Below are 462337 nucleotides of genomic sequence, written 5' to 3' on the forward strand. Positions count from 1 at the left end.
ATTGGTCATCTCTGTTTGTTTGTTCTTTAATTCTTCTAGGTCTTTGTTAAACATTTCTTGCATCTTCTTGATCTTTGCCTCCATTCTTTTTTGAGGTCCTGGATCATCTTCACTATCATTATTCTGAATTCTTTTTCTGGAAGGTTGCCTATCTCCACTTCATTTAGTTGTTTTTCTGGGGTTTTATCTTGTTCCTTCATCTGGTACATAGCCCTCTGCCTTTTCATCTTGTCTATCTTTCTGTGAATGTGGTTTTTGCTCCACAGGCTGCAGGATTGTAGTTCTTCTTGCTTCTGCTGTCTGCCCTCTCGCTCCTGGTTTTTAGAAGGAGGCTTAAACCTGGGAGTGCCCAGTCCCTGAGCCTGGAGGGCAGTGGATGAGGCAGCGGAGACCGAGGATGGCCCTTGGAGGTCTCAGGGCGGCAGGCTCTCCAGCGGGGTGGCTCCTGGCTGTTGGGCAGCTTTGTTGCGGCCTAGCAGCCTGAGCAGAGTCTCGGGAACCCTGCTGGGCTGGAGCGGACTGACTGGTAATGGTGTGAGCAGAGGCCCAGCCTCCCCACCTCACCTCCCAGCCAGGGGCCAGCCTGGGTGGGTTTGTCAGCACTGTGGCCCGAACTTAACAGCCTGAAGGACCGCCCTTGAAAAAACAAACAGCCCCCAAAATGTAAAATTGAATTTCATCTTAGCAAGGTGAGTGGAGGCTTGTTTTCAGTTTTATCGTGATTTAGAAAAAGGAAGAAACAAGACATTTGCACATAGTGAGTGCCCAGGAAATGGCATTCGTTATTAGCTCTGATGGCCTGATTTCGCCTACACTTATCCAGCCAGCCTGCTCTCGTGTGGTTGTGTGGTTTGGGTGAGAGGCACGCCTGCTCCTGGCCGTGGCTGTGGAAGGCTGACCCGAGGAAATCGGAGGAACACAGACAGGGAGGTACTGGGGAAAACGCAGAACGGCACCCATCGTAGCTTATTCTCGTCAGCTGTCCGTGTGGGAAATGATGTCGTGTTCCTCTAACATGAGGTGGAAAGGAGACAAATAAAAAAGGCAGGCGAGTCAGGGAGAGGTCTTCCTGTTGGTCTTCTGTGGACGGCAGCCCCACTGCTGTGTTTGAAGTGCTGCGAGGTGGCGAACCCAGGTTATGAGGACATGCTGTGTGCTGGGGTCCGAACCCCGTATCTGCAAACAACTTGCAGGAGCTTTGACAGATACACAGTTGCATCCAGGAAACCGTGGCCCCGGTCGGTCAGGACTCAGAGCATTTCATGATCCCAAAGTTTCCTCACGCCCCTTTGCAGGTCAGCCTCTCCTCTTTCCTCAACCCAGGCACCACAGATTTGGGGGAGGAGGAATCTAAATGGTGGGAAAAGAAAATAAACAAAAACAAAGCAAGTGATTTAGGAGGGAAAATTGCGAAACAGCAGGGTACCGTCCAAATTTCTGTTTGCAAAATTGTGCTGTGTCTGTATACATTTTGGAGAGAAGCTGGGTTTTTAGAACAGATTTGCATTTTCTTTGTGATTTTTCTATCGAGTTAGAAGGAACAGAACCTCAGCGGACAGAATCTTAGATGGCTGCCAGCCCCATGGTTCTCAAACCGTGGTCCTCAGGGTGTTAGAATTCCACAGGCGGCCTGACTTTGGGGGATTCCATACACGTATGATTCTAATTGTTAAAACATTTTGAAACTGTGTCGAAATGGCAGTAAATTTTATGTTTCTCATGCCCTTGTCTTTCTTTATAGATTTGTAATTTTACTATATATATAGAAAATATTTTATCTCTATATAGTATTCTATATAGTATTTATTATATAAATAAGAAAATTATCATATAAATAATATATTTTGTATGTCTATTATAGTATTTGTAGTATTCAAGGTATGGTTATAAAATATATATAGATAAAATACTATATATAGTAAATATATAGTATATATAGATAAATATATAGTTAAATATATAGTAAAATATACAGAAAATATAGATAAAACACTATATATAGTGAGTACATATTTTGTTATACAAAATTTATATATATAAATTATAATATACATATTATATATGGAATGAAATACTATATATAGTAAAATTATAAATCTATAAAGAAAAACAAAGTCATGGTAAACATATGTATTTAGTATACATATATAATATAAAAATACACATTTAGTATATATATATAGTAATATATATGTTGCCAGACAACATAATGCATGTTTGTCAATCTTATTTGTATGTATGATTCTGGAATTTGCACTTTTTTCCCATTATGTTTATAAGATTAATTCATTTTCATGTACAAAGCTACAGGTGATTTATTTTCTCTGCTGAACAGCATTCCATTGTAGACTCCATTCTAGTTTCTTTATCCTTTAATGGTCAGTGGAAATGTGAGTTGTTTCATGTTTTTGCTATTGCAAACAACGCTGCTAAGAACATTCTTACACATGTGCAAGAGTTTATCTGAAGCCTGAGTAACACACCTAGGGCTGGAATGGATGGTTCCAGGGTAGGGCCCTCTTCAACTTTACAAGATGATGTGAAATTTTTTCCAATGATAGGTGTGTAGCCAGGTCAGCTTTTTTCTTTGGAGACCCCAGAAGAAAGTTTCCACCATCGCTGTGTGTAAATTTGAAATTCTTATAGTGATATCGTTGTTAAGAGGCTGTAGCTCAGTACTGGACATTTAAAAGAGTTTAGAGCCCTGTGGCTGACCAGGACGAGTTACAGCAGCTAGGCTACTAACCCGGTGAATGACTGGGATGGATGGATCTTTATGCTTCTGTGGCCACAGTTTACTCACCTGTAAAATGGGAAAGAAATACCTACTTCAAAGGGACTTGGGGATTAGAGAGACATGACAGCTAATTCCAGTGCCTGATCTTGGCTGGGTCCTGTACTGGAGGGGAACATGCTTTGAAGGACATTATTGAGTCAATTGGTGAAACTGACAACATTGGAATATGAACAGTAGATTAGATCAGATATATTATCAGGGTTAAATTTGCTGAAGCTGATAGCTGTACTGGGTGATATAAAAGAACATCCCTGGGACTTCCCTGGTGGTCCAGTGGTTAAGACTCTGAGCTTCCAATGCAGGGGGCCCGCGTTTGATCCCTAGTTCTAGTCAGGGAACTAGATCCCGCATTCCTCAGCTAAGATCCCGCATGCCATAACTAAAGATCGTGCATGCTGCAACTAAGATCTGGAGCAGCTAAATAAATAAATAAATCATCCTACATCCAGAAGTATTTCGAGGTAAAAGGCTGGGATGCTTGCAACTTACTCTCAAATGTATAAATAAGGATTGCAAGTGGTGAAGCCTGTCAGGTAAAATGTGAACACCAGTGAACAAAAGAGATGGGAAAACCTCCTAAACTCGGGGAAGACTGGGAACAAGCACAGCAATTTTTTTCTAGGAGCTCTAGGGCTTGACACAGCATTTGGAGATGTCTGCTGAAAGAACAAATGATTGAATAAATGAATGAATGAATAAGTTAATAAATAAAGGCGGTGATATCTTGGCTGGGCATAGATGTAGAGAACTCCTTGTGTTAACATTGACCTTTTCGTGGAGTTTGATTTTGAGTGATGGCCTGTCTCACTCCCAGAACAGAGTAGATCCCAGCACACTGTCCAATAAAAATACAATGTGAACCATATATGTATTATAATTTTAAAACTGTCTAGTGACCACCTTAGAAGCATAAAAAGAATAGGTAAAGTCAATTTTAATACTGTATTTCATTTAGCCCAACGTGTTCAGATAGTATTACTTTAACGTATAACTAATATTAAAATCATTGAGGTATTTTTACATTCATTTTTTTCATTTGAAGTCCTGGCAGTCCAACACGTACCTTACTTACTGCACTTCTCAATTCAATCACTAAATTTTCATCGAAATAGTTGATCTGTATTTTGATTTCATAAAATTTACAGTTGAAAAGGTAGATTTATATACCCAAATTGTTCCAAACATACTTGAAAGTTTTCCAATAGCTGAATGAGTATGGCTTTTAAATTTAAATTAATTTAAAGGAAATAAAATGAAAACTTCAGTTCCCCAGTTATACTAGCTACCTATCAGGTGCCCAACGGGCCCCTGTGGCTGGTGTGTGCTGTGCTGGTTGGCGAGGGGGTACATGCTCCCTAAATAGGATGGATGGATGGATGGATGCATGCATGCATGCATGCATGAGTGGAGCTAGGCTGGTTAGCAGACCGCCCTCTCATATGGGTTTCAGATTCAGTCAAAGGCATGTTTGTTAAAGGAAAACATCAAGTAGCAAAATCATATGTGCAATATGTCCCATTTTTGTTTTTTCAAATATCAAATAAGTAAGCATTAGTATAGGCACTGGAAAAATATATACCACATTGTATGCGGTGAATTCAGTAAGTATTCATCGAGAGACAGGCCTGCCCGAGTTGCTGAGTTAAGGTCCCTCCCTGCCCGCACGGAGCTGCCACTCTGGCTGGGGAGACGGACAGTGGACAACAGATGGGTAGTGGTCGCGTGGCAGTGGGGGATAAAGGGCATTTATTGTTACCGAAGCTGGCGGGGCAGAATGAAGGCAGCCCCAGACGGAGGGCCCTCTGAAGAGGACACGTCTGAGCTGAGACCTGGGAAGCCAGAAGTGGGCGCTGCGTGGGGAGGGGTGGGGAGATTGCTGCTCCGGCTGGAGGGGGTGATTCGTCGGGATCGCGGGAAGAACTCGAGTCGGCGGAGAGACGAGTCGCCTGCAGGTGGCGCTCTCGGCCCACCCTTTTCGGTCCAGGTAATGGGGTTTCCTTTTTCAATTGCTAACCTCGTGGGAAGCCCAGAAAGCACTTTTCTCTCAGGTGAGTTTCGCAGTCATTTCTCCAGGATATTGTGCCTGAACGGGGCTGAAAGATGGAGTCGAAGGGTCACATATGGCCCAGATCCCCCAAACCTCTTCCCCTTCCTCCTTGACAGAGCCCACCTCCACCTTCACCAAGGGTAACCTTCCAGCGGGGGCGCAGTCAGGAGTCAGAGTCCGTGTTCAGCTCCACGAGACCTTGGGCGAGTTACCCATCTTCTCTGAGCTGCTTCCTAGCTGTGAACTAGGTCAGGACCCCTGACTTTGAAACAAGATCGTGGGGTCCATGGAGCGGGCAGCGTGTCTGCCTTGGTCCTGGCCGGTCCTGCGGTAACTGAGCCCAGCTGCCAGGCACTGTAGTAAGTGCTCACTTAGTCCCCAGGACAACCCCCGAGGCAGGGATGCTGGTATCCCCACCCGGGTGGAGGCAGTCCAGCCAGCCTCCTGGCCTCAGAGGCCGTGCTCCACTAAGCTGTGTTGGGCCATCTCCCTTTATCTGAGGTGGATTCTTTCACTGGGGTCCTTTGAGAAGAGGGTGATAAGAGTTGGAAAGTGGAGTTTGTGGTGCTGTAACCCTGAGCAGGAGGGAAGAACTGGGGGATGAGCTGAAGGAAACGGTACTTCTCTGGAGCTATGACAGACCTTCCCCTCCTTGACTCGCGGTATCAGTAATTATCAAGAGTGCCTACTACAAGCCAGGCACTACCTTGAATACTTTATAAACATTGTCTCATTTAATCTTTTCAGCATTTTTGAACTCAAAAGAAAAGTACAGAGTAGTATATAAACACCCATTCACCTACATCCAGATTTTTAAATGTTAACATTTTGCCATATTTGCCTCAAGAGTTTTCTTTCTGGGACTTCCCTGGCGGTCCAGTGGTTAAGACCACCAACGCAGGGGGCGCAAGTTCGATCCCTGGTCGGGGAACTAAAATCCCACATGCCGCCTGGCGCGGTCAAAAAACAAATAATAAAATAAAAAATAAATTGATTTATCTTAAAAAAAAGATTTTTCTTTCTAAGGAAAAAAAAAAAGATTTGAAGTCCCCTTTCTGTCTCTCCTAAATGTCATCTTCTCCCCCCTCCCCACCCCAGAAGAAGCCATCACATATCTATCTATAAGTAATACATACATTGTTTGGTATAATGAAATTGTTATTGATTTAATTGTAGATTCACATGCAGTTGTAAGAAATAAAACACTTTGCCCAGTTTCTCCTAATGATGCAAAACTGTAGTATAATATCACAGCCAGGATGTAGACATTGGTACAGTTCACCTATTTTATTCAGATTTCCTGTTTTACCCATCCTCTTTTCTGTTTAAGTGTTATGTCTTTAAATGTACACCAGTGGTGTACTATGCATTTCCTTCTGCAACGTCCTTTTTCACCCAAAATGATGTTTTCAAGATCTATGCATCTTGGTACATACTGCTCGAGTTCATACGTTATATGAATACACTGCAATTTATTATTCATTCCACGTGGATATCAAAGTAGGGTTTTGTGTGTGTGTGTGTGTGTTATATAGCGCTGCAATGAAGAGACTTGCATTTGTCACCCCCAGTGATAGTTTAGAGGATATGACCAGAAGAGGAATCTCGGGGTCATAAGGTGTCTGCATTCCAATTTATTAGACATTAACGAATTGTCCTCCAAAGCACCTACATCAATTTGCACTCCCTCCAGCAGTGTAGGAGTATTTCTGTTTCTTTTCATCTCCTGTGCATGAAGGAGTATCTATCTCACTGTTGTTTGAATTTGCATTTCCCTGATGTAAGTAGATTTCTGATTTAAGCAGAAAAGGAAATTATTAAAAGCAGCTAAAATCTCCAGGAGGGCTGGGAAACCAGGCTCAAAGCTGAGCAGACAGAAATGTGCAGATCGGGCCAAGAGCTGGCAGTGACGACAGAATGAAGACAACGCAGGGTCCCAGATGTCGGAGCTGGCACCCCAGCACCATTGACAGCAGCCCCTGGATGCTGGTGGAAGCCCCTAGCCTCCACCCCCCTTCGCTGTGAGGCAGGTGCTGCAGCTGCCGTGGGCTATCACCATCGTGGAGGCTGCTCGGCCTCAGGGCCCCACTTCATGTCAGCGCGGCTGGGTCCAGCTGGGGCTGAGTGTCTGACAGTTTACCCGCACGTGGTAGGAGGACAGTCTCAAAGGAGGAGATTCCCCAAACATGGGGAGGAAGGCGCAGGTGCGGTATGGTCAAAAAATGACAAATGTCTAGCACACCCAATCAGCAGTAAGGTTGGACATCTTTTATGTGTTTATTGGCCACTCAGATTTCCTTTTTAGTGAGTCTCCTTTGCCTGTTTGGGGTGGTTTGTCTTTTCCATGTTGAAGTGGATGAATTCTTTATAAATTCTGAATTATAATCTTTAAACCTATTACCTATGTTAAAGTGTGTATATTCTTCTGGGCTGTGCTGTATCTTTTCACCTTGTTTTTGGTGTCTTTTTTTTTTTTGGTCCACGCCATGTGGCTTGCAGGATCTTAGCTCCCTGACCAGAGATTGAACCCGCGCCCTCGGCAGTGAAAGCGCTGAGTCCTAATCACTGGACCACCAGGGAATTCCCTCAAGGTATCTTTTATCATGCAGGTTTGTCATGCTGGCACTTAAAATTATCTATATTTTTCTTGGTACTTGTGCTTTTCTGAGTGCCTCCCTGGTTTGAGAATGTGGCCAAATGCGTGATTGGGATCAGGTCTTCCACTGAAAACAACTAAAATGCTGGATAAAATGAAAGCGCTGTCTGGGGCTTCCGTGGGAGTGCAGTGGTTGAGAATCTGCCTGCCAAAGCAGGAGACACGGGTTCGAGCCCTGGTCCGGGAAGATCCCACATGCCTCGGAGCAACTAAGCCCGTGCGCCACAACTACTGAGTCCGCATGCCACAACTACTGAAGCCCGCGCGCCTGGAGCCCGTGCTCCGCAACAAGAGAAGCCACCGCAGTGAGAAGCCCGCGCACCGCAACGAAGAGGAGCCCCCGCTCGCCACAACTAGAGAAAGCCCACACACAGCAACGAAGACCCAATGCAGCCAAAAATAAATAAATAAATAAATAATAATTAAAAAAAAGAAAATTGACCGTATACGAGTGGGTTAAGTTCTGGGCTCTCTGTGCTCTTCCATTGATCTATTTGCATTTCCTTATGGCAATATCACATTACTTTGATTACTGTAGCTTTATAGAAACCTTGAAATCAGTCAGTGAGAGTCCTCCAACTTTGTTCTTCTTTTTAAAAATTGTGTTGATTATCTCAGATACTTTGCTTTTCCATATACATTTTATAATTAGCATATACATTTCTATGAACAAAGCATACTAGGATTATGATTGGAACTCCATTGAGGCTATAGATCAATTTGGGAAGAATTGACATCCTAACAATATGTCAATGTAAATATTTAGGTCTTCTTTAGTTACCCTCAGCAATGTTTTATAATTTTCATCTTAGAGGTTTTGCCCATATCTTTAAAAATTTATCCCTACATATTTCCATTTTGTATATTAGTGGTATTTTTTAAAAGTTTATTTTCCAGTTGTACATTGCTAGCGTATAGAAATACAATAGATATTTATATTTGATGTTGTATCGTGCAACCTTGCTAATTTAGTTACTAGCTCTAGTAACCTTTCTGGGGGCTTCCCCGGTGGCACAGTGGTTGAGAATCTGCCTGCTAATGCAGGGGACACAGGTTCGAGCCCTGGTCTGGGAAGATCCCACATGCCGCGGAGCGACTGGGCCCGTGAGCCACAACTACTGAGCCTGCGCGTCTGGAGCCTGTGCTCCGCAACAAGAGAGGCCGCAATAGTGAGAGGCCCGCGCACCGCGATGAGGAGTGGCCCCCGCTCGCCGCAACTAGAGAAGGCCCTCCCACAGAAACGAAGACCCAGCACAGCCATAAATAAATAAATAAATAATTTTTTTAAAAAAACAAAAAAAACCCCTTTCTGGATTCTAGAGAATTTACTATGTACATTACCATATTTTTAATGAACAGATTCTTTCCTATCTGTATGCATTTTTTCCTGTTTCTTGCTTCACTGTGCACTGGCTAGACCTCCAGCACAGTGTTGAATATGAACAGTGGGAGTGTGCATGTTGGTCTTCTTTCCAAGCATTTAATACTTCAATCCAAATATTGAAAACATTCAGTATTTTATCATCCTGCCCCAGACAGCTAGCTCTTGGTTTTTTGAAGATACCTTTATGAGGCTGAGGAAGTTCCCTTCAATTGCTAGTTTGCCAAGAGTTTTATAATGAATGGATGCTGAAGTTTTTCAGATGCTTTTTGTGCATATTATTGAAATGGTCATGTGGATTTTTTCCTTTGCTCTATGAGTATGGTGTTACGGGTTGAACTGTGTTCCCAAAAAAGACATGTTGAAGTCCTAACTCTCAGTACCTAGGAATGTGACCTTATTTGGAAATAGGGTCTTTGCAGAAGTAATCAAGTTAAGATGAGATCATGAGGGTGGACCCTACTCCAACATGACTGATGTCACTATAAGAAAAAGAAAATGCCTTGTGAAGACAGACACCCAGGGAGAAGACAGCCATGTGATGTGTCTACAAGCTGAGGAACACCGAGGACTGTCGGCAAAAACCAGAAGCTGGAAAAGGCAAGGAAGTCTTCTCCTTTAACAAGTTTCAGAGGGACCCTGGCCACCAACAGCGTGATTTCAGACTTCAAGCCTCCAGAACTGTGAGGCAAAATATTTCTGTTGTTGAAAGCCACACGGATTGTGGTGCTTTGTTAGGGCAGCCCCAGGAAACAAATACATGTGGTGAATTACCTGGACTGATTTAAAATGTTAAATCAAACTTGCATTTCACTTGGTCGCAATACTTTTTATGTATTACTGGATTGGATTTGCTTGTATTTTGTTAAGGGTTTCTGTGTCTGTGTTCGTGAAGAATATTATCTGTAGTTTTCTTGGGATGTACTTGTCTGATTTTGGTATTAAGGTATTTTTCTTTTAATGTCTTTGTCTTATTTTGATATCAGACTTTTACAGAAAGAGTTTGGAGAAATAGTTTTTTTTTTAAGACTGTTTTTTAAGGGAAGTTTAAGGTTCACAACAAAATTGAGAGGGAGGTACAGAGAATTCCCCATATACCCCCTCCCCCTACATATGCATTGCTTCCCCCATTTTATCATCACTCACCAGAGTGGTGCATGTATTACCAAGAATGAACCTACATTGACACATCATAATCACTCAAAGTCAATGGTTTGCCTTAGGGTTCACTCTTCTTTTTCTCTATTCAATGAGTTTAGATGAACTGGGGAAATGGTTTTGTTTTTTAATTTTCCGTTTGTTTGTTGCTACTGTATAGAAATACAATTGATATATGTGTATTGGTGTTGTATCCTGCAACTATGGTAAATTCACTTATTCTAGTTCTAGTTGGGTTTTCTTAGCATTTTTTATATATTTCCATATGCACCTTCCTTTCCAATCTTTATGCCTTTTTTTCCCTGCCTGCTTCACAGGCTGGGACTTCCAGTCAATGTTGAGTAGAAGAGAGAGTGGACATCTTGTTTTATTGCTAATCCTAGGGGGAGAATGTTCAGTCTTTCACTGTATGTATGAAGTCAGCATTAGGCTTTCAGAGATGCTGTTCATCAGGCTGAAGAAGTTTCCTTATCGTCCTAGTTTGCAGAGTTACAATCATGAATGGGTATTAAATTTTGTCAAAAATTTTCTGCATTATTTATCTTTTTCTGCAATTTATATTTTCTGCATATGAGATGATCATATGGTTCTTTCAATATGGTGAGTTACATTGATTTTTCAAATAATTAAACCAACATTACATTCCTGGCATATGCTCTGCTTGCATTCGATTGCTATTATTTTTCCTTTAGAAGTTCAATAGAATTCACTAGAGAAGCCATCTGGACCAGGAGTTTTCTTTGTGAGGAAGGTTTTTTTTTTTTTTTTAATTGTGGTAAAATATACATAACAGTAACCTTGTTTTTTTTTAAGATTTAATTTTATTTATTTTTGGCTGTGTTGGGTCTTCACTGCCGTGCGCGGGCTTTCTCCAGTTGCTGCGAGCGGGGGCTACTCTTTGTTGCGGTGCGCAGGCTTCTCATTGCGGTGGCTTCTCTTGTTGCGGAGCATGGGCTCTAGGCCCGCGGGCTTCAGTAGTTGTGTCTCGCGGGCTCTAGAGTGCAGGCTCAGTAGTTGTAGCGCACGGGCTTAGTTGCTCTGCGGCATGTGGGATCTTCCCGGACCAGGGCTTGAACCCATGTCCCCTGCATTGGCAGGCGGATTCTTACCCACTGCGCCACATGGGAAGTCCCAGTAACCATTTTTTAGGTGTACAGGTCAATGGCATTAAGTGCCACGAATTTAATGGCTTGAAACAACAAAAATGTACTGCCTGCAGATCTGAAGGTAACAAGCCTGAAATGAGACTTAACAAGGTTAAAATCTAGGTGTTGGTGGGACGGGTTCCTTTTGGAGGCTCCAGTGGAGAATCCATTCCTTGCCTCTTCCAGCTTGTAGAGGCTACTGGCATTCCTTGGCTGATGAATGCATTACTTCACTCTCTGCTTTCAACATCACATGGCCTTCTCCCTAACTTTGACAGTCTTTGACAATTCCTTTTGTGCAGCACCCTTGTAATTACATTGAACCCACCCAGATCATTCAGGGCAGTCTTCCCATCTCAAGATCCTTAACTGTACACATCTGCAAAGTCCCTTTTTCCATGTGAGGCAACATATCCACAGGTTCTGGGATTAAAACCTCTTTGAGGGAGCATTATTCCATTTATCACAGTCTGTCCTCTGCCCCCCAGAGATTCACATCCATCCAATATGCAAAATACATTCATCCCATCCCAACATCCCCCAAAATCTCAACCCTTTATAGCATCAACTCAAAGTCCAAAATCTCATCTAAATCTCATCATCCGAATAATGTAAATCAGGTATGGGTTTGACTCTATGCATGATTCATCCTGAGGCAAAATTCCTCTTCATCTGTACACTTAGAAAATAAATGATCTAATCCCAAAATACAATAGTGAGATAGGTATGGGGTAACAGTTATAGACATTCCCATTCAAAAAGGGAGAAAATGGAAGGAAAAAGAAATCGTAGTCTCAAGCAATTTTGAAATCCAATGGAGCAAACTCCATTAGGTTTCTTTTATTCTTTTTTAATTTAAAAAAAATTTTTTTTTTTTTTGGCTGCACAACTTGTGGGATGTTAGTTCCCAGACCAGGGATCGAACCCGGCCCTCGGCAGTGAAAGCAGAGTCCTGACCACTGGACCGCCAGGGAATTCCCTCAGTTAGGTTTCAAGGCCTAGGAATTATCCTCTGTGGCTTAACGTTCTGCCATCTGGGCCCACATCTCCACCCTGAATCTTCTTCCTTTTTCATCCCGGGTAGCACATGTTTGCAGCTGAGTAGTATTATGAGGTTGTTTCCTGCCTATAGAATTTTGAGGGTCAGACAGCCTTCTTTCATTTCATCTTTCTCTGTCCCTGTCAGTCCAAGCTGGCAGTGTTTCTGCTGATATAACATGCTCAAAAACCTATGGATCTCCCACGTATGTCATTCACAGGTCTCATCCACAGGTCTTTCCTGAATAATTCCATCCCTGTTTTTTGCTTCTACAGAGATGGCACACACCTAATCTCTTCAAAGAGCCCTCTGTGTCACCAAATGTTGTGACCTTTTGTTCCTCTCTAGGCACCAGAAAAATGTTGTTCAGCCACACCTTTGGCTTTCTCTCCAAAGCACGCTTTCCTGACAGTGAGTCTCCTAATTTTACCATCTTTTGCAATCTAAATAGGTTCTTTTTCATATAACTGTAGGATACAATCTAGCTAAGCTTTCTGTCACTATATAACAAGATCCCTTTTTGATACAGTTTCCAACAACATGTTCCTCATTTCCTTCTGAGCCCTCCACAGAGGTGACTTTAATGTCTATATTGCTACCAACAGTCTGTTTATGATAATTTAGGTACCACCATCTAAGATGATGTAGGTTTTCTATACTGCAGTTAATATCCATATGCCTACTAACAAACTATTCAAGGCAATCAAGGCATCTTCTATGACCCTTCTCAAAATTCTTCCAGTCTTTACCTGATTCCAAAGCCAATTCCACATTTTTGGGTATTTGTTATGGCAATACCCCGCTTCCCAGCACCCGTATCAGTATTTTGTACTTTTTCATTGCAGTGTGGCAATCTACTATTTGACTATAGCAATATGTTCATCCAGTCTGTTGTTAATAGACATTTGGGTTATTTCCAGTTTTCAGCTATTTGCATGTGGCTTCTAGGAATGAGCCTTTTTTGGTGGACATATGCTTTTATTTCTCTTGGGTAGATGTCTTGGAGTGGGATTGCCTCAAGGGTTATTCTTTTTCCACTCTTGGTCCACTGTGGACAGCCAGATTCCATGCTGCTTCTAAAGGCTGGCAGGTTATCCCTTCGTTAGTCCTGCTTTTATCTAGGAAGTTCAGGTCCATTCCCAGCCTTGCTGGGACCTAAGCCTTCCTCTCCTATTGCTTTAACCCAAGTTCCTAAGACCTTTATTATTTCTGAAAGCCCTGTGAGTTGTTTGCTTCAGCTTTTGTTCATCCCTGTAACTTAAAGTTCCCCCTATATCTGGCACCTTTTCTCGCTTTTGACTCCAACTATGTATTAAAAACAGTTTTGGGGGTAAAATGTTACCTAGCATTTCTATATATTTGGGGAAGAGGGTGAATATACTTCTGCATCAGTTCAGACCATCATAAGAAGTCTCTGATTTAAAACTTTACCTTTGAGGGACAACTTTTTGGAGCAAGTAATATTGATATATCCATTTTACATGTGAGCAAACTGAAGCTGAAGGAAGTTAAGTAGCTTGTGCGAAGTCTAATTCGGACAGCCAACATGTTTGAGATACTTAAAGCTTCCTGGGGCTCATGGAGGATGTGAGCAAATCCCTTCACTGCAGGTAGGAGTTTTAGAATGGATATTTGAGAGGTACTGCCTGAGAAGGTAACTCAGAGTGTCACAGGAGGATTTGATTTCATGATCTTCACAGTATTCAATGAGATGATACTGGTTCAGCAATTAGCACACTGCCTGTAACATTGTAAGTGGTAAAAAAATGTTTGGGGGACTTCCCTGGTGGTCCAGTGGTTGGGACTCCGTGTTTCCACTGTGGGGGGCACGGGTTCGATCCCTGGTCAGGGAACTAAGATCCCTCATGCCGTGTGGCGCGACCAAAAACCAAAATAAAGTTTGGGACTATTGATATTATTAATTAACTAATTTATTTATTTATTGGCCATGGCGTGTGGGATCTCAGTTCTCCCACCAGGGATTGAACCCGTGCCCCCAGTAATGGAAGTGTGGAGTCTTAACCACTGGACCACCAGGGAAGTCCCTTGATATTATTAATGAAATTATTATATTTTTTTCCTGCTTTTAGAGTCCTTCCCCTTCCCCACAATATGATTTACAGAGCCATAGGCAGCTTCCCTACCAAGCCTCCTAAAACAAGAGGTTATGGGTGGGGACTTCCCTGGTGGCACAGTGGTTAAGAATCCACCTGCCAATGCAGGGGACACGGGTTTGAGCCCTGGTCCAGGAAAATCCCACATGCCGCGGAGCAACTAAGCCCGTGCGCCACAACTACTGAGCCTGCGCTCTAGAGCCCGCGAGCCACAACTACCGAAGCCCACGTGCCTAGAGCCTGTGCTCCGCAACAAGAGAAGCCACCGCAATGAGAAGCCCGCGCACCGCAATGAAGGGTAGCCCCCGCTCGCTGCAACTAGAGAAAGCCCACGCGCAGCAACGAAGACCCAACGCAGCCATAAATAAGTAAATGAATAAATAAATTTATTTTAAAAATCAGAAATTCCATTTTCTATTTACCATTTCCTGAATGAAACAGAAATAGTATAAGGATTAGGCTTCTTTGGCGAGATCTAAAGAAGTTACAGGCAGGCATATTTCAGTGCACGCTTCCCAAGCACTCTCTCACAGTTAGAGATATCTGGCAGTGGAGCCCACAGCTCGTAAGGACTGAACTCCCTCTTCTGGAGGCATTCACAACCAGTCACGTCGGAACCAGCGGTTCATTTTTCCTTCCACGGCACCCACGTTTCCAGCCCCAACACCCACTGCACTGTGTGTGGTGTGAGAATCCTGCTGTGTTCTGCTCCTCCATTCAATTCCAGCAGGAACTTTGGAGGGTGGGGATGTTATCCCTGGTTATCCCTGTGTGGCGTCCCTCACTCTCCTCTCTCATGCCGTAAAAAATTCCATACTTAGCAAATGCTCAGGAAATGTTTGTGAGAATAAAACAAACTGTCAACTTAGAGCAGTGGTCTCTCACCTGGGCTGCAACTGACCATCGTCCAGGGAACTTAAAAAAAAAAAATCCCGAGTCCGGGCCATACCCGAGACCAATTAAATCAGAATTCCTGGGGTTGGGCTTCAGGCAGAGTATATTTGAATGCTCCCCAGGTGATGAGTGCCGCCAAGATGCAGGACCACTGAAATGGAGGCTGTGTGACCATATATCAGGGGTGTTAAAGTAAAATAATAAATTTCATGTGCTGTTATTCTTGAGTAATATCTGACTTCATACTTGTTTAATGCTTCACAGTTTTCAAGGTGCAGTGAATGTTTAAACATTTAATAAAGATCTTACAGTCCAACAGGGGACAGAGATATGTATCAAATAATGCCAGGAAGTTAGAGGGAGGCGGGGGTGGGGGTGGGGGGGTGGGGGAATGTGTGTGCCCCGGTCTTGGGAGGGGAGAAAGTGCCGAGCACAGCATTCGATGCAAAAACAGCCTACAGGAAGCCCATGGTGGCAGAAGGAAACAGCATCCCACTGTGGCTTGGGAAAGCTGCTGTATGCCCACCTGTGGCAGAGGTACACCGCTTCCTCAGTTGTGCTGGGGTAGAGCATTGTTGTTGGTGCCAGCCCACAAAGAGGTCCGGTAGCTAAAGCAAGGAGAACTAACTACCTGGGGAGGCTGGGGCCCTTCCTAGGACCCTGAAAGGGACCCTGAGCTCTTGATCGCTGTTACCAACTCCCTGGGTGTTTATGGGTGTCCCGTTTTAGGGGGTCCAAGGTCCCTACTTTTGAAACCAGGCCCTCCCTAGTGGAGCCCTGCCAATCGCTCCAGCTTCCTCGTCTGCTCCCACTTTTAGCCTCAGGAGGACCACAGCGTTTGCAGCTGTGTGATGCCTCAGGGCCTGCGTGCCTGCGGGGACCCACTCCCTCCTGCTCCTGCTGAATTCCTCATTCCTCCAGCCGCAGCTCAGGCTCTACTCATCCTGGGATCCCTTCACCCCGGCAGCGCCGGGGGAACCCTCTTGTGCGGCGCTCCCACAGCCTTGTTTTGGAAGTCAGCACACTGGATCCATTCGGGTCGCCCGTCTGTCCTCCAGACGGGGGAAGGTACCAAATGCATCTTTGTATCCTCAGCACCCAGCACAGGGCCCGCCTGGCCTCCAGGCGACAGTCAGGAGACCTGAGTGAGTGAGCCAGTGAGTGAGTGAGTAAGAGGGTGGTAAGTGAACGAACGACTGAATGACAAGGTGGGTAAGTGAGCGAATGAGCTAGTGGGTGAATGAGCGGGTGAACGACTGGGCGGACGAGAGGGTGAGCGTGTGAATAAATGAATGAATGACTGAGTGGGTGCCTGAGTGAGGGCAGGTGGGGGCTGAACGAGTGGGCGAGGGTGCCGGCAGCGAACCGGCGGGCTGGAGCGGCGGACGCTGGAGGGCTGAGCGCGCGCCCGGACCGCGCCACCTGCCCTACCCGGGGCCGCGTGGCCGGGGCGGGACGGGGCGGGGCGAGGCGAGGATGGGAGTAGGCGTGGCGAGGTCGGGCGCGGGCGTGGCAGGCCCGGGTGGGCGGGGATAAGCTGGGAGTGGGCGTGGTAGGCCCGGGTGTGGGCGGGGCGAGGCCAGGCAGAGCCCAGGCGGGCGCGGAGGAAGTCACGTGGCGCGCGCTCACATGACTGGCGGCGCGATGGACTCGCTACCCGCGGCGCCAGCAGCTGCTGCGGCTGAGCCGGAGGCGGACGAGGAGGCGGACCCGCCGGCGGCAGGTATGGCAGGCACCCACCAGGCCCCGCGCCGCTCCGGCCCGCGCCCCCCGAGACCCTGCGGCCTTCGGCACTCTGCCTGTCGGCGGGCGCCCAGCGCCCCGCCGGGTCCCCCCTCCCACTCCCGCCTCCACGCCCAGGAGGGCGCGTGGCCGCGCGGCCCAGAACCGGAGCACCTGTCCGGGTTTGCGCCTCGCCGCGCGCTTCTGCCCGCGTCTCCCTGGGACTGTCCGGGTCCCTGGGGGCCGCAGGGCCCGCCCGCCCCGCGCTTCCTGCTTGCCTGCCTGCCCGCCGCGTGGGGCGCAGTCCCTGGACCTGCCGGGCCTTGGCAAGAACTCTGGCCGCTCAGGACTTGCGTGTTCTCGAACGCCAGCCCTTCGTGTTTCTCCCTAAGTGCTTTGCTTAGCGGATGAGCGTGAGGCTTGCGTTTTCTAGGATGTCCCTGTTTAAAATGGTACCCCCTCTAGTCCTCTAACTGGAGGATAGATGAAGGTGGGGGTTGGTGTGAGTTACTGCTGCTTCTTGCGGGGTGGCGGGGGCCCAAGGTTGGAAGCTCCGGCTGGGCCGTCTGGCGAGGTGTCCCTGAGGAGGCCATGCTTAAAGTGAGTTCTGGAGGGCTGCTAGACAGTGGATTCATTAGGGAGGAAAAGAGGCAGGAGTGGCGTGAAGCTGCTGGGCGCAGGGCTGGCGTTGCGCCGGGTTGGCCTCATTGGCATGAAGTCCCTTGGTGAGTCTGCGTCTAGGGAGCAGTCCCCACCCCGCCACCCCCACTGGTCTTTAGTTACTTTTCCTTTCCATGTAGCCGTGTAAGGAGAAGCATGTGATGGCTCTTGCTCGTGGTTAGAACACTGTGTTCATGAGGTCACACGTTCGATCCCAGGTGGGCCAGTCGGCCCACCTGTACCAGGGCCGCACGCTGGGCCCCCAGTGTTTGGGTTGGAATGGTTCTTCCCCCGAGGATTGTAAAGCAGCTCAGCGTTCCTGGATGTGATGGTTACTCAGGGGTCTCTTTGCAGGTACAGGGACAGCACCGTTTCCTGCAGGGCTCACCCACTAGCTGCTGTTGTGGTGTCATCTACCACAGTTCTCCGAGACTGGCAGCGGGCCTTCCCTGGGGCCCTGGTGATTTTATTAGCCATCCTGGATGGCAGGTGAAATGGTAGAGGAAAACAAAAACCAAAAAACCCACAACCCAGAGGCAAGTGACTTGTCCACAGTGGGCAATGTTAAGGGGGCACGTCGTGGTGTGGGTGATGTTTGGAAGGGCTGGGGTCAGAAAATACAAGTTTTTGAGAATGAATTTTGTCCAGAGATGATATGTGTATCTCTCATGCTTTAGCAAGGGTTTATTTTTGACTGTTGAAGAAGTAGTGGCTTATGGGTATACAGCAAATTTCCTCTTCTCTGGTGTTCTGTCTACACAGCCAGAGCCCACCGTTAGTGTTAATTGTGGGGATCGCGGGGGTCTAGGTCTTTGTAGTAGCTTTGGGATTGTCAGAAAAAATGGTGTTCACTGTGGTTTTCAGCCTTAAGGGTCTTATTATATTCTAATCCCTGGAAGCTTAAGGTGTAAATGATAACTTCCTCCTGACAAATTTAACTTTCAATTATGCAATACATGGACAAACACACAGAACATTATAGATTAAAGTCTCACCCCATTTGCAATCACCTCCTCTTACCAGTTTGGGACGCATCCTCTTATCTCTATTTTTGTGTCTTATACATACATGTACTCACACAATGTTCACCTCCTTGTGTGCTTGTGCCCGTGTTTCCCTAGCGCAGTGTATTAGTTTTCTGTTGCTGCTGTAACAAATTACCACAAACACAGTGGCTTAAACGGCAAAAATTTATCATCTTACAGTTCTGGAGGTCAGTTGCCCCAGACAGGTTTCCCTGGGCTAAAATCCAACTGTGGGCAGGGCTGCGTTCCCTCTGGAGGCCCTCGGGGAGAAGCCATTTCTTGGCCTTTTCCAGCTCCCAGATGCCTTCCGCATTCCTTGCCGGAGGATCCCCTTGCTCCAGCTACCGTGGGCCACACCTTTCTTGTCCTGTCATCTCTCTGATTCTCTTTCTTTTGTTCACTTCTTCCGCTTTTAAGGACCCCCTAGCATTACATTGGGCCCACCTGCTAATCCACATCCTTGCCCTCCTTTCACGGTCAGCTCATTAGCAACCTAAACTTCACCTACACCTTTAATTCCCCTTTACTGTGTAATCTAACAGATTCACAGGTTCCAGGGATTAGGATGAGAGTACCGTTAGGGGCCATTATTCTGCCTTAGATACCCCCAAGGAGTGGAATTGCCGGGTCATAGGGTTGCATATTTTTTGTTTTAACAAATCCTTACAAATTATCCTCTCTGGTGGCTATTACCAATTTATACCTGTAACAGCAGTGCATCTTTTCCCCATAACCTCATCACCATTTCATACCATTTTTTAAAAAACTCCCTTCAGCATTAGAGAAATTAAGAACGTGTTTTATTTTTGTTTTAATTTCTATTTCTTCGATTATCAGTGAGGTTTAGTTTCTTGTAATACTTTGACCTTGTATGGCCTTCTGAACCGATTGTTCTTATTTTTTGCCCATTTTCTTAAGGGATTGTCTTTTTTTCTTTGATTTTTAGCAGTTCTTTTTGTATTTTGGACATAAACCTGTGGTGGGTTTTATATTAAAATCATTAACTATCAAAATATCTGACTGGAACACTCTGTTTTCTGACTATGCAGCATGAGAGTTTATTTCAAGGCTTGTTTAGAGGTTACAAAGCTCAATGATTGTGCCTTAGAGTGACAAAGAATGAGTATGATATGTGCTTGATTGTCTAATCTGATTTTTGCGATTGCATCATACACTGATAAACAAAAAATATAGACAGATTACCACTGTGTATCCCAGCCCTGCTTTCTTACAACCCTGCAGACCTAAACTTGGTTTTTATTTATTGATTTATTTATTTATTGGCCACTCTCTGCGGCTTGGGGGATCTTTGTTCCCTGACCAGGGATTGAACCCGAGCCCTTGGCAGTGAAAGTGCCTCGTCCTAACCACTGGACCGCCGGGGAAGTCCCCTAAACTTGGTTTTTAGAACAAGGGAGAATCAGCTTCACTTCCGTTGGAGCGCCTCATTGGCCGGTACTCCATACATCCCATTTGGTTAGGAAACTCTGAGCCGTTTGTCTTCCCAAACCTCTGGCTGCCTCCTGGTTGTCTATGGGGTCAGGCCTGACCTCTGCTCATCCTCCGAGCGCCTCCATGACCGGCCGCCGCCCTCTCTGCACGCCTGCGCGGTTTCCACGCCCCCCTGTGCTCCCGCCACCACCCTCGCTGCTCCTGCTCTGCCTGTACACATCTGTTATGCAAGTCATGAGCTGTCACTTGAGATGTATGCATTTGACGGATTAAATTATACCCTAAAGTACCATCTGCATTGGGGCAAAAAACCTTCCTGCCCGTTCCTCTCCCTCCGTTACACACATTTCCATTGTCAGCTCCTGATCGGCAGAAACCATTATTTTTCTTTACATCCCAGTGTCTAGAATAGTATCTGCTTTTCGGAAAGGGCTCTGATGTTGGAGAAAGTTTTTTTTTTCCCCCCCCCCCGTGGCATGCGGGATCTTAGTTCCCCGACCCGGGATCGAACTTGGGCCTCCTGCAGTGGAAGCTCGGAGTCCTAACCACTGGACCACCAGGGAAGTCCCTAGAATTACATTTTTATCATAAGTGTTTTTTAGGATAGTATCACATTTTAGTTTGGTAACAGTGGTAGCTATGCGGATATTATTTAAATCGGTGTTAATGGTCTTTGAACTCCGTCTCTTTCTCCCTTTCACACACACACACACACACGCACACACACACACACACATATACACAATTTGCAAGGTAAAAGGTGTCCATTTGAAGAAAGAGGAACTGAATCACTATTACGTAGAACACATTTTGCCAGAACTTGTGGTTAGCAAGAAAGTGATATGTTCTGGGTTGGGGAATTCTGTTTTGGTTTATTTTTTCCTTCCTAAGAAAAAAGCACCAGAAAAAGAGATGTTTGGCCTGCAGTGTGCTGGGGTGACGGGGAGGGGGTGGAGTGGTGAGATGCTGGAGAGATGTGAGCCGCCTTCTGTGGCCCGCGGTGCGTGTTAAGAGGAGCTCTGCCCTGGTGGTTAGAACCTGGGGCAAGTGAGCAGACAGGCGGCCCGGACCCTCGGGAATTCGAAGAGCTCGACTCTTGACCACGCACGTTACCCTCTGAAGAACTGTAGTGCTTTCATCCTTTGAACGTTTTTGTTGCAGAATCATTAAGAAGTCATAGCCAGACTTGGGGTAGACGTTCTTGGTGAAAGTACCAGTATTAAAACCTCACGTGGGGCAGACGGGCGCAGGAGGGCCCCAAACATGATCTGTGAGTTGAGCTCTAGGGGAAGCTGAGGCCCCACTTGGCTCTATTTCCTGCTGGCCAGGTTGTAGGAGGACACACGTGTCCTTGGGGTGTGTGGATAGGCATGCTGGCGGGGGCGGGGGGGGGGTCCTTCAGCGCTCTTACCCAATTTGGAGTATGTGTGCTAAGCAAAAGGAAAGTGAAATCGCACGATTGATGAATTCCAGGGACGCTTGGTAGGGACTGGAGACATCTCTGAGAAGTACATTTACATGTACTGCACACTGAGCGTCCTTCTTAGGATGGACGGTGAAGTAGGGAGTCTTGTGGGAGTTTCTGCAAGAGGTTATAGTTTGCCTCTGCCCCGTGGAAGGGGCCTGTTTCCCCTGAGAGGGTCTCTGCTGGGCGTACGGAGTCTCCCATCCTCTACCCCCTTGCTGGGAGGGAGTTGATTCGGGCATTCTTTGCAGAGCGGTAGCGCTGTGTGGTAGCTGTGATGACTGAGCCTTCAGAGCACGTGCTGTGTGCCAGATGCCCTTCCTCGTGCCTGATGTGTGAAGCAGCTTAATCCTCTCTGATGCTATGAGGCGAGGCGTCTCACCACCCCTGCTTTTCCGAGAGTCTTTAACCTGATTTGTGCTAGTGAATTCTCTCCTACAAGTCTTATGAGTGAAGTGCAAGCAGACCAGTAAAGTCTCATGTGGTATGTGGTTCGGCACCGCGAGGGGAATGTTGCTGTACACGTAAGATAAGCGCAAATACAAACGTCTTGTCAAAGGGAGCGCGCCCGTGAGCTCACAGCTGCTGCGTTGCAGCCTGTTTCCTTTTTCCTGTGCATATGCGTGTGACATAGTTAACCTCAGGGTGCATTTACGTTCGGTTTGGTAGTCTGTGCGTTTCTCTTAGCGTCATTCTACACTACTAAGAAGTTTTCCTAATTCACTATTTGATGTCTGTGTAATAATGAATCAAGGAATGTACGTTTGTGCTTTTAAAGTGCTAATGTTGTAAAATTTGATCCTTTACGTTGAATCAGTATTAAAAAAATGTCCTGATGCTTGCACTTGGTAAACAAAGTTTCTCTCCTGCTAAACTAGTTCCCCAACCTAGAGGTGACCGCTGCTGTCAGCAGTGCATGTTGAATCACAGTTTTAGTAAGCTCTAGGGGGATGTCCTTAGATGATCTCTGCCATGTCCTGTTTAGTGACCTTTTGCAAATGCAAGTACTGAGTCCCAGCACCCTCCACTGAGGATGCTGAGAGAAGCCAGAGAAAATACAGACCGTAAGACTCCTCTTTATATTAAGTTCAAAGCCATGCAGAATTAGACTCTGCTGTGTGGGTTAGAATTAGACTCTGCTTACGCAGGTGATGAAAGTATAAATGAAGAGCAGGTGAAATGGCGTGAAAATGGGGCTGTGGTCGCCTCTGATAGGAGAAAGGAGGGTCTGCGAGGTACAGGTCATGGGGGCTTCCAAGATCCCAGCCATCTTTTAATTTTTGACCTGGATAGTGGTTCCACATGTGTTTGATACATAGTTTTGTTAAACTTTCCATAGACATTTTATACCCCTGTGTGTGTGTGTGTCTATTTCACAGTAGAAAGTGTTGGGGGAAAACCCAGTGTGTCCCAGATCCTGAGACATTAGGTGGACTTGCTAACAACACAGTTTGACAAGCAAAGGTGGGTGCTGGGGATCTCATTTTAAAACAGTTTTGTGGGAGTTTTGGTCTCCCTTAGTTTTCACTCTCGAGTTAATATTGGAGGTGTATTTATAATGAAACGCATGTTTTGCTGTATTGACATCCACTCCTCACCTCGCTGTTCATCAGCAGGAGATCCCTGGCTCCGCTGTTTCCGATGTCTGTGTCTGGGTATTATTGGCGCTGGCCCGGCCCGCTGGCGAGTCCAGGTGTTCCAGTGGCCCCTGGGACCAGCAGGAAGGAGGACCGAGACCCCAGGGCCGCTGGCATCTGTGTGGCAGTGGGAGGGATGTCTGGGAAAGTCACCTGCTGTTCAGAGTACGCAACTCTTTGGCAGAGGCCATCTGCTGAGGCAGAGAGTCAGGTGATACTCCTGACTTGGCACAGTTAATTATCTTTAGAAGAGTAATTTCACCTCCCAGCTCCAGAGATGTTCCAGTCCAGACCGGGGGTGGAGGGCTTTTCCAGGAACTGGCCACTCACTGCTGGGGTTTCGCACGAAAGGGAGATTTGAAATTGTGTTGTCAGCTCTTCAGGACCCGAGGACGGTCTGTACGTGTGCGGGCCTTTATCTCGTGATGGCTTCTGCACACTGAGCGTCCTTCTTAGGATGGACGGTGAAGTAGGGAGTCTTGTGGGAGTTTCTGCAAGAGGTTATAGTTTGCCTCTGCCCCGTGGAAGGGGCCTGTTTCCCCTGAGAGGGTCTCTGCTGGGCGTACGGAGTCTCCCATCCTCTACCCCCTTGCTGGGAGGGAGTTGATTCGGGCGTTCTTTGCAGAGCGGTAGCGCTGTGTGGTAGCTGTGATGACTGAGCCTTCAGAGCACGTGCTGTGTGCCAGATGCCCTTCCTCGTGCCTGATGTGTGAAGCAGCTTAATCCTCTCTGATGCTATGAGGGGAGGCGTCTCACCACCCCTGCTTTACAGATGGGGGAAACCGAGGCACGCAGAGGCCGTAACTTGCCCGGCACCTACAGCTAGCGGGTGGCGGAGCTGGAGTGCCGTCTGGCGCGCGGCTCCGGCCCCCGGTGGGAGTGTTGCCTTCCCGCTCCAGCGGCGTAGCTCGGCTGCCCCGCGGACCCCTTTCAGGACCCCGTCTGGAGGATTCGCTCCCGACTGCTTTAGCCAGTGCCTCCCCGACGGAGACCCTTCTGTTCTCAGAGGGCTTTTCTGAGCGGGAGAGGTGGCTCCGTGAGCCTGTGCTCGTAAGGAGCGCCCGAGACCCTCGTGAGATGTCGCGTTCTCTCTGCAGAAATGAGCGCCAGCGCCGGGCAGCGGTGAGGGTGCGGGCTTGGGCCTCAGCCCTGCACCCCGTCTGCTGAGCGTCCCGAGTTCAATCCGGGGAGCGGGGCGTCGACCGGGAGCTTGTTTCCAGCTGGCTTGGGCGTGAGAGCTCTCAACAGATCACGTCACGTGTGTTGCGACCCACGGGCCGAGTTCCCCCAGCTGTTTGAGATGCTTAGATCACCCTGGTTCACCGGTTTCGGAGTTCTGGGCAGACAGGCACTGTGTGAGAGTCCCGTCTTCGTGGCCTGGAAAACTGGGTCTCCACCATTTAGTGCAGAGGTTTGATTGGGGCGGGGAAGCTGACTAAATATTTTTCTTTCTGTGACATTTTTCACGGTTCCTAATTTGTTCATGCCAGTTTCCGAGGCGTTCCGTGTTCTGGTTGATTAATTGCATTCCTGGTCGTTTACCCCGCAGGCAGCTGGAAGGCAGGGGCCTTTTTTTAAAAAAAATTTTATTTATTTTTTATACAGCAGGTTCTTATTAGTTATCTATTTTATACCTATTAGTATATATATGTCAATCTCAATCTCCCAGTTCATCCCACCCCCCGCCCCCTCCCCAGGCAGGGGCCTTGTCTCACTCCTTGTGCCCCCTTCTGTGGATCAGTAAATATCTGTTTAAATGGATTGAATTGTATGTCACTTGGCTTGTGCTGTCGGGTGATCGCTCGGACTTTTATTAAAGGGACCGAATGAGGCTGGGAACACAGGTCCTCCATTTAGCCGCCACTGGGATCGAGACACACCGAGTCTGCCAGATATTTTGGAACGTGTTCACTTTCGTGTCCAGAGACCCTAGAAAACCGGAGTCACTTTCAGACGGAACCATCCAGGCCTGGGAGGAGGGTTTAAAAAAAGAGAACAAAACCAAAACCAGATGGAATTTAGTTACACAGAGGTGAGTGTTCTTTTTGGAACTTTGAACTTCTACTTTGTGAGTTATTCCAAAATTTCCCGAGTTAGCTAAAGTAGTATTCTTTTTAAACTCTGGAAAAAGTCCCTGGGCCTCCCCACATAAAAACATTCCAGAAATGAGAGACCTAAGAGGCTTCTGGAGGGAGAGACTCAATGAACCCTTTCAGAAGCAGGTTTGGTGAGATTCACGGAGAAGCAGGGGTCCCGTGGCTGCCCTGCGGGTTCCTCTTGCTCCAAGTTGAGTCAGAGGAAGTCGTCTGATAGGTGACTCCTTTCGGGACTGGACTTCAGTCTTGTGACGTCTTAAGGAAACAAACCAGCGATCTTCCCCTCTCTTTGTGCTTTGGCCCCTCGACTCTCCCTCGGGAAGGAATAGCCACTTTCGGCCGGAGAAGCCCCGAGTGTGTGAACGTGAGTGGTTCACGTCCCCGGGGGTCCCAGGGGCAGTCGGCGCTCTGGGGATTGCCGGCAGAATTTAGGGAGTCACGTGTCAGGGGACCCAGTGCTTGAGGGAGCCACGTCCCCTGGCCAGCAGTTCATTCGCTCTGTGGTTTCATCTGGGCACAGGTCCTGTAAAAACCAGCCGCGTGCTAGTTGCCTTCACATATAAACATATATTTAACATTCTTGTAGCCAACCAGTAATGTAGATGGTATTGTCCCCATTTTGGAGAGGAGAAAACTGAGTGCAGAGAGGTGAGCGGCTCGTTCACAGCAGGGTTTGCGCTGAGACCCTCTGACCCCTGGCCCAGGCGTGGGGTGTGCCCGCCCCTGCTCCTCTCCACGTTGTGGGCCTCGAATGAGGCCCTGTGAGTTAAGGAGGCAACAAGGATCTGGTGTCATCGGGTAACCTGGTGCAAGTTCAGGCCCCACGCATCACCTGGCTGACTCTGACCAGGCGGGCCATGCTGCCGGCTGGGCCTCCAGCTTTCACATCTGTGAAATGGGGTCACAGTACCTACTTAGGCTGTTTGTAGGATTCAGGAGATGTTAGATCAGCATCCAGAAGGTTCAGACACTGGTCGTGGCTCTTGCTCGAGTGGTGGTCGATACCGCATACAGCTATCCAGGTGACCGTCTTCCTCCCTGCCTTTGAATTCATGCGAAGAGGAAGAAGAGGGGGAAAAAAGCACTTTATTAAGGGGAACTTGACTGGTTTCTTGGCCCTCAGTGGCTGCTTCCACTTCGACTGACTTGCAGCTTCAGGCCACGTGGACCCCGGGGAGGTCCACAGGGTCCTGAGTGTGGCCACTTGGAGTTTCTGTGGCAACATCACCAGCTCACATTTTCTTACTTGTGCCTGAAACCCAACCAAAGGGTTTCACAGGTAGATGGTATTGTCCCTTCTTAGCAGACACCTTCTTTAAGATTGCGAGCTGTGTTCCAGGCACAGTGCTGGGGTGGGAGGATACTTAGTTTGTATTCACAAAAACTAGAGAGGAGAGAAGGAATTCGTAAAGCATTTTTAAAAGCTTTATTGAGATATAAGTCACATACCACATAATTCACCCATTTCAAGGGTACAGTTCCGTGATTTTTAGCGTATTCCGAGAGTTATGCAGCCTTCGCCACAATTGATTTTAGAGCATTCTCATCAGCCCGTACCCGTTAGTAGTCGCTCCCCATGCCCCCAACCCCCTCTTCCCCCAGCCTAGACAACCACTGCTCTTTCTGTCTCTGTAGATTTGCCTGTTCTGGAAGTTTCATATAAATAGAACCATATAATTTGTGGTCCTTTGTGACTGACTGCTTTCACTCAGCACAGTGTTTTCAAGGTTCATCGATGTTGTAGCATGGGTCAGTACTTCACTTCTTTTTATGGCTGAATAATATTTCGTTGTATGGATAATTCACATTTTACTTATCCATTCATCAGTCCACGGACATTTGGGCTGTTTCCATGTTTTGGCTGTTACGACTAATGCTGACGTGAACATTCATATACAAGTCTTTGTGTGGGCATAGGGTTTCATTTCTCATGGGTGTACACCTAGGAATGGAATCATTGGGTCACATGGTAACCCATGTTTAACCTTTTGAGGAACTGCTGGACTGTTTTGCAGCAAACTATGAGGGTTCCAACTTCTCCACATCCTCACCAACACTTGTTACTGCTTTTTCCATTATATCCATCCCAGTGGGTGGACTCTCATGTGGTTGGTCATCTTTTCATGTGCTTGTTGGCCTTTTGTACATCTCCTTTGGAGAAATGTCTATTCAAATCCTTTGTCCATCTTTAAAATTAGGTAATCTGTCGTTTTAAAAAACTTGAGTTATGAGAATTCTTTATGTATTTTAGACCCAAGACCCTTATCAGATACATGGTTTACAGATGTTTTCTCCATTTCTGTGGGTTGGCTTTTTACTTTCTTCATGGTATCTTTTACAGCACAACAGTGTTTAATTTTGATGAAGTTCAATTCATCTATTTTGTTCTTTCGTTGACGCTTTTGGTGTCATACCTAAGAAGGCTTTGCCTAACCCAAGGTCGTAAAGATTTACTCCTGTATTTTCTGCTGAGAGTTTTGTAGTTTCAGCTCTTACGTTTAGGGCTGTGAGCCACTTGGAATGAGTTGTTGTGTATGGTGTGAGGAAGGGGTCTGGTGTCATTCTGTGGCATTTGGAAACCCGGTTGTCCATCATAAAGAACTTTTGGGGTGCACGTGCTGTGTGCCACTCCTGTGCTAGGCAGTATTAGGGAATCAAAGCGCCCTGAAGGCGTTTATGTGGTGTGTGGGAGAAACCCGTGAACAAGATGGATTAGGAAAGCTCAGCAAGGACATTCAAGCCAATCACGAGAGTAGGAAGGGTCAGTGATTCCAACTGGGGCTCGGGAAACACTTCACTGGTGAAGGGGTGTCTGAATTGAGCTTTGGAGGCTGGACAGGATTCAGTTTGGGAATTCTCAGCTAGTAAGTACCAGAGGGCTTGGAGGGACCTTAAGAGAGAGTTTATATTTTGCTTCAAGGTACAAACACTTAAACCTTCGCAGGAAGGTGAAAAACATTCTTCTCTTGCTGGGTAGGTTGGTTACCCGCAAGGCACGTTACAGCTTTCTGTGATCAGGGGTTTTGCCTTCTGTTCTTTTGGGGGGGGTAAAAGGATTTCACTGCAACTTGGCAGAGAGACCATGGGGGGGCATGGGAGGACACCGCCAGCTTGAGGGTGTCGCTGCTCCGGGGCTCCGCGTGGCCGTGCGTGTTGACAGCCGTCCTGCGTGAGCAGCTCTGTCTTCTCGCGCGGCTCCCCGAGGTGCGGTGCCTGTCGCTGCTGAGGCCTGAGTGCGCCTTGTGCGGGTGGCGGGGGCATGGGGCTGTCGCCTGCCTGGGAGAACACAGTAGGCCTTGAGTTCCCCGCACGGCCTTCTTGCTCCTGCGAATTGGGGTCCTCCTTTCCGTCCACAAATGCTCACCGAGTGCTCACTACGTGCCGGGCAGTGTTCTCGATCGCTGGGATACTAACGGTGAACAAAATACACAGAGAGGCCCGCTCTCGTGGGGCCGATGTTCCTGTAGCGGGAGGCGGACGGTACTCGGCAGACGCGGCGAATCGCTGGCGCACGTGAGAGCCGCGGGGGCAGCCAGGGCGCAGGGCCGTCGTCCCTGAGGGAACGCCACTGAGAGTGAGTTCTGCTCCCGATTGGAAGGAGGTGGCCTGGTGCGTTTCTGGGAGGAGAACGCTGGCAGAAGAGGCGGCAGGTGAAGGCGCCAGGCCGGCAGCGGCGCGCCGCGTTCACGGGGCGGCCGGGCAGCTGGCGTGGCTGGAGAGCGGGGGGCAGGCGGGCGGGGGCTTTGCTGGCCGAGGAAGGTGAAGGGGCGTTTTGGGGGGGTGGTGGTGGAGCTGGGGAAACCCCGCGTTCAGAGCTATTCTCCTTAGCGGTTGCCGTTCTGATCCTCAGTTAGGAAACTTCAGTGTTTTTTTTTTTAAATGCTGCCAGGAAACATGCACAGATCACTCAGGTGACTGCGGTAACTCTCCGAGGTGGGTTTCTGAAGGGAGTGCTGGTGACGTAGTGCGGTCCACGTGGGAAGATAAAAGCCTTTCGGGAAGCGTCTGTGAGCGGGAGAAAAATGTGGAATTCTTTAGGAGTGGAGTCTAAGGATAGAATAAAAAATAGGGCAGACTATTTTGTGAACGGTGATATTCTTCATGCTGTCTTTAAGAGTAGAAAGCAGTTAGTAGGAGAACGGCTAAATGATTTTTAGTTCCATATCTAAGTTATTATTCAGTCTTTACAGGTAACAGTCTTAATAACTTCGAAAATATGGAACAGTGTTGTAAAAGGAAAGAAATCAAGGTAAAATGGCAGATGAATTGCGACTGTATTCAAGAGTCAAGGGCCTACCAGAAGGGCGAGGAAAACCGGACGGAAAATAATGAGTGTCGGCCAGCATGGGAGGCAGCTGGAACCCCTGCTGCTGGGAGTGTAAACTGGCTCAGTTACTTGGAAAACTGGAATTATTTACTGAGCTGCACATACGAAATCCCGGCATCCAGTAATTTCACTCTCAGGAATGTACCGAACAGAAATGCGTACATGCGTCCACCAACGTGCCGGTCGATGCTGGCGTGTTTGTAGCAGCAGCGTGTGAAGCTGCCCAGATGCCGTGCGGCCGCAGAGTGAGTAATAGGCCGCGGCTGATCACACGGCGGGATCCACAGCAAGAAGATGGACCGTCTGTGCCCCATGAGCCGCGCAGAGGGGCTGTACACACCACGTTGAGTGGAAGAAGTCAGAAACAGAGGAACTCAGGATTTGAGTCCACGTGTATGGTATCAACAAAGAATCAGGCAGAGGTAACCTGTGGCTTTAGAAGTCTCTCTCTTGGGGAGAAGGGAGCGTGACGGGTACCTTCCTTTATCCAGGTGCTGTTACCCTGACGTGTAAATTCATTGAGCTGAACAGTTTTGAGATGTTCGCTTCTCTGTTAACATGCTCTGTTTCAATATAAAAGTGTTTTAAAAGCCAGTGGGAAAAAAAAGGAATTGTATGTTTATTGTATGTAATGAAACACAATGTTTGCCTGGACTTTCTGGACACTTATGTAGAGAAAGTGCACAGACCTGCCTGGAAATCGTACCCATCAACTCTAGGATAGTGGTTACTTTGGAATAGGAAAAAGGGGGTGGGGAGGATGGTATGCATCTGTAACATTTTGTTTATTAAAAATTCTCTTCAGCAAAAAATAGGGCACAATGTCCTCTTTAGTGAAATCTTGGTGGATACATGGGTTCTGATATTTCCTGTATTTTCATGTATGTTTGAAGTATTTCACAACAAAAATACATGTATTTAAAAGGATAGGATGGAAGTGAAACAGTGTTCATAGTGATTATCTGAGTGGCTAGGAATTTAGGAGGTTTTTGTTTCTACAGAAAAGCTGAAAGAAACGTGGTCATGGAAGCTTGGAAACATGCTTGGTATTTGAAAATTGTTTGTGTCATATCACAACCCTATACACGAGGATAATGCACACAGTGAACACTGATGTATATGGATTGTTGGGTTGGAGAGATTTTATTTCAAGTTTTTTTTTTTTTAATGGATTTTTAAAAATAAATTTATTTATTTATTTATTTATGGCTGCGTTGGGTCTTCGTTGCTGCACGCAGGCTTCAATAGTTGTGGCTCGTGGGCTCAGTAGTCGTGGCTCACGGGCTCTAGAGTGCAGGCTCAGTAGTTGTGGCACGTGGGCTCAGTAGTCGTGGCTCACGGGCTCTAGAGTGCAGGCTCAGTAGTTGTGGCGCACGGGCTTATTAGTTGCTCCGCGGCATGTGGGATCTTCCCGGACCAGGGCTCGAACCCATGTCCCCTGCATTGGCAGGCGGATTCTTAAACACTGCACCACCATGGAAGTCCCTTTATTTCAAGATATTGTAACGTTACATAAAATAGGTTATTAAAAGAAAAGTAAACCTTAAAGTTGATGAAATTGAGGCCATGCACAGTTTGTTCAGTTGAGCTCCTGAGTTAGGGACAATCAAAAGCTGGCTGGTGACAGATCACTTTTTAGGGCAAGCTGACCACAGATGGGGCAGCTCTGTTTCCTGGCATTTGGGGGGCGTTCCTGTCATTCCCTGGCCATGGAGCTGCTGAATGCTCATTTCTGAGGCCATGGCCATGATAAGGATGAGGAAACTTCTGCTTCCATTTCCTGAGAACAGTTTGTTAACTGCAGAATAACAGTGTAGCCTAGAGAAGTTTTCAGAGGTTGAAACAGTTTCATGAGCCTGAGAAGGAATATTCAGGTTGAAAAGGGTGTCTGCTGACCCCATCTTACGTTATTTCGGTGAAAAGGTTGTCTGTCGTCTGGAATGTCGTTCGTTCCGCATTTGACGACTGCAGAAAGCACGGTGGCAGCATTTGTGCACATCTGCTTTTTGTTAGATGAGGGGCACGGGTCTGGGTGAGGCCCTGAATTCCTTCCCTCTGGTTGCCCTGTGACAGTGGTTCTCACGCTGTGGCCCCCGGATCAACAGCAGCATCTGGGAACTTGTTACAAATTCAGATTCTTAGGCCCCGCCCTAGACTCTGGGACTGGGGCCCAGCAATCTGTGTTTTTTTAAGTGTAAAATATACATAACGTAAAATTCTAACCGTTTTTAGGTGTACAGTTCTGTGGCATTAAGTGCATTCATATTGTGCCTCCATTGATACCATCCATCTCTAGAACGTATTCATCTTGCAAGATGGAAACTCTGCCCCATTGAACACTCCCCCTCCATCCCCCCGGCCCGCAGCCCCTGGTCCCCACCATCTGCTTTCTTTTTCTATGAATTTGCTCTAGGGACCTCACGTGAGTGGAATCATATATTGTCTTTTTGTGTCTGGCTTATTTCGCTGGACATGATGTCCTCAAGGTTCACGCACGATGTCGCATGTGTCAGTACTTCCTTCTTTTTTAAGGCTGAATAGTGTTCCGTCGTGTGGATGGACCGCATTTTGTGGATGCATTCATCTGTCAGTGGACACTTGGGTATTTCCACCTTTTGGCTACTGTGAATAATACTGCATTGAACATGGCTGTGCAAATATGTCTTCTAGTTCCTGCTTTCAGTTCTTTTGGGTACAGACGCAGAAGTGGAATTGCTGGCTCCTATGGGGATTCTATATTTAATTTTCTGAGGAACTGCTGCACTGTTTTCCACAGCGGCTGCACCAACTTTTACGGACCCAGCAGCCACACGCAAGGATTCCAATCCCTCCACGCCCTTGCCAACACTTCTCTTTTTTTGGTAAGAGCTACCTTAACCACCAGTGGGCGGGCGAGCCCGCAGGTGCTCCTGATGCGTGCTCAGCTTGGAGACCTCAGCCCTGGGACGGTGCTGTCTCTCGCTGGTCCCTGTCCTCCCCACATTCTGGTGAACGAGCAGCCGCGGACGGCAGTGGTGGTGGAACCCTGAGCGTGGAGTCCATTAGAAGACATGTTCGTACGCACCTGCCACTAAACGAAGAAAATAGGGACCTTCCGCGCTGGCTGCCTTTGGGGGCCACGTGACCTCTCATGGCTCGAAAGGCACTTCACACTGAGGGGAGCTCTGCCAGCAGGGAGGACCCCGGGGCTGCGTGGGCTGAGCGGGGTTAGGAGGCTCTCCTAGGGCTTAGAGCAGCCCCCCACTGGAGCCGGCGTGGATCGTGTGGGCAGCCAGGCTGGCCTCGGCCCCCGTGGGTGGCACCCTGTGCTCACTGTGGGGGGGGGGGGCGGTCTCCCAGTCTGGACTTCCGTGTTGGTCAGCATTTGCTGAGGTTTGCTTAGATAAAGCAAGGGTGTGTGCGAGACAGCGTGGTTTATTCAGCAAATCCTGTTCGTTTCCCAGAGCTTTGGGAGTAAGGGCCCCAGATGTTAGCTGCGAACAGAACACGTGGGGTTAGACCTCTTGGGATGCATCCCAGTGGCAGGGTTACTGCCTAAAGGTTCTGATGGGAGTGTGTTGGGAAGGATAGTTGGTCTGTGTGTGTGTTTGAAGTTTCATTGCTTTGATTTGTGGATAACCGACTTGGAGAATCCCAGAATCTCAGAGTTGAATGGGTGTTAGATACTCCTAGCTGGCTGCTTCCCTCTTCATGCTGTGTGACCTTGGGGGCACACAGTGCGCTGGTGGCTGGCCTGGGAGCACTGCAGCCCCTTGTCACTGTCACCCCGGAGCCAGCGGAGCGAGATATCCAGAGAGGGGGGAGTGTGAGGCCCGGCCTCGCTGACCGTGAGGCCCTGATTCGTGGGCCAGCCTGGAGCCAAGGGCCCGACACGTGTTGTCTTGGGGAGCACGTGCTAAGTTTTACTCAGCAGATTTAGAGACTCTCTTGGGATTGGAACAAATGAGATCTGGGCTGGAGGCAAGGGTTCCCGAATGCGTCTGGGAGCTGGTTATCATCTTAGCTCTGCTGTCTCGTTCTGTTCCCACAAGGGCCATCCGTGTGGGCCGGTGTTAGCCCGATTCTCGGCCTGCGGGTCTGAGAGCTGCTTCCTGGCCCAGTGTCAGGACAGTGGGTGGCTTTTCAAGGCCAGGGCTTCCGGCTCCAGGGGACCCCACGGTAGAGCAGTTTTGTGCTGGAAAGTTTGGAGGGAACACCCTTGGAGAGGCCTGTTGGAAAGCTCAGAGGCCGTCACTCGCCAGCCACACTGCTGGGGACGTCGGAGACTGGATTTCCGCCCATGTCTGTCTAAGGTCAGAGCCAGCCTTTGTCCACCACCGTTCATCAGGGGCCTGGCTGGCCTCTCTTGTCCGAGCTGTTTCATCTCTGAGGGGGCTGGCTTGGTGGACGGTGCCTCTTCCAGGCCCTGGTCTTATGGGGCTGCTAAAACCTGTGTAGGAGGCTCCATTTGATAAGAGTCTTAAAGTCCTGCCGGTGACCTTGACATTGACTCCCTTGGTAAACCAGAATCTCCTCCCTGCGTTTCTGCCCTTTCGTCAGCGTCAGCGTGTGGGCCATCACATGACAGTGCAGCCTGTCTGAAATGGTCTTTTTCCCTTCTTTTTTTGCTCTTCAGTTTTTTTTTTTTCTTTGAAAATACGGGTGTCTTAGTTTAGTAAATTGATGTTTGGGATGGTGGCTTTCTTGTGATTGAAACTTTTGCAAAGGGCTTGTTCTCAAGGTGGTTGAGAGTAATGTCTTTGGTTTAAAATGTGTCTTTTGAGTTGTCTTTTAAATCCTCCAGCGATCAAAGTTCAGATTTCTCAGCAGCATGTGATCATTTGGTAATCATTATTGAGCTTACATTCTGTCTTGGGACATTATCTTATTTTAATCATCAGGAAAATCATAAAGTTTTCTCTATTGAGTGTGTATTAATTTTTATCTTACATAAAAATTTTAGTAGAGACCTCTGGTGCTCTTTCAATGATCTTTCCCCCATTAATTTAATTTTTCCTCTGTTCTTTTGTTACAGCTTTCTTTTACATTAAGTAAGTATTTTCTAGTGTTCCATTTATATTCCCACATAGTTTTGGTTATTATACTTTTTTGGGGTTATTTTCTTGGTGATTGCCGTGGGAGTTACAGCTCCCATATTTTATAACAGTCTAGCTTGGATTAATACTATTTGATTTCAGTAATATATAAACCTTTTGCTTCTGTATAGCTCCATTCCTTCTCCCGTTTCTGTGCTGTCATCATCATACAAATTACAATTCTATAAATCGTTTGCCCATCAAAACAGATTTATAGTTGTTGCTTTATACAGTTGTCTTTGAAATCAGCTAGGAGAAAGAATTACAAATAAAATAAATACACGAGTACTGTCTTTTGTGGTTACTGGTGTGCTTCATTTCTTCATGTGGATTCAGTTCTCTTAGGGAAGGTTTGCTGGTGAGGAATCCTGTCAGTTTTGGGAATCTGGGAATGTTTTAATTTCTCCTTTGTTTTTTGAGGGATAGTTTTGCTGGATGTAGAATTCTTGGCCCTTTGACTACGTCGTCCCATTGCCTTTTGGCCTCCATGTTTTCTGACGAGAAGTCAGCATTAATCTTAAAGGGGCCCTTTGTACTTGGCGAGTCATTTCTCTCCTGGTGCTTTCAGGGTTTTCTCATTGTACAGTTTGAACAGTTTAATTATGATGCGTCTAAGTGAGAATCTCTTCAAGTTTATCCTAGTTGGAATCTTTTGAGTTCTTGGATTATTTAAATCAGATTTAGCTATTATTTATTCACGTGTTCTCTCTAACCCTTTCTCCCTTTGGGATTCTTGTTAGGATTCTGTTGGCATGCTTGGCGTGTCCCACGTGTCTCTGAGGAGTTGTTTGTTTCTCTGCACCCTTTTCGCTTCTGTCCATCAGGCTGGAAAAAACATCTCAACTGACCCAACCTCAAGTCTGCTGGTTCTTCTTTCTGCTCACTCAGATCTGCTGTTGAGACTCCGGTGAATTTTTCAGTTATTGAACTTTTCAGCTCCAGAATTTTTATCTGTTTCTTTTTTATGATTTCTGTCCGTTTAGTGATATTCCCTGTGAGCGAGGTGTTGTTCTCATACTTTCCGTTAGTTTTTTTTTTTTTTTTTAAATAACAGATTGTGGCTAAAACAATCATTCTTTAGTTTTATTTATTTATTTATTTATTTTTGGCTGTGTTGGGTCTTCGTTTCTGTGCGAGGGCTTTCTCCAGTTGCGGCAAGCGGAGGCCGCTCTTCATCGTGGTGCGCGGGCCTCTCACTATCGCGGCCTCTCTTGTTGCGGAGCACAGGCTCCAGACGCGCAGGCTCAGTAGTTGTGGCTCACGGGCCCAGTTGCTCCGTGGCGTGTGGGATCCTCCCAGACCAGGGCTCGACCCCGTGTCCCCTGCATTGGCAGGCAGATTCTCAACCACTGCGCCACCAGGGAAGCCCCTTTCCCTTCGTTCTTTAGAGATGGTTCCCTTTAGTCCTTTGAACGTATTTCAAATAGCTGATTTAAGGTCTTTAATAGGTTCAGTACCTAGGCTTTTTTAAGGACAGTTTCTGTTGTGTGTGTCCCCCGCCCCCCCCTTTGGCACTACCTTGTTGTTTCTTTGCATGTCTTAGAGAATTTTGTTGAAGACTGGACAATTTAAATAACGTAGCTGGGACTTCCCTGGTGGTGCAGCGGTTGAGAACCCACCTGCCAATGCAGGGGACACGGGTTCGAGCCCTGGTCCGGGAAGATTCCACATGCTGCGGAGCAGCTAAGCCCGTGCGCCACAGCTACTGAAGCCCACGCGCCTAGAGCCCGTGCTCCGTGCAACAAGAGAAGCCACCACAATGAGAAGCCCGCCCACGGCAGCGAAGAGTAGCCCTTGCTTGCTGCAACTAGAGAAGGCCACGTGCAGCAACGAAGACCCAATGCAGCCCCAAAATAAATAAGTTAAAAAAAGAAAATAATGTAGCATCTCTGGAAATCAGTTTTCCCTCCAAGGTGTTGTTGCTCTTTGTTGTAGCTCGTTTATTTAACAACCTTTCTGAACTAATTCTGTAAAGTTTGTAGTGTGAGTTTCCTGGGGCTGCTGTAAGAAAGCGCCACAGACTGGGTGGCTTAAAACAACAGAAATACCTTGTCGCACAGTTGCGGAGGCTGGAAGGTCATGCTCCCTCTGAAGCGTGTCAGGGTGGATCCTTGCCGCCTCTTGTAGCTCCCGGTGGTGGCCAGCCATCCTGGGCGTTCCTGGGTCTGCAGGTGCAGCTCCTCAGCCTCTGCCTGTGCTGTCACGTGGCCTCCTGTCTGTGTGTCCATGTGTCTGTGCCTTCATGTGGTCTCTTCCTCTTATGAAAACTCCAGTTGTATTGGATGAAGGCCCACCCTACTCCACTCTGACCTCATTTTGACATAACTAATTATTGCATCAGTAAATGTACCCTGGATTGCCACAAACCTTTAGTCACTTCCCAGTGTTCTGAAAAAGCTGATTCTGACGATTTTGCTAGTGTCCTCGTTGCTTTTGTGGAGGAGAGGATTTTTGGAGGTCCTTACTCTGCCTTTCTTATTGATGTCACCTACCTTTGATACTTAAAGAGTTTATAGAGATATCATTTACGTGCCAGGCAGTTTACTCATTTGAAGCGTATAATACGGTGGTCTTTAGTATATTTACAGTTGCGCAACCATCGCCATAGTCAATTTTAGGACATTTTATTGCGCCCCAGGAGAAACCCATTATTCTTCACCAGTCACTCGCCCACCTCCCCCCCGTTCCCTCAGGCCCCTGCATTCCGCCACCCTCGCCCCAGCCGCATGCAAGCACTAAACTACTGTCTGTTTCTGTAGGCTTCCCTCTTCTGGATATTTCATGTAGATGGAATCATCCCATATGTGGTCTTTTATGACTGGCTGCTTTTCACTTACTATCATGTTTTCAAGGTTCATCCGTGGTGTAGCATGAATCTGTACATGCTGAATAATATTCCACTTTTATGGCTGAATAATATTCCATTGTGTGCATAGGCCACTTTTATTTATCCATTCATCAATTGATGGACATTTGGGTTTTTCCTCTCTTTGGCTCTTATGAATCATGCTGCTGTGGACATTTGTATACAGGTCTTTGTGTGGACACACATGTTCATTCCTCCTGAGTGTATACCTAGGAGTGGAGTTGCTGGGTCATAGAGTAACTCTATTTCTAACATTCTGAGGAACTGCTAGACCGTGTTTGAAGGCAGCTGCACTATTTACACACCTACCAGCATATGTGAGGGTTTTCCACATCCTCACCAGCACTCAATGTAATCTTTTTTTTTTTTTTTTTTTTTAATTGTAGTCAACATAGGGCATCATCTTAGTGTGGCTGTGATTTGCATTTCCATGACGGTTAGCGATGTTGAGCATTTTTTTCTGTACTTCCTGGCCATTTGTACATCTTTGGAGAAATGTCTGTGTAAACCCTTTGCCCATTTTTAAATTGGATTGTTTGTCCGTGTTTTTACTGAGTTGTAAGTTCTTTGTATATTCCAGATATGTCCTTTATCAGATGTATGATTTGCACATATTTTCTCTGATAAAAATATTCTTCCCCATTACCTTTTTAGCTTTATTGTTTCCTGTTTTTCCACATATTCTGCGACCTAGTTAAGATTTTGCTTTTCCCCAGAGGTGCTCTGTATTTCCCTCCTGGAAATACAATAACAGTAAATAGTCACTCAGCAAACATTCCTTGAGCCCCCGTTGTGTGCCAGGCTCCCCTCACCGGGACATACCTGAGAACAGAGCTGAGCGAATCCCTGCCCTTCCGGAGTTTGCGTCTTGGAGCTGTGTCCTGATTCTCAGGGCGCTGTTAAGAGTTATCGTGGGCTGATTCCCATTCTCCCCGGAGTTTGGATATTTATAGATTGTGCCTGGCAATGGTGGACACAGCTGTTTTCTGTGTGGATGAATTAATGAGCTCAGGGACCCTGTCTTATTCATCACGGTGTTCCCTGGAGCTGGTACTTAAGAAACGCTTGTTGGCTCCTTGAGGATTTCTGTGGTCCCCAAGGAGGCTGGGTAAACACAGTTTTAAGGCCCCTTTCCACGTAAAAATATTTTTACATGCAAAGGGGCTGGGGTCTTGGGATGACTTCGGAGAACAGGTACCTTCTAGAGATGTGGTCTCCACACATTTTTAGTCATTAAGGTATTGGGGACTGCTAGTTGGGGACACCTGCCCATATACACACTTCATATACAGACACTTATGTACACACACTCATACATGTGTGTGCACACATGTACACATACACACTTATACACACTCACACCTCATATTCAAACAAACTCATACACACGTGCACACTCATGTATGTATGCATTCGTACACACACACCCAAATGCAACACCTGTACGCACTCATACACATGTACACAATTTATACATATGCATATTTTAATAATTTGTATGCATGTACTACACGCTACTACTCTTATGTACATTGTAATATAAATTAAAAAGGAAGAGATAGAAAATACAAGTACAATGAAAAAATTAAAAAAAATAAAGAAAATACAAGTACAGTTGTTAATGTCTTCTTCCTGCACTTGGTGGATTGTTGCGACCCTGGGATATATGCCCTCACTTGAGAGCAGCCTGCTTTAGAGCACATGACATTTAGTGGGGTTTTTTTTGTTTTTTTTTTTTAAATTTATTTTTGGCTGCGTTGGGTCTTCATTGCTGTGCGTGGGCTTTCTCTAGTTGCGGTGAGCTGGGGCTACTCTTCGTTGTGGAGCACGGGCTGTAGGCACGTGGGCTTCAGTAGTTGTGGCTCACGGGCTCTAGAGCTCAGGCTAAGTAGTTGTGGCGCACGGGCTTAGTTGCTCCGTGGCATGTGGGATCTTCCTGGACCTGGGCTCGAACCCGTGTCCCCTGCACTGGCAGGCGGATTCTTAACCACTGAGCCACCAGGGAAGCCCGACATTTAGTTTTTGTATGGCGTTTTGAGGCCCTTGGGGGTTCCCAGATACAAGTTAAGCCCTTGTTTATTTTCTTAATCTTTAAGGTCAGTTCAAGGCAGCTATATTTTAAATCCTAAAATGCTGAGTGATTTCACAGATGAAAATAATCTGGTCATTAATTCTGTATTAGAATGTAAACCAGAATCTTGCACTGAAGAATTACTTTAAGAAGTAAATCATAAAAAGTGATACACTGACGTTGTAGAAAATTAAGAAGGTGGAGAAATGTGATCTACCGTTTGTTGTATTTATTTATAACAGTGTTACTTGGAATGAGACCTTTTTCCCCCAAGGGATACCTTAACTTCTTCTTTTTTTAACTGAAAAGAACCTTTTTTTCTTTAAAGTTCTAAACTCTTCTCTGTACTAAAAACCAAACTGACCTTTTAACAGGATTTCTTTGTTTGTTTGTTGGCAGGTTGTTAGATATAAAATCTCTGATTTGTCTTTCCCTGTCCTGTGAATGATACGTGAGTGACTTCTTGTGTCTAAGGAAACTGAAGCTTTAGGGCTTAATGCTTTGGTTTGTGTGAGCAGGAACTCTAACTCAAGCAAGCATGTAGGTTTTTACACATTAGAATGATTGTGGTGGCAGGAACGCAGTGTGCTCTGATTCTGGAAACGCCGGCACATGTAGAAGATCGTATGGCCCGTTTCCCTGTTTTAACCCTTTTCTTGACTCTGGAGAAAAGGAGGACTGTATTTTTGCGCGTAACTTGTAAGTATTTCACTTATTTTTCTCTGCCCAAGTTGAAAACTAGATTTGCCCGGTCCTGGACATGTGGGCGTGTTTGCTGATTCATGGCGTGGTGGTTTATGAGAGGAGGACGTGGCCCTGAGTGGACCCCCCCAGCCTGAATGAATGAGCGTCACCGGGGCCAGGACAGGGTTTGGCCGGGTGACGTGGCCGGAGTCCACGTGCTGAACCAGCAGGCGGCGTCGGAGGGGCGGCTTCCCTGTCTGAGCAGCTGCACTCACCTTGTCTCCAGCAGACTCACCACCAGCGCCCCAGGTCAGCGAGCCGAGGGCCCCGGACTCCAGTCGGATGCAGATGCCGCCGGGGAACCCACTGCTGTTGTCGCTCACGCTGCAGGAGCTGCTGGCCAGGGACGCCGTGCAGGTGGAGCTCATCCCCGAGAAGAAGGGCCTCTTCCTCAAGCACGTGGAGTATGAGGTTTCCAGCCAGGTACCTGCGGCATGCAGTGGGGGGCGGAGGTGGCGGGAGGGGGAGGGCCGCCGGGAAGACCCACAGTGGCGGGCAGGCCCCCCAGCATGCTTGCCTCTGCGGCCGCCCCCCAGCGGCCCTGCCCGCCCTCGCTGTCGGAGCTCTGGGATCCTGCCTCTCAGAACGCTCGGTGGGCTCTGGAGGGCAAGCCCCGGACGGGCCGGCCTGGGGCGGTCCTGCAGTGCTGGGACGTCCCCGAGGGTGAGAGTGTGGACCCCAGAGAATGTGGGCTCCACACCCCGAGTCAAGTGTGCGGGGCTCACCCCCAAAATGGCGCTGCCGTCCCTGTTAGGGGCACCCCTGAAACAGAGTTCATTGATGCCAGACGCCTGGCCCCGGGGTTGGCCACGCGCGTAGAACCCTGTGGCATCTGCGGCGTTTATCTTTTGTCCGTTCGCCTGTTATCTTGGTTCAGTTAGGATACGTTTTGATGGGAGCTTTTATTCTTTATCCTGGGGATTAAGTCATCGGTGAACTCAGAGCACCCCTGTGTGTGTGGCGGGGGGCAGATTCGCAGGGTCAGAGCTGCCCCCGCGCTGAGAGCTGCCCGGGTCACAGGCTCAGGCAGCAGCGCTGCAGGGCTTGGGCTGGGAGAGCATCACGACCGTCATCGCAGGGAGAAAGGCGCGTGTCCAGAACCCGGGAGCAGTTCCCCGTCGCGGACGCTGTTTGCCGTGTTCCATGAGAATCAGGAATCAGAGGACTTTTGTTTTGTTGTGTTTTAAAGGCAGGATGACAGAAGTCTGGGAGTAAACTTCGCTCTGACGCTGGTCAGTGTCGCTGCCAAGGGGGAGGGCAGAGGTCAGAGAGGGAAGGAGGCCCTCGCGTGTTTCGGGGACAGCGCTGCCATCTGGCATTGCCGCGGTCTGGCCTCCTCGGCCGCGGTGAGAATGGAGACTCCGGCGCCTCCTCTGGGGCCTCGTTGCCCACGGGCCGGGCGCCCCGCACGTGTGACAAGCTGCTCTTCTGTGGGAGTGGCCTTACCTTCAGTCTCATTAACCTGCCCGCTCCTGAAGTAAATCGATGAACTCGTAACGAACAGTTTTAGAAGGAGGCCGTTTTGCCCAGGTCACCTCCTGAAACGTGCGTGGAGGGGTCAGCCCGCTAACGTTAGGACCGCGGGGGCGGCTTCTGGGCCACGCGGCTCCTCAGGCTGTGCCCCCTGCTCGCATGCTTGCTGGAGCTGGAGTGAGTGCAGACGTGGCACGGTGCCCGCCAGAGGTGGACACATGTGGCTTCATACTTGTCCTTTGTATAGTGTATTTAGCTTTTTATAGACTTTGTTTTTTGGGGGGTGTTTTTAGGTTCACAGCAATATTGAGCAGAAGGAACAGATTTCCCATCTTCCCCTCCTCCTACTGTCAACCCCCCCGGCCAGATGGTGCATTTGTTATAGGTGGTGAACCTGCCTAGACACGTCATTGTCACCCAGGGTCCACAGTCGACATGAGGGGTCACTCTTGTTGTTGTACATCCTCTGGGTTTGGTCCACCGCTGTAGAATCACACAGTGTAGCTTCACTGCCCGAAGCGTCCCCTGTGCTCCGCCCCCCTTCACCCCTCCCCCACCTCCACCCAGACACCACTGATCTTTCACCGTCTCCGTAGCTTTGCCTTTTCCTGAGTGTCGTGTCATCGGAACCACACAGTATGTCACCATCTCAGACTGGCTTTTTCCAGTCAGTGATGTTAATTAGTAACTGGTGTAACGTAGTTAATTGTAGCGATCACTGCTCATGCTGGTTCTTGTGAGAGCTCTTACATTCGACCCCAGTGAGGTTGCTCTCTGGACAGGATGTTAATCCTGTGGAACCTGCAGGTTTATCAAGGGCGGGCTCGTGGTGGACTCTGTCGGCAGGTTCATCTGAGTTGCGTGTCTGCCGTGTTCCAGTCTTCGTGTTCAGCGTTTGGTCTGCCTTTAGGCCGTTGGGTCTGTTTCAGGAGGCGCAGTGCTGCTTGTGTTAGCACGGTTTGAAAGTGTATGTTGAGGACATGCCCTCAAAGGTAATCCCACGTGATACCTGAGGGGAGGAGGGATGCCGCCATATGGGTGGAAACTCCTGTAAGGAGACTTGTCTTGTTCAGAAGATGCAGAATAATAGACGGTTAATTAAATACACGGTTAGAGCTGTGCAGTGTTTAAAGGTTGTATTTCCATCCATCAAGGACATAGAGGGTTTCTCCTTCTGGTAAAGGCCTGGTGAGAGAAGGTGAGGAATTTAGTCCTGTTATTTCCGCAGGTTCTGTTTAGTGGTGGAAGGGGAAGGTAAGGGGAAACTGTGAAGTGTGAGGGTGTCTGCTGAGCTCCGAACCTCTTTCCTTGCAGCGCTTCAAGTCCTGCGTGTATCGGCGGTACAATGACTTCGTGGTCTTCCACGAGATGCTGCTGCAGAAGTTCCCGTACCGCATGGTGCCGGCCCTCCCGCCCAAGAGGATGCTGGGAGGTAAAGCTGGGTTTGCTGTTGGCCGGGGGGCGTAGGCGGGTGGGGTCCTCCCGCCCAAGAGGATGCTGGGAGGTAAAGCTGGGTTTGCTGTTGGCCGGGGGGCGTAGGCGGGTGGGGTCCTCCCGCCCAAGAGGATGCTGGGAGGTAAAGCTGGGTTTGCTGTTGGCCGGGGGGGCGTAGGCGGGTGGGGTCCTCCCGCCCAAGAGGATGCTGGGAGGTAAAGCTGGGTTTGCTGTTGGCCGGGGGGCGTAGGCGGGTGGGGTCCTCCCGCCCAAGAGGATGCTGGGAGGTAAAGCTGGGTTTGCTGTTGGCCGGGGGGGCGTAGGCGGGTGGGGTCCTCCCGCCCAAGAGGATGCTGGGAGGTAAAGCTGGGTTTGCTGTTGGCCGGGGGGGCGTAGGCGGGTGGGGTCCTCCCGCCCAAGAGGATGCTGGGAGGTAAAGCTGGGTTTGCTGTTGGCCGGGGGGGCGTAGGCGGGTGGGGTCCTCCCGCCCAAGAGGATGCTGGGAGGTAAAGCTGGGTTTGCTGTTGGCCGGGGGGGCGTAGGCGGGTGGGGTCCTCCCGCCCAAGAGGATGCTGGGAGGTAAAGCTGGGTTTGCTGTTGGCCGGGGGGGCGTAGGCGGGTGGGGTCCTCCCGCCCAAGAGGATGCTGGGAGGTAAAGCTGGGTTTGCTGTTGGCCGGGGGGGCGTAGGCGGGTGGGGTCCTCCCGCCCAAGAGGATGCTGGGAGGTAAAGCTGGGTTTGCTGTTGGCCGGGGGGGCGTAGGCGGGTGGGGTCCTCCCGCCCAAGAGGATGCTGGGAGGTAAAGCTGGGTTTGCTGTTGGCCGGGGGGGCGTAGGCGGGTGGGGTCCTCCCGCCCAAGAGGATGCTGGGAGGTAAAGCTGGGTTTGCTGTTGGCCGGGGGGGCGTAGGCGGGTGGGGTCCTCCCGCCCAAGAGGATGCTGGGAGGTAAAGCTGGGTTTGCTGTTGGCCGGGGGGGCGTAGGCGGGTGGGGTCCTCCCGCCCAAGAGGATGCTGGGAGGTAAAGCTGGGTTTGCTGTTGGCCGGGGGGGCGTAGGCGGGTGGGGTCCTCCCGCCCAAGAGGATGCTGGGAGGTAAAGCTGGGTTTGCTGTTGGCCGGGGGGGCGTAGGCGGGTGGGGTCCTCCCGCCCAAGAGGATGCTGGGAGGTAAAGCTGGGTTTGCTGTTGGCCGGGGGGGCGTAGGCGGGTGGGGTCCTCCCGCCCAAGAGGATGCTGGGAGGTAAAGCTGGGTTTGCTGTTGGCCGGGGGGGCGTAGGCGGGTGGGGTCCTCCCGCCCAAGAGGATGCTGGGAGGTAAAGCTGGGTTTGCTGTTGGCCGGGGGGGCGTAGGCGGGTGGGGTCCTCCCGCCCAAGAGGATGCTGGGAGGTAAAGCTGGGTTTGCTGTTGGCCGGGGGGGCGTAGGCGGGTGGGGTCCTCCCGCCCAAGAGGATGCTGGGAGGTAAAGCTGGGTTTGCTGTTGGCCGGGGGGGCGTAGGCGGGTGGGGTCCTCCCGCCCAAGAGGATGCTGGGAGGTAAAGCTGGGTTTGCTGTTGGCCGGGGGGGCGTAGGCGGGTGGGGTCCTCCCGCCCAAGAGGATGCTGGGAGGTAAAGCTGGGTTTGCTGTTGGCCGGGGGGGCGTAGGCGGGTGGGGTCCTCCCGCCCAAGAGGATGCTGGGAGGTAAAGCTGGGTTTGCTGTTGGCCGGGGGGGCGTAGGCGGGTGGGGTCCTCCCGCCCAAGAGGATGCTGGGAGGTAAAGCTGGGTTTGCTGTTGGCCGGGGGGGCGTAGGCGGGTGGGGTCCTCCCGCCCAAGAGGATGCTGGGAGGTAAAGCTGGGTTTGCTGTTGGCCGGGGGGGCGTAGGCGGGTGGGGTCCTCCCGCCCAAGAGGATGCTGGGAGGTAAAGCTGGGTTTGCTGTTGGCCGGGGGGGCGTAGGCGGGTGGGGTCCTCCCGCCCAAGAGGATGCTGGGAGGTAAAGCTGGGTTTGCTGTTGGCCGGGGGGCGTAGGCGGGTGGGGTCCTCCCGCCCAAGAGGATGCTGGGAGGTAAAGCTGGGTTTGCTGTTGGCCGGGGGGGCGTAGGCGGGTGGGGTCCTCCCGCCCAAGAGGATGCTGGGAGGTAAAGCTGGGTTTGCTGTTGGCCGGGGGGGCGTAGGCGGGTGGGGTCCTCCCGCCCAAGAGGATGCTGGGAGGTAAAGCTGGGTTTGCTGTTGGCCGGGGGGGCGTAGGCGGGTGGGGTCCTCCCGCCCAAGAGGATGCTGGGAGGTAAAGCTGGGTTTGCTGTTGGCCGGGGGGGCGTAGGCGGGTGGGGTCCTCCCGCCCAAGAGGATGCTGGGAGGTAAAGCTGGGTTTGCTGTTGGCCGGGGGGGCGTAGGCGGGTGGGGTCCTCCCGCCCAAGAGGATGCTGGGAGGTAAAGCTGGGTTTGCTGTTGGCCGGGGGGGCGTAGGCGGGTGGGGTCCTCCCGCCCAAGAGGATGCTGGGAGGTAAAGCTGGGTTTGCTGTTGGCCGGGGGGGCGTAGGCGGGTGGGGTCCTCCCGCCCAAGAGGATGCTGGGAGGTAAAGCTGGGTTTGCTGTTGGCCGGGGGGGCGTAGGCGGGTGGGGTCCTCCCGCCCAAGAGGATGCTGGGAGGTAAAGCTGGGTTTGCTGTTGGCCGGGGGGGCGTAGGCGGGTGGGGTCCTCCCGCCCAAGAGGATGCTGGGAGGTAAAGCTGGGTTTGCTGTTGGCCGGGGGGGCGTAGGCGGGTGGGGTCCTCCCGCCCAAGAGGATGCTGGGAGGTAAAGCTGGGTTTGCTGTTGGCCGGGGGGGCGTAGGCGGGTGGGGTCCTCCCGCCCAAGAGGATGCTGGGAGGTAAAGCTGGGTTTGCTGTTGGCCGGGGGGGCGTAGGCGGGTGGGGTCCTCCCGCCCAAGAGGATGCTGGGAGGTAAAGCTGGGTTTGCTGTTGGCCGGGGGGGCGTAGGCGGGTGGGGTCCTCCCGCCCAAGAGGATGCTGGGAGGTAAAGCTGGGTTTGCTGTTGGCCGGGGGGGCGTAGGCGGGTGGGGTCCTCCCGCCCAAGAGGATGCTGGGAGGTAAAGCTGGGTTTGCTGTTGGCCGGGGGGGCGTAGGCGGGTGGGGTCCTCCCGCCCAAGAGGATGCTGGGAGGTAAAGCTGGGTTTGCTGTTGGCCGGGGGGGCGTAGGCGGGTGGGGTCCTCCCGCCCAAGAGGATGCTGGGAGGTAAAGCTGGGTTTGCTGTTGGCCGGGGGGGCGTAGGCGGGTGGGGTCCTCCCGCCCAAGAGGATGCTGGGAGGTAAAGCTGGGTTTGCTGTTGGCCGGGGGGGCGTAGGCGGGTGGGGTCCTCCCGCCCAAGAGGATGCTGGGAGGTAAAGCTGGGTTTGCTGTTGGCCGGGGGGGCGTAGGCGGGTGGGGTCCTCCCGCCCAAGAGGATGCTGGGAGGTAAAGCTGGGTTTGCTGTTGGCCGGGGGGGCGTAGGCGGGTGGGGTCCTCCCGCCCAAGAGGATGCTGGGAGGTAAAGCTGGGTTTGCTGTTGGCCGGGGGGGCGTAGGCGGGTGGGGTCCTCCCGCCCAAGAGGATGCTGGGAGGTAAAGCTGGGTTTGCTGTTGGCCGGGGGGGCGTAGGCGGGTGGGGTCCTCCCGCCCAAGAGGATGCTGGGAGGTAAAGCTGGGTTTGCTGTTGGCCGGGGGGGCGTAGGCGGGTGGGGTCCTCCCGCCCAAGAGGATGCTGGGAGGTAAAGCTGGGTTTGCTGTTGGCCGGGGGGGCGTAGGCGGGTGGGGTCCTCCCGCCCAAGAGGATGCTGGGAGGTAAAGCTGGGTTTGCTGTTGGCCGGGGGGGCGTAGGCGGGTGGGGTCCTCCCGCCCAAGAGGATGCTGGGAGGTAAAGCTGGGTTTGCTGTTGGCCGGGGGGGCGTAGGCGGGTGGGGTCCTCCCGCCCAAGAGGATGCTGGGAGGTAAAGCTGGGTTTGCTGTTGGCCGGGGGGGCGTAGGCGGGTGGGGTCCTCCCGCCCAAGAGGATGCTGGGAGGTAAAGCTGGGTTTGCTGTTGGCCGGGGGGGCGTAGGCGGGTGGGGTCCTCCCGCCCAAGAGGATGCTGGGAGGTAAAGCTGGGTTTGCTGTTGGCCGGGGGGGCGTAGGCGGGTGGGGTCCTCCCGCCCAAGAGGATGCTGGGAGGTAAAGCTGGGTTTGCTGTTGGCCGGGGGGGCGTAGGCGGGTGGGGTCCTCCCGCCCAAGAGGATGCTGGGAGGTAAAGCTGGGTTTGCTGTTGGCCGGGGGGGCGTAGGCGGGTGGGGTCCTCCCGCCCAAGAGGATGCTGGGAGGTAAAGCTGGGTTTGCTGTTGGCCGGGGGGGCGTAGGCGGGTGGGGTCCTCCCGCCCAAGAGGATGCTGGGAGGTAAAGCTGGGTTTGCTGTTGGCCGGGGGGGCGTAGGCGGGTGGGGTCCTCCCGCCCAAGAGGATGCTGGGAGGTAAAGCTGGGTTTGCTGTTGGCCGGGGGGGCGTAGGCGGGTGGGGTCCTCCCGCCCAAGAGGATGCTGGGAGGTAAAGCTGGGTTTGCTGTTGGCCGGGGGGGCGTAGGCGGGTGGGGTCCTCCCGCCCAAGAGGATGCTGGGAGGTAAAGCTGGGTTTGCTGTTGGCCGGGGGGGCGTAGGCGGGTGGGGTCCTCCCGCCCAAGAGGATGCTGGGAGGTAAAGCTGGGTTTGCTGTTGGCCGGGGGGGCGTAGGCGGGTGGGGTCCTCCCGCCCAAGAGGATGCTGGGAGGTAAAGCTGGGTTTGCTGTTGGCCGGGGGGGCGTAGGCGGGTGGGGTCCTCCCGCCCAAGAGGATGCTGGGAGGTAAAGCTGGGTTTGCTGTTGGCCGGGGGGGCGTAGGCGGGTGGGGTCCTCCCGCCCAAGAGGATGCTGGGAGGTAAAGCTGGGTTTGCTGTTGGCCGGGGGGGCGTAGGCGGGTGGGGTCCTCCCGCCCAAGAGGATGCTGGGAGGTAAAGCTGGGTTTGCTGTTGGCCGGGGGGGCGTAGGCGGGTGGGGTCCTCCCGCCCAAGAGGATGCTGGGAGGTAAAGCTGGGTTTGCTGTTGGCCGGGGGGGCGTAGGCGGGTGGGGTCCTCCCGCCCAAGAGGATGCTGGGAGGTAAAGCTGGGTTTGCTGTTGGCCGGGGGGGCGTAGGCGGGTGGGGTCCTCCCGCCCAAGAGGATGCTGGGAGGTAAAGCTGGGTTTGCTGTTGGCCGGGGGGGCGTAGGCGGGTGGGGTCCTCCCGCCCAAGAGGATGCTGGGAGGTAAAGCTGGGTTTGCTGTTGGCCGGGGGGGCGTAGGCGGGTGGGGTCCTCCCGCCCAAGAGGATGCTGGGAGGTAAAGCTGGGTTTGCTGTTGGCCGGGGGGGCGTAGGCGGGTGGGGTCCTCCCGCCCAAGAGGATGCTGGGAGGTAAAGCTGGGTTTGCTGTTGGCCGGGGGGGCGTAGGCGGGTGGGGTCCTCCCGCCCAAGAGGATGCTGGGAGGTAAAGCTGGGTTTGCTGTTGGCCGGGGGGGCGTAGGCGGGTGGGGTCCTCCCGCCCAAGAGGATGCTGGGAGGTAAAGCTGGGTTTGCTGTTGGCCGGGGGGGCGTAGGCGGGTGGGGTCCTCCCGCCCAAGAGGATGCTGGGAGGTAAAGCTGGGTTTGCTGTTGGCCGGGGGGGCGTAGGCGGGTGGGGTCCTCCCGCCCAAGAGGATGCTGGGAGGTAAAGCTGGGTTTGCTGTTGGCCGGGGGGGCGTAGGCGGGTGGGGTCCTCCCGCCCAAGAGGATGCTGGGAGGTAAAGCTGGGTTTGCTGTTGGCCGGGGGGCGTAGGCGGGTGGGGTCCTCCCGCCCAAGAGGATGCTGGGAGGTAAAGCTGGGTTTGCTGTTGGCCGGGGGGGCGTAGGCGGGTGGGGTCCTCCCGCCCAAGAGGATGCTGGGAGGTAAAGCTGGGTTTGCTGTTGGCCGGGGGGCGTAGGCGGGTGGGGTCCTCCCGCCCAAGAGTGCTGAGGTCCTGGCTCCGTGATGGATGCCACTCTCCCCTCGTGGCCCATCTTCCTCTGGCCCTCTGCCCAGCAGGGATGGGACGGTGGCAGGGCTGTGGTGCAGCACCAGCCCCTGGGGAATCTGGGCGCAGCTGTGGCTTAGAGCCCAGGTCTGGTACGGGACGGTGACATCACCCGGTGCCCTTCGCTGCACGAGCCTCCTGCTTGATAACTGACACGTAGGGAAGTGCCCCGTTCTGCAAGGGAGAAGGAGTGTACCCCAGTTCTCCTTCCCAGAGGGCAGAGGCCAGGCGTCCTGGGGCTCCCGAGTGGGGGACCAGGAGCGCTGTTTGTTTTGCCGGCCCTTGGAGAGCAGTGGGTACCACCACAGTGTAAGGAGTTCTGCGAGAGAACAGAAGTGAATGCCAGCCCAGTGATCTAACCTGCATCTCAAAGGAGGTGAAAACAATAGCAGGTGGCTGTCTCATCTTCATGCTTCACCGGCGATTACCTGGGGCTAGGTGAGGGATCACAGGTGTCTCCGGGCCCCCTGCACTGGCCTGTCTCTCCCAGGGTTCCAGAGCGCGGGAGACAGCTGAGGCCTCCTCTCAGGTCTCATTGACCTTCACCCACAGCTCTTTTCTCAGATTCTAGATGAAACCCGATCCAAAGGCAAGTACCCAAAGCTGACCATTGATTTTCTGCCGTTTTCCACCGTCCTAAAGTACTTCTGCTCTCACTGGTCGCTGACTAGCTCAGAACCTGATAGTGTCGTTTTCCTCTTGCCGTGCCTGAGCACGTGGAACAGAGCCTATCACGTGGAAGGGGAAGGATGCTGAGGGCAGGAGCTGGAAATACTTCGGGAGTGAGGGGGATGCTCAGTGAGATCCCAGCGTCGAGGTCGATTGGGTGTGGGTGGGGCTGAGAACCTGGAAACTGTCATGCGATGCTTGGTCGTGTGACTCGGCCTTGATGAAAACGTGGCCTTCAATGGACGGGGTCCTGGTGGCCTTGAGGGGGGGAGATCCTCTTCCAGCTTTTTCTCAGTAATTTAAAAATAATACTTTAAATACCATTTTTATTTGCGGTCAGATTTAAATACCCTCAGTGCATCATCGTACACTTTTACTTTTTTTGCCCTTGGAGTGAGAATACGTAACCCGAACGAAAGCAGTTCGCAGTTGGAGAGTGAGTAATAAGTGACGTGAACTGGAAAACCGGGTCAAATTAATACATGAGTTTAGCAAAGCCCGTTTGTTCATAGAGAGCGGCATCAGAAAGGGGTCACAGTGCGGGGTCCAGTGCCACTGAGCGAAGCCAGCGGGCTGTGTGGTTTTCCTCGGCAGATCCCGGACCCTGTGCGTCCGCAGGCGGCAGGGCGCCGAGCTGGGGGTCTCGTGCGCCTTCTGCAGCCTCTGGCTGGGTCCCGTGCCCCCCCGCTGGCCCTGTGGCTTGGAGAGCTCTCCGTGCGGGAGGCGTTGGGCCCTGAGAGCGAGGTCGCGGGGGCTCGTGGCCCAGGCTCTGTGTGGTCACCCCGTGTTCTGCGTCCAGCTGACAGGGAATTCATCGAGGCCCGGAGGAGAGCACTGAAGCGCTTCATCAACCTGGTGGCCCGGCACCCGCCCTTCTCCGAGGACGTTGTTCTCAAGCTGTTCCTGTCCTTCAGTGGCCCCGTGAGTACCTGCCGCACAGCGGTCTGCGTGCTGGGGCCTGAGGCTCCCCGGGTCTTATTGTCATTCTTTTTTTTTTTTTCGGCCGTGCCGCACGGCTTGTGGGATCCTAGTTCCCTGACCAGGGATCAAACCCAGGCCCACAGCAGTCCCAATTATTTTCATTCTTAAATTTGCTTTTGTTTCGTGCTCTCCCCTTAATCTCCTTGTTTGGGTGCCGTGACAGAATCTATTTACATGGGACAAACACAAATAAGGTTTATATTCTCCCAAGGTAACAGGTTGAGTACGATTCTAAGAGGCGTCCCGGTTCCGACTTCGCGGGGTTTTGTGTGGAAGGGGTGGCTTTTCAGCGCAGTCTCTGAGGGCTTGAAGCTGATACACAGGAGCCTCTGTGGTTTGGAGGGTTGGCAGACAGGCTAGCGACTCCACATGTGAATGTGCATTTACTTAAAAAAGAAGGCTGGGGACTTCCCTGGCGGTCCAGTGGGTAAGACTCCGCCCTTCCACTGCAAGGAGCGCAGGTCCCACCCCTGGTCGGGGAACCAGGATCCTGTGTGCTGTGCGGCGTGGCCAGAATGAAAAACTAAAACAAATGGAAGGCTGGGTTGGACTCCGTACTACCGGGAGCGCCCGCTGAGTCTCCCCGGCCGAGCTGCAGGGCGGACGTGTGTCCTGGGAAGGGGGCTCCGTGTGGCCTTGATTCCGGTGAGACGCTGGAGTGGCAGCATCTTCGTCCAGGCTGCCGTCAGGCCGTCCTGGTCCGTCAGGCCGTCCTGGTCCGTCAGGACGCCGAGGCACAGCCCGACGAGGCACCGCCTGGACGGCCCCGTGCGCCCAGGGCTGAGCTCTTCGGAGGCGGAGAGGCTTCCCCGAGGGACCCTCTCCTCGTTGGGGTGGGCGGAGGGCCTCCAGCGAGGATGCCCCACACGGCCTGCGGTGGGACAGACGTGCCCTCGCCGGCCGCGGGAAGGTGCGGGCGCAGAGCCGCAGAGGTGGATCCCACACAAGCCTGGCCGCCTCCTTTACCGCTCTCTCCCTGGAGGCCAGAGGGGCCTCTGACCCCTAGAGACGCTGTGGCCTTTCCCTCTGCGATGCCCGGGGCGCCTGTCGGTCTGCCCCTTTTATGGGACCCGTTCCAGACATCCAGGGAATGCACGCTGTGGGCTTCTGCCCTTGCGCTGGGAGGGTGGGTCTTTCGAACCCTGGGGCTGGACAGGCTCCTGTAGAGCTGGGATCTTGACCGCAGCAGAGGGACATGGTGGGACGAGGGAGCTACGCTCGGCTCGAGGCAGAGGAAGGCTGGTGGGAGGGCGAGCTGCTGCGGAAGCCGGGTGGCGTCAGGCTCCAGCGGCCCCAGCTGCCCTTACACAGATGCCTGTCCCTGGGCCTCCCAGCACCATTTGCTTCTTGGTAAAATGAGGGAATTGGGACAGATGCTCTTCAAGGCATCTCTGAAATGTTACGATTCCTTCACCCACACACAGCCGCGCGTTAGGGTCGCTGCCTGTATCTTCCGTGGCTCTTTGTGGGGCTCGTCTTAAGGCTCGGCTTTGCCAGGGAGCCTCCCTTCAGAGGGCAGAGCTCAGAGCCAGGGCTCGAGACCCCCAGGTGCTGCCCTTTCTCTGCCGTCAGCTCCCCCAGGGCTCTGGGGGCCCTGACCCCATGGGTCTGATCATAGGAAGGGAGGAGACTTCAGTCCCTGTTTCTGTGCCCCACGTGGGACCTTCCAGGATCTAGTGACTCCGACGTCTGTCCAAGTACTCATGTCCCTGGTCTGGAGGTGGAGTTTCCGTTTTTCTGGAGAGAGAGCTCCACTCCAGAGCTGGAGTTTGCAGTCCTGTCATGAGGTCGGGCTTTCTGCCTCTGGAAGACCGACCACCCCAAAGGTTAAGGCCAATGTGAAAAAAATGGAACAGGAGACAGGAAGAGATTACAGAATACTTACGTTAAAGCAAACACATGGAGGGCTTCCCTGGTGGCACAGTGGTTACGAATCCGCCTGCCAACGCAGGGGACACGGGTTCAAGCCCTGGCCCGGGAAGATCTCACATGCCGCGGAGCAGCTAAGCCCAAGCGCTACAACTGCTGAGCCTGCGCTCTAGAGCCCGTGAGCCACAACTACTGAGACCACGAGCCACAACTACTGAAGCCCGTGCACCTAGAGCCCGTGCTCCACAACAAGAGAAGCCACCGCAATGAGAAGCCCGTGCACCGCAGCGAAGAGTAACCCCCGCTTGCTGCAACTAGAGAAAGCCCGCGCGCAGCAACGAAGACTCAATGCAGCCCAAAAAAAAAAAAAAAGCCAACACTTGGAGACACTCCTCTCTTGAGGAGGGACTGGGCCGTGCTTTCTGGTGGCTCAGTTGGTCTCATGCCTCCGATTCTGTGGCTGGTTGAGGGTCAAGTGTTTCTCTCTCGCTTTTGCAGGATGTGCAGAACAAGTTAAAGGAATCCGCTCAGTGTGTGGGAGACGAGTTCATGAATTGTAAGCTGGCTGCTCGGGCCAAGGTACTTTTCTGATTTTGATGATCCCTTCCCCCCGAGCAGTAATCATGTGAACAGTTAGTGATGTTTGTTTTGCCTCTACCGTATGCCAGACATCGTGCTAAGATGGGTCGCATGGTTTTCTCCCTTGACCCTTGTTGCAGTTGATCTGAAACCCAGCGGGTGTCATGCCCATTTTACAGACGAGGAAACAGAGAGAGAGGCTGCCATTTGCAAGGTCCCAAACGCCTAGGCAGAAGGGCCGAGGTGTGACTGAGCGCTCTCCGACCACAGGGCCCACCGGCCCCTCGTGCCATGTCCTCAGGCATTTTGTGATTCAGATGGATGGATGCTTGGTCATCAGCTTTTTGGATTTCAGGGGATTGATTGTTGCATTGGTTTATTTTTAAATTTAGTTAATCTGGTCTCTTTCTCAAAAGGATGAAAGTAGCTATTTGGTAGCTTTTTTTTTTTTTATTTCTTCTTAAACTACTTCTCCATACAAAAATACAGATTCTTTTACCTTCATTTTATTTCCTAAGCCTTTTGTTTTCTAAGCATTGTGTAGTTAACATTAGTTAATATAATAGGTAGTTAATATTAAAGCTGGTGAAAAGTTACCCTTCGGGAATAAATGAGGAAATACAGAGGCCTGGCCCTCGTGCAGAGTCAGGACCGCACGTTCATCGTGTCGAGTTTGCAGATCGTATTTTTTGTGGTGTGCGTGTAGTGCTGGTTTCTGTGTCTCTTTTGGACAAGAAGAGGGGTCCAGGGCGGGCGGTGGAGAAAGAAGTGGGCTCCTGGGCTGCGCGCTGCGTGACCTGGCCTGGGGGTCCGGGCTCGTTTACCTGCTCGGTCGATGGAGTTGCTTCCTCTCCTGCTGGTCGTCTTTTCTGGAAGGTTTTCACGTCTGGTGATGCACAGTCTCCTCCCTCCTCCCCCGTCAGGACTTCCTCCCAGCCGACATCCAGACTCAGTTCGCCATCAGCCGGGAGCTGATTCGCAACATCTACAACAGCTTCCACAAGCTTCGCGATAGGGCCGAGCGGATGGTGTCGCGGGCCATCGACAATGCTGCTGACCTTCTCATATTCGGGAAGGAACTGAGGCAGGTGACCCTGGTGGGCTCCATGGGGTCAGTTTTGTGGGGCGGGGTCTTTAGCCTTTGGCGGCGGGCTTGGAGCAGAAAGTGCGTTTACCATAACGACTCTTGTTCTGACTCGTTCTACCCCAAAGGGGAAGGAAAGGGCTGGGGAGACGAGATCGCATTTAGAAGCAAGAAGAGAGATGGAGAGTGTAGGCAGGGCATCGGGGTTCCCAAACGTAGGGGTCCCCCCCGCCCCCCATTGTCAGGATCAGACCTGAGAAAAGTTCATCTGATCCGGGAAGGGCCGTGCTGGGCTGGTCACGCTTCCTCTCCTCTGGAGGAGGGGCCGGGCCTCGAGCCAGGACGCTGCCCTCTGCACTGTTCCCAGAGCCGCGTGCCTCCACCCCGCTGTGCACACGTTCCCTTGGGGTCTCGCTGACAGTTGGCTCCAGGTCTCGGTGGATCGAGACCCTACCGTTCCGACAGACTCCCGGGGCTCCTGCTCTGCGAGTAGCAGGGGTCTTGGTTGGGAGATGTGCGGGGCGGCCACCCTGGGGTGCTGTGCTGTGGGGCAGAGGGGGGCGTCGGGTGGGCTGCCCGCCCAGCTTCCAGGCCTGAGTGTCTCTTCCCCTGTGTGTCCCCTTCTTCCTCAGTGCTTTAGGGTCTGACACGACCCCGCTCCCCTCCTGGGCCACTCTGAACAGTAGCACGTGGGGGTCCCTCAAACAGGCGCTGAAAGGCCTGTCCGTTGAATTCGCGCTGCTCGCTGACAAGGCTGCACAGCAGGTGAGTGGGTCTGCTTTCTGAGGCGCTCGTTCCGGAGAACATTCCGGGCCGTGGTGTGCGGGAACGGCTCCTTCTTAGATGGACATCACAGCTCCGAGTCTTGGGTGAGTGGGCAGCGGTTCTCAGGTCGGAAGCGCACGTCCCCATCTGTTCCAGGTGGCTCCCTGGGAGTCCTTTACGCTCTTGAGAGGGTTGCTGATGACGTGGACAAATTGGGCTCTGGTCTCTGAGATCTGACCTTGCTGAGGTTAGAAGGTGTGCTGTGTCCCTGGAGATGTAGTCTCGCACTGCCCGGGGCGCTCCCGTGGTGCCGTCGTAGCCAAGCAGCATTTGGCCACTTGAAAGCTCAGCAGGACAGCCAAGCTCCCAGCTCCCCCAGAGAATCCCTCCATGTCTCGCCCTAGACACCCAGTTTACCTCAGGAAATGCTTCTGCTCTGTGGGCAGGTGCTGTTTGTGGAAATCTGCAAAGAGTCTTGTAGTCGTTGGGGGTTAATGTGCAGATACAGTGTTTACCATCATAGGGAAATGTTCATCTGGTGCTTTTATGCTATAAAACTGTTGCATAATTTTGAGGGTGAGAGTTTGCTTCCTAGTGCTTGGGGAAATGGGCTTTAGGCTGCTGGTAGCTGGTTTTAAATGCATTAAAATGGAGGCTTTGCTGGCCGGCTGAGGCTCAAAGCTCCTTAGTAGCGAGTCACAGAACCACAGCGACGGGTGGGTCTGGGGGGTTTTCAGGCTCCAGGTGGGGTGCTCAGGTGCCAGGACAGCTCTAAGTGATGAAAAGGGAATCTGACCACGTTCCTGGTGTGGAAAGTGCTGGGTGTTCTTCCCCTGTGGTCCCCGTGCCTGAGTGTGTCTTTCAGACACTGAGTGTGGCCGGTGTCCGCGTCGTGTGGAATTAGCCCGGGGCCCAGCCCATCTCCAGGTGAGAGGAGCCCGCATTTCCATGGCAGGCGGGGTGGGGTTGGGGACCAAGAACGTGGTGTCGGAGGACTGGCTGGGTAGAGAGGCGGGCGAGCTCGGGCAGCGTGCTTTGTGCTGGCCTGTGTCTCGTGCTGGGACCTCGCTCGGGCCGCTTTGGTCCCTGGGTATTTTTCTCTGTGATTAGAAACAGGGGAGCTGGCCTAGATCGTTAACAGCTTTTTGTTTAACCCTTGGCCCTGTACTCAGAGCTCAGTCTGTAAAACATACAAACGAAGCTGTTCTGTTGCCGAGACCCAGGCCCTGGGCCCACAGCTCCCTCTTGGACAGGTAACCTGGAGGGGGTACACAGAGCAGGGTGGGAACCCCAACTCGATCATTTCCAGCGTCTTTTCTGATTCAGATTTGGATGCTGCTTCTGCCCTGAAGAGGGGAGAGGGGCGTCAGGGTTCTCATGTGGTGCAGTTTGAAGTTCCTCCTGCCTCCGAGGTTCCTCACAAATGCTGCTTTGCAATGTCACGTCTGCGCGGTGCTGTTTCCTGAATATCCCTCGTTGTTCTTGGTGGTTTCTATGTTGAAGTGAAATCAATACGGTTTTAACATGAAACTGGATCAAATGGCCTCTCAGGACTTTCATCCGTCAGAGCTAGGGTTCCACTTCACTGTTGCTGTGCAAGTGAAGATGTCCGAGGGTTAGTTCTAAATTCCGTTTTTACGTATCACGGTTTTATTCTCCCCAGACCCGTCAGGAGACCTGATAACTGTCCCAGCCAGACAAGTGAGGCTCCCAGTGGGGCTGTTTCTTTCTTGGTGCCAGGGTGTGTGCTTTCTGCAAAGGCACACGCGCTGGTGGTTTAGGGTCTTGCACAGCATCAGAGCAGAAATGGGACTTGGGAGCAAATGACACACGCAGGGGTCCCCCCTGCTGCACACCCGGGGAGGAACCTCTGTTCTCCTGTGTCCCCTGCCCAGTCAGGAGGGACGGGGCACCTGTGGCCATCTGGTATTTCCCTTTCTGAGCTGAAAAAACCTGCAACATGCCTAGTATTTTCCTGTCACCTTGCTGGCTAGAACCTTGACTGTGGGTGTGGGATTGAATGGTTGGGAACCTCTGGGCTCAGCGGGTCCGAGGGCCTAGGTCCCCCTGAGTTGGTGCCGGAGCCTGGGTGGAAGCCCCCAGCTCCCATTCCAGCGCTTGTGTCCCCATCAGTCGTGGACTTCTCTTCATTTCTTCTGCCTGCACCCTCCCCATACCAAGTCTGATGTGCGGTTTATGGGGTGAGCTTTTCATTCTCTGCCATGGCTGGAGCTCTGCAGGTTGTAGAAGGGGCTTGGTTTCCCGGAGGAGCCGGTGCTGCACTTGGGAGAGGGGCTCAGCAAACCCCTGGCAGAGGTGCTCAGCGCACCTGGAAGAGGGACTTGACGCGTGTTGGTGGCTGAGGGATGTGAGGGTGCGAGAGCCCCCCAGCACACGTGGCCGGGACCACAGAGCTAGCATGGGGGGTTTCCTGGAAACCACCGTAGCCTGACCGTTGCTGTGGCGACCGAGCGAGGGTGCCTGGTGGCCTGCAGGCCCGGGTTTGCCGTTCCTGGAGCAGGAGGTGGAGAGACCGCGCTTCTCCCTCATGCTGCCCTCCCTCGTCTGCAGGCACCGACTCTGGGCCCAGAGCAGCCCAGCCCAGAGCTTTGGCACCGACTCCTCCTGCCCGGGAGCGGCTCCGAGCATCGGTGCCCATTGGCCGTGTGGACGTGGCTCGTCCGTGCGAGCGACCCTGGGCTACACGCCTCGCGGGTGCGGTGGGTGACTCCGGGAGCGAGCGGGGCTTCACCCCGTCGTTACCGGGACACCCGGTCGGCGACCAGCCCCCTCCCACGACGCCGCGGGGCTCCCCGCGTCGACCTGGGTGCAGAGGCGTGTGCGGGGTCCGGGCCCCCCGCCGCCCCCCACGGCCTGCCCCTCCCCCGCCTGCATCTCCGCGTCAGCAGAGCACCAGCAGGACCCGGTTCATGCAGCTCGGCTGAGTCTTCAGATTCAGTCCCTCCCCTCGGCCCCTCGCAGGCCGCGCTTCTCTCCCTTTCACTGAAACCGCGACGACTCCCCTTGTCCCCGGTGCATCCCTCCCACTTGCTCCCTCGTTTAAACCCAGCTCCGCTGTCTGCGGTGGCCAGGCTGCTGGGCGGGTAGGGAGGCGAGCGGGAGGCGAGCGGGAGGCGAGGTGGGCGCAGGGCACCCGGCCCTCGTTCTTGTCCACCTGCGGGTCCCGAGGCTTCGGCCTCACGTCGGCGGGCTGTCGTGTGGACGGGGCCCCCTGCGCAGCTGGCCCGCGGTTCTGGGGGCCGAGCCAGCCCAGGCCTGCGGTGGGTGTGCGCCCCTGGCTCTGGGCCCTGTGTGCTCGGTCGCTGTTGGCCCACCTGCCCCGTGTTTTCCAGGGCAAACAGGAGGAGAACGACGTGGTGGAGAAACTGAACCTCTTCCTGGATTTGCTCCAGTCCTATAAAGTGAGTCTCGGCTGCTGCTTGGTCGGGGACAGAGCTGTTGAGAAGGCTGCTGTGACCTTTCAAGGGTGTGACTCCGGGGGAAATGGAAAAAGAGCCTGAAGCCAGGGCTGCGGGGTGTGGATGGGCCTCCTGCAGGCTCCCCGGGGGAGGGGGGGTGTGCGTCCCGCAGGGTGCTGTGGGCAGGCCTCTGGCTTCCCCGATGTGAGAGCGAGGGGCGCGTGCGCGTGAGTGTGTGTGTGTGTGTGAGTGTGACTGCCATCGCTCTCTATAAACACACGAGGGGCTGGCCCAGCGGGAGCTGCCTCTTCTAGGGGGTGGAGGTTCTGGGAAGTCAGGCCTCAGCTGGGGACAGGGGTGGCTTTCCAACAGTCGGTGGCAGGATGGATCGCCTGTGAGCCCTGAGGATCCTTTGTGCTGAGCTCAGGGGGAGCTGGCCCAGCTCTGGTGGGGAAGGTTCTAGAAGGGGTTCCTCTATTGGGTGGGATAGCAGCCAGTGGCCTCTGAAGTTGCAGCCCTGTGATTCCTTGACTAGTATTCCCAAAGGCATTGTGATCGGGGTTACTTTAGGGCCCCAGGGAAATGCCAGTGCGTTGTCCTTTAGGAGACTGATCTTGCTGCTGGAGGGACAGTGGCTTTCTGGACGTTGGGCAGCGTGACGTGTGAGGTCCAGGGCTGTCCCCGCTCTGCGCTGCTCCTTTCCCCGTGGGTTTCTGGCTGTGCGGATTTGCACCGTGACCCCCCACAGTTCGCCCCGGGTGGCTCAGCGGGACGCTCCCTTCCACGAACACCGAGAGTGGAGTGAGCGGGGTGCGCGTGAGCTGCTTCTAGGCAGGAAGAGCCGTCCTCGCCCCCCGGCGTGGAGGCCGCGTGCAGCGGATGCCGTCTGTGCCTCCCGCCTCCTGGGCTGACGTGCCACCTCCTCCCGGCAGGACCTCTGCGAGCGGCACGAGAAGGGTGTGCTGCACAAGCACCAGCGGGCGCTGCACAAGTACAGCCTGATGAAGAGGCAGATGACGAGCGCCGCCGCGCAGAACCGCGAGCCCGAGTGTGTGGAGCAGCTGGAGTCCCGCATCGTGGAGGTGGGCCCGGCGGCCCGGGCCTGCCTGCGGGGTGGGGGGCGGGCGCGAGGGCACCTTCCCGCACCTGCCACTGGGCCCCGGGCCGTCCTCCCCGGCTTCCTGTGGTTGGCTCCCTGAGCTGCCGGGACGCTGACGCCCAGGCACCGGGTGACAGAGCCGGCGTGACCGATGTGTTGCACGGAGGAGGGGCTTGGCCCTGGGCTCAGGAGGGCTGGTGTGTGGGCCCTGGTGCTCCTCCTTCCCACCGTGTGCTGGGCCAGTCGCGAGGGGCTCTTTGCTCTGCAGCAGGAGAACATGATCCAGACGATGGAGCTACGCAACTACTTCTCCCTGTACTGCCTGCACCAGGAGACGCAGCTGGTCCACGTCTACCTGCCCCTTACCTCCCACATCCTCGGGGCCTTCGTCAGCTCCCAGATCCAAGGGCACAAGGAGGTGGGTCCCCCACACACACCTACCCGTCCGGGCCAGCGCCCTTCTTCCTGCAGCAGCCCTTCCTGCAGCAGCCCTTCCTGCAGGTCTGGCAGCCCTGCGGCTGACCTTGAAGAGTTACTTAGGAAATGAGCGCAGCGGGTGAGCTAGGACTTGGAACCATTCTCGTCCAAATCTGCTCGTCTCATTGTAGCCGACGATAATCCTGACGTTGTCCTTGTGGCTCCCGGGGGGCGGGGTGGTGGAAGAGCAGAGCAGGACTGTAAAGGGAGAATTTCTTCGCTTCTGGAGGAGTTCCAGACAGAGGTCAGAGGCAAAGCACGTGGAATCCCCGGGAATGAGAGCAGACAGCGGGTGTCAGTGTGAGGAGGTGCAGGGGGACCACAGATGGGGTATTTCTCTGAAGCCCCTGCTGAGCCCTTGAGAAGCGCTGTGACGGTCTGGGGACCCTGCAGACTGCAATGACAGCCTGTGTCAGCCACATAAGTCTAGCTTGGTGTTTGGCTCTTTGCCCACTGCCCCCAGGTGCAGCCTGGGATGTGTGTGTCCGGCCAGGGCTGAGAGACGCTTAGACGACGTCTGCCCGCTTCTGCGTTTGCCGGCCTCGTGGTGGCCCACACCCTCCTGCTCCCCGACGTCCTCCATCCCGGGCTCCTTCTTGGCTCTGGGGGCTCCAGCACCTCCCGTGAGGGACACGCCTGCCGGGGGCCACGTCTAGCTCTTTGATACGCAGGTGGGGGGCGGGGAGGTAGTGTAGGCTCAGACTCTCTCAACCTCACATCCTAGCTGTCTCAGCTTCCAGCTTTGCACCAGTTCTGAGCTCTTAACGGCCTTGGTTGGGTTGTTTAACCTCTGCGCCAGTGTCCCTACCTGACAAGTGGCATAGAATATGACCCTTGCAGCCTTCCGAGACCGGCTCGGGGATTTGGTGGAAATGGGCTGCTTAGTCGTCGTTCCGTGCCGGGTTCTGTGGCCGTGCTGGGCACACACCTGCCCCGCAGCCGTCCCTGACATCAGAGGAGTGGGAGATCCCGACAGGTCGGCCAGCTGGAGGGGACGGGTCCCACGCGGGGCCCTGGGGGTGGGCCGGGGTGCAGTCTGGGAAGCTGGCGACCCTGCCCGGAGGGCCAGGGAGGCCTCTGTGAGCAGCGTGTGGAGGGAGCTCAGACCTGTAGTTCGGAAGGGTGCCGGGCGGTGGCCGGGCGTGCGGATTCAGGGGTAGAAGACACGAGATGGTGCATCCAGGCGGGAGGTGGCCGGGCCAGAGCGGTCTGGAGCCAGTAGTGCTGGAGCCGCCTGGAGGGTCTGGTCAGCGTGTGGGTTAGTGTACAGATCCCTCTCAGACTTGCTTTCAGAACCGCTGGGCCCGGGACTCAAGGGTCTGTGCTTTCAGTGGGACGGGACGCCAGGGGAGTCGGGCATGAGTGAGAAATGTTGCCCGCCTGAGACGGAAGTTCCTTGACTTTCTCTTAGTGCCTCAGTGACTTTTCACAGCAGCGCGAGGCCAAAGTACCTTTTTAATGGTTCTGTCTCTTAGGTTCTTAGCTCCAGACAGCGTCACAGCAGTGGTCCCTGTAGCCTGTGACAAATGCCGAGTTTCCCTTGAGTGTTTCTCGTAGTTCGTGGTGCCCCTGGAGTTCACTGGGGTGCCCAGGGTGCCCTCGGGCACAGTGTGGGAACTGCAGGTGTGGCCAAGGCAGCAGCAGCGCTGGGGGAGGTAGGGCTGTACGCCGGTGAGACCTCACGGGCAGGTCCGGGTGGCCGGTGGGGACATTTCCTGACGCGATCCTGGATTTCTCCGCTGTGGGTGACTCGTGAGTGCCCCGGTCTCGAAACTCGGGGACTAGACTCTGCTCCAGCCGCACGTTCCCAGGGCCACGCTGCTTCCTGTTGCGACGCGAGCCCCTCTGCCCCAGTGCTGGTCTCGGACACGGGCCTCGCCGCTCAGCCTCCTTCCTCGCAGACGCCTGGGGCCGGGAGCTGTGGTGGCGGTCGCCCTGCTTTCGCTGTGCCCGTCTCTGTGTTCCTCTGGTGGACGTTGTCTTGGCCTCTGAGCCGCCCAGAAGGCCAGCACCTGCAGACCTGGCAGAGGGAGCAACCCAGCGATAACACGTCTTAATGTCGAGCAGACCTGTGCTTTTCTGTCCCCGTGCGGGGCGGTGGCACCGGCCACCGTGACCTCTGGTGACCTCTGGTTGCGGTCCGCCCTTACCTGGGCTGGTCTGTGGAGGGGTCTTCGGAGCGCTGGGCCACGATGCGGGTGGGAAGGCCGGCCCGCCGCCACTCCGGGAGCTCTGGGGGAGGTGACACGCGGGCTGGCGTGGCTACACGGGCGTGTCCTCTCTCCGTGGGCATTTTAGGAGGAGAGAGCTGGTGCGTCAGGCCGCAGCTGCGGCCGCCATCTCCTCACCCCGCCCTGCCCCCTCCTCCTCCAGATGAGCAAGGTGTGGAATGACCTGCAGCCCAAGCTACAGTGCCTCTTCGCTGGACCGCACGGCGCCCCAAGCCCACCGAGGTCCCCGCAGGACGGCCTGTCTCCTCACTAGTGCCGGGAGGACGTGGGCGGCAGCTGCGGCGCCCTCACTAAAACTTCTTTCCAAATGGTGTGTTCCTGTTTGATTCCCTTCACGTGTGGCTGCCCGGACCCCGAGGGGGCCCGGTGTTGGGCTGCAGCCCCTCGTGGAGGAGCTGACGCCCGGGCGGGCTGGGGCCGGGTCCCGGTGGCCGTGGCTCCCCTCCCCTCGTGGGGAGCAAGGCCGAGGACGCGCACTAGGCCGCCGGGCGTCCACGGAAGCCGCGGCCACACGGGGTCTGTCCCGGTTGCCCTCGACCCTGCCCGGCCCTCCCGACGCGCACCGTGGCCTGTTAGTCTGGTGGCGAGAGCGTTGAGTCCCTGGAATGGTTTTCTCCCAGGACCCACAGAGGGCGAGGCGGCAGGGATGGTTTTCACACAGCAGATTGTGCAGGGGGGCGTGTGCAGGGGACCCCATGTGCTAGAACAGTCGGGAGGGTTCTGGAATAGCTGAGCGGGGAGAGGGGGGCAGGACCGTCCCCGCAGCCGGCGTGCTGCTGTCGGATGGCGGTGGCCGTGTCCCACACGGAACTGGTCAGCGAGACCTTCCGCTGCGGCCCGCAGACAGCCGTGGCCGTGCGAGCGGGAGCCCGAGGGTCCCTGGGCCCAAACTGTGAGTGAGTCCTGGCGGCCCTGGCGTCTGTGTCCCTCCCTGCACGGCACGCACACGTGTGCACGCTCACACTGTGACCCTGTTGTGTGCCCGGCGGTCTGAGGTGTGGAGCACAAAGCGGGGACCGAGGCGTCTGGAGGTTCGTGAGCCGGTGCTTCCGCTGTCTGTCCAGGTGCAGGCGGCTGCCGGTCTGTTCTTGGGAGGCCACACCGTGAGCGTCGAGGCTGGCAGGGCAGTGGGCTCTGCACGGGGGATCTGTGTCGCTCTGGTGACCCCCTGTTACACCGACTTTGCTTCTTCAGGGCAGCAGGAACCCTCCTTCCAGCCTCCCTGCCACGCTTGCCGGCCCAGGGCCTGCTCCGAGGGGGCGGCCGTCTGGAGCCGTGTGGGCTTATGTCCGCCTGGGGCCTGGGTGTGTCCTGCCCTGGACCCCTGTTGTGTAAGTGCCCCCTGTCCTTCACCGTTCTCACTGGCTTGGGAGGGCGTTGGAGGAGGTCGACTGCACCGCAGGGTCTGAGATCCCTGCCTTCCTGCAACACGTGCCTGGTTCTGGGGGTTTGCCCTCGGTGTGAGGCACGCACGTGGGACCCAGAGGCTCCGGGTGGCACCAGGCTTCCCTGGTGAGCTGACACACGTCACAGACCAGGGCAAAGTGAGCGTGCCCACCGGGGCCTGGGCTCACCCGCATGTGGATCCTGCCTGTGCCAGCAGAGCCACAGGCGTGCGGGGAGGCCAGCTGCGCCCCACCCCGCTGGAGCCCCACGGCAGCCAACGTGTGCCTTCCTGTGCCGGGCTCCCAGTCTCCTGGAGAACGAGGAGAGGGGCGGTGTGCCCCCGGAGCCTGGCCAGCAGGGGCCGTCTGTGCCATTTATCCCTTTGTGGGCTGTTTCTGCGTTTTGCTCTCTCTGTGTAGAAACGGGTTCCCAAGCACTTTGCGTGGCTCCGTGCTGCCCTGCAGGTTGGTCCCCGGGTGCTGTGTACGCTTGAGCCGTAGCGCGTGACCACCGGCCTCCGCTGTCCTGGCCCCGCGGCGGTGGCTGCGCATCGCCGAGGTCTGCCCGTGGGTGGTGACGGACACGAGGCCACGGGACGGCGGAGAGCGGGGGAGACGCCCCGGCCGCGTGCTGGGCGGTGGCGCAGCGGCACGGAGGGCGGGGAGCGGAGCGTCTCCCGGTCGGGTTGAGGCTTGCTCTCCCCACACGGGTCACCGGGCAGAGCTCTGACACCAGAGACTTCAGACGCACTTTCCAGGAGAGAACCCTCCTGGCGGGACCGGCCCCCGCGTGGAAACCAGGAGCACGGTCTCGGCTGGAGGCCTGGCCTCGCTCTCCTCAGGGGCTCACCTGCAGGGCGCTTTCTGGTCCACGCGCCCCCTCCCCCCCCCCCGGCCCCAGGTGCTGGAAAGGGGTCAGCGGGAAGGTGCTGGAGTGACCGTGTCCCCCTCGCGTGGCAGCCGGGGGCGCAGAGGCACCTTTTCCACAAAGCTCCCCGTCCGCCCTCCACCCGGGCTGCCGCTGGGCTGCCGCTGGGTTCCCGGGCTCGGCGGGCAGGGTTTTCTGCTCAGTGTTTGCTCGGGGAAGGGGGGAGAGGCAGCTCCAGCTCCAAGGTGGGCCCGCAGACCTCTGCGCCCGAGCTTTCCTCGCACCGGGGGGAGCCTGGGCACAGCCCCGTGAAAGGACGTCCGCTTCCGTTTTCCCGATGGCAGCCCTTCGGCCGCTCCCGTCCCGCTAGGGCTGAGTGCGGCTCACCACTGCCTTAGCCCGGCCCAAGGCGTGTGCCTCCAGGCCACGTCCCTCCAGCCTGTGTCCGGCTGACTCGGTGGCGACCCACAGCGATGTTCCAGTCAGCGGGCGAAGACGCAGAGTGGGCAGGGAGGACGTGGCCAAGGCAGGCTGCCGTGGGGACACGGGGCTCGGGCTGCCGGAGGTCAGGACGGTTCTGTGTCTGAGGCCCTTCCTCTTGCTTTGCGTTGAGTCTGGTTATGTACGAAGCACTTTATACGGCTGCAGGGATCAGTGACCATCGCACCCAGTTAACTGGAATTGTTTACAAATGAGCTACATTCCGAGATTTTTATCACTGAACTTACATGAACAACTATCATTAAACGTGTTTATAAAAGTTGCGTCAAGTTGTGAAGTCTTTGTGTCAGTGGTTGGTAGCCCCCAGCCCCCTCCCCGGGGTCAGAAACCAGGACGAGATCAGCCTGTCTTGGGGGAGGGAGGGTGACCAGGTGATGATCAGACGGGGGTTGGAGCCCTGGGCCCTGACCGCGCCTCGGTTTCCCCTTAAGGGGGGTGGTGAGAGGAGGACACGGCCTCTAGCCCACCCCCGGATCCCGCGGCCCTGTGCACACCTACGCCCGGCCTCCCACACCAGCTCTGCCCCGTGGGACGTCCGAAAAGCCGTCCCCTCCCCTTTTGCACCCGTGTCTCTTCCCCCCATCTCTGTCCGGTGGTGCAGGTCACAGCCAGGCACATCTGGCGGCTCCCCGAGGATGGGACTCCGTGAGGCCCGGTGAGGAATGTTGAAAAGGTAAAAGGTTTATTTTCCTCTCCACCCAATCACGCGCCAGACAGACTGGAGGCCCGCCGGCCTGCGGAGCCTGGAGCCACAGCGTGGCTGGGCAGAGTTCCCATGGCCCGAGGGGCCGGCTCGGCTGTCCTAGACAGTGTCCACCTCGCGGAGCTTGTGGTCCAGGATGGTGTCGTGATTCTGGAACTTGAAGTAGCCGTGGAACTTCTTCTTCTGAAGCAGGAGGGGAAACCAGTAGCTGTCATCGGGCCACATGTCAGCGAAGGGGATCTGGTCCAGTTGGAACCACTGGGGGCGCATTTCTGAAGTCAGTGAAGAGGAACAGTCATCGATGTTCAATCCAGATTTTAAACTGACTTTTTGTGAGGAATTACTGAGTTGTTCTGTGTGAGGAACTTGACATACTTTCATATTTAACCCTTGTGACTGCATCCCTTATCTTACAGAAGAGTAGGGAGGCTCCGGTGCTGGTGCGTTTCAGCACCTGCCCCTGGGGGAGGGGAGGGCTGCCGTGCCGCTCGTCACCTGCCTCCCTCTCACCCGCCGTGAAGGGACAAGCCCTGGGACTCACCGTCGCTCTCCACTGGTGTCCCGTGGACACTGTCTGTGCAGAAGATGTGCACGTGCATCAGCTCGGGGTCGCCCACGAACTCAAACACGATCTGGCCCACCTTCTGCAGCGCGTCCACGGTCAGACCGCTCTCTTCCTGCAGCTCCCTGTGGGCAGAGGCAGGTGGGTGCACCGACGGACGTAAGGTGACAGTTAAAGCACGGCGCCCACGCAGAAGCCAGGAATGGGGCTGGGAGGATGGAGGGGCGGAGTGTGTACATGTAGCCAAGGGCTCGGGTTCGGGGACCGCTGTTTAGGGGCAGCCAGACCTCCGTAGTTGAGCACCCTGGGCGCACCACGTGGCAGGTCAGGCCTGGCCCTGCTCAGCTGCTCGGAGGTCCCACGGAAGGCCAGTGCTAGAGCCGGGAGACCCCGCCTGTCCTGCTAGGCTGTCCCGGAGGCCGTCACGTGTGCATGGTGCTCTGCGGGCTGCAGCCCCCAGAACCCAGCCCTGAGCCAAAGTCCTCCCGAGAACAAAGTTCTCCCAGAGAATTCTCCCGTCCTGTCCCTGCTCAGAGCTCAGGATCAGACTGCAGGTTTCTACTGTCTCTTCCCCAGAGAAGGGGCTGTTTTAACTCCTGTTTCACCAAGGAGACAGGCCCCACCCCCAGCCAGCTCACCTCAGCCGTGCTTGATGGTAGGGGATGAGCTTTGGGCCTGTCTCGCTGTGTCCCCCGTTCTCAGGACCCCTTCCCCCAGCTCAGCCACCTGTGCTTGGAGGAAGGGGTCAGGGGGCTGATCTCCCCACCTGAGTGCACAAGTGCCGGGCGACTCACGAGGAGAACCGGGACTCCCCCCCTGAATTGAACAGTGCTTCCCCAAGCTGCATATTCCTTGTAGACAGTCTAGCAAACACACGGACCCCTCACCAGCAAGGACCCTTGCCACCACTGCAGTTTCCCCTTTGGGTCTTTCTCCTTTGTGCCTCCCTTTTAAAAACTGCAAATGTGCTGCCCGTGCCTTGTACCTGTGCTTTTCACACAACACTGCAGAGCCACGTGCTACACGTCAGGGAATTCAACCAGCTTCTCGGCGGTTGTGTGTCATAGAATAAAAGTCCCACCCTGCTCATCACGGAACCCGCCGAGACGAGCATCCTCGTACACACCGTCGGCCACCAGCCTTTCACCCAACGGCTGCCTGCCGCAGTCATCCTGCGTCTCGTTCCATCCTTGGCAAGCGCTTTCTGGATGTTCTGCTGTGCTCGGGACTCTGGGGACCCCACGAGCCCTGCACCCGTGAAGCTCAGCACCTGTGTCTCCTGCTAGAGTCTCACTTCCCCACTGCCCTGTATTTATTTTTGTTGCTGTAAAAACATTCTAATTATACCTGACTATTTAGAGTGGTAGGTTAAAAAAAGGTCTTTTTAAGCTTTGATCTCTGAGTTATGTTAGGAACACAATGCATAATTACTTCCTGTGCCTGTAATGAGAAGCCAGGGAAACCAGTGTTTGTTAAAGGTGCGCGTTGGGTTAAACGGTCTTATTTAAATGGACGCCTTATTGAGCTTGGAATCTGCCCTAACCTTCCTGTGAGGCCCGGAGAGGAACTGCATCCATTTGCTGCCATTCAGACGCAGCCCAAGTGATGCGCTGGAAGCTGGAATTTATTCATTGAGATGGTTAATTAAAATTAGACACGAGCTAAAAAAATGAACGTGTGTTTTCACTTGCAGGGGTGGAAATGACTCCCCAATTAAATGTAACAGAAGCCTTCCGCAGGGCCCGCCCCTACCTCCGGCAGCAGGCTGGCGAGCTCGTTTTTAAAAACGTCACCTACTGATTTAATGTTTTGACTAATTTTGGCTCATCGTCCCCGAGTCCACGGCAGCGTATGAAATATCAATGTGTCCGCGCAGGCAGAGCTGAGTTTGTTTCGGGCCGGGATAACCAGGCAGCCGGGGGTGACACTGATCCCGTTTTGCTGGCGTGTCTGATTGCATCTCTGGGGTGTTCCCCACACGGCGGGGGCATGGGGCGGTGGCCCTGCGGTCCGGAGCCCGCGGTGCAGCTCGGGGGCCCGCCGGCCGCACGGCCTTCCAGAGTTCTCTGACACGGTGCTCTGTGTCCTCACCGCTGCTCTGCGGGCGCTGGCCAGAAAGGTGGGCGTGCGCCACACCCAAAGCTGAAACCTGGCTGTGAGGCACCCTGGGTCCCCAGGTGCCTGCAGCTCCCTGCAACCCCCCAGGAGGAAGGATGCATCTTCCTTGGTGCTCAGATGGCTTCCCCCCAAGGACGTCCAGCACAGAGGAAGGGACAACCAGTCTCACACGGCCACCTGAGTCTGCTGGTGAGTGGGGAGCACACGTTAACCCAGCTGTTGAAGTGGGGCCCGCCCTGGGACCCCAAAGAGCAGTGCACCAGACACCCCCAGGGCTGCCGTGACCTCGCTCGTCAGGGCAGGACAGCCAGGGCCTGGGGCCTAAGGAGCAGCCCCACACCCGTGCACGGGAAGAGGCCAGAGCTGCCCTGGGGGCCTGGGGCCGACGGCTGAGTCATCCCCAAGGTGGGCGAAGCCCTGCTGCTGCTGGAGTCCCAGGGCCCTGGGGTGGGTCTCGGTCTGCGCCCCGTGCGTTAGAACCTGCCACCTGTCCCGACCCCCCCCCTGCAGGGTCTCAACAGTCCTTTGTCGGGGTGGTCCTGACGCTTGGCTCCATCCTACACCCAGGCTGGAACCCTGGGGAGAGGACACGGGGCTCCTGGAGGGAGCTGCCCGGAGCTGCCCCACAGGCCCTGGGCACCAGCGTGGTGCCATGCAGTCACAGGCAGACTGGTCTACACCAGGCGGGCGGTGTGGGCCCTGGATGCTGCACTTCTGGCCTCAGTCTCAGGGTAAGGCCAACCCTGCCTTAAGGAAGGGCCCCCGGGCAGAGCATGGAGACCATTAGTGCCCCGTGGCTGTGGAGAGGACGTCCCCCAGCGGGGCACGCTGCCTGCAGGGGCTGAGTATGCCCTCAAGGATGCCTGGGTATCAAAACGGACCTCAGGGTGGCCTGGGAGGAAGCGCCCTCCACAGCCCCACCTGCTGGACGAGGCCTCCAAAGGGCAAAGAATCACGAGGCTCTAAGAGGGTAACTGAGACCTTGATAATAAAGCAGTAAGTAAGCCTGAACGACAACAAAGTCATCGATTTCAGGACGGTTCTGCGATCTGTGGTGAGGTCGGCACAGAGGAGTGAGGTTGGGGGTCACGGCTCCAGTGCCTTCTGGTCGTCCAGCGAGCGTCTGGGGGGCAGACTGCAGGGCCCAGCACGGCGTCTGCTCGGCTGAACCGAGTTTATGCCAGTGGCCCACAGACGCTGAGCAGGTGGCCCAATTTCATTAGTCATTGGGGCAAACAAATTAAAACCTCCACAAGGTATCACCACACCTGCCGGGATGGCTAAGAGGAAAAGGACAGAAGATGCCAGGTGTCGCTGAAGGTTTGGAGGAAGCGGATCTCATACGCTGCTGGCGGGAGTTTAAGCGAGCACAGCCGGTTGGCAGTATGTGCTAAGGCGGAACACCTCGAATTCTCCAGGGGAGCGTCCGCCGGAAAGACCGTATAGGACCGTCCACAGCTACACCACTTGCAACTCCAACCCGGAAGCCGCCCAAAAGCCCCCGGCCGGGATGAGCAGGCTGCAGCATGTTCCTAAACCGGACTGGACCACTGCCACGTGCAGACATAATACCAGGAAGAAGCCACAGCTGCAAGGCTCGCTCTACAGGGTATTTCCGAATGGGCCGAACGATCAACTGTGACCGAAGTCAGGGTGCAGGCTGCCCCCCTGGGGGCAGGGTCCACCCTCCAGTCCCATTTCTTGATCTACGTGCTGGTTAAATGACGGACCCATTTCTTAAAAATTCCCTGATGAAGACTGGCATTTTCCTACATGCACTTTATACTTCAATACAAACTTGACTTATAAAAGGTCTTCAGTCCTGGCCTCATGACGGACAGAGGGCGTAATTCAGTGTGATCAGAAAGGTGGCGGTTCTGTGAAGGAAATCCAGAGGTCTATGGAGAAGAGCTGGGGGAGGCGCACCTTCTCCGATGTGAAGGCCGAGGAGGGGTCAGCCAGAGGAGGAGCCAGGAAGAGTGGGAGGGTGACGACAGCTTGGGGTGTCCGGGGGGCAGGGACGGGAGCGAGGGGGCGAGGCCAGACCGCGTGGGGCTCAGTGGATGACACAGGAGGTTGGATTTATCTACACAGGCCTGCGAGGGGCAGGAAGGCAAAGGGGCTGCGGTCTGGAGGCCTGTGTGATCTCGGGCACACTGCTCAACCTCTCTGGGCTTCAGTTCTTCCCATGTGAAAGTGGGTGTGTCAAGGAAGAACTGAGACTGTGTGCGGAAGCTCCCAGACACGCTCGTCACCAGCTCCCCTGAACAAAGGAAGGAGCCCAGTGACTGGCCGGTCCCTTGGCTAGAAAGAGGAAGCCAGGATTCTCCTGCCCAAGCCACCGCACAGCAGCTTCCCAAATATGTCCTAAAAACCACGACTGCAGAGCAGCAGCTAATGTGTACTGAGCACGGACCACGTGCCAGGCCTCGCTCAGTCCCTTATGTTTATTTTCTCAATCTTCACAACAGTCCTAAGAGGTAGGTACTGTTATTATCCCCACTTTGCAGATGAAGAAACCGAGGCTCAAGGATTCAGTCTGGGCTCCAGGTCATGTGGCTCTTAAGCGGTCAAATCAGGGGCCTGGCTCTACAGCCCGAATCCTTGTCGCCTGCGGAAGCTGGTTCTGCGGTCAGGCCTGCCCCTCCCCTCACCTCTTGGCTCCATCCTCGACGGTCTCTCCTTCTTGAACTTTGCCTCCGAAGCCGTTCCACCGGCCGGCCCCGAAGCCTCGTTTCTTCATGCCCAGGAGGACTCGCTGAGGCTGCAGCACGAGTACCAAGGTGTAGAGCCTCGAGGCACGCATGGTGCCCTTGGGTTCTGCGGGGAAGGCAAGGGGTTGGGTCAGCTTGACCTGGGTGTGGACGGAAGCGGTGTATTGCGGTGGCCAGGGGCCGGGGGTACAGGAAATGTGCTCTGCAAGGCAGGGGGAGGCAACGTCCCAGCTCTGCCACATGTAGCAGGTTTTCTGGGGTAGACAGAGGCCTGGCCCCCAGAACCCAGGGGCATCAGTGCCCAGGCCCTTCGCTTACTGGGCTGATGCAGCAGGTCAGATGATGGCCCATCCCTTCCCCTCCCCACTCCTTGGCACAGGGCTGTTCCTGCTCCTGTGTCCAGGCCTCGAGCCCACCGGCCACCAAGAGAACCATGCAATTTACCCAGCGGTTATTGGGTCTGGCTTTTGGCCTTGGTCTTTTCATTATGGGGCCTTCTTCTGGCCTGCTGTGTTCTGGTTTCTGCCTCTCTGCACGAGCAGCCCCCCAGATTCCCAAGACATGCATGGCTTCTGACAGTGGAGAGTCCACCCAGCGAGGAGGCCTGGCTAGTCCCCGCTCCTGGAACAGGTTTTCACACTCTGCTCACAACTGTTGCTGCTCTGGGACCTGGTGCTGGAACCCAAGGGCCTCTCCTGCTCGAATGGGTTTGTGTGGTCCAGAGAAAAGACTCGGAGGGTGACGTCTGGCCACTGCTGGAGAAATGCTGGAAGAGCAGGACCAAGTTAGCTGTCGATCCATCCCCACCCCAGTCTGGGGCCCACACTGGACGAGATGCAGGATTCAGGACCAGCGATCCTCCTGGGAAGTTGCGGTGTCTGAGAAAAGGGCCCTAGGCCTGGGTCCGGGTGCTGGCGGTAGGTCAGGCAGGAGAGGTGGGTCTCTGCGGTCCAGCCTCCCTTTAGTCTGCGGACTTTGTCACGTCCCCGACCTGCTCGCGTCCAAAGCCCTGGCCTCCTAAGGTAATTGGGATACTGCTGCTGCTGCTAGAAACGTCAGCTGTCAGTGATCAGGCACTGATTATATACTTCCCCCAAATTATCCCCTTTAACAGACCCAACAACTCTGTGAGCTGACACTTACCTTTTCCATTTTCAGCCAAGGAAACTGAAGCTCAGAGAGGCTACGTTTGACCCCAAATCAAACACCGGAGCCGGTACCCAAACCTGCGTCTACCGCATGGTGAAGTCTAGTTGGCTACAGCTCTTGGTTCTGCCATCAGACGGGTCCCCAGAGAGCCCGCCTAAAGTCAGGGGTCGGGCAGCGCCCCGTGTCAGCCGGGTGGCCTCTCAGCGGGGTCGCCTGTACACCAAGGCCCGCGACTAGGGTTTAAAGACAACGCACAGTCGAGCGCCAGGCTCGGACTCCCGTGCCGGGGCCTCGTCCGTGCAGGGTCTCCAGCCGCCCCCGCCCACCGGGCGCTCCCCGGCAGGTCCCAGGCCCGTCTCCCGTGGCGACGCTCCCGGACTCACCCGCTCCCGGGCTCTGCACGCACCTTTCCCACCCGCGCGCCGCTTCCGGGGGCGTGGCCTCGGGCCGGAAGCGAGGCCGGCGCTTCCGGTGGCGGCAGCTGGAGCAGGTCGGCGCTCATGGCCAGGTGAGCGGGGCGGTCGGTGGGCGCGGCGGCTGGCGTTCAGCCGGCTTTTGTGGAGCATCTACTGCATGCCTGCGGGAGGCGGAGTGGCCAGGGGCCTGCCCCAGGTTTCCGGTCCGAAAGGGGGCGCAGAGCCCACCTCGTCCAGGCCCGGAGAGGGTCAGCCCCGGCGAGGTGACTAGGGGAGACCTGCCAGCACGAAGCGGACGCTCGGCGAAGGCTCGCGGGGAGGGGCGGGCGGGCGGAGAGCTGGAGGGGGCTTTAGGAAGGGAGGGGCGGGTGGGGGGGCGCCGCGGGTGGAGGGGAAGCTGTGTAGAGCTCCGCACGCCTGAAGCCTGCGTGCCAGAGGTGAGAGGCCCACGTGGCTGAATCCAGGCCGTGGGATGGGGCTGGAGGCCCGCTTCCCACATCAGGTGGGCTCGGGGCGTGTAACTCCGCTCTCCACGCCTCCGCTGACCGGTGGGATTAGTTCTGGCGCCCAGGACCACCCTGTGCCCTCTTTCCTTGAGGCTCCTTACGCCTTTTGAAGGCAGCAGTTCCCACGTTATTGTCTCCAAATCTTGTCACCATGTTTTCATGCTGAAGGGACTTTTGGCTGCTAGCCATGGGGCTAACGGCAGCCTTTTTCATCAGAACAAAGGACGCAGAGCTTGCTCTGTCGGGTTGTTCTGAGACTTAACGTGAAGGGAGGTGCGGCTAGCTCGCAGTGGGTAAGCTGTTAACGACCCCACTTCCCCTAAGAGGCTTGGAAATTGCGCCTCGTTCACACACAGGGTGAGTTCAGTTTTTTTAAGAAGCGTGACAGGCCGGTCAGACCCTGTACTAGCCGCCAAAGCCATGGAACTAAGCAAGGGAAGGACCTGTCCTCACGGGGTTTTCTCAGAGTTTCTCAAAGCCCAGTGGAAATTTCTATCCGCTGGGAAAGAATGTTACTTTCATTAATTTTATCAGCATTTTTAACCAGTCTTGGGAAAACTTTGGTTGACACAAACAAGGTGACTACCATTAACGTTTGAGCTTTCCTGAAGAAAGCTTCAGGAGGGAAAAAGACACCTTTGGACTGAAGGGGAGAGGCCTGCTGGAGGAGCTTGCTCGGGCTGCCATGAACAAGCACCCCAGGACGGGCGACTTACAGAGCAGAGATTTTCTGGCTCAGTGTCTGGAGGCTGGAAATCTGAAATCAAGGTGTCAGCAGGGTTGGTTCCTGGGACATCTCTCCTCGACTTGTAGGCGGCCATCTTCTCCCTGTGTCTTCATGTGGGTTTTGCTGTGTGTGTGTGTGCCTGTGTCCTAACTTCTTCTTACAAGGACACCAGTCATATGGGATTAGAGCACACCCATGTGACCTCATTTTACCTTAATTACCTCATTTAAAGACCAGCCACCTCTTGAGGTGCTGGGGGTTCGGACTTGACCATAGAGACTTCGGGGGGATACGGTTCAGCCCATAACACCTTCTTTCCGGCTGTGGGGCCTCGTCAAGTCACCTCTCCTTCTTGGGCCGCACTGTCCCATCTCTGAAAACGTGCGGATTGAGCCTGGGGCCCCAGCGAGCTCCTGACCTGCTGGTCTTTGCGATGCCAACCTGCTTCCTCCCTTTTCCTCACCAGGTCCTTGAAGCTGGTGTGGGCTTCCTTTCCGCGTCAAAGGTTCCGCACCGGTGGGAGTTGCCTCAAGGGCCGGACCGGCGCTGAGCACCTGTGGCTGATGCGGCATTTGAGGGACCCGTTTGTGAAGGCTGCGAAGGTGGAGAGTTACAGGTGTCGAAGTGCCTTCAAGCTCCTGGAGGTGAACGAGAGGCACCGGATTCTGCGGCCTGGCCTCCGGGTGTTAGACTGTGGCGCCGCTCCTGGCGCGTGGAGCCAGGTGGCTGTGCAGAGCGTCAACGCTGCAGGCACAGGTGGGGCCTCCTGACCACCGAGGTTTAGAGGCAGGCGCCGCCCTCTGCCAGGGGATGCAGAGCAGCTGAGCCGCCTTGCGAAGGCACATGCTTCTGCGCGGTTGTTTAGGAGGAATGATACAACACTGACATTTTCAAAATGAGAGACAGGGTAGAAAGGGATAATGAAAATGAAAATCACCTCAGATCACACGGCAGTAGTGTGTAGACTAATATACTGGTGTACATCCCGTACCTTTGTTGCTGATTTGGAGCCTCAACAGAGCTATTTTTTTTTTTTTTGGCTGACTGATATATTGACGTCTTTCCATTGACAGTACAACCGAGTCAACCTCAGGGGTTTCCAGGTCCTGGTCCTTGAAGCCCTGGGTTTCCTGGAGGTGCTCCTGGGGCTGCCCGGGGGGCCCTCGTGGCTCTGGCTTCCCCACTTTGGCTCAACTTGAGGGACTTAGCTTTTATCTGTTTTACATTTAGGGGTTTTGGCTCAGATCATCTATATAAAAAAGTTTCCTCTCACTAATAGATCAACTCACTACCTATGAAAGGCAGAAAACTGTGCCATCCTTTGAAACAGCTGTGTAGTATTCCAGATAACGGTTGTACTGTTGGTGTTTAGCCAGTCTCCTCATCTTGGGCACCAAGGTTGCTTTTGGGTTTTTTGCTAGCGTGTGCAGTGCTGTGGTAACGATCCTTACCACTTGCATTTCCTGCTGTGAAGCCTGAGGGTACCACATGCACTGGCATTATGACACATGTGAAGTTCACAAAGATCTCTTCCAGACACCTTAAAAACAGTTAAAAAAATTTCTTTTGAGCTTAGTATTTATCAGCTAAGTGAATGAATGAGTCAGAAGCTTCTGTTCCTTTTCCCACCACTGAGTCTATCCACAGACTTCCCAACAACTGATTTGAGTGGTTCCTGCCCCCTAATTTCTCTTCAGTAGAAGCAGGAAAATGCCCAAGTTTAACTTGTAGGAAGAGGTGGCAGAAGCAAAGAGTGTGTGGATCAAATGGTTTGGGTTCTTTTACTCCTAGAAGTTGCAAAAATGGAACCAAAGCCATTTGCCTTTAGAGGACACTTCCTGGGGCTGTAGTACGTGGGACGTTAAGGGAGATACCAGAAGTGTATAAAATGGGACGGGAGATGTCCCACTTGCCAGGGCTGAAAATGGAGAGCTTTTGCCTTTGAAAAATGAGGTATCCTGCAGAATACCCGGGCTTCCAATCTTTAGGTAGAGATAAAACACCCTGCCCCTCACCCGTGGAGCAGCTTTTTTACCAAGCCGACTGAGCTACGAGAGTCTGTTCCCTTCATGTATCTAACCTGTATCTACCCTGGCGTGTAGGGGTGGTGCAGGGAGGGGCCACCAGGGCTTGTGAAGAGGGGAGCTTGGAACGGGAAGGGAAGGGAAGGGAAGGGAAGGGAAGGGAAGGGAAGGGAAGGGAAGGGAAGGGAAGGGAAGGGAGGTGGAGCCTGGGGGCAGCGGCCGTGCGGGCAGGAAATCTTGTTTCAGGTGAGGTGAAACAATGACATCTTTTTATTTCACAGCTGGCATCACTCAAATATGGGCAGGGTATCAATTTTTTTTACCTTATTTTGCATTTGTCCATTTCCCCCCTCTCTTGGCTTGTTTCTAATAGTTTCTACATTGAAAGAAATTGGATTAAACTGCAGAATGGATTTGTTGATTTAATCCAGAGGCACTTTGTATACTGGTGTGTCATTTTCTGTTTCAGTTTGTCATGAAGACCACTCAGAGATAAAAAGCCCTTTCATGGAGAGCAAGGCTCAGGGAGTGAAATGAAATCAGAGATGGTGTCAAGGCCCAGGGTGTGGCCTCAGGTGTGCCTGTCCCCTGGGACAGTCACTTCTCTCTGGGCCTCAGTTTCCTTGGAGGTAGAAGGACCACCACTCCCCGCCACATGTTTTTGTAGGATGTATAGAAAGTGGGGAGAGGCTTGTGTCCACATCTTTGCACGTTAGCTCTTTTCCTCGGTCCTGACGTTTTATTTCTATTTTATTATTTTGTTGCATTTATTTTTTGTGGGAAGACTCAGGGTGTAAATAAGTAAGCACATCCACCGTTTCTTCCTTAGATCCCCGTGCTCCTGTTGGCTTTGTGCTTGGGGTAGATCTCCTTCACATACTCCCCCTGGAAGGAGCAACTTTTCTGTGCCCTGCTGATGTGACTGACCCAAGAACCTTCCAGAGAATCCGAGAACTGCTTCCTGCTGGGAGAGCGGATGTGATTCTGAGTGACATGGCACCCAACGCCACGGGGATCCGGGGCCTCGACCACGACAGGCTCATTAGCTTGTGCTTGTCCCTTCTGGACATGGCTCCAGAAGTCCTGCACCGTGGGGGAACATTCCTGTGTAAAACCTGGGCTGGAAGTCAGAGCCATCGGTTACAGAAGAGACTGACAGAGGAATTCCAGAAAACAAGGACTGTAAAACCTGAAGCCAGCAGGAAAGAATCATCAGAGGTGTACCTCTTGGCCACACAGTACCGAAGAGGGAAGGGGGAAGGTCTGTGAAGGAATGAGAGTTTCATCTGCTGTTTCTGGTTCTTTTTCACTGCAAATGTAGCTTGAGCCCTTTCCTGAAGTGTGGCTGGGGAGATCCGAGCTTGATCTGGGATGCAGCGGGCAGGACAAATGGGGGACCTTTTTTTAAGCCTAAAAGATATGACAAAACTATATTCAGTGTCCAAGACATATGATAAAAAAAGTCTCTATAACATGATTCGTGAAGAGGAAGAGATAGGCAGAGATTAAAGGATGAAAAGGCAGACTGAGGGAAGGATAAAAACACTCGGAGGCAGAGAAACATACACACGGACACCTTTATGTAACTTTCTCTTCATACCCACGTTAGTATGTTACAGAGAAACAGGCTTCCACCCTTGCTCCGAAACAACCCACAGGTTTCCAGGTGTTATTTTGGGTTTACCGTGTAATGTAGAAAAAATCTGAAGTTTCAGTCTGGGGATTTGTGTCCATCTCTCTGGCAAATGATCTGGAAATACATCCATTCTTCAAGCAGTGAGAGTTCTCAGAACAATTAGGGAAGACATTTGGTATGAATTATGCATGGGGTGGGTGTGCTTTGTTTTCTCACTGGAACTGTTGCTGTAATACTCCAGCCTCCAAAGACTTAAAGGTAAGTGCCAAAGCAAGCAGAGAAGTGGTGTGTTCGTTTATTTCCTTTTACTCTTCCAGGAACTCGATGCAACTTTACAGAACAATATAGGTCGTATTATTTTATGGAATTTCCATGTTTTTAAGTTTGTCTTTTGAAAAATTAATTTCTTCAAAACCATTTCCTGGAGGTGTGCTCATCCCTTAAGAAGAGTTTATTGATTGTAATGATGATTAAATGTGTAGACTGAAAAAAAAATGCACCACCTAAAAGTTAAGAGTTATGTTTTATTTGGTGGACAAAACTGAGGACTTAAGCCCGGACACAGCATCTCAGATAACTCTGAGAGATTGCTCCAAAGAGGCAAGGGGGAGCCAGGATCTATAGGAGTTTTAGCAGCAAAGACCAGGTAGTTGGAACATCAAATGATCACTGTTAAAAGAAAGCAAGACATCTCAAGTTAAGGAATTTAGTGCTTTTCTACGTTTGGGAAGATGTCAGAGTCGGGGCTCACTGAAATCATTCCTTTGATGTGCACCTCAGCTCTCTGGGGCCAGCGTCCTGAGTTTCCTCGGTGTGCCGTTGGGGTGGCAGGGGCGGTGAGGTGGTGGCTGCAGTGTCTGACGGCGGGCTTGCTGTTTCCATCCCGAGTTCCCTGGGCTCACCCTCAGGGGTGGCTGTAGTGGCTGGTGACCGGAACGTCTTTTATTTACTGATACGGCAGGCAGCAGTTTTAGTTTACAAATGCGAAGGATCGCTGGGGGAAGGAATAGATACCCAGGAACCTCCATAGGGTCCTAGGGTAGTCCAGATCACTGAAGTAGGCTGCAGGCCCGACTTTTTAAATTTTGTTTTATTTGCGCTCGCAGTCCGCTAATGTAGCCCAGAGAGCCTCCTGTCCTGCTTGCACCTCCCCATCCCGTTTCTCTCCGGCCACACAAACTTGTGTTTTATTCTCTGGAAGAAGGGAATTCGGTGCAGACCCTCGGGCGCTTAGCAGGGGGCGGGGAGGAGGAGGGGCCGGTAAGACCCGTTAGTGGACGCAGGTTGCTGTGCTTCCAGGAGGGACCTGCTGGCTGTGGGCTGACCTCGCCCCTCTCTGCCGTTGCGCCCTGGAGAACTGGGACCCAGACGACGGCATCGCGCCCCGACAGCTCACAGGGCGCTGGGAGGGTAGCTTAGTAGCCTGGTTTTTCGCGTTGTTTTAGAGGGCCAGGGGAAAGTAAAAAAGGCATTCATTCAGGCAAATACTGTAGTGGCAAAATCTGCGGACTAGTCCGGCGGGCAGGAAAGTTTGGCCCTGCGAGGCCACCGTTGGCCGGTGCTGTTCCCCACAATACAGTGCGAGGCAGCCGCCCTGTGGAAGCCTGACCCGCGGAGGCCGGGGCCACCAAGATAGTCCCACGGGCTGGCCTTTGGTTCCCAGTCCTCTCCGAGCGGGGTCTCCTGCGGGTGGGTGGCTACGGGGACGAACACGAAGGCCCCAGGACCCGTTGGTGCGCGGACCCGGAGCTTTACGGCTTGCCCCGCCCAGGTCTCGCGAGAGCGCAGGCGTACGTCTCGCGATACGCGGGCGTAAAAGAGGGAGATCTGAGCAGCGGCGACGGCGGCACGGAGGGTGAGGCGGCTAGGTGAGCGGCTAGGGTCCCGGGAGGGGGGCCGGGCCGGGCCGGGCTGGGCTGGGGGGCGGATGCTGAGCCGAACCGGCGGGGTTCGGGCGAAGAAGAGGCTGGGGCAGCCCGCCGGGTCTGGGTGCGGGCGCCGCCCCCTCGGCGTCCCCGCTTCCCTCTTAGACCCCGGCCCTGGGTCTCTTACCGGCGCGCCCACTGTCTGTCCGCGTGCTCACCGGGGCCGGGGTCCCTGCCGGCGCGCCCCTTCGCTCCGTGCTCTGTCCTCCGAGCCTGGGCGCGCACCGTGCAGCCGCCCAAGGCTTCCTCTCCGAGAGGAGCAGCTGGAAATGGTCAGGGTTCGAGGGGCGAGCGAGGGCCGGGGCGGAGGCGGCCACGGAGGAGAGGTGCTTCACCGCCCGGCCTCCGGGAAGAAGGCCCCCCCCCCCGCGCCAGCCGCCCCCAGACGGCCCTGTGCAGAGAGAGGAGCTCTTCCCCCGGTCCCGCCCTTTCGAGTTGACAGCACTGTCGCCCCCACGTCTTCACTTGAGCAGTGTGGGAGTTGCCACTACTTCATTTTACAGCTAAGGAAACCGGTGGGAAGATGGGAAGCGCCTTGCTCGTAGTCGCACTCCTGGCAGCTAGTAGGGTGGGAACTTGCATCTGATCTCTAGTATAAATTAGGAGAAAGCAGACAGACAGTTGGTGAACTTAGGCCAGCGTAAGTGCCCACGGCGGTGTGAAGTGGTGTTGCCGGGTGGGGAGCATCCTTGTAATTTCTGTAGGTGCCCTCAGGTGTCCTTTTGCCAAGGAGGGCAGTCGAGAGGCGGTGTGCTCTGGACTCCCAGCTCAGGGGTTCCTTTGAGAGCAGTTCACGTCAGTGACTAGACTTCTGGAAGATTTGAGTGTCTTTGATAGAGAGGATGGAGTTTGAGCTTTCACCTTATCGCTTGCCTTATGGGGTGGTTTCGTTCCAGGCAGGTGAAAACGCACGTGTGCTTCTCATTCTGGTGTATTAAGTGCATCAGCTCTTGAGAAGGGGGTGTATTGGCTAAATTTCCCATCACGGGATGGAAAGGATGGCCCTGGTCAAACGGGAGGATTTGCCTCCCAGAGCAGAGCGTTGCTGCCTGGCTGCACGCGGGCCTGAGTCTCTCAGGGAGGCTCCCAGCACTGTGGGTGCCCCTCTCCGGTCTCTCTTCGAGCCCATTTTCCACTTGTAATATGAAGGAGAGGTAGAGAGAACAGCTGTGTCGTGCAGGGGTGGAAACGATGGCCTACAGAAGACAAGGGCTCTTCGTGCCCAAGGCCAGGTTTCTTGTTAAGTGTGAAATTCAGAATCAAACCAAGATTCTTCACCTTGTTTGGGGGCGGGTGGGTTGGGGGCAGGTGTCTTCAGTCTAACACTTAGGGGAAATCAGCGAGAGCTGGCTGCTTTCCTCGGGGAACACGGTATGCACCTGTAGGAATTCACACCTTTTGGTTGTTAACTGTGCCTGGGACACCTCCACACCTTCTGCCTGGTAGACGGCCTGGTGTGAGGCTGTAATCAGCGCAGGGTTGGGGGTGCGTGTTCTTTGCTGCTTTTGTCCTCGGCCCTTCACACGTTGGCCTGTGGAGCACCCTTGACCTTTAGAGCCAGACAGACCCAGGTTCCAGTCTAAGTTCTGTAACTTTTGGAGCCTCATTTTCTGTCATCTCTGAAAGAACGTGTAAGGAGATCTCATTCATCTGCCCATTGTGATGATTGCTGTGTCATGTGTTAAATTACAAGCAGAGTGATAGTCAAACTCAAGGGCAATAGCTGTACCATCTGCCATTTGGAGACTTCTTTTGGGCCTTATAATCCTCACAACTTTGAAAAGTGGGATCCTCAGTTTACAGATGAGGAGACAGGCTCAGGAAGTGCTGGTGCTCAGTGAATGTCAGGTACCTGGCTGAAAATAGTAGTGACACTCATTAATGTCTTTGTTAAGCTATAATAAGCACTGCTATGGTTGTCATCCTTACGGCCACTGTTGTGTGCTTTGTTTCTGATTCCTGGAAGCTAGGCTTTTTGTGAGTGCTTATGTGGGAGATGTGCCACCTGACTGCCCAACACCTCATCTTGGGAGCCGTCTGTCTGTCCTGCTGGTGCGCAGGTCAGCACTCTGATGGTCAGCAGCTTGGTGGCATGTTGTCTTTTTATGCCTCCGTTTCTTCTCTGAGAAGTTGGCAGTGTGGGCTCCCAGTTAACTCCAAAGAATGTGGTTACAGACACTGGAATATTATAAGGGCTCTGAGAGAGCATCAGGGGAGTGGGACTGCCCAAAGGTACCCCCTGACCGGGCAGCTGGCAGAGCTGATGGCGCATCAGAAGGCTCCCTGTGACCCTTCCCTTGTTTTCCTCCAGAAGGGAAGTGGCCATGGAAGACCTGGGGGAAAACACCACCGTCCTATCCACCCTGAGGTCTTTGAACAATTTCATTTCTCAGCGAGTGGAGGGAGGATCTGGACTGGATGTTTCCACCTCTGCCCCAGGTTCTCTGCAGATGCAGTACCAACAGAGCATGCAGGTGAGTGGTACGCGCTGGGATAGGGGCCTCCAGGTAAAGGCACCTGCCCTTAGGTGGGGCTGGTTCAAGTTCCACATGGTGCAGGTGAGCGGTTTGTGTCCGGATAAGGGCCTCTACGTACACAGACTTTCCCTTAGGTGGGGCTGATTCAACTCCCATATAGTTGAGGCAGGTGAGCGCTGTCTCAGCCTAGGGGCCAGCTGGCCATCTCCCACATCTCCAGCATGGGTAGTCATAGTTTGGGAGGACAGCCAGAGGTCATGGTCTGGCCCTGAGCTGTCCTGGCTCAAAAGCCTGAGATAACAGCACCCCCAGAGTGGATCTGGTGTTCAGCATTGTGCTGACACTAACGAGCTTGCAGACGCTAGAGGTAGGATTGGAAAGCCAGTTTATTCATTTAATCGAGGGAAATAATCCGAAACGGCCTGGGCACATGACCACTGGAATTGTGCAGCCAGCTGCTGGCTCCCTTGATGGTGTAGCACACGGCAGGGCTGTGTTGTAAGCACAGGTTCTTGGTCAGCCTGGCAGGTAAGGCAGGGCAGTGAGTGAAGGATTGGGCATATGACAGTCTCAGACTATGGGGGCCATTTGCACATCTTCGCTTCAGTCTGCCATGGGGTGATTTTTACAGTTTCACTTTGCTCATAGTCTTATTTCACTTTATTCCAAGTTTTCGGCAATGCTCATTGTGGACACAGTTGTAAAGGCTCAGGTTTCCTGAAGGACTTCAGGTTCTGAAGAGTCTTGGGGTCAGTGCTAGTTGGGGCAGGGATCACTGGGTCCACATAGGGAGGGAATGTGGTGTCTGAGCCATGTCCAGGCCCCTGCCACTCTCAGGGCTGCATCAGGTGATCTCTGGCTTCTCTGCTTGCATTCCTTCTCTCTTGTCAGCCTTGCCTGTGTTGCTGCAGCCTTTCTGCTATGTGTCATCTGCCTGTGTCAGATGAGCCAGTGGTTTCCTGTTGCTCTGGGAGCCCTGATGAGTCCATGCCACATTTGCTAAAACAGAGGCTGGTGTGTTTGTATGCATTCGTTTGCTGAATAGTTGAATTACTTACTATGTGTTTGTTAGTGGGCTAAGTTGCTCACTGCCCTTTTTTTTTTTTTTTTGGCAAGCACTGTTCTTTATCCTGAAATTAGGTCATTTGTATTTGTTTTTGTTGTTAAAACACCTTTTTTTGAAATGGTGGTGGTGATAGATTATAGGGTTTTTTTTTGTTTTTTGTTTTTTGTTTTAATCCTTGCTCACTGGCAGAATATGAAGTTGGCAACTTTGGTCTAAGAAAGTTATAATTTTATTGATGCAGATGTCTGGGAACTTTTGGCCTGTCAGAACTATAGAGTCTAGAATTTCCAGGGTCCCTAGTTCTCACTCATCTATGACCTGAAAGGCTTCCCCAGTTGGGATATCAGTAAATGAAAGCTGTAGCCAGAGTGAGCTGGTTAGAGAGCCACGTGGCACAGGACCTGCCTAGGAGCCCTGACCTTGGACCTGTCCTGTCTCAGGACTTCAGTCAGTGTTCTGTCTCTTTGCTACCATGCCTGGCAGGTGAGGGAACAGAGCAGCTGCGGGTCTGGGGAGTCTGGAGGCAGAGAGCAGTGTCTTGCCTGCTAGTCCCGTCCCCTGGTTTATTTTAAGGTTCCTGTTTCTGTGTGCAGGCGTTTATAGTCCGCTGTGCTACGTGTCAGCGTTGGCTTAAATATAAGAATATGTTCAGTGACTTTCCTTCAGGTATGGTCAACCTTCCAGGAAGATGCCGCCAATGGATGTGTGTCTCTGGGACTCCCGTGTGGTACCCACACCCTCGGAGCTGGGGTCCTGCCATCCTCTGAAGAAGCTGGGCCCTAGCTGCCGACTCAGAGTGAGACTAGGAAGGCTGAGTTTGATGGAGGGTAGAGTTAGGAGCTCCCAAATGTCAACAGGTGGGAACTGAAATGAGAGAAAGTATCAGAGGGGTAAAGAAAGTGTGGACTTTGGCCTCCAGAGCAGTGGGGGAAGGGTGGAGAAAATGTCTTTTCTCTGGCCTGGGATTTCTCACACTTGGCACTGTTGACGTTTTGGGCTGGATAATTTTTTGTTTTGCAGGACATTCCTGTGCATTGTGGGATGTTTAGCGACATCCCTGGCCTCTACCCGCTACGTGCCAGGAGCAAACACAGAGTGTCGCCCCTTCTTGTGACGCTCAGTTGTGTCTGCAGACAGTGCCACATGTCCCTGATTGAAATGAGCACCACTTTCTGTAGCCCAGAGCATCTTGAACTTTCATGTGCATGTGAATCACCTGAAGATATGTTTAAAAGGAAGATTCCAATTTGGTATCTGTGTGGTGTGACCCGAGACTCTGCATTTCTCTTAAGTGCCCAGGAGATGCTGTGTTGGTGGACTGCAGGCCATTCTTGGAGGGGTTGGGCTCTAGCCCCCTGAAGACAAGGCCCTTGCAGTCGGTGATTCAGTGGTACTGTTGGCTGTGTCTTCTGAGGCCCTTCAGAGCTTCAGTTCCCCTTTATTTACCTACCTTCTGGGGGACGCAGACTTCTGAGATAGGCCCCAAACTGCTGGCCCCTGGTGGACTGCGGTTTCTCCCACTTAATCAAACACTAACTAGTTGTTGTGGCCCCGCGGTTTTGCAGATAGAATTAATAGCTCCAATCAGTTGACCTTAAGGTAGGGAGAGTACCTGGGTGGGCCTGACCCAATCAGGTGAGTCTTTAAAATCTGGGTCCAGAAATCAGACAAAGAAGTCAGAGATGCAGAGCAGGAAAGGGATTCCACACATGCGAGATTCTCCCTTGTTGGCTTTGGAGGTGGAGAGGGCCCCGTGGCAGGGAATGTGGGCAGCCTCTGGGAGCTGACAGCAGCCCGGGCCTGCCAGCCAGCAAGGAAATAGGAACGTGGAAGAGGCTCCTGAGCTACAGGGGAGAGCACAGCTTGCCGACTGCATGGATTTTAGATGTTGAGACCCTGATCGGAGAAGCTGGCTGTGTGTGCCTGGCCTTCTGACCCATAGAACCGACAGCCAGCATATGGGCGTTTAAGCTGCTGCGTTGGTGGTAGTTTGTTACATGGCATAGGAAACATGCCCTCACACTGTCATCTGAAAACGCACCTTCCTCTTTTGTCCTTTGTCACCTTCTCTTGCCTTGCTGCCTCCCTGCACCCCTTTCCCACCTGGGGGCCCGGTGTTCCTTCCTCCCCAGGGCTGAGCGAGGGCCTTGCTGGGAGCAGGTGCTCGGTGAGGGAGTGCTGAGTGAGCCCCTCACCTGTCGGACGCAGCTGCTGAGGCCCTGTCTTTCCTTTGCACGTGACCGGTCAGCTGGAGGAGCGAGCGGAGCAGATCCGCTCCAGGTCCCACCTCATCCAGGTGGAGCGGGAGAAGACGCAGATGGAGCTGAGTCACAAGAGGGCCCGCGTGGAGCTGGAGCGGGCAGCCAGCGCCAGCGCCAGGAGCTACGAGGTGGGCTCCGGCGGGCCCGCCCCAGAGCAGGGGGTGGGGGGGGGGGTGCGTGTGCCTGCCGGACCACGGGGAGCGAGAGCCCAGCCAGCGGCCCAGGGGCTGTCCTCCAGGTGTCCAGGGCCTGCCTTCTTAGGCCGCCTGAGGAAGGGGGTCGGGCCTCAGGTGTGCCCTGTGTCCCCGAGGAGGGCAGCACGAAGGGATGGCTGCCCTGCCGCGTCTGCCCGGTGAGGTGCTGGTGGGCACTCGTCTCCGCTGGCTGCGTGGTTGCCCTCTCTTCTCTGAGAATTGGGATGGAGGTCTGGCACAAATGCCAGGTGGCCTGGGGGTGACAGGCCTGGAAAGTCACTGGCTTGCATAAGAGTCTCAGGTCCAGGCTGGGTCTTGCGCAAATGGTTATAGGGCCTCAGCGCCAAGAACCCCAATGTCGGGGGCTGCTTCATGTTGCCCTTGCCTTACCCAGGGCAGGCTAGGAAAGCATAACCCCCTGTTACCCAGAGGAGATGCTAGGTTTTTACTTAGTGCATAAATTCCATGCTTCCTTTGCTTTGATTAACAGCACTTTGCCAGGGTTTTTCAATAAGTGCTGATGAGTTGTGGCAATGCTGCCAAGATCCAGGCAGCGCGTTGGATCAGAAGGTCTCTGGCCTCTGTGCTTCCCTGAGGGTGGATATCTGGCCCCATTCTCACGTTACGCGGCATATTCCCCCTCTTTCTGAGGCCCCGTAGAAGTAGCTGATGGCCTCGAGGGTGCGATGCTAGCTGGATGTACTTGAACCCGACGTGCAGGCCCGTGGCTGTGCCCGTGGCCGTGGCGTGCCGCGTGGACTCAGCAGCCCAGTGCGCCGCAGGTGGGGCGCTGCCGCCTTGGCATTGGCCCTGGTGCTGCACAGTGTGGTGCTTCCGCGTGCAGTGGGGCTTTCGCCGACGTTCTGGGTTGTCCTAGGAAATATGTCCTGGGGGAGCCGGTGGGAAGAAGAAGAGGGAGAGGCCATGGGAATCTTGCAAGTATTGAAGTGAGTCACTGACAGTCTTTCGTGGGGAAATCCAAGGGTACAGGGCTGACTGAGCTTAATCCTGGGGCCCCCTCGCTGAACTTGCGCCTTCCTCTTGGAGAGGCCTTTCCCCCCTGCCCGTAGACTTGGCTGAATACGGCCCTGGAACCGTCTGAGCCAGTGGTTTTCAGATTGTCCCTTTGAGTCTTGGGTATCTGCGAAGGTTTCTCAGGGACTGCCAGTTTGGTAGTGGGTGGAGAGGGCAGGTGGGTGGGACTCTCAGCCCTCCCACCTGGAAATACCGATGAGATGGTGAGACTTCGGTGTCCAAGGTCTGGGGACCTGCCTGCACTGCCCCATGTGCACTTGGGACTGGCCGCCTGAGGAGAGGTGCCACGTCTTGCCCCGTGACGTGCTGGCCGGGTCCCTGCACAGCCACAGCACCTCACTCCTGCGTCTTGGCAGGTCCCCAGGCTTCAAGGCCTCCTGGTGGTTTGGAGGCTGTAGTCGCGGTTCGTCGCTCCCCTGAACCCTGGATCAGCAGGAGGCCGTGGCCCTGGCTGTGCTTTTATTAAGCTCCTTGTTGCCATTGGGCTCGGAGAGTCCTGGTCTCAGCACTGCCTCTGAGTACGGCAGGCCCTGCGAGCGCCCGGCAGGCAGCCCTTGGCGGGAGCTTCCGCAGCTCGGCTTCCTGATGAGAGGTCAGAGGTCAGCAGAGTGTCAGGCTCCATGTAACTAGGACTTGGTGCCTTTGCCCCTGGGACTCTGGCTGCCACTTGTGATCCCTTTGCTTCTTGGGCTGAGGGTAACCTCAGCGGCCGACACCTGACCCTTTGGACCCTGAGGGATCGTCAGAGTGAGAAGTCTGAGTTCTGTGCGTTCCTTGCCAGCGCAAGCCACGCGGCCCCTCGAGGGTACCCGTGCAGCGTGGCTCTGAAGCTCTGTGGGAGGTGAGGGCCCAGGGTCAGGTGCTCCCGCCTGCGGGCTCCCGTCCACTCTCCGGGGGCGTGCCGGCTCATGGGGAGGGGAGCCTCTCCCCAAGGTCGAGTCTGAGGGAGATGCTGTGCTCCGTCTCCTCCCTGCAGGCGGCCACCCTGAGCAGTGGTCGGTGGCGTGCCGCGTGCGAGCGCCCTCCCAGGGGGCGCCGTGAGATGCGGCCAGGCGCTCACCTTGGGGGGCGTCCCGCTGCGGCCTCGGGTCGCCTGTGGGCTTGGCTCTTGCCTTGTTGGTGGCTCTTCTCTGGGCCTCAGTCCTGTCCTGAGGGCCGAGCGGGGTGGGCTCAGCCGGCCCCCACGCCCTCTCACCGGCCCGTTCTCCTTGGCAGCGTGAGGTGGACCGCAACCAGGAGCTCCTGACGCGCGTGCGGCAGCTTCAGGAGCGGGAGGCCGAGGCGGAGGAGAAGGTGAAGGCGCAGCTGGAGCGCTACAGGTCGTGCCAGCAGAGCCTGGACGCCGCCAGCAAGGAGCTGCGGGAGAAGGAGGGCGGCCTGGCCGAGGCTGGCGAGGTGAGGGGCCGCGGCCCCGGGCTGGGGTGCTGCCCTCGCCCCACGAGCAGTCTCTCTGCGCGGAGAGAAGACGCACTCCCGCCTCCGGCACGGTAGCTCCGTGGTAGCGTCGCTGTTTAATTCTGCGTCCCACGTGTGCGCCTACGTCTTTTGCGTAGTTGTGATCGTAGCAAAAACACTAATTTCCCATTCTGTGGTTTTCAGTTAGTAAGTGGAATACTTTTGTTGTCTTTGTGATTAGGATTTTTAGTGGTTGACTTATCTGTTTTTGGTCATTTTCACGTGTTTTGTTTTTTTTATACACACACACACCCTGATGCAGATACACATGTGGTAGATAGCTTCATGCGTGTAGCCTTTTTGTTTCTGGTGAATGATTTTGTTTGGACAAATCCCTGGGAATGGGATTATAAGATCAGCAGTTACACGTCTCTCTGTGGCTTTTGCTACACGTTGCTGTGTTCTGCTAGTAACTATTGTTGAGGATTCTGCTCTCACTGGAACCTCTACCTGTCACGGATAGTGAGTGATGTTTTCTGGAAATACTTGTGATTCCGCCCCCTCGCCCCGCCCCTGGAGGTGTAAGTAGGTGCCTCTGGATTTGCATTTCTTTGATTATTAATAAGGTTTGTTAGCCTCTGAGAATATCTCTGGAACCAGAGCATAGGTCATTCGTAGTCATTATTGTCTCTACCAACCAGGGGTTGTATAAATGTTAGAAGCAGAACCCAAACATTGAGGCTTGTGGAAACTGGACTCCTCTGACCTTTCCTGTCCCTTTGCTGTGCTGCTCAAGATCACAGGTGCTGCGAGGACAAAGATGAAACGCTGCCGGGGGAGGGAGTCGGGGGCCGCGGGATCATTGGTATTCTGTCTCTGCGTGGTTTTCTCTCCTTGATAGATCTTCGGAGCAGGCGCCAGGTGATTTTTGCCTGGGCAACGCTGGTGAGCATGTTAAGATTGTTCCTACATCTGTCTTCTGACGTGGATGTTGGCAGGAGAGGAGCCGTGAGTGGCCTTAAGACAAGTCCTCCTCCCGCCTTGGGTGTGTGCCTGCCTGTGCTCCATTGCAGGCTTTTCTGGAGGACGGGGGTGGGCATGTCCTGCACATGGCTCAGTGAGGAGCAATTTGGGGGGCACCCTTGGCACAGAGCAGACGCCTGTGGGGCCTGGCGTGGCAAGGGTTGTGGCGATTTGGGACGGAGACCCCGACGTTGCTCGGCTCCCTTTTCACCCCGTGGAGAAGGCGTCCTTGGTTCCGAGTCTAGGTCTGTAAACCTCCCTCCCGCACAACTGTGTTCTCTCGTCACGGTGCCCTGGTTTAGATGCTCGTGCTCTCTGAGGTCGTCCTGTTGATGGCTTGGCTTCCGCACAGCTTTGTCCTCCAGGCGGTGGGCCGTCTGACTCCTGTATTCAGCACAGCGTCTGTACGTTTATTTAATTCAGGAAGAATTCTCAAAGGATATGTTCGTGGTTAAGTAAACCTTAAGTGTCTTCATTCTTCTTTGGGTCACAGATTGAGAGTCACGGTTATCATAAAGGAAACCATGCAGGTCGATGAGAGGGTAGGACACAGCCCCACCCCCCCATCAGCCTCCCTGGGGGGCCTGCTGTGGCCCCCGTGTTCGCAGACGGCGCCCCGTGCGAGGGTTGCTCACTGTGGTGAGTTTGCCAGTCCGTCCTCTTGCCCTCAGCTTGTAGGTTGCTCGTAGGTTGCTGTCTCAGAGGCTGATGGGGTGATGTTTCCAGTTGTTCACTTAGAGTGACGCCCTTGAGTGGGCTGGCTTTTCCTGTTGGAGGCGTGCTCTCTTGCCCCAGGAAAGCCACAAGTGGGGTCCCCTCACCAGAAGGTTGTCTGGGGAGGGTGTGGTCGGAGCTGAGGACTGCGGTTCCGCCCCAGTGTCGGTCTGGCGGACTCGCTGTCCTGGAGGCTGTGCGCTGGGCCGCCTCCCTGTGCCTTCCCCGACGACCCCTTCTGGCCTGGGAGCGCTTCAGCCTCTGCGGCACTCGTGCGGCTCCCGTTCGTTGTGTGTGGCTCTCGTGGTGTCGTGCTGAGGACAGCCTCAGCGCCCACTTCTGACTTCTTGGCGGGTGCCCGGCTTGTCCCCGTGTAGCGTCTCGTGCACAGCTGGGCCGGGGGCGCGGTGGTGGGGTGGGCCGGTTAGAGAAGGGATCCTGGGCTGGGGACAGAGCGGGTGTGGGCCGCCACGGGCTGGGGGCCTGTGCACACGCCGGCTGGGAAGGGGTGACGCGGGGCGTGGGTGTGGAGGCCGCCAGGCGTGAGGCCCGGGCCCGCCTTGGCCGGCAGCGTTCTCACTCCCGAGGCTGCGGGTCACCGAGGCGGGGCTCGGGTTGGGTTGAGGGGCGGTCGCGTGTTCCGAAGGAGAAGATGGCTCTGTCCTCGCCCTCCGGAGCGGGACGGGAGGGGACCGGCTCTTGTCTGCCTCGCTTTCAGACCATCAGCGTGCTGAAGGGGAGGCTGTCGGACCTGCAGTGGAGCGTGATGAACCAGGAGATGCAGGTGAAGCGCCTGGAGTCTGAGAAGCAGGAGCTGAAGGAGCAGCTGGAGCTGCAGCACAGGTGAGTGTGGAGGCGGCGGGCAGGCGTCTCTGCGCCTCTGCCAGGTGAGCCTGGGGGCGGCGGGCAGGCGTCTCTGCCCCTCGGCCAGGTGAGCCTGGAGGCGGCGGGCAGGCGTCTCTGCCCCTCGGCCAGGTGAGCCTGGCCGGCTGTCCGCCTGCGTGCTGTCGGCCTGACGCCCGCCGGGCTGCGTGCCGCGCTGGATGTCCACTTGTTAACCGTGTGCAAGCCCAGGCTGGCTCTCCTGCGTATGCCCTCTGTGGCCTGAGCACCCAGCGGTCACGAACGTCGCGTGCGCTGAAGCTCTGAGGGTCCGCGAGTGCCCTTCGTGCGCTGGCCTCCCATCCGCAGGCTGTTGGGACACACTGAGGCCTTTGAAGCCAGGACCTTTAGTGCCGGAACAGAGCGGTGTTTCAAATGTTCCAAGAATAAGAAGCGGGAACAGTCATTTCTTCCCTCCTCTGGGGGTGGGATGCCTGCTTGGAGGGAGCTTTCAGAGAAGGTGTTAGGTTTGAGCGAGATTTTGAAGGCTGTGTAGGACATGCCCTGGGGCAGGGGGGACGTGGGTGGGAAAGGACGTTCCTGGGGAGGGAGCCCCCTGAGCAAAGGCATGGCAGGATGGAAGAGCTCGCCTGGAGATGCAGGTAGAAGACAGCGCTCTCCCGAAGCTCGTGGCCTCTACCTTAGCAGGTGTTGCCTTAGGGGAGTTCTGGCTCCCCTAACTCGGTGGAATGGGGCAGGGTTGGGGAGTGGGTCAGTACTGAGCGGGTCCTTGGCTTTGGCTGTTCCAGGGCCAGCAGAAGCTCCTATTGTGAGAGGTGTGGGGAGGGGAGAGGACTTGCAGGTGGTCTGGACTTAACCACCTGCCCTGAGACTCAGGCCACAGAGCCATCAGCAGGAGCTGGGCCCTGGACCCTGAGGCGTCCTTGCAGGGAGCGTGCGGGAGTGTGCGTGCATGCGTGTATGAGTGTGTGTGTCTGTGCTGGAGAGCTTTTAGAGTGAGGGCAATTGCTGGCTTTACCACATGCCTGTTTCTGCACATGACGTGCCGTTTCCTCAACAGGAAATGGCAGGACGCTAACCAGCAGGTTCAGGAGCTCCAGGCCAGCCAGGACGCGCGGGTGGACCACGCGCAGAGGGTTAAGGTGAGCTGCTCCGGCCCCGTCCCGGGCCTGCGTCCGGGAGACGTCCCAGAGCCGGGCTCGGCCCCCCATGGCCCGTGGGTGTGTCTGAGCTGCGGGCGTACTCGGGGGCACCTAGGGGCAGTTAGCTGCCTGTGTCTGGGAGACGTCCCAGAGCCGGGCTCGGCCCCCCATGGCCCGTGGGTGTGTCTGAGCTGCGGGCGTACTCGGGGGCACCTAGGGGCAGTTAGCTGCCTGTGTCTGGGAGACGTCCCAGAGCCGGGCTCGGCCCCCCATGGCCCGTGGGTGTGTCTGAGCTGCGGGCGTACTCGGGGGCACCTAGGGGCAGTTAGCTGCCTGTGTCCGCTGTAGCTGTTTGCATGTCGGTTGTTTCCTTATGTGCCAGGCCCTGTGCCGGGTGCTGGGGTGCGTATTTCTGCTCCCCGGAAGCTCGTATGCTTTTGGATGAAGATCAGAATCGAACACACAGAGTAAAAAGTAAACGTATGATAACTTCAAGTACCATGGACTGCTGTGCAGATGATAAAACAGGACTGGAGAGGGTGAATAGCCTGCCCGATGTCGCACAGCTAGTGCATGACTAAGCTGGGTCTCAGAGCCAGGTCGGCGTGACTCTAGTTCAGGCCGTGCTGCCTCTCTGTGGGAGGACACGGCTGGGGAGCCGTGATGGCCGCCTGCTGCCCTTAGAGCCACGTCCGTGCACCGGGCCCCGCTCCCGTGCTCTGGCTCCGTGTACCCCCAGCTCCGGCTTGTCAGCTTCCAGACCTCTCGGCTCGCTTTCGCCTCTGGTCTTCACGTGCTGTCCTCTGCGGCTGGTCCGTCTCTCCTCCCCGGTCCTCACTGCTTCACACGACCCGTTACGTCTTCCCTGCCCCGTCCGCCCATCTGAGTCCTTGGCCTGCTTCTCAGTATTGACTTGCCTGCAGGGCCTGATGTCTGTCTTTTCTACGCTCTTCCCGGCAGAGACCTCATCTGTCCTCTGTGTCATGGTGTCCCCGCTGCTTGACCCGGTACCTGGCCCAGAGCTGGGCCCCTTAGTGTTTGTTGAATGATTGCCTGATTTTCGGATCCTGGCCCCGTGCTCTTAGCCTGTTCTGTGACTCGTCACTGACGAGTCTCCCCGGTGGCTCCATGTGTCCCTGGGGACTACATGTAGTAACGGACAGGCTTTCCTCACCGTACAAGGACTCAGTCAGGACCCTGTGCCACGGGAGTGGCAAGCAGAACAAGCGCGGGAGGGTGGGTGTCGATTCACGGAGCCTTCGCTGCGTGTCCTTGTGCCGGCCGTGTGCCAGGCTCCGGCCCTGCAGGCGGCACAGCACGTGGCGTGTGGGGCTACCCTGGGAGTGTCCGCTGAGGACACCGCGCAGAGGCACAGCCGGCGCAGGCTGCCCAGAGGCGGGGGCCAGGGCCGTGGAAGTTGCCGTGGATCTGGGACAGTTAGGTGGCCGTGACTGTCTCCCCTCTGTCTCTGGCCTCGATCAGGATTTGGAGCAGAAGCTGGCCCTGCAGGAGCAGGACGCCGCAGTTGTGAAGAACATGAGGTCTGAGCTGGTGCGGCTGCCCACGATGGAGAGGGAGCTGCGGCAGCTGCGGGAGGAGAACGCCTGCCTGCGGTGAGGGGCCCCGGGGGGGGATGGTGGTGGTGTGTGCGCGCGTGTGCAAAACGTGTGCAGCCTCCTTGGGTGCAGCCCCTGCTCCAGGGGCTCCTGCACCGTCCCCGGCGGTGCGGCTGTTTGAGTGACTGTGCTTCTGGCCCTGCCAGGGAGATGCGGGACACCAACGGGCTGCTCCGGGAGGAGCTGGAGGGGCTGCAGCGGAGGCTGGGGCGGCAGGAGAAGATGCAGGAAACCCTGGTCGACCTGGAGCTGGAGAAGGAGGTGAGCTGGTCCCCGCGGGTGTCCTGTGGCTGGCTAGGGGAGACCCTGCGTGTTTTAGTCCTACGTTCTAGCTGTTCAGCTAAAATGTGGCAGCCGCTGGGCTAGTATGGTGGGCAGAGTAGTGAGCCCTAATGACAGCCCCATCCTGCTCCCCAGAACTGTGGACAAAGGGGATCGAAGGGTGCTGACCCCTGGCCTGTGGTAGGGAGGCTCCCCTGGGGCTCCTGCCGGCCCCCAGCTGGGCCAGTGTGCTCACAGGTCCTGACAGGGGCCGGAGGGGGTTGGAGGAGGTCGGAGCCACGTGAGCTGAGGAGGACTTGCCTGCTGCTCTTGGTGGCGTTGAATGGAGGAAGGGGCCGTGAGCCAGGGAACGAGGGCACCTCTAGAGGCTGGAACGGGCGAGGAAACAGGTTTTTCCCCAGGGCATCCAGGAGGAGTGTGGCCCTGCGACCCCTTGATCTGGCACAGCGAGGCCCTTGCTGGACTTCCGACCTACGGAGCTGTGTATTGTTCTCAGCCACCGAGTTCGTAGTAGTTTGTTTCTGATGCTGAGTCAGAGAGAGGAGATGGCTCGTGGTGCCTGGAGCAGATGTTGTTCCCCCCCATGGATGTGAACAGACACCTGTGCTGAGTTTCCTTTCCCTGTGTTTGCTGCTGGGACTCATCGGGACATTTTGTGGGTTGTTGTAGAGATGGCCTTGGACATCGGTGCCGAAAGCATCCTTGTTTGCGTGCTGAGCAGACCAGCACGGAGGCCTCCCGGCTCCAGGCCCCGGGTCCTTCTGTCCTTCCACACTGCTTCCCCGTGGTCACCCTCAGTTACCTTCCTTTCTGGTTTGCCCGGCGTGAACCATGTCACCACCTCCCGTAGCTTGCAGTCTGTTCGGAGTGCTTGTCAGCTGCCCCCACAGTGGGTTCACTGCCAGCTGAGGCATCGTGGGGCCGGAGCACAAATCCCTCTCAGGCGTTGGCTTATGTGGGCACTTGGCCTGAAAAGACCGTTGCGGAGTCCAGCAGTTTTTCTCTGGATACAGTTTGTTTTGAAATTGGTGAAGATTCTGCACGTGGCATCACACTGCCTGGTTTCCAGCCCTGCTGTTGCGTGCCCGCTGGCTGTGTGACCCCGGCAGATTACTCAGCCTCTCTGTCCACCTGTGTAACGAGGAATGAGCGTCTCCCCGTAGGGGTGTGAGGATTAAATGAGTTAACGTAAAGTGCTTAAAGAGTGGTAAACGCTGACTCAGCGTCAGCTGTGGTCATCGATTTATTAACCAGTCTTGTGCCCGGCACACGATAGGGGTCAGGAAGTACTTGGGTGGCTGAATGAGCGCAATGAACAGGGCTGTGCTTGGCCCCGGGAAGGAGTGGGAGGCCAGACAAAGGCACGTGGTCTAGAAAGGGAGCGAGTCTCCGATGTGGAATGTGGGTCAGTGTGGAGCAGCTGTGAGAATACAAGGGCGGGAGACCCGGCATGCGGGCCGGGTCGGGGCACCGCTGCTGCCCCCTGTTCTTCCCAGCGGCCACGGGGGCCCAGCCCGACGCGTGCACGTGTGTGTGCGTGTGTGCGTGTGTGTTGGGGGCTGGGGTTTGGCTCTCGGCCCAAGTCTGTCTGCCCTGGGGCTTGGCATCCTGAGGCGCACCTGGAGGATGGGCGACAAGGCCGTGGGCAGCGTCTGCCCCCTGGGGCACAGGTGGTTATTGCAGGACCGTCCAGGAGGCTGTCTGCCCCCCACCCCTTTCCCCAGCCCGCAGTCCTTCTGGCCTGCTGGGAACCTTGAAGTTACGGAGCCAGGAATGAATGAGATGTTAAGCACGCAGTGTAGCTTCAGCGGTTGGGAAGCAACCTGTCTGCTTTGGAGCGGATGGGCGCGTTTCTGTGTTTTAGCTCAGCGATCAGGGCAGGCCGTTCTGGAGGATCAGGGATGTGACGTCGTCGGTTTTGTGTGGTGCTGCTGTGCTGGGGGTCGAGGTGCGTGTGTGGAGGAAGTGGGAGGGCCTGGCTCTTGCACGGAGATGACGGGCACAGCGCTCTAAGGGCTCTGCTTCCATGTCTTTTCAGAGGCTGCTAACGAAGCTGCAGAGCTGGGAGAGGCTGGACCAGACCACGGGCTTGAGCATCAGGTAGGCGGAGGGCGCCGGGGCCACAGGGTCCCCACCTTTTCTCCACACGGCTGGCACCTTTGGCAGAATGGGCCCTGCTAGCCCGGTTCCTTCCAGCAGAGGCCCTGCCTGTGGCTGCTGAGGTTTAAGGAGGTGGAAGTAGGGACTCTCCCCGCCAAGGACGGGACATTCTCGACAGAGCGCTGGCAGGTGTGGGCCCTGCATTGTTGGGTTTTCTTGAAGGGCTCTGTTTTGTTTATGCTGAGGAAGTAGTTGCTTTTGAGGGAAGTCATTTCTTTTAGGTGGTTGTAATGAGTAGAGGTAAACTGAGTCTTCAGGGGCAAAAAGGGAAAACAGGGTAATGGAGGATTGTTTCCCATCAGGCCCTTGCAGCAGCCTCGGCTTGTCTGTCGAGCTAATGCCAGCAAGTGAATGGCAGGCGGGGCTGCTAGACGGCCACGCGGGCCTGGTTCTCAGACGGGCATCTTCCCACCGCTCCCTGCTCCCGATTCCATCTGTCCTGCTGCCTCTCCTTCTGGGGCCGCTGCCCCTTCCTCCAGCGTCGCTCCACCGCTGGCCCTTAGCCCCCAGGTCCCGCCCCCGCCCCCGCCCGGCCCCCCCGCAGACGGACTCTGCCCAGCTGCTCCCGTCTTGGGGTGGGGGTGGGAGATCGGTCCTTTAGGATTAGTCCTGGCGCCTGGGGCCTGTGGCATTTAAAGAGCCTTCTGTTTATCTGCTTGTGCGACTTGAAGACTGTGTCTTCTCGGGGGTCTCTCCTGCTGCTCTCGGAAGCTGGGCCAAGACAGAGAGCCCTCCTCAAAGGGCTGTCCAGGAATTACAGTCTCTGACTGCCCTCCTGGGACCTGCACCAGTTCGATCGCACCATGGACTCCAGGTGTTTGTCACTTGGAGAGGCCCCTTCGTTTTCTTTCTGCCTCGCTAAGTCTCAGAGAACAGAGTAGGCTGTTCCCTCCTGAACTCCCCCTGCAGAACCCAGGCTCACGTAGGGCTGGCCCCAGCGGGGCCTAGATGTTCTGCGTTTCCTCCTTTTCTCTGGGCTGATGAACTCGTGGGGAGGGCTGACGTCGGAAGAGAAAGCTCCGTGACTTTTTCCTTGTGCGGGAGATCAGAGGCCCTCACGCGCCTGGTGGCACCGGCTGCTGGAGTGTTTGAACGCCTCAGTCGGGGTAGCAGGGCCGGCGCGTCGCCAGCTGCCGTCTCTGGCCAGAATGGCGCAAGGGTCAGTGCGCTGGACACGAAGGAAGGTGCAGCTGCTCCTTAAGACCTTTTGGTCCCGCTTCCAAACCTGACCACTGTCGCCCACCTCGCAGTGGCTGGCACATGGTTGGGGCCTGCGCCCGCGGGCTTCTGGGCTGGTCCCATGCTTGCTCACCCCGCCTTCCCTTAGTGACCAGGCCCTGGAGGCGGGAGGAAGGGGTGGTTCGGAGCACTGGTGGAGGTGGGGGCTGCCCACGCCTGCTGGCAGCCCGGGGTCAGCAGGAAAGTGGGGCACGCGTTTGTGGAGGGAAAACAGGCGGTTCGCGGAGGCTGGAGTCCTGTCCCGCTCTCCCGCCCGTCAGGGCGCCCCTCTTCGAGTCGGCGCACTGCTCCGGGCCAGTCCCTTGCCCTTGGGCAGGGCCGCAGGGCTTGCCTCGCTGTGCTGGGGGAGGTTAGACGCGCCTGTGCGCCGGGTGCCATGCACGCTGCAGAGCAGTGAGGTGTGGCTGGCTGTCCTTGTCTCCTGGGGTTCCTGGTGGGAGCCCCGGTAATGAGAAGCCTTCTTTCCACGTGCTTTGTGGCGGTTGTGCCTGGGCCGCTTCTGGGGGCCCCTCGGAAACCTTAGCTCCTCCGCCCTGCCTCTCCTGTCCCCACTAGGGCGTTTGGGGTGGGCCCTCACCTCCGGCAACTCCTGCCCCGCTTATGCGGGTGCGTGTGTCGAGTGGCGGTCGGTGGGCCACAGGCTTGCGGTGTAAGTGTGGCCCGTCAGCAGGATCACCTGGGGAGTTTGGTGCACATGCGGACGCCTGGGCTGAGCCCAGGCCCGTTGGGTCCGCCTCTCCAACGCTGGACTTGAGTCTTGGTGTGACCACAAATAACCATGAGGGGCTTGGCTCACTGTTGCCAGGTTTGGGGCAGTTATTAGCGGTTTCTGACCAGGGAGGGTAACTTGGTGGAGCCCACGGCTCTTGAAATTGAGTGTGGGGGTGGGAAACGGGCATAGGGTTCTCGGACACAGGGAGAGGCTGGGGGCCCGTTGCTGCCGTGTGGGGTCCCTGCAGAGGGGTGGGCGTGGGAGGGAGAGAGAGACGCGCACTGTTCCAAGGTGACGTTGTCTGGGGGCCCCTGCCTGGTGGGCGGAGGTGGGGTCCGCTGGGAGCTGAGGGACACCCTTTGTCACTTTCGCAGTGTTCAGTGCAGCGGGAGTGACTGGGGCCATCTCAGACCCTGTTAAACTGTGGCTGGACGTGTGTCTGACCCCAGCTTAGCCCCCGTGTGTTGTGGGGTCTTTTTTACACCCGTTTCCACATCTGTAAATGGAAGAGTCTTCTGGAATGTTGGTTTCTCACCATGGGGTCACGAATCTCTGAAAATCTGATGAAAGTCATGCTTTCTCCCCACGAAAACACAGGTTTGCGAGTGGGTGCGTGTAGATGTGAAACTTTGCGTGCTAGTCCAGGGACCCCTTCCCCAAAGTGTGATCAGCCAGCTCCAGCGACAGCAGAAGTTGGAGTCTAGCAGTTGCCCTGGCATTAGAGATTCGAGGGGCTGGGAGGGTGTTTTGGCCTGGCCTGGCAGGCATGAGTCTGTTGCGTCTTTTTTAATACTTTTTTTGTTTAATTTATTTTTATTTATTTATTTAGGCTGTGTTGGGTCTTCGTTGCTGTGCGCGGGCTTTCTCTAGTTGTGGCGAGCGGGGGCTACCCTTCGTTGCGGTGTGCGGGCTTCTCATTGCGGTGGCTTCTCTTGTTGCGGAGTACAGGCTCTAGGCGCACGGGCTCAGTAGTTGTGGCTCACGGGCTCCGCGGCCCGTGGGATCTTCCCGGACCAGGGCTCGAACCTGTGTCCCCTGCATTGGCAGGCGGGTTCTTAACCACTGCGCCACCAGGGAAGCCCTGTTGGGTTTTTCGGTCAGGGCATTGCCATAATTTTGCTCATTTGGGGCCTGTCATGACCCCAGGCTCTGGCCGCTGTCCAGCGTCTCTGTGGGTTTCTGAGAGCTGTCGCCACCAGGTGGCACCCCCCCACCCCTGGTGATCGTGGCTCCCTGCGACCTTGGGACCTGCAGAGGGCTCTGTGGTCTTGCAGAGGTTAGGAACAGAGAAGGGTCCACATGGCACGACAGTGGTCACCCTCTTCCTAGTTTGGGATTTCTTAAATCGTGAGGACCCTGGGATAACAGGGGGGTGGGGGGTGTCTTGGCTGGTGGGTCAGCCAGTGCAAACCTATAGGGAAGCCTGTTGGGCCGAGTGTCCTTATCTGCCAGACGAGCTTGTCCACCCCTGACGTCGTCTGATCCCTTGTCTCCAGCACGTGGGTCATGTGAGTCGGGGGCAGGTTGACATCAGGACTTGGAGGGTGCGAGGGAATGCCCTGCATGGGTGAGGTGGGGCCTGTGCACTTGCAGGCGCTGGTGTGGGGAGGAGGGTGGCTGCGTCTGGTGTCTGGACGTTCTAGTCCCAGGGCCTCGAGGGTTGGACTGAGGGAATGGGCAGTGGTGCGGAGGGCTGTGACTCGCTGAGCCTCATTCCTTGGTAGCGCGGCGTGTCGGGATGATTTGAAGGTACTGAAGAGGGACACCCTGTGATGTGTCTGCGAAATACTTGGGGATAAATTTAACAAAATATGTGTATGGGACCCATACACTGGAAACCGTAAGGTGTTGCTGAGAGAAATTAAGGATAACCTGATAACAACGTAAGTAACTGGAGAGAGATACCGTGTTCATGGATTGGAGTACTCAGTATTGCTGAGACAATTCATAGGTTCAACACAATCCCAATCAGAGTCCCAGGAGGATTTTTGGGGAGAAATCGACAAACTGATTCTAAAATCTCTGTAGAAATGGAAGGGACATACAACGGCTGTCAGAGTTTGGAAGAAGAATGAGTTAGAGGGCTTCCAGCAGCTGGTTGCAAGCACACTGTGAACGGCCTTAATCAAGACAGGGTGGTCATGGTTTAAGGATAGACGTGTAAATCAATGGGGCAGAAGAGAAAGTTCAGGAATAATCTAAGAATATAGAGGCAATTGATTTTTGTCAAAGGTGACAAGATAATTCAATGGGAGAGAGTCTTTCAACAAATGGTGCTGAAACAGCAGGGAATCTGTACAAATAGAGACCTCATACTGTCCACAAAATCAGTTCAGTGGGGCATGGACTTAAAAGTAAAAACAAACTTCTGGAAGCTTGGGTTTGGCAAAGAGTTCTTAGGACACAAAAAGCATGAACCATAGATGAAAAAAATTGGTAAGTTAGACTTCAAAATTAGAAACTTTTGCTTTCAAAAGACACAGTTAAGAAAAAAATAAGGCAAAACATAGACTAGGAGAAAATATTTGCAACATGTGTATCTGACTGAGGACTTTTATCCACAGTACAGAAAATATTCCTCCAAATTGATAAGATGACCAAATTTAAAAAATGGGTGAAAGACTTCAAACAGATAATTTTGAGAAGATATGAGTGATGAAAAAGGACATGAAGAATGCTCGGTGTCATTAGTCACAAGAGGAGTATAGGGACTTCCCTGGCGGTCCAGTGGTTAAGACTCTGTGCTCCCAGTGCAGGGGGCCCAGGTTCCATCCCTGGTCAGGGATCCCGCATGCAGCAGCTAAAGATACCACGTGCTGCAACTAAGACCCGGCGCAGCCAAATTAATTAATGAATTAATTAATTAAAAACAAAATGAGGAGTACAAATGAAGGTCACAGTGAAATACTGCTCTCGACCTGGTGAAGCTGTAGAGCAGCTGGAGCTCTCATGCGCTGGTGGTACCGTGGGACACAGCACAGCTGCTTGGGCAACAGCTGGGCAGCTTTCTGTACGTGGGCGATACCACCCAGCAGTTCCACTCCTGGTTACTGACCCGAGAGAAATGAAGACGTGTGGCCTCACAAAGACTCGTGTGTGGGTGTTCACAGCAGCTTTATTCATAGTAGCCCAAACACGGAACCAAGTGAGGTGTCCATCAGGAGAACGGAACATCACTGAGCAAGAAACAGGAGGAGACAGGTGCTGTGTGCAGGAACGCGAATCTCTCACTGAGCAAAAGAAGGCAACTCATTGAGTTCACACTGCATGATGCCATTTACTTGAAATTTTAAAAAAGGCAAAACTGACCTGTGACAGAAGGAGGGTGAGTGGCTCCTTAAGTCTTGGGTTGGGATATGATTGGGGACCTGGGGAGCCCTCACCTGTGACTGTCACGGCAGCAGCTACACAGTTGTATGTATGTCACGCTTCAGTCAAGCTGGTCCGAGGGTGATGAGGAATCGGTGCTCCCGACAGCTGTGAGGGGAAGGAAAAGGCCTAGGAGGTGGCCTGGCCTGAAGTCAGGAGTGGATGGGGATGCTTTTTAAAGCCTTCATTTTGGGAAGGAACCCATTTCTTGAGCTTGTCAAAGGCCCGTGGGCAGCTGGGACCAGCCCAGGCTTTTTCAGTGTTCCTGGATCTTGGGGACTTGGGGCAAGTGCTGTGGGAGTGTCACCATGGGAGTGTCACCAGGGGAGGCCAGGTGTGGGCTGCAGAAGGGCAGGTGGTTTCTTGGTAAACCCAAGCTCTGCAGAGGAGGAAGGTGAAAAGTGAAAGTGGTCTTCATTCCTCCCCATCTCGCCTCCTCCGGGCTTGCCCTGTGTCGCTGCTGTCTGGCACCATCACGCGGTGCTCTAGTTATGCCCGGGGTGCCATTCTCAGAGCAGGATTGAGGGTTGCCCCCAGGGGTGGACAGCGGGGTGTTACCGCTCTTACCCCCAGTCCGTCTTTCTAGGCAATGCCTGATAAATTCCTGGGCATCTTTCTAGAAATGTTGTGTGTACATACAAGCTCTTTTTTTCTTCCAGTTTTATTGTGATATAATCAACAAACAGCACTGTATAAGTTTAAGGTCTGTAGCGTAATGATTGGACTTCCACATTATCGTGAAATGATTACCACGGTATGTTTAGTTTACAAAATTTAAAAAATTTTTTTCCTTGTCATACAAGCTCTTTATGTACCCATTCCCCTAAGAAGTGCTCATTTTATACTATTACCCTGCAGCCTTGCTTTTTTCCACTTAATTTCTGACAGTATTTCTGCACCTAACGCAGATAGGCCTGCTGAGTTATTTTCAGGATCTGTACAGTGTTCCATGGTGTGGATGGATTCTGATTTACTTCATTCCCTTGTTGATGGATATTTCCAGGGTTTCCCCCCCCCCCCCCCCCACCAATAAGCAGCATTGTTTTGGTTGGATAAATTCTTAGAAGTTGAATTTTTTTTACCTAAAAGATACATGTGTTTGACCGAATTGCCCTCCAAAAACGTGTAATTGACCTTTCTGTCACAGCATGAGGGCGTCATCAGTTGCTCCGGGCAGCATGCTTTCAAAGGTTCTAGCAGAGATTCCAAGTCAGGTCACAGGGGAGTGAGGGGGCAGGAAATCTGCAGTGGTTGGGTTTTGAGAAAGAGCAACACCTCTTGGCGGGATCCTTATTCGGTAGGCATGGGATGCCTGTTGAGTCCCTCTGTCTCCAGGCCTCTAATTTCATAGAGGAAGTAGTTTGCTCGTGGCAAGGGTGCCGCTGTGGCTTGGCGCCTTCCCCATCCCTCTGTGCCTGCAGCTGGCCTGGTTTCAGTCAGGCTGGGAGGGCACAGTACCTGCCAGTGTGAGTGCAGGTGTGACAGAGCTGCGGGGTTGCAGAGGACGCTGGTACCGCGGAGACGGAAAGGCAGGCGGGTTTTGCTGGCTCTGAGGCCTGGCAGCTGCGCCCCCCAAAACTGCTGACCCATCATCTGGAGTGAAAGCTGGGAACTGACAAGTGCTGATGCTGGACGTTTCCCAAAAACATTTGTAGTCTGGCCAGATGACAAGTCCTGGGGACTAGTTTCCCCTGATGTGTGAGGCCAATTAGGAGGCCGGCGAGGGGGAGTGCATAATTTCCTCCTAAGAGCGGATCTTATTGACCACCCTGGACACACTTATTACCCTGGTGACTGTGTTGGCAATTTCTCATTACCTAGGTGTTGGGTTGATCAATACAGGCAGCGCTGTGGCTGCTTGGGAAGGTAGCTGGGCTGTCACGCGTCTGGGTCGTTTTCATTGGTCTTGGTGTGTTTTCTTTGCAGGCACGAGAGGAGGGGGAAGGAGAAGGCTTTGGCCTTCCGGGGGCTTGTGAGCGGGGCCCCTTCTGGTCTCGCCTGCTGATGCCTTGGTCTCAGCTGTGTTCCTTTTTATTGTTGGTTCATTCACTACCTCGTGCATTCCCCACAAGCTGTTCTCAGGGAGCCTGGAGTCTGCAGGGGGCCTTGAAACACATTTGATTTCTCCCTCAGGCCTGTGCCTCTGTGAGGTGTCAGCCCCCAGCCAGGCTCCCTGAGAGCAGCCCCGGAGCCATGAGCTTCCTCCCCCAGAGGGTGCAAGCAGAGGCCGGGGACTTCTGAACCCATCTCAGCCCTTTACGTCCCCATGGAGGCCTGTAACAGTTGTTTCCGTGCGTTTACTCGTTGTGGGTGGCTGAGTCCCCAGCTTCTTTTTGCCTTGGAAGTTGTGTTTTCTGCCCTGGTCAGCCTCAGGCTTCAGTCTTGTGAACTAGGAGCAGGGGCCCGTCTTTAGAGCCTCTGTGCCTAAATCCAGTGGGCGTTTCAGAAACGTTTGGTGAGTGAGTGATGGCATCGTGACGGCTTTGTTTGGTGCGTTTGTGGTTTGATGTGACTTGGGTAGGGCATCCTTTGGCTCGCTTGGCTGCTGTGACAGAGCCCCGGCGTTATGCACAGCATGTCCCAGTGAGAACCAGAAAACAGGTGTAGCAGAGAGCTTCCTGACAAGGGTCATTCTTTCAGCTGCAGTCCAGTCCGGGCCTCGGGGGAGCAGCCCCTGTCCGTCTCCCGCTCCCTGGTGAGGTTTCAGAGTTGGCAGCAATGTGGACCGGTCTCTGCCTGCTGGATTTGTGCAGCAAGGTGTGGACGGACCAGCGTCCCTGACAGGCTTGCTTGGCCCCAGTGGGAGAAGAAACTGCTTTGTTCTAGTTGGGCTTGGGCAGGTTGGGAAGCTCTAACGGAGACCCAGCGGGCACAGCCCCGTCCCCCTGACTCTGTGTGCTCAGAGCAGGCCACGGGCTGTGGGCCTTGCGGCATTGTAGGGAACGTGAGAGAGAAATGCTTTCCAGAAGAAACTCTTCCCGACTCTTCCAGGGCCGCATCCCCTGCGTGTGCTCTCCCCAGGCCGCGCAGCAGCTGGGCGCCCAGCGAAGCAGATCCCGGACTCAGGCGGGTCTGTACTTCTGTGCTTCTCACTTGGCTCTTTTGGGGGGCTTGTCTCCCAGTTTTGTAGATACGGCTCTTCTACTTCTGTGCCTCTTTTTAAATTCATGTAAAAAGAAAACCTAAAGCCAGATAATAAAAGGATTTAGACAAATTAGGCTCTGCTGGATTCCCAGGGGCTTCTTTGGGAGAACGAGGAGGCAGCTCCGGGGTCCCAGTTGGTTCAGACTTGGCAGGTGCTTGCTGAGGTCCCGTTACGCACCAGGCCCCTCCCTTGTGGAGGCCCAGGTCCCCAGTCCCCAGGCGGAGTGGGGGGTGTCCTGAGAGGACAGGAAGGGACGAGGGGGCTGGGTGGCTGCACGGCTTCCTCTGGAGCAGTCCCCCGAGGGCCTGCCCTGCTGTTGCCAGCAGTCACCGTGGCCTTTGGAGGGCCAGTGTCTTGGGCGGCTGCAAGGAACAGTTGAGGGGTATTTCAGTGGGCATTTACGCCTGGGCTTCCCCGCCTGACACCCTTGAATGTCAGCTTTGAGGCTGCGAGGAGAGGCCCCTGAGCAGTGTTGTCCAGGGTCAGCTGGGGGTTAGCTGCACGCGGTCACAAGCTCTGTCATCCTTTCCCACGGCCACTGTCATTTTGTCGGAAGCTGGAGCTGCTCCTCCTCCCGTCGAGCTCCGCCTCAGGTCTCTTGAGGGCAGAGCAGGTGCCCCGAGTCCAGGGTCAGTCTGTGCCCATACCCCACTCGTCCCAAGGCCCAGTGCCCCCTTCCCGCGGGTGGCCGACCACCTGGGGACGTGGTTCGGATTCTCTTAAGACCAGCCGGAGGCCAGGGATGGGCTCGGGGAGTGGGCTGGCCTTTGTTAGTGGCGAGGGGCTCAAGCTGGGGGCTCCTGTGCCCGTGAAGCAGGCAGTCTTTGAAGCAGGGCCCTTTTTGCTGAGTTGCACCGGAGAACAGGAGAGGAGCTCAGCACAGGGCTGTTGGGGCGGCGGCCTGGCGTTACTCCAGCTTCTCTTCCTCACGTCTGCTCTCGTCCTGATGCAGAGGCCAGGCCGCCCTGCAGTCGGAAGTTCTGTTTTCACTTGAGCGTCTCAGGAGCTGAATGCCGAGGCTGCTGTGCTGCACACACGGCAGCTCTGACACGCTGCCCAGGCTCCCGTCAGGCCCCACCCAGTGGTTGCGGGGTGGTGTCTGGGCCAGTTCAGCAAGCGCTCCCAGGCCTACTGTGTGCCAGACCCACTGTGTGCCGGCCTCGGCACCGCACAGGCTCTGGCTGTTGCCTTGGATGAGCTGTCTCATGGGAAGTGTCCCTTGGCAGGTGGGAGTGGGGTCCTGAGGATGAGAGGAGGGAGGTGAAGCGGGAGGAAAGTGTCCCGGGTGCAGGGAGAGGTGGCACCAGCGAGGGTGGTGCCGGGGAGTCGGTGGTGGTGGAGGTGGGGGCGGCCCCCCACTGGGGTTGGTGTCGCCGTGTCACAGTCTGTGTGTGGCGGAGGCGGGACCATGGGGCGCTGCCCTGGATGTCTCGTTCTTTCTTCCCTGGCCGGTCTCGGGTGCACCCAGGGTGGGGGGTGGTGGCTGGCGTGAGTGGGTGGCTCTCCTTCGAGACCCTCAGCCTCAGGCAGGGCTCCGGTCAGTGGCCCCTTCTGCCGTTGTGTCTTCGTGAGGGTTTGGTGCTATGCAGGATTTGTCACCGTGGCCTTGGAGAGCTCTCTGTCCCCTTCAGTGTGTCGTCCTGTGCCCTCAGCTGGGGGACCTGGACCTCTGGTTTTCAGTAGTTAGTATTCCTGCGTGTGTCCGCCCCTCTCATGGCCCGGGCTGGTCGTCGTGCTGACCGCCCATCCTCAGCTTTCTGTCACAGGGAGCTGGGGCTGTGGCTGGGGACGGGAGAGCAGGGGGCAGCCCCCTGGGATTGCCGCTGGGCCTGTGTCTGTAGAGGGGACACAGAGGCTACTCTTCAAGGCACCGTGACTGAGGCGTCCAAGAAGGAACGGACGCGTCCTTCCTTCGCTCTTTGGCCACTGAGACAGTCACAAGCGAAACACCGCGGGCCGGAAGGGTGGGCAGCCCACACCGCTTGGGGGATCGTGAGGGGAGACCTGGCTCTCCTCCTCGGCTCATGGGGCTGTCGCAACCTGTCTGTCTGTAGACTGTGGCACGGTTTCCTCCGGGCGGGTGGAGTTTCCTCCGGGCGGGTTTCCTCCCTTGCTCCCCCTGTTGCCCTACGCCGACGACTGTGCCCTGGCTCGTGCTCTAGAGCCCGGCAGGCAGGCGGCCGCTGAGAGCGCGTGGCAGGGGCGTTTGTCTTGGGGACCGTCGCCGGCGTGTGGCCAGGAGATGTGGCCCCCAGTCCGCGACCGGCATGCCGGACCCTCAGTGAGCATTTCCTCTGTTGAAGGCCACGTGCCCCAGACCTTCGCCGCTTTGGTGGCCCAGATGGAAGGTGTTTACGTGTTGTGTCCTCGGGGATACCGGGGTGTCTGGGATGCGGGGCGGCCCGCTCTCCGTGGTCTCGGCCTTGGGCCTTGAGCGCAGGCTGTTGCTCAGGCAGCGAGGTGGCCCGGGTGGGGGGCGGTCTTGGCCGTCAGACGGTGGAGAGCTGAGCCGACTGGCGGGAGTGGAGGGGGCTCTGAGGAGAGAGCGGGGCGCCCGCTGCGGGCCTCCTGCTGCTGCTTTGGCACAAACCACGGCGCACGCTGGGGCTGGGAAGGGGGGGCTCGGGGAGAAAAGGGCGCAGATGTCCCTGGCAGACTTCCTTCCTGTTCTTTTCCCACCCCGACTCGGGGAGCAGAAGATGCTGGAGAGACGTGGTAAGTGTCACCCCTCCTCGCTTGTCCTTGTGGAGAAAACCACGTGGAGAGCATTTTGTTCCTCTTTGGTGTCTTTACCCTTTCTCACTCGAGAAAGAACTCAGGTTGGTTTAATGAAAGCACAGAGGTGTTCCCGTGTGCACACGGGCCGCGTGCAAACCCGCGTGCGCGGAGGGTGAGTGCAGACGGGAGGTGCGGTTGGGAAGCGCGCCCGGTGAAGCCCTGGCTGCCTGCCTTGGTCCTGTCACCCTGCCCCAGGTGGCTGCTTAGTTGGCCCGGAGCCTCCTGGCAGTGCCTGGAAGGTTCTTCACAATCCGGCACCCGTGGGGTAGGAGCCACCCCCGTGGCTTGGTGTGTTGCTGTTATTGGCGCTGAGACTGGAGGGAATGCCCTCACGTGTGTCCCGCGCTGTGGTGGCTCCTGGCCTCATGACAGCTGTGACAGCGTGGGGTGTCTGGGCCTCTGCTCGTCCTGAACGCAGTGTAGGCCGGGGCGCTGCGGGGAAGGACATCCGGGCAAGAGGGGCTCTCAGGGTCCAGGGCGATGGTCTGACCTAATCAGTGGCAGGGCTCGCTTTCAGACCGCCCTCCATCAAGAGGGCTTCATCTGAGATGCACACATCGGGGAACTCAGTGGAAGAAAGAAGGCTGCTGAAATTTTAAAAATTGTTTTAGAACAGGTGAAACTAATCTTAAGGCCGGAAGGAACCCCACAAAAGACCAAAACAACCCAGCCTGGCGGTTGCCTGGAGTTAGTTGAGGGCTGGTGGGGAAGGGACTGGCGGGGCCTCCTGGGGGAGGTGGGGACCCGGGTTACACGTGTGCCACTTGTCAGCGTCCTGTCAGGGAGTTCAGGTAAAGTTGTGAGGCAAAACGTCCGTCACAAAACAGGCTAGAAAACATGAGGTTGGGCTGGGGGGTGGAGTGTTGGATGAAACCAGATGGCAGAACCTCGGTGACTGGCCCCTGGGAGGCACAGGAGGGTCATTACACTGCAGTGTGGCCTCTGTGCCAGTTTGGAGCTTTCTTCCATAAAAGTTGTTAGAAGTTGCCACCAGCTTCTTCCTTTCCCGCTCCCCTGACTTCCCAGCCCCTAAGGGTGCCGGGGATCCAGTGCAGCTGCTTGTCAGCCCTCCCCACGGGCCCTGGCAGAGGCTGGTCCGGCCCCGCGTCTCCGGGCCCACCTGGAGGGCGCCCCGCGTGGCCCATCCTGCCGGCGGCCAGCTGCCCTCCAGGAGCTGGCCACACACTCAAAGCTGCCGGGGGATCGGACCGCGGCCCCTGGAGTCCAGCCCGCGGTGAGGTGCAGCAGGGGTGCTTTCAGGTGCTCTTGGGCTGGAAAGCCAGCTGTCTGGATTTCCCGGGGAATGTCAGAGGAAGCCCAGCTCCTGGGACCTGCTGGGAGCCGCTGCCCGAGAGGGCGTCTCTGCCTTTAGCTCGTTCAGAGATGGCCGCTGCTGCCGAGACTCCCAGCTCCTGGGGCCGATGGTGGGGGACAGGGCCTTGGCTCGGGGGCTTGTCCCTGCGCTTTCTGGCCTCTGTCTCGGGAGTCCAGCGCTGGAGCAAGATGATCTCTGGGGACCATGTTGGGCTCCCTCCCTGGGTTGCCCAGTTTCAGACGGAGTGAAGGGGAAAGGGTTTTTGTTTGTTTTTTTAAAAAATAAATAAATTTATGGCTGCATTGGGTCTTCGTTGCTGTGCGCGGGCTTTCTCTAGTTGTGGCGAGCCGGGGCTAATCTTCCTTGAGATGCGTGGGCTTGTCATTGTGGTGACTTCTCTTGTTGCAGAGCACGGGCTCTAGGCACGCGGGCTTCAGTAGTTGTGGCTCGTGGGCTCAGTAGTTGTGGCTCACGGGCTCTAGAGCGCAGGCTCAATAGTTGTGACTCACGGGCTTAGTTGCTCCACGACATGTGGGATCTTCCCGGACCAGGGATCGCACCCGTGTCCCCTGCCTTGGCAGGCGAATTGTTAACCACTGCGCCACCAGGGAAGTCCCAGGGGAAAGGGTTTTATACCTTTCAGATAGTGTTGACATGTCAGACATTTGTGACAATTTTCAGAACTCACTGGGCAGAAGACATCCGGTCCGTCTCCTGCCCTTCCCTGGGGTGCTGACCAGGGTGTGGGCCCGCCTTCCCCCCAGTCTCCGGGCCAGTGGACTAAGGCACAGGCTCCTTGTTGCCCTCACGAAGGGTGGGATGTAGGTGTCCAAGGAAAGGGGTGTGTCTTCGTTTGAATTGGCTCAAGAACACTTGGCATGTTTTTAACGTCCCAGCCTTGTGGTGTTGCAGAGTTTTAAGCTTAAACTCAAATGGGAGGGTCGGGGAGGCTTTTTCAGTTCAATGGATATTTTAAAAAGATGATAGATCGATAGGGCTTATAGATTGGGGATGTTAAAATATCTTTTTTTATTAACTGAAGAGTTTTTGTAACAATATGTTAAAAAATAGCTTTTGGAAATATCTGAGTACTTTCTTTTTTTTAAATAAAGGGTCTTACACACTCAGCACTGAAGTAGCTGGACCAGCAATAGTATGGGTGGATCTCACTTCCTGATTTATCCATTTCGGTGCTACCACTTGTCTGTGCGTGCGAGTTTGTGACAACTTGGATGAAGGGGAGTTCACTGAGAATTCCAAAGCAGTCTTGGACTGCGTCCCTGCTTTGGGTGAGGTTCTGAGCCAGTCATGGCTGCGCCCTGGAATTTTCCGTCTTGTAAGTGAAGTGAGCAGAGGTCCTGGCCGCCAGGAGCAGAGCTAACCTCTGGGAGGGTTGGGCTCTGGTGTGGCCAGACCCCATGCGAGGGGAGCCGAGGAGGACAGGGCCTTGCATGGATTTGGCGAAGCAGGTGGCGAGAAGCCCATATGAACTTGTGGGAGGAGAATTGGCCTTTTCCTCTGGAGCTCTCTGGTCTGGTTTTTGTAACAGGTGTCAGACTTGGCGGGGAGGTGGTATCAGGTTAATCCCACTTCAGACAGGTGAATTTTCACTGTATTTGCACACTGCACTTTTACTTTATCTCTGAAGGTTGTGTCTTGAGCTTCCCCTGTTGCCACGTCTGTTCGTGGAGACTCGTACTCCATGGCGAGGATGCCTCGGGATAGGGAAGCTGAGTGGGTGTCTTCTCTGGCCTTTGGGAAGCAGTACTGGAGACAGACGCCTATCATTTTGGATCTGGGGGCTCTGGAGGAGCTTCTTTGAACCGGCCCCCCTGTCACATGGCTCAGCCCTCAAGACGCGCTCTCAGCACCGTCGCCCTCCCTGAAGGCAGCCAGTGTTAACAGGTTTGGTGCATTTTTCCGCGAACGCTTTGCGCGTGTGTTTGCTAACACATACGCCGGCGCGTTGCCCCTTCCTCCGCTTGTGGCGCCTTCAGTGCCCAGTTCCTCAGCCCGCCCTTCCTGCTCAGCACAGCTCCCAGGGCCTTCCGCACACATGTGGAGAGTGCGCTTCAGTAAGTCATTTCGTGCTTCATTGTATGGCTGTTGCAGAGTTAGGGGCCGGTGCAGGCGACTGCCCTCCCTTCTGTGTTTATGGGTCCCCAAGACCACCCTGAGGTTCCGTGATCACTGCGAGGGCTCACGGGGATCCCGGGAAGCTTTCCACTCACGGCTGTGGTTTAGTACAGGGGAGGAAATAACTGCGCTGAGCTGTGGCAGAGCAAGCTCAGGTGGGGTGATTCCTCATCCTTAATTAATTAATTATTTATTTTTGGCCATGCCGCACAGCTTGTGGGATCTTGGTTCCTCGACCAGGGATTGAACCTGGGCCCATGGCAGTGAAAGTGCGGAGTCCTAACCACTGGACTGCCAGGGAATTCCCATCCCCATCCTTAATTTAGTACAATCAGCTCCACCTCTGAGCAAATAAACTCCGTTCCAACCAGCTTGGTCTAAGGAGTGGTTCATTGATGCCACTGCAACAAGCAAGGCCATTTCTCAGGAAGTCTGTTTTTCATTGGTCAGTAATTCCACCTGCGTTACTGGCAGCGTTCTTTCTTTTCTTTACTAATTTTTATTGGAGTATGGTCACTTTCCAGTGTTGTGCAGCTTGTTTTCTTAATCTCTTGCCTGAGGAAGGGCCCAAGAAGCCTTTGCTGGAAGTTGGGACTCCTGTATGGTGTCAGTCTGTGTTAATTGTGGTGGGACTCCTTGGCCACAGGTTATCCCTGCCCTTGCTGTGGGTCCTTGGTGTCTGTCCCATTACTTGCCTCGGGTACCCGTGGGCAGAATGCGTTCCGGACCTGGGGAGGCCTGGCGGAGCCTGGCCTTACAGGGTGGTGGGTGTGTGCTGGGCACAGCCAGCCCTGCACATGGTCCTTGCCCTCCCGGGAGGTACCTGCTCTTGAGAGCACCAGACTCACAGTAGGCAGGGGCAGCTGGGCCAGGAGATAGGTGTCTGATGCTTTGGGAGCTTTCAGGTGGCCTGATCCAGGGCAGGGGTGCTGTGGGCTGTGGCAGGGCAGGCTTCCCTGAGGACAGCACCCGGGGCTGAGCTGAAGGGTGGTGGAGGGCTTCTGTCCAAGGCCTGTGGGGTGGGAGGGGAGGGTGAGTTCACAGGACAGGACAGGGACCACCTGGGCAGCCTGAGAGACAGAGGACAGGCGAGTGTCCCGCTGGCCCAGGTGGGCCCCGAGGGCCGTGCTAAGAGGCTTGCCTTCGTTGACAGCCGTTGACGGGCTTTGCCGGCTGTGACACGGGTAGCTTTGCACGTTGAGATGACCACTTGGCTCCTGTTTGGTGCAGGAGTAGCGCAGGGACAGAGAGGAACCCGGGAGGTGTCCTCACACAGATGCGAGAAGACGTGACCTGGGCTAGGTGGGGGACAGGGGAGGGTGGGGACGCCCTGAGGGTGCAGGGAGATGGGACAGTGGCGGGGACAGGGTTCGGCTGTTAGGGCAGGAGGGCTTGTGGGCTGTGTGGGGCGTGTGCATTTGAAGTGTCATTGAAATGGCCAGAAGAAACGTCGGCTGTGCACAGGTCTGGAGCTGAGGTCTCCCCTGAGTCACTTTCGTGCGGTCGCCGACAGGCCTGGCCAAGCTGGCCTGGGGGCAGACGTGGAGCGGGACGCGCAGACAGCTGGGGCTGGGCCTCAGCCCGTCCCCGGTCAGAAAGCTCTGCGAGGCGTGCCTGAGCCTAAACTTCCGCCACCGCCTCTGCGGAAGGAGATGGTTGGCGGAGCGACTGCGTGTGGTGGCCGCAGCGTGTGTCATCCCTGTCCCCTGGTAGGGGGACAGTGTGCTTGGAGCAAGGAGACCTTGGGACCTGTACCAGGCCCCGTATGTCCCGGGAGATGGGATGTCGGCTTCCTTCGGGTCTCCCTGCGTTCAGTCTGGAGAGAAACCCTCTAGCCTGTTCTGCCGCGTACCCGCGTATTTCTGAAGGATAGTTTGCCAGAGGTCAGGGTGGGCCGTGCAGCCCTGCCTCGGCTGTGACAGTGACATTTGTGAAGACTTAGGCCTGGAAACTTGAGAGGGAAGGTGCTGAGCCCCTCGTGGATTTCTGTGCTCCTGGCAAAGCCCTGGAATCCGTGAGTTTCCTCTGGTGACTGTGGAAGCCCTGCCCTCAGCTCTTAGTGTGCAGCTCTCGGGCTCTCTTCTAAAGGAGGAGGGTTTCTGAGGGGCAGTGCGTGCGTGTTTGTATGTGTGTCTGTGGGCCTGGGACAGCCTGGCCGGCACGGCCACCTGAGAGGGGGACGCTTGGTATCCCCCAGGGCTGAGCCGGAGGGTGCGGCATGGGTCCCCTCTTTGCCTCATTCCTCTTCCTCCGTCGGTGAGCGGGCTCCCACACACGTGGGAGAGCCTCTGAGCCCACGCGGGCCCCGCGGGAAGCCTTTGGGACCCAGGCTGGGCCGCGGGGAGCCGTAGGCAGCTCCGGGGCCCCGAGTGAGCAGCACTGCGAACTCCCCTTTTCTGCGCGGCTCCGGGGAAGTCGATCTAAATGAACGAAACCCGGGAAACAGCACCCGCTGCTCCTCCGGCTTGGTCCTCAGTGATCCGGGAGCTGTGCTAAGCGGAGCGTCTGCCGGGGTTGGCGTCCAGTTTGATCAGAGGGCAGTGGAGATTATTGTTCACTGTCAGTCTCTAGAGGGGTCGGGGAGAGCTGAGCCTTCCTGCTGGGAAGAGAGGAGAGGGGAGGGGGACGAGCTGCGGTCTCCCCCGAGAGGCAGTGGGGTGGACTCAGGTCCGACAGCAAGGCCTGCCTGCTTTCCATTGCCTGCTGTTGCCTCTTACAGCCTTCCTCCCTTGCTCCCTTCCTTCCTTCCTCCCTTTCTCCCTTCCTTCCTTCTTTCCTTCCCTCCCCCCTCCTTCCCTGTGGACGTTTCCTGAGGGCTTGTGACGTGCCAGGCCCTGTGCTGGACGCCAGGCTGCAGCTGTGGGCGTGGGGGTCGTGAGTGGGCTCCGGTCTGGTGGAGTCGACTCACAGGCGTCCAGTGTGGCTCCTGGAAGACGTGGTGCTCGACACGAGGCCGAGAGGTGCCAGGCCAGGGAAGTGGCTTGTGCACGCGCACACCAGCCAGAGACTGGTAGTGCTAGCAGAAGTCGCCTGGTTCCAGATGGTTCTAGCCAGGGTGCCTGGGGGTTGGCAGGGGTCAGATCCTGAAGGCGTTTGGGTCGCGCTGTGGAGTTTGGATTTAATCCTACAGCTGACAGGTGGGGAAGGCGCTTCCGTTCCATGGGCCCCTCTCCTCCTCTGCTGTCACCTAGAGGGGCTTCGGTCCTTGGCTGGACCCCGCCTGACGGAAGTCTGGGCGGCGGCTGTCTGGCGCACTGCAGGCTCCCAGGCCCTGTAGCACGGGAGGGCAGTGGTACCGCCTGCTGCGTGAGGGTGCCCCGTCGGGTTCGGTGGGACGGTCTGCCCAAGAGCAGAGGGTTGTGTTAGTCAAGTCGTGGTGGACAGTTGAGGGGGTGGGTCTCCTGCCGGGAGCCCTTCGGACTTGTGAAGGTATCTTGTGGTCAAGGCCAGTTTCTTTCTTCCATCTGTCCTTCTAGCTCCTCTTTGGGTTAATGCCTGTTGAGAGAGCGGTGATTTTGGGGAGAGTCACTCGTGTGTTCATTCCTTGCACACTGAGTCAAGGCCCCGCTGTCTGCTAGGCATCGCGGGTCCGAGTTAACGCACCACAGCTTTGCGCTCACAGCACACAGACAAACGGTTCTAAACAGTGAGACTAAGGGGAGCCTCTTTAGGCCTGGTGAGTTGAAGGGTCTGTGTGGAGGACATATAGACAGCAGCATTCTGGGGGAGTGTCCAGCTTAGCTGGAGACAAACCTTGGTTGTAGCTTTGCTGGACTTGAATAATGTTGGTGGGCAGAAGGCCAGACGTTTCCTCTGGTCTGGAAGTTGGAGGCTGACAGGAGGCCCCAGAGCTGGTCTGTTTAAAGATAGTCCCCGCCCTGAAGAGGGTCTTCGCGCCGACAGGGCGGCTTCACCCGAGGAGAGCTGCTGGGGGCTCGCCAGGCCCGTGCATGCCGTGTCCCGGTCACCGTCCCTCCCAGCCCCGAGATGAGGCGGGCCGCTGGTACCTCTGCATGGCAGAGGAGGGGCCAGCCTCCAAGGCGGGCTTGCTGGCCAGGGTCATCCCGTGCCTCTGCGGCGCCCTGTTGGATTGCTTGGCTGGCCCTGCCCCTGTGCATGGGCTCGCCCTCCATCACCTCCATCCATCTGGCCGGCCACACGGCGCTGGCAGCTGGAGCCGGTGTCTTTGTGAGCCGGTCCGCCTGCTGCTGGCACTGACAGGCTTCTGTGGGGGGGCTGCCCTCCCGTTTAGCCCACGCGGCACGCGGCACAGAGCCGGCAGGATGGCCATCAGCTGGTAGCAGCGCTTCCAAGCAGCCGCACTTGGGCACGGAGGGCCTGCCAGCCTGCGGGGGCGGGGAGGCTCTGCGAGGTGGAGGAGGGAGGAGGGCGGAGGGCGGCGAGCGGTGAGCGGCGGCACAGTTAGCAGATTAGCAGTTAGTTTCTCATCGCGTGCAAACCCCTCTTCAGTTTCGTGGAGCCAGACAGCCTCCCACAGCAAGGCAAGGAGGTTTCCACCTCCTTTCATTTTTCAGAGCACTGTTGTTTGTCTGCTTCTCAGCTGTTTACGGGTCTGTGTGGAGGAGGACATTTAGGCACGATTCTGTTTTCCCATTTGCCCTTCCTGGCTCGGCCTTTTCTGTGCTGCTAGAGTTGACTGCGGTTAGGTCTTGGGAGTGTTTTGCCTTTTGTTAGGTTTGCGGTTACGGAAGTCAGGCATCACTCTTCTTTCAGGCTAGGGAAGTTGTAGCAGGTCGGTTTTAGAGTAGGCTCCTTGATCAGAGCTCATTTTTTATTGACTCTTATACAGGCACACTTTATCATGCTTTGCTTTACTGTGCTTTGCAGACATTGCATTTTTACAAATTGAAGGTTTGTGGCAACCCTGTGTCAAGCAATCTTTTGGTGCCATTTATCCAACAGCATTATTTTTTCATTAAGGTAGGTACATTGTTGTTTTAGACATAATGCTGTTGCACACTTAATAGGCTACAGTGAAGTGTAAACATAACTTTCATATTCACTGGGAAACCAAAAAGTTCACGTGACTTGCTTTATTGCAGTATTTGCTTTATTGTGGGTCGTCTGGAACTAAACCCACAGTCTCTCCGAGGTCTGCCTGTACGAACATCAGGTTTTTTCCACTAGACTTCGTTGAGAAGAGAGTCACGGGTGGCTACTACTGCTGTTTCTGTTAGTTGGGGCACTTTTACTGTTCACTAGAGCTCAGCTGCAGTGCTGGAGGTGTCCCAGTAGGGGTCACTACCAAGTTACCGAAACATGAGTCTTCGGATACAAAGACTTTTGATAACAGAAAATGTGCCTCCTCTTGTCTTATCCATTTAGTAGGTTAGAGTTTTCATAATTAAACAATTAGTACCTGTGATGGAATTGATTTACAGCAGAGGCTGGCCGGTTTTGTTTTTGGTTTTTTGGAAAAGGGTCAGGCAATAAACATTTAGGGCTTTGTGGCCCAGTAAGTCTCTGTTGTAAGCATTCAGCCCTGTCTTTGCAACACAGAATAGGGTGAGCAACCCTCCCTTTTGGCTTGGGATGTGGGACTCTTCATGCTGAAACTAGGGTGATCCAGGACAGAACAGACCCATAGGTTATCCAGTGGGAAAGCTGCCACAGATGGTATGTAAATGAATGGGTGTGGCCGTGTTCTAGTAAAACTTTATTTTTTAAAACAGGTGGTAGGCTGGATTTGACCCGAAGGCCATAATGTGCTGAGCCCTGCTTTAGGGTACAGGGCTGGCCGTTTGGTTTAAAGAAGCAGCTTCGAGCCCTGCTCTCTTCTTTCCCTACAACTTGTTTTCCACATGGCTTTCTGCTCATGCGGGATCATGGGGATTACTTTCTTTCCTTTTTTCTGGTTTGGGAGAGCCTGGTCACGGGATGTGACCTTGTTTGGGGGCAGTTATTGGAGGTGAACCTGGTGCAGGATCGGGTGCCTGAGTCACGGGTTCAGCACCTGCCCTGCTGGCATCTGACGCTGAGGGTGGGAGGTGCCTGCAGGGCTGGGCACCCTCCAGTTAAGAGTTCTGGGGGGAAAGCCCTTGTCAGTTCACTCCCAGGGCTGGGAGTGCTTGTTTCTGTCTTGCCCTCTTCCTGGTAGTTGAGTTCCCAGGAATGGGTGTTGTGATCATATCTGTTCCGTTCGGCGGGTCCTTGTTGAGCAATTACGGCGAGACAGGCGCTGAGTTGGAGATGCCACGGAGAACGAGATAAGCGTGGTCCTTGCACCGACACTGAGCAACACGTTGCTGTGTTTTGGGGGCTGAGGGCGGCGGGCCTCGCCTGGCCTGGGGCTGGGGAAGCCCTCTGGGAGGGAAGGTAGGCTACCAGATCTGGGCTGGGGGCACTTTGTCTCATCCCCTTGGTGGCTGGACAGGTGAGTAAGCTGGGTGGGAGAGCAGAGACACAGGCCCCATGGTGCTCTGTCCCGTGCCCTGGAGGTGTCCAGGCCTCTCCCATCACTTCCTGTCCCAGGTCACCTGGGCCCCTGACTCTGCGGTGCCTAGGAGGTCCTGTCTTCTCACCACGTGAGCAGGCTACCGCTCCCTCGTGTCTGTCTGTACAGTAAGGAGTTGCTTTTGTTTCCATCGAGAACATGAACACGGCTTGGAGTACTTCCATTTACTGACAACCCTTGCCAAATTAATTTCATTTAATTATCTCCCAGGGCTAAGCTTGAATACATTTTGTGTTAAATTCACAGTTTTCCCTTTCTAAACGAAATGGACTTAATATCCTTGTTAAAATCTGATTAAAACTAAAATTGAGTTTTTTGAAGTCTGATTATCCCATGAAATGGAATTTTTAAACCTAATTACGGATGGATTTGCATATACTTCTCGGCGCCATTGAAAAGAAAGTTGAAATAAATTTATTAATGACATCCTTTCTGTTGTTTCCTCGGGGCATGACATTAGTGTCGGAGCGAGGCAGGTGGGGAGAAAAGCTACCTTTCTCCCCACCCTTCCTCAGAAAGGATTTGTTTTAAACTTTAATCCTTGGAGAATCGGTTCCCAAGGAGTCTGCACTTAGTCTCATTTCGTTCCGTCCTTTGCTATAGTCTACCAGTTTTCGTAGTTGACAGCCTTTCTGCGGCTCCTGGACTCAGAGCTCTTATTTTTGAGGAGGAGGGTGGGAGGGGGGATAATGATTGTAGTCTCTGGCGGGGGGGGGGGGGGTTGTCTCTCTTTCAGCCCAAATTACGGATTTATAATTAATAAGCTACCTTCATCCTCATTCTGTATTACATTGGTGTTATTAAAAAAAAATAAGGACAAACTTACTCTTTATAACCACCTGAAAAAAATAGGCAAGGGATTTTCAGAGGGCACCTCCTTATTCTCTGAGAGACATTGCCTTCCAGTAAGGATTGTTTCCTGTGCGTATCTGGAGCCACACCGCCCCTTCTGGCTTTCTAACGACAGCTTGGATGACAGATTCGCTAGCCTTCCTTCTCTCCAGATGGCCTGTCCGTAAGGGAGACCATCACTCGTACCTCTGCACAGTCTAGACCTTCCCCTCTGTGTTCTGTTTGTATGAGCAGTCCGTGCATCGTGGGTCCTGTCCCAGCAGATGACTCTGTGAGCCGTCCTGGTGACGGGGTAGAGGGCGTGGGCCAGAGTGCCTGTGCTGCTACCGGGGTCAGTCCTGCTGAGCCCCAGCTGATGGCCGCTCTGCAAGGATGTGTGTCCAGATCTTGAAGAGGAGTTAAGAACATGGATTTTCATATGAAATTTCCTGATTTTAAAAACACTGCCTGGGCCAGTAAGCCGCATTTTGAAGATGACACGTTTGCAGCTTGGTTAGGTAGCATGGGTGCAGCCTGCGTTTCAGCCATGTCATCTGCCAGCCTCCCACAAGCCCCCGTCCCCGCCGCACTCCCCTCTCTGGGCCCCGTATGTGTCCTAGGCTTCCCCTGCCCCCAGGCTGTGCCATGTGCCTGTTCCTCTTGGGAACACTCTTCAGTGTTGTCTCTGTGTCTGAATTTACAGTCAAGCACCAGGGGCACGGGTGGCGCTTCTCTCACCGTTTCAGAGTTGAGCAGGAGGCCCAGGCTGGACCTGACTGGGGCGGGGGGGTGGGGGTTTGGTTCCAAGCTTTTTAAAAACATTTATTTTTTATTTCATTTTTTGCTCGAGCTGCTAGTGGGAGAACTTGTCTTGTGGGTGCTTTTATGAATGACTTCTTGCGGAGCAGAGGCCTGGGGCTTTGCACTCTGTCTCGGTGAGGGGCTGGGGGTTAGAGGGCTTGTGTACGGGGCTGCAGTGGAGCCTGATATACACAGCAAGGATCACATTTGCTGGTCTGTTTTGAACTTGACCTCTTCGAAACCACCTCCGGTCATCCTGGAGAGGGAGGCCGTGTGTGAGGAAGAGCCAGGGCATGGCTTGCAGGCCGTCTCTGGTGACGGTGCTTCCTTCGCTGACCTGAGGTCCTCGTCTGTAGGATGGAGCTCACATCCCCACCTCCCTGGGTTCTTGGAGGAGATTGAAGGTGATCTGTACGTATTAGTTACCTGTTGCTGTGCACCGGACTCTACCCCAAGACTTAGCCGCTTGTTATCTCAAGTTTCTGCAGGTCATGAATCCGGGCAGGGCTTAGTTGGGTCCTTCGGCCCTGGGTCTCTCACGAGGCTCCACGGACAAGGCCCCGCTTCCTAGCTCACTCTCACGGTGCAGGACTCAGTTCCTGGTGGCTGTTGGACTGAGGCCTCCTTCTGTCCCCTGCCACATGGGCCCCTCCATAGAGCATCGTTCAGCGTGGCCACATGGCAGCTGTCCTTTTCCGGTTTGTGAGCAGAGGGCAGGGGTTGAGAGTGCTGGTGGACGGCAGCCAGTCCTTACGCCCTGATCGCAGAGGGACCATCCCACTTCTGCCACATTCTCTTCGCCAGAAGCAAGTCCTGTCCACGCTGGAGGGGAGAGGCTTGCAGAGGGTGAATTCCGGGAGGCAGGGTCATTGGGATCCGTGTCAGAAGCTGCCTTCCCCAGCATATTTATTTGAAGGACAGAATTAGAAATAGAAAGGAATTATTCTAATGGTTGAAAAGAACAATTTTAGTTGTGATGGCACAGAAAAATTCATGTTTATAGAAACTAATTTTATAAACGTTTTAACCTAAAATTCTGAATTACAGTGTTTAATGTGTTAACCCTGAAGCTTGGGAAATGAGTCTTACTGTGGCCCATGATGTAGTTTTGGGGCTGTATTCCCCACAGAAGGTTATCGGACTGTGATAGCGAATGAGAACCCAGCCTGCAGAGACCACTGCGGAGGCACGAACCCCTGCCCTCCCTGCTCCCTGTGATCTCGCTTCTTGAGGGAATCGCCGCTAGCAGCATGGTTCTTTTTCTTTCTGTATGGTTTATTGCATTCACTCACGCGTTCGTTCATCTTGCATTTCTTCGTTCTTGCCCTGCTGCACTAAGACCCCCAGTGCAGTTTTAAATAGAAGTGATGAGACGTTAGCCTTGCCTTGTGGCCGATCTTAGGGGGAAAGCCCTTGGTTTTTCATCATTAAGTGTGATGTTGGTTTTAGGTTCTTGGGAGGTGCTGTTTCTCAGGTTGAGGATGTTTCCTTTTATTCTTTGTTTGCTGAGAGTTTTTGTTTTTAAATCATGAATGAGTTTTGAATATTATCAGATGCTTTTTATATATCTGTTGGGATGATGATAAGGTTTTTACTCTGTATTCTGTTAATGTAGTTAGTATATTAATTGATTTTTCCAGTGCTTAACCAACCTTGATTCCCCCGGTAAACCCCACTTGATTGTGGTATATTATTCTTTTGATATGCTAATATTTTGATAAGTTTTTTTGCTTCTCTGTTCATGAGGAGTATTGCTTTGTAGTTTTCTTGTAATATCTTTATCTGGGCTCGGTATCAGGGTAATTTCTGGGTATATAGAACATTAATATGTCTTAGACTTTCAAAACTATACAAAAAAGCATATCCAAACAAGTGTATCTCTCTACTCTAGTCCTCCCTTCCCTTGGAGGTAACCAATTTTATTTTACTTTTCTGGTTTATCCTTCTTGTGTTTCTTTTTGTAAAGATAAACAGAAATATGTTTAATTTTGTTTTTTCCCTCTTTTCTCACATAAAAAGTAGCATGCTATAATGTACTCTTGACACTTTGCATTTTTCACTTAATCTCTACTCTTGACACTTTGCATTTTTCACTTAATCTCTTGAAAATCAGTGCATGATCAGTTTATATAGATATTCCTCTTCTTTATTTTATAGTAGCATAGTATTCCATTGTGTCTGTGTATCATAATTTATTCATCCAGTCACCTGTGCTTAGATATTTAGGTAGTTTCTGATATTTTGCAATCACACATAAAGCTGTAATGAATAACTTTGTGCATGTGCATTTATATATTGTTGGTGCTCTATCTTCAGGCTAAATTCCCAGATTTGCTGGGTGAAAAGGTGTGTGTGTACATAAATATATATACTTTCTGTCTGCTACTGGAAAACTCTCACTAGGGCCGTGCCGTTCTGTACCCCTGCCAGCAATGTAGGACAGCGTCTCTTTCCCCACAGCCAAGGGAGACACACTTAAATACGCTTTGCAGATCATTGTGGGTATTCTTCTTTGGTGCTACTCCAAAATCAAGTCATAGTCTCTTTCTTCTTTCTCAAAATTGTGTTAAAATATGCATAACATAATATTTACCGTTTTAACCATTTTAGGCATTAAGTATGTTTGCATTGTTGTGCAACCGTCACCATCATCCATCTACAGAAGATCCATTCACCTTCCCAGACTGAGACTCTGAGCCCTTTAAACACTGACTCCCCCCTCCCGCAGCCCCAGGCCCCCACCCTCTACTTCCTGTCTCTATGAACTTGACTCCTCCAGGGTCCTCACATAAGTGGAATCACGCAGTATTTGTTCTTTTGTGTTTGGCTTATCTCACTCAGCATTATGTCCTCAAGGTTCATCCGTGTTGCAGCGTGTATCAGAATTTCCTTTTCTTTTTTTTCTTTTAAAGGCCAGAGACTAATCCATTGTAAGTGTATACCACAGTTTGTTCATTCATCCGCCAATGGGCATTTGGGTCGCTTCCACCTTTTGGCTATTGTGAGTAACGCTGCTCTGCCCAGGGGCGTACAAATATCTCTTCCAGACTCTGCTTTCAGCTCTTTTGGGTAAAGACCCAGACGTGGAATTTCTGTATCATACGGTAATTCTATGTTTAATTTTTTGATGACTCACCCTGCTGTGTCCCTCAGTGGCTGTACCATTTTACACTCCCCAGCGGAGCGCAGGGGCTCCACTTTCTCCACATCCTTGCCAACAGTTATTTTCTGTTTTTTTGTTTGCTTGTTTTGTTTAGATAACAGACGTTTCCACGGGTGTGAAGTGGTACCTCGCTGTGGTTTTGGTCCCCATTTCACTCATGATTCGTCAGCGTTGAGCATCTTTTCCTGTGCGTATTGGCCATTTGTATATCTTCTTTGGAGAAATGTCTGTTCAAGTCCTAAGCCATTTTTTAATTGCGTTGTTTTCTTGATGAGTCCTCCATTGTGAGGACTCTTCATATATTCTGGATACTTACTTAGATCCTTATCAGATATGTGATTTGTAGACATTTTCTCCTCATCTGTGGATTGCCTTTTCACTCTCTCAAGAGTGTTCTTTGTACAGAAGTTTTTGATATTGACTGAAGTCCAACTTACCTGTTTTTCTTGTGTTGTCTACGCTCTTGGTGCCATAACCAAGAAATCATTGCCAGATCCACTGTCAGGAGGCTTTTCTCCTGTTTTCTTCTAAGAGCTTTATAGTCTTAGCTCTTAGATATAGGTCTTTGATGGATTTTGAGCTTATTTTTGTACATGGTCTTAGGTAAGGTCCAGATTTCTTCTCAGTTTTCCCAGCACCATTTGTTAAAAAGACTGTCCTTTTCCCCATTGAATGGTCTTGGCTCTCTTTTCGAAAATCATTTGACCATATGTGCTAGGGTTTATTTCTGGGCTTTATGTTCTATTCCACTGGTCTACATTCTGTCTTTAAGCCAGGACCACTTTGTTTTGATTATGGTGGCTTTGTAATAAGTTTTGAAATCAGAAAGTGTGAGCCCTCCAACTTGATCTTTTTTTTTTTTTTTTCAAGATTTTTTTGACTATTCTGGGTCCCTTGAGATTCTATATGAATTTTAGGGTGGATTTTTCTATTTCTGCAAAAAACGTGATTGGGATCTTGAAAGGGATTGCATTGAATCTAGTTGTTTTCTTTGAAGTGAGAAGCTTATTCAACTCATTTTTGAGAAAATGTCTACCAAATACCCAAGTTTGAGTAACTGTTGTTTGTCAGTCAGTTTGTCAAGTAAAGTGGTTTTTTCCCCCCCATAAAGAGAGGCTCTTAAATCATGGTGCTTTTCAGTACAGACTGTTGTAGATGGCAGTGCTTCCTTCTTCAAGTCTTTCTCGCTGCCCTGGTTTCAGGCTCTCAGTCACCCCTTCCGTCTGGGACCTGGGGCTCCCACGTGCTGGCCGCCTGGCCCCGGGCTCGCTGAGGGTGTGTGGCGGCCCAGGTGCTAACGGAAGTTCCTGCCAGTGGCGGTGGAGGATGCATTCTTGCCTTTATCGAGGTCAGGGCCTGCGTCCCCAGTCCCACTAGCTTCCTGGGATAAAGGGTGGTCTCTGCTTTTTAGAAATCTAAACGGAGGCCCGATGACTTCAGAGAATACCTGTGTATTGCTAGGTCTCATTCACTTGCTTTGACAATGGCATTCAGTGTGGCCTTTAAAAAAAAAAAAAAAAGAAAGAAAAGAAAACTTTCTCAGTTCCTTTTAAAATGTTTGAGAATAATTACATACAGTGAAAGGACCGACCTTAAGTTTTTTTCTTTTTTTAAAAAATTTATTTATTTTATTTTATTTATTTTATTTTTGACTGCGTTGGGTCTTCGTTGCTGCACGCAAGCTTTTCTCTGCTTGTGGCGAGCGGGGGCTACTCTTCGTTGTGCTGCGCAGCCTTCTCATTGTGGTGGCTTCTCTTGTTGGGAGCACAGGCTCTAGGCACGCGGGCTTCAGTAGTTGTGGCGCGCGGGCTCAGTAGTTGTGGCTCGCGGGCTCAGTAGTTGTGGCTCGCGGGCTCTAGAGCACAGGCTCAGTAGCTGTGGCGCACGGGCTTAGTTGCTCCGCGGCATGTGGGATCTTCCCGGACCAGGGCTCGAACCCGTGTCTCCTGCATTGGCGGGCGGATTCTTAACCACTGCACCACCAGGGAAGCCCCGACCTTAAGTTTTGAGGATGTGTCACCTGTTAGCTCCTCAGTGAAGCTTACAAAGCTTCCATAGCCTCAGAAATTTCCCTCTCTATCTTCGAATCAGTTCCTACCCCTGGGGACAACCACTGTTCCCATTTCTGTAACCGCAGATTAGTTTTGTCTGTTCTTCAGTTGTAGATAAATGGAATGGTACTGTGTGTTTATTGCTTAATTGCTGTCTTCTTCCGCCCGGGGCTGAGATGAGGTTGAGGCAGGAGAGGCTGGGACCTGCCTGGTGCAGCAAGAGTGAGGCTGTGAGTGAGCCCCTCCCTGGAGTTGGTGCCAGCGCCTGTCTCGCTTCACCCTATTCCCCACCCTGCCTCTGCCCAACATCTTACTTTTGAGATCCAGACATGTTTTGGGGGTTTACCAGTAGTTCCTTCTTTTTTAGTGTTGGCAGTGGTCCATTGTGTGAACATAGCTTAGTTTGTGCATCCATTCCCCTGTTTGTGGACACTTGGGTTGTTTCCAGTTGCTGGCTGTTACGAGTACAGCTGCTGTGGACGTTCATGGCCAAATCTGTGTGTACCTGTGCTGTTATTTCTCTTAGGTCAGTACCCAGGAGTACATGTAGTTTGCCAAAGTGTTTTCCAATGTGGTTGTATGATTTTACACTCCTACCCACATCATATGGGAGTTCCTGTGGCACTATAACTTCACCAAAATTTGATGGGCTGTTTAAAAAGAAGTTATGTGGTTATTCCAGTGGGTGTGAGTGAAGTGGTCTCTCCTGGTGACCATTTCCCGGTGACTCTGTTGTGCTCCTTTCCCTGTGCTCACTGGCTTGTGTGTTCTTTAGCCAAGTGTCTGTTCTAAGTCTTTTGCAACGTTTTGTTGGGTTGTTTTTTGTTGTTGTTGATTTCTATGAGTTCTTTGTATATTCTGGATACAAGTCCTTTATCAAATGTATGTCTTGCCAATATTTTAACCTAGTCTATAGCTTGGCTTTTCATTTTCTTAACTATTAAAAAATTGTTTAAATATAATTCACATTGCATAACATTAACTGTCGTGAAGTGTATAATGGAATGCTTCTAAGTATACCCCTAAGATTGTGCAACTTTCTGATTCCAGAACATTTTCTTGACCCCCCCCCCCCCCCAAGAAACCCTGTACCTGTTAGCAGACACTCCTCACTCATTCTCCTTCCCCCCCATTCTCTGCAGCCACTGGTCTGCTTTCTCTCAGCGTGATTTGCCTGCTCTGGATATTTAGTATGAGTGGAGTCACGCCGCATGTAGCCCTTGTGTTAGGCTTCTCTCACGTAGCATGATGCTGTCATGGTTCATCCATGTGGTGGTGTGTCTCTGTGCTTTGTCCCTTTTTACAGGTGAGTAATATTCCATTAGGTGGATATACTGCATTTTGTTTATCCGTTCAGCTGTTGATAGACATTTGGGTTGTTTCCAGTGTTGGCGATTAAAAATAATGCTGCCGTGAACGTTTGTGTACAGGTTTTTGTGTGGGCATATGTTTTCGGTTCTCTTGGGAGTGGAATTCCTAGTGTGGAATTACTAGGTCATATGGTACTTTTTGAGGGATTGCCAAACAGTTGTCCACAGTGGCTGTGGCATTTTACGTTCCCACCAGCAGTGTGTGAGGGTTCCAGTTTCTTCACATCCTCACCAACACTTGTTTTTATCTGTCTTTTTGATTCCAGCTGACTTAGTGGGTGTGAAGTGGTACCCCACTGTGATGTAAATCTGTATTTCCTGTGGCTAAACTGAGTAGACCCCATACCCACACAAAGATACGAACAGGACAGAATCACTCAGAAAAGTCACTAAACAAGTAGACAACCACAACTACAACTAGCAGCAACAGCAGTAAATCCTGGGGAGGGTAGAGATTCTGGTTTCCAGAGGTGCCACATCGTATTATTTGAAGTGTCCGGTTTTCAAGAAAAATTACAGGGTGTGCAAAGAAACGTAGCGAAACTCACATACGGGGAAAAAAGGTAATCAATAGAAATAGAGAATATCAATAAAAAGCAATGATAAAAAGGAAGCCCTTTTCAGCTGAAGAGCGCAGTAACTGAAGTAAAATGAGGAGCTCAGCAGCGGAGGGAGCCGTCAGAGGGTGAATTGGCAACTCGAGGACGGCTCACCTGGGGTCATCCAGCACGAGGCACAGAGAGGAGAGAGTGAGGAGGGACCACGAGGATGGGTGCTCGTGCCACGTGTAGTCAGCATGGTGCCGCAGGGTGTGCCCAGAGCGGTAACGCCGGGAAAGGAAGTTAAAAGACCTCCAGACCCGGCGGGAAGCAGCAGCGCTCTCCCTGTGTGCAGGTGACGTGGTTTCGTGTGTAGGGAAGCCTGATGGACACGCACACAGTTACTGGAGACGTCACCAGAATCGCAGGGTTCAAGATCGACGTGCGAGCATCTCTGCACGGGCTCCGAACGGTCTAATAAAAGTGAGGATCCACAGAGAGATTTTGGTCCAATTTTTGGATTGCCGTTATGTCCTTGTTTTGGGTGCTGCAGAAACCGCCCAGTTTCCTCTTCAGCTCCATTATTCTTACTACAAAACCATACCAGACCTCTCATACTGGGAAATTATCGGTAATAAGTTAACCACAGCCATTGAGTCTCAGGGATGTTTCTTGATTTTGATGAAATCCAGTTATCACGTTTTTTCTTTCATGGTTAGTGGTTTTTGTGCTTTAAGGAGTCTTCTCCCGTTTCATGGTTGCAAATGAATTTTCCTATGTTTTCTTCTAGAAACTTTCTATTTTAATTTTTTGTGTACAGGTTTGTGATCCATGTCATGTGAAGACTCAGGTTGGAGTCAAGGTTCATTTTTTCCCCCTGCTTTTATCAAGTTTTAGTAGTATATTTGGTGAAGTTACTCCTTGCCCTTTGAACAGCTTTGCTACTATAGTCAGATAAATTTGATGTATATGTGGTGGTCTCTTGCTGGATTGTTTTCTTTTGTCGATACATGTCTATCCTTATGCCAATACTATGCTTTCTTGATTGCCGTAGCTTTATAGTAAGTCTTAAATCGGGTACTGCAAGCCTTCTAACTTTTTCCTTTCTTAATATTGTAAGCTGTTAAAGGTTCTCTTGCTTTTCTATATACATTTTATAAATAGATCATCAATATCTGCAAAAAACCCTGTTGTGATTTGTATTGATTTTTGTATTGAATTTGTAGATCAGTTTGGAGAAAATTGATGCCTTAATGACCTTTTCAATTCATGGTATACCTCTCTGTTCCATTTTTGCAACAGTAGTTTGTAGTTTTAAATATAGTAGTCTTGTAGGTTGTATTTATTTATCTAGTCATCTAGAGGTGTTAGGTGTTTTATTTAACTCAGTAATTAATGAAGGACTAGTAAGGTCTTACAGCTGGTCCAAAGGAGAAGTCAAAGTACCATGTGTTTATCATCCAAGAGGGACCACTGGAATCAATCGTAGATGCCAAAGTGGGGAAAGTGTCAGTCTCCATAGGGCAGTAAGCAGCGGTGTTCCACAGGCTAGAACTTGTATTTCTGTGTACACGAATCATTTGCATTACTGTCAGTTTTCTTCTACTTACCAACATGTAAAATAGCTTAAAGATGATGAGACAAATAAGCTTAACGGGAAGCTAGATAGGACACCAAATCATCTTTTTCTGCCCATTTGAGGTTTTCACTTTGCCTTCTTCTTTTTGATTATGACAATCTCAAAGGTTATTCTCCATCGCAAAATAAGGCTGGTCGCAATAGGTCTGACCTGATTATGTATGTATGTACCCTAGGAGTGTTAGTATATCACATACACAGTCTCTTCCGCTTTGCAGGATCCTAGAGCCAGATGGTTGGGATCAGTTACAAAAAATAACTTCTCTCTGGAAATTTACGTAAGGAATCTCAGATTGGACTTCCAGAGGCTTCTATTATTTGCTATCTCAAGGCCAGGAAACCAAGCCCAGTCAAGTCTCTCCACCAGACTTTGTCTGCCATACCTATACATTTGGGTGAATTCCTCTCTTGACACCCTCCAAACATCCTAAGTTTCCTAGCTTTCCTGGAAGTGGCATTACCACCTGTGAGGCAGGAGCCCTGTAAGCCAGACACCAGGCTGCTTTCCTGGGGGTTTGCTGGCATTGGCTGCATAAGCACAGCCATTCTTTGACCATTAACCGTGGTTTGCTCTGCTCTATTGACTGAGTATTGTTCTCAAATAGGACACTCCAGCTAAGGCACTGGCTGTACAACTTGTCCACTTCTATCCTCTTAAAAAGGTGGAGAGATTTTTGTTGACCCTATGCAAATAACCATATTGCCATGAAAGGTAAGGAGACTCAGTCAGAGGTTGTGGATTCTGGGATGTCAGTGAGCGTCAGCGTCATTTGAAAATGCTTCATTTCGTTTTTATCAGAACAGAGTTCACTAAATTGTTGTAGATTAGATAGCTTACAAAGAAAAAGTAGTAACTTCCTAAAGTATCCAGAAAATAGAACTTAGAACCAACATTCACATATAGCCATCCAGTAAAATGCCTCCTTTACTTCATTAGTTCTGTGTTATTCCTAACCCGTGGGATCTTGGGTTAACAAAAGTCTGAAAGCACCTGCTTCTCGACTAAAAAGACCGAGGAAGCTGGGACTCCGTCTCCCCGTGCACCTGAGCAGCGTCTGTCGGAGGCCTGTGCCCCGATCCGTGCACGGAGGGGCCGGTGGTTTGCGGCGCCTGGTGCTGTTCTCTTCTCTGAGCCTCTGCGACTGTCCTCCTCTGGGGAGATGCAGACTCTGGTCTGTGGTTTATGCATAGCTTCCAGGCAGGCCTCGGAGTAAAGCAAGGCTATCCATACGTGACAGACTTAACGGCTTTGGTTAATGTATTACTGATAATTTTCAAATGTGAGATGTCTTATGAGGTTATTATAAGTAAGAATAACGAAAGTGATGCTGAAATTGGGTTGTTTCTGTGGCATCCAAAACAAAGATAAAAAGGCAATTAAAAAATTAGACAAAGTATCTGTAAGGATAATGACTCAGCCTATTTTCAAATAAGTCAATGGATGTTAACATCTGATCCATCAAAACGGATGAATGTTTTTACAGAGAAAACAATCTTGGGATGTGACACGTAATAATCGTGAGCCACAGTGCTCCAGGGCTGTCCCTCAGCTCTCAACTGGAGAGGCTTGGTGAGTCTGGGAGGGAGCCTCTCCATCTCTGTTTTTCTAAAACTCCGTGGGTGAGTCTGACACGCACCTGCAGCTGAGAACCCCTGGCCAAGGAGGCACTGGATTCAAACTGAAGAGGCAGCGCTGCGATGCGTCAGCGGTTTACGTAGTAGCTGAACTCGTGGCCGTGAGCACCGTGTCGTACTAGTGGGTGTCACTGGGCCCAGCTCCCTCGTCACCTGAGGCGGAAGCTGAGGGCGGGATGTGGCGGCGTCCCTGGCCGCTTCTGAGGCAGGGCCTTCTGGAAGGTAGCCGTCGGCGAACGTCGGGGCCGGGCGCCCAGCCTCAGCCCTCTGGGCCGCGCGTCCTGGCAGCCCGACCCTCGTCACGAAGCTGGACGTTAGGGGAGGCACCGAGAGCCCTGCCACTCCTCCCGCGGCAGCTCGCTGTGGGCGCGCCGAGCACACCAGTGCCTGAGGGGCCCTTGACGTGGAGAGCGGAGACCAGACGCCCCGGTGGATGGAGGCACCGGAGAGCGATGCAGCCCGCGGGGATGAATCCGGGAGGAAGCCTCTCACAGACATCCTCAGCTGAGAGCAGGCACTTTAATCCACCACGAGAAAAGGCTGCTGGAAGAAGAGCTTGCAGTGAACAAGAAGAGCTCTGGAAGAGGAAAATTAGGTGCGTGGATATGGAAAGCAAGTCAACGCTGGGGCCGGAAAGGTTGAGGAAATTTCCTAGGAAGAAGACAAAGAGAACAAACAAGAAAAACTTAATGAAATCAGAGGATCGGTCCGTGTGGACCACACTCGAATAAGGGGATTTGCCAAGAGAACAAAAAAAATGGAGGGAAGGAGATCCTAATGAAATAATTAAAAAGTTTTTTCCTAGAACTGAAGATACTATGCTCTGGACTGAAAGTGCCCAGTCCGGTGGGTGGAAGCGTACCATCACTAAGGCATGTCACTGTGAAATTTCAGAATGTTAGCACGGAGACAGGTCCTGGAAGCTCTCAGGAGGATGAAAATAGGAGACATGCAAATCGAGAACCCGAATTGCTTCCTCTGAACAGCAGCATTGGAATCTTACGGAGAGCGGTGCTTTCCAGAGTTTGCAGGAAAATTTTCAACCTAAAATTTTGTACCAGTCAAAACTTAACAGTACCGTGGGAGGGCAGACTAATGGTATTTTGGTATTTTCACAGTTTCAAGGGAATGTGTCTTCCTCATATCTTTCTCCAGAAAGCTACTGGAGGATGCATCCTCCTAAAAAAAGTGAAAGAGGAAGGATCTGGATATGGGGAAGAGGGCTGTTGGTGGCAGGAGGGAGTGACAGTTGTGCACCAGGGAGGCCCCGGGGGAGAAGGTGGGCTCTGGGAGGGTTCCACCTGAAGATACGCTGACAGGCACCCGGGGACGTCTGGGCGCCTCGAGAGGCTTGGATGAAGAGCTCCGGGTGGAATTGGCTTTAAGCACGCTGCAGACTAGGCAGGGGAACAAAACTTGCCTTTGGACGAGCACAAGGGAGCGTGGGCAGTGGCGGGGGCGTGGCCTCCCACGTGGCCTCCGTGTGGGCGGTGTTCACCATCATGGGAGGGAGCTGCGGGCCTGCTCTAGCCGGACTTTGGGGCCGGTTGTCTTGGTGGCTGGAGCCGTGGTGAGAGTGCTTGGCGGAGGTTGGGAGGGGTGGTGAGAAGGAAGGCACTGAATCCCCACCGTCCACCCTGGGAAGTCACGATCGTGCCCCCGACGGAACAGATCAAGGCAAGTAGCAATGTAAACATGTTATCCAGAGAAATGGAGGTAGATTTCAAAGCAGTCGGGTCCAATGAGTGGGAGTGTTTGCTTCTGGGCCGAAGAGGGTGGTGCAGGAGAGTGTTTAGGGCAGAGGGCTGCTGATTCCCATGACGGGCCTTGTAGTGTGACTGTTTACACTTGGTGTAACTTGGATGAAAGTGCTTTACAAAAACAGGAGGGAAGAGGTTCTCCTGAGAACGTCGTGCCTGTCGGCAGGTGCTGCAGCTTCAGCCAGAGGCGTGTGTCCAAGCCCAGCTCCCGGGGGCGTCCGTGCCCGCACACCACGGTGCTAACGGGGTGGCCGTGTGCAGGGCTGATTCCTCACCTCCCCCGAGTCCACAGCCGCCTGGGCAGCGCTCATGGGCCTCCAGACTGATCCATGCAGCGGGCAAGGCTGGGGTGGGATCGCGGCTGACCAAGTGGGCGCTCACGCCTTTAGGCTTCAGTCCTGCTCATTTCTAACCTCCCGCCCAAAGCCCTAGTCAGTGGCCGGCTGCAGGCCGCTCGCTGCCGCGCTGGGCATTGCCCGGAGATGGAGCTGACCGAGGTGGAGCAGTGCCTCAGCTGCCTGCCTGTCCGGGGTGGCCAAGTCCTCTCATTTTCCCCTGTAGCGCTTGTGGCTCTTCTCCAAGGTGCTCTGGGGACACTTGGCCTCCAGCACCGAGACAGGGACTTCCCACTGATAGGCCCTGGGCTCTTTGCAGAGTCAGAGGGTCGTGCGGGGATGAGAGAGACTGAGCATCCACGTCTAGAGTCGGGTGGGGTTCTGCGGCGTCCCGGTGGTGCGGCCTTGGGCAGGTCGAGTCACCCCCCCCGCCAGCCTCCTTTTGCTCATTGTCACGGGGTGGGGAGGTGGTGGTGGGTACCGTTGTCACCCCCATGTTACGAATGAGGACTGAGACGGGCAGAGGGGAGCAGCTGTCGTGAGGAGGACACACAGCTGCCGGGGGCTGCGGCGGGATTTGAACACAGGCGGCTTGGCTGCACGGCCCACGTGGCGCGGTGCCTGCCCGAGTCTCACTGAGCTCTGATTTGTAGCTACGAGTTTTCGTCTCGCAGTGCCGTTGCCACGCTCTTAGTAACTTAGAGTCCCTGCCCAGGCTGTGTGAGTTAAAGAAGGTAAGGCTGACAAGGGACCTAGACCCCGCACCGGTGCTGCTCAGTCAGCCAAGTGAAAAGGCCCCGTGGCCTCGCGGTACTTCCGTGTCTTGAGGAGGCAGGCGGATCCTGGGAACTGGTGGCGCCTGGGTTTGGCCATGCTGCACAAAGACGATAGTGCCGGGTCAGCGGGCTTGGGAGGGTCACCACGATCTGCCCCGGAGCCTTCTGAAGGCCTGGTGCGTCTGCTTCTGGATGGTCCGGTGTAGGGGAGACGAGCACGAAGCCAGGCCTGGCCTGGGTGTCCTTGGATGCGGGGTGCGGGGACGCGACCATGTCCCCACTCGCCCAGCGCACTCAGGGCAGATGAAGCAGCAGGTCCTTTCTGTGCCAGCCCTGCTTCCGGCCCTGAGCTCTGTGTGCCTGTGACCCACATCCTGTCACTCTCACAAGGAAAAGAACGAGGTTGCCCACGGGGACTCCCGGCCTCTGGAGAGAAGTAGATGAGTCTCTTCCGTCCCTCCCTCATCCTCCCTCGGGCTGGCAGAGCTGACTGGTGGCTGGGATGGCCTTGGAGGAACTTGGTGAGCAGTGGCCTCTCCGTGTCTGTTCTCTGCTCAGGGGGCAGCAGGGCCGCGAGGTGGGAGAGAGAAGCCTGCACAGCTGGGAAGTAGGACGACCCTCCTTAGCAGCCCCTAGAGACCTGGCTGTCCAGAGACGCGGTTTTCTTATCTGTGACGTGGCTGTAACATTACCCATCTGTCCACGCGGTTAGTGCTGCTTCGTTACCCCGAGACCTAAGTTCTAGTGATGTACTTAGGGATGTAGTGTTGCGATTTTGGCCCCTAAAGGTTCCTTGGACCCTGTACCTCAAGTACGTGTAGTGGGAGAGGGGAGGGAGGGGACCTTCCATGCCCTCTTGAAAAAAATCACTTGTGCCTTTACCTACTTTTATATAGGAGTCCCGCTGGCGTTTGAAGGAAGAGGTCCCTTGCAGGAAGAATTCTGTTTTTGTTTTGAAAAAGACTGGTTTGGTTCTCGGGGACACTGTTGCCAGAGGGTTTCACTGTTGTGTGTGCTCTTTGCAACAGGCGCCGTCTCCACGCGGTAATTAGCTGTGAGTGGTGTCCTGAGCTCTTGTTCACGTTGAGCTCGCGTGTTACGTCTTTTATGGGTCTGTGCGGGTGATCTCGCTTTCCCTTCCAGAGCCTGGAGAGGCAGGTGGGACTCTCTTACGAGGGGCTTAGAGAAGTGACCGCAGCTGGGCCCGGGTTTGGGCGACCCTGCCTGCAGTGCTCTGCAGTTGCCGACGGGACTCAGAGCTCCTCTGTAGGTCACCGGGCGCTCGGGGTAAAGCTCCAGTGTCTTTGCGGGGTGCCTGCGCCATGCGCCCCCGTGCTCTTGGGCGCGTGCTGTGGTCCTGACTCCATGGAACGTGGCATGTCTTTCATGGTTCTCAGTTAGGAACCTGGCTGGAGCCCTGTGTGGCCTCAGGCACATTGTGAAGTAGGGTGATGGCCGTCCTGGCCTCGGAGCCCCTGCCGGCTCGCTGCGCGGTGAGCGTCCCCGCTGCCGCTGCTGGATGTTGGGATTCTCAGCATTTTCTCCCCCTTCTCTTTTCTACCCGTTCTTTTACTGGAGCCACTGAGTGTAGCACCAGGGAAAATGGGGCCCCTTTGAGGCAGCGTTAAATCCTGCCTGTGTTGGCAAGTCGCGTGGATTCCAGCTGAGACCTCAGAATTGTTGAGAGAAGGAAGCTGTTCGGCCTGTCACAGCCGTGAGCAGCTGCCTCCGCTCCCCAGCTCAGGGGACGGCACCCCGTCTCCCCGGTCCCCAGCCGGTCACGCGGTTCTCATCCCCAGCCCCGTCTCTGGGCGTCTCTCGGGTCCCTCGTTCTGGCCGGTCCTCCCCGCTGTCACGCTGTGTCGGAACCGGGCTTGTCTGCGGCTGCCTTCCCGCTCCTGCCTCCGCGGCTGCCTCTTCCAGCCCTTCTTCACGCCAGCGTTCGGAAGGCTTGCTCTGAATGTGGACCTGCCCGTTGCCCCGCGTTTCCTCGCGTGGCTGACAAGGTGCCCCTTGGCCTCACCCGGCCCCTCTCGGAGCTCTCGCCCGGTGCGCTGCTCGTGGCTTCTGTGCCTCCTCTCCCTTCCGTAGCACTTCGTGTGCTGTCCCCTTGGTGTCCGTGACCTGGCTCTGCACGCAAGCCACGCCACCACTTCGTGGCCGCAGACAGCGCTGGATAACTGTGCACGTTCTGTAGGAGGCCTGGGGCTATCGGGCGGCTGCAGCCAGATGCGGCCGGGATGGGGCGTCCAGGTTGGCTTTATTCCCTGGGGGACACCTTCAGGGACGCGCGGGAGGCTGGCTGCCCTGTCCTTGCTGTGGCCTCTCCACGTGGCTGGAGTTCGCTGCTTCACGTGGCTGCTGGATCCCATAAGGAGAACCCTTAGGTGTGCAGTGCTCTTCGAGCCTGTGCCTGTGTCCCCCGTTGCCGGAGCCATGGCCCGAGTGTGGCCCAGGGCTGGTGTGGCTGGCGAGGGAGGCCTCGCCTCTCTTCTTAGAGACCCCGTGCATCACCGGGTCTCGACTGAGCACGCCTCCCCTCCCCACTGGGTCACCTCCCTCTGCTCTAAGCACCAGCCCGTCACCACGCTCGGACCAGTGCTGCTGGTGTGGGACCTTGCAGCCTGGTGTGGGTGCGGTCCCGTCTCCTGGCCTGCCGGGGGCTGCGGCGCCAGCCTTGCCCAGCCTGTGGTGAGCGCGGGGCGAGCCGGGAGCAGGAGGCGCCCTTGGCTGGGTGCCCGTCTCCTGTCGCCCTGTGCTCTTGGCCTTGCTGGATCTCGTTAACAACAATTTATGCTCCTAAATGTTTTTCTTGACAACAAAGGTGGAGCAAGGTGGCTACAGAACTTTGTTCTTAACTTTATTTCACGAGGAATGTTCTTTACAAACTAGTAAAATACAGATAAAAAAGGAGAGAATCAGTTCCTCCCAATCCCCCCTCTGAGAGGTGGTCGCTGTTGGGAGACCCCTGTCTTGATGTTCATTGTCTGCACATGGGCTTTAAAAAAATGCTTCTGTGCACGTGGGTGTGTAGCCTTCCCTCTGGCGGACACTCTTCTAAAAAGCCTTGTGTGGCACCCTTTGTAAAGGCCCCCTGGTGGGCCATCCCGTGGGTGTGCTGTCCTCATCGCCCTAGTGTGGACATGTTTAGGTGGTTTCTAGCTCTTACGGTTGTTGACGTTGCATGAACATTTGGGGCGCATCTCTTTTCAAAGCAGATCGACAAACAGGACCACGTCCTTCTCCACCTAAGGCCCCCAGCTGCACATTACACTTGGGAGGAAACCCTGAGTCCTTCCTATGCCTCGGGGGGCCGCACGCCCTGGCGTCTGCTCCCCCCTCCCCTCGCCCCCTGGCTTACGGTCTGCCTTGACTTTTCAAGAGCTCCCCTCGTGTGTTTGGGCCTCAGGGACCCCCTGCTTGGAAGCTGCGCCTCACTGGGCTGTTCTCCCACCTTGTCCACATTGCAGGAAACAGGTTCTTAGGGGACTTTGCTTTGGAAACAGAATCCAGGAATCAGGATGAGTGCTTCTCTTCCTTTAGTCCATTCCTCTCACTTAAGGGTGGAGAAGCCAAAGTTCAGGAAGGCGTAGTAGCCTGCCCAGCCAGCTGGGGGCCCTCCTTGGGGACCTGTTGCTTTTCCAAGGTTCTGAGACCTTTCTCTGGCAGGTTTGGAGAGCGTCTCACTGGTGAGGACTCCCGTCTCTGGGTGTCTGGCTCCCCACAGCCCTTTGTTCCTACATTGTGTCCCTAGAAGCCAGCTGACTTGGTTCTCAATTCCCTGTTCTTTGCTCTGCGGTCTGCTGCCTCTGCTGAATAGAAAGCCTTATAGGTCAGCTGCTGGGTCAACCTTGAAGGTCACGGCTGAGAGTGGGTGTGTCAGGAGCAGGGACCCAGCATCTCCGAAGGCGCAGGACGGGACTTGATTTCCCCTTCGGTTCATGCGCCCACGTCCACAGTCTATGGCCCAGGGTGGGACACACCTGCCTTTGCCTCCTTGTTTACCTCCCACCTTGTGGCCCTGGGGTGCCACCTGCCCACCTCGGGGTTGTTTCACGTTCTGAGCTCACGTGGGCCTTTCCTGTGTCACCTTGGCTGTGTGAGCTGCACTTGCTTCCTCTTTGGCCAATTCCGGCTCATCCCCCGCAGCCCTTTGGCAGCGGTTCTCGTGGGCAGCAGCTCTGCCCGAGGGTGCTCTGCGAGGGGCCCCTTTCTGTTGGAGGCCCTCGTCGCAGGGCTTGATGATGGACGTGGACTCCGGCGGAAGGCCCCTCCGCTCCCGCCAGGCCTGGTTCTGCTCGGTCCTCTCTCCCAGCTCAGCGGCTTTGCTCTTGCTTGTGGTGTGGACGTGCCACGTCGTGCTTCAGGCCGGCAGTGCCCTCTCTCCTGGAGGCCGGCCTGCTTGTGGCATCCTAAGCCCTCCGCTTGCCACCCCTTTTCTGAGCTCCTGGCTGAAGTTGTGTTTGGGGCTATTATCCAGCCTTCTTTTTCAGTGTTTAAAGCATTCAAAAGATCAACTTTTCCAAAGAGTGAGGGAACAGGGAGAGAAAATTATGGCATTTGTTTGAAAGGCTCTGAGAGCTTTTTTTTTAGCTCAGACGGTTCAAAGAGCGCCTCTTGTTAATCAGGGGAATATTCTAGCATCCCTGGGGTGGTCACACCGGCTTAATTGGAACCCAGGCTGCTTTGAAGTCCTTTTAATCCTGCCTGAGCTGGGAGGAAGAGTTGGAAGGCAGCCACTGTAAATGTGAAATTTCTTCATTCTATTTACGTGTGTCTGGGGACCCATGTAATTCGTTTCCCTGAAGCAGTTCATCTGAGTTGCTGCTCGTGGACGGCCAGGTCAGACCTGGACTTGACTGTGCTGGGGCGGGAGGCCAGTGCCGGTTCTCCAGGTGGCCGCTGCCGCCTGAGCCAGGGGACAGCTGGGTGGCTGGCGCTGCCGACCGCGGCCCGGACCTTGCTTGTGGCTGTGGCTGTCCTTATGGAGATGCCGCGGGCGAGGGAGCTGGTGGTTGTGTCGAAGTCCCTGAAGGGTGACTCGCGACCCCGTTCTGACTGAGGCCAGCACGGTGTGGCCTCCTCTACCCCCTCTTCCACAGAGAGATGCACAGCCCTCCAGCCACAGACCAGAGACTGAACCGTCACGGGCTTGTCTTTATCATGTGTGTCAGCCCCACGAGCCACGGCCCTGTGTCTGCAGGTCCTAGCCCGGCCGCACAGGGCCTGCAGCGGCCGGGCCCGTACTGTCCTTCCCTCCTCAGGCTGGGGCGCCCAGCCAGGCTCTCGGTTCCTCCCTTTCCTCCCCTTCTCCCTCCCCGCGAGCGGTTTTACGGACTCGGACTGTCATTAAACAGGTGTGCTGCCTTCATTTTGTGTTACCTAGAAATTGATAGGCACCAGCTGTGAGTGACAGATGATTGGTGAAGTTCTGGGTGGGGTCAGGGTGTTGGGCCTTGTCCTGGAGGGCTCCACCGCCAGCAGAGACGAGAGCCACCACAGGGGTCCCGTGGGCTTCCCAGGTGACTGCCGATGCCCTCCCGCTGCGGCTCTGCGGGTGTCCCTGTTTCGTGGTCCAGGGAGGAGGCGGAGCTGGGCTTGGCCTTGACCTGGGACCCCAGTGCAGTGGCTGTTCTCTTTGCGCTCTGATCCCTTCCTGTTAACCGGCACTCTTGGAGCCGTGCCTGGAGATGTTCAGAATCTCCTCATGTCTGCCCTGGAGTGAGGCTGGGGTAGATGAATGTTCTCATGATATGCCATATATTTATACAGAAATCTGTGGTAGCAGTAAGTGACTCAGAGGTGGGAATGTTAATTTATGGAAGTCTTATTCTTAGTGAATTCATGCTGGTAACTGGTAACTGCCACGTAGCTTTCTAATTGGACACAGATATTATTTTGGTTCTGTGTTCTGTAATATTGTCTGTAATTCATAATAGTATAATACTCTTCCAAAATAAGTCCTTTATATGCAGTGTTTTCTTGACAGCCCCATGTGGTGGATACTATTATGTTCATTTTCCTGATGAGGGAGCTGAAGTTTGGAGAGGTTAATGATTGTCAGGGGCCGCATAACCAGCGACGAATGGAGTTAGGATCTGCGATGGTGACTGCTTGCTGCCGCCTCTTTGTGCCCCTGCTAGTTCGTGGAGTCTGCTTTCTGCGCCCGTCACCCATCTACGCGTCGTGTCTAATTCTTCCGGAAAGTGGAGTAGCAGCTCTTTGAAGAGCTGTGCGCCTAATTGCCTCTCTGGATTGGCCAGAACCCCTCATTCTTTCTCTGAAATGTCCTGATGGATTTCCACAGCACAGCAGATGCTTGGGACGTAGGCTAAAAATCTTTTTTAAGCATTTTGAAATGCATTATCCATTTCCATCACCATAAAGAGAATGTCTTTAAAGAGTAGATACAGCCCCCTCTGTCCCCAGCCTCAGGTTAAGAACAATTCCTTTGAAAACTCGCAGACCTCCGTCCCATCCCTCATCCCGCCTCCAAAACCAAGCCCCTGCGTTTTGTGTTAATCGTGGCAGAATGCGCCACCAGTTGTAGCCCCTCCTCGCTCGGGCGCTCCCAGGAGGTGGTGCTGTTCCCTCCGAGATGAGGAGGGAACCGTTTCTCTGCCGGTTGCACACGTTACTGTGATCACGTGATTGAATTAAATACTCCAGCGTATGGTGGAAAATGTGGGAAGAAAGCAGCGTTTCTGTGAAAACGAAGTTGAATGCTTTGGAAAATCTCAAAGGAAAGTTGCTAAAAAGAAGCTGATGAATAAAGTGAATTGATTATAAAAGATTAGGAGAAAAGCTGTAAAATTTAGGAAGATAGCAGGTGTCCATTTTAAAGAAACAAAGCTAAAATCATGGATATGATTTGTGGTTTCTGCAAAAAATATAAGATGAAACTCAGTTTAGTGGACCCTTATTTGGAGAAGAAGTTTGCAGCTTGTGCAATGATTGTATATTTGTAATAGTTTAAGTTAAAATGTTTGAGATACATATATTGATTACCTACTTTGGCCAACTTTTGGGATCAATGACCAGTCTTGATTATTTCAGATAGGAAGCTTTTTATTAATATATTTCTGCCCCACTTCTAATGCAAACTATTCTTACTGTTATTCTTAGCTAAACAACATTTAGAAATTATATATGATTGTTTCATTATAAGTGATTATAATTAGTTTCTAATGCCTTAATTCATCATGGAATAATTGTTTTCTTTTTAGAAAAATTTTGTGTAATATCTGGTTCTGCAGTATAAGTTTATAACACTAAGTTTTAAAAAACTATTCTCCCGATAGGTATTTTATTTCCTTGGTATAAATATTAAAACCTTTTAAAAAGGTATGTCGTGATAAATCTCCTGTTCCACTTTTGTTCTCTCCAACAGGAAGCAGCTGGCATAGTGGGCTCATGTTCTGCTTCTTGTATTTTTATTTAGCAGTCCCATATTAATATAGAAAGATTCTTTGTCCTTTTCTCTTTATATTAAACAGAGTCCACTGTAGGGATGGACTGTAGTTTATTTAACCAGTAATACTAACCTTCTGATCCAGTGGTCTGAGTTCAAACTCTGATAGAATTTAGTTGGATAGTTATTGTTCTGGAAAGGTATCATGATTTTTCATTCATTCAGCTAATATTTATTGAAGGCCAGGCATTATTCTAGGTTCACAGCCGGTGAAAAAAGAGAATAAAATAAAAAACAGTACCTTGCTTTTATGGAGCTTGCATTCTAGTTGAAGCAGAAAGATGACAAATGGGTAAATAGGTAAAATACGTAGCATCTAAGATGGTGATATTTTCTATGAAGGAAAACAGTGCAGGGAAGAGTGAGAGAGGGTTTGGGCTGAGGGTGGGAGAGGAAGTTTACGGTTTACAGGTTTAAATAGGGTGGTTGGGGCCGACCCAAAGTGAGCTCGGTAACATTTGGGCAAAGACCTGAAGGAGTTGATGAGGGAGCGTGCCACGTAGATCCCTAGGGGAGGAGTCTTCCAGAAGTGGGACATGCAAAGGCCCTGGGGTGGGAGTGTGGCTCCAGTCCAGTGGGTCTGAGAGGCAGCTGTGGTTGGTCCACCTTAGGCCTCACAGGCTCCGGTGGGGACTTGGGCTTTTACTTGGCATTGGGGTGGGGATGCACTGGAGAGTTTTGACAAAAGAGGCATGTGATCTAGCCTACATTTTTTTTTTAAAAAAAAATTAATTAATTAATTTATTGATTTTTGGCTGTGTTGGGTCTTAGTTTCTGTGCGAGGGCTCTCTCTAGTTGCGGCAAGCGGGGGCCACTCTTCATCGCGGTGCGTGGGCCTCTCACTATCGCGGCCTCTCCCGTTGCGGAGCACAGGCTCCAGACGCACAGGCTCAGTGGTTGTGGCTCACGGGCCTAGTTGCTCCGCGGCATGTGGGATCTTCCCAGACCAGGGCTCGAACCCGTGTCCACTGCATTGGCAGGCGGATTCTCAACCACTGCACCACCAGGGAAGCCCTAGCCTACATTTTAAAGTAATCATTGTGGTGGTTGTGTTGCAAGCAGCAGTTAAAGGGTGAGTATGAAACCAAGGGTGATTACGATGCCGTGGGGCTGACTTGGGGGGAGGTGGGGCCCTGGGTCACGCGGTGGTGGCAGAGCTGGTACGAGTGGTTGGATTTGGGTGTGTTCTGAAGGTAGGTCTGACAGGCTCTGCCGACCGATTAGAAGCGGGGTGTGGAGGAAGTGGCGGGGATTACGGGTTCGGCCTGGGTAATGGGCAGGATGGCGCTTCCACCTCCCGAGGAGCAGGGTTGGTGGGGGAAGGTCAGGAGTGTGGTTGGGCTGGGCTGAGCCTGGAGGCTTCTCGGGCCGCAGGCGGTGTGGAGTGGGCAGGTGGGCGCCCTTCGCCGTGCTCGAAGCCGGGGCGTCTCCCGACTGTGTGCCAGTGCTGCCGGCGCGGGGGCTGGGGAGCGAGGAGAAGAGCTGGGGCAGACTGGGCCCCAGGGGTTTTGGTCCGCAGGGCCCGAGCAGGAGCGGCAGCGAGGTCAGAGGAAAAAGGATGAGTTGGGGCGGTCTCCGGGGAGAACCGGAGGGCCTGTGAGGGAGCAGGGAGCCCTCCCTGTGGCACTGTGGAGGGGCGGGCTGAGCCTGGCGGGGGCGGGCAGACGGCTGTCGGCCGAGCGGAGGAGACCCGAGGCCCCAGGCAGTAGCCTGGGCGTGGGGTCCGGAGGGTGCAGAGTACGGGCATGGGGTTAATCTCAGAGGCTGTCCCCACGGCCGTGGGGAGGCAGAGGGGACCGGGGTCGCCCTTGGAATCGGGAAGGCCTGTGGATGTGCAGTGACCTGGAGAAGCACACGCCCTTCGGTACCTCTCTTCCTGTCAGGCAGGCGGTGGGGCTGGTGGGCAGAGGGACCTTGTCTCACGTGGAAACCGCCATTGGTCACAGGGGAGGGCTGTGACCTGACGAGGGTCCCCAGCGCTGGGTGCACCGTGTGGGCCTTCGGACGTGTGCTCGGGCCAGAGAGAGGTGTGCCCGAGACGGCGTCTGTTACTGGCCACCTCTCTGTGGGGAAAGAGTGACTTGTTCTCTGTCCATCTGGGAGATGGGCAGCTTTAGAAGATGTACGATGGCTGCTGTCCACCATGTGGCCAGGGTGTCATGGACTGGCCCCAGGCTCGGGTGCTGAGAGGGACTGATGCCCTTTTTGTCCCCTGAAGGTTGGGTGCTTGTGGCCTCAGGACCAGTTAGTGGTCACAGCCTGCCTTTCTCCGGAGGGTCTGATGCCAGCTCGTGGCCTCAGGATTGGGTGCTGCTTCTCCCGACCCTGGGATGCGGACCAGTCGTTGGTGACGTGAATCCTTCCCGACCTCCCCACTTGACTGTGTCACGTTTTCAAAAAACCCTGGCTTAACAGGACATTCTGTGCCTCTGTGACTTTGCAGTCGTGAACACTTACTCTCCGTTTGGGCTTTAGCACCAAGTTTTGCTGTGTAATGTTTCCTGCTTGCGGTTCTGCATAGTTTCTGCAGAAACTAACCTGCGAGGGAGTCCACCTCACTTGGGAGTATCCCCCCGACCCCCGACCCAACGTAGGGCCCTCTGACGGAAGCCCACCCTCTGGGCTGTGGCCCTTTGCCCTGTGGGCTTCTCTTGTGGAAAATAGCGCCCTCAAAGAGAGCTTGAGTTTTCTTGCTTGTTAATTAGTTCCGTGGTTGCTGCTGTTTGATTCATTTTAGAAATTGGAATCCTCTGGATCTCGTGTCTTTCGGACCCATTGAAATGGCACTTTGAGCTTCAACAAGAGTTCTGGCATCTGCTGTTAGGAGCCTCAAAATAGCTGCTGCTGGGGCTGGAATGCCTCTGCCTCGAAAATAAACCACTGGGCTCAACTCCCTAGGCCTCCTGTTTTGCTCGCAGCTGAGCTTGAGTCAAAATTCAGCTGCAGGTTGAACAAAGCCTTTTCCTCCTCTGAAGCCCACCAGTTAGGGTTAAAAGGCTTCGCAGCTGAAGCCAGAGTTTTAAACAGCAGATGTCACAGCTTGGGCTGCAGTTGGGACTGTCGCTCTCCTGTCATCTCTGAGTTGGAGGATCCTGAGGCCCTCTGAAGGCCTGCCGCTTCTTAGTTTGTGAGGCGGAAGCGGTGGGGTGGATGGATCTTCCTGGCGGAGCGCGCCTGTGCCTGTTTGGGCTGTGGCGATACCTGGCCCGACTCCTGCTGGATACAAGCGTGTAGCTAATCCCCAGAGCACACGCGGGAAACATCTCTGAGTAGGTCTAGCCGCACAGCAGGTCAGGAGGTTCTGAAAAATGAACACTCTTCCTGCCGGTTGGAGGTGCTGTGGCCTCTGGCCTTTGATCTGATGTGTGGTGAAGGCTGCAATTGTTTTAATAATCCTTCATGATTCAACAGCCCTTCAAGAACTTCCCTCCGTCCTCACTTGGAGCTCGTGACGGGTGGTTGGCAGTGGAGCCGTGGCGCTCTGTTTCCACGGAATGAGGTCCCGATTCCTGAATTCCGGGGCTTCTCGGGTTTGCCCTTCTGCCTGTGTCCCCAGCGTCCTGGGCTCGTGCTGTGCTGAGCGTTCACTGGAGGAACCCTGTCTTCTGTCAGCTCCCCTGCTTCTCCAGTGGCCTTTCTGCATAGGGAGCATGCTGTGTGTGTGGTTTTTCCCCTAGTTTTTATTTGTACTTAGGCGTGTAATATATAAATTCTCATCAAAAGAAATTCAGATAATGCACATGAAGTTAAAGATCCCTTTGATTGCCACCACCAGTCTCAGCCCTGACCTGGAGGTATCAATTTGGGGTGAATCTTTCTAGGTTATGTTCTGTAAATATGCATACATATGGGTGACTTTCTCTAGAAATAAGTGTAGGTGTGGTTTTGTACCTGAGCTCTTTCCCTGAGTGCCTCTGGGGCTGCCAGAGTCGCGGCCTCCTCCGGGACGGGGAGAGTTTGCTTCTGGAGAAGGGGGTCTGGGCGCTCGCCCTGCGTGCAGTGCTGGCCGAGGCCCTGCCTGTGAGCCAGGCGGTCACTAGGGTCTGAACAAACGAATGACCCTCCCCACGGCCCAGAAATCAGTGTTGCCCCTCCTGCCCATCCCCCCTCCTGCCCTCCCCCCCATCCCCTGCTCCTGTCTTGCCCCCTCCTGCCCGGTGTGTGGTCCTTACAGAGCATGCTGTTCCTCTTCCTTCCCGGGCTCAGCTCTCAGCCTTGCAGAGCTTGGAGAGCGAGGGTGGAGGGATGCGCAAGCAATTACAATACACCGCACACATCTGCCTCACTCTCCGCCTGGGCCAGGGCACAAGGGCAAGAGGCCTGGGCCTCGGGAATGGCGTGCAGCCCCTCAGTCCCCATGCGCCGTGTGGAACCAGCCTTCCGCACCTGGCCTGCGTGAACAGTGACGGAGCCAGAGCAGGTGCGCTGGTCCTGGGCGTCCTGACGGGCTGTCCCTGCGGCCGCTGGGCCATGGTGGTTGGGGGCTCTTTGGAACAGCCCACGAAGATGCCTTGTGAGCGTGATGTGCGGGCTCAGCTGACAGCTGGCCACCAGTTCCCTGGCTCCTGGCTTCCACAGCTGGAGAAGTTCTCCCAACAAAATTATGGAGTCTTTCTGAAAAAAAGAAAAAAATACCAGGAATTCCACAGCTGGAATGTGACTCTGCCTGTTCCTAAACATCTTCTTCCAGTTCTTACCTCCCCAGAGATGTTTTTAATCGAATTGCCCTTAACCTCGTTTCTGGTTTTGCTTTTTTCGGTGCACGTATACGCTTGTTATCGTTAAACTATTTCCTCACGTCACTTACACTTACTGTCTTGATCGCATCGTGCATATGGCATAGTTTATACACCTAGTCTGAAGTTGCTGGACACGACAGCACAGAGTCAGGGACACGACCTCAGCCTGGCCGTCTGGGTGTGGGTTACTCTTGACTCTGCTGTGCCCCAGCGTCCCCCGCCGTAGAATCGGGGCGGTGATAGTGCCGACCTCATAAAGTTGTTGAAAGGGTGAGACAGGGTAGCATCCGTAGGTGCTGACAATTCCTGTCTGAGTGTGCAGTGATTCTCCCGCATTACGGTTCCGCCTCAGAAACAAACTTCCGTGACCACAGGACTTGCAGTTCCCCCTGCAGCTGTGTGATGGAGCAGCCCTGTTCAGAGCAGCCTGGATGCTGTGTTTTCATTAGTTATTTCTGGTTTTTTGTATCGTATTTTGTGTTGTATTATTATAATTATTTTGAAGGAGATGGTTGATTATATATCAAATCGGCAAAACGTCTGGTACCCTTTTCTTACATAGTAACCACAGCAGTCACTTGATTTCAACTGTTAGTTTCCAGTGTTCTTGCAATGACATTTGTAGGTAAATCACTCTGCTTTGTCTTCTGGGATTCCTCTTTTAGATTTGGACCAAGTTCTGGAACAGTATTTGTCTATCAAATTGACAGAGAACCTCAGAGGATGTTTTCTTTGTCAAGTGTGTAGCAGATGATTTTCTGGGTGGCACAGAATTTTTTGGTGTCTTGCCTTGCAGTGTTATATGATTATTTTACTGCATAGATTTCTCCATTTCTACAAATGCTCAGTGGTTTTAAGTTGTGCACAATAATCACTTGTTGGGGGGCGCCTTCAAGATGGCAGAGGAGTAAGACGTGGAGATGACCTTCCTCCCCACAAATACATCAGAACTACATCTACATGTGGAACAACTCCTACAGAACAGCTACTGAACGCTGGCAGAAGACCTCAGACTTCCCAAAAGGCAAGAAACTCCTCACGTACCTGGGTAGGGCAAAAGAAAAAAGGATAGAGGCAAAAGAATAGGGACTGGACCTACACCTCTGGGAGGGAGCTGTGAAGGAGGAAAGGTTTCCACACACTAGGAGCCCCTTCACTGGTGGAGATGGGGGTGAGCTGGGGGAAGCTTCTGAGCCACGGAGGAGAGCGCAGCCACAGGGGTGCGGAGGGCAAAGCGGAGAGATCCCCGCACAGAGGATGGGTGCCGACCAGCACTCACCAGCCCGAGAGGCTTGTCTGCTCCCCCGCCGGGGCGGGCGGGGCTGGGAGCTGAGGCTCGGGCTGCGGAGGTCAGACCCCAGGGAGAGGACTGGGGTTGGCGGCGTGAACACAGCCTGAGGGGGGCTAGTGCGCCACGGCTAGCCGGGAGGGAGTCTGGGGAAAAGTCTGGACCTGCCTAAGAGGCAAGAGACCATTGTTTCGGGGTGCGCGAGGAGGGGGGATTCAGAGCGCCGCTTAAAGGAGCTCCAGAGACGGGCGCGAGCCACGGCCGTCAGCGCGGACCCTAGAGACGGGCATGGGACGCTAAGGCTGCTGCCGCCGCCACCAAGAAGCCTGTGTGCGAGCCCAGGTCACTCTCCACACCGCCCCTGCCGGGAGCCTGTGCAGCCCGCCACTGCCAGGGTCCCGTGATCCGGGGACAACTTCCCCGGGAGAACGCACGGCGCGCCTCGGGCTGGTGCAGCGTCACGCCGGCCTCTGCCGCCGCAGGCTCGCCCCGCCTCCTCCGTACCGCTCCCTCCCCGCGGCCTGGGTGAGCCAGAGCCCCCGAAGCAGCTGCTCCTTTAACCCCGTTCTGTGTGAGCGAAGAACAGACGCCCTCAGGCGACCTACACGCAGAGGCGGGGCCAGATCCAAAGCTGAACCCCAGGAGCTGTGTGAACAAAGAAGAGAAAGGGAAATCTCTCCCTGCAGCCTCAGGAGCAGCGAGTTAAATCTCCACGATCAACTTGATATACCCTGCAGCTGTGGAATGCCTGAATAGACAACGAATCATCCCAAATTGAGGCGGTGGACTTTGGGAGCAACGATATATATATTTTCCCCTTTTTCTCTTTTTGTGAGTGTGTATGTGTATGCTTCTTTGTGTGATTTTGTCTGTATAGCTCTGCTTTTACCATTTGTCCTAGGGTTCTGTCTGTCCGTTTTTTTTTTTTTTTTTTTTTTTGGCTGTGTTGGGTCTTCGTTTCTGTGCGAGGGCTCTCTCTAGTTGCGGCAAGCGGGGGCCACTCTTCATCGCGGTGCACGGGCCTCTCACTGTCGCGGCCTCTCTTCTTGCGGAGCACAGGCTCCAGATGCGCAGGCTCAGTAATTGTGGCTCACGGGCCTAATTGCTTTGCGGCATGTGGGATCTTCCCAGACCAGGGCTCGAACCCGTGTCCCCTGCATTGGCAGGCAGACTCTCAACCACTGCGCCGCCAGGGAAGCCCCTTTTTTCTTTTTTAGTATACTTTTTAGCGCTTGTTATCATTGGTGGATTTGTTTTTTGGTTTGGTTGCTCTCTTTCTTTTGTAATTTTTTTATTTTTAATACTATTTTTAAATTTTCATAACTTTATTTTATTATTTTTTCTTTCTTTCTTTCTTTCTTTCTTTTTTTTCTCTCTCTTTTCTTCTGAGCCGTGTGGCTGACGGGGTCTTGGTGCTCCAGCCGGTTGTCAGGCCTGAGCCTTGGAGGTGGGAGAGCCGAGTTCAGGACATGGGTCGACCAGAGACCTCCCGGCCCCACATAATACCAAACAGCGAAAGCTCTCCCAGAGATCTCCATCTCAACGCTAAGACCCAGCTCCACTCAACAACAAGCAATCCACAGTGCTGGACACCCTATGCCAAACAACTAGCAAGACAGGAACACAACCCCACCCATTAGCAGAGAGGCAGCCTAAAATCATAAGTTCACAGACACCCCAAAACACACCACTGGACGTGGTCCTGCCCACCAGAAAGACAAGATCCAGCCTCATCCACCAGAACACAGGCACTAGTCACCTCCACGAGGAAGCCTACACAACCCACTGAACCAACCTTACCCAGTGGGAGAAGACACCAAAAACAACAGGAACTACGAACCTGCAGCCTGCGAAAAGGAGAGCCCAAACACAGTAAGTTAGGCAAAATGAGAAGACAGAGAAATACACAGCAGATGAAGGAGCAAGGGAAAAACCCACTGGACCAAACAAATGAAGAGGAAATAGGCAGTCTACCTGAAAAAGAATTCAGAGTAATGATAGTAAAGATGATCCAAAATCTTGGAAATAGAATGGAGAAAATACAAGAAATGTTTAACAAAGGACCTAGAAGAACTAAAGAGCAAACACACAATGATGAAGAACACAATAAATGAAGTTTAAAATTCTCTAGAAGGAATCAGTAGCAGAATAACTGCGGCAGAAGAACGGATAAGTGACATGGAAGATGAAATAGTGGAAATAACTACTGCAGAGCAGAATAAAGAAAAAAGAATGAGAAGAATTGAGGACAGTCTCAGAGACCTCTGGGACAATGTTAAATGCACCAATGTTTGAACTGTCGGGGTCCCAGAAGAACAAGAGAAAAAGAAAGGGACTGAGAAGATATTTGAAGAGATTATAGTTGAAAACTTCCCTAATATGGGAAAGGAAATAGTCAATCAAGTCCAGGAAGCACAGAGAGTCCCATACAGGATAAATCCAAGGAGAAACAGGCCAAGACACATATTAATCAAACTATCAAAAATTAAATACAAAGAAAAAATATTAAAAGCAGCAAGGGAAAAGCAACAAATAACAGACAAGGGAATCCCCATAAGGTTAACAGCTAATCTTTCAGCAGAAACTCTGCAAGCCAGAAGGGAGTGGCAGGACATATTTAAAGTGATGAAAGGGAAAAACCTACAACCAAGATTACCCTACCCAGCAAGGATCTCATTCAGATTCGACGGAGAAATTAAAACCTTAACAGACAAGCAAAAGCTAAGAGAATTCAGCACCACCAAACCAGCTTTACAACAAATGCTAAAGGAACTTCTCTAGACAGGAGACACAAGAGAAGGAAAAGATCGACAATGACAAACCCAAAACAATTAAGAAAGTGGTAATAGGAACATACATGTCGATAACTACCTTAAATGTAAATGGATTAAATGCTCCAACCAGAAGACGTAGACTAGCTGAATGGATACAAAAACAAGACCCATATATATGCTGTCTACTTCAGACCTAGGGACACATACAGACTGAAAGTGAGGGGATGGAAAAAGATATTCCATGCAAATGGAAATCAAAAGGATACGGGAGTAGCAATTCTCATATCAGACAAAATAGACTTTAAAGACTATTACAAGAGACAAAGAAGGACACCGCATAACGATCAAGGGATCAATCCGAGAAGAAGATATAACAATTGTAGATATTTATGCACCCAACATAGGAGCACCTCAATACATAAGGCAAATGCTAACAGCCATAAAAGGGGAAATCGACAGTAACACAATCATAGTAGGGGACTTTAACACCCCACTTTCACCAATGGACAGATCATCCAAAGTGTAAATAAATAAGGAAACACAAGCTTTAAATGATGCATTAAACAAGATGGACTTAATTGATATTTATAGGACATTCCATCCAAAAACAACAGATTACACTTTCTTCTCAAGTGCTCATGGAACATTCTCCAGGATAGATCATATCTTGGGTCACAAATCAAGCCTTGGTAAATTTAAGAAAATTGAAATCGTATCGAGTATCTTTTCCGACCACGACGCTGTGAGACTAGATATCAATTGCAGGAAAAAAATCTGTAAAAAATACAAACACATGGAGGCTAAACAATACACTACTAAATAACCAAGAGATCACTGAAGAAATCAAAGAGGAAATCAAAAAAAACCTGGAAACAAATGACAATGAAAACACGATGACCCAAAACCTATGGGATGTAGCAAAAGCAGTTCTAAGAGGGAAGTTTATAGCTATACAATCCTACCTCAAGAAACAAGAAACATCTCAAACAAACAACCTAACCTTACATCTAAAGCAATTAGAGAAAGAAGAACAAAACAACCCCAAAGTTAGCAGAAGGAAAGAAATCATAAAGATCAGATCAGAAATAAATGAAAAAGAAATGAAGGAAACGATAGCAAAGATCAATAAAACAAAAAGCTGGTTCTTTGAGAAGGTAAACAAAATTGATAAACCATTAGCCAGACTCATCAAGAAGAAAAGGGAGAAGACTCAATAGAATTAGAAATGCAAAAGGAGAAGTAACAAATGACACTGCAGAAATACAAAGGATCATGAGAGATTACTGCAAGCAACCCTATGCCAATAAAATGGACAACCTGGAAGAAATGGACAAATTCTTAGAAAAGCACAACCTTCTGAGACTGAACCACGAAGAAATAGAAAATATAAACAGACCAATCACAAGCACTGAAATTGAAACTGTGATTAAAAATCTTCCAACAAACAAAAGTCCAGGACCAGATGGCTTCACAGGTGAATTCTATCGAACATTTAGAGACGAGCTAACACCCATCCTTCTCAAACTCTTCCAAAATACAGCAGAGGGAGGAACACTCCCAAACTCATTCTACGAGGCCACCATCACCCTGATACCAAAACCAGACAAAGATGTCACAGAAAAGGAAAACTACAGGCCAATATCACTGATGAACATAGATGCAAAAATCCTCAACAAACTACTAGGAAACAGAATCCAACAGCACATTAAAAGGGTCATACACCATGATCAAGTGGGGTTTATCCCAGGAATGCAAGGATTCTTCAGGATATGCAAATCAATCAATGTGATACACCATATTAACAAATTGAAGGAGAAAAAACCATATGATCATCTCAGTAGATGCAGGAAAAGCTTTTGACAAAATTCAACACCCATTTATGATAAAAACCCTCCAGAAAGTAGGCATAGAGGGAACTTACCTCAACATAATAAAGGCCATATATGACAATCCCACAGCCAACATTGTTCTCAATGGTGAAAAACTGAAACCATTTCCACTAAGATCATGAACAAGACAAGGTTGCCCACTCTCACCACTATTATTCAACATAGTTTTGGAAGTTTTAGCCACAGCAATCAGAGAAGAAAAAGAAATAAAAGGAATCCAAATCGGAAAAGAAGAAGTAAGGCCGTCACTGTTTGCAGATAATATACATAGAGAATCCTAAAGATGCTACCAAAAAACTACTAGCGCTAATCAATGAATTTGGTAGAATAGCAGGATACAAAATTAATGCACAGAAATCTCTTGCATTTCTATACACTAATGATGAAAAATCTGAAAGAGAAATTAAGGAAACACTCCCATTTACCATTGCAACATAAAGAATAAAAATACCTAGGAATAAACCTACCTAAGGAGACAAAAGACCTGTATGCAGAAAACTACAAGACACTGATGAAAGAAATTAGAGATGATACCAACAGATGGAGAGATACACCATGTTCTTGGATTGGAAGAATCAACATTGTGAAAATGACTATATTACCCAAAGCAATCTACAGATTCAGTGCCATCCCATCCGTAATCAAACTACCACTGGCATTTTTCACAGAACTAGAACAAAACATTTCACAATTTGTATGGAGACACAAAAGGCCCCGAATAGCCAATGCAATCTTGAGAAAGAAAAACGGAGCTGGAGGAATCAGAATCCCTGCCTTCACACTATACTACAGAGCTACAGTAATCAAGACAGTATGGTACTGGCACAAAAACAGAAATATAGGTCAATGGAACAGGATAGAAAGCCCAGAGATAAACCCACGCACACATGGTCACCTTATCTTTGATGATAAAGGAGGCAAGAATATACAATGGAGAAAAGACAGCCTCTTCAATAAATGGTGCTGGGAAAACTGGACAGCTACATGTAAAAGAATGAAATGACAACACTCCCTAACACCGTACACAAAAGTAAACTCAAAATGGATTAAAGACCTAAACGTAAGGCCAGACACTATCAAACTCTTAGAGGAAAACATAGGCAGAACACTATGACGTAAATCACAGCAAGATCCTTTTTGACCCACCTCCTAAAGAAATGGAAATAAAGACAAAAATAAACAAATGGGACCTAATGAAACTCAAAAGCTTTTGCACAGCAAAGGAAACCATAAACAAGACGAAAAGACAGCCCTCAGAATGGGAGAAAATAGTTGCAAATGAAGCAACTGACAAAGGATTAATCTCCAAAATTTACAAGCAGCTCATGCAGCTCAATATCAAAAAAACATACACCCCAATCCAAAAATGGGCAGAAGACCTAAATAGACATTTCTCCAAAGAAGATATACAGATTGCCAACAGACACATGAAAGAATGCTCAACATCATTAATCATTAGAGAAATGCAAATCAAAACTGCAATGAGGTATCGTCTCACACCGGTCAGAATGGCCATCACCAAAAAATCTACAAACAATAAATGCTGGAGAGGGTGTGGAGAAAAGGGAACCCTGTTGCACTGTTGGTGGGAATGTAAATTGATACAGCCACTATGGAGGATAGTATGGAGGTTCCTTAAAAGACTAAAAATAGAACTACCATATGACCCAGCAGTCCCACTACTGGGCATCTACCCTGAGAAAACCATAATTTAAAAAGAGACATGTACCACAATGTTCCTTGCAGCACTATTTACAATAGCCAGGACATGGAAGCAACCCAAGTGTCCATCGACAGACGAATGGATAAAGAAGATGTGGCACATATATACAGTGGAATATTACTCTGCCATAAAAACAAATGAAATTATTTGTAGTGAGGTGGATGGACCTAGAGACTGTCATACAGAGTGAAGTAAGTCAGAAAGAGAAAAATACCGTATGCTAACACATATATGTGGAATCTAAGAAAGAAAAAAAGGTTTTGAAGAACCTAGGGGCAGGACAGGAATAAAGATGCAGACATAGAGAATGGACTTGAGGACACGGGGAGGGGGAAGGGTAAGCTGGGACGAAGCGAGAGAGTGGCATGGACATATATACACTACCAAATGTAAAATAGCTAGTGGGAAGCAGCCGCATAGCACAGGGAGATCAGCTCGGTGCTTTCTGTCCACCCAGAGGGGTGGGATAGGGAGGGTGGGAGGAAGACGCAAGATGGAGGGGATATGGGGATATATGTATACGTACAGCTGATTCACTTTGTTATACAGCAGAAAGTAACACACCATTGTAAAGCAGTTATACTCTAATAAAGGTGTTAAAAAAAAAAAATTACTTGTTGGCAGGTCCCAAGCCCCACCTCCAGGGGTTTCGATTCAGTGGGTCCAGAGTTGGAGGTAGGTGGGCTGGAGTTAATCCAGATGATTCTGGTGCAAATGGCCCATGGGTTGCTCTGACTATTCCAGACCCCACCCCCCCATCCCCCGCTTTACAATGCCACATCCCATGAAGCTATACGTATCCCACTGCCCTGACCAGGAGGGAGTATGCCCTCCTATGTTCTCTTGTGCTTTTTGTGATCTGTAGCGACCACCTGGCCAGCTCTTTTTGCCTAGCATCAGATTTAACAAATACAGTATCCCATGTTATGGCTTTGAGAACTTATTCACTTATTTTCTCTTGTCGAGCTTTCTTTCTTTCTTTTTTTTTTTTTTTTTTAAGTAAAAACAAATACACAGGGAATGTAAAATCATACAGCTGGTATAGAAAATGGTATGGCGGTTCCTCAAAAAATTGAAAATGGAATGATCCAGCAATTCTCCTTCTGGGTATATATCCAAAAGAGTTGAAAGTAAAGAGTTGAACACATATTTGAAAACCAGTGTTCATAGCAGCATTATTCACAGTAGCTAAAGGGTAGAAACAACCCAAGTACCCACTGAAGGATGAATGGTTAAGTAAAATAAGTATATCCATGCAGTGGAATATTACTCAGCCTTAAAGAGGAAGGGAAGTCTGACACATAAGACATTTGGCACACTGAGGACCTTAGGCTAAGTGAATTAAGACAGACACAGAAGGACAAATAGTGCATGATTTTACTTATATGAGGTCCCTGGAGGCGTTGCATTCATAGAGACAGAGTAGAGGGTGGGCGCCAAGGGCTGGCTTGGGAGTGGGGGGAATTGCGGTTGTCGTTTAATGGCTACAGGGTCTCAGTTTGGGAAGGTGAGAAAGTTCTGGAGACGTATGGTGGTGATGGCTGCACGACTCACTGACGCTGAGTGTGCACTCAGAAGTGGTTAAGATGGGAAGGTCTGTGTTACGTGTGTTTTACCACCATTAAGAAACAAGCAGTGCCACGATGTGTACTTAACCACACGTAGGGCACAGCCCTGGTTGCTTCCTTGAGACGTGTTCCTGGAAGTGCAGTTGCTGGTCGATGGGTGTCATCTCCCCTTTCAGCTGCTCTTCTTACCTGGTCCAGGAGGACGGCTCGGCCCTCCTTGGGGCGGTGGGGCAGGACGGTAGCCTTGCTAGCGACCTGTCTTGCTAGGTCACTGGAGGCACCGTGCTGGATGAGTGAGCTCTCCTGCCTGGGTTTCTTCCCCAAGGAGCCCATGGTGGGACCTCGGGGATGCACGAGTCTGCCCGGGATCATGTCCTCTGTTACCCAGATGCCTCCTGCCCGTCCACCCAGGGGACTGGGTTACCTTGGGAGTCCTTTAGGCCCTAATTTCTTCCTACTTCCTTCTCTTCAGGTGTGTTCATAGTACTGCTGTCAGTTATAGACAGAGGTGTCCTGAAGCCAGGCCTCCCGCCCCCTTGATCAAACTTCACCCGCACCCTCGGTTCACCCTGTCGCGGCCTCAAGAATGTACACGTGTTTCCAAACCTGCCTCGCTATCTTTTCTTTTTCTCACGTGGAACATTCTCAAACCAGTGCCTCACAAGTACTCTGTTTTAACTAAAGCTCATACACTGCACTCCTCCGACAACACATTTTCTTTTTGATCAACACTGCAAACTAAAGGTGCATGGAATTCCATACTGTTTACTGATTAATGATCATTTTAAATGGAAACTTGTGCTCCTCGATGAACTATCACACACCGCTTTCACTATTACCTATGTTTTGTCCTTGTTTCCCAATCCTGGCGTTACAGTGGGGTTGAATTGTGTACCTTAAGAAGTGGTTTTCAAGGTTCCCGCTCCCATGATGTGAACGGATGTGTGAGGGGTTATCAGGTGGTAGTGCCGCCACGTGCTTGGGTCTTGGGGTTTTGGAAATAAGCCTAAAGAAGCCCTGTTGAGCCGGGCTCAGCCTGGAGTTGTCTGAGCTGTGACCTGAGCCCCGGGTCTCCCGCAGTCCATCCATCTCTTGAAAGACTTCCCGCCTTTTCTGTGTTTCTGAGGGTAGAACAGTTCTTGAGTGTTGTCGCCTGGCTTCCTGGTCTCTGGGTTTTTAGGAGAAGTTGAAACCTAGTGGCCAGCAGGGATGACTGGACAGGACTCCTGAGTCTCTGTTTACAGAGTGGGAGCTGCAGGTGTTCAGCCCAGAGGCCGCACGGAGAAGGTGGTCCCGTTGCCGTGTGCCGTCCAGCAGCGGCCGGGGCAGGGCTGAGGCAGGAACGGGGTGCGGGGTCCATGCCTGTGCAGTTTGGTCTCTGGAATCGGGCACCACCTGGGAAAGGCAGGCCCTGCAGCTTGAAGCGCCCCCTCTGCGGGGAGCGGGGTTGGGGGGGTCGGCGCATCTGAACGGTGGCACCGCACCTGGGACTTGGGGCTGGGGCGTGGCCGGGAAGCCACTGCTGGAGAGCCTGCCTTGGCCGTGGGCAGTGCGAGAGCCATACCCCCGTGGCTGTGCAGAGGCCTCCCGCCCCCGGCGTCCCGCCCCCGCCGGCCTCGGCGGGAGGAGCAGCACAAACTCAGGCCACGCTGCGGGGGCTCTTGTTTGCGTGGCTGGTCGAGGGGGTGGAGTGGCATGGAGGGGGGTAGAGGAAAGCCAGTTTCCTGCTTAGTTTATTCGAATATGGAGCCAGGCCCCTTGATGCTTCGTTGAAATAGCTGCTCAAAAGTTCCAAAGCATTGGGTGTCTGATGGCCTCTGTGAAGTTCAGCTGAAGGGTGAGAGCCTCGGGCCGCCCCGGGGTCGGGGGGGGGGGGCTGCATGCGTGGGCAGCCTCAGCCTGCAGGTGTCACGGGAAGATGCAGAGGCCCGAGCCATCAGCGGGAGCAGGGCATTTCTGAAGGAGTTCATTTTTCTCTTCATTTGACCGTTCCCAATTTCCCCTCATTATTAAATTGTTACATTTCAAATTATCTTTACTTCAAAGGAAAATGGAGAACCTCGGTTAAGAGTCTGGCTCCTCTGTGTTACTCTGGCTCCTGGCTTTGTGGGGCTAATTTGTACCTCAGGGCAAGACTCTTGTTTCTAAATTGCTGTCACGTGCTCCCGACTCTGCCAATTGCTCGCCCGCCCGTGTCCAGGAAGGCTTCTGCCTGGAGGGTATTGCTGCCCCTCAGCTAGTGAGAGGCCCCGCGGAGCGTGTGGCCGACTGTCTGACAGATGCTTCTCCACGGCCTCCTACTGCTCTTTCAGGTCTGAGCAGACGTGGCCCAGCCTGGAAGGGGCGTGAGGAGGAGGGCGGTCGCCGTCATGCTCCCCCAGCCACCCTCTGGGCACCCGTCTGCCTGTCCCACACGGCGTTGGCTGGTCCTGGGCCCATAGGGACTGGGGGCCTTGCAAAAGTAGACGTGCAAGTTCTTCATTGGTTTTAAATAAACTTCCCATTGATGTAATAATAGTTCGCATACTCCTTTGACTAACATAGAAAAATAGAAAACAACTTAAATCTCTTAACAGTGTTTCAGAAAAAATATCTCTTGGCTTAAAAGGGTTTACTTGTTTTGCTTACTAATTTTCCTATTAGTATCTTTAAGTCCCTGAGGTTGGAAAACATTAGGAGGCTCTGAAAAGAATGGGGAATTGGCATTCAAGGCTGGTTTCAGCCTCTCCCCCTCCTAGGTTTTAGTTTCTCAAGGTCTTCTGCTGGTAAACATCTTTTCAGCGTGAGTATTTTCTAATCCACAAAGTTGGCTTGTGTTCAGGGCAGAGTAAGGGTAGAAATCTCGGCACTGTGCCTAGTGGTTCTCACACCTTGAGGCCACGTCCTCACAAAACGTCCAATAAAGGGCTTTTCTTCTGGTGGCCAGGGAAGGGCCTCCCTGAGGTGGTCTGAAAGGGAGATATCATGGAATTACCTTGGGAGGAGTGTTGATGACAGAACCCCTGTGTGTGAGGAGTGGGGCCGTGGGCCCCCTCTGTGCAGGGGCTGCGCTGGGCTTTCAGGACGTACCACTGACAAGCGCAAGTCTTCGGGCTAACGTTCTAGCGATGGCAGACACTGAGAGACCCCAAACTGATGACAAGGGTGGTGGTGCTGTGCAGCGAGGGTCGTGATGGGGTGGGGAGAGGCTTGGGGGCCTCTTGGAGGAAGTGACATCTTTCCTGAGACCTCTCTTTTGAGAACGAGCTAGGCTTGGGGAGACTGAGGGAAGAGCTCTGCAGGCCCAGGGTTAACTATCACAGAGTTTCGGGGAGCAAACAGGTTGCCGTGTTCAGGCAGCAGAGGGAAGTCCAGTGGGAGGTGAGGAGGCCCCAGGGGCCTGGTGGTGCGGGGTCTGTGGGCCCTGGGCATGAGGCTCAGTTTCAGCGGGTTTCCGTGAGCAGTCCTTGGGTACCATGTGACTGCAGGTGCCCACTTCAGCAGGAGGGGTGGGGAGGCCAGAGAGCGCTCTTGGAAACTGGGCACTGCGCTGGCTCTGGGGGCCGGGAGGAGGGCCTGTGGGTACCGAGCCGTGGCCCCTGCGTAGCCCTGGGCTCCGGCTCCGGCCCCGACCCCGGCCCTTGCGCTCACCTCCTCTCGGCCGCTGCACACCAGCGAGCCGTCTAGTTTGTGTGCCCCATGCAGGTGTCGGGAATGTTCGTACTCCGCTGGGTGTTCCATTCTGTCTCTCAAAGACATTTTTAAAATAAAATCAGCCATTTTTAAAAATTGAAATATAGTTAACTTACAATGTTGTTAGTTTCAGGTGTACAGCACAGTGATTCAGTTAAACCTGTCTATTCTTTTTCAGATTCTTTTCCAGTATAGCTTATTGCAAGATATTGAATATAGTTGCCTGTGCTGTACAGTAGGTTCTTGTTGTTTATTTTATATACAGTAGTGTGTATATGTTGATCCCAAATTTCAAATTTATCCCCCCTCCCCGCTTTGGTAACCATAAGTTTGTTTTCTATGTCTGTGGGTCTATTTCTATTTTGTAAATAAGTTCATTTGTATCATTTTTTTAGATTCCACGTGTAAGTGATATCACATGATATTTGTCTTTCTCTGTCTGGCTTACTTCACTCAGTATGACAGTCTCTAGGTCCATCCATGTTGCCGCAAATGGCATTATTTCACTCTTTTTTATGGCTGAGTAGTATTCCATTGTGTGCGTGTGCGTGTGCGTGCGTGTGCGTGTGCGTGTGCGTGTGTGTGTGTGTATACATCTTCTTTATCCACACATCTGTTGATGGACCCTTAGGTTGCTTACGTGTTTTGGCTGTTGTAAATAGTGCTGCAGTGACCATTGAGATGCATGTATCTTTTTGAATTAGAGTTTCCTCCAATCCCTCTCCCAGGGGTGGGATTGCAGGATCATATGGTAGTTCCATTTTCAGTTTTCTGAGGAACCTCCATACTGTTCTCCGTAGTGGCTGTACCAATTTATATTCCCACCAACAGTGTAGGGGGGTTCCCTTTTCTCCACACCCTCTCCAGCATGTCTTATTTGTAGACTTTTTGATGATGGCCATTCTGACCTGGTGAGGTGGTACCTCATTGTAGTTTTGATTTGTATTTCTCTAATGATTGGCGATGTTGAGCATCTTTTCATGTCCCTGTTGGCCACCTGTGTGTCAAAGACATTCTTGGTGTATGTTCTCCTGAGCCACGGTGCTGAGCTAGAGGAGGGGGTTCAGATGGAGGCTCAGTGCTGCTGAGAGTGGGTGGCCTTTGAACCAGCCATCAGTGCCTTTGAGTCTCAGTTTCCTCATTTGCAAAATGGAAAGAGTAAACAGCAGGGCTGCTCTGAGCATTAACTGAGCTCATTAACCTGGAATAGTTTTGAAAATTACGAGGCATTGGGCATGTGGGTATCTGCTGTGGTTGTTACACTGCTGCTGTCCTCATACCGGGACTTTGAAGCGGAAGGGAGGAAAGGCAACTGGAACGGAGGAAAGGCAACTGGAGTGCACTGGGCACCTCCCCTGCTAGCTGCCTGGCAGGTGCCTTTAAACCTCACTTCAAGCCTCTGCATGGTGACATTGTTACGTATCGACCCTGTTTTTACAGGTGAAATAAAATCAAGGCTTATAAAAGTCATGTCCCCAGTGTTGCATGGCTAGCGGCTGGCTGTGGCGTGAGCCCAGGTGGCGGAGAGCGCACGGCTCCACAGCCCGCCGCTCCGGGGACGGCGCGCAGGCCCCGACTTGCCCCAGGGCTGTGAACCGCCAGTGGCTGGCGTGGCTTTGGGCCGCCTTCTCGTGTCAGCCGGTCCCCCTCCAGGGCACGGCCAGCACTGACGTGTGCTCTTGACCCCCCAGGACCCCAGAGGACCTGTCCAGGTTCATCGTGGAGCTGCAGCAGCGCGAGCTCGCCCTCCAGGACAGGAGCAGCTCCATCACCAGCAGGTAGGCCTGGCGGCCCGCGGTCTTGTGTCGACGCGTCCGCTCCGGAAAGTGGGCTGTGGTGGGGGTGCCCCTGGCTGAGGAGTGGCTGTGCTTCACCATCCCTGCCTCGGCCTGAGCGAGCGGGAGCTGGGGCAGCGGGGTGCCCCGTGGCAGTGAGACTCAGCTGAGGCGGCGGGCGTACTGTCATCTGGGCGCTGTGGCAGATCAGCCCTGGGGCCCTGGGAGGAAGGCGTGCGCCCCACCAGGAGCATTTGCGTCTTTGTGGAGGCGTGGGCTCCGCGTGGCCCCATGAACGTGTGGAAACCTGGAGCCTGGGTTGAAGTGTCTGAGTGTTTGTACGTGTGTGGACTTGTGCCCTCGGGGAGGGTCCCACGTAGCAGCACAGCCGGGCCGTTCGTGTCCACCCCCGGGCAGGCAGCTCTGACTTCCTCCAGGGCCTGAGGAACTGGTTCCACACCAGTTCTGCCTCTGACACCTGCTGGGCGCCCCAGGAGTCAGTTCAGCTCTGCCACTAACTCCCAGGTCAGCCAGACCCCACAGGTGAGGGCTTGGGTCCCACGAGGCGCGCCTGCCTCGGGGTTCCCAGGCTACCCGCACTTCATCTGACTGCAAATTCAGGGTTCCCCCAACCCCTCTCTGATAGTTTGCTAGAATGATTGACAGAACTCAGGAAAGCACTTTATTTAGGATTACTGGTTTATTACAAAGGGTGCAGCTTGGATCAGCCAGCTGGGCAGAGATGCATGAGGCGTGTGTGTGGGGTGGGGGCAGAGCTGCTGTGTCCTCTCCAGGTGTGCTGCCCCCCAGCTCCTCCTTGTGTCCACTGACTTGGAAGCCGCCTTGTTCAGCAGTTTCTATGGAGTTTCCTGCTTGATTAAGTCATGGCCATTGGTGATTCACTTGGTCTCTATCTCCGCTCCCCTCCCTGGAGGCGGGGTGGGGGTGGAGCTGAAAGTTCCAACTTCTCTTCGCCTGGTTGGTTCCTCTGGCTTCTCCCCCGCCCTTCCTGCCCAGGGGTCTGGCTGAAGGGGCTTGTTAACAAAAGGCACTCATCTCGTTCAGGAAATTCCAAGGGTTTGTGGAGCTCTGTGCCGGGAAGGGCACCAAACCAAATGCTTGTTCCTCACTGAGCCGCACTTGGGCTCTTGCAGGGCTGTCCGCCTCTGTCCCCTGGGGCCCAGGCTGGTTTCTCTCGTGCTTGCAGGGTGGCTGACCAGGTTCTGGGTGTCGCATCAGAGGCAGAAAGAGAGGCCTCCTTCCTTGGGTCTCCGTTTTGGAACAAGGAAACCTGTCCTAGGACCCCCACTGGCGGCAGACTCCCCCGACCCCAGTCACTCTCACTGGCCCAAATGGGGTTGAATGTCTGCCCCAGACCAGGTGCCTGTGGAGGATGGTGTTAAACTAGTCAATTCCCACGTGATTCACCTGAGGGTGGACAGGTGAGTGAGGTGAGCCTCTCCAGTGAGCGAAGGGCCTGGGGGCAGGCTGAGAGGACGGTGACCACAGAGGGGCCTCGGGTGCCCGGCACTGGCTGACCGGCTGGTTGGGGGTGGAAGTCAGCCTGCCCGCCGTGATTGTCCTCCATGGCCTCAGCCCCGGTGCAGATGGCGTTTCAATAATTTATTAATAACCGAAGGAAGGCTTTCTTATTTGGGGGGCTGATGTCTCTTTGAAAATCGGCTTTTAGAAGCATCTGGTTATGTTGGACATAATCACGTCAATTTAGTTTAAAAACCTCAAATGAGGACTTCCCTGGTGGTGCAGTGGTTAAGAATCCGCCTGCCAATTCAGGAGACATGGGTTCGAGCCCCGGTCCAGGAAGATCCCACATGCCGTGGAGCAACTAAGCCCGTATGCCGCAGCTACTGAGCCTGCGCTCTAGAGCCCGTGAGCCACAACTACTGAGCCCACGTGCCACAACTACTGAAGCCTACGCGCCAGAACTACTGAAGCCCACGCGCCTAGAGACTGTGCTCCTCAGCAAGAGAAGCCACTGCAATGAGAAGCCCGCGCACCGCAACGAAGAGTAACCCCCACTCGCCGCAACTAGAGAAAGCCTGCATGCAGCAACGAAGACCCAACACAGCCCAAAAAAAAGAAAAAAAAAGAAAATTAATTAATTAATTTTTTAAAAACTTAAAAAAAAATACCTCAAATGATAAAGACTGCCTTTTGCTTTCAAAGCTACTGTCAGATGAAACGGGCATTAAAAGTGGTTTGAAATTAAAGCGTTTGACGTTTTTCCAGGCGATCCTCTTTATTTTACTTTGAATTTGAAACAGAATGAACTATTAGAGGAAAGGAAACTTGTCTGCATTTTCCTCCCTCCAAACTGCGAGGTACTTTCTAAAATGACCTGCTTTGAGCAGCGGCAGGAAAGCCAGCCTCTCAGCTTCGTGAACGTAGCTCTCGTCCGCAGCTCCGGCAGTGCTTTCGACTGTGGTCACACATGTAGATTCCGCCGTCCCGTCTCTTCGTTGGGACTGGTTCAGGAGTGGGCTCTCCGCCCCTGGGAGCGGCCCTTCATGGCGGCTGCTGGGTCTGCGTGACCCCTGCCGACTTGCCCACCTCTCAGGACCCCTGGGCTCCCTCTGAGAGCCGGTGCAGCCACCCAGGAGCAGCTGAGTCTCGGGCATCCCGAGAAAGAGCTGTGCGCTTCACCTCTCCTGCAGGATGGGCACCTGCCTGATGGGCCCCGGGAGGTGAGGTGAGGTGAGGTGTGACAGCACGGCGCACAGGGCCTAGGAACGGCTGCTTGCCCGCTGGCTGGAGGTGCTCGTGGTCCCGTCCTCATTCAGCAGACCGGCCCTGACCGCGCGGCCATCCGAGGAGCACTTCCGTGTGCCAGCGTCGTGCCCAGTGCGCGCGTGCGTCGCCCCCTTCGTCTCAGGGAGGCCCCGCCGGAGAGCTCCCTCCTCCCGGTGATGGAACGGATCGGAGAAGCCCGGGAATGTTCTTAAGGCCGCAGCCGATAAGGGGCCGTCGGGCTCCTGCCCCATCTGTTCATGGTAGAGTCACGTGCAGGCCCTGTGAGGAGGTGGCAGGGAGCTGGGGTCCTGTGCCCTCGAGGCCCTCGCCGAGCAGAACGGGGAGGGGACGTGTGCGCAGCGCCATTCACGCTCGCAGGGGTCTGGGCAGCTGCTGCTCTCACAGGCAGCAGGCCGATGTGGCCGTGATGGGGGCGGTCCGTGTGGAGGCCAGGAAACCTCGTGAGGCGGGAACAGCTGATTTCACTTCCGCACGTCTTTGAAGGCAGTTGGGCAGAAATTCAGGTTAGGCGGGAAGAGGCACCTTAGCAAGAGGGTGAAAGCCTGGGGTCTGGCCAGCACGCAGGCAGGCGGGGGTCCGGTCGGAGGGTTCGGAGGGCTGTTTGGGGGGGGGGGGGCGAGATGGCAGGAGGTGCCTGGCGTTCAGCAGCGCTCAGGAGACCCCAGGTGACGTGCAGGCGGTGGTGGGGCCAGAGGTCTCGCGGGGTTCTGGTTGGCATCTTGTAGCGTGTCCTTTGGGAAGAGCTAATAGTGGTGTGCCTCTCTGTTAGCGGGCTGTCCTGGACCGCCAGGCCAGCCTCTCTGTGCTTTCTGTTTCGTGGCCGACCTCGGACAGCTCCAGGGGCACCACTGGTCACTGACATGAATGGGTGTGTCGGTGCCTTTGGACAGGAGTTTAATTACAGCCCAGGGAACCTTGCCTTTCTTTTGTGGCCGCCCCAGCATTGGTTTTGGCGCTTGAAGGCTGATCCTGTTCCGTTGGAGGTGTGCTGAGGACACGTTGAGTATTCAGGGTTTGTGAGCGGCTCTAGGTGTGTCCCCGTCAGTGTTCTCCATGCAGAGCTCCCCTGACACTGCCATGCAGCCGCCTGTGCCCTAGCGGGCGCCAAGAGCATCCTGGCGTCTTCGGGACCCAGCACCTCACTCCATAGCCCTGGTGTTTGCAGAGCCAGGGGCGCTGTGGGCCGGGGTGGGCGGGAGGCTGCGTCTCTTCGTGGCTCAGAACCTTGTGGGCAGCCTCGAAGCACAGGGGAGCAGGGAAGCTTGTGCGGGGACACGTGGGGCTGTGATACCTGCGTTTCTCTGCCTTGGTGGAGAGTGGGGGATGGAGTGGAGCGGGGGCTCCTGGGGTCCAGTTCTCACCTGTGCACACAGCGTGGTGGAGATGGTGAGAGTGGTGAAGCTGGCTGAGCCTTTGCCGGTACCCGGTTCCGTCTCATCTGAATGCTGCGAGATGGTGCTGCTGTCTTCTGTTTCACAGCAGAGAGTCGAGCCCTGTGTCGAACAGCTAGGAAGCCATGGAAACAGGATTTGAATCCTGGTCTGTGCGTCCTAGGAGCTCCACACGATTTGGGGCTGGAGCCCCAGTCCCTGAGAGGTCCCTGAGAGGTACTACATGTGGCTGCAGAGAACCCTTGGTCACACGTTTCTCTGCTCCATTGGAGACGTGTGTCATGGGCCGGCTGGTGTGAGCCTCAGGCCGCATCCTTGATTCGGATTTAAGGTAGAACCTGCTGTAGGAGTTGAGTGAGGAGAAGCCGTGCAGACTTCGTGGTTCTGCCTGCCGTGCTCTGTGCACTCCTGCCGAGCCCGGCTCTTTGCGGCTGATGATCCCGCTATACAGTCAGCTTCAAAGGCTGCCTGCTCACCCCCGAAGCACACCAGCTCTGGGCTGCTCTAATGACTGCAGTTTTTTGTTTGTTTGTTTTATAAATTTATTTGTTTATTTTTGGCTGCGTTGGGTCTTTGTTGCTGTGCGCGGGCTTTCTCTAGTTGCGGTGCGCGGGCTTCTCATTGTGGTGGCTTCTTTTGTTGTGGAGCACGGGCTCTAGGCACGCAGGCTTCAGTAGTTGTGGCTCGTGGGATCAGGAGTTGTGGCTCGCGGGCTCTAGAGCGCAGGCTCAGCAGTTGTGGCGCTCGGGCTTAGTTGCTCCGCGGCACGTGGGATCTTCCTGGACCAGGGCTCGAACCCGTGTCCCCTGCACTGGCAGGCAGATTCTTAACCGCTGTGCCACCAGGGAAGCCCTGCAGTTTGTTTTGAAGCTCAGGTCTTTCCTCCTCTGGGCTCTTCATGTCTCAGAAGAGCCCTTGGCCTCAAGCTGTCAGTGTATGAGGAGCCCTGCAGCGCCTGGAGCCCTGGTCTTGCCTTAGAACTCTGGCCAGTCCTGGACGCCCCTGGGAGCTTCCTGGTGCCTTGGCCTGGGCCACTGACCGGGGAGCCGACCGGCCCCCTCCACATGGCGCTGCCCTCCTCATGCCGGGGGCTCTGGGCAGCGTTGGGAGGAGATGATTGTCGTGTAGTGAGGGGGGCTTGAGAATGAACGGATGGAGTACCACCTGCCTCGGGAGGTGGTGCCCTTGGCTGCTGTGTTTTCCTGGCATCTGCCAGGTTGATGGGTTTCTCTGCGCCTCCCAGGGGTGACTTCAGATCAGCATGACAGTCATGCTGTCCCCAAGTCATGCAGTCACATTAAGATGTGGCTCTTTTCTCACTTTGTGCAAACCATTTAGTCTGTCATTTCGAACCTCGGAGTATAATTAGGCCTTGTTACCTTTGTCACCTGTGTCTATGTGAGTTATGGTAGACTCAAGCTGTCCAGAGGCCAGCCAGGCCAGCGATGGGAACAGAAGATTCATGATGACCAGGGGGTGGGAGGGAGAACCTGTTCCCTGTGCGTCTGGCTGGATTCATGCTGTGTCTGACGCGGGCAGGGGAGGGTCTGGAAGCTCTTGCTGGTCTAAATGCAGGCTGCTGGTGGTCCAGTCTTGCCCCGCCACGGAGTAGCTCTGTGTCGCCGTGTCCCCACTTTCTCTGCCTCACCTGTGAAGGTGGTGGTGATACGTCGTAGGATGGTCGTGGGAGCTGTCACAGAACCTCGGTAGAGCGTGTGGAGTGTGCCTGGTGCAGTGAGCGAATGTCGGCTAGCGGTTCCGATCATCGTGTCACTGTCCTCTTGCTTGAGGTGCCTGGGAGAGTGTGACTTCTGGGGTAGCTCAGGGCAGGGCAGTGGTGAGTTTTCCGGCAGGCTCATTAGGAGCGAGAAGGTGTGTCTTTTGGGGGGGGGGCGGGCGGCAGAGAAGATGGGAAGGGGTTGAACGTGTGGGCACACCTGAAAGATGGGGATGCGGGGTTTGCTGCGGATCATATGTGGCAGGTAAGACGAAAAGACAAGAGTGAGGTCTTTGGTGAGAGCGTGTGAATGGTGGATTTGCCTCTTATGTTGCTGGAGAACTTAGCAGAGGAGCAGGTGAAGGCAGAGGGAACCGGGAATTCAGTTCTGGACATGGTGACGACAGTAAGAGGCCTGGTAGACAAGCACCTGAAGGGTGGAGAGGGTGGCTGGCTGTGGAGGCTGCGGTTGGCTTAGCCATCTAGACTAGGGGCGTGAGTGTGGATGCGACTCCGCCCGTGGCCTACAGCCGACCAGGCAGGTGGGAGCGCCTAGAGCAGCGCTGACGTCCTCCTCCACCTGGACCGGGTGATAGTGGGGGGGCAGGTGGGTGAGAGCTGGCTCCGGCCCACTGGCGTCCTCGCCTGGGGCGCTCCTCACTCAGGCATCCGCGTGTAACCTGGCCCTGCCTCCTGGGGTTGTGCTTGGGCAGTTCCTGGTGGCTGCCTGAAGCGGCGCTCTGCACGCCTGCCCTCACCACGCTCCGTGCATGCTCTGTCCCCCACTGCCGTGCAAGCTCCCTGGACCCAGAGGAGGGCCTGGCCCAGTGTGCGCTTGTTGAGTGAGTGAACGAATGAACGGCTCGGTTGACTGTGCACAGTAACGAGACAGACAGACGGAGTGAGGCCTGCGGCCTGGCTGCCTGTGCTGTGCCCGTCCTGGGGCACCAGCCTGGAAGTCAGGTGGGCGGAAGCCCAGGTTGGGCTGTGCACGGGCTGGCCAGCCTCTGACCCTGCCCTTTGCTGGGTGGGCTGGGCGCCATCGTGGGGGCTGGGCTTTGCCTCGTTCCTCTGTGCTCCCTCCATCTTGCGTGGTGCCCCAGCTCCGTGGGCTTCCACGGGTTCAGTGATCACCCAGTGGCCTTGACTGGGAGGCAGGGACCCTAGGGAAGTCTGCACCGCCAGGGTGACTCGTGTGTGCCCTATGGGGACCCTCCCAGGCCCTCTTGACCCTTTATCCCCCTGGAGGGTGCTGAGCCTGGCGGGGAGAGCACGGGAGCCGCAGAGAAGCCGTTGTGGAGGGTGGTCTGCTCCCGTCCCAGGCAGGAGCGGTTTGAGCGAGCGCCGCCCGTCCCCCGCCTGGCCTCACGCTCGCCTTGGCCTGGCCGCTGTCCCCTGCAGCGGGGGCCCCAGGGGTTTTCAGTGAGGAAGATCAAGGCCTCGCCTGTCCGGTCAGCTCTTGGTGCCACTCGACGTAAATGGGCTTTGGCAGGAGGTGTGGAACCAGCCTGTGACTCACGCTTGTCTCCACATGTTCCTCTGTGGTGGTTGTGTGGCGCGTAGGTTCCAGGGACGCCGTGGGGCACGCCGGCCATGAGCTCGATGGTTCTAGACCAGGAAGCCTCTTCTTCAGGCCAGGCTGAGCTCCCACAGCTGGTGCTGGTCACACGGCTCACGTGGCACGTGGCCACCGGGAGGAGCACCGAGACGTGTGTGTGTGTGTGTCTCCGGGGCGGGGGATGGAGTGGCCCCCGGCAGACATGCACAGCCCCGGACTGTGGGGCTCTGACTTGTAGCTTCATCCCGGCACCTTCCTTCCGATTACTGGCTGTGAGATCTTGAGGAAGCTCCAACTTTATGGAGCCCCCGTTTTCTCTCCTGTGAATCGGTCATGATGACGTTTATTCACGTGCTGACCGTCTCCCAGGGCCCTTTTAGGGTCTCTGAGAGTTGCCGCTGGGCTGCCTTCCTTGGCTGGCTGCTTGAGTGCAGAGGCCAGAGCACAGCCGTCCAGGGTGGCCTAGCCGTCTGTCCGGGGTGGGCAGCGCCGTCCAGCAGGACTCTCTGCGATGTTGGCAGTGGTCCACGTGCTGATGGGGGCAGTGGCCGCTGGCCACACGCAGCTGTTGAGCACTTGACATGTGGCTGGTGTGAGTGAAGCACTGCGTCTGTGACCAAAGCATGCATTTCAGTTATCACGTGTGGAGAGGCTGTCCTGTCCGTCCCCGTGCTGTCAGCTGTCCTTTCCTCCTGGTCTTGCCTCACTCTTCACAGCACTAACCTGACACATTCATGTGTTGATCGGTGGGTTAACGTTTACTGTGTGCTTCTCCCTCTTGGAATGTAAACTCCAGGAGAGTACAGTGACTTTGGGGGTGTGTGCTTGGTGCAGAATTGAGGCCTAGCAGTTGTTTGTTGAGTGAATAGTAAATGTCTTCTCCTCTCTCCCCAAGACATGCTGTTAAGTCCTGGTGGGGGTGGGAGGGGGACATGTGCTGGCTCTGTGGGCGCCTGTGTCCCTGGCGCCTGGCCTGACCAAGATCGGGGCAGGCGGGACTTACTCGGTGCTGACCCTGGAACGTGGCTGGTGCTTCCGTTTGTCTCTATCCAGTTGTCCATCAGTCCCTCCCTCCCTTGCTCTGGTTAATCAGGTGTGGCAGCAGCTGGAGTGGATGAGCTGGCACGTTCAGCTACCTGCTGGCTGGCCTGGCACTGGTCCCCTGGGTCCCAACCCCTGCCCCGGCCGCAGTGCCCGTCAGCTCTCCCGTAGTCCGCTCGGCCTTGCTTTGTGGCAGATTAATGGCTTAAAACCCACTAGCGAGTGAACTTGGCTGTTCTGCTTTATACCTAAGTGATGTTATCTGATTTCCCTTCAGATGGCACCTGGGAAGGTACTTTGTGCTCCAGGTTTGCGCCTGGTGCCCGAGTGGGGTTGGCCAGTTTCCCTAGTGGCCGCGGCGCTCGGTGTCCCTCTGAGCAGGTGGCAGTGTCATTGAGATCATCTCTCTAAAAAGCGCTGGCCGCTTCACAGTGTGATGTGAACCTCAGTGGAGTGCGTGCCTGCCATGCGGTGCGTGCGTGCGTGTGTGTACACACATACACACACACGTGTACGTGCTCACATGTACTCACACACGAGTACTGAAGCACTGAGAAAATAGAAGGCTGTTTGTTCCCCGGGAGAGATCTTTTCTTACTTCCTGGCTACCAAGTAGACCAGGGAACGTTTCTTAGAGGAAGTATCTCTTGTATTAGATCTGGCCGGAATTGTGGAAAACAACATAACCCCAGAAGATGGCATCCGGGATGACCCAGAGCTGGGGCACCTGCAAGAGGGCAGCTGCTGGCGTCTCCTGGTGCTTGCCTCAGGCCTCGGCCGCTGTCCCCTCCAGCTGCTGACCCTCAGTCTGCAGATGGGCCGGTCAGCCCTGTGGTGTATGCGGATGAAGGGCTCCCAGCCAGGCTCCCAGGGCCCGTCCCGGGGGCACCAGCTTGGAGAAGCTGTTCCTGTCCCCGGCCGCCCCTCCTAGTCCCACCCGGGCCGAGCGGCGCCGGCTCCCAGCAGCCGGCTCCCAGCAGCCCGTCTGGACCGTGGCGGGCGTGTCTGCTGGGTGCCCGGGGCAGGCTGATGACCGAGGAGGCAGGACACGCGTCTGCCCGCGACTCTGGCCTCCACGGGGGCCGGGCGCCTGTGAAGGCTTCATTTCCCTTCTCTCCAAAGTGGGGTCGGCACGGTGTCTGCTTCCCGGTGCGGCGGCTGCCGTGCACACGCGGCTCGCGGCAGGAAGCCGCCGCCTCTGTCGCTGCTGAGCTGGTTCCCCCTTCTGTGGGACAGGCCACCGCAGGAGGGCTCGCCAGCGCACGTCTGGTGTCTGGCGCACGCACGCCGACATGGACCTCTCGGGAAGTCAGGGTGGCGTGGGAGGGGCTGCGGCCGACGCCCCAGAGCTGTGTCTCTTGAGAGACGTTAGGGGCCAGCCTTGCCGTGTTGGGGGGCCTGCCTGGGGTGTTGGGGCCAAGCACCCTCACCTATGCCCTCCCGCCGTCTGGGGCGCCGCAGTGTGGGCACAGCCTCTGGGCCCTGCCCCAGTCTGCCAGTCACGTTGGTTCTCGGACCTCCCTTCTTGCTTGGGACTCTTGGCAGGAAAAGGAGAAGCCAGCAATCGCCGTGAGCATGCGGCTGAGTGCAGGGGGCCCCGGGCCTCCTCGGTCGGGCGGAGGGCTCCAGCACCTGCTTGCGGTGCCCGTGTTTGGACGTGAGGTGGTGCCTGCAGCCCTCGGAGCCACTTCCTGCGGCTCTCTCCTCAGACCCTGCCCCGTGGCCTCCCCAGAGGGAGTGCTGTTACCAGGCTTCTAAATTTCGTGGCCGATTAGAAAGGGTGGGGGGGGGGCTTCCCTGGTGGCGCAGTGGTTGAGAATCTGCCTGCCAATGCAGGGGACACGGGTTCGAGCCCTGGTCTGGGAAGATCCCACATGCCGCAGACCAACTGGGCCCGTGAGCCACAACTACTGAGCCTGCGCGTCTGGAGCCTGTGCTCCGCAACAAGAGAGGCCACGATAGTGAGAGCCCCGCGCACCGCGATGAGGAGTGGCCCCCGCTTGCCATAACTAGAGAAAGCCCTCGCACGGAAACGAAGACCCAACACAGCCTAAATAAATAAATAAATAAATAAATAAATAAATAAATAAATGTGTTAATAATTTAAAAAAAAAAGAAAAAGGGGGGTGGGGAGAGCAGTGACCGAAAGCACGTGGGGTGAAGGGACCTCTTCCGCAGACGCCTCCCCGGGAATTGGCTTCTGCGTTCCTCTCCTTGAGTGGTGGTTCCTGGGTCTTCCGGTCGCTTCCCCGTCAGTGTGGGTGAGACCCTCGGGGCGGGGACGCGGAGGCCGGGCAGCCGCGCTGCACCTCTGGGGGGGGGGGGGGTGCAGACCTGCAGGGCTGACGGCCGCTCCAGCTTGGCCCTGAGCCTGTTGGAGTTGCTCTCCCTTTCCAGACTGTGGCTGCCTGGCTTCTGTACCTGAGACCAAGCCCCCTCACGCTCAGGGAGGACCTGGTCCATGCTGGGGTCCGGAGGGAAGGCGGGTCTCGCTGGCGAACACTGTGGGGTTCCCGGCTGTGCCGGCCCGGCGTGGGGTCACCGCCTCGCAGTGCTGTTGGCCTCGCCCAGGCTTGTGCGAGGATGAGCCAGGAGCTGTATGTGGAAGCCCATGGCTGCGGTTGGCACTTGGGGGGCTTAATTGCCCAGAGGGCTTCCGTGGTGGGCTGGACACGGCGGCTGCTCTCCGCTGTGTGACTTGTGTGGGGTCACCGCTCGGCAGTCTGTCCGCGCAGCTCTTCTCCAGCTCAGTGAGTGTGAAGAGCGCCTGTCGGGCTTTGACCGCAGGCTCGGGCTCGGCAGGTCTGGAATGGGGACCGCGCTCTGTATCTCCTGTATTTCCTGCCGGTGCCCCAGCGCTGCTGGAGCTGCTGGAGCTGCTGGTCCGGGGACCACACTCCGAGCAGCAACAGCTCGTCTTCCTCGGTCTCCTGTTCTGTCGTGTGGCGAGAGGCCTGGTCACCCCCCTTCGCCGTCAGTACCTTGCAAGGAGGTCCTTAAAGCGCCATGAGCTCCCTGGAGCGGGGTGGGGGTGGGGGGGGGGTGGGTGGAATTTTCTATAGGAAGGTGGCGTTTGTTCTGTTAGGGGTCATCAGTCTCTTGCTTTTGTCACCCTCACTTCCGGTGGACACACACGGCTGCTGCCCCCGGAGGGGCGTGTGTGTGTGGCCCACACAGGCCCTGCCATCGCCAGCTGAGGACTTTGGCCGACCTCTGGGCCCTGCGTTCCACACGCAGACCTGAAGGTTCCGAGCCTCCTGATGGGCCTGCCGGTGAGTTTGTGCCCAGCTTGACCTGCAGCCGAGTCCCCAGCCTCTGACCCTGGCGGTTACCCTGCGCGCGTGTCCCAGAGACGACTGTGTCCTCGCGGGGCTCTCCAGCCCTGCTGGGGTGAGGGAGGACTCGGCTCTCACTCTGGTGCCCCTTCACGCCCATCTGTACAGCAGGCAGTGTAGACGCCGCACTGGTGGAACTTGTGCAGTCTGGGGCTGCACTGGCAAAGACACCGGATTTGGTCCTGGTGGCTCCGGAGGGGAGAGCAGCGGAGCAAGGTGGCTGGGAGGTGGGGGGGGGGGGCAGAGTGTGGGTCGGCAGCGGCTCTCCTGGGCCAAGGCCGCCCCCCGCCCCGCTTCACCCGGGAGAGCCCCGGGCGCTGCCCAGGCTGCTGAGCAGGGGCCGGGGCTCCTCGTCTGCCGCTGCAGCCAGCTTGTGTTGTCTCCTCTCAGCAAGATGAGATGCCATTAATATTTCACACCCAGACTGTTTTCCTGCATGTTTTGCATTTCCATATTTAAAACGCCATTTACATATTCATGGGTCTTTTAAATAAGTTTTTATTGTTAAGGCATGTGGAAGTGGATAAAATGTGAAACTCCCCCTGTTATTCAAGCACTGGAAAAAATGTTCATCCCCAGAATGACATCAATTTCTGAGTGGTTAGCTCGGTAGCAGTGGCTGCAGGAAAATTACCGTGGGAGGCTGCGTGTCCAGCTCCATCTAGCCCTCCCCGCGGCGTGCAGATACTGGGCTGGGCAGGCCCGCGGCCCTTTGGCGCTTGTGGGTTTCTCCTGCTTTGGACCATGCCTTCCACCTGAGCTCCGACGATGTCACCTGTTTCCATTTGGAGGCGGAGCGCTTGGTTAGGACGTGGCCGACCCTCTCCCCGAGGCGCGCCAGGCAGCCTCTGGTGGGCGAATCCAGGCATTTCCCAGAGTGCACTGCACTCCGCCACTTCCCTCCTCCTCACTTCTAGCGTCAGCAGTGCCCTGCCCCTGACTCCGGCTTTGGCCTTGCATTTGAGGCAGCTTGGTACAGGGAAAGAGCCCAGCCCCCAGGGAGATGGCGGCTGTTCCTGGCTCTGCTGCCACCAGGCGTGGGGCTTGGACAGAGCCGGCCAGCCTCTCCCTCCAAGGTTATCACCACAGTCACTGAGGATGTGCGAGGTGCTGGCCTGGGGCTGGCCAGAGAGCTCCTGGTATTCCTATTTCTTTGTGTTTGGGCACCAGTGAGTTTGGCCAAGCCTTTGCTTCCGGAGTGTGTGGGTGGCAGGGAGCCGGTTGGAGAACCTGAGGACTGACCGGAACGGGAGGCCCTGGAGGGGCATCTGCAGGCTGCCTGGGGTCTGGGGTGGGTCTGATCTTAAGCCAAGCATAGCTCCTGGAAGTGACCAGGTGCTGCAGGGCCGTGGAGGGCTTTTGACCCCTCAGAGGTGTAGCCGTGATGGCCTGCTGTGTGGTTTGGTGTGTTGCAGAGGAGCTGATGGAGGGCTTTTCGGGGTCCAAATAATAGAGCACCAGCCTGGACGGTCCTCGGAGACCCAGGGAGACTGAGGCTTGTTCAGACCCAGACTACAGGACTCTTGACCTTAACATGAAATTTTATCATCTCAGAGAGGCCTTTCTAAGTGGTAAAGTCAAAATCAAATGTCATTGTCTGGTTTTTAAAAGGTCTTTAAATATGTCTGTGAACTTCTGACCATGAGATCTAAGCCGCCAGGCCACACCCCACGCTCACAAATCCCGGGCATTGCCCGCACCGCTTTGCTTTCTTGGAGACGGGCTGAGTGAAGGTGTGCCGGTGAGGACTCCGATGGCAGCCCTCGGGGGTGAGTCGCTTCTCCTGTTGTCTCAAGAGGGTGGCAGGTACCGTCGGCTTTTGTCAGCGTGGCCAAGTGGAGGGTTGGCCTCCGGGTACCAGGACGTCACGGACACCAGTGTCGGGTGTGGCTCCCCAGCTGCAGGTGTTGCATCTCTCCACGCGGAGACCCTCACGCGGGCGTATACTGGAACACCCTGGGTGGATTTCTTGTGGCTGGTGGGGGCTCTCAGGATGTGTCCTTTGCCCCTGCCCAGCCTCTCGTGGTGTTTGAATGACAGCTTCTCCCAGCGTGTTTGTTTTTTCCCCACACACTCAGGGCTCTGGGCCATCGCCAGTGGCTGGTTCCAGAGACCAGAGGCAGGCCCAGAGCTGGGGGACCAGGTTACACTCCCAGAACCATGGACCCTATGGGCCAGGGGGCATTGGCCCCATTGGCTGAAGGCAGAGGGGACCTCTGGGCACACCTTCCTTGGCGAGCCTCGGACCGCAGACCTGGGAACGCGGAGGAGGAAGGGCTGCCCTGTGTGCAGCGCTGTGGGGGGCTTTGGGGCTGTGATCGCAGCGGAGTGAGGCGACGGGCCTCAGCTCAGACCTGGCCGTCCTCCTCACTCAGGCTCGCCCAGCGGGCAGGCGGCTCTGGACGGCGCGTGACGGCCGCTGCGCGGGCTGCTGTCCTATCAGCTCGGTCTCCATCACCTCCCCCCGCCCCTGCCCCGTGCTGGCCCATCCGCCTGTGGGAGGAGGGCCTATCTGTCTGTCTGTCCGGGCCTGGGCTCTGCAGCCTGTTGCTGAACGTGGGCCCCAGGTGTTCAGCAACGGGCTGTGGACCCGGGCGCGTCCACATCTTCAGCTTCTCGGCACCTCGGCTGCTGTCCCATCTGGAAAGCCGGGCGATGGTGCCTGCTGCACAGGGTCCTTGGGGGCGCTGGAGCTGGTGGAGCTCCCGGCATCTCCAGGTGCCCGGGGGTAGCAGCCATTGTCGTCTGAGGAGCAGTGTCTGTGGTCTCCGGGTCCCCACGCTGCCTCTCAGCCTGCTTCCTTGTCTGCAGCGAAGGGTGGACTCATCTTTCCTCGGGCGTCTTAGGAGGTCGGGCGGGCGCAGCCCCGCGTGGAGTTGGTGCCGCCCGGGCCGCGGGGCGGGAGGAGGCCGTTGGCCGGTCCTCTGGGCGGCCTCCCCCCGCCTGACCCTTCCTCAGCGCGGCCGAGCCGTGGCTGGAGCACCACCTCGCAGGGGCGGTTTCCTTCCGTTGTGTCGGTGGGATCTCTCTCTGGCTGGGGGCCCTGCATCAGGCTGAGTGGGTGCCGAGTGTGTGCCCATGAGGCCCAGCAGGAGCCGGGCCGACAGGACGGAGGGCAGGACGGCCTAGTGACGAGAGTGTGGAGGGAGAGCTTCCCTTGGCAGTGGGTGACCTGCGCCCGGTCCCTCTTCTCTTCTCGGAGCCTGTGTGGAGGCAGCCCACATTCTCCCACTCCCGCAAACGCTTGTGGGACGCCAGTCACAGGGAGCTGCTCCTGGAGGTGGCTTGGGGCGTCCCGCTCCCCCGTGTCGTTGGCGCGACGGCCGCCCTGCGCTCTGTGGGGGACGGACGCACCGCGCAGGGGTCTTGGTGGTGGCAGCTGCCGTCAGGACCGGTACCGCGCCGAAACCGCGTGGGGTGCAGCTCAGCCCCTGCGGGGCTGTCCCTCTGTGGGACCTCGGCGGTCCCTGGAATGTAGCTGGGAAACTGCCAACCCAAGGAAGTTCCTGTTTCAGGTTTCGGGGCCAGGGGTTCGCCCTGTGGGTCAGATCCCAGAGCCTTCGGGAAAAGCCCGCCTTTTCCTGCTGAGGGTTTAGATGTCGCCAGGTCACAAGTCTTCCTTCCCCGGGAGGAGATGGAGTTGATGAGGTATCTTTGCGGTGTCTGGACCCAGGCAGGGCAAAAGATGATTTGTACAAGTTGCAAAAAGGAGAGGAAAAGGAACGTGTGGAGCCAAGTCAGGTCCTTAATCCACTTTGTGACGATTCTGTCGGAGAACAGAGAACAGACCTGGTCTCAGCGCCCCCAAGTAAGAAAATACCATCTGGCAAGCCGTTTCGGTTGGAGAGGGTGCCTGGGTTACCTCCATCCTTGGGAAGCAGACAAAATCTTCTTTACTGGCTCCTGCAAAAAGGGCGTTAGAACCTAGGTTTCCACAGACATTTGGACAAAAGCAGAAGTGAGTAATCTCTGAATGTTGTTTACTGTTAGACGAAGGAGATGCTGAAAGGACCCTTTGTTTGGTCCCTGACTTTCGGTGCCTTGGAACTTTTGCTCCCTGGTGTAATTGGAAGGGATTAGGGAGGCCCTGGGCTGGGCCTTTGCTCCCTTGTAGCAAGAGCCAGCGCAGACGGTCAGGCCCCTGCATCCGCTGTCTGCTGAGAGTGAAGGTGGGGTCCCAGTGCCTGAGGCTCAGCTTCCCTGCGCCCCAGCCTCATGCTCAGGGCTTCCATCCAGGAAGGGTCACAGCCTCTTACTGACCTTTCTCTCAAGTTTCCTGATACTTTGTGTGAACTTGAGAAGCCCTGAGCCAGAGAACTTCCTACTCGGCCGTGAAGCCCAGCTGCTGCTGGCTCGTGTCAAAGAACAAGCCGAGGAAAGCACACACATTGATTCCCACGTACAAGTGTGGGACAGCAGTTCTCCGAGGTCGTCAGGCAGTCCCAGTGCACTTTCCTGCCTTGGTCGGCAAACGTCAGCAGTCTGGTCCTCTCTCCCTCAGTGGCCGCGGGACCTCCACCCTCCACTCTCCGGGGAGGCGGAAGGGGGCGGGGCAGGGATGAGATGGAGAGCGGGGAGGGCCCTGCTCTCTGAGGACCCTCTCTGCGGCCCGGGGGCCTGGCGCAGTGCCTGTGAGCTCGTTCTCGGGCAGCCTGGTGGAGGGCGGGGGCCTCCAGGAGGCATCGCTGGGCGTCAGGTTGCGGTTGTGCCTCTGAGGGGCTCCACATCCTGTTGTAAAACTGGGAGGACGGAGTCGGGACAGCGGCCGCGTCGTGTGTGCCTCTTCCTTGGTCCTTGCCCTCGCCCTGCGCGGTAGGTGCAGTGCCCCTCATTTCACACCATTGCCCCACGCCGTGGATTAGGTCACAGTGGAGTCTGGCTGTGAGCTCAGTGTGCCTGTCTCCAGAGCCCGCGCTCTCCTGTCCATTGCCCCTCGTCGGGAGGTGCTTTTTCACGCTTGGTCGCCTGGATTGCTCCTGAGGGTCATGAGACCCCACTTCCTGACCTTTTCTAACACTGAGGCAGAGAAAGGCAGCTCTGCGCGCTCCGCGGCGAGCGGTGTAGCTGAGACCGGGCGGTGCCGGTCAGTCCGTTGGCGGGCACCGGCCTGTGCCTCCGCGTCCTGCTGCGGAGTGCGGTCCTGCCCCTCCTGCCTGGGGATCGGTTCGAGAACTGGGAAGGGTTGGTTTGTGTGTGGTACGATCTGGCTGTGCTTCGCAAATGCCAGAATCTCACAGGTTCCCAGTCTGCTGCTTAAGAATTATGTGGAGGAAAATATCCTGAAAATGTAGATTCTTGGGACTCACCTCCAGAGGTTTGGATTTAGGACTGTTTGCTAAGTATATTCGCCCTTTATTAGCACATTTGTTACTCGTGTCCATGGTAAGCGCACACGTGTGGTCGCCAGGAGCTGATGGATGAGAGCTGAGCGCCTTGCCTCCCGGAGGCCGGGCGCCTGACCTCCTCGGGTTGACCGCCCTCACTCTCCTGCGGCAGACCCGTGCTCACCTGTAGTCTCACGACTCCTTTCCTCCAGACAGCTGCTTTTGTTTGTAGGGGTCATAACTGCTGATGCTCAACCATTTTTGGAAATTAAAACAAATATTTAAAAAATTATTTACAATTATATTTATACTATGATCTCGTTAGACAACTCATTACCTCTTAATATGAAGTGTACTTATGAGAAGTGTATTTTCTGAAACAAGATTTAGTGAGAAGAATGACATTGTTTGACATTTTTACAAATCTCTACTGTCTGTGGAATAGGAGCCTTCTCGTGTCTGCTCTGCATCTAGCCTGGTTGAAGTACACGAGGCAAACCTGGTCCCGCACAGATCTGTGGTTGGGGGAGGGAGGCCCCGGCAGATGCCAGAGGCCCTGGGTGGCCTACAGCACCCAGGGTGCTGGTGTTCGTGGATGGAGGATTGGAGGAATGCGGGCTCACTGTCCTCTGACGCTCGCGGAGGCTGGTCTTGTCTTTCCACACGGTGTCCCTTTGAAATCCTGATTGGAGTTGGGAGGGTGTTTTGTAATGTTCCTCCATCTGAAATTCAAGGATACCAGTCATTAAACGTTTGGGAAGATTTCCCCAGTTGTGGTGTTTCTGGGAAGGAGTTCATGTCTCAGAGCAAATGCCAGTTTTGCCGTGTGTCGGGGTGGCTGGAGGGGGTGTCCCCGGTCCTCAGCAGCAGAGCTGGCTGTCCCTCCAGCTGTCCTTGTTCCAGGTGGTCACGGTTGGGTGGCTGCCTGCCTCCGGGTTGCTTCCCACCTGATTTCTGGTGACGTTAAGAACCGGGGCAGCCTTACGAGGCTCTCTGCAGTGCAGTGGGGCCTCCGTGTGCTCAGAGAGCGTCCAAGAATAGCCCTTAATGAGAGAGGACGGGGCCTCCCCAGAGACTTTTACAGCTGCTGGATTCACTCAGGCTCACTCAGTGTTTAAGTGGGCAGATTTTTCTTTATACTGTGGTAGATAGAGGGGCCGTTTTCTTGTCGAATATTTCCATCTTTCATCCAAGTAAGAAACTAGAGGCTTTCCCGCCAAGATTAGGAACAAGTCAGGGATGTCCAATTTAACTTCATACTGGAAGTCCGTGAATGCAGTAAGGCAAGGAATAGGAAGTAAAAGGTGCACAGTGGGAGGAAGGAAGAAATAAAACTGTCTTTGTTTGCAGATGACATGATTGTCTAGGTATAAAAATCCCAAAGAATCAAGCAAAAAGCTCTTAGAACTAATAAGCGATTATAACAGGGTTGCAGGACACAAGGTCAATATAAACAAGTCAATAAACATTTAATTTGAAATTTAAAACTTTATATCATTTACATTAGCACCAAAAACAAACAAACAAACAGAAATACTTAAGTATAAACCAAACAAAATACATAACAAGATCTAATGAGGAAAATTATAAAACTCTGGTGAAAGACATCAAAGATCTGAATGAATGCAGAGCTGTCCCACGTTCATGGATAGGAAGACTCCATATTGTCATCATGTCAGTTCTTTTTAAAATGATCTATAGGTTGAAAACAGTCCCAATCAAAATGTGGACAAACTGATTCTAAAGTTTGTATGAAGAGCAGGAGACCCAGAAGAGCCAGTACAATGTTGAAGGAGAAGAGCAAAGTTGAAGGACTGACACTCCCCGACTCCAAGACTTCCTGTAAAGCAACAGTAACCAGGACAGTGCAGTGCTGGGGAAGGAACAGACAGCCAGTTTCATGGGACAGAATAGGGAGCCAGAAACAGATCCCATGAACAGAGTCAGCTGCTCTTTGATGAAAGAGCAAAGGCAACACAGTGGAGCCAAGAAAGTCTCTTCAACAAAGGGTGCTGGAACAACTGGACGTCCACATGCTAAACAAACAAATGAGTCTAGACACAGACCTTATACTTTCATACAAATTAACTCAAAATGGACTGTAGACCTAAACGTAACATGCAGAACTATGGCTGTCCTAGAAGATGAAGGATCAAGTGTGGCTGACTTTCAGTTTGGCAGTGACTTTCTAGATACGACATCAGAAGCACAGTGTGTGAAAGAAAAAGTTGGTAAACTGGACCTCATTAAAACTATAAACTTTAGCTCCATGAAAGGTGCTGTTCAGAGAATGAGAAGACAGACCACAGACCGGGAGAAAACACAGTTGACCCTTCAACAATGCAGGGGTTAATTCACATATAATTTATAGTCCACATCCTCGGATTCAACCAACCACAGACTCTGTAGTATTATGGTATTTACTGTTGAGAAATATCCATGTGTAAGTGGGCCTGTGCAGTTCAAACCTGTGTTGTTCAAGGGTTACCTGTATTTGCAAAACATGTGTGTGATAAAGGACTGGCATCCAAAGTATACAAAGAATTCTTAAAATCCGAAAGTAAGAAAACAACCCAATTAAAAAATGAGCAAAAAATTGAACAGACACCACACCAAAGAGGATAAACAGATGGCGAATAAGCATATGAGAAGGTGTTCCTACATCATATGTCATCAAGGAAATGCAAATTAAAACAACCATGAGATACCACCATACTTCTGTTAGAATGGACAAAGTTGGGAACGCTGGCGACACCAAATGCTCCTGAGCGTGTGGAGCAACAGGGGCCCTCATCATTGCTGGAGGGAAGGCAGCATGGTGCAGCTATTTTGGAAGACAGTGTGGTGGTTTCTCACAAAAGCAAGCATACTCTTACCATGCAATCCAGTACTCAGCGTTCCTTGGTATTTACTCAAGGGATGTGAAAACTTAAGTCCACATAGAAACCTGTACACAGGTGTTTCTATCGGTTTTATTGATAAATGCCAAAACTTGGAAGCAACCAAGATGTCCTTCAATAAGTGAACGGATAAACTGTGATGCATCTAGACAGTGAAAAGAAGTGAGCTATCAGATCATGAAAAGGCATGGAGGAACTGTAAATGCATGTTATTAAGTGAAAGAAGCCAACGTGAAGGCACAACATAGTGTGTGATTCCAACTATATGACAGTCTGGAGAGGCAAGACTATCGAGACAGTCGGAAGATAGGTGATTACCAGGGGTTGCGGGGAGGGAGGGGTGAGTAGGTGGGGGGCAGAGGAGTTTTTTGGGCAGTGAAACTCTTGTGACGTAGGAATGGTGGCTACGTAACGTGTATTTGTCAAAACCTGTTGAATGTACAACCCCAAAGGTGAACCCTCATGGGAACTGTGGACTTTAGTTAATAATAATGTAACAGTGTCAGTTCATCAGCTGTAACAAACGTCCTGCGCTGCTGCGCGGGAGGCATGTGAGAACCCTGACACTCTGCTCAGTTTTCTGTAAACCTAAAACTGCTCTAAAAATACTGTCTGTTACTTTAAAACAAACAGAAACCAAGTGAGATGGACCTAGAGAAAGAGCTATCCTGGCAGTCAGGGTCTTGAGACAAGCGCGGATGGATTTGTCCTTTGTTCCGAGTCTGTCCAGTTTTCCTGGCGCCCTGGGGATGTGAGGGGAGGACCACGCTGAGTCAGGAGGCGTGAGTTCCGGCTCACCCCTGGTGCCGTGGGCACCCGTTCCAAGTGGGGCTTCGGGTGTGGGTGGTCAGGCCCTTCAGGCCTGTGCGGGCGGGGATCGTAGGTCTTTGGCGACTGCCGGTTACCGTCTCCATGGAAGTGGATCCACTTGACCAGAGAGGCGGGAATGAGAACAGCTGTCAGTCTTGTACTACCTGGCCCACTGTGACGTCACTGCCAAGATCCAGGGTGGAAGTGGAGGGGTTGCAATCACACAGTACAGGAAGCCCCTGGGGAGTGAGGTGTGGGGTAGGGGACATACCTGAGCTGCTCTGCCATCACCCAGGCCAAAGCCTGGGTCCCACTGGTGCCGGCAGGAATGTTCCAGGCCCCCCGTGTGGGCGTGAGCTGGGGGACTCCAGCGGTGCTGCCCTCGAGCTGTGCAGGGCCCCCTGGGACGGGGCTCAGCAGGGAAGGAGGAATGGAACTTCGCATTTTAAATCGGTTTAAATGCCTTTCAATTTGAAACCTCGATTGTTCCTTCTCTGTTCCTGTTGGAGAGCCAGGGATGTTTAGTATCCTCTCATGTCTATGCTCTGCTAATTTTATTGTCTTTCCATATTTTCTTGCCATAAATATAATAGATTTTATTATGTATAAACCATTTTTAGTATAGCCTCTCCTAAAAGCCAGAGGAATGAAGGGGATCATGCCTTGGCAGCCCTCAAAACGAACGCTTGCCCTTCCATTTTTAAGCCTTTGGGCCAGGCCGCCTTGGAGCCTTCCTGAAACAGCCCTCAGCCTGGGCCCTCGGGGGCGCTCCTGCTGTGTGCACCTGCCGGTGGCCATGGGAGACCCGGCAGCGGGAGCCATCACCTGCTTTCCCCTTCAGAAGCTCACGGTGCAGCAGGAGATGGGGCCCAACTGTATGAGCTTATGTTTGGAAAAGCGTGGAGTCCTGGGAGGGGTGGTTCTCTCCGGGTCACCCTGTGGACCAAGGTCCTCCTTTCCCGGACGTCCCGCCCACGCGCAGAGACTCACTTCTCCGTTGCAGGTGCCCCGTGGCTGGGCTCGAGCGTCTCTCAGCTCTGTCCACTCAGTCGCCCACCCATTGATGGGCTGACCTAGGGGAGGCGCCTCCCAGGTGAGGCTGGAAGAGAGAAAGGAGCTCTCGCTCAGAGCCACCTGGGTCTCTGTACATCTCGGCCCAGGACATGGGGCGCCCAGGAGGAGGCCCTGGAGGCCGCCGGCACAGTGCAGCGGGGAGTCCCGGGTCTCCTCCACCGGAGGCGGGGAGGCAGGCTCTGAGGGCAGCGCGTGGTCTCGGGGGTGCCGTCCTCCAGGAGAGCTGCCCCGGAGGGGCCGTGTTGGAGCAGTTTCGTGATCTATTTAAATATCCCTGATTTTTTGGGTAATTACTCCATAAAGTATCTTATGATTAATTATAAAATAGGTTCAAAAAAAAGTTTCCAGCGAGTTAATCTGGTCCTCCGAGATTGTGCTGCGTTTCACGCGCAAGTACCCCTCGTGGCACCTGCAGCCACCATGACGCTCGCAGGCGCTTTGGTTTCCTCCCGTCCCCGCGGCTCGGTCTCCTCGCACACACACACAGCTCATGCCCTCTCTGTGACGGCCCTGGACTTGGCAGGCGGAGGTGGGAGCCCGCGTCCTCGGGTACCAGGAGGGAGAACGGGAGGCATCCAGGGCCCGGCCCCCGACGCGTGTGGGGTGTGTGGGTGCCTGCCGCCCCCCGGTGGGGGGTCCGGAGAGGGCCAGGCAGTGCCCGGGCAAGCCTGGCAGGATGAGACGCTGTGCCCGCACCCTGGTAGAGAGCCTGCGTGCCCCGGGGCTCTCGCGCTAACTCGGGGGGCTGTCTTGGTACGGGGTGGGGGGGTCGCTGTGGGGTGGCGCCGTCCTGTGCCCTGAAGCCCCGGGCTCGGCCTCCCGCGGTGAAGAGGTTTCTTCATTCCTTTGCGGTGCCCGGATGCTCTGGAGGTCGGGCCCGAGACGCGGGTGTGCTGTGAGTCCCCTGTGCCCGCCCGTCTGCCCCTCTGACGGCGGTGGCTGCAGACAGGACCCTGGGGGAGGCTGTCGGCCCGGCCCCCGCAGGCTTTCCGGGGACCACAGAACTCCATTTGTTTCTCCGATCGTGAGCCGCTCGTCCTGCCGTGTCTGCTGTGCTTGTCTCCTCTTGTCAGGGCGTCGGGGGTGTCTGCCCGGCCGTCCCTGTGCAGATGGGACCTCTGGAGGTGCCGGGTGACCCTGCATGCTTTCCTCCCCGGGTGAGAGGGAACACCTAGGGTTTCATGTTCTAGAGTTTTGTTTCCTTGACTTGAGCAAAGTTTTCCTCGGCATCCTCGTCATGGGCGGGTAGCAGCGGGGGTGCTGCCAGACGGGAGTGAGTGTCGACCGGCACCTCACGGAGTGCTCTGGAAGGTCCTGCGGATGGAGCCCTGTACCTTTCCACCCCTGTGGAAGCACGGTCCAGATTCCGAGGTCAGATCCGGCCCTGCTCCTGTCGGGCCTTGTGTGTGCGTCTCCTCCGCCCTTTCCGCCTGGCAGGGCAGGGCCCCCGCCAGCTTGCCGCTTCTGAAGGGGTCCTGCCAGGCCTGCCATGGAGATGCTGCCGTTGTGTCGCTGCTCTTTTGGCTTTCGAGCTGAGTTCCTTCTGGCGCTGGGCCTAGGAAGACCGTCAAAGCACCGCCTGCCCCAGATCTGTTTGGACCCCTGCGGGGCCTCTCCTGTCTGTCTTCCTGGAGCAGGCAGGGGCGGGGTGAATGTGTTGCCTCCGCTCTGGCCGGTGGGTCGGGTCGGCGCCAGGCAGCACTTCCCCTCCCCCGTGATCCTAGACGCCCTGGAGAAGAGGCCACAAGAAGGTGTTGTGCTGCCCCTCCGCTGGCATCCGCTGGCTGCCCCCTGGCTTCCTGTGGACGCAGGTCCCTGGGGAAGGGGATCGATGGGGAGGGAGAGTGGGGTTTAGCCGCACCGGGGCAGAGCAGTCGCCTCCTTCTGGGGCGACGGTGGACGGCCCTCCTGCTCCCTGGCCAGGAGAGCCAGGTGGCCAGCGGGAACTGGAGGGTGGAGGGGGTGGTCCTGGAGGAGCCGGCCGAGGGCCCACCCCAGCAGCTGCCCACGCTGCTCCTGGAGTTCAGGGGACACGGGGCCTTCAGTGCCAGGCAGGCAGCCCAGCGAGTAGCCCAGGGAGTTAATTGCAGTGACCGTGCTGGGACTTCTGTTGGCCACCGACCCGTGGTGGCCGAGGCTCCAGGCCAAACCCTCAGCCCTCTCTCTGATGGAGGTTAATTGTGTTCTGTTGTTTCCAGCAAGTCCCGTATCAAACACGACCTGAGAGGCCTCCACGCCTGCTCTGAGGACTCCTGATTAAACAGCTGCCGTCAGAGAGGCCATCCAGAGCTGCTCCTGGCTGTCATTCTCTCGGCACGGCTTCTTGGGTTTCGGTGTTGAGAGTCGTCTCCTGATGAGCGGTCTGTTCTCTGCGAGCTGGGCTGCCTAGGTCCTGGCCTCTGCCTCCCCGCCCCGGCCCTGGGAGGGGCCCGTGTCGCATCCTAGACAGTAGCCTGGCACCCGGGGCTCAACAGCTGAGGACGCTGCCAGTTTTCAAGCAGAGCCATTTGGTGAGATGAGCCGGGCTCCCGGCTGCAGGAAGTGGTGGAGCCAGCTGAGGACAAATGCAGTTCAGTTACAGAAACGTGAAATGATTAGTCTGGGATCAGAGAACTATGAAGAATACATGCAGAATGGAATAAGCATCTGGCTTCCCGAAAAGCAAATTGATTGGGAAACAGTTTGGGGATGCTTCAGCAACACCCGAGCACTCGGGGGGGAGGCGCCAGTTCTCGGGTCCAAACCCGGTCTTGAATTTACTGTGAATTTATTGAAGTAGGCTCAGCGCACTCTTGTATCTGACGAGTATGATTTAAAATGCATTTTATTTATTGAGTGCCTGTCGTGTGTCAGGCACTCAACAGGCACTGGTTGTAATTATCACGAACAGTGCCGAGGGTGGGCCCGTCCTTAGTCTTCAGGTGGGAGTTAGAGAGCAGAAGCCGCACGGCCAGTGCGGGGACGGCTCAGGGCAGTTCCGAGGCCGTCCGTTCCCCTCTGTCCTGCTGTCTTGGCCGGTGCTCCCAGGGCCGGCCAGCGTGTCCTCGAGGGCAGTGGGGCCTTTTGGGGGCGCAGCACCCTTCAGACTTCGCTGTCCCCGCTGGGCCGTTTTCTCGGCCCCGCTCCTTGGGAACTTGGCCCCGAGAGCCACAGCGACTGGCCTGTCGCCCAGGCCTCTGCCCAGAGTGCAGCGGGCGTGGCGGCAGGGCTCCGCTCCCCCGCTGTCCCCGTCCTCCCGCCCGGGCTCCTCCCCGGGGGGCAGTGCTGCCCCCCCCCCCCCGCCCTCAGCAGACCCCCTCCCCCACCGCTCCGGCGGGGCTGCTTCCCGGACACCTGTCCTCGCCCGCCGTCCCCGGCCTGTGCGGCCCACCGGCGCTGCCGCCTTCTGCCTCCTCCTGGAGCTGTTTGCCTCTTCGTCCACCGAAGGGGAGGGGTCCGTGAAAGGCGTCTGGTGTCGCCTTCCGTTCTGGGCGCTGCGCTCGGGGTTCATTCCAGAGTCCTGACTGACGACCCAGGCCTGCCCCTGCCGGCCTCTCCGTGCAGGTTTCTGGGCCCCTGGTAGCTGAACTAGGTGCCCCCGCCATGCTCCCAGGGCTCCCCCTGTGTGACCTGCGACACCTTCAGGAACCATCTGTTGCCCGTGCCGCTGTCCCACCACGTCCACGTCGTGGGCACGGAGGGAGCAGGGCACGCCTTCTCCTCGGTGTCCCCCTTCCCCCCCCCACAGCCGCGCAGAGCACGCGTCAGCTCGAGCAGCGGAGCTGTGGCCCCCGCTGGACAGGTGGTTACCGGCGGCACAGGTAACGCCCTCCCCGAGGGAGGGAACGTCGGGGGAGCCCCTGAAGCAGGGGTTCAGGAGTCCTGGCCCCCCTCGTGTGCTCTTCCCTGGAAACACAGCCCTCAGGCCGGCCTTTGTGAGGCCCACGTCATTACTCACGTGGACCACTTTACTACAGAGCCTGCGTTTGAATTCAGCGTTCCTTTGAAATGCCCTGTTAGGCACACAGTAACACAGCTCGTCAGCCTGTTTGCCCGGCAGTGTGGAGCTGGGGCTGTTTATCTCGAGGTCTGTGGCTTCTAGCGAAGCGCCCCCCGAAGGCGGGCAGTGCGGTTGCCGTCCCGCCTGGCAGCGCACGCCGACGGCTGCGTGGGGCCGAGGAGGCGCTGGGCACTGCCGCTCGCGGCGCCACCACTTCCCCGCAGAAGTAACTTGCTAACCCTGCGTGTTTAAGAGCTGTGAGTGGCGTAGCAGGTGGGCCTCAGGAGCTGTCCTGGGCCTTCTCACGCCTGGGTTTTCAGAGTGGAGCTGCGCCTGGCGTGGCCTCGCGCTCGGCGTCTTGAAGGGTCCACACGCACCGAGGTGGTCAGGACCGTTTCACGTCGCCCCCTCACCCATCCCTCGCCCTGTTCCTGACCTAGCCTTGGGCAGGAGCGGGCACTCCCGCTGTCCCAGGACCCTCCAGGGTCCCCGAGCGTGTGCTCTGAGGGGTGGGGCTTCGTGCCCCATCCTGCGGGTCTGTGACTGCCTGAGTTGTCATTTATTCAGAAGTGAAATTCGAAACTGCCCATTTCATGATCCTCTTTTGGGTCCAGTCTTTTAAATTTTGGATCAGTGAACTGGGAGCCTCTGTGAGTTGCTTTTCGTAGGAGCTTAGGGTCAGCGGACCACCCTTTAAGCCCTTTCTCACGTCCACTCTTACTTTAATCACCTTGCTACATCTCTACAGCTCCAGGGGCCCGTGTAGAGGGTGCTGACCCCACCTCACGGCGGAGGAGCCGAGTGAGTGGCTTGGCAGCGGGCCACGCGGAAGTGGCAGCGGGATGCGTGGTCTCCTGGGCCCCGTCACCGCCCCCTCCACCCCGGGCAGGAGACGCACTTTGTAGGAAGTAGCTCCGGAGCGCCGTTCCCTTCTTAGGGGACTGACTGACAGCCACTGACTCCTCTCATCTGCGGAACCACAGATGTCAGCAGGTAGAGGGACAGCGGGCTGGGTGCTAATTGGCCTCTTCTCAGAAGCTGAGTGCTGGGTTGCTTTTAAATAGATGCTCTGAGCTGACTTTTCAGGTAGTCTGTTTTACTGAGATGTTGAGGCTGGCTAAATGTCAGGACTCGCTCTTGATATTATCTCCTTAGTCTATTTTAAGAGCCGCCAGTAAGAGACCCCGGGAAACCATCGGGTAGAAACCAAGGCAGGAACTCAAACCGGTGTCAGGACAGCGTCTGGGGTCTCGTGTCGCTCACTGTCTTGGCTTCTGAGGAAGCCTCTCTTCCCTCTGGGTAAGAGGGCCGGCAGTTCATCGTCATCTCCTGTGTGGGGACACTCAGGACCCTCCAGCCATCTCGTCACCAGTTAGGAGCCGCTTACCTTGGAGGAGATTTGTCAGCTGTTGACTTAGCCAGACCCGTCCCCGGCTCACTCGGACGGGCGAGAACTCATAAACGTGCAGAGGATGCTTTAAAACTCTGTGTCACAAATCTTGTCCTGAAAATACAGGGAATCTCAGCTGCCTTGGGGAAGGCACCGTCACTGGCTGGACCCCTGGTGCCGGGGGACGGGTGGCCCCAGGCATGGCCCTGGCTAACAGGGCCCAGCCAGGACCGTGGTTGGGTGTCACCCTCTCCCCCAGGCCTCTGCCCTGCCGGGCCCCTGCCTGTGTTCAGGCCTCCTGCGGCGTCTGTGTCCGGGGCAGCATGACACCTTGCTGCCGGCGCCCGGTGGTGAGTGTCTGTGCTTCCAGCTCGGAGGGGGCGGCCAGGCTGGCTGCAGGCTGCACCCTGAGGCCTCCTGGCTCTCAAAGCCAGAGCCGGCTGCTGCTGCCCCCGAGTCACAAGCGCAGCTCTTGGCTGTCTGGTCCATCTGAACCTTAATGGAGGGCCAGCCGGGGGCACTGGCTTTCTTGAGGTAACTTAAGAGCTTTTGCCAGAGACACAGAGGGTGCTGACTGTTGGTGGCTTTACTTACTCATCTCTGGGCGTGAGTGGTAAACAGCTTTGCTTCTTGGCTCAGCGGGAACAGATTGGGAGCCTTTGCCTGATTGACTCCTTACCTGCAGGGATGCACGCTAGAGGAAACCTGTCGATTTGGCACCTCCCGCCAAACCCACTCTGAAATGGGCTTAAGTGCCTCCAGACCAGCTTCCTAGCGCCAAGTGTTCCCATAAGTCGTCGCTTGGAGATGTCGCTCCGCTCAGGCTGCTCCTCCCCTGGGACTGAAGTCTCTCCCCAGTGTGTGTCCTTGAAGGAGCCCGGCTCCTGCCGGCCAGGCTTCATCTCTGGCCCACAAAACTCCCAGGACCGCCAGGTGTGTTAGGTGGCCCTTTCCTGGTTGCAGGAAAAGGAAGCCCGACTGTAACCGACGCGGTAAATAAACACAGAGGACGGCGCCTCTGCCAGTGGCTGGGAAACTGGTATTGGCCTCAGTCACAGAACCACGGGCGCCTCTGCAAGGTGGTTCCCCCCCCGCCCCAGCCCCCCATTTCACTTGCCACCAGGCTTCTCCTGTGCTGGCCAGTTGGCTGCAGGTGTCCCGGAGCCTCTGTGCGGGCTGTCACTGCACTTCATGTCGCCCCCAAGCTGGCGCGGTCTCGTGCTTCCCCGGGGCCAGTTTCCACGCACAGGATTGAGGTGTCCTGGCCATCCGGCCGCTTTCTGTGCTTGCCCTGTGGCCAGGGCGTGATGGGACGATGAAGGGCCAGTTCCCCATCAGAGAGGAGAGCTGGAGACAGGTGCTGTACGGTGACCGTCTGCTGGGTCAGCCTTTTGCTTGACGGGTGCAGGTTTGGAGCCTGCGTAGCTGAGTGTAAGTCCTGTCCTGCCCCGTCCTTTACCAGCTGTGGCTGCCAGTGACTTAACGGTATCCTCATCTGGGCAAGTGGGACTTAACGACGCCCGTCCTGACCAGCCAGGCCGCCCCCGGAGGCTCCAGGACGGGTCCTGCTTTCCGTCCGCCGGGGCCGCGCCTTCTCTGTCGGGAGCTGGCCGCCCGCAGCTGCCTGTTGGCTCTCAGCTGGCTGAGTGGCATGAGGCACTGCCTGGTTTGCCGTTTCAGGACGCGGGGAGGAGACAGTAAGTGGCAATTCTCAAATAGCTGGAAATATCGCTTAGACTATTTTGAGTATAAGATACAGGGAGGTTGTATGTGGAGACTGCGTTATTGCCCACGTGTCCGCCTCTGTAACCTGCACCCCATCAGGATTTAGCACTTTCCCAGCCCCTGAAAGGTTCCTTGTGCCCCAGGCATCGGCCACGTGCAGAGGGAACCCCGGCTCTGCCTTCTCTTGGTGGTTACTCTTCTGCGGGTGAGGCAGACCGAGACCGCCGCTGTGTTTGGGCTCAGCTGGGACGTCATCCTGCCAGCCCGGAGGCGGGAGGGACGCGAGTGTCTCCCGAAGTCACGCGAGGCCCGGTCCCTCTGAAGCCCCCAGCTTCTGTGGCCCTAGGTCCCTGTGGCACTAGCCAGTGCCCAGCAGTTAGCTTGATGCTGGGGATACAGCAGGCGGGTCCCTGACTTCCTGGAGCTCGTGGGCCGACGAGGGAGGCAAGACGGAAGCAGCGGTCACGCTGCCCCCTCTGCTCCTGGAGGCTCAACGCGGGTCCCCGGGGCTCTGGCACCGACACCTCCTACAGGCCACGCTCCAGGACTGCCCCGGCCTGGCAGCAGCGTCAACCAAGTTGCCCTCGGAGCTGCGCTCTCTGAGAGGCAGGAAGACACCTGGATCCGCCGAGGAGCTTCCTGCACAGCTGGGCCACGGCGCCGGCTCCACGTGCAGGGTGAGGGCCCCTCGGCGCTGCCGGGCTGAGCAGCCTGGGGGCCGTTGACTGCCTCCGTGTGACCCCGCCACCCTCCCTTAGGGCCGCCGGGGACGCTGAGGAGCAGTGACCTGCCTGCGGCTCCTTCACCCACCGGGGGCCGATCTTCCTCGCCGGTCCCGGCGCCTGCACTCCGTGGGAAAACGGAGGCTGCTGTTTCGTCTGTGGGGCGCAAACTGGCCACGAGATCTCAGAGCTGGAAAGACCTTCAGAGCTGTGTGGTTCTGGTCCTGTGGATGCTGTGACGTGGGCCTGCCGTCTGGAGTGGCCCACTCGGCCTGCAGAGGACGCTCCTCACAGGAGCCCCGTGGTCACCACCGGTCTGGTCTCCTCGTGAGGCCCCCTGGTGCCGCAGTGCGCGCCCGTCCCAGTCCCTGGTTGCGTAGCTGCACGTTTCTGTGAGCGCGTCCCGATGGGGCTCCACTTCGCGGCCATCCCCGCTGGACCATCTGCCCCACAAGGAGGCCGTCGGTTCTCTGGGCTGAGCCCCCATCCCTGGTCTCTGCGTTCGGCGCCTAGGAGGTGTGCCACGCCCACCAGGGGATCTCTGTCCGCTGTCTGGCCCTGGGGGCATCGGAAGGCAGCTTCTCTGGGCCCTGAGACTCTTCTCTCAGGTGAAATGCCGGCGCCCCGTGTGGTGTGGCTTTGAGGCCTTGTTCTCCTGCTTTGTTCCTCCCCCATCCTCGCCTTTCCTAGCATGTGCTCCTGTTTACAAACCTCTCTTGGAATGAGGCACCAAAATAATTATAATGTTGTATGTTTAAAAAAAAGCCTTCGCTTTGTGTGTTGGGGAAACAAAGCAACGGAAGACACAGCTCCCGGCGTTGAAGCGGCTTCTCAGAACTATTCTTGTCAGCGGCTCGGAAAGCTGAGCTGGGGAGGGGCAGGCTCCCGCTCGGAGGAGGACTTCGGCTTGGCGTCCGAGAGCCCTGCCTGCGCTGCCCACGTCTCCTGGGCCTGCTGACAGGCATCGGCTGGGACTGGGGTGGGGGCTGCCCCGGGAGTCTGACTTTATTTCACCCAGGAGGAAGCTGTGGAGGGTTTTAAAGCCGGGGTCGGGGTGTATCGTGATCAGAACTCTTCTTTATTACGAGGCGTTGTTTGGTGTGACCTACAGGGCGGGTCGTCGGCGTGGCAGCAGTGGGGACCAGACGGGCCGGAAGGAAGTAGTTTAGGGCGTCCAGTGACGGGCCCGTGGTGCTGGGGATGGGCTGGCGGTGGCAGCCACTGGGGGCAGGCAGCAGGGGGCTCTTGCATGTCTGGCTTTTGAACCTGCGTGGTTGGAGGTGCCTTTAATCCAGAGAATGTGGGAGGAGGGACAGGATTGCCCAACAGCTTGGGCTTAATTTGGGTGCGTGGAAAGTTGAGGAGCCTCTGGGACCTCCTGGAGAGAGCCCACTGGGGACGGGACGATCAGGGCTGGCATCAGACTGTGGGGTAAAGAGCAGTTTGAGGCTCCTCTGCCTGGGAGGTTGACGGTGATGCCGGGGGTGGTCCCGGGAGGAGACGCGGAGAGCAGAGGGGCGCTGAGGGCAGCGCCGGGGGACGTTCTGTTTTTGGGAGATGAGGGTCCCGGGGCAGCCCCGACAGGGCCCAGGGTCGTGAGGCAGAGCCCCTTCAGGTGGCACCTTCCAGCTCGGTCCCAGTTAAAGTGGGTGTGTGCTGTGACAGCCCCGCCCAGAGCGCCCAGGGGGGCGTTTGTCAGGAGCGGTGGCAGATGGGCCCGGGATCGTCTCATCTCAAGGAACCGGGGAGGGAGGGAGGGCCCTTGTTTGGGGTCCTTGTTTTTTTTTTAATTAATTAATTAATTAATTAATTTTATTTATGGCTGTGTTGGGTCTTCGTTTCTGTGCGAGGGCTTCCTCCAGTTGCGGCAAGCGGGGGCCACTCCCCATTGCGGGGCGCGTGGGCCTCTCACCACCGCGGCCCCTCCCGCTGCGGAGCACAGGCTCCAGACGTGCAGGCCCAGCAATTGTGGCTCACGGGCCCAGTCGCTCCGCGGCACGCGGGACCCTCCCAGACCAGGATTCGAACCCGTGTCCCCTGCATTGGCAGGCAGACTCTCAACCACTGCGCCACCAGGGAAGCCCGGGGTCCTTGTTTCGATTCTTCAAATAGGGGAAGAGTGGAGAGGGGAGGAGGGAGTTTTGCCCGGGGGAGTTGTCGGGGCAGGTAGAACACGACAGCAGCAGGACGGGCACTGCTGGCGTGGACCCTGCCTGGCGGAGAGCCCCCTCCAGCCCCTCGGGCACGGGGCTCTTCTTCGCTGACCTCTGAGCTGTGCCCGAGTTCATAGGGCGGCCTATCAACGCCGACGGCGTTTCCCAGTGGCGGGTCGCTAAAGTGAGCCTGGGAGGAGTCTGGAGTCTCCACCAAGGACTTTCAGCCCCGGGCTGCACAGAGGGTAGGTAGCACAGAGGACAGAGAAAGAGGTGGAACACGCGTGAGAGAGAAGCTCTCGCTACTAAAAATAAGCTGCGATCCGCACAGCAGCAGAACGCTAGACAATCCATCTGCGGGCTTCCTTTAACCTGTGAAGGGGAAGTTCAGCCAGTGACAGCGCTGCGTCCAGAACGAAAGCTGTCAACAGAGCCTGCCTCCCAGGGTCCGCCGGGGCCACAGGAAACGGGGGCTGGGCCGGCAGGAGTGACCGGATGTACTTCCAGAACCAACCAGCCCAGACCTTCTGAGGGACGGGGGCGTCTGAGCAGGGCTGAGGGGAAATTCCTGCTGGGTCTTCGGCTCCGGGTTCCAGGAAGCCTGCACTTGGAGACCTGCTGCCAGCGACCATTTCTGTGGTGCTGGTTTGGGAGAGAATCGCATCGTAGGGCGTTGAGAGGTGGGCCTCCAGGCCCCGGCCCCAAGTCCACCTGGCAGCGTTCGTGCCCCTTTAACGTACATCCTGTGTGTGTGCACGCCCTGGGCCCCCGGGACTCTCCCAGACGTGTGTGTTTGGGGCTGACAGTCCGCTTGTGCACAGTGAGAGGGAGACAGAGGGCGGGCCTCCGCTGCGTGCAGGTCAGACCAGTGCTCTGTGAGCCACGTGCAGGCCAGCTTGTGGGGAGGGGCCGCGGAGAGTAGAGGCTGGCTCTGTCCCCCGGGGCCGGGGGTCTGGGAATAGCGGGCTCTCTGAAGGGGGTGTGGGCCGGGAGCCCAGAAAGAGGGCAGAAAGAGGTCCAGAGCCGCTCGGTGCCGCGGGGTCGAGGGGTATGGTCATCTCCTTGGAGCTGCCCCCAAGGGACACTGGGAGATAAGTGGGGGGGGGGGCGGCGCTTGCGGGGCTGTTGCTCTGCGTGGGGCAGGGCCCGGGGTGCTGAACATCCTGCAGTTTTGGGGATGCTTGTGCATAGAAATGGATGACTTTTGTCCGAAAGGCCAGGGCGCCCTGGGGAGAAACAGGCCCTGGCACGTGCTTTCCCGCGCCGGCAGCTGCCTGCCTGCTGCGCTGCGGCTCTGGGCTGGCGTGTCGCCTGCGCTGCGCTCAGCTCGCTGCCTGTGGTTAGCACGAGGGTTCACCTGGATTGGGGAAGCTGCGTGGGGCGGGGGCCCCCAGGGAGCCGTGCTGAGGCAACAGCAGCTCCCGCAGCCCCTCAGCCCCCCGGGGTCGTGTGCGGTTTATCCAGAAGGAGCGGCTCTGCTGAGACGGTGGCCGGTGGGGGGAGCCTGAGGAGCAGACTCGGGGCGTCTGTCACCTGCCTGGCCGGGGTCAGAGCCAAGTGCTTGCCTGCTGCTGGCCTGGGGGCTTCCCGGGGCCGGGCTTCCTCCTGAGGTGCTGCCCGCACCGCTCCAGGCCTGAGAGCTTCTTGTGCCCCGTCTTCCTAGAGGAACCTTCTGAGCGCCAGTGCTTCCTCGGTGCCTGTGCCGTCCTCTCTGCAGAGGCGGACGTGGTGGAGAACTTGATGCAGGGACACCGTGCTCACCTGTGGTCAGGAGCCTCTTCTCTGGGCGGGGCCCCGGCTGGTCAGCTCCACACCTGCCTTCCCGATTCAGGCGCTCTTCCTCGTGCGGGATCATGCGATTCCTCCTCCGTGTGAAGTCGGGGCTCCGTCCCGCCTTCTCCTTGGTCCCCTCTGACTTTCTGCTGCCTCCGCCGCGCCCAGCTGCCGACACCAGTGTGGTGCGTGGCCTGGCCCTGCTTCCCCTGCGCCCATGTGTGCCCCCTCTGGCTCCTCCCGCCCCTCCTCCTCCGTGCCCCTCGCCCCCCCCCCCCGCCGGTGCTTGCCTGCGACACACGCCCTCCCGGCCCGGTTCTCACTTGGAGGGCGGGGCTCTTTGGCTCACGCACTCCTGCTCCTGCCCCGTGTGGTGTGTCTCGGGTGCTTCGGGAGCACGAAGGGGAGCCGGGCTCAGCTCTTGCCCCTCCTGCAGCGTTCAAGTCATACGCAGCCACCTGCTCACTGGGTCATCCGGCCTCTCTTCTCGCCCAGCCCGGGAGCGGGGCGGTGCCGGGAAGGAGCCGTGAGAGGCAGGGTCGCCCAGAGGTCACGGCAAGTCGGGGTGCATGCGCTGTGGCCTGTTACGTGGTGGCCGGGCTCTCACTCCACACGGGGGGAAGCGCAGGAACCCTGGGGCTCCCGGGCGGGGGGGTGGGGCCGGGATTTGATTGCAGAAGCCGCCGCCGTCCGCCTCTGTGGGGCCACCCCTCCGTCTTCAGGGGACGGCGGAGAGGCCTGCGCCTGCGTGGGGAGCATCCAGCTCCTGCCCGGCCCCTGAAGGGGCTCCTCCTCGTCAGGGCTGGCGTGTCTCCCCCTCAGAACGCGCCGTGCGGATGTCATCTGTGGTGCCGCCTGACTGCCCTCCCGGGTGGGGTCGTGGCTCCTCTCGGGTGAGGTGGGGTACGCACCTGACATCTCCGTGTGGTCCGGCAGGGCTGGGATGCGGAGGGGAGGACAGAGCAGAAACGCCCGAGGTGCTGCCACCCCGGCTCTTTGGAATCCGCAGCCCGGGGGTCCCTAGTGCCTTGCTCCCGGCTGCTGCTGTGGGTCTGAGCTCGTGCTTCAGTGCAGCACCGCTGTCCTGGGGGCAGAGTCTTCTAGAAGGCTCTCTGAACAGTGCAGTAGTGCTCTCCTGAAAGCCCGTCTTTGGCCCTGTTAGGATTGTAAGCTCCGTGCCACCTGTCGGCCTCGTAAGGCGGGTCAGCAACCCACAGGACCAGGCTTTGTGGCGCAGACGGTCTCGCGCAACCCCTCAGCTCCGCCGCGGCCAGGGAGGGTTCTCACCTACCTGCCTGTGCTCCAGGGAAACCCGATTGCCGCGGCCAGGGAGGGCTGCCGGTCCTCACCTACCTGCCCGTGCTCCAGGGAAACCCGATTGCCGGGGCCAGGGAGGGCCGCCGGTCCTCACCTACCTGCCCGTGCTCCAGGGAAACCCGATTGCCGGGGCCAGAGAGGGCCGCCGGTCCTCACTTACCTGCCTGTGCTCCAGGGAAACCCGATTGACCAAAACGGCTGCGGACCGGATGTGTCCTGCAAGCTGTCGTTTTCTGGTCCTTGTTAAAAAAAAGAAACACTCCACCATCTAGATGGTGGAAGTGCCCATCTTCACGGCGCTATCTGTCCGTCAGGTGAGGGCCATTCAGCCTCTGCTGTGGGGAAGGCAGCCCTGTGAGGGGGGCGGCGGAGGCGACTGGCTCTTCCCAGGGAGGGGCCTGGGCCTGCGCTTCTCGTGCTCCTGGCGAGCAGAGCGCGCCCCAGCCTCGACCGTGCGGAGGACAGGAGCCGGGCCCGGGTTGGGAAGGCTCCCAGGGTCTCTGTCCTGAGGACATGTAAGCGTGCCCTTAGGGATGGCACTGCCGTTGGGCCGGTCGTCCTACGTGTCTTTTTTTTTTTTTTTTTTTAATTTTTGGCTGTGTTGGGTCTTCCTTGCAGCACACGGGCTTTCTCTAGTTGCGGCGAGCGGGGGATACCCTTCATTGTGGTGTTGTGGGCTTCTCACTGCGGTGGCTTCTCTTATTGCAGAGCATGGGCTCTAGGCGCGCAGGCTTCAGTAGTTGTGGCACGCGGGCTCTAGAGCACAGGCTCAGTAGTTGTGGCGCACGGGCTTAGTTGCTCCGCGGCATGTGGGATCTTCCCGGACCAGGGCTCGAACCCATGTCCCCTGCACTGGCAGGCAGACTCCTAACCACTGCGCCACCAGGGAATCCCCTACATGTTCTTTTAAAACCTTTTATTTTGAAGTAATATCAGACTGACAGGAAAGTCGCAGAAATAGTGTGGAGCGTTCAGGTACACCCTCCCCGCAGCGTCCCCTAATTCAGCATCCTGCACAACCACAGTGCAGTTACCAAAAACTAGACAGTGCAATGGGACAGCCCTGTTCACTTCAGACTTCATTTGGATTTTGCTGATTTTCCAGGCCAGGATCTCACGTTGCGTTAGCTCACCCCATCTCTCTCCTTGGTTTCTAACGTCTGGGACGGCGTGTCATCTCCTGGTTCTTTCCCGACCTTGAGGCTTCTGAAGAGCACTGGCCAGGTGTTTTGTAGAATGTCCCAAGATTGGGGTGTGTGTGATTTTTCATCACCATTAGGTTGAGGTGGGAAAACCGCAGGAGTGACGCTGTGACTTCTCAAGGCATCGCACGGGGGTACGTGGCGCTGGCGTGTTCTTGATCGCTCGCTCCTCCAGTGCAAGGCCGGGTGTTTCCCTCGTGATTAAGAAGTACCTTGGGGCACATCCTGAGACTGTGCAAACACCCCGTTTCCTCCCAAACTTTCGCCCACTCATTTGAAGCTTTCATTGGAGGATGTCGCCTGCAGCATGTATTACCGTGGTGTTACGGTGGTGGTTTTCCAGTTTCTTCATTTCTTCTACATTTGTTGATTGGGCTTCTTAGAGAAGGACTTATTCCTTCTCCCCATTTATTTATTTGGTTGGTTGTTTATATTGGTATGGACTTGTGTACTGATTTGATTTATTCAGATGATTTGAGCTTTGGCCTTTGGGAGCTCTTTCGAATGGGCTCATGTGCCCATTTGATTTGCTGCTGTCCATTTTTGAGCATTTCCTTTCTTTCTGGCACTTCACGACGCTCTGAAGTGGTGTTTTCCCTGCCCCTTTCACTTTTCGAGGGAGCCCTGCTTCCCACTGGGACTGTTCTAACCTCCTGGTGTCATGGTTTTCTTTGATATGGAGAAACCTGGCTGTCATTCTACACCCGCTCTTTACTTGTTCAGCCTAGTGTGTACACACGGTCTCTGTAGAGCCGCTAGCCCGTGACTGGGACGAGCGCGGGTGTGGCGTTTGTCCGCAGCCCCAGTCAGAACGCTGCCTCCCAGGGCCTGACCCCGTCTCCCCGCCCCGAGCCCAGGAAGCCACCGGAGTGACCTCTGTCCCTCTGGTTCTGCCTCTTCCAGATGCCGTGTAAGTGGAGTCGCGCGGTGTGTGGGCTTCCGGGTCTGGCTTCTTCGCTTACCCAGCACGTTGGAGGCCCCTCCGTGCTGTCGCGTGAAGCAGAGCTGGCTGCTGTTTGTGGCCCAGTAGAATTCCATCATGCGGCCCTTGTCGGTGAAAGGCCATCTGAGTTCGTTTTTGGTGGAACAGAATAAAGCTGCTAAAGACGTTGGCTTTGTGTGAACAGAAGCTTTCGCTCTGTTGGCTGGGTACCTGGGAGTGGGTGGCTGGTCATAACCGCGCTCGGCTTCACGAGAGGCTGCTGCGCTGTTTCCCCGGGGACGGGCCCTTCAGTGTTTGCAGGCGCCGTGCAGCCAGTCACCGCGGCCTCGCTCCAGCTCTTGGCAGGTCCTTGGTCTCGGCCCATCTGATCAGGGTGAGGGGGGTGCAGGTGGCGACCTCCTGGCCGCACCCCGTCAGCTGCTTGCCCCCCCCCCGCCACCCTGCACCTCCCCTCCCGAGCCCGCCGGAAACGCTTCCTGTCTGCATTTTCCTGTTCCTCTGGTGAGAAACTCTTGGTGGAGTCTAGCCTTTCTGACAGCGACTTAGGTAGAGCCTGTTTCCTCCCTCTGATTTCCCATAATCAAATTTCAGCCGCTTGGTTTTGTGTCCTTTAATGGGCTGAGAAAGCCGCAAGGTCATTTCTCTTTCTTCCCTCCCTCAGCCTGCTTTTTCTTTTATCTCAGTTCTCTTATGACCGGAGGGAAACACTGCACCCCATTCGTCTGGGGTGCTACTCCTTGACTAGGGCACCGATCACTGAGGGTCACGGTTGTGAAGGCTCCTCGTTCCATCGGGTCGATGGCTGAGACCGGGAACGCGCAGTGTGAGGAGGAGGGGAGGCATGGGGTCTGGCACCTGCCGGTCTTGACCGGGCTCTCCCTGCGACCGGCTGTCCTGGCCCGTGGGCGAGAGATGAGCCTGACCATCCCGTCCTCATTTTTAGGGCCCCCCCCCTCCACCTCCAGGGTGCTGTGCAAGGCAGAGGGCGAGTTAAAGCCCCTCCCTGTTCGTGTTTCGTCCCTGCCCTCTCTCGGTTTTAACTTACTTTTCCTCCAAGGATGCAGCCTTCACGTGCCCTGTGGCCTTTACATCGAGACTCTTCTCAGCTTCTTACATCTCACTGTTTCCTGATCCATCTTTCCTCCCTTCAGTTGTACTCAGGACACAAGGGAATGGGGAGAGAGAAAAGAAACGCGAGGCCTCTGAGCTTTGTTTGGATGAGAAGTGTTTCTTGTTCTGCTGGGGACTGTTGTGAAGTGTGTGGGTGTGTATCCCGGAGTCTTTGCGTGGGCAGTATTGATACAGGGACTGTGCTTACTGGTTGGTTAAACCCACGGAAGAACCCAAAGCGTCTTAATAGTCTGAAACAGTGGATCCTTCAGCAAGATGAATTTTATTTGGGACAGAAGGGAAACACTGGAGACCAAAAACCACTGCCTTCGTTGAGGGTGGAGAAGAGGCGTTTCGTCTGCTGAGGGGATGACTAACCCTTGGGGATATGCACCAGAGTCCGTGAAATTGAGCGTGAATCACCGCCGAGTCGTGATAGCAGGAGTAAAGTCTTTCTTGGACTGTATTAACAGAAGTAGCGGTCACACGAAAGGAGGTGACAGCACTGCTGACCCTGACTCCCAGTGCCCCGTGTGGTCTGCCTGACGCCTGGCGAGGGGCCTCGGGACGTGGACCGTGGGAACGGGGACGACTCAGTCGTCGTAGGCCTGTCACTTAACTCGCAGTCTGGCCGCCGGAACGGGTTCTAAGAATATTTGAAGCACTCTTTTCAGTGATGGGGATGGGGGAGGGTAAGCGTTGGACTTGGATAAACCGTGCACAGTCAGCGAGTGGAAGCCTTGGATGAAAGGCTTTGGTCTGACATACAGAAATTCGCGTCACCTTTAAGAGGCCAGAACGGACTCTCGGCCTGGAAAGGTGTGGCCTCGCGACTCTCTCTGCCCTTCCATCCCTGGGCTGAGCTGAGCGCCTGATCATCCCCTTTGTCATGGCCCTGACCCTGCACGGTGAGACAGAAGGGTGATTATTGTTGCTAACTACAGGACTTCTTGTGTGTGTGCAGAAAGGACCCAAGTGGATTCAAAGGAATAATTAGCGTATCCGCTAAGATATGAGTCTTAATTCCTAAATTGCATATTTAGCAGACGGCCCAAAATAGCACTTGTAATGGCAACATTCAATTAGTTTAAAAAATGTATATTATTGCAACACGCTCCATGGGTTTTATTTAGAGTTTTCTAAATATAGCGCCATAAAAACATAGAAGTGTTTCCAACTATTTAGACCCACACTGCCACAGTGAGCTCTGTCTGAACTTCCCGTGGTAACCAGGAGGGTGAGAGTGGGGCAGACTCGATTGGCTCCTGGGTGTAGGGACAGCAGGAGAAGCGGCTGAGGCCCTCGGGCTGTCCCCGGGGCCCGTCGTACCCACGCCCGCCAAGCTAGGGAGTTCTGGCACGCTCAGGCCCGGGGAGCCCCGTTTCTGAGTGTTTTTGCTGGGCTTGGGGCTGAATTCATGCTTTATTCCCGTCGTGTGCTCATAAAATCATTTTCTGTGCCTGATTCTGGGTCTGCGCCCAGTGGCCCGATGGGCAGCTTGGCTCAGGTATCGTCCACCTGGGCAGAGAGGGAGACAGAGGCGTGGGGAGGTTGCCCATGTGTCTGTCATCTGAAGGCTAGTTCAGGAGCAGAGCTGGCACCCTACTTCCGTGTGTTCCGTCAAGGTAGCGTGCATGGCAGTGGGGGCCCTAGAGGCAGGTCTGACCCCGTGGGGCCCAGGGTGGTCGAGGGGTGGGTGTGGGGAGGGGGCGCCTGCCTGGGTCCTGGTGGCCCTGCATCTCCCCAGCGCATGCGTGCGCACACACACACACACACGTGCGCGCACACACGGCTGAAGGAGGAACCGGATTTGATTGAGCCGCCTTCCTGGAGACCCCGCGGACCACGTCTGGCCGCCGCTTCTGCGTGAGCCTTCACCGAGGGAGGAAGCGCTGAGGCTAAGCGTTTGCCCTTGGGGCTGCCTTCTTAGTTTCCACTCTGCAAAGAAGATGGTTTCTCATGAGGCTCAGGAGGGAGGGAGCAAGAGCAGCCGCCGCCCCCCGACCCCTGGACCCCGTGAAAAGCAGGCCTTGCCGTGATCAAGTGTTTACCGAGGCAGGCTTTGTTCAGACCCGTTCGGGGCTCTGTATGTTTCCACAAAGAGCTTTTTAGACCTAAACACAGATGTTCATTTGAAAATGAAAAATCAAATTAAGCGGAACCAGCCTTTGAAAGTTAATGCCTTATAGCGAGGAAAACAAAGGGAGAAAAACAGTGTGTTGTAAATTTCACTTAAATAACTTTTCATTTTAAATAAAGTTTTAAACTAAAAAAGTGTCATTTTGAAAGCTGCTCATCTTCCTCTGTGTCCTCCAAGGGAACATCTGTGCTGATTCTGACGCGATGAATGCCATGAATTGAACCGAAGCCGCTGGAGTGCTCCTTTTACCATAATTGCACCTCGCTCATTCCTGAGACACAATGCAGGCATGAAAGGCCAATTAAGCTTCTGTGTTAATGAGACAGCGCCTGAATAGTGGGTTACAGCGGACACAAACCCCACCGGAACTGGTTTGATATAACCCCCGGTTTGTTCTGTTTTAATAGAAATGTTGTACATAATGAAAATCCCCAGCGTTCTCTTTTATTTTAAAATGATCCATTTTGGGGTTTTTCGGTCAGCAAGTTTTGAAATAGTTTTTTCTGAGCACCTGGTTGGGCGCTTGTCCCCTCTGCGCTGAATCCGAGCCAGGCCTCGGCCTAGAGGTCTCGTGGTCCCAGTCTGTTCTGACAGTGTGGGAAGGTCACCCACAGCCCTGCGGGAACTCCAAAAAGAGGTTAAAGTGAGGCTCTTTCTCTTTTAGTTTTGACTGAGGTCCTACAGGCTGCAGACAAGTGTTTCCACCTTCCAAACAAGGTGGCAGAGCGCCGGGCGGGCCTTGCTGAATGTGCGCCAGCGCCAGCACAGAGGGCCGGGGCCGAGGAGGGAGAGGAAGGGCTTCTCAGGAGGAGGGTCGTGTGCTGTGCACCTGCCCCCCCCCCCCCCCCCAGCTTCCCTGACAGAGGAACAGCGGGTTTCATCCTCAGCACTTAAACTAGGTCGGAGCAGGGCCTCAAGAGGCTCGCAGAGTGCTTGGCAGGTGATCCCCAGGGGCGTGCGTTTGTGAGGATTGAAGACAGGTGTGTGAAGATGCGCGCGTCGGCCAGAGGAGTGGGGGCAGCCGAGGGAGGAGGAGGAGGGAGGAGGGCAGGGTGACATGTTTTTCCCTGGGAACTAGTTGTAGCCCCTGTAGAGGGGAGGCCGGGGGTTGTCTTGCGTTCCACCCTGGGACGCTGATCTGGCTGGGAAGTGAGCTGCCGGCCGTTGTGGAGCTAAGGGCAGGGCCCCCTACGCTGGGCCGGGGGCAGTGGCGCGCACGGCGGCCGAGCTGGAGGGGGAGGCGGTCAGTGCAGGCTTCCCAGGAGCCCGTGTGAGCTCGGGGCGGGCCTCTCCTGTGCTGGCTCTGCCTCTGCCTCCTGTGTGCCTGAGCATTGGGAGGTGGCCTGGAGAAGGCTGCAGGCAGGGAGAAGGAAGGAAAGAGGAGGGCCGGCCCCACCCCACCTGCATGGCCGGCACCTGGCCCTTCACACGCCAGTGCTGCCTGGGCACCATGGCTGCTAAAGCGAGCCTGGTGTGGAGGACACTCTTAGAGGAGGAGGACTGGGGGTACGGGACCTGCTTAGATTTTGCGAGAGTTTTGGGTGAGCTCGGGATCTTGGGGACAGAGGGCGGGGCCTCCTCAGCCTGTCCCCACGCCCCCTCGTCAGGGCACCAGCCACACCTGCAGGAGCGGAGTCCATCCCGCCCTGTTTTCCAGGGGGCCTTCCCGGGCTGTGGCCGGCCTCGGGGCAGTGCGGCTCCCGGGGTGTGGGCCCGCTCCGTTTCCACCCCCTGCACTGCCAGCTGGGCCTAAGCCTCGGCTGGCCGTGTCGCTGGACTGGGCCCGCTGCCCCTCCTGCCCACACCCCTCTCCGGGGGCCGCGTCGCCCCCTGCCGTGGCTGCAGGGGGGCAGTCCCGTGCTCTCCCCCTCCACAGAGTCTGCACCCCCTGGGCCGTGGGCCTGGGCCCTTTCTCAGGCTGCTTCCTGAGCTCACCGAGGCCCTCTGCCCTTCCCCGTGCCCGGGCAGTCCCTGGTGGCTCTCGGCACCTCACCCTCTTTGTGGCCCGTGCCACCTGTTCACGTGGTCGGAACTGATGTCCTGGGTGGAGGCTGAGCTCCGGGCGGCAGGGACCTTCCTTCCCTGTTTGTTCACGACATGCCCGCAGGGAGCAGGGCCTTTGTCCTGGTCTCAGGGGAGGCTCCCCCGGCAGCCGTGGCAGAGCAAGTCTCTCACCACCCGTGGCTTTCCGAAAACCGGGTGTCCCGCACATGGAGAGAGGCCGGGCTCCTTCCTCGGGTGTGTTTCAGTATTCGGAGGGGAGCAACCACTTTCCTGCACCAAGGAAGAGCCCCTGGCTTGGGATTTGTGAGTCCCCAGCCACTGGGGCTTGGGGGTCACGATCTTGGCATTTGGTCCACTCGCGGGAAGGGGAGGTGGTGGCGTGAGGCCCCGGCTGGGGACTGGGGCGCTTTCTGTGCCGGGCGCAGGTCGGGCTCGCCTGCGCTGGGGAAGTCGCGGTGGGATTCCCCAGAACGGGCGTTGGGGCGTCGGAATGAGGAGGTTGGTTTTCAGGGTAAGAATTTAACGAGTGCACTCCTTGAACCCAAAGAGCTGCCTTGCGGGGAGCCTTCTCCATAAAAGCACGGTGCTGCTGGCACTTGGCCCTTCCTCCCGCCAGCTCCAGCCCCCCTCCCAGGAGAGCGCGGGGTCTGCGCGGCCCGGGCTGCCCTGGAGCTGTGGGTGCTGGCCGTCCGCTAGAGGGGCCGGGCGGGCTCAGAGCCTGTGCCCAGGAGCCGGCCCGCCAGGCTTCGCCGGCTTGGTCGTCACACCTCAGCGGCTGTGTACCGGGCTGGAGGGAAGGGGACGCTGTGCTCCAGGCAGCTCAGAGCACAGTAACCTTGGTCGCTGGTGTCCAGACACCGGCTGCAGATGCGCCTCTCTGCGAGGTTCTCGGGGCCTGTTGCTCCCACGCCTGTGCGCCCCCCACCGGCTTCCCAGGGTCCAGGCGCCCCCTGTGCCTGTCCGTCTGCCTGGGATGCGGGCCCTGGGTTCCCGGGTTGCGCCACACTGAGGGCCGTCCTGGTGGGGAGCGTGCCCCTCCCCTCCCACCCTCACTCCCTTCTTGCCTGTAGAGGCCCCTTTGGGACCTCGTCTGAGCTTTCTGCCGCCTGTGGTGTTCGGCTTCCGGGAGAGACGTGGAGCTGCTGAGCTCTCCGGGGCCGCCCGGCCCCCCGGGGCGCGTCCTGGCTGCCGTCCTCTGACCCTGGGAGCCCCCTCAGCAGAGCATGTCCCGGGAAGCTTTCCTCCCCCCCCCCCCCCCCACTGGCCCCCGTTTCCTCCTCCGTTTATTCTCTCGAGCAGGAGCGGGGACCATTGAGCTGCGCGCTGTACGCTGCCTGCGCGTTGACAGACCCGACGTGGCCCGTGGTCTCGCCGAGCACGGGCCTGGTGCGGGACCCCACTCAGGCGGGCGTGCTGTCAGGGCGGTGCCCAAGGAAGCGGAGCAAGCGGAGGGGTGACCGTCTGCGGAGGCGTCCGGGCAGAGGGGGCGGGGCGCGGCGGGGCCCTGGGGGCTGCTCCCGGGGTGCTGACGCCTCGGGGGGACGTGCGAGTCTCTCTCCTCTGGGCTGTGGGGCCGGAGTCCCGAGAGGGGGCAGAGGCTGTCCCACACGTTGACCTCACACCCCTGCAGGGGTGGGGAGATGCCGACTTTGGGGGTGGGCCTGGGGGCTGCGTTGGGATCGAAGCGCGTGTGGCGCTGCTGGTGGGAGCGGCAGCCAGGCTCGGTGTCTCCTGGGAACCCCCCGTGAGCCACCGTGCCAGGACCTGGTGGCTCTCCCACACGCCCTCCCCTCGGCCTCTTCTGCCGGGTAGGCCTTACTCCCGTGTTATGGAAGCGGGCTCAGAGGCCCTGAGAGGCGGCGTGGTTGGTCCCCCACAGCCAGCAGGTTCAGGGCCCTCGGTGCTGTGCCCCATCTCCCTGGGAGGTGCGTGTCGAGCGCGCACCAGGCCCCGTGCCCGCCCGGGGCTGCGGAGCGTGCACCAGGCCCCGTGCCCGCCCGGGGCTGCGGAGCGCGTAGCCTGCGGACAGGCGCAGTCACAGCTGTCCACAGCGCTCGGTTGTCGGGGAAGCGTGCCTGTCCCTTCTGGCCTCTCAGGGGCGCGAGCAGCCTCCTGGATGGAGACTCGGGAGCAGAGCTGTCGGCCTCGTGCGACCGTGGACAGGGCCGCCCCTTGGCGGCAGGTCCTGTAGTGAGAAGGACTGTGTCCGCGTGGTCTACTTAAAATTCCCGTAATTGGAGGGAGAGTTTTTCCAGTCCCTTGTGACAAAGGATTAGAAACGTTCTCTGATTAAAGGGGAGCGAATTTCAGAGGGTGGGAAGACAGGCGCTGAAGAGAAATTGGCAGTACACCCCCCTTCCTTTTGCTGATGGGAAAGTGGTTAATTAGGTGATTTTCTCTTCCTCTGACACGTGCAAATGAGACTCCGCTGATAACTGAGCTGTTACATAAATGGTAAGATTTTAACACCGACGTCAACTTGTCAGGCGTGTCTGGAGAATGAAGGTGAGCTTGAGGGTGAGCCGCCTGAGGCTCCTGCACTGCAGCCCTCGGGGGCTGGGCCCCCCACAGATCCCCGCAGCATTGCTGGGGGCAGGGGCCGTTCATGTCCTGCCCTCCAAACCCCTCCAGGGCCAGAACAGTTATCGAAGATGGCAGTGAAACCAGAACAAGTTGCCAGGATGAGGATATGACCCGAGGCTCTGAGTGTCTCCGTCTCGCCCCTGCTTCCTGGGTGTGTGCTGGTCAGCACCCCTATTCTAAGACTCCCTGGTGAGAGCCAGAGGCCAGGACCGTGGACAGCGGCCCGGGTTCTGGCTCTGTGAGGGGCAGGGGAGCTGCCAAGCTATGCCCTCTGCTGGCCAGGTCTGAGCAGGGCCCCCAGCGTTGTCAAGTCCAGGTGACATTGTCACCACCCACCAGGAAACAGGGTTTTCATTCTCAGAAGTTCTTGGCTATGACATTCTTTTAAATCTCTTATTCTTGCCCCAAAGACTAGAATCCAGAAGGCTGCTTCTTCTTCCCTCAGGTTGCAGGACTAGACAAGAGCACAGAGGTCAGTGTGTGGGGGGGGGGGCAGTGGAGATGGGGGGCATGGTTTTGTCGTCCTGCCCTGACCACCGCCCGCCGTTGAGGTCGGAAGGTGCTCTGGGCGCTTGCTCTGCCTGGTGACTGTGTGTGTCGTCTCTAAATCTGCAACAGCTGCATGCACTGCCTTGCTCTTCCTCCCGGTCTGTTGATGGGTAATTACTCAATGCCCGTGTCCCCCGGGCTGGCCAGGCCATCATGTGGCAGAAGTGAAGTGTGGGCGTGCCCACCTGCAGGGAGCCCGTGACCCCAGGCCCCTCGCCGACTCTGCTGCGTCCCAGGGCCCCCCGCGTGCGCTGGTTTCTCAGGGCCAGGTTGGCTTCCCAGGGGCTCCTTGCAGGCAGCAGCCGGTTTTGTTGGGATGGTTATGTGGCCAGTGTGGCCTCCCAGAGGTTGTTCCGTGCAGAACCGGTGGCTCATGCCTCCAGGTTGTCAGCAGAAGTGATGGGTGAGTGGGCGGCCTCCTCGGACCGCGTCTGGAAGAGTTTTGAAGGGACTTGGATCTTCTAGTTCAGATTTCTGGGGCTTTGATGTCTCAGCTTGACATGTTCCTTCCGTCCATAGGGCCTGCCCGGCCTCTGGGTGGCAGGTTGTTAGTGCAGTAAAGATGGGGAGCTGTCTCTCTTGCGAATCTAAAATGAGATTTTGCTTTTTAAATAAGGAGGAAAAAAGTGCTTGAACATTTGCAGCTGGGAGATAGCGGAGATTAGAAATGTTACTTATCTCCATAGCATAAAGGAAGGCAAACGAGAGAGGAATGAATTGCTGCTGAAGACTGATGGAGCGCAGGCAGCCGGAGCCACTCTGGGGCGCTCGCTCTTGTCCGGGAGCTGAGCAAGAGCTCGGCCAGCGTCCCCCGCGGCTGGTCAGGTGCTGCGGAGCCAGGGGCAGGTGGGCGCCTCAGTCTAGGGCTGGAAAGTGACGCTGGCTGCCGGCCTCGTGCTTGCGGAGTCTTCCAGGCTGTGGCCTCCTCGAGGGCAGCACAGCTGATGGGTTTGACCTCATGTCTCCTCTCCCTCCACCTGGCCGCCACCCCCAGCCCGTGTTCCCCTCCTCGCGGCCCACAGCGCGTTGGTGAGAGGTCCCGACGGCTGGGCTCTTCGTCCTTTACTCCAGCGCCCGGAGCCGCTCCTCGCCCAGAGCTCTGCCACATTGCGCAGCTTGCGGTTCTTGTAGAGGTGGGCCCTTTCGGTGTAGCTCACCCTCGTGAGCTGTCAGCACGCGGGACGCACCCGCGAGACCTGGCCTCGCATTCCGTGCCGTCGGGCAGCCCGTGGTCTTGGCCTCCCCGCTCTGTGGCCCCGTCCGGGCGCCTCTTCCCGTCTCCAGCCCAGTCTGCACACGGGTTTGGGAGGCTCCGAGCCCTCCTGTCCGGAGGGCTGTAGCCTGAACCACCGGGGCTGAGGTGTCGCTGCCTTCGCCGTGGGTGCCGAGCGCCTTCTGTGTGCAGAGCCTGACCGATGAGGCCACGCCCGGGGCCTCTTACCAAGGCCAGTGCCGAGCACGTGCGGCCACACCCCAGACCCGGCCAGGTCCTTCTGAGGTCTTGTGCGTCGAAGCTCTTGGAAGCGTGTCTTCAGACGAAGGAGGAAGCATTACTGACTTGCCTCCTGGACCCAGGAGGGCAGAGCCGGGTGGGCCGAGCTCCCTCACAGGTGACCAGACCTGCGTCCTCTTGGCAGGGACGAGCCTGACTTGCTCCACCCGCTGTCCTCCAGAAGAGGCCTACGTGCCAAGCACGGCCCCTGGGGTCGGCCGTGCCTGTTGGGGAAGCAGCCGAAGGAGACCGGACCGCGTGGGGGGACTTGTCCTTCTCTTTCTGGGAGCCCTTGTTTTGGCCGAACCAGGACAGCCTTGTGGTGTAGTTTCTTGGAGGCTGGTCCTTGGGTCCTTCCTGTCCAGGTCTGGACTGCACCCTTTCTGTGAGCAGGGCCTGCGGGCCTGCCTGTGAGGCCAAGCTTTCTCACTGTGCCAGCTTGGCGGTGGCACTTGCTTACTCTTTGTGGTCGTGGAGACAGCATTACACACTCAGAGCCCTACTGACCTCGGAGGGTTAGGGTTGAGTGGCGCCGAGCCCCTCAGGGAGGACTCTGTGTCATCTGTCACAGCGTTGCCGGGTCCCCCAGACCCTTTCCACCGACGTGTCCTCCCCTTCACAGCACCATAGCCTTGCCCGGGAAGAGCCCCGCCCCTCCACGCCCCTTCCCCTAGCTTTGCGCTGCCACTCACACGTGCTGTCCACTCACGTGCACTGTGAGAGTCGCGCGGGCTGCGTGTGGTGGTCGTGGCTCGTTGTCATTGTTCTGCGATGTTCCGTTTTGTGGCTACACCCTAGTTTTCTGAGCCATTCTGCTGTTGGTGGGTGTTGGGGTCGTTTGTGGTTTGGGGCTGTTTATGAGAAGGGCTGCTGTGACTGTTCTTGTCCATCCCTTTGGTGAACGTTGGTTGTGGATTCGGAGGCTGGGCTGTCAGTTTGGGGTCCTGACAGCAGCACAAGGACTCTGCTTGCTCTGTGGGTTCACGCACTCAAGATGTTTTCAGACTTTGTGAAGCCATCCTGGTGGGCAGGTGATAGCATCTCCTTCGGGCTTTTCTGCATTTCTCTGATAACTAACACAGTTGAGCACCTTTTTGTATGTTTATCGGCCATCTGGACATCGTGTTTTGGGATATGCACAGTCAAGCCTTTTGCCTGTTTTTCCATTGAGTCGTTTGCTTTGTAAATGTACTGACTGTAGGAGTGCTTAGGGGTCCCCAACCCCCGAGCCGCAGACCGGTACCGTGGTTAGGAACGCCCCGACGCGTGCGGGTCTGTTTCTCTTCGGTCAGGAACCAGGCCGCACAGCAGGAGGTGAGCGGCGGGCGGGCGGGCGGGCGGGCGAAGCTTCATCTGCTGCACCCCATCGTCGCTCACAGGACCGCCTAAGGCCCCCCCACCCCACCCCGTCCGTGGAAAAATTGTTCTCCACTGAAGCGGTCCCTGGTGCCAAAAAGTTCGGGGACCACTGCTTTATGTGATCTGTGTGTGTGTGTGTAGAAAGAAAGAGAGAAAACGCGAATTCCTTCTCTCTATACAGTGTGTGGCTTACTTTTCACTGTTCTCATTGCTGTTTTTGGATTAATAGAAGTTCTTAATTTTGAGTCCAATTTATCGAATTTTCCTGTGTGGTTACCTCTCTTTGTGTTTTCTTTAAAAATTCTTTGGTTGCTTAGATCAGAAAAATACGAAAGCTTTATTGTCTTGTCTTTTACATTTATGTCCACCATCCATCTGAAATTTGTGGTGTGGGGGAAGAGTAGGGTGAAGAATAACACTCTTCTGGATGGACAGCCAGTTGACGGGTCACTTTTAGAAAAGGCCACCTTTTCCTCCCCGAGTGGCACAGTCAGTCGGCTGTACGTGGGCAGGTCTGTTTCTCTCTTCTGTCTCCTTGGCTTATTATCTGTCCTTAAACTCCCACTTCCTTCCAGTGAGTGTGGACAGAAGACAAGAGGTGGGAAGGCTGAGCCCTGGAGGATCCACCTTTCAGGAACGGGGAGCTGTGGGGACAGAAGAAGGACTGGGGTGGAGGGTTGGTGGGCGGGAGAACCTGGGATTGTGGGCTGTTCTGGAAGGCCGGTGTCAGGGCGTTTCACGGTGCATGAAAGCTGCACATTGACCCGGGAAGGTGAGGGCTCAGAACTCTGCAGAGTGGGGTTCACGGTGGCCTTGACAGTGGCGGGTGTTGTCCGGGGGAAGCCGGGTGACGGTGGGTTTGAGAGACTGGGCAGAGAGGGATGCTGTGGTGGCGGGTTGGTTGGTTTGTATAGAGGGAGCGAGAGAGTTGGGATGGCATCTGGAGGGCAGACGTGCAGACAAGATGGGGGGTCTCCCTGGAGGGCAGGAGATGCTGTGAGTTGCACGTTCGTGGGATGGTCCGGGAGAGAGGGGAGGTAGCTGGGGGTCTGTGCATCGTTAATGTGAGGAGATGGGACCAAGGGCCTGCCTCACCGTGGAGCGTGGAGAGTCACCCGCTGCAGCAGAGGGAACGCACGGGACACGGACACAGAGGCAGGCAGGCGGCGGGCGCGATGGCCCGCACTTAGAGAAGGTCTTCTTTCTGCTTTCTCAGTGAAGTACCAGCAAGACTGACCAGCTGAGCCTGAGGCTGGTGAAGGCAGAATGACGTGAAGTAGTTGTCAGAGGTGGAGGGGACCAGGGGGTGCAGTGCGGTGGCCGCTAGGGATTGCTGTCCTGAGTTTAGGGGTGGGCCAGCCGGCCTGGTGGTGTGTCTTTCCTCAGTGACAGTCGTCTGCGCTGGCGGAGCAGATTCCTCAGCTGACTGCAGTGGGACTCGGGACGTGAAGATGTGTGTAGAGGGGCGATTGTTAGGGTCGACTTGGGGGTGGGGGTGAGAGGGCGAGGAGGAAGTGGAGTCGGTGGTCTGTGGGGTGCAGGGCCCGAAGGACGGGACCACGGCAGAGCCGCAGTTCCTGGACAGAGTCAGACCCGCTGCCCAGGTCTGGGGCAGGCACGGGGCGGGGAGGGGCAGGAGCTGGAAAGGCAGATACCCGGGGTCGTCTTTCTGACTATTGAGATCGGCAAGGTTGTGAGGTAGGTGTGCCAGGGAACGGCAGTGAAGCAGGAGCTAAAATTGTAGGGAATTAGGCCAAATCTTGCTGGTTCTCAAAGCTCATCCAGTCCTGCACCACTTCGGCTTCCGCCGCCACCACCCTGACTTCTTACTGTCGGTATTTTACTGGCCGCCTTCTTCTTTTTTTTTTTTTAATTTTAATTTTAATTAATTAACTTATTGGCTGCGTTGGGTCTTCGTTGCTGCACGCGGGTTTTCTCTAGTTGCGGCGAGCAGGGGTTACTCTTCGTTGCGGTGCGCGGGCTCCTCATTGCGGTGGCTTCTCTTGTTGCGGAACACGGGCTCTAGGCGTGTGGGCTTCAGTAGTTGTGGCTCGCGGGCTCAGTAGTTGTGGCTGGCGGGCTCTAGAGTTCAGGCTTAGTAGTAGTGTGGCGCACGGGCTTAGTTGCTCCACGGCATGTGAGATCTTCCCGGACCGGGGCTCGAACCCGTGTGCCCTGCATTGGCAGGCGGATTCTTAACCACTGCGCCACCAGGGAAGTCCCCTGGCCTTCTAATGGGTGTCTCTAGTTACGTCCTGGCGACACCCCTCCCGCCCCCCAACAGCATTCCACGTGGCAGTAAAACATCAGCCAGGTCAAGGGCTTTTGCTGAAAACCCTCAGGTGGCTGCCCATCAGAGAGAAAGCTAAACTCTTCACAGGGAGGGGCCTATAGCGCCCGTTGTTTCCACCCCACCCCTGCCGTGTTTTCCCCCTCATCCTGCCCCTGCTGCTCATACACTTGCAGGGCCATGCGCCTACCCCAGGGCCTTTGCACCTGCTGCCCCTCTTTCTGGAGCACTCGTTGTTCAGGTACCTCAGCAGCATACTCCCTAACGTGTCTTTATGTCTTTTCATAAATGTGACCTTACTGGCCGCCGTGTCTCCCAGTACAGGTCTGTCCCTACCCTCTGCCTTGCTGTTCTCCGTTTCAGTCAGGCCTGGCCAGTGCATCCCCTCTCTCCTCTCGCTTGAGTGGACGGGGCTCAGGGCAGTGTGTTGTGACTAGTACCTACACGGTGTGTGGTCAGTGTCGCCCACTGAGGGCGTGGCTCAGTGGCACAGGGAGAGCTGCTGTGCAGCATCTGGAGGGTCCTTCACCCTCACTGACAGGGCGGGCCCTGCGGGGTCCCCTTTGAGGCTGCTGTGCTCACATGGCTCCGAACGGCAACTCCAGGTGACTGTGAGCTTGCGTGTCTGCCACCTCCTGCCCAGCGCTGCCCTCCTGGCTTTAGATGCTCCTTGAGTCCCGCATTTAGGGATCATCTCTTCCGACGTGGCACTTACGTTTTGTGTCGGTTCCATTTGTACCATTTGTCTTTCCAAGTTGCTTTCACGTCTCTGGGAGCAGTTTCTGGACGTCCAGCGGCGACCTGACGCCTCCAGCTGATGGAGGTCTTCTCGGGTGTGCCCCACCCCCCCGCCCCCACTGGGGCCAGTCAGCATCCCGAGTGTCTCTTGCAGGGCGCGTGCTGCTTCCCGTGATTAGCTTACTGTCCTGTGTGTGCAGGGCCCCCGTCCTTGCTGTGAGGGGGAGGGGCAGAGGCTCTGACGGATGGGCGTCGTTCTCCCCGCGGGTCGGCCTGTCTGCTTGCCCATGTGCTGGACCTGGCACTTCCACACCTGGGAGGAAGGAGGGAGGAGGCGAAGGAGAGGCCAGCATTTTATTTGGTTAACTTTTTAAAAAATTCTCAGTACCAAAAAAAATACGTTTTCATTTAGAGCATTTGACAAAGTAGAAGGAAAAACCAGAACAGCTGAGAATAAAGGTTTCCCATAATCCCCTGCCCAGTGAAAGCCACTGGGCCTGTGTTGGCTGGCTCAGATTCTTCCTGACGTTGATATGTATGTAAAATACGTGCTTTCCTCGATGCGGGTTTTAGGGGAATGTAACACTATGTGCACCGTTTGGTTTGGGTCTTTCTTATGTTTAAGCTTCTGTGACCTTCTTCTGTGTTAAGTGTTCCTTTCAAACGTAACTTTTGGGCTGTGAACTACTTTCTTTATGAATACTTTATTTAGCCAAGCTCTCGTTAGATACTCGTTTTCATCCTTTTTATTCATTAGTCTAAATAATGCTCTGGTTGATACACGTGCCCCCAAGTCCTTGTTTGCAGCCCCTTATTATTCCTTTAGGAGAAATACTTAGAAGTGGAATTGTCCAGAAAGTACGCTCATTTTAGAAGCCAACAATTTTTGAGCATTTATTTTGGGCCATGTGCTTTTATATACACATTATCTGGTTTAATACTTAAAAAGGCCCTTTGATCTTCTAGAATAAAATACGGGAGAAGATCTGTGTGATCTTAGGTTTGACAATAATTTTTTTAGATATAACACCAAAAGCACAATTCATAAAAGCAGAAAATTGATAACTTTGCCTCAGCCCGTGCGGCAGGAGGGTCTGACGGAAGCAGGCACTGGGCCGGGCCGGGCCCGGTCCACGTGGGCTGGGGTCTGCTTCCATCGAGAGGAGCCCCGCAGCGTCTCAGGCCAAGCTCCAGGGACGGGGCGGGTCACTGAGCCAGGCGGACGCCACTTCTACGGCCTGGTCAGAGCGATGTGGCCTTTCAGTTGGTTGGGCGACTGCTGGTGGAAATGCCTGTCAGTGTTTATTTGTAAGTAGTGCCTGGTGGAGGGGTCACTGGCATGCAGTGCGGTGCTGACACCTCAGGGTGCAGCCCTTTGGCCCTCTGCCTGCGACACGGCCGTGTCAGGAGAAGCGGCGCCCTCTCTGCCCCCGCCAGAGGCAGCCACCCTCCGCCCTCTTACCGGACGTGAGTCTTGCTGGCTCTAGGACGTGATTGTGCCCTTAGGTGCAACCACAGCCACGGCCACAGCTACTGACGCCACAGCAACACGGCTGGACCTTCGGGATGCTGAGCGAAGGTGCCAAGTGCAGGAGACGCCCGTCTGCTCTCCTGTTACTGCGGAGCGGGGTTTGGGGTTCTGACGCGGCTCAACTGTCCCTTCTCCCGGTTCGTGTTTGGGCGGTACCCAGTGTTGACTCTCAGGAATAAAGCTAAGAACATCCCTGTACACGTCTGTTGGAGGACGTGCGTGCTTCTGTATCTTGAGCACACCCGAGGCACGGCCCGGCCGCATGTCCATCTTGACGAGAAGCTGCCGGTTGCCCGTCCACCAGCCCCAAGGGTTCCGGAGCTCGCGTCCCTGCGGCGTTTGGGATTGTCTTCCAGCCCCCGGGTAGGTGTCCAGTGGTGTCTCCTTGCGATTTTCCCATGCATTTTCCTATTAACTGATCACGCCAAGCACCTTTTTATGTGCTTGTTGGGCATTCAGATCACGGCTTTTGTGAAGTGCTCTCAGTCTTAGCTGTTAATTACATATTTTTCTGTCTATTCGTTCATAATCTTTATCCATTTATTCTGTCTTTTTAAAAATTAATTTTTAGAGAGGCTTTTAATAGCTTAAGGAAATTAGCCCTTTGTCTGAAAATATGGTTTCCCAGTTTGACATTTCCCCTCTATTTGGTTATAAATTTTTTCTTCCAGACATTCATTTTTAATTTTTTTCTAGTTGAATACATGAGCCTCTTCTCTTAGTGCTTCTATTTTGTTTTTGTATGAATGTGGAAGAGACTTCCTCTTTCCTAAGTCATCAGAATTTTCTCCTGTACTGGCCTCCTTCATGATTTTATGTTTTATGTCTAAAACCTTTGATCCACCGAGACTGTCTTTTGACAGGAGCCATGAAGTAGGGTTTCACTTTGTTTTTTCCGGAGAGCTTCCCAGTGGTCCTGATGGGATTTTATAAATAACAAGTCTCCTTTCTAAGCCATTTCCTACATGTATTTGAGTCTGCATTAGGATTTTCAGTTCCATTTCACTATTTTGACGTGTGATAACACCACCATGCTTTAGTTATTGTAGCTACAGCTGTTTTAATTACCCAGGCTGCCAGGTCCTTCTTTCTACGTTTCAAACATACTGAGTCCGCCCAGAGCCGGCGCGGGCCGGTGCTCGCTCGCCGTCAGCAGGTGGGCCTGAGGGCCGCCCCCTCCCCTCAGAGAACAGAGGGCGGCACAATCGTCGTCCGTGGCAGTGGGCAGGCTGGCGGGGCTCAGGTTCCTTCACTTCCTTTCCCCGGGCTCCATCACGGGACAGAGTGAGGGCCGCGCTGAGCGGTGTGACTCCTTGGAGACCCCCGGCGGCCTCTGGCATCCTCGTGCGTCAGCCCCCCAGCCTCTGCGGCCGAGAGGGCAGGAGTGGAATCGCTCCCGTCTCCCTGTGGACGTTCCCAGTGGGCAGGGGCATATGTGCGTGTGCACCACGCTGGGTCAGGTCCCCAGGGCTTCAGAAGCACACTGGCCGAAGTGGGGGCACGGCGTCCTGGCATCTCGGTGCCCCTCCCAGGGCACCCACCCCACCCTAGGAAGCCTGACAGCGGCCACTGCTGCCAGTGTGTGCTCTCAGTGGCGTTCCCTCTTTCCAGTGCTGAGGAGGCCCCTCTCAGCCTGCTGTCCACAGGTCTGAGTGGCCTGGGCCCTGGGGGCAGGCAGCTGGCAGAGGCTGGCGGGCGCACCGCCCTCTCCTGCTGCAGCACACGTCCTGTGCATCTCCTGGCCCTCGGGTGCTCTGGTCTCTTGGTCGGACGTCTGTTTGGCTCTTTGTTCGTTCAGAACGGATCTGCTGCCCCTCCTGGGTGTTGGGTGCTCTGCCGGGACCTTGTGTGGCCGTTGCCCTCCTGCACACAGCGTCTGATGGGACAGAGACGGTGGCGCGTTGCATGGCGTGCTGTGGCGGAAGGAAGCTGAGGCGCTCCGGCGGCGTCTGCGCCTGGAGGGGGGCTGGGCAGGAGGCAGGGTCACGCGGGGAGGCGTCTCTCAGAGGAGACCTGAAGGGACAGTGGAAGGTGCGGCGGAGAGACCAGTAGGGAAGAGCAGGGAGGCCCTGGAGGGTGGGGTCTGTGCCCTCCTGAGGGAGGCTCAGTCTGGGGGAGCGGCCGCTTGGTGACTGTGCCCCCAGCTGGCTTTCCTCCTCCCCTCCACACTCAGCCGTGGGAGGTCCAGGCTGGCAGCAGGCCAGGGGAAGGCCTGCGGGGCGGGGCAGGTGTGGTCCAGCCTGCCTAGGCCGGCCCTTCTGATTGCTGCCTGGAAGCTGGGGTGCAGTTGGGATCTTCCTTCTGTAAGATGCTTCCCAAGCACTTCATATTATCATTTAAATGGGACCTTTTCTGCTCCTGTGATGAAGCGTGGGCTCAGCCAGAGCCCGGCTCCTGGCTTGTGTGGCTGTGTGGCTTCTGGATGCTAATCGCATAGACAGATGGCCACCTGGAAATCCATTTCCTCTGAAGAATCTGTGTGGAGAGAAGCACTTTTCTTTGTCACCGGCCTGTTTTCTCCTCTTGCTGAGTACTCTTTGCCCGCTGGGATTGCTGAGCGGGGTGGTAGGCTCCTTCTGAAAGCCGGTGGCCCTGTGTGCATGGGAGGGGCTCTTGGGGAAGGGGGCTGACGCACCGCTTTCACCTTGGCGGCTCTTCCTCAGCATTTGCGGGGCACCCGCAGGGTATAAGCGCAGACAGTGCCGCACTGTCCTCCCAGAAACACAGGAAGGAAACCCTGCTTTGTTGTCTCCACTCCCGTGGGCTGCGTCTCCCGGGGGCCATGTGCGCACCAAGCCCCACACAGGCCAGCGCCTCTGGGTCTTTGCCCCACCCCACCCCCCGCCCCCTGCCACGAAGGTGGATCCTCTTTCTGAGTCAGACTTTTCTGGGAAATCAAAGTAGAGCCCCGGCATCAGCGGGCTGGGTAGTTTTCAGTGAGGAGCCAACGTGCAGACGAGGAAGGACTCTTCCCTGGTTTATCTGAACATTGCTTCGTTTCCGCCACGCCCGCAGGTGTGGATTCACATCAACAGGTGTGGTTCACATCCACCTACTCTGAATGCAGAGCTGCGATGGGTCCTTTGTGTACCTCATCTCCTTGAGTTTGTGTAAGAAGCTCATGAGGTAGGGATTTCTGTCCCGATTTGTAGGCGAGGACATTTAGGCATGGAGACACCTGTAGAACGCTCCACTCAACAGCCAAATGCACGTTCTTCTCCAGCTCACGGGGAACGTTGTCCGGGGCAGATCGTATGTCAGGCCACGAAATATGCCTCATTTAAAATGTTCAGAAGCATACAAAGTATGTTCTCCTACCACAGTGGAATAAAATCGACAGACTTTTAGCTAGACTAACCAAACAAACGTGAGAGACGTCTCTTATTAGTAAAATCAGGAATGGAAGTGGCCTTATATAAACGTGAAGAACTATGTTAAGAGAATGTTATGAACTATTGTTTGCCAACAAAGTAGGTAATCTGGATGAAATGGACAAATTCCTAGAAATGCACAAAGTATCCAAACTGACTCAAAAGAAATGGAAAATCTGAATAGACCTATAATAGGTCATTAGCCACCAAAATATTTCCAACAAAGCTTCACCTTGAATTTTACCTTGCATTTATAGAAGGAATTAATACCAAAAAATAGAAGAGGAGGAATCACTTCCGAATTTATTTTACAGTGCTGAGATAACTTCAGAAGAATAAATGTGGGACTTCCCTGGTGGCGCAGTGGTTGGGAGTCCACCTCCCAATGCAGGGGACGCGGGTTCGAGCCCTGGTCCGGGAAGATCCCACATGCCGCAGAGCAACTAACCCTGTGCGCCACAACTGCTGAGCCTGCCTGCCCTCAACTCCTGAAGCCCGTGTGCCTAGAGCCCGTGCTTCACAACAAGAGAAGCCACCGAAATGAGAGGCCCATGCACTGCAATGAAGAGCGGCCCCCACTAGCCGCAACTAGAGAAAGCCCGTATGCAACAATGAAGACCCAACGCAGCCAAAAATAAATAAATCAATTAATTAAAAAGAATAAATTTGGATCCCTGCCTTAAACTGTATGCAAAAATTAACTCAGGTGGATCAAAGACCCAGATGCAAGAACTAAAACTCTAAAGCTCTGCGAAGAAACATTGGTGTCAGAGATCTTTGTGACCTTGGGTTAGGGGGTAATGGTTTCTTAAATATGATACCAAGCAAAAATATACACAAGTATCTTTATGCACAAGCAAAAAAAAAAAAGATTAGTAAAATGGACTTCATTGAAATAGAAAACTTAAATTCGTCAAAGGACCCCATCAAGAAATTGAAAAGTCAACCCACATAAGGGAGAAAATATTTGCAAAGTATCTGATAATGGTCTGGTATCCAGAATATATAAAGAATTCTCACAATGGAACATCAAGAAAACAACCCGATTAAAAAAATGGACAAAGTACTTGAATAGACATGTCTCCAAAAAAAATAAATGAGTGGCCGATAAGGACATGAAAAGATGCTCAGTATCACTAGTCCTTAGAGAAATGGGGCTCAAAGCCATGAGATATCACCTCTCACCCCTTAGGGTGACTGCTTTCAAAATCGTAGAAAACAAGTGTTGGTGAGGGGGGTAGAGATTGCCACCCTTGTGCATGGCTGGTGGGGTGCAAAATGTGTGGGTGCTGTGGAAGCCGGGGTGGCTGGAGCAGATGTCTGCACACCCACACTCTCAGCAGCATTATTCACAGTAGTCAAGAGCTGGAGGCAGCCCAGTGTCCCTTGAGAGGTGAGGGTGAGTGGACAAATAAAACGTGGTCCCTCCGCGCGGTGGGTGAGTGGACAAATAAAACGTGGCCCCTCTGCGCGGTGGGTGAGTGGACAAATAAAACGTGGTACCTCCACACAGTGGAATATCACTTATCCTTTAAAAGGAAGGCAATTCAGACACGTGCTGCAACATGGATGAACCTTGAAGACATGATGCTCAGTGAAATAAACCAGTCAAAAAAGGACAGATATGATTTCACTTCTGTGAGGTCCCTAGAGGAGTCCAATCCATAAAGACAAAGTACGAGGGTGGGTGCCAGGGGCTGGGGTTCAGGGGGAGTTAGTGCTTAATGGGGACAGCATTTCAGTTTGGGGGAGTTGAGTTCTCAGATGGATGGTGGTGATGGTTGTACAACAATGTGAATGTACTAATGCCACTTGTTTGGATGTTTAGAAATGGTTAAAATTTTATGTTATGTGTATTTTACCACAAAAAGGGCAAAGGACTTAAGTAGACATTGCTACAAATGTTTAAGAAGCACACGAAGAACATTAAAACTACAATGAGATACACCTTTATACCCACTAGGATGGCTAGCATGATAATGATATGTCATACATAACAATAAAGTTGCACGTATAATTATATGTCATTGTACAATACTTTTTGTAATAATAATTTTAAAGATGGAAAATAAAGAGTATTGGGTGAGGATGTGGAGAAATTGGAACCCTCACAGATTATTGGTAGGAATGTAAAATGGTACAGCCACTGTGGGAAACAGTCTAGCAGTTCCTCAGAAGGTTAAACGCAGAGTTAATATGACCCAGCAGTTCCACTCCTAGTTATGTACCCAGGAGAACTGAGAACATATGTTCACACAAAAACCTGCGTTTGAGTGTTCATAGCACCATTATTCACAACAGCCAAAAGATGGAAAGAATCCAAATGCCCAGCAACCGATGAATAAACAAGTTGTGGTCCATCCATCCAGTGGAATATTACTCATCCACAAAAGAAATGAAGCAGTGGTACATGGTAAAGTAGGACGAACCTTGGAAACATTATGCTAATTGAAAGAAGCCAGTTGGAGAGGGCCACGTAGTGTATGATTCCAGTAAGACGAAATGTCCAAAGTGGGCAAATTCCTAGGCACAGAAAGCAGGTTGGTCGGGGCCAGCCGCTGCGGGGGGTGGGAACGGAGAGTGACTGCTGATGGGGCAGACAGGGCCTCTGTCTGCGGTGATGAAAATCTTCTTGAATTAGTGTCGATGTTTGGACAGTGTTGCACATATACTAAAAAACGACTGAATTGTTCACTTTAAAATGGTATAACGGTAAATGTCATCTCAATTTTGTCTCAATTAAAAATGAGTCAGTTCTTCAACAAATGGTTTGTAATGTTAGCGCCTGAGAACCAAGTGAGGCTCAATGAGAAGGCGCCCTCAGAGTAACCTCATTTCCTTCAGTGTGAATGGGGCGGGGGGCAGGGGCGGGCTGGCGCCCAGGAGGTCCTCTGGCCCCAGGCACGCGGCGGGCGTCGACAGCAGTCTGAGCTCCGCTGGGGCACTCAGGCCACCCGCTCGGGCTCCACCAGGCTCCTTCCCTCCCGTGTGAGCCGGCTTCTCAGTCGCCATTTCTCCCTGCCATCTCCCACTTGTGCAATTTACTGTAAAGAGGTCATTTCAGAGAAAGTGGTCTTTCAGTCAGAAGCTCTCAGTATCTGATATGCGGGGTCACGTTCATGATGAACCCAGGGCCACACAGGAAGCCAGCGAGGGGATTATCTTGTCTGGGGCGGGTCTCTGATAGGGAACAGGTCTCGTCGTTTAAGCGGTCTGTGGGCAAGGCGAGGCTGGGCCTCTGAGCAGGTAGAGGGTTTCAACCCTCCGTGTGCGCTTGGTGGCACTGGCTTGTCTCCTTCCCAGCCCTGGGGCAGCCGGCCTGAGGCTCCACGTGGCCTCGTGCTGTCGGGGCCGAACCCCGTGAGTGAGGAGGACATCCGGGGGACCCGCTGGGGGTGAAGCCGCACACACGGTGGAGGGTGGGCAGCTGGCAGAGCCCGGGCGGCCCGCACCCCCGGCACGTCCCAGGACACTGTCTGTCCTGCGTGAGCTCCTTGAAGCCGGTCACCATTGTCTCCTTTGCCTGGATTGGTGACTGACACACAGGAGGCGCTCGATTCGCATTGATTGATTGGCCACGTAAGCAGGGAACCCGTGGCTGCGAACGTGAGCCGGTGCTCGTGACCAGCGTAGGGTCATGACGGAGAGACCTGAGCTCGAGCTCTCACTGCCTCACTGACTTGCCTCCAGAACCCGGGCGTCCCGTGTCCAGCGGGGATGACGACGGGACTTAGCTTGTCCAGGTGGGCAGTGTTAAACAGGTGTGTGTGTATCCGGGGGAGGATGGCGGTGTTTGCTGGATGCTGCCGGCCCCGGCGGCGACCCAGTGAAGGTCTCTCGTCCCATCTCCCAAGGGTCCCAGCGTGCATCCCACCCTTGCCGGGTCCTGCTTGTGTGTTTGGGCTCCTCCTCTTTCTTCTCTGAGTCTGACGGTGGCATTGGTGGCTTCCCGCGTCACCTGGGGTCTGACAACAGGAAGCCGGGGCGCACCTATTCGCAGGCGTGGGGTACATTCCGGTGTCCTGTTCTCAGAAAGCGATGCACCGGTGAGCGGGAGGGTGAGCGGCCACGACAGTGGCTCGGGACGTCTGCTGTCCGTGCTGCGTTTGCTGTGCCTGATCTGCTCGCCGGCAGGCGGGCCGTCCTGGTATCAGCGCCGCAGCGGCCCTGGCAGCCGCGCACACGGCCCTCTCCGCGGCTCTGTTTGCGGGGAGACACCGCCCACGGACGCCGCTGGAGACGGCGCTGCCTTCCCGCTTGTCACCGTGCCCGGCTTGCCTGGGGACCCGAGGCTGCTCCCGGGACCTGAAGGTCACGGGCTCCTCCTCCGCGCTTGGCGGTGGGACCATGTGACATGTTTGGTGCTGCTGTGGCCGTCCCCACGGCTGGCTAGGCTCCTTTTCTCCTCCGGAAATTTCAGAGAAGTAAATCAGTATTCGTAATCACAGCAGACCTTTGTTTTCTATGCCCTCTATTCACACACTTCCAGACTTGTTCTCTGAATTGTCGACCAGAGTCTTCTGAACGTCGTTGAATTTTCACAGCTGCTCTGTTACTCCTGTCCTGCCCAGCACCATTCACTCAAAACGCCCCGTTGGATGTACAGACTTAACCAACTTCCGAAGAGAAGTAGAATTACCGCATGGATGTCAGTGTCCCTGACGTGTTCTTTCTCCGAAGTCGGGTCTGCGTGGAAAACCAAACCTCAGCTGGTTTGGGGTCCTCGTGGAGTCACTAGGCTGGGGATGGGGACCCCCGCCTCCCTGTTCTTGGCCCCACTCCGCGCACTCCCGGGTCCAGGCCCCCGACCCCCGCGCGACCTGGCTGACTGGTGGGCAGGTGGCTGTGGGTGGGCCTGCCTCTCCGGCCCCGTTAGCCTTGGTGTGGGTTTCGCCCTGTGCTGGAGTCTTCATGGTTTTCCTGTTGCCCTTTCTTGAACCCCGTTTGGTGTTTGCTTCGTACCATAAACTGGCCATTTCAGCGGGGAGGCGCCCCCCCTCAGCATCGCCACCTCCCTTGTGCTCGTCCCCCCTTCAGACTTGACACCCACTCTTGGCGCTCGCCCGGGGCCCCTGGGTGACACCTCTTCCAGGAAGCACCCCGTGCCCTTCCCGCCTGACCTCCCTTCCCACTCCTGGGGCCACAGCCTTGCCTTGTCACTAAATAAACTGCAGAGATTTCCTGGAACCCCCGGCAGCAGTCCATAAGAAGGTACCCACAGCCAGTTGAGAGGTGATCCACGAAAATTACCGGAAGATTGGACGCGGAGGGCCTGCCATATGTCGGAGAGTCTCTTAGTGTCTTAACAAAGTGCCTTTTTCTGAGGAATCTTGAGGAGAAACTGTCAGTGTCCTCGGGTCCCCGTTCCGCACTGGCAAGCGGTGGAGGGCGGACCTGAGCCCAGCTGCGGCTGCCGCCTCTGCAGCCCCGGCCACAGCCGCCGCCGATGGCCGCCACCACCCAGACCCGCTTTGGCGCGCCTGGCGGCACGCGCGAGCTGAGGTCGGGAGCCCGGCCCCCGGCCCCCCCTGCGGTGTGAGCGGAGCAGTGCGTGTGCTCCAGCTCCCCGACAGGACCCGCCCTGCCTCGTAACGGTCGTTTCTGTCCTAGTCGCTCTTAAAGTTCAAGAGGAAATAAACCGAGGAGAGCTGGCCCTTCTCCAGGCAAGTGTCAGCGCCCCGGGGCCCCCGCGCCTGTGGGGACGAAGTGGGATCAGTGCGTGAGCAGCTCTGTGGACATGGCAAGGCTGAGTGGATGCTTGACTAAAACGATGCAGGAGGAACTGGTAACTTAAGTTTCCTCCTTCACTCTCACGCTTCCAGCACGGAAGTGCCTTAGAGGTGTTGGTGAGAGCGGCAGCGTTCAGAGGGCGTGTGGCCGTGCTGGCCTGGCGTCACCTGCGTGGAGGGTGGCTCCTCCCCCGGGGGGGTCCCCACGGCTGCGCGCCTGGCGGAGGCTCCTCTTCCGGCGGGGACAGCGGAGCCGCGGGACGTAGTGGATGGCAGCGTCCCGGGAGGGCGCCTCACCCAGCGGCCTGTTGATTTCTTGTGCTCTGGTTGAGGACAGCAACGTCGATGGGAAAGTAAACAGGCGGAATGGGCTTAGTTACCCAGGAGAAGGACCGTCGCGGGGACAGGTGTGGCTCGAAGGCGTGGAGGGCGCTGCTGGTGAAGCTCTGCACGCTGGGACCCTCAGCGCCAGCGTTGCTGGTTGGGCTCTCGGGCGACTCGGGGGGACGGGGTGAGCTTGGGCCGTCTCACCTTTACCGCTGGCCGAGTTCACAGGCGCCGTTGGAACTCGCCCACCCGTGCCACCCCTGCGGCCTGGTCCTGCCCTTTGACCTCCTGCCCTTGGGCCGGGCGGTGCTCAGCTCTGTGCCCGCCCGGCTTGGCTGTCCTTCTGAGGCAGCCGTGCTCCTTCCCTTCCCTCCAGCTTCCTGCATCCGCCGTGCCGTGTTTTATTCTTCTCCTGTGCTGGATGGTGAATTCCTTGAGGACAGAAGGTGTGATCTTGTAAAAATCTTTTTCTTTTTGTCTTGCTTTTATATCCAGCTAAGCCCAACGCTGGATCCACAGGGCGCTCAGGAGAGCAAAGGCCTGAGCCCCAGCATGTCAGCCTGCCCTCGCCCGGCTCCTGGGCGCTCGCCGGTCCCTGCTCCGGGCAGGTCGAGGACATGCAGGGTGTAGTTCGTTTGCTTTTCTCACCCTGTAGAGTCTGATTTTTGGTGATCATTCCGTATCTAAAGGGCTGCGTTTGAGCTTGAGGTTTGGTTCCGTGCCCCTGGGGGGAGGTAGATGTGAAGTCCAGCACTGACGGAGGGCCCTCCACGGCACGTGCATGGCAGCGTCACCCCACCCCGCCTGCGTGTGGGGACCACCTCCAGGAGTCCTCAGGGCTGCTTCCGCCACGTGCTCCCAGCCGCGGGGCCCTCCTTGGTCTCTCGGGGCGATGCAGTGGTGGAAGGTCCTGACCTGGGGTTGTGACGGGGACCCCACCCGGAGCTGGGCCATCAGAAGTCACAGGTGTGCCCCGCGGTGGGACCTACTGTGTGTCCCTGCCACCACCCGCCCCCCCTCGGGCACCTCTCGTTGGCACCGAGCGCAATGGTCAAGGCCCTTTGTGTCCGCGTCCCCCCGCGGGGAAGGGGCTGCTGTGCTGCCTTGCACTCGTGCAGCTGGAGCTGCGGGCTCTGGGGCACCGTGTCCACGTGCTGCTCTCGCTGCCACGTCCGCTTCCGTGTCCCTCCTGTGGGCTGTCTGCGCTTCGTGGGTGTGGAAGTCCAGGCCTCCAGAGGGGCAGGGCTCTGAGGGCTGGGCCTGGAGCCGACGTATCCTTGCTGCCGGTCTGCTGCTTTCTCGTCAACACCACGACTGGCCAGGTGTAAAGGCAGACACTTCTGGAGGCCCCAGACGGCCCACGTCTTGTTTTTTGACCCTCCCTGCCTTGGAGCGCAGACCGCATTCTGGCTTAGTGTTTGGTACTTGGGGCTCAGTACCTGGTACCGGTGGCTCAGTGCTTGGTCCCTGAGGTGGACTGCTTAGTACTGGGTACCCAGGGTTTAGCACTCAGGACTTGAGGCTCAGTATTCAGTGACGCTGCCTGGACCGGGCCCTGGCGCGTCCCTCCGGAGCTGTTTTAAGCACGTGTTTAGCCACGTTACCCTGTTACGGGGCTGCTCTGGGTGTTTGAAGCTTGTTTACTTCTTCGCATCCTGACCTCGTCTGTCCCGGACCTCTTTGCACCCCTCGGGACCCCTCAGTGAGGTGCACGTGAATGCCCCCGGCGTGCCCCTTCCTCTCCCTTGGTGGAGGTGGTTGACCCCGGCCTGCACCCCGTGCTCCTGACTCCCTGGGGGTGGGTGTGGGTCTGCCTTGAGGCGTTTGCCGTCCTTGACCCAGGCAGGGAGACGGGGGGTCTGGAAGGACAGAGACGGCTGTGCTGCGGGGGCAGCCCGATCCTCAGCATCATCGGCCACGTGGAGCTCTGCGACCCTGGGACGGCCACTTAGCTGCCACCCAGCTGAAGGAGGAGGGGGAGTCGGATGGGACATGGGGAAGAACACCGGGCCTGCTGCTCTGCGGGCTCTCCCCCGCCGCCCTCGTGCCCACGCAGCCTGGCTTCAGAACCACCCTGGGCAGGCCCACGGAGGCCGCTGCCACAGGGGGCCTGGAGGCTGTGGCATCTGATCAGACCAGAAACAGGAGGATCGCTGGGCTCCGGATGTGAGCGGGTGGGGCGCAGTGTGAGCGGACGGTGCATCGGGTGGCGCTTGTCTCGTTGGTAAGGGGTCCCGTGTCAGCAGCACCCAGGGCCGGCCAGGCTGCTACGAGCTTCTGTGCCGCTAGCTCCACTTGGCGGGGCGGGGAGGGGACCGACCGCCAGTGGGCGGAGGCCTTTCCGGACCTTACATCAGGCAGAGCGCAGTGACAGGCAGCCTGTCTCTGTAAAGGACCCGCCGGTAGTAAATAGTTCTGCCTTTTCAGGCCACAGAATCTCTGTCACAGGAAAGCAGCCGCAGATGCCACGTGAGGAGCGGGTCGGGCCGCGTTCCAGCCAAACTGTATTTCCAGAGCAGGTGGCGGACAGTTTGCCGAGCGCGGTGTAGAAGGTCCCTCTCCCTGGGTCCGGCTTGGCTGTCCCGTCTGCGGGCCGTGTGCCGGACCCGCATCCTCAGGGACGCTGTGGGGCTTAGTGAGATGGTGCACGTGAGAGGTCAGAAGGTCCCCTCCGCTGCATGGGGCGTCTGCGCCACCTGAGCGCCGGGTCACCTTAGTTACCCGCCCACCGTCTTCCCCCCGGGTTGTGCTGAGAGCTGGAGCTCTCAAGGGTCCAGGGCAGCTGCTCTGCAGGATCTGAGGGGCCGACTTGCCCCCTGCTCCCTGCCGTGCCTGTGTCCTGAGTCCCGGGGGCCCCCTGGGGTGGGCTGAGGGCATCCTGCTGTGAGCCTGGCAGCCAGCACTGGGGAGCTGCAGCCGGCCTCGCTTGGGCTCCTCACCCCGGAATTTGGAGTCAGCCCCACCCACCCGTGCGGTTACAGGTTGGTAACGGATCAGCAAAATTGGATTATTCATTATGGTTGGGCTTGAATTGAAATTGCAAAGGGTAGTTTGCCTCCTCACATTTCAAGGTCAGGTGAGAGTATTTACTGTGTGGCCTCTGTTTACCTGGGAATGCAGATTGAATTTGGCAATTCGAATCGATGAGAAGTTCGGAGTTGGGAGGAGGAGAGATGGCGGGGAGGCCGGCTGCAGCTCCCCAGCCTGCCCCTCGCCGTTCCTTTGATTGGTAATTACTTCATCCTTTGTCTTTTTCATTCTCTCGTTTTGTTTCCACCATTTGGATTTCTTATTTTTTTCTGAGAAATGTGTAATGACACTTGGAGGCATTTAGGATTGGAATTAGATGCTGTACGTGAAGACGGCTGTGTGCCACGCCGGGCCTGGGCGTCGGGGGTGACGGGGCGAGGCTCACGGCTCCTCTCCTAGGTGGCCGCTCCTGAGTCTGAGCGGGACCCAGAACGGAGGGGCTGCCCACCTCCCGCCCTCCTGTCTCCCTACCTCCCGCCCTCCTGTCTCCCTGGTCCCCTTCCTTCTCCCCACACACGCCGAAGCTACCCCTTGACCAGACTGACGGAGCCCAGGGTCCCATTGCTGCGCCCAAGACCTGATCTCAGCCTTTGGTCCAGGCTGGCCGTGCGGTGAGAGGGTGCCCACGTGTGTAGTCGGGGCTCTGGTCTGAACAAGAGCCTGGCTTGCGTCCACCGGCTGTGTGTGCCCCGCCCGGGGATAGGGATGTGGTAGCGATGCCCTTTCCTCTCGGGTTGTGTGGACACAGCAGGACCCAGGGGTGCACGAGCGTGCTGGGCACCGCGGAGCTCCCAGCTCCTGACCTCTGCTTTCTTCTTTGGTCCCGTGTGAAGCTTCAGAAAAGGAAACGGTGGTACGGATCTCAACCAGCTCTTTTTCAAGGCGGTCTCTCGCTGGACGCGGCTTCTCTGCTTAGCTGGGTGCAGATGGTGGGTCATCCCGCTGCGCCCCGTTAAGGCAGCAGCACGGGGGCTTCACTGTGTGCACACTTGGCATGTGCTTTGCGCTCTGCACGTGCCTTGTGAGTGTCCCCGCCGCCCCGTTAGGCAGAGAGCAGTGGCTTCCCTCTTATCGCTGAGGAAATGGAGGTTCAGAGAAGTTTCTGCAGCACCTGACCTCCGACGCTGAGGGACTCATGCCCGGGGAATCAGGGCTGCGGTCGCTCGTTCCCCTCCAGAAGCAGCGGTGTGTTTCCGCTCCCGTGATTGCGCTGCCCCCGGGGCACACCCAGGCTCTCTGCGTGGCAGGAACCTCTCTGGGCAGGGGCGTGGGAGCGGGAGCGGCGTGCCTCGGCGCCGACCCCCGCCACCTGGGAGAGTCTTTCCGGAACCAGTACCTGGCTCCATCTGACCGTCCGCCCTTCCCTGCCGAGCTGCCGCGTGGCTCCTGGCCAGGCCCGTGGACACGGCGGGCGTGGCTCCCTGCGGCTGAGTGAAGCTGGGTCTGGCCTTGGCCTGGGCTGTCCTTCGAATGCAGGAGGCTGTGGAGTGGCTAAAGGGGAGCCTCGTGACAGGTCAGGTTTGTATGTTCGGTCAGGAGGGGTGATGGGGGAGCAGGCAGCCGTGGGGGCCAGTGAGGAGGGGCGGCCTGGACCAGGTCTGGGGGTGCAGACGCGGGGAGCCTGTGCGCAGCGTGCGTGGGGCTGTCAGGTCTACAGAGCCCTGGTGGAAGGGAAGGGGGGCTGTCGAGGGTGAGTCCGGGGCTCAGCGTGCACGGCTGTCAGCGGTGATGCCCTTGGGGGCAGGGGTGAGGGGAGTGGAGCGGGAGCAGACCCCCGGAGGTCGGGGGCAGCATCCAGCCCTCCCTCCCTGGTGGGGGTCCTGTCCTTCCCTCCGTGTGGAGCCCACTTCCGGGTTCCTTCAGTCCCAAGTGTTTCCTGTGCTGATCTGGGTGGGTTCTCGTCGTCTCGAGACCCCATTCGGATACTGACCCTTCCTGGTCTGTATCTGCAGCAGCTCCCTTAGAGGGTCTTTGCTCCAGAAGCGGTTCTGTGCGGGTGGTGGCCCTGCCCACCCTGGCCCCTCTTGTCTGTGGCCCACGCCCACCCTGGCCCCTCTTGTCTTTCCCGCAAATGCATCCTGCAGAGCGCCGAGATGAGGCACGGCTGGGCGAGCACACGGGTCCCGGCTGCGGGCGTCCTTGCTGCCGTTTTGGTGTTGCGCAGCTGCCCGGGCTGCCTTCAGGACCGGAACGTGGGGACCACCAGAGGGCCCGTGGGCTTCGTGCAGGATGGCGCGTGGGGCCTCTGCTCCCGCTGCTGGCACCATAGCCCCGCTTCCTTAGAAAACCACCAGGGCCTGTGCTCAGGGTGCTGGTGGAGAGAATTTGGGGAACCGAAGCCTTGATTGGAGGAAACGGGAGGTGCGGGTACGAGGGAGGCCGTGTGGCCCCCCCCTTGCCGGTCAGCGTGTGGTCTGCTGCTTTGCGGTGTCCCTCCATCCACTGTTTATCCGCCAGGCCATGGCTTCCAGAAGTAAGCGCCGAGTCTTAGCAGTGAGGAAGTCTGCGTTGCGTGGGCACCCCCAGCAGTGCAGCGCCCCTGCCGGTTCCCTCCCGAGGAGGCGGCCAGCCCGTAGCTGAAGCCCTTCTGGCTGGAGGCCGGCCGCTCTCCAAGCAGCCCTTCCCGTCCTCGGGCAGCTCTGAGAGAGATTTCTCACCGGGATCTGGCCACCTGGAGGCCAGCTGTGCGTCCTGTGTCCTCCGTGCCCCTGCCCTGTCCTTCACAGCCAGTGAGTCACGAGCGTCCTCACCGTGCCCTTGGATGGCCTGGCACCCACGGCGCTGCACCCCCGGGGCTCCGTCTGGCCGGGTCTCATCCCTGCCGGTTTCTCCCCGCTTCGCCTGCTGCCACAGGGCGTCTTGGCAGCCCTGCCCATCGAGCTGGTGGTGACCTTGCTCTCAGCTGAAACCCTGACCTCCGTTCGGTACGTGCTGCAGCTCAGTCGTGTCCCGAGTCCACGCACGCCAGCCACAGCCCCGTGTCGTGTCGGATCAGCCGGCTCTTGCCTGCCCTTTTCTGCTCTGCCCTGTCCTGTCCACGGCCCTTCCTTTCGCTCTCTCCACAGGCGGGCGTGGAGAATTTTCAGTTTCGGAGGCTTCCCTGAGGAGCTGTGGTGGCACCAAGGCCCGCTGTCCTCCTCCTCCGGGTGGCTCTGTGGCCGGCCTCGAGCCCTCACGCCCCAGACAGACACACACACAGTGAGTCACCTACTTGGTGGTGGCTTGGCTTGTCCCGCCTGGTGGCCGGGGCACACGGGGCACCGAACTGGAGAGACTGGAGGTCGTCGGGCACCGTGTCCTGGTCGGGGCGGAGGGGCCTCGAGCCAGTGGCAGCCCCCGAGGCTTGATCACCTATCTGTGGGACGGGGACACTTGGAGAGCACGTGTGTGGTGGGTTTGATCTCTGCTCCTCAGAGCCCCAAGCGTAAGGAAGCCTTAGGGACTTTGCAGAAGCGTGAATTAAATTTTATTAATATCATCCTAGTTTCCTGCGAAGGTGTAGCCACCAGGAATCAGTGTGCACGTGCAGTCGTGTCCACATCTTAACCCGCAGGGCGCCGGGTGGGTAACCGCGGGCTCTCGGGGAAGTACTCTTGGGCAGTCGTCAGAAATAAAGGTCTTGCCTAATCCCGTGTGTCCGCGTGAACGTCTCGACCACATGTCACCGACCGCAGGTTTGCTCGCCTCAGAGCTGTTCTTGGTTTGAACGTGGGCCCGGCCATGGCTGCCGGGTGTTTCCGCCCTCGTGCTGACCTTCCAGGCAAGACTGGGTGCCAGGCCCCCGGCCCACACCAGCTCGGAGCGAGGGCTCCACACAGCGGGGCGGTCCTTCCTGGGGTAGGTTGCCCCGCCCCGTCCACGTGCTTCCTAGAGGCGCTGGCCAGCCCTTTGGGCCTCCTGCCCCGCAGGCGAGTGTCACGGCACGCCCCTTGGCACCGGGATGCCGCAGTGGCGGCTGGAGCTGGGAGGAGGTGGATGTGGAGGGCGGGTGCGCCGTGTGGGGGCCGTGTGGGGGCCGGCCCGTGGTGCCGCTTGACCCCTGCTGTCTCTCGGGGCTGGGCCAGTTTGTCGCCGGGCCTCAGGAGAGTCAGAGCCAGGCTGCGGCGGCCCAAGCAGCGCTCTGTGGGCAGTGCCAGCAGCACCGCCTCCTGTAAGCTGCCCAGGTTGGATTTTTAGGTCTCGTCCAGCTTTAAGAAAAACTGAGTACTGATGGAACGTTAGGCCTCATGGCAGGCCTTGGAACTCGGGGTGACACGGGGCTGGCGAGCCTGAGGATGGAGCGCCTCCACTGGAGACCGCAGGAGACCCCAGCCCGGGCCGAGCGCCACTCGGGCCAGCCTGCCAGGGGGCTGCCCTCCCAGAGCTGCTTGCTGGTGCCTGGGCTTGGGTGTCCTCTGCTTCATTGCCTCCCATCTTGGTTTCTTGAAAAGCATTTCACGCGGGGAAGGACAGGTGGTTTTTCTAAGCGGGCAGGAGCTGTGCCCACCTGGGCCAAGCCCCAAGCCCCGAAAGGCTCGGTCGTCTCCTGTGGGAGCTGCTGGACATGTGACGGGCGCTGTGTCCTGCACTTGACATACTTGTTCTTATGACATCTTGAGCCTGGTCTGGGGCCTCAGGCCCACCCGTGTTTTAGGGGCCCACACAGTGAGCTGGCGGTGACAGGCCAGGTGCAGGTGAGGTGTGCCCTGGGCCAGGCCCCAGGAGTCGGGGTCTCCAGCTCTCTGCAGGTGGACAGCAGTTCCCTGTGGCCTTCATACCTGCCCTTGGGGAGGAGGCCTCCAGACCTCTGTGTGGGGACACCGTGCTCCCGAAACCGTGGGTCTTGGGGTTCGTCAGTTCCCACCAGGGCTGTCCCCAGAAAGCTCGTGCTCAGAGCAGCCCCGTCCCCTGCAAGCTGGCGTTGGCTGCTGCCACCTGGCCTCGGCAGCTTGGACAAGGGAACCCGAGTTCCTCTACTTAAATCACACGGCGGAGCAGTGATTCAGAACGCTATGCACTTGCCCACCTGAAGTCAGTGATTCCAGAGTCGATTTCACAGTCCTTGATTATTAAATTGGCCTATGAATAGTTTTAAATTGAACTAGAACTCAAAATGGTCTCTTTAAATGTCTGTTTGAATGAATACTTGTACTTGTTTTGTTTTATTCTATTTTACGTCTTTGGTTACGAAGCACGTAGAGGTGGCAGGGGCCCTCGGCCAGCTGTGCAGGGGGACTCGCTCTTAGAGGAAGGCTTTCTGAGGCGGCTGCGAGGGGTGAGGCGCGGGGCCCCTGGGTGAGAACGCTGCTCGGCTCCGAGACCAGGCGTTCTCTGAGTCTCTTACAAAGTCCCGCCCACGTTTACTCTCAAATTATAGTTAGCTGTTTAAAGAATTATACTAAATTACGATAAAAAATAAGCCCATACTCACTCAGATGTGAAATAGAAAAAATGAGCACAGCGGAGACCACCTCCAACGAAAGCATTGTCTGCCATCCCTGTGGATTAAGGTTTTCTTGAAATCGTGTAATCAAAGCAAAAAAAGAAATAATTGGACGCCAGGAATGATACAAGATGCAGGTGGTGTTGTCTGTAGCCCCTCAGCTCCAACCTTTATATTTTCGAAGTCATCTCGTTGTCATTGGGCGTCACCCCAGCTAAATGTTACAAATAGCACCTTGTAATATAATCCTGATAAGATCTCAAAAGAAAAATACAGAAGCAGAATGTTAAAGGTTTGTCTTGGAAAGACGTTTCCTCTGCTTGAAAGAATGGCGTGGACACGGCATCTTCGGCCCACGCTTCACGGTTCGCCCGCCCACCCGCCCGTGGGGTTAGCGCCTCCTTTTCCTGGGGCGTCCTCCCTCCCGGGAGCTCTCCTGATCACCGTCCCCTCAAAAAGCCGGGGGGTGTCTATGGGTGGGCACCTCCCATGTAGGTGGGGCAGGACGCGGGTTCCTGAAGCCTGTGTGGGAACAGGCCAGGGCAGAGGACGGTCCCTACAGGTTGTGAAGGACTGATGGAGTTTTGAGGGAAAGAGCGGCAAAGACCAAACTCTGAAGGTGCCCTGCCAGGAAGCTGGCATATGAGCCCATGGGTGCCCACCCGATCTGCAGTCTGAGGGACGGCTTGGTGGCACCGGGGGCTGCCCAGGCGAGAGGCTGTCACGGTAACCGGAGAGCAGCGTCAAGTGTGTGAACTGACGCAGGGCGCTGGCCGCGTGGAGGGAAGCGGGTGCCCCAGGGTCTGCCCCCTGCTGTCAGAGCTCTGCGGGCGCTCGACTCTGCAGGACGTCTGTGGAAGAGGCCCACCCTGGGCTGGTACTTGACGTCCCCGTGCCGCCGCACAGAGCTGCGCATCTGTGGCCGACTGCGGTTCGGATGGGAAGTGCCTGCCCTGGTAATTTAGCTCATTCAGAGGCGCCCTCCCGAAGCCTGCGCTGCTGGCAATTTTCCCCATTGTGTGTGGAGTTGAGCTTCCCTCCCCCGTGCCTTCCGTGTTCTGGGATCACCCTGGGCGTCTCTTTGAAATCCAGAAACTCCTGAAAGGCTTTAAGTAGCTATTCAGAAGTGAGGAAGTGACAGCGGGCTGGTTGCACGTGCGGCTCTATTTTGGGACCTGAGTGACGTGGGCCGTGCTGGGCCTGCGGGGGGGCCGTCGCTGGGTGTTGTCCTGGGGGCCAGGCCTCATCACTCTGCCCTTTTGCCTCTTGCAGTGCCCGGGGGCTGGAGAAGGCCCGGCTGCAGCTCCAGGAGGAGGTCCGCCAGCTCAGCAGCCAGCTGCTGGAGGAGAGGAAGAAGCGGGAGATGCATGAGGCCCTGGCCCGGCGGCTGCAGAAGCGGGTCCTGCTGCTGACGAAGGTACGGGGCGCCTGCCGCAGGGGGCCTGCCTTCCGGGCCAGCAGCTCCCAGCCCGTCCCTGCCGTGTCCACGCTTAGTCTTCTCTCCAGGCCCCCACGTTTGCCAGGGTCTTTGCCAAGTGCGGTGCACCCAGAACCACCAGTGACCTGTGTCCTCACTTCTCGATCAGTTAGACACACACGGTGCTGCCTGTGAGTCACGGCTCAGATCAGACTGAGCTCTCCTCTCACCAAAGGAGAGCATCTTGGCGGTTTAGCCAGCCAGCGCATTTTTACCCTGTATTGCCAGGAGGGTTCTGAAATGCAGACCCTGGGTTTCCCTGCTGGGCCTCTCCTCCTTGTGAGGGGCAGAGCCCGGGGCCTTCACGCACTGACCTGGGGTGTCGGGGTGTCAGCCCCGACCCCCTGTGTCTCACGGTGGGGTCAGCCCTCCCTCCGGCCTGGTGGGCAGGCGCAGCCTTTCCTTCCTTCGGAGCCCAGGGAGCGCAGGGTAGACCGCAGTGGGAAACTGTCACCTGTGTGCAGGTGCACCGGGCGGGATGCGTTCCTGCTCCCAGCTCCGTCTGGGGGGCCGGGTTTTCACTAACTGTGCTGAGCCTGAGGGGCTCTGACGTCTGGCTCGATTAGCAGAGCTCGCTGGAGCATGAATTAAGGTTTTTGTGTGAGAGAGCATTATTTAAAATGTTGCCTTGGATGCTGAAATTTCAGAAGACAAGGAAGGAAAAAGCCAGAAACTGTCCCCAGATGCTCTCTAGGCGAGGGTCGGGGCTGTCCAGACGCTGGCGGACTCCTCCCACCTGCCCTCAGGCTGATAGTGAGCTGCCAGGCGGGCGCGCTGACCTGGCGGGGCGGGGGCGGCGGGCTGGGGGCAGGGGCGTCCCCCTGGGAAGTCTCAGGAGTCACGTCTGACAACTGTTTGCCTGTTCTTGATCGTTTGATAAAAACCTGGGACCTCCCGGTTATGAAGCTTTTAGGAGGCAGGTCACATTCCGGCTGCTGAAAGCCCGCCGTCTCCCGGCCTCTCCAGCACATCCCCTGCCGTGTGTGTCACGTCACTCGAGCATCCTGGGGTCAGGCTTGGCCGACCTCGACACCAGCCTTGCAGGCGGCCCCACAGGGGACATGCCTGGTGAGTTTGCGAGCTGTCCTCGTGCGGGGCCCGTCGGTCTTGTCCGTGTCGTCCACTTCTAGTGCCCGTGCTGCCCGGCGAGTGTCCTGTGGGCAGGATTGGCAGCCTGGCGGCTCGGCCCCCTGCTCTGCTTTACCAGGATTGCATCGGTTCACTGGGACAGATCCCCCGCTGGGAGCCCTGGTGCACCGGGCGGCTCCTCAGCGGGGCCGCGTATCTCCAACGCCGCGGAGTCCGCGCCCTCGGTGTCCATCTGCACCTCCGTGATCGTGCGCTTGTGCCTGGCTTCCTTCTTGGGCAGTTTCTGTCCTTGAAGGTCACTGCTCTGGGCTCCCGAGGCAGGAAACTTCCACTCCTCTCTTCCCCCTGCTCAGCAGGTTGGAAGCTGATGGCGCTTTTTGGTCTAATTCGGTCCTGGCCCTGGCCCGCTGTGCTGACAGGCGTAGCTCTGAGGGCGGGGTGGGGGGGGGGGCGGTATCAGTTGCCTGGCACTGACGGATGACTTACACCAACTGTGGCTCGGAGGCATGTTTGCAATGGGTCGATGGCCAGGTCAGGCGCGTGGGGTCCATCTTGCCAGCCGCATGATTAAGCTGTTCATCGGGCCGGTCTGCAGAGGGCGGCCAGGCTGCCGCTTCCTGGTTGGAGCCGAGCACGTCCATGCCCGCCCCCACCCCTCGGTGGCCCCGTGGGTTAGCACGGCGGCTCCCTCGTGGTCTGCGTGCTTCCTGTTCGAGGCACCTCCAGGGTGGCAGCTGTCAGGTCTCGAGGATGCTTTGGTTGCTGATCTTCCCCTGTCTTCCTTGGGAGACACCCCCACCCCTCTGGGAGCCCCCAGACCAGCTCCCTGGGGCAGGGCGTGCATAATGCGGTGTCCCGCCCTCTGCTGCGGCGCTGGGCCAGGTGCGCTGACGGGGCTCTCGCTCCTGCGTCCCATCGAGGGCCCTATTTGTGTGTTTGACATTTCAGAGTACGGTGCTTGGAATGTGCGATTTTATTTTGAGACCTTATTAAGCATCTCCAGTCTAAGGGTTTAATTGTTACTGACAGCTAAGAGTGTAATTACCTTGGTAAAATACCATGACTATTTTAAGCAATTGAAAATTGGCTTCCAGAACTGGGTGAACACAAACCATTTTCCTCTTTGAAATGAGCTATTTCCAGCGTGCCCCTAATATTCCACAATATGGTTACAGAATCTTATTTATAGACTCTAAGCAGTAAAAGCTAACTTTTAGCATGAATTTTTTCAAAAAATGAAAGTAAAAGCCTCCCTTCCCCCTCTTTCCTACGCCCCCCACCGACCCCCATTCCCTAGTGGAGCAGCCTTTGGAGGAGGACACCGGTCATTGGTGTCTTATCTCCAGGGTCACGGTCTGGTAGTGATGTCGTGTCCCGCCCCCCCACCGTGGGACCCCTGCTGTTGCTGCTTAAGAAACAAATACGTGGGCAGAAGGTGAGCTTTTGGGAAATCAAGGCAGGAAGTACATGGGGATGTCCCAGAAGAGGCCAGAGCTCCCCTTGCCTTGTGTCCAGAAGAGGCTGTCCTGGAGGAAGGCTCCCGGGAGCAAGTCTCCCTGGGCCCGGGGGAGCGGTCGTCGCTCAGGGGTCCGTCGACTGCCGGGACTCCCTCCCCGCCCAGGATCGTCGATAGTCCCAGGAGGCTGCCCTCAAGTCTCCCGGTCCTTTTCTGACGGAGGGCCTTTGGTTGGGTATTGGGATTTGTGCTATTTACCTTGTGTAAACGTAGCTCTCTATGTTCCTCGTGTTCGCTTGACAGCTTTGGGAAATCGCCTGTGTGGTTTGGCAGGAGCTGTGTGATGGTGAGGCTTGTCCAGCTGCCGGCCAAGCCGCAGTGGGGTCAGCGGCTCAGCAGCGGGGCGGCCCAGGCTTGGGCCAAGGGTGGCACGTCCCCGTGGCTCTCTGCTGAAGCCCCGTGCCTTCCAGAGCTGCTGGCGTCGACCCAGGAGACCAGGAGAGCAGCCTGTTCGCTCTGAGGTTCTCCATTCCTTCCTGATCTCAAGTAGCTCAGCCCTGTGGGGATGCGGACAGTTCCTGCTTTGTACCTGGTGAAGTCGGGGTGTGCGTTAGGTCAGAAGGCGTGGGGAGACCCCTGGGTTAAAGTCAGCCCTCACATCCTTGAATTCTGTCCTGGACAGCGGGTGATGAGTGTTCTGGAGGGAATATAGGCAGGTGGTAGGCTCTGTGTCCCTGGTGGGGGCGGGCTGGGCAGTGGCCCCGCTTCTGTGGGCACGTCGAGGTGTGGAATGCTGCTCACAGAGCCTGTTCCCACAGTGCCTGTCCCGGGGTGCACTCCCCCCCCCCTCCCCGGTTGTGGGAGAGTCCCGGCCCCCCCGGGTCTGCACCAAAACCCGGTGGCTCTGGTTTGACTCACTGTGGTGGGTACGGAGGCACCAGCTCATTGTGTGAGACCCCGGAGCCCAGTGAGGTGCCGGCCTCCGTGTCCTCTCTGTGAAGGGCCTGCCCCCGCCTTGCCCTCCCGGTTTGGGGGTTTTAGAGGGTTGTTTCCGCCCTGAGCCGATGGGACTCTTGGTTGGAGACGCCTGAGGCAGACGTCCTCTCCTGGGCCCTCTTCACTCCTCCCTGTGTCTGGGGATGAGCAGGAGTTGTCACCTTCGTGCGGTCCAGCTGTCGGCTTTGTTACCTTGATGGCGGCTCTTTGTGGGTCGTGATGAACTGATCTTTGGAGATGAGGAGCTCTTCTCTCTGATTTATTGTTTTACCTTTTACATTTGGGTGTCACCTGCACCTGGAGTTGATTTCGGGTGTGAGTGAAGCAGGTGACAAGATGATTTTTCCCCATTGAAAGTGCCATTGATCCAGCACCGCTTCTGGAAAGACCCCTCTGTTCCCTGTGTGCGGTCTCGTTGCCTTAACTGTCAGTCAGTGACCGCCGATGGGCAACTCAGCTTCTGTGTCCTCTGTTCTGCCCATTGGTTCCGTCTGTCTTTCTGCCAGCACCACCCTGTCTTCACTGATGCAGCTTTATTGTACTTTGATGTCTGGTAGTAAACCTCCAGGTTGAGTATTGTTCTTTAAGTTTCTCTGGCTCCTTTTGGTCCTTTGCATATCCTTATACATTTCAGAATCAATTTGTCAGTTTACACACAAAAAATCTGCTGAAATATGGTTGGGATTACAGTGAATTTACAATAAATTTATAAACCAGTTTGGGGAGAAATGGCACCTTAACATTATTTCATCTTCTGAACCACAACATTATATATTCTTCCACTTATTTAGATCTTCTTTAATTTCTCTCAGCAGTATTTGGTACTTTTTAGGGTAGAAGTCTTGCGCATTGTTAGATATTCCCCCCCGCCCAAGTGTTTTCTATTTTGATGTAGTTGTAATGGTGTCTCTCAAGGATTTTACCTTCTCTGTGTTGGTGCTGGTCTATGGAAATGCACTTAAGAGTCTGTACCTAATAGTCCTGCTAAGTCCCTTAGTGCGAGAGCAGTCTCCCCGTGGACGAGCCTGGCTGCTTGCGGGTGCTTGTCTCATGCAGAAGATCTCAGGCAGCTTCAGTAATTCACCACTAAGTGCCACGTGTGCTGTTTGTTTTTTGTAGATACTCTTTATTGGATTAATGAAATCCCCATCTACTTGTAGTTTTTCTAAGAGGTTTTTCTCATAAATGCCTACCCCATGAATTTTGATGTGGGTTATTTTTATTATTCTGTTGAAAATATTTTCTCATATTCTCTCTGGATTTGTAAAGGCTGACCTTCAGGCAAGGTTTACATGTTCCAAGCTCATAACTTAGGCAGATGGGAAGGCTGGAAAGGAATCGAAAGAAAGAACCCAAACTCATTCACTCACTTTGTCCTTCACTTGGTCGTTGCACAGATTCTTACGGGGCGTCTGTTCTAGGCACTGCTGAGGTGGCAGTAGGCTGGGCAGGGCTCTGAGCTCCCGGGGTCTCCCTGAGGTTGAGAGGGAACAAGCAAACAGAGAAGAAGAAGCCGGAGAAGCCAGGGAACAGCTCCCAGGAAAGGAGGAGACTGCTAGAGCCTGGTGGGTGGGTTAGTTTTATGTCCTTTAAAACACAATTTTAGATGCACAGGAAGTTGTGACGATGGTAGAAAGGGGGGTCCCCGTGCATCTTCCACCAGCTTCCTGGGTGGTAGCATCCTAGGTGATTCTAGTGCAGCATCAGGACCACAACTCATGTTCCTACCGTGTGTGCGTGTGTCAGGTTATCACCGCACAGATTTGTGTAAGTGCCGCTCATTCAAGATGCAGGATTGACCCTCCACCCGTGAAGGCCTCCTTGGGCTGCCCCCTCAAGCCACCCTGGCCCCCTACCCCCACCCCTAATCTGTTCTCCATCCCTGGAAATTTTGGCAAGAATATTGTGTAAATAGAATCATACAGTATGTGACATTTCAAAATGTTCATGTTTTAAATTTAATAACTTTATTTTTTAGAGTAGTTTAGGTATACAAAAAAATTAAACAGAAAATAGAGAGTTCCCGTGTCTCTCTTCCCCCGCCCCACAATCCCCTACTGCTGACATTCCTGCATCAGTGTGTGGTACGTTGTTCCAACTGCTACATGAACTAAAGTCCACAGTTTACATTAGGGGTCGCTCTCTGTGCTGGATTCTCTGTGGGTTTTGACAAATGGTTGGTGTCGCGTGTCCCCCATCACAGTATCACACGGGGCACTTCACGGCCCTCACAGTCCTCTGTGCGCATCTGGGCACCCCTCCCTTCTTCCTCGCCACGGCAACCCCCGATCCGGTCACTGCCTCCGTAGTTTCACGTTTTCCGGAAGGCCATGTGGTTGGAGTCCCACAGTGTGTAGCTTTTCAGACTGGCTTCTGTCACTCAGTAACATGCGTTTCAGGTGCCTCTGTGTCCTTTCTTGGCTTGAGAGCTCCCTTCTTTTTATCATCAAATCAAATCCATTCTCTGGATGTATCGCTGCTTATTTATCCATCACCTGCTGAAGGACATCTTGGTTGCATTTTTGAATAAAGCTGCTGTAATCATCCTTGTGCATGTTTTTGTGTGGACGTAAGTTTTCACCTTAAATGCCTGAATCATGTAGAAAGAGTGTGTTTAGCTTTGAATGCTTTTCACACCAGCACATCCTGCAGTAAGTCGTTGGCCTGTGTTTTGTGAAGCTTTTCACACACCGTGTTTTCTTTCCTTTTTGTGGAAGCTCGTTGAGGCGGGGGTACTTCCGTTTTACTGATGAGACACAGAGAGCAGGCGGGTGGTGCTGAACCTGGAACCTGGGTCGGTGGGCCCTGGCCCTTCTGCCACGGCCCCCTGCTGGTGTCGCCCCGGCCGCCAGGCCGCCCTCCCAGGAGCATCTCAGTAGTGGCTGCTGGCACTGTCAGTGTCTCAGCTTTCTGTTTTCGTTACACCTCCGAGTGTAACTGGGGGGCTCCTAGAACCCCTGGGGGCCTGGCTGTGGCGTTCTGGGGCCCCCGTCTGCTTTCCTGTGGCTGGTGAGTGAGGCCTGCGGCAGTGGGGACCAGGGCAGTGGGGCGGGGCGTGCCCCTGGGGGCCTGGCTGTGGCGTTCTGGGGCCCCCGTCTGCTTTCCTGTGGCTGGTGAGTGAGGCCTGCGGCAGTGGGACCAGGGCAGTGGGGCGGGGCGGGGCGGGTGCCCTGTGGCGTGAGCACATCTGATCCGCGTCGCCCCGGCTCCCTGGAGTCACCAGGGTCGCCGCAGTGCGGGCGCCCCCTCAGCAGCTCCTGTCCTGTTGGCCCCGCGTCCTCCGCGGTGGGAACCTGCGTGCTGCCACCGCCGGGCCGGAGCGCGGGCACGTGGCTGACGCCGCCACGTCCTCATCGAGGCCCCTTACCTTGGAGGAAAGCAGATCATGTTTGTTTCTCTTGCAAAAGAACGTAAACGCCACCAGCTGCTTTTGATCACTCATGTTCGTCCTCTTCCCACGTCCTTCCTTAGAGTCGAGCTTCCTAATCTTATTCGAAGGATTTCTCTCGTGTGCCTCCTTTCTTAATGCTGAAAATTCTTGGTTTGGGTAGCACAGAAGGAAATACTTAAGAAGCTCAGAACCTGCTCTGTCTTCTGAGAAACGGAATCCTTTGTGTGCTCTGGCTCGGTCTTTGCCACCCACCGAGGCGGGGAGCACGGGCACTGTGGGCCCCCCTTCCATCTCAGCACATTGCGGCTTCAAGCGCAGCTGGGATGCTGGGGCTGGTAGGGATGGAGGGGGGCAGGTGCTGGATTTTTTATCTTTTGTTTCGCATCATGACCTGAAAGCAGCCCCCGCGCGTGGCTTACTCTGCACGTTGGCATTTGCATCACGCGTGGACGGTGAGAGGATACTGTCTCTCGACCGTGTGTTTGTTTGAAAACCTTCCTGTTGGGGCCACGGAGATGGGCGGTGTGCATCTGGCTTGTGCAGGTTTGACGCCTTCAGGGCCGGGCAAGTTCTCAGCCTTCCCGTCCGTGGGAATCTCGGCCAGCCCTGGTGGGTTCAGGCAGCTGTGGAAGTCCCAGCACCACGGCATCTGAGAAGGAAAGCCCTGGAGCCGAGGCTGAGCGGCCGCGTCTCAGGCCTGACCGTGACCGGCTGTGGGCTGTGCTGCTGGCCCTGGGGCCCGTCCCTCCTGGGGCCTCGGCCATCAACGCTCCCCCGTCTCTGTCCGGGCGCCGGCCCGTCCTCTCCCTCCAGCCTGCTCTGGGAAGGGGGGCTCCAGGCAAACTTGAGAGACCTCCCGCCAGGTCCCCTGGCACTCTGGGCTTAGAAGTCACGGGTTTCGCAGCCGGGCCTTGGCGACTTCTCAGTAAGCCAAGAGGAGTGGTGGTCAGACGGGTGACGTTGGGGAATGCACGGGGGTGTGGGCGGGGGCTGAGTGTGTGTCATCGTCTCCCCACCGTCCCCGTGAGAGTGGTCACGTCGCCTGCAGAGTGACTGACCCAGGCTCCAGTCCCGATGGGACCCTACGCTGGCCTCTCGGGAGGAGCCCTGAAAGATCTTCAGGGCACAGGTCGTTAACGTGCGTATGAACCACGGGGCATCTCGGGAAGGGGCCGAGTTGGGGGTTAGTTCTGGGCAGGCCCTGAGCCCCTGCCTGTCTGCCCAGCACCCGCGTGATGGCCTTGCTGCCCGTCTGTGGACAGCGTCACGTAGCAGAGCCCAGTCTATTCCAGAGATGGGGTAACGGGGACCTGGGACAGAGCAGTCCCGGCATTTTCTACGGCTAAGACGTTAGGCTGCTTTGTCAAAATGTGCTTTTAGCCATGCAGTGGCTGGGACAGATGGCAGATCAGCAGTCTCCTGGGAGGTCTGCAGAATATCCGCAGGCCTGAGCCTCCTGTGTGCCCACAGCTGGCCCGGCCCGTGCTCACATGCTGCCCTCCTGGACGGCTGCAGCCCTGGCCCCTCGGCGTCCTGTCCACCTCCCAGGGGGACACGCACGCTGTTCCTTTGCTCGTCTAGTTGCTGGTTTTCACAGATGCTCGTTCCGTGCCCTGCACGTGCTAGCGGCCTCGGTTGGTGGCTCCTGAAAGGCGGGGCTCCTTCGGACCCTCCTCCCCTGTCCTCTGCCCCGTTTCCCTGCTCCCAGTTAGCGGGAGTCTCGGGAGTGGGGCTCTGCTGTCCTGACTGGGTGTCTGAATGCCGCCCTGCTCCCTGGCAGCAGTCTGTCCCGTGGGGCTGGCCTTCTCTTCGGAGAGCTTCTCCCCGGAGCCCGGCCGCCTGAGGGCTCTCCCCCTCCTGCTGCCCTCCGCCTGTTGGTAGGGCACAGGGGCAGTGGTATTGGCATTCTTTCAACTCAGGTTCAGATTCAGCCTCTGATTTTTTCTCAGAGTGCCTCCCTCCACTTTTCCTGACCCTCGAGAAAAGCATCGAGCTGCCAGCCGGCCCGTCTGCTCGGCCTGACACCTCTGCCTCCCGCAGATGAGCGGAACCCTCTCGGCCTCAGAATTTAATTTCACATGTTAATATTATTGTCCTTTCAGGTTACCTTTCCAGACTGACATTTCTATTATATCCATTTAAGTAAAAAAGCCCGCCTGTTTTGTTACAGGAAATGCCGTATGCACAGTTATTAGAAACCCAATCTTGTCACCAGTATTATTGCATTATCCCACCAAGGGGGCAGCTGGACTGGCTCGTGGCAGAAAAAAATTCCAGAGAGGAAAGCAATTTTAGGAAATATAATGAAATCAAAACAAAATGCCTTCCATCCCTCTCCAGTTTGAAGGTGTTTATTAAGATAGGGTTTGTGGTTCTAGGGAGAGAGGTGCTCGTGGGCTGCCTCTGGCTGCTGAAGAGGAGCTGGGTGGGGCGGGAGGGGCAGCCGCCGTGCCCTCTGCCACTCAGCCCTCCCTGCGGGCTCCTGCCGCCCGGAGCCTTCCTCTCCTGGCCCTCCGTTTGGAAGCTGCATCCTGCTGGATTCAGATAACCCATCTCCGCCTGTACTAACTTCTGCGTGCTCTCAGCGGGAGCACAGCTCCCGGCCCCCGCCCGTGCGTGCCTCGGCTCCCTGGGCCCCGAAGCCTCGGGGCTGTGCGGTGCAGGCGGTGTGGGTCCTCTCAGAGCACCGCAAGCCTGGGCCCGCATGGCTCCCCTGCAGCAGTCCTGGTGCGGCGTGTGTGATCCGAACCCGGTGCGCTCTGCTCCGTGAACGCTGCCTGGCTGGTGGCGCTGGGGTAAGTGTCCCCCGGGCCCTGGCCTTGGAGACACAGGTCGAGGGCAGCACCCTCCCTCCTGTCGTCTTCTGCAGGAGTGATGACCTGTGTCCCCATTTCATGGTAGCGGCTTACATCTGAGTAAGGATGTCCTTAAAAGGGACGTTCAGGTCACACCCAGCTTCTGTCCCCGGCCTCCTGGCCTGTTCGTGCCCTGGGGCTAGAAAACGTTGCTGTCCCAGCACCTGCTCCCGTGCCCCGCTGGCACGTGCTGTGCAGGTGCGCTGGTCTCCCGGCGCCGCAGAGGGCCTCTGGGCCCTCTCGTGTGCCTCTCCCCTCCCCCGGCCCCCACCGGCTGTCTCTGGTCATCCCGGGAGGGCGGGCCTCTTCTCCGGGGCTCACCGGCAGCGGGCAGGTAGCAGGCGCTTGGCGCTCGGAATCTCGGCTCAGTGTTGGGTCCCTCGTGTGACGGGCGAGGAGACCGAGGCCCAGAGAGGGCTACTTGCCCGGAGCCCCCTGTGGACGAGGAGCAGCGTTCCTGCCGGTCTCCGCCTCCCACTCCTCACCGTACGTGTGGGGCGCCCGGCGAGGGGCGCGCCCTGTCACTGCCCACCCGCCTCCGAACAGGTGGCCCGCCCACCCCTTCTGGCTGCCATCGAGTGGGTGCGCGGGACCGTCTGACGCGCTCGCGGCGAGATCGCGGATACAGATGTGTCTGTTTGATGCTGTGACTTAAAATTAGCAAGTTGGGAAGCGGTGCTAATTCCTCCCGCAACAATGAACCTTAGAAGCAGAGGCAGGACGTGAGCGTGGCGGAGCAGGAGCCGGGACGGACAGGGAGCCTTGGAGACCAGGGGGTCTCGGGGTCTCGGGGCCTCAGGCAGCTCCCCATCTGCTTTGCCCCCGGACGCCCTGAGTGTGGTTCCTCCACACGCTCCGGAGGGCACCCCGTCCTCCCACAGGGGCTCCTCCCACTGTCCCCTCCTGGCTTGCTTGCAGCCTTTGTAGAACCGTTGCGCTCAGCACGCCAAGTCCGTGTTAAAAGCATGTGTGTGACCCGTGGTCGCTGATGACATGTTCAGTAATTAAGTATGAGTACATTCATTTTTAAATTAAAAAATAGGCTTGCTTATAAGAATTAGTACGAGTAGGATTTCCACTGTCTCCCCCCGCCCCTGAGTTGTCCTGCACACCTCGTGGGTCGCAGGCTCCCCGCAGTCACGTTTGCAGGTGCTCCCAGCTGGTGGAGGAGCGCGGCCCTGGCCATCACACAGGCCTTCTGCTTGGGCTGCTCACGGGGCGGCGACGCGGACGGTGGAGCCCCCGGGCACCGCCCCCATCCCCGCTCCTGTGCTTCGGGCTCTTCCCTCAGAGGTCAGCCCTCCCGTGGAGCGTGGGGCACGGCCTGGGGGGGCTCCGGCTCACACGGGGCTCATGTGGCATTGGTCAGGGTCGGCCAGGCAGGATCCGAGTGTTCTCCACCCTCACCTTTACTTCCGAGATGCCTCCGTGTCAGCGTGTAAAACGTCAATTCCCAGAGAACCCTAGTAGTCCTTTGAGGTTCTCCTGAAGAAAGTTGTCTTCAGTGAAATCCGTTTGTGAGACCCTGCACGCTAGCTCGCCACGTCACTGTGCCCGTTCGCTTGTTCGTGGCTCTGGGAAGTCCCTCGGGACGGGTGGGTGCCCACGGGATGGGACCTCGGGCAGGCCTGAAAAGGTGAGTTGGCAAGCGCTGGACGGGTCCTGTCATTTGCACTTTTGACATTTGTTCATGGGGCTTTTTTGTGTGAGCTTTGAGTTTCTAAAATACTGCATTAAAGTATTCTGTCTCATTTACTCTCACTGAGCCGGGCATCTCCCTCTCCTCGCTGGTGACCAGGCCACGCTCACCCTCCAACTCCTGGGCTCCCACAGCCGAGGCCCGCAGCAGTGGGGTTAGTGGTGGAGAATCCCGGGGCGCCTGAACTAGAGAAGAGGGGCCGTGTCCAAGCGCAGCTCTGACTATGCGGGAGACGGAGGCCTGCCAGGCCCGGGGAGGGGCCTCTACCCACCAAGGACGCCTGCGCGCAGGCCTGGGGCCCCCTGCCTAGTCGGGAGGGTCTGGGAGCCCCGGGAGGACGAGGCTGCACTGGCCGCGAGTGTCCTTGTGTACACGTTAAATCCCCCTTGTGGTCGTGGAGACCGCTTCGCTTTTTAACTCAATTTCGAAGAAATCCAAATCTTTGAATAACCTTCATCCTGAGAGGAAAGGAAGTTGGCTGCCGGTGAAAATTGATGGTCACGCTCAAAGACATGGTTCCCTGCCAGGCAGCCTCTTGAGTGTTGCTGCTAAAAATAGCCACAGCGTCTTGCTGGTGGTGTTTGAATTGTCTCCAGGCCACTCTTGGTGGTTATTTCAGATGTTAGAGGTGCCACCGGCCTCTCTTGGCTGTTCTGGCTCAGGCCTGTCTGCCCTTGGCCTGGGGAGGCGTGGCCTGGCGGGCCTGACCTCCGCCCCTGTTGCATTGTCCTTGGTTTCACTGCCCAGATTATGGATCCTGGAGGGACCCCGCACTCACACCCTGGGGGCAGGTCCCACGTCTTCAGTCTGGGGCCCTGGGCCTTCCCCGTCATTGGCTCCATCGTCCCCCCACCCCAGGCTGCCTCTATCGGGCCAGGAAGCCAGGCCTCCCCCAGCACTCCCTGAGGTTCACCCCTAACGTGGGGATGGTTCCTGGCTACGCAGCTCAGCCAAGAGCTGTAGCGGAATCGGAGGTGGCAGTAGCACAGGGGGTGTTCAGTGAGGTGGGTGTGACTTGTGTGGTTGACTTGTCCTTAAGGGGACGGTGACATCAGTGTCCCTGCCGCCCACGCTGGGCAGTGCCCGGTGCCCGCAGTCTGGCCTGACTTCCTGTGCTGGGGTGCAGGGCAGCTGTTCTTCCACAGGAGCCCATGCCCCCCCCCACCCCCAGTCTGCTCCCCTCTCCTCTTCCTCCCTGGATGCCTGCTTTTCTCCACCTCTTTTCTTGAGGGACCTGTAGCCACCCTAGGTGTATTGGTACCCAAAGGCCAGCGTGGCCCTCCCTGTGCACCGGGGCTGGGGAGGTGGCATTCTTGGGGAAGACTCGCTCCAGATTCTCTGTTCTGGGGGAAAAAAGAGCCTGGGACTGCAACTCAGAAAACAGCTGGAGCCTAAACTCTGTCGCTCTGTACCCTTTGTCTCTCGCATCCAGACCCCTCACCTCTCTCAACCTTCTCTTCCTGTCCTGGGGAAGGAACCCACTGTGCCCTCCCCCAGCCGCCCTACAGAACCGACCCAGAGATTGACTCTTGGGAGCTGATACTTTGAAAGTATTTTTTAAGTGTAGACTAATATTCACAAAAATGTGAACATTTACAGTCGATTCTGCTATAACGTGACACGTGTGTTCCTGAAAATTACCGTGCTACACAAAATCGCTCAAAAACTTATCGGTGACAGTACAAAGGAGGGAAGAACCGGATGAAAATGGTAGCACAGTTTCACACGTGTCCAGTGACTGAGAAGTAGACAAAGACCACAGTGAACACAGCACTAGGCCTGGCCGAGACTGGGAGGTGCGTGTGGCTGTAGGTGGGGGGGGCGGGCAGCGGAAGTGGGCAGCGGGGCGGGCCGCCTGAGAGGGGGCAGGGGCGGTGCAGGTGTGCCGGGCGCCGTGCGCAGAGCCGCCGATGTCGGGGCGCTCCCACCCCACCGTGCTCAGCCGCTTCTCCAGCCGGGGTCTGCCTCCTGCAGGCCGGCCCCTCCCAGTGTTGGAACACCTGCACCTCCGGGACACACAGCAGAGCTGGCCCACCCACCCACCGCTGGCCGTGCGGGGCCGGCATCTGTCCTCGTCCGTCACGTTTGTTTCCCAGTAAATGTCTGTCCTTACCTGGTGTGGGACCTGGGACAAGCAGGCCTTCAGTAAGTAGTCCTCAAATTACCTTATCTTCATTAACGTTTTCTAATAATCCTATTTAAAAGTCATCGTGAAAACGCTGCAAGCTAGGACCTGCAGACTCCCTTCTTATGGAAGAGGAGTCCTAGCTGGGGAAGGCTGAGGAGTGCGCCCAGGAGGGCAGGTCGGGTCCAGGCAGGCGTGTCTGACTCTGCCCTGAGCCCCACCCTCCGTCCTGTCACCGTCCCCTCGTGTCTGGTCGGGGTGTCTGGGAGCGTGTGTGGGTGCATGTGCGTGGACACACGGGTCTGCATGAGTGTGCGTGGGTGTGAGTGCACGTGTGAGTGTGTGTGTTTTCATTCTGGAAGCTGGTTGTTTAGTGCAGTTAGGCTACTCTTCCCACGAGACCTCCTGGAACACGAGGCCCAGCAGACGAGGACCAGCCCTGGCCACTGTGGTAGTTACTAAACAGCCGCGAGACGGGATCTGTATTTACAGACCCGGGGTGTGCTCGGCCTGGAAGGTATTAGGTAACATCCATCATCGGACGGAAAACAGTCAAATGCGAGGAGTGTGCTTTGGAGCCAACGTTCTTTTGGTTAAGTTTGCCCGTAAAGACCCAGACTGCCCCTCATAAAACGCCGAGGAGGAGGGGAGGACATTCTTCCAGACCAAAGCAGCCTGCAGCGTGATTCCAGAATTAGCTCCACGGTGTTCCTCGTGGCCGCGGGTAGACAGCACGGTTCAAGGCGACTGGAACAAGTGGGTGTGCGCCCTGTCCTGGGTGCCGCGGCTGTGGCGGGACGGGACGCGACACATCCTTGGGTCCCTTTCCAGAATTGTGGTGCTTGCTTTGCTGTAGGTCATTTCCAGCGCTGCGCTGTGTCTGGAGAATGGGGAGAGGTGGTAGTAACGTTCCCTTGCGGGACCTGGGGCTTGGGAAGGGGGGTCGGCGGCCGGCTCGGGGCGCGGTAAGAGAAGCCCGGCGGGTGCCCTTGGGGGTCTGCGGTGGATCGTGGACCCTCTCCCCAGCGTGGCTGAGGCTCCTGGTCTCCAGCCGTAAAGTGGGTGCACGGGGGTAGCGTCAGGTAGCGCGGGCGTCGATGCCTTGTGCCCACTAGATGCCTGGCTTCCCAGGCGGCACCGGGCCAGTCCTGCCCTGTCATCTGTGCGCTTGTGGGGTTTGGGGGTGACAGCGGGGTCCAGAGGGGTCCCGCCGCCTTTTCTGGCCTGGGGCTGGGTGTTGGCTCCTCGGTTGCGGGTGAGTGATACCTGCTCCTTAGCTGACCGAGGCAACGTTCCCGTATCGGGTCAGAGTCAAGCGCGAGGCAGGCGTTGAAGGTGGAGGCCCGTGAGGGGCTGTCGGCTCTGGCAGGCGCCCCTCCAGCCTGTGTGGGGCGCTCTCCGTGCTCAAGGCCTGCTCTCTGCAAAGCGTGAGGGAGTTGGGCCGCTGCTGGCCTTGCCGCTTCCCAAGTTCGTTGACTTCTTCTGGACTAGGAGTTCCCAGCAAGCTTTGCTGTGTTTAAAAGCTTCTCTCCTTAGCGTCCTCCGGCGTCCCGCTGAGGGTGGGCGGCGGCGCCTCTGAGGAAGAGCAGGAGGCGGGGACCCCAGCGGGTTGCCGGAGCGGCGGGCCCTGGGTTTGCAGAGGCCGGTGGGGGGTGGGAGGGTGCTCGCGAGGTGGGCCTGTGCAGCTGGCCTCAGCAGGTAAACGCCGGTGAGGAGGGGGGGAGCCAGCCTCAGCTCGGGAGGGGTCGGCAGGCGGGGATTTCAGGGGACGCGGCCTGTCCCTGCACCCCCGGCGGTGTTCAGAGACCCCGATTCTAGGGCGGGGGCCTGGCGTAGCGAACAGCCAGGGCTGGGGGCCCGGCTGGAGGGAGGGAAGCCTGCCCGCTCCCAGCCCCTCCCTGTGCTGCCGGGGCGGCTCTGAGGGCTACGTGCTTGTGGGGGAGGGCGGTGGTTTGGCCTCCTTTTGGGACCCCCAGAGAACCGTGTGCACTCACTGCTCTGTGTCCGTCACACGCTCCCCGAGCTGAGAGCGTGAGGCCCGGGACGGGCCTGGGGCCTGGCGAACCCCTGGGGCCGTGGCCTCCGAGTGGCGTGTGGCTGGGGATCGAGCCCCTTCCCTCCCCTCGCCGTCCTCCGAGGGGTTCCGCTAGACCTCGCCTCTGCCCTGGGCCTGCACATGTGACGGCTCTTCTCTGGGCTTCCTCGGGGCTCTAATAAGCTGCCATAAAGGACCTTCTCCACAGCTTTATGAACGTCTCTAAATAAATTAGAGCCGCTGGTTAGCCTTCGCCGGTGACCTTTGTTAACCTCCGGTTAAAGAAACATTGCTAGTTACAGAAGCGTGATTTATTCCCGGTAAGCCGGCCGCGCTGAGCCACCTGAGAGCCCCTGAAGGAACCGCGCTCCGAACGCACAGCTCTGGGCTGCTCGTGAGATGCACGTATGAAGAGAGCGTTGGTGGCGGGGGGCTGTGAACCTGGCTTCCGTGGGGCTTTCCTGCGGAGCGTGGAGCGGCTGGGCCGCAGAGCCGTCTCGTGGCACCGCCCGTCCGGAACACTGGGCTCTGCGGGGGCCGCCTGCAACCTTGACCCCATGGCCTGCGGGTGGGCAGACGGGGCCTGTCTCTCCCAGATCCAGCCCGGGGGGCCGAGCTCCATGCCCGGCCAGCTGCGCAGAGGGCGGGGGCTGCGGAGGGCCGTGTGCCCCCTGCTCCTGGTCGCTCTGCCCGGGAGACCTTGGTGCGCGGGTGCAGTCGGAGGCCTGAGTTCAAGTTTGGGCTACCAGCTGTGCGGCGGGGGGGCGCGTGCTTCCCCTCGGCAAGGGCAGGCCCAGCGCCGTGCCTGCCCCCGCCCTGCTTTTCTCATCCCCTCTCAGCGCCGTGCCTGCCCTTTACGTGGAGACGGGCGTGGCAGCCTCCTTTCCACGTGTCCTCCCGTTTCACTGGAGCAGGCGACTTCCTGCCTGCCTTGCCCCTTTTCACTCTGAGGGAGTCCAGTGAGCTTGAGCGGGGCGGGGGGAGGTGGCCTCCCCCACCCCGGCACAGGCAGGACCGTTGCAGCCGGGAGCTGAGAAGAACCTTGTCCAAGTCGCCTGGTGGGTTAGCCTGTGCCTGGGACCTCCAGGCCGTCTCTGCTGCTGAACCGTATTCACGATCTTTGGGACGAACAACCCAGTATGCGCGCCTGTCTCTTTTGGGATCTCGTCTTGTGTTTTGAAAATACCATTTCCAGTGTGTTTGTGGCACTCCCCCTCCTTCCAGCACAGGCGCAGGTGGCTTCTCTTGGCCGCCTCGGCCCCATGGGGCCAAACCTGGACCCTGTGGTGCCTGGGGCGAGTGTGTGCATTCGGATCAGTGCCGCGATCGCTGCCTCGTGCGTCCTGGCCGCGGTCTTCGTCGGTCTACGGCTCGCTCTCATCGGTGGGGAAAACGGGGTGGTGGTGGTACCCCTAGGACGGTGCCCGTGGTCACGGTCCCTGCTCTGTGAGCGCTGCCGTGATGCTGCGGTTTGTGTCACTTCGGGCCTGTCCCCACTGGCCCTCCCTCCCTGTTCGGCCTGTCTGGCTTTGGACACGTCCTCCTTCCACCCACTGCCAGACTGTGGGCAGCGACTGCCCCGTGGGCCCCGCGCTCTCAGAGCGGTGCGCTGGCCGCCCGGCTGTGCCCAAGCCCCTGCTCGGCCCCAGAGCCGCCAGCCGCCAGCCTCCAGCTGCAGAAGGAGGTGTGCGGCGTCTTCCAGTGACAGGTCCCCCTTGGCCTTTTCCTCACTGGTTCAACGCTGTCTCTGCGAGCAGGAATGAGTCAGATGCGCCCACCCCAGAGCTCCCTGGGGCCTGGCAGGAGGCCTGGGGCAGTGCTGATTCCCCCACCCCCTTTAAGGAAAAGGCAGGAAGACCTGCAGGGCTGTCGCGAGGGTCGGCTGGGACTGGGGATGGGAGCCCAGCCAGCACCCGCCCCCCCCACCCCTCCCCAGCTGGCGGGGCCCTGTGTGTCCGCCCAGGCTTCGCTCCGCGGACCATCCCCAGATTCCAGGTGACAGTCATGGCACAGCCGTTTGCGGGCCAGGTACCCAAATGTCCCTTTCCCAAACTGGCCCTCTCCTTGTGGGGCTGGCGGGACCGCCTTCTGAGGAGGACCTGGGAGAACTGTCAGAGCAGATTGCTGCCTGGATTTTCAGAGGATTAAAGTTAATTAAAGAGCTCTTCCTTGCTTTCATTTCCTTGTATCTGCCAGCTATTTACATGCTAATGCAGGCCCTGCCACTGAGGATGAGAAAGGTGTCAGCTCCAGGCATATTATGCAAGAAAACAGCGGGGAAACGAGATGAGGGCTATTTTATGTATTTATATTGTGTCCCTATGGATCGTGAGAGGTGTGCGCATTCAAACACATTGGAAGTCAGTGACATAGTCTTTTTTTTTTTTTTTTTTTTTTTTTTAATATTTCCTGGAGGGTCTGTGTGGTTGACTTGAGTTTTCTCCATTAAGGCTACATCTTACACTGCATAATTGAATACGTTATGCATGGTAATACCTTTGCATAAGCAATTTTATAAATAAAAAGAATGCAAAACGTGGAGACCAAACTTTGTAAGTACACGGCTGTATCCCCCGGAAGCCTGTCTTCTTGGTGAAGGTAACCTTCGGCTCAGGGGTCAGCTGGTGGCTGTGTCCTCTGCCTGTTAATACCACTGTGTTTTTGGCTGTTTTGGGGTTTTTTTTGGCTGCACCGCGTGGCACGCAGGATCTTAGTTCCTTGACCAGGTATCGAACCCGTGCCCCCCTGCAGTGGAAGCGTGGAGTCTTAACCACTGGACCGCCAGGGAAGTCCCAGTACCACTGTTCGGAAGAAGAAAAGGCAGAGTGCAGACAGTGGGACTTGCTAAGTGTTTGTTGGGTAAATGAGGCGTATTGATGCCATCACGGGATGTAGTTTACTTGCAGTGGATGTTAGGTGTGTGTGTGGGGGGGTCTTTTTCTCTGGGCAATAGAGACAGCGCCCGGCAACTTTGCCAGGGGGTTCTTCCTGACCTCTGGGTGTGCAGGCCTCGCTGGAACAGAACTGGATGCACGTGGGGAGATTTGGTGGCAGGTGGGCCTGGGAGGGTGGGCACCAGAGTGATTTTCTCCTTCAGCCTCCCCCCTGCCCCCTGTGGGCCACGTTGGTGATAGTTGGCGACTTTGCAACTTGGAAGTAATACCCTTCTGCTGGAGTCCTGCCTTCCTTGGGCAGAGAGGGTTTAGTGACCTGAATTAGATGCCTTCAATGCCCTTCCTCACCTGGTTTAGTTCTGCACGTGCTGAGTGTCACCTGTGAGCCAGGAGCAGCGCTAGACACCTGTTGTTCCTACACTGAGCCGCTTCGGGTGGCGTCTGCTGCGGCACCCAGCACCTCCGCGGTGCTCATTGCTTGCTGAATGAGTGACTTTAAAGAACAACTGAGACTTCTGATTCCAGGAAGATGGAGTAGACTTAGTTTTTCCCTTTTCTTTTGAGTACAACTAAAACCCTGGATATTGTTTATAAAACAAACATAAAAGACTCAGAAGGGTGGAGGCTGGGGACCTCGGGACCCAAGGAGCAACAGATGATGAGTTTTCGGGCTTTGCTCTTTCCTTTTGTCCCAGACGTGGAGCTGGAGAGGTCGGCAGCCAGGACTGCCGAAGGGTGCAGACAGCAAAGCCAGCTGCCCCCGCCCAGCCAGAGCGCTGGGAGATGGGACGCTTTACATAAGAATTGGAAACACAGTAACTGGAATAAAAATGTAACGGATGAGTCACTGGTAGAATGGAGGGAACAGAGGAAAGAATCGGCCAACATGGACTGGAGATAGAGCAATAGAAATGACCCAGTCTGAGTGACAGAGAGAAACCCTGGAAGAGAGATAACGGGGCCTCCAAGGAGAGCTTGACCTTCCTGCCACCGTAGTCCCAGGAGGAGGGGAGGGGACAGGCAAGGCTGCAGAGGGATGACAGGGAGGTTTTGGTGGCTGGTTCAGTCTTTTAATACTTACGATGGGTCTATTGAGGCTTTTTATTTCTTCTTGAGTCCGTCTTGGTAGTACACGTCTTGCTAGGAATTTGTTCATTCCATGCAGGCTGTTTAATTTTTGGAGTACAGTTGTTGATAGTATTCCTTTAATCCTTTTTATTTCTTTAAAGTCTGGGATGCTGTTTCATCTCTCATTCTTCATTGCAGTAACCTGAATCGTTTCTCTCTTTTTCTGGGTCAGTCTAACTAAAGCTTTATCGATTTTATTGATCTTCTCAAAGAACCAGCATTTGGCTCAGCTGATTTTTCTCTCTTGTTTTCTATTTACTTTCTATTTAATTTATTTGTACTCTAGGCTTTATTATTTCCTTCTTTCTGCTTGCTTTGGGTCAACTGATACTTGAGAAAGATGCAAAAGCAGTTCAGGGGGAGAAAGACAGCCTTTTCAGTAAATCGTGCTGGAGCACCTAGGCATTTATACAGCAAAAAAGTGAACCTTTAGTATGAAAATTAACTCAGAATTAATCACAAACTTAAATGTAGAACATAAAAGTATGAAACTTTTATTCAGAAGGGAGATGAAACCTTCAGGGTCTAGGCAAAGGGTTCTTAGACTTGGCACCAAAAGCACAGTCTGTGAAAAGGGAGGTTAGTAAATTAGACTAAAAGCTAAAAACTTCTTCCTGTGTGGAAATCTGTGATAAGAGATGAGAAGACAGGTACAGACTGAGAGAGGATATTTGCAAACCACAAACTAATTAGAAAATGGGCAGAGACATGTACGAAGAGCCTGCACAGATGGCAGACAGGTACATGAACAGGTGTTCCGTGTCATTGGCCGGTAGGAAATGCAAGTTAGAACCACACACCTGTCAGAACAGCTGAAAGTAAAGATGGGGACAACACCCAGTGCCAGTGAGGATGCGGAGAGGGATCCCCTTATCCGTCACCCGGGGGATGTGAAATGGAACAGCACTCTGGAAAATACCCTGACGGTTTGTTAAAAAACTAAACCGCGGGCTTCCCTGGTGGTTGAGAATCCGCCTGCCAATGCAGTGGACACGGGTTCGAGCCCTGGCCTGGGAAGATCCCACATGCTGTGGAGCAACTAAGCCCATGCGCCACAACTACTGAGCCTGCGCTCTAGAGCCCGCGAGCCGCAACTACTGAAGCCCACGCGCCTAGAGCCCGTGCTCCGCAACAAGAGACGCCACCGCAATGGGAAGCCTGCACACCGCAACGAAGAATAGCCTCCACTTGCAGCAACTAGAGAAAGCCCGCGCGCAGCAACGAAGACCCAACGCAGCCAAAAAATAAATAAATAAAATAAATTAAAAAACAAAAACAAAAACACTAAACCGCAAGGACCATATCACCCAGCAGTCGCACTCTGGGCATTTATCCCGAAGAAATGAAACTTCTGTTTCTGGCAGCCTCATGTGGCCTAGCCAGTCACTGGAGAGAGCACTGTGCCCTCAGCAGGGGGGGTGCGTGGACCCGCGGTACGGCCTCCGGGTGGAGTTGGCTGGACCCCGTGGGCCGTCTCCCACAGTGCGGGTTCCGTTCTCGGCACATGGGCCTGGGCGGTCTGCCCTCGGGATGTTGGCACGGGTGTGGACGCCGTCCCCCGAGAGGTCTGCTCCCGTGGGGAGTGGCCATGTGTTGCACGTGACTCGGGGAAACCGTTACCTCTTGGGGCATCAGGTTTGGCGTCTGCCGAGTGACAGGCAGGGTTGACTGATGTGTCTTGATGTGCTTCGTAACCCCTGGCTCCTTTAAAATCATCAGTGCCCCTTTCTTTCCTTGGTTGGGATACTGTACATTGTGGACAGCTTGAAAACTGCCGAGGAGTGTAAAGAAGGCAGAAAAACCTTGACCCCTCACCCAGAGAGCACTGAAGTCATGTGTGTTCATTTCCTTCGTCTCATCTCCTTCCCTCCTTTCCCCCTCATCCATCGTCCTTCCGTCTGTCCATCCATCCATCCATCCGTCCGTCCATCCATCGTGTAGTTATCGGCTGGCAGCCATAGGTGCTGTGGCATTAGCCACGTTCCTGTAGCTGCCCGTGTGTTTGGGGAAATAGCCACGACAGGACGGACAGACGTGTTTGTGTCCTGTGTTTATCACCTAACGTTTATTATAGTCTTTGAGAATAAAACCCTCAGTGGTTGTGAAACGTTCCTTTGTACAGACATACCAAAATTAGACTGCTCTCTTTGCTGGAAATTTAGACGGTTTCCGTTTTTTATCCCCTTTGCTGACGCGCCCAGCATCCTGGGACCCAGCTCTTCACTCTGCCGCGAGCTCGCGCACCAGCTCAGCAGAGACCCTTCGCCTTCCTCATCATGGAAAGCTCAAGTCGCTTTTCTCTTCCCTTCTCGGTTTTGTGGTTTGGTCTTCAAATCAAGTCTCAGTGGAGGCGGGGTTAGAGCATCTTTCTCCCTGAGTCCTCTGGCCCCGCTGCCCATCATCGTAGGGCGGGGCTGGAGGGTAAGAGGTGGCACCTGGGCTCGCCGTCTGCTGAGGTGTCCCCGGGGCTCGTGGGCAGCCTCTGCGCCCTCAGCCCCAGCCGTCACCTCAGGGACGAGCTGCCCCTCTGCCTGGGGAGGTGTGTCCGTGGAAGCGTGGCTGACAGTGGCTGTCGCATCTCTGCTCCAGGACAGGCCTGGAGCTGGGAGCGGCTGTGGGTCAGGAGCTCTGCTTCCCGCTCCGGCCTGAGGACGCATGCGGTCTCTCCCCGTGTGACCTGGGGCACTTTGAAGAGGGGACACTGGGTGTGGAGACGGCGCCTCCCGTTCAGTTCCGCACAAGGCTGATGTCAAAGAAGCCGTCAGCGCCAGAGGCTGGAGCGCCCAGGGCTGGGGCACCTGCGGGGTCACGGCCTTCCCGGTCCCGCGAGGCACAGAGCCCGGTGCTGCAGCCATCGGGGGGCCTGGCGCAGGCGGGGTGTCGCAGCCGCACCACCACCATCCTACCCGCCCTCCCCCACCGAGGCTGGGGAGGGCCTGGAGAAGCGAGGGCAGGAGGGTGGACGGCTCCTCTGGGCCCTCGCAGCCTGTCGGCCGCCCGGAGAGCTGTGGCTCGGCGCGAAGCGGGCCGCCTGGCACGGAAGCCGGCGTGTGGCCACGGAGCGCCGGGCGAGGCCTGGGTGGGGTCCGTCCACCGAGTACCGTGATTGCTAACACAGCCTTCCCCTTGCCAGGTGCCGCCTTGGCCGTGGGGGCTACGGCAGAGACAGAGTGTGTCTCATCTGCCCTCGGGGCTTACCTTCGCCTGATGAGGCAGACGGCCGTGACATGCGGACACCCCCGAGTGGCCTCCTGTGCAGTCGGCAGCTTGGGGAGGGCGCCCTGCAGGCAGCTGTAGTTAATCTGAGGGGGTGGTTGAGTCAGAAGAGCCAGCTGGTTGTTTCGGTTTCTAGTAGGAGGGGAGCATTCCAAGTAGGTGGGACTAATAACAGTAGTCAAGAGCTAAAATTAAAAACTGATACTGTGGGTTTTCCATAAACGATCTTATTTCGTCCCCCAAATAACCTGTGATACAAGACGTTGTCTCTCTTGTGGTTGAGAAAGTGAGGCTCAGAGAGGCTTGGTCCCTTGCAGCCCGCACAGGCACCCGAGCTGGGGCCTGCGGTCTGGCTGGTCTGACCTCAACGGGGAGGCTCCCGTCCGGTGCCCTGGCGGACGGACGCGGTGGGCGGGAGGCTGGCACGGGGCCTGGGGCAAGGTCGGTAGCTGATGGCCTTTGTTGCATGAGTGAGTGAAAAGGCTGGGCTGGGGCGTGAGCTCTTTGGTGCCCTGTGTCTTGCGGTGGCATCAGCAGGTGTGCAGAGACCCTGACGCGTGGGAGCGCTTGCCCGAGCTCTGTGGAGGAGCGGACCGGCGATACCGCTCTTGCCCGTAGGAGCCCGGGTGTGCTGGGGCATCGGGCCTGTGCACACGTGCCCGTGAATGAGTCGCCCTGTCAGATGGCCTCTGCAGAGGAGACACCGCCCCGTCCGTGCCGCTCCCTCCCGCGTGCAGCCCTGGGCGCGCTCCTCCTCCTCCTCCTCCTCCTCCTCCTCGGCCCGTTCACGTCCCGCCCCTGCCGAGGCCCACCCCGTCTCCACCGTGTCACCCCCCAGGCTGAGTTCTTGGAGAACGGGACAGTCTCTTCACTTGACTGGCATCTCTCAGAACTAGCCTGACCCTGGCCGGGCATCCACCACCCTGGACTTGAGTCCAGGGTGACGCCGGCTCGCGTTTCCACCTGGGACGTGAGGCCTCGTTGAGGGTGCTGACCCGTGGGTCCGTGCTTGTGCTCTGAGCCCTGGTCTGGAATTCCGGGCCCGTCAGCAGAGCCGCGCTCTGAGGACGACCTGGCAGAGGGAGCTGGTCCCTGAGCTCTGGGCAGCTGCCCGTGGGGCTGGGGCAGCAACCCCGCTCTGGCGCTTGACCTTCCCGTTGAGGAAGCTCTCGTTTTTAACTTAGCCAGAGCTGTTGGGTCTTGCCAGTGCCCCTGGGACTCGGAGTCTGGTGAGCGGCGGGGACCGGATGGCTGCCCACGAGCAGCAGGTGCTCGAGCCCAGGGCTGGGCGGGGCTTTGATGCCCGCGATGAAGGGCTTCAGTCTGGGTGCCCCCCGCCGGTCAGCGTGGTGATGCAGCGCTCGGGCTCCGGCTTCCCGCAGCCCTGGGCGCAGAGCTTCACTCCGTCCCTGGTGTCTGGTGACCAGGGAAGTTCTTCAACTCCGCGAGCCTGGGTCCTCTTCTGAGAGCGGGGCCAGCACCTGCCTCTGTGGTTGTTCTGAAGATGCAACGTTTCATCCACTCAGTTCTCCCTTGAACAGGACTTTGCTGAGTGCCGGTTGCGTCCCAGGCTGTGCCGGGGGCTGAGCGTCCAGCAGAGAAGGACAGGCCGGGTGAGCCAGTGGTGGGAAGTGCCTGGTACGATCGCAGCCCCACGCGCGGCGGTGAGCTCACGTGAGCCACCCGCTGCCCGTGTCCCCACCCCCAGTGAAGAAAGCCACTGAGGCTCCGAAGCTTTGTAAAGGTGCGAGCGGCCGTGCACCAGGTCCGCCTGATTCAGCTCCTGTTTTGCAGGCAGGGCAGCTGAGGCGTGGAGCGGGATGGGCTGTCCCGGCCTGCAGTCGAGCTGGTGTGGCCCACGCAGCATCTGTCCCTGCGTCACCTGCTCTTCCTCTCTGTCCTGACCCTTAACACGCGGCCGTGCCGTGCGGGCGGCCATGCCCTCGTCTGTGGTCCCTACCTCTGTGTGGTGTGACGCGCTGTGAGGACTTGGGGGGGGGGGTCACGGCCCCCTCCCTGGTGAGGACCCGATGGGGGGATGGTGCAGGCGGCCCTGGCCCCTTCCCCCCTTGAGTGTTGCCCTGGAGCGCCAGCTCCCGAAGGCGGCGCCCAAGCTGTCGGCACGCCCGGGGGAGGACCTGCTGTAGGAAGCTCAGTGCTGGGTCAGGGCGATGCTGGGGGCACATCATACAGTGAACGTAAATGAAATGGAATTTGTAATGGAGCAGTGTGAAATCTAAGAAAAATTGCTCAGGGGAATCTCGACTGATTCCCACTCCTGCCTACAGTAGGTGTTGTAGAGCTTTTTATCAGGAGGCTGAAGTTGCAGGAACGCGGCTGCTGGTGAGAAATACAGAGAAACACAGATGAGCCGCAGGTCATCCCTTCCACCCCGCGGGCTAGTGTAGGCAGTTGGGGGGCGGGGGGATGCCCTGACAGTGACTCGGACCTCCGGTGGCTGTGCCCGGTGCGTGGAGTGCGGGGCAGTGAGACAGGGCCTCGGCCCTTCCCTGTGCGGGGGCCGGCAGGGCAGGACTTGCTTCGTAGGTGCCACCGGGGTGGACGCAAGCGGAACCCTGGGCACGGGAGCTGCCTTTCGGGTCGGCCAGCCCTCTCCTCCACGGACCTGCTCTGCATCTGATGACCCGGGCAGACCAGAGCTCCGTAAACGATAAGAAAATTGTGGAAGGAGGCTGACAGACGCGTGGAGTGACACGTGGAGAGGAGCAGAGGGGGTGGGGGGGGGGGCACGCGCTATTATCCCGTGTCGAGCAGGTGGGCTCGGTGAGCAGCCACTGAGAGCCGAGGTCGTGGCCATTTACGCGGTCCAGGGCCTGCTTGCTCCTGCTGACCCGTGAGCAGTGAGGACGTGAGAATCAGGGCTTGTTACAGCGAACCAGCTCATTAGGGAAGGTTACAAACTTCTCATGTCCTCAGTTTGCTGTGACCAGGGCGATGTCTGATTTGTTTTGGGAGCATTTTCATCAAGCACAGATTAATAGTTTTTACCACTTTTAAAGGGGTTACGCTGCCTTTTGTGGAAGCTCCGGCTCCTCCAGAACCGTCACCCAAGACTGTCCTGGAGAAGCCTGTTCGTCGGGGTCTCATTGGCACGAGAAGTGGCTGCAAATGAGCCTTCGCTCCTTGGGAAGAAGCCAAGCAAGACACGTTTTCGGGGACACTTTATTCAGGTTTCTCCAGGAAGTTAATAGAATTGCATTCTGTTAAAATTACCCTCTAACTCACTCATCATCCACTGAACTGGCCTTTTTATACCCGATGTACGGGAGTTACTGAGCTTTGACCCCTTTGAAGACTTTTGTCGCAAGAGCCCTTTTTCCTCCACTCTGGGTTTGGACCACATCTCCCGGCTGCCTCTTGTGCGTCGGCCTCGGTGCGTAGCCTCTGCTGCGCGGGGGCCAGGTAGGGCCGCGCTGATGGGCTGCCTCCCCCCTGCCTTGCTGTTTCTGGACCCCCTCTCCTGGCCTCGCTGGCCTGGAGGGTCAGGACTGGGGTCACTGGCTCCTGGTGCATCCCCAGGAGAATTCCAGGGCAAACGCTGTCTGGAAGACCTCAGGCCCCAGGAGCTGAGTTTTCTCGGGAGGAAGAACTGGGCACCTTGGGTGAGAGAAATGACAGCCTTCTCCCCAGCTCAGTGTGGCCTGGGGGGCAACCCTGCTTCTTCTCCTCCATGGAGGTTTCGGTCCATCCCTGCTCCGTCCCCCTCCCGTCCCCTCTCTCTGCATTATAATCACAACTCCCACGCTAATCTCTTGTCTCCAGGCTAATCTCTTGTCTCCAGGCGTCTCCCTCCTGTTCCAGACCACGTGTGTGACATTCAGGTCTCCCTGGGACCGCCCCGCCGTCTCCCCCTCCTGGTCCTCTGTCACTACTGATGTGACTCCCTGGGATCTGTGCTGGAAGTCCGGGTCACCCGTGGCCCGCCCTCTGCTGCCAGGCTGCCCGCCAGGTGTGCGACTGCTTCAGCCTCCCCGTGAGTCCTTCCTGCTCTCGGCAGGGGTGGGAGAAGGAGCTGGTCTTCAGGCAGAACGCTTTTTCCGAGAAGCTGTTTACTGTAAGTGTGACTGTACAGCTATAGCCGTGCTTCTGAAACTACGGAATATCTTTTTTTAATAGTTACTTTTGTCAACTTTTTATCAGTGTGTAACATACCTGCGGAAGATAGTTTCACTGGGTTTTGAACTTTATATACATGGAATTGTGCAGTATGTGATCTTTGGTGCTTGTTTCTCTTGCTCAGAATAGTGTTGCTGGGTACAGTTGTGCAATTTCTGTTTTATGAGTGTACCTCGTATATTGTTTAACTCTTCCGTTGATGGGTGTTTGGGCTTCTTCATTTCTCAGCGATTGTAACGCTGCCGTGAACGTTCTTTCATTTGTCTTTGGGTCACGTGCACATGCGTGAGTTCTGTCTGTGCACCCCTGGGAGGGTCCATTGTGTGTTCACCTGTGCAGTTTGTGTCAGACAGTTTGCCAAGGTGGCTGCGACGGTTACACGCTTGCCGGCAGGGTACGGGCATTCCTGTTGCTTCAAAGCCTTGCTCACGCTTCGCATCGTTGTTCCTTTAAACTCCTGCCATTCCAGGGAGGGTCAGCTACCTTCTTGTGTTTTTTGCAGTTTGCATCTCCCAGGGTGTGGATGAGGTTGAACACCTCTTCACGTGTTCCTTGGCCATTTGGAGATCTGCTTTGCCGAAGCCCCTTTCAAATTCACTGCCTGTTCTTTCCTTCTGCCTTTTCCTTCCTGATTTGTAAGAATTCTTTGTATATTCTGCATCCTAGCCTTTTGTCAAGTATTTGTTTTGCAACTATCTTCTCCCAGCTTTTCACTCTGAGTTCTTGATTTTAATGAGACCTACTCTATCCACGTGAAAGTTCCTTTATGGTTATTATTTTTTGTGTATTCACTGCTTAAGAAAGCTTTGCTTGCCCCAAGACACTGATGTATCTTTTAATAACGTTTTCTTTAACGTTTTGCTTCTTCACACTTAACTTCACAGCACAAAGGTTTATTGTGTCTGGCAAGCTTCCTTTTCTCCCCATACGGACGTTCAGTCGACTCGACACCATTTATTGAAAAGATGGTCCTTTCCTGCTGCTCCGGAGCGCTGCTTACGTGAAGCTAATTGTGCCTCTGTGCATTGGGCCGTTTCTGCACTCAGTGTTGGGCTTCTCTCTCCTTTTGCTGGAACCACGCTGCCGTAGTTACTGAGCCTCGCTCTCTGATAGGGAGGCCGCCCCCCCTTGTCATCCGACTGCCGGGGCTGACCACCACCCTCTGCATTTTCCTGTCAAGTGTCAGTTTCCACCAGTAAACCTGCCGAGACTTTACTGGGAGTGCAGTGATCAAATAGCATCTCTGTAACGTTAACGTTTTCTGATCCATGAACATCTTTATTTGCTTCCACGTTTTTAGGTCATTAATTTCTCTCAGTAATGTTTTTAAAGTTTCCTAGGTAGACGTCTTATCTCATAGGGTTTTTTTTTTTTAATGATGACATTATAAATGGCATCTTTGCCAGGATTTCTTTTTCTAACTCTTTTTGCTGGCATGTACAAATGTAATTGAACTTTGAATTTTGACTTTGATCCAGCAACATTACTAAGTTTACTTATTTTAATCATTTATTTGTAAGTTTTATTGGATTTTCTATGTTCACAGTTGTGTCAGCTGCTAATAATAGTTTTTCATTTCTTTCTGATCTTCATACCTTTATGTCTTTTCTTGCCTTATTCTACTACTTAGAGTTCCCAGTACTGTTTTGAACAGAAGTGTCAATAGCTTTGCTTCCTTTTCAGCCCTCCCCTGTCACAGATGATGACTGTCGTGTGGGAATCTATCAGATCAAAGAGGGTCCTTTCCGTTCCTCATTTGCTGTGAGGGTTTTTCGTTTTATCGTTTTAATCATGAATAGCTGTTGAATTTTAATGAAATGCTTTTGCTGCATATATTGAGATGATCATGATTTTCTTTTTTATTCCGTTAATTTGGAGAGTTTAATTAATTGATTTCCAAATGTTAAAGCAAACTGCATTCCAGGAATAAACAGACTTGTCTGTGGATTATCCTTTGTAAGTAATGCTTTATTTGGTTTGCTAATAAGCAGTTTCAGGGAGTTTTGCATCTGTGTTTATGAGAGATCTTGACAATTTTTATTTCTTATAAAGTTCTTGTCAGGTTTTGGTGTCATGGTTGTTCTGGCTTTATAAAATGAGTTAGGAAATTCTCTTTTCCCTTCTTTGTAATAATTTGTGTAAGATTGGTGGTATTTCTTCCTTAAAAGTTTGGTAGAATTCACCAATAAAGGCATCTAGACCTGGAGTTCTTGTGTTGGTAAGATTCTATATTGGGGCTTTCTTTTCTTTTAATAACTTTGAAACTATTCAGATTTTCTTTTTCTTCTTGATTCAGTTATGATAAGCTTTGTGGGTTTTTAAATAAATTTATTTATTTGTTTGTTTTTTATTTTTGCCTGTGTTGGGTCTTTGTTGCTGCGCGCGGGCTTTCTCTAGTTGCGGTGAGCAGAGGCTACTCTTCGTTGCGGTGCGCAGGCTTCTCGTTGTCGTGCCTTCTCTTGTTGCAGAGCACGGGCTCCAGGCACGTGGGCTTCAGTAGTTGTGACGCGTGGGCTCGGTAGTTGTGGCTCTAGAGCCTGGGCTCTAGAGCACAGGCTCAGTAGTTGTGGTGCACGGGCTTCATTGCTCTACGGCATGTGGGATCTTCCCAGGCCAGGGATCGAACCCATGTCCCCTGCATTGGCAGACAGATTCTTAACCACGGTGCCACCAGGGAAGCCCTAAGCTTTGTTTTTTAAGAGAGTGTCTATTTTATCATTTTATCTAAAGTTTTAAACTCGTGTGAAGTTCAGTATACCTTGTTAGATTTTAAAATATTTTTATGGTCTGTAGTTATGTCTTTTTCAGTCTCATTATTTGGTTATTTAATCTCTCTCTTGATCTGTCTCATCAAGGGTTCATCAATTAATCATTTGAATGAGCCAACTTTTGGTATTATTGATTCTATACTGTATATATTCTATTTCATTAATTTCTATTTTTATACTTATTATTACCTTTCTTTGGTTTAATTTGTTTTTCTTGTTCTGACTTTTTGAGCTGTATATGCAGATGATTGGTTTTAACCTTCTCTTCTCATGTGTGCATTTAAGGCTGTAAATTTAGATGCATACTTTAGTGTTGATATACTCTATTTTTCTTATTTAGTTCAAAATATTTATCAATTTCCATTGTGACTTTGCTTTTATACATATTTGTTACCACCTGCATAAACGTCCATGAGATCATTTTTCTTCTGTCTGTACTAATACCCTTTAGTACTTCCCTTGGTGTGATGTGTGCTGAGGAATTGTCTTAGTTTTTCTTGGTTTGAAAATGTATTTACTAAACTTATTTTTTGAGGATTTTTTTTTTGCTGAGTGTAGAATTCTAGGTTGGCTGCCTTCCACCTGTGCCCTTTGAGGGTTCTTTCCACTGTCTTTTGACTTCCATTGACTCTGTTCAGAAATGTGCTATCATCTGACTCGGGCAGCTGATTTGTTCTCCTTCGACTCCAGTGCCTTTTATTGTTTTTTTGCTTGTTGCTTGTTTTTTTTGGGCGGGGGGGGTGGGGGTGGCGCAGAGGGTTATGTTAATGTCCATTTTACAGAATATTTTTTAATTAGTAAACTTTGCATTTGGAAGAGTTTACGGAAAAACCAAGGAGATGGTATAGAGCTCCCATCTTATTTCCCCCACCTCGCAGTTTTGCCTAATATTAACATCCTGCATTAGTGTGTTATAAAGGTCACAGTTAACGAACCAATACCGATACATTATCATTAACTAAAGTCCATCAGTTACATTAAACTTTACTCTTTGTGTTGTAGAGTTCTTTGGGTTTTGACAAATGCATGACGTCATGTATCCACCATTACAGTATCATACACAGAAATGTATGTATGACTGCTTCTATTTTCTGGAAGAGATTGTAGATAATTGATATAATTTCTTGCTTAAATATTTGGTAGAGTTCAGGGAAACCATATGGGTCTGGTGCTTTCTTTTTAGGAAGGTTATTAATTATTAATTTGATTTCTTTCATAGATACAGGCCTACTTAGATTTTCTATTTCTCCTCTTGTGAATTTTGATAGTTTGCGTCTTTCAAGGTATTGGTCCACTTCATCTAAGTTTTAAAACTTCTGGGTATAGCATTGTTGATAATACTGCTTTATTCTTTTTTACGTCCATGGGACTAATAGTGATAACCCCTCTCTCATTTCTGATACTAGTAATTTGTGTCTTCTCTCTTTTTTATCTTGGTCAGCCTACTTAGAGGTTTATCATTTTTGCTACCTTTTCAAAGAACATGTGTTTAGTTTTGTTTGTTTTCTCAATTGACTTCCTGTTTCCAGTTTCATTGATGTTTTTGTTCTTATTTTTATTACGATTTTCTTCTGCTTGCTTAAGGCTTATATTGCTCTTCTTTTAGTTTCCTAAGATGGAAGCTTAGATGATTGATTTTAGATCTTCTTTTCTAAATATGAATTTAAAGCTATAAATTTCCCTCGAATTGCTGCTTTCCCTACATCCCACAAATTTTGGTAAGTTGTGTTTTCATTTTCATTTTGTTAAAAATATTGTTAAATTTCTCTTAAGACTTCTTCTTTGATCTGTGTGTTATTTAGAAGTGTTGTTTAATCTCCACCTATTTTGGGATTGTCTAGCCATCTTTCTGTTAACCGATTTCCAGTTTAATTCCAATATGCTCTGAGAGCTTACCTTGCTTGATCTGTGTTCTTTTAAATGTGTTTAGATGTGTTTTATGTCCTAGAATGTGGTCTATCTTGGTGAATGTTCATGTGACTTGAGAACAATGTGTATCTTGCTGTTGTTGGATGAAGTATTTTATCAGTGTCAATTAGACCCAGTTGATTGATGGTGCTGTTTGGTTCAACTGTGTCCTCACTGATTCCCTGCCTGCTGGATCTGTCAGTTACTGATAGAGGGGTGTGGAGGTCTCCAGCTATGCCAGGTGGATACATCTCTTTCTACTTGCAGCTCTGTCAGTTTTGCTTCATGTAATTTGACCCCCTGTTGTTAGGCACATATGTGTTAAGCATTATGTCTTCTTGGGAGTATTGACCCCTTTATCCTTGTGTAATGCCCCTCTTTATCCCTGATAGCTTTCTTTGTCCTGAAGTCTGCTGTGCCTGAGATTAATAAGGCCTGCCGCCTTCTTTCTTTTGATTGAGGTTAGCATGGCATATCTTTATCCCTTAACTTTTAAGTCCATCTGTGTTTTTATATTTAATATGGGTTTTTTATAGACAACATAATGGGATCTTGTTTTTTAAACCATTGTGACAGTATCTTTTAATCGGCGTGTTTAGATCATTCACACGTGATGTGATAGCTGGTGTCGCTAGTTCAGTATCTCTGGGGTCTGTCGCTGTTTTCTATTTGGACACTTGTTCGTTGTTTCTTTTTTATCTTCCCCTCTTGATCTGCCTTGTTTGGTGTTAACTGAGCGTTTTATATGATTCCAGTTCTTCTTCTCCCTTAGCTCATGAATTATACTTCCTAAATAATTCTTTTTAATGACTGCCCTGGAGTTTGAAATACACATTTAAAAGTAATCTAAGTGCACTTTGAAGTCACGCCGTACCGTTTCACAGTTTAGTGCACTCACCTTATAACTGTCTTCCCAAGTCCTCTCTCACGTCCTGTATAGTAGTGCTGTCCTTCGTTGCACGTACACAGGTGCTGCAGGCACCCAGTGCATCATTGCTGCTATTGCTTTGAGCGGTTATCCATTAGATCAGTGATGACTAAGGAAAGTAAAAGATTCTGTTTTACCTTCAATTATTCCTTCTCTGAATCTGTTCCTTTCTTTACGTAGATCTGACTTTCTGGCCTCTATCATTTTGCTTCTCTCTCAGGAATGCCTTTTAATATTTTTTAGGGCAGGTGTACCAGCAACAAACCCTCTCTCTCTCTCTCTCTCTTTTTTTTTTGGTCTGAGAAAATCTTTATTTTTTACTCTTGAAGGGTAGTTTCACTGGATACAGAATTCTAGGATGGTGGGTTTTTTCTTTCAACACTTATAATATTTCCCTACATTCTCATCTCACTTGTATGGCTTCTGGCATCTTTTGGATTTCTCTGCCCTTGATTTTCTGAAGTTTGAATATGATATGCCTAGGTAGGTGTTTTGGGGAATTATCTTAATGTTCTCTGAAGTTCCTGGATCTGTGGTTTGGTGACTGTCATTCATTTTGGAAAATAGCCATTGTTCAAGGATTTCTTCTCCTTTTTTACTTTCTTCTCCTCTCGTGTTCTTGTTATGCATATCTTACGCCTTTTGTAATTGTCCTACTGTTCTTAGATACTCTCTTCATTATTTTTCTCTTTTACATGTCAGTTTGGGAAGTTTCTATTGACATAGTTTTGTCTTTGTTTTCTCTTTTATTCATTTATGCTCTTTATTATTTGTAGCCTTATACTCTTTGCATGTGCTGTTTTATACTTCTTCTTAGTTGAAGTTGGTTGGATAGCTCATTAATTTTCAGCTTTTAGGTTTTCTAATATAACCACTAGATTTATAAATTTCCTGCTAAGTTCTTTTTTCTTGCATCCCAGTAGTTGTGTAGGAATGTTTATGTGTGCAAGGGAGCATCTGTCTGTAGTGGGGCCCGTGTGGGCAGAGTGCAGAGTCCTGGGTGTGTGTGTGTGTGTGTGTGTGTGTGTGTGTGTGTGTGTGTGATGGGGTGTGGGCGTGTGCATGGCTTGCAGATAGTACAGGGGTGTATAGCTTGGCCATTTCTTATAAAAAAACCTTTTTGTCGAAGTATGAAATGCAGGAAAGTCTGAGGAATTTTCACAGCAGTCACACTAGCTTTATGTTTTCGTTACACAGTTTTGTGTAATGATCAAATTTCCTTTATGGTGTTTCATTTGACCTGTTGTTAGTTGAGATGTTTTTAAATTTAGAAACGTATTGGGTTTTCTTGGTAATCTTTTTAGAATTGATTTCTGATCACTTTTTAGTTTAAGAATTAGTTCTGAATGATACTTCATTTGAAATTTGTTGAGATGTGTTTTATGTTACAGAACTTGTTAAATTTTTATAAATGTTCTTTATGTGCTTAAAAACAATGTGTCACCCCAAGTTGTTTGGGGCAGCATTCAGTAAATATCTTCTAGATCAAAATTTTAACAGTGCTCTTCGGAATTTTAATCTCTCTCTGCTCAGCCTGTCAGTTACTGTTAGACACATATTAGTCTTGCCATTTTATTGATACTTGCTTTATGTATTTTGTATTCTTACAAGTTTAAAACTCCCAAATAGTCCTAATGAATTAACTGAACCTTTTTACTTTTCTGTGATGAGGCTCTTTACCTGTAGTGAAACTTGATGCCTTTTGTTACGTTTTGTCTGATATTGAGATATCTACAGCTTTCTTTTGTTAATGTTTTTCCGTTTATTTTGCTTTAAAACTCTCTGTGGTTGTGTTTCATGTCAGTAGGTTGAGCTGACACTTGTTTTTCTTTACGCGGCATGGCCCACCCTTGTCTTTTAATTGGAAGTTTAGTCTGTTTATGTTCATTCTTCTGATTTAGTTTTGCTTTCTTCCATCTTATTTAGTACTTTTTATTAGTCTCATTGTTTGCTGCCTTCCCGTTTTCTTGCCTTCTTTTGAATTTATTAGAGCTTTTTTGTCATGTTTCTTTTTCTTTCTTTTGTATTTTTCTCTGTCTCTCTTTTAGTGGTTTATTTAATGAATGGATAGTTAATGAAATCTTTATCTGCCTAAGGAGTAATTGAAGGCTCGGAACTCCCTTAAATGCTCTTATTATATTTTAGTTCTAGTGGGTTTTTTCCTGACTTTCTGTTTTCAATTTGCATTTTTTTCAGTAAGTAATATATTCAGTGGATAATATCTACATCTTACAAATGTAAAAGTTATAAGAGGGAAGACAGCTAGAAGTACGCCTTCCCTGCTACCCTGTCCGCCCACATTGCTCACCTGCCTAGAGGCAGCCAGGTTTCTTGTTTGTGCTTCCAGAGGCCATTCGTGCGCATGTATCTCTCTCAGCAACTCCTGGTGGCCCTCTCTTCACATTCTCTGCAGCTTTGTTTTCTAGAGCTTGTAGGCATTTAAATATGTTATTTCCTCATCAGCTGCTATAGTCAAACCCCATGAGCTGGGCATGTTGCGACCCTGTGAAGTCCTGATTGTTTAGATTAGCACTTCCATCTAGAGAAGCTGCGTTGCTGGTAAACCTTTCTTTTCTCTCAGCACTTGGAAGATGTAATTCCACCGTCCCCCAGCTCATTCCTTCCCGTCTGCTGCTTGCTTGGATCCACGTGTGTCCGGGGTGCTCTGCACTTTAACTGGCTGTGTCTAGGCATGTCCCCCCCACCCCCCACCACGCTTTGGAATGTGTGATGGTTTCTGAACCTGAGGTTGGGTATTTTTTAAAGTCAGTTCTGGAAATTTCTCAACTGTTATTTCCTTGATTGTTGCCCCATCTGTCCTTTATACTCTCGTTCCATAATTTTGTTAGAAACCTATAAGACTTTCCCATCTGCCCTGTATGTCTCTCAGCCTGTTTTCATATTTTCTGTCTGTCTTTTGTTCTTCTGTTTATTCTTTATATTTATCGTTCAATTTGGGAAATCGCTCTTTAGGCACACTTAACTTGCTGTTTTAGTTATTATATTTGGTCTGTTTTTACTCTGCTTAGCTTTATTTTGTTTGTGTTTTGTTTTTGTTTGTTTTTAATTTCCTTCTTGTTTCTTTGGCATATTGTTCCTCACTCATAGTTTAGATCTTTCTTTATTGTTCTAAACATATTGTGCAGACTTAGTTTCTATTCTGCTCTCCGTTATTCTGTTGCTGAATATTGTGGGTTTCCTTCTCCTAATTCTTGCGTTTGCTCGTCTGTTTTCATATGTATTTTGTGATTTTGTTTTCACTGTGAGCTTATGAGCCTTAGGACTTTATCTTTGGAATGTGTTTGATGCCTGGGTTGGAGCTCTGCTCTTCCAGCAGGGGTCTGTGCTTGCCCCGCCGCTTGCCTGAGTGCACGTGTAGCCTGGGGCGCTGTACACAGTGTCTCCCTAACGCCGCTGCTGACGTACGTGTGTGTGTGTGTGTGTGTGTGTGTGTGTGTGTGTGTGTGTGTGTAGACCACTGTGCGCAGTGCGTTTACAAGTTGGCCCGCTGTGGTTATTGGCTTTTTTGGTCCTGGTTCTCTGATCTGATGCCCCGCCCCGTGCAGGCACCACGTGTCTGCTTCTTCCCGCACGACGGCCCGTATATCAGCCAGATCCACGTCCACCCCAGGGGAGCCCTAGTCCGGGAGGAGGAGCCGGGAGGTTGGGGTCCGTTCACGTGAGGTGTGGCGCCGGGGAGGGCAGCCTTCGTGGGGCGGAGTCTGCCCGGTCCGTCCGTGGCAGAGCCCGTGGGGCAGGATGAGCCTGGTTCTCGGGAGCTCAGGAGAGGTGGTTGGTCCCCGTGCCGGAGTGCGGGTGAAGTCGCCAGGTGTGGCATGTCGCCTCTGGCCGCGGTCCCGTCAGTGCTGGGCAGCACCGAGGAAGCAGGGCCTCTGACCCTGCGACCTGCAGCCGTCGGCTGGAGCTCGCGTCTCCCAGCGCAGGGAGGCGAAGGCCCAGGTGGAGGTGGCCCGGGGAGTCCTGGCAGCCCAGGTCCCCGCCCCGCTCAGGGGCTCGGGCAGGGGCTCGTGTCTGTAGTGCAGGGGCTTTGGGTCCGGCTCATCTCGTGGCATCGGGGCGGGAAGGGTGCAGGTGGAGGTGGATGGAGGAGAAGCATCTCGAGTGCCAGCCCTCGGCCCTGCCAGTGTGCGGGCCGCGTGCAGCTCACCGGTCTTCTGGACGTGGCCCCTTTTCTCACGTCCTTTCTCCTTTCTTCAACGTCTTCTCTCCTGATAATCGACATTCAGAGCACCTATCGGGGAAATTACAGGCCACGTCCTGGTCCAGTGTTGGGGCAGAAATGCCAGTGTCCCCAGGCATCGTGTCCTTGACTTGAGCTGTGGGGCTGCAGAGGTGGGGCCCAGGTCCCCAGAACCAGCCAGGGTCAAGAGGCGGCAGTGGAGGCCCTGCAGCCTCCTTGCAGGGGGCTGCGCCATGAGCAGAGGTGTCCTGGAGAGGGCGGCAGGATTAGGGGCTGCGACCAGAGGCGTGAGAGTGGAGGGGGCGCCGCAGGGCGGGGCGGGGCCGTGGGTGGGCGTTGTCTTCCCGGCCAGCGCCGTCAGACGTCCCTGGGGAGGGGCGTGGGCGGGGTGCAGCCCGCTGGGCTCTTGGACGTCCGGCCTCCAGGAGGCTGCACAGCCAGGCTGTGGTTCTCTTGCGAGCTGCCCTCGCGGCTCCCCTCCCTCGCGGGGTCCCTTCTTTTCTTCCGGAATTGCTTCCGCATCAGTGAACACAGTGAGAAAGTGAATTTCACCCTTCTTGAGTGCTGTGGGTTTTCCAGAACGTGTCAGGTGGTTTGAGCGCCTCGTTTGCTGGTGTCTGTAGCCTCAGAGGGTGGCCGCCTCTCCTGCCTCTTGTTGTCTTTAGATGGAGTTGAAGTCGCGTCGGTTCCTTCGCCTCCGCAGCCCCTGGGGGTTGCCTCCTTCCCGTGGGAGCCCCGTCGGCTGGTGCCCGGGCAGCGCGGGCGGGAGGGGCACCCCGCTCACGAGCTTGGAGCTGCTCTCGGGCTGGTGGGGAGTGTCCCCTGTGGTCTTGGTGTCCTTGGATCCCTTTGCTCCGCTGTGCCAGCCCCGTGCTGTCTGTGAGCAGTCTGGTCCTGTTAACAGGAGCGGGAGGCTAGGGAGGAGGCCCCCCGGTCCTGGGCCCTGGTCCCTGCGGGTTGCCGTGTGGTGCTAGGACCAGGATGTGCTGGGGCCTCAGACCAGTGACCGCTGGCCTTGCCCGTGGGCTCAGGCCCTTGTGGTTTCAGCTTCCAGCCGCTCAGAGGGGCAGGTGTGAGGAGGCCACGGCCACACCGGCCGTTTTGTCCCAGAGCTGGTCGCCAGCACCGGATCCTGGTGACCACAGGCTGGGAGCCCTGCCTGATGCAGTTTTGGAGAGCACACGGGACACACGTGACGGCTTGTGGCCTGTAAAGTGCTGCGCTCGTGAGCAAGCTGCCACACCTGCCTGGGTGCAGGGGTACCGAGACCATCAGCTGGCGGAAGGAAAAGCTGACGTGTTTGGGCCAGTGAGCCTGGGGCGGGAGGAGGGGGGGCGGGAGGAGAGAGGCAGGCATTGGGAGGTGGAGGTGCCAGCCGTGGGCCCGTCCTCCCCTCCTCCTGTGGACCTCATGGCTGTACGAGACCATCCCCAGCCCTTCTCTCCGCAGGCACCGTTTCGTGTTTATCAAGTAATCGTTGTTCATCTTTCAGCCCCTCCCTCGGGTGGTCATGCCCCCATTTTGCGTGAGAAGGGCGAGTTCAGAGAGGTTAAGTCATCTGCCCAGGGTTGCACAGCTGGTTTGTGGTGGAGTCAGGATTTGAGCCTGGGTTTGTCCAACCCAGACACACCTGACACTGGGACCCCTCGGTGCTCATCACGGCTCTCAGGGGACCCCAGGAGGTGGAGCCACAGCCCACCTCTGCACTGCCCGCTCGTTTGGGAAGCGAGCGGCCAGGATTGGGCCCAGCAACGCAGCTCGCGGAGGCCGGCTTCCTCCCTCCCGCGTGGCGTCCCGCGCAGCAGTTCCACGTTTCTGGCCCCATCCACTGCATTTCTTTTGGTGACTCCGTGTGAGGGGAGAGGCCGTTGGAACGGGACTCTGTAGCTGTTTAAGGTCATGAATTTCACTTTCTTATTAAAACAGGACGGCATTGTGGGATGAGCGGGGTCGGGTAGAGGTGCTAGACTTGTTGAGGGCTCGTGGGGGCGGAAGGGCTGGGTTGGAAGGGCCCCCGTGGAGCCCTGCAGGTGGGTGGGGGGCTGAGCGGTCGGCCAGGAGGGTGAACTGGGCCGCAGCTCTGGCCGGGAGGTGGGGTTGTGACGGTGAAAACACACGGGGATGCCCCCCGGCCCGCCAGGAGGGCCCGGAAGTGGGGCTCCTGACGCTGTGGGCGCCACAGCCCCGGCCTCTGGGCTCGCGCTCTGGGATCGGCAGGACCTCGTCTCCGACGCGGTTTCCCCCGCCGAGGAGTGGGCTCGAGAATCCCCGGGCAATGCCTGCCTCGCTGGGTGGGGGGCTTCCGAAGCGGGGGCGCGCCGGGCCGCGGGAAGGGCCGGCCTCTCCGTGTCCTGCCCGCCGTCTGCCCTGGGCACCAGAGAAGAACTAGATGAAGTGGGGGTGGGGGCAGCAGTGACCGCACCGCTGCTGCTGCCCCTGTGGCCCTGACGGGCGCCAGCCATGCCGAAGCGCTGCATGCCCAGTGCGCTGCTGGGACCTCAGCCACCCCGAGAGGTTTCTTGTGCTTTTCGTTTCACAGTCCTGAGGCTCAGGGAGGGCAGTTATTTTTCCTGAGGTCACACAGCTAGTCTTTGTGAAGCCAGAATTTGGGCCCAGCCGGCCGGCGTGCTCGCACCTTCCTGGGCCCTCGGCTGATGCCCCCTCCTCCTCCCTCATTGGCGCTCCCTTGGGGGTGCCGGCTTCCTTCAGGGTCTGAGCTCTCGCCTGGGCGTCCTCCTTGTGGGCCCCACGCCTCCCCTGGGCCGTGGCCCTCCTCACTGCAGGCCCTGGGGGCTGTGGCTCAGCATCTTCGTCCTCAGGGCCCCCAGCCCTTCTCTCCCCTGCCCCCTCCCACCCCAAGGCCCAGGCTCGCAGCTCTGATGGGCCTGCGTCAGGCAGCACCTCGCAAATACCCAGCGGGGGGCAGGCCCGTCCTCAGTGTCGCAGTGGTGTATGCTTCCGCCCGCATGTGCTTCTTCAGCCTGTGCGTGGGGCGCGTGCGTGTTTCTCCATCCCTGGGGATTCGTCAGCATATTTTGGGGCTGCACGGCAAAGCTCAGCGTTAATTACCACACTTGGAGGACCAGCTGATGTTGAAGGCGATCATCACCACCGCTGCTCTCCCACGAGGGCATGGCGCGTGGAGCGCCCTTCCCCAGCGGTGCCCACCAGGAAGCCCAGACGCTTCCTAAAGCGTCTGGGGCCTCTGCGTCCGCGACCTCCCCCCTGGGCCCCCCCCCCCGGGGTCTGTCGTGGCCCCCTCACTGTCTGCGCGCCCTCTCCAGCGCCCAGGAGCTGCGGGCCTGGTCCTTGGGCCCGTCCTGAGGCCTGCATTTCACCCCTGCCCCCATGCCCCCTGCCCGCTGAGCCCGCTCTTGCCCAGGGGCAGTGAGAGGAGGATGAAGGAGGGGAGGCAGGCGGGAGGTCTCCAGGGTAGCGGGGGTTCTGGCAGCGCTCCTGGGAGGCCCCGCACGCCAGCGGGGCTCTTCTGGTGGCCTTAGGGGCCATTACAGACAGAAGCATTGAGAAGCGCTCTCTGCCTGCTCCCTTCAGGTGAGCAGGCAGATGGGGGACTTGGCCTGGTGAAGGCTTATCTCACACGTGCGTGTGCACATGTGTGCGCGTGCGTTCTTAGAGCTCCGCCTCTGCGTGTTCTTGCCTCTCCGACTCATTCTCCCGCCTGCCTGGCTTTTCCCCCCTCCTCGTGCCTCCGGAACATCGTCCTCCGTGTCCACGGCTTTGCCCGTTCACCCGGAGCTGTCGGATGCTGGAGTCGTAGGACCCTTTCCTCTGCCCGCAGAGAGGGCTGATCTGAGCGAAACCACACGTGCGGAAGGGTCTGCCTCCCTGCTGATGAGCCGTAGCCTTTCAGGAGAGGATTCCCCCTCCCCCCCCCCCCCACCCGTCACTGGTTTCCCCTCCAGCCTAGAGCTGGCCAGGCCTGGGAGACCTGGGGCTGGAGTTGTAGAAGGAAAGACGGACGGTGATGGGGGTGAGCAGAGCTGTGTGTGGTGAGGTGCGCTAGGCCGCGTGGCCGGCGGGGACGGGCCTGAAGGACGAGAGGGCCAGACGTGTCCCGGGGGAGAAATTTCCAGGCTGAGGGGTCAGCAAAGCTGAGGCCTGAGGTGAGGGCAGGCTCAGCATCTTTGAGGGACAGGACGGCACTTCCGGAATCCGTCCCCAGGGAGCCGAAGGGCCGGGTGGGCCCTGGAACCTGCATTCCTATTCCTAACCAGCCCCACCCAGGTAACAAGCTGCTGGCGGGGGAGGGGGCGCAGAAACGCGTTCCCGCGGACGGAATTGGCAGCATCTGCTGACAGGTTAGAGGGAGGGGTCCTTGCTCAGACTCCGCACCCATCCCCTCTGTATCCCCCAGCTTGCGTCCACCTGCACGCCCCGCTTCTGCCCCCACCCATTCCCTAGCCCAGCCTTCCCCCGGGCAGGACTCTCAGTGCCCACCTGGACCTCCCGCCCCCCCTGCAGGCGCCTGCTGAGTCCACACTCGGGCTGCCGGGCTGGGCCCGGGGCCGTAGAGTTTGGCTGCCGCCTGGTTATTGGCTGGCCTGTGCCCATCCTCCCTGTGGGGCTTGGGGCAAGTGACTTTGTACCCCTGTGCCCCCGTTTTCGTTCCAGGAAACAGTGGCCTGGACTTGATCAGAGTGCCTTCCAGGCTTTATATGACTTCCTTTCTCCACCGCTTCTCAGCACCACTGAGGCCCTCCACTCCCTTCATGTACATAAAAGAAGAAAGCGTTGATTTCATCTCTGCCATCCTTAGGTTCTGGGTTCTTATGGGGAATATTCCAGAACTTGCAGAGACCACATCTCCTTGGTACTGCCCTGGTCCCCACTCACAAGCCTGCAGAGCTAGCTGTGAGCCGGTCAGGGAGGAGGGGCAGGAAGACGGTGACGGGTAGAGAGGGTCTGGAGCTGTCTGTCCTGGCGTCCTCCCGAGCCAGCCCTGAGGCGTTGCAAGGCTGGACTCTTGAGCTGCCTACTCGGCGCGGCCCCGGCCTTGTCCCCGCATTGGGCATTGGCGCGAGCCCTGGCTAGACGCCAGGAGCGCCAGCCACAGAGCGTTGGGCGCGTGGGCTGCCGCTCCGCAGGATGTGTGCAGACCCTCTGCCGCCCAGCCAGGCCTGGTCACCGCCCCGTGCTTTCTCCATCTGGTCCTTGAGGCCTGTGCGCAGGAGGGTCGGTACGTATCACCCCAAACGCTGCGTCCGTCAGGGAGTGTGGGGCTGTCAGGGCCGGCCTGTCAGTCACAGACCGGAGCTCTGAGGCTGGGGCTGGCGGGGTCGGAGCAGGGTCACGGCCGCTGCCTTTGCTGCCGGTTGCGGCCTCCCCTCTCCCGCACCCCTCTGGGCGCTGCAGGCTGGGCCTGGGGGTCGGCGGCAACTTCCATCACTGCCCCCTCCCCCGCGTCCTCAGTCCATTTCTCCCTGCGCGATGCTGTGACCACGCTCTTTGGGTTGCGTTGATCACGTGACAAGCAAGGGTGCCGGGACAGACAGGGCTGTGGTGTCCCCAGGGAGAAGCACCCAGGGGAGCCCCGTCCTGTCTGTACCTGGAGGCGTTGGCGCGGCTCCTCTGCTCAGGCTGGGTGCCTGTTTGTTCAGGGATTAGTCCCCACACCTGTTCAAGTGGAAGCGAAGGGACCTTCACCACAAGTGGAATCTGTCATTAAAAAGTCATTATCAGATCACACCAGCCCAGTTCTCGCTGCTTCATGACTAATGGCAAAACAATTTCCTGAAAAGGTACAAACAGCAAACTTTCAATTTTATATCTTCCTCTTTGCTAGCCTGGAGACGTAATAGAAGAGATCCGTAGTGGGAGGCAGCATTTTGGAGATTTATTGGTCAATAAAGGTGACAATTACAGCTTGTTTATGAAAGGAAGCCCCTCCCCGGCCCCTGCCTGGCATCGACGCTCTGGTAATAATAACTGTGTAACCAGCCCGAAACCGTAAAAGTCAATGGGAAGATACAGGATTTCACTAAAATTATGACACTCGATAAACCTTCCTGTTGGAAACAAATTTTCCACGGACGTGTGACCAGTTCCAGTTGGATTTGTAACTTTAATTTCTCACTTATTGAATTTTTTGCCATCAGCTAATGATGAAGTCCGTGCTGGGGCGATGGCTCAGCCAGAGGCCCGGGAGCGCAGGAGACCGCTGAACTTGGCGGGCGGGGGCCGACGGGCTCCTGAGGGAGAAGAGGGGACCCCGTGAGCCCCCAGTCTTCGCCAGTCTCACCTGAGAAGGAGGGGCCTGGGCAGACTGGGTGGGCGGCATCGGTGCTCGGGGTGGAGGAGCAGTTGGGGCAGGTCTCTGCCCGGGCAGTCAGGCCTCAGCTTACGGAAGCAGCGGCCGAGAGGACGGGGCAGAGGGTCCGAGAACGTGCCTCGGAGTCGGTGCTGGTGCGGGCTGGCCCTGCGGCTCGCCCGGGATGCAGTGCCCTGGCGGGTGTGTGGGCTGCGAGGGGCGCCGGCCGGGGTGCGGAGCAAGGCTGCACGAGCTTCTCCAGCCACTGCGCCGGGCATGCCTGCGGGAGGGGCTGCGTCCTGGAGTCCATACGTGGAGGTCTGTTTGCCAGTGTGGATGAGATCGCTGCTGTCACCACGTGAGCCTCATGGCTCACAGGCCGGCGGCTGGACGCTTGGTCCAGGAGGGCATCAGTCGTCCCGGCCCGCCTGTGAAATGTGCTGGTGACCCACCCCGCTGATCAGGGAGGAGGCTCAGGTGGACGAAAGCGCTGGCCTCGGGTTGCGCGGAGCAGAGCTTGGGACCCGGACGTGGTCTCGTGGGAGCCACCTTTTCTTCCTGGGCTGTGCTGGCCCAGGCTAGGCCACTGAGCTCCCCAGTGTGGCCCGCACACCAGCAACGTCGCCTGTTAGAAATGCAGACTCTCAGGCCCCACCCCAGACCTGCTGAATCTGAAAGGACGTTTCACAGGACCCGGGAGATGCGCAAGATGGGAGGTTTGAGAAGCGGTGCTCTCGTTAAGCCTGGCTCTCTGCAGGGGACCTGATTTTGTCTAATTGTGCAGCCCGTGTGGGCCTCCTCGGCCGCAGCCGGGAGACATGGGGGCAGGAGGAGGGCAGGTGCCGGCCCTCAGCTCGTGCTGCAGCCTGCTAGGAATGAGGTCTCCTCACTGCACACTTGGGGGCTGGGTCCAGAAGAGTCTGGCCCCATGGTTCCAGGCCCACAGTGGGGGAGGGGAGCCTCCTTTCCCCGTGCCAGCGCCCTTTCCCCAGCTGCCAGGGCGGCTCCATTCCTGGCCTTGGGGACACCCTCGGTCTCTGAGGGCCTCCCCTGCTGTTCTCCCTTCGCCAGCATCTCAGGAAGGGGTCTTACCGTGTGGCTCAGGAGGAGCCGCCCGTCTCTCCCAGGGCTCGTGCCGTTGGCCTTCATCGTTTCCAGTAGGGTACCACTGGGTGGGGACTCCTGTGTGGCTCTAAGGGGTGGTCTCAGCGCTGTGTGGCCCGTGTGCCCCACGAAACCTGAGCTGCATCTTTACGTGGAGGAGGGGTGCCGGGCGTGGCTGGTGCACGGTGACACCCAGGACCGTGGCCTCTGGCACCCCATGGGCTTGGGGGCGTGGTGGGGAGGAGCTTGCTGAGGCCAGAGCTGGTGCTGCGGGGGTCCTGGGCCTCTCAGAGCGCTCTGGGAGGGTTTCTGGACCTGTTGGACACCTGCCACCTCCCTGCTTAGAGGGACCTCTCCTTACCCACCAAATCTTCTGCTTAGACCCTCGCTCTGAGTGTTGCTGGGTCAAAGGCCAGGTCAGAAGTCATGGGAGCGGGGGTACTCCAACCCACTTGCTGGCGGACCCCACTGGTGTGTCCCTTGGTCTGTTTGCCGGGACTCAGGAGGTCACACTGACCCAGAACACTGGCTCAGACCTTCTGCCCAGCTGGGGGACACCGCAGACTCGGAGAGGGAGGGGTGCCTACCCCCGATGGAGGCAGCCCCCGCCCTCCGCTGGCCCATGAGTCTCTGGCCACCGCAGGTCAGACGGTGCAGCTCAAGGCCGGGCAGGCAGCGTGGCTCCACCGAGGATGGACCCCAGGCTCACCTGGCACCGGCCAAGCTGGGCTGCGGCTTCAGAGCAGCCAGGGCCCGTCCCGGCCTTGGTGGGCTCTGTTGGGCTAAGTGTCCAGCTCGAGCTCTTCAAGGAGCCACCCAGGGGGCCCCACCTGGCAGCCTGCCCCTCGAGCTTGACCCCAAGCCCACCACGCTGCTCCCGTCTCCCTCACACCCCTCGCCCGCCCGGGCCTGACCTCCTGCCCTCTGTGCCCACAGGAGCGGGACGGTATGCGCGCCATCCTGGGGTCCTACGACAGCGAGCTGACCCCGGCCGAGTACTCGCCGCAGCTGACCCGCCGCATGCGCGAGGCCGAGGACATGGTGCAGAAGGTGCACGCACACAGCTCGGAGATGGAGGTGAGGGGGCCCAGCATCCGCGCGCGCTCCGCGGGGGGGGGGGGGGGGGGGGAGGGCGGCGCTGCGGGCGCTGCTGCGTGCGGACCTCAGTCCTGCTGGGGAGCGCCGCCTCCCGCCCCCACCAGCACAGCCTCGTCGGTGCAGGCGCTTCCACGGCGCTTTTACCGCCACACGTTTGCTCCCCGTGAGACACTGGTGAAGAGGGATTCGCGGGGAAGGCTCCCCCCGACGCCTTCGCATCCCCGGCACTTTCTACGTTAAGAGATCCTTCCTGTCTGGCACCGCGTGTGCTCCAGTTCATTACGAGGCTGGCAGTTCTGGCACCTCCAATGCCATATGTTCAGGCTTTTTGCGTGTTGGCGATGAGGGGCTGTCAGTGACCTCGGAACTCGTTGACCAGCGTGGTCACCGTGCCTTACCCTGCCCGAGGCTGCGGCTTGGGGACAGCCCCGCCCCTGGCGTCTGGCAGATGGGCACCGGCTTCCTTTGGCTCCCTGTCTCCCCTTGAGTCCTGCCTGCAGGGGGCTGACTCGTCCCGGTTTGCCTGGGACTGTCCTGGTTTTGGTAGAGAAAGTCCCTGACCCCTTCTCCCCTTCCTGTGGTCAGCAGTGCAGCGGGGCGGTCACTCAGCCTTCCCTTCCAGCTCCCAGACTTACGGGAGAATTCGGGGGGGGTGGACGTCACCGGTTCTGCCAGCGTCACCGCCACGGCTGTTCCTCTCCGTCGTCATCATCGCCACGGGGGCTCAGTGGCCAGTCCAGGCGCTGGGCGGGAGGCACCAGACAGAGGAGGGGCAGAGGAACGGCCTCCCAGCCCTGGCGGCTGCCCCGCCCCGTCCACGCTGGGACTCCCGTCCCTGCCCTGTGCTCTCCGGACACGGGTGCCGATGGCCTCCTGCCCTCCACCCAGGCCACACCGACCCCGGATCTGTGTTAAGACAGAGGACCTGAGATCCCCATCTTTGAGGCTGGGGGTTACCCTGGGACCAGCCTCAGTGTTCTGGACCAGCCTCAGTGTTCTGGGCTCGAGTCCAGTGTTCTGGACTTGGGCCATCCCAGCGAGGCCATCCATCGGGGGTGGGTTCTTGCTCTCCACATGTCCTGCACAGCAGGCCCCCGTAGGGGAGGGAGCCCCCCAAGTCCCTCCCCCTTGAATTCCCCCCGAGAGCCCCGCCCAGGCCTGAGCTGCTGTTCATGGAAAGGATCAAGCACAGAGGGGCTGCAGCAGGGCGTTCCCGGGCCAGGCCAACTGGGCACTGTCCCCTGGCCTTTTTGGAGCGTCTGCAGGCAGCTGAAGAAAGGCTGACTGACTCCAAGTGTTGGAACCACCCATCACCTTTGGAAAGTGGAGGTTCTGGTTGGATTCGTTGTGCCCTGTGGGTCAGGCCTGGGTCTGCTCCTGTTGAGGGCTGTACACCTCCCGGCCTCCACCAGGTGGCAGCAGACAAAGCCGGCCGGTCCTGCTCCCTGGTTCAGGCCCCCCACCAGGGTGGGATGCGGACTGTACTGAGGGACCCCGGACAGGACGGGGGCTTCTCCTCAGCCTTGGTTCTTTTTCCGGCACGTCACCAAGACCCCTTCTCATCTCCTTCCAGCCCTCTGGGAACCTGTACTGGGACAAGGATGTCCTTCCCCCTCCCTCCTGCTTCCTTCCTCTCCAGCCATCCGCTGACCTGATCTGTACCGGGCACCGCCAAGCATAGGCCCCCAGGAGCCCCCCCGCCCAATTAGGAGCCACTGGGACCTGGAGCTGGGTGGCCCTGGGTTGGCCCCGAGCTGAGGGAGCTTGGCTGGGAGAAGCTGCCTCCGTGGGGGGCGGGGGGAGCCAGCCGCCCGGTGCCGGATGAGGATGAGGGGTCCTGGGTGGGCTGGGCTGGCGGGATCCGCAGAGAGCCTCCTACAGGAAGGACACTGTGCCCGAGTTCATGTCTGTGCTGGCGCTGCTGGAGCAGAGGGGCCTTTGCTGTCAGGCTTGGCTCTAGGGTTAGGACTGAGCGTGGAGTATGAGGGAACGTGTGGGACTTCCAGCCTTCCAGAGAGCTCTGCCCTCGTTCTCTTGTCAGGGGTGCGGACTGTCCTCTTAGAGTTCGGACCGCTCACGGCCACCTCGCTGTCCACTCGAGGACAGAGGGCCGGGGCCGGGTCTCCAGGACCCAAGGGGTTTCTCCCAGCACTCGGTAGCGTCACAGAAGTGACAGGTGCGGGGAGACATGTACACGGCAGAAGGCTTTTCTCTACGGTGTCCGGAGGGTGGGAGGCAGTATGGTGTAGAAGGGGAGAAATTGGGGAAACGGGAAACATTGGGAAAATTGGGAAATATTTGCCTCATTCCTGAGCGTTGCAGCCAGCGGCCCCGTCACCCTATCAGCGAGCTCCCTGGATTCGCCCAGCTGGGCCGTCGGGGGGCTGCGCCACGGTAGTGTCTCAGCTGTTCTCACGTGGGCCTGGAGGGGGGCTCCCCGAGCACCTTGGAGGGTGTGCAGCCCTGACGGGGGCGCCCACCTCCCATCAGCGCCTGCCTCCAGCCCCCGCTGGCCCTGGGATCCCCGGGGGGGGGGGGGGCGGGGGGGTTCCTGTGGGGGGCCCTCTGGTGGCCGCTGGCGGCTCCCCTGGACTCGGTCTCATTCCAGGGGGAGGTCTGGGTTAGGGAGAATGTGACCCGAACATGAGGAGCTAAGCCCATTAGTGAAGAACAGGAAGGGGTTCAGGAAGGGGGCTGGCGGGGGTGCGGGGAGGTCTTGGGTTCAGGAAAGAGCTGGGAGGAGCCCCGGGCAAAGTGGGTGTGAAGGCGGTGCCCGCTGCGCCCAGAACCGCGAGGCCAGTGATGGGCCGTGTGGAGGGAGCCCTGCGAGTGCTCCTCCACCGCTCACCCCCCGCCCCCCGTCCCCGTCCCCCGTCCCCCTGTGTGACTGGCCCCGTCTCCTCGCTCCACAAGGCCCGGTGGGCGTGCTCAGCCCTCCGGCCGAGGGTGGGTGGCAGAGGCCTGGCTGTGGGCACTGCCCTGGCCGTCGTGATGACTGTGGTCGTCCTCTCCATGGACCAGGAGGAGGGTGAGCACCGGAGGCCTTTCTGGAAGGACTGGGCTCAGACGGGAGGCGGGAGACCCAGCCAGGTGGCAGCCGTGGGCTGTGGGGCAGGCGTGCTCCGTGTGTGGTTTGCCGGTCCTTCTCCCAGGAGATCCCAGGAGATCCCAGGAGAGGGGTTGGCAGAGCCTCCTTTAAGGCGAGTCACAAAACCCAGATGCTGGCCTGACCTGCCTTCAGTCCCAGCAGTTTCCTGGTAGAGCCGAGAGCTTCTGTGCAGCTCCGGGTGGAGCGCTGGGTGAAGCGGGGGCGGGGGGGGGCAGGGGGAGGAGCGGGCGGATGGTTTCTCTCCATGCACGTGAGGCTCTGGGGCAGCCGGGGAGTCCCCGGCCCAGACACGCTTCCCATCTCCAGCCTGACCCCTTTGGGGGGTCACCGAGGCTCTCTGAACCCTGTCTCACCCTTCTGAGGCCCTGAGCAGCCGGGGAGAGGCCTGCGGCTCAGGAGGCTGGAGCCTGGATGCCGGGGTTTGGGCAGGACAGGCCCCTGTGCCGTCCCTTGTGGGTCTGCTCCTACGGCCCCAAGGGAGGGGACAGGCTCGGAGGCGCCTGGCTTTGACCTCACCCTCCAGGTCAGAGTGGCTCCAGGCGGAGCCGAGGCGTGCGGGGCGGGGCTGGTGTCCTTCAGGCAGTTTTCCTCTTCTTGTTTTATTAAACAGTAACATTTCACATCTCAGAAGCTCAGAGAACGACCCACACTTGGAGACTTTGGAAGCTGCTTCAAGCTGCCTGACAGAAGTTTATTAGTTGAGCATCACATATTGACAGATGGTAGGAAGTTATGTAACTTTATAGAACCCGTTTGTTACGGGTTCCTCAGAGCCTCCAGGCGACTCATCCGTCCTCAGGCTGCGATGCAAGCACCGTTTGGGGGCGCACGGCCGTGCAGATGAGAGCAGAGCACTGCTCGCAGCCCCTCGGTCCCCGTTTCGTTCCACTGTCTTGGGGGGGCCCCCGGGAGCAGCCAGGTGCGTGCAGGGAAGACATCCCCACAGCCCCCGGGCCTGACGGTGTAGACGTATTTAGCGTCCCTCGCCCGCCCGAGAGAGCGCTGGCCTGGGGGGCAGGGTCGGGGTGCCCTGGGGTCTGGGTGCCTGGTGGAGGTGGGGGCCCCTGTCCCCGCCCCTCCTCCACCCCACCCAGCCCTTCTTTCTCCCTCCAGCCTTCTTCCCCTTCCTTCCGTATTTCTTTCTGTTCTCTCTTTGTGTTTGTCTGTTTCTGTCTTTGCCCTGCCCTGTCCTCTTACCTCCACTGCCCCCTTCTCCTCCTTGGCCTCTCTCCACCTCATCGCTCACCCCCAAGCTCCTGTTTCTTTTCACGCAGAGGTCAGCAGGCTTTGTCTGTAAAGGGCCAGACAGTAAGTACTGTGGGCTGTGTGGCCACGTGGTCTTGATCACGGCTGCTCAGCTCTGCGGCTGTATAGCTCAGTAGCAGCCGTGGGCCATCAGTAGATGGTGGGTGTGGCTCTGTGCCAGTGAAACGATAAAACCGGTGGTGGGCTGGATTTGTGTGCAGGCTGTAGTTGCCAGCCCCCTCTTCTAGCTCCTCTTTTCTGGGACCCCGGGACCCTGCTGCTTGACATGAGAGCTGCCGCGCCTGCCCCATGGGGCCTGGCCAGCCCCCGGTGTGCCCACGGCAGGCGCCCTCTCACAGGTACAGGGGGCGTGCTGCTCCGTCGGCCCTACCTTTCACTTGCTGGGGAAGGAGTGGGACCCACAGATGTGGGCACAGGGAATTTGAAAAACACATCCACTTCTTAGAGAGGCATTACATTTCACCCATTTAGCTTAATCAGTCAGTTCTAATGGGAAACATGCTTTGATTCTGGCAAAAACATCTCAGTACCACCAGCCAGAAGTGTTGAGATTGGGAGGATCCCAGTAGCCCGACTCTGGTGCCATTTTGCACGGATTTTATTTATTCCATGTAATAAAGTGGCTGCAGAAGTCGGTAGCATATGTCATGAATCCTCCTCTGTCGACAGGGCTATAAATATGCAGCTCATGCCACCTTGATTCAAGATATCAGCCTGATTTTCTAATTTATTTAATTAGAACAGATTATGGTGCTGCTGGCTGCATGGAGGTCTGTGGAAAATGCCAATTTCAGATTGCAGCAGTAATTTCTGACTCCCAGCTTAGGAAAAGATGGACATCATACTACTCTCTCTCCCTCTGTTCCTCCCGGACTTCTGTGAGGGCTCATGTCACAGCGTTTCTGTCACTGTCCCCTGGCCGTGGGGGGCTTGGCTTCAGGAAGAACAGCAGCTTTTGAACCCTACGTTGTTCACCAGATCCAGATTTTTTTCTTATTTGTGAAAGTGTTTAGTGCTCCCCTTATATAAGGAACTTGAGACGACTCTCTTGTAAAAAAAAAAAAGCACAGATGAAACAAACTGGAAAATCTTGAGACAGAGTTACAAGATGAGCAACATGCTAAAGAGAAATAGAAAACAGAAAGGAGGCAGACAGGGAGAAAATAATACCGGAGACCCGGGCTCTGGGAATCCTCTGCAGTTGGACACGGATCTGACGTGCAGAGGCCACAGGCAATGGGCGAGGGCCACGTTCTATTTTTAGTTTTTTGAGGACCCTCCGTACTCTTTCCCGTAGTGGCTGCACCAGCTCACATTCGCACCATCAGTGCACAACACATTCTTCAACACTTGCTGTCTGTTGTCGTTTTGATAATACCCATCCTAACAGGCGTGAGGTGATATCTCACTGTGGTTGTGATTTGCATTTCCCTGATGGTTAGTGATGTTGAGCATCTTTTCACTTATCTGTTGGCCGTTTTTATTCTTTGGAAAAACTTCTGTTCAGATCCTTTCACCATTTCTTAATTGGCTTTTGGGTTTTTTTTAACCATTCAGTTGTATGAGTTCCTTATATATGTTGGATATTAACTCCTTGATGCATGGTTTGCAAATATCTTCTCCCATGCCGTAGGTCACTTTTCATTTTGTTGTTTCCTTTGCTGTGCAGAAGCTTTTTAGTTTGTTTTTTCTATTTCTGTCAAAAATGCCAGTGGAATCTTGATAGAGATTACGTTGCATCTGCAGCTTGCTTTGGGTTGTACGGACAGTGTAACAGTATTAATTCTTCCAGTCCGTGAACACAGAATGTCTTTCCACTTGTTTATGTCGTTTTCAATGTCTGCTATCAATGTCTTTTGAGTATATAGATCTTTTACCTCCTTGGTTAAATTTATTCCTAAGTATTTTATTGTTCTTTGATGCTGTCGTAAATGGGACTGTTTAGTTTCTTTTTCAGATGGTTCATTATTAGCATATAGAAATGCAACTAGAAATAGAAATAGAAATAGAAATGTATGTTGGTATTATATACTGCAACTTTACTGAATTTGTTCATTAATTCTAACAGATTTCTCGTGGAGTTTTTAGGATTTTCTATAAATAAGATCGTAACATCTGCAAAGAGAATTTTACTTCTTCCCTTCCTATTTGGATGCCTTCTGTTTCTTTTTCTTGTCTGATTGCTCTGGCTAGGACTTCCAGTACTATGTTGAATATGAGTGGTGAGAGTGGGCATCCTTGCCTTGTTCCTGATTTTAGAAGAAAAGCTTTCAGCTTCTCACTGTTGAATATGACATTAGCTACGGGCTTTATCATGTTGAAATACATTCCTTTGGTACCTAATTAATTTTTGTCATGAAAGGATATTAAGTTTTGTCAAATGCTTTTTCTGCATCTATTGAGATAATCACGTTATTTTTATGCTTCATTCTGTTAATGTGGTGTATCGCGTCGATTGATTTGTGGATGTTGAGCCATCCTTGCATTCCATGGATAAATCCCACTTGATCACGGTGTATGATCTTTTTAATGTGCTGTTGAATTCAGTTTGCTAGTATTTTGCTGAGGATTTTTGCATCTGTGTTCATCAGGGATATTGGCTGGTGGGTTTTTTGGGTTTTGTCTTTTTTTTTTTTTTTTTTTTTTTTTCTCATGTAGCATCCTTGTCTGACTTTGGTATCAGGGTAATGCTAGGCTTGTAAAATGAGTTTGGAAGTGTTCCCTTCTCTTCGATTTTTTTGGAAGAGTTTGCGAAGGATTGGTATTAATACTTTTTTAAATGTTTGGTAAAGTTCACCAGTGAAGCCATGTGGTCCTGGGCCTTTCTTTGTAGGGAGGTTTTTGGTTTTCTTTTTTAACTGATTAATTCTTCTTACTCTTTACTGGTCTGTTCATGTCTTCTGTTTTTTTAATATTCATTTTTGATTATTTGTGTATTTCTAGGAGTTTATTTCTTTTAGGTTGTCCAGTTTTTTGGGGTATAATGTTGATCACAGTAGTTCTTGAGTCTTTGTGTTTTTATGGTATCCTTTGTGATGTTTTCTCTATTATTTATGACTATTTATTTGAGCCTTATCTTTTTTCTTAATTAGTTTAGCTAAAGGTTTGTCAATTTTGCTTATCTTTAAAAAAAAAAAAACAGCTCCTAGTTTTGTTGATCTGTTCTGTTCGGGTACGTGGGTGGTTGTCTAAATCCACGTTCTGTGAGGGTATAACAGCTGAAAACTGCTCCTTCACCTTGTGACGCTCCCAGCCCAGACCTCTGTTCCAGGTCACACGGCTGGAACGCAGAGACGTTGGGATTGATCTCTGTTGTCTGGCTTCACCCCTGCACTGATGCCTGAGTGGCCAGGAGGGCTTGTGAAGACAGATCTGCTGGGTCCTCCCCAGTTCTGGGGGCGTGGGGGGCTGAGACGTTGGACTTCCCACAAGTTCCCAGGGGGTGTTGAGCTGTGGTCCTAGGCCCACCACCTGCAGGGTAACCACGCTAGCTGTTAAAAGCCAGGATGGGGTCCAGGTCCGCTGTGGAAGTGCCACCATGGCCCTGTGAGCACTGGTGGGGCCTGGTGTGCTCTGGGTCTGGGAGAGGTATCGGCTGCTTCAGTCGCATAGGTGGGTTCTGAGGGGCGAAGGCCTCCGTCCTGCAGGCTGCCCTGGAGCCAGGACCGCCCGGCAGAGCCATGGCTCCAGGCCGAGCCCGGCACATGCCCTGCCTGCCTGCTTACGTGCCGACGTGCTCTGCGGCCACGGGGAGCGTGGCTCACTCCTGCCTTCAGGCTGACGTCCATGTGGGGAGGCGCCCTCTCTGCCCCTCGGGGCTGCCGCCAGGTGGAAGCTATGTGTCTGTGGGCCGCTGCCTGGACGGGCCCCTGTCGACCGGCCGGCTTCCTCGCCTCTTTTTTCTTTACACTTTGTCACAAGCCTGTGTGTGAAGTGGAGCCGAAAGGCCGGGGGCCTGAGACTCTGGTCTCGTTCTGTCCATGAGACCTGCAACCTTGGGCTTTGCGGCCTCCCGTCCTGCCTGCATCCGGCTGCAGGGACGGCTTCTCCCCTGCGCCTGGGCTCCTGCGCTGGCGGGTGCTGGGCAGCAGGTCTCACTCGGAGATAAAAGTGGCCACGCGAGGTCTCAGTGCCCCCTTCGCCGGTCACACGTGGTGTGTGGGCCGGGGGCTCGCGCCTGGGGTCTGGCAGGAGTGCGACGCCCCCGGACGGCCTGACGCAGCCCTGCGGTCACTGGTCCCCTTCCGCCTGCTCCGGGGTGCGCTGCCCCCGGGACGGCCGGTGCCCTTCCTCCTGTGCCCCCCGCACCACGTGCCTGCCCTCCCAGCTCCACTGCAGCCAGCCCGGCCAGGGCGGGGATGTAAGCGTGGGGGACCGCGCCTCCCCGAGGCTGTTCCAGGAGGCCTCGGTCACGCGAGCAGCGTGAGGAGCGGCTGACGGTCAGTCTGTGACGCGGCCCACGGCCCCGCCAGCCCGCTGCTCCCTGGTGTCCCCGCTGCAGGCTGAGCCCCCCGTTGAAGGCTCGCCCCGCACGGTCCCCGTCCCCGTCGCCGCCGCCGCCGCCGCCGCCGCAGGCTCCTGAGTGCAGAGTGCGCACCAGGTGGGCGGCCGCCGCGTCCTTGCTCTCCTCCCCCAGGTGAGGCGACGCCCACACCCAGTGCCGGGCGTCCGAGGGGCGCGTGTGGACCGCGGCTGCCCCGGCCCTCCGACACTGGGTGCTGTCGGCCTTTAATTTCCCGCGTGACTGAACCGCGGAGCGGCTTCGCGGGCGCGTCTTCCCTGGCGAGGCCTCCGTCTCCCTCCCGTGCTCCGTCCTGCCGCCCAGCCTGCCGGTTCCGCCCGCAGCCCGAGGGCGCGTGCGCGGGTGGGGGGGCGGGGGCGGGGCGTGAGCCATGCGGTGGGGGCCGCGCCTCCCCGTTTCCTTCCCTCTGATCCGAGCCCTGTGCTGCCTGCCCGTCGTGGATGCCGGGAAACCACTGTTTCAGGGGTTTTGTCTGGTTTTCCGGTTGGTTCAGGAGGGAGGGTAAATGCAGCGCCCGTTGCTTCGTCTTGTCCCCGGAGAAGGCTTCCCGGAGCCCGGGGGGCTGCGGGGGCCTGGGTCTCGTCTCTCCCGCACGGAGGCTGTGCTCTGTTCACGTCCCCTCTGAGCCTCTCTCCAGAGCTTTGTGTGAATGGCAGGAAGTCACGTTTCAGGGCGCCCACGCTGCAGGCTTGCGGCTCATGGGTGGGGCGGCCCCTCGGCACAGCCCGTTCCCGCCGCCCACCCTCGTCTTCTGCTCCCGGAGACCCCCTGTATGGGCTCTTACGGGGCTCCTTCCCCGGCGCAGAGCCTCTCCTGGATGCTGCCGGGTGCCCTGCACCCCTGGTCAGGGAGCGCCCACTTCCCGGCGGAGCTGAGGTGGCAGTGCTCCCCGCCCTGGCTTTGCCCTGAGGAACGTCTTGTCACCTCCCCGTGCAGGGGCTCCTCCGCGGCCAGCTGCCCTTTCCCATCCAGCCTCGTAGTCGTGCCTCCGTCCTTCGGAGTCTTGCCCGTCTACCTGCTGGGCTCTGTCGTGGCTCCCCTCCGCCACCCCAGCCGAGGGCCCTCCTGCACTCTTAGGGTCTCGGAGCGGAGGCCGTCGTGGGCGTCGCTAACAGCCCTGCTGTCTGAGCGTCTGCTTCCTTTATGTAGCAGAGCCGCCCTCCCTTTGTTCCTCCTGGTTTGTCGTCCTGGGTGGTAGCACGGGTGTACTTTAAATGTCCTTTATTATTGAAGTATGACGCACACACACACACACAGACAGATGCACACGTCGGAAGCGTCAGCTTGATGAATCTCACACGGATGGAGACACGAGCGTCACCAGCCCCCACTGGTCCCCATTACCTCATACTGTAGTCCTCTGGATAGAGGTGGCTTCTGCCGGCTCGTTGCGGCTCTATGACTGTGTCCCACCCCCGCTATCCTGGTCCCCTCTTGGGGAGTGCTGTAGTTGGTCAGTGCCTGCCTCCTGGACTGTGGCCCGGTCCCCGGCCTCTTAACAGGGGCACTAAAACTCCAGCCCGAATCTCTCTCACCTTCAGGCGGCAGGCTTGGGGTGGACTTGGCGAGTTATCATGTTCCTGCTGCCCCTCTTTCCAAACAGTGGGAATTCGGGGTCTCCCTCGGCAGCAGTGGATGTGGCAGAGATGGGGGAGGTGTGGTCGCTTCGGCCCCAGGAGAAAGCCCACTGACCCACTTTCTGTCTTGTCTTGAAGGCTCAGCTGTCACAGGCCCTGGAGGAGCTGGGAGGCCAGAAACAAAGAGCCGACATGGTGAGTCTCTGAGGTACACGCCTGGTTGGTGGCCCTTGTGGCCAAAGGGAAGCCCAGGGCCTGGGTACCTTAGAGCGTCGGGACCTGCCCTGCAGGCACAGGCGTGTGGCCCCCTCACCGTGGTCCAGGCCGCACACCCACCCCCTCCACCCCTGGCACAGACTGCGGGGTCCCCCCAGCCGGCTCTAAGGTGGGGACGGCGGTGCACGTCCTGCTCAGGTCACAGCCACACGACACGCTGACCCCACCCTGACGCCCCGGGCCCTGCGGCGTGTGCACACTCGGCACAGGGCTGTCCAGCCTCGCGTGGCTACTTTGCAGCACGTTTGCTTCTCTGCTGTCCCTGTGGGCTGACTTCTGATGTCAGATCACGTCCGCCCCGCCCTCCGTGCAGCCGGGGGAGCCCTCACCTGGGCGCGTGCAGACACGGCCCCGGAACCCTGGCTGGCGCCCCAGTATCTGGAGGCTCCTTACCACCCACTGGGGGACAGAGGGACGCGGCTTTCCGGCATCCCCGTCCTGTACAAACCGTGAGCCGCTCTGGCCCTGGTCTGGGCGCTGAGGGGCTGAAACCCCCGGGCACAGGAGGGCCACGGGTGTGGGGAGGGTAGGGGCATCTGCACACGTCGTCGGGTTGGGGGCACCCGGGACGCTGCCGTGGGCACTGGGACTGGCGGCTGGCGTCGGGCTCCTGTCTCGGTGTCGGCGCCGCCCAGCCCCGCCTCTCCTGGGCGTGCACAGTGGGGAGGACCACCGGGTGGAAGAGACACACCGCTGCTGCGACCCTCACTGTCGGGCGGGGCCCACTCGTGAGGCGGGGGGCCAGGGGCTGGGCGAGGAGTCGGGGGTGGGGTGGGATGGGATGGGAGGATCGCGGAGCGCGGGTTCGGGGGAAGCGTGGGGGTCTGAGAGGCAGTTGGACAGTGGGCTCTGGGGCCTTTTGGGGGTCCGGAGTCCCCGAGTCAAGGCCGGGAAGCACCTGGGTGTTCCCGGTGGGTAGGTACCCAGCGGGCCAAGCCCTGCCCGGCTGCTCCAGCCCCAGGCATCTGTCCTGGGGGGCAGTTCCACTCAGAGGCAGAGAAGGACATGTCCAGCGAGGGACCCTAGGTCACGTGTATAAGGGCAGCCGTGAGAGGAGCCGACAGCTTCCCTGTGATGGGATTTCATCAGTGAGCCTCCGAGAGCTGTTTCCTGGGGCAGCAGGGGCGTGTCTGGGCCTGCAGAAGTCCTAGTGGTGGGAAGGCGGCTTGCCTGCGGTGCTGGCTGAGGGAGGGCTCTAGTGACAGGTGACCTAGCGGGAGCATCCGCAGGGAGGGGCGCCTGGGGCAGCGAGAGCACAGCTGCCTGGCCTCCAGACCCGGGTGGGAGGGGGGGAGGGGTTTGGGGGGGGGGGGGTGCTTCCTTCTCGTCCATGGACTTTGCCGCCCCGGGGGTTGGGTGGGGTGGGGTGTCCTTGAAGCCTGACGCATCCTCTCGAGGAAGTCCCGAGGACCCGGTGTTCTGTGTCTCCTGCGTCGCCCCCTCCGTGCTGGCCTGAGTTGGCGTGTGCCCTCGGGCCATGTTTCCGTGATGTGCACGAGGCAGGAGGAGGTGCAGGTGAAGCCGCGTGGGCACCTGATGCCCGCGGCCTCAAGGCTGAGAAGTGAGAATGCCTTGGAGCTGGTGCCTCGGCCCTTCCCCGGCCCTGGGGCTTGTGGATAGGAGCCGGTGCCTCCCGGGCAAGAGGGAGGACAGGCCCTGCTGCGCTTGGCCACTGGCTCCGGCCCTCCGGCCAGGGTGGGCGCTGAGCTGAAGAGGCCGCTGCACCTCCTCACGGGGCACCCGCACCCGAGGGCCGCGGGGCACCCGAGGGCCGCGGGGCCGCGGGGCTGTGTGCCTTCCAGCCTGTGCTTTTTCTTAGTTTCAACCCGTATAGTTTCCGTTCCTTGTGTGAAGCACGCAGGGGCTTTGAAATCCTGACGCCTGGTCCCTCCTCTAGACCGATTAAGTTAGAACTGGTGGGGGGGCCCGGGCGGGGGTGTTACTTCATGTCTTCCTGGGCGAGTCGGATGTCAGCCAGGGTGGAGAGCCTCTGGCGGGCCTGGTGCCCCCAAACTCGGCGCAAGGCCCCTCCCCCGGCCACTGGGGGACCTTGGGGACCGTGCTGCATGGGGAGCTTTGGAGGCCATGTGCCTTGTCCCAGGGGTACTGACCGCGCAGAGGCGGGCAGTAGTGCGGGGCCTGGCTCCCGCCTGAGCTGACTCTCGGCCATGCCCAGAGATGAGGTGCTGGCCGCCCTCGTGTGCGCAAGCCAGGCGATGTGGGCCCCTCACACTGGTTCTTTCACGCTTGCTTTTGGATCCGGGCTGTAGCTGTCTCCTCAGACAGGGTTTTAATCTCTGCCTTTTTTTTTTCTTTTTTTTTGTTTTGTTTTTAAACGTCTTTACTGGAGTATAATTGCTCTACAGTGGTGTGTTAGTTTCTGCTGTATCACAAAGTGAATCAGCTATACGTATACATATATCCCCATAGCCCCTCCCTCTCGCGTCTCCCTCCCACCCTCCCTATCCCACCCCTCTAGGTGGTCACAAAGCACCGAGCCGATCTCCCTGTGCTGTGCGGCTGCTTCCCACTAGCTAGCTGTTTTACATTCGGTAGTGTAGGTATGTCCATGCCACTCTGTCACTTCGTCCCAGCTTACCCTTCCCCCTCCCCGTGTCCTCAGGTTCATTCTCTAGGTCTGATCTCTGCCTTTGATTGTCTAATCTTTAGTGTATTTCGTGTTGTTTATTTCACTTTCCTCTTCTTTTTCTGAGTTAAAGGGAAAATGAGAAATGGCGGTGCCTGGGGCCCAGGAGTGCAGGTGCGCCGCACTCAGTCCAGGAGCTTGTGTGAGCCTCTGCTCTCCCTCCCGAACTGGTTCCAGGGGGGTCCTGCAGCCCCCGAGGAGATAAAGGCTAGGCAGGCTGGTGCAGGGGTTGGCAGCTGGGAGCCTGACAGGTCCGTAGTCAAGCCCTCAGGGAGTGAGATTACCCAGAAAATGCATGCATTTGCTTAGGGGGAGGTTTCTGCTCTCATGTAAACCCCTGAGGGGATGGAGAAATAAGAGATTGAAGAGGGGGACAGTGGCCCAGAGTGCATTGTGTGCGCTGCTGACTGTAACCCCAGGCCCTCTGTCCAGGACAGCTGGGAACGTGGCCCCGGCTCCTGTACCATCTCTCCCACCTGCAGCTCCTGACCTGCTGTTTTCTGGCCGAGAGTCAGTTCACTAGGTAGGAAAGGAGAGAGAAAAAAACAATTTAAGCATCTTTAGCTAATTGCAGATGACAAAACAAAGATAGTCTGACTTTTTGTTAATAATTAGCAAACCCGTGCTAAGTAGTGTGAGCACAATTCATGTTTTTTTCTTTAAACGCAATTGATATCACAAGGGAAGACGTCCCTGGCTGTGGTTGTATCGTTGACACGCCTCGCCCTAATTAGGTCAGGCCGGCCATGGCTGGAGAAAGGAGTTTTTTGATTTTTTTTTTTTAAAACTAAACATGCTCTTTTTTCTTTTCTTTTTAAAATTAATTAATTTATTTATTTATGGCTGCGTTGGGTCTTCGTTGCTGCGCGCGGGCTTTCTCTCGTTGTGGTGAGCGGGGGCTACTCTTGGTTGCCGTGTGCGGGCTTCTTATTGCGGTGGCTCCTCTTGTTGCGGAGCATGGGCTCTAGGCGCACGGAATTCAGTAGTTGTGGCTCACGGGCTTCAGTAGTTGAGGCTCACAGGCTCAGGCTCTAGGCACGCGGGCTCAGTAGTTGTGGCTCGTGGGCTCAGTAGTCGTGACTCACGGGCTCTAGGCGCAGGGGCTTCAGTAGTTGTGGCTCGTGGGCTCTAGAACGCAGGCTCAGTAGTTGTGGCTCAGGCTCAGTAGTTGTGACTCATGGGCTCTAAGTGCAGGGGCTTCAGTAGCTGTGGCATGCGGGCTCAGTAGTTGTGGCTCACGGGCTCTAGCGCACAGGCTCAGTAGTTGTGGCACACGGGCTTAGTTGCTCCGCGGCATGTGGGATCTTCCCAGACCAGGGCTCGAACCCGTGTCCCCTGCACTGGCAGGTGGACTCCTAACCACTGCGCCACCAGGGAAGCCCTTGACCCTGACTCTAAAAAGTGCTGCAGTACTCTATAACTTCAGGGAGCGAGGACTGGATGTTCGTCTTCTGACTCTGGGGACCTGCCCCTCACAGCCCCGCGCCGCTCTCCACCTCCCAGGGCCCCTCCCGTAAACACTGCCGGACAGGGAGCAGAGCACGTGTGGCCCGACTGACCACCTCCCGCCCCCCCACTGCTCTCCTGCTTCACTGCAGCTCGAAGCGGGCAGTGTGGTCCTGGCTACGCGTGTGGAGGCTGCTCTGGGCCTCCTGATGACAAGCGCTTTACAGCAAGGTTCTGCCACCTCAGGACAGCCCCGCAAGGCGGGTCCAGGAACGCGCAGGCCTCCCGGGCTTTCCTTCCGCGAAAGCACCAGCAGCGCTTGCTCTGGCTCCGAGGGGCTGGAGCATGGATCACAAGGATGGTGGCGAGACCACCTGTAGCCCTGCCAGGGGTGTGCCCACTGCGCCACCGCAGTGGGCCTTGCTGACGCTGCATCATCGTCGACGCCAGCGTCGAGGGCCGGTGAGTCACCAGGAGGGGGGTGTGAGCCTCCATTGTTCAACGCTGGCAACCATCGCCCGTGTGCCCCGCCCCCGCCGGAGGACCCGGCCTTATCACAGTCTGCCAGCTGCCTTCCCGTGAATTATTAAAAGCGCCTCTGTGCCTGGTGGTGACTCATTTCACGTTCTGGATCCGTCCTGCACAACTGGAGAACTTCGTCCTTGGCAAGAGTGTCGGTCAGGCTCATCGGAGGAGGTGCCCCCTGGGACCCTGCGGAGTGGGCGCCCCCAGCCCTGGATCCCCCGCCCAGGGGCCTCTGTGCCTGCTCTTCCATCCCAGACACCTGTCTTCCCCTCCTCAACCCCGAGGGAAACGCTGACTTCTCAGAAGCCTTGCTCAGAGGCGTGAGTTCACGTGTTTGAGAAGACCCAAGGGACTTGTTGGGACGTGTTGGTTGAGCCGAACCGCTGGTTCTCTGAGGCGGGCCCCTTCTCCCGCCGGCCCCGCAGAGGCCGGCTGGAGGCTGTCTGCCTCAGCGTGGAGGCCCTCGCGTCTCAGGGCGAGGTTGCTCCCCGGGGAGGGAAGTGAGTGCACGCGGGGCGGGGCGGCGTTACATGGCTCTCCTGTTTGGGGCAGGTCTGTTGGATTCAGCGGGTGTTTACCGAGCACCGCGTCCAGGGACCGAGCCTGCGCTGTTCCTGTGATGTGCGGCCGGCCGGTGCTCCCCACCCCACCTTCCCACCTGGACGTCTTCACTCCCTCCCTGACAGGGCCCCCCAAGCCCTTCTGCCATCTCTGAGCACACGATGTCCTCTCACCCTTCCGTGTCCTTCGTCATGCTGTTCCCACCTCCTGGAATGTCTCTCCAGTCCCGCAGAGCCTGCTTCCCCCTCAGGACGGAGCTACACGCCCCTTCCAGCGGTGCCTGTGGCTGGCCCGCCGTGGCAGACACGCTGTTGTCCCGCCGCCTTTGCTCGAGTGAGCTGTGACCATCGGCGTCACCGCCACTGTTGTCCACGGCACAGGCGTGGTTTTATCCTGGCGCTGCGGCCACTGTGGGCTGAGAGCTGCACGCAGATCATCTCATTTCCGTCCTGCCCCTCGAGGTGGCCGTCGTGGAGGGAGCTGCAGCGAGCAGGCAGGTGGCCAGTGGGGCCCGGACCCCGTGAGAGGACCGTGGGCACCACGGTGCCTCCTTACGCCAGCTAACCTGTGGGGTTGGGCCTCGCCCAGGGCCGGCACCAGGACGCGGTGGTAAAGCGTGTGCTGAGTCACTGGGCGTGGACACGGAGGAACGCACTGCATCCCCGGGATCTCCCAGTCTGGGCACCCAGTTTTGGGGGTTTGCCCCGTTTGCAAAGGTCTCATTAGAAAATGCTGGTGATTTATTTAAGCTTTTGCCTTGCGAGGCCCGGCCTGGCTCCTGGAGACACAGCCTGCGGAGGTGGCGGCGTGACGGCTGGCCTGGGTGCGGGGGTAGCGCCCGCCGTCTCTGGACGAGCAGAGCTCGCAGCCGCTGTCACCGGGGCCTCCGCATGGCTTTCACACCGGACACAGCACGACCTTTTATCATTTTCCCTCTCAGCATTTTGTTAGGTGTTCTCCCGTCTTCCGTCCCAGGTAAGGTCTAGAGCTCGCTTGCCAGGTTTCAGGTGGGCCTCCTGTTGGACTCGTGCTGCGTGGACGGGTTCCCGCGGGCGGCGCCAGCTCCCTGCAGGGTCGGATCTTCCCGCTCTTCTCGCTTGGAGGGCCACGCGGCCGCGTGTTCACAGCTTCTCTCACGACCTCACTTGAGTATGGCTATTTTCTTCTCGTAGGCCTTGCACGTTTCTTGTTAGGTTTGTTCCCGGGTGTTTCATCCTTCCTGTTACTTGCACGTTGCTTTTTCACCCCGCTGCCAGGTCCACTGCCGCTGGGTGACCTGGGGTCGGGGGAAGGGGGGCACCTGAGACGTGGACAGTGAAAACCCCAGAGGGTCCCACCCCGCAAAACTGTCACAGCCACAAACTAGAAACTGGCTGATTTGTCGGCTAAAATCATGGGCATAATTCCACGGGGGACATTACCTACGACGGACGTCTCACCCTCACCCGGCTCTAAGCACGGGCTATTTTTGTGTCTCGCAGGCGCCTCGCGTCTCTGCGGTGACCCTCTCTGGCGTAGCGCTTTCTCGTCTCCCGCTTTCTTACTGTGCGGCGTCGAGCGATTTGCTGCTCACCGCGCTGTTGAGCTCACGGCGTCTTCACGGCCTCCCCGTGCGTTTGCCTAGGCGTGGTTTGCTCGCCGCGTCCCTGCACCCGTGGCTGAGCCACCCTGGGCCATCGCTCCAGCCACCTGGTCCCCAGGGGTTTTGTGAGAGTTCTCTTTCTTAGCAAATGTGCCGACTCAAGAAATGGCCTTCCAGGGTGAAAACTCTGCAGCTGGGCTTCTGTTTTTCTGAGGTGAAGGTGTGTCCCGGCTCAGGTCAGCAGCTGGGCGAGCCGTTGGTGGCTGCCTGTGGCCTGTTGCACCGGTGTGTCCCTCCAGGTTGGGATGGAAGTTGACAAGGGCGGTCCGTTTCAGACCCTCCCGCCCTCACCAGGAAGCAGCAGCCTCTCCAGAGACCTTCCTGGGTGCCCGACAGGTCCAGAGCTGAGCAGAACGGTGTGCTTGGACCAGGATTCCCCTCCTTTTTTTTTTTTTTTTTTTCTAATTAATTTTTATTGGAGTATAGTTGCTTTACAGTGTTGTGAGGATTCCCGTTCTGATCGCGGCATCCTGACTTCTCTGGGAGCCCTGGGAGCCCTGCCAGGTGGGGGCTCTGGGGAGGAGGCAGCAGCCTGGATCCCTGGGATGAGGGCCCTGCGTGGGCAGCTCTGGAAGCCCGGGCCCTCAGCCCCGTCGTGACCGTCTGTGGGGCTTGACAGAGGCTGGGCTCTTGTGGTGACACTTGTGTGTAACTTGTGTGCATGAGCGTCCTTGCCCTGGTGCTCGGCAGCGGCCACGTTGATTAGAGTTGCTGTCGGGGGAGGGGAGAGCACGTCCCCTGCTGCCCACACGGGTTATTGCTTTGTGGGACTGGGTACCCCCACCCCCCGCCCCGGGCATGAGCGGCGCATCCTCTTGAATTAAACTGGAGTTCACGGTCTCTGTTTAGAGGTCATGCTGTATTCGCGAGCTCTCCTTGAGGACCATCAGCATTAAAGTCTTATGGCACGGCGAGTGAGTCTCCTCACGGAGAGGGAGGGCCCTTGTCACCAGAGGGACGCAGGGCAGTGCAGGAGGCGGGTCCCCGCGGAGCCCGGGCTGTGCCGGAGCAGCGCTCTGCCGGGGTGACGATGCCTTCCTGAGGGCTCTGCCCGGCGCCCCGCGGACCCAGAGACTCCAGCCTGGCTGCGGGGAGCAGGCACTGGTCCCTCTCGTCCTTCCTCGTGCTTCAGCCCTCGGCCCGAGGGCCTCGTTTCTCCCGCGTATGCAGTCGGTTTGCTGGGCCCTCGAGGGCCCCCTGCCCACCCCGTGCCGTGGGCTCTGGCTGCCTCGGCCTCCCACTCTCCTGCTCTCCTCCCCCCGGCTTGTGCTGCGCCCTGGGCTCTCCTCAGACCGGTCGCCGGGCCGGCCTCGTGGTCCCCGTCTCTCCGGGACCCTGGTCGTGTTGCCCGCTGTTCAGGGTTCGTTCCGGGAGGGAGGCTCGGTGCTATACCAGGTCCCCCGTCGCGGCCAGAAGCACCGTCGCCTGGCTCTGGTGTGAGCGAGGAGGCCGGCAGGGCACAGTCAACCGGCCCGGGCTCGTGGCCGTGTCGTGGAGGTTGCGGCTGTGGCTCTGGGCGCGGGGCCAGGGGAAGCGGCACGGAGGGGCTGTCTGCACAGCGGCCCGTCTCCCTGGCCCCAGCGAGGGCCACCCGCCTGGCAGCGGGGTGGACGGGGCTGCGGTGGGGCAGGAGGGGGAGGTCTCGATGCCCCTGAACTAGCGGAAGGCAGAGCGTCCGCTCTTCTTGCCAGATACCTCTTGCCAGAAGGCGAACGGAACTCACACCAGCCCCTTTGTTGGGATTTAACGTCAGAGGAGACGCCCGTGGTTTCCTCGGTGTAGCCTTTGTACAAAGCCGGATTGAATAAACCTCGTCATCGGCAACGAGTGATAAAGGCAGCATCACACAGTTTCATAAAACCAAAAATTGTGTAGAAAAACAAATAACAGGAAAAATTTCACAGAAAAAAAATTGACATTGAGCATGTGAGAATTGTACCTGAACATTTTGCCAAGAAAGAAGACTTAGCAATCGGGTAGAATCCATGAAGCTGGGACAAAGTGCGGGCACCCAAAGAGGGGAGGGGAGGCCAGAGGAAGAGAAGAACCCGGAGCTGCAGACCTCGGGGCGGAGCCAGAGGGGCCGGGGGGCCGGGGGTGGGGGTCAGGAAAGCGAGGCGCCGGGAGGACCGCAGCAGGAGTTGAGTCTGGTTGAAAGGGTAAAGCCAATGTACAGTGCAAACGGTCCACATTCTAGTGACTTAGAGTTGATGTAGTCAGTAAGATACCTGGGAAGGGGGAAGATGCTGGGAAACGTTAAGAATGTTGGTTTTCTCATCATCAGAAGCTGACGATTGAAATGTACCGTTTAAAGATGACATCAAGCAGAAGTGTGTTTAAGTGTAGAAAGGTGAACACTAAGAAGGGTGCTATGTTTGACTAGTCAGGTACTTGGTGCAGGAAGTTAGTAGGAACTGTTGGAAACAAAGTATAGGTATTATACGAAGTCAAAAGTTATAAAGACAACCACTAGAACGAAAAATATAAACCTTTCCAAGTATCAAGAAAATTTCACACACAAAGGCAAGCAAGACAAAAAAGCCATAGAATGAAATCGTTTTGAGTTATGAAATAGAAAACAAAACAAAATAATACAACAAATCCAGAAATAAATCCAAACAGGTGTTATATCAAAATATAAATGGGCTAAATTCACCTGTTAAAGGGAAAAGACTTTCTGTTTGGATTACCAAGTAAAGCCAAAAAAAGTCAGACAGTATAGGATGCAAAGGCATGTGGGCAATTGTACACATAGAAAGCAGAGGTCATAATCTTGATTGCAGTTAAATTTCAGTTCAAGCGAAAATGCATTGCCGAAAACAGAAGGTAGGTGCTTTTCGACAGTAAACGTGCAGATGAATATCTGTGTCAATTAACATACCATCAGTGTTCAGAAAAGCAAAAAAAGAGGAGAGCTTCAGCTTCAACAGGACATTATCAAGGACACCAGGAGTGGAGAATTATTTTACCTCTTAATCCACGATAGAGCAAGTGGGCAAAGAATAAGTAATAGCAAGAAATACAAGATCTGTGATAGATATATACAGAGAGACAGACACACACGCCCCCGACTCTTAACCCTGAAACTAAAGAACGCTCTTTTTGGGCTTCCCTGGTGGCGCAGTGGTTGAGAATCTGCCTGCCAATGCAGGGGGACATGAGTTCGAGCCCTGGTCTGGGAAGATCCCACATGCCACGGACCAGCTGGGCCCGTGAGCCACAGCTACTGAGCCTGCGCGTCTGGAGCCTGTGCTCCGCAACAAGAGAGGCCGCGACAGTGAGAGGCCCGCGCACCGCGATGAAGAGTGGCCCCCACTCACCACAACTAGAGAAAGCCCTCGCACAGAAACGAAGACCCAACACAGCCAAAAATAAATAAATTTATTAAAAAAAAAAACGCTCTTTTTAAAAAGGGCTCATGGAAAACATTAACAAAAATTAATCATGTATTAAGTAATAAAGAAGACCTTTATAAATTCAAATAGGTAGAACTAGGACAGATAACTTTTTCTGATCACAGTGTGATAAAATTTGAATTTAAGAGCACCACTAAAAAAAGAAGCAGCTCCTAACACTTGGAAACTAAAAAAAAAAAAAAAAAAAAAAAAAATAGAACAAAAAACTCTGTCTTAAACAATGCTTGGGTCAAAGAAGATATGCAATTCAAAAGTGCATCAAATCTAGAAAATAGTCTTAATGGAAACTCTTCTCTGCAGAGCCCATGGGAAACAACTAGAGCAGTGCTCAGAAGAAAAATCACAGGTTTAAATATTTATGTTCTTGAACAAGAAGGAGTGAATATATATGGATTAAACACCGAATTCAAGAACTTGGAAAAGGAAAACTGAATAAACCTTAGTAAAGGAAAAAGTAGTGTAAAGATCAAAGCAGAAGTTAATGAGAAAGTGAAAAATGGTAGAAATAACAAATAAATCCAAATGCCTGTGCTTTGAAAACCAGTAAAACATATTAATTATTCACAATCCTAGTAAAAAATTAATAGAAAGCATCACCACCCAAAATAAGAAATAAGAGTAATTAGCTTGGAGTTACTGACTCGGGGTGGGGGTGTGTGCAGGAGAGTGTGTCCTGGCTGCCAGTCTCTGATCTGACCTGGACGCGGTTCCCCAGGTACTGACGGGCAGAGTCATTGAGCTGCACACACAGGTGTGTACTGCCCTGTGTGCAAGCTTCACCTCAATAGTAAGGAAGATAAATGAAAACAAAAGTAAGAGATAAACCTAGGAAGAATTAACGAGGTCTACATGAATTCTGTAAAAAGTTACGAATTATGTCACAACTCCGTTTAAAATAAAAATCAATGAAATGAATAGTTTTCTAGGGAAATATAACCTATCAATCTCGACTCCAAAAGAGATAGAAATTTCAAACTGACCAACTATTACCAACTTGCCAAAAAATAGCCACTTCTGCCCTCCCCCAACAAAAAGGAAGAGACGAAAAGGCATCAACCTGAGTCTGTTTCACAGGGAAATCCTGCTACAGGTCAGGTGCCATCCCCCACTGCATGCACCGTCCCAGGGCACCAAGAGGAGGACAGCTTTGGGGGGCGGGGGGGTGAGCACTGTTTGACACCAACAACTACAGAGCCTCCCGCCTGTGCTGTGTGCATTCACACACGTGTGTGCATACGTGTCAGGACATGAAATGAGCAGGCGCCAGGATGCACCGTGTGCGGCGGGGGCTTCTCCAGGACGGGGCTGCTGCTCTGGTTCCAGGCTATCAGCTTATAGGAGATCTTCTCCATATTTGCTGAAAAGCCGCTTGACAAACTCCAACAAGTCTTGATTAAGATCTCCTAATAGAATGTGGACTTAGGGGTAATTTCTCAACCTGAAAAAATGTATCTGTTTCAACCGAAAACTGACACACTGTAAATAAGGAGATACTAGATTAGTTCCAGTGAAGCCACAAACAAGGCAAGGATGTGCAGTATTAGAACCTTAACCTTGGTATTCTGGAGACACTAGTCATCCCTGTGAGACAAGAGGAGGAGCTCCAGGTACCTGTGTTGAGGAGGAGGGGCAGGTCGGGGCCAAGACGGTCGGCCGACAAGCCTGGCCGTCAGCCTGAGGCCCTAGTGAACGGGTGGGCAACAAAATTAATGTGCAGAAATGGGACAAGTCCTGTATCTACAGAAACAACAAGTTAGATAAGGGAAGAAAATACTCCCGTGTACAACAGCAACAGCAAGAGGTGGAAAGACGAAGGGCCCCAGACGGGCCTGCGGGTCGAGAAGGATGTGCCGGCTCTGCACGCGGCCGAGTCCTGGGAGCCTCAGCCTCACCTTCTGCACAGCCCTGGTTTTGTGAAAAAGGGTTGTTTGGTTTATTTTAATATGGGGTGGCTGGGGTGGGAGAGAGGAAGGATCCCAGGATTCTTGTCAACAGAACAGGACGTCAGAAGCAGACCCAGTTACAAACAGGAAGTCAGTGAGTGAGTCCCTGGGGGACGATGAGCCCTTTTTGTACCGAAGCAGGGACATCCGGGCCCCCAACCTGAAACCCAGCAGGACGCTTCGCGCCTTCCCGGGGACAGACATCCCCCACCACCGGGTCCCCTGCTTCTTGTCCGTAAAAGATCTTTAGCCTCCTAGGCTGTCCCCAAGTTCCAAAGCGCAAATTTACTCAGAAAAGTGAGAAAATACAGAAACAAAGGAAAACAGTCAAGCAAGACAAAAAAATAATAAGAGGTTAGCCCTCGAATGAAGTCGAGGACCTTTAGGTCCTCCTCAGGGGCTATAGATAATATCCTGGGCCATGTCCTTGAGTTGTTTTGCAGACATTAAAACCCTGCCTGGTAGAGGAGGTTAACTGCGTGCTGACCATGTCGACCGCAGACCAGTTGGAACTGGAAGGTCGATGATGTTGGCTCCCAAAATACCACCCAGTTACCACCGCCAACAGATCTGAAGAATGTCCACAAGCTGATCAGACACCCGCAACCCTCACCCCTGACGGTGTCTTTGAAAACCCTTCCCTGGAAGCTGTCGGGGGGGTTCGGGGCTTTTGAGCGCGAGCAGCCTGTGCTCCTTGCTTGGCCCGGTGCTGGGCGCCCTGCAGTAGACACTGCCCTGTCCTTCACCACAACACGGCCTCAGCAGACCAGCTTTGCCCTGTGTTGCGCGGTAACAATCCCAGGGCTGTGGTGACATCGGATGGAACTGCAGGCAGACGTGTGGCTCTGAGGACTCGTCCTGCAGGTCAGCTCACACCGTGGGGACTGGTGTGTCTGAGCCGCCAGGTGGGAAGCAGGTCAGACGTTGGTCGGCAGGAGGCTGGCCATTGGGATGGTTCCAGGAGCCACGATAGTGAACAGGGAAGCGCTCTCTGCGCTAGTCTGGAAACACCTCCAGATGTATTCCGTGAAAAAATGAACGTACCAAACAAGGAGTAGGAAATCTTCCATTTTTGTAACAAGAAATAAATTTAAGAGAAGGGAAGAGCATTGACCTTTTAGCTGGTGAATGTGTGAGCTGAGCCCGGGAGATGCAGGCTGTGGGAGGGGACGGGGCGAAGTTGGAGAGAGACTTCTCCGCGTGCACCCGTTTGTGTGCGACACCTGAACCTTGGCTCCTGAGGCTGCAAAGCGTTCGCCAGATCCAGGACAAGGTGCTGCCGGGCCTCAGGCAGGGCCTGGCACCAGGGCACCGGGACCGTGCATCTCCAGGAGAGACCACCATCATGCTCTGCTGCGCGGGCACGTGGTAGCTGGGGGGTATCTGCCTCTCCTGTGCTCAGGAGGTCAGCCCCCGCCCCTAAAAACAGAGAGAGAGAGAGACCAGCCCAGGCTGGACTGTCGGGCCCTGTGTCCCCAGGAGAGGGTCTTCCTGGTCCAGTGAGGTTCGTGTCTCTGCTGGTCTCTTTGACTGTGGCCGTGAGGCTGGACACAGTGAGGGCAGGGGCTTCCTGGGTGCCCACCCACTGGCCGCCAGGTAGGAGGTCCGGGTGGTGTCAGAGAGGAGTGACGGGCCTGGACACTCAGGGGCGAGTGGCAGGGCGGTGTCTGTGCGTCGGGACAGCTTGGTTCCCGGGAAGAGCTTCATCTGAGCCCCAGGCTTCTGAGGCAGAGGTCAGGGGCCACTGGACACGGTGGGCGTCACTTCTCCTCGGATACGCACGTGACGCCACGTTGCCCAGGCGTCCTTGGTGCTTGCTTGTGAAGCGGGCCATCACCCCGACGAGGGGGCCCCCCCTGAGAACGCCGCCGCCGCCTTTCGGGGGGCAGCTGGCGAGGCGGGCGCTGGGCTGCGTCCTTTCGGCACCGGCAGAGGCAGTAGGGGTCGAGCGTGCGGCCCCCGCGTGTAGCTCACTTCCGCCGAGGCTATTCCGGGAGCTGGCCCGCAGGGTGCTTGTGCTTGGTGTCTGCTGCAGCCCCCAGGCTGCGGGCTCCCGGGTGTGCGCCGGTCCCATTTAGGGGCAGGGTTTCCTCCAGGGACCTGATGACTGATTGGGGTGTCATAAAGACCGCGTGTATGGGGCCCAAGAATTCCTAGATCAGGTCGCCCCAGGAGGACCTTTCCAAGGATGGCCTGGAGGGAACGTTTCCAGGAGGAAGCACTGCAGGCGTCGGCCTGTCCGTTTAGGCCGGGAGGGCAGGTGGAGGAGACGCGCCCCTCCCTCTCCTCCCCTCTGCCCAGGGCTGCGGGTCCTTGCTTGTCTGTCACGACCCCTTTCCCACCGACGCAGGGCACGTGCTGGGACGTGTGCTGGGATGGGAGCTGGGAGCTCTTGGCCGCCCCGGGTTACGGGGCAGGTCGTCAGCCATGCAGCCTGGACAGTGGTGAAGCCGGGGCCCCAGACCCAGCCTCGGGGACCGGCCGCCTCACTCACGGCTGCTGCCTGTGGCCGGTGTGGGCGCCACGAGGGGTCTTCCCCACATCCCCTGTCCCCTCGGGTCTCGGTGGAGACCTGGGTGGGAGGTTAAGGGCCTCTCTCTGGGGTGTCGGGACACAGCCGGACAGCAGGCAGAGCGGGAGTCCCCGGTGCCGGCAGCGGGCGGCACACCGGGGCTGAGAGGCGGGCGGGCACAGGCCGGGAAGAGCAGAGCTGGATGACAGCCCTCTCTCCTCCCGGTGACCCACACGCGGGGACTGGGCTGGTGGGTGGGAGGCCCTGAGGGTGGGCTAGAGAACGGCCAGAGCCCGGCGCGAGGCCGGTGTCACTGTGCCTGCAGCCGGCTGCCGGGGCCTGGCGTGCCCTTCACGCAGGCGTCTCGTCGGGGGCCTTCGGAGCCCAGGGCAGCGGGCGCTGGTGTGGGAGAGTGCTCTGCCCCGCTCGGCGCCGCCCGCCCCGTTTCTGCTCCCCGTGGGTGCGCGCGGGCATCTCCTCCCTGCTCTTCTCCAGCCTCGCCGTCCCTCCCCCCGCCCCCACCGTGGGTTAGAGCAGCTTAAATTCCACGCTTCCGCGGTCCCTTCCCAGCGGTCTGTGCGTGGCCTGACGTCCTGTAGAGGAATTTGAAGTCACAAAATAAGTAAAACATCAAGACTCTTGAAGCCGATCAGAGCGTCGGTGCATTTCGAACACGCTCTCTCCAGCTGCCGTGGCCCCTTTGCCCGGATCTTGATGTCCCCCCGCGCGCCCCTGTGACTGTGTCTGTTGCTGCTCTGGAGACAAGAGGTAAAACACAGGGAGGATCTGTGTTTGCGGTTGGCCTGGCGACGGACGGGGCACCAGGGAGAGGGAAATGGGTGCGTCTGCAGGTTTCCTGGGGCCCGTGGTCTGGGCTCACCCCCCTCCTGTGCTTCCTCGTAGCTGGAGATGGAGCTGAAGATGCTGAAGTCCCAGGCGGGCCCGGCCGAGCAGAGCTTCCTGTTCTCCAGGGAGGAGGTGAGCTCGCTCAGGTACGTCCCCGTCCCCAGGGCTGCCCCCGCCCCGGTGTCGTCTTCACAAGTCCCCTCCCATCCTCGTGGCTCACAGCCCCCCTGCCCCGTTGGGCCTTGGCTCAGCGGCCTTCCTTGGGTGGTGCTGACAGCCAGGCCTCCCTCTGTCTCAGCAGACGGCGGGCCACTCCTGTCCCGGCGCTGTCTGCAGGGACGCACCTACGGTCGTGCGTGTGTGACGACGGGCGGTGGGAAGTGCAGCAGGGGCGCCCGGGCAGGTCTGGGGGGCTCCCGGTGGGTGCCCGTGAGCGGGGCTGAGGGCGCGTGGGAGGACGTGCTCGCTGGCGGCTGGGCAGCCGGGCCAGGCGGAGGCCAGACCGCCGGCCCTGGTGAGGCTTGTGGCCATGTTCCCGTGAGCAGCAGGAAGCCGTCCAAGGTTTCAAAGCAGAGGAGTGACATCTGAGCCGGGTGGGGAGGCAGGAGGGGAGCTGCCAGCACCTGCTGAGCCTTCGCTGCGGGGTCAGCCTTCAAGCTGTGGGCTGAGGGTCCTCCGGGCGCCCGCTTCGCGACGCTTCCAGCTCCTCGCCGCACCGGGCAGCCTCCTGCCCCTGGCACCCCTTGCTCTGCTGCACTCGCCGCCGTCCGCGTCTGAACAGTCAGCCCTGTCGCCCTTTGTGCCTCGGTTTCCCAGCATCGCACGCGGTGACTGCGGGGGTCAGTGTCCTCCACGCAGCTGAGGGCGTCCTCGGCTTTCCCAGGAAGCCGCACGGGGCCCCCCGAGGACAGGCGTCCCGGGACGTGCGGCCCCACCGTCACCCCCTCACAGTCGGGAGGGCGACAGGGACTTCAGGGCCCCGCCTCTGCGTGAAAACCCAGGCAGCCTCCATCTCTCTGGTCCTCCCCTCCTCCCACGGAGAGGGAAGTGCTCTTCCCGCAAATCTTTTCTAAAACCCACGGATCCAGGAACACCTCCTCCTAAGGGGTCGGTGCAGAGGAAGGCCGTGAACCCGACGGCCTGCCGTCCACCACCCGCCCTGCAGCCTTCCCTGGAAGCCTGGCCGGCCAGGGGAGCCTGGGGCCCAGGGCTGGCCCTGCCCACCGGGGGCACCTGGGAGCCCATTCCTCCCGAGGATGGGGGTGAGGACGGGGTGGGCACGGCCGTGCCTTTGTCACGCGCACAGGTGGACCTGGTGTGCATAGGTTACGTGTGTGTTAAATATACATATGTTACATGTGTGTCGCATTAAGTGTATACATGTGACATTTTAAAGCATCACTCTCTTAAGGAAACTGTGGGGAAACTTCAGTAAAGATTTAAGTGGCAGCAGCTGGAGGGCTCTCTCGGCTGGAACAAGGCTGGGCTCTTGCTTCTGTGCTGGCAGCTCTGGGAGATCCCAAGTGCTGTCTGCGGGTTTAGCAACTGGATAGACTTGCTCGTCCTGGAGACCGACGCCTGGAGACCGACGTCCCGCCCTCCGGTGCCCTCACTGCCGCCTGGGTCCCCCCACCTGCCCACCCAGGCCCGTTCCAGCGCGCGGAGTCCCCCGCTTCAGGGGCTGTGGGGACCCTGGCCTTGGGGGCACTGGACACGCCCCCTCCCCCCAGGATGGCGCTGTGTGCTGGGCCCCGCCCACTCCCCTTCCAGACTGCCAGGGGCTAGGCTCTTGTTATTCATTCTTTAAAAAACTTATTGAACAGATCCCTGCTGAGCACCCCTGCTTTGGGTCTTACACTGCCCTCGATCAGGAGGCGAGCCCCTGCCTCTGAGTGTCCGAGCACTCGGTTGGGTTCCGGGAGCGGGTGCAGCCGGACGCGGACGTGGCCGCACGGTCACCCCTCCCGCGACCCAGGCCCTGAAGCCAAACGCGCCTCCGTGGACCTGGGCCTGGGCCTGGGCCTGTGGACCTCAGCGAGGGGTGCCCTTTGAAAGGCAGCCGCGGCCGGCGTGAGGCCCCCAGACCCTGGTGCTCCGGGCTGAGGGCAGCCTCCCGCTGCCCCTCCGCGCCACGTGCAGCTCCGCCGGGAAGCCCGTTGGTTGGCCAGCAGGACCCCTCCGCCCGGGCTGCAGGCACCCGGGGAACACGGCCCCCACGACCAAAGTTGGGCCCCTCCACCCACCTGCTGCCCGGCTGCCAGCAGCCACGGGTGTCCCCACCTGGACCGTGCGGGGGGAGCCGGGGCCACGACCCCGTCTCTCCACTCCTGGCGCTGACCCTGCGGTGGGTGGGAGGGGCTGCCTCCCCCCACCGGGCAGAGCCTCTGGGTCTGGGTCCTGGCCTGCCTCGTGCCTTCTCTCTGGAGGACTGAAGAGCCGTGTGCCGTCCGGCGTCCCGAAGTGTGACAGAGACGCACTCTGGCGGCCCGGTCTGCGCCGCGTGCTGGACACCCGGTGGGCTTTCATCTGGCGCCTCCCACCCCCACCTCTCGGGAGGCGTCTTGAAGGGTTCGCTGCTCGTTTCTCGTCTTCCCTTTCTTCCGCTGCTTCTCTCTGAAACTCTTACCTGCATGTTGAGTTTTCTGAATTCTTTCCGTCGTGAGAACATTTTTGATCCTATTTTCCATCTTTTGCTTCTACGTCCTGTAAAATTTTCTCAAATTTATCAACCCATTCTATTTTATTTCTACTGTCATGCTGTTAGTTTCCCGAGACTTTTTTTGTAGTGTTGCTGTTGTTCTTTGAATATTCTTTTATATTTAAAATATGTTCACTGACTCTTTGATGTTAATCACGGGACTTTCTGAAGCTTTCTTCTGTCCGTACAGCCTGTTTCCTTTAAGTTGGTTCCTTTCTGTCAGCATGGTGGTTTGGGCGTAGGTCTCCTGTTGATGTTCTCCTCGAGGCCCTGGTGGTCCCAGCCATCTGCGCACGAGGAAGGGGCACCGAGCAGCTCCCGGACCCACCCTGGGCCTGCTGGACTCTGCCTGCGGCTTCCCTAGGTTGAACGTGGCCATTTCACTGGGAGCCCTCAGGACTGGCGTCTGGGTCCTGTCTTCGGGGAAGACGCCTATCTGGAGGTTGGGCTGCCAGCTTCTGGGCGTGTAGCTGGGGGACAGGACTGGCAAGCTCGGTGTCACTGTGGGGACGTCCCCTCGGTCCGCTGTTGACCCGGGCAACTTTGCCCTCTGCCTGGTATCCTGCCCGGAGGCCCACTGTCTTCTCTCTAAAGAAAATGAGTCTCCGGTCTTCTTCAGAGGTGGAGGAGAGACACGTAAGATCAAATGCAGAAGACGATGTGCAGATGCTGGATTTTGAAAAGATCTTTAACTTCTGGTTCTGGTCACGTGGAGCAGCCGCATCATGCCCAGGTCCTCCCCCTTACAACCCAGAACCCTGTGCGTCACAGCAGCCGAGGAAGACCATGGGGCAGCGGGTCAGGGGTGGCCTTGAGGACCCTGGGACTTGGCGAGCTCCCGAGCTTTCTCAGCTGCCCTTTGCCTGGACCAGCAACAAGATACACACAGCTCCCAGGAAGGCCTGTTCCCCTGCGAGGGGAAGCCCTCTGACAACACCGCCCACTTCAGCCAAATACCCAGGAAAAACCCGTCCCCTTCCTGCCCCTGCCCCTGCCCCATGGCACCAGCACCAGGCCCACCCGGCGGTGTCACTGGGCCAGCAGGGCTCACGGTGAGCCCGGCTCCAGCAGGCAGTGGAGCGTCAGCCCAGGGAGTGTCAGCAGGGCAGCGTTGGAGCCAGAGCGCGACGGCGGGGGCTGGTCACCCTTCCTGTCACTCACCCGGCTCAGAGGGCTCGGCGCACAGCTCCTGCTCCCACCCTGGAGCAGCGGGGCGGCCCCTGTTCCCCAGCCCTGGTGCTGGTGGACCAGTGGGGACCCCAGCTGACGCCACCCTGTCTGCAGGGTCTGCTTTTGCAGCATCGTGTCTGCAGGGACTTCCACCTCCTCCTGAGCCGGGTGGCTGCCGCCAGGGGAAGGTTAAAGAGGATGCGGTCTCACAGCGTAACGCTTGGAGTGTCCGGGATGCAGTAAAAGCCCCTTGTCCTATCCAGAAGCAGGGCAGCTGTAACATGAACAAGAAAAAACAGTCAGCAGACACCAACCCCACAGTGACTCAGGCGGCGGAATGACCCGATGAGGATGTTAAAGCAGCATCGTAAAAATGCTTCTGCAAACACTTACACGTCCTCTTTAAACAAATGAAAAAATGGTAAACCTCAACAAAGAAATAAAAATTATTTGTTTTTTTTAAAAAAAGAACCAAACAAATTATACACCTGGAAAATACAATAACCAAAATAGAAAGCTCATTGGATACGCTCCACAGTAGACTGCAGACGAGAGAGAGAATTGTGAACTCAAGGGGGGCAGATCAATAGAAATCACCTCACCAGAGCCACAGGGAAGCGGACCGAAAACAAACAGGAACAGGGCCCCTTGGGGACCTGTGATGAGGAGACACAGTATGGGACTTTGCTTAATTGGAATCCCAGACAGGGAGAAAGGGATCGGGGCTGGGAAAATACCTTAAGAGGTAATGACTGAAAATTTCCCAAATCTGGTGAAGGGCATAAAACTACAGATTGAAGAAGCTAAGTGAAGCTCTCACAGTATAAAACTAGAGAAATCCACACCATGACACCTGCTAATTAACCTTCTGAAAATTAAACACAAAGGAAAAATCTTGAAAGAAGCTAGAGAGAAACACTGTATCATCTACGGGCACATGGATCTGAGTGACAGCGAGTTCTTCATCTGAAACTGCCGGAAACCAGAATGAAGTGCACAACGTTTTCCAAGTTCTGAGAGAAAAGAACTGTCAGCCAATGAAAATATCCTTCAGGGATGAAAGGAAAATCAAGACATCCTCAGACAAATTGAAACTAGGAGAATTTGTCACCAGCACACCTACCCTTAACGAATGTCTAAGGCAGCCTCCCCAGTAGGAGGGACATGGTAACAGAGGAAAGCTTGGAATTTCCGAGGGGAAGGAACAATGGAATGGGTAAAAATAGGGAGAAGTGTAAGAGACGGTCCTCACATTTTTCTGAAATCATACTCGAGGTCGAAAACCCGTAGCGTCCCGTGATGGTGGTGCTCAGCACACACAGAAGAAACGCACACACCAATTCTTATTTTAAAGTGGGGAGAGGGAGGGCTTCCCTGGTGGCGCAGTGGTTGAGAATCTGCCTGCCAATGCAGGGGACACGTGTTCGAGCCCTGGTCTGGGAGGATCCCACATGCCGCGGAGCGACTAGGCCCGCGAGCCACAATTGCTGAGCCTGCGCGTCTGGAGCCTGTGCTCTGCAACAAGAGAGGCCGCGATAATGAGAGGCCCGCGCACCGCGATGAAGAGGGGCCCCCACTTGCCGCAACTAGAGAAAGCCCTCGCGCAGAAACGAGGACCCGACACAGCCATAAATAAAATAAATAAATAAAAAGAATAAAAAAAAAAAAAAAGTGGGGAGAGGGGTATGTCAGCCCCAGGAGGCCAAGTCACCTATGTGTATCTTAATACCTTCTGCAGCCACTGAGAAGTATTTGCAATGCGGAGTGCTCAAAACACTACAAAACTGTCCAAGTAACCCACTGGCAGGCAGGAAAAGAGAAACAGAGGAGTTGGGAACAGAGGGAATGAGCAGAGAACATATAATAAAGTGACAGATTTAAGCGCCAGCAAATCAGTAGTTCCTTTTAAAGTAAATGATCTAAACGCACCAACTAGAAGATAACAGATTGGCAGAGTGGATATGAACACACGACCCAGGTGTAGTTTATCTACAAGACTCACTTCAATGGTAACAACAGAGGTCGGTTGAAATTAAAAGGATGAGAAATGATGTCCTATGGAAACATGAATGTTTTTAAAGTAGGTTCTGGCTTATATTAATTGAATAATTTCAGATAACATACTGTGGACAAAAAAGGGACATTACATGAGGCTTAATCTGCCAAGAAGACGTAACAATCCTAAATGTGTGTGTGCCAGACGACAGAACTTCAAAACTCGTGAAGCCCAGCGATGAACCTGAAAGGAGAAATGGACAGATCCACCCGTACAGTCCAGGACCCCAACACAGCACTCTCAGACGTCGTAGAACTTCCAGACCGAAAAGCAGCCAAGACATGGAAGAACTGAACACCACCATCCACCAACAGGACCTGATCAACATCCAGAGAAGGCGCGGTGGGGCAGCGCCCAGGGCGTGGAACAGACCTCAGCAAGTTCAGGAGAATCGGCTTCACACCCTGTGTGTTGTCTGACCAGAAGGAACTCAAACCTGAAGTCAGTAACAGAAAACGACAGGGGAATCTCCTAACGTTTGGAGATTAAACAACACACTCTTAAACAAATAGCCCGAGTGTGGAAGAGGACATCTCAAAGGAGAGATCAATACAGCTGACTGATGGTGAAAGCACACCTGTCGGAGTCTGTGGGACAGGCAGAGGCAGCGCCGAGAAGGAGGGTGCACAGCACTGAACGTTTGCATTAGGAAAGTGGGGAGGTCTCCGATTTATGTTCCAGCCTCGAGACCCTGAAAAAAGAGCAAAATAAGCCCAAAACAAGCAGAAAGGAGGAAATAATAAAGAGCAAAATATAATGAAATTGAAAGGAGAAAAACAGAAAATTATTGAAGCAGAAAGCCGGTTCTTTGGAAAAAAAATTCAATAAAATTAATAAACGTCTAGCAAAACTGACAAGTCTGGAAAGAGAAGACACAGGTCATGGGTATCGAGCATGCACGGGGTGTCTCTGCAGGCCCTCAGCTACGTAGAGGACACAGGACGCTGTGAACAGCCCCAAGCTCGCCAGATCATTAACTGGGGGCAACGGACCAATGCCTCAGACACCAGAGACTACCAAAACTCAACCAAGGTGAAACAGGTAATCTGAATCATCTTAAAAACATCAAAAACTTGAATTCATGATTAAAATGTTCCCCCAAAATATGTTGCCAGGCCCATATGGTGTCCCTGAAGAATTGTAAACATTTAAAGAATAATTAACATCAGTTTTACACAGTCTCTTTAGAACACAGAAGAAGAGGTTACTGGGGGTGGGGGGGGATGGGTGTCTCCGAGGAGAGGGTGTGTGTGGGCTCAGTGGCGGCGGTGGTTACACGCATCTGCACGTGTGACAGCGTCGCGTGGAAGCTGTTTACCTCGTTACCGTTGAGGGAGAGACTGAGTGAAGAGGACATGGGCCTCCTTGTACAGTTTTTGCAAGTTCCTGTAATTATTTCCTAAAAAGTGGGGAAGAAGAGAGAGAGAGACTTCCAAGCCACTTCCAGTTGGAGCCCTGCCTTCTCGCTGCTTCCAGAAGCGACTCTCGGTGATGCCGTTCCTGAGACTTTGGGCGTTTTTTGTGGTAGAAGCCTCTTGGCGTTTCCACTGCTGGTCTAGGAGTTAGCTTTTTTGTGTCATTTACCATTCATTCATCTGTTTTCCAACTTCTGAAGTTTTTTGGACACTGTCCCTTCTGTTTTCTTTGTCCTTTCAGGAGCAGGCCTCAAAAGAAGTAAGGAAGACCTGTGCTCTTGTTTTAATGGAATTTTGAGGGAGGTTGCACTTAAATGTAAATGTTGGAACCAGCATCTTTAACTGAACTCTTTGGCATTTTTTTCTATTCATAAATATTTTATACATAGTGAAATCCACATCATTTAAACTCTGTTTCTCCACTTTGTATTATAACACTTTCCCATGTTTTTACAGACTTTGTGTAAATATTAACATATAGTTTGTTCCGTAATGCAGTTGGCTAACCCACTTCTGGAGTTCGAGTTATTTTCACGTTTTCAGCTGTTAAGAACAAACCGTGATGAACATCTCTCTGTTGGCCGTGTTTTGACATATGGGCAACATCTCTCTGTTGGCCGTGTTGGCCATTAACTGTTGGCCGTGTTTTGACATATGGGCAAGAGTACTTTCTGGGTCCCAGAAGCTCGACGGTGCTTGGGCTGTCTTGTACCTAGGATTCCGACGCCTTATGGTTTTGAAAGTGGGGACAGTTTCCCCCTCCAGCAGCAGTAGTAACAATTGTGCCAAAGCAGCTGACGTTCACCCAGTGCTTTCTGTGGGTCAGGCCCTGCACCCCGTGCTTTCTCTGCATTAGCCTACGGATTCTTAGGGATTTAAATCCCGAAGAGGGATTTAAAAATACCTGTGTCATTGAGGCATACTCTGCATACAGCAGGATGCATCCCTTTTAATGTCCAGTGTTGCAAGGGTGAGGTACCCAGGGGTGGGGCTGTGGTAGTCGTCCACCCAGAAGGCAGGTCTCAGACAGTGTGTTGTCTTTGGAGAAGCTTAAAACAATGATTAAACCAAATAAAAGCCAGTCTGCTTTTGATTATCGCCATGCTCCTTCAGTTCTGAAGAATGTCAGTAATAAAATACTCCTCCTCCGCCACCTCACCAGACACCACAGTCACGTTTGACAAATATGTATTCATGCTTGTATTCACCAGTACAATAAGGCACAGACTATATCCTAGGAGACTTTTTATTTTTTACTGTTAACATTATTATGTAGTAAAATTGTCTCCTTCTTGGTTTACAATTCTATGAATGTTAATTACTTACCCCTTAATCAGAGTATAAAATAATTCCATCACTTCAAAATCCTCCTCACGCCGTCAGTTTATAATCGCCCACCTACATACCCATAATCCCCTGGCAACCACTGATCTGTTCTCCATCCCTACAGTTTTGATTTTTTCTCAATGATGTCCTATAAATGAAATCTTACAATTTGTAGTGTTTTGAGACTGGCTTCTTTCACTCAGCATAAGTGAGATTCATCCAAGATGTTACCTGTGTAAAGTTCATTCCTTTCTGAATACTGTAGCTTTCAACCAAGTTTTGAAACCAGGAGGTGTGAGTTTTCCAGCTTTGTTGTCCTTTTCCAAGATCGTTTCGACTTCTCTGACATCGTAACATCAATATTAAGTCTTCCTATTCATGAACATGGAATGTCTCCCCATTTATTTAGCTTTTCTTTAATTTCTATTAGCAGTCTTTTGCAGTTTTCGGTGTACAAATCTTATACTTCCCTGGGTAAATTGATTCCTAAGTAGTTCGTTCTCTTTGATGCTCTTGTAAATGGAATTATTTTCTTAGATTTCTTTTTCACATTGTTCATTGGCACTGTATAGAAATATAACTGATTTTTATTTATATTGAAATATATTAGTCATTCCAGCTAAAGGTTTGTCGACTTTGTTGACCTTTTCAAATAACCAACTTTTGGTATTGTTGATTTTTCTTACTGTTTTTCTGTTCTCTGTGTCATTTGTCTCTGCTCTAATCTTTATTATTCTCTCCCTTCTACCACCTTTGAGTTCAGTTTGCTCTTCCTTTTCTAGTTTCTTAAGGTGTACAGTTAGGTTATCGATTTGAGATCCTCCTTTTTTAATGTAGGCACTTAAGGCTATAAATTCCCCAGAACATTGCTTTCACTGTTGTCCTGTGTTTTGTTTTTATTTTATTTTGTCCAGGTATTTTCCAATTTCCTTGTGATTTCTTCTCTAATCTGTTGGTTGTTTAAGAGTCTGTTGTTTAGTGTTCACATATTTGTTTTCCAGTTTTCCTTCTATTATTGGGTTTTACTTTCATCCCATTGAGTTAATTCCATTAGATCAATAAATTTAACTTCTGAGACTTGTTTTGTAGCCTAACATATGTAGTCTTTTCTGGAGAGTATCCGTGTGCACCCTGCAAGAATGTGTCCTCTGCTGTCGGGTCTAATTGATTTACAGGTTCCCAAGCACTCTGCGTCCTTGTTGTAGTTGCTCCTTTTTATAGCTGGGTAATATTCCACTGATGGATATGCCACAGCTGTAAAAAATTTATCCATTCACTTGTTGAAGGATATTTGTGTTGTTTTCAGCTTAGGGCAGTTGTGACTAGGACTGCTATAAACATTCACGTGCAGGTTGTTTGTGGGCATAAGTTTCCATTTCTCCAGGGTAGACACGCAAGAGTGGAATTTCTAAGTAATGCGTGAAGTGCATGTTTGGCTTTGGAAAGTGGTTTGCTGGTTGCTTAAACAGAATTGTGTGAGAGTTTGGGTTCCTCCTTGTCAGCGCTTGCTATTGTCAATATTCTTATCTTAGCCCTTCTGCTGAGTGTGTAGTGTATCTCACCATGGTTTTCTACTTGTATTTCCCAAGTGGCTACTGACGTTGAACACCTTTTCATGTGCTTAGTTGCAACCTGTTTAACCTTTTTGGTGAGGTATCTGTTCAGATATCTCACCTGTCTTTTACCCAGTTGTTTTTTGGTTGTTGTTTTGTTTTTTAACTTATTGTTGGATTTTGCAAATTCTTTATGTATATTGGATACGTATTTGTCAAATATGTGGTTCGCAAATACGTTCTCTTAGTCTGTTCTTTATTTTCATTATCTTACCAATGTCTTAAAACAAAAGTTTTAAATTTTGAAAAAGTCCAATTTATCAATTTTTAGACGTTGAGGCTGAAAACTCCTTGCCTAGCCTTGAGTATCAAAGACGTTCTCCTATGTTTACTTCTTAAAATTTTCTAGTGTCACATTTTACATTTAAGTTTCTGATCCATCTTCAGTTAAATTTTGCGTAAGATGTGAGGCTTGGGTGAAGATTTACTTCTATTTTATTTTTGCCTAAAGAGGTTTAACTGCTTCAGGACAATATATGGTAAAGGCTGTCCTTCCTTCATTGAATTGCTTTTTTATGCCTTTGTCAAAAATCGGTTGGGTATATTTCTCTCTCTTTCTGGATTCTCCATTTTGCTGTATTGATCTAAGTATTTATCTCATCACCACTGTCTTGACTACTGGTAGCCTGGGGGTAAGTGTTTATTTTTTTTATTTTTTATTATTATTATTATTATTTTTTTAATTTTATTTATTTATTTATTTATGGCTGTGTTGGGTCTTCATTTCTGTGCGAGGGCTTTCTCTAGTCGTGGAAAGTGGGGGCCACTCTTCATCGCGGTGTGCGAGCCTCTCACTATCGCGGCCTCTTTTGTTGCGGAGCACAGGCTCTAGAGCACAGGCTCAGCAATTGCGGCTCACGGGCCTAGTTGCTCCGCGGCATGTGGGATCTTCCCAGACCAGGGCTTGAACCCGTGTCCCCTGCCTGCATTGGCAGGCCGATTCTCAACCACTGCGCCACCAGGGAAGCCCCTTGGGGTAAGTTTTTAAAATCTGGTAGTGTGACTCCTCCAATTTCATTTGTCTTTTTCAGAGTTGTTTTAGCTATATTCTAGTTCCTTTGACTTTCCATATAAATTTTAGAATTGGTTTGTCTATATCTGCCCCCAAAAAATCCTGCTGGGGTTTTATTGACGTTGAGTTAAATCTTTACGTCAGTTTGGGAAGAATTGACATTCTCCTTATGTTGGGTCTTCCATTCCGTGAACACGATACGTATCTATTTATTTACATCTTTGATTTCTTTCATCAGCATTTTGTATTTTCACTATACAGACTCTGCATGTTTTATTAGATTTATACCTAAGTATGTCTTTTTATATCAGTTGTAAATTTTGTTTTATGTTGGCTTACTATTATATTTTACTATTATATAGAAATGATTGATTTTTGAGTTGTTCATCTTGTATCCTGCACCTTAACCAAATTTACTTATCAGTTCTATGACGGTTTTTTTTTGGTCTTTATTTTTGGTTGATTCCTTGGGATTTTCCTGTGCAGGTACTCTTATCTGTAAATTGTCTACATCAGTTTTATATCTTCTCTGAGTGGGGTGCCTTTGGTTAAGACTTCCAGACTGGTGTTGGAGTGAGGAGGGCAGACATCTTTGCCTTGCTGCTGGTCTTGGAGGGGCACCTGGTCTTTCACCGTTAAGAACGATGTTAGCTGTAGGTTTTTTTGTAGATGTATCAGGATGTAGAAGTTCCCTTCCATTCTTGATTTGACTTTTATTCTTAGAAAAGTTTATCATGAGTAGATGTTGAATTTTGTCAAATCCTGTCTTTTTCCTTGAACAGATTGATACGATTGTGTGTTTTTTCTTCTTTAAACTGTCAGTATGGTAGATTATATTGATTTATTTTTCAGTGTTGAGCCAGCCTGACATCACGAGATAAACCCTCCTTGGCTGTCATGTAATGTTCTTATGTGTTGCTGGATTCAACTTGCCAGTGCTTTGTTGATGATTTTTGGCCCATATTGTGAGGGATACTGGTCTGTGGGTTTCATTTATCGTTCTTTCCTTTTCTGGTTCTGTGTGAGCATAATGCTGGCCTCGTGCAGCAAGCTGGGAAGTGCTTCTCTTTTCTGGAAGAGACTGTAACACCATGTAGGCCTGGGTATTTCTCTTGTGGAAATAAGACCCTTTAGAAGGGTCGGGTTGTGGGTGCTTTGTCGGGCGACTTGGCTGGACCGAGGGCAGTTGTCCGTGTGGACGCGCTCCCGTGGAGCGTCCCATTCCTGGTGCTGCCGCTTGGCCTCTTCTCGATTTTTCCCTTTGCCGGTCTCGCTGGAGCTTTACAATTTAATTGGTCTTTTCAAAGGAACAGTGTTGGGTTTCGTTCATTATTCTCATTGTTTTTGTGTTCTCAGTTTCATTGATTTCTGCTCTTTATTATTTCCTTCCATCTTCTTGTTTTGGCTGTATTTTTCCCCTCTTTTTCTAGTTTCTTAAGGTGGAAGCTTAGATTATTGATTTGAGATCTCTCTTGTTTTCTAATGTAAGCGTTTAAGGCTACAGATTTTTTCTAGGCACTGCTTCAGCTGCATCCCACACTTGCGATCTGTCGTAGTCTCATTTTCATTCAGTCAGTTTGTATAGTTCTCATTTTTTTAAATTTGCTAAGGTTTCTTAAATGCCCCAGGAACATGCTGTGTCTTGGAGAATGCTTTATCCGTACTTGAGAAGAATGAGTGTCCTGTTGTGTTGGGTGGTATGTTCTGTAAGTTCCTGTTAGATCCCATCGGTTGACAGTGTTGTTCAGTCCTGTGTGTCTTTGCTCACATTCTGTCCACTGTTCTAACTCCTTAGCAGGAAGCTTTGAAATCTCCAACCATACTTGTGGATTTGTCTGTTTTTCCTTCCAGGTCTATCATTTTTCGCTTCATGTATTTTGAAGCTCTGCTTTTAGGGGCATGTTCATTTAGGGTTATTGTGTCCTCTTGGTGAATAAACCGTTTTTACATGTTTGTCATTCCTCTTTCTTGGGGCGGCCACCGTCTGGTTATCGCCTCTGAAGTCTCCTTTGTCCAGTATTCATACAGCCACCCCAGCGTACATTCTTCCTTCCTTCCCTCCTTTCTTTCCCTTCTTTCTTGGCAGCTGTTCGTTTTGGAATAATTGTTGGTTTATAGGAGAGTCGCACAGATAGTGCAGAGCGCCCCATGTGCTGCTCGCCTTTGTCCCTCATTATCAATGTCTTCGTCTCCCTGGCATTTGTCACAGTCAAGTCACAGTTAACTGGTCTGCGGCCTGTGTTCACCCGTTTGTTTACCGGGCAGCCTCCAGCCCAGTGTCCAGCCCAGGGCACCACCTTGGTTTCAGCCGTCTCGTCCCCCCGCCTCCCCCGCTCTCTGCCAGTTTCTGGGTCTTTGTTTTCCGCGACCTTGGCTGTGCCAGCACCCCCAGCCCACGTTTGTCTGACGTGTTCTGCGGCGAGGCTGACGGGTGGCTTTTGGGAAGATGCTGGGTTTGGGGTTTCGTGCCTTCTCATCGCATCAGATCAGGGGTACGTCCTGTTAACAGTTCCTGCTTCACTTTCATTTCACCTTTCGTGGCCAACAGTCAGGAGGGACCAGGACACTCTCTCTGCACCGTGCTTAGCGGTCTCCTCGGCTCAACAGCTCCAGCGTTCCGCCTTCCACAGAACCCGCGCGGCTCAGCCTCGCCCTTTGCGACCTAGTGACGCGGCCCCCACCCTCCGCTTCGCTTCCCCCGGCCCGTTCTTCCGCCCCCAGCTCTCACCACAGTCGCCCTCAGTGTCCTTGTTTCTGGCAGCTGCCCCCCCGCCCCGGCCAGCCTCTGCCCAGGAGCCCGTCCGCACGTGTTTTACGTGTTTGTTACGGCAGCACCTTCCCGGCGCCCGCTCAGGCCACCATGACAGACACCACAGCCCGGGCGGCTTATACAGCACACTTATTTTCTCACAGTTCTGGAGGCCGGGAGCCTGAGATCGGGGCGTTGGCAAGTTTGGTTTCCCCTGAGGCCTCCTTCCTGGCTTGCTGACGCCTTCTCGCCACGCCCTCACAGGGCAGAGAGCGCGAGCACGCTCTGCTGTCTTCCTACCAGGCGCCGGTCCCACCACGAGGGCCCCCCCTCACGGCCTCGTCTGACCCGTCACCCTCCAGGGGCCCACCTCCAAATATCACACCCGGGGTTGGGCTCCAACGTGTGAATTTGGGGGACCCAGACGTTCAGTCTGTAGCAGGACACCCCCCTCCTCGTACGAACGACTCCAGAGCTGGTGCAGTCCGTCTCCCCGCGCTCGAGCCTCTGCTGCAGGTGCAGGACAGGGCCGGCGGCGCCTGCGGTGAGCCCGACGCTGGGGACACGGAGCAGACCGTCCGACAGAGGGATGGCCAGGCCCACGGGGACAGAGCGGCTGCCAAGCCCTGGGCAGGCGGTCGGGGAGGAGGCCAGCAGGCAGGGTGTGGGGGCCGGGACCAGAGGGCGGTCAGCCTGGGCAAGTGGCCTCCCGGACCAGGTGCTCTTTGCCCAGCTGTCCTCTACTTCCGCCCGCTGTCCCCTCCAGCACCGGGAGCCTGACCCCTGGCACCCACCCCTGCTACCCTGGGTTTTAGTTCTGCAAAAACAATCATTCTTCCCTCAGAAGTTTTCCAGGGTACGTGGTACATTCATTCCCAAATGTTTTTTTAGGGAAGATAACAAACACCCCTTTCTCGCTGATTTCTCCTGACACACACACACGCGCGCGTGCACACACACACGCCTGCTTTGATTGGCTTCGTCTTCTCGAGAAATGATCTGGGATGTCATCCAGTTTATGTAATACCCTCCGTGTTTAAAAAACTCGGAGTTAGTCAATTTCAAGACACTTTCGCCAGACCTGATTGCTTTGAACAGTTGGAAGGCAGACCAGCATTCTGAGCTTTTGAGCAAACACGCACCCGCACTCATTCATTCGTTCTCTCCCCCTCCCCCTCGGTGAGATAAGAGTCTGCCTCAAAGGAGGACGAGGAGAAGACGGCGCCCGTCTTTAAGATGCACAGCTAGTGCTGTTGGCGTGGTTTGCTCTCGCACAGCTGGGACGGGTTCTAGCGCGCCGCTTATTAGCAAGTCTGCTGCCACGTGCATGTGCTTATTTGAGTTTAGACCGGAGAACTTTCGCTCACGAGCCTTCAGAATCCATAATACCTGTTTCAAGAGGGGCCTTGCGGGGCTCTCACGCAGCCTGCCCCTGAGATGCAGAGTCCTCCTCCGGAAGCGGCTTCCTGGCGGTGGCCTGGGCACTGACCACCACCGCCCCGCAAGCTCACGGGGATGCCTCGCCGAGGCCGGGCGGGTCACACCTCCGAGTCGTCCCTCTGAGAAGCACTGACCTAGAGGGTAAGGGCATCGGCCCTGGAGCCCGACTACCGGGGTCCCTGTCCTGGGTACCGGATGGGCCGCTTCCCTGTGGTCACTTAGCCTCTGTGAGCCTCAGGTTCCCCTGAGAAAACTAGGGGATGGGATGGGACCTGTGTGGAGCACTGGCCTCCCTGGGTGCCAGAGACTCTTCCTCAGCCCCCTGCGGTGCCCGCAGCCCTGCCCGCACCTGCGGCTCAGCGCCGCTCGGGCGCTCCTGCGAGGGGCAGGGTGACCCGCCAAAGGCATCGGTGCGACGTGTGTCTTCACAGTTGTGGGCTGCACATGTTAAGTGTTCAGCTGGATATATTATCTCTCTCTCTCACACACACATACACACACACACACACACCCATGGAACCATTACCACACTCAAGATAGTGGGCCTGTCCTTCGCCCCCAAACATTCCCTCTGGCTCGATTATAACCCTGCCTCCCCCTCCTCCCCTCCGCCCCCCCCCAGGCAGCTACCAGTCTGCTTTCAACCACCGGGGGGCGGTGGGCACGTCACGAAGCTGTGTGTTATGGGAGCTGTGCAGTGTGTACTCTGGCCTCTCTCTCTGAGCGTAGTTGTCTTGAGACAGCACGTGTGTGTCCCAGCGGTTTGCCCTTTCTCTCTGCTGAGCCGTATTCCCCTGTGCGCATACACCACTGTTCGCTCACGTACGCCCTTGCCGGTGGACGTCTGGTTTGCCCCAAGTTTTGGCTGTGGGAATGAAGCTACTCTGTGTTACACACCAAGTCCTTGTGTCCCTTCTTTACTCCCGGGGGAACACTGCAGCGGGGGATGGCTGGTAGTTGCGTGAGTAACTCTTTAAGAAGCTGTCTTCCAGAGTGGTTGTACTGTTTCATGTTCCCGCTCCGGTGGACGAGAGGTGTGGGTTCTCCTCGCCAGCACTTGGTGTGGTTGGTCCTCCCCATTTTAATCCTTCTGGTAGATGCGAGGTGGCGTCTCACTGTGGTTTAAGCTTTTATGTCCCTATTGGCTAACGATGTTGGGCACCTTTTTACGTGCTTGTCATTGTATATCTTCTTTGGTAAAATGTTCCAACTTTTGTCCATTTTTTATTTGATTACTTCTTTGCTTGTTGTTGAGTTTGGAGAGTCCTTTATACAATCTGGATACGAGTCCTTTATCAGATATCGGCAAATCTTTTCTCCCATTCTGTAGCTTGTCTTTTCATTCTCATCATGAAGTCTTTGAAAGAGAAGTTTTATCAGTTTTTTTTTCTCTTACGTATGATGATTTGCATATTGTAGCTATGAAATCTTTGCCTATCCCAAATCCACAAAGACTTTTTCCAGTATTTTTAAGCAATTTTATGATTATTTTACGTGTAGGTTTATTAACATCTTGAGTTAGGTTTTTTTTTATTGTTGTGATAGTTTCAGGTGTACAGCAAAGTGATTCAGTTATACATACATATATATATATGTCCTTTTTCAGATACGTTTCCATTATAGGTTATTACAAGATATTGTATATAGTTTCCCTGTGTTATATAGTAGGTCCTTGTTTATCTGTTTTACATATAGTAGTGTGTATCTGTTAATTCCAAACTCCTAATTTATCCCCCCCCCCCTTTCCCCTTTGGTAACCATAAGTTTGTTTTCTATGTCTGTGAGTCTGTTTCTGTTTTGTAAATAATTCGTTTGTATCATTTTTTTAAAATTTATTTTTATTATTTACTTTCTTATTTTTGGCTGCGTTGGGTCTTCGTTTCTGTGCACAGACCTTCTCTAGTTGCAGCGAGTGGGGGCTACTGTTCCGTGCGGTGCACGGGCTTCTCATTGCGGTGGCCTCTCTTGTTGCGGAGCACGGGCTCTAGGCGCGCGGGCTTCAGTAGTTGTGGCGCACGGGCTTAGTTGCTCCGCGGCATGTGGGATCTTCCTGGACCAGGTCTCGAACCTGTGTCCCCTGCATTGGCAGGCGGATTCTTAACCGCTGCGCCACCCGGGAAGTCCCTGTATCATTTTTTAAGGTTCTACATGTAAGTGATATCATACGATGTTTGTCTTTCTCTGTCTGACTTACTTTGCTTAGTATGATAATCATCAAAAAACTCTACAAATAGTAAATGCTGGAGAGGGTGTGGAGAAAAGGGAAACCTTGTACACTGTTGGTGGGAATGTATAATAAATTGATGCAGCCACTATGGAAAACAGTCTGGAGGTTCCTTAAAAAACTAAAAATAGAGTTGCCCTATGATCCGGCAATCCCAGTCCTGGGCATATATCTGGAAAAGATGAAAACTCTTAATTCAAAAAGATACACGCACCCCAGTGTTCATAGCAGCACTGGTCACAATAGTCAAGACATGGAAGCAACCTAAATGTCCACTGACAGATGAATGGATAGGAAGAGGTGGTACATAAATACATTGGAATATTACTCAGCCATAAAAATGAATGAAATAATGCCATTTGCAACAACATGGATGGACCTGGAATTAGTTTTTGTTTTATACAAAATACAGATTTTAGGGATTGTTCCAGCACCATTTGTTGGAAAGGCCATCCTTTCTACCCTGAATTCCCTTACTGTATTTATCCCCAAAAGTTGTCTATGTGTGTATATTTCTGTTTCTGGACTCTGTTACATTCCATGGATCTATCTTCAGGCCAATACTGCTTTGATTACCTTTGCCTGTTTTTCTGGCTTCTTTTGAATTACTTGGGTGTTTTTTATGATACCATTTTATTTCCTTTTTTGGCTTATTGGTTGTAACTCTTTGTTTTTTTTATTTTAGGGGTTGCTCTAAGGTTTTTAATATACATCTTTCACTTATCACTGTCTACCTTCAGGTGATACTATACTTTTTCACATATATAATATAACCTTACAGCTGTGTATGTCTGTTTATGCAGCCTTTATGCTGTTGCTGTCATATATTTTACTTATATTTATGTCTGAAAACCCCAATATATTTTTTATTAGTTTTGTTTAAACAGTCAAATCTCTTTTAAAAATAGTAATTTAAATATTTCTAAAAGATTTAAATAATATGAAAAACCATATTTCTGCCCACGTAGCTAAGATTTCCGTTGCTCCTCACGCCTTTGTGTGGCTTCTCCTTCCCTTCTGCCTGAGGATTTCGCTTGACATTTCCTGCAGAGCAGGCCTGCTGGTGATAAATTCTTTGTTTTTGTATGTCTGAGAACATCTTTATTTTGCTTTTGTTTTTTGAAAGATATTTTCAGTGGGAATAGAATTCTAGGTTGACATTTTTTCATTTCTTCTGGTATTTTAAAGATTTTTCTCCTCTTTCTCCTTGCAGTGTCTGTGCTGAGAAAGCTGCTTTGTTCCTCTGTGGGTAACATTTCCTTTCTGTGGCTGCTTGTGGGATTTCTTTATCACTGGTCTTGAGCAGCCAGATCGTTCGTGCACTGGGGCTGTTTTCTTCATGTTTCTTGTGCTCGGGTTTGTGTAGCTTCTTGGGTCTGTGTCTTTATACTTTCGTCACATTTGGAACCCTCTTGCAGTATTTTTCTGTCCCATCCCACCCCCACCACCCCCACCACCACCACCGCAGGGACTCCAGTTGCACGTAAATTCACCTTCATGAAGTTGCCCCACCGCTCAGCAATGATCCTTCCAGTTTTAAAGATCGATTTTCCTCTCAGTTTGCTACTGTGGATAGTTTTTATCGCTCTGTCTTCAAGTGCACTAAACTTCTGTCCTGCAGAGTCTAATCCATCATTAACATCATCCAGGATTTTTCATCTCAGACACTGTAGCTTCCACCTCTAGGAATTCGATTTGGTCTTGTTTATATCTTCCATATCTGTCCTTAACCGCTGAACAATGGAATATTATTCCTCTATTCCAATAGCTTTTAATAACTGTTTCAGTGTCCTTAGATGCTGATTTAATGTCAGGCTATTCCCTTCATTGTGGGCCATATTTTCCTACTTCATGCCCAGTAATCTTTGATTGGATGGCAGGCATTGTGAGTTCTAGCTTGCTGGGTTCTGAACGTTTTTGTGCTTGTATAAATCTTGTTGAGCGTGTTTCAGGGATGCACTTAGGTTTCTCGGGAAGAGTTTGGTCCTCTCAGATCTCGCCGCTGTGGTTTGCTGGGCCAGCCTGGAGCAGGTACCAGTCTGGAGGCAGTTACCTCCCATTCCCGAGCCAAGACCTTCCTGAATTATCCATGAAGCGTGAGTTTTCCATTCTGGCTGGTGGAAAAGGCTCTGTTCCTTACCCTGTGTCAGTGCTGGGAACTGCTTCCTTGGCATTTTTTAATTTTAAGTCGTATGAATATGGTTGCTATAAAAAAATTAAATTTAAAAAGGAAGACAAAAATAGGCGCCTTCTTACGATGAGCTGCAACCTACCTGCATGCCTGCTTCGGCCACTGGCCTTGCTTGGCCTCTGGGCCTTCAGGGTAAGAAGAGCCTGCTTCTGCACCTCGTCCGGGTGGTCCCCCAGCCTCCAGCCACCAGCTGTGTCCACAGCGCACGTCGGAGAGCTTCCCTGTCTTTTTGTCGTGCTTGGAGACCCTCTTCAGGGCGTTCTCTTGATTCTCGCGACCTCTCCGGTGCGCGGTCACACTTGTGGGGGTGGGCTGATGGGCACAGGACACATGCAGGGCCACCGTGCCGCTGTTAGTTCTCCTCCCTGCTCCCTTCCGGTCCCGGTCAGCGAGGGCCCCACCTCTCCCCGCGGCAGAAGCTTCCTCCCCGGAATAGATGCCTTGGCTGCACTCCCCCATCCTGGGCTTGTGTAGTTTTACAGTTTTTCCATAATGTCATCTCTTCATGTCACGTTTCTACAAATGTGTACTTGGCAACGAGCCTTTTAACCGTCTTGTAACCTTCCCCCTTTTCCTCCCCAGAGGGCGGGCTACAGTGGGGCTCCTGTCACGGGTCTGCTCTCCTTGCAGGTTGAAGGTTGAGGAGCTGGAGGGGGAGCGGAGCCGTCTGGAGGAAGAGAAGAAGGTGCTAGAGACGCAGCTGGAGCGGCTCACCCTGCAGGTGAGCTCGTCCGGGGCTTGCCCTGCCCTCCTCTTTTCTCCTGGGTTTTGCCCGAGGTTCCTGCACCCCAGCCGTCCCACTTTCTAGCTGACCAGACTAGACTAAACCAGGGGCCTGTCCCCCACCCAGGCCCCTGGCTGGCCGAGAACACCCGTCCCGAGCCAGCAGGAGGGACAGCCTGCCCCGGGTAGCGCTGCCCCCAGCCCCCCGCCCCGTCCGCTTTCTTGGTCTCCGTCTCGTTTTTCCCGACCGCTGGCCACAGTGAGCCCACAGTCTGGCCTCTGCGTCACCCGCAGCAGGTGTGGCGGGCGTGCCCCCCTGGGAGGAGACGCCAGCAGAGGTCCTGGGTGGTTTGGGGTGTATCCAAGCCCGTCCGCATCTGCCTGCAGTTGTGAAGTCGGATTGCTATTTGCACTGTTCCGTTTTTGCTTTGCTTTTCATTTTTATCCTCCTGTCTAAATTGTTCCATCGCAGGAAACCTGCAGGTTAGTGATTACCCAGATTTTGGACAGGCCGTTGATTTTTCTCTTGGCATCTATTAGAGGCAAATCAAATCTCCTTTTTATTCTTGATTCCTGGAGATGGGAGAAGTGACAACCTTGATAAAACGAGGCGCCGTGAGCCGCGGCTGGGCCGTACTCAGCTCCGGGACCTGTCACCTTGTACCATTTTAATTGGGCCACAGTCCTGCTGGGAGAGCTGGGCTGCTGGCGGGTGAACCCCCGGCCGCCCGGCAGTGGTGCCGTGGCAGGGCAGGATGGGGAGTGTCTTTCTGGGTCCTTAGTTGAGCTCAGCCTGAGGTCACGGCTGATGGCTTCCCAGGCCTCTGACTGGGCCTCAGTGAGTGCTGCCGAAATCGATGTTTCCTTTTTCCTGCTCCGGGGCTTCAAGGCCTGTCACGAGGAGCCTCAGTGGCCCTTGGTGGTGATGGTGTCGAGGGTCAGGCCAGGTGAGAGGTGCAGTGAGCACCGTCAGTGGATGTGGGGAGACGGGGCCGGCGTTGGGGGCCCCCAGCTCGAGCCTTCCAGTGTGGGAGGTTTGGGCGGGTGGTGCCCAGGCCAATCCGCGCTCCGCGGGTGGGGTCAGCGACGTTGGCCGTGTCCAGCCTCCTGGGCTCCACGTGGACCTCACGCAGGGTGGGGGCCTGGCTGTGCGTCCTGGAGCCGTGCACGGCCAAGGCGACAGGTGGCATCCGTGTCAGCTTGGGGAGGGCATGGGCCAGTGTCTGCGCCCTGGTGTGGCCGGGCTCTCGGCACGCAGGTTTCTGTCCGTGGAAGTGGCGGGGGGGGCACCCGGCCGGCAGTGGCCACACGCAGCGCCGAGTGTGCGTGTGAGCAGCTGCCCCCGGCGTGGCCGGAGGGTGTGGCGAGTGGGTCCTGGTTTCCAGGATCCTGGGGGGGGGGGGGCAGATGTTCGCACGGTGATGTGCGCACCTGGCGCTGTTCCCAGGGCGCGCGGCCGCCGCCTCCCTCACCCCCAGCCGTGGATATCCTGGAGCCATGTCCGGGGGTGTGAGGCCCCGTCCCCGCCGTGGGCGCTCGGGTGGCCCCCGCACCAGGCGCAGTCCCGCCGCACTGGTTCTCTCCACCTGCTTTGAGCCCGGGGCCTTGTGCCGCCCCTCCAGCTCTGCGGGCCGCCCAGATCTTGAGACAGCAGCAAGCAGAGGCTCCTGGGTGCTCTGTCCCACGTCACAGCCCCTTTCTCCGTGTGGCCAGTTCCAGCTTGAGTCCCAGAAGGCTCTCGGGAGCATTCCCGCCCCTGGCACAGGGCTCGTTTCAGAAAGGTCCTTGTGATGGTGGGGGCCGAGTCCTGTCTCCTGACTCACCATCTCAATCACAGGTGCCACGGGCCTCTGCTGTGTGCCGACCCCGTGCTCCGTGGGCCCTGGGTTTTCTCGTTAGGCCTCCTGTATCTGTGCCCACCCACAGTCCTGGGAGACGTCCTGCTGCCCCCTTTTCAGTGACAAGGAAGCTTCGCTCAGAGAGGTTCAGCACTGTAGTCACGGGCACGGAGCCCCAAGGAGCAGGGCTGGTCTTTGAACCCAGGGCCGGTTGTCTCCTGAGCCGCCCCGTCGCCCGCAGCCTCCACCACTCCTGACCCCTCACCCCACCTTCCTGCCCTGCTCCTCGGGCTGCACCGCTGATGGCCCGGCCGCCATTCCCAGATGAGCAGCCTCAGCTCTGGGACCGCTGGTCTCCTCCCCCGCCCCCGCCAACCCCCCCCCACTGCCCTGCCCGCTGCCCCTGGCCTGGGTCTGTCGTTTTATGCCCTGGGGCAAGGAGAGGTGTACGCCCCCAAGCCTGAGCGGACGGGTCACCCCCGTCGCAGCGACAGTTCCTGTCTGACCGTGACGCCAGAGAGGCAGAGTTTGCCCCACCGCCGTCCAGCCCGGGCGGAGTGCCCGTGGGCAGGCCCTGCCCAGGAGGCAGGGAAACGGGTGGATTCGGCTCTGGAAGGAGGGTGCCCACCTGCACCCTGACCCCTCAGGGCAGACAGAGGGAAACCGCTGGGCATTCTGGTCCTGGTGGAGTGGACCGGGAAGAGCTCATGTCTGGCTCAGGGAGCCCCCGCCAGGTGGCGTTGAAATGGGTCTGAAGGAGACCTGGGCTTGTGGAAACCGCGGAGCCGTGGGTGGTGCCCTGGGGGCACCGGCGTCCGAGTCTGTAGACCTCGGCTGGAATCCTGCCCCTCAGCTGGGTGGTCTCGGGCATGTCGTGCTTTGCCACCTGAGTCCCCAGCACATCCTTTGTAAAATCGACGGCGGGGTGATGCACCCACGTGGGGGTTACCAGGAGGTCACAGGCCACGTCTGACCACACCATCGTGAGGCCAAGACCTCGTCCCCTTCACCTCGGTGCCCGGGCCGTGGAGGCAGCAGGAGAGGGCAGCACACCCCTCCGGGTGGCCTGGCTGCCCCCAGGCTCCGCTTCGTCTGTGCGACCGCAGAACCGCGGCTTCGTGGCCTGGGCAGAGCGGGAGGACACGGGCCGAGGGGCCCAATTAGCGTGTAGCTCCCCCGGCTGTGTGTGTATCCGCGGTGCCGCTGGCGTGATCCGTATGCAGATCTCCTCTCCTCTCTCCCCCTGGAGGAGTCTTCAAGTTGGGCTGCTTCAAGGAAGATTGATTAAAATCCGCTGCAGTTTGACTTAATTGGGAACATATGCTTGGAGAGGGAGCTCGACTAGTTAGAACTTTTTGTAATTAGTTCACAGCTGGTTGGTGAGGCAGCCGCTCCGGTTACCGCTCAGAGCTGAGTACGGCCTGCCGGCCTGTGCCCACTCAGTGCCTGGCGGGGCCGGGAGGCAGGCCCGGGAGGGGAGGCGGCTGGGCCCGCCTCCTGTGGTGCGTGGCCTGTCCGGGTCTTTCTGGGGGTCCGTGGCTACTCCCACCTCATCTATCCTAAGGTAGCCAGCCGTCAGGGAGACGAGGCCCCCGTGTAGAGATGGGGAAACTGAGGCCACAGCTGGCCAGACACAGTTGGCCGTCTAGTAGAGGCAGAGTGCCCTCCGGTAAAGACTGAACTTGGGCAAACCAGCTGGGACTCTGGGCCCGAAGCGGGGGGTTCTCTGCGAAACAGACTCGGGGACCACACTCCCTGTGCCCCACTGGGCCTTTCCCAGCGGTCCTGGTGGGCGTAGGGCACTGCCCGGGCACTCCCACCCGCTCCTGCCCTCGGTCGTTCCTCTTCTTAGCGGTTGGGCACTGGGCCTGGGTGTTGGCTCTGCCCCTCCCCAGCCGTGGCCCTGGTCTCAGTCCGCTCTCCTGGAGGTGGAGCTGACCCCACCCCGCTGCAGGCTGTCATGGGGAACACGGTGATGTGCCCAGCACAGAAGCACGGCCGCTGCCGCTGTCACCGCTCTTACCTTGAGGATGCCACACGGTTGTCCGTGTTTGGCTTCTCGTGGGCCACGTTTGGGGCCGTTAAGGCAATGAGCCGCCTGGCGCTCCCGGGCTGCAGTCTTGAGGGCTAGACGCGTGGCAGCTCTGGGCCTGGCAGACACTCGTCCCCCCGGCAGTGCCCCCTCTGGTGAGGAGCGAGCTTCGCGTGGAGGGGGGTGAGGCCTGACCACGCGCTCATGCCCTGTTGGTCCCCCTGGCTCACCCTGGGTCCCGGGTGGTAGAGCCAGCACGCAAACTCAGCCCTACCGGTTCCCCCGTCGTTCTACGAACAAACACCGTCAAACATACGGCAAAGTTGGAGAGTTTTACAGTGAACACCCGTGTGTCCCCCCAGGTCCTGCTGCAGACACTCTCCTGTGGCTGCTTTATGACGCAGCGCCTCTCTACCCCCTTCCACCCATCAGTACTTTTTCTTTTCTTAATGCATTTTAAAGAAAATTGCAAACATCTGTACCTCTAAATGCTTCAGCATGCACGTAATTAAGCAGAATTCTTCTCTGGGCTTTGCGCCCCCGTCCCACTGTCCCTCGGAGGCCGGTGGGAGGAGCCCCTGCGCTGGAGCCTCCCCTCCCAGTTCCCGCCCTGCTGGCTTCCGTTCCCGGGCGGGGCTGCCCCACAGCCAGCCTGTGGCTCTGCTCAGGAAAGGGACCAGACTGCAGCCCAGTGACATTTCAGATGAGTGTCTCTGTTTTGGAAATGGAGTGGGTAGAAAATAGCCGGGTTCCCTGTGAGCGGGAAGCTCGCGGTGCCCCTGGAGCCTGCCCTGCTCCCGTCCCTGCGTCACCAGACAGGAGCGCTGTCTAATCACAGATTCTCCCAGCCTCTGCGTACTTCCCTTTTCCGGAATATGGGGGGGCGGCAGGGAGCGGCCTTCACAGCTCTTCACACCTCGTTGCCCTCGCCCCCGGGCCCCCGGCCCACTCACCGCACCACAGACCCCCTGAGCCCCGCTGGCTCCCCCACCTGCAGGTTCGCCCAGCCCAGCCCGCACCCCAGGGGCAAAGTAGTCAGTCCTTGGACCTCAGTCCCCTCCCCCACCCCACCTGTTCTCACCTGCCCTCACCTGCCAGGGAGCCCTGAGCCCAAAGCAGGCCCAGCCTCTGCTTCTCAGGACCCATCTTGCCCTTGGGTCCTCTTGCTGCTAACCAGGGCCTTGAGCATGTCCTGTCCCCGACTGGACAGGCTCTTTCCTGATGGCCTACTGCCCATGCTTCTGGAATGTTCTCTGGGCGTTGCTTCCTGGAGGGGACAGAACCCTGCGGCCCGTGGTGCTGGGGATGCCCGGCGAGGGGTGAGTCCCAGAGACTGTCCCTGGTGGGGTAGGTTGTGTCCCTTCCAGCGAGGAAGGCTCGCTCCCTGGGACTGATGTCGCTCTGAGCATCTGCTTCGTCGGTGCCGGCTGAGCGACCAGCGGGCAGGGCTGTGGGCTGGATGGCGCCGGCGGTGGCCACAGCGTGGGGAGCACTGATGTTGCCGCACGCACAGTCCCTCCCGCTGGCTGTAACTCTGGTCACGGCTCCTTACTGACTGCACACGTGGAGCGCCACTGACCCTGACCCTGCCTACGTTCTCACTTAACAGCCACGGGCACTGAGGCAGGGGTGCCATTCCCACTGCGCAGATGAAGCCCGGGCCACAGGAGCCGCTGGTCTGCCACACGGCGGGAGGTGACACGGTCACGTCCCCCAGCTCCGGGGGGGGACCGGCCCCTGCCCCAAGTTGCGCTCCAGCTCCCCAGCGGAGGTCCAGGCCTCCCTGCCCAGCAGCCCCCGTTCTGCCCTGAAAGCCTGGGTGGTCTGTGTGAGGACCACGGGGCCGGCAGCCTCCACCCCCACCCCCGCCCGCCATGGTGGCGGGACCAGAGCTTCGTAGAGTCAAGACCGGGCTGCCCTCCAGCCGGCTTCCCTCCCCAGGCCCCACGACCTGCTCTGTCTGCCCCTGGGCCCTGCCCGTCTGCGGGACCCAGCTGTGGCGTCGCCCCTCCTCTGGGCTGTGAGCTGAGCGCAGTGACCTCGCCTGGCTCCTAGCCAGTGTTCTTGGGGCACAAGGACACCAGGGCACATGTGGGCGACTGCAGGGCAGAGCACCCAGGAGGTAGGCTCCAGAAGACACACGTCCAGATGTGAATTCCTGCTTGACAGACACGGGGCCTTGGGCGGATGCTTCACCTCCCTGCCGAGTCCCAGCTCCTTCGCGGGGAGCCCCAAGGGTGGAATGCCTGCCCAGGCTGGCGAGGATCAGGCCAGTCGCGCACACAAGGCGTCTTCTCACACCGTAACTTCTCACACCGTACGTAACTTCTTCGAACTGGTGGGTTTGTTTCCCCCAATATGTATTTGTACTGCCCGCCCCTCTTTGAACTCAAGAGTCTGTTTTCAAACTGTTTCTGCAGCTTGCTTTTGTCTCTTTGTGCATTTGGGAGATTTTTCCCAGTGATACACCGTGCCCTGTTTGTTTTTAAACAAACAAACAAATGTCAGGTGATGCGGCGTGTGGCGCATCACCGTGCGCGTTTGCCACGACGTATTAAACCCTGCCAGTTAACGGGAACACGCTCACGAGCAAGGCTGTGGCGAGTGCCCTACACATGGTGTCTCCGGTGTGTGCGAGTCTGTGTGTAGGAGAAGCTCCCAGAAGAGAGCGCGGGGTCAGTGGGTACCTGCATTTATTTCGGCAGCACCGCCGGACGGTCGTATGAGGGCCAGTGGGAACTGTGTGGGACGTGTCGTAACAGTACCTGTGAGGGTGCCGGTTTCCCTACAGCCGTCAGACTTCTAGACTTTTCTGGTCCGGTAGCTGAAATGGGGTAGCTCAGTGTAGTTTTAACCTTCAGTCTCTTTATCATAGATGAGTGAGGATTTTTAAATCTATTCATATGTGTTAATGTCCTGGTCCGTTTTTCAAATGGATTGTTGGTTCTTTTCTTATTGGTTTTTTGGAGCTCTTTGTATATTAAGGAGTTGAGTTCATTTTAAGTTGTGAGTATGTTTTCCCAATTTACCATTTGTCTTTTGACTTTGTGCTGTTTTTTTACCAAGCAGAAGTTTTTGGCTTTTAAATTTATTTTATACACATGCATTTATTGCCTTTTCCTTTTTAGCTTCTGGGTTTTTGTTCACGTCTTTACCTTTCTCGTGTCAGGGTATAAAAGAATTCTCTCATGGTTTCTTCTGGTTTTCTGGTGGTTTCATTTTTTACACTTAAATCTGATTGATTTGGAATTTGGTTTTGGTTCTTTACAAGGTGGGAAGCATGATACCTACCTGTTTTTTGGAAGAGGCTCTTCCTGGTACCCCTGGACCACTTATTGAAAGCCTGTCTTTTCCTCGCTGGTGTGAGGTCTGCCCCCTCGTGCGCTAGGTGCCCACATGTCAGGTCACAGCCAGGTCTCAGTGACCTCCTGCCCCTGTGACTCTTCTTTATCAGGGTTTTCCTGGCAGCTCTTGTTCATTTTTATATGAACTTTGGAATCAACATATCCAGCTCCCCCACCAACCAGCCTAGAACTTGCTGGCTTTCGTGAGAAGTGAAGATGAAGGTCGGGCACGGCCGCCTCCTGGACACACCCTCCCACAAGGACGTCGCTGTGTCTTTCTGTTTGTTGGGGTCCATGTCCCCCGCGGGAACAGCTCACAGATGTGTTCACCCTGCACGTTTCCTGTCGAATCTACTTCTCAGTGTCGTGTCTTATTTGTTTCACCATCAGTGGGTCTTTCCTTGAGTGTCACGCACGCAGACGGGGGGCCGCCTCTGAGGGTCGTAACCTCCTTACGGTGCTGCATACGCCCTGCGCCCGGCTGCACGGGGCCTGGGGTCCAGGGGTCCCAGGGCCTCGCTGCCCCGGCCCGCCTTCCTCAATGTTGTATGTAAAACGAGACACGCAGTGAAGGAAAAAGCCCAGCCCTCCCGCCCCCCGAGGCGGCGCCAGGCTGCTCCTGTTTATTGGAGCCGAGGACTGAAAAAGCCAGCACGCTGATGTGCGTCTGTGTGGAGAAATTTCCACAGGCGCTGATGGCTGTTGATTTTTTTATGCAACGAATGACGTGCCCTGAATATTAAGCCCCTTCTCGTCCCGTGGGCCTCGGGGATGCCAACTTCCCGCCTCCTTGCTGGGTGCCCCGGGGCCCGAGGGTGTCATCGGGCCTCAGAACCCAGACTGCAGGCCTGACCCCGAATTTGCAGACGGGTTCCCCTGAGCCGCTGAATTGGGCCCTTTTCGCCCTGGGACCCTCCGCCGTCTGGTCCGGCCCTGCTCCGCCACTGGCCGTACTCAACACACAAAAGGCTCGCGGCACAGCCAGCGGAGCCATCGCCGGCCTCAGGCCGCTGTCGCGTGCGGTCACTTCAGCCTCGGCGCTCTTGGACTTGGCCGTGATTCCGCCCTTCACCCCCATGTGGTCCTTGCAAAGTGTCTAGATGAGAAGGATAGGGACCCAGCTCTTGAAAAACCAGAAAATTAGGCCTGCTGAGAAAGGACGTGTAACGGGGCGTCTTCAGGCAAGTCGAGCATTCTTACCGCTGATCGTGGAGCGTCACAGCTGCAGCGAGGAGGGCGGCAGGGGCTGGGGCGCACCCGCTTCTGCCCGAGGGTCCCCTCGCTGACGTGAGCCCTGCCCTCCCTGGGCGGCGCCCTCGCACAGAGGCAGGGAGGTCCTTGCAGACGGAGGACGGCGCAGCCCCCAGAGCGCCACTCAGCCGCGTGCAGCTGGGCAGCCCAGCATTGGGGCAGCTCTGCCCGGAGACCCCCTCGGTCTGTGCCAGACCGAGGCCCAGAGCCCCGCAGGGCAGTGCCAGGAGCAGACCTGTCCTCCTGACTCTGGGCCCAGCGCTCCTGCTGCTACACCCAGCTCTTCTCACAGGTTCCGTTCCATTCAGGGAGTTTCCGTGCAGAGGACTGGGATGGGAGACACAGAACCTGCTCAAGCTCTGGGTTCTTTCTCTTCGTGATTGTCCCCCAAGTTGCAGGACACGGGCCCTGCCCCACACGCCAGGTGTCGGCCCGTGGAGCGTTTGGCTTGCATGTGCCCCTTTAACAGCCCGTTACCCGCTTCTGGAGAGCCAGCACCCCGGATTTGCGTCCCAGCCTGCTCCTGTCCCCTCGACACTGGATGGGGATCTGAAGTCCGTCATTGGGTCCCCTCTGGCCCACGTCCTCCTGCCGCGAGGGAGCCCACTCTCCTGTTCCTCTGGCTTTGCCCCAGCACCTCAGAGGGGCTGCGTCACCGGTCCCTGTGTGGACGCGCTAGGTATCAGCCTGGGGGTGGGCCATCACCTGGCCCCTCTCCTGGGTTTCATCTGCGCTCCCTGTGCCAGCTCCCTGACCGTCTTCCGTGACCGCGTCTACTTGGACAAGATCCCAAAGAATTCCTGGCAGGTGATACCATGATGCCTGCAAGAAACAGATCGCAGACGTTCTGACCGTCGGGGCTGATGTTGTGAGTGAAGCTGAGCTTCCTGGCAGCCCTAACAAGAAGGGAAGTCTGGCCAGTTGCACAGTCCCTCTTGTAGCGGGAGGCTTTGGGGAGAGACACTGGACCCTGACAGCGCTGTCTCAGGCGGACCCTGACAGCGCTGTCTCAGGCGGGACCGCAGTGCGCCTCCACAGGCACCGTAGCTGAATCATGGAAGTGGCCTTGTTCTCCACGTGATCCAGCCATTCTGCTTCTGGGCATGTGCCCCGAGGAGCTGAAAGCAGGGTCTCAAGCGGATGTTTGCACACCCACGTCACAGCAGCCAAAAAGTGGAAGCCACCCAAGTGTCCATCGATGGGTGAGTGGATAAACAAAACGTGGTCCATCCACACAATGGGACATCACTCAGCCCTAAAAAGGAAGGAAACTCTGACCCCTGCTACCACATGGATGGACCTGGACGACATGATGCTCAGTGAAATAAGCCAGACACAAAGGACAGACACTGTGTGATTCCACTTCTGTGAGGTCCCTGGTGAGCCAGGGTCACAGAGATGGAGAGTAGGAGGTGGGGACCAGGGGCTGGGGGAGGGGGAGGGGCAGTTGGTGTGTAATGGGGACAGAGTCTCAGTTTGGGAAATGGAAAGTTCTGTGGACGGACGGTGGTGACGGCTCCACAACAGTGTGAAAGTACTTACTGCTGAACAATACATTTAAAAATGATTGCTCTTAGATAGCCTCAACCACCAGAGGACAGACAGCAGAAGCAAGAAGAACTACAATCCTGCAGCCTGTGGACCAAAAACCACAGTTACAGAAAGATAGAGAAGATGAAAAGGCAGAGGGCTATGTACCAGATGAAGGAACAAGAAAAAACCCCAGAAAAACAACTAAATGAAGTGGAGATAGGCAACCTTCCAGAAAAAGAATTCAGAATAATGATAGTGAAGATGATCCAGGACCTCGGAAAAACTATGGAGGCAAAGATCGAGAAGATGCAAGAAATGTTTAACAAAGAACTAGAAGAATTAAGGAACAAACAAACAGAGATGAACAATACAAAAACTGAAATGAAAACTACACTAGAAGGAATCAATAGCAGAATAACTGAGGCAGAAGAACGGATATGTGACCTGGAAGACAGAATGGTGGAATTCACTGCCATGGAACAGAATAAAGAAAAAAGAATGAAAAGAAATGAAGACAGCCTAAGAGACCTCTGGGACAACATTAAACGCAACAACATTCGCATTATAGGGGTCCCAGAAGGAGAAGAGAGAGAGAAAGGACCAGAGAAAATATTTGAAGAGATTATAGTCGAAAACTTCCCTAACATGGGAAAGGAAATAGCCACCCAAGTCCAGGAAGCGCAGAGGGTCCCAGATACAGGATAAACCCAAGGAGAAACACGCCGAGACACATAGTAATCAAAGTGGCAAAAATTAAAGACAAAGAAAAACTATTGAAAGCAGCAAGGGAAAAACGACAAATAACATACAAGGGAACCTCCCATAAGGTTAACAGCTGATTTCTCAGCAGAAACTCTGCAAGCCAGAAGGGAGTGGCATGATATACTTAAAGTGATGAAAGGGAAGAACCTACAACCAAGATTACTCTACCCGGCAAGGATCTCATTTAGATTTGACGGAGAAATCAAAAGCTTTACAGACAAGCAAAAGCTAAGAGAATTCAGCACCACCAAACCAGCTCTACAGCAAATGCTAAAGGAACTTCTCTAAGTGGGAAACACAAGAGAAGAAAAGGACCTACAAAAACAAACCCAAAACAATTAAGAAAATGGTCGTAGGAACATACGTATCGATAATTACCTTAAACGTGAATGGATTAAATGCCCCAACCAAAAGACACAGACTGGCTGAGTGGATACAAAAACAAGACCCATATATATGCTGTCTACAAGAGACCCACTTTAGACCTAGGGACACATACAGACTGAAAGTGAGGGGATGGAAAAAGATATTCCATGCAAATGGAAATCAAAAGAAAGCTGGAGTAGCTATACTCATATCAGATAAAATAGACTTTAAAATAAAGAATGTTACAAGAGACAAGGAAGGACACTACATAATGACCCAGGGATCAATCCAAGAAGAAGATATAACAATTATAAATATACATGCACCCAACATAGGAGCACCTCAATACATAAGGCAACTGCTAACAGCTATAAAAGAGGAAATCGACAGTAACACAGTAATAGTGGGGGACTTTAACACCTCACTTACACCAATGGACAGATCATCCAAAATGAAAATAAATAAGGAAACAGAAGCTTTAAATGACACAATAGACCAGATAGATTTAATTGATATATATAGGACATTCCATCCAAAAACAGCAGATTACACGTTCTTCTCAAGTGCGCACGGAACATTCTCCAGGATAGATCACATCTTGGGTCACAAATCAAGCCTCAGTAAATTTAAGAAAATTGAAATCATATCAAGCATCTTTTCTGACCACAATGCTATGAGATTAGAAATGAATTACAGGGGAAAAAAGGTAAAAAAGACAAACACATGGAGGCTAAACAATACGATACTAAATAACCAAGAGATCACTGAAGAAATCAAAGAGGAAATCAAAGAATACCTAGAGACAAATGACAATGAAAACACGACGACCCAAAACCTATGGGATGCAGCAAAAGCAGTTCTAAGAGGGAAGTTTATAGCTATACAAGCCTACCTCAAGAAACAAGAAAAATCTCAAGTAAACAATCTAACCTTACACCTAAAGAAACTAGAGAAAGAAGAACAAACAAAACCCAAAGTTAGCAGAAGGAAAGAAATCATAAAGATCAGAGCAGAAATAAATGAAATAGAAACAAAGAAAACAATAGCAAAGATCAATAAAACTAAAAGCTGGTTCTTTGAGAAGATAAACAAAATTGATAAGCCGTTAGCCAGACTCATCAAGAAAAAGAGGGAGAGGACTCAAATCAATAAAATCAGAAATGAAAAAGGAGAAGTTACAACAGACACCGCAGAAATACAAAGCATCCTAAGAGACTACTACAAGCAACTTTATGCCAGTAAAATGGACAACCTGGAAGAAATGGACAATTTCTTAGAAAGGTATAGCCTTCCAAGACTGAACCAGGAAGAAACAGAAAATATGAACAGACCAATCACAAGTAATGAAATTGAAACTGTGATTAAAAATCTTCCAACAAACAAAAGTCCAGGACCAGATGGCTTCACAGGTGAATTCTATCAAACATTTAGAGAGGAGCTAACACCCATCCTTCTCAAACTCTTCCAAAAGATTACAGAGGAAGGAACACTCCCAAACTCATTCTATGAGGCCACCATCACCCTGATACCAAAACCAGACAAAGACACTACAAAAAAAGAAAATTACAGACCAATATCACTGATGAATATAAATGCAAAAATCCTCAACAAAATACTAGCAAACAGAATCCAACAACACATGAAAAGGATCATACACCACGATCAAGTGGCATTTATCCCAGGGATGCAAGGATTCTTCAATATACGCAAATCAATCAATGTGATACACCATATTAACAAATTGAAGAAGAAAAACCATATGATCATCTCAATAGATGCAGAAAAAGCTTTTGACAAAATTCAACACCCATTTCTGATAAAAACTCTCCAGAAAGTGGGCATAGAGGGAACCTACCTCAACATAATAAAGGCCATATGTGACAAACCCACAGCAAACATCATTCTCAATGGTGAAAAACTGAAAGCATTTCCTCTAAGATCAGGAACGAGACAAGGATGTCCACTCTCACCACTATTATTCAACATAGTTCTGGAAGTCCTAGCCACGGCAATCAGAGAAGAAAAAGAAATAAAAGGAATACAAATTGGAAAAGAAGAAGTAAAACTGTCACTGTTGGCGGATGACATGATACTATACATAGAGAATCCTAAAACTGCCACCAGAAAACTGCTAGAGCTAATTAATGAATATGGTAAAGTTGCAGGATACAAAATTAATGCACAGAAATCTCTTGCATTCCTATACACTAATGATGAAAAATCTGAAAGAGAAATTATGGAAACACTCCCATTTACCATTGCAACAAAAAGAATAAAATACCTAGGAATAAACCTACCTAGGGAGACAAAAGACCTGTATGCAGAAAACTATAAGACACTGATGAAAGAAATTAAAGATGATACCAACAGATGGAGAGATATACCACGTTCTTGGCTTGGAAGAATCAACATTGTGAAAATGAGTATACTACCCAAAGCAATCTACAGATTCAATGCAATCCCTATCAAATTACCAATGGCATTTTTTACGGAGCTAGAACAAATCATCTTAAAATTTGTGTGGAGACACAAAAGACCCCGAATAGCCAAAGCAGTCTTGAGGCAAAAAAATGGAGCTGGAGGAATCAGACTCCCTGACTTCAGGCTCTACTACAAAGCTACAGTAATCAAGACAATATGGTACTGGCACAAAAACAGAAACATAGATCAATGGAACAAGATAGAAAGCCCAGAGATTAACCCACGCACCTATGGTCAACTAATCTATGACAAAGGAGGCGAAGATATACAATGGAGAAAAGACAGTCTCTTCAATAAGTGGTGCTGGGAAAACTGGACAGCTACATGTAAAAGAATGAAATTAGAATACTCCCTATCACCATACACAAAAATAAACTCAAAATGGATTAGAGACCTAAATATAAGACTGGACACTATAAAACTCTTAGAGGAAAACATAGGAAGAACACTGTTTGACATAAATCACAGCAAGATCTTTTTTGATCCACCTCCTAGAGTAATGGAAATAAAAACAAAAATAAACAAGTGGGACCTAATGAAACTTCAAAGCTTTTGCACAGCAAAGGAAACCATAAACAAGACGAAAAGACAACCCTCAGAATGGGAGAAAATATTTGCAAATGAATCAACGGACAAAGGATTAATCTCCAAAATAAATAAACAGCTCATTCAGCTCAATATTAAAGAAACAAACACCCCAATCCAAAAATGGGCAGAAGACCTAAATAGACATTTCTCCAAAGAAGACATACAGACGGCCACGAAGCACATGAAAAGCTGCTCAACATCACTAATTATTAGAGAAATGCAAATCAAAACTACAATGAGGTATCACCTCACTCCTGTTAGAATGGGCATCATCAGAAAATCTACAAACAACAAATGCTGGAGAGGGTGTGGAGAAAAGGGAACCCTCTTGCACTGTTGGTGGGAATGTAAATTGATACAGCCACTGTGGAGAACAACATGGAGGTTCCTTAAAAAACTAAAAATAGAATTACCACATGACCCAGCAATCCCACTACTGGGCATATACCCAGAGAAAACCATAATTCAAAAAGACACATGCACCCGAATGTTCATTGTGGCACTATTTACAATAGCCAGGTCATGGAAGCAACCTAAATGCCCATCAGCAGACGAATGGATAAAGAAGATGTGGTACATATATACAATGGAATATTACTCAGCCATAAAAAGGAACGAAATTGAGTCATTTGTTGAGACGTGGATGGATCTAGAGACTGTCATACAGAGTGAAGTAAGTCAGAAAGAGAAAAACAAATATCGTATATTAATGCATGTATGTGGAACCTAGAAAAATGGTACAGATGAGCCAGTTTGCAGGGCAGAAGTTGAGACACAGATGTAGAGAATGGACATATGGACACCAAGGGGGGAAAACTGCGGGTGGGGTGGGGATGGTGGTGTGCTGAATTGGGCGATTGGGATTGACATGTATACACTGATGTGTATAAAATTGATGCCTAATAAGAACCTGCAGTATAAAAAAACAAACAAAACAACTAATACTAAACTTTCATTGGGTTATTTGCATGGAAATATGTTAATATAAATGTTTCAGACATTACATGAAATTTCTAAAAATCTTGTATTTGTACGGAAATATGTATGGAAATATGTTAATATAAATGTTTCAGACATTACATGAAATTTCTAAAAATCTTAAAAAAAAAATAAAAATAAAAATAAAAATGATGAAGATGGCAAGTTTTATTTTACCACAATTCAAAAAAAAATTTTTTTTAAGGCTTTGTTTAACATCCTCTGATACAACTCAGAGGCCTGGCAGGAGAAACACAGTGCCCGCGCCCATGGCAAGGGCGCAGGCGCCGGGGCTGCTTGGCCCTCTCTCTGCCCTCACCGGCCAGATGCTCGCCCTTCACCAGCTGGTCCTGCGGCTGCCGGCCTGACCCACGAGGCCCCCCTCCGCCAGCTCCTACGGCTCAGGGTGGATTTAGGGTGCCCGCTATCGTGTGCCGTCCGTAATAGGGAGATCACGACAGAGCTTCTGCTTAGCCGCCCATCTGAGCAGGGACACGGGTCACTCGGTCGGTAGGCTCAGAGGACGGTGCTCAGGAATGGCGGGGGTGGGGTGGTGCCAGAAGCAGCGGCCTCCAGACTGGCCAGACGTACGACGAAGGCGTGTTCCTCCTCCTTCCCCTCCTCTTCCTCCCAAGAGGTGTGGCCCCGGGTGCCCGGGCGGTGGCTGGTGTCGGGGCCTTGCTCACAGCCCTGATGTGACAGCAGCTTAGGGAGAGGCTCAGCCTGTGGTCAGGAGCAGTGGGGGGCCCTGTTAGCCGGGAGCAGCTTGGCCAGCTGAACCAGGCCCCCTCCCCGGCTACATTGTCAGGGGTTAGGGCTGAGGAGGGTCTGGGCCTCCGTGGCCCGCCCTGCCCTGCCATCCCGGGATGGTGGCATTTTTGCTTTTTCCAGCTTCCGTGGGGCCTGGCCCACGCCACCTGGGTCACGCGGGAGCAGAGGCGGGTGTGCAGCCCCACCTGGGGACGTGACGTCGCATGGCTCCACTCACCTCTCAGGGCATTTCTCTGTCGCTGCGGAGCCACTGGCTGCCAGATGTCACCTGCCCTCCGGAGCAGTCTGGGAGCGTGAGGTTTACCCCCAGAGTGACCCCAGCCTCAGCTCAGCTGGACCCGTCCCGCCCCTCCTGGTGGTCGGGAGCACCGTGGGCGGCCTGCTCCAGCTGCTGACGGCCCCGGCGCTCTCCTTGCCTATCCCTCCCGCCCCCGTCTTTGGAAACGTCACACTCCAGTAGAGCTCCCGGCCAGGCCCTGAGAGTCCAGGACGGGCCCCGAGATTCCTCACTGGGGTGGCCTCCCTCCAGGCCTTCCGCCGAGGGGGCTGCTGGCCGCAGGGGGACAAGCGGTGGCCTGGCTGGGCGAGGCTCTCCTCGGGCCCCGCTGTCCCTGGGCGGGGACACTGGCGGCAGCCACAGGGCACAGCATGCCAAGCTCACTTGTGCGTCCAGGGCCCACGTGGTGCCTCACGGCCGATGGTAGATAAACTCGCCCTGCCGTGGCCTCCGGCACGCGGTGGATGGAGCTGGGGAGATGGTCGCCCGGAGGGTGGTGTGAGAAGGGTCTCCCACGTGTGCTGCCCTGGCAGGCACGGCTCCCCACAGCGCCACCCTTCCTGGAGCTGCTGGGAGAGCCCCAGCGCACACTGCCGGTCTGGGGACTGGCAAGGCCCGGCAGCGCCCCCTCCCCAAGGCCAGCCCCGTCGGCGGCCGCAGTGGCCGGTCTCCCGGGGCTGGGCAGCATGCACGTACGCAGGGACCTTCGCAGCCCTTCCTAGACCCTGACAGCCCACGCGTGTTTGTTCGTGAGGGGCCTCGGCCACAGGAGTGCCACGTGCCCTGCTCCTGAATGAGGCCTCTGTGGTGGGGGACGAGGGGACACGAAGGGCACGGGGGGTGCAGGGCGTCGGCCCACGTGGTCACCGGCCCAGGGCAGGAGGCTCGCGGAGAGACTGTGGCGAGAGGGCAGTCCCCAGGGGCCAGCCCCCATCACCCCTCCCTTGTGGCCCTCCCGCCTCCAGCCCTGGGCCCCTCCCCTCTTCGCCCCTCCCGTGACTGGTCCAGGGTGGCCGCGTGGGCCTCGGTTTCTCGGTCTTGGTGCCGGGGGTCTTAGGGGCGTCCGGCCTGCGCTGTCACGTGGCGCCCCCGCCCATCCCCAGGCTCTCCACCCGCGGTGAGCACACCGTCTGGGCAGGCCGGGCCGGCCCTGTGCCCCCGGCTTCAGAGCCGGGGAGCGTCCCTGTGAGCCACCGAGCAACAAGCGACCCCGGCCCGTGGGGCGCGTAGGACGCGAGGCTGGTACCCGAGGGACCTGCCCAAGGTCGCGGAGCCCTGGGCCTCGCGGAGGCTGGGGTGAGGCGGGGCCGGCCAGGGCTGTGCCCCCCCCCCCCACATCCGTGAGGTCCTGCCGGCCCTGCCCCTCCGACCCAGCGGGATCCCCGAAGCTCCCCTGCTTTTCTCCCTGAGCTGTCTTCCTTCAGCCGGGAGAGATGTTGATTTAGTTTTGAGGCCGGGTGATTTATAAATACGCGTGAGGCTCGGTGGCGGTCTTACTGGGCTTAACTCTCTGTGCACCTCTGTCTCCTGCTAGTAGGGTCTCTTAGTATTCGTGGCAGGTCCGCCCTGCTGGCAGCCCTTCCCTGGCCCGGGGCGGCCACAGTCCATCCACGGGGCACACGGGCTCCCGGGGGTCTGCCCTCCGTCCAGGTCTCCCAGGTGCTAAGCTTGGAAGGTCCTTACAGATCAAGTTCACTGCCCTCACGCTTCGGCAGATGGAAACTGAGGCCCAGGAAGACAGGAGGCCCGGGCCGCCAGCAGGTTAGGGGCAGGGCTTGAACACAGACAGGAGCGAGGCAGATGCCAGGGGACTCAGCCGTGGCCTGGACGCAGGGGGACATGGCCGTTCGTCTGGGCTTGCGCGGAATCTGAGCCCGAGAGGGAGCCCCACTCGCCCATGAGCGGAGGGCGGCGGGCCGGCTGCGGTCCCGGGGAGGAGCATTGCCGCACACCCTGCTGTGCCCTGGGCGTGCGGGTCGCGGGGCCCAGCCCCTCGTGCGGGCTCCCCGAGGACCCGGCTCGGCTGGGGCGGGCGCAGGGGAAGCTGGACCGCGGGGGTCGTTCCTCCGCAGTCACGGACGGGGACGTGTCTCCGCCCCCTCGGCAAGTGGGACGTTTTTGTTTAGCCGGTAATTGCACCCGCACGTCAAAGGAAGGTTCAAAACTTTTCCTTTTGAGATTCTCGTCAGTGTCTCAACATTTCCTCAGCTGCAAATCAAACAAGGCAACAAATTTTTAGCAGAAGATTATAGCCATTTTCCCCCTTTCTTCCTCAAAGCTGTCACGCAGCAGCGGATTTCAGCACATTTGTTCGTGCTCTTCCGTCCGCTTCAGCGGCGCCAGCCCCCCAACGCACCCTTCACGGTGCCACGAACCCCCTGTGCCCACGGCCCTGCGTGCCCGGGATGACGGCCGGCATCCCTTCCCCGGACACAGGGAGCGGGAGGCCCTGGCCAGCCGGCCCTGTGACTCCCCCGTCCTGGTCACCAGGTGGGTCTCTGGTTTCTCAACCACAGGACACTATGCAGTCACTACTGTCACCCACTCCTGCAAACGTTTACTTGACGTGCAGCGCCTGCCGCCCTAACCTTTGGGGGAGACAGGTGACGGGACAGAGTTTAAAGCGTCACGAGCTGGTAGGAGCTGTGGATAAACGGAGCAGGGAGGGGGCGTGCTGGGGGCTCTGCATTACTGCTGCCACGTCACCGCCATCTCCTCTCAGTGGGTCCTCACAGGGCACTGGGGTCCCCCCACTAGTCTGGGGGGCGGGACAAAGCCCTGTCCTCACGGAGCCCCTGCCTGACGGGCTGCAGGCACCATGTCTCCCTCCTCTCCAAGGAAGGAAGGAGGGAGGGAGGAGGGGAGGAAGGAGTGGCCGGGGAGGGCTTCCTTGCTCCGGGAGGGGCGGTGCAGAGAGCAGAGCCCCCGGTGGGCTGAACCTCGACCCCCTCTCACGCAGCCCGGCCACATGGTCCTGTTGGCTCCTGACCCCTGGCAGCCTCATCGGGCCTGTGTGAGGGAGGATGGGGTCTGGGTAGCATCCTTGCACCCCGAGGTGCCCGTGTCCGGTCCAGCCGGGCCGTGGGGACTGGTCCGCCCCGGCACCGGGGAACAGCATCTGGCCCCGTGGTCCGCACTGCTTCTCCATTCCAGGCCCATCAGACTCCCGGGGAAACCAGCGGCCTCAGGCCCCCTCGTCTGACCAAAGGGACTTTTCAGCCTTGGCTTCCTGAGCACGATCCAGATGGCAGGGTCTGTGGCAAACCCCAGCCCCTCAGGGCTGTCGCAGCCCACCCGGGAGGCGCCTCTGGAAGGCCCTGCTGGAAGTCCAGGCTGGCCCCAGGCGACACAGGCCTGAGGCGGGTGGGCTGGCCAGGCTCCGGCCAGGCCATTTTAGGGAGGGTAGCTGGTCAGAGCCAGGTGCCAAGACCTGCCCTGAGGACGGTGGTCTCGATAGCAAGTAGGGTCTCGGAGTGGAGTCCCAGGGCACAGCGGGGCCGCGCGGGAGCCCTTGCGCTGGAGGGGGTGTGAGAGCGGAAGCCGGGAAGCCGGGATCGACCAGCTCGGGAGCAGCACTCGAGGTGGGTTCCGCCCAGGCCTGCTGCTGCCGCAGGAGCCGCGGGGGCGTGGAGACGCGGCGGGCAGCGCCTGTGCCGCAGCGGTGGGGCCGGCACCCCCTGCAGGCCCGAGGCCGGCCCGGCCCGGCCCAGCCCGCGCTTCTTGCGGAGCCAAGCGCCTCTCCCCCGCTGGAGGCTGGGGCGGCGTGTGGAGGGAAGCCTGGAGCCGCGCCAGGCTCTCGGTAGCAGATGGAGCGTCCACGCACGTCCTACTGTTTGCTTTCCCTATTTTCTTTCATTTCTCTTTTTTAAAAACAGCTTTATTGAGATACAATTTACATACCACAGAATTCACCTTTGTGAAGCGTACAGTTAGTGGTTTTTCATACTTTCACAGATAATGAGCAACCGTCACCGCACAATTTCAGAACATTTTTATCATCTCGAAAAGAAACCCTGTTCCTTTTAGCTGTCACCCCACCCTCCCCCATCCCCACTCCAGCCTTAAGCAGCCACCAGTCTGCTTTTGGTTTCTATAGGTTTCCTTGTTCTGGACGTTTCATACGAATGGAGTCACATATGTGGTCTTTTGTGACTGACTTCTTTCACTGAGCACAGTGTTTTCAAGGATCATTTGTGTTGTAGCAGGTGTCAGTGCCCCATTCCTTTTCACGGCTGAGTAATATTCCATTGTGTGATGGACCACGCTGTGTCAGCGCATTTGTCAGCTCTTGGACACTTGAGCGGTTATTGTGACTGATGCTGCTTTGAACATGTGTGTGCAAGTCTCTGTGTGGACGTGTGTTTTTATTCTTCCTGGGGGTGTACCTGGGCATAGAATTGCTGGTCACGTGGTAACTCTGTGTTTAATTGTCTGCGGAGCTGTTTTCCACAAAGGCCTCCCCGTCTTCCATTCCCAGCAGCAACAGGAGGACAGTTTCTCCCTGCCTCGCTGAGACTGTCTGGCTTTGTCATTCTAGCCACCTCGGTGGGTGCAAAGTGACGTCTCATTGTGATTTTTATTTCCGTTCCCTTGAATACTAATGACATGGGCACTGAGCGTCTTTTTATGTGCTTATTGGACATTTGTATATCTTCCTTGGAGAAAGATTTATTCGGATGCTTTGCCCGTTTTTACATAAGTTTGCTTTGGTTTTGTTTTTTTTTTCTGTTGTTGTTGCTGAGTTGTAAGAGTTCTTCATATGTTCTGGATACAAGTCTCTTATCAGATAAGTGACTTGCAGATATTTTCTCACGCTCTGTGGGTTGTCTTTTCACTTCCTTGATGATGTATGCTTTGAAGCACAACAGTTTTTCATTTTGAGGAAGCCCAGTTTGTCTACTTTTTCTTTTGTTCCTTGTTTCTAGTGTCACGTTGAAGAATCCAAGACCAAATCCAGTGCCGTGAAGCATTACGCCTGTATTTTCTTCCACGTGTTTCATAGCGTTGGCTCTTATGTTGAGGGTTTTTTATGAGGTCATTTTCATGTATGGTGTGAGGTTAGGATCCAGGTTGATGCTCTTGCATGCGGGTGTCCAGTTAGTTGTCCAGCACCTTTTCCTGGTGGGTGGCCTTGGCACCCGTGTTGAGCATTGGCCAAGTGTAGAGGCAGGGGCTCTTCTGGACCCTCGGCCTGTCCCTGTGCCGGCTCTGCTGTCTTGGCCGCCGTCGCCTGGTAGTAAGTTTGAGGGTCGGAGTGTGAGGCCCGGGGGCCATGGACACGCTCACTCCCTGGGCAGAATGGCGTTAGGAGACCCCGTGCAGCTGTCCTGTCTCTGTCATGACCCGGGCTTGAGGCCGAGTCACAAAGGCCTGGGCCCGGGGGCTGCCACCCCCTTGCTGGGACCCTGGGGCCCCCGGGTCGGGGGTTGGGGCTCCGTCTCGCTCCTCGGGAGGTTCCTTAGTTACCTGCTGCCTTGTTACAGACACCCCACAACTCAGTGGCTTAAAGCAGCTGGCATCCTGTTCCTCGCGAGTGTCTGTCTGGTGGCTCTGCCGGTCTCTCCCGGGCTCTCGCACTGCTTCCAGCAGGTGGACCTGCTGGGCTGCCCACCCACCCCGGGCTGGAGGCCCCATGCCTCCCTCCCTGCGGCCTGCATCCCAGGGAGCCCCCCCGCCCCGCCCCAGGCTGGAGGCCCCACGCCTCCCTCCCTGCGGCCTGCATCCCAGGGAGCCCCCCCGCCCACGCCCCGGGCTGGAGGCCCCACGCCTCCCTCCGTGCGGCCTGCATCCCAGGGAGCCCCCCCCCACCGCCCCGGGCTGGAGGCCCCACGGCTCCCTCCCTGCGGCCTGCATCCCAGGGAGGCTCCACGGCACCTTCACCTGCAGGCTGGGGCCTCACGCCCCACTTGGCCTGGAGACGGGCGAGCAGGGCCTTCGCGGGGGAGTTCTGGGGGCGGTGGGCACGATGCCGCCCTCTGCCCTTCACGCTCACGGCGTCCCAGCGCAGGCAGAGGAAGCGTGTTCGTCCCGTCCCGGGGGTGGGGCTGTGGGTCTAATAACTCTGAGGCAGGAGCAGAGGCCCCGGCCTTCCGGCGCCAGACGCTCACTTGGGCACCTGCAGGTTTCGCAGGCTTGTCACTTCCCCCAGTTCATCAGAGCTGCGAGCATTTCCCCCATCTGGTTCGGTTTGGTTTGCTTTGGTTTGGTTTGGTTAAGCCCTGCTGGTTCTCCCTTTGATCCTTAAATCCTCTCACCCACTGCAGTGTTTTCTTTCCTTCGTTCCGGTCAAGGGGAAGCCGGTGGTCAGAAACCGCGGTCTGGGGTGGGAGCGGTGGCTCCCCTTCCTGCCCGCGGGGTGTCTGGCGTTTCCACAGCAGCACCCTGCCCCCGACCCTGAGGTCCAGGCGCCGTCTTCCCCGATTCTCCCCACACCTGCTGGGCAGGATGACCCCGAGGCTCGACAGGTCCAGCGCCTCGGCCAAGGGTCACTGGGGGCCTTGGGGTCAGGCTCTGTGCCCAGCTCCCTGCCCGGGCCCTCCCGGGGCGTCAGCAGGTGAGTCCTGGGGAGGCAGGGAGGTGGGCGTGAAGCCAGTGGTCAGCACGGCCAGACTGGGAGAGCCTGCGGCCTGGGGGGAAGGAGGGACCCTTGAATATCTGAGGTAAAGGAGAGGGGTGGAGCCCGGTGGATTCAGCCTGCCAGCCTGTTTCTGTTTTGCACGTTTAAAGGGTTGAAGACAAATGAGGAAGAGCAGCATTAGGGACACAGGAGGGGGCCGTGCAGGGCGGGGCTGTGTGTCCACGGTGCCCAGAGCTCCCTCCTTCCTTCCCCCCTCCCTCCTTCCTTCCCCCCTCCCTCCTTCCTTCCCCCCTCCCTCCTTCCTTCCCCCCTCCCTCCTTCCTTCCCCCGCTCCTTCCTTCCCCCTCTCCCTCCTTCCTTCCCCCCTCCTTCCTTCCTTCCCTCCCTCCTTCCTTCCCCCCTCCCTCCTTCCTTCCCCCCCACCCTCCTTCCTTCCCCCCTCCCTCCTTCCTTCCCCCTCTCCCTCTTTCCTTCCCCCTCCCTCCTTCCTTCCCCCCTCCCTCCTTCCTTCTCTCCTCCCTCCTTCCTTCCCCCTCCCTCCTTCCTTCCCCCCTCCCTCCTTCCTTCTCTCCTCCCTCCTTCCTTCCCCCTCCCTCCTTCCTTCCCCCTCCTTCCTTCCCCCCTCCCTCCTTCCTTCCCCCCTCCCTCCTTCCTTCCCCCCTCCCTCCTTCCTTCCCTCCCTCCCTCCTTCCTTCCCCCCTCCCTCCTTCCTTCCCCCACTCCCTCCTTCCTTCCCCCCTCCCTCCTTCCTTCCCTCCCTCCTTCCTTCCCCCACTCCCTCCTTCCTTCCCCCCTCCCTCCTTCCTTCCCCCTCTCCCTCCTTCCTTCCCCCCTCCTTCCTTCCTTCCCTCCCTCCTTCCTTCCCCCCTCCCTCCTTCCTTCTCCCTCCCTCCTTCCTTCCCCCCTCCCTCCTTCCTTCTCTCCTCCCTCCTTCCTTCCCCCTCCCTCCTTCCTTCCCCCCTCCCTCCTTCCTTCTCTCCTCCCTCCTTCCTTCCCCCTCCCTCCTTCCTTCCCCCCTCCCTCCTTCCTTCCCCCCTCCCTCCTTCCTTCTCTCCTCCCTCCTTCCTTCCCCCTCCCTCCTTCCTTCCCCGTCCTTCCTTCCCCCCTCCCTCCTTCCTTCCCCCCTCCCTCCTTCCTTCCCTCCCTCCCTCCTTCCTTCCCCCCTCCCTCCTTCCTTCCCCCCTCCCTCCTTCCTTCCCCCCTCCCACCTTCCTTCCCCCCCTCCCTCCTTCCTTCCCCCCCTCCCTCCTTCCTTCCCCCCCCGCTCCCTCCTTCCTTCCCCCCCGCTCCCTCCTTCCTTCCCCCCCCGCTCCCTCCTTCCTTCCCCCCCCGCTCCCTCCTTCCTTCCCCCCCCCCCCGCTCCCTCCTTCCTTCCCCCCCTCCTTCCTTCCCCCCCTCACTCCTTCCTTCCCCATCAGCTGACCTGCTAGGACAGAGATGGTGTGACTAGCACCGCCTGACGCATGTGCTCTCCGGCCCTTTGCAGAACACATCTGCCCTCGTCCTCTCCCTGTACCCGCCTGACCCCAGACCCACAGGGGACATGAGCTCCCGCAGCACCCGGCCCGCCTCCCATCTGCTGCGGGGCCCTCTGCCAGGGTGCACAGGGCAGATGGATTCCATACGCCTGGCTGTGTCTCCCGGAGTGTTAGAATCGGATGAAATAACGATCCCTTCCAACCCTGACAGTCTGTGGTTCACTCGGAGTTACAGGATGTCTCTTTATCCTTCGAGGTTTTTACAAGGTTCCCAGAAGCCTGTGAGGTGCCGGCTGCCAGCCTCTGCCTTCCGCCAGGCTCTCTCCCCCTCTCCCGCCCTCTCTCTGCCTGCGGCAGGGAGGGGGTGTCTCCATGTGCCCCTCCCTCCCTTTTGGGGTCACTTTCAGGGGCTCTGAGCTGGCGGCTGGCCGAGGGCTGGCCGGCGGTGGCCACGCAGCTTAGCTCCCGCGCTGGGACCGTTCCGCTGAGTGAAGTGTCCACCCCTGGCCTCCCTCCCGGGGGATTCGACGATCTGAGTGAAGGGTGCCATTTCTGCTGTTCCCCCTGGAAGAGTGAGCTGTGGGCAGAAGTCACAGGTGGGAGGTTGGGTCGTCCAGGAAGGAATCTCAGTGTCGGGGCAGGAGGGAGATGTCCACTCAGCTGGCCCAGCGTCCCTTGTGAGAGGCGGGCGGGCCCGGGCCTGGGCCAGCAGCCCGCTGCCTCTCAGCCCAGGACACTCCCGTGTCTCTCTCTCAGCACCGGGTGGGAGGGACGCCCAGGCCTTCCCCTCGCCGAGGCCCAGGCCCCCCTCAGCCCTTGCCCTGGGAGGCCCAGGGAGTGACGGCCAAAGAGGCGCGGGCTCTGCGCTGTCCCTCCCGCCCAGGGCTGAGCCGTGGGGACAGCAGCTGGGCGAGCAGAGGTGCTGCCTCCTGCGTTTACTCATCGGTGGTCTGTTTGCTGACCGCCTGGGCCTTTCTCATCTGTTGGGGTGACTCTTGGTGGCAAAACCCGATGCCAGTGAGCTTTGCGGGGCGGGGGGATTCACTGATGCTCACGTCTGGAAAGCTGAGGCAGAGCGGACCTGTGCCTAGAAGCACCCACGGACTCACTTGGTGCACATTCTGGAAACTGCGTATTGAGTAACACGGTGTACTTACGGGAAAGCACACACGTCAGGAGTGAGCGTCACTCACCGACCGCACTCGGTCACCAGCGTCCAGACCAGCACAGACCCGAGTCCCCTCCCAGCTCTGCCCTTGGCCCCGACCTCGGCCTGTGGTGTGTCAGCGGCCGCCCCGTGTCCGTCCGCCATGTCCGGCTGGTCTGTTCCGCTCTGTGTGTGAGGGTTGCCCACATCGTCCTGCGTGCAGACCTTCCCTTTCGCTGACGCACGGTCCTCCGTGGGGGACCCCCCCCCCCGCCCTGTGTGATTCGGGTGCGATGGGTCACGGTTCTGAGGTCCTGGTCTGGGACGTGCACTCGCTCACCCCAGGGTCCTGCTGAGGGTTTCCTCCACGTGGGTGCACCCTGCACCCTCCGAGAGCATGGGGTCTGCAGGCCCTGGACCCTCATCTGTTCAGTGTCGACTGGGCATCTCACTGCGGTTTTCACTGTTTCTTTGGTGAGTAATTTGAGGTACTTTTCACGTGTTATTGGCTCTTTGATATCTTCTTTTTGTGAAGTGTCCGTTCACATTTTTTTGTCCATTTTAAAAACTGAATTGTCTGACTTTTTCTTTTTTATTTGTATGGATTCTTTGTATGTTCTGGATGTGAGTCCTTTGTCAGATTTATGTGTTTCATGTATCTCCCACTCTGTTGGTTCCCTTTTTACTCTTTTGATAAATAGAAGTTCTCAATTTTCATAAGTCCAGTTTATTATTTTTTTTCACTTGTTTAGCCCGTTTTGAACCTTGTTTAAGAACCTTTGTCTACTCCCGGGTCACAAAGACGTCTCTATATTTTCTCCTAAAACCTTTGCGTGTAGATTTGCCGTCACTCAGGAGTGATGTTTGTGTGGTGTGAGGTCAAGGTCACGGTCATCTGGGCATCCAGTTGACCCTGCAGCACGTACTGGGGAGACCATCCTTTCCCCACCGGCCCTTAGCACCTGCCTCGGTCACTGCAGATTTGTAACGTGCGGTGATGCCTTTCCCACAAGGTCGCCACAGCCCCCCGGGCCCTGGGTTTTGCGTGTGGATTTCAGGCCGTTCAGCACCCACTTAATCAAACGCCTGCCCTGATGTCCGGCCCCCTTCACTCTCTGCCGGGCTGACCTTGTTCCGCTGTGGCTGGCGGGCTCCTACCAGCCGGGAGGGGAAGAGGTGGGATGTGTCCACAGACAGTTGAGGGTCTCGTCAACTTGGAGGGGAGCGTAACCGGGTGTGCCCGGTGACTTCCTTCCAAAGGGGACAAGCGCACTTCAGCCAGGGGTCAAGGTCACCTTGGTAACGTGGAGCCTCCACACGGTGTGATGGGAAGGTACTTGACCTCTGGGGTCTTCCTCCCCTAACCCTTGACCCCAGGTAACGGTGAGGAAAGTGTCGGCCACATCCCGGCAGCAGGGCGTCTTCAGGACACCCGCGCGGCACCCTCCACACTCTGAAGGTCACCCAAAACAAAGCCCAGAAAATCACCAGCTCGGAGGACCCACGGAAATCGGACAGCTAAAAGTCCCGTGGGGTCCCGCAGGACGGATCTGGGCACAGAAAAGGGCACTTGGAGAAAACTAAGGAAATGTGAAGGAAGTAGGGAGTTCAGTTAGGATGGCGTCAGTGTTAGCTCTTGAACTGTAACAGACGCACGGCACTGATGTCACGTGTCGGTAACGGGACCGTGTGAGGCGTGTGGGGACTCTGCTTTAGCGTCACAGTGTTAGTTAAGTTGGGTTTTTTTGTTTGTTTGTTTTTAAATCTTAAAAAACGGGTCCCACTCTTAAAGACCGTGAGGCAGGAGGGTCGCCGAGAGGCTGGCGAGAACCCAGAGGCGTTAGGGTGTTTGCTGATGGTGTCTGAAAGTGCCGCAGTTTGAAGAGACCTCGCTCCCGGTAGCTGGTACTTGACGAGACTCAGAGAAGCGGGCTCGTGTGCTGAGTTCTGACGATACTCCGAAGATGCGTTGGGTGGGCTTTCTGCTTCCTCCCCCGTTTAACTGAGGCCGCAGCCCAGGGAGAGGGGCGGGGACCCCGCAGGCCGGGCTCGGGTTCCCCTTTGCGCTCGCTCGTGAGCGGCTCTGACCTCCTGCCTGTGGTCCCGCAGGGTGACTACGACCAGAGCAGAACCAAGGTGCTGCACCTGAGCCTGAACCCGGCCGGCGCGGCGAGGCAGCGGCTCCACGAGGATCGACAGCAGCTGCGGGAGGAGTGCGAGCGGCTGCGAGAGCTGGTCCGCGCCCTGGAGGCCGGCGGCGCCGTCCCCACCGACCTGGAGGCCGCCGCGGGGCTGCCCTCGTCCAGGGAAGTGGCAGGTAGGGCCCTGTCCGTCCGTCCGTCCGTCCGTCTGTCTGTCCAGGCCGCACAGGCAGCCAGGCCGTGGGCATCCCCGGGGCTGTGCGGGAGGCTTGGTGACACAGGCGCGGTGAGGACCAGATGGCTGGAGCCCTCCGACCCCTGAAACAAGTTAGTATCGTTTATCAGTTTATACGTGTGCCATTCATCATGAGTAAACCCAATACTCCGTGGAAGCGGGGGCCACCTTTCACCACCTGAGTACATTTCAGGGCCCCCGCGAGCCCGCTGCAGGGGACTGTGAGGAGCCCAGGAAGCTGCTTTTCTATCACGCGGGTCCCGCCTGCTCTGCAGTTCTAAGCCAGGGCCACAGCCTCTGACCTCGCAGCTCATCTCTCCAGGGCAGTGCAGTGACCGCCAAGCCTGTCCCCTGCACGCCGGGTCACCAGGTCCCGCCCTAGTGCAGAGAGAGGCCGGTCCGTCAGTGCCAAGGAGGGAGGGGACCCTCTGGAGGCTCCGTTTTCCTATGGGTCACCCAGTCCGGCCCCATGGGGAGGCTGGGGCCCAGGGGGCGCCGGCGGCCTCTCTGAGCTGTCGGAGGGTGCCCAGCGCTACTGCCCACGGGTGGCTGGGAGGAGGGCTCTGCTCGCTGCCCTTTCGGTGAGGTCTGCAGGGCGTCTGCGTCGAGAGGGCCAGGCTGCTGTTTGCTTGCCGTTTGCCGCGTGCATTTCTGAGTAGCTTTTCCGCTGGGAAGCCCTTCGCCACTTCCCCTTCCCGTGTTTGTCATCTCCTCCCGCGTGCCCACTGCGGTTGGAGTTGGGAAGTGGGTGCAGCCGTCCTCTTGTCTGGAGCAGGGATCTGTGCGTCGCCCATTGCCGGGGTCGTAGATGTAGCCCCCCTCCGGCCCATCTGCTTCTATCGTCTACCTCACGTGGAACCAGCCTTTCTCGAAGTGCCTGAGGTCAGCGGTCACCGCCCCGCGAGACCGTGGAGGTGGGAGGCCGCCCTCAGCACCTGGCACACGGGCTCTGTGAGCCAAGCGCTCGGTCAGCCAGGCCTGAGTTTGAGCCCCAGCTGTGCGCTCCCTACACCACCCGCGCCAAAGCTGCAGGGTCTCGACCGCAAGGCTGAGCCTGGCTGTCCTGCGGGAGCCACGCTCCATCCCTGCTCCCTGGTGCTGTTCCGTCCTTCTCCGTCTTGTCCCCATTCCCATGGCATCCTGAGCGTGTCGTGGTCCCAGGACCCTCGGCCCAGTGTCCTCTGTGAGACGGGGTTCGTGCACCGTCGTGGGTTCAGCTGTGACCCCACGGTGCGGAATCAGTGGGGTTTGCCAGCCTCCACCTGAACTCTGCGCCGCTTGGTTTTCCAGGATTGCGGCTGCCCTTCAGTTGCTTTCCCGAGGTCGCGTGCTGGGCTTATGGACGGTGAGCAGGGACGTGTCGTGTGAAGTGCACGCCCTCCTGCGGACGTGCACGCTCACACCCATTCACACCTTGCGCCGGCCTCTCCCATCTTGTCTTCAGCGGGGGCGATGGCCTCTCTGCAGGGCTGGCTCTGAGGATCAGAGCATCCAGACACGACGACGACGGGAAACGTGCGGAGGCGAGCCCAGGACAGAGCTCTCTCCCTCCCGCAGGTCGGAGCAGAGACGGTTACTGCCGCAGCGCGAGGCCCCCAGAGCTTAGGACCCCCGCATGCCACCCTTGGGGTCCTGCTTTGCTCTCCTGGCCGTTCAGCTGGCCCTCCTACACAAACTCCTCACTTTGCAGTTTTCATTGGCAGCAACCAAATGGAGAGGATCCCGGCATCCTGGCCCGCAAAGCACAGGCCTTCCATTCCTGGGGCAGAAACAGAGCCCCCCGTGCCGCTCGGACTGGCGGTATCGGCTGCCCGGGTGCCCCCGTGGCGGTTCTGCAGCCAAACCCCGGCTCAGCCGCAAAGACTGCCGTGACGGGGGCGCGGGTGGCCGGTGTCCCGCCCTCCCCGGTGAAAGCCAGGAGAGGCCTCTTACGGGGTCCTCAGCAAGTGGGCGGCCGAGCTGTGGTTTCCAGGCCCGCATTCCTGTTTTCTCCCCGTGTTCCTTCCGGCCACGGCTCCCAGCCCCTCTTCTCGAGCGGCCTGTGTGTCCTTGACAAATTCACCAGCTGAAAATGCAGACGCGGGCACCTCGAGGTGGGTCCTTACTCTGTGAAAGGACTCGTACCGTCTAACGCGACAGATCATTTACCCAGTGAGGTCTGTCACTCCTTCCGACCAGTGGCTCTGTGCTCAGCTCTGGGGACACAGCTGCTCGGAGCCTCACAAGGGCGCCGTGACACGTGCCCGCAGGCGCTGTGGGCATCCAGGCAGAGACGGCCAGTTGGACCGTCCTCCTTGAGGCCCCACAGCAAGAGGGACAACGGCAAACCTTTGGAATCCGGACAGTCGGTGGGCGGGTGGTCTAATGGTGAGCAGACTCAGGAAAACAGAATCTAAGCAGCTGCAGTCGAGCCAGGAACCAGGCTGACTTATGCCACAAACCTCCCCAAAGGCTCAGAATTGGCAGCAAGAGGCGCTGCGGGAGGGACGTGACCGGCTAAGCTCAGGAGGATGAAGGACGCTTGCTTGGGGGTGTGATTAAGGGGCAGGAAGGTTCCCAGACCTTCACCCAACCCTGCGTGGTGGGCCGTGGCCTCTCTCCCAGCAGAAGTGAGAAATGGAAGTCCACACAGCGGTTTCTTCTCCTGGAGCAGCCATTCCCAAGGGGTGGTTCCCAGGCGGGCAGCAGGCGCCCCAGGAGCACGTGGGCCATGCAGGTCCTCGGGCGCCGTCTCAGGCCTGCGGGGTGAGAACTCGCGGGGGGCGGCGCAGCGACTCTGGCAGCTGGTTCTGCGGGCAGCCCACGTCCTCCCCCATGTCTGTGAGCTGCGGCTCCGGAGACGGTGTGGACAGGGCCCATCCAGGACGGGAGCTGGCAGCGGAGCCAAGGGATGAGGCTGGTGGATGCCCAGACGCCCCCGCCCACCCCTGTCACCCTCTGGAGCCTGACCAGCTCCGGAGGAGACCCGAAAGCACTGACCCTGAAGGCCCCATAGGCAGCTGGCCGGACCCTGGGCTGAGCTGACAGGCCAGGAGGACCCACTGCTGGCTGTGACCAGGGAGCCAGAGCAACAAGTAGAAAAACGCACCTGGAGGGCACAGGCCACCAGAGTGCAGGGAACCTCCAAAACACTGTGTCCTCAGAGAGACAAGGACCGACTTTCAACAGCAAATCACAAACAAGAGACTTTAAATTTTTTCAAAATGAAAAACAACAAACTTCTGGAAGTTAGAAATATCCAGGAGTTAAATGAAAATCTAAATAGCAGATTTATAAGATAAAATTGAGAAGGTTTATCTGAAAAGTAGAAGAACAAGGCGATGAGCTGGAAAGCAGGAGAAAAAAGCTGAGGAACCTCGAGGAGCAGTCTGGTCTGCGAGGTCCGCCGAGTCGCAGGGCTGCAGGAGAGGTGGGGTCGCGGGTCACACCGGCACCGTGTGGCGATGAGGCCGTTTCTGTGTGGGTGGATGAAAGGGCCCCCCCGGGGAAAAGCGGGTCACCTGTCAAAGGCCAGGGGTCAGAAGAGCTTCCTTCTCAGCAGCAGCCCTGGCGCTGGAAGGCCGTGGGCACTGCTCCAGGTCCCCAGAGGAGCCTGGCGGCAGCCCCGGCCCAGCGCCCGCGCTCCAGCAAGCCCGGAAAGGCTCACCGCGCGCCCCGTCTCAGGAGGCTGTCAGAGGACGCGCCCAGTAGAGCGAGCAGGAGACCAGCAGAGGAGACGAAGAGCAGAGAGCCCGGGACACACGGCGGGCAGGAGCGGGCCCTGGCTGGAGCGGGTCAGAGGCTCTGGGCCTCCTCCAGGCCGGGGGGTCGTCAGGACGTAACCGGCCCGCGTCTCGGGGCATCGTGGCCCAGGCCTTGGCATGCCGCGTGCCCCGCGTCCCTGGGCCTACTGCCCTGGCTACACGGAGCCGCCGCCCTGCCCGGGGCGCCCATCTCACGCCTCCTGTTTACGTCTGCTGCCACCACAGGGTTAGGAAGCTCCCACGTGGGTCAGCAAAGAGGTTCAGCCGCGTTAGCGATGGGTGCACGGAAAAGTCAGCGAACGGAAGACAGGACAGCGTCAGCTCTGGGGAGGACAGGACGACGTGCAGGAAACAGCGAGGAACCCTCGTCTGCTACAGCCCAGCTCCAGCAGCACCTGCCGTCCTAACGTCCTGGGTCCCGGGAGGATGGTGACGGGAGGAGGGGCACATGCAAGCGGGCAGGGCATCAGCCACTTAATGCCAAGGTCATCGGAGTCGGTGGCCGGAGGAGGAGAGGACCTGCGGGGCGTGACTGGGCTCTGAACCACGCGCGTGGGAATGAAAATGAAGCGTGAAGTTTAAAACAAAGCCCACGGCAGTCATGTGACGGCCTGGCGAGTGCCAGCTCCACAGAGGCTTGGGCCGGTCCTGTGACGGAGACGGGGCAGCAGAGGCTGAGAACGGAGGCCGGAGCCTCGTTTAGGAGCTGCGTGGGCCCAGTGGGGCCGGGGCGGCAGGGTGGAGGGTGCCCTGTGCTGACCCGTCCTGGGCTGGACCCGGCGGGCTGGCGGCCCACCAGAGTGTGGGCAAGAAAGGAGGAGTCATTCGGTCACCCCGCCTCCTCCTCGTGGGACCAAGAGGAGGGCGGCCCGGTCAACTCTCAGGATCCTCGGGGGAGCGTCCCCGCTGAAGCCACGTGGGCAAGGGAGCCCCGCCGCCGGGTTTGCGGCCTGCAGTCACCCCCAGCTTCGCTCCAGGGGGTGTCCAGCTCTTGCAGAAACCCTGTGGCCCTCCGTCCGCGCTCTCAGGCCAGCCGCACGCTCCTTCTGTCGGCCAGTGGTGCAGCTGAGGCTCGGGGCGCTGGCCACTCCCCACAGCTCAGGGTCAACCCCGCCCCGGGGAGCCGTGAGAGCGGCCAGGTGCCTCGCTGGTGGCTCCTGAGCGCCCGGGAGACAGATGCCGGTGGCGCTGCCGTAGCTGAATCGGTGGCTGGCCTGTGGACTGAGCGCGGTGATGAGGCGCTGGCCTCTGTGGAGGCGAGGCCACACGTGTCTTATTTCTGCCTTGCCCGGCAGAGGCACAGTTCGGCAAACTCCCTCCCCGGGCCCCCCGCATCTGCCTCAGTGCCCAGGGCTCCAGCAGCGGGGCCAGGCTGCCGGGCTGTGAGCTGTGACCTGCCTCCAACCGTAGAAAGAAATCTCAGCACGTGGAGGCCCCTGACCTCCAAAGACGCGTCATGGAGAGTAGGGCACCAGCAAAGGCCCCGCCCCACACACACCACCCGCTTTCCCCTGTGGGCCTCGCAGGCCAGCCTGCTCCACCTCTGGACGGGTCCTGTCTGCCGTGCACACAGCGTGGCCTTCAAGCCGGGCCTGCAGAAGGCCCCCGGGGGTCGTGTGGGTGGGCGTGCTCTCCGCGGTGGCGTGAGCACGGAGCTGGGTGGCCGGGATGGAGCCGCTCCGGGCGCCGGGGACGGAGGGTGCCCAGCCTCAGGTGACTGCGTTCCGACACGCAGGGGATGCTTGTCTCCGGGCGTTCCTGGACCTTTGACAGAGGAGTCGCTAAAGAACCCCTGCCAAGGCCGCGCCCTCGGCTGGCAGGAGCCTGAAACCTCAGCCCCCAGCACTGGCTGTGCTCCTTGCATGACCCCACACCTCACTCCGCCTGGGCCGGAGAGGTTCTTCATTGCGGTTTAATTAAGTAAAGAATTAATATTAAAATAGTCTAATCTTGTCAGAGCGACACACGGAAGGCGATCAAGTTTGTCTCTGCCTGACTGTGCGCAGCTGATCCCGACAGGTCCCTGGAGGAGGGACGCCGAGGCCCCTCGCTGGAGCCCGTCCGTTCTGCAGGGGGGAGGGCGCCTCTGCAGCAGCTGCGCTGCCTGGGCTTCGTCTTGGTTCTGCTTCTCTCTCCAGACGGGGGCTTCCCCCCTTCCCGCGTCAGCTGGCGCCGGCCCGGCAGGGCGAGGACGGGGCGGGGGCCAGCTGGGCTCTCCGGATGTGGGGCGTGGCGGGCAGGCCTCTCTGAGTCGCTGCTGTCCCCCGGGCCTCCGTGAGTGCAGGTGTGACAGCAGCTGGGGAGATAGCACGGGCTCGCTGAGGCTCCAGAAGCCGTAGCACCTGCTTCCCGAGCCGGCAGCCACGCAGGGGTCAGCTGGACATCAGCAAGGGAAGAGCCACGGGAACGAGGCGGCCTCAGAGCAGGCCCTGGGTGTGGGGATCGTGTTTGTGGGGTGGCACGGGGGGCAGGGGGGGCACCTGGCGGGAGCAGGCCGTCCTGGATTGGCACTCACTCGGGAAGGCGTCACGGGGAGCAAGGAGGCCAGACAGCTGCGGGTCACTGGTGAGGGCACTCCACGTGGCTCGGCGCCCGGCACGAGGTGATGGACTCGGGGTTTGCTGTGGCCCCCGGTCTGGCTGCCCGAGGCTTAGAGGTGGCTGTAACGTAGATCCGAGAGCTGTGCTCGGCTCAGGTGCTGGTCTCTGGCCACTTAGAGCCTTTGGGGAGCAGCTGAGAGCCCCCAGCCCGCAGCGAGAGGAGTCCTGCCCTGTGCTTTCCCCAGCTCATCGTCCTCAGCTGGAGGGACGGCCTCTGAACAGGCAGGAAGACCGCGGGAAAGTAGGAGGCAGAGGCGAGAATCGGGAATTGCACCCCGGCCCGTTCCCGGACGGGTGGGTTACCGGGAGAGCAGGTGGGCCTCAGGCTTCCTGCCCTCCCTGCCCGCCCCAGCATAACAGCGTTGCCGTCCGCACCCGTCACCCCCCGGCCTTGCAGCAGGTGGGAGGGAGGCCTGCTGGGGTCCTTGAGGCACCGTTGTCTGGCCAGCCCGAGCCGCACACGCCGGGTGGATCTTAAAAGCACTGCAGAGGCTTCGCACCGAGCTGATGTCGGAACCTGAGCCCACAAGAGGGTGGGTCAGATGCAGCCAGACACCGTTAGCAAACCTGAAAACCGAAGACCGGAAGTGACTGTGCGTGTTCCTGTGAGCGTTAGTGCGTTTCTGCAGGGTGGGCACTGGGGGCAGGATTGCCGGGCCACGTGGTTAGTGGGCCACTGGCTTCGTAGCCGGCCGTGGCCCCCGCGCTCCCACCGGCACCGGGGTGGGGCTCCGCGGCGGCACCAGGGGTGGGGCCCTTGGTCACCCTGAGGTGTGTGCAGTGGAATCCACCACGTTTTAACTGGCGTCTCCCTGACGGGTGAGATGTGCAGCATCTTTTGTCGCATGTTAGCCATTCCTGTATCCCCCTGGGTGGGTGGAGTCTCTCTTCAAGTTTTTGCCCATTTTTTGTTGGCTTGTTTTCTTTGGCTCGAGTTTGGGGAGTTTCATTTCCTAACAGTGTCTTTCTCAGAGCAAACATTTTTTTAAGTTATTTATTTATTTGTTTTTGGCTGCGCTGGGTCTTTGTTGCTGCACGCGGGCTTTCTCTAGTTGTGGCGAGCGGGGGCTTGTTGCGGAGCACAGGCTCTAGGTGATCAGTTTATCTCTGACAGGAGTCAGATCTAAGAACTCTGCCAAACCCAAGGTCAAGACCCTTTTTTTTTATGTTTTCCGCACTAAGTCTTTTAGTTTTGCATTGAAATCTGTGATCCATTTTGTTAATTTTTGCATATGATGTGAGATTTAGGTTATGGTACTTTTTTTTTTTTTTCCCCCACCGCGTTGGGTCTTTGTTGCTGCACGCGGGCTACTCTTCATTGCGGTGCGCGGGCTTCTCGTTGCCGTGGCTTCCCTTGTTGTGGAGCACGGGCTCTAGGCGCAAGGGCTTCAGTAGTTGTGGCCCGAGGGCTCAGTAGTTGTGGCTCACGGGCTCTAGAGCGCAGGCTCAGTAGTTGTGGCGTACGGGCTTAGTTGCTCCGCGGCATGTGGGATCTTCCCGGACCAGGGATCAAACCCGTGTCCCCTGCCTTGGCAGGCGGATTCTTAACTTCTGCGCCACCAGGGAAGCCCCTCGAATTTTTTTTTAATTTAAGATTTGTTTGGTGGCCAAGACTTGTGAGCCACCAGATGTCCCGTGTGGACCTGGTAAGAATGTGTATTCTGTCTTTTGATAAGTATGTTTAGACAGTTTACATTTAATATAATTTCTGCATACGTTTGGATTTAGGCCTACCATTTTACGATTAGTTCTGTTTGCCTTCTCTGTATTTTATTCCCATTTCCTCATTTCTACCTATTTTAAGATTATTTGAATTTTTTTAGTATTACGTTTTGATTTATCTTAGTTTTTTAATTATGTTTCTAGGTACTTTTTGAAGTGACTTCTCTAGGGATTACAATATGCATACCTAACTTTTCGCAGTGCACTTATAATTAACATTTTACCACTTGAGGATGATAAGATCCTGGAATGTCAGGATCTCATCACGACACACGTCTCCCACGCCCCCTCCCCCTGTAGTAGGGCTCCTTTGTATGTACCCACTGTAAAATGTTATAATTATTGATTTTAATTGTCATTCATATTTTAAAGAACATATGGGGAAAGAAACAGTTCATGATTTTTACCTAGACATTCAGAATTGCTGTCGCTCTTTCTTCATTCCTGAAATAACAAGTTTTCCTCTGGTATCATTTCCTTTTGCTGGAAGAGCTTCCCTGGCATTTCTTTTAGGGCAAGTGTTCTGGAAACATACTCTCGTGGTCTCCCTTTGTCTGCAGTGTTTTTATCTTGCCCTTCTTCCTGGAGGGTATCTGTGCTGTGTATGGAGTTCTGGGTCAGCGGTTTTCTCTTTTCTCTGCCTTCTGACCTCCATGGTTTTTGATGAGAAAATGTAATCATTCAGATCATTTCCTTTCTGTGTGAAAAAGAGAGCTTGATGGAAGCGTGCATCAAGTCGGACGGTAGGTGTGGGTGATGGTGAGGGGACGGAGGACACACGGGCACCCAGCTGGGGGTCAGCGTGTGGTGTGACAGACGCGGCGGACATCACGGGTCGGGGGGGACAGGATCCTGCGGCCTAGTGTCGGGCAGTGCCGCTTCCGGGGAGAACGAGGACGTCTCGTAGCCGCTCTCCCCACCCTGCCCCAGGTGCCTGAGGTTCCCGGCGCCTCTGTCACCTGGGGTCGGTGCCCGTTGGCTGGGTTCTTCCCAGCAGGTCTGCGTTCTCCTGGTTTTTCATATGCTGCTTGGTTTCGAATTGTGTCCTGGACATTTTGAACATTTTCAGGTCTTTGTGAAGTTCTGGAGAACATACATCCTGTGGGTCTGGCTTTCAGCAGGCATCTGCCAGGTGGGCCAGTCAGCAGCTCCCGCCACCTTCCAAGGGCTGTACTTCTACTGTCAGTTCAGTTTCAGAGCCGTTGCTGTGCTCCTCTCAGCCGTTGGGTCCTGGGCAGTGGTCTGGCCCACGGTCCAGGCCTCACGGCTCTTCAGGGTCAGAGCCCCACACGCCCAGCTCAGACAGAGGTGACTTTCGGGGTCCGCGTGGCACAGTGGAACGTGGAATTCCCTCTCCCTCAGCTCCGACGTTCCGCGGTTCCCTAGGGCCCCCTTCACAGGCCCCTGGCCAGACGTTAGGCCTTCACGTCCCTGCCCTGCCAGGCCCTTCCCACGGCCACAGCAGTGTCCACGGCCACCGCCAGCAGGGGACAGAGAGGAGGGCAGTGGGGACTCCCCCCTCTCCTGGGGCCACAGCCCTGCGCATAGAGAGAGGGTCCTCCCTCGAGGGTCTTGGCACCTGTCCGGCCACAGCCGCGCCTCCGCAAGATGGCCTGGTGCCAGGACAGTACAGGATGAGAACAGCCAGGAGAGCGGGCCTCCTCCCACTTCCTTCTCGGGCCAGAAAGCAGGGCTTCTCCCCACTCTCTCTGCATCCACACCGAGTGGAACCAGAGTCCAGACAACGACCACCACCACCTCGGGACACTCAAAACTATAAAACTCACCCAATATGCGGTAGATAGTCTGAATAGTCCTGCAACTATTGAGCAAATCGAATCCATAATCAAAGCTTTCAAAAAACCAACCTTCACTGGTGAACTCTACCTAACAGTTAAAGAAGAATTAACACCAGTTTATACAGTCTCTTCCAGAGAATTGAAGAGAGAGCACTTTTCAACTCCTTTTATGAAGCCAATATTAGTCTAATTTCAAAATCAGTGACAAGACAAAGAACAAAACCTACAGGGATTTATTTGTTTGTTCCAGGAATGCAGGGCTGATTCAGCCTTCAAATGTCAGTTGATATAATCCACCAAATCAACAGGATCAAATCACTTGGTGGAGTGAAAGCATTTGACAAAATTCAATACCGATAAAAACTCAGCAAACTAGGAAAAGAGGGGAAGTTCCTCAACCAGATGCAGCTCGTCCACAAACCCTCCATCTGACATCACACTTATGGTCAGAGTCAGAGCTTTTCTCCTAAGGTCGGAAATAAGGCAGAGAGGTCCACTCTCACCACCCTGATTAGATGTACTGCAAGTCCTAGACAGAGCAGTAAGGAAAGGAAAGGCAGGCAAAACTTTTCCTCTTTGCAGATGACACGTTTGTCTACATAGAAAATCCCAAGAAGTTAACGAAACAAGACAAAACTAACTAATGAAGTGAGTTCAGCGTTGATTTTTGTGTATTGATCTTGTATCCTGCAACCTTGCTGAATTCACTTTATATGATATGTGTGTGTATAACATGTATATGATATATACTAGCAGTGAACATGTGGAAACTGAAATCTAAGACATTATACCATTCCTGTTCACTCTCCCCAAAACGAAATTCCTAGGTATAATTCTAACAAAACACGTAAAAGAGCTATATACTGAAAACGACAGAGCATTGATTAAGAAGTCAGAGGATTTCTAAATAAATGGAGAGACACACCACGTTCACGGGTGAGGGAGGCACCGTCGTGAAGCTGTCCTTTCTGCCCAAGCTGGTTCAGAACTGCAGTTAATACAGGAAAGTCCGCTCTGGGTCGGCGATGGTTGGGATTCTGCTCCTTCCTCAGTCTGCCTGTACTCCTGTGTCCCTGCGTCGGCGATCGGCTGTTCCCTGCTTCCCTCCAGGTGGATCAGTGCCTTTGTGAAAGGCCGGGTGGATTTACTTTCTTCATCCTTCCCAGACCCGGAGCCTGTGATTCTATAGCAGGGTCACTCATGGTCACCAAAAGCTGTAAACCACGCAAATGTCCTTTAACCGGTGAACAGACCAACCGCCTGGTGCAGCCGCCCGTCCCGCTGCTCAGCATTGAAATAGCCAACAACCAGCGTGCTGGTCTCCGTGAACGGTCTGAGAGAAGCCCCGAAGTCCCAGGGTGCGGGGCTCTGCGGGTAAGACGTGCTGGACAGGGAAGGGAGCAAGTCAGAGACAGACCACTGGGCCGGGGTGCTGGGCCAGGGGGTGCCAGTGGCAGAGAAATGCTCGGGGTGGTGGGCTGTCCCGAGTCTCAGTGGTGGGGCCGTCACACACATCGGCACCTGCGTTAAACCTTGCAGAATGTCCACCCCAAATGTCAGGTTTATGCATATTTAAAATCTTTTTATATAAAGGGCATCTCACTTAATTACTAATATGGAAAAATATTTTATTTCCTCTTTTCTGAAAGGTCTCGTCATGACCAGAGTTCCTTTACCTCTTTTTTTTTTTCAGTTTGTATAGAAGCTTAACTTCTCGTTCTTCTTTGTGATTATTTTGTATAGAAAGTTTTAACTTATTTTGGAATCTCATCTATTTATTTCATTTAATCTTAGAAAGTTCTTTAGTGATTTGATAGATATTTCTATTTTCTTCTGTGATTTTTTTTTTGGCTTATGTTTTATATTTAAAGATCTAATCTACTTGGAACTTATTTTGGTACGTGGTGTATGGTCAAGATTTAAATTGATTTTTTCCCAGGTCACTAAACAGTTGCCGTAGTGCCATTTATCAGATAATCATTCCTTGCCCTGTAGGTTTGTAATGTGTCCCTATCTGTTTCCATGGTTTCTGTTTTTTTTAATTCCATTTCTCTGTTCCATATTTTTAGTAATTATAACTGAAAGTATGTTTGAGTATCTGGTATAGAACATGGCCTTTCCCCCTCATTTAGATTTTCTTACCTGTTTGTTATTCTAAATGAATTTCAGACGTGCTTTGCCAAGTTCAAGAAAAAGCCATTGAGGATTTGGTTTTTCTTGACACTGCATTGAAGGTATAAATTACTTTGGTAGGCGAATGTTCAGCTTCGTCGCATTCTGTGTCTCTGGGTAGGTGAGGGGACCATCAGGCCTGTGGAACAAGAGGGGCCCCAGGCAGGGCCCCCTTCTCGGCCAGGGGTCGGGGTGCTCCGAGCCCCTCTGCTGGCACCAATCCCGCTCCGGCCGCCGGCCGCTGCTGGGCTGGCTCTAGAAACACGGGGTCCAGGCTGCCTTCCTCCATCAGGTGGGCCTGTGAGTCTCCCTGGTGCTCTGGGTACTGTTTCCCGAGCCCCGGGTCCCAAGACCCTCCACCCTCCTCCTCCCGCTCTCAGGCTTCTCCCGTGGTCGCCCCTGCGTTGCTTCCAGTACATAGCCGTGTGCGGTGGGAGGAGTGGGGAAAGAGCCTACGCCATCTGTCTGGCGTAGACAGAACCCCTCGCGTCTCCTTTGAACAAGGTCTCTGGGACCCTGCCCTTCAGCCCGGGCTCGGGGCCCTGGGTCCCGGTCTCCCCCGACTCCTGCATCCAAGATCGCTCTGCCCCAACCCTGCTTCCCACCTGCCAGACGGCTCACGACCCCATGTCCCCATGGGGAGGTTGGCCACCTGTCAGCAGCAGGGGGGCCTCGGTGCCAGGGTGAGGAAAGAGCAGTGCGGGGGCCTAGGGTGCACGCCCCTCAGCCCCTCTGACTCTGGGCGCTGCTCTGCGGGGCTGTGGTCCAACTGTATGCCTGCCTCACCCAGCGCCGGCCCTAAGGTATTGACGGGCGGACAGACAGACAGATAGATGGACACAGTGTGAGGGAGGCTCCCAGCCCCTGGGGTAGTTGGAACCTTTAGCTTCATGAATTTCTTTTTGTTCAGTTAAGTGAATTTCTGGTCCCAGAGGAAAGGGCCTCTTGAGCCGGTGAGGGAGGAGCTGCCGTAGCTTCCGGGCAGCTGTCCTGGCTTCGCAGGTCCCGAGTCTCGGCTGGTGAGATGCAGAACTGGCCACGCTCGCTCCTGGAATGCCTGCTGCAGGCCCCGCTGTGTGGCCGGGGCCAGTGTCTGCCCCCGCTCAGCCCCCTCGGCTCTGAGCTGAGGCTGGTCACCCTTCCGGGCCGTCGTGACTGCATCCCCGGAGCACAGAACCCACAGGGAGTGGTGACGATGGTGACAGCTGCCATCCTCCAGCCCCATCGACCCGGCCGTGCAGGAGCCTGTGTGTCAGGCAGGATCTCCTCTGTCTGGAGAGACAGGAATGGCCCGAGAGTCCTTGGCCCGGCATCTGCCCCGACTCAGTCACAGAAGGTGACCAGCGGCTCAGGCTAAAGCGTCCACTTTGGAGACGGGACCTGAGCCCCAGAGAAGACCCTGGAAGCCGAGGATGGACGTCGCCAGGTGGCCCGGGTGGCGGAAGTCTTGGATTGCAGCCCCACTCCACCGCCTGGGCAGGGCACATCCCTCCTCAGTGCCACGGGGCCCGTGAGCCAGAGGGGAGAGGGTCTGCACAGACTCTCCTGAGAGTGGGCAGGGGCGGGGCGCTGCGCTCGCTGGCCGGGTCAGAGCGGGGGCATGTCAGCCTGAGGGAGCGCCACCGCGGCTTCGAGTGCCTGGAGCTGCTGGGCAGTTGGCACCGTCTGCGACGTGTCTCCTGCAGAGCCCGAGACGACCCAGTGCAGGTGGGGGGCCGTGTTCTCGGCTGGCCCCGGGCCAGCCTCTAGGCCACGCCGATGTCCGCAGAGCCCCTGTAGCCCCGGAGAGGAAATGAGAGGGGAAGGTGGGCCCGGGTCAGCCCGCTGGTGTGGGTGCGAGGCCGGGGCGCCAGGGCGAGCCCCCTCCTCGGCTGCTTCCAGACGGTGCACTTTGTTGCACACCGGTTGGCATTTTAATCACCGTGTCCCTGGCCGTTCCCTCTCCACACTGTTTGTTTATCCTCGGTGTCAGGTAATAAAGGGCAGCGCCATCAGTTAGGCGTTTAATTGGAGTCGTAAAGAAGCCGTGTAATTTAATCTCCGGGTTTGCAGGCAGTCGAGCAGAGGAAGGGGCGTGCCCGCCCCAGTCCCGCGCTCTGCCTCGCCCGCTCCGTGTGAACAGTCCTGGTGGCCCCGCCGCTTGGACTTGGGTCCGCTGTGTCCCGGGCCCCGGGCAGACCTGACGCAGCCTAGCCACCAGCCCACCAGCGTGCCCACCCAGCCCTCCTTTCCACCGCTCTGGGGACAGAGACGACGGCCGGGGCGAGGCGGCCCGCTCAGGAGACCGGCGGGTGGGAGCGTCCCTGGCAGAAGCGGCCCCACTGGGCCTCCGTCTAGAGAAGAGCTGTGTCTGCAGCGTCAGTGGGGTCCCCGTGAGTCCCTGTCGGGCTCCCAGCTCTCAGCGTGACACCCCTGCTTGGTGTCCCTTGGGCATCACAGAATTAGCGCGTTGGGAACTGAACTCCCCAGACTACAGTGAGATCCCGCACACACACCACTCAGAACGGCCCAGATCCAGGCGGTGACGACACCAAAGGCTGGCGAGGATGTGGAGCTGCAGGAACCCTCATCCGTGGCTGGTGGGGACACAGAATGGCACCGCCACTTTGGGCGCCAGCTTGGTGGTTTCTTACCAAACTACCATATGATCCAGCAGTCACTCTCCTTAGCATTTACCCAAAGGAGTGGAAAACTTATGTGTCCACATGAAAACCTGTAACTGCCAAAACCTGGAGGCAACCAAGATGGCCTTCAGTAGGTGACCAGATAAATAAACTGTGGTCCATCCAGGCAGTGGAATGTTATTCTTGCTAAAAAGAACGGAGCTATCCAGTCATGAAGAAGATGGAGGAAACTTACATGCATGTCACTAAGTGAGAGAAGCCGGTCTGGTATGACTACAACTCTGTGACAGTCTGGAGGGGGCAGAGCCGTGGGGACAGGAGGGAGATGCGTGGTGGCCCGGGGCGGGGGAGGGGGTGAGTAGGTGGAGGGGAGTTTCAGGGCAGTGAAGCTCTTCTGTGTGACACTGTGGTGGTGAGTACACGTATTACACGTCTGTCCAAACGCATAGGAGGTACAGCACCCAGAGTGAGCAGTAACGTCACCTGTGGACGGGGGTGATTTGTGCTGAGTCAGGGTAGGTTCATCAGCTGTAGCAGATGCACCCCTTCTGCTGGGAGGCCTGTGTGTTGCTTTGGGGGAAATCTTTGCAGCTTCTGCTCAACTGTGCTCTGAACCTAACACTCCTCTAATAGTCTCTAGAAAAAAAAAAAAAAAAACCCTAAACTCCCAGTCTTCACCTGTTTTACGTGTACGGTCACTTTTAGTACATGTACCGTGTTGTGCAGCCGTCCCTACAGTCTAACTTTGGAGCGTTTCCGTCAGCCCAGAAGGATCCCTTCTCCCGTTCGCAGTCGGTGTCTGCTCCCGCTGCAGCCCTGTCGGCCGCCGATCCGCCTCTGTCTGTGGATGGGTCCTTTCTGGACACCTCACAGAAAGGGGGTCCCGCAGCACATGGGCGTCTGTGTCTGGCTCCACCGCCTGGTCCTCCCTGTCGCTTCATTTCTCCGTGTCATGGGCAGCACCCCTCTGCATACGCGCGCCGTGGTGTGTGTCCCTAGTCAGCTGGTGCCCACGTGGGTTGCTCCCACTCCTGGGCTGCTGTGAACATTTGGATCTGAGTCTGTGTGTGGTCGTAGGTTTACGTTCCTCTTGGGTGGCGTGGGGTTGCTGGATTCTGTGGTAGACTTAGGTTTAACTCTTAAGAAGCTGCCAAGTGGTCTTCCAAGGTGGCTGTGCCATTTTGCGCTCCCCACGTGCGTGTTCCTGGTGCTTCTGTCCTTCCTAACGTCCGTTCCGCCCCGACTCTGATTAGAGCGTTGTCACAGGGGTGAAGTGGCATCTCGGTGTGGCCGCGTTTCCCTAGAGACGGGTGACGCCCCGCACGTTCTCGCCCGCTCACCAGCCGTCTGTGCGTCTTCCCTGGTGAAATGTCTATGTGAATCTTTGGCCCATTTTCCAACTAGATTGTTTTCTTCTAATCATTTTCTTAATGCTGCCTTTCGATACGCACAGGTTTTTTATTTTGATGAAACCTGATCTGTCCGTTTTTTCTTCTGTGCTTAGTGCTTTGTTTGCCCTGAAAGATCTTTGCTTCCCCCGAGGCTGTGATCTCCTGCTTTCTCCTAGAGGCTTTTATGTGAAGACCTACGGTCCCGTCAGTGAGTTCGCGTACATGTTGTAAGGGGGCAGGGCTCGTCTTCTCACCCGGGTGTCCGGTGGTCGCTTTGAGAATCAGTCGCCGGGCTCAGCTTTGGTCTAGAGTCTCTGCCACGCGGCCCATCTGCTGCGTCTGCACCAATACCTGCCGCCTTGACGGCGTGAGGCCCCCAACCTCACTGTTCTTTTTGGAGACTGTTTGCATCTCCAGGTACGTTTCTGAGTCGGGGGCCTCCCTTGCTTTCCTTGGACGGTCCAAGCACAGTCGCGCCTCAGGACCTTTGCACTCGCTGTTCCTCTCCTGGGCAGCCCCTCGTGCACTCCCTGGCTCCCCTTCTGGGTGAGGTGCCCCTGGCTTGTCCGCATGGCTGCCCCTCTGCCTGCTTTCTTGTTCTCCATGGTGCTTACCGCCTTGTGGAATACCGCCTGTCTTACTTCTTTACATTATTTTTATCTGTGTCCCTGGTTGGAATGTCATTTCCATCAGGGGTGGGTTTTTACCTATTTGTCCAGACTGTGTCCCCTGAGCCTAGAGTGCTGCCCAGTACACGGGACACCCTGGGGTGACTGGCCGAGCACTGCCGGGTACACGGTGCACCATGGGGTGACCGGCAGCTGTTCCTAAAGTTCTGGTGCCGGGGCTGCTCCCATCATTTGCTGCTGCTGCTGGCAGGGAAAGCGCGGCCCCTGAAACGCAGAGGTCTGTCTGTCCCAGGCCTCCCAGGTCAGCGCCCTACGGCCGCTGTGACAAGTCACCACACACTGCGTGGCTTGAAGGGACACAGACTTGTCATCTGACGGTTCTGGGGTCTGAAGTCTCACTGGGCTAAAACCGACAGGGCTGTGTCCCTCCCAGAGGCTCTGGGGAGAGCCCATTTCCTGATGATTCTGGCCCAGGGCGGGTCTGCAGGGGGACTCCGAAAGCCCTGCCGGCCTTGGGGGGGCCCCCGGGAGGATCTCCCTCCCCCTCACCTTGCTGTGCTGGGTGTTTGTGGGTGCTGGTGGTGCTGTGGCTCTTCGTGGCCGGGGGTGGGGGGGCGCCTCTGGAGAGGTGGGAACTGGGCAGACGTGGAAGGAGAAGACAGGGGTGGGCGGGCGGCTGCATTGGTGGCATCTTCTGAATTGTGGTGGTGGGAGCCACGGGCTCTCACATCGTTAGTTGTCAGGCAAAGCCCCACTCCCTGCTCCAGGAGTGGAATTCACACAACCTGGCTTCTGGTCCTGACTCCGCCACCAACAGCTGTGTGTCCTCAGGCAAGCCACTAGATGTCTCAGAGCCTCGGCTTTCTCCTGGGGCAAAGGCTGACCCTGAGCCTGCACCGCCTGCTGCGCTGGACAGTTGTGAATTATGAAATGGGGCCCTGTGTGCTGGGACACCAGGGTCGCTGTCAGGCCGGAGAGGGGCAGGAGGGCCCCCCCCTGTCCTTGATGGTGAAGTGTGAACCACCCAGGGGGACCTCCTTCTGCATCCTCCAGGCCGGGCGTGTGCGTCTGGCACATTACTTCTTACGGGCAGAGCCCAGGCGCTTTTCGTTGATTCACTCCCCATCCCGGACCCCGTCTTCCTGGGAGACGTTCTCCCACGCCTGGCTCTGCTGGGAAGCCTGCATCCTTGCCCCTCCGGATCCCTCGGGGCTGCCTGCCCTGTCCCTGCGCGCCCCGGCCTCCCCTCCTTCCAGAGCCCACGGCCGAGCGGGTCCTGAGGTCCTCTTCCTTTATCTCCTGCCATCCGAGGAAGTCATCCCAGTTTAGATCTGAGGCCTAGCTGCACACATTAGCAGGTTTTAATAGACTGCCACATCTCCAAAGGAGGGAAAGAGAGAAGATTTAAAACTCTTGTCTTGCCGAAAGCAGACAGATTGACTCGAAAATGACTCAGTCAATAAAAGATGAGCTCTGAAAAGGCTTCCCTCTCTGAGAGGGCGCTCGCCTTCCAGGGAATTAGTTTTCTGTGAGCCCACTGTCAGGAATTAATAATACATGCAGCGCGCAGAGTGGAGAGAACACCAGAGCCTCCTGCAAACATCCGTCCCTGTGCTCCGTCCCCACCCCGAGCCGGCAGGCCAGGGCCCCACGCACTCCTGTTCACCAGAAACCTCCGCCTCTGCCCAGGTAGCCCCCGGCAGCCCCCTGCAGGGGCACATGGAAGTTGTCGGCCACGCGTTCAACAGCGGGGCTCTCCAGTTCCGTCTCGGGGTCTGTGATGCACCGTAGCTGTCGTGTGCCTCTCCTCTGGGTGGTTTCTGGCTCCGGCACGTGTGTGAACGTGTGTGGATGCATGTGCGTGCGCACGTGTGCATGTGTGAGTACACACGTGTGAGCGTATGAGCTCAGCTTCAGGCGGTTTGCCTTTGACGCTCTGAGCCTCAGTTTCCCCATCCGTGAAGTGGGGACGCACGTAGTGATAACTTCGTAGGGTCATCCCAAAGGCTAAGACGAGCAAGCACGTGCAGAGTGAGTCACGTCCGCACTGGACGAGCGTCTCCCGTTCCTGCCGCCCAGGCAGCCGTAAGCCGTGCAGCCCAGGTCCCCGCCCTTGTCGGGGTGCTTCAGTCGGGAGAAATGGCTGGTCAGCACCCAAGCAGGTGCATAAGTAACGTCAGAGGGTAGTGAGTTCCATGAAGATACCAAACACGGGGCTCCCCGGGGCCCTGCTGGTGGCCTGGGCAGGAGGCCAGCCTTTGTGACCGAGGTGGTGCCCCGTGTTCGGGGCGGTTCCTCACAGCAGTGCTGGCACTGCCCGGGGGCCTTTGGGGGCCGGTCCCAACCTGAAGGCTGGCTTGAAATCCAGCTTCTCTGCTCTCTGGCTGGGTGACGTCAAGCAGGGCACTGACCTTCTCTGGGCCTTTCCCCACGTCTGTGCCCCACTCAGGGCTGTTCTGAGTCCAGGTGAGCTGCACCAGGCTGTGACCTTCCACCCAGGCTCAGCTGGTCCTCCACTCCCGCAAGAGCCAGCGAGGCGCAGGGACGGGCCGTCCTCTGGGGCCTCGGCTGCTGTGTCTCAGCGGTGGGGGAGGGAGTCTTCCTGAGAACGCGGTGTCACATCAGCGCCCGCCTGTCACCGCGGGGCTCTCCCACCCCATAATCTGGTGGGCTGTAATTGCTGGTGTCTTTTCAGATCATTTCTGTGCAAGGTGACAAGCTGCTTGCGCGAGTGAGCAGTTAATCACACAGAGATCTCCGTCCGAGAGCCGGCACCGTGCTTGCCAGGGCGGCCGTCTGCCAGGCTGCCCGGCGGTGGGCACACGCGCTGCTCATCTGCATGTAATTCCAGGCTAACGTCTCCTCTCTCGTGTGAAACGTGCAGTTTCCGGCCCAGCGGGGAACACGGGCTCGCGATGGAGAGACTGTTCTGGGCCGTCTGGCTGCAGGCAGTTCAAACACAGCCGTCCCCTCTGGCGGCAGGAGGCCCTGGCCAGCGGATGTCAGGGTCCTGGGCCCCTGTCCCTGAAGCCGGCTGCGGGGGACGGTGGTGCCCCGCCGTACCCTTTCTTGGGAAGGCCTCCTCGCTGAGCGCTGTGCGGGGAGGGGAGCCGGGGACCACGGAGCTGCCCGGCCGGCTGGCCCTGGGCCCCTCGGCGCCTGCCAACCACACAGGCTCCGCTCCTCCCCTCTCCTCTCCCGGAATTTGGATCTGGGATGGGAGGCGGCATCCAGGAGGACCGGCAGGAGGCTCGTGCCACATCGGGCGGCAGCCCAGCTCTGCTGTGAAGGTGGCCCGGAGCTCGACGCCCGCAGATGGCCCACCATCTCCTCTCTCTAGGTAGCCAGCCGGGCCAGGGCCCTCACCCGCTCACAGCCCTGCAGTGCCGGCTCCCACGGTGGCTAATAAAATTGCATCAATATTTGATGCCTAATTATTAAATACTTAGAAATGCAACACTGAAATAGTTTAGAAGTTACCAGACGTGGATAATTCAGCCCTGGCAGCGTGGCCCCGCTCTGGGCCTGAGCAGAACCAGCGCTGCTCACTGCCTGCTGCCTGCCGGGAGGCCCGGGCTGCTTCCCCAGGGGCCCGTCAGGCAGCTGGCTCCGCCACCCGGGGAAGCGAGTGGCCAAGGGCGCCTGAGGCAGCACCGTGGGCGGGCCACGTTGCTCAGCGCAGCGCCTCTTTCATCCAGGTCAGCCTGGGCTCCGTGAGAAGGCTCTGCGTCGCCCCGACGCTCCTGGGGGTGCTCCCCTACTGGGGCAGGGCCCCTCCCTGGCCTCTGTTTGCCTGCAGGGACCGACTCCCAAGCACCCCGCTGCTACGTGGGGACACGTTTTGCCCGCACCCCCTCGCAGCCTTCTCCCGCCCCGGCCCCCCAAGTCCAGCAGCCGTGGGGTCCCACGCGGCCTTGCTGTCCAGTCCCTGGCTCGGCTCCGCCTGTGTGCCCATGGTCCCCGCTCTTTCCCCCTCAGCGCCGGCACCAGCACCTTGAGGCCCACCTCGGGACCTGATCCCACACCCACCATCCTCCAGGGCCCGGAGCGCACCCAGGAACCTGGCCGCGCCCCTGCCTTCTCAGTATTCTCACAGCCAGTCTCCAGTTGGGACCCAGCGTTGCCCTCAGGAAGACCCGAGGCCCATGGGCCCAGAGCCACCAGCTGGCTCACCTTTGGCGAGGTTGTTGATGTGCTGTTGGCTGCCGGGGTCCCAGGAGAGCAGCAGGGCCGTGGCCTCGGCACCAGGGTCCAGCAGAGGCAGCAGGAGGCACTGGTCCCAAGGGCGGACCAGCCTCGGTCTCCCCACCATGGAACCAGTCACTCATCCAGCCTCCTTGTGGACGTGCTGAGGAAACGGAGGCCGCGGAGAACGAGCTTGGTGAGCGTCCGGGAGATGGGCTGCCGTCACTCCCACCATGGCTGCCCCTGCCGTGCACTGAAGACCCCTTCAGGCTGCGGGGACGGGGTGTGCGTGAACACAAGAGCCAGGGGTGCCCGGAGACCAGAGAGCAGAGGGCGGGGGGTCAGAGGCACCCCGACCGCCTTCGTGGCCTGGAGCAGAGCCGGTAGCTGGTGGTCCTGGCTCTTGGAAGAGCAGACAGTACGCCCCCCGCCAGGCACCCTGGCCCACCCCGCAGCCTTCCCCCCGGCCGGTCCCAGGGTCCTTCCTCTTGCCCTTCAGGCTGGTGTCCTGGGAGCGGACCCACGTGCACCACGTTGGGAAGCAGCCACCGGCTCAGCCTGGGCTCAGAGGGCTGCTCTTCCTAATGGGGATGCGTTCGTCCTTTTGTTGTTTTTTTTAAAAAACCTGAAAATCTCAGCGTTGCCTAAGTGTTTTTTATTCACTTTTCAGAAAGAAAAATGACTCTGTCCCGAGTCCCCAGAGGACAATTTCAGAAGCTGCTAGCTCCTGACTTCCAGCTCCTAAACAGCACCACTGCAGGAGCCCAGCCTAGGTGGGCAGCCCGCAGGGGCCTGGTCCTCAGCCAGCACAGGGCTCAGTTCCCTGTGCCCGTGACCTGGGCTGGTCCCAGCTCCCCTGCTGCGGCATCTGCCCACCACTGGGGGGTCCATTTATGGAGTGAGGGTGGGGAGGCCAGTGGGGGGTCCAGTCTCAGCACCAGCCACTCTTGGTGACGTCAGTGCCCCTACCTGGCCTGGGGCCCTCAGGCTGCCTTGGGCTTTCATCACTCATCATCTCGGGGACGAAAGCCCTTTAGGAGCCCCTGTGGTCACCACGTGCCTTTGTCATGACCGTGGTCAGCCGCAGTGAGAACAGGCATGGGCGGGAGGGGCGGGGGGGGGGGTGGCGTACCCTGCCTTCTGCCTTCATGCTGAGGGTTTTCCTCCCAGGGACGCGAGGAAGCTGGCGCTGCGGTGGCCTTTCCTCCGTGGCCGCCAAGGGACTGGGAAGGTCCCGTTCACGGTAATAAAAAACCAGGTGCTGACTGTGGACTTGGAGTGGGGCAGACGCGACCCCGCCTGCTCCCCCGGGCCTCGTACCCTGTGTCTGAATTCTGTGTGCACGTGACTCTCGGGTCCTCAGGCGGGCGAGGCGCTAGCTCTCTTGTGCACATGAGCGTGCACGGCCATACACATGGGCACGCACACACGCGTGTCCCCGCCTCCCTACGCCCTGTGTGGCTGTCTCCCCTTTGGTTAAATCAGTGTTCAGCACTTGGGATCCTCTGACTCTGTACGTGTCTCTTACGGCTGGAACGCGTGGCGTCTCGTTCCACGGGCCGCGTCTCCCGTCTGGGGCGGGTGTCGTTTTGTCGTTCTGTCCACGACTCGCTGTCCCCTCATTCTCTCGGTCCTGGTCCTCCCCTTGACGTGTCTGATGCCTCTGGAAGCCCCTGGCCGAGCCAGCACCCGCTTCCTGGTGCTCAGAACACAGCAGGCCGCCCGTCAGCTGTAGCCTTGCGTTCTCGTCCTGGGTTCGGGCTCGTTAGCCTGTTCTGAGCCGTCGTCACGCTCTGTCTATTGAACGCGGGGAGACACGGCCTTGGCTTCTGGAGGCTTTGGTGTGGTTTCCTTGCTATTTTCTCTGTCCCACCTTCTGTAATCTCTTCGTGTGAGATCCCTATTAGTTGGATGTTGGAGCTCCCAGAATCTTTCGTTTCATCTCTTCTTTACCATTTTCCACCTCTGTTTCTGTGTTTGTCTCTGGGAGGCGTCTTCTGCTCTGTCTCTGAGCCCCTCCGCGGACGCCCACGCGATCCCGACCCCGGCGTGGGGCGGCTCTTCTCTCTTCCGACGGGGTTCGTGATGTTCTGTTCGTCCAGGCTGTTTGATTCTTTACGTTCGGAGCTTCCCGCTGCGTCTGGTGACCCCTGGTCTGTTTCTGTGGAGGACGCAGGCCGCTCTCCGGGGCTCGTCCGCGGGACGCAGAGGTGCGGCTCCAACCGCCTTCCCAGAAGGGCCGCCGCCCAGCTGCTGGGGACGGGGTGGGGGGTGGGGGGCGCTCGGCAGGGAGCTCAGCTGCCGGACCTCCCTATTCCCCCACCCCCGCCAGGCGCAGAGAGACACCCGGCGAGGTCACTCCCTCTGGGCCGGCCCGGCATGGTGACTGAGGGCAGGGTGGTGGTGTGGGTCAGGGGGGTGGAGGAGGGCGGGCGCAGGCGACTCCGGGCGGTGTCTTGCAGGTTGGCTTCTCAGGAAGCGAGCGTCTGAAAAGGGCCTGTGTGCGTGAGGTTGGACTCGAGTCTCCTCTCTGCGGGGTTTGGGGGGCCTGCCCTGGGGCAGGGGGAGCCGGGGGTGACCCTTCGCACAGACCCTCAGACCCCCGGTTCCTTGGCCGCTCCCACTGCTGTGCTCCGGCCGCCCCCCAGGGCTGCTGACCCGTCCACCTGCGTCCCCGTCCGCTTCTCATCCTCTGAACGCATGTCTCCCCTTGTCCACTGCTGTCTCCCCTCCCTCTCACGGTCTTTGCAGGAGGGAGAGCAAGGATGGACACACGTGCTCGCGATAAACACATGCGTTCCACTCGCTGAGTCGGGGGCAGGGGGTTGCTCGTGTTTCAGCTCCTTCGGGGTCGTCTTCTGGGGTGTGGTGGAGAGTTTGTGGAGAAGCGGCACCTTCCACACCGCAGGCTCCTTGAGATGCCTGGGGACACGGTTATGGCCAGAGGACCTGGTCCTCCCTCCCGAGCTCATAGCTGCTGGACGAGGCGGGCGTCGAGCAAAGAGTGTCTTAAAAGACTCTGTTGTGTTATGATGACCACCATGAAGGGAAAGGTAGTGCCCACTGGGAACAAGGCAGGAGGCCACTGCCCCTCCAGGGGGTGATGGATGGGGGTTAGGGACCACGTGGGAGAGGCTGCCCAGGCGCCCGCCGAGGCCCTGAGGCGGGAGCAGGGCGGCACCTTTGGGGTGAAGCAGCCGGTGCAGGTGGACGTGGAGGGGCCGAGGCCGGGGGCCACGGGGGTGCTGCTAATCAGGCCACAGCTTCCCTTAGGAGCTCAGAGTCCTGTCCAGATGACTTGGGCCGCATGCAGGACAGGCTGGCCCTGGACCCCGGGCAGAGGGAGGGGTGTGAGCCCCGAGAACAGTGGCTGGCCTGGGCCGAGGCCCTGCAGAGCTCGGTGGCCACGGCAGGAGGCCTCGGGCCTGGAGTCCAGCGACCCCGGCTTCCCGTCCCAGCTCTGCGCTCTCCCATGTCAGCTGCCTTCCCCGTGGGGGGCTGGGCCTGCTGCAGCGGCGGGAGGGCGGGGGGCGGCACTTGCTGTGCCGTCAGAACCCTCTGGACTCAGACGTGGGTCAGGCCCGCCCGTCAGCAGGGAGCCATGGGCCTCAAGGGGTCCCAGGACGGAGGCGCTTGGAGCAGGCGGTGCTGCCGGAGGTCTGTCTGTCCACGGGGCACAGGAGCAGGATGGGCTGGCCAGACTGGCACAGGCCGCCCCGTGGGCACGGCTCAGGCCCACTGGCAAGGGGGGACTCGGATGAGAGGACCGCTGGGGCTGCGCCTGAGAGCCTCGCTCCCCTTCCAGAGCGTCTCTGCGGCCCTCTTGTCTGCGTGTGCATCTCGGCCCTCCCGGGAGCAAAAGGGGTGTAGTGGGCAGTGCTGGCTGTTGGCTTCGCCCCCCTCTGAAGGGTCTCCATCCCAGAGTGTGCGCCAGCGAGCCGGAGTCTGACCGAGTGCAGGGGGAGCTGCTGCCGGGGCCAGGCCGCCCTCGGGACCCGAGAGCGAGAGCAGAGACCTTTTCGCCGCTGCCGCCTCCGTGCCCTGCCCTCTGCCTGCAAACTCATAAGAAGGAAATTGAATGGCTGAGGCGGGTGCACTTTCAGTGAAACAGAGGCACGGCTGGGCTCTGCAGAGGCCTGGCGTGGCCGGCTGGCCTGCCCCTCGCTTGCTGTGCCCACCCCCTCGGATAAATCAGTCTCCAGATTCGGGGCCGGGACCTGGATCTCCGGAGCCGTGTGCCCATGAACGCGTCTTCGTCCTGGCAGCTCTGCTTTCGGGTGAGGCGCTCTCCCTTACGTAACAGAGTGCGGTTTATTTTTGAGCTGCGCGCCTCCCGCGGAGCTTTCACAGCTGCCTGCTGCAACTCCAGGAGGGTTGGGGTTGATGACGGGGAGGCGTGGAGGTCAGAGCCATGCCAGAGCCTCTCGGGCGCGGCCGGAGGAGGCCAGGGGCCTGGGTCAGAGAGCGGACGGCTCTGCCCCTTGACCTCCGCTCTGTACCCGCCTGCACCCCGGGGCCCGTCCTCCACACCTAGGCTCCGGGTGATCGAGTCCGCTCTCCCTGGCGCCCACGTGTCCACCAGCCTCCCTCCTCCCTCCCCAGGGACTTGCAGAGAGCCCCGCGAGGGGCCTGGGAGGGAGAGGGGCCTGTGGGCCGGGGGTGGGAGGGGGTTCGGCTCAGAGGAGAGACGGCCAGCGGGCTGGAGGGCAAGATTCAAAGGGCAGGCGAGGCAAGAGAGGGCCCGGCCGAGTCTGGGCCAGTCACGGGGGCCTCAGGAACCTGTCAGTGCAGACCGGCTCCCTGGGCTGGCGGGGAGGGCAGGGGAGAGGAGGGGAGGGGCCCTTGGCTGGGCCCAGGCGTGAGGCCGTCGGGCCCTAGTGTCTGGTGACACCGTCCCCGGCACAGCCGAGTGGGCTGGGGCGTGCACATGGCGGTGAGGTCTGGGGTGGGTGGCCCGGGAGCTCAGCGGAGCCCTGGCAGCCACTTGTCTGCTCTGCTGGCTCTGCCCACGTGTGGCCATTGCCAGCAGGTCAGGTCCGAGGCCGGCCGCCAGGCCTCGATGTGACAGTTGTGACTGTACCTGCCGGTGGGCACAGATTGGTGTCACCGCAGGCGCCGGGAGCCTCTGGCCTCTGGGACCGCAGAGGAGCGCCTTGGGAGTGCCCCGCGCAGGCCCCCGTCCCACCAGGGGAAGCCTCAGCTCGCTCTGGGAGAGGCTGAATCAGAGCAATGCCACTTCCAAGGATGAAGGCCTATCTTTTACATATTTAATCCAAACCATTTTGTGAGTTATTCATTCACATTTATGTAAGCGGTTGAGCTACGAGGGTCGTAGGGGGATCCTACGGGGGATCCTTTGGGGCAAGACACCGACTTTGCCCCAAATCAAAGTGGCGCTCATGATCCCTTCCCTGGACTTGCCGCTGGGCGGGCTTTGCTGGAAGCAGCACCCCTCCTGCCCCACGTGGACCAGGCCACCGGGGCCAAATGCCCTCGGCCTCTGGCAGCCCATGTGACCCGGAGGAAGCCCCTGCAAGCCCCACATTCTGGCCCTGCCTCGTGGGCTGTGAGGGCCGCGCTGGGCACGGGGCGTGAAGTGCCTGCCAGGGTCCCGGTGCTGGCACGCGGCAGGTGTGCAGAGCATGGTCCCCGAGGGCGGCAGGTGGCACACCTACCCCGAGCGGGGAGGCCCTGTCTGTCTGTAGGAGTCTGTGAGCTGCGGAACAGGCGGCCTTTTATGCTTGAGGGCAGAGGGGACGCTCCCTTCTCCAAGGTCGGGCTGCATTTATGACCCAACTTTAATTTTTCCCATTGGGCCCCTGAGAGGTACTCAAGGCAGCGCCGTCTGACACGGGGACACGTCACCGCGCGCGCTCGGTCAGTGAGTTTTTCCTCCTGCTGACGCGTCCATCCTAGGTGGTCTGACTGAGAGACAAGGGAAGAACCTGGGGTCAGAGCGGCCAGTTACCCTTTTGATCTCATAGTCTGATTACTCGATTGATCAAAGGCTCCGCGCCCATGTCCCCGATGGAGAGGCTCTCAGCTCCGGAACGAGAGTGTCCGCAGGGCCGTTGGGCCGGGTGATGGATGGGGGCAGGCCGGGCAGGGCGTGTGGCAGGCGGCCGGCCAGCCAGAAGCACAGGCGTCGTGAAGAGGCTGCAGGGCGCAGTGCTAGCATCAGAGCCAGGGGCGGCCGATACCAGGCTGCCCACAGAGCTGCAGGCTGTGTAGACAGGACCTGGGATGTGTGTGCAAAACCCTGGCGCGTTCCAGAGTGTGTGAGAGGTAGGGTAGTAAGGTTGTCGGGAGTTTGGTCCTGGGGTCAGACAGCCCTACCTCCGCCGTGGATCGGCGGCCAAGGGTCAGTCGCTTATGTCCGTGCTTGTGAGGCGGGAGAGACCCTGCCCCCGCCTCGCAGCCCCTTGGCGGCAGCAGAGCGTGTTGGGGCCTGTCGGGTAGCCGAACGGCCCCCCTCCCCAATCCTCAGCCTCTGGCCCTGTGGCATCTAGCTTGATTGTCTAGAATGGGGCAGGGGGGTCTCCCTTTCCTGGAACACAGGCTCCCTGCCCGCCTTCCCCCTCACCTCTTCCTGGAAGTGACCCTGACTGCATCTGCTCGTCTTAAACCAGCACGAGACACACTGGGTCCTGCGGGTCAGCGTGAGGAGGGGGGGTACTGTTGTCCCCACCACGGGGCGGGAAGGGCAGGACTCACACCAGGCTGACGGCTCGAGGCCTGGGGTTTTCCACACCCCCTGGGCGGCTCCAGATGGGACCACCAGGAAGCACCTGGCCTCGGAGGCAACTCGTGTGCGTTGAGTGGAGCCGCCTCGCTAATTAACGGGGGGATGAATCAGGGTTTAATTACCGGGAAGGCACCTTGGGTGGAGGATTTGTGGGAATTGCTATGTGCCTTCCCGATGGCTTCGCACAGCTGGCTTCTCCCCACGCGGCTGTACACCTGGCAGGGGCAGCAAGTGGGCCTGAGGGTCTGTGTCCTGAGCCACCCAGTTAGAACAGGGCTGGGGGTAAAGGATGGCGGGCCCAGGGGTGCCCTTGCAGACCCCACCACCCAGGGAGCCTGTCTTCTCCCAGCGGTCTGGTCTCTGGGTGGCTGGCGGGGAACCGCAGGCAGCGTGGTCCACGTCTCCAGATGACCTCCGCTCTCACGGCCCCCCCACCCCGCTGCCTCTCAGCTGGCTGTGCGGTGGACACCAGCCCCGGCAAGGACTCGGCTGCAGACGGGGAAACGTTTGTCGACTCCTCTGGTTGGTGCGGGCGGACCCAGGGCTGCAGTCTCGGATCAAGGGTCCCCATCTGTGCCCCTGCCTGGAGGAGAGGGGTGAGCCCAGGCTGCTTCCCGGCTTGTCCTCCCCGTCAGGAGCCGCGTGCGGCCTCCTCGCCCCTCAGCCAGCGCCCTCTGCCCCTCTGTGTCTGTCCTTCCGAGACTGGCTGGGGAGCTGACTGCCTCTCTCTTCCCCCTCAGAGCTGAAGAAGCAGGTGGAGAGCGCGGAGCTGAAGAACCAGCGGCTGAAGGAGGTCTTCCAGACCAAGATCCAGGAGTTCCGGAAGGTGTGCTACACGCTGACAGGCTACCAGGTGGACATCACCACGGAGAACCAGTACCGGCTGACCTCCATGTACGCCGAGCGCAAGACCGACTGCCTCATCTTCAAGGTAGGACGCGGCTACACACAGCCGTGCGCACAGGACGTCGACTGTCCCTCCGACGGGCAGCCGGCCTCCCCGAGCTTGGCACCGCCGCCCTGACCCCTGCAGGAGGCGTCCGCCCCCAGGCCCCTCATGACCCTTCTCCCTTGGCGTTGGCCCCATCCCTTGGGGGCAGCAGGGCGGGGGCTCCACCGTCAGGAGTGCCCGCGGGAGGGCTGAGTAACGGGGTGAAAGTCAGGATCGGGCCAGGGAGGTGCCCCCGGCGCTGCCAGGCACGCAGCCGGACGACGGCGGACAGGCCGAGGGAGCAGAGCTGCCGAGCCTGTGCCGCTCCCGCGGCCGAGTGCCGTCAGGCTGGGGGGCCCCGGGGAGAGCTTGCTGGGGCCGAGAGGATGGGTTTGGAGCTGTCGCACCTGCTGGCGGGAACCCTCAGCAGATCACGGGCATCTCTACTTGCGGGTCCCCGAGAGCACTGAGCCCCAGACGGGAAGCACACTGCCCACGGCTGCTGCACGCCCGCCGGCTCAGGGCAGGTGCAGAGTGAGCTGAGGACGGGGAGCGAGCCAAAGAGAAGGTAGACAGGGCAGACCGGCCTCACCGTGCAGCGTGCCAGCAGCCCGTGGGGGAGGGGAGGGGCGCTGAGCCGCCTCGGCCTGTGGCAGCTGTGACCCCCCTTGGCCAGCTCACTGGACTCTCTGGGACTCGGGGCCCTTGCCACCCTGGCCCCAGGGCTCAGAAGGGCTTCCCTGGAGAGCCGAGCCTCCGTGGAAGGGTCTCGGCTGAGCTGGCGGGAGCAGAGGCCGGCCCCGCGCTGCATCCCGGCCCTGCCACCTGAGGCTGGTGCACAGGTTCCCATGGCCGCGGATCGGGCTGGGGAAGGCTCTCAGGTCATGGCGGTTGACTTTATTTTCCCAAAGGTGATTTTTCAGGCAGGAGGAGGGTTGAAGGCAGAGTTAGAAATAGCTGCGTGCTGTTGCAGGTGAGGGCCCGCAGGTGTGTGCCGGGGTGATGGAGGGTTTGGGCTCAGCCCCCGGGCTCTGCTCGGGGAGATGCGGCCCGGCCCCTGCTGCCGCGTGGGTGGGAGCCGCCTGCCGGTGCCGTTCCATTCAAGGAAAGGCAGGAACTCAGCTCCAGCTTCTTCCCGCAGGGCCTGGCCCCCTTCCTACCTGCTCCCCCCGCGGAGTGGGGCTGGAGCCTTCAGAGTGTTCCTGGAAGGATTGTCCCGCGTGAGCTGGCAGCCAGGGCGCCTGTTGAGCTGAGCAGGTGGATGGGAGTTTCCGGAAGCTCCACGTGTGGGCAGGCCGTGTTCATGGCCTTGCTTCTCCTCCCTGCCGTCCTGTCTGCTGTGGTTCACAGGAATTTTCCTCCCCTCCCCTCTAAAGCCCCGGGGAAGGAGAGCGCCCCATGGCCAGAAGGAGGAGACTGACCGTACGAACGGCCACAGGGCACAGCTCTGAGCCTCCGGTGCCCGGCGGGCAGTCGGGTTTGCCGGCCGCCCCTCTCCTCCCTGCCTGGCCTTCCTCGGGGCCTAGCCTAACCCAGGGCCTTGCAGGATTGGACTCGGGCGACAGGCAAGATGCCGGACACAGATTCTAGAATCTGTCACACCGAGCTCGAGGCCGGCGTGGCCACTGTGCCTGTCTTAACTGCTGAGCCGGAGTTTCCAAATCTGTAAACCGGGGATGCGGTGACGTCCTCTTGCGGGGGCACACAGAAACCCGTAACCCTGTGAATGCACGGTGTGGCCGGGCCACCACCCCGCTCCTCGCCAGTCCTAGATTTACTCCCCCGAGTGTCCCGAGACCCGAGCCTGGCTCGACTCCCGCCGCAGTGAGGGCTGCGGGCACGGAGGCCGGGCTTCGGCAAGTGGCTGCCCCCGACTAGGTGTCCCCCTCAGGGAATGGGCACACGCTTTCCCCACGGGGCTGGTCCTGTGGGTCGTGGCCCCCGCGAGGTCCGGCTCGCGTGAGGGCGCCAGTGCCCCTGGGGCCCTGCTGTGCCTGTGCTGACCTGCGGCTCTGAGCCGCTGTCGAGGCCCTGCCGACCGCTGGTGTCCAGGGACGGGCACTCCCTCCGCTCACAGCCCAGAGCCGTAACCAGTGCAGACGTGGCACCACGTCAGGAGGTCCCCGAGGCTGGAGCGCCTTCCTGCGGGCACCGTCACCCAGAGTCACGGCCGTGAGTCCAGAGAGGCCCAGGCGGGGCCCTGCTCTCTGGGACACCGACAGGACCGGGGCCCAGGGACCCGGCGGGGAGGTGACCCCTTCCCTGTGCGCGTGCACCCGCCCATGTGGAGGGGAGGTGGGGAGCAGAGCTGGGTCCCTGGGCCCTCCACGAGGGGGGGTGCCTTTGTTAGAAGTAGTGAACCAGTACTGGTGTGTTATAACTGTAGAGTCCGTGGTTCACCTCGTGTTGTACGGTTCTGCGGCTTTTGACAAATGCGAGCTGTCACGTCCCACAGAACACTTTCACACCCTAAACAGCCCCAGCACCGTGGTCTCTCACTGTCTCCGTGGTTTTGCCTTTTCCAGAATGCAGTGGAGGTACACAGCCTGTGGCCTGCTCAGACTGGCTTCTTTCCTTAGTGATTCGCACTTGAGGCGCCTCCAAGGTCTTTTCTTGACTTGATGACTGATTTCTTTTTCGCTCAGTAATTTTCCACTGTCTGGACAGACCACAGTTCATTTATACATCACCTGCCGAAGGACATCTTGGTCGTTTCCAGGTGTTAGCAATTACGGGTAAAGCTGCCGTAAACAGCTTTAAAAACTTTTTCAGCCACTTAAACACGCAAGCTCGCAGGTGGTGCAGAAGCAGGCCGGGAGCTGGATTCGGCCCGCGGCTTAGGGGTTCCCTCCGACCCTCACGGCCCAGCTTGGGCGCGGCCTCCCGGAGAAGCAGAAGCCGCCCTGGGTCCCTTCGTCCTCCCAGCCTGGCCCCGATGAGAGCCCATCCTCGGGGCCCGGCCACTCCCAGCACCTGCCAGGGAGCTGGTCTTGTTCGGGGCCTGGCCCCGGGTCCGGAGTGGGCGGCAGGTTCACGAGGGCCCAGGAGCAGGGGGCAGGGTGAGCGTGAGGCCGGAGAGCCTGCCCTGGCGGCCCCTCCTCTCATTCTGCTGTGGGTCATCCTGGGCGGTGTGTCTGCTCCTGCGTGCGGCCACCTCAGGGCCTGGCCCTCGGCCCCCTCTGCGTCTGGTGTGGCCCAGGACTGGCAGTGGTCAGTGTCTGCCGGATGGAGATGACTTTTGGGGCATGGCTGTGAGGACGCCCCGTCAGGTCATGGGGCGGCGCTGGACTCTGGGCCAGAGCCACCGAGCTGTGGCACCTTCACGTGGCTTCGTCCGTGTGCCGCCAGGGCGTGTGGACGTGTGTGTAGGGGACCCGGCGCTCAGACACGTGCACCTTCCCCTTCTGCCTCCGTCCGGTTGTGCCCGGGTCAGTGCACCTCCTGGGGGGCCCCACGGGCGCCCGCTCCTGAGAAATCAAAATACAGCGCCGAGGGGGGGGAGTCCCCGGGCAGGTTTCCGAGGCTGCGAAGTACAGGTGTCAGGGAGGCGGCTGGGAGGGTTCCGACCCCCCAGGAGCCGGGCAGCCCCCAGGCCGTGTGTCAGCCCCACCCACCTCGCACCCAGAGCTTTCCCCGTCCGGACAGACCGGCAGAGATCCTGATCCCGCCACTGGGATCTTTGCCTGCCCCGCGGGGCCCCGGGAGGTGGTGGCCTGAGGCGGAGGGGACTGGGGCCCACACAGACCTGAGGCCCTGCTCCTCACAACCTCCTCCAGCGCGTCCCTGCTTGCTGGGCCCTGAGGACGGGCAGAGCCGGGTCCGTCCCAGAGTCGTCCAGAGGCTCAGGCTGAGCCCCCCCGTGGCCCCGCTGCCCGCCCTGGAAGGGGCCAGGCGTGCAGGCTCCCTTGAGCGTCCCCGGCTCCCCTTACTCAGGCGGGCCCTGCCGGGGGTAAGTGGACGCAGGCCACCTGCTGCCTCTGGACGTGGGCGTGAGCCTCCGGCCGCCTGCTCCTTCCTTTTGAAGCGGCTGGGGACGAGCAGAGCGTGTTTGCGGGCCTGCCCTCACCACGCAGGGAGCAGACCCCTTCTGCCATCCTGGCTTACGGGGCCCCGCACCCCATGGGCCCTGCCCTGGCACCGGGCACGGGGACAAACCCCTGCCCTCAGCGTCCTGCCTGCTGGACACAGGCCACCAGCCTCCTGAGCTCCCGGGGCAGGGCGGGAGGGCCGAGAGGGCAGCCCCATGGAGGCGACGTCAGGAGGAAGGGAAACTGGGGGGCGGCAGGGGCCTCCCGGGTGTCTTCGGCCCCGACCTGTGCCTCCACAGAGAGAGTCGCCCGGTCCCCGGGCGCAGGGCTGGGGCCGGAGCAGGTCAGCTGGAGGGGCGCCTCGGAGCTGCCCTGGCGACAGCTATTGGCTGGAGGTGGGAGGTCGCAGGGGCTCAGAGGAGCAGGGACCCCTCACGGCCCCCGGGCTCCCCTCGGCAGGTGCTGACCTGGACCCCGCCCCCGACGCGAGGCCTCTGGACGCCGTAGCGGCCGCACGTCGCTGGGGCTCCTCCCTGTCCGAGGACACCTGGCCTCCGCCCAGCGCTCGCAGCCGCAGGTTGGCACTTGGAGGCTGGCGTTATGCTTTCTTCCTCTTCCTGCACGGCAGAGAGCTGGGGCAGCGGCTCCTTGGGGCGAGCTGAGAGCAGAGGGCCTGTGACGGGGCACCGTGGCCCCGGCCTCCCGGTGGCTGAGCGGGGCCGACCAGCCAGGTCCGGGCGGCGAGCAGGTGGCAGGCAGCCCCTCGTGGAGCAGGGGACTGGCCCCTGGGGCCGGTTCCTTGGCAGGTGGCTTCCTGGAAGCTTCATCCACAGGCTGGGGCCTTTGTATCGGGAGAGGGGCTGGTCCGAAGCCGGGACCCCCCTCGCTGAGGCTGGGCAGGGAGGTCCTTCCCCATCTCCGTTCTGCCGTCTGTCCCAAGACCCTGGTTTGGAGTCCGTGGTTTGACGGAGGTCAGGCATTGGGAGCAGCGACTGATGCAGTGACACACCCCCCCAGCCCCCGTCCGTGCACGAGCGCCGAGATGACCCCGGGAAGGAGGCGGGAGGAGGGTGGCTCCGCAGGCACCGGTGTCCCCACAAGGACTTCAACCCCAGCGGCTCAGACCTGTTGGACCCCAAGCCGGCGGGAGGCCTGGGCCTGGCCATTCCAACCCCCAGGCCACTCCCTGAGGTGCTCTAGGATCTGGTGACATCTTATAATTGAATACAGGTCACCTGTGATGGGGCCGAGGAGCAGGCAGGTGAGATGCAGGTGTGGGTGATTTCCGGGCCGCCCAGGGCTGGGTGCTGGCTGGGCTCCCAGCCCCACGCTGCCCCTGGTGGGCGCCGAGGCAGGGGCTTGGGTCTGGGGGGGGCGGCGGGCCCCAGCGGGCAGGCAGGCGAGTGGGGCAGGCGGCCCTCCCCTGCCCGGCAGCTGCTGGCGGGTCCATTCGCTGAGGAGAGCCGTGTCCCTCAGCTCTCCCCCCGGCCCACCAGGCCCACCCCAGGGTGGAGACAGCCAGCAGGGTCAAGCCAACCCTGGGTTTAAATCCCAGCAGCCCCTCGGCCAAGGGTCCTGGTCTCCCCGGAGGTGCTCGTGAGGGGCGAGGCTTGCAGTGCCGGTGGCCGGCGACCTCGGGCCAGCTGCTGGGCCGGGAGGCCGTCGGGTGTTGTTTGGCTGCAGCCCTGCCCGCGTCAGGCCTGGGATGCGGTCTCGCCCAGCCTCCCCGCCCTCCGTGGTTCACCTCCATGTTCATAGAACAATCAGGCCTCCAGGTGCTCAGACTTAACTGGTCTCCCCTTCACCTTACGGACGAGGAGGCAGACCTCCCGGGAGGGCAGTGGCCCCGGTCACTCCACGCCAAGGGTCCAGGAACTCGAGTTGGAGTGTCTGTTCTGAGTTGTCTGAGGGACAGGGAAAGGGGGGTTTGCTTTGTCTTCTTTTGTTTTTGAAGCGGGAAGTGCTGGCTGTCAGGGCCCTCGGCCTCTGCCTCCGCCTCCTCATCCTCATCCATCCATAGACCCGACCTGACTATGACCCGGGTCGTGAAGGTCCCTTCCCACCCGGCTCAGCCCGGGAGGCAGCCTGGGAGCCGTCCCCTCCTGGGCTGCAGTGAGCCTCCAGGCCCCCAGCTGGCGAGGAGCTGGACAGCGGCCCCCAGACTCAGAAAGCCCTGGGGCTCCCAGAACGGCTGCCCCAGGAAGGAGGGCCGATAACCCGGTTGTCTGGATGCGGTTTTCCCATTGCCCACATGGCATGGTTCACGGACGAAACCTCCGCTCCTACCTGGGCCCGGTCACAGACTGCCTAGGGACCGTGTCCCCTTTGACAGGCCTGGTGGGGGGGTGCGGGGCCTTGCAGCGGCCCAGCTCTGGTCTCCGCGCCGCCGGCCGGTGCCGCTGTGCAGTCAGCCGGGGCCTGGCTCAGAGAGGACGGCGAGCCGGCCCCGCCAGGAAGTGGGGGGCTGACAGGCTGCACCAGGGGGCCGGCCGGGCAGACGGCGTCCTTTCTCCTTGGCTTTCTCCCCTGACAGGCGGTCGGGACCGTTCACGGGCTCCTGTCTGAAGGAGCCGACTTGTGGGGCCTCCAGGCTCCTGCTGTAACAGTGCGCTCTAGGTAGACACTGTAATTTGAACTTGCCTGTCTTGGCTCCGCTGAATTTCAAATGCGTTGCTCGGAACGCATGCTGACTTGAGAGCCTCTTGAATCTGGCTGGGCGGGTGTTGCAGTGCCTCAGGATGTTGGAGGGGCCACACAGAGTGCTCTGGCCCCGCCCCATCTGCCCGGACACACCTGCCTCCTGGGAGGAGGGTGAGAGCCAGGGCTCGGCTTTATCCGGAGGGCCCCCCAGCAGAGCTGCTGCTGCCCGTGTTTGCCGGGCCCTTCTGTGGAGCGGGGTGGGCTTGTGGGGGGGGGGTCTGGAGTTAGGTCCGGGAGCCGTGGGGATCCCAGGGCACGGCCCTCAGCACAGGGCAAGGAGAGGCTGGCGACGTCGGGATGAAAGTTGACAAAGACGGATAAAGAACCGGCCGACGGGCTTCCCTGGTGGCACAGTGGTTAAGAATCCACCTGCCAATTCAGGAGACATGGGTTCCAGCCCTGGTCCAGGAAGATCCCACATGCCACAGAGCAGCTAAGCCTGTGGGCCACAACTACTGAGTCTGTGCTCTAGAGCCCGCGAGCCACAACTACTGAGCCCGCGAGCCACAACTACTGAAGCCTGCTCGCCTAGAGCGCATGCTCTGCAACAAGAGAAGCCACCTCAATGAGAAGCCTGCGCGCCGCAACTAAAGAAAGCCCGCACGCAGCAATGAAGACCCAAAGCAGCCAAAAATAAATAAATAAATTTATCAGAAAAAAAAAAGAGTCGGCCGACTTGGCATAGAGGGAGTGCTGTGTTCGGGCTCACTGGAGGCGGTCGGGAGGAGGCTGACCAGGGTTGGACTACATGACAGCGTCTCCCCAAGAAAATGTACCGTTTCCTTCCTGTATCCCTGGGCCCCTGGCAGTGTGAGGCAGCACAGTGCAGTGTGGAAGAGCTGGTTTCAGTTCCATCATCTCGTGCAAAGGCCCTGTGGTCCAGGAGGCCTGGGCAGCCTCAGGACTGAAGCAAGGCCATGGGACTGAACCCCAGGGGTTGCAGAGGAGCCTGGTCTAAGGGAAGGCTGGTGAGGGCCGCAGCCTGGAAGTTTCAGCAGCGTTGGCTCTTTGTCCCGAGAGCGGTGCAAACTCATTCGGGAGTTTTTAAGAATAGGGAGTCGAGGGCTTGATTTGATATTCGGAAGTGAATGTGGGGAGGTGGTGAGTGGAGCACGCAGTCCGTGAGCCTTGCCCTGGCCCTGCAGTTGCAGCGGCAAACCCTCTTCCAGATGGTCCTAGTGGGGGCGGGGAGGGCGGTGCACGTGGGGAGGGCATCCGGCAAGCATGAGGAGCTGTCAGACCCAGGCCCTGGTTCGGGATGCCCAAGGGCCCTGAGCAGGCCTGGGGCCCACGTTGCCTTTCTCACTGCCCCCACTTACCTGTCAACGAGACACAGGCTCACAGGTATGTGCGGCTTCCTAGTTATGAAAGCAGCTGTAGAAGATCCGTCAAACTCAAGTGTGCAGGGAACGCCGTCAGTCTCACGCGTGGGTCCTGGGCAGAGGTCACAGGCCCCTCTCCTTCTCAGAAGTGTCGTGGCCGTGGGGGAGGAAGATGTGGGCTTTTCCAAGGTAAGACCACGTGATGGACACTGCTGTGTGGGTCAGCTTGGGCCGCCGTAGACCACGCCACAGACCAGTGGCTCGGACGGCAGTCTGGAGCCTGAACATCCGAGACCAGTGCCATCAGGTCGTTCCAGGCTCGCAGATGGTCACCTTCTCTGTGTGTCCTCATGTGGATTCCTTGTGCACACACTGGGGGGCGGCAGAGGTGGGGTGCAGAGAGCCCTCTGTGTCTCCTCTTCTCGTAAGGACGCCAGTCCTCTTGGATCAGGGCCCCATCCTGATGGCCTCATTTTACCTTCATTACCTCATTAAGGGTCCTGTCTCCAGATACAGTCGCTTGGCCGGGGGGGCCCTCAACACGTGAATTTGAAGGAGTGCGGTCCAGCCCGCAACTGTATGCAGCACCTCCCTTGTTTCATCAGTGTGTATTCGATGGTCATACAAGTCTGTACACGTGTATGAAGCTGGTGACTTTGATTCTCTAGGCCTGGAGAGATCAGAGCCTGAAGGGGAGACCCAGCGCCCCGTGGGGGGAGGGTAGCAAAGGTCAGCTCGGTGTTTGCTGGGCCTGGGCCCCTCATTGGGCTTTAGTGACCCCTCAAACCAGAAACCTCTCAGCAGCAGGGGGCCCCACCTAGAAACGCCCCCCAGCCCCACCCCAGAGAGCCGGTTGCCTCCTTGTCCTCGAAGATGGCCCCTAGGGGGCTTTGCCCGAATCCTTCACACGCACCAGACCCTCGGCCAGTTCCTGCGCCCCCCCCCCCCCCCCCCGCATCCCCCGCCAGCCCATCACCCCGCCCATTCCCTCCAGGCACCAGGCCTCACCTCGTCCCCACCCACACCCCCGCCTCACCCAGAACTTGGCTCAAGAGACCCTCGGACCAGCTCCTTCCCCAGGCCCAGGGCAGTCATCCTTCCCTGGTCACAGGGACACCTGGTTCGGGGCCATCAGCCTGGAGAGGGCCTGCCAGCTCACAGGCACCTCTGCCAGCCTGTAAGGACCCCGGGGCTGGCGCCATCCGCTGCTGGACTGGACCCCGGTCCCGAGGCCCTACAGGGTCACTGGGTGCCGTTATTCCAGCCCATGGAGCCACCAAGACCCCAGCACAGGACCACCTGCTCTTCCCTGGGGTTGGGCCTCTGCATCCGAGCCGAAGCCAGAGGGCCCGGGCCAGGCGCAGGCAGGAGCACCGCCGTGAGACGGCGCCTTTGCGTGTCTCGCCATGGCCGTCCTCGGTGTGGACGCTGAGTCTCCAGGGCAGCCAGTCCTGATGAGCTGTGCAGACTTGATTAGTTCACGTCAGAGTCTGTGGAAGGCGTCCCTCCGGGAGCCCATATGAGCAGCCCCTGGTTGCCAGGAGGACCAGCCTCCTCGGTGAGGTGGCGACGTTAACGGAACGGCCTTCTTCAGCCTCACAGCTCCTCCTGGGCCGTACAGAGACTCCCCTTCCTGGCCGGCCCCTCCTCCGGTGCGCCACTGTTGTAAATAATGTTAAAGCACTTTTTTCCAAGGAGACCGAAGGGAGCGTGGGGCTGGAGTGGGGGATGTGTCCTGAGACCGGGCACAGCACGGCCTCTGGTACGGGCGCCGCAGAGCTGAGGGCCGGGCCGGCCTCTGCTGTCTGTCTTGGGGGCACAGCTGTGGCACAGGGGACAGGACGCTGTGCAGGGCCCGGGGGGAGCCCCCTCGGGGAGCTAGGGTCTCAGAGGGCCTCCGGGGGGGCTGCGTGTGGGCTGCCCCCGCTGGGGTCAGGAGGCACGCGTGCCAGGTCCAGGGTGGGGGCCCAGGTGGAGCGGGCCCCCCTGGCCAGCCCTGCCCCTCAGGCCCGCCCAGTCACGGCTCTCCCCTCTGGCTTCACTGAGACACGGGGACGGCTCCGTCCCCCCAGCCACGTGGAGCCTCGGCCTTGGGCCCCAGGCTGGCGGATGGAAAGTGGTCCTGCCGTCACCCGTGGGAGGAACGGCGACAGGACTCCTGGTCTGGGCTCTAGTGGCTTCTCTTTTCCGCAAGGTCTCTCTTGTGATCGTCGGTGCGAGGCGCACAGAGCACCCACCAAAGACGGGCGGAGACCCCCCGGCAGAGTGGCCGTGGGGCTGAGCCTCGGCATGCACCTCCGTCCTGCGGACACGGCAGGGCCCCAGGGCCTCGGAGAAGGGAGGTGACCAGGTGCGGCTGGTAGCTCACCTGTGAACCGGAGCCCCGGGGTTCGGGGGGTGAGGCACCTGGACCGGGTGCTGGTCCCCCGGGCAGTGGGGCTGGCGCACACCCAGCTTCCCCAGGGCCAGGGCCGTGTTGGGGGCTGGGCTTCCCCTTACGCTGGGGGAGGGGGTTTGGTTTCAGGGTCAGAAATTCTTAGATAAAGACAGATGTTTAAAATCCCCAGGGTCGGCAGGGGTCTGGGACAGGTTTACAGCTGAGGGAAGAAGCTTTGAGGAGGGTTTGGGCAGGTGGGCAGGGGCTGATCTCCCGAGGAGAGTGTCCCAGGCCAGAGTTGACGAACTTTGTGTGCGAGGGACCAGCTTGTGAGTATTTTCAGCTTTGCAGGCCACGTCGGCTCTGTCGCAGCTGTTCCGCTCTGCCCAGGTCACGCACAAGCAGCGGGGGGCGGCGTGGACCCGAGGATCGCGACCACGTGCCTGTGATGCTTCCTTTACAGAACAGCCAGCGGGTTTGGCCTACGAACCATAGTTTCGCTGACCCTGTTCTAGGAGAGCGGGGTCTGCTTGCCAATGACCACGGCAGCTTCCCAAGTTAGGGAGTCATTTCGCATGTGTCTGTGACAGATTCAGGTGCACCGGGCTGAGCCGTGCGGTCCCTGCAACCCCTGCCCCTCGTCCTCAGGGGTCTGTCCTCTACTGGACGAGTGAGAAAAGCGGGTCCCCTGCTGTGGTCTGACCCTCCAGAGCCCTTCCTGGGGCCCCAGCCCCTACGTCTGGCCCGTCCCCCCTCTGCAGCAGCCACGCGGAGGCCAGGGTTGCGACTCTGCTCAGCATGGCCTCTGGCTGCCCTCACCTTTGTTGCTCCCGGTGGGCTCTGTGGACCCCTGACTGGATTTTAACCGGCTCCCCAGCCCCTCTTCCTTCTTCCCTGCTCTGCTGACACCCACCTGGCGATGGGCCAGGCTGCCGGGCTCTGGGTGCCTTAACTCCTGCCCCGCCTCCCTTTCCCTGCAGTGGGCTGGGGAGGGTGGCGCCCCTGGTCCTGCATCTGCCGGGGCTGGCGTGGCCGTGGTGTCTGACTCTGGATCCCCGCCCCTGCCTGCGGACGGGCCTCGGGCTCAGCCCACCCCAGACGTGGACGAGGGCTCGGTGCCCCTGTTTTGTCTCTGTTGAATTCATTTTCATAGTTGCTCTATTTATAGCAAGGAGTGTTTGTTTTCATGTTACGGTGGTAACATAAAGCTTCTTTTCAAGCTAAGTCTATTTAAGTTGATAAAGATGGTTGATTTAAAGAAAAACATTAAGTAAATGACAGAGCTGGCAGGCGGCATCCACAGATGCCTGCCACCTAGAAACCTGCCGTGGGCTCACTCGTTCGCTCCCCAGCAAGGCCTGCGATGTGGCACGACTCCTTTGTCACACAGACGAGGTTTCGCACGTTTGGAAAGGCGAGCCAGCTCACAGCTAGTGGCAGCCAAGCCAGCGTGGCTCCAAGGCCTGTCCCACGGCAGGTGCAGAGCCACAGGGGGCGAAACACGCAGACTCTGGGGCTGGGGGCCCCACCGAACTCCCCAGGACAGTGAGGCCGGGCAGGAGCCGGGATGGAGCGGGGGAGGTGGTGGTCAGCCCGAGGCCGCCACGGCCTCTGGGACTGAAAAGAGGAAGCCCCTCTGCGTCATCTCTTTATACGCAGCGCGAAGCCTGTGCTCGCTCTCGGGGCTGGGCCCGGTGGACCCTGTGGACCGGGGGCCGGGGCGAGTCCGGGCTGGTCTCGGGAGGGCCGGGCAGGACGCTCACAAACCAGGCACCGCCCCATCCGTCTCCTGCAGCCTCAGCTCCTCCCACATGCTCCCGTCCACTCCACTCGAGGCTCACTGGCCGCCAGGCTCCTCCTGGACTCGCCGAGTGTGCTGCCTCAGGACCCTTGTATGTGCCCTCGCCCTTCCCTGGTCCCTGAGCGCCTCGTCCAGGGCTTTGCTCAGAGGCCGCCTCGTGCACAGGCCTGTCGTGACTGTCCTGTCCAGAGGAGCCATCGCTCTGTCCAGGGCCTCCCCTGCTTCGTGTTTTGGCTGTTGTATCGCGTACCTGTTTATTTTCTGTCTACGCCACCGGAATACAGACGCTCGACAAGAGCAGTAACTGTCCCATTTGTTTGCAGTTGTGTCCTCAGCGCCCAGGACAGAGCAGTGCCTGGCCCATAACCGGCGCTCAGTCGGTCCTGGGTGGGTGGGTGGACGGACAGATGGACGATGTGGAAGGGGGCGATGGGCTGTCTGCAGGCCCTGGGAGGCTCACGGGAGGGGCAGACGCTGGGCGGGCCTCGAAGGCCGGGGAGGTCTCGGGGGAGGAAGGCTCCACAGGCAGCGGACCCAGCGCAGGGAGGTCTGAGCCGGGGAAGCACGACTCTCCCGGGGGCGCAGTGGCCACAGTGCAGGCGTGGCATTGCTGTCCGTGTCTCTGGCCTGTGTCCAAGGCAGGTGGAACTGCAGGGAGGGCGGGGGGGTGGGTCTCACCTGCTGTGATGGACCGGCTGTCAAGTGCGTGCCTGGCTGGCCGAGCGCTAGGCTCTCTGCATGCGTTTCTCGTCTGTCCGCCTAGCAAGCTCTGAGGTGGACCGTCCCTGTTCCACACGAGGGGACAGAGACTCAGAAGCATTGGCTGCCCAAGGGGGCTTGGGGCCAGGCTGCCGGCCTTGGAGAACACGTCACCCTCCGTCCCCACTCACATGGCAGTGCCCTGATCTCATGCATCACCTCCCAGAGGTGACACCTGGGCCAGCAGCCGTTGCCACACACTGTCCTGCATCTTCTGAATCGCAGTGCATGGGTCATGAGGAGTTTCTAGAACCTGAGAATGCCGGCGCTCAGACCCGCCCAGAGCTGCTCTAAGCCAGCAGGTGGGTGAACCCACGCCCCCTTGAGGCTGGCGCCCGTACAGCTCCAGAGCAGTGGGGAGGGGTGTGCGGGTGTGGCCAGGGGTGTAGCCGCCCACCCTGCTGTGCGGGCACCCGGCCTCCCGCACCCTCAGGAGCCTGGGATCTGGGAGGGAGACTGCAGAGACAGGTCCCTGTGGCCACTCCTGCCCCTTCTCCACTCAGCGTGAGATGGGGCCACGGTGCCACAGCCCCGATGCCAGCCTGCCAGCTCTGGCACCCAGGGACCTGGTGCGTGTGATCTGGGACCCCCGCCGTTAATGATGGGAGCTCTGGCAATGATTTCCCCAGCCCTCAGTCTAACCTCATGGTGAGGAAAATCAAGTTGAAGTTAAATTTCAAATGTTAAACCAACCAATTAAAAACAATCACATAGAAACATGCATTTTCAAAACACCGTTGTTTGTTCTGTCATAATTAATGTAAGCAGGGAAGGAGGTTTGGGCTCTGCGGGGCAGCCGGGTCCAGCGCTGACACTGCGCCCATGACACGCCCCAGCCTCTGGCAGGTGCAGGGCAGGAGGAGGAGCCCAGCCCCAGAGCCTTCCTCTGAGCCCAGACCTGCAGGTCCCAGACCCCACCTGTGTTTCTGGCCGGGAGCCTGAGAGGGTGCCGAGCTAGCACTTCTGACCAGGTGCCAGTGTCCTGGGACAGGGTGTCCCCTAACCCAACCCAGCCCCAAGATGAGGCCCGGCCTGGTTGTCCCCCTGGATGCACCCTTTCTCTCCAGCGCTTCCTTCCCACTCTTCCTCCTGGTTCGGCCTCCCTCTCCTTTCTCTCCCTGGCAGCCTGACTGGCTGCACTTTAGATCAGCGCAGGAGCCCACCTGGGGAGCCTGGTTAAGAGGCCATGTTTGTGCAGGACGGGCTGTGTCCACTGGTCAGGGGCCAGTGAGGAATAAGAGTGGATCAGCCAGTACTACCCAAAGCCATCCACAGATTCAATGAGATCCCTATCCGATTACCCATGGTATTTTTCACAGAGCTAGAACAAAAAAATTCTAAAAATTATATGGAACCATAAAAAGCCCAGAATTGCTAAAGCAATCCTGAGAAAAAAGAACAAAGCTGGAGACATAACCCTCCCAGATTTCAGACAATACTACAAAGTTACAGTAATCAAAACAGCATGGTATTGGCACAAAAACAGACATATGGATCAATGGAAAAGGAATAAACCCACTCATCTACGGTCAATTAATCTACGACAAAGGAGGCAAGAATATACAATGCACAAAAGACAGTTCCTTCAGCAAGTGGTGTTGGGAAAGTTGGACAGCTGAATGTAAATCAATGAAATTAGAACACACCATACAGAAAAATAAACTCAAAATGGCTTAAAGACTTAAATATAAGATACGACAACATAAAACTCCTAGAACACAGGCAAAACGTTCTGTGGCATAAATCGTAGCAATGTTTTCTTAGATCAGTTTCCCAAGGCAGTAGAAATAAAACCAGAAATAAATAAGTGGGACCTAATCAAACTTACAAGCTTTTGCACAGCAACGGAAACCATAAACAAAATGAAAAGACGACATACAGACTGGGAGAAAATATTTGCAAATGATGTGACTGACAAGGGCTTACTTTCCAAAATATGCAAACAGCTCATACAACTCAATAACAAAAAAACAAACAACCCAATTGAAAAATGGACAGAAGACCTAAATAGACATTTCTCCAAAGAAGACATACAGATGACCAACAGGTACATGAAAAGATTTTCAGCATCACTAATTATTAGAGAAATGCAAACCAAAACTACAATGAGGTATCACCTCACACCGGTCAGAATGGCTATCATCGAAAAGTCGACAAATAATACACGCTGGAGAGGGTGTGGAGAAAAGGGAACCCTCCTACACTGTTGATGGGAATGTAAGTTGGTGCAGCCACTGTGGAGAACAGTATGGAGGTTCCTTAAAAAACTAAAAATAGAGCTACCGTATGATCCAGCAGTCCCACTCCTGGGCATATATTGGGACAAAACCATAATTTGAAAAGATACATGCACCCCAATGTTCACTGCAGCACTGTTTACAATAGCCAAGACATGGAAGCAACCTAAATGTCCATCGACAGATGAATGAATAAAGAAAGTGTGGTACTTACATAGAATGGAATACTACGCAGCTGTAAAAAAGAATGAAATAATGCCATTTGCGGCAACATGGATGGACGAGATTATCATACTAAGTGAAACAAGTTAGACAAATATCATATATCACTTATATGTGAAATCTAAAATATGATACAAATGAACTTACTTACGAAACAGAAACAGACTCACAGTGCATGGGCAAAGAAAACAAACTTAAGGTTACCAAAGGGGAAAGGGGGATAGGTGAGGGATAAATTAGGAATTTGGGATTAGCAGATACAAACTACTGTATTTAAAATAAACAGCAAGGTCCTACTATAGAGCACAGGGAACTATATTCAGTATCCTGTGATAAACCATAATAGAAAAGAATATGAAAGAGAATATATATATATGTATAACTAAATTACTTTGCTGTACACCAGAAACCAACACATTGTAAATGGACTATACTTCAATATGAAATTTTAAAAATAAACTAAAAAAAAATGAATGGTTCGTCCACCTCCAGAAGCATCGCCAGGCACTCAGGGCGTGGTACCGCCTGCAAGGGCCGGGTAGTAAGCTGTCCTTCCCCCGTCACCTCGCCTGGGATGGAGACTCAGAGCCACGCAGACAGAGCCCCTGGCACAAGCTGATGCTGGAGAGGTCGTCCTTGCAGGGACCTTGTTGGAGAGAAGGGAGTCCTCAGGGCATCCTGGAGTCCGGCCGCCCCGTCCCCCTTGCCCAGACAGGCACCCGGAGCTGTCTGCAGCGGGGGCTCCTACAGGCACTCGGGAGGTGCTTGTTGGAAACGCATGGGCCCCGTGGGGGTGACCGGCGGGTGTGAGGAGAGGCCGGAGGCAGGGGTCAGGACACCTGAGCGACTGGTCCGCTGGCTGCCCTGGGGGAGGATGCTGGGGGCGGGGCATGGCCCATCCCTGCCCAGACCGATCATCCTAGATCTCGGGCGCCAGGCCTGACGTGGCAGGAGGCACCGCATCTTTCTGCCCACGGGGTGAGGAGGTGGCCCTCAGCCCGTCAGCCAAGCCCTGAAGGTGTCCTGCAGGCGCAGGGGGAGGCTGGGTCTCCCCCTTGTCCCCCACTCTGACTGCCCCAGGCCTTCTCTGACGGTTGGCTGGCGACGCTGCTCATGGGAGGTTGATCCCCTTTGGTGAGTTCCATCCTGGTGGTGCCGATGGTCTCCTGGGAGAACGCCAGACCCTCCAGGGAGGGGCACTCGGAGAGCCGTAGGTGAGGCAGAGGGCGGGCCCCGCCTGGCAGGGTGGGACCTTGGGTGCATGACACGCAGGCCCTTGGCCGGCGCCGCCATCCCTCAGAGGAGCTCAGCGGTGTCGGGGCCCGAGGACGTGGAGGCCTGGGTGGGCGCGGAGGTGCTCCGGGGCGCCCGCTGGTGACGAGGGCCTCGGCAGGTCAGCAGGCGAGTGGATGAATGTGCCTGGTGCTCGGGGGCAAGCTGGTAATTACACTTCGCCGTGACAGTCACTATGCGTGGACGGCGCTGCAGGGCAGCCCAGGGGAGCCCGTGAGGAGGGCAGTGGGGAAAGCCGTTTGTTACCCTGATGCCTTCTGGGGCGGGGGCTCGGGCCCGCTCGGGCAGACCTTTCTGGGGGCCGTGCCGGGGCTCCAGGGCAGCCCCACCCCACCTGCCCGGCCACACCGTGGCCTGGAGGCTGGCCCGAGGGCTGTGTGCAGGTTCCTGGATGGCAGGGCGCCCAGGGATTGCAGAGGATGGCGGGGGCTTGCTCTGCCCAGCCAGAAGGGGGTCTCGGGGGCCGGGAGGGACTGCGGCCCCCAGACCCCTGAACTGCTGCCGCACGCCCCCTGCCAATCCTGAGGGGGCCCCCACGCCCGGAATGGAAGACCACAGTGAATGTCCAGTGGATCCCGGCCACCGTCGGGCCCGTCACCAGGCCTCTCCCCACCCTCCGCCCCCTGAATCCAAGGGCTGCCCACGGGCGCACACGTGAACCGTGAGGGGTCTGCCTGCCTCTGGGGGCACTACTTCCAGGCGGCTGGGACCCGCGTGCTCAGAGCCCCAGCTCCGCTCCCGCCGCCTCCGAGTCCCCCGAGGGCCTCGCGCGGGGGTCGGGCCGGGAGTGGCCCCGCCACAGACGCCGAGTGATTTAGCGACGTGATTACTTCCAAACACAATACCTCACAGAGCTTTTTATTAGATTTTCCCTCTTTCCTTCCAAATGCTCTTTGGAAATAAACACCTGGGGCTGTTATACTTTATATTACTCAGTTTAATTAGCTTTTCAATCACATAATGTCACCAGACCGCTCTCAGATGTCGGCTGTCTGGGCCAGGCTGGGGGACCTGGGTGCCACCCCACGTGTCTGCCCCTGTGAGGCTCTCGCAGCCGTGACTGGGGGCTCGTCGGCCTGCACCTCTCAGACGGGACACGGGCTCCACGAGCAGCCTTCTCCGTGTGGCCTGAGGTCCAGGCTCTGCTGCGATGGCCACGTGCCCCGCCCCGGTGCCTGGCAGCAAGGACAGCGGCCTGGAAATCCGAGGGGTGGGTCGGAGCCCCCAGGAGCTTTGGAACCAGGCACGAGGCCCAGGGAAGGCCACTCAGACGAGGCTAGCAGGAGTCGTGTTAGGACAGACCCTGTGCCAGGTCACTCGGGAAATTAGATTCCCCCGTAAGGTCACACACTCTGATGGAAAATTAAGCAGTATTTTCCTAATCGAGCGTGACTGTTCCTTCTTGGAGGGGAGGTGGCCTCCTGTCCAGTGTTTCGTGGTTCATCGTGAAGTCAGCTGCTCCCCATGTGTGCCTCGTAGGAAGCCCTGTGCATCCGGGGGTGGCCCAGGTCGCCTTCCCCACCAGGTGGGAGGCGGGAGCCCCCCGACCTACCCGTCTCTCACGTCTGTCCTCGGTCCCCCTTTAGGCCCAGGTCGGGGGTCTTCTCAGGGTCCTGTCCGAGAAGCTGCCCCCAGTTCTCAGCTGTGGGACCAGCTCAGCACGGCCTGCGCAGCCCCTCCCCTGGTGGCCACCAGGGCCCAGATGCACTTAGACGTGTAAATACGCGAGTTGGCGCGGCTTCCCCTCCTGTGCGGGGTCACGCCGCCAACTGCAGGGGCATCCGAGCAGGGCAGACGCGGCCCTGCGTGGGGTGTGAGCCTGCGTGTGTGCACGGGCACACAGGCGTGGGTCTACCGCACACGCTCACACACAGTTGTGACAGGATGGAGGAAACGGCGTGTTGACGTAATTGTGAGTGTTGGATGTTTCCGTCGTCGCGTTTTCCTAGGGTGACACGTTGTTCGTACAGAGTGAGGATTCTTTTGTATACCACAGTCAGTGTGAGCTGTTGGCTGTCCCCCTGAGGCCTGGGCCAGTGTCCTGCGGGTGGCCCGACTTGCGCCACGGGGACGTGGGCAGCAAGGTCACCACCAAGGCTCTGGCCTTGTCCTCGCTTGAGCCAGAATCACGTGAAATCCCGACCGTCTCCCCAAGTGGGCCCAGCCCTCGTGCTGTCCTGCTCCCAGAGCTCCGGCCCAGCCTGTGACGCATGGGAGGGCTGGCGACACCTCGTGAGCCTTCCCTCGCCTGGTCTTCCAGCCCCGGTGGGCCCAAGCTCAAGGAGACCTCTCTCCGCCGTGAGACAGGCCACGGTGCAAGTGCGGCGTGGGTGGTGACCCTCGGCCTCGCAGGAGCAGCTGGCAGCGTGGGTCTGGGGCCTCGGGGCGCGTGTCCTGCCGGTGGCCGTGGGCCCAGGGTTTCCAGGGTTCAAAGGAGCTGGAAACAGCCAGTATTTATGCTAAATTCCCTGAATTTGAAACAGTGGTTCACACTTGTAAACAACACTCTGCATCAAGCAAAACACACGGGGTGAGGTTCAGCCCACAAGCCACGTGCGGCCGTGCAGACCACCCAGGGCGCCTCCACCGCTGGCGGGCGGGGCTGACGGTCGGGCGCCGACCACCCGCTCTCTGCACCAGGCTGGGCCAGACCCTGACCCCTGACACGCGCTCGGCCGCAGCCGGCGTGAGAAAGGTGAGGGCGGAGGGCACGACGGTAACGTTCACCTGCTCACGCGGGCAAGGTGGCGGCTTGTGTGTGGAGCATCCGGCAAAGGGCCCCTCCGTCAGAGGGTCCCTCCAGCCCCACCGCAGCACTTCTGACCCCTCCCTGCTCACGATGAGTAGCTGCCCCCGGGGGTCCCCGCGGTCGACTGAAAACCCAGCGTTGTCCCTGGCGTGCTCAGAAAGGGCCGGTCGGTGTCTGGTTAAATGGTTACTCCCGGTGAGGCCGATCGGCCCGGCGGTTGGGAGACGCACAGCTACATGCGGGACGGAAGGCGAGAGTCCCGGGGACCTCAGCCTGCCCCAGCAGGGACCCGGAGCCTGGCGCCGACCCCAGGCGAGGGGCGGGAGCTGAGGATTCGTGCGTCTGAATGTTTATTGAGGACGCGTCACGTCAGGCCCCGGGCCCACGGCAGGGGTCCCGTGTGGCCCCCGTCTCCGTCGCTGTCACACGAGGTTCCCGGGGGTCTGTCCTGGGAGCAGATTCTGAGGCTGCGCCGTCCTGCCCTTGGGCGGGGACGGGCTGCACTCAGCCCAGGACTCGGCGTCAGAGCCCGGATGCCTCCGGTGTGCTTTGTCCGGGGCGGCCACTCGCCGCGTTGGGTCAGGGAGGCCGATGCCTGGGGCCCTCCGAACCTTCCTCAAGGACCAGCTCTGCAGGGTCCCCTGAACCGCCACGCCCTCTGGTCCCCACCGCGCAGTCTCTGCTGTTGCCGCCCACCGACACCAGCACGTGAGGACGTGTCCTGTGTCCTGAGAGGGAGCTGGTGCTTACTCGACAGAAAAGGCCGGCGAAGTTGGGAAGGATACGCGGTCTTCACACACCCCAAAGAGAGAGCAGTTTCCCTTTCCCAGGTCAGATACGAATGTTAGAGTCCTTTAAAAAATCATTTCCGAGATTAAATCACAGGAAGATACCTGCAAGAAGTGAGGAGATTATTTGTATTCCGTTCTTGGGTCCAGGGAGCAAATCAACTGCAGAATATGTTTTGAAATTTCTTTTTTTAAATGAATGTGGTCAGTGAAAATGCAGAGCTCTCAGCAGGACGTGAACTCTCCTATTGCAAGATGAAGAAAGTCCCGTAATACAATTCAAGCCCCATGAAACAGGTCTGAAAGCAGAGAGCACCCTCTTGCAGGGTGAGGTGCTGATGGAATGGAAGATGCGCTTCACACGTTCTGCACACACACACTGCATCAGCTGGAGCATTTTGTGCAGAGAATGAAGCGCTTCCTCCCTTTTGCTCTCATTGTCTGCAGTGGGGGCGGGGCAGAGGGTCCCCGGGTGAATGCGGGTGCACACACAGCATCTCCTGCCTGAGGCCTGAGGCCAGACGGGGCCTGGGGGAGCGCGAACCCTTTGCTTCCAGCTGCTTCTTTGGGGGGAGCCCTCGGTTCAGGCGACCCCCCAGATCCTGGCGGTCGCTTGCTGGTACTCGTCCTGTGCCCGACACCCTGTGGGTCCCAGCCGTGGGTGGACGCCTGGGTGCCAGTGACGCGTCCGATGGGCGCCCTCGGGGGTGGGCCTCCCTTGGTGGCTTTGGCGTCGTCCATCCTGGCAGTGAGATGCCGTCCAGCCGGGGCAGAGGGTGCCCCCGCCCCATCTGTGCTGTGACCTGCCTGGGAGTCGCGAGCCTCGTGGAGCTGGAGGGCAGGGCAGTGTGAGAAGCTGTCACCTGGTGACTGCACGTGCCGCCTGGCACGAGCACGGAGCCCCTGGGAGAGAACCCGCCTGACGTGACAGGGCGGGGTGCCTGGACCGGGTGCAGGCACGGAGGTGGAGGGAGGTCTCGGGCCTTGGCGTGTGCTGGGGGGTGGAGACGGCTCAGCACCCACATGGCTCGCCAGGGCGGCGGCCTTTTCTCCAAGGAGGCCAGCCCTGACCAAACCCGCTGCCTCAGAAACGAGTCTGCGGCCCGAGTCTCCACACCCGCCTTTGGTTTTTACTCTGTATTAGCAAAAGAACCCAGTAGGAACCATGCACTTCAGCAATGAGATGTTTTAATTGCATCTTAAAATAGAATTGCAATAAAGAACATAAAACTGAGACTAACCATTTGTATTTAAGGGAGCCCCCAGCACGGTCAGAGGCGGGCAGGCTAATGAAGTCTGCCCACTCACCGAGCCACAGCCCTCAGAAGGGCACCGGGGACCTCGGCCCGCCTGGCTGCCCTGGACCCTTTCCCACATCCAGCCGTGCCATGCAGGGCGGGCGCTGCCAGGGTCTTGAAAACAAGAGAGGAGGGTGGGATCCTGTTGGGCTGATTATCGTCCGTCAAAGAATCTCTGGGTTCTACCAGGAAGAGAGAGGAGACCACGTTCTTGTCGGGCTGGCTGTCCAGGGGTGGGGGCGGCTAGCGGGCAGCCGGGCCCGGGCTGCAGTGGATCTCGAGCTGCTACTGGAGGTTCCTGCACCGTCCTGACGGGACGACCAGGTCCACCCTTCCAGCCGCCCTGCCTCCTGGGGGCTCCTGGGAGCCTGCGTTCACTCCAGGAGCGCAGCGACTGCAAGCCCGGTACCATCCACCCACCCCTGCAGACCTGAGCCCAGCCTCCAGCTTAGGGTCCAAACAAACTCATCCTGGCGCCCAAGTCAGCTTCCATACTGAGGGGGGGACAGAGGTGGCCACGGCCCTTTAACCTGCACACACCGTGCCCTGCCCTCCAGGCTCCTGGCTCTGCTCCTCTGCATGGCGAGCAGGGGACGACGGGGGGGTCAGAGGTCTGCGGCTGCGGCGGCCGATGCCCAGTAAGTGTCTGAGGACTGGCCGAGGGGCCGTGTGGGCAAGGGAGCCCCGAGGAGGGGGGGCAGGGGCTGGGCACCCCACGAGTGCGGAGCCTCAGGATCCTTGGGCGGAACGTCTACCTCTGGTTCCCGTCCTGCTTCGAGCACCAGTGTGGTTTAGCTCCAGAGTGGAGAGCAGAGCCAGGCCCTGAGCGGGGAAGGCTGGGGCTGGGATCCCGGACGAATCCACCTCCAACCTCCCGGGCTCAGGGCCACGGGGCCGCAGCTACACGGAAGCCCAGGGCTCAGGTGGGAAGGGCTGAAATCTGTTGCCGCTTCCCCTTATTTAATTACCAGCGTGGCAGTTGCAGAGTTGAAATGGAGCTTAAAAAGCCTTTGTGAGTAATTAGTGTCAAAAATACAAGATCTACAAAGCCGTAAACTCACAGCTTGGTGATGTTACCAAGTAGTAATTAAAAAGGAAAAAAGAAAATTCCGTTCCAAGATCAGATCTTCAGCCAAAGGTGAAAAACGAGGCAGTGTGCACGTGATCCGGTGCTGGGGGTGAGGGGTGGTCAGCACAGGCTAGCGGCACACGGGCGCGGGCTGGGGCCCCTGGACGTCACCGGGCGCACCTGCGGTCCCCAGCAGGGACGGCGGGCCCAACGCGGACCGAGCAGGCTCCCGCAGACCGTCACCTGCCCGAAACGAGGGGCCGCAGCGGGTGTGCCCGAGACTGTCGCCCCTCACTGTCAGGTCTGGGTCCCGCCGTCCGTGTACCCGTGTCCAGCAGTAGCAGCAAAGGGAGGCAACTTGGGTGAAAGAGGAGAGAACCCCACTCCCGCCCAAGCCGCTCCATCGATGGAGGGAGACCCGTGGCTGCTGGGTCATCGTATTGGACGTTTGTGCTGCAGGCGCTTATGCAGCCCAGCGTGAAGACTGGCGAGCGTCGCCCAAGTGTCACGGTCGTGCAGAGGTGTTGGGGAGGCTCGAGCCGGGCTCGCGGGGGCAGCACGGGTTCGTGGCTGGGAGAGGGGAGGCCACGTCCAGCAGCACGACTGGAGGGGGGTGTCGGCCGAGAGGGTGTGCGGGTGTCGGCAGAGGCCGGGTGGCGGGCATCTGTGTGCCCCCCTTCCTGCACTGCCATCTTGAAGTCACAGTCTTGGCCTCCAGTTTTGTTCTTCTTCAAAGTTTGGGGAGCTCTAGGTTCTCGGCACTTCCATATTAATTTTAGACCCAGCTTGTCAAGTCCTACACGGAAAGCCTGCTAAGGTTTGATTAGGGCTACATTGAAGCTGTAGGTCACTTGGGGAGAATTGCCCTCTTGACAATATTGAGTCTTCCAACCTGTGAACAGTTTCTCTCTCCATGCTGCCTTCTTGTTTCCAGGGCACAGGTGTCTCACGTCTTTTGTCCAGTTTATCCCTAAGTTTTTCATGTTTTTGATGCAATCATGAATTGTTTTTTACTTTTAATTTCTTTTTGTCGCTAGTATATAAAAACAGTTCTTTTTTGTAAAATTGACCTTTTATTTTACAACTTTGCTGACCTCACATATTAGTTCTAGTAGCTTTTTAATGTATTCTATTGTATTTTCTACAGAGACAGTGATGTTATCTGTAACAACAGTTGTGCTTCTACCTCTCCAAACTTGGAGGGTTTTATTTATTTTTCTTGCCTTATTTCCCTGGCTAGAACCTCCAGAACAGTGTTGAGTAGAAGTGGTGAGAGTGAACATTCTTGTCCCAAGTTCAACCTGAAGGGACTCATTCAATCTGAAGCCACTGAGTGTGCTGTCAGCTGTGGGTCGGTCGGAGATGTCCTTTATCAGGCTGAGGAAGTTCTGGTCTAATCCTTGTCTGCAGAGGAATTTTTTGAGGAATGCATGTTGGGTTTGGTCAAGTCCTTTCTCTGCATCTATTGAGATATTGTGGTTTTTCTTCTTTACTTTGTTCATATGTTGAATTACTTTTTCTAATGGTAAACCAGCCTTGCATTCCTGGGATAGAACCCACTTGTATTACCTTTTTTGTATGTTATTGGACATGCATTTGCTTACTGTTATGTTTAGAATTTTTGTATCTCTACTCCTGAGGATTATTGGACTGTATTTGTTTTCCTTGTACTGTTATTGTCTGATCGTGGCATCATGGTGATGCTTGTCTCACAGAATGAGTTGGAGAGCGTTCCTCCTCTTCCATTTTCCTAAACAATTTATGTAGAGTTGGTATTTATTTATTCCTTAAACGTTTGATAGACTTCACCAGGAAAGCCATCCAGCCTCGGAGATTTCTCTGTGAGAAGGTTTTCGCTACAAACTCAATCCCTTTAATAGACATAGGACTATTCAGGTTATCTCTTTCCTTTGTAGTGAACTTTGGTAGTTTTGGTGTCTTTCAAAGAATTTTTCCATTTTATTTAAGTTGTCAAGTTTATTGGCAAGAAGTTGTTCATAATGTTCCCTTACTATCCTTTTAACATCCATAGAATTCATAGTGCTGTCACCGCTCTCATTCATGATGCTAGTAATTTGTGTCTTCTTTTATTCCTGATTAATCTGACCAGTTTATCAATTTTATTAATCTTCTGAAAAAAATCACTTTTGGTTTCATGTTTTTCTAATGCTTTTCTATTTTCTATTTCAGTGATTTCTGCTTTGATCTTTATTTCCTTTCTTCTGCTTACTTTGGGTCTACTTTGCCCTTTTTATTTGTTTCTTATTTATGTATTTATTTATTTAATTTCGGCCGCGGCACATGGGATCTTAGTTCCCTGACCAGGGATTGAACCCTGCGGTAGAAGCACGGAGCCCTAACCACTGGACCGCCTGGGAAGTCCTCAAGGTCGAAGCTAAAGTCTTGATTTGACTCCTGTCTTCTCTTCTAATGTAGACCCTTAGTGCTATAAATTTTCCCCCAAGCTCTGTTTTACCAGCATTCCACAAATTCTGATATTTTATTTTTATCGTCATTCGGTTTAAAAGTGCTAGTTTCCCTTTTGATTTTTTTCCTTGACCCATAGGTTACTTAGAAATATATTATTAAGTTTCCATATATTTTGAAAATTTCCAGATAGCTTTCTGTTATTACTTTATGATTTAATTTCATTGTGGTCAGAGAACATAGTTTGTTTGAAATGAATCCTTTTAAATTTATTGAAATTTGTTTTAAGGTCCAGAATGTTGTCTGTCTAAGTAAATATACTCGAAAATAATTTGTATTCTCCTGGAGTATGCTATAAATGTGAGGTCAAGTTTTTTTATAGTATTGTCAAATCTTCTATATCTTTGCTCGTTTTCTATCTTCCTTTTCTATCAGTAGACAGAGAGGTATTGAAATCTCTGACTATAATTATAGACTTGTCTATTCCTTCTTGCATTTCTGTTGGTCTTTATTTTGTGTATAAATTAATCCCTTTATTAAAGTTTTGAAATGACCTTTCTCCTTGATGATATTCTTTGCTCTGAAATCTAATTTGTTTGGTATTAACATGGTCACTGCAGCTTTTGGCTTCTGTTACTGTGGTATATCTTTTTCATATTTTTACTTTTTTATGAGCTTCATATAGTTGAGCCTTGCAAGTCTATCCAGTCTGACAATCTCTGCCTTTTTACTGGGGTCTTTAGACTATTTACATTTAAGTTGATTACTGCTCTGATTAGGTTTATGCCCACATCTCATTGTTTGTTTTCAGTTGGTCCTATGCTTTGTTCCTCTTTTTCTGCCTTCTCCTAGATTAATTGAATAATTTGTACAAATTCATGTATCTCCTTTTTTGACTTGTTAAGTATAACTTTATCTTGCTGTTTTACAGATTGCTTTAGGACTTACAGTGTACATCTTATCACAGTCAACTTCAAGTGACATAATATCGCTTCACGGAGACTCTTAAGAACCTTGGAGTTCTCATGCTACATGCATAAACCTTCCAGTTTTCTCCTTCCTGCCTTATTCACCTCCTTGAAATACATTTTACTTACACACATACTGTAAACCTCACAATAAACTGCTCCTATTTTTGTTTAAATAGTCAATTACCTTTTAAAGATATTTAGATAATACTTTAAGTTTTTTCACGTATTTCATATGCAGCTTCCACTTCCTTGTTCGTTGAAGGAATGAGGTGTTCTTCATTCTTCTTGTGTACGCCCATATTTCCATCTTCATCTTCCTTCTCTGTGAAGGGCTTCCTTCAACATTTCTTGTAGTATCAGTCAGCTGGCGATAATAAGTTTTTTCAGGTCCTACATGTCATTTTCACCGGGTGTACAATTCTAGGTTGACTTGGTTTTGTTTTGTTGTTCTTTCTGTGCTTTACAGATACTGTTCCACTGCCACCTGGCTTCCATGTTTCCCGTGAGAAATCTGCTTTCAGCCCTCTTTGTTCCTCTGGTCATGTGTTTGTTTTTCTCTGGCTGCTTTAAAAATGTTCATTATTGATTTAGAGTGGTTTCATTACCATGTACTTTGGTGTCATTTTCTTCATTTATTTTTTTGTGCTTGGGGTTCATTGAACTTGTTGGATCTGCCAGTTTACAGTTTTCATCACATTCAAATGTTTTGGGCTATTATTTTTTCCAAGTATTTTTTCTGTCCTCCTGTACTGGTAAAAATCCATCACTGAGTAACAGATTATCCCCAAACTTAGTCGCTCAGTTTCCAAAGGCCAGGAGTTGAGTGCACTTAGCCCGGCCCCCTCCTCAGAGTCTCTCACAGGCTGTGGTCACCTCACATCCCCACCAGGAGAGGATCAGCCCCTGAGTTCACTCACGTGGGTGTGGGCAGCACTCAGCTAGTTCCTCGTCATGTGGACGGTTCATGGCTTCTCTGGTTCTTGCTTCGTCAGAGGCCAGAACCAGAGAGTGAGAGCAGGTCAGAGCCACGGTCCACTGTGACACCACCTCACAAGCGACGCCCCGTCATTTGTGCCGTATTTTTTACGCAGAGTCCATCAACCTCTAGGATAGCGGGTTGCGCGGGATGCCAGTGCCAGGAGGCGGGGTCGCTGGGAGCCGTCTCAGAAGCCGCCTGCACACGCGTCATCTCGGCCTCTCCAGGGGCTCAGGTGCCCGTGTGGTGTGTCCCTCGAGGGCCCCACAGCTCGCTCTCGCGTGCACGGTTCTTTCTCTTTCATTCTTTTCTCCTCTCTCTTTCATTGTGAATGGTTTCTGTTTCTGTTTTCAGGTTCACTAAACTTCTTTCCCCAGCACCCGATCTGCCGTTAATCCCACCCAGGACACTTAGTCTTCACCTTTAGAAGTTCAGTTTAGCTTTTTCTGTACCTTGTACATCTTCAACTTTCTGAACACCTGGAATAAAGTTATAATGACTGATTTAATGTCATCTGCTGATTCTAGCATCAGTATCAGTTCTGGATCCGTTTCAGCGGATTGCTTGTTCTCTTCACTGGGAATCATATGCTCCTGACTTTTGCATGCTTGTCATCATTGACGGGTGCCAGGCGTGGTGAATTTCTTCCCGTTGGGGCCTGGGGTGTTTCTGTCTTCCTGTGACCGCTCCCAAACTTTGTTCAGGGGTGTTACTTACTTGGAAGCAGATTCTTTCAGGTCTCAGTTTAAGAGCTGTGAGCCAGGGACTTCCCTGGCGGTCCAGTGGTTAACACTGCACTTCCACTGCAGGGGGCGCAGGTTCGATCCCTGGCTGGGGAACTAAGATCCCACATGCCGCCAGGTGTGGCCAAAAAAAAAAAAAAAAAAAAAATTGTGAGCGGGACCAGAGCAGCATGTAGAGTCGAGGGTGACTGTGCTCTTCCGAGGGGAGGCCCTCGTGTGCCCTGTGACGGTGGGCTTCTCTGGGGTGGCCGCTGAGGACGGGCCCTGCTCCAGCTGCAGGAGCTTCTCCTGCGCTGGTGGTGTTTGCTCTGATCCTCGTGGGTGTTTTTTCCTGCCTCAGGTGGTTTGTTACCTGTGTGCTGATCAGTACCCTGCTGAGTGCTCGGGCACCCTCCGCTCAGTCCTTCCTCCAGGCGTGGCTCTCCTCTCGGGCGCTCTGTCCTGCACCCTCTGGCCGCCTGGGTCTCCCCAGACTCTCAGCTCAGAGAGTCCACCGGCTCTGCCCGGGCCTCTCCCTCACTGTGCCCAGAAAGTCTCTCGAGGGGTGAACGGGGCCGTCACAGGGCTTGCTTCCCGTCTCCCGGGACCGTGCCCCTCATTCCCACGTGTCCCAGGACTTGAAAGCACTGTTGCGTGTTTGTGTCTCATTTTTCCAGTTGTTTCAGGCAGGTGGGTAAATCTCCCTGCTTCTCCCGGAGGCTGCCGAGCGTTTTGACAGGTGTTATCATCTGAGCCCACCAGCAGCCCTCTGGGGTGGGAACACAGGCATGCGTCCCCCCTTAAATTGAGGAAAGTCCAGCTCAGAGAGGTGAAGTGATGTGCCCACGGTCACACAGCAGACAGGAGGGCAGCCAGCGGTGAGCCCAGCTTCTGACTCCGTCGCTGCCGTTCATCCAGCCACATCGCTCTTCAGATGGTTCCGCGGCCCCCGCGGGCTCCACACAAAATTACTCCGAGGCTGTGTGACTTGTCTCGATGGGGAGCGAGGAGGGGGAGGCTTCCTGGATGAGGGCTGGAGGGGACGCGTGGCCCAGCCCACTTGACGGAGGAGGCGGGGGCCCGGGGGGGCGGCGGGCCCAGGGCCGGGGGAGCCGGGCCTTCGGGTCCTCTCTGGCCCCTGCCCCCTGAGAACGTGGAAGGAGGCGGTTGGCTCTGTGGTGCCCACCCCCACTCGCACCTCCCCTGTCCACGGGCCTCTGCCCCCAGGAACCTCCTGGAAGGAGGCCTCGGGCGCCCACCTGTGAGGGGCAGGGCTCCTGGAAGTGACCGCTCGGGGCCTCGATGCCCCGCGTGCGCCCTCCCCCCTCGTGAGGCTGCAGGAGCAGCTGCGTGTGGATCTAAAGCGGAGCATCTAGGAAGATGGAGGGCGGTATAAATAGAATAATAATAATAATAATTGCGGGTTTGAGACGGATCTGCAACTGTTGGGGTGCCCGGCCTTGCCCCCCACAATCACTCTTGGGAAAGGTCACCCCTAGCTGGGGACGGTGAATTCCAATAACGCTGGTATAATTAGAACGTGCAGTATTTAGATGTTTTTTCAGTACAATTAAGCGGGGATAATTGGGTGAGCTATTTTGCTGGACATGCTTTTTTGCCAGCTTCCGTTCCCTGGAACTTCGTGCCGGGACAGCGCTCTCAGCTTCTGGCCAAGTTGTCCTGACCCACTTGCCGCCGTGTCCCTTGCTTGTTCGCACGCATCAGCGTCTGCCTGGGCCTCCCGCGGCCACCTGCCCTGGGCTCTGGGGACCCAGAGCTCAGCGGCCGCTCCCAGTCGCCCCTGGTCTGGGAGCCACGCCCGGCCGGCCTCATGGGGTGCGGAGGCATCTGCCCTCGGAGAGGGAGGCTGGCCGGGCTTTGGAGGCGGCAGGGATGCGCCGGTGGGCCCACAGCGGGCTGGGACAGGGCCCTCGAGGCGCCAGGCGAGGGAGAGAGCAGCCGGAGTGGGCCGGGAGAGCTCGTCCTCGTGGCCGGCGAGGAGGGCTCCACGGGGCCAGGCTCTCAGGGAGCCAGAGGTGGCTGTGCGTGCATCTCTCCAAAGAACACAGGTGGGCCGGCGGCGCAGAGACTTCCACAGCGTCTGCAGGCCGCCGGCCGCCACGCTGGGTGTCACCCGTGGCCCAGGACACCGGGGGCGGGCGGGCGGGCGGGGGCACCCCCGGAGGTGCCCTCCCACGGGCGGGGAGGATCTGGGAGGAAGCCAGCCAGGTGTTCCCCCCTCAACCCCCGCGAAGCTCACCCCAGCCCTGGAGGCCGACAGGTGGTGACGGCACCGTGGCAGGGCATCCCACGAGCCCCAGTCCCAGACACCGTGTGTCCCCACCGCGGGCCCCGCTCGGCCCCCGGCCTGGGAGCCGGTGAAGCCACACGTCAGCACATGCCTGTAGCAGGGACGCTGTGTGTATTTGCCCATTCTCAAAGCTGTTCAGGCCTTGCGGATATAATTTAGATATTGTTTTCACTGATTACAAATATGTGCAGTCATAGTAAAAACCCTGGAGAATCCAGAAAACCGTAATGAACCACCTTTCATCTTAGCCCTGTGAGCTCCCCAACCGGCGTTCCTGTTCCGATGCCCTCGCCAGCAGCCTCGTCCTTGCTGTCGGGGGCTGTGCTGCGCGGGGGGCGGCGGGCGCCCGAGGGGGCACCCCCAGTGCCGGCTCCAGGGCCTTCTCCAGCGCAGAAGTGTCAAGAGGACGCTGGCCGGCCGGGACAAGCCGCCCTCCCCAGGTCAGCCCGTGAGCGCATGAAAGCACTTGGAATGTGTTAGATTCCGGCTTGAGAAGCCCTGACTCTGCTCTGAAGACGGGGGTGCTTTGATTTCCTCACAGCTAATCCAGGCAGAGAGCAGTGTCTGCTGCATCCCGTCACCTCGGAGGGCAGGCAGCGGGCTGGGCCTGAGGCCGGGCCACCCCCTGGACTGGGCCGACCTGGTCCCACGTGTCCCTCAAGCCGGGCGCTTTTATTACACGCCTGACCCCTCCCGTCCAGCATGGTCAGCGCATCTTACTGGGCAGTTTGCTTTTTTAAAAACTGCGCCCTGGTTTTAAGTGAACAGCCCCTAATTAGAGTGCCGTACGAGGTACCCGGGGACCAGGTAGCGCTAAACGCAGGAGGCTGATGGGCACGTCCTGGGAACACGGCAGCTCCGTGGAACCGGGACACGGGCCCCGGGCACCACGTCAGGGGAGGAGCCGGGAGCCGTGGGGTTTGCCTGGACGCGGGTCGAGATGAGAGAGAAGCACTGGGCCCCTCCTTCCCGCACCTCCACCCCTGCCACAGCTTCCGGGTCTTGAGGGCGGCCGGGGGTCCCGGAACTGCCCGGGGGCGGAGCGAGCCCCGGGCGATGCCCGCGGGTGGACAGGGGCCCCCAGGCGGCTCCCTGTTGGTCGGGGTTGAGCCGGCCCTGCTCGCCGGGAGTGGCAGCCCCGGTGCAGACACCGCGAGGCGCGTCTGACCCGCACGCAGAGCCTGCAGGGGCCTGGGGAGGTGCCCAGAGGACCCCCAGTTTAAGTCGGAGCGGAAGGCCACCTCTCGGGGGAGCAGGGGCTGGGGGAGGGCCAGGTTGGGGGGAGGGGGACGGGCCGGGGTTGCCCCTAACCCTAACCCGCACGGCCAGGGGACTCGGCTGCCCTTTCGGGCCCCCGACTCCCTCCTCCCCCTAACCCCCCACCCAGCCTGTGCTGAGCCGACAGCTGCAGGAGAACCGGCCCCTCTGACATTTAGGGGGAAAAACTCAGAATCAAGAGCAGGAGGCAGAAATTAAAGGATTTTCCTGGTAAAGGTCAGAGTGGTTTCTCTTATTTTTGTTGGAAAATGGTCTGTGTTGAACCATTATGACAAGGCTGAATGTGTTAACGGGCAACGGAGCAGGGCCGGCCGCCCGCGGGGGCCGGGGCCGAGTGAGACGGCACACAGCCAAGACGGCCTCAGCACCGCGAGCTCCGAGGCCGCTCGGCTGGGTCGTGGGTCGGAGGGCAGGGGGCAGGCCGATGCAGAGCTGGAGCAGCTCCTTCCGAGATGCCCCCGCTCCTTCCCTGGGGTCTCGGAGGGCCCCCCTCCGCGGCACATCCAGGCCTGCACCTTGTCGGGCCTCCTTGTGCCCTGCTGGGCCCGCCGGGGGTGGGGGGGGGGCACCCTCAGGCTGCTGGGCAGAAGGGAGCCTTTTGTTGCAGACGGCCCTGCTGAGCTGTAATCCACACCTGACGCTGGAAGGTTTTCATCCCCCACAGAGAAGGCCCATGCCCACCGGCAGCCGCTCCCCTTTCTCCCTCCCCGACCCCCGTCCCAGCCCCCGTCTCGGCGGCTTTGCCTGCTCTGGCACTCGCCAGAGCGAGTGGAGTCACACCGACGGGGCCTTCCGTGTCTGGCCTGGCGTGTGCTCTCGAGGGTCGTCCGTGGTGTCGTGTGTACAGCGCAGCGTTACCTGTTCGCCTGTCGGTGGTTGTTTCTGCGTTTTGACTTAACGTTGAATGTTGCTGCCGTGAACGTTCCTGTGCCGGTTCCTGTGTGGATGTGTGTTTTCACTTCTCCTGGGCACGTACCCAGGAGTGGAATTGCCGGGCCACGTGGCTCACTCGTGAGGAACCGCCAGACTGTTTGCGCGGCGCCCGCCGTGCCCGCCTTTCTACTTCCCCGCGGCCTTCCCAGCACCGCGTCGCCTGGGTTACAGCTGTCCTCGCGGGCCTGAGGCGGGTCTCACCGTGGGCTCCATTTGCGCTTCCCTAAAGACAGGTGGTGGTGTGGCCATTTGCCTGTATCCTTTGGGAAAAGGTCCATTCGGATTGTTCGCCCACTTTTTAACCGGGTCATTTGTCTTTCTACTGTTGAGTTGTAAGAGCTGCAGGTGGACCCTGCACACGAGTCCTTTATCAGACGTGTGTCTTGGCGGGGGCCGTTTCTCAGGGTCCCCGTGGGCTGGGAGGAACGTGTCCACCTTCCCCTGAGCCTGGGCCGCCGCGTGGGTGGGCTGCAGGCGGCGCTGCTCCGCTTTCTGGTGGCCGTTAACAGGAATCTTGGTGAAGCGGGCGCCCGCCAAGGCGGAGCCAGGGTTCCGGCTGGCGGGCGAGTTTGGGGGTCGGCGGGAAGAAGCCTTTCCTGGTCGGCTGCCTGGGAAGGAGGGGGCTCTCCCATGGGGGTGTGCGCGTCCCCGGGTGTGTCCCTTCCAGCCTGGGATTCCCCAAGCGGAGTGGTGGCCTTCATCCTCCGAGCAGGGGTGGAGCTGACCGGGCAGGGTGGGCAGGTGGTCATTCCATGAGTGGGGGGGCTGGCCCGCGGTGGCCGCCACCCCACTCGCCTCCTGACTCCCCTGAGCTGCCCCACCAGCACCACTGCCTTGCTGAACAGGGTCTCAGGCCACAGGCTTCTGTCTGGTGTACGACGGCCTCTCCCCAGGCCTGCGCCCCCAGCAGGCAGGCCCCGGGGGTCCTAACTCACCTGGGATGGGCTTGCTGGCAGGTGAGGCCCACGTCGGGGCGCCATCTGGGGTCTTGGAGCTGCCGTAGGCCTGCCCGAGGGAGGGAGGGAGCTTCCCTGTGAGCCCTGCCCGAGTGTTTGGGCACCTTCGGGCCTCTGTCCACCCCCCAGCTGCCCTGCACCCCCAGGAGCACCTGCCCTGGGCTCGGTCCTGCTCACACCTGCCTTGTGACCCAGGCCAGCCCCGAGCCATCTGGGCCTCGGTCTCCCCACTTGCACGTGAGGGCTTGACCAGCTAGTTTTGGGGGTCCCACCGTGTGGCACACACGGTGTTTAGAGGCTGGTCTTCCGAATCACTGGGGGACAGGCCTGGCCCGTCTTCCTTCGTGGCACCTCCCCAATCACAGGTGACGCGTTTGCGTAAAGAAGCAGTGAAAGGAATTGGCCCCTCTTGGGTTCTCCAGGACTGCCTGGCCCCCACCTGCCGCCCTTCAGCAAGCCCACCGAGTGGGCTAGCTCCCAGCGGTGCCCTCAGCTGGGAGCCCCTCCGTTCTGTGCCCGAGGCCTCACAGCCGGAAGGGGCGGGATTTGAACTCGGATTAGCGGACTCGAGAGGCAGCCCCGCCGCCAGTGACAGAGAGCCCGCCCCTGACGTGCAGCAGTGCCCAAGGGCAGTGGGCGAGAGGCCCGGACACAGCGGCCCCTCGGCCGTCCCCCCGGCCCACGGGGCGGCGTGAGACCCGCCTCGGAGCGCCTGCAGCCTCGTGGCTGTCACAGGGCCCTCACGCCGGGCACGGGGCGCCTGCGGCCTCGTGGCTGTCACAGGGCCCTCACGCCGGGCACGGGGCGCCTGCGGCCTCGTGGCTGTCACAGGGCCCTCACGCCGGGCACGGGGCGCCTGCGGCCTCGTGGCTGTCACAGGGCCCTCACGCCGGGCACGGGGCGCCTGCGGCCTCGTGGCTGTCACAGGGCCCTCACGCCGGGCACGGGGCGCCTGCGGCCTCGTGGCTGTCACAGGGCCCTCACGCCGGGCACGGGGCGTCCTCACAAGGGCTGGGGTCTCAGGGTGGACAGACCCGGAGGGGCTGGTGAGCTGGAGCGCACGCCCCCGTCCTGGCTTCTAGGTTCCAGAAGCGTGGGTGACACCCCCCACCCAGGAGGCCCGAGAAACAGCCTCGCCTGGGGGGACGTGCCTGGACTTGGGCAGATGGCCCGTCCGCGTCTGGAGCCTGGGGCAACAGGGGATTGAGTGGGGCGACCCGCCCAGGGCCCACCTGCTAACGGCATCTCCCGTGTCTCCCGCCCACCCTGCAGGCCGCGGGGCCCTCGGGCACCAAGATGCAGCTGCTGGAGACGGAGTTCTCTCGGACGGCGACGGTGCAGGAGCTCATCGGGCTGCACCTGCTGCGGCAGGCCAGCATCCCCGCCTTCCTCAGCGCCCTCACCCTTGACCTCTTCAGCCGCCAGACCGTGGCCTAGCCTGCGGCCCCCAGCCCCGCGCCTTCTGAAGGCGGAAGCGGGCAGCCGGCAGGAGCCCGCTCAGGCCCGTCCCTTGGGGTCCCAGCCCTACCAGGCCAGCTACCCCATCCACAGGGCCCGGCATCCTGCCCAGACGGCCGTGAGCGTCAGGGCCTGATGGGGACTCCTGCGTGCCCCCCAGCCACCCCGCCCAGGCGGCCTGCACCTGCACCTGCACCTGCACCTGTGCACAGGACCCCTGTGGGCAGGGTTAAGCGGCTCAGGGGTGCCCCTCCCCGACCCCTGGGCTCACGGCCGCTCTGCAGGGACAGGCCACCACCTCCTCACCCTCCGTCCTGGAGAGCAGGTAGGAGGCAGCGGTGGGGGACCTCGGGGGCAGCGCTCTGGGCCGGCTTCCTGTCCCCTCCCCCGGGCACCCCTGCCTCACCTGCTCAAGCCCGGCCGCGCCTGGACCTTGTGGGTGAACCTGGGCTGCCGGCGAAGTTCCCGGCGCTTGTGAAATAAAGGCTCCCCTCAGCCCCCACCCGGCTCACTGTGTGTGCGTCGGAGCCCCTGGGCTGACGGGCCCCTCCACGCACACGGCTCGGCACCCCCCGCCGTCCTGACGTCCCCGCCCTGTGTGCCTGTTGCAGGCGCGCGCGGCGGGTACCGCCTACCGCCGGGGAGCCCGGCAGAGGTGGGTGGGAGCGGCCTCGGGGCGTAACCTCACCTACGGTGCTGCCCCACAGCAGGTCTCGAGGCCATTGTCAGGGGAGGTGGGCGGGGAGGGCCGGCACTGGGCCCCTCTGCAGAGCCCAGAGCCCTGGGAGGCGTGGCCTGTGCGTCTGGGGCTGCCCCGCCCCCGCCCTTCACACCCCACCCCCCTCACAGTCGCTCTGGAGCTCGGTCTGTGAACGGGGGCCCGGACAGACCAGGCCCAGCCAGGCCCGGGGTCACAGCAAGGTCAGCACAGGCCCGGAACCCGGAGCCCCCGGCTGGTTCGACCGCCAATACGGCCCTGGAGGAAAGTGCTGTTCCCGCTTCACAGATGAGAAGACTGAGGCTCGGCATGCGGACTGGCTTCCCAGGGCCACAGGCTGCTCGGAACTGGACTCCGGTCCTGCTCTCCCCACCCCCTCAGACGCTCCGGGCGCCCTCCGCGCCATCTCGCGGGGGAGGAGCGAGGCTCCATGTTTCTTTGTCGTCACCAATCGGGGGGGGGGGGCGGGGCGGGGCGGCGATGCTCGCGCGAAACTCTGCCGAGCCAGGCGGAGGGCGGTCCCGGGGGTCCTGCGCTTAGTGAAGACCCCCAGTTGGGGGTTTTCCGGCAGACGTCAGAGTGCACCTTCCTTCACCCCTCGCTCCACACTGGAGCGGCCCCCTTCCCGGTGCCGCGGACACACCAGCACAGGGTGAAGTCGCGTCTCGGGCTCTGAGCCCCTCCGTGCGAGGCGGGTGGGGAGGGGCCTCGTCCGTCTCCCTCCCTCTGTCGGGACCCCCAAGCTTGCAGTGGCTCTTCCCTGCTGCTCTGCGGGAGGAAGGGTCCCACAGATGCTGTTGGGCCCCAGGCTGGGAGCGGGGGACCGGGCCCTTGTCTCGACTCTGCCCCCGTCCCCGGCGCCGTGGAGGGCTGGGGCCGGGCTCCCGTATGGCGGAGGCTGTGTCCCCGTCACCCCAGGCCTGGCCCCGGCCTGCCTCCCGTGTGAAATTGCTGAATTCAGAGGCCGCTGACAGTGATAAAAGGCTCAAGTCAAAACTTGACGCAAAATCATTAGCCCACACAGATAACCCTGCGAGGCCCTTGTGGGCGTCCCGGCATGCAGACGGCACCTGCTAGATGGCGGCTCCCAGACGGGGCAGACGTGGCCAGTACCCCCTCAGGGCAGGCGGGAGCGGCCAGCTGCTGCTGAGATGGCCCGGCTGGTGGGGTCACACTGGCCAGAAGGCCAGGCCGGAAGCTGGTGATCTCTACCCAGGGGTCACCACGGGGCCTACGAGGGGGTGCGTGGGCCGGGCAGGCACCCCCACACGTGGTGGTCTCAGTTGCAGGGCCAGTACTGAACTCCGGGAGCCCCGGTGGGAGAGGCACGCGCTGGAGGGTTGGGGGCTGAGGGGTTGCGCTCGTGCCACGGCCCTGACTCCCGCTGGCGACGCGTGGCCCAAGGCCAGGTCAGCCCTCCCCGCTGCCCCTCTCGTGCCGTGGGTCCCTCAGGGCCACCTGTCCCCGGCCTCGTGTCACCTCCTGAGACTTAGTTCCTGCCCGGGTCCTGCAGCAGCGGAGCTGGGCCCACGCCCCACACCCGGCCCCCCGTCTGTGGGAGGACAGCGTGGGCGCCCGGCAGCCGAGCCTCCCCGGGCCCAGCCTCCCGTGAGCACCCGGGCCTGGTCTCGCCCCTGCCCCGGGCTCCTCACCCTTCTCTTTCCTTGGCAAGGGGGGGGTCCCTGAGGCGGCCTCCAGGTGAAAAGCCCACCCCCGGCCCGGACCACCCACAGCCCCAGGCTGACAGAGCTTGCGCCGAGTTGGGATTTCCTTCCCTGAAGAGGCGCAGGAGGGGCCGTCCCCAGCCCCCAGGAACGCGTCTAGGTGGGACGGGGCGCGGAGGCCCCCTAACGTTCTCCCAGCTCCGCTCGGTCACCTGCTGCTGAGTTTGCCAGCCCCTCGCCCTGCCGCTGCCGGGGGCTCTGGGTGCACTCGGGTGGGGAGCCAGGCTCCAGAAGGTTCCGGCTCTGGCAGAGACCCCACCGCCGCCAGCTCGTCAGTGGGCACCAGCGCTACGTGGTTGTTAAGCCGCTAATGACTAATTTTAAGGGATTAGTGCTGTGGGGACAAACCGTAATTGCCAGGATGGAGTGGGATTTGGCGTGCGACAGGCTCCTTCCGGTGTCCCCAAGGCTCCCAGGGAGGACGGCGCCGCCTGCCGGGGCCCCCGTGGGACCCCCGCCTCCCGCAGGGCCCGGCCTGCCTCTGCATCCAGAGGCGCCAGCTCAAGGACGCGAGCTATTCATCGTCTCTTTCCCCTCCCTGTGCGCCTGGTTCGTGTTCTGGAAATCAGTAAACCTCCGGGCTTTCTTTAGCTCCTCATGACTCAGGTGTGGACCACGACCCGCGGTGTCACCCAGGAGCCGCCTAGAAATGCTGGGACCCACTGGATCAGAATGTGCACTTGACGTGACCCCATGCGGTTCACAAGCCCCGTTCCAGTTTGCGAGGCTCCCCCACCCACCCGCCCCCGATTGAAACATCCCAGCTTACAACGCTCCTTCCCATCCCGTGATGATCCCGCAAGCTGCATCTTGTCCGAGAGGAGGCCAGGGTTCGGAAAGGGCAGGACCTGCCTCAGGCCGCAGGCAAGTCCATCAGGCCCGGACCTCCTGGCCGGGGTCAGCAGCCCTCACGACCCAGCTTCTGGGTCAGACCTGCCTGTTTTCCTCGTGGTTCAGTATCGCCAGGATGCCAGGACCAAGGAAGGGGCCGGGCCTCTGTCCCCAGGCAGCCTCGGAGGGGCGACCTAGATGTCCAGGGCGTAGAGTCTAGGGCAGGACAGGAAAGGGTGTGTGCTGTGTGTGCGTGCATGGCTGTGTCACATGTGTACATGCGTGTGCGCACGGTGAGGACCGGTGGCTTTACCAAACTGCTTAAATTCCTGCTTCGGCCAAGAGGGGGACAGGGCCTTGCCCAGAGTCATACAGCACAGGGGACCAACGACGGCGCGCATTCTGGCCTGCCCTGCTGCCTGTCTCCTTGTGGTTTCCATTTTCTTCTCGTTCTTCTCTGTTTCTTCAACTGCACGATCTTGATGCACTTTCAGTGTAAAAGGAAAAACCCTCAGCAGCAGAAATGTCAAGTGAAGGAAAAGCCCCCTTGGCCCTGCCCCAGCTCGTCCTCTGTGATGGCCGTGTGCACCTGACACACGGGCAGACAGCGCAAGGTTTGGCCTCACTGGGCTCCTGTGTGGTTTGAAAATAACTGGCTTGTTCCGCAGCTTGGTGTTTTTCCTCACTTAACAGTTGTCTTGGAAATTTTCCATAAAAGCATCTACTGATGTATTTCATTGGGGTTTTGTTGTTATTTCCAAAACACTTAAGAAGTTTTATTGAAAACAATAACCTACAGAAACACCAGATTCTCAGTTTAAAGTAAAATGGACAGCATCTCTCAGAACTTCCATTCTTCTGAACCATTTTGGTCATTACTTTAAAAAAAAAAAGAAGAACCAAAACAAAAACGAATTTCCAGGTTCCAATTAACAAGTCTTGCCTGCAAACCTTTCTCTGGTGGGTCTGGTTCCCACCCTCCTCGTGGCTCCGGATTTTCCAGGGTGAGCAGAAGTTTGGGGTGATTCCCAGTTGGTTAATATTTCTGGGAACCGGCCTCCATGGCGAGCCTCAGACACGCCAGCCCTTGTCTACCCACCACGGGGACCTTCTCCCCAGAGCCCCGCCGCCTCGCCCTCCCTTGTGGGCAGAGCTGTGTCCCCACATTCATGTGTTGAATTCCTGTGCCTCAGAGGTGATTAAGTTAAAATGAGGCCGTTAGGCTGGTCCCTAATCCCGAAGGACTGGTGTCCTTGTAAGAGGAGGAGATCAGGACACAGACACAGGGGGGGCGACCGTGTGAGGACGCAGGGAGGAGACTGCCCTCTGCATGCCCAGGAGGGAGGCCTCGGGAGGAACCTGAGAAAGTCACTGTCTGTTGTTTAAGCCGCCCCGGCTGTGGTTGCTTGTTATGGGGGCCGGTGGGAGGGGGGAGGCCCAAGCTGACGCACACCTGGGCCTGCGTATCCTTCCACCTGGCATTTCTTTATGCATATTTTACTTATAATATACCTGTGTTACATATAGTATATATAAAATACACATTTTTCATCAGCTTTAGCATCTTCTCAAGAAGCCATAGAACCGCCCTGATGACAGAAATAGCATGCAAGTCGCATATGTAATTTGAAATTTTTTAGCAGCCACATTTAAAAAGCGGGTGAAATTAACTTTAATGAATATATTTAACCTAATATATCCAACATTTGATTTCAACATGTAATCCATATAAAAGTTAGTTTTGCAATATATACAAATATTGACTCATCATGTTGTATACCTGAAACTAATACATCAATTACATCATAATTTTTAAAAATGAGTTCTCTAAATTACATATATATAAATTAGCGAGACATTCATTTACCATCTCTCAGCGCTGAGTCTTAAAAACCCAGCATCTTGTTTTGCACCTGCTGCCCATCTGGATTCAGACCAGCCACATTTCAGGCGCTCAGTGGTGAGTGCGCCCAGGCCACCGTGTGGGACTGGACAGCCCTCGAGCGCCAGCACCACGGACGGGGGGACCTCGTGCCGAGGGTCCTGGGCACCTGGCGGTGCCAGCTCACGGTTGCTTGAGTATTGCTGGGAAGCCATCGTGCACGTTAAACGTGCTGTCAGACTGTCTCCCTGTTTGACTGACGGAGAAGTGTCTGTCCTAGCAGGTCACCCGGGAGTTCGTGGAGGTGCTGGCAGAGCCGGGAAGTGCGGACGGAGGGGACACGTGGGCCCGGGCTCCCTCCTGGGCTCCCTGCCCGGTGCCCCCACCTCCCCGATGAGTCGGGGGGCCCAGGCTGCCCAGGCAGCCCACACGCAACGACCTGCGAGGGGCTCCTGGGGAAGTCTCCTCCCCTACTTGAGCCTCAGTCTCCACATCTGGAAAACAATCTGACAGCAGGACTGGCTGTGGGCCCCTGGGAGCCACCCCCAGGCCCTGCCCAGGGCCCCTCCGCCTGTGGGCTCTGCGTGTGGCCTCCGTGATGTGACACTATAATTAGCTCAATTAGCAACAGACTTCATGCCGGTTTTTCTCTTTTTTTTCAAACTTAAAATGGAAATTAAATTTTGCACCAGGTTTACAGGCTGTTAACGGAATTCACTTAATCAAACCCCAACACATAGTCCGTGAAAATGAGAATTAAAAAAGGTCTGCATTTGCATATTCATGTTTTTAATAGGGTTCAGAAGGTATATTTGCAACTGATGAAAAGGATTAATTAAATCTAATTTGCATTGGTGGAGCATCTTAACCCCTTCTGAGCTGGCCCGGGGCTGGGATGGCCCAGACGGCCAGAGCGGCCAAACCCAGCCCGGACAGGTGGCCAGAGACACGCCGGCTCCTGAGCCGCTTCCCGCTGGCCACACAGCCCTGAGACCCCACGGTCCCCGCAGCAGCCGAGCCAGGCCTGGGCTCACAGCAGCTCCTATGCAACCACGACGGGGGCAGCATGGTGGTTTTCACTTAGAAACAAACATGTCTGGGGATTTTCTTTTTCTTGTAACGTTCATGCCGTCACTGTAAAGTATTTGGAAAATGTGGGAAAGTCTCAGGAAGAAAATGAAAAGTCACTTATTACCCGTCGCCCAGAGATGATCGCTGTACATGCTGGACGCCTGTCTTCTGGGCTCGCCCCCAAGAGCGTGTGTGTATGTGTGTGCGGTGTGTTGCGTGTGTCAGTGCGTGTGCACGACTGCCTCCTCACCGGGGCCAGCAGCTCGCACACATCTGTCTTGGAGCCAGCATCCTCATGTGCTGTTTTGTGGTATTTCTGTTTCCGCCAGGGATCCCAGCCTCTCTGTGACCTTGCGTCTCCCGCACAGGAACCAACGGTGCCAGAGACAAGCAGAAGCCCGGCTCCGCGAGCAGCAGGGGGTTATTGTCAGCGACCCCTCGGAGGGGGAGCCCTTAGTCACCCGGTGACTCCATTCCCCGTGGGGCTCACAGGTCCACGCGGGTGATTGCAGGTCGATGGGTCCTGGGCCTGGAGGACGCAGCTGCCCGTGGGAGGAGTGGGCCTGAGAGAATCCAGGCCTGCGGGGAGGCCGTCGGAGGGTGCGTCCCTCTCTTTTGTCCACAGCGACCACGGGAAGGACTCGGGACATGGTGAGAGTAACAGATAAGGAAGGACCACGTGCAGAGCCGTGAAATTGCCTCGGCACCAGCTTCCGTGTAAGCAGACTGTAAGGTTTTTCTTTCTTTCTCATCGGGGCGCATTTCACCTTTCAGCCCGGTTCTGCACATGTGGACAAAGGCAGACAATCGTGTGCTCACCACCACGTCTCCTCCGGCTCCCAAATCCCCCCATTTTTAAGTCCTTATGATAATTTGTGTGCTGTCTTAGCTCAGCTGCTAAAACAAAATGCCGCAGACGGAGAGGCTCAAACGACAGACATTTCTTTCTCTCGGATCTGGTGCCAGCAGGCTTGGTTTCCGGCGAGGGCTGCCCAGCTCCTGTGTCCTCATCCGGCAGAGAGAGCTCCAGTGTCCCTTCCCCTTCTCACGAGGCCACCGTCCTGTTGGACCAAGCGCCACCCTCGTGACCTGTTTCACCTTAACCACCCCTAAAGGCCAGTCTCCAAAGACAGTCATGGGGTGGGGCGGGGGATGAGGACTTTGGCATATGGGGGTGTCCTTCAGCCACGGCAGTAGGTCTTGCCTAGTTATAAAGGCGTTTGAAGCAATTTAAGCAAATCTGATATATTTAGCTTGTGGTTTTAATTAAACGTTTAGAAGCATTTGATTAAGGTTTGTAATCAATATCTAAATATCTGGGAAGTTTTATTGGTTGATTTTTTTAGTTGACATTCATGAAGTGAGCGAGTGTTTAAGCATTAGGGAAATACGCTCAAGAGACGCGTAAGATTAGTGAATGGATCGCTAGATAATGCACGCGCAAGGGCAGCGAGATTCCGCTCCACACGTCGAGCCCTCGGAGACGGGAGACGCCCAGCCAGACGGAGGGGGCCCGGGTTCACCCGACAGCGTGTCTGCCGGGGCCGCGGCCCAGATGTCAGGGAGGAGTGAAGGTCCTCACCCCCAGGGCAGAGGGAGGGGATGCCAACGCCCAGACAGGCCCCTGGATGGGTGACTCTCCGAGCTTGCCCACCACCACCCTCTCCTCCTCGGCCCAGCAAGGGGCTCCCGGGGGCGCCTTTCTGGATTCACAACTCGCGGTCCGGGAAAAACTCCAGGTCACGGGCAGCTCACCATTCAAAGGGGAGCAGGATGGGTGGAGAAGGGGCGGGTGAGGGAGGGCTTTCAGGACCTGGAAGGGCAGGAACACAGCAGAGGCTGTGGGGCGTCAGGTCAGAGGCCCAGAGCGGGCAGCCGCTGTCCCGACAGGGCTGGTGAGGGGCCGCACAGTGGTGGGTGTGACCGAGGAGAGGACAGAGCGTGGGCAGTGCCCCCGGTGGGGGGAGGGCACGTCCCCAACTAAAGGAGACGGAGTTTCCAAAGGGCCGGCTCCCGGGAAGAACCCAAGCCCACGACTTCCTGGAGCATCAGGGCCGGGAAGTGGACCCCACGGGGGAAAACGCGATGCCGGGGGGGGGGGGGGGGGGGGCGGCGGACCAAACCCAGCTTTTGATGGAAGGACGGTTCTGAGCTAGGATTTGACATTCAAGGAAGTTGCATTTCGTGGGTTAAAGCCAAGCAAACACACCCGCAGGTACTGGGCGCTCAGACAGCATGCCCCCCTGTAGAGACCTCCTCAGAGGCCTGTCCCAGCGGACCTAACAGTGGGACGAAGCTTGAGCGTCCACGGGGGAGGGGGCTCCGGTGGTACGCACCCAAGTCGGCTTAAATAGAACCACGTGTATTTCTGTTAAGTCTGTTAAGCCGGGTGAAACTTTAATCATTACTCCTCGAGAGCGTACGCACCAGGCATGAGTTGTTCGTGATGCTCGGGCGTGTGAAAGGTTCCACTTCTGTTTGTAATTAATTTGGCCACGTAGCACGGGGCACAGCCAGGGAAAAGGTCATGGGTGTGAGCGCCTCGGGGACCCCGCCCCTCCCCCATATTGGCATAGTGCTGCTGGGAAGCGCCCCGGCCCTGCTCCCCTGCACCCCGAGTTCCAAGCTCATGAATCCGCTCACTCTGTCCTCAGCTGTCACACACGTCACGCCACGCGACGTGTGGTTCAGTGTTGCTTGCCTTCGTGCTTACTCTGTAATCAACGCAACTTATCCCCACTCAACGCAGTGTTTCTAAGGTTCATCTGCGTTGTCTGTGTAAAATTCCATCGCATAAATATACCCCAAAAATGTATTTTTCCACTCACCCATCAAACAGACGTTTGGGCCGTTTCCAGTGTTTTGCTTCGAAAAGCAACATGCTGTGAACATCACGGCGCGTCTCGTTGGGCTGAGGAGCAAGCGTTTCTTTAGAATTTAACGAGAAGTGGAGCTGCAGGACCGTGGCGTCTGGAAACTCTCAGCGTTACAGGACGAAGCCTAATTATTTTCCAAAGTGCCTGGAGCCGTTGGCATTTCCACCAGCAGGAAACCCGTGTCCCCAGCGATGCTCGCTCGGGCCCAGCCAATCCGTGGGTGCAGTGCAGCGACTCTGGGGTCTTCACGTGCATTTCCTCCAGTCACCAAAGGAGTGAGCATCTTTGCACGTGTTTGTTTGTGAGAAGCTTGTTTGCATCTTTTACCCATTTTTCTGTGGGTTGTGGGTCTTTTTCTTCCTGAGTTTTACACTCTGATACTATCCCTTTGCTGGTTTCTGTGTGGAATCATCTCCTCCCACTTTGTGACCTGCTTTTACACCCTCTCTGTGTTATTTTTTGATAAACAAAGTTCTCAGTGTCAACCCATTTTTCAATCTCTTTGACGCCCAGCACATTTGTGTCTTGTTTATTAAGCAGCCTTCCCACCACGGTGAGGTCATAAAGATAATCCCCACATTGTCGTCCACAAGTGATTTTTATTTATGGTGTGAGACAGAAATCCAATTTCATTTTTTCCACATGAATAACTAATTGTCTGAGTAGCATTTGTTAAATGGTCCCCTCTCTCCCGAGCGGTCTTCCCCAGCCTGCGCTGTCATAAATCAGGTTCCGTGAACCAGTAGGTCCGCTTCTGGGCTTTCACTCTTTTCCTTGGTCACTAAGTCTATCCCAGGATTAATGCCAAACTATCTTAATTACTGAACTGCTTACACTGGACGGACAGGGCCTGGAAGGGGCCGTGGGGGTGCTTCTCCGTTCTTGCAATGACCTGTTTTGCTATTTTCTAAAAGAGAATACTTCTAACGTCTCACGGCCGTAGGTTGTAGGTGGATTATAGGTGGAACCTTTCTTCAGGGTAAGAAAGTTCCAGTCTATCCCTGTTTCCCTAAGAGTTTTTGTAATGTACATTTTTACTGAAGCATATCGAATATGAATAAAGATGCACAAATCATAAGGCACAGCTCAGTGGGTTTTCTCGTCTTCCGGCACCCAACGCGCAACGTTCCCAGGACATCACGTGCTCCCTTCCGGTGTGACCTGCCCCCTGCTGCCCGAAGGTGACCTTCACACCTGGAGCAGGTTTACCCGTTCCTGAACTTGACAGAAATGAAATCAGACAGTAGGTGTTCTTCTGCGTCTGACTTCTGCTCGACGTTCTGTTTGTGACAGATCGGACCGCACCGCTGCCAGTGGTTCTTTTTTTTCCCAGCTCCTCCTTAAGGAAAAACATTTAGCGGAGATGAAAGAATTTTACAGTAAACACCCTCCCCGCCTCGATTCCGCCATTAATATTTTACTACGTTTGGTCTAGTACATCTCTCTCCATCTATCATTCCATCCATCCTTATTTCTTAATGCATTTCACAGTGAATTACAGACATCAATACCCTTCTCACTGGATAGTTCAGCCTCTGTAAGATTAACTAGAGTTCACTCTGTTTACAGTTTCTTTCTTTTGAAGTCAAATTTACCAATGAAACATAAAATCCTGAGGTGACAAATGCACACACGTGTGAAACCCAAACCCCCAGCAGCACACACATCGGTATCGTTCCAGAAAGTTCCCCCTTTCCCCTGCCAGGTCAGCCTTCGGCTCGTCCCCCGGGAGGCAGCCGCTCTCTGGTTCCGCCCCGCTCTGTGGCGATACACTTGACACCCCCAGGTCAAGGGCACCCAGCCTCGGCTTTGGTGGAGCTCCCAGCGCCCCCCTGGACGGCGAGGGCTCTGGTTATTTCACGTGCCGCCGACACGGGGCGTCCCACCTCCTCTCACGTCTTCCACCCTGACGAGCGCTGTCTGACCGTGGTTCCCACGTGTCTCTTCCTGGTAAGCCATGCAGCCGACGTCTCTCGGATGTGTGTTGGCCCTCCGGGCGTTGTGCTCTTTTATTCCTTTGTACCCCTTTAAATCTTCTGCCCGTTTCTCCCGGCATCAGCTGGCTCTGGTGGCCCCACGCGGGTTAGCCGCAGGTTAACTAGTTTCCCCTGCGCCAGCGCCTTGTTAAGGACTCTGGATGGTTCCCTTCCCGCCCCTGCAGGAAGCAGGAGGGGCTCTTAGCAGGCATTCACTCTGAGAAGCTGGCGGGGTTTGTGGAGGTAAAGCCCACACAGGCGTGGGGACCCTGGACGGAGTCCCCTGGAGTCACCACCGCACAGAAGGGCCCACGTGCGCCCCCGGCACTGAGTCAGTTACGGCACAGGCCTCCCTGCCCGGTGCTGGCGTCCTGGAGCTTTCTCTCCGGTAAGTCGTGATTCTCTGTGTGGACGGCCCGTCTCCAGCTCGGGGTCAGCGTCTGTCCTGTGGCCTCCCGCCGCTGGGACGGGTCTAAGAAGAGGTGTTGGTTTCCGGTTGTTCAGCCTTTTACCTGTCGTAGGACGGAGTGACGCCTCCAAGCTCCTTCCAGGAAGGACCAGAAATCGAGAGTCGTCTTTCTGCTTTTTTTTGTTTTTGTTTTTTACATCTTTATTGGAGTATAATTGCTTTACAATGGTGTGTTAGTTTCTGCTTTATAACAAAGTGAATCAGTTATACATATACATATATCCCCAATATCTCTTGCGTCTCCCTCCGTCCCACCCTCCCTATCCCACCCCTCTAGGTGGTCACAAAGCACCGAGCCGATCTCCCTGTGCTATGCGGCTGCTTCCCACTAGCTATCTATTTTACGTTTGGTAGTGTATATATGTCCATGCCACTCTCTCACTTTGTCACAGCTTACCCTTCCCCCTCCCCATATCCTCAAGTCCATTCTCTAGTAGGTCTGTGTCTTTATTCGCGTCTTACCCCTAGGTTCTTCATGACCTTTTTTTTTTTTTTTCTTAGATTCCATATATATGTGTTAGCATACGGTATTTTTCTCTTTCTGACTTACTTTACTCTGTATGACAGACTCTAGGTCCATCCACCTCACTACAAATAACTCAATTTCGTTTCTTTTTATGGCTGAGTAATATTCCATTGTATATATGTGCCACATCTTCTTTACCCATTTATCTGTTGATGGACACTTAGGTTGCTTCCATGTCCTGGCTATTGTAAGTAGAGCTGCAATGAACATTTTGGTACAAGACTCTTTTTGAATTATGGTTTTCTCAGGGTTTTCTGCTTGTTTTTGAATCGGGTTGTTTTCCTTTTTCTTACTTGTTTTTAGGATATTCTGGGTATAAATTCTTTGTCAGACATATGCATTACAAATAACGTCTCCCAGATTGTGGGCTTGCCTGTTTATTTTCTTAATAATGTCTCCTGACAAACAAAAGTTTGCAGTTTTAATTATCTCATTTGTCACTTTTTAATGGTTAGCGCCCTCTGCATTTTATTTAAGACAGCTTTGTCTAGCCCAAGGGTACGAGGATGTTCTTATATGTTCTAGAAACTTTATGGTTGAACTTTTATGTTTAGATATACGAGCCACCTCAAATTAGTTTTATGTATGGTGTGAGGGCAAGGTTCATTTCTTCTTACGAATATCCAGTTACTGTAGAACCCTTGATTGAAAAGTGCATCCTTCCCTTCTGAATTATAGTTGTTCCTGTGTCATAAATCAGGGGCTGTGTATATGCTGGTCTATTTCTAAGCTCTACGTTCTGTTCCATTGATCACTAATTCCACACTCTCTGTATGACTGTAGCTTTCTATAAGGTATCTAGTGAATTTTGCTAAATTTGCTATTAATTCTAATAGTTGGTAGATTATTTTGGATTTACTCTTCTCACAATCACGTGACAGTTCACTTCATCAAATCTGATTTTTATCATTTTTTTTCTATCCCTTGCCTCATTGCATTAGCCAGGATCTACTACACCGTGTTATGTAGAAATGCTTGTCATGGGTGATCTTACTTTGTTTACAAAGGGGACAACGGTTTACCATTGATATGATGTTACCTGGAAGTTATTTTGATACCCTGTTTGACTTAAGAAAGTAGTACACTGTGCTATTCATAATTTTCAGAGTTTTTATTATGAAAAGCTGTGGTGGTTTAGCATATGCTTTTTCTGTATCTACTGAGGTAACCACATGGCTTTTCTCCTCTCCTCTGTTGATATAGTGAGTTATGTTGATTTTTTAAAGTGTTGAACCGACCTTTGATTCCTGGGATAAACCCCACTTGGTCATGATATACTATCCTTGTTAGACATTGCTGCATTCAATTTGCTAGTTAAAGAGGATTTGGGGGTCTATGTTAATGAGGCATATTCTGAAGTTTTCTTGGTGTGTCTTTGTCTGGTTTTCTTATCAGAGTAATGAAGGCCTCATAATATGGGTGTGAAGTGATTCCTGCTCCTTCTGCTTCTGAAAATGTGCAGACTTGGGTTCTTTCTCCCTTAAATATTTGGTGGAATTTACCAGGGAAGCCATCTAGGCTTGGAGTTTTATTTCTGCACTGTTTTAAAGTTATGAATTTCATTTCTTTAATAGATATAGGACTATCCAGTTTACTTTTCCCTTGAATGAGCTTTGGTGGTTTGTATCTTTCAAGGAATGTGGTCTTCTAAGTTACAGAATTTATGAGGACAAAGCTGTGTGTAATATTCCCTTAGAAGTCTGTAGGGGCTGTAACGATGTCCCTTTTTTCATCTGTGATATTGGCAACTTATTATTTCTCCTGCTCCTGTTCCTCTTCCTCCTTAGGCTAAAGATTCGTTAATTTTATTGACCTTTTCAAAGAACCAGGTTTTGGTTTCATTGATTTTTCTCCGTTGTTTTTCTCTTTTCACTTTCACTCATTTTGGCTCTTGTTTTTTAATATTTCCTTCCTGCTGCTTGCTTTGGGGTTAATTCGCTCTTATTTTTCAAGTTTTGATGTGGCTCCAATCAGACAGAAACCACACCGTAATTTAAGCAGGGGAAGTTCAATATAAAGAAAGTAAAGCTTATCAGCTACTGCAGGGGAGACCCTATAAAAATGGAAAGAGAACTCTAGGGGCCCCTAGGGCTCAGGAGAGCAGGACAGACCTGGGCGGGGGGCGGGTGGTCAGACCTCCCTGAGCAAGGTGGGGTTCCCCACTGGGTGGCGGAGAAGTTTGCTGGTTTTCTGGGCAAGAGCTGGTCCACGGCCCCTGGGAAAGCAGGGCTGAAGCTGTGCAGGCCTAGGACACACGGCCTCTGCGCGGGGAGGGTGTGGGGAAGGTCAGGGACGTGCAGCAGGGAGTCGGGGGGTGGGGTGGGGGGGGCGGAGTCCAGGCGGCCGCGCGGGCTCCGGGGGAACCGGGAGCAGCCTGGCGCGCTTCTGCGTCCGACTTTCCCCGCCCTGACCGCCCGGCAGCCTCAGCGTCGGCCACCCTGCCTGCATCACGGGCTGGACCCTCTCTCAAGGCAGAAAGCTGGGGCCTCAGGACACTCGAGGGGGCAGAAAGAAAAGAGAAAATCTGAGCACTGTGATGATTACGATTTACTGAGCGGGCAAATAAGTTCTAATCATTTTTATTCAGGCAGAGAATATGTCTCTTTTTTTCTTTTTTAAATTTATTTATGTATTTTGGCTGCATTGGGTCTTCGTTGCTGCGCACGGGCTTTCTCTAGTTGCGGAGAGCGGGGGCTACTCTTTGTTGCGGTGCGCGGGCTTCTCATTGCGGTGGCTTCTCTTGTGGAGCACGGGCTCTAGGCGCGCGGGCTTCAGTAGTTGTGGCACACGGGCTCGGTAGCTGTGGCTCGCGGGCTCTAGAGCACAGGCTCAGTAGTCGTGGTGCACGGGCTTAGTTGCTCCGCGGCATGTGGGATCTTCCCAGACCAGGGCTCGAACCCGTGTCCCCTGCATTGGCAGGCAGATTCTTAACCACTGCGCCACCAGGGAAGTCCCGAGAATGTACCTCTTGAGTCCTATGTAACATTTAGAAAGACTGACAATCTATTGAAACACAACAAAAAATATCAGTATTTATATTTGGACTATATTCTCAAACTGCAATGTGATATAACTTCTAATTAATAAGCATTTTATAATTAGACTTTTGAAATATTCTCTTAAGTAAGTCTTGAGTCAAAGAGGAAATAAAAATACTGCATTTAAATTGTAAAATGATGAAGGGAATGTCGTATGTTTAATTATGGGATTCAGCTAAGACTTTGAGAAAAAAAAAACTGCAGGATTAAATGTTTCCATAATTGAACAAAAAATAATAAAAACCAAGAATTTAGGAAGACATGAAAACACAGCTAAGAGGAAAACAGGAAGAAGGAATAAATGAAAAACAATTTACATTTAAAAAAAAAAAAAAAACCGATTATTAGTGACATGTGTACACCCTAAAGCTGATTCTTGGAAACCATATTAACACACAAAGGCAGGTATAGTGTGTGTTTTAATCAGGCATCCAGGTGGTTCTAATCGTGCCCAAGTTTGTAAATCACTGTGATAGTGTCTTTTAAGGCAGGCACATTAGCCTGATTGAAAACCACGGATGAGTGACCTCACCGTTCCTGAAAAGTACGTGCTGTGTCCTTCAGGTGTTTGGGGACATCAGAAGGTAAATGCCCTCCAGGTGTGGTCCATGCAGCAGCAGCGTTGGCCGTCACCTAAGATCTTGTCGGGAATGCAGGTTCCCTCCCCGCCCCGCAGGTGCTCTGAGTCAGAGGCTCTGGAGGCGGCGCCCAAGCCTCTCCTTTAACAGGCTCCCCAGGAGATTCTGATTGAGATCCTGAGATTACTCCCTGCAAAGTACAGTAAGAGGCCAGGGCAAACCTGCAAATAAGGAGGGGAATTCTGGAAGCCTGCAGCCAACACAGGGGCCTGTCCTGTGTCTGAGAGGCTGCAGGTTCCCTGGGGCCGCACATGGCTCTGATACAGGTATTCTGTGCCCAGAGGGACAGGGCACCATGCCCAGGACACAGAGGGGAGTGGATCAGAGACCCCAGCCTAAGGCCAGGACACAGCAAGGGCTACAACCTCCGCGAACCTCAGCCAGGGAGGAAATCGTCTCAGCCTTAGTCCTGGGAAAGCTGGGTTTTTTTTTAAGTCCCCTGGGAATCTGTGGCACTGGCCAGCCATGCTGTGGGTTTGGAACATGAATTTTATACTCTGCATGTTCCCCAAATGGCAAAGTAACGATTACCATTTGAAGTGCACCTGTAGTGCCCCAGGCATCTGCCTGAAGCAAACACAAGTCTTCTCCAAAGGAACACACCCCAAGCCAGGCCTCAGAGAATTTCCATGGTCAAGGTCAAACATGTATTTATTTATATATTTATATAAAATACAAATATGATAATACAGTTCTGTAAAATCACAAAACATACAAGAAAGAGATCACCCCAAATAACAAACAGAACTAGGTCCATAAAGACTCAGCAAAAGCAGGAGATAAAAGAGACATGTTTAGTATGTTTAAAGACACAAAATAGGAAAATGAAAACATAATAAAGAATATAAAAATTAAGAAAAGAACTATAAAATAAAACAAATATAATCATGAAAAAATTTTAGTCGTTGGAAAGATTAAACAGATAAACACAGCTGAACAGAGAATTAGAAAATGATGAACTAAAAATAGACCCAAAGAACAACACACTGAATGCAGAGCAGTGGGAGGGCTGAACATAGGTAAACACAGCTTGAGAGAGAATCAGGGGACTGGAAAGTGAGTCAGGGAAGTCCCAGGGATGTCACACAGAGAAAGGGGTGAAGAAACAGCTCAGGAGACGCGGACGGTCAAGTGAGAAGGTCAATCTGTCTAATTGTTGCTGCTAAAAGAAACACTGGGAAGAATGGGGAAGAGATGGCTGAGAATTTCCCAGAACTGATAGAAGACACCAATTCCAGAACAAGGAAGCACAAGTGAACCCAACGCAGGGCAAGGGGAAATCCACTCCTAGATCCATCGCAGTGAAACTGCAGTAAACACCAAGACAGACCTTAAAAGAAGGCCACCTACACACTCCAGTGAACAGACTGAAGTCTGACTTCCTAACAGAGAATAAAGGAGGAACAAAGAAAAGTAAAAGGAAACCAGCTTCCAAGTTTACAGGGAAAATAACTGTTGCAGAAAAGGTGTGTAACGGTGTATCCAACAAAACTATCTTTCAAAAATGAGGAAGAAAAATGGTTCCAAGAGGAGGTATGAGGTGCTAGGAGGAATGTTAAGAAATCTGTAGATCTATAGATACCTCTGTAAACAAATACAGATACATCTAAATTATAGATATAGAGACACAGCTAAACCAGCCATAATGACCATGTCTGCCTTGTAGGGCTAAAAAAACCACAACAACCTGACAGATAGACAGCATGTGAGCTGGTGGGGCAGTCGTTCCAGTCAAAGCAGTCGGGTTCTCAAGTAGCTTCTGGAGAAGGGTAAAAATGTTGATTAATTTTCTGTTTTGTTAAATTAGGTGTGCGTTTTCAAGAATAACCACCGAAAGAACACTTTAATAGGCAAACCAGTAGAGTTTTTTAGAAAAGGAAAGAAGAGATGGGGAAACCTCTTAATTCAAAGAATGAAAAGAAAACCAACTACAGAAAAGAGTGACAAAGAGAAAGGATGAAATGAAATAAAATGGAACAAATCAATCAGAATATTCACGATAAATGTAATCTTCCAATTAGAAGACCTTTTGGACTAGACACACACACATACAATCTAGTTAAAAGAGACACACCTAAGGGGGGGTGGGGGAGGGACAGACTGCGAGTTTGGGATTAGCAGATGTAAACTATTATATAGAGAATGGATAAACAACAAGGTCCTACTGTAGAGCACAGGGAACTATATTCAACATCCTGTGATAGACCATCATGGAAAAGAATATGAAAAAGAATGTATATATATGTATAACTGAATCACTTTGTTGTACAGCAGAAATCAACAACACCTCAATAAAAATAAATAAAAGACACACCTAAAACTTTACTGCAAAGGTAGGTTGAAAGTAAAAGGGAGGAAATGAAGATTCTAATCAAAACGCAGAAAGCATTACCAGGGGTAGAGAGTCACTGTATAACGACAAAGGTTCCGTGGAACAGACGTGTAACCGGACGAGGCGAGTACCGAACCCAAGCTCGGGGGCTCGCTGCTTGAGAGGCCGAAGCTCGAGAGACACACGTTGGTGGAAAAGACACACGTTGGTTGCTTTATTTGGGAGGCCAGCAGCCTGGGATGACGGTGGATGGCATCCCGAGAGCACCTCCCACCTGCTGGGTTGGGGAGGGGCCTCAGGGCGCATGAGCAGCTCGCGCAGCTTTCTCCGACTGCTTGGCGTCCGGGTGAAGTTTCGAGAGTCGCCCACCTTCTGGTTTCAAGTGGTCTGGGGTCTCCATGCTTGTGGTCAGCAGCTTTCACGTGGTGGGGTCTGCTTTCTGTAAAAACAACTTAGGGGGCTTCCTGGGGGTGCAGCGGTTAGGAGCCCGCCTGCCAGTGCAGGGGACACGGGTTCGAGCCCTGTCCGGGAAGATCCCACGTGCCGCGGAGCAACTAAGCCCACAAGCCACAGCTACTGAGCCTGCGCTCTAGAGCCCGCGTGCCACAACTACTGAGCCCACGTGCCACAACTACTGAAGCCCGTGCACCTAGAGCCTGTGCTCCGCAACTAGAGAAGCCACCGCAATGAGAAGCCCGTGCACCGCAACGAAGACCCAACGCGGCCAAAAATAAATAAATAAATAACTTCATATAAAAAATAAAATAGAAGCAACTTAGGGATGCATGTCAGACCTTTATCTACACCTTTCAGGGAACTGGGAGCTCAGTGACCCTATGTCACTGGTTTATAGTCTAGACTGTTGCCAGATTCCCGGCGCAGCAGCTAGTCTTTGTTTTTACATCTTCGTGTTTCCTAATCATTACCTGTCGGGCCAGCCTTTTGAGACTCCGGGAGGCCTGGGAGAGGAAAGCTTTTCTACAAACAAGAGGCAGGCAGAGGACATAGTGGGGGGTCTCTCCCGCGAAGGCCGCATAGGGTCCTGCTTGGTTTCAATCGCCCCTTTTTTTCTGATCCTCCTCAGTGCTGAGGGGAACAGGTACACAACAAGAAAGGGAGTCGTTTTGGATGCAGAGGTTAATCATCAACTCAGCAGAGGAACTCAGTTTCAGGGGACTCGGTTTTAGAAGAACACAGTAGTTCTGAACTTGAATATACCTATTAGCATGACTTGTATTTTAGAAAGAAGACAAGTTACAGAACTACAAGAGGTAATTGACAAACCCACCAACACGTTGGGAGATTTTAATGTGCCTCTTAGTAACGGACAGAACAAGCAGATAAAAATCAGTAAGGATTTAGAAGATTGGAACAACAAAAGTAACAAATTTGACCTACAAGATTTTTATAGAATTCTGCATGCAATAATTGGAGAATATACTATCTTTTTAAGTGTACACGGAACATTATAAAATTGACTATGTTAGGTCATAAATCGAATCTCAGCAGACAGAAGGATTGAAGCACAGAAAGAACATTCTCTGATCATAGCATAAGCAGACTGGAAATCAAAAATGAGGGAAACTCTCATTCCTGACAATCTTCATCTGGAAATTTAAAAACGTATTTCTAATTACTCATGGGTAAAAAAAAGTCTCATAATGGAAATTTAAAAATACTTAGGACTAAATAATAATGAAAATTATCAAAAGACAATAATGAATTTAATACCGTCTCTAATACTGTACTCTAATGTGGTACTTAGAGGGTGATTTATCATCATAAGTGCACATATTGGAAGAAAAAAACCCTAAAAATTAATGAATTAAGTATCTAAAAGTTAGCAATGTGAATTCCCTGGTGGTCCAGTGGTTAGGACTCCACGCTTTCATTGCCCCGGGCCGGGTTCAATCGCTGGTTGGGGAACTAAGATCCCACAACTAAGTTGCGTGGCACAAAAAAACAGAAAGTTCCAAAGAGAATGGAAAAGAAATTTAAGAAGAAAAAAAAAAAACTTAGTAAACTAGAAAATAAAGATGGAAAAGGGAGAAATGACAAAGATAAAGTTGTTTTTTTTAAAGACTAATACAGCTGATAACGGTGTACAAGACTGATCAACTTTTAAAAAGATGAAAAACACCAATAAAACTATTAGGATTGGGAAACGGATATTACTGCAGATGACAGGAGAGATTTAAAAGTTAATAGGGGAATATTAGGAACATCTTTTTGCCAATAAATTTTAAAATATAGATGAAATAGACACGTTTCGAGGAAAATACAAATTACCAAAACAGATTAAAAAGCTTCCAGCTGAACTGTGCTATAATAACAACAAAAATTGAATCAGTATTTCAGAAATCTTTCCATAATATAAAAACTAGACTCAGCCTGTTTTATGGGCAAGTTCTAGCAAAACATTCAAGGCACAAATGATTCCAGTCTTTGATTCAAAGTGTTCTGGAAAAGAGAGCAAAAGTGATCACTCCCTGGCTAGTTCTATGAGGATTAGAAAATCTTTATGCCCGAATAGATAAGACAATAAGAAAAAGGAAACTTGATGACAGTCTCTAATAAACATATATGCAAGATTCTAAAAAGAATTTTAGCAAACCATCTAGTAGCATTAAAAAATATATCACATTTTATCGCCAAATTTGGTTTTTCCCTGTAATGAAAGGGAGCTTTAACTTTGGCAGATGTATTTATGCCTTCCTCCATGGTGATAAAATAAAAGAGAAAAATCTTTGCCCATCTCAGTGGGTGAAGGAAAAGCATTTAAAAGAGAAAGTAACATCCATCCCTGACTAAAATCCCTAGAAACATGAAACATACGATTTCCTTCACCCAAAACCTCAGCAGCACTAATAGCGGCAAATCATTGGAAGCACATGCAGGATTTTCATGGAACTTGAGAAACTGATTCTAGAATTTGTGCGAAAGAGCAAAGGGTCAAGAACAGCCAAACGGTCTTGAAGGAGAAGTGGGCGGTGGGAGTTGGGACAGCGCTGTGGATCAGTAGTGAAGTTCTGCTGTGGGTTAGATGGCGTTCCAGGGCCCAGGGCCCAGGCAGTGAGGGCAGCAGACTCACGCCTGTGCAGACCTGACATGGGGCAAAGGTGGCTCTACAAATCAGCCGGAGAAATGGACTATTCAGCTGGTGGTGCTGGGACAATTGGTTATCCCTATGGGGTGTGGGCGGGGGGGGCGGGAATGGGAGGGTCCTTAAACAGAGAGCAAGGCACAACGCGACACAAAGGGCACGTGTCCCAGGGAAGCAAATTAGTCCACCCAACTATAACAGCAGTAAGAATGCCTGATCATCCAAAAACGGCACAGAGAAAGTGAACACAGAGGTCACACTTAAAGACATTTGCAACACACATAACCAACGGAGGGTGAGGATGCAGGGTGAAGAATTCCTAAAGTCCAAAAAAACTGACAACCCAATGGAGAAGTGGGCAAAAGGCATGAGTAGACTTTTCACGGGAAAGAAAACATGAGTGGCCCGTGCTGCTCTATCCCGTTAGCATTCAGGAGATGCAAAACCCTCCGGGGGTACCATTTGTACACAGTAGATTGACAAAAGTGATGGAGCCTGACGCGACCAAGAGTTGGCAGGGATGCAGGTCTGCAGAACCTTGTGCACTTAAAGGAATATAAATTGGTGTGGCTGTTCTGAAAAATAATTTCAAATTCTCTAGCCATGTTGATGATGTGATACCTCTGGCCCAGCAATCCCACTCCTCGGTGCAAACCTGAAAGAAACTCTTGCACCTGCTCCAGGAAACATGGACTGGGGTGGGGTAGGGGTGCAATATCACCGTCCACAAGAGCAAGGCACCAGAAATACCTCAATTTCCATTAACAGAACAATGAATAGGCATGCTGATGTGTGTTCATACAGTGGAGCACAACACAGAAGCCAAGATAAATGAAATACAGCCACATGTGTCAATACATCACAGAAGCCAAGATAAATGAAATACAGCCACATGTGTCAATACGTGAATCTTTTTTTTTTAAGTTTGTCTGTTTTATCTCCAGTCCAGTACCACACACACGCACACGCACACACATACTGCATCCACTTGAACTTGCCCGACACACCGCTTCCTTTTGAATGGCAGGGACAGAGCCATACTCGGCAGTCCCCAAGCTGCTGGTTACATTAGTTAGGTTTGGTCTTTCAGGAAGAAGACAGCTGAACCTCTAAGAAGCTGAGCCCTTAGCCAGAGAAGTAAGAGCCCTAGACCTAATAGCCATGAAAACCTGAAATACATGCGGACGCCCCACCCCCTTTCCAGGGACCACTCTTGAGACCCTCTCCCTCTGGGAGCTGAATTCCAAGAAATGATGAAGGAGCTGGTGGAGTTTCCCAGGACACTCCCCATCCAATGAGAGAAGGCTTCCCTGCCCTTTCTAGAAGCTGGGACACACCCACTTGCTCTCCTCCCTTAAGGAGGTTTCCTGCAGTCCTGTGAAGTGTGTAACCCGCTGAAGTAAGCCTGGTTGGTTCTGTCCTCCTGTCTGAGGTACAGATACCCTGTGTGATGGGTAGTCACGGAAGGCATTACCTTGCTTAGAGGTCTCGGCCCGTCCCAGAGAGGAGAGGCAGCGGCTCATCTCAGGATCTCAGGGGAAAAAAACAAAAAAGCAGGGGAGGGAGTGGGGGTGAGATTTTACATTTACAGGGTGGAATGTCTTGCTGGGGTTTAAACTTCAACTAAGCTTATGGATCTGAAGTACCTTCTTAGGCTGAAGATCAGCCAGCTGTGGCCAAATAGTCTTGTTCCTGAACTGGTCGAGACCAGTGGGTTGAGCCACGCTGGCCGTTTCCCCATCCCCTACCTGCTCCACTCCCTGCAGCTGCTGTGAAGTCAGCTCCTTGGCCTTGATTACAGGTCAGAGGAGCCACAGGGAGCTCCCAGGGGCTCCAGCGCCCCCACAGCTCTCCCCTTCAAGTTTGCAAAGGCTTCTCCAAGACCCTTGCCCAGTGCTGGGCCCAGCTAGGCCCCCAGGATTGCCCTGCAGTCACCTCGTATCGTCCTCTTTCCCGACATTCATCGCCCGGGTCTGACTTCCCCACTAGACTCTAAATTCCATGAGTCTGTCCATTTCACTACTGGGTTCTTAGCTCTTGGCCCATAACAGGTGGCTAACAAAACATGTTCAGTGGATGAGTGCATCTAAGTCCTGAGTGGGCAGGGGAAGGGACTCCAGAATACAGATGGGGTCAAGGCTGGGGTCCCTGCTGACGCTGCCTCGGTGGCACTGGGAAGGGTGAATCCTGGCCCAGGGTCTTGCCCAAGGGTTGACCTAGGAGACTGCCCCTCTCCGCCCCTTCCCTTGTTTTCATCACTGACTGAGGCAGCCCAGAGCAGAGATGAGGCATGGGCAGGGCATCTGAACACCTGGGCCCCGGTCCGGAACTTCCGTCTCCAGATTGACCCCTGCCCTTGGGCAAGGCACTTAATCCCTGTGGGTCACCACAGTTTTCTCACCTGTGAACTGAGAGGCCTGGCCCAGCTAACCTACAGGGTGGATCAGGGCTCTAAAACCCTCGTCCATAATAAAAACCACAGGTGACCCCAATCTAATCCCCAAGCTCAAGGTTTTGAGTGATTTGGAAACAGGATGATGAATTAGAGAGACATTGGACATGGCACATGTCAGGACAAAGTGGGGGGCCTTAAAGCTTATAATAGGTTGTCAATAAATACCTGTTGAATGACGGAGTGAGTGAGTGAATGAATGAATGAATGAATGAATGGTGTAAGGAAGGTGTGAAGGCGAATGGGGAAGCAGGGTCAGGTTTCAAGCAGATGGGGATCAGAGAGGCGACCTGTTTCTCAGCTCCTGGCTTAGCAGTGGTGCTGCCTCTTCGCCATGAGCGTTTAAGTCCTCATCCTCCTATCCTGTTGCCCTCCACATCCTCCCTGAAAGGCGGGACTAGACTGAGCTGAACCCCTCCCCCAAGGCCCCTGGATCCCCTCTGCCTCTGAAGCCCAGCAAGGGTCAGGGGGAGCTGCACCCTTCCTCTGAGCTGCCTGTAAAGGTGTGGCCAGGGGGCAAGGCTAGAGGATTCCTCTGGAAGCTTCTTGAAGGGCTCAAATTGCCAAGTCCCTCTCCTTCTCTCCTTCTGTCACCTCACTAAGGATAAGACGAAGTGTGGACTGAGAGGGGACCAGCTGGGGAGGTGGGACATCGCGTGGCCACATCCTGGCCCACCCAAGAGCACTGGAACCACAGAGCTGTCCGAGGATGCCCTAACGAGGCCCTGCAGCTTTGTCCCGACTCCAGGGTCTTCTGAAAGGGGCTGAGGGCCTCACCAGGGCCGGGCCAGGGTCCCAGGACTTAGCTCAATGACCTGGAAGGACGAACAGTGCCAGCTTCAAGTGCGGGAATCATAGGCTTCTGGTCTCCCTGTCCTGGCCCTGCTCCCTCTGGTTTTTGGTTTAATGTCAGCCCTTCTGCACAGGGAGGGGAGACGCAGGGAAAAAGAGAAGGAGGTGATCGGGACTTCCCAACCCGGAGCCCCTTTAAGGCAGTAATTTATGCTATACAAAGAGATCACTGACTCTGCTGATGAAAAAACAAACGCACAATGACCAAACAAAACAAATAAGACACATCGCAATGAGTCAGGAAGGGCAGTGAGATCAGGAGGGAGGAAGAGGAGTGGGGAGGGTGGGGCAGGCCCAGGCGGGGGTCCTCAGGGCAGGCTGGCAATGCCTCTCTCTTGAGGCGGGCCAGCTGGCTTGGGGCTGCTCTCGTTGGCTTTTCCTTCAAACACCACGACTAGCTCGAGGACCGCCGACCGTTTCCCCAGCATCACGTTCACAAAGTCTCAGTAGGAGATGGTGCCGCTGACACCGCCCGCCACCTCCGAGATCATCTTCTTCATCTCCAGGTGGGTCTTGGGGACCCCAAGCTTCTCCATCGTCCTCTTGAAAGACATCAGATCAATCTCGCCCTCATTGTTCAGGTCGAACTCCAGGTACTTCTCTATAAAGGCTGCAAGTTTTTCCGGCAGGTTCTCTTCATCACTGTACTTCTGGTCACAGAGGAACTCCCGGTTGATCTCGGCCGGCCTCCTCTCCTGCCGGGCTTTGAGCAAACCGAGCGCTTTCCCTCCTTGGAACCTGTTGCTGAGCGCGACCGACATGGTGAGCACCGGACTTCCGCGGCTCGGGGCTTCGCGACCGCGGCAAGGGATGCAGAGGAGGGGCGGGCGCCTGGTCCAAGCTGCGTGGCATGTGGCGGCGGGATCAGTACATGAATCTCAAAATTGGGATTAAAACATCAAGTTGCAGGGCTTCCCTGGGGGCACAGTGGTTAAGAATCCGCCTGCCAATGCAGGGGACACGGGTTCGAGCCCTGGTGCGGGAAGATTCCACATGCCGCGGAGCAACTAAGGCCATGCGCCACAACTACTGAGCCCGCGTGCCACAACTACTGAAGCCCACGCGCCATAACTACTGAAGCCCACGCGCCTAGAGCCCATGAGCCACAACTACTGAGCCTGCTCTCTAGAGCCTGTGAGCCACAACTACTGAGCCCACGTGCCGCAACTACTGAAGCCCGTGCTCTGCAACAAGAGAAGCCACCATGATGAGAAGCCCGCGCACCGCAACGAAGACCCAACGCAGCCAAAAGTAAACAAATAATTAATTTTAAAAAAAAATTAAGTTGTGAAAGTATAGAGGTACTGTGACATCATTTTTATGTCTAAAAATAATTTTAAAATAACTACTGTATTTATGGATACACACATAAGTAGCACAACCATAAGGAGAGACAGTTGTAATGATAGTAAAGATTAATTCAGACTCTAGTCACCTCTGGTGGCCAGGGGATGGGAGGAGGGAACGGTTGCAGGAGCGTCATAGATTCTCAGGTGTTTGTTCTGTTATTAAACGTCATGGTTTACATATAATTTTTATGTTATTGTGTGTGTATCAAATACTTTTCATTGAAAAAGGAAAAAGATAGTGGCACTCATAAGAGCCCAATGAGGTGGCCGATTAAAAAATGTGTATCCTAATTCTGGTTCCAGAATTCCAACCGTGGAGTAAATAGTGACAGTAACTGTTTATCCGACTATGGTTTATCTCTCACATTGATTACAATGAAACATTCCAGAGAGAATATCAAATGCAACCCTCTGAGGTCGGTGTCGAGTAGCAGGGCAGGCTGATTAAGATCTGAAGTCAAACTTGAGTAACGACCTGAAACAAGGGCAAGTCGGGGGCTGACTTTTCCTCCTTTGATTCCCATTTTGACCCCCGGGTGGGCCCGTCCCTGCACTTCGTGGCAGCACTGACAGCAAACCCCAGGGGAGATAGAGAGATAGAGCCTGAAGACAAGGGGAAGGGGCCCCACAGAGCTGGAGGGGGTGGGAGAAATCCCAGAGGAGAGCGGGCTTCAGGAGGACACACCCAACGCCGTGTGTGACCAAGCCTCCCACAGAAGCGCATCAAAGACTTCAAGACCTGAACCACCTCCCCAGTCCCAGCCCATGTGCCGGATGGGGCCCAGCGATGTGGGAAAGGCGTTGGAGGGGAACCCGTAACGGACCACTGCCTGCAGGAGAGCTGGACTGTGCCGTCTGGGCCTAACCAGGTCGGTCTGCTGGAGCCACAGCAGCAATGACAAGGCAACACCTTCTGGAGTGTTAGCCAGGACCCAGGGTCTCCCAGCGCAGTATGCAAACGTCCAGCACACAATCCCAAATTCCTCGACTCACCGAAGAAACAGAACAAGGAAAGAGACAACCAACAGATGCCAATCCCAAGACGACCCCGAAGCGGTGAGGATCAGTTAAAGACTTTAAAGCAGCTCTTCTAACCATCCATCGTGAGGATAAGGTGAATAATCTTGAGCTGCCTGGAGAGGTAGACGTTCTCTGCAGAGAAATAGAAACTAGAAAATATAACCAGAGGGAACGTTTACAACTGAAAGAATGCAATATCTGAAATAAAAAAAAAAAAGCATGGGATGGGCTCGGTAGCAGAATGGAGATGAAGGGGGAAGGGTTCAGGAAACCTGAGGTGGGTCAACAGAAATCATCGCTGTGCAGAACAGAAAACAGAAGTTTGGGGAGAATGAGCATGATCTCGAGGACGAATGGGCAACACCACAGGGTCCAACGTTCCTCTCACGAAGTCCCAAGAGGAGAGAGAAATTGGCATAGAAAATAATATTTGAGGAAATCATAGCCCAAACTTCCTAAATTTGGTGAAAAACTTACATTTAAAGAGCCTTGATCTATTCTTCCATTCTCTACAAAAATTAAATTGAAATGGATAATAGACCCAAATGTCAAGCCTAAAACTATAAAACCTTTAGAAGAAAAGATAAGAGAGAATCTTTGTGACCTCAGAGTTAGGCAGAGTTTTTTGAAAAATTGATGAATTGGACTGAATCAAAGTTAAAAACATTTGCTCTGTGAAACTGTTCAGAGAATGAAACGATAACTCACAGACAGGGAGAAAACATTTGGAAATCACATCTCTTAACAAACAGCTTGTGTCCAGAATATATAAAGAGCTCTCGAAACTCAACAATAAGAAAATAAACCAGATTTTAAAATAGGTAAAATGTCACAACATACATGTTGCCAAACAGGACATGTGGACAGCAGATAAAATGCGTGAGAACTAAGCAAGTTAGCCCTTAGGGAGATGCAGGTTAAAATGGCAGTGAGATGGCCCTACATGTTTATCAAATGGTGACAATAAAACTGGCAGAACCAGGTGCCAGTGGGTGTTTAGAGCCGGGCAGCTCTTTGTTGCTGGAGGGAATGCAAAATGGCACTACCAACCGTTCTTAAACAGTTTCTTGAGCATACGATGGCCTTAAAAGCTAGTCATCCCATCAGAAATACCTACCCTAGAAAACCGAAAAATGGTGGTCACACAAAAATGTGTACCTGAAATGTTAGGCTTCATTTTTAATTTTAATTTATCAAAGTATAGTTGATTTACAATGTTGTGTTACTTTCTGCTGTACAGCCAGGCAGTTCAGTTATACACACACACACATACATATATATGTTTTCCTTTTCATATGCTTTTCCATTATGGTTTATCCCAGGGTATTGAATACAGTTTCCTGTGCTATACAGTAGGACCTTGTTGTTTATTCATTCTATATATAATGGTTTGCATCTGCTAGTCCCAAACTCCCAATCCATCCCTCCCCCTTGGCAGCCACAAGTCTGTTCTCTGTGTCTGTGAGTCTGTTTTTGTTTCATAGATAAGTTCATTTGTGTCATATTTTGGAGCCCACTTATAAGTGATATCATATGGTATTTGTCTTTCTATGCCTGGCTTGCTTCACTTAGGTATGATAATCTCTAGGTCCATCCACGTTGCTGCAAGTGGCCTTGTTTCGTTCTTGTTTATGGCTGGCATTCCACTGTATGTATGTGCCTCATCTGTTTTATCCGTTCCTCTGTGGAGAGGTTTCATTCTTAACTGCCCAAACCAGAAGACCACCCACGTGTCTGTCCTTCAGCTGGTGAACAGGTGAGCGAGCCGGGGCACGTCCACACAGGCGACTAGCGCCCTCAGCACCAGAGAGGACACACCGACGCCACGGGTCCGTCCCAGGGGCCTCGTGCTCCCTGGGAGAAGCCTCCCCTCCCCGCCCCCAGCCTCTCTGGGCAGCGGTCGGCCCTCCTGGGGACGCTGGCTGCTCCGCGCGTCCATCCTCGTGCTGGGAAGTGGGGCGCCAGGTGCAGCATGGGTTGGGGGAGGGGAGGTGTGCTCTGTGGAGGATTTAAAATCAATAACAAAGCTGATTAGGGTCCATCTGCCTTATCACCAGGCGCTGGCGATTCCAGCAGCACCCCTGACACCCACTCCTTCCCGGGAGAAGTCTTCTCGTTGGTCTAAGTTCTCAACAATTCTGCCATCACGGCTGAATTTCTTTCTTTTTTTTTTTTTTTTTAATTTATTTATTTATGGCTGCATTGGGTCTTTGTTGCTGCATGCGGGCTTTCTCTAGTTGTGGCGAGCGGGGGCTACTCTTCGTTGCGGTGCACGGGCTTCTCATTGCAGTGGCTTCTCGTGTTGTGGAGCACGGGCTCTAGGCACGCAGGCTTCAGTAGTTGTGGCACGCAGGCTCAATAGTTGTGGCTCGTGGGCTCTAGAGCGGAGGCTCAGTAGCTATGGCACACGGGCTTAGTTGCTCCGCGGCATGTGGGATCTTCCCGGACCAGGGCTTGAACCCGTGTCCCCTGCATTGGCGGGCGGATTCTTAACCACTGTGCCACCAGGGAAGCCCACGGCTGAATTTCAATACTTATGTGTATGTTATGGGTTGAGTTGCTTCCCCCAGAAGATGTCGAAGTCCTACCCCACCGCCTGTGAAAGTGCCGCATTGAGAAGTAGGGTCTTTGTAGATGTCACGAGTTAGGCTGGGGTCATTGGGGTGGCCCTAATCCTGTACGACCAGTGTCCTTATAAGAAGGGGACATTGACGGAGGAAGAAAGCCATGGGCAGATGGAGGCAGAGACGGGGTGATGCACCTACCAGCCCAGGAGCCCCAGGGTCGCCAGCAAACCACCAGCAGCACGGGGAGAGGCCCAGAGCAGACCCTCCCTCACGGCCTGGGGGGAACCAACACTGCCGACACCTCCATCTCAGACATGACGCCTCCAGGAGAGAACAAGGATGCGTTTCTGCTGCTTCAGCCCCCGGCGTGAGGTCCCCTGTTGCAGCAAACTCGCAGTCGGCACGGCCTCCTTCCTTAGTCTTTAATAGAAGCCGTCTTCTGCCCAAAGTCGATTCGGAAACGAGCTCCCTGGTCGCCCTTGGCCCCAGCACCCCAAAGGCCAAAGTCACGGTGAGGTCACGCTGCTCACGTCCTCCCCTGCGGGGTTATCTTTTCTCTGTTTAAACAGCAGGTTCGAGATAAACTCTAGAACCACAGAGGCTGCTTTTCCATTGCCGCCGTAACCAATTACCACAAAACTAGTGGCTCAAAATAACAAATTTATCACAGGTCCCGTGGGAAGTCCGGACTGCGTCTCGCTGGGCTGAGATCAAGGGGCCGGCCGGGCTGTGCTTCCCACCACCGGGGGCTGCAGGAGAGAACCCGTTTCCCGGCCTTTCTGGCTTCCAGAGGCGCCCACGTTCTTGGCTGGTGGCCCCGGCCCCCACCTTGACGGCCAGCAGCGCGGCTGAGAGGGGCGTGGGTGTGGAACAGACCTCGGCGGGGTCTTCACAGGACAGCCAACATCCCCTTCCCCCAAAGGCAGGGGACGCCCCAGAGTGTCCCAATAGTGACAAGGGACAGTTCCCCCAACCTGCCCCCCACGATGAAGACAGCTGTCTTCCCAGCCGGGCACGGGCTCGGGTTCATCACCCCTGTGTACCCTGCCGCCCCTCGGGCCGGTCCGCCTTAAGGCCTGTCCTTCGTGATGCCCGACTCCCAGACTGCTTTTCACGTGTAGGAGGAAACCCTGGTCCCGCCGCCGACCAGCTGTGGCAGCGCTGTGTGCGCGTGTAGGAAAGGGCGTGCTGACTCCTGCCTTTGGAGCTGAGGCCGGCTGGGGCACGCCAGTCGGGAGGCCCGTTTTGACTGGTCAGCGCCGGGGTCCTACTGGTTATTAAATGCTTTGGATTTCTCCTCTGTCCATCGCACAGGTTCTTGTGGAGTTTACTTGAGCCAATTCTTGTCAGACTTGGAGAACAGTGCCTGGCACGTGGAAAGTGCTCAATAAATGTCAGCTATTTTGTTGTCGGGTTTCTCGTGCAGGCAACTGTCCCCAGACCCAATTCATCCTCACAGCTGGTGATTCCAGAGACATGGAAACCCTTTTCCCAGCATCTAGATGTCAAATCTCGTGGAGGGACCAACAGGTCTTCCTTGTGTTGTGAACCCATCACTGTGGCCGGGAGCTGGGGGCTTCTAACTGGCTGGTATTAGTTCCCATCGTCCACGCCTTTGGTGGGGACACTACCCCCAGAATCTCTCTCCCAGGAAAGGGGGGCTCTCAGACCAGAGGGAGGGCATGGATATGATTGCTGGGCAGACCTCCCTCCCACCCTCCCTCTCCCTCTCTCTCTCTCTCTCTCTCTCTCTCACACACACACACACACACACAAAGGTCTTTGACACCAGGGCATATAAAAAAGACTCTGCATAAACGGAGAACGTTATGATGTTGCCGCATCAGAAGACCTAATATCGTAAAGATGTAATTTTCCTCCAAGTTAGTCTATAAATTTAAAGCAATCCCATACAAAAGCCCAGCATGACTTCTGGAATATGATATAGCGATTCTAACGTTCATCTGGAAGAGTGTATATGTGAGAACAGCCAAGAAAAACGTGAAAACATGAAGGAATAATGAGGGGGCCTGCCCTATGTGATATGACTGTGCACCGCCCGCTAACTAAAACAGCATGAGTCTGGAGAGGAATAGACAGACCGATCTATGGGGAGCTTAGGATCCAGGAACAGATGCAAGGGCAGGCGAGCATTTAGTGTTCAGTATGGGCAGCGTTTCTAGTCAGTGGCTCCAGGATGGATTCTTCAATAATATTGTTGAACATCTGGTCAACCACTTGGAGGGAATTTTCTGAGATCCTGCTTCTTATGCCAGACCAAAATAAACTCCAAAGTATTAAAGATAAAAAGATATATTAAAAGCTAAAAGAAAGTATGGGATTGTATCATATCAGGAGTGGGCTAGGATTCATGGCATCGTAGAAACAGCACCTGCCTTTTGTGCAGCGCGGTGGTTCCAGGTTCGTTCACGCTGTCCTGTGACTGACCCCGTTACCCTGCTCCTCTTTGTGCGAACAGCGTTTGGGTCTCTGGTGACATCACAGTTTGTCCCTTCATCCACTCATGGATGTTTGGGGTGTTTCCACTTTGGGCTGCTATGAATATTCTTGTAAAAATAATGGAATCTATAAAGAAAAAAAAAAGGTTGATGTGTTTTGCTAAGTAGGCATTCAAAACTTAAGTCAGAATAAACCTACACACATGGTCATGTAAGTTGGTGCAGCTTTCGGGTGGGTGGGTAGGGCCGATGCTGTAGGTGCCCTACCCGGATCCCCTGGTGCCTCCTGGCTACCTGTCTGTGTGCTGTGTCACAGCTACTGCGGGCGGTGACGCTCAATCCCACACCTGTGACCTTCTCTGGAGGGTTGCCCTGGGGACCCTGGGGCTGCTGGGACTTACACCCCCCACCCCCTGCAGTGGCTGGTGGCCAATTCCTAAGAGATTCAGGGCCCAAACTCCCTGCTCCGTGTCACGAGGCGGGACAGATCCTCCGATACCATTTATGCTTCCGGGCTCCCACGGGTCAGGCTGGGCTGCATTCTGGGTGAAACCACACCCCCATCTAACGGCCTCCGCCGCCCCGCCTGCTGCCCTCAGGTTTCTCCTGGGAACATCCTTTATTACTTGCCGAGAATTCCTACTTCTGGCTCTGCTTCTAGAAACCGACCTAAAACTGTTAGTCCCAGACATGGCCCTGCAGGCTTGAAGGACGAGGTGCTGAAGTTGGATCACCCACTGGGCAGATGACAAGGAGGCCTCCCTCCCTGGCTGTAGGCAGAGGGTTGGTCTCCAGGACACTTCAGCCATGCAGCTACCAAGGCCTCTCTCTGCAGGGGCACAGCACGGGGCACACGGGGAGATGGGCGATGTCACTGGGTGTGGGAAGTTCAGGGGTCATTGTAAGTATCAGGTCTGTGGACGGAAGCCAGAGGGCCAGCAGTGGCGAGGAGTGGGCAGTGGGCTTCGGTGCGAAAATAGAGGAGCTTCTATTTGCAGCCTCGTCTAGTGTCCTAGTTGCGGCCGCCATGCGGTGCTGTTTTCCCAGCAAGTAGAAGCAGGTTTGGACACACAGTGGAGCGAGTAGGAGGGCCCGCAGTCACATCTTCGGACCCTTGTGGGTGATGTGTGCTTTCCCTCCCACGACTCTTGGCTCTGTGGGTCAACAGACCCCGGCTCCCAGGGGCAAGATGCTTCCACTGGGGGACAGGACAGGAGTCCCACCAAACGTAAGCTATGGCCGCTGCCCCACTTCAAAAGGACGCCTTTCAGTAGGACGGCAGCAGGTGAAGAGAGCGGTCAGCACGCTGGGAAGAGGGATCGAGCACAGTCAGCCTGAGAACGTAAGGCCGCCGCTGTGTGACGGAGACGGGCAGGTGTCTGATGCTCAGGTGGTCTCTGGGGTGTGTCTTCACCTCTCACATCACGAAGTCCAGCTTTAATGTAAATGAGAAGATTAAGCAACATTGGCCTGATAACGTATCGTGACCAGAGACTCAGACCACTCGGTGGTGAGGGTCTGAATTACCCACCGGGTGAGCCATCCGGACCCGCATAAGTGCTGGATGAGGCCACGGGGGATCCAGAACAGGTGGTAGACGAAGAAGAGGGTGAGGGTCCCTTACAGGCCTGGGAACACCTGCACCAGTGGGGACTAAAATTCACCTTGAGTCAGTGTTCCAGCCATCAGAACCCCTCAAATCCAGGAGAGGCCATGATGAGATAGAATAACTCGAACGCGAGAGGCAAACGCATGTGGATGGTGCAAGGGGCGATCTGTGCCAGATGCCGCTGGTCCCGCCCGGGTGCTGCGGGCCCGCTCTTGCCCACCTGTCGCGCCCGTACCCCAGCTGCTCACACCCGCAGCCTTCCCTGCAGGCTCACCCTGGGGTGAGCGGCACCGCCTCGCTTGGGGGTGCTTGGGAGGGTGCCCGTCCCTCTGGGGCAGCTGGTGACCAGTGACCGACTGACGTGGGTGAAAAAGCCTCACTCCTTTGCCTCAAGACAGAACAAACTCCTTGGCAGCCATTCTCAACTAAAATCCTGGGAAAGAAGGAAGTCCAGCAAAAAATGACTTGAGTGACTTCTTCCTCAAGTTTCTCAAGGACGGTTGATGGATAGTACCATTCTAGATGCCTGGGGGAGAAGATAATTCATTACATGGTGCACGTCTTGGACTAAAGGCCAGAAAGATTCACTGATTATATTAGTTTAAGAAGCAAAGCTAGGGCTTCCCTGGTGGCACAGTGGATAAGAATCTGCCTGCCAATGCAGGGGACACGGGTTCGAGCCCTGGTCCGGGAAGATCCCACATGCCGCGGAGCAACTAAGCCCGTGCGCCACAACCACCGAAGCCCACGTGCCTAGAGCCCGAGAGCCACAGCTACTGAGCCCGCGTGCCACAACTACTGAAGCCCGCGCACCTAGAGCCCGTGCTCTGCAACAAGAGAAGCCACCGCAATGAGAAGCCCACGCACCGCAACGAAGAGTAGCGCCCGCTCGCTGCAACTAGAGAAAGCCCGCACGCAGCAACAAAGACCCAACTCAGCCAAATAAATAAATAAATTTATTTTTTTAAAAAAGAAGCAAAGCTACTGGGAGACTGTCCTTCATGTTTGGAAGTTTAGTCCTGAGAGAGGACGAACCCCAAAGACTTTGGGTTTAGGGACACCAGGCACAGCTGAAGGTAAGGACATTATATCAAAAACATTTAAAAACACAAAACAGATTAAGTGAAAGTTCCCATAGAAAAGCAGTCAGACTCCTGGCGCCCTTCTCTCACTGTCTCCCAGATGTGGGCACTCAGGAGATTAGAGGGAAATGTTTTAGAGAAACTGGCCCAAGATAAAAGATTTATGTACAGGCAGTTGGTGTCTTCCAACAAAAATGTCCTGCCAGGTCATCCTCTGGGGCCCCCAGATTGGCAAACCCTGCCTGGGCACAACAGATCCCAATGAGTTTGTTGAGGTGTCACTCTTAAACATAAATAGCCAAGACCCACCAGCTGTAGGAGGACTTACGTAATGGCAAAAACTAAAGCAAACAGCAAAAGGACCCATTTAAAATTAAAATCATAGTTCACATTTTCAGAAAGTTCAGAAAGATATTTTTTCAGTGCAGCTAGTTCGGCTGTATCAACTGTTCTGGGCAGCCTGTTTCAATTATTTAGAGTCAGCATCTATGCGTCTATGAGTGGGCTGTAATTTTCTGATTGGCCAATTGCATACTACTCTAGTCATTAAGGATTCTGAATATCACTGCTTTTGTATGCTAAAAAACAAAAACTTTCAAAGAACAAAAATGATACACACAATAAAAAAAATTATTTGTCATCCCAAGAACCAGAACAATCACAACTTGATGAGAAAAGACAACCAACAGACACCAACGCCAAGGTGACTCAGATGTTGGAATCACCTGATGGATTTCAAAGCAGCAATCATAAGGCATGCTTCAACAAACAATTATGAATATGTACCCTTGAAGCAAGTGAGAAAGAAAATCTCAGCTAAGAAATAGAAGATATAAAAAAGAATAAAGTGGAAATTATAGAACTGAAAAATACAAGAACAAAAACTAAAATTCACTGGACGAGCTGAAGAGTAGATTGGAGACAACAGAAAAAAGAATCAGTAAACTTAAAGACGTATCGTGAAATTATCCAATCTGAACAACAGAGAGAAAATAAGCTGGAAATAAATGAACATACTCTTAGGAATCTGTGGAACAATAACAAAAAATCTAATATTTGTGTCATCAGAGTCCCAGAAAAAGAGAAGAGAGAGTGTGGGGGCAGAAAAAGAATTTTTTTATTAAAATATAATTGGCATTATATTAGTTTCAGGTGTACAACATGATTCAATATATATATATAACAAAGTGATCGCCACAAGTCTAGTTAACGTCCAACACCATACATAGTTACAAGCTTTTTTTTTTCTTGTGATGAGAACTTTTAAGATTACTCTCTAAGCAAATTCAAATATACAATACAGTATTATTAACTGTAGTCACCATGCTGTACATTACGTCCCCAGGACTTATTTATTTTATAACTGGAAGTTTGTATCTTTTACCCTCTTCACCCATTTCCCCGATCCCCTCCCAGCCTCCGTCAATTTGCTCTCTGTATCTGTGAGCTCATTTTTGTTTGTTGTTTATGTTATTTTTTAGATTCCACATATAAGAGATCATGAGGTATTTGTCTTTCTCCGTCTGACTCATTTCACTTAGCATAATGACCTCAAGATCCATCCATTTTGCTGCAAATGGCAAGATTTCCTTCTTTGTAATGGCTGAATAATATTCCATTATGTATATAATATTCCATTATATATATACCCACACACATATACACGTAGTCCTTGCTTTATCCATTCATCTGTCAATGGACACTTAGGTTGCTTCCACCTCTTGACTGCTGTAAATAATGCTGCAGTGAACATGGTAGATATATCTTTCTGAGTTTTCATTTTATTTGGATATGTATCCAGAAGCGGGATTGCTGGATCATACGGTAGTCTTATTTTGTTTTTTGAGGAACCTCCATACTGTTTGCCACAGTGGCTGCACCAATTTACATTCCCACCAACAGTGCACAAGGGTTCCATTTTCTCCACATCCTCACCAAAACTTATCTCTTGTCTTTTCGATAATAGACATTCCGACAGGTGTGAGGCGATATCTCGTGGTTTTGTTTTGCATTTCCCTGATGATTAGTAATGTGAACACCTTTTCATGTATCTGTTGGACATCTGTGTCTCATTTGGGAAAAAATATCTATTCACATCCCCTGCCCATTTTGAAATCAGGTGTTTGATTTTCGTTTTTTGGGGTTTTTTTTTTGCTACTGAGTTGTATGAGTCCTTTATTTATTTTGGATATTAACTGCTTATTGGATATATGATTTGCACTATTTTCTCCCATTTGGTAGGTTGCCTTTTCATTTTGTTGATGATTTCCTTAGCTGTGCAGAAGCTTTTTAGTTTGATGTAGTCATACTTGTTTACTTTTGCTTTTATTGCCTTTGCTTTTGGTGTCAAATACAAAAAATCTTCATCAAGACCTATGTCAAGAAACTTAACACATTTTCTTCTAGGAGTTTTATGGCTTCAGGTCTTACATTCAAGTCTTTAATCCATTTTGAGTTGGCTTTTGTGTAAGGTGTAAGATAGTGGTTCAGTTTCTTTTTCTTTTCTTTCTTTTTCTTTTTCTTTTTTTTTTTTTTTGCATGAGGTGACCTAGTTTTTCCAGCACCATTTATTGAGGAGACTGTCCTTTCCCCATTGTATATTCTTGGCTCCTTTGTCATAAATTGACCATATATGTGTGGGTTTATTTCCTGGCTCTCTATTCTGTTCTATTGATCTAGGTATCTGTTTTTATGTCAGTACCGTGATGTTTTGATTAATATAGCTTTGTATATAGTTTGAAATCAGGAAATCTGATGCCTACAGCTTTGCTCTTGTTATTCAGTATTGCTTTGGCTATTTGGGGGTCTACTATGGTTCCATAAAAATTTAGGATTTTTTGTTCTATTTCTGTGAAAAATACCATTGAAATTTTGATAGGGACTGCATTGAACTTGTAGATCACTTTGGGTAGTATGGACATTTTAACAATATTACAGGTCTTTCACCCCCTTGGTTAAGTTTATTCCTGAGTATTCTATTCTTTTTGATGCAATTGTAAATGGAATTGGTTTCCATTATTAGTGTATACAAACACAACAGATTTCTGTATCTTGTAACTTTACTTAATTTGTGTATTAGATCTAAGAGTTTTTCTTGGAGTCTTTAGGGGTTTGTACATATAATATGTCATCTGCAAATAGTGACAGTTTTACTTCTTCCTTTCCGAATTGTATGCCTTTTCTTTTTCTTGCCTAATTGCTCTGTCTAGGACTTCTAATGCTACGTTGAATAAAAATAGCAGGAGTGGCCATCCTTGTCTCCTTCCTGATCTCAGAGGAAATATTTCAGCTTCTCAACATTGAGTATGGTGTTAGCTGTGGGCTTGTCATATATGGCCTTTATTATGTGGGGGTCTGTTCCCTCTATACCCACTTTGTTGAGAGTTTTGATCATAAATTGATGTTGAATTTTGTCAAATGTGTTTTCTGCATCTATTGAGATGATCATGTGACTTTTATTTTTTATTTTGGTAATGTGGTGTATTATGCTGATTGATTTGCAAATGTTGAACCATCCTTGCATCCCTGGAATAAATCCCACTTTATCATAGTATATGATCCCTTTAATGCATTGTTGAATTCAGCTTGCTAATATTTTGTTGAGGATTTTTGCATCTATTTCATCAGAAATATTGGCCTGTAGTTTTCTTGTGGCATTCTTGTCTGGTTTTGTTATCAGAGTAATGCTGGTCTAATAAAATGAGTTTGGAGGTGTTTCCTCCTCTTCAATTTTCTGAAAGAGTTTGAGAAGGATAGATATTAAATCTTTTTGAATGTTTGGTAAAATTCACCAGTGAAGTCATCTGGTGCTGGATTTTTGTTTGTTGGGAGGTTTTTGATTACTGATCCAATCTCTAGTAGTGATTAGTTTGTTCAGATTTTCTATTTCTTCATGATTCAGTCTTGGTAGGGTATATGTTTCTAGGAATTTATCCATTTCTTTTAGGTTGTCCAACTTGTTGGAGTATAATTGTTCATAGTAGTCTTTTATGATCCTTTGTATTTCTGTGATATCACTTGTAACATCTCTTTTTAATTTTTGATTTTATTTATTTGAGTCCTCTCTTTTTCTTGGTGAGTCTAGCTAATGGTTGGCCAATTTTGTATATCTTTTTAAAAATCCAGCTTTTAGTTTCATTGATCTTTTCTATTGTCTTTTTTGTCTCTGCTTTATTTATTTCTGCTCTGATCTTTGTTATTTCCTTACTACTACTAACTTTGGGCTTTGTTATTCTTTTCTAGTTCTTTGAGGTGCAAAGTTAGATGGTATATTTGAGATTTTTCTTGTTTCTTGATGTAAGCATTTATCACTATGACCTTCCTTCTTAGAACTGCTTTTGCTATATCCCATAAGTTTTGGTATGTTGTATTTCCATTTTCATTTGTCTCAAGGTATTTAAATTTTTTCTTTTTATTTCTTCTTTGACTCATTTGTTGTTTAATCTCCACATATTTGTGATTTTTACAGTTTTCTTCTTGTAAGCGATCTCTCAGTTTTATATCATTGTGGTAGGAAAAGATACTTGATCTGATTTCAATTTATTGTCTTAAATTTATTAAGACTTGTTTTGTGGCTTAACATATGATCTATCCAGGAAAATGTTCCATGCATACTTGAGGAGACTGTATATTCTATTGCTTTTGGATGGAATTTTCTGTATACGTGTAAGTCCATCTGGTCTAACGTGTTATTTAAGGCCAATGTTTCTCTATTGATTTTCTGTCTGGATGATCTCTCCCTGGGTGGAAGTGAATTGTTAACATTCTGTACTATTCTTGTTGTCTACTTCTCCCTCCAGATTTGTTAATATAAGCTTTATATATTTAGGTGCTCCTATACTGGATGCATAAATATTTACAAATAAATTCTCTTGTTGAAGTGACCCCTTTATCATCATGTAATAATCTTTTTTTGTCTCTCATATACAACCTTTGTCTTAAAGTTTATTTTGCCTAACTATCCCAGATTTCTTTTGGTTTCCATTTGCATAGAATATCATTTTCCATCCCTTCACTTTCAGTCTGTGTGTATACTTACACCTGAAGTGAGTGTCTTGTAGGCAGCATACAGATGTGTCTTATTTTTCTATCCATTCAGCCACTCTTGTTTTTTGATTGGTCTATTTACATTTAAAGTAATTATTGATAGGTATGTACTTATATCATTTTTGTTAATTGTTTTCTGGCTGTTTTCTAGTTACTCTGTTCCTTTCTTCTTCTCTTGCTCTCTTGTGTATCTACCATAGGTTTTTGCTTGTGGTTACCATGAGGCTTACATAAAACAACTTATATTTATAACGGTCTACTTTAAGTTGATAACAACTTAAGTTTGAATGCATTCTAAAGCTCTGCATTTTTACTTCCCCTCACCACCATGCTTTATATTTTTGATGTCACAATTTACATCTTTTAATCTTGTGTATCCTTTAACAAATTATTGTGGTTATAGTTATTTTTACTTCTTTTGTATTTTTGCCTTCATACTAGCTTTAGAAGTGATTAACCCACCGCATTTACAACATTAGATTATTCTGAATTTTACTGTATATTTACCTTTACCTTTACCAGTGAGATTTGTGCTTTCATATGTTTCCCGTTACTAATTACTGCCCTTTTGTTTCTGCTTAAAGACATCCTTTTAACATTCTCTTAAGACTGGTCTAGTGGTGGTGATCTTTTTTAGCTTTTTTCTCTATCTCTTCTTCAATTTTGAATGACAGCTTTTCCAGGTAGAGTATTCTTGGTTGGAGAGTTTTTTCTTTCAGTACTTTGAATATATCATGCCACTCCCTTCTGGCCTGCAACGTTTCTGTCAAGAAATCTGCTTATGGGCTTATGACTGTCAACATAACAAGTTGTTTTTCTCTTGCTGTTTTTAAGATTCTCTTTGTCTTTAACTTTTGACATTTTAATTATAACGTGTCTTGGTGTGGGTCTCTTTGGGCTCGTCTTATTTGGAACTTTGTGGGATTCCTGAATCTGGACGTCTGTTTCCTTCCCCAGGTTAGGAAATTTATAGCCCTTATTTCTTCGAGTAAGTTTTCTGCCTCTTTCTCTCCCTTCTCCTTCTGGGACCCCAATAGTTGAATGTTGGTCTGGTGGATGTTGTCCCGTTAGTCCCTTAAGCTATCTTTACTCTTCTTTATTCTTTTTTTCTTTTTGCTGCTGTGACTGGGTGAGTTTCACTGCTCTGTCTTCAAGTTCACTGATCCTTTCTTCTGCTTCATCTAGTCTTCTGTTGAACTCCTGTACTGTATTTTTCAGTTCAATTATTGTATTCTTCGGTTCTGTGACTTCTGTTTGGTACTTTCTTGTATTTCCTATCTCTTTGTTGAGGTTCTCACTTTGTTCATCCGTTCTTCTTCTGAGTTTGACGAGCATCTTTGTGACCGTTATTTTGAACTCTTTTTAGGTAAATCACTTATCTCTGTTTCATTAAGGTCTTTTTCTGAGGTTTTATCTTGTTCTTTCATCTGGAACATATTTTTCTGTTTCTTCATTTTACTTGACTCTTTGTGTTGATTTCCATGCATTAGCTACAGACTGGGAGAAAATGTTTGCCAACCACATATCTGATAAAGGTCTTTGCATCTAGAAAATGTAAAGAGCTCTCAAAACTCAACAGTAAAAACAAAACATTCAGAACATAGTTAAAAGACGAGGACATATCAAAGAAGAGACACTGATGGCAAGTCAGCACACAAAAAAGACGTTCAACAACATTAGACATTAGGGAAATATAAATTAAAACCATAATGAGGTATCAATACACACCATTACAACAACCAGAATAAAAACTAGCAATAACACCAAATGTTACTGCGGGTGTGGAGAAATTACATCTCGCATCCATTGCTGGAGGGAATGTGAGCAGTTCCTTACAATACTTAACATGCACTTATCATACAACCCAGCAATTGTACTCCTGAGCATTTATCCCAGAGAAATGAGAAACTAAGTTCACACCAAAACCTATATGAGGATATTCATAGTAGCTTTATTTGTAATAGCCCCAAACTGGAAACAGCCTAGATGTCCTTCAACAAGTGAGTGGCAAACAAACTCTGACGCATCATCTATACAATGGAATACACCCAGCAATGCAAAGAAACAAACAATTGACACAGTAACAACTTGGTCGGATCTCAAGGAAGTTATTCTGAGTGAAAAAAGCCAATATCAAAAGGTTACATAGTATATGATTTCATTTATACAATATTCTCAAAAGGACAGGGCTGGCGAACAATTAGCGGTGCCAGGGGACAGGGATGGCGTTGGGTGTGGGGTGACTTACAGGGCAGCGCAAGGGTGGTCTTTGTAGTGGTGGGTCAGCTCTGTATCTTGGTTGTGGTGGTGGTTACCCAAATCTATACGCACGGGGTAAATCTGCAAAGACCTCACACGTACATAAATGAGTGCACGTGAAAGCTGGTGGAAACCCAGTAAGATCTGTAGTGTAGTTAACATACTTGTACCAACAGACAAAACAGCTTCCTGGTTTTGATGCTGTGCTACAGGTGTATGAGATGTCACCATTGGAAGAGGATGGGTGACTCTATGCACTGGTTTGTTTTGTTTTGTTTTTTGACTTCCTGTGACTCTATAATTATTTCAAATTAGACAAAACCCAAAAAATCTCCCAGAAAGTAGAACCAAAAGGCAATGCAGTGGATTGAGAAAACATGCCAAGGTTGCAGTGGTCAAAGGAGGAAACCCCTCAAGGTCCCCCATGACCCACAGCACTTGCATCAGTTCCATATACTGTCCTCTCTCCCTCACAGTGGACGGACTGTCCATGGTGCTAGCCAAGACCATCCCTTCCATTAAGCAGTAAACCTCACCCATTTTTTAAATATACTTAAAAAATTTTTTTTATTGAAGTATAGTTGATTTACATTGTTGTGTAAATTTCTGCTGTACAGCAAAGTGAGTCAGTTATACATATATACATTCTTTTTCATATTCTTTTCCATTGTAGTTTATCCCAGGATACTGAATATAGTTCCCTTTGCTCTACAGTAGGACCTTGTTTATTCATTCTATATATAATAGTTTGCATCTGCTAATCCCAAACTCCCAGTCCCTCCCTCCCCCACCTCCCCTCCCCCTTGGCAACCACAAGTCTGCTCTCTGTGTCTGTGAGTCTGTTTCTGTTTTGTAGATAAGTACATTTGTGTCGTATTTCAGATTCCACATATAAGTGATATCATATGGTATTTGTCTTTCTGTTTCTGACTTACTTGCTTAGTATGATCATCTCTAGGTCCATCCATGTTGCTGCAACAGGCAGTATTTCGTTCTTTTTAATAGCTGAGGAATATTCCATTGTATGTATGTACCTCATCTTCTTTATCCATTCATTCATCTGTCAGTAGACATTTAGGTTGTTTCCGTGTCTTGGCTATTGTGAATAGTGCTGCTATGAACAAAGGGGTGCATGTATCTTTTTGAATTAGAGTTTTGTCTGGATATAGTCCCAGGAGTGGGATTGCTGGATCATACAGTAGCTCTATTTTTAGTTTTCTGAGGAACCACCATATTGTTCTCCATAGTGGCCGCAGATTTACATTCCCACCCACAGTGTAGGAGGGTTCCCTGTTCTCCACACCCTCCCCAGCGTGTCTTATTTATGGACTTTTTAACGATGGCCATTCTGACCCGTGAGCCTCACCCCTTCTTATTCGGATGTTCTCCACACCCTCCCCAGCGTGTCTTATTTATGGACTTTTTAACGATGGCCATTCTGACCCGTGAGCCTCACCCCTTCTTATTCGGATGTTCTCCACACCCTCCCCAGCGTGTCTTATTTATGGACTTTTTAACGATGGCCATTCTGACCCGTGAGCCTCACCCCTTCTTATTCGGATGTTCTCCACACCCTCCCCAGCGTGTATTATTTATGGACTTTTTAACGATGGCCATTCTGACCCGTGAGCCTCACCCCTTCTTATTCGGACATGTTCTAGTCACTTCCTCTCTCCAGTGCGTCATCAGCGCCTTCTTCCCTGCTGGATCCTACAGACAAGCTGTCATGTCTCCCATCTCTTTGCACCGTACCCGCCACCCCTCCATTGCATAGAGGCTCCACAGTAAGATCTGCTGTTACAGAAAGGAGAGAGATGCTGCTTTGCGCACCTGGTTATTGCATGTAAATTTCCATCCTGCTGCACTTATATAGAGAGAGGCCTGGAAGTACAGACACCGTGATTATCTGGGGGTGGTGAGATCGAGTGACCTCTCTTTTCTTCATTATGTTTAGCTGTTTTCTAAAGTTTATGTCGTAAAAGTGCTGCTTTTGAGATAAGGGAAAGTTATTATTCTATAAAACTCCATCAATGCCCCCACGACCCACCACCCAACTCTAATTCCTTTACGCTTGCAAGGCGGGCACCCGAGCCTGACTCAACCGACCCCCTGGGCCTGCAGCCCCGCCACGGCCCCAGCTCTGACCGCCAGGGGGCGCCTACCTGCCCCTCGGGCGGGGGCTAGGGTGGGCGGCCTTGGTCCCTGCGGGTCCCTCGGGAGGAAGCCCCTGGCCTGCTCCCCCCTCACCCAACGTGCCGACTCCTGCTTGTCCGTCAGGGTCTTGAGCACTGGCCTCCCCAGGAGACTCCTGCTTCACGAGGGATGTCACAGCCCTGCCTCTGCTCCCCGGCGCTTGGTCAGTGCGCGGTGGATTATCAGGTCAGTGGCTGCGTCTGCCAGCGGCCCTTAGGCAGGGCCTCCCCCACTGGCCCCTCCATGCCTTTCCTGCCCCCTTTTCACCCCCTCTCTCCCTTTGTTCTGACGTGTATGGACTTCATCACCGGCCTCTCTGCCTCCTGGTTTTCTGGCCATTCAGCCCAGGGAGAGCCCCGTGGGAGACGGCAGGGGGGACTGGGGTTGGGCCCGCGTCCCCAGCGCCCTCTGTGTGGTCGCCTCGGGCTGGCGGTCCCCCACTGGAGGCCCGTTGTCAGGGCCCTGGCGGGCTCTCTGCATAACCACTCCTCCCCTCGTCCCAGGGGGCCTAGATGTGCTGCCAGCTGGGCTGCTGCTGACCCCCGGGGTCCCCTACACCCTCTCTCTGGAAACGGTCCTTTTAGGCAAACCCCCTCGAATTACTGTATTTGGGGCGTCACCTCTTTCCTGTTGGGACTGTGGCTCTTGGGGGCAGGGCAGGTTTGTCGATGTCTCCAGGATGTACACAGGAGGTGCTCTGTAGCTGTGTGTTGATTGATGCATGAATGGAACCTCAGGACCATCGTCTTGGGTTTTCTGCCCTTTGTGCTCTGTGGTCCCCTCCAGAGGGAGGACATGTGAGGCTCGGCCATGCATTTGGCCTCTGTTCTCAGATGGTCCTGATTCTTCTCCCCACCCTGTGTCCCCGCCCTTTGCCCCTGTGGATGGAGTGACCAGTCTACACCTTGCCTTTGAGCTCAGCCATGTGACTTCCTCTGACCGTGGGGGGCTTGCGCTCTTGGCCACCCCCTGGGCCGGTGTGTGGAGCAGAGCTCGGTCCTCCCAGCACGCCCCAGATGCATGGATGGGCTGACCACCCCAGTCACGTGAGCAGTAACGTGTGTACGGTGGTGGTTTGTTACACGGCATCGTCGGACCCACAGAGGTGACAGATACAACCCCACGTGCCATTCGGGGACCCAGTGCAGGACAGGGGGCGGGTGCAGCAGAGAGGTCAGCGGCCTTCTGGGGTCGTGCGGTCACAAGTGGCAGAGCCTGCTTTGAGCCCATGCTTTCGGCTTCCAAATGCCACACCTCACAGACCTACAAGAGCTGCCCATGGGGAAGCCGGGCCCTGGTCCCAGCCCAGGGCATGACTCGCTCTGGCAGACCTTCATTCTGGGCTCTGAGCTCACTTCTGAGCCCACAAGGCTGCTGACCTCTCTCCACTTTGTCGTGTCCACCCTCCTTCCCCACCGTGGCTTCCTTTCTCCAGACCGAACATTACCCCTTCTAGGAAGCCTTCCAGGCTCTTCCCAGGCAGGAGTTCCCATCCTTCCTGGGGCCTCCTGGGCCCTGCGCCTCCCAGAGCTGGGTCATCTGCCTCTGCTTCCAGTGCCCTTCTGGCCTGTGAGCCTCTCCAGGGTGGGGGCAGGGTCGACCCCTCCCTGGGCTTCAGTGGGGCTTCGCACAGAGCCCTGCACACAGTAGGGGCTCAATAAGCGTGTACGTCCTGTGCGTCTACTCTTGCCAACTCCACTGTGACCACCTTCGAGCAAGGGCACGGTGACATACAGGTCTGTGTCCTGGGACTGGCCCAGTGTCCAGCAGTGGGGGCCACGTCTGTCCAACCCGGGGTGTCCCTGGGAGGCTCTGAGCTTCTGGAACTGGTGTTCTTGGCTGCTCAGGGCCCACACCCTCACCCTCTTCCTCCGTGTCCCTCTCCAGGTCCTCGCCCCTGGGACCCCTCCTCGGGGCAGGGCTCTCGGTGGTGACGTGTCCCTCTCCCATGCCTGGCCAGCTGGCACCTCCGTCCTGTGGCTGTCGTTCTCTGGTCCCCTATAAATAGCCCATGTTATCGCCTCAGTGACAGGGGACAGCAGGCTGAGGAGGCCTGACCCCCCTTTTGTCCCATGGCCAGGACCGTCACCACTTACTGTGTGACGTTGGGCGAGGCAGGCCCCTCTCTGGGCCTCCACCCAGCCTCCAGCCCCGGGGCCTGCCTCCTCCACCTGCCCCCGCTGCTCTGGGCACGGCCTCGTGGTCTCCAGCCCCCTCACATGTAACGGTCCCCCTGCGCCGTCACCCCCATGGCCGAGGGCGAGGAGAGCTGTCCGGAGCTGGGGGAGCCTGGCGCCCGTCGGGGCGGGGGCCAGCGTCCTCAGAAGTGGCCCACTCTGGAGGGGCTCAGTGCAGAGGCCTCGCATGCAGGACCTTGACGGGGTCACCTGGGTGCAGAGGCCAGGACGGCGGCCAGCCCGCAAGAGACAGACCCGCCGTGTCCCGGCACCGCGTGGTCGCTGGGAAGCCGCCGGCTCCTGCACAGGCTCTAAAGGTGCCTAACGTGAAATCGCCGTGGAGGAAAGGGGGGAGCAGTCTGTCACCGGGGGTATGCAAGGAGGGCTGCTGACCCCCGCTGCTTCCAGCCCCGACCCGTTCTTCCCTCTCTGCCCCCATGCCTGAAACCCGCTTCCATCCTCTCCTGGTCTGGCCGCTCTCCGGCTCCCCATCGCTTCCGGGCTCAGTCCCAGCTCCCACTCCTGCCTGACTGGGTCTTTGTCAGAAACTTAGACTGGGCGTGGGTTTGCTCTGGACGGGGTTGGGGGGGGGCGGCTTAGGAAGGAGGGGAGAGCCCCTACCCCTGCGAGGTAGAGAGCTCAGATGTAAGATCTGACGCGTCCAGTGGGAGGGTCAGTGGCGGGGAGGGGTCAGGGCGGGTCACCTGTTCCCTGCAGGGCCCGCCTTGGAGAAGGCGCTTCTGCAGGACGCAGGACGCAAGACGCAGGACTGGGGTGGGTGCAGGGCTCCCATTGTACTGACAGGTGGCCACAAAGCCCAGAAATGGCTTCTCACCCTAAAAGCCTTTCTGTGGCTCCTGAGGGCACCAGTGGCAGCACTGCTCTGGACGTAGCCACCGAGGGGGACTCTCTGTGAGCTCAGGGTCCGGGCTTCTCGGGAGATTCTGAACAACCTGGCGCTGTTCATACCTGCACTCAATCCCCTCCCTCCGAATTCGGGGCCCCACCAGGGTGGCAGGGGGACGGGCGCGATGCCCGTGGAGGGCCTGCAGCGTCGGGATCTCAGGGCACTTTCCCCGTAGGGGGGGGCTCCAGCCACGGGAGGGGCCCCTCCAACCCGCTCGGGCTCGCCCCACTCACACGCAAACCCCACCATCCATACACACCGGTCACTTCCCGGGGTTGTGCACAGACAACAGTCACACGCATTGTCAGACACGCTCAGCCCCCTCGTGCCCACCTCCCTCCCCTGCCCCTTCCACACCGCCCCTCAGAGCCGCTGCTGTCACTCCCATTCCCTGAGGAAGAGCTCCTGGGGACCCGCCTGTGACCCCGGCCCCACCCCCAAACCAGACAACTGAAACCCCAAATCTTTCGCTAAATCCCACAGTAAAAACCCACTACAAACAAGTATTGGGATTTTTTTCCTTTGCAGAATTTTTTTTTTTTTTTTTTAGTAGACAGACATAGTCTTTTTTTTCTTTCTCGTTTTACAGCAAACATTGCAAATATAGAAATATTTTTCTATACAACAAACAGGACGACAGGAGCACACACTCAGAGCCCCCGGCCACCCCCGAGCCGTCCCCAGGCACAGCCCTCCTCCTTGAGTCCCGCAGGGCTCCGGGACCTTCGCAGAGGCCACTCGGCCGCCTGCATTCGCTCTGCCCCTCCTTGGTGGTCTCCGGAGGTGGCAATGAAGA

At 55.4% G+C, this 462337-nt stretch overlaps 4 protein-coding genes and 1 pseudogene across 10 annotated transcripts; 3 read left to right on the forward strand and 2 right to left on the reverse strand.

The window, feature by feature from the left end:
• The first annotated feature begins 16846 nt into the window (after nucleotides 1-16846).
• SNX8 (sorting nexin 8) lies at nucleotides 16847-65499 on the forward strand. 4 transcript variants are annotated; one of them, XM_068524925.1, is made up of 11 exons: nucleotides 16847-16954; nucleotides 40598-40794; nucleotides 43159-43276; nucleotides 50778-50899; nucleotides 53327-53407; nucleotides 54331-54491; nucleotides 55124-55256; nucleotides 58610-58678; nucleotides 59608-59757; nucleotides 60043-60192; nucleotides 62625-65499. In XM_068524925.1, exons 1-11 carry the CDS (start codon nucleotides 16861-16863, stop codon nucleotides 62733-62735), a joined length of 1386 nt encoding a protein of 461 aa, XP_068381026.1. In that variant the 5' UTR covers nucleotides 16847-16860; the 3' UTR covers nucleotides 62736-65499. The 4 variants fall into 4 exon arrangements, with proteins under 4 accessions (XP_068381026.1, XP_068381027.1, XP_068381029.1 ...); XM_068524926.1 differs by having other exon boundaries at nucleotides 40601-40794; XM_068524928.1 differs by lacking the exon at nucleotides 16847-16954 and adding an exon at nucleotides 29873-30037.
• A 397-nt stretch (nucleotides 65500-65896) lies between these two features.
• On the reverse strand, nucleotides 65897-72911 carry NUDT1 (nudix hydrolase 1). Of its 2 annotated transcripts, none has more exons than XM_068524930.1 (4): nucleotides 72866-72911; nucleotides 71274-71439; nucleotides 66481-66626; nucleotides 65897-66211 (listed from the first exon to the last, which is right to left on the reverse strand). In XM_068524930.1, the coding sequence occupies exons 2-4, from the start codon at nucleotides 71423-71425 to the stop codon at nucleotides 66039-66041; spliced, it is 471 nt and encodes a 156-aa protein (XP_068381031.1). In that variant the 5' UTR covers nucleotides 71426-71439; nucleotides 72866-72911; the 3' UTR covers nucleotides 65897-66038. The 2 variants fall into 2 exon arrangements, with proteins under 2 accessions (XP_068381031.1, XP_068381032.1); XM_068524931.1 differs by lacking the exon at nucleotides 72866-72911 and adding an exon at nucleotides 72477-72859.
• Nucleotides 72912-72918: 7 nt separating this feature from the next.
• On the forward strand, nucleotides 72919-78158 carry MRM2 (mitochondrial rRNA methyltransferase 2). The gene is made up of 3 exons (XM_068524929.1): nucleotides 72919-72990; nucleotides 74598-74887; nucleotides 76985-78158. The coding sequence occupies exons 1-3, from the start codon at nucleotides 72983-72985 to the stop codon at nucleotides 77422-77424; spliced, it is 738 nt and encodes a 245-aa protein (XP_068381030.1). The 5' UTR covers nucleotides 72919-72982; the 3' UTR covers nucleotides 77425-78158.
• A 1252-nt stretch (nucleotides 78159-79410) lies between these two features.
• Nucleotides 79411-414887, forward strand: MAD1L1 (mitotic arrest deficient 1 like 1). 3 transcript variants are annotated; one of them, XM_068565793.1, is made up of 18 exons: nucleotides 79468-79659; nucleotides 82028-82190; nucleotides 85508-85648; nucleotides 87965-88144; nucleotides 90600-90724; nucleotides 91785-91866; nucleotides 93349-93479; nucleotides 93629-93743; nucleotides 95803-95864; nucleotides 158808-158894; nucleotides 230965-231109; nucleotides 276304-276444; nucleotides 287078-287134; nucleotides 302811-302899; nucleotides 323278-323368; nucleotides 350903-351110; nucleotides 379520-379710; nucleotides 414200-414887. In XM_068565793.1, the coding sequence occupies exons 2-18, from the start codon at nucleotides 82041-82043 to the stop codon at nucleotides 414362-414364; spliced, it is 2160 nt and encodes a 719-aa protein (XP_068421894.1). In that variant the 5' UTR covers nucleotides 79468-79659; nucleotides 82028-82040; the 3' UTR covers nucleotides 414365-414887. The 3 variants fall into 3 exon arrangements, with proteins under 3 accessions (XP_068421893.1, XP_068421892.1, XP_068421894.1); XM_068565791.1 differs by lacking the exon at nucleotides 87965-88144 and having other exon boundaries at nucleotides 79412-79659; XM_068565792.1 differs by lacking the exons at nucleotides 85508-85648; nucleotides 87965-88144 and having other exon boundaries at nucleotides 79411-79659.
• A 24294-nt stretch (nucleotides 414888-439181) lies between these two features.
• Nucleotides 439182-439634, reverse strand: LOC137749997 (allograft inflammatory factor 1-like pseudogene; annotated as a pseudogene).
• Nucleotides 439635-462337: the final 22703 nt, after the last annotated feature.

This window comes from Eschrichtius robustus, chromosome 16 (assembly GCF_028021215.1).
Source record: "Eschrichtius robustus isolate mEscRob2 chromosome 16, mEscRob2.pri, whole genome shotgun sequence".
NCBI classification, from domain to species: domain Eukaryota; kingdom Metazoa; phylum Chordata; class Mammalia; order Artiodactyla; family Eschrichtiidae; genus Eschrichtius; species Eschrichtius robustus.

Excerpts from the sequence above, each read along its gene's own strand:
- NUDT1 (XM_068524930.1), bottom strand. The coding sequence starts at position 71,425 with ATGCGTGCCTCGAGGCTCTACACCTTGGTACTCGTGCTGCAGCCTCAG. Across the intron at positions 66,627-71,273 it reads GTCGAGGATGGAGCCAAGAG|GGAGCTGCAGGAAGAGAGCG; the intron begins GTGAGGGGAGGG and ends CTCTGCCCACAG. Across the intron at positions 66,212-66,480 it reads GACACCAGTGGAGAGCGACG|AAATGCGCCCCCAGTGGTTC; the intron begins GTGAGTCCCAGG and ends CACTGACTTCAG.
- MAD1L1 (XM_068565793.1), top strand. The coding sequence starts at position 82,041 with ATGGAAGACCTGGGGGAAAACACCACCGTCCTATCCACCCTGAGGTCT. Across the intron at positions 85,649-87,964 it reads CCAGCGCCAGGAGCTACGAG|CGTGAGGTGGACCGCAACCA; the intron begins GTGGGCTCCGGC and ends TCTCCTTGGCAG. Across the intron at positions 91,867-93,348 it reads ACCACGCGCAGAGGGTTAAG|GATTTGGAGCAGAAGCTGGC; the intron begins GTGAGCTGCTCC and ends GGCCTCGATCAG.
- SNX8 (XM_068524925.1), top strand. The coding sequence starts at position 16,861 with ATGACTGGCGGCGCGATGGACTCGCTACCCGCGGCGCCAGCAGCTGCT. Across the intron at positions 53,408-54,330 it reads AGCTGGCTGCTCGGGCCAAG|GACTTCCTCCCAGCCGACAT; the intron begins GTACTTTTCTGA and ends CTCCCCCGTCAG. Across the intron at positions 59,758-60,042 it reads TGGAGTCCCGCATCGTGGAG|CAGGAGAACATGATCCAGAC; the intron begins GTGGGCCCGGCG and ends TTTGCTCTGCAG.
- MRM2 (XM_068524929.1), top strand. Across the intron at positions 74,888-76,984 it reads CGTCAACGCTGCAGGCACAG|ATCCCCGTGCTCCTGTTGGC; the intron begins GTGGGGCCTCCT and ends TTTCTTCCTTAG.